The sequence below is a fragment of the Schistocerca piceifrons genome, chromosome 10 (assembly GCF_021461385.2).
Source record: "Schistocerca piceifrons isolate TAMUIC-IGC-003096 chromosome 10, iqSchPice1.1, whole genome shotgun sequence".
Classification (NCBI taxonomy): Eukaryota; Metazoa; Arthropoda; class Insecta; order Orthoptera; family Acrididae; genus Schistocerca; species Schistocerca piceifrons.
The window spans coordinates 1,033,236-1,609,951 of record NC_060147.1 but is presented as its reverse complement, the minus strand read 5'-3'; the positions used below and the strand labels follow the sequence as shown (position 1 = coordinate 1,609,951).

Here is a 576,716-nt window from a genome sequence, read left to right as displayed (position 1 = left end):
AGTATTTACAAGGCCATCATATACAAAATTTTACGCTATTGTAAGGGAAATAATGAAAAAGATTTTCTAAGAAATTTTCATATGGAAAATTTGAAGCAGAGTAGGCTGAAAAATAGGTGTGCGAAAAATTAGAAGTTTAGCTTTTTACATTTCCGGAAGTATTTGCGGGATAAACATGGAGTTTGCATTCCCTAATTTACCAGTACTAGGTCTTAGAACATAGGATTTTATCCTCCTCCTGCGTTCCAGTAGTTCACAAATTGAGGCCACAGTTGACGATTCTTTTAAACCGCTTTCAATAGAAAGACCATATTCTAAACCATCTAAAGACTAGATTTGGTTTTGCAATGTGAGCATATAAGATCGACTAAAACCGTCGACAAGGTGGAGGGGCATTGGAAATGGGCCGATATTCCGCCGGTACTCAAATTAAATCTGACGTCATCTATTATGTTCTACACTGCTTTAATACTCTTTGTGGAAGATCATACGAAAAGTCCTGAAGTCTTGATGATCAAGAAATGGGCCTGAGGAAAAAAAGAGGGAAAGAGAGAAAGTAGTCTTTTTAGTTTTTTATGACATCTGTACGACTGGCAACTCTGTAAAAATGAAGTGGAATAAGGAATCCAATAAAAACAATAGTGTTTCTTTTTCTTGTGACTCTAATAATATGAGACAATGACATTTGAAAAGTGTAGTTTTTTGGCTTCTGTCTTATAAAGATTTCTTCCAATCAATCCCATTAGTGACATCTGGTTGGCAGTAAAGTTTTTCTCATGACATTCTATCTACAGCAAATTAGTGAAATCTATAAAAAAAATTCAAATAGCTCGAAGTTAGCATAAGCGTAGAATGGATTTCTAACATTGGCCTCTTTGACAATGCAGAAAAGTATCATCAGGCTTAGGATCCTGTGTAAAGAAGCTGTTATTGGTTAAGAAACCCACACATGCCTGCTGTTGCACAGCTACCAAGCATTGCCCCTAGGATGATGAGGTCCTGGTTTTCTCACTTTAGAACGGACCGGTAATTGTTAAGCCACTATGGACCATACCAACACATTTATATACGTAATTTTTCGTCAGTACACTAATCTTCCACATGAAACATGAACTGTGCCAATTACATTATACCCTAAAATGGAATTTAACTAGTGCATCAATAGCACTACAGAATAAAAAGACATAATATATAAAATGAATCCATTCCATAAATGTCAGGAAGAGTGCCTTGAACTTTGCTAAAACTGTCACAGTGATGTAAAGCCTGAAACCCATATATATACGATGTATGCTGTAGGTGTTATGCAAAAGCTTTGCTACCATGATGTCCACTACACTGGTAATGCGTAGGCAAGTTGTGAAGTTTATAAACAGTTTGATTGTGTAGTTACATCAGAATAATTAATTGAAATATATCACGATGAGTTGTGAACAAATACATTTGTTTTTTGGAAGTTTTTCGAGTTACTCAGGGGTCATTCCATGTCAGTTCAACCAATTTGAGAAAATGTTCCAGCTGATAGTCTCAGATTTGGCTGAAATGTAGCACACCAATGCTACCAAGTGTGGAACACTCGTACAAAATTTTAAGTTTCCCTGCCAATTAGTTCCAGAATTATGGCTTGTGGAAGAAGGTGGCGTGACCTGGAAATTGCAACCGGCATCTGGCAATCCATCTTCAGACCCAACTTCATATCTTAATAACTTTGGAACTATTCCGCACAGTCCAGTGAAATTTTTACAATCCAGTAACATCCACTTAGAGAACACACTCTATGAATCAAAACACCAACAACATATTTCTGTGGGAAAATAAAAAATTCCGAAATGTGGTTTAAAAAATGTAATACGTTAAAAGGTACATATTGTAGGTGCCCTCTATGCCAAATATAATTCACTCAAAAAGGGTATACATTTTTTTGTGGTAAGCTTGATGTGGCCTAAACACACACAGAACTTATCTTGCCCAGATCAGTCACATAAACAGAGCTACATGCACAAAAATTTGAAAAATTACCTGAAAAACATGGATTTTCTAAGTGTGGTAGCACAAAAGGGACAAGTGATATCCAAGCCAAATTTCAAACACTGCATAAGTAGACCATAATATAATATGTGGCAAAATTTCAACTTGTTATTGCAAGGCATTTGTGTATAATAAAAGTTAACAGAGATGTATTTGGTTACATTTCTTTTAACACGATTTAGCAAGTAATAGTGATGATGTAGACAGCTTGTTTCAGATAAAGCTGAAGCAATTGTTGGGAACCATTAGACAACAGAAAGATAAACAATGGTAGTTTTCAGGGACAGAATGAGTCATTGTCAGGCAGGAACAACAAGGGAAACAAGCAACAATTACAGGTTACTCATGTTTTTAGGATTATAGTTCGGACTGGTCAGTACTGTTACGGAAAGTCAGTATGGAGGCAGAAGAGTGTACTAGTGGTGCTTTTGTTCAAACAAGTTGCAGTATTGGTAGAGCACAAGCATCTGAATGTCATAAAACAACATATGGAACAAAATGTGGCATTTGCTTTGTACTGTATGATCTGGATGAATCGGACCAAGATTTGTTGCTATGGAGATCCGGGATACACCCTGTGGGCACAAGAAGTACAGTTCTCAGAAACTTTAGTGTTTGTTATCATGATATGAAAGTGTTTCTGGATAAGTATTCTTTCCTACAAAGAAGTTGTTTTGATCCATTCGGATTCATAAGAAGACAGTGAAGTGTAGCCTCAAAGAAATTGATATAAAATCAGTATTGAAAGTGAATCAGTGCATGGGACTTAACATGAAACCAGGACAAATGTTATGTTCCAGGTGTGTTACACTGCTAAAATTTGAAGAATATTCTGATAACAGAGGATGAGCAATTAAATACTTCAATGACTGCTCTTGGTTTGTCTCCCATGAAGACACACAAAGTTGGGAAGGGAGACAGGCCCAGCTATGGTAGAAGAAAAATACAAGAAGCTCAAATGGAATTAAAACACAAAATAGCTGACACACTAATGGTGGAAGAGGAAGAACTATCTGCTCCAAAGGAACAGAAATCATGCCAGAAATGCTCTGATTTGGACAAAATTGTGCATGATTTGAAAGAAAAATGTGCCATGTCCACACGCCAGAAAAAAGTAGCTATTCTTACCCTTGCACCTTTCAGCTGGTCTATTGACTACACTGCAAAGGAATTCAGTGTTTCTACATAGCTATATGGTAAAGCAAGCTAGGAAAATAAAAGCAACCCAAGAAGTGCTTCCACAACTTTAGCAGGCACAGGGTAAGCAATTGAGTTCAGAAATAAAGGTGCTAGTGTCAGAGTTTTATGAAAATAATGATTACAGCCGAATAATGCCTGGAAAAAAAGACTACGTAATGGTGAAAATGGGAAATGTAAGTGTACAGATGCAAAAAAGACTGTTGCTATGCAACATATCAGAACGATATGTAGAATTCGAGAAAAAATATCCCAGTACCAAAGTAGCTTTATCATCTTTTTTCAGTTTTCGGCCAAAATGGGTTGTGCCTGTAAGTGCAAGGGGCACACACAATGTTTGTGTATGTAAGACCCATCAAAATGCTAAGCTGATGTTTGCTGCTATAAAGGATTCTGGTCTGGATTACAAAGGTGCAATGGAACTGCTACTGTGTGGCTTCAGTGCCTACCAGTGCATGATACACAGGTGTGAAAAGTGTCCTGGTAAGGCAAATCTTGCAGAACACATGAATAACAAAGTGTATGGTCATCTCCTTATGCATGATGATGAACTTGTTTCTTATAAACAATGGACACACATGGATCGCCCATGTCTTCAAACAAAGCAAAGTACAGTGGAAGATTTTGTTGAAATGTGTTGTCAAAAAACGGACAAACTGATCTCACACACACACACACACCTTCACAGCAACAGCACAATCGGCTTATCTCCAGTTTTGTAAGGATGATTTGAAACAAGATGAAATTGTAGTAATACTAGACTTTCCTGAAAATTATGCATTTATAGTTCAAGATGCCATCCAAGGATATCATTGGGACAACAGTCAAGCAACTCTCCAGCCCAGTCAAGCAACTATCCAGCCATTTGCGATTTACTATCGAGGTGAATCAGGTGATGTGTCTGTCGTGAACCTGTGCATTTTTAGTGACTGTTTAATTCGTGCTGCCTTTGCAGTTAATGCCCACATTCGCACTGTCGTGGCATATGTGAAAAACAAGCTGCCTCACATACATTTTGCGAAATACTTCAGTGATGGGGCAGCTAGTCAGTACAAAAACTGTAAAAAATCCCAAAAATTTATGCACGCATTACTACGATTTTCAGATCCACGCAGAATGGAATTTTTCGCAACAAGTCATGGTAAAAATGTATGTTATGGTATTGGTGCTACCATTAAGCACATGGCATCACGAGCTAGTCTGCAGCACCCTACAGGAGGTCACATTCTAACACCTCTCCAATTATTTACCTGGGTACAGAAAAATATCTCTGGCATACAATCATTCTACGTTTCAAAAGATGAGGTGAAATCAATCGAAGAGTTGCTAAAAAGCAGACTAGAACACGTTAAAACTATTGCAGGCACAAGGAGCCATCATCACTTCTCTCCAGCGGACTCTGACAATGTGCAGATGAGCAGACTGTCCGGCTATAACTATAGGTTCGTGCACAACATGTGTCTTCACAGTGTGTCTGACTTAGGATTCAGAAGCAAAAGCAGCAACATACAACCAGGTTGCTATGTTATTGCTGTTTATGATGACAAATGGTACTTAGGATGTGTTGCAGAGTGCTGTGAAGCAGAAGGTGATGTATTTGTGAACTTCATGGCACCAGCAGGAGCCGCAAGATCATTTCATTGGCCACGTTTGGCAGACAGGTGTCAGATTCCTTTTGAGCATATTCTTACGACAGTTCCAGTTCCTACCACAGTGTCAGGAAGACGGTACAATTTGCCACTCAATGTACAGAGTACAGTAGCTAAAGTGTGGGATAACTTCTGTTCGAAGCACAATCGACTGGTTTTTAGCAGTTAAGGTGCAGTAAACATTAATGATATGTTGTGTTAATCTGTTTATATGTTGTTGCTTAGTGATTAAACAGTTGTGGGAGAGAATAAGAAGAGGCAGAAAAGTTTAAGATATGTTTTTACAAAATTGTGTTGTGGAACAATGGCCACATCACCAAATAATATCTGTTAACTTCCATTGTACACAATTGTCTTGCAATAACATGCTGAAATTTTGAGATATATATCATTATGGTGTACTTATGTAGTGTGTGAAATTTGGCTTGGATACCACTTGACAGAGAAAGTTATGTTGAAGAAAGAAACAAAGCCAAACAGATAATTGCAGCATCCAAGAAGAAATCTTGAGAAGACTTTGGAAACAGGTTGGAGACTTTGGGTCAAGCTGCTGGAAAACCGTTCTGGAGTGTAATTAGCAGTCTTCGAAAGGGAGGTAAGAAGGAAATGACAAGTATTTTTGACAGGTCAGGAAAACTGCTTGTGAGTCCTGTGGATTCCTAGGGCAGATGGAGGGAATATTTTGAAGAGTTGCTCAATGTAGGTGAAAATACGATCAGTAATGTTTCAGATTTCGAGGTAGAATGGAATAGGAATGATGATGGAAATAGAATCACATTTGAGGAAGTGGAGAAAATGGTCAATAGATTGCACTGCAGTAAAGCAGCTGGGGTGGATGAAATTAAGTCGGAACTCATCAAATACAGTGGAATGTCAGGTCTTAAATGGCTACACAGGATAATTGAAATGGCCTCGGAGTTGGGACAGGTTCCATCAGACTGGACAAAAGCAGTAATCACACCAATCTTTAAACATGGAATCAGAAAAGATTGTAACAACTACAGAGGTATCTCTTTAATCAGCGTTGTGGGTAAAATCTTCTCAGGTATTGTTGAAAGCAAAGTGCGAGTATTAGTTGAGGACCAATTGGATGAAAATCAGTGTGGGTTGTCAGGACCAGATCTTTAGCTTACAGCAAATAATGGAGAAGTGTTATGAATGGAACAGGGAATTGTATCTATGCTTTTATAGATCTAGAAAAGGCATATGACCGGGTTCCTAGGAGGAAGTTATTGTCTGTTCTACGAGATTATGGAATAGGAGGCAAACTTTTGCAAGCAATTAAAGGTCTTTACATGGATAGTCAGGCAGCAGTTAGTTGACTGTAAATTGAGTTCATGGTTCAGAGTAGTTTCAGGGGTAAGACAAGGCTGCAACCTGTCTCCACTGTTGTTCATATTATATATGGATCATATGTTGAAAACAATGGACTGGCTGGGTGAGATTAAGATGTGTGAACACAAAATAAGCAGCTACGGTATATTGATAATTTTCACTTATGGACCGTCTGACAGCAACTGAATAAATCACAATTTTAGTGCCATACGCGTTTCGCCTTTATTTTCTGCAAGGCATCATCAGTGGCAGGTTGCGTAGACAGTTTCTAACATATTATGCTCCTGTTGCATTTTTGGTGTTGTTCTTCTTCCTATGAGCGCCAATTTGCTGTTTTTTCCACATTCCACAGCACTATGCACTGAACGCTTAATGCCAGGCATTAATACAAGCGTTCAGTGCATAGTGCTGTGGAATGTGGAAAAAACAGCAAATTGGCGCTCTTAGGAAGAACAACAACAACACCAAAAATGCAACAGGAGCGTAATATGTAAGAAACTGTCTACGCAACCTGCCACTGATGATGCCTTGCAGAAAATAAAGGCGAAACACGTATGGCACTAAAATTGTGTTTTATTCAGTTGCTGTCAGACGGGCCATAAATGAAAATTATCAATATACCGTAGTATTACGCGCAACTGAGGGGGACAGGACCACAAAAGTTGAAGATGACAAAATGAACAGTCTTGCATATGCGGATGACTTAGTTGTGATGGCAGATTCGATTGAAAGTTTGCAAAGTAATATTTCAGAGCTAGATCAGAAATGTAAGGACTATGGTATGAAGATTAGCATCTCCAAAACGAAAGTAATGCCAGTGGGAAAGAGATATAAACGGATTGAATGCCAAATAGGAGGAACTAAGTTAGAACAGGTGGACAGTTTCAAGTACTTAGGATGCATATTCTCACAGGATGGCAACATAATGAAAGAACTGGAAGCGAGGTGTAGCAAAGCTAATGCAGTGAGTGCTCAGCTACAATCTACTCTCTTCTGCAAGAAGGAAGTCAGTACCGAGACTAAGTTATCTGTGCACCGTTCAATCTTTCGACCGAGTCTGTTGTATGGGAGTGAAAGCTGGGTGGATTCAGGTTACCTTATCAACAAGGTTGAGGTTACGGATATGAAAGTAGCTAGGATGTTTGCAGGTACTAGTAGATGGGAACAATGGCAGGAGGGTGTCCACAATGAGGAAATCAAAGAAAAACTGGGAGTGAACTCTATAGATGTAGCAGTCAGGGCGAACAGGCTTAGATGGTGGGGTCATGTTACACGCATGGGAGAAGCAAGGTTACCCAAGAGACTCATGGGTTCAGCAGTAGAGGGTAGGAGGAGTCGGGGCAGACCAAGGAGAAGGTACCTGGATTCGGTTAAGAATGATTTTGAAGTAATAGGCTTAACATCAGAAGAGGCACCAATGTTAGCACGGAATAGGGGATCATGGAGGAATTTTATAAAGGGGACTATGCTCCAGACTGAACGCTGAAAGGCATAATCAGTCTTAGATGATGATGATGATGATGATGATGATGATGATGATGATGATGATGATGATGACCACTTGTCCCTTTTGTGCTACCACACTTAGAAAATCCATGTTTTTTAGGTAATTTTTCAAGTTTTTGTATTTTCGTGTGCATGTAATTCAGTTTTTGTGACTGATATGGGCATGATGAGTTCTGTGTGTGTTTAGGCCACATTAAGCTTACCACAAAAAAAAAAAAAAAATAATTATACCCTTTTTGAGTGAATTATATTTGGCATAGAGGGCACCTACTATGTGTACCTTTTATCGTATTACATTTTTTAATCACATTTTGGAATTTTTTATTTTCCCTCAGAAATATGTTGTTGGTGTTTTGATTCATGGAGTGTGTTCTCTAAATGGATGTTACTGGGTTGTAAACGTTTCACTGGACTGTATGGAATAGTTCCAAAGTTATTAAGACGTGAAGTTGGGTATGAAGATAGATTGCCAGATGCGGGTTGCAATTTCTGGGTCACGCCACCTTCTATCACAAGTCATAAATCTGGAACTAATTGGCAGGGGAAACTAATACTTTGTACATGAGTTTTCCACACATGGTAGAATTAGTGTACTGAATTTCAGTCAAATCTGAGACTATGAGTTGGAGCCCCCGGATGAACTGATGTGGAATGACCCTCAGACTCGATCTCACTTCGTAGTCAGCATGACTTCTGTTATTGCTTTCCTGGGGGAATATTAAACATCTGTAGAACACTGACTGTAAAAGGAGTCTGCTTTACATTGAGTACCATCGGAATATAGGGCCATTTTTGATGCTCTTCCACCTTGTCTTTTTTTTGGCTTTATATGCTTGTATTGCAAAACCAAATGTAGTATTAAGTCCTTGTATTGGTAAATTATTAGTGCAAAGTTTCAGGTTTATCTCGCAATTACTTCTGAAGATATAAAAAGTTTTTTTTTTTTTGGGGGGGGGGCTGGCTTACCTTCAAATTAGCCACACGAAAATTGCTCAGGAAATCTTTTTTTATTATTTATTGTAATAATTGCATTTCTCTGACTAATGGAAGACAAATGCCTACAATGACAAAGTGGAGATCAGAAATGACCAGCTTTTTGGTAAAAAATGCTTATAGCTACATAAACTAACAGTTTTAATAGGAATACGTTTAAGTTTGAAATTTTGTATTGTATAACATCATTTCTCTACTAGTACTTGTTTCAGTTAATTCTTTAACACATTTCCATTGGTCATCTTAAGAATGGATGTTGTAAGATATTGTTCCTGTTGCACATGGGTTTGTCTGCAGCCTTTTTAGTAGGCTACTTTTAATTCAGTGAAAGTTTTCCCTTCCCCATGTATTGTAGTTATGTACATTACTGATCATTACATTATGTTCTGGATGTAGTAAAACATGATAGTGTGCAGAATGTATTACATGGCATATATTTAGTTTCTGTGATGGCTTTCTCTTGTTTGCTGTAGATACTATCTTTTTTCTTGTTTAAAATGCTTGTCTTGGATGACTGTTGGTGCCTCACTATAGATCACAATATCATACTGAAGATGCCTTGTGGTGTCATAGTCCAGGAAGTAAATACATACTTGTTCTCACTTTCTTACAAATATGGTCAAAATATTCCTTCCAGACTGGGTACTTTTCAACAACAATAGTAATAATACCCAAAGATTTGTTTTTTTATTTGTATAGCTAAGTGCCACACATTCTGAGATATCAAGGAATATTGGAGGGATGTGGCAGGGGAGGGGGATAAAAATTGTAAAGGGGGACCAAGAAATGGATACAGTAAGCAGATTCAGAAATATGCAGGTTGCAGTAGTTACTTGGAGATTAAGAGATTTGTACAGGATAGAGTAGTGTGGAGAGTTGCATCAAAGTAGTCTTCAGACTGAAGATCACATCAACACAAAGTGCCAGTGAAGGTGTAAATGAAATAAATTTTTATATTCTATCAGATTCAGAAGGATGTAGGTTGCAGTAAGAACTAGGAGATGAAGAAGCTTGCACAGGATAGAGTAGCGTGGAGAGCTGCATCAAACCAGTCTCAGGACTGAAGACAACAACAACAACAACAACAACAACAACAACAACATATATAAGCAAGAATTGCAGTGCCACTGTATTCTGTTTATATTCAAGCAGCTTATTTGTGGCAAGACAGTTGACAGAATGTTGTAATAGATTTCACTACTGCTGGGATCAGTTTGCACACCTCTACCCCAGCTGAAAAAAATCCATCCACTAGAGGGAACAATTCATTTTCATTTTAAGATGACTGTTTCTTTTCTACGGAAAATTTATCAGGATGGCTACATCATGGCCATAGAGTGGAGGGGATGTCTATATTTCATTTTCACTACACATTTTCAATATACAGGTACCCTGATTTTTAAGTAAGCTGACACATTTAGCATTATTGTTGTTATCTTCTGTATGCTTCAATAACTTTGATTTTTGGAACAGGAATCAAAAATGAATTGATAATCCTTACTATATGTATATTGAGAAATATTATGAAATATCCCAAGACAGATCATTGGAAGCGACCAATTCCACTCGCCTGCTTTGACCCATGACGTAATGGTGTGGTGTGTGAGGTCACTATGCCACAATGTGTTTGTGTTGTTTTGTGTTTGTAGATGTTATGTTGTTGTGCCCTCCGGTGGTGGATGTTGACGGTTGAGTTTAACATGTGGCATTGGGTGCAGTTGAGTCTTGGTTATCACTGTGGTAACATGGGTTTATTTGAGTCTGGGTAATTAGGGCTATAACATGAATTTGGTAGTGAATGCTTTGTTTTCAGTGAGTTTTTCTTTTACTTGTGTGCTTGGCATTTTTGTTAGGTCTGACTAGCTTGACGTTTGTCATGTTTTTTGGTGTGTGTGTGAGCATGAGTGAGCGCGTGTAGCTGTGTGTGTCCAATCTAAGTGATTTTATCAAAAGCTTATGTTGGTAAATAATTTTTTTATGTTCTATTCTATAGTGATTGTGATGTTTTGTTTGTTTTGTATTTATGGTATTTTGGTTGTGTTTTAATTTGTCTAGTGAATTTGGGTTTTGGTTTCAGTGGTGTTTTCTGAGTTTTGTAGCTTGTGAAGTTTGTGGTTGTGTTTTGTTTGCAAGTAGTTATCAGGTCAAGGGAAAAGTCAGATTCCACTTTTTGGAGTTTAGGGTATTAGTTTTTTTAGTATCAAGGGCATCGTTTGAGCTGTATCGGTCAAGGGAAATGTCCAATTCTGGTCGTCATAGTTGGTAGTGTTGGTTTTATGGTATTGAGGGCTTTGTTTAAGCTACACTGGCCAAAGGAAATGTCCGATTCTGTTTTTCAGAATTGCGGATGTTGGTTTTTTGGTATTGGTGGGCTTTGTTTGAACTTGTAGGTCAAATGAAGTGTTCCATTCCTGTTGTATTTGTGGCATTGTTTCGTAACTTGAGATTTTTTTGTCTATAATATTTGTTTTGGGATGGTGTGGTGTTTAGTATTATTATATATCTTGGTTGTCCCCACCCTAAACCACCCATTTCCCTTGGTTGTTCTGTTAGTTTCATTTTATTGGTGGAGTGAGAAGTTCTTTTGTTGTTTTTTATTTTGGTTCATTTTTATTGGCACGTCTATGTAGTGACGACATCATCATTGTTTTGGATACGCTTGAAGTAGGTGTTTCTGTGACACTGATAACGTCGTGGGTCAAAGCAGTTGGATGTAATCTGAAGCTTCCCTAATGCACATAGATCTATTATTTTCTGGTAGTGAGGGACTTAAGATCAGTATAAAGATGTCACACAGCAAATGCTAGGGAAAACAAGAATTTTTAAAGCCATGCCGTATTCAGTTTCTTGTAGGAAAGTTTCACTCTGACAGGTAATCCATTTTGTAGGGAATCTGTTATTATCTCTGCATTGTGATAATAAACCTCCCCTGATGGGAGTATCTAATGAATATTCTGTATTTCTGCGCACAATACCATACCAACTTTTTAAAACTGTAACCTCATTGTCTTTAATGTAAATAGCTTATTTTCAAAGAAAAAGACAAAAGTAGTGTGCAAGATGGATGTAGGACTTACTTCCATGTCCTGAAGACCCTTGTGAAATCAAACAGCTGATAATAAAATGGAACTCTCATTATCCAGAGGCCTCACCTGATCAGTGCAACATCCATTTTCCACTTTGCAGTTCTTGATAGTTTTGTGTTTTCTTACCTCCAGAAAGTCTGTCCTGTTTAGTGGTGCTGGCATTCTCTGGACACAAAGAGAAGTGTTAGCTTCGTGCACTGTAGAAGATGTAAGATTACATTTATGCAGTAGCTGACAGTGAAAGGTATAAAAAAGGTACACAAATTATGTTGTGTCGACTCTGTAGATAAATCGTCTGTTTCATCTCCCTGTTTTTAAGGGTAGCCATGAGACATTCCATCATCTTAACTTTGTGATCAGATTTCTTATGTCCAATTAGGGCTTGAGTCCTCTCCACAGCCACACCACATTAGGCTCTTACTACTGTTTGTATCCTATGAAGTCTCTTTTCCACATGACTGGTGCACACAATACATAACAAGTGGTTTGATTATAAATAATTGCGTTCTTTATCACAATCGTATCCTACCGTTGCATTTTACTTCCAATATCAATGCAGCATAAACTGATGTTTTTATTACTATGATGTTGTCGTTGTTGTGGTCTTCAGTCCTGAGACTGGTTTGATGCAGCTCTCTATGCTACTCTATCCTGTGCAAGCTTCTTCATCTCCCAGAACCTACTGCAACCTACATCCTTTTGAATCTGCTTAGTGTATTCATCTCTTGGTCTCCCTCCATGATTTTTACCCTCCATGCTGCACTCCAATGCTAAATTTGTGATACCTTGATGCCTCAGAACATGTCCTACCAAACGATCCCTTCTTCTAGTCAAGTTGTGCCACAAACTCCTCTTCTCCCCAGTTCTATTCAATACCTCCTCATTGGTTATGTCATCTACCCATCTAATCTTCAGCATTCTTCTGTAGCACCACATTTCGAAAGCTTCTATTCTCTTCTTGTCCAAACTATTTATCGTCCACGTTTCACTTCCATACATGGCTATACTCCATACAAATACTTTCAGAAACAACTTCGTGACACTTAACTCTATACTCGATGTTAACAAATTTCTCTTCTTCAGAAACGCTTTCCTTGCTATTGCCAGTCTACATTTTATATCCTCTCTACTTCGACCATCATCAGTTATTTTTCTCCCCAAATAGCACAACTCCTTTACTACTTTAAGTGCCTCATTTCGTAATCTAATTCCCTCAGCATCACCCGACTTAATTCGACTACATTCCATTATCCTCGTTTTGCTTTTGTTGATGTTCATCTTTTATCCTCCTTTCAAGACACTATCCATTCCATTCAACTGCTCTTCCAAGTCTTTTGCTGTCTCTGACAGAATTACAATGTCATTTGCGAACATCAAAGTTTCTATTTCTTCTCCATAGATTTTAATACCTACTCCGAATTTTTCTTTTGTTTCCTTTACTGCTTGCTCAATACACAGATTGAATAACATCGGGGAGAGGCTACAACCCTGTCTCACTCCCTTCCCAACCACTGCTTCCCTTTCATGCCCTTCGACTGTTATAACTGCCATCTGGTTTCTGTACAAATTGTAAATAGCCTTTCGCTCCCTGTACTTTACCCCTGCCACCTTTAGAATTTGAAAGTGAGTATTCCAGTCAACATTGTCAAAAGCTTTCTCTAAGTCTACAAATGGTAGAAACATAGGTTCGCCTTTCCTTAATCCTTCTTCTAAGATAAGTCGTAAGGTCATTATTGCCTCACGTGTTCCAACATTTCTACGGAATCCAAACTGATCTTCCCCGAGGTCCACTTCTACCAGTTTTTCCATTCGTCTGTAAAGAATTCGCGTTAGTATTTTGCAGCTGTGACTTATTAAACTGATAGTTCGGTAATTTTCACATCTGTCAACACCTGCTTTCTTTGGGAATGGAATTGTTATATTCTTCTTGAAGTCTGAGGGTATTTTGACTGTCTCATACATCTTGCTCACCAGATGGTAGAGTTTTGTCAGGACTGGCTCTCCCAAGCCTGTCAGTAGTTCTAATGGAATGTTGTCTACTCCCGGGGCCTTGTTTCGACTCAGGTCTTTCAGTGCTCTGTCAAACTCTTCATGCAGTATCGTATCTCCCATTTCATCTTCATCTACATCCTCTTCCATTTCCATAATACTGTCCTCAAGTAAGTCGCCCTTGTATAGACCCTCTATATACTCCTTCCACCTTTCTGCTTTCCCTTCTTTGCTTAGAACTGGGTTTCCATCTGAGCTCTTGATATTCATACAAGTCGTTCTCTTTTCTCCAAACGTCTCTTTAATTTTCCTGTAGGCAGTATCTATCTTACCCCTAGTGAGATAAGCCTCTACATCCTTACATTTGTCCTCTAGCCATCCCTGTTTAGCCATTTTGCACTTCCTGTCGATCTCATTTTTGAGACGTTTGTATTCGTTTTTGCCTGCTTTTTTTACTGCATTTTTGTATTTTCTCCTTTCATCAATTAAATTCGATATTTCTTCTGTCACCCAAGGATTTCTACTAGCCCTCGTCTTTTTACCTACTTAAACCTCTGCTGCCTTCACTACTTCATCCCTCAAAGCTACCCATTCTTCTTATACTGTATTTCTTTCCCCCATTCGTGTCAATTGTTCCCTTATGCTCTCCCTGAAACACTCTACAACCTCTGGTTCTTTCAGTTTATCCAGGTCCCATCTCCTTAAATTTCCACCTTTTTGCAGTTTCTTCAGTTTTAATCTACAGGTCATAACCAATAGATTGTGGTCAGAGTCCACATCTGCCCCTGGAAATGTCTTAAAATTGAAAACCTTCTTCCTAAATCTCTGTCTTACCATTATATAATCTATCTGATACCTTTTAGTATCTCCAGGATTCTTCCATGTATACAACCTTCTTTTATGATTCTTGAACCAAGTGTTAGATATAATCAAGTTATGGCCTGTGCAAAATTCTACCAGACGACTTCCGCTTTCATTTCTTACCCCCAATCCATATTCATCTACTATGTTTCCTTCTCTCCCTTTTTCCTACTCTTGAATTCCAGTCACCCATGACTATTAAATTTTTGTCTCCCTTCACTACCTGAATAATTTCTTTTATCTCATCATACATTTCATCGATTTCTTAATCATCTGCAGAGCTAGTTGTCATATAAACTTGTACTACTGTAGTAGGCATGGGCTTCGTGTCTATCTTGGCAACAATAATGTGTTCACTATGCTGTTTGTAGTAGTTTACCCGCATTCCTATTTTTTTATTCATTATTAAACCTACTCCTGCATTACCCCTATTTGATTTTGTATTTATAACCTTGTATTCACCTGACCAAAAGTCTTGTTCCTCCTGCCACCGAACTTCACTAATTCCCACTATATCTAACTTTAACCTATCCATTTCCCTTTTTAAATTTTCTAACCTACCTGCCCGATTAAGGGATCTGACATTCCACCAGTTTTCTTTCTCCTGGTAACGACGTCCTCCTGAGAAGTCTCCACCCAGAGATCCGAATGGGGGACTATTTTGCCTCCGGAATATTTTACCCAAGAGGACGCCATCATCATTTAATCATACAGTAAAGTTGCATGCCCTCGGGGAAAATTACGGCCGTAGTTTCCCCTTGCTTTCAGCCGTTCGCAGTACCAGCACAGCAAGGCCGTTTTGGTTATTGTTACAAGGCTAGATCAGTCAATTATGCAGACTGTTGTTCCTGCAACTGCTGAAAAGGCTGCTGCCCCTCTTCAGGAACCACACGTTTGTCTGGCCTCTCAACAGATACCCCTCCGTTGTGGTTGCCATCTGTATCGCTGAGGCACGCAAGCCTCCCCACTGATGGCAAGGTCCATGGTTCATGATTTAATACAGAATTTGCTGCCAATGTCATGGAAGTTAGTAGTAGAAATTTATTGATTGTACAGGAACTTTAATTGAGGGTAGCAAGGCAGAATCAGCAACACTGAATTCTGTTTTCAGATATTTCTGCACAAAGGAAAATCCAATTCGGTCATAGGTCGATGACCTGATGAAATTTCTATCATATTCTACACAGAATTTACAGTCAAGTTAGATCCCATTTTTAACTGTAGTCTACATAATAAATTTGCCGCATGTATGAAAGATGGTCACTTAGTAGCAGATCGATGGATTTGGCTGATTTTTGTGTTTGTGTAATTACCGGGACAAGGTGTGTATTAAAGAAAGTTTTTGGAAAATTCACTAGAAAAGTTCGAAGTTTCAGTGGTATTTTTTGTATGAAAATCTCAATAATCTCAATGAAAGATATCTGATGGTCAGTTTGACAGTTCTGCTGTCACGTATTTTTGTATAAAAAGCAGTGACATTCACAGTTGCTGTCCCATGTTCTCATAACAACAACAAATTCCTCATTGAATATTGATATAATAAAATAAAAAAACACCATTTTGAAGGCACTATTTCAGTGTTTATTTACAGTGATCATATCCTTGGTGTGTTACAGATTTGAAATGTCAGTTCGTGGTAACTTGATGTGTTGCAAACATTCAGTTAATTTCAGTTTGTGGTTTATTTATTTGGAAAAAATGCCACCAGCGAGCCATCAGTATGTGATTCGGCATACACTCAGTGCAGGCCAACTACACGATTGGCGAGTCAGTGAGACCGGTGAAAAGCGTGGACGGCATTTGGGAGCATATCGAATAAGAATTGTATAAACACTTCACGTTAAACCGGCTGTGAGAAAGAGTGTGCTAAACTTTGCTGTGAAAATATGTGGTTTTGTTTTTCATTTCACAGTCATTTTTAACAGAAAACAGGGAAGTTGTGTTTATGGCTAAATTTATAATCCTGTTCATAGATTAAAACAGTGTCAGTAAAGCTACTATCTTTGCAGACCACCCGGCAGTCGGATAGGTCTCCCTCGTGGCCCGTGTAGTAAAGATCCCAACTGATTAACCTATTCATTGTGACTTGTGTTCCCAATCGAGGTTCCATTTTCGATAACAATAAGGTCAGTGAGAGGGGGAGGAGGATGTGGACAGAGAGAGGAGGGAGTAGGGGATAGACAGAGAGAGTGTGGGATAAGGGATGCACTATGAGGGGGGGAGATGATGGACAGAGATAGGGGAAGGATGAGGAGGAGAGTTAGCTAGTTAGTTGGTTGGTTGCATGTTCTGTTGATCACTCCCATGGTATAGTAGCTGTTATGATGTGGAAAGTGTCAAGTGCCCAAGAAATGCACATATGAAACAATTTTTTTAACAAAGATGATGTGACTTGCCAAACAAAAGCGCTGGCAGGTCGATAGACACACAAACATACACACAAAATTCAAGCTTTCGCAACCAATGGTTGCTTCATCAGGAAAGAGGGAAGGAGAGGGAAAGACGAAAGGATGTGGGTTTTAAGGGAGAGGATAAGGATTCATTCCAATCCCGGGAGCGGAAAGACTTACCTTGGGGGAAAAAAGGACAGGTATACACGCGCGCGCGCGTGCGCGCCCACACACACACACACACACACACACACACACACACACACACATCCATCCATCTGCACATACACAGACACAAGCAGACATTTGTAAAGGCAAAGAGTTTGGGCAGAGATGTCAGTCGAGGCGGAAGTAAAGAGGCAAAGATGTTGTTGAATGACAGGTGAGGTATGAGTGGCGGCAACTTTAAATTAGCGGAGATTGAGGCCTGGTGGATAACGGGAAGAGAGGATATATTGAAGGGCAAGTTCCCATCTCCGGAGTTCGGATAGGTTGGTGTTAGTGGGAAGTATCCAGATAACCCGGACAGTGTAACACTGTGCCAAGATATGCTGGCCGTGCACCAAGGCATGTTTAGCCACAGGGTGATCCTCATTACCAACAAACACTGTCTGCCTGTGTCCATTCATGCGAATGGACAGTTTATTGCTAGTCATTCCCACATAGAATGCGTCACAGTGTAGGCAGGTCAGTTGGTAAATCACGTGGGTGCTTTCACACGTGGCTCTGCCTTTGATCGTGTACACTTTCTGGGTTACGGGACTGGAGTAGGTGGTGGTGGGAGGGTGCACGGGACAGGTTTTACACTGGGGGCGGTTACAAGGGAAGGAGCCAGAGGGTAGGGAAGGTGGTTTGGGGATTTCATAGGGATGAACTAAGAGGTTACGAAGGTTAGGTGGACGGCGGAAAGACACTCTTGGTGGAGTAGGGAGGATTTCATGAAGGATGGATCTCATTTCAGGGCAGGATTTGAGGAAGTCGTATCCCTGCTGGAGAGCCACATTCAGAGTCTGATCCAGTCCTGGAAAGTATCCTGTCACAAGTGGGGCGCTTTTGTAGTTCTTCTGTGGGAGGTTCTGGGTTTGAGGCGATGAGGAAGTGGCTCTGGTTATTTGCTTCTGTACCAGGTCGGGAGGGCAGTTGCGGGATGCGAAAGCTGTTTTCAGGTTGTTGGTGTAATGGTTCAGGGATTCTGGACTGGAGCAGATTCATTTTTCACGAAGACCTAGGCTGTAGGGAAGGGACCGTTTGATGTGGAATGGGTGGCAGCTATCATAATGGAGTTACTGTTGCTTGTTGGTGGGTTTGATGTGGACGGACGTGTGAAGCTGGCCATTGGACAGATGGAGGTAAACGTCAAGGAAAGTGGCATGGGATTTGGAGTAGGACCAGGTGAATCTGATGGAACCAAAGGAGTTGAGGCTGGAGAGGAAATTCTGGAGTTCTGCTTCACTGTGAGTCCAGATCATGAAGATGTCATCAATAAATCTGTACCAAACCTTGGGTTGGCAGGCCTGGGTAACCAAGAAGGCTTCCTCTAAGCGACCCATGAATAGGTTGGCGTACGAGGGGGCCATCCTGGTACCCAAAAGTTCCCATCTCTGGCTGCAATCCTTCTTTCCATCAGTCCCTATACCAGTTCCAAACTGAACAATCCACTGCCCTCACCCACCTAATCCTTCACCTACACATCAACTCAGCCAATGAACACGCCAGTCCTGACAAAACTCTACCATCTGGTGAGCAAGATGTATGAGACAGGTGAAATACCATCGGACTTCAAGAAGAATATAATAATTCCAATCCCAAAGAAAGCAGGTGTTGACAGTTGTGAAAATTACCGAACTATCAGTTTAATAAGTCACAGTTGCAAAATACTAACGCGAATTCTTTACAGATGACTGGAGAAACTGGTAGAAGCGGACCTCGGGGAAGATCAGTTTGGATTCCGCAGAAATGTTGGAACACGTGAGGCAGTACTGACCTTACTACTTATCTTAATAGATTAAGGAAAGGCAAACCTACATTTCTAGCATTTGTAGACTTAGAGAAAGCTTTTGACAATGTTGACGGGAATACTCTCTTTCAAATTCTGAAGGTGGCAGGGGCAAAATACAGGGAGTGAAAGGACTATTTACAATTTGTACAAAAACCAGATAGCAGTTATAAGAGTTGAGGGACATGAAAGGGGAGCAGTGGTTGGGAAGGGAGTGAGACAGGGTTGTAGCCTGTCCCCAATGTTATTCAATCTGTATATCGAGCAAGCAGTAAAGGAAACAAAAGAAAAATTTGTAGTAGGTATTAAAGTCCATGGAGAAGAAATAAAAACATTGAGGTTCGCTGATGACATTGTAGTTCTGTCAGAGACAGCAAAGGACTTGGAATAGCTGTTGAACGGAATGGACAGTGTCTTGAAAGGAGGATATAAGATGAACATCAACAAAAGCAAAATGAGAATAATGGAATGTAGTCGAATTAAGTCGAGTGATGCTGAGGGAATTAGATTAGGAAATGAGGCACTTAAAGTAGTAAAAGAGTTTTGCTATTTGGGGAGCAAAATAACTGATGATGGTCGAAGTAGAGAGGATATAAAATGTAGACTGGCAATGGCAAGGAAAGCGTTTCTGAAGAAGAGAAATTTGTTTACATTGAGTATTGAGTTGCGTGTGAGGAAGTCATTTCTGAAAGTATTTGTATGGAGTGTAACGATGTATGGAAGTGAAACATGGACGATAAATAGTTTGGACAAGAAGAGAATAGAAGCTTTCGAAATGTGGTGCTACAGAAGGATGCTGAAGATTAGATGGGTAGATCACATAACTAATGAGGAGGTATTGAATAGAATTGGGGAGAAGAGGAGTTTGTGGCACAACTTGACAAGAAGAAGGGACCGGTTGGTAGGACGTGTTCTGAGGCATCGAGGGATCACAAATTTAGCATTGGAGGGCAGCGTGGAGGGTAAAAATCGTAGAGGGAGACCAAGAGATAAATACACTAAGCAGATTCAGAAGGATGTAGGTTGCAGTAAGTACTGGAAGATGAAGAAGCTTGAACAGGATAGAGTAGAGTACCATGGAGAACTGCATCAAACCAGTCTAAGGACTGAAGACGACGACAACAACAACAACAACAACAACAACAACAACAACAACCCTATTCCCTTAAATGGCACAAAATGCATATACTATATTTATAGATTTATTTATTCCTATTCAAGAATTCATCTGTGGTATAGAAGGAGTAGTCAAGGCGATATGATTTCTATTTATTTTTGATGCTATTACTGCTGTCTGTCAGACACCTTATTTCATCTGGTAATTTGTCGAAAATTTTTATAGCAACATATTTTACCCCTTTCTGTGCCAAAGATAGGTTGAACAAAGGATAGTGTAAATCTTTCTTTTTTCTGGTATTATAATCATGAATGTCACTGTTGTTTTTAAACTGGTCCATGTTGTTGAGAACAAATTTCATTAGTGAGTAGATGTATTGTGAGGCTGCTGTAAAAATTCCCAATCTTTTAAAAAGATGTCAACAAGATGTGCGACTAAGAACCCCGCACGTTATTCTAACCACTTTCTTTTGAGCAGTGAATACTTTTTGTCTAAATGTTGAGTTACCCCAATATATTATTTCGTATGACATCAGAGAGTGAAAGTATGTAAAGTATGTTAGCTTACTAATTTCTGTATCCTCATCTAGATTCTCATCTATATGTACACCCAAAAACTTAGTGTGCTCTACCCTGTCTACTGACTTCTGTTGATGTGTTATATTTATTGAAGGAACTGTACTTTTTCCAGCAGAAAATTGGATCTACTGTGTTTTTTCAAAGTTTAGAGCAAGTCCATTTGCAGAAAACCAATTAATGACTTTTCCAAAGACCTTATTTGTATCATTTTCAATTGGACTTTCTTCTACTGGATTAATAATGATGCTTGTATCATCAACAAACAGTGTCAGTTCAGCTTCCTGTTTCAGATATATCGAAATTTCACATATATCGAGAACAGAAGGGAACACCTAATGTAATTTCTCCCCAGTTAGATGAAGTGGCAAACTTATTTAAATCACTTGACCCATATAAGGAGACTTTTTGCTTCCTGTTCTATAGGTATGACTTAAACCACTCATATGCTATTCCATTTATGCCATTGAAGAGAGAGGGGGGAGGAGGAGGGTAGGATGTATATCCAGTTCCTGTACATATTTAGCTGTCGTGGAACATTGCTGCGTTCGCTAGTGTTCCGCAGAACCCATTGAACTAAAAGCTGTGCCCAGTGACAAGAAGAAATCACAAGTCACATTCTGCTCTGAGAAGGGTAGCAGAAGTGATCCACAAAATTACTGTTCAGTATCATCGATATCCATTTTTTGCAGAAGATTGTAACATTTTCTGAATCCAAATGTAATGAGGTATCTCGAATGTAATTCCAACTGGTAATGATTATGAAAATATTGGTCACGTGAAACCTGCCTTCTGCTTTCTCTAATGATGTCCTGAAAGCCATGGATCAAGGCAATAAAATGGATTCAGTATGTCCTGCCTCCTGAAAAGCATTTGCCTCAGTATGACCGTAACACTTATTAATGAAAGTTTGATCTTTTGAGTTATGAAAGCAAATTTGTGTTTGGATTGAGGATTGTTTGGTCGGTAGGATGTAACATGTTATGTTGGTTAGAGTGTCACTGACAGAGGTAAAAGGGAAGTACGATGATACCCTCGCTGTTTGTGTTGCATATGTATGACCTGGCAGGCAGTATCGAGCAGTTAGCTGCTGCTTCACAGTATAGTTATTCTGTCATAAAGACTGTGATGAATAATCCACTGCAGCTAAAAATGAAGAATGATTTACATAATTAAAAGAATAGAAAAAAGACATATATTATACCACATTAAGATTGTCTTTGGCACAAAAAGGGTACACAGTGCTGCAACAAAAATTTTTCATCACTCGTCCAGTTACATTAAATGTCTGACAGATCGCTAAGTAACATTTTAAAACAAACTGGAAAAATGTTGTCCTTGAGAGCTTATATTCTGTAGAATAATTGAAGACCGCAGTGCAAAATGGAAGTGACTGAAACTTTTTACCATAATATATATCGGACCCTATAAGCTTTAGAATCTTATCCTATTATCACTTCAATGGGAGAAAGGGATAAATACTGGAGATATCCCTATTTTGCACTGAATATACACATTAATGAGACAACCGTCTATGTTTGAGGTCAGGTTTGTAAAATGTAAGTTATTCCCCTTTTGCACTGAGGTCTCCAGTTTCTGTTGGTATAATGTAGTGTGGGTAGGTATAACTCACACACATCTGTATTTTTTTACCACTTGTAAATGATCAGCATGTAGCGATATTTACAAAATAATGTATGATGTGAATATAAAATGGCTTGTTCAACAATTTATTGTGCAAATGATGGATGGAACATGAAACAAACTAAACTAAACTGGAAAAACTTGAACAGGGAGAGACTGTTACAGTTCCGGAACAGAGACTTGATCAGTTGTGCGAAGACCTATGTACAAAATGAAGGAGCCAGTATTAAGTGAGGAATCTAGGGATATCCTGCAAGTGCTCATAGGTATCACTTGTGGAGGGGTCATGAAAACAAGATTAATTACAGTGTGTATTGACTCGTGTAGGCATTCCCAGACTCTGTACGAAAAGGAAACAGGAAGATGCACTAATGTGGGGTGAAATGGGAAGTGCCCTCTGCCATGCACTTCACAGTTGTTTGCAGGACATTGAGGTAGATATGTTTGTGCTCCATGCTAAGTGATATAGGGAATTCTAAATGAGCAAAGCAAGATAAACAAATTTCTTCCTTGCAAATTTTAATACTTTGTGAGGCGGACACTGTTTAGTGAAGGGTGACATAATGTGAAAGTGAAATTTCATAAAATTTGTACTGTGTTGTAGTAATAAGTTTCAGGTAATGGCTGTACATCCAACCTAAAAACCATTAATATAATTTTAGTAGCAACTGAGGATTGACAGATTAACAGCATCAAAATTTTGAGCATGTTTCAAGCACTGTAATTGAATTAATTGTTGTGTAAAGCTGCAAAACTTGACGAAAACAGTCTACATTGTGTGCAGTTAACAAGTTTATATCAGTTCATTCATTCTCTTTTGCCCGAAGCAGCTTTTAGTCTTGAACAAATTTTACGTAGCTCGATTTCTTCACATAGTTAGTTTAAAAAGCTATTCTTCTGTGGAAACATTGTCCTCTGGGATCATAATCTTTTGATCAGATGGGGGTGAAGTTAACAGAAATAAAATTACAGTGAAAATAAATGACTTTTAAACTCTTGTATCCCACTCCGTACTTACATTATCTTCTGTACAAAATATGAAAAAAATTGCAAGATTGCACTTCTGCTTGATGCTTTTCAGTTAGCAAATCTAGTAGAGTTTCTCATGCAGATTGGTATTTAATAGCATCATAATACATATGATATTTTTGAAACAATATGCTTTCAGTTTTCATTGATAGCTAATATTTATTTACATAGTTTACGCTCTCATTAGAGCACTAAAATCAGACATAATACAGCAGAGTCTACAATAATTAAGTTTAAGTCTTAGCAGTCAGCAATTTCTTCGTTTCCCAAAACTTCTTCATTCGCTGTGATCTGGTTGCTCGTTCTTCTGCAGATATGACGTACTACTTCCGTTCTGACAGTTTGAATGTCAGCCGTGTGTATTTGTTCTTCAGAAGCAGTTTCTCTTCTCTTTGTTGAATTTGGTGTGTGGTGATGTTCAGTTCATCCAGTTCACTTTGTACTTCTTTAAACCAGATGTTTTTGGTTTTACTGTTCCAGAAGTAGTCAAAAAGCTGTTTGAGGATTCTAGTATTTGGTAGGCGAGATATGTGGCCGAAAAATGCAATCCTTCTTTTCCACATTGTATCAATAACGGATTCACTTTCTTTATACACTACTGAATTGGGCAAAAGTCTCCACTGCCCATTAACTTGGTGTTTCTTACTGATAATTGTTTGGAGTATTCTTCTATCAACTTTCTGCAATTTGTTAGTTGTTGCTTGAGTATTTAGTATGAATAATGTTTCACTTGCATATGTTGCTTCCGGTTTAACGACGGAGGAGTAATGTCGAAATTTAGCATTTATTGAGAGAGTTCGTTTTTTGTAGGTTGGCCACGTGGTTCTCTGCACTCGCTGAAGTTTAAATGTTCTACTATCTATAGATGCTCTTTCATTAACATTCCAGATAATAATCTCACCAAGATCTTTAAACTTTTGTACTACCTTAATTTTTTGATCGTTATGGAGTATGATATGGGATGTGTCAACTGGGAAGCTGGGCATCATTTCTGTTTTCTCAAACGAAATTTGCAATCCGACCTTTACCGCTAATCATTCTAGTTGTTCTATCTGAACCTTTGCTTCATCAATATTGTTTGCCAACATCGCCAAATCATCTGCAAATGCAAGTTGAATCTTTCTTCCAATCTTAACAGATGGTGGACATATCTTGTTCCGTTGACGCTTTATTTTTTACAGCTCACAATTGAACAATAATGAAGACAATCCATCGCCTTGTCGAAGGCCAGTATGAATCTCAAAAGGTTCAGAGAATTCATTTCTGAACCTTACTCTAGCTTTAGTATTTCGAAGGGTGACTGCAACGAGGTTGACAAGTTTCTGATGTAAATCAAATTGGTTAAGAATTGACAGTAGAGATTCACGATGGATACTATTGTAGGCTTTTTTAAAATCGACAAACGTGATCACTAGTTTCTTGTCCTGACCCTTTGATATTTCATTATCCATTTAAGACTAATAATTTGATCAGGACAGCTTTGTCCTGGACGAAAGCCTCCTTGATATTCGCCTAGTTCACCATCGAGCTGTTCATGAACCCTGAAATACAGAATGTTGGAAAAAAAAATTACAAGTAATATCCAGCAGGGATATACCTCTATAATTATTTGGATCCAATCTATCTCCTTTTTTGTGTAGTGGATGGATTATTGCAGCATTCCATTCCTCTGGTAGCTTCTCAGTATTCCAAATGTCAGTAAGATGTTTGTGTAAGTTCAGAATAATTTGTACATTTGCATATTTCCAAAGTTCTGCCACTAGTTGGTTCTCACCTGCTGCTTTATAATTCCGAAGTGAGTTAATCGCTGCTTGTACTTCATCTGGCTATGGTTGTATAACTTTTTCTAAATGCGTTTTGTTTCTTGGTTAGGGGTCAAATTCCAAATGATGTTCAGGTTCCGCGCTATTTAGTAACGGTTTGAAATATTTAGCCAGTATAATTGAATTGTCATAATTGTTATGTGCTACTTTTCTGTTTATATCTTTCATCATAAGAGTAGGTGGAGTGTATTTCAACTGGTACTGTTTGAATGTCTGATAGTAATCTCATGTCTTGTGGCGATTGAAGGCATCCTCGATAGATTTTAGTGAGTCCTTATGAAATTGCCTTATGACCCTTCTAATTTCTTTGGCAGTCGATCGTCTAGCATTTATCAATTCCTCCCTGCAGCTTTCAGTTCTCTTTTGTTTGTCATTTAACCAGGCCTTACGTCTACGTTGAATCGCTACATCACATTCCTCATTCCACCAAGCATGTTTCTTGCATTTCCGTACAGGAGCTACTTCTTCAGCCAAGGCTTTTAATCGATTGACAGTGGCTTCTAGATTGTCACTTAAAGGTACTCTTGATCTCTTGTAATATATCTGATTATTAATAATATAACTAGGGTCATATGTTGTCTTTGTATCTAACTTTTGAGGTTTGTTTTTTTCTTTTAGATGTCAGTTTGATTTAATTTTTGAAATGTAGTGGTCTGGATCAACATTGATGCCACGCGGCACTTTAACATTATAGATTTCTTTATGGAATTTCTGATCCATGGCCACATGATCTATCTGGAACTCTCCTAGCTTGACGTCAGGACATTTCCATGTCATTAACTTATGTGGCCTTCTCTTAAACCAATCCATTTGTAGTACAAAATTCAGTTAACCGTTCCCTATTCTTGTTTGTAAGTTTATGCACTGGCCATCGTCCCACCACTCCTCAGAATTTCTTCTTTCGTCCTATCTTCACATTACAGTCTCTAAGCCGAATTTTAATGTTAGTTTCCAGTATGGTCCTTAATAGTTGATCAAGTTCATCCCAGAATTTTTCTGTTCCATCCTTGTCAGTTCTATTTTTAACATTAGTTGGAGCATGAATATTTATCAGTGTGTATCTTTTGTTTTCCACCTTAATTGTTAACAATGCCATTCTTGAGAAATTGGATGAAAAATCCTCAATGGACTCCAATATTCTATTGTGTAGCAAGAAACCCACACCGAATTCAGGAAGATTTTCTATTACCCTTTCTCCTGGTGGTCCCTTATAAAGTCAATATCCTCCTGATTCAATTGTGTCCCGGTCAGTATTGCGTAACTCTTGAAGGGCTGTGATAACTGTGTTCTGTTGATCTAAGACATCTGTTAAATGTTTCAATTTACCAACTTTCCTTAAAGAATTAATATTTACTGTTGCAAAATATGAAAATCTTCCTGGTTTGTTAAATTTTAGCACCTTATTATGTGGAATATGTTGCGTGCTTGTGTGTTCATTCAGTGCATCACTAGGCGCTTCGACTCGCCTTTGTCCTCCGTGACACCCCACCGTATCCGAATGGTGTCTTCGCCCGGATAATCTCGGCATGACTGCCCAAACCAGTGGATTCTTTCAATAGAAGACTCCTCATATTTGTTTGATTATCTGATCAATGATCAAGTGTCTGACCAAGGTCAGGGTTCACAATTCCAGGTGTGATCTGGAAAGGTGATGGGTGAATTATGAATGGTGAAAAATGAGATTGATGGGACATGTGTTTGGTCCGCGAGAGCTATTTTATTTCGCTCAAATCCACCAGCACGCTGGTGACGACCCCCCTATCCACCACCTGGGACGCGCCATCTAGGAATACATCTCTGCTCCTATTACGACACCGTAACAGATTCGTGGCTAATAGAAATAATAAGCTGTCAATTTTCCTTGGTAGCTAATAGCACTTTGATAACCTACCCAGCATGTAAAGATTTTTATAGATAGTAAAACTTACCTCAAACACGAATGACTTTGGTTTGCTTAACTCCCAGTTCTCAGTAAAAGAATTCATGAATGGTGGTGGTGGTTTTGTGTGTGTATATGGGGGGTGGGGGGGGGGGGGGTAATGCGTGTGCATGGGTGTGTGTGTGGGGGGGAGGGGGGCGGGAGGCATTTTGTTTGAGGGAGAGATGTGACATAGATCACTGTATGAAGAAGAAAAATAACATAGCTTAAGATGATTGTGTAAATGGTCATAGTGTAGACATACTTATTTCACTGAGAAAGTGTATTATGGTGGTTTATTTATTTATCGTATGGCTAGGCTCATGTCGCACAAGGAAATATTTTTTTTTTCTTTTACAATACATATACAGGTATTTGACGTAAAAAAAAGTCATGATTATAAGGTGATTAAATTTACATTCAAGTATTTACAAAGAACAGGTCAGGCTTATGTCCAACTGCTGAACACACACAGTTGATGCCTTAGTTGCTAATAGGAGCTCCTCCAGATAGGAAAGTGTCAATTTGGGCATGTTTATATTATGTGCTAAGCCGTTTGTTGTTCTGCACCACAATCCCTGTTTGTACACGGAGTGAGCACGTCTTTCACTATTTGTCCTTATTCTATTGAGTGCAGACAATATCTTGCGACCATCTTCAAAACCCTAGTGGCCTGGTCGAGATGCGGGACATCTTCAGCTGTTCCGGTATAACGTTGTTCTGCCACATTTCTGTCCATCAGTCCACCGTTGTTGCTCCATTGTCCATCAGAGATTTTGCGCCTTGTAGAGGTGGGTGATGGGAGTGAATTCTGCTTTTACTGATTACAGAAATGTCCCTGTGCATGGGGAGATAAGGATCATCAGCTATTTTTGCAAACTCCTGCTCGAGAGCAGCTTCACAGTGCAAAAGTTGGGGAGCTATATGGCTGAGAATAGGCAGCCAGAAACTTGAAGTATTTCTTACGTTCCTATGATGATGCGCATAGTCCGGTTGAGCTGCGTATCGACGAGTGTGGTCTGCAGTGCAGCGTTCTGCCACAGGGTACATCAGTCCGAGAGTAGATGTCCGTAATGTTGGAGCTAATTATCCCCATGTCGTGCCACAAAGTTTCTGCAAGATGTTGCTTCTTGACTTCATCCTAACAGCAGTTTTCAGCAAGTGCTCGTTGAAGCTGAGCGTCCTGTCATGAGTGATCACTAGATAATGTGGACTTTTGTTATGGCACAGCTGTTTCTCTTCAAAATATACCTTTATTTCCTTGTTTGTGAGCTTGTTATGGTGGAGGCTGGTGACTTCTGTTTTGGCAGCACTTGGTTGTAGCCTCCAGTTATGGAAGTATTTGCCAGCAATTCGTAGGTCTTCAGTCAGGACAGACTCAGTAATGCTCGGGTGTTTGTGGGTCGCAGCAAGAGCCCAGGTGTCAGCATATCCAAATTTCCTTGATGCTTCTTAGACATGTCTGCTTTATAAAGGAAAAAACAGAAGAGGGGCTAGCACTGATCCTTGTGGAAGGCCATTATTAAGCTTCATTGGAGGGCTCATTTTGTCACCCATTAGAACTTGGAAGCTACAATTGCTTAACATAGCATTGATGAGTTTCCAATTTTAAGGCATGGCATGACTCCTTAAAAGTTTGAATATAACCCCTTGTCTCCACAAAGTGTTGTAGGCCTCTGTAATAGCTATAAACAGAGTTGAAATCTTTTGTTTTGAAATCCTGCTTCAGTACAAATTGTCAGTGAGACAATCTGGTTAGTGCAGCTGTGGTTTGGGTGAAATCCCTCTTGTTCGGCAGGCAGGTTTTGGAAAATTTTGCAGCTGATTCCGTTATGGAATATTCTTTCCAAAAGTTCACATACTGTGCTAAGTAAAGCAGTGGGTCGGTAACTTTGCATTTGTCGTTTGGTTTACTTGGTTTTAAGATGGCTATAATTTTTGTTCTTTTCAAATTGTGTGGTATGTTACCAGCTTGGAGGATATCACTAAAGAATGCTGCTAGCAAAATTTTTACATTCTTCCCACTGTGGAATTGGAATTTTGAACAGATGCCATCAAATCCAGTTGCCTTTAGTTTGACTCAAGTTTACAGGCTAGTTTGAGAGCCTTCAATTCCTTTTTAACCGCAATTGTAAGTGATTGGGTCTTAGGAGTTCTAGAGGTGGTCACAGTGTTATTTGCTACTTGCTCGGGTCTAGTCTGACGGGTCGGTACCTCCAAACTTTCTCAGCAGGAACCGGGCTTTTCTGCTCGAGGTGCAGAAGCCTGAGGTCTCGGCTGTTTCAGCCCACTGCATACGACGAGCTGTGTCGATACTGTGCAGAGGTTCGTCAACTAATGCACAGTCACTGTTGTCGCAAAACTGTTTGTACAGAGTATCAAAGTTTTATGTCTTCCAGGTATGTATTCCTTTCAGAAGCCCCTTGGGATACATTTATTTGCTGTGGATAGTATAGCCCCAGTGAATCTCTTATAGTTTGTGCTTATTGGTTGGATCCATCCCACACATTTTTCCAGATTTTCAAAAAAATGCAGACCTGTCGGCTCTTTTAAAATTCTATCTAGGTCTGCGAAATAATCTTATTACAGATATGCTTGTACCTAATTTGAGAAACACTGGGCAGTGTTAGTTGACACATTCAACATCACAGCAACTCATCTTTACCACTGTCTTGCATATTGCCTTTCTATACATATATGGGCACTGTTAACACTCTCCATTCGTATGGGGGGAGGGTGGGGGGGGTCGCCATCCGGCCATCTCGATTTAGGTTTTCCGTGGTTTCCCTAAATCACTTTAGACAAATGCCGGGATGGTTCCTTTGAAAGGGCACAGCCGATTTCCTTCCCCATCCTTCCCTAATCCGAGCTCGTGCTCCGTCTCTAATGACCTCGTTGCTGACGGGACGTTAAACACTAATCTCCTCCTCCTCCTGCAGTCATATGTGATACTCTCTTCTTTATAGACATGTCTCACCGAGCCCCACAGTAAATCTACTCCAGCTTTCTTTTTTTCATTCAGGACATTCTCAAAGTGTTTTTTTCCTCACTCCTTAATCTTGCCCTTACCTCGGAATACAGATTCCGAGATGAGGGTTAGATTGAGGAACAGTGCAGAAACTATTTTCCAGTACTCGCCACAGTTGGTCAGACGTATTTGAAGTGACCTACCCTACTTAGTCTCTTCCTTCATCTTTCGGAAATGACAACCGCTGAGAATAATCGAAACAGTTTCTGATCTCCTGCTTATGTGGAAGTGCTAGCTGCTGTAATGAATCGAGGTCAAATCCATTAGCAGAAGCTACTTGACTGCCTATTACGCCTTCTGATTTATTAAGTGTGCATTTGATATTACTCAAAAACCAGTACTAAGCAGAGAAAGGGAAGCTGAAAGATGGAACGAGTATAAAGACAATCTGAAAAAGGGAAGTGAACTTGAAGGTAGGAGAAAGGGGTGTAAATGAAAATGAGATAGGACATGTAATATTGGGTGAAGAATTTGGTAAAGCACTGAAAGACCTAAATCAAAACAAAGCCCCTGGTGTAAATGACATTTCCACAGAACTATTGATATCGTCGGGAGAGCCAGCCGTAACAGATTTATTCCACTTGGTGTGCAAGATGTATGAGACAGGCAAAATATCATCTTATTTTAAGAATGTATAATTCCATTTCTAAAGAAAGCAGGTGCTGACAGATGTGAATATTCCAAACTATCAGTTTAATAAGTCATAGTTGCACATTACTAGGACAAATTATTTACGGAAGAATGGAAAAACTGGTGGAAGCTGATCTCAGGGAAGATCAGTGGATTTGGCAGAAATGTAGGGATGTGTGAGATGATACTCACGCTATAAGACTTACCTTAGAAGGTAAGTTATGGAAACCTTTGTTTACAGTTTTAATTTGGAGGAAGCTTTTGACAATGTTGACTGGAACACATACTTTGAAATTCTGAAGGTGACAGGGAAAAAATACAGGGAGCAAAAGGCTGTTTACAATTTGTACAGAAACCAGATGGCAGTTACAAGAATCGAGGGGCATGAAAGGGAAGCAGTGGTTGAGAAGGGAATGAGACAGAGTTGTAGCCCATCTCCAGTGTTACTCAATCTGTACATTGAGCAAACAGTAAAGGAAACAAAAGAAAAGTTTGGAGTAGGTATTTAAAATCCATGGAGGAGAAATAAAAACTTTGAGGTTTGCCGATGACATTGTAATTCTTTCAGAGACAGCAAAGGACTTGGAAGAGCAGTTGAATGGAATTGACAGGGTCTGGAAAGGAGTATATAAGATGAACATCAACAAAAGCAAATCGAGGATAATGGAATGTGGTCGAACTAAGTCGGGTGATGTTGAGGTAATTAGATTAGGAAATGAGACACTTAAAGTAGTAAAGGAGTTTTGCTATTTGGGGAGCAAAATAACTGATGATGGTCGAAGTAGAGAGAATATAAAATGTAGACTGGCAATGGCAAGGAAAGCGTTTCTGAAGAAGAGAAATTTGTTAACATCAAGTACAGATTTAAGTGTCAGGAAGTCTTTTTATGGAAGTATTTGTATGGAATGTAGCCACGTGAAACATGGATGATAAACAGTTTAGACAAGGAGAATATAGAAGCTTTTTAAATGTGCACATTTAATGAATGAGGAAGTACTGAATAGAATTGGGGAGAAAAGAAATTTGTGGCATATCTTGACTAAAAGAATGGATTGGCTGACAGGACACATTATGAAATATAAAGGGATCACCAGCTTGGTATTGGTTAAAAATTTTAGAGAGAGACCAAGAAATGAGTTCAGCAATCAGATTGAAAAGGATGTTGGTTGCAGTACTTATTTGGAAATGGAAGAGGCTTGAACGTATGGTAAAGTAACGTGGAGAACTGCATCAAACCAGTTTTTGGTCTGAAGACCACAACAGTGATATTACTGTAATCTTTAAATTGCAACTAATTCTATCCACAAAGCATGAATGTTGTTTCCACTGTGTAAATTCAAAACATGTGGTAAATGTTTACAAGACTTATTTTTTCGTTTTGTCTCATGTTTAAACTGTGTTACTCTTTGGCTGACAAGGGATCTTATGAACTGGCCTCCTTTGATTTTCTTCATACATACAGAATTTGAAGCTCTGTTGCTGTAGCTGTAAATCTGTTTTCTGAAGTGGGATGATTTAATGCTCACAAAACCTCTAAATAGCCATTGAAGATTAGAATAACTAGTGACATTAAGTACAAAACATATCGAGGTTGTTGATAAAGCCACTGGTAGCTCAGAATGTAGCAGACAAGCCTTATAACCGTAAACTCTTGTTTGGCTCTCACAAATAGCAAACATTTTTATTTAATTGTGCTAAATTCTTTATTTATTACCAGATTGAATTGTTAGTTTAAAAAAATTGAATCATAATTTTTCGATAAAAAATACACTACTAATCGTGTGAAATGTGAGTATTCACAATAGATTAATATTTGGCACAAAAATGTGGAACGTCAAATAGAAAATATACTTTTTTTATTTCTAGAGTTTGAATCGTAGCAGTGGCAACACATTTTCCATAATCCACATTGCTGGGGTGGGGAGGGGGGGGGGGGGGGGGAGAGAGAGAGAGAGAGAGAGAGAGAGAGAGAGAGAGAGAGAGAGAGAGAGAGAATCATTAATTGTTGTTGACTTATATTTACATAATACTTTCTAAAGAGGTACTGATATGTTAGTTGGGCGCAGAACATGAAAATATCTTTCACACACTTTCAGTGATGTGTGCTACTGAGTGGGGGCTGGGGGTCTATTTAATGGCTGTGTTAAAAGAAATTTTTAAAAATGCCAGTTTTGTTAACTGTTGTTGACTTTTACTCATGACATGCTTTTTAGATACCTTTTGATGTGCCAGTAAGGTGCTGAACCTGAAAATATTGAACATGACATTCACTGAGGAAAGTGTCACGTACTAGCAAGGCTTAAATTTTTGGGTTATATTAATTCATTTATGGAATCAGGAATTCATAGAAAATGATAAATATTTTTTTCGAAATTTTAAAATGTACCGACTAGATTACAGTAATTGCAAAAGATGAGCAGAAAGGACCACCATATCTCATAATTAATGTGGATTTTTAATAAAAGTAAATAAAAAAGTTGCAAGGTGCTAGTAGTGATGTTTGAACTAGCTATGTTATGGACACAGCTACCAGTTAATTTTTTAGTGTGGTAGAAATGTTCTGTATTTAACAGCACGTGGAAATCTTCTAATATTCAAAAGGGATTTCTCCAAGTTTTTGTGAGGATTGCATGTTATTTGTTTAGTGCACTGACCTTAAAATCCTGTAAGTATGAGTTCCCTTATAATTTTAATTAAATTTTACTGTTTATGTGACTTTTTACTCCCCTGCCTTGCCTTCGAAGTGATTCTCAGTAATGAAATGTGCAACTCTCGGTTAACTTCTGATATACATAAGTTTAACCACTGCCTCAACAAGGAAATTACTGTTTCAGATATGGCAACACTGGGAGAGCCACAAGGGGACTTCCGGGATTACCGAATAAGTGCAGTTGCCGAGTCTGAAGATAGTGACGAGGACCTAGAAGGTAAGAGCTGCCCGTGTTCTGAAAAGTGCTGTCGCAAAAGTAGTTACAAAATAAATGGTGAGGAACAGTTCCCTCAGTACCTAGTTTGTACACGAACTGATGAAGAGTAATCAGTTGTGACCACAAAACTGTTGTTTTTTTGTTGAGTATATTGAGAACAAATTTGGGAAGTAACCTGAATCGACAAATTGTGAAGTGGCTCAGTCTCGATTTAAAGTAGTGATTCCTGCTCAGTCGCAGGCATTGCCCTCCTGTGAAGGATTCGGTAATATTCCCGGCAGCTCACGAGAGCCTTCACTCTCCCCCCTCCTCGTAAACAGATGAAGAATGATACACAAACTCGGAACGACAAAATGTCCTCGGCGAATGCCATGGCTCACAGTGGCCTATATACGAGGTTATTCGTAAGTACCTCAGAGTTTCGGAAGAAGACCACGCACAGACTAAGAGACGTACAGAAAATAGACACCTATCGGTAGATTTCTCCAAGTTTTTAACTCACATGAACAGGTGCTCACCTGTGGCTACCATTACTGTGGCACGGCAAGCGTCTAAAATGTTCCTAAGTTGGGTTTTAACAACTACACCAGGTAGAAGTTCACAACGATTCTTTATTCCTTTCAGGAGGGTACACTGAGAACAAAATTTACACAGAGAACTACCTTCCACGTACGCAAACAATCTGGACTCTGGCTATTGCCCGAGAGTCGGACAGAAAATAAACAATCTACACGGACAGCACTACAAATGACGCTTCACTTCGGACAGTCGTCTACTTTGCCGGCACACCGACGAGAGCTATCGAGGGAAGAGACGTGCCGCCCTCTCTGCACACGTGACTGGCAGGGTCGTGGCTGTGTGGTACTGCAGCGGCCTCTGGCTACAGTCGGTGAGGCTCCTCGCTCCCCGTAACCGATGCTTCCGGAGATGTCACGGCCGTGTGCGTGAGCGACGCCGTTTCTCACCTGTGCGGCGTAGTTGTCGTGCGAGTTGTGGATGGCGCACCGTAGCACTGTGCCAAACTTACCGTTCACATCCTGACGTTTTGTTGTCGATATCGGTGACCGCATTAGTTATTCGACCGTGCTACTATTACAAATTAAGTGGCAGTTGACGCTGAAACATATGATCATTGACATAACACCATTAGAAAAAATCATACGAAGTTGAGTCAGTTGATCGTGGGAGCCACTGAAGGGGAGGACAGTCACAATATTTGGCATGTTCAGTCAAACAGTGAGGCAGTAAGGCACTAAAGTGGTAATGAAAGTCTGAAAGAAAGTGTGATGGAGCACAGTCTTGTTGCAAAATAAACTCTCCACTGTCTTGTTGTAATTTTGACATAAGCACTAGCTGCAGTGGGGTACACAAAACCAGTCATAGTGTTCTCAGCAAAGAAAAATGGTCCGTACGTTTTGAAGAGGACACTCAACAAAAGGCACAGGCTTTAGACGAATCACGAACGTGTTCCACAGTCTCGTCAGTTTTAGAACGTGTGACCATTTTAACGCTACATTGCAGAGTGTGCACGAGTATGATGGTGTGGTTGATTGTGGGTGAGCTTGAGAAAGTGAGTGCAACTTTGTCTCAGATTTCTTCTTACCTCTTTTATCACATTTTCTACATTTAACAACGTGCGTTTTCACTAATTTTCATACGTGTGCTGATAACCTCGCCATTGAGCTCCCTCTCCCACAAATACCCACATACCCACTATCTAGTGTGGATGTTCTGTGCCCCAAACTCAAACATTGTGGCAATTCACCTTTTCAGTTACCTCCCTGAAAACCAACTTCTTCCTTCAGTAGCCACTGCAAGTCATTGAAATAGTCAGAACGAAGGTTAGTGTCCCAGATAGGCAGCACTTGCATGCTTTGCAAGTCTGACAGACAGCAAAGTAAAACTTTAAAACAGACTACTGAAAAAGTTACTCCTCGACAACTCCTTTTATTCCGCAGAAGAATTTCTGTTATTTAATGTGTAAAAAGTGGTGGGTATGAATTGCTCTCATATCTGTGTATTTAAAACAAAAAACAATAAAAAATGAAAAGAAAACCTATAAATATTCAGCCTATAGCCATATTTACAGGGCGTATTCAGATAGTAAGCGTACTAGATTTTTATATTTTGTAGAAAAAGTGTATTTGAAAAAATACAGGATATTGTTGATGCACTTATTAGCTATTTTTCCACATAATCACCATCCCATTCAGTGCATGTAGTGAACTGTGGCACAAGCTTCTTAATGGCTTCCTCAAATGACCGTCCTGCCAGCTGTTTCCCATACATCAGAAACTCTCTCTGCACCTGCCCATCGATGATGATCTGAAGGTGCCAAGTCGGGAGAATATGGGAGATGGTTCGAAGCATTGCAACCACACAAGTTCAGTAGTGTCTCGGTGGTCGAGGCTGTGTGAGGACGGGGGTTGATGTGCGACAAGCACAATCCTCTAGTCAGCATTCCCCTCCTTTTGTTTTGAATGCTCTTTTTGAGGCAGAAATTCGACCAAAATGATGCGTGTTCGGTCCCGAAACACTGAAGCCACAATTTTTTTAACCCAAAATTGTAATTTTAAATTTTTTGGCAGACGGGGAATTGGAATGTCGCCACTGTGACGACTGTCTTTTTGTCTCAGACGTGGAATGAGCCACCCGCATTTCATCTCCAGTCACAGTAGAGCTGAGAAAATCCTCACCTTCCAACTCGATTCGAGTCACTCGAGAAACTTGCAGTTTTTCTTGTGCTGCCATGTCAGCTATTTTGTGATCCGTCTTGCACACTGTTTCTGCTGTGTGTCTTGTATAAAGTGTTCCTTGTTCTGGTCGGGGGATTCCCCTCTACCACTCGGTGCTGCAAACCCTCAAAAAACTAAAACTCACAGCCCGTTACGGTTACAGCAAACTTTTTTCTTTACAACACCTAAGCAGCTATTCTCACGGAATGTGTTATACGACCAGTGTGTTGTTTTGTACCAGATCTTTTACCTCGTACTTAGCATGAAACTGTTGCTGAAACATCACAGCTTAATCACATTTAGCAAATTTGAGGGCACTCCATTATACACCGTGTTCTGACACACTGTCTCCGTGGAGGTGCAGTCTGCATATACACCGTGGGGTGAATTACGGATTGAAACTTAGAGATACGCTGTGCACTCTGAGCGGTGTCTGGTTTGTGTATGTCTTGTAGCTTTTGCACAGTCGTCTTCTGAAACCACAGAGATACTTTTGAATAACCCTGTATAACAAACAGTAGATACTATTGCTCGTAATGTTCCTGCTCGTCTATTTCTCGAGTACTGAATTTGTACAGAATTTAAATGTAATTGCAGTTTACTCCATGATCGTGGGTTTCTTGCAATGTGTGTAAAATTATTCAGGAAGATGAAGTGCAATACGTATTGTACTTACCTTTCCGGATTCATTCTCTCGACAATTGTCGATCGTAGTTGTGTCATTAAGTGCCTAGATTTTTGCTGTTTTGCGTACAGTGTGGAGACCTGGTCAGCTTTTAATTAATTTCAACATCCAAATTCATTCTTCCATTTATTTACATTTTCTTGGCAGGCCACTGTAACATGTAACTGTGTTACTGCACACTAGCACAACTTACCACTCTGCTTGCTCAGCCACAACTTTACACACTACTAGCCATACTACAACTATGTTACATCATCTCCTATGACTGAAACTCTTGATACATATAGAACTGTTAAAGTAGTTTGAGTATACAGAAATCAATTTAGTGAATCTATACCAATTAATGATCTATAATGATTAATCACAAATTGAACTTACCGTTACCTTGCCGCAATATGAATTGGAGAGTCTGATACCTGTTGAAGTGTACTCCTTTGCCTTAAACATTTACATGTTTTATTTTGAGTTTCAAAGGAGACTTGTATCCCAAAAGGAGAAAGTAATGATTTACCACGGTGATGAAAAGCTGTACATTCTATCTCTGTGTGACGTTTCTCCATTTATTGCAAATGATCCCATCTGTGTGTAACGCAGTCAGCAACTGCACGAGAATGCTCCTCAAGATTGACCACTAATATTTAAAGTCAGCAAAGAGCAACAATCTGTTCGATCTACAATTTGACACATTTTAAAAAGGGAAAGAAATGTACTGTAGTTCACGATCTCGACTGTCGCTCATATTTTGGAGCGTATAAAAAGTGCAAATACCTTTATTCAGTTCACACGGTGGCAAACTTTGCAAACTTGGCGATTGAGCCGCTGCCTACAGTTGGGGTGAAGACATCCACATCCGTGCCATTGTTGGGCACCGGTGGCCATCCAAATACATCTGTTTGGGACTGAGACAACATTTCCTCCTCTCTCTGTTCCTGCTAAATTCTTCTCATAGCTAACCATCACAAACTAAGAGTTACCTTCCTCTGGGCCCACCCGGAAGATTAACTCTGCCTCGCATCTTGACTTGAGCCTCGGGTTGATGGAGCAGCAGGCTGTGGGCAGTGGAACAATTTGCTCGTTCTTCACCCCAGTCGGAGATAAATACCAGAATGACAGTAATGATTAAAGAAGAAAAAGGACAAGAGAGAACCAAACGTAAAGGTGGATCCAGCAGATGCAACTGTATTGGGTACCCCTCTACTCCACCATTGGTGCCGAAATTACGGTTGCTGACTAGAGACGGCATAAAGTATAGATTGCGAAAAATAGCGTACACAATTCAACTCCGAGCAGTTAACAGGTTCCAGAAACGTGTTGAGTGTTTAATAAGCTCCACATAGGCCACGAAGTGCTCTGAATATGATGAAATACGGGATGTGGCTATAAAATAAATGGGACTATTGCTATAAAACATTTTATTTAAAAAACATACATGTTTAGTTATTGCTACCCTCAATATACTCCCCTCCTCTAACCCTACAATGTTCCTTGAAAATTTTCTGTTGCTGGGAACAGTGCTGAAAGTTTTACTGTGTGACTTCCTCGATAATATGTGTCGTGTTTTCTCTCAGGTGCTTCAGCGAACTGAAATTTTATTTCTTTTAATGCAGATTTGACCTCGAATGAAGAGATAAGTCGCATGGTGCTACTTCAGGTGAATAAGGTGTTGGTGTAACACTGGGATGCTGTTCTTTGCTGGAAACCTCTTAAATCATTTGGAATCTTGATTTGCTCACTTGAGCTTTTTTTGCTCTCAGGATTGGCACTTAGTTTCTGGATCATAAATGACAAACTAATATTCATCACATATTATCACTCTTTCCAAGAAATTAGGATAATTTTCAGTGTTATTCAAAGAATCAGTACAAACATTTCCCCAAGCTTTGTTTTCTTTTGTAAGAATTTTCAGCACCAGTTTCGCACATGCTTTTCTTGTGCTAAATTCCTAATGTAAAATATGCCGTATGCATTCTTTGACAGTTTCTAAAGTTTCAGCAATCAACTGAGTACTCAGCCAAATCACATTACCAAATATTTTGATATTTTCATCTATTTATTGATGTTGGAGGGCCTCCTGGGACTTGGTGATCTTCAGTGTCTTCTCGGCGATCTTGGAAATGCTGGAATTGTGTAAAGGCTCGGGTACACAATAAACAGTCTTTGACATTACATTTCTTTTAGTGAAAGATAGGTTTTGGTAGCAGTTTTTCTGTTTCATGTGAAACTTTATGACAATTCCTTGCTCTTTTATTACCCTTATAATTTTTCTAGCAAAACAAAATAACAGCTGTTATGCAAACAGAGTCTGTGGCCACACTGATTTGTCTGCAGATACCAGAAATATCACACTCGACTTTTTAGGCTTCACACTCCACAGCTATTGGCAGTTAATCTTTGGTGCATGCGTGCAGTATCATCCCCATTGTATTTCCCATTACAGTAGCAGTGTTTTCTAAGTGTACTATGTGGTTGCCTTTTGTTTTTTTGAAGACTTGAAATGGTTTATTGGTGCACCCTGTGGCAAATAGGACTTTGAAATACAGATGTAAAAACTACAACCTCCAAGATCGCTAATTATAATTTTATTTATGACTACCATTTTTGGCAAATCTTAGTTGTCATCACTGGTCTCAGGCAAATACATCTCAATACATCTTCATAGTATGTACAGTATTCCGGGAATATGAAGAAAGTTATACATCGGCATATCAAAAATAAAATAAGATTTACATAAAATATCATGCAGGTTGCACGGACTACCCCAGCTCATATTGAAACTCCTCTTTCGTCATATTGACAGTAGGCCTATTTATTCTGATATATTTGTTTTCAGTAGTCAAAAACACAGCTGTATGTATTAGTACAAGTAGCTATGCACTCCTCTGAAACTGCTTTTAAATTTTTGTCTAAATATTGTATCATACATGAAATTTATTTACCTTTCATTTTCTGAACTCTTTGCGTGTGCCTTCCTCATGGCTTGTTCTGTGTTTGTGTGACTTCACATTTTTTACTTTAATGCCTCGCAATGGGCTTTGGTTGAATGGGCAGCAATGTAATCGATAAAAGCCAATAAGTTAAACATTAGGTCCAACAAAGTTGACACTGCAGTTGTTTTGTTGTACTCAGTATCTTTCCGTCTTATGATTGGCCTTCCTCCTACTAAAAATATATATAAAAAACAAAGATGCTGTAACTTACCAAGCGAGAAAGTGCTGGTAGATAGACACAATAAAAACACACACAAACACACCCACAAATTTCAAGATTTCGCAATCCAAGGTTGCCTCATCAGGAAAGTGGGAAGGAGAGGGAAAGATGAAAGGATGTGGGTTTTAAGGGAGAGGGTAAGGAGTCATTCAAATCCCGGGAGCGGAAAGACTTACCTTGGGGGAAAAAAAGGACATGTATACAGTCGCGCACACACACATATCCATCTGCAAATATACAGACACAGGCAGATTTACACACGTCTGCCTGTGTCTGTATAAGTGCAGGTGTGTGTGTGTGTGTGTGTGTGTGTGTGTGTGTGTGTGTATGTGTGTGTGTGTGTGTGTGTAGAGAATCCTTAAGTCACCCAAACAGACGGAAGTCTGATGGCACCAGTGCCCACGAATAATAGTGTGTACACACTGCAACATGTCGGGAGCATTGTCTGTTGATGGGCGTCTCGAATTGGTCAGTCACAGAGCTCAGTTTCTGCACTTCCAGTTTATCGATCATTTGACAGAACCCCCTCGACTGCATGGTTACCGTACGTAGCATAAAAGTGTTTATGTTCACCGCAATCTCTCTTTCTGCGACGAGAATTCAGCTATAGCACCAATGCTCGGAATGAGTATTTTGCATAGATGACAATTTGAGGATTGGCTAAGACTCTGCTATATTTCAGAATTTTTGGAACTTTATTATATTATTATTATTATTATTATTATTATTATTATTTATTTTAAGGCCTTCATTGGACCACTGTAGTCAAAAATACAAAGTTCTAAACAAGTTGTTACACATGGATACAATTTGGTTCAACAATAACTTAATATATTTAGGTAATATAATTATTAGAGGCTATTCTTATATGAAAGGTGTTTTGTTCTTCTGTCTGCCCAATATTTCTTCATTTTTTCAGATATTTTCTTTCTTTCTTCATCTGAGACAACTCTTCCTGTACTCCTTTCATTGATTTTCATTTGTAGTCTGGTTTGCGGGTCTTGCAGTATTCTGGTTTTATCTGTCTTGTTTTTTAGGTCGTCTACTGTAATTTGAAGTTCTTTTATATCTTCCTTAATTTCTGTGATCCATTTAATGTCGCTCTTGCTATTCCACAATTTTTGTATTATTTTTTTACTAATTCTGTTTTCTGGAGTTCTCATCAGATGTCCAAAGAATGAGATGCGTTTCTTCCTGATTGTGCTCATGACTGGTTCTATTTTCTTATATACTGTTTCATTTGATGCTATTCTCCAATGTCCATTTATTTTATACTGTTTATTTATACATGTCCTAATTATTCTTCTTTCTATTTTTAGTATTCTGTCAATTTCTGCTGTATTAGTTGTTTTGAAGATAGTTTCAGCTGCATATGTTATTTCTGGTTGTGTAACTGTTTTATAGTGTTTTAATTTTGCATCTATAGATAGGCTTTTTTTGTTGTATGTAGTTTTGGTAATGTAATTTGCGTAGTTCAGTTTTTTTATTCTATTTTGACATGATGGCTTCTCATTTAGATTGTATGTTATTATTTCGCCTAAATATTTAAATTTATCAACAATTTTGATTTCCTGTTCTCCTATTGTAATTTTGTTTGCAAGTGGTGGATCAGTTTTTTCAAATGATATTCTAAGGCCTACTTTCTCTGCTATTTCTTGTAGTGATTTCACTTGTTGCCTGGCTTCTTGAACGGTGTTGGCTAGGAGAGCAAGATCATCAGCGAATCCCAAGCAGTTTAAGCTAATATCATCTTTTGCACTTCCAATTCTTATCCTCTTTGGATTGTCCTTGTACCATTCTCTCATTATGTATTCCAGTGCACAGTTGAAAAGTAATGGTGATAGGCAGTCACCTTGTCTTAAGCCTGTTTTTATGAGGAATGGTTCCGAAATTTCTCCTCTAAACTTCACTTTTGATTTGGTGTTGGTTAGAGCGAGTTGTATTATTTTAATTAGTTTTGGATGGAGTCCTAAATTTCTTAAAATTTTTAATACTGAAGGTCTGTGGAGACAGTCATATGCCTTCTTAAAATCTACAAATGTTATTGCCAGAGGTTTGTTCCGTTTCTTGTAGTATGCCATAATCAATTTTAAACTAATTATCTGCTCTGCACAGCTTCTCCATGGTCTGAAACCTCCCTGATATTCCCCTAACTCCTGTTCTAATTGCTCCTTGATTCTTTCATATAGGATCTTGGATAGAATTTTATATGTGCAATCTAGGAGAGAGATTCCTCTGTAGTTGTCTGGGTTGCTCTTATCTCCCTTTTTGTGTAGTGGGTGGATGATAGCTGTGGTCCAATGTTCGGGAAATTGTTCTGTTACCCAAATTTTTGTTAGAGCCATGTGTAAGGAGGTCTTGACTGTGTCACTTGCATATTTCCACATTTCAACAAAAACATGATCTTCTCCACATGCCTTATAATTTTTTTGTTCTTTAAGAATTTCTTCTACTTCTTGGAAAGTTGGAGGGTCTAGTTTGTTAGGTTTGTTTTTTATTGGGGTATTTATGTTGATTTGTAAGGGTTCTTTGGGTTCCTCGCAATTCAGAAGTTTGTAAAATGCTTTTGCCATGATTTCTGCATTTTCCTTGTTAATGTGTGCCATTCTTCCATCTTCATCTTTCAGTATTAGTGTAGGGGCCTCATATTGTTGTAGTTGTTTCCCAAAGATTTTGTAGTAGTTCCTGGAGTTGATTTTATGATAATTACCTTCTATGGACTTTATAATATCTTTATGAAATCCTCTCTTGATTCTTCTAATATTTTGAGTGAATTTTTTTCTTTCATTTTTTAGGTTGATGGCATTTTCTTCAGTTTTATGTGTTTGAAACTTTAACCATGCTTGGTATCTATCTTCATGGAATTTGTCACATTCTGATGTCCACCATGCATGTTTCCTTCGTGGGTTCAAGGGAGCTAGATTCTCTGGTTCTTTTTTAAGATTAGGTACTAGTTGTTCTAGATCATCTGTTAATTTGATGGTTTGTGTTATTTGTTGGTACTTATTATTTAAATTAGCTGGTGTGGGTCAAACCTCCTTTGTATTTTATTAGTTTTTCCGGTCCTCTTCTTTAACGGTGTGAATTTGATTTTAATGTTAACCATATAATGGTCTGAGCTTGTGTCTACTCCTCTCAGTACTTTAACATTGTGGATCTCCTTATGAAAATTTTTGTCCATACAGACATGGTCTAGCTGCCACTCGCCCTTCCTCCAGTCTGGATGTTTCCATGTTTTAAGTTTACTTGGTTTCCTCTTAAAGTATGTTGATTTAGATACAAGGTTGTGTTCTCTGCAGAGTTCTACAAGTCTTTGACCATTTTTGTTTGTAAATTTATGTGGGCTCCATTTTCCAATTATATCTTTAAATTTCCTTTCTTTTCCCAACTGAGCATTGAAATCTCCCAATAAGATTTTTACATTCTTTTTATTTACTCTGTTCACAGTTTGTTCTAGAAGGTCCCAAATTTTATCTACCTCTTCCTTTGTTTTTGTTAGACAATTTTTTTCATTTGTTGGGGCATGAGCATTTATTATTGTATAAGTTTTATTCATTGTTTTAAAGCTTAGAGTCGCAATTCTTGGTGATACTGCTTGGAAATCCATTACTGAATCTATTATTTTTATGTTTACTAAAAACCCTGTTCCAAACTGGGGACATTGTTTCATTGCCCTCGGTCCTGGTTTCCCATTATAAATTCTGTATCCTTGTGATTCGAATGGGTCCTCTGTGGTGTTTCTCATTTCTTGGATCCCTGTTATTAAAATTTTTTGTTTATTTAGTTCATCTGTGAGCTTCTTGAGTTTTCCAGTCTGAAGTAGTGAGTTTATGTTGTGTGTTGCTATATAATTTATTTGCTCATGTTTAATCTTCTTTTTGTGTTTTAGTGTGCATTTGGATGGTTGCAAACGCTCTGATACGTTGCTGTCTTCTAGTTGACTACCCACCGAATCCGATGTAGCCTTTTCCTGCCTTTTTGAGCAGGACGGTGGAATTTTTTTCCTAAAAGACCTTTCCATTTTTGACTGTCGAAGGTTGTCAACCTTAGTTGGAGCAAGCTCCAATTTACAACTTCGGTTGTTAACCACAGAGGGTGTGTTTGGTCCGCGAGAGCTATTTTATTTCACTCAAGTCCGCCAGTAAACCGGTGAGGACTTCCCTATCCGCCACCTGGGACGCGCCACGTAGGAGTATCACCTCTCCTTCTACTATGGCAGCATAGTAGGTTACTTATGTATAGAAGAAACATCAGATTTGAATCACCTAAAAGGTCAGTTACCTAATGGGGCTTTGCTTGCTGAACGGCCATTGTATACCGTACAGAAGTAACCTGCAGTGGCCGTTTATGTCTGTTACTGTACATCTGCTGTACTGTCTATTGATCTAATTAAAATCGGGCATAGGTTACCCTAGAAATAGCACTTTCGAAACACACATAACAATGTCAATTTTGAAAAGGGTAAAATATTAATAAATTTTGGTTTTATATTGACTTTAACTTTGCTGGTAAAATCAGTTCAGTACACTTCAGAATTCAAATGAATAGAAAAGAAAAGGGGGGGGGACCCTGAAACTGTTATGATCACTGTACTGAAATTTTGATTATTGAAAGTATTAAGCACTCAAGATTTCCAATATGTGAGTTACTACTCTTTTTAGCTTATTTTCTCCTCATTTAATTACCATTTTATCTGCCTCAAATAATTAAACTTCATTACTAAACCAATTTCAACATTATCTTCCAACTTTGCCAGACCTATATATTCATTAACAACAAAGTTCTTTAAACAATTTTCTGACATATCTAGGTCTGCAGGTAATCATCATTAACATAAACTTTAAATCTTCATCTCGGGACACTCGGATTGCACAACATGTGGAAAGGACCCTGTCTAGGTTAGCGATGAGGATAATTAAATGATAGGACAGTTCTGGTAAAAGTTAAGTTGTTATTGAACAGTAAGAAACAAAAGTAACACTGGTCCACATGAATACAGTACTAAAAGTTTCAACCTGTTCGTATCGATGTGGCGGTCGGCAGGCGGCGAGAAGGCGAGGCGCTAAGCACACATATAATCACAGCTATGGCTCTCGAAGTATCGGCACTTTGCTTCTTCTTAGTGTCGCAATACTTTTCCATTTAGTGCCTATGGAATATAGCCATGCTGTATAGTCGTCGGAAACGGCACATCCGAGGCTCAATGAAATCACGTTTTCCAGGAGAGCCTCCTCGATCCAGAGCGTGTTTCTCAGACCGATGCCAACTCCTACTACTACTGCTGAGCCCGTTATGCCGTGCCGCGCCCGTGTGCATTTTCCCGCGCTCGCCTGCCATCCACCTTTTACCGCTCCCCTACAGACAGGGTATTTACCAAAGGTTTTGCATTCTACATATCCTAATACATTGCCTACGTATGGACCAGGCGCACAATTACAACTTTAACATTGTACAACAGTTTCAACATTTCTTACATATCCATTTTGTTATAATATTGCTTGCAATTTGACATAAACATTAATATTCACATCGAAAATTGTTCACAGTTTCTTTAACATAATGACATGAAAAGAAAAAAGAAATGAAATCAGAACATCGCTTACACTAATTTATCGAAAATCAGAAGAAAAAATTATTATATGTACAGTTGGTGTTGTTACAGGTTGTATACATGGAAGAAGCCTGGAGATACTGACAGGTTTCAGATAGATTATATAATGGTAAGACAGAGATTTAGGAACGAGGTTTTAAATTGTAAGCCATTTCCAGGGGCAGATGTGGACTCTGACCACAATCTATTGGTTATGAACTGTAGATTAAAACTGACGAAACTGCAAAAAGGTGGGAATTAAAGGAGGTCGGACCTGGATAAACTGACTAAACCAGAGGTTGTACAGAGTTTCAGGGAGAGCATAAGGGAACAATTGACAGGAATGGGGGAAAGAAATACAGTAGAAGAAGAATGAGTAGCTTTGAGAGATAAAGTAGTGAAGACAGGAGAGGATCAAGTAAGTAAAAAGACGAGGGCTAGTAGAAATCCTTGGGTAACAGAAGAAATATTGAATTTAATTGATGAATGGAGAAAATATAAAAATGCAGTAAATGAAGCAGGCAAAAAGGAATACAAACGTCTCAAAAATGAGATTGACAGGAAGGGCAAAATGGCTAAGCAGGCATGGCTACAGGACAAATGTAAGGACGTTGAGGCTTATCTCGCTAGGGGTAAAATACGAGGGTTATTCCAAAAGTAAGGTCCGGTTATAAAAAAAAAATCAAAACTAAAATGTTTTTTCAAAACAATTGTTTTATTTACATTCCTTACATCTTTATCTATTTTTCTACATAACTTCCATACTTATTTAAACATTTGTCACATCGTTCAACAAGCTTTTGAATGCCCATGTTATAGAAATCGGCCGCCTGTGACGATAACCAGTCCTTAACTGCTTCTTTCACTTCATCATCTGTGTCAAAGCGCTTGCCGCCGAGAAACTCCTTTAAGTAACGGAACAGGTGGAAATCACTTGGCGCCAGGTCCGGACTGTAAGGAGGATGGTCCATCTGTTCCCATCCAAATTTCTTGATCAGAGCTTGCGTTTCATTTGCAGTGTGGGGTCTGGCATTGTCATGCAACAACAAGATTCCAGACGACAAAAGACCACGTCGCTTATTCTGGATTGCACGTCGAAGTTTAGTCAGGGTAGCGCAGTAGGCGGCTTTATTAATCGTTGTTCCTCTCTCCATAAAGTCGACTAACAATACTCCACGTCTATCCCAGAACACAGTCGCCATAACCTTACGTGTTGAGATTGTCTGCTTTGCCTTGACCTTGACTGGCGATGACGTGTGACGCCATTGCATTGACTGACGTTTAGACTCTGGAGTGATTTGAGAAAGCCATGTCTCATCCCCTGTGACAACATTGTCTAAAAGACTGTCACCTTCCTTATGATATCGCTCCAAAAAATCAAGAGCAAAAGCCATTCTTTTCATTCGTTGGGGCTCAGTAAGCAGCCTGGGAACCCAACGGGCACACAATTTGTGAAACTTCAAATGTTCAGACACAATTCTGTACAAAGTTGTTCTACTCACATTCGGAAAATGCATGTCTACGTCTGTAATAGTGAATCGGCGATCTTCACGAATTTTTTTGTCAACCGCATTGACCAAATCGTCTGAAATCACTGATGGTCGGCCACACCGTGGTTCATCGTGCACATTATCCCGTCCTTCATTAAAAGCTCGCACCCACTTGCGCACTTTACTGTCGCTCATTATGTTAGGACCGTACACTTCAGTAATCTGCCGATGGATTTCCGCCGCTGAATTGTTTCTTGCAGACAAAAACCGTATCACTGCCTTTACTTCACAATCGGCGGGCTGATCAATTGTCTTAAACATTGTAAAGTGACACTGTGAACTACACTCAGCAACAGTAACAAAGCGAATGGCGGCGTTTGACGCGCAAGGCTTGCCGGGAGTCGGCGCGCATGCGTGTTTTGTCATTGGCGCCAAATTTCAATAGCTACGGCGAATCGGACCTTACTTTTGGAATAACCCTCGTAGATACTGCCTACAGGAAAATTAAAGAGACCTTTGGAGAGAAGAGAACCACTTGTATGAGTATCAAGAGCTCAGATGGCAACCCAGTTCTAAGCAAAGAAGGGAAAGCAGAAAGGTGGAAGGAGTATATAGAGGGCCTATACAAGGGCGATGTACTTGAGGACAATATTATGGAAATGGAAGAGGATGTAGATGAAGATGAAATGGGAGATACGATACTGCATGAAGAGTTTGACAGAGCACTGAAAGACCTGAGTTGAAACAATGCCCTGGGAGTAGACAACATTCCATTAGAACTACTGACTGCCTTGGGAGAGCCAGTCCTGACAAAACTCTACCATCTAGTGAGCAATATGTATGAGACAGACGAAATAGCATCAGACTTCAAGAAGAATATAATAATTCCAATCCCAAAGAAAGCAGGTGCTGACAGATGTGAAAATTACAGAACAATCAGTTTAATAAGTCATGGATGCAAAATACTAACACGAATTCTTTACAGACGAATGGAAAAACTAGTGGAAGCTGACCTCGGGGAAGATCAGTTTGGATTCCGTAGAAATGTTGGAACTCGTGAGGCAATACTGACCCTATGACTTATCTTAGAAGCTAGATTAAGGGAAGGCAAACCTACGTTTCTAGCATTTGTAGGCTTAGAGAAAGCTTTTGACAATATTGACTGGAATACTCTCTTTCAAATTCTGAAGGTGGCAGGGGCAAAATACAGGGAACGAAAGGCTATTTAGAATTTGTACAGGGGCACGAAAGGGAAGCATTGGTTGGGAAGGGAGTGAGACAGGGTTGTAGCCTCTCCCCGATGTTATTCAATCTGTATAATGAGCAAGCAGTGAAGGAAACAAAAGAAAAATTAGGAGTAGGTATTAAAATCTATGGAAAAGAAATAAAAACTTTGAGGTTTTCCGATGATATTGTAATTCTGTCAGAGACACCAAAGGACTTGGAAGAGTAGTTGAATGGAATGGACAGTGTTTTGAAAGGAGGATATAAGAGGAACATCAACAAAAGCAAAACAAGGATAATGGAATGTAGTCGAATTAAATCGGGTGATGCTGAGGGGATTAGATTAGGAAATGAGACACTTAAAGTAGTAAAGGAGTTTTGCTATTTAGGGAGTAAAATAACTGATGATGATCGAAGTAGAGACGATATAAAATGTAGACTGGCAATGGCAAGGAAAGCGTTTCTGAAGAAGAGAAATTTGTTAACATCAAGTATAGATTTAAGTGTGAGGAAGTCGTTTCTGAAAGTACTTGTATGGAGTGTAGCCATGTATGGAAGAGAAACATGGATGATAAATAGTTTGGAAAAGAAGCGAATAGAAGCTTTCGAAATGTGGTGCTACAGAAGAATATAACCAATGAGGAGGTATTGGATAGGATTGGGGAGAAGAGGAGTTTGTGGCACAACTTGACTAGAAGAAGGGATCGGTTGGTAGGACATCTTCTGAGGCATCAAGGGATCACAAATTTAGCATTGGAGGGCAGCGTGGAGGGTAAAAATCGTAGAGGGAGACCAAGAGATGAATACAGTAAACAGATTCAGAAGGGTGTAGGTTGCAGTAGGTACTGGGAGTTGAAGAAGCTTGCACATGATAGGGTAGCATGGAGAGCTGCATCAAACCAGTCTCAGGACTGAAGGCCACAACAACAGCAACAAAAACAACAACAACTACTACTACTACTACTACTACTACTACTACTACTACTGTACGACTCTACTTGTTCCATTTCCCTAAAGGCTGTCCTTGTTGACGGGATCTGTGGAATGGATAGGCAGGTAGGCTGCATAATTGATATAGACATTGGATTCGGGGTGGAGTTATGGACGCTGGTGCAAAGGTAGTGAGTGGATTCCCCCCTCTCTCTCCGCCCCCTCCCCCCTTTCTTTCTTTTTCTCCATCTCCTCTCTCTCTGTCTCTTTGTCATCTGTCTTCTTACTGGTTTGATGTGAGCTGCTACGATTTCCTCTCCTGTGCCAATCTCTTCATCTCTGAGTAGCACTTCCACCATATGTCCTCAATTATTTGTTGTTGTGTGTATTGCAGTCTCTGTCTTCCTGTACAATTTTTACCCTGTACAGCTTCCTATAGTATAACAGAAGTTATTGCTTGATGTCTTAACACAGGCCGCACAATCTAGGGCGCCACGTCACGGATTGCGCAGCCCCTCGTACCAGAGGTTCGAGTCCTCCTGCGGGCATAGGTGTGTGTATTATTCTTAGCATAAATTAAAGTTGTGTAAGTCTAGGGACCAATGACCTCAGCAGTTTGGCCCCTTTAGAAATTCACACACACACACACACACACACACACACACACACACACACACACACACACACATTTCTTAACATATGTCTAATCTTCCCGTCCCTTGTTTTTGTCAGTGTTTTCCATATGTTCTTTTCTTCACTGCTTCTGCAGAGAACCTCCCGATTCCTTACCTTAACAGTCCACAGAATTTTCAACATTCTTCTTTAGCACCATATCTCAAATGCTTGGATTTTCCTTTGTTCCAGTTTTTCCATGTTTGGTACTAGTAGACTTCTATGGCCAGAAATGCCTTTTTTTGCCTCTGAAAGTCTGCTTTGTGCGTCCTTTGCTTTGTCTACCCTGAGTTGTTTTACTTGCTAAGTAGTAGAGTGCCTTAACTTTATCTACTTCATGCTCTCCAGTTTTGATGTCGAGTTTCTCGCTATTCTCATTTCTTCTACTTCTCATTACTTTCCGTTTTCTCCAGTTTACTCTCAATCCGTATTTTGTACTCATTAGACTGTTTGTTCCATTCAGTATATCCTATAATTCTTCTTCACATTCACCGAGGACAGCAATGTCATCAGCAAATAATTTCTCTGATATACTTTCAAACCAAATTTTGATCACACTCATGAACCTTCTTTTTATTTTCATAATTGCTTTTTCAATTTATAGATTGAACAATAGGGGCGAAAAACTGCATCCCCGTCTTACACCCTTTTGTAATCTGAGTACTTTGTTTCTTCCATCGTACCATTCTCTCTCGGTTTCTATACATATGATATATATCCCGTCTTTCTTTATTGTTTCACTCTATTTTCCTCAAAATTTCTAACATTTTGCACTATTTTACAGTTTGAATTCTTTTTCCATGTTGACAAATCTTGTGAATGTGTCTCGATTTTTGTCTCAGTTCCATTACGAAGCACAGTGTCTGGACTGTCTCTCTGGTGCCTTTACCTTTCGTAAAGCCAAACTGATACTAACAGTTCCTCAGTTTCCTTTTCCATTCTTTTGTGTATTACGATTGTGTGCAATTAACACGTGTGAGTGTTTTAGCTGATTGTCAAATCTTACAGGGACCTTTTAAATTCTGACCCTGATATTGTGTCCTGTCTCTCCTCCATATCGACTGCAATTTCTTTTTCCAGCACATCATCAGACTGTTCCTCCTCCTCCATCAATCTACTCTCTCATCTACGTTTAACATTGCATTCTTAATGTTGCTGCCTTTGCTTTTAATTTCACCGAGGCTGTTTTAACTGTCCGCCCTGACCTTCTACCAGTGCAAAATAAAAGTGGAAATTTTATTGATGGTCACTCTTCAATTCTGGTGTTCACTGAGATGATGTCACAAAGCTATTTTGCACCATTTCACTTGCAGACTACAACATACACTAGTCGAACACAGAACACTCGAAGTTCAAATTGATTGACTGCAAAGACTGCTTTCTGTTTTCATCGTAAGTTTTTGATAGATTTAGGTATGAAGATCTTGAGTGGCTAAGTTGCATTTGTATGTACTTTCGAGGTATTACAAATAATGAGAAGACAAATATTGCAAAAAAAATTCTGCTAACTTTTGAATGCCTCAAAGTAAAACATTCTAATTAATAGTAGTGAATTACATATAAGATTAGTTTCATATTTTGTAAAAACAAACAGTGTGGAGTCCAATTAGGAATATCGGCGACTTCCCCACCCCACTCCAGGTTGCTGCTTGTGTTTGACATGACACCATTGCGTTCTGGCCATAGCAACCAGAGATAGCGATCACATGTATGTGAGGTGTGCTAGCTTGTGTGAATGTGTGTATGTTTTTGTTTCTGAAAAATGTTCTGGGCAAAAGCTGAATATGTAACAATCTTTACATTGTGCATGTCTGCAACTTAAATGTCATATCTGTGTTTACGAGGATACTATTAAACCCTCAGTTCTTCAAATAATTGAACCCCCAAGTATAAAACATTTTCAAATGTCCGATTATATTACAAAGGAGTTAATGTCTTAAATTTTTCTCTTTAAGCATTTTAGTGAGAAAAAGTTAAGAAAGGGTTTGAAACTGTGCTTAAAGTTTGTCGGAAGGCACTAATTGCTTTGGAAATGCCGTGTGGGTAGGACCTTCTGTCAGGTAGACTGTTCGCCTAGTGCGAGTCTTTCGAGTTGACGCCACTCCTGCGACTGGTGTGTCGGTCGGGATGAAATGGTGACGATAACACGACACCCAGTCCCAGCCGGGAATCGAACCCGGGCCGTTAGGTACGACATTCTGTCGCGCTGACCACTCGGCTACCAGGGGCGGAAACTAAGTGCTTTAATTATGTGTCACTTTACGAATATACTGTTAGTCATTTGTACTCTGTTTCAAGCAAAAATTAGTTCCTCGTTTGTTTCCTCATGTCTCTTACGTGTTGACAGTGATGTTATTTTGAGGGTACATTTAATGGTATACGTGGATACTGCGTAGAATGTCATGCCCGATTATGAAGTTTGACTGTACGAACAGTGAGGAAAAGTTTTGTAGAGGTTTGAAATAATATGTACGGTGTTTTGGTAGTCCTTAATTGCTCTCATCCTCAAATACTGGCTGAATGAAGTCCTCGTATTTGTGCACCATCAGTTATGCTGCCTCAAGACACACACAGTTTCTACCTGTAATCTTATCGTGCCAGTATTGCTACTCACCATATAGTGGAGGTACTGAGTCAGAGATAGGCGCAACAAAAAGATTGTCACAATATAAGCTTTCGGCCATCAAATTGTTTGATATTTTTAAATTCTGTCAATAATTATACGAAATTTCAAAATAAAATTTTTGTTGCCCTTGGAAGCACTTAGGCAGACAACCTGCAACAGGTATTGTGCAGGATAGTGCTCATTAACCTAGATAAGCAGATTCTGCTTTCTAAGACAACGGAACTGTTAAAAAGCTATAGAAAGGTTTTAAGATCGCAAGTGCATTTAAGGTAACAACACATCTGCAAACACTGTGAAGTGCGGGCCAGAGTGTGCATAGTCGTTAGGGTTTCCTCCCGTTCGTCGCATACGGATTGCGAGAAGATTGAGTGCTTAAATGCCTCTGTGTGGGTTGTAGATAATCTAAATTTGTCGGGAGTGATATCTAGGGGTCTGGAGAATGTCTGTAGATTCTTCACTTAATACTACAGGGTCTGGCAAAAACACTTCGTGTATTTCAAAAGGTATTTAAAAACAAACGAAGAAAGATATAGAGAAAATACTTTTATTTGTGAACAACGAATATTGTGCCATTTTACATTAGTTGGTTCAAAAAATTCTTAATGTTGATGCTTTCGCTTTTAATTTCACCGAGGCTGTTTTAACTGTCCGTCCTTACCTTCTACCGGTGTAAAATACTTGGCGCACTCCACTATTGACACATTGACGGAGTCATAGTGGTGTGTCATATCCGGCAATGCAGCTACTCACTGCACGATTGCCTCCTTAAGTGCTTGCAGCTTCGTGGGGCACTGTTTGTGCACTTGAGCCTTTGAGAGGCCCCACAGAAAAAAATCGCAAGGTGATAAGTCAGTTGAGCAGGTGATTGCTCGTCATGAAAAGAGAAATTGCCCACAAAACAACTCCCTATAATTTCTATAGAATGCCAAGAAGTGTGAGCTGTGGATCCATTCTCCCAACACGTGTTCCACAACAGACTGGTTTAACATAGGACAGAGGGAGGTTTCGATTATGAGAGAGTAGCAATTTGAATTAACTGTTACCGTCACACCACTGTAGACGTGACACACCGGACTCGGTAACAGTGCACCGAACTGTCACACGAATGCTGTGAAGTGTTTGTTGGTGAAGTTCCTGAGGGTTTTCTGCAGTAGCAGAATTTTTGTTTCTTTGGAAGTGGGTCTCACCAGAAGAAATCAAAATGTTGCCAGGACAAATGTCACAAAGAACTTCCTCGTACAGTGCTCTGAGAGTTTCAAAATCTCTCTCACGTAATTCTCGGGTAGCCGTCATTTTGTATGGGTGCGTGTGAAGATCTCTTTGTAGGATTCATCTGTGTTCGATACCCAAACTCAGACAGTTTTCCTAGCAGGAAGAGAACTGCATCGGCCAATTTCGAATCGAATGCGAAATGTTCCCCGAGCGGTAACCACAGGACCACCGTTACGAATATACTCCTCCACAAAAAACACGTGACGCTCACATAGCCGAGCTGTCGCTCCTACTAAAAATGACACGTACACTACTATCAGTCGACATGCCTCGACGTCAGTAACCCCGCCACAGCTCACACACTGACCTCTCCAAATACGAGAGCTCTTTTTGCCAGACCCTGTGTAGTTCCTGAAATTTTGTATACGAGCTTTCTTGCAATAATTTGTGCCTATCTTAGAGTGCCAGCCAATTCAGGTTATTGGCAGTTTGTGGTGCTCTCCTGTGCATCAAACGACCCGTGACCATTCTTGCCGTCCTTCTTTATATGTATTATAGTGTTCCATTCTTGTTTGTCACCCGGTCCCACTGCAACACAGTAGTGGTAAGAGGGCAAGACTGGTGGAAGTGGATGCCGACTCTCATCGTGTTCGGAGTGATCGCTATTTTCTGATATTTTACCATTGCCTCTCTGTGTAGCTGGTTTTTTGTCCCCCACCCGTCACCTCAAGTTCTTGTTAGGCACATGTGTAACTAAGCTAATGGGAGGGAAACACTTAAATTCTGTACTTGTAGTTTTGAGTTTTTTGTAGCCACAGACGCGTACGGCGATTCTCCTAATATTTCGGCTCCGAAGATATTCTGAAGATTGCATTGTATTGCAGGTGACATGTTATTACGATTCTTATTTACACATATTATACTATTGATGGCAGACTTTGCATATATCTTTGTTATGTCGTTTTATAATTGCATGAAATTCCAATGAACAATCTTCTTCAACAAACAAAAATGAAAACATTAATCAGTGAATATTTTTCTATTCAGATTTTCAGTTTTGTTGGAATTTATTAACTTCAAAATACTGACGCTGTAATGGTACTTTGACTTCTGCACCTCCGTCAATACAAATATATAATTTACGATCGCGCACGCAGAAGAGCGCTGTGCCAGCGACCGATTTTTATAAATAATTTTGTTTGTCTTTTTACTTTTGCGTAGGTTTTTGTTTTTAACAACTAATTGATTACACTCTCTCTCTTGTCTTCATACGAAAGACGTGTGTTTTTCGGCGATGTGTTGAATGTGCTTTTGGGTGGAAATTAAAATTACATTACAAAGCGAGGTTGTTTCAATAGTGATTCGAGGTGGTTATCATCAAATTTGTAAATTGATCATGACAGTGACAACTGGAAGAAGTTTTCAACAGACGGAGAAAAGTGAAAGACGGGTCGTCCTACAAGAGAAATTAGGAGGACAGCCATGAAGACTACATTGTAATTAATACTGCGTATCTAACAAGATTATAAGGTAAATTTCAATTAGTTTCTGATGCTATTTCCGTACAGTCGCTTTTTGTAGTGTTGCCGACCCGGTCTGCCATGCACGGTCAAATTACAGCACGATCTCAATCAATAATACGAAGTCCGCCTTATCCGTAACTGAAACCACCAAAATTCCAAACCCAATCAGATTTTCTATTTTTCACGGCAGAATCCCGAGGAGAAGGGTACACTACAATTGGCGTCCTGGTGACAGGACTTGCAATCTTCGGATTTGATACAAGTGCAGTTATTATAAATTTTGGACATTTTATCTAATTTTAACCACTTAATAGCATCAGAAAATGAATTTGGACTAAGTCTCATTCATTTCAATTGTAATGTTACGTGCATGAAATTTACAACAATATTGTTTTCCCTGTTATTAATTTGTGTTAATTTTCATTTTCATGCTGAGGAAATTAATTTGTTAAAAAAAAGGAAAAGGATAACGTTCCATAAAATAAAGAAAAATTTTGGATTCAAAACTGTATATCTGACGCTACATTTGCAACATAAGACTGAAAAAATAAATAAATAAATAAATTGGTGAGTACAGAAATTTACATTTTTTCCAGTTTCAAGCAGCCATCTGTACTTCCTTTATTCCGATCCATTTATTTCGAAATTATTTTTTCAAATTGTAGTTAAAATTGATTTACTACTATTATTGCAAATGATAAGTGAAGAGCATATTCACAGTCATTTATTTGTGAGAGGGAAATTTCAGTACCAGTTTAATAATTCAATTTCTAATTAGAAATCATATAGAAATATCCATTTCCATAAGAGAAATTTCAGATTTCAACATATATTTTAAAATTTTTTTTTTTTTTTGCCACTGGAAAATTTTATTTGCAATTAATTACGAAAATCGCAAGATGGACGCTAGATGCGTAGAAATTGTTTCCGCGGACGAGCTTAGTGAAAGTGACACATTGCAAAACATGTCCGACAGTCAAATGAATATTGAACTTAATTGTGAGGATGTTCAAGACATAATTTTACCAGATCGATTAAGACAACAACCCCTATATTTAAACAGATATACAGGCGAATGGAGAGTGAGTACTACGCGACAAAACATGACATTGACAACGTCAACTTCAGAACCAGACATCAATCAGACACGAAAAAATGACGAAACTAAGACACAGGACTCTGACATGCTCAACCATATTCTGAAGTTACTTGGTGACCAAAACAGAAAATTTGACACTTTAGACAAAAGATTTGACGCTTTAGACGACAATTTAAAATGTGACATTGGGAAATTTGACACTAAATTCGATGAACTGACACGGGACATAAAACAAAATTTTGAAAAACAATCGAGACAAATTGCCGACTTGACAGAAACCACCAGTAGCCTTGAAAGGAAATTTACTGACTTATCAGACAAGGTTACGAGACAAGAAAAGGTATATGTGGAATTCAGTGATGAGACAAAAACTGACTTACAACGATGTAATGAGAAATTGTTAACAGTAGTTTTTGATCAACAAAAAATCAGTACCCAAGTTGACGAATTACGACAGTCACACAATTCCGTAAAAACAAACCAAGAACACTTAGACCTGATGATTACAGACCTTTCAGACAGATTAAATGATGTAACATTGGAGCAGAAATCCTTACAGGAAAAGTTAGAAAAACTTGAAGACAGAGCAGATGTAGCATTTTTAATGAATGACACAACTCTAGCAGAGAAACTTGTACATGAATGCAAATTATGTGATGATTATTTAGATGAGAAGTTTGAGACAATGACACAGATCATTTTAGATAAGACAAAGGAACAAGTAAAGGGAGAAACAGATAATATTCAGAAAGAGGTACATAAACTTAAAGAAAATGTAATACCAAGTTCGTCAGTGATACCAAAACCCATAACAGGCAACCAAAACATAAATGAGAATCATAATAATGCTAGACCCAGCACACAGCCGAAAATAGAATTACCAATGAGTGATACAAATCCCAATGAACCATTTTCAATGCTACCACAAGATCAAAATTACTATCAGACATCACCACATACTATGCACAGTTTGACACAAAATGCAGGACCCATAATACCATCGGGAGTAGCTGATGAAACATTAGTACGACATGGATACTTTCAGACATTTTCATGTGATGAGAAAGACAAAGTGCACCGATTGTTTTCATCCGCTCTTTTGATGGTATTTTCCCGAGACATTGGTTAGAAGCCGATAAAATTCGATATGTTACAAATTTGTTACGTGGAAGAGCAGCTAAGTGGGGAGCAGCAATGAAAAGATGATGTTTAACATTTGAACAGTTTGAAGAAGCATTTCTTGAGGAATTCTGGTCGATCACAGAACAGCAAAGTTTAAAACGAGAAGTATACAATCCAGAAATTTACAACCCGAAGAAAGAGACTTTACATCAATACTTTGAATGCTACCTAGACAAAACATTATATTGGACAAAACCAGCAGATTTACCAGACGTAATTAGAACACTTAAAAGCCACTTACCATTTCCTTACCATGATAAATTAATAGGAGTGTCTGAGGACAACATAAAGATTTTTTTTAGTTATGTTGATGAGATAGATGTTTACAGAGATGAGATCAGGAATTTCAATCAATTGTATCCGATCCATCCAAGCAATTCGCGTACGCACAACAGAAATGACAGAGGCTATTGGAATCCGCCTCCGACACCACAACAAAACACTCAAAGAAACAATTCGCACTACACTGGGACAAATCCATTCAATATTAGGAGAAACAACTCGCAGCATTGGCAAGGAAACAGTAATTATTACTATAATGGTTATCCGAACAGTAATTACAATCAGAACAATAACAGTTATATTCAAAATAACAACAGAAGAAGGAATCGAAATCATAGAGATCAAAGAAGAGAGGATAACAGGTACCATCCAGGATATTTTCAGAGAAACAACATCCAAACATGTATTGCAGGAATAACAGTAATGACAATACCAGTTACAGTCACGGGCGAAATAATGTATGGGGAAATCACAATGGACCACCACCATGACACATGCAATACAGCAACCCTCAATTCCTACCTAACGGAACTCCCAATGTGACGCGAGGTAATGTCAACAACCAAACAGCTGATACTTGGGTGACGCGCGACAGAAATGTAAATATTATTGAGTTGGGCAATGAACCCAACCCGCAGCAACAACCGAATTTGCCGGAAAACGAACGACGACCGAGCTAAGCGCTCGAGTTACGGTCGATAGGGAGCAGAGCGCAACGGAACCGACGATTTGTTTTCTCTGATATGATGACAGTAAGAAAATAGAAAAAGAATTATATCAGGATGTAGATTTTAATAGTACCAGTAAAACAAAGAAGATTATTCAGGCTATAACACGAGTTATGATTGGTAGTTATGAAGTGGAAGTAATGTTAGATACAGGAGCAGCAGCAAGCCTCATTTCAATGTCCTTATATAATAAACTCAAACAAATAATGAACATACAAACATTGCCAGTACAGAATTGTCACATTATAAGTGCCACCGGTAACAAATCAAAGAATGTGAAATTTCAAGTGCTAATTAACTTCATATTTTCAAATATACCACTCAATTACAGTTTTCTGGTAGTAGACAAATTAGTTATGCATTGCATATTAGGAATTGACTTTTTGAATGAATATCAAGCAATCATAGATTTAGGAAAAGGGAAATGTCATTTAACCGTAAACCAACAACAACTGACAATAAAGTTAACACAGGGTAAAAACTTAAACAGTAAACAAGGTAAATCTGAACAGTTACATTTTGTGTATCCAACAGCAACAAACATATGTGATTTAACTTTTAATGAAGTTGTATCTCAGGGAATTAAACCTAATGATTTATATGAGAAATGCACAGAATCTGAATATCTGACGAAGGAACAACAACTTGAATTACTTGAAGTTTTGCAGCAATTTGCTGAGGTATTTGTGGAGAAACCTGGAATTATTAGAGGCTATACTTATGAGATGGATGTTAAACCACACAAAACATACTGTAGAACATATTCCTTGGTCAAAGAAACCCGCAGTTTTGAAAGAGATTGAAAAACTGCAAGCTTGGGGTATCATTGAAAGGTCACATTCACCATATTGCAGTCCGATACTAGCAGTTAATAAAGAGGATGGTAGTGTAAGGTTAGTGCTGGACGCACGAGAAATTAACAAAGTTATAATCCCAATCAACACACGACCTATAAATTTGGAAGAACAACTTTTAAAATTTCATAATGTACAGTATTTAACCAATATCGACCTCCGCTCATCATTTTGGCAGGTGAAGCTCCATAAAAACAGTCGTAAATACACTGCATTTCTATGTGAGGGACGTAGTTATCAATTTTGTGTTCTACCCTTTGTCTACGAGTGAGTGCTGGAGTATTTACTGAAGCCTTAGATGCTGTTCTTGGACCACAATTGTTATCGCAAATCACAGTTTATGTTGACGACATTGTCATTGCCACCACTACTTGGGAAGAACATGTAAATCTTTTGAAGCAACTTCTGACTAAATTTTCTGACGCAGGTGTCACTATCAATTTATCAAAGACGAAATTAGGGAGGAGAGAAATCAAATTCCTTGGTCACATCATATCAACTGAAGGCATTTATCCAGACTCAAGAAAAATTGATGCAATAAAGAATTTTCCATCCCCACAGAATCGTTAACAACTCAAAGCCTTTCTTGGTCTATCTTCATTCTTCAGGAAATTTGTACCCTACCACCTTCTTAACAGTCCACATCTTCTATCTTTACTCAAAAGAAATAAAATTTGGAAATGGACAGAGTTCTGTCAGACAGATTTTGAAGCGATTAAGAATGCTTTAGTTAATGCACCGTTGTTATGTCATCCTAACATGACGTCAGACTTTTGCCTAGTAACAGATGCAAGTTCCTATGGGCTCGGAGCATTTTTATTCCAAATTCATGTAGAAGATGAACAAACAGTCATCAAACTTATAAGTTTTGCTAGCCGCACACTCACTGAATGCGAAAAGTCATATTCAGTGACCGAGCGCGAAACACTTGCCATAGTATGGGCATTTCGCAAGTTTCGCTACTTTCTATGGGGAAAACGTACTAAGCTTTATACTGATCATCAAGCTCTTTCTTTCCTGCTATCATGCAAGTTATTACATTCACGTCTTGCACGCTGGTGTGCATCACTACAAGAATATGATTTTGACGTTATATATATAAAAGGAGAATCCAACATTATAGCCGATGCTCTATCTCGTTTGCTACAAGGCCTACAAGAATTTTCAGATGTGACAGAACAAACATCAGATTTCAAAATTTTACTCATGTATGACGGTACATTTGCACCTTACTACAAAAACATGTGCAGGAAGTTAGCCATATTGCAGGACAATGATCCCAGGTGGATCCAGATAAAGAATAAATTACGTGCAGGAACAGACCCACATCTTCAAAAATATTGCACATTACACAAAGAAGTATTATTTCACCGACGAAACCCTGAATCACAGCATTGGTGTGTTTGCTTACCTGAAGCTCATGTTGATGATTTTATTTTATTTACACACAGAACTTGGGGACACTATGGTGTAACCAAATGTGCAGATAAGATTATACAATATTGCGATTTTCCAAATTTAAGGCGAAGAGTATCCAGTAATATTAGGAAATGCATCATATGTCAGAAAGCCAAATATTCTAATCGCACAAGCATGAATGAATTGCACCCAATCATACCTAAGAGGCCATTACAGCTAATTTCTTTAGATATTGCAGGACCCTATCCACAAGCATGTCGAGGAATGAAATACATCCTTGCTGTGTTAGATGTTTTCACAAAGTATTTAAAATTATATGCTTTACGTTCAGTTTCTACCACTGCTATTACCAGACGTCTATTAACAGATTACTTTGTAAGAATAGGAAAACCTGAAGTTATGATCATGGATAATGCAGCATATTTTACCAGTTTAAAATGGGAGACTTTTATTGAAGAACAGAATGTTAAACATATTTTAATTTCAAGATTTCATGGGGCAGGAAACCCAGTAGAAAGAACATTTCGAGAACTTGGACAGTTTATGAGAACACGGACACCAGAGAAGCACACAAAATGTGTAGAATACCTAGCACCATTTGAACAAATAGTGAACAATTTAACTCACATTTCTACTGGATACACACCAACTGAATTAATTATGGATAAAACACAAAGAAATGAATGGACAGACCCTCTACCTAAATTTACAGCAACAACAAATTATGTTAGTTTAGAAGAAAAGGTAAGACAAGCTTACACAACATTATGTGACAAAGCTAAGGAAAGAAAGCAGAAATATGACAGAGGTGTCAGGAAAGCACAAACATTTCAAGTTGATGAGTTAGTTTTACTAAGAACACATCCTAAACCCACAAAACTGAAACATTTAAACAGGAAATGACAGATCTTATACTCTGGACCATACCGAATTGCAAATATTCCACACCCTGGCTGTTATTCATTAGAATATCCATTAACACATAAACCCAGAGGTCTACATCCACACAGACATTTGAAAAAATACATACAGTAAAATGTTAGCTAATGAGGAGAAGATAATTAATATGATATACAGTTATGATGAGCCTACATTTAAGTTATACAGATACTTACAATCTAATGAATGCAGGTAAGTCTAGAAAGCAATGTGAACCATCCAATAGCTAATAAAATATTTGGTCATAAGAGGAGTTGTAATTGAGGCATATACACATTAGAGGAGGCAGAGAACTGAACATAATTATTTTCTTTAGGAGGCATGTGATAATAGTAATGTTGATATGAGTGATGTGAGCGACTGAATGAGATGAGTGAATGTAATTTTAGTTTAATAAGAGGATAAATAGTAATATGGAGAGAGGTAAATGGAATATAAGATGAGAAAAGGGTATTATTCTTATTATTCTTCTTCTTATTATTATTATTATTGTTGAAGTAAAAAAAGGAAATGATGATGAATAAGAGGAATACATATATATAATGCTGAGGAATAAGTATATGTTATTTTGTGAAGAATGAATAATGGATAGGTGAGAGTGTTATGAGTAATTGAGAATATGTTGAGAGGTGAGAAACTAGATTTGAACGCTATATCACATGTACTCGTGGAATACAGAATGAAAGTAGTGGAAAGAATATTATTTATTGAAAGATTGGTATGCCTGAGATAATAACTTATGTGGTGTCTTATATATTCTTATAACTAAAGGTGAAAGTATAGATTTATGTGGAAAGAATTATTTACAGCAGCCACTGTTGGAAATATACCAGAAGATTTAAATCTATAACACTTTAACACTAATCTAATAGGAACTTGTAATGAAATTTTTGGAGTTATGTAGGCTTGACACTTCAGATTGGAAGAATTATTTAAGAGAACGTATTTAGCAGTCATCTAATGACATAATTAAAGCTCATCTACTGTACTGAACTAATGCGCCATTAAATAGAAAGGAGAATAAGGAGAAAACAAAACATCAGACCTCTGTTGCGGCTCATACTCTCATCCCTTCCTTAGAAAAATTTATACATATTGATGAAATATTTGACGTTATATAATTCGTGATTATCTGACAGTATGGAGAGACATACACACACATTTATTTATGAATAGAATTTTACAGGTACCACAAGGTAAATACAGAATTGATATACAGCATGGAATGCAGCAGCAATTATCTAAGAAGATTTATTTATTTATTAAGTAAAACATTTATTTATATTGGTTGATACTCATGTGTGTGTATATATATATATATATATATATATATATATATATATATATATATACACACACACACACACACACACACACACACACACACACACACACACACACACTTATCACACTGATGTACATACTTGTAGGATCCTAAGATATTTAGAGGGGCACCGCTCTTAGAAATGGTAATAGAGGGGTATCACTCTTAGAAACGGCAATAGTGGGGACACCACACTTAGAAACGGTATTAGGTATAGGAACTTTTACATTATATTAAGTTAACATGTATTTTATTTATCATATTTTATTTTGTGTAGTCCACTGTAGGAGATGACTTTACTTTGTAAATTGATCATGACAGTGACAACTTGAAGTTTTCAACAGACGGAGAAAAGTGAAAGACGGGTCGTCCTACAAGAGAAATTAGGAGGACAGTCATGAAGACTACATTGTAATTAATACTGCGTATCTAACAAGATTATAAGGTAAATTTCGATTAGTTTCTGATGCTATTTCCGTACAGTCGCTTTTTGTAGTGTTGCCGACCCGGTCTGCCATGCACGGTCAAATTACAGCACGATCTCAATCAATAATACGAAGTCTGCCTTATCCGTAACTGAAACCACCAAAATTCCAAACCCAATCAGATTTTCTATTTTATATTTTTCACGGCAGAACCCCGAGGAGAAGGGTACACTACAACGCGTCACGTAAAAGTAGTGTCGTTAGCTACTACACGTAAAAGTCGTGTCGTTAGCTACTAAGAGGCAACTGACTCCTCTCAAACTGACATGGAAGACATTTCCTTTTCTCTTACATAGTGTGTAATTATTAAATGTCACCAATGCGGTGACCCCAGTAGCATCTCCTGGCGGTCGGCTGGTAGGCTTTCTGCAGCTGGCGCTAATCAGTTCCGTCACAGAGGGAGTATACGGTGCTGGTATTGTCTGCTCCCACTGCAGAATGTGGAGCCAACAAAATGAGCATGATTGTTCTGTTTCATTTACTATTTAGAACCTAATGCATTAGAGGCATTACTTGGAAGAACACACACTCATCTGACACCATTCAGTTATCCAGGAACAATGTGCGTCGAATAATTGACACGCTACAATTTTTTATATTCCCAGTGAGCCCTATTTTGTATGGAGGTCGTGCACACTTGTGCACTATTCTAAGATGGGACACAGAATTGACTTGTTAGCAGTCTCCTCTGTACAACAGCTGCATTTTCCCAGTACCTTGCTAATAAACTGAAATCTGTCACTTGCTTTATCTTACGACTGGTGCCCTGATTCTTTTCCTCCAAACCTTCACAAGTGAAATGTTTAACTGTTCATGCATTATGTTGCCAGTGTTGATATATTTCATTTTATTGCAACATGTTTTTACATATTTCACAATAATAAATGTTTTTACACATTTTGGCTTTATGCTCCATATAACTAGATATTATTCATTTTCTACTTCTCGTAATATTTCCTTGCACCCTCAGTAGGCTGACCCCTTAGAAAAAATCCAGATTTGATCTACCATAAAAGTTGAAGACAGGACAATAAATTCTCTAAAAATCACATTCTACTGGTTAATCTCTCTGTTAGATGGGTTATGAAGGACATGCTTCCGCTCAATTTTCGGAGAGAGAGATCTCAGTTCTCAAAAGCAAAACAGATACAGTAACAATACTTAGTGTGTAGCGTTGTAGTAATAGGCTTCATGAAGGACTGTTGAGATTGGCAGTGAGGCAGAGTTTTCAGACTACTCGTGACTTCATGACTTTCACCAGTTCAGGACTAGGGATGTATGTGCCGAGAATAATTTGCCACAGTGTGTCTTAAAAGTTCACAACTTTGTGTGTTCTCGATGCCTCCTGTTGCATCAAAATTAAGATCTTGGATTACAACCAAATGGGGAGGTGCAGTGGTTAGCACAATGGGCTCACATTTGGCAGGATGACGGTTCAAACCGTCATCCGGTCATCCAGACATAGGTTTGCCGTGATTTCCCTAAATTTCGTAAGGCAAATGCTGGGACGATTCCTGCGAAAGGGCACAGCCACTTTATTTCTCCATCCTGCCCTAATGTCAACATGGGTTTAGAAAACATCGTTCCTGTGAAACACAACTAGTTCTTTATTCACATGAAGTGTTGAGTGCTATTGGCAAGGGATTTCAGATCAATTCCGTATTTCTGGATTTCCGGAAGCTTGTGACACTGTACCACACAAGCGGCTTGTAGTGAAATTGTGTGCTTATGGAATATCGTCTGTTATGTGACTGGATTTGTGATTTCATGTCAAAGAGGTCACAGTTCGTAGTAATTGACAGAAAGTCATCGAGTAAAACAGAAGTGATTTCTGGCGTTCCCCAAGGTAGTGTTATAGGCCCTTTACTGTTCCTTATCTATATAAACAATTTGGGAGACAATCTGAGCAGCCGTCTTCAGTTGTCTGCAGATGATGCTGTCGTTTATCGACTAAAAAAGTCATCAGAAGATGAAAACAAACTGCAAAACGATTTAGAAGAAATATCGGAATGGTGCAAAAAGTAGCAGTTGACCCCAAATAATGAAAAGTGTGAGGTCATCCATGAGTGCTTAAAGAAAGTCGTTAAAATTTGGTTACACGATACATCAGTCTACTCTAAAAGCCGTAAATTCAACTCAATACCTAGGTATTACAATTACGAACAACTTAAATTTGAAGGAACACATAGAAAATGTTGTGGGGAAGGCTAACCTAAGACTGTGTTTTAGTGGCAGGACACTTAGAAAATGTAACAGACAACTATGGAGACTGCCTACACTATGCTTGTCCGTCCTCTTTTAGAATACTGCTTTGCGGTGTGGGATCCTTTGCAGATAGGACAGACGGAGTACATCGAAAAAGTTCAAAGAAGGGCAGCACATTTTGTATAATCGCGAAATATGGGAGAGAGTGTCACAGAAATGATACATGATTTGGGCTGGAAATCATTAAACGAAAGGAGTTTTTCGTTGCGACAGAATCTTCTCACGAAATTCCAATCACCAACTTTCTCCTCCGGATGCGAAAATATATTGTTGACGCTGACCTACATAGGGAGGAACGATCACCACGATAAAATAAGGGAAATCAGAGGTCGTACGGAAAGATATAGGTGTTCATTCTTTCCGCGCGCTATACGAGATTGGAATAATAGAGAATTGTGAAGGTGGTTCGATGAACCCTCTGCCAGGCATTTACATGTGATTTGCAGAGTATCCACGTCGATGTAGATGTAGATGTAGAGATGCGAGCACAAGTATCCTGCATGAGTGGTAGTTCAGCTCATACTAATAACTTCACGTAAATTCTTATCGTCTTCTTTGTTAGCATTGTTGTCTTGCTCGTACAGGGAAGTAAATAGGAATGGAATCCTCCTTGTCACTTCATACAACGATGGTGGTTCTGTGCGGCAGATGCTGCAACATAGTGATTTCTGCACTCGAGCTCTGTCTGGCACGTGCTGCTCGAGGAGTACCTCAGGCAAATAATTAAAAGAATGTAAGATATCATCTACTCGCAAATAACAGCTTTATTGATTAGTGTTGTCCCATTTAATTATTATCAAAATTATAATAAAATCAGTTATACACACTCGATCATTTATAAATGACGAGGGTACGGAAATTTCTGCAGCTCCGATGCATACGAGTAAATTTCCGAATTAATTCAGCTGAATTCCTTACCCTCTCAATATTAAGGTAATATAGTAGGCTATAGAGTAATCCGGGAGTTGACTCCAGTTGAAATTATGGTTTTATGTTAAATATTTAATAAAATATTTTTGTGATATCAAATACATTATTTTTTCAATATTAGGAAATGGATAGAGTCTTACTCAGTCGAAAGGTGACACTAGGTTTCACACAGGCACAACAGTTCTGTCAGACCTCCTCCCGCACAGTGTAATGCGGCAACTCGATACGCTGTGGACTTCACAAGTCGGTGGAAGTTCCTCGCTGAAGTACTGAGCCGTGTTCCCTCTATAGCTGTCCAAAGTTGCCGGTGCAAGATTTTGTGCCTGACCTAACCTCTCAGTTATATCCCACAAATGTTCCACGGGATCGATGTCAGGTGATGTGGGCGGCCAAATCGTTCGCTCGAATTGTGCACAATGTTCTTTAAACCGATTGCAAACATTTGTGGGCCCGTGACACGGCAGATCGTTATCCGTACAAATTTCACGGTGCTTTCGGAATGTAAAGTCCACGAACGGCTGCAGTTTATCTCCGGTGCCAGTGACTGGCACAATTGGACCAGAAGACCCAATCCATTCCTCGTAAACACGGCCCACACTGTTACGGAGTGTCTGGCAGATAGTACGGTGCCTCGTCGACGACACGAGTCCGTGACTTCAAGGGATCTGCACCGCGATCGGACTGTACGGTAGTCTTTTACCGACCGAAATCGGAACTCGTCCGACCGGGCCACACTTTTCCGGTCACCTAGAGTCCGACCGGTACGGTCGCGAGCCCGGGAGAGGCGCCGCAGGCGGTGTCGTGCCGTCGGCAGAGTCACTCGCGTCAGTCGTCTGCTGCCGTCTCTCGTTAATGCCGAATTTCGCCACACTGTCCTGATGGGTACGTTCGTCGCACGTCCGACATTTATTTGTGCAGTCATTTCACACAATGCCGCTCGTCTGTTTGCACTGACAACTGTAAGCAAATGTGGCCGCTCTCAGTCACCGAGCGAAGGCCTTCGGCCTCTGCATTTGTCCACGGTGAGAGGTAATGACTATAATTTGGTATTCTCGGCACACTCTCGACTCTGTGTGCCTCACAATATAGAATTCCTTAACGATTTCCCAAACGGAATGTCCTGTGCGTACAGCTCCAACTCCATTCGATGATCAAAGTCTGTTAATTCCCACTGTGCAGCCACCACCTCAGCACGAGTGCCAATGCGATGCCATTTTCTACCTCGTTCATGCAATCCTACCCTCATTTGTATACGTTTGTATCGCTGTCCCCTGACTTGTGTCACCTTAGTGCAATATTGTTGATATTCCTGCCTGGACTTTCCATTGTTTGTATATCGAGTTGAGTTGATGCAGCTCTCCGTGCCACTCTATCCTGTGCAAGCTTCTTCATATCCCAGTACCTACTGCAGCCTACATCCTTCTGAGTCTGCTTAGTGTATTCATCTCTTGGTCTCCCTCTACGATTTTTACCCTCCACGCCGCCCTCCAATACTGAATTGGAGATCCCTTGATGCCTCAGAATGTGTCCTACCAACTGATCCCTTCTTCTAGTCAAGTTGTGCCACAAATTTCTCTTCTGCCCAATTCTATTCAATACCTCCTCTTTAGTTATGTGATCTACCCATCTAATCTCCAGCACTCTTCTGTAGCACCACATTTCAAAAGCTTCTATTCTCTTCTTGTCCAAACTATTTATCGTCCATGTTTCACTTCCATACATAGCTACACTCCATACAGATACTTTCAGAAATCCTTCCTGACACTTAAATCTGTGCTCCATATTAACAGATTTGTCTTCTTCAGAAATGCTTTCCTTGCCATCGCCAGTCTACATTTTATATCCTCTCTACTTCGACCATCATCAGTTATTTTGCTCCCCAAATAGCAAAACTCCTTTACTACTTTAAGTGTCTCATTTCCTAATCTAATTCCCTCAGCATCAATTGCCGTTGGTGGGGAGGCTTGCGGGCCTCAGCGAAACAGATAGCCGTACCGTAGGTGCAACCACAACGGACAAGCACGTGGTTCCTGAAGAAGGGCAGCAGCCTTTTCAGTAGTTGCAGCGCAACAGTCTGGATGATTGACTGATCTGGCCTTGTAACACTAACCAAAACGGCCTTGCTGTGCTGGTACTGCGAACGGTTGAAAGCAAGGGGAAACTACAGCCGTAATTTTTCCCGAGGGCATGCAGCTTTACTGTATGGTTAAACGATGATGGCATCCTCTTGGGTAAAATATTCTGGAGGTAAAATAGTCCCCCATTCGGATCTCCGGGCGGGGACTACTCATGAGGACATTGTCATCAGGAGAAAGAAAACTGGCGTTCTACGGATCGGAGCATGGAATGTCAGATCCCTTAATCGGGCAGGTAGGTTAAAAAATTTAAAAAGGGAAATGGATAGGTTAAAGTTAGATATAGTGGGAATTAGCGAAGTTCGGTGGCAGGAGGAACAAGACTTTCGGTCGGGCGAATACAGGGTTATAAATACAGAGTCAAGTAGGGGTAATGCAGGAGTAGGTTTAATAATGAATAAAAAAAAATAGGAATGTGGGTAAGCTACTACAAACAGCATAGTGAACGCATTATTGTGGCCAAGATAGACACAAAGCCCACACCTACTACAGTAGTAAAAGTTTATTTGCTCTGCAGATGACGAAGAAATTGAAGAAATGTATGATGAAATAAAAGAAATTATTCAGATAGTGAAGGGAGACGAAAATTTAATAGTCATGGGTGACTGGAATTCGGTAGTACGAAAGGGGAGAGAAGGAAACATAGTACGTGAATATGGATTGGGGGTAAGAAATAAAAGAGGAAGCCGCCTGGTAGAATTTTGCACAGAGCACAATGTAATCATAGCTAACACTTGGTTCAAGAGTCATAAAAGAAGATTATATACATGGAAGAAGCTTGGAGATACTGACAGATTTCAGATAGATTATATAATGATAAGACAGGTTTTCAATTTTAAGACATTTCCAGGGGCAGATGTGTACTCTGACCACAATCTATTGGTTATGAATTGTAGATTAAAACTGAAGAAACCACAAAAGGTGGGAATTTAAGGAGATGGGACCTGGATAAGCTGACTAAACCAGAGGTTGCACAGAGTTTCAGGGAGAGCATAAGGGAACAATTGACACGAATGGGGGAAAGAAATGCAGTAGAAGAAGAATGGATAGCTCTGAGGGATGAAGTAGTGAAGGCAGCAGAGGATCAGGTAGGTAAAAAGATGAGGGCTACTAGAAATCCTTGGGTAACAGAAGAAATATTGCACTTAATTGATGAAAGGAGAAAATATAAAAATGCAGCAAATGAAGCAGGCAAAAAGTAATACAAACGTCACAAAAATGAGATTGACAGGAAGTGCAAAATGGCTAAGCAGGGATGGCTAGAGGACAAATATAAGGATGTAGAGGCTTCTCTCACGAGAGGGAAGATAGATACCGCTTACAGGGAAATTAAAGAGAGCTTTGGAGAAAAGAGAGCCATTTGTATGAATATCAAGAGCTCAGATGGAAACCCAGTTCTAAGCAAAGAAGGGAAAGCAGAAAGCTGGAAGGAGTATATAGAGGGTCTATACAAGGGCGACGTACTGGAGGACAATATTATGGAAATGGAAGAGGATGTAGATGAAGATGAAATGGGAGATACGATACTGCATGAAGAGTTTGACAGAGCACTGAAAGACCTGAGTTGAAACAATGCCCTGGGAGTAGACAACATTCCATTAGAACTACTGACTGCCTTGGGAGAGCCAGTCCTGACAAAACTCTACCATCTGGTGAGCAAGATGTATGAGACAGTCAAAATTCCCTCAGACTTCAAGAAGAATATAACAATTCCAATTCCAAAGAAAGCAGGTGTTGACAGATGTGAAAATTACCGAACAATCAGTTTAATAAGTCATGGCTGCAAAATACTAACGCGAATTCTTTACAGACGAATGGAAAAACTGGTAGAAGCCGACCTCGGGGAAGATCAGTTTGGATTCCGCAGAAATGTTGGAACACGTGAGGCATACTGACCCTACGACTTCTCTTAGAAGCTAGATTAAGGAAAGGCAAACCTACGTTTGTAGCATTTGTACACTTAGAGAAAGCTTTTGACAATGTTGACTGGAATACTCTCTTTCAAATTCTGAAGGTGCAGTTTCTTCAGTTTTAGTCTACGGTTCATTTACTAATCTAATACTCTCAGCATCACCCGACTTTATTCGACTACATTCAATTATCCTAGTTTTGGTTTTGTTGATGTTCATCTTATATCCTCCTTTCAAGACACTGTCCATTCCATTCAACTGCTATTCCAAGTCCTTTGCTGTCTCTGACAGAATTACAATATCATCAGCGAACCTAAAAGTTTTTATTTCTTCTCCATGGATTTTAATTCATACTCCTAATTTTTCTTTTGTTTCCTTTACTGCTTGCTCAATATACAGATTGAATAACATCGGGGATAGGCTACAGCCCTGTCTCACTCCTTTCCCAACCACTGCTTCCCTTTCGTGCCCCTTGACTCTTATAACTGCCATCTGGCCTCTGTACAAATTGTAAATAGCCTTTTGATCCCTGTATTTTACCCCTGCCACCTTCAGAATTTGAAAGAGTGTTTCCCAGTCAACATTGCCAAAAGCTTTCTCTAAGTCTACAAATGCTAGAAACATAGGTTTGCTTTTCTTTAATCTGAAGGGTCATAGGGTGAGTATTGGCTCACGTGTTCCAATATTTCTACGGAATCCAAACTGATCTTCCCCGAGGTTGGCTTCTACCAGCTTTTCTATTCGGATGTGAAGAATTCGTCTTATTATTTTGCAGCCGTGACTTATTAAACTGATAGTTCGGTAATTTTCACATTTGTCAATGCCTACTTTCTTTAGGATTCCAATTATTATATTCTTCTTGAAGTCTGAGGGTATTTCACCTGTCTCATACATCTTGCTCACCAGATGGTAGAGTTTTATCCTGACAAAACCATCTCGTGAGCAAGATGTATGGCTCTCCCTAGGCCGTCAGTAGTTCTAATGGAATGCTGTCTACTCCCGGGGCCTTTTTTCGACTCAGGTCTTTCAGTGCTCTGTCAAACTCTTCATGCAGTATCATATCTCCCATTTCATCTTCATCTTCATCCTCTTCCGTTTCCATAATATTGTCCTCAAGTACATCGCCCTTGTATAGGCCCTCTATATACTCCTTCCACCTTTCTGCTTTCCCCTCTTTGCTTAGAACTGGGTTTCCATCTGAGCTAGTGATATTCATACAAGTGGTTCTCTTTTCTCGAAAGGTATCTTTAATTTTCCTGTTGGCAGTATCTATCTTGCCCCTATTGAGATATGCTTCTACATCCTTACATTTGTCCTCTAGCCATCCCTGCTTAGCCATTTTACATTTCCTGTCGATCTCATTTTTTAAACATTTGTATTACTTATTGCCTGCTTCATTAACTGCATTTTTATATTTCCACCTTTCATCAATTAAATTCAATATATCTTATGTTACCCAAGGATTTCTACTAGCCCTCATCTTTTTACCTACTTGATCCTCTGCTGCCTTCACTATTTCATCCCTCAACTCTACCCTTTCTTCTTCTACTGTATTTCTTTCCCCCATTCCTGTGAATCGTTCCCCAATGCTCTCCCTTAAACTCTCTACAACCGCTGGTTATTTCAGTTTATCCAGATCCCCTCTCCTTAAATTTCCACCTTTTTGCAGTTTCTTCAGTTTTAGTCTACGGTTCATAACCAATAGATTGTGGTCAGAGACCACATCTGCCCATGGAAACGTCTTAGAATTTAAAACCTCGTTCCTGAATCTCTGTCTTAACATTATACAGGGTGATTAAAAAAGAATACCACAACTTTAAAACTGTGTATTTAATGAAAGAAACATAATATAACCTTTCCGTAAAGTAAGTCTTTCCGCTCCCGGGATTGGAATGACTCCTTACCCTCTCCCTTAAAACCCACTTCCTTTCGTCTTCCCCTCTCCTTCCCTCTTTCCTGATGAGGCAACAGTTTGTTGCGAAAGCTTGAATTTTGTGTGTGTGTGTGTGTGTTTGTTTGTGTGTCTATCGACCTGCCAGCGCTTTTGTTCGGTAAGTCACCTCATCTTTGTTTTTATATATAATATAACCTTCTGTTATACATCATTACAAAGAGTATTTAAAAAGGTTTTTTTTTTTTTTTTTTTTTTTTTTTTTTTTTTTTTTTTTTTTTTTTTTTCCCACTCAAAAACAAGTTCAGAGATGTTCAATATGGCCCCCTCCAGACACTCGAGCAATATCAACCCAATACTCCAACTCGTTCCACACTCTCTGTAGCATATCAGGCGTAACAGTTTGGATAGCTGCTGTTATTTCTCGTTTCAAATCATCAATGGAGGCTGGGAGAGGTGGCCGAAACACCATATCCTTAACATACCCCATAAGAAAAAATCGCAGGGGGTAAGATCAGGGCTTCTTGGAGGCCAGTGATGAAGTGCTCTGTCACGGGCTGCCTGGCGGCCGATCCATCGCCTCGGGTAGTTGACGTTTCATAACTAACCTTTTTCGTAGGACTCTCCATACAGTTGATTGTGGAATTTGCAGCTCTCTGCTAGCTCTGTGAGTCGATTTTCCTGAGCTGCGAGCAAATGCTTGCTGGATGCGTGCTACATTTTCATCACTCGTTCTCTGCCGTCCAGAACTTTTCCCTTTGCACAAACACCCATTCTCTGTAAACTGTTTATACCAACGTTTAATACACCACCTATCAGGAGGTTTAACACCATAATTCGTTCGAAAAGCACGCTGAACAACTGTCGTCGATTCACTTCTGCCGTACTAAATAACACAAAAAGCTTTCTGTTGAGCGGTCGCCCTCTTAGCATCAACTGACGCTGACGCCTAGTCAACAGCGCCTCAAGCGAACAAATGTACAACTAAATGAAACTTTATAGCTCCCTTAATTCGCCGACAGATAGTGCTTAGCTCTGCCTTTTGTCGTTGCAGAGTTTTAAATTCCTAAAGTTGTGGTATTCTTTTTACATCACCCTGTATAATCTTCTTGAAACCTTCCAGTATCTCCAGGCCTCTTCCTTGTACGCAGCCTTCTTTCAGGATTCTTCAACCAAGTGTTAGCTATGATTACGTAATGCTCTGTGCAAAATTCTACCAGACGGCTTCCTCTTTCATTTCTTACCCCCAATCCATATTCACCTACTATGTTTCCTTCTCTCCCTTTTCCTACTCTCGAATTCCAGTCACCCAAGACTATTGAATTTTCGTCTCCCTTCACTACCTGAATAATTTCTTTTATCTCATCATACATTTCATCAATTTCTTCATCATCTGCAGAGCTAGTTGGCATATAAACGTGTACTACTGTAGTAGGCATGGGCGTCACGTCTATCTTGGCCACAATAATGCGTTCACTCTGCTGTTTGTAGTAGCTTACCCACACTCCTATTTTCTTATTCATTATTAAACCTACTCCTGCATTACCCCTATTTGATTTTGTATTTATAACCCTGTATTCAACTGGCGAGAAGTTTTGTTCCTCCTGCCACCGAACTTCACTAATTCCCACTATATCTAACTTCAACCTATCCATTTCCCGTTTTAAATTTTCTAACCTACCTGCTCAATTAAGAGATCCAACATTCTACGCTCCGACCGTAGAACGCCAGTTTTCTTCCTCCTGATAACGACGTCCTCCTAAGTAGTCCCCACCTGGAGATCCGAATGTGGGACTATTTTACCTCTGGAATATTTTACGCAAGAGGACGCCATCATTATTTAACCATACAGTAAAGCTGCATGCCCTCAGGAAAAATTACAGCCGTAGTTTCCTCTTGCTTTCAGCCGTTCGCAGTACCAGCACAACAAGGCCGTTTTGGTTAGTGTTACATGGCCAGATCAGTCAATCATCCAGACGGTTGCCCCTGCAACTACTAAAAAGGCTACTGCCCCTCTTCAGGAACCGCTCTTGAGATACTCCTCCATTGTGGTTGCACCTACGGTACGACTATCTGTGTCGCTGAGCTACGCAAGCCTCCCCACCAACGGTAAGGTCATGGTTGATGGGGTGTGGGGCAAGTTGTATATCTAACCTAAAATAGAAATTAATCTTAGAAGGAGTTGTCCTGGATAAACGATTGCAAGTTGTATATCTAACCTAAAATCGTTTATCCTGGACAACTCCTTCTAAGATTAATTTCTATTTAAAAACTGGCAGTCTGTAAAAAAAAAAAAAAAAAAAAAAAAAAGGCATTTTTGTGTAGTTGCATGAATATGGCTAAAGAACAGTTTGCCCATTAATGTTGACATTAACACTACCTTGTACGAGGTCTCTTTAAAAAATTCCGGTACTTTGTCCATAGAAATGTTGTATGCTTACCTTTTACATATTGTGCACGTTCTCTTTCGAAATACCCTCCCCCAAAATTGATACGACACTCCCAATGCCGTTTCCACTTCCGGAAGCAGTCTTTGTACGCCTCTTGCCGGATTGTGCAAAGCACCGTCTGCAAATTTTCTTCTATCCCGCCTATTGTTGCAAACTTTTGTCTTTATTTGGATTTTCAACTTTATAAATAACAAAAAAAAGTTACAGGAGCTAGTTCTACAGAGTATGGAGGATAAGGCAACACAGTGATTTCGTTTTTTGTGCAATAGTTGTACACCAACAGTGACGAATGTCCGAACATGTTATCGTGATACAAAAGTCGTGAACTATCTCGCCACGTTTCAGGCCGTTTACTTGTCACATTTTCTTGCAGGCGTTGCAACACGTCTCGATACTACTAACAATTAACAGTTTGCCCCTGTGGCACGAATTTGTGATGAACTAATCTTTCTAAGTCAAAGAAAACTCTCAGCATGGCTTCGACATTTGACCTGACGTGACAAGCTGTTTTCGGCCTTGGAGAACCTTTCCTGACCTATTGCGAAGATTGAACCTCGGTCTCAACATCATAATCATACACCCATGTCTCCTCACCAGTTACGATTCGCATAAGGAACATCTCGTTCTCATTTGTGCGATCCAAAAGCCCTTCGCAGATTGTGGGATGAAGTCTTCCTGGTCTCGACTCACGAGTCGTGGAACGAACTTGACGGCAGCAAGATGCATTCCGAGATTCTGTGTCAGGATTTCATGACACGATTCTTCGTCAGGATTTCATGACACGATTCTTCTGCAATCTCTCAGACAGTCAATCTTTGATCGTTACACAATTTCACTGACATTCCTGACACGAGCGTCGTCAGTAGACGTCGAAGGGTATCCTAAATGAGGGTCATCTTTAACTTCCATCTGTCCATTTTTAAACTGTGTGAACCATTTGTAACATGGTAGGCTTCCTTCATCATTTGATGTGTGTCTGTAAAGGTTTTCTTCCATTTCACACACAATTTAATGCAGACGCATCGCTCCTCTAGCTCTGCTATCTCGAAATTTGCTAACTGTGCGACACTATGTTCTACTCAATACAGCACTGAACAATAACTAACAATGAAACTTCCGGCAGCTACATATTAAACACCAGTACATACAGGGATGCCAACTGCACTTTGCTCAACACGCCATTGGCGCAAAATTATGAATGTTCTGGAATTTTTTGAACAGACCTCATATACATATCCTGTAAACTGACTCATTTCACATCATTTCAACAGAAGAATCATTCAAATAATCTATGGAACATGTAACTAACTAACTAATTGAGGTAAATACAATGAGCTCCTCCATGCCAACCAGATGACTTCTAAAAATAGCCTAGATTTTTATGCAATATTAACATGCCAAATACATAGATATTTGTGTGACAAAAATCTTTTGACAGTGTTGACTGGAAGACTCTCTTTCAAATTCTGAAGGTGGCAGCGGTAAAATACAGGGATCGAAAGGCTATTTGCAATTTGTATAGAAACCAGATGGCAGTTATAAGAGTTGAGGGGCATGAAAGGGAAGCAGTGGTTGGGAAGGAAGTGAGACAGGGTTGTAGCCTATCCTCGATGTTATTCAATCTGTATATTGATCCAGCAGTAAAGGAAACAAAAGAAAAATTCGGAGTAGGAATTAAAATCCACGGAGAAGAAATAAAAACTTTGAGGTTCGCCGATGACATTGTAATTCTGTCAGAGACAGCAAAGGACCCGGAAGAGCAGTTGAACGGAATGGACAGTGTCTTGAAAGAAGAATATAAGATGAACATCAACAAAAGCAAAACGAGGGTTTATGCTGAGGGAATTAGATTAGGAAATGAGACACTTAAAGTAGTAAAGGAGTTTTGCTATTTGGGGAGCAAAATAACTGACGATGGTCGAAGTAGAGAGGATATAAAATGTAGACTAGCAATGACAAGAATTTCCGAAGAAGAGAAATTTGTTAACATCAAGTATAGATTTAAGTGTGAGGAAGTCGTTTCTGAAAGTATTTGTATGGAGTGTAGCCATGTATGGAAGTGAAACATGAACGATAAATAGTTTTGACAAGAAGAGAATAGAAGCTTTCAAAATGTGGTGCTACAGAAAAATGCTGAAGATTAGATGGGTAAATCACTTAAACAATGAGGAGGTACTGAATATCATTGGGGAGAAGGGGAATTTGTGGCAAACCTTGACTAGAAGTAGGGATTGGTTGGTAGGACGCATTCTGAGGCATCAAGGGATCACAAATTTAGCGTTGGAGGGCAGCGTGAAGGGTAGAAATCGTAGAGGGAGACCAAGAGATGAATACACTAATCAGATTCGGAAGGATGTAGGTTGCAGTAGGTACTGGGAGATGAAGAGGCTTGCACAGGACATAGTAGCCTGGAGATCTGCATCAAACCAGTCTCTGAACTGAAGACCACCACCACCACCACCACCACCACCACAACAACAACAACAACAACAACAATGTGCATTGTTACCTGTCAGACATTTTATATTTAGGCAAATGCTGCATCTGGAGCTTCTTTGTGAGCCACCAACAGCTCTAGGCTTTCCTCTGTAGTAGATATGGGCATTACTATTCTTCTGAATTTGGGATGGTTGGTTTATGACAAATTTCTTTAGTGGATGTATGTATTGTGATGTTGCCTCTGAAATGCCAAATTCCTTTCAGATGTAGCTACGTGAGGAGGACCACTGCTGAACACCACAAAGTGTTCTTACTGCTCACTTTAGTACAATCGGTGCTTTCTTTCTCGGCAGTTAGTTACCCCACATAATTGTTCCATAAGGCATTATTGAGGGGCAGTATGCAAAATGTGTCAGAGGATCGATTCACTCGTTTCCGAGACTACCAATTATACGAAGAGCAAAGGTAGCTGCACTTAATTGTTTCAGATGTTCAGTAATATATTTCTTTTTGTTGATATGTACACCCAAAAATTTAGAGCCATCTACTGTATTTACTGTCTCCTGTCAATGTGCTGCATAAGTTGCCGGTATGACTCAGTTTGTTGTTACTTCCCCTGCCACTCTGACACAGGCAACGATTTGTGTACTCCATCTCGCAGTTGCGGCAACACGCACGGCAAAGGGCAGTCTGCTCGGCTCTCTGTTTACACAGCTGACAGCTGCGTTAACCCACAGCTCGTCGTGGTGCTGCTAAAACTCCAGAAATCCTACACCGGCATGTGATGTTGCAGCAACTATTTCTCATTTACCCCGGGAATGAAAGAGGGAGCGCCAGCTGCTGGCAGAGGTAGTCTGTGTGAGATAAGAAGTGATCGGTCTGGAATTTTAGGAAGGAGGAAAATAATTTTTTTTTCCCTCTAGTAACCACACCAGGCAAGTCTGAGTGAGCTGTCTTCTCCATCCCGAATCTATCCATCTGAAAATTTGGATAATCCAGAAATATTGTCCTAAATGCAAAAACTGTGATATGTGCTATAATATACAAACCTTTTATTTTTGCAATAAGAGAAAAGCACATTCTAGGTAAACTGTTAGTTTTTTCCATCTTCCATCGATTTGGAACAAACTGGAAATCCACATTAATTAGGGCCAGATAAACGAGGTTCTTGTGTAATATGAAATGTAAGACTGTTCTGTTACAACATGTGTAGCATCGCAAAACTAATAATTTTGCTGTTTTGAGAATAATTTATTTCAGAAAAATACAAAATTACAAAGACAGGCTGTCTAATACCGTATTTACCTCCAGGTGGTGGAACTGAGTATTGGAAATACATTAGCAAAATTGAAGAAAAACTATCCTTGTTGGTGTAACTGTGAGTTCCTTCCTCAGAGGGATGAGGTGGATAAGGCGGATAAGGCAGGGAAGCACGGCCAGGTTGTTCAGAACCCAGGCCGTAAGTGAGCGCGGGCTTTGAAGAGAACCACACTGTGTGCATTAGCAGATCCCGGGAATGAAAGGGGGAGTGCCAGCTGCTGGCAGAGGTAGTGTGTGTTAGATAAGAAGTGATCGGTCTGGAATTTTAGGAAGGAGGAAAATAATTTTTTTTTTCCCTCTAGTAACCACACCAGGCAAGTCTGAGTGAGCTGTCTTCTCCATCCCGAATCTATCCATCTGCCGTCTGCGACGAAGAAACTGACTAGCCAGAAAGCTAGGACTGTTTAATACGTCTCTATCCACATTTCTGTTTTAGACGAGAATAACGTACAGACCGATGGGAGAGATAATTGAGGATCTGTTACGTGGTGAAATGTTTTGCATTCGGAAAGGTAAAAGTGCCAAAAAGGCAGTTACGATGTAGCTCTCGATAATCGAGTCGAGACTTGAGAAATATTGAGATGTCGTTTTATTGGTATCAAAAATTGTAGGGCAATGTAAAATGGTGCGTCATGTTTGAAGAACTGAGAGGGACAATAAAAATGCGAGATCGAGAACAAAGTGCTCGGATTAAAAATGGTATAAAACTGGAATGCAATCTTTCACTCCTACTGTTAGATCTGTACGTAGAAGGAGCGATGACAGAAATAAAAGAAAGATTTGAGAGAGGGATTACATTTCAGGGTTAAAGCATATCAATAAGATTTGCTGAAGACTTTGCTATCCTCAGGGAAAGTGATGAAGAATTGGAAAACAGTGTAATGAGCACTCACTATTGATTGAAAGTAAATTGAAGAAAGATGAAAGCAGTGAGGAATAGCACAAACGAGTTAAAGAAACTTGCCACCAAAACTGGGAACTTCCGCGCAGATGAAGTGAAGAAATTCTGCTGTTATGGAAGCAAAATAAAACATGTTAGTTGAAGGAAGTAGGATATTAAAAACAGAGTATCATGGTTAAAAAGGACATTCCTGGGCAAGAGAAATTTGCTAGTGTCAAGTGTTGGCTTTAATCTATTTATTTATTCCATGTGATTTGATGGTACACAGTGTGTTGCAGATGTTGGAAAATATCATTTAACATTGTTAACATATATTAACATAGGCCCATAGTGCCCTAATGTATTATATTGCTCAATGTTTTCAATTTAACACAAACAGCAAGATTACTGTTCTAAGTATTCATTTACAGAGTAAAAACAATGACACAACAAATATGACTTCACGGCTTTGCTAAATTTTATGTTGTCTTCGATGGACTTAATACTAGTGGGAAGATTGTTGAACAGTTGGAGGCCCATGTGGAAAACTCCCTTTTTACGCAGTTGAGTGTTTGTACGTATAACATGCAGGTTTGCATTTTTCCTGGTGTTGTGTTCATGTATTCGAGGAAGAAATTGTGAGAGATTCGTTTATAGCACAGCATTGTATGGTAGTGAATCATGGACTCTGAGAAAATCAGAAAAGAAGAGAAGTGTTAGAAAGATGTTGAAAATTGGATGGAGTGATAAGATAAGGAATAGGGTAGTTCTTTGCAGGATCATTGAGAAAAGGAATGTGTGGAGAACACTAACAAGGATGATTGAACACGTGTTAAGATATCAGGGAGTAACTTCTGTACTGCTAGAGGAAGCTGCAGAGGGTAAAAACTGGAGGGTGAGACAGAGATTGAAAAATACCTCATAATTAATTGAGGATGTCGGATGCAGGTGTTAGCCTGAAATGAAGAGGTTAACACGAGAGAGGAGTTCGTGGCTGGCCGCATCAAACCTGTTGTAAGTAAAACCCGGCAGAACACTGATTTTTTAATTATGTGTGGTGAACATCAATAAAACTGACAAGGTGAACATTTATGAAACTGACAAATTGCAGGAATAGATTCCAGACTGGAAATGAAATAAAAAAAGGTCCTACGAATATGTCTGGAAATGCATCATTGCCACAGTAGATGGTACTGACAAATGCCAGTTCATCTGACCAGGTGCCACGTGTTCTTCATGTGTTGCAGGCTGTGTGATTGACGCAGGCCGATGTAAACGGCCCGGTTTTTCTCTCGGGAACGAGCTGAGATAGCGATCGTGTACGGCCGAGCAGATGGAAATGTTCGAGAGGCAGCACAGCTAAACCAAAATGAGTATCTTCACCTACACCGACCACATCACACAACATTTCGAGCCCTTTTTGGGCATTTGTGTGATCGGGGGTCCTTTTAGACAGACAAAGGTGCAGGGAGGTGGCGGACTGTGCATACACCAGAATTGGAGGACCGGGTTCTGTGGTGTATTGAGATGAATCCTAGTACATGCTCCCAGCAAGTGGCCTACCAACACGGTGTAAGCCAGAGTACGGTTGTGTGTATCCTGCACGACAACCGATACTGTCCCGATCATCTACAAGAAATAAGGAACATGTGATGTGTGGTCAGAGGAACTGTCATTAGTTACCACCATCTACCGTGGCAATGATACATTTATGGACATGTGTTCATAGGATCTTTTTTTCTCCCATTTACAGTCATGAATCCAACCCTGCAGTTTATATAATGTTCATGCTGTGTGTGTGTGTGTGTGTGTGTGTGTGTGTGTGTAGAGAGAGAGAGAGAGAGAGAGAGAGAGAGAGAGAGAGAGAGAGAGAGAGAGACTTGTAAGTTCGTACAGTCGATAACATACTCGTCACATTTTCAGTTATTGTCGGCCGGCAATGGCGCTTGTACTGGGCGACCCCACTCCAGGACCTGCAGTACACGGAAGCCAGGTTGAAGCAGTACGCCATGCACCTGCGAGGAGCGCTGCGGGAGGAGAATGTGGGCCGTGTGGAGGCGAGCGTCACGGCCCTGCCGGAGCTGAGGCCAGATGACGAAGTTCCCGTTCCGTTACAGGTTAGAAATGGCCCATAAAAGTCTGCTCGAGAGACTCCAAAATTTTCCAGGATGACAGTGGATGACGTCAGTCTTGTGACGGTGTGAGCAGTGTCACTGTGTGGTCGAAGGAATTTGTATGATATCTCTCGTAGTTAAAATACCAACCAGCTGCAAAGGAGCTCACAGTCTGTTGGATAGTGAGGTGGTGGTGGTGGTAGCGGTAGCAGCCCCCACTTCACCACCACCACCACCACCACCACCACCATCACCACCAACATTCCCTAGTTTCCCCCATAACCAAAGTAGCTATCTCATGCTGTCTTCTTAGGTATTTGTCTCATGTGTTTGGCACAATAACTCATTTTGACAATATACAATGCCTTTCTTCAGTTACAAACATAAGTTCTCAGGTCACTTGACATATCAAATTCTGATAAAATTTCGAGCTTTTGATGGAAGCCTCCACCCTCAGTGACTAGGCAAAGCTGGTGAAGTTCCCTTATGTATGTCGAGAGGATGACGGCTCACTGGCTAGCTTGTCGTGTTACTGTATAAACCACTTGGCTCTAAGTAATTGGCAAATTGGCTGCATTCAAATGCTAGTGCCGTACTATGTTTATTCCAGTTCTGTTAGTACTATGGCTATGAAAATTAAGTCACAAATTACATTCACAGAATCACTGTATCAATTCAAAACAGTCTCCTCCCTCAATCGATGCACAACTGAAATCTTTTTAACCTTGGCAGGTGCGCCATTTTTCATAATGTGTGTAATTTGTACACGTGTAAAGAATAGTGGACTTTGTTACCGAAGTTAACGTGTACGAGCAAATGCAGAGTTTAATTTAGTTTAATTAAACAATGATAAAACAAACTTGCATTATGTGAGCTAAAGCACTGCTTAAGTAAGCAACAGTAAAATAAACTTTCATCGTATCATTCTGTTGCCACGTACAGGTGTTACCCTACAGTAATGACCCACCCGAAGCATTAAACTGTGCAGTTGCATCAGATCCCAATGAACTGCTTATTTGGCTACTAATTACCTTGTACACAACTGCCTAATTGTAGAATTGTGGTTTTAGCTCTTAATCTGGGTCATTTTCTTGCACGGATTGAATTTTTTCTCACCTCACTCGCTGTTTAATTTTATATTACTGCTGCTCACTTGGACTTGTGACGACAAAACTTATCACTGTGTCAGCTGAAGCAGTAATCGAGGAGTAGGTTTGGGCTCACAATTGTAAAACAACAATGGAATGTACTAGACAATATGATTTGTGATTGGAGCACTTTGTAGAAGGGTGTGCCCACTTGAGGGTTAAGTGTTTCAAAACAATAACTTTATCCCTTTTTTTGGAAATGCATTTAGTATTGCAGTACAATTCTCTCGGGGGCCAGGTATGGCGAATATGTTGGGTGATCCAGGACTGTGATCTGTTTGCTGGCCAAAAACTCGTACACGATCTTCACTTCGTGCACTGGGGTGCTGTCGTGGAAGAGCGATCGGAAACCTGCCTCGGTATTCAGGTCGAATTCGACGAATTCTTACCCGCACACACACAACTATATCTCGCCTCGCTGCCGTACCACCATTTTCCGATGAGTGTCAGAAAAGTACTGTTAAATTCACAGGCACTATGCCCGCTGCAGCGGTGCTAGCACTTTGACCTCGTACGCGACCATCTTCGAAACTGCGAGAATTGTAACGCTGCAACTCGCCGTTAGATCGCACTACCGTTTGGAATTTCACACGCAGAGCCTTGACTTAACTGGGTACACCGCATAACTACCAGAATGCCATCTATGTCTATGTTTTAAAAGGGAATGTCTGTAGCCTAAGTCTCAGTGTAATGCAGATTTGTCGAGTGAGCCGCACCACGCCACAAGGGTGCACTCGTGCACCCTACAGCCTACTCGGCAAGTTTGAGAGAGAAAAAGTTATCGCTTTTTGAGTGGCGATACAGTCGTTTCGGAGAACTGTCGTACGAGTCAGATGTACCACATCTTTCGAGCTACGATGTTGGCAGCAGTGGACACGTGAGCATTCTCACACTCGTAGACGAGGTTCCGAACGTCACGTGCGGCACGGTAACCTGCCGAGACTGTCGTAGTGTAAAGGCAGCCGTTGTAGATCGTACAGCTTCCACACTGTAGATGAGAACAGGTGTGACCACACGAGTGCGACCACAAACTGTCCCGATGCGATTACTAGCAGCGTATCTACAGTTGCACACTCCTGCAGCCCGTCCTCTACTCGTGCCTCGGTGTCGGCCTGCACGGCTCGACTGACGCTTTCGGAGGACCACCTGGAGGACTCGGTGGTGAAAGCAGATTCTGCTCGCATGTGAGTGACGGTTGTTTGCGTGTACTGCAAAAAACTGGTGAGCTCTGTCCCGAACACTGTGTTCGTGCTAGACACACCGAGACCACACCTAGCCTTATAAATTACAGCTCACATTCACTTTTGGCAGCTCGAGCTCTACGTGTGGGGAATCTCGCCTCGTCAGTTCTTCTTCTGTTCTCGCATTGAGAAGGTGATGTGCTGTTACGATAGGATAATGTTTGTTGACACTCGGCACGTAAAACTTGGCGTGCTCTGCAAAATGTGTGACAACTTCCACGGACCGTACGTTGCCGGACTCGTCTCGAGTCGGGCACGGCAGGAGTGAGTGACTCGTGTGATTTGTCTGCTTGCAACTCTTACAGAGCTATGTGAACAGATCAAGCAGGTGCAGAATAACGTATCCGGAGACAGTATTTGTCACCTTCACGATCGGCTGCGTGCCGGAGACTGTGTCGGCATTGCTGTCTGTGGAGCCGGTACTGTGTACTGACATAGGTATTTCAACACGAGTCCACAGGTGGTACCTTGAATCTGCTTGAGATATTGATCTGTAAATGTATCATTTCATGTACTCCATATGTATTGTTTCTACAATAAATTTTGGATAAGTTGTAAAACTCACAGTGGGTGTCCTAATTTTTTCTGGTAGTGTATGAGGTGCTTTGAAGAAGTTCAGTGAATGCTATTGTAAACAAAGAAAACTTAATATCTGTACAGTGTTCTCCTCCAGAGTAAGCTTCAGTGGTCTCACAAAACTATTGGTGGTATTCACAAACCTCCTGGGAAAATGGGATACATTTAATTCTGTTTTCTGCATGACACATAAGTGTACTGTTAAAAATAAGTCACGAGGGATATAATAAGTGTTTGTATTATGAGAACTGGAGTTGGAAGATCTGAAATGTTTAAGCTCTGCAGTTTTTGCATTATAGGTAATAACTTTGGCGGGTGGGGGAGGGGAAAAAACTTTCTGTTTATTTTCACACAGTAAACCCTTATGGCATCATGTTGTGGGGCAACCCCTTGTTCAGGAATAATGTGTTTGTGGCACAGAAATTTGTAATGAGTGGAACATTTTGTAGACAGCTCTTTCAGCAGTCGAGTGTGGTGACAACAGCCTCACAGTTGGAGATTGTCAGCCCACCCGTCGGGCTCGCTCGTTACTCCTGACCTCAGCTGCTGTTCCCGTGCTCGTGACTCGAGTACGGGACCTCGAGAGGGAGGCACTTCGAATGTAGTCGCAGCAAAAGTGTACTAACGAATAATGTGAAGTAAAAACTGCACACACGACAAGTATTCGTTTAATGTATACATTATTTCACGGTAATATTACCTGCTTGTTTAGGAACATCATATCACTAAATACCCGTACTTTTTACTTGTTCCGCACATGTGTAGAAGCAAATTTTTTTCTGCTATAACCGTACTCAATTTATGAAGTCGTTTCATGACTCTTTAATGACAGAAATAATCATCTGTCCTCGTCGTTTCGATTGTCGCATTAGTCTCGGACAATGTATGTGTTCTCTCTCTTCCTTTACCAAACAATCCTGTGCCTGTTTTTTGTGCCCCATTCTCCTTTTTTCAGGCCCATCGCCTCTGTATCATTGTCGGTATCGTGTTTCCGGTATTTCTGTGGTCTTCCTCAGCCCCCTCTGCCCTTCACAGATCGTGAGAATACTTCTCGCAATAGTCTTTTCTCTTCTGTCCTAATTGGATGTCTGTCTGTCTTTTCTTCGTCCTTTTGCTAATATCAGCTTATGAGCATAGCTCTGCGAGTTCCTAGTTTTTTTACTGTCCTGCAGTCCAGTACGTTGGGATTCTTCTCGGGGCCAAATATTTTCCTCACCTCCCCCCCCCCCCCCCTCCCCCGCCCCCTCCCCCCAGGACTACAGCTCTGATATCAGCTGAAATTCCATTATTGTGCATTCCGTCAGCTCCGTTGTTGAAATTTGCTAGGATCGTGGCAGCATTTGCGAGGGTAGCTCCCCGTCAAACACCAGATTTAGTGGTAAGTTGACCCATTGGATACTCCGACAAAAACTGAATGCAGATCGAGCATGAAAACAAGAAGAATGTGTACTGAATTGTGGAAAAAGAAGAAAAATAAAACAGTGAACAGTCGAAATGTAATATCTATATATCGAGCAACGTTGATAGTTGTTGTGTCACGGTTGTGTTGTCACGTGTTGACCTGCATCTGGGAGACCCATGTACAAATCTCACCCGGTCCAGTGTTTTCTTTTCTCCTTCACAAAATTACGAACTTTCCGTCCGGTCTTTGATGTGTGTGTTCGCTGTATTCAAATTTATCTGTGTCGTGGCATTATGTCAGTTTGCAACAGCGACATGTAACGAAGGGACCTCCAGACGTACACAGGCACCACATATTATGTTTCTTGCATTCCATTTTGGAAGTTTTGACTCTCAAATTTTGTTGTTGTTACATAGGTCACACCTGTTTATTTGTTTTTTTTATTTCTGTGACAGGTCTGTGCGGCATCTCGCCTGCTCTCACTATTCGTCACATTTACCTGCGACGGTAGTATATTCTTACCACATGACTCGTATTCTGTGACGAATAGCGAGAGCAGGGGAGATGTCACATAGACCTCTCAGAGAAATGAAAACAACAAATCGACAGGTGTGAACTGTGTTACAATGAAGGAATTTAAGAGTCAAAACTTCCAAAACGGAATGCGAGAGGCATAACATGTGGTACCTGTGTAGAACAAATAGGAGGTCCCTTTCTTACAAACTGATGTTATGCCACAACACAGACACAAATTTGAATACAGCGAACACACCCATCAGTGACTGGATGGAAAGTTTGTAATTTTGTGAAGAAGAAGAAGAAGAAAAAATGTAAAAAAATGGATCAGGTGAGATTTGAGCCCAGGTCTCCTGCATCGCAGTTCAACACCGTGACCACACAACCACAACACGATGACTATTAACGTTGCTCAATAATAGAGATATTAAATTTGGACCATTCACTGTTTCCATTTTTCTTCTTTTTTCCATAGTTCAGTACACGTTCTTCCCGTTCTGGTGCTCGATCTGTGTTCCGTTTTTGACAGACTATGCAATGGGCCAACTTACCACTAAATCTGACGGGGGTGCCATGGGGAGTTTCCGTTGTTAGTATGAAGATTTGACAACTCAAAGTGTGTTGCATTCACACGTTTCAAGTAGAATAATGGCCGGTACAGAACGTGTAAGTGATGAAGATGATGCCAGGTGGCTTCTCGAAGACATTGAGGACGAAGGAGAATGTGATTGTGTAGAAACTTCTGTTGTGTGCATTGATACACATTTTAACGAATTGCAATATACTGATGGAGTGGAAACTGAAGAGACAGAACCTGTTCAAATATCTGGAAAATTTATCCCAGTGGTGATAGTGATCTAGAGAAGTTTTCCTTTTTGTGTCATCCAGAGAGGTTTCACCACCATTCCTCATGGTGTGTGACCAAAATCTGAACTAGAATATTTCCAACTGTTCTTCACAGAAAATCTTGTTAGTGAAACTTTGAATGCTACAAATATGTATGCTGGAGAAATAATGCAGAAAGTAACATCACGTACAAAACGTTCAATGTGGCACTCGTGGAGGGATGTTCCATGAAAAGAAATGAAGGCTTTCCATTGTTTAATACTGAACATGGCCCTGAATTTGAAGGCAGAATTAGTTGACTATTTTACAGGAGACCGGCTGGAACGAACTCCATTTTTCAGGGATATTCTCTCTCTCTCTCTCTCTCTCTCTCCCCCCCCCCCTCTCCCCCCCCCCCCTCTCTCTCTCTCTCTCTCTCTCTCTCTCTCTCTCTCTCTCTCTCCCCCCCCCTCTCCCCCCCCTCCCTCCCTCCGCCCCCCTCCCTCCCTCCGCCCCCCTCCCTCCCCCTCACCCCCTCCCCTTCTCCCGCACCCATTCTCAGATATTTTGATGTCAATGTATGAGAGGGAGCAACGTGACGAGTGTTAGTATGTTTACAGTAAATGCAAAGAACTTTATGTATCTAAAAGAAATTTGGTTGTAGATGAGAATACAGTAGGATTCAGAGGAAGAATTCAATTCAAGTGTTAGACTCCAAAGAGTGTATGGGTGGTTTGCTGGATTTAAAAATGGCAACATGTTCACTGATTACAAACTTCATTTTGGACGTCCAACAGCTGTCCGAATTGACAAAAATATTGAACAAAATCGAGAGCTTGTGCTCACAAGCCATTGACAGACAATTGATCAATTGTCAGAGATTAGTGGGATACCTCGGAGCTCTGTTCAGTGAGTTTGTGGCAGACAGGAGACTGGTTTTTCCACCACAACAGTGCACTTGCACCCACAGCCATCTCCGTTAGCCAGTTCTCGGCTACAAATGGCACGGTTCTGCTGCCCCACACATGTGACCTGGCTCCCTGTAACTTTTTCATATTCCTAGACATGGAAAAGGGCGTGAAAGGACACCGATTTGACTACATTGATGAAGTCGAGAAAAAAATGATGGAGGAGCAGTCAGCCATTTCTAAATGTGTGTGCAAAAAACGATTCAAACGGTAGAAACACCAGTGGGCCAAATGTATCGGTTGTAATGAAGAGTATTTTGAAGGGGATAAGGTTGTTTTGCAAATAATTTGAAAATACGTAGCTTTAAAAAAATAATTACGTGGTTTTTTTTTACGCCTCGTAAAAGAAACTAAAGTTTTCAAGTGAACTTCTATTCCATTTTATTTTTTTAAAACAGTAGCTTAATAATCTGCATAAAATAAATAAGAGTTGGGGAGAATGCAGCTGATAGAAAAATTGGATTGGAAAGAGTTAATACCTCTCTCTCAGAGAGTAACAGCTTTTGTTCATCTGCTTTCCTTAATTCAAATGTTTCTGACCCATATAGAGGTACTGAGAGAATTGCACTGTGATACAGTCCGATTTTAAAACTTCCCGAAACAGGTTTACTGTGCAACATGTACTGGAAGTCAAAATATACTCTATTTGCCGCTGTGATCCTTGTCTTAAACTCTCTTTCCACTCTGTTCTATTTGTTAAAGATGCTTTCCAAAGATTTAAGTACGTATATTCTTTTAAAACTGAATCAATCGACTGTTATCGGAGTTCGATCGTTGGGTGCCTTGCTCGTGACCGTGTAGTCTATTCTCTCCTCGTTACTTTGTAACCCAGCTTACCTCGTGATATTTCTGTGAGAACTTGGTTTTGAGCTGCAACTTCTTTTGCTGTCACATATTAGAATGACTTGTATATCCAAGCAGATTTATCGGGTTATTGCAGTCTTATTTCAGTTGAGCTTAATGTTTTGTGTTTGCTGTCTATCTTTATTGAACTTAAATTAAAAAGTGTCAGAAATAATGTGTCTCCTTGTCTAAGACCATCCTGACTCCAAAATGCTCTGATAGTATTCTGCTGATCTTTATTCTGCTATAGCTTTCATCTAAACACATACATACTATAGGTTTTAACTTCTGTGGGAACAGCCTCTTTCGAAACATATGGTTTTATGTCCATAGTTATCAAATGTTGTTCAATATATATATAAGTGTGATATACAGTTTAAAGTTTTAGATAGCTGAGACATAAAATAGAATCAGTTATTTTAACACAATAGCAGCTGATGATAATGTAACACAGTATGTGACAGCTATATGTCTGGAATGCAAACTTCAGAATACAGAAAAATTATATAGGGTAAGTTGGAAGGAAAGGTGCATCTTTAAGTAATGATAATATTGGTGATTCTGAACAAAAAACTTCAGATATACATATGCCCTTTTCTTAAGCGTACTCGAGATACGGTCGTTCGAATATCACGGGCACCGGTCGCACGAACTTCTTCGCCAGCATCGACGTAAGAATAGAACCGTACTTACGTTAGGCTACATAAAAATCAAACACTATCCGAACAGGCCTCGAAGGCCGGACAGTGCCGCCCGGCCGCCGTGTCGTCCTCGGACCTGAGGTGTCACCAGATGTGGCAACGGAGGGGCACGCGGTCGGTACACCACTGCCGCCACTTCTCGGCGGAGTAGCTCCTCGAGCGGCTTCACGAGGGCCGACTGCAGCGTGCTCGTCAGACCCGCAGACCCTGACGGTGACCCGCCCGAGTGCCGGCCCAGTTCGACAGCGCTAGACTTCGGCGATCTGACGGGAACCAGTGTTGTCACTGCAGCGAGGCCTTCGGTGTGTCTTTATCGACCGTTTCGATACACACTTCACTCGTTCGCGGTGGGGCGTCGAGTCCTGCAAGTGTACACGTCGTTTACCTCACGTCTCGGTACTACTGTTTTGACCAGTGGACGACGGTGTTGTTACGTGTACGGTCGAAACAGTGTCGGTCAGTGAAAATGCCACACATCTTCACACGTGCAGAGTATGGTGACACAATCTTTGTGTACGGGTTATGCATTGGGAATTCCAGAACTACTGTTCGTGAGTAGGAATGACAGTTTCCTAATTGCAGAGTTCCAGGTAGCAGGGTATTTGGTGAGGTATTTGTCAGGTCGCGTGGGCGTCGTACGCTTCCCAGTGTGTATAGTATCCGAACGTCCTCTCTGACAAGATCCTAGTGAAACTGACAACTTTCTCGAAACGGTAGCCGAGCTACCGGCACTAGAAGACTAGGTGCACAGCTCAGTATTCCACAGTCGTGGAGCAGAGTCCGCGTCCGTATCGTCGACTGAGTGCGCGACATCTGTGTGCCGGAGACGGTGCCGAAAAAAAGGAATTCTGTCAGTTGATCGTTGCCGGTGAACTCTGTATTCCACGTATCCTGTTCACGGACGAGTCAACATTTGTCCGCAAAGGCATCGATATCGTTTGCAACTCTCACGTGTGAGCAGATGAAAACCTGCACACTACAGTGTGGTGTGGTATCGGTTCAGTTGTTTTACATAACCATCTCGATTTCTTTCATAACGTGTTACCAGAATTCTCGGAGGATATTCCTTTGGCAACACAATGTGGTACGTACTGTCAGCACGACGGAGCTCCCGCACGTTCTATACGGCCGGCAACACAGTACCTTACCGAAATGTGTCCTCGACACCGAATCGGTCACTGTCAGAGTCATTTCTTGACTACCGAGGTTACTCAATCTTATTCTGTTCGATTAATATCTGTGGGGTCGGGTCGAGACAAAGACTTAGAGTGCAGAGTAGACACAGAGGAGGAACTTCTAGCCCGTATTTTACAGGTCCGTTCGAGTAAAGGACCGTGCGAATGAGCTCAGATCGGCAACACGGCCACTGTGTACGAGAGCTGCGAGATGCATCACCTGCATTTGTTCTGTTTCCCATTGTTTTCATTACTTTCCTCGGAAGCTCTTGACGACAGGACACATGTTTGTATGCCATTTTTTGTTCACAATCGGAAATACTATCACCCCTCAAAGCGTGTATCTTTCCTCCTGACTCATCCTGTATAAGTAAATAGAGACTATTTACAGAGAGTAATTTTGTTTCATCATATAAGATACAGTTGTCTTCATCTTGGGCCTCACATTGTCATGAATTAAGAAAGCCTTTAACGCGATACTTGTGCATGTAGGTCCAGTACAGTGGAGACCACTGCAGAGTGCTTGGCAGAGCACCTTCCCTTCGTACCAGCTACTAGGGCTGCTACCTGCTTCAATTCTCTGTTATTCCAATCTCGTATAGCACACAGAAAGAACAAACACCTATATCTTTCCGTACGAGCTCTGATTTCCCTTATTTTATTGTGGTGATGGTTTCTCCTTATATAGGTCGGTGTCGACAAAATATTTTCGTATTCGGAGTAGAAAGTTGGTGATTGGAATTTCGTGAGAAGATTCTGTCACAACGAAAAACGCCTTTGTTTTAACGGTGTGCAGCCCAAATCCTGTATCGTTCCAGTGACAGTCTCCCCCATATTTCGCAATAATACAAAACGTGCTGCCCTTCTTTGAACTTTTTCGATGTACTCCGTCAGTCCTATCTGGTAAGGATCCCACACCGCACAGCAGTATTCTAAAAGAGGACGGACAAGCGTAGTGTAAGCAGTCTCCTTAGTAGATCTGTTACATTTTCTGAGTGTCCTGCCACTAAAACACAGTCTTAGGTTAGCCTTCCTGACATCATTCTCTATGTGTTCCTTCCAATTTAAGTTGTTCTAATTGTAATTCCTAGGTATTTAGTTGAATTTACAGCCTTTAGATATAACTGATGTGTTGTGTAACCGAAGTTTAACGGATTTCTTTTAGCACTCGTGTGAATGACATCACACTTTTCTTTATTTAGGGTCAACTGCAAATTTTCACACCGTTCAGATACCTTTTCTAAATCGTTTTGCAATTTGTTTTGATCTTCTGATGACTTTATTACTCTATAAATCACAGTGTTATGTGCAAACAACCTAAGACAGCTCCTCAAATTGTCTCCCAAATCATTTATATAGATCAGGAACAGCAAAGGGCCGTGGGGAATGCCAGAAATCACTTCTCTTTTACTCGATCACCTTCCGTCAATTACTACGAACTGTGGCCTCTCTGACAGGAAATCACAAATCCAGTCACGTAACTGAGACAATATTCCATAAGCGTGCAATTTCACTACAAGCTGCTTGTGTGGTGCAGTGTGAAAAGCCTTCCGGAAATCCAGAAATATGGAATCAATCTGAAATCCCTTGTCAATAGCACTCAACACTTCATGCAATTAAAGAACTAGTTGTGTTTCACAAGAACAATGTTTTCTAAATCTATGTTGACTGTGTGTCAATGGACCGTTTTGTTAGAGGTGATTCATAATGTTCCAACACAATATATGTTCTAAAATCTGCTGCATATCAGTGTTAATGATATGAGCCTGTAATTTAGTGGATTACTCCTACTACCTTTCTTGAATATTGGTGTGACCTGTGCAACTTTCTAGTACATTTGGTATCACTTATTAGTCCTGTTGTATGAATCACCCACATTTGAGCAATGGTCAAGGATGAGTCACACGAGTATTCTGTAGACTGGTAGCTCTTACATAGTGTTCAGTTAATGAACCAAAGTCTGCCACCAGCTTTTCCTACCGCGAAGCCTATGTGATGTTCCATTCTGTATCCATACTATTGTTGCGTGCAAGGTATTTGTATGAATTGACAAATTTAACTTTGAGTCGTTCATATTCTACTGAAAGGGTACTACATTTTTTCCATTTTGTGAAGTGTACAATTACACATTTCTGAATATTTAAAGCAACTTGGCAATTGTAGCACTACTTTGAAGTCTTATTAAGATCTGACTGAATATTTGTGCAGCACATTTCAGACATCACTCTACTATAGATAACTACATCTTCCATCTGAGGTTACTAGACACGTTAAAAAAAAGTTTTGTGTCATCTCTGTCCTGAGAGTTCCGGAACCTGTACAGAAAATTGGAATAGAGATCAACATAAACATCATTTCTGCCCTTCTTATTGCTCATGAAAACTACACATTGCATGTTGTACCACCATACACCGAGACCTTCAGAAGTGGTGGTCCAGATTGTTGTACACACCGATACCTCTAATACCCAGTAGCACGTCCTCTTGCACTGATGTATGCCTGTATTTGTCGTGGCATACTATTGACAAGTTGGTCCAGACTGTCCCACGCCTCAACGGCGTAGATACCTGAGAGGGGTTGGTGGGTGACGTCGTCCATAAACAGCCCTTTTCAATCTGTCCCAGGCATGTTCGATGGGTTTCATGTCTGGAGAACATGCTGGCCACTCTAGTTGAGCGATGTTGTTATCCTGAAGGAAGTCACTCACAAGATGTGCACGATGGGAATGGGAATTGTTGTCCACAAAGGTGAATGTCTCGCCAATATGCTGCCAATACGGTTGCAGTATCGGTCGGAGGACGGCATTCACGTACCATACAGCTGTTACGGCACCTTCCACGACCACGAGCAGCATATGTCAGCCCCACATAATGCCACCCCAAAACAGCAGGGAATCTCCACCTTGCTGCACTCACTGGACAGGTACTTTGTAGGTACACGAAATGGAACGATCACATAGGGTCAGTTGCACGTAAAGCGGGTCGTAGGCTTCAGTTTACTGGTAGAATGCTGGGTACGAGCAATGGGTCTACAAAGGAGATTGCTTACAAATAACTCGTATGACCGGTTCTAGAATATTCCTCAGTGTTGCCCATCCAGCCCTTTGTCAACACGTGACACACATTAATCGACAATGTCTCGTCTGGCCACCTTCTCTGTATACGTTCAGTATCCCCTGTTAGTCCTATCTGGTTCGGGTCCCACTTACTCGAGCAACAATATTATTCAAAAACTGGGGAACACATCCGGACGTCCTCTGCACATCTGCCCTCCTCTGTGCTTTTCCGCTGCAGAATATGCGGCCCTCGTGTGGGAGTACTCCGTCCGTGCCAAACGGGTAAATATTGCCTTAAGTGTAACATGATGAATTGTGACAACCTACCTACAGGCAACCCCATTTGACAAAATCTACTGTATCTCGGGTGTAGCACCTCCAGATATCTGAAGGAGAACTGCAGCTGAAATGGAAAGAAAGAAGCAGGAGACAGACCCGAGACACTCCCTTCCCCGTTTGGACACGAACGTCTGTTACCGAGACCGAAATCGAGAAAAAGTTTCCCGCAGACAGTTCCGAAACCACTCGCATTGCGTAGAATACAATTCGTCGTCAGAGGAGTAGTGGGATGTCCCCGGAGAAGAACTCGCTGCAGGTCTCCGCCTCCCGTCAGCAGACTGACAACTGGAGTATCTTGTCGTGAGGTAAATACGAGGAAATGAGGACACATCTCAGAGGACGACCTGTGCGAGTGCGGTGAACCTCGAGACCGCCGGCACCTGCCCGACTGCAGGGAACTGCCAGAGCCTGTCTGACGGACGATCTGGTTGTCGCCAGTGGTAAGGCAGTTCTACAGTGGGATTCTGAGCGCCGCGTGGAATATAATCGTGTGTATATATTTTGTAATGTATGTTATGTTCTGGACACATATAAATAAATAAAGTAAGCCATGTGAGAAAAGAGCGACTCGGGCTTCACGTGACGGATGTTTTCGAAGTCCGTGTCGGTTGGCATTGAGGATGTCATTCTGTTCGAGATACCGTATTATGTTTGAGCTCAGAATATGTTCTAAGATTCTACAACAAATCAGTGTCAAATATATTGGATGGTAGTCTTGTGGATCACTTCTAATGCCTTTCTTGTAGATGGATCTGACCTGTGCCTTTTTCCAAGAACTAGTTGTGGTTTTTTGTTTGAGGAATCCACTATAGATTATAGTTACAAGAGGCTAACTCAGCTGCAAATTAGGTATAGAACCTGACAGGGATTCCATCAGAGCGTGGAGCTTTGTTAATTTTAGCAATTAGAGCTGTTTCTCCACACCATTCACTAATAGTTATTTCATTCGTCTTTTCAATGGTACGAGGATTAAATTGGGACAATTCTCCTGGGTTTTCGTTTGTAGAGGAACATTGAAAACAGTTAAGCATTTCAGCTTTTGCTTTGCTACCCTCAGTTTCAGGTCCTGTCTCATCCCCTAAGAACTTGAATCTAACTACAGTGCACTAACAGCCTTTAAATACGACCAGAAATTCTTTGGATTTTGTGAAATGTCATTTGACAATATTCTGCTACAGTAATCGAGGAAGGCATCACGCAATGATCTCTTGACAGCTGAACACGTTTCGTACGGCATCTCTCTATCTCTAGCCTTACTCTTTGTTTTACACCTATGCAGTTCTCTCTTTTTTTAGAAGTTTCTTTACAGTGACTCCGTACCGTGGAGGTTCCCTCCCATTACAAACTGTTCCACTGAGTACATACCTCTCCAGTGCATGGTCAACTATTCTTTTAAACTTGAGGCAGTGTTCCTCTACATGCTTCTGCCCTGTGCTGAAAGTTTCAAGTTCCTCACTGTGAGATATGATACTACTGATTTTTATCTAGTTTACTTGACATATGTATCTTTCTGGTTGTTTTAGTTGGTCTTTGTGCTTTGGTAATCATTGTTGCCACAACTGTGTCCTGGTCACTGATACCTATTTCGATATGGATATCCTCAAAGACATCAGGTATATTTGCTGCCATTACAACCAGTATATTTCCATCATGAGTGGGGTTCCTAACTGTCTGTTCCAGGTTGCTTTTCAGAGAAGGCATTTAGTAAAGTTTCACAGGATGTCTTTATCACACCCACCACTAACAAAACTGTAATTTTCCTAATTAATTGTCGGTTGATCAAAGTTTCCACTGACGATTACAGTATGATTGAGGAACTTCGTACAGTGTACTGAGGTTTTCTCTAAAGTTTTCACTTGCTTCAGGAGATGAGTCTGGTAGATAATAGAAGGATTCAGTTGTCATTTTATGCCCACTCCTTATACTAAGACTTGCCCAAACAATCTCACATGCAGCTTCAATAACTACATCAGTGGATTAAAGTTTCTTGTGTACTGTGACAAATACGTGGCCTCCATTTCCCATTTGACCATCCTTTCGATAGAAACTTAAATTTTCCCCAAAAATATCACTGCTATCAATGTCAGGTTTCAACTAGCTTCCTGTAACTAGTACTATATGAGCAGCACTACGTTTCATGAGCACTCCACACACTGTCACTTTGCCAGGAATGCTTCAGCAGTTTATCATTTGGATTTCAATACTATCACCTGTGTGAGGCATTTATTTCGTTCTTACACTGATACTTCTGGGTTTCCTACAGCTATTGTTATGGGGATTGTATAGTGTCACCAAATCTAAAAAATCCATGTGTGCACCCCACACACAATCTGCTACCTGAGTAACAGCCTCTGATGTGTAGTGCACAACTGACTCATTTAGGGGGACTCTACAGTTCTCAATCCTATGGCACAGAACAGGTGAAGTGAGTCCCACTGGGGGATCAGTACAACACCCTGAGTCCTCCCTGATCCCCACCACCCTGCCAAGTTTTAACATTGACGCGCCACTCACAGGAGAGGATAGGTAACCGGAACACTAACAGCCACTAGGCAGAAAAATTCTGCTGGTACACTTTAATTTGAAACACAGTAATATAGTTAACTTCACCCAAAAGAACATTGACTGAATTTATGTCAGTGTCCAGGACAGGTAACCAAAACACTAATGGCCACAAGGCAGAAAATTCCAGTGGTGCACTCGAATTGCTGTCAACCAAAATAGTTAATCGCACCGCACGGTTGCTAAATTTCAGCAGTAGAAATACTCGGTGTTGCTCACAGGAAAACCTGCCCAACAGCAAACCACCGAAATGAACCACCACAACATGAAAGGACGTGGTTTGGGTAGTTGAAACCACTAGTCAACGTTGATGTCCTGGGCCGGTAAACCACGTAGCCATCGGACAGCTCCACACACGATCCGTCACTGCGCAGGGGCTGCCAACGGACCAGCTGACTGCACCGCCTGCAAGTAACTTCCTTCGTCCGCAACAGCCGACCGACTGCCTGCTGGTCTGTCCGCGACTGCACTGCTGGTGCGTCTCCCACTCACTTCCAGACACACGACGGCGGAAATACTGGCTCTGACCCACCCGTGCAGAGGAAACACGCCCACTGGCTAACCGACATCCCTGCACCAGGGAGGACCGACCCGAGTTCCACAAGATGGTATTTGAAGCAGCCCAGAAGCACTCGGACTACCAGTTACACGTCACCGGCTGAGACGACCGACCTTTCAGAGCTAGTCTGCCAACAGCATTTAAAACAGGTTGTCAGTTGAAATCACACCAACTACACACACAGTTTGACAAACACTTGCACGAAGACTTGAACGATACGCAAGAGTAACTAAGCACGCACAAACACAAATCGGGAGTCGATGCGTGCACACGCGCGCACGCGCGCGCACACACACACACACACACACACACACACACTGTGCACACAGCCGACTAATGAACGATCGGCGAGCTGAAACGCGTCCCGACTGCACTAGTGCTGCATTGCAACTCTCTGACTGGCAGGTCCGGACTGCGCTCCCGACATGCCCCCAGACCCGAACTCGCAACCCGAACTCACTTACGACAGACAGCGACGGAGAAGTAATAGCAGTCCATCAAAGATACTGTTGTTGTTGTGGTCTTCAGTCCTGAGACTGGTTTGATGCAGTTCTCCATGCTACTCTATCCTGTGCAACAACTGCAACCTAAATCCTTCTGAATCTGCTTAGTGTATTCATCTCTTGGTCTCCCTCTACGATTTTTACCCTCCACGCTGCCCTCCAATACTAAAGTGGTGATCCCTTGATGCCTCAGAACATGTCCTACCAACCGATCCCTTCATCTAGTCAAGTTGTGCCACAAATTTCTCTTCTCCCCAATCCTATTCAATACCTCCTCATTAGTTATGTGATCTACCCATCTAATCTTCAGCATTCTTCTGTAGCACCACATTTCAAAACCCTCTATTCTCTTCTTGTCCAAACTATTTATCATCCATGTTTCACTTCCATACATGACTACACTCCATACAAATACTTTCAGAAACGACTTCCTGACATTTACATCTATACTCGATGTTAACAAATTTCTCCTCTTCAGAAACGCTTTCCTTCCCATTGCCAGTCTACATTTTATATCCTCTCTACTTCGACCATCATCAGTTATTTTGCTCCCCAAATAGCAAAACTCCTTTACTACTTTAAGTGTCTCATTTCCTAATCTAATTCCCGCAGCATCACCCAACTTAATTCGACTACATTCCATTATCCTTGTTTTACTTTTGTTGATGTTCATCTTATATCCTCCTTTCAAGACACTATCCACTCCGTTCAACTGCTCTTCCAAGTCCTTTGCTGTCTCTGACAGAATTACAATGTCATCGGCAAACCTCAAAGTTTTTATTTCTTCTCCATGAATTTTAATACCTACTCCGAATTTTTCTTTTGTTTCCTTCACTGCTTGCTCAATATACAGATTGAATAACATCGGGGAGAGGCTACAACCCTGTCGCACTCCCTTCCCAATCACTGCTCCCCTTTCATGTCCCTCGACTCTTATAACTGCCATCGGGTTTCTGTACAAGTTGTAAGTAGCCTTTCGCTCCCTGTATTTTATCCCTGCCACCTTCAGAATTTGAAAGAGAGTATTCCAGCCAACATTGTCAAAAGCTTTCTCTAAGTCTACAAATGCTAGAAACGTAGGTTTGCCTTTCCTTAATCTAGCGTCTAAGATAAGTCGTAGGGTCAATATTGCCTCACGTGTTCCTATATTTCTACGGAATTCAAACTGATCTTCCCCGAGGTCGGCTTCTACTAGTTTTCCATTCGTCTGTAAAAAATTCGTGTTTGTATTTTGCATCCGTGACTTGTTAAACTGATAGTTCGGTAATTTTCACATCTGTCAACACCTGCTTTCTTTGGGATTGGAATTATTATATTCTTCTTGAAGTCTGAGGGTATTTCGCCTGTCTCAGATATCTTGCTCACCAGATGGTAGAGTTTTGTCAGAACTGGCTCTCCCAAGGCTGTCAGTAGTTCTAATGGAATGTTGTCTACTCCCGGGGCCTTGTTTCGACTCAGGTCTCTCAGTGCTCTGTCAAACTCTTCACGCAGTATCATATCTCCCATTTCATCTACATCTACATCCTCTTCCATTTCCATAATATTGTCCTCAAGTACATCGCCCTTGTATACAAAGATACTAAGTGTGTCGATATATCGATACGCGCTCCTAACACCGCTCACAGTCAGGCAAAGTGGCAACTCAGTGCCAGTAGTAATTTAAATTAACGTAGTGAGCTGGAAGTACGTCAAAAACAGGGTGTAAAATACATGGTGGCGGGGCTGGTATGCTGAAATAATTGAACTAGCAGCTTTTAAAAAGGCACAGACAGTGCCAGAGAAAGGCCGTAAGCGAAACCCTCAGTTGGACCCACCCCTGCAGAGGAAACACGCCCGCTGGTTACCCGACATCTCTGCCCTGGGAAGAGACCGATCTAAGTCCAACAAGATGACCAATTCCCTGCCATTGCTAAGCCACCGACGAAAATAGTGAGATACCCGCTCGGACTTCAACAATGTAGAGAGGAAACGTGCCCCAGACAACCCGACATCCCTACACAGTAGAAGGCACCGAGCTAAGCTTCACGAGATGACCAAAGTCGAAGGGACTATTCGGAGCTGATAACCAAAGAGCTACCAGAAAAGACTGGCAGGGAATGTCTGAACTTAATGGATTATCAGTGCCTGCACTCAATCCAGCTTAACTGTCACCAGGTTGGGTTCCCTCTAGAAGACTAGTGTCTTCAATAGCCTTAAAGGAAACTGAGTTGCCGCTCCTGCCTTTGTGACCACCGCCGACATAAACGTCAACCGGCTGCAGCGTTGCAGCCCGCAAACGTGCTACCGATTCTGGAGCACTGCCCTCAGTTGGTTGGCGCCTTATTGCCAACCCGTAAACTAGATGGGCTTCTTAGCAGGCCAATCTCCTGGCACTGTCTAACTGCCATTATCATAATACCTGAAATAATAAGAAGGCAAATGATACTATGCCACAGACACAATAGAAACAAGAATGAAACTGACCGCAACTAGAAGTTGGTAAGCACGAGCGTAACCACACTCTGCTGCCAGTGAAATGCCTGCTAAACCCGCTTGGCAGAACAAATAATTAAGATTGTGGAAAGGGCCAAATAAGGTTGGGGTCAGTTAGGCACTTCATTTATTTAATATATAAATTAAAAGTTCTTTTTTTTTTTTAAATTAGGTTGTGTATTGTTTTAGTTATTTTGAATTAATTTGTTCCGATTTAGGTGGTTTTTTTTTTTTTTTAAATAACACTTTTACAACCAAAGCGGCACATAACCGGACCTTTACCGAATGTAACTCTTTCACGGCTGAAGGCCTCCAAACAAGAAATCTTAACAAATCAACAAGATAAAAATCCAATTAAGACAGCAATAAAATAATTTTAAAAAATATCACAGCAAAGTAAAGAGAACAAACATATGCAAGGTGCAATACCAAAGGCTGAAGGCCAAAAAATTTTAAAATATATTACCATAATCTTTTAAAGGCAGAAGGCTGCAGTGTTTAAGCTTGAAAGATAAATTAAAGAATTAATTTTGCAAACTTCTTAAGAAAAAAGAAAAAATAACCATAAGCCTTAAATTTTAAGCAGGTAAAAACAGATAATTAAACACCGGTGGCACTCAGAAGCCTCCGGGGAGGTCGTTCTGCCCTCATTCACTTAGGCAAGACAGGTGGTGAGCCCAACTACATTTCATCTATCGGAACCCAACCAGGGGACAGCCACAGACCAACCAACACAACTTACTTCCCGTCAATCAGTACATGAGAACTCAAACACCAAAGGTTACAAACGTGATAACCCACAATGAAGCATATATTAGCTGACAAAATTACACACCATTTTGAAAGCGACAACACGTGAGGAAAAGACGCTGCCTGAAATTACGCTAGTGGCCAGGGCAGGTAACCGGAACACTGACGGCCACCAGGCTGAAAAATTCTGCTGGTACACTTTAATTTGAAACACGGTAATATAGTTAACTTCACTCAAAAGAACACTGCCTGAATTTATGTCAGTGGTGCCCAGGGCAGGTAACCAAAACACTAATGGCCACAAGGCAGAAAATTCCACTGGTGCACTCGAATCGTAGTCAACCAAAATAGTTAATCGCACCACATGGCGGCTAAATTTCAGCAGTAGAAATACTCGGTGTTGCTCACAGAAAAACCTCCCCAACAGCAAACCACCGAAACGAACCACCAGAGCATGAAAGGACGTGGCTCGGCTAGTTGAAACCACAACTCTACTTTGACGTCCTGGGTCGGTAAACCACGTAGCTCTTAGCGATCACACAGCTCCACACACGCTCCGAGACTGCACAGGGGCTGCCAACGGACCCAGCCGACTGCAGCGCGCGGAGATAGCTTCCCTCGTCCGCAACAACCGACCGACTGCCTGCTGGTCTGTCCGCGACTGCTGCTCCGTCGCGACTGCACTGCTGGTGCGTCTCCCACTCACTTCCAGACACACGACGGCGGAAATACTGGCTCTGACCCAACCGTGTAGAGGAAACACGCCCACTGGCTACGTCCCTGCACCACGGAAGGACCGACCCAAGATTCACAAGTGGTAATTGAAGGGTCCCAGAAGTGCTCAGAGAACTAGTTACACGTCGCCAGATGAGACGACCGACCTCTCAGAGCTAGTACGCTGATAGCATTTAAAACAGGTTGTCAGTGGAAATCACACCAACTACACACACAGTTTGACAAACACTTGCACGAAGACTCGAACCAGGACGACTGACCGACGATCCACCGAGACCGTGGCCCGGCCCAAGTGACGTGTGGTGGCAGTGGTCGGGCGAGCCGTTTCGACACAGACCTCACTGCTGCTCCGACCCGACTGCACTGGTGCCGCATTGCAACTCCCCGACTGGCAGGTCCGGACTGCGCTCCCGACACGTTCCAACTGACTGGCAGACCCGAACTCGCAACCGGAACTCACTCACGACAGAAGACCACCGGGAAGTAATAGCAGTCCAGCAAAGATACTAAGAGAGTCGATATATCGATACACGCTGCTAATACAGCTCACGGTCAGGCAAATTGGCAAATTAGTGACGGTAGTAATTTAAATTAACGTAGTGAGGTGGAAGTATGTCAAAAACAGGGTGTAAATATGTGGTGGCGGAAAACTCGTGCCACGCACGGCTCAACACATGCTTTGATGCAGTGAGGTGAACTATTTGTCAAATAAATTAACTTCATGTTATTTATGTTAAACCAAAATCTAATATTTTTAACAAAACTCTTACAGTAGGGAGAGTCATAAAATGTTCGCATCCTCTCTTCGTCAAGATACACAGCAGACTCCTCTCTTTTTCCTCACTTATAAAAGGTGACAGTCACAGCTCTGCTGCAACACATCGCTTCACTTACACATATCTCTTTGAAAACATCTAGCAAGTATCATCACAGTGGATGGACACGGTGTTGATTAATGTGTGTGTCACATGTTACAAAGGGGTAGATGCACCACACGGCACAAGGAACGAAGAAAGCTCCATAGACGAGGGTGGCAGTATAATCGTCCCACATGCTGACTCTGCTCGTAGCTTCATTTCAGACATTTTACTGCCGTTCCATTCCGGGAAGCAATGCAACTACTGTGACGGAATGAATGTCAAAGCTTTCGAGGAGCAGTCGTCTAACGTTTTGCTGCAAAATATTTCCCTGAATTTGACAATGGTAATGGACCACGCAACGTAGCATTCTTTAGTGACGGATAAAGCTCCGACAGTGCAGTGGAGGAAAGCAGATATTTTGCTCTGGGTACAAAGAGATGCCCCACTGGCTGAAACTGAAACTGGCACGAATAAGACAGGGTTAACGGAACTTGTGGTGTCGTACAAATCGAAAACTGCACGCTGTCAGGCCGACGAACTGGTAATCGCTAAAGGGCAGAGTGTAAGCGACCTTCCTCCGTATCGAACCCATTTAAATCCGAAAGAGAATGTATGGGCCTGGGTGAATGAGAATATGACAAAATGAGGTTGAAATGCTGCAAATGTTACCCCTCACGACTGGTCTCATGTTGTGAGCCAAACCGAGAAGCCGGTTGAGTTGAGCAGACCTGGATTCGTGAACGACTGTTGCTAGAACAGACTGAAGACACGGTCGTTTGAGTGAACTCCAGTTCTCGTTTCTGGTCCAAGGGAGAGGGCAGTGACGGATCTTCCCTTGAGGTTACTCCACTGTGAGGATGATAAAAGATTCATTGATTTAACTGCTCTGTTAAGTATTGTGATTTCTTTACCACCAAAGGATGCTTGCCGGCTAATGTCTGCAACCCGAAGTGGCCGTTAATATTTTTTCCAGGGTACGAGCTTTTAAATAACACTCATTACTGAGATTGAAAGAGTTATCCAGGATAAATAATTCTAAGGTTAGATTTTATACTCACTTTAGGACTTGTTAGATGTTTTATGTCGCAGGGAAAATAATAAAAATTTTTGTTGATGGACACTGAACATCTTTCTGAGCCAGTGGCAGCGTTAATAATGGGTAAGGTCATTGTACCTCTGTTGTTGTAGGTGTGGTCCTCTCCATTCTTCTCAAATGGTGATGGATTCTTTAACATCTGATTTCTTGAAGAGATACCTGCAAGATGAGTGCATGTGAACGCCACATATTATTCCTACTGCTCAATTTTGTGTGATCAGTACTTTCTTCCTGCAAACCACTGTGAAGTGCATGGCAGAGTGTATATCCCGCCATTCATATTATTAGGGCTTTTTCCAGTTCCATTCACATATGGCATGTGGGAAGGATGATTGTTTAAGTGTCTCTGTGCATATTGTAATTAGCTTCATAATGTCCTCTCGACCCCCGTGTGAACAATATGTAGGGTGTTGCAGTATATTCCTAGAGTCATCATTTCGAGCTAGTTCTTGAAACTTTGTAAGTATGCTTTCTCAGTATAGTTTGCATCTATTTCAGCATCTCAGTGACACACTCCCATAGGTGGAACAAACCTGTGACTATTTGTACTGTTCTTCTCTGTATACGTTCAATATCCCGTGTTAGCCCTATTTTGTATGCTTCCCGGACACTTGAACAATATCCTAGACCCAGTCACACAAGTGATTTGTAAGCAGTCTTCTTTGTACACTGATTGCAGTTCCCCAGTAGTCTGCCAATAAACCGATACCTACCATGTACTTTATCGATGACTTGAGCCTATGTGATCGTTCCACTTAATGTCTCTACCAAGTTTTACATCAAGGTGTTGGCGTGTGTCGAGCGATTCAAACTGTAACTCACTGATATTATAATTGTAGGGTACTACATTTTTTGTTTTGTGAAGTGCTCAGCTTTACATTTCTGACAGTTAAAGCAAGCTGCCAATCTTTGCACCACTTTGAAATATTATCAAGGTCTGACTGAATATACAGGATGGTCCATCTGAAGTTTCTGATTAGATTATCTCGAAAACTATACATTAGGTAAAAATAGTGGGCAAGACAAGTTCGTAAGCTCAAAGAGGGACATCAAATGATACCACACGTGACCTCTAGCCCCCGCCCCCTTGGGTGGGGTGGGGTGCAACTTTTAAATCTTAAATGGAAAGCCTCTATATATATTTTTTTTTTTTTTTGCATTTTCGGATTCTCCATAAAAAAGCAATCAAGTTTTGTCTGAAACATTTTTTTAAACCATTGATGGTGCGGAAATCGAGAAAATTTAACTAAATTAAGCTATTTTTTTTTTACAAAATGTATCCTACCCACCACAGTTTTTGATGGAGGGAGACAGAATAGTATTAAAATCTTGTTAGGGAACTCATTACAATTGCATTACTCACCTGACTGTGGCGCTTCCATGGCAAAACTGCGAACTATGGCTCAGTATAAAGGTCGGTGCAATGCGATCAGGCGTCACTTCACCTTCAGATTGTGAACCGTAAACATCAACTGACGAAAGTAAATTACTCTTTAGCGAAATATGGCTCACTATCCTCCTACAGAGATTGTTGATATGATGTTAATTTTAGGTGAATGCCATAACAATTACACTGCTGCTGTGCAATTGTATGCAGAACGTTTCCCAAACAGACGACATCCAAGTGAAAACAGTATTCGAAATTGCACCCAATGAGCTCGAAATGGATACATGCATGGTCCACCTCGTCATCGCGAATACAATTAAAATGACGCTCATATCCTTACCGTTCTCACCTGTGTTCAATTGGATCCCAAAATTAGTAGTCGTGTGACTCAAGAGACAAACTGGAATAGCGAAATCAACCGTTTTGAGAATTTTGAAGGCACATAAATATCATGCGTATCATATCACAGTGACGCAGGCATCAATGCCGAAAGATATGCAAATATGCGTGCATTTCTGCCAATGGGCCTTGGAAATGATAAGAGATGACAATGATATTTTTGGATATGTTATGTTCACCGATGAAGCCACATTCAAAAACAGTGGCGAATTAAATCGTCATTATTGGTCCCCTGTCAATCCACACTGGCACAGACCCGTTGACAATCAACACAAATGGTCGTTAATGGTCTGGAGTGGAAAGTTGGCGGTCATGGTGTGTGTTCCTCTTTCATTTTCTGAGGAAGGCTGTTGCCAAAATCTTTATGTAAGTGCCTTTTAATTGTGCCTGTCTGCAACTTAATGCGTCATCTTTACGGTACATAGCAATCTGTCTTTTTGTACATTGTTGGTATTCCAACCTGCTGTTTCCATTGTTTGTGCAATAACAGTTTCCTCTGTTACTTTCCCTGTGATAAATTTTAAATGGAAGGTGATTCACATATATAGGAATAGTAGTAGTAGTTTCAAAATCGAACACCGTGGGACTTTGATTGTGATTCAAAACCCCCTTCCCCCGCCCCTCCACACACACACACTCTCTCTCTCTCTCTCTCTCTCTCTCTCTCTCTCTCTCTCTCTCTCTCTCCTGTCACTAAGATTTTGTCTTCTTCTTACATTGGTTGAATTACTCAGCACAATTTTTTGCACTCATCATCACATTTTGTTTTGCTGCTCTTGCAGTGACTGTGTTTGCACTGATTTTTGCATTCTGTTTATCAAGTGAGATTCAAAGCAGTTTTTGTAGTTCTCAATTCCATAAACACTTAAATATTTCTAAGAGAATAACATGATGTGTGCAGTCAAATGCCCGGGAAAGATCACAAAAAGTACCAGCTGACAAATTTTCATTATTTAAAGCTTGTAATATTTAATGAATGAATGTATAAATAGCATTGAGCAACTCCTCTGTAATCAAAACTATGATGTGCTAAGTAAACTGTCTGAACTTCAATCTGAGACTATTCTTGAGTACATTACCTTTTTGTATATTTTGGGGACAAATGTCAGTAAGGAAATTGAACAATAAGTTCTTCTTGCCACATTTCTTATAAAGAAGTTTAATAGGGTCGTATTTCAATATGTGTGGAACAATTCCCTGTGCCAGGGATTCATTACATATATCAGTAAGATATTGCTTATTGAGTTAGATCAGCTCTTTAGAATTCTGTTTGTAATTCCATCAACACCAAGCAAGCTTCCAGTTTTAAAAATTTTATAATTATCTTAGTTTCTGTGATGAACATTGGAGATGCTTCTAATTGCTTAAAGGTTTGTGGAAAGAAATTTTTAATACTTGCTCCTGCTTCTTCATCTGAATCATTCAATCTTAATTTTGGTGCTACATTTAGGAAGTCACGTTAAATGTACTCGCAGCTCGTGAGTTAGCAGTGACGAAATTGTCACTGACTGGTTGTCCTGTTCCCCATTTCGCAATATCTTATATACACTCACAGAAAAAAAATTTCAACACAAGGACGAGTAGTGTGAGACAAGTGAAACTTGGCAAGTGTGTTTCTACATCTGAAATATGATGTAGCTTCAAATTTTGAGCCAGTTTCATAGGACCGATGCCGGTAATGCCACTACGAGGATGCGAATCGGGTTTGCTTCAAATACGCACCGTAACAGATGTGTGCATTAGTTATGTTTGAGATTGAATGTCGTGATTTAGTATTATTCGAGAATGCCTTTAATGGGACAAATGTGCCATTATTAACACTTCAGTGAATTTGAACGAGGTTGCGTAATGGAGCTAAGAGAAGCTGATGTTCCTTCTGCGATGTTACAGAAAGCCTCGTGGCAGGAATGTAGACGCTGTACACGGTTACTGACAGCAGCGGTCACGAGAAGACTGGGCTGAGGCGGCGGCGTGGCAGAACAGAGGGGGGGAGACCACCGTGCTCGGCGTACAGCTCTGGCACCTCGTACTGCACCCACGGCGACAGTCTGAGAGGCAGTCGGCACCGTAATGAAACGGTGAACAGTTACAGGTCGGTTACTTAAAGTGTAGCTCTGAGCCAGATGCTCTGTAGTGTGCATCCCACTGTCCCCAAACCGTCGCCATTTGCAGCTCGAGTGGTGTCGGGCGAGAGCTCATCGGACGGGAGCGCGGAGGTCCGTTACATTTTCCGACGAAAGCCGGCTCCGCCGTCGGTACCGGTGATGGCCGTGTGTCCGGTCGAGGACCTGCGTGCAAGGCGCACTGGACCTACACCTGCAGTTATTTTCTGTGGTGCGATTTCGTTTGACAACAGGAGCGCTCTCGTGGTTTTCCCGTGCACCCTGATAGCAAATTTGTGTGTCAGTCTGGTGATTTGCCCTGTCGTGCTGCCATTCTGGAACAGGATTTTCCGACAGCATACCGCTCGCCCACGTACTGCTGTCGTAACCCGACACGCTCTGAAGAGTGTCGACATTTTGCTTCGGCCGGCTCGGTCGCCAGATCTCTCTCCGACTGTGCGCGTACGGGACGTCAGTGGACTACGACTTCGGCGTCACCCGTAAACGGAACTAACTGTCTCCGTATCGATCGACTGAGTGTGACTGGCACGGGCACCGTCCCACGAACTCGCATCTGGCACCTGTGTAACACGGTGCGCGCACGTTTGCAGGATTACAATCGAGGTTCTGGTGGTTACACTGGTTATTAATGTACCGGCATTTTAAATTTGTAATTGCTTATCTCGCTGTTACATTAACCTGTAATCTTGCAGTGTTAATCGTGTAAATGTGTTGCCTAGACAAACGTATCCCCAGAATTTCATTACTCTACATTAACTATTTTTTAGTTTTGTGATTTCTTCCTCTCCCCCCAAATCAGTGTAGTTTTAATCTTCTTATCTCCATTAATTCTGTGGTGTTCATGTCCTCTGCAATGGACAACTGTTAATAGTCGCTCCGTTGGCAGTTTTAATCAGTTCTTAAACAGCAAATGCACGTATCTCACACTGGCGGACACTCCCTGCTGATGCAGTGCCCTGCATGCATTTGCAACCTCAGCACTGATTAAAAATGCAAATGAAGTGATGATTAACCGCCGTTTGCCATATGATTAGTAACTTCTGTCGTGCTGTGCATGTCTCTGGACACCAGTTATTATAGTTCTTGACAGCTTCACACATTGCACCTTTCATTCACCATCTCTCTAGCTATGCCTTGTTTGACAACTGTTATGCAGTAGTCTCTGTGCAGTGACTGTATATATGCAGGGCCCCTGCCATAATGAACTGTTCTACTAGGTGCACATCTAGGGAATGCACTGTCAAATATTCTTTTGAATGTGAGCCTTAGTTCCTCTAAGTGCTTCTCTAAAGAGTCGAACGTTAAAAGTTCCCGATTGACATATGACACCACTACCACTTTATCTAGTTTGCCGAACATACAGATCCTTCCGGGTCGATACAACGGTGTTTTTCTGATACGGTTAAGACTGTCCTGCTAAAATTTCTCCAGTTTGCTGCTGTACTGGTGAGAATGTGTAAGAGAAGGCCGAGGCATCGACCTCCCACCGAGATGACACATTCTCGAAGTCATCGCGTAGGCTGTCTGTGTTCGAATGTCTCACAAGTTCATATTTACATTTAGAAGTTGTCGAGTGTCAGCTCCGACACGTCCCTAGGGGAGAGGAAATGCGATGTTCTTTCCTTCCTTCCAAATCTGTGGTATTGAACTTCGGTTGAATAATTTGATAAATATGCTTGTTCTTTTACATACTAGGGGTTCCTTGAAACACAGATGAAACAATGTAGCTGTATAATTAGAATTGTGTAGCTTCCTGACTTTTAGGAAGGTTTCTGCAGGTCCTCGCAGAATTTCAGTGGTGCATTGTCATCTTAACTTGTGTAGAAATCTAGTAAACAAAATGCCCACAGGACTACAAAGGTAAGAGCTGTTTTGTTTTTCCTTCCAGGTCATTTATGACTTCTTTAAAAGAATTTAATTATTCTGTTCATTGTATCAGGCTGAAACAAAAATTTTTCCTGCTTTTCTTTTTTTCCAATACTAAATGCTCAATGCTATTTTCTTGCAACTGAAATGAATATGACACAGATCTTTTCATTTATGCTACTGTTCCACACTGTGTGAATGGGGTTAAAAATGTCGGACAACTTTTCGTCTAGTGTCCACTATAGTGCTGTATTTATGCAATGCACTGCACGTGGCAGAGATTTGTGATTTTGGAGATCTTATTTATGTTTGGCCCTTAATCCGTGGCAAATGTGAATTTGCTTTATTCCAGAGCAGTCTCCGTCTTGTAACTCCGTAAGAATATATTCTCTCGTTTTTCCAGCATCTGGAAACTTTGTGGTGAGGAGCTCATCGCTTCACAGGCCTAGTTTACACGACGACACTGGCTCGCGCCACTCGTCGCGTGAAACGAGTTGCACGCAATTGTCTGTAGACGGGGCACCACCAATGTGCTCTCCAGTCTCATCAATTGTCAGTGCAGTATATTCTTGTGTAAAATGAAAGTTTTCGCAGCTTCACGAGTTGTGGTGGAGGTTATGCATCTTCGTGTGAAATTGTTGCATAAGACAGAATAAAAGATGTCAGCTCAGTTGCTCAGCAACCTTGCTCAAAGAAATTGTAGTGGAAGACCCCAGAAGTTATTTTAATCATCTTAGAATGTCATCAGTCCAGTTGACTATTTTTAATGGAGTTTGTTGTCGACTGGCAAGACAACCAATCCACTATGACAGGAAGCCGAAAGGCACGCATTTGAACTCACACAGGCTGGTGTGGGGTCTGGAAAATGACAAGGAATTGAGACTAGCAAAAAAGGTACGTAGCTTCTAGAATACTTAACTTTAATCCATAATTGGTGAACATCGGTCTGACGGTACATGCATCACAAGATAAATAGCAAATGATAATGGCGCCTTGCTAGGTCGTAGCAAGTAGCAAATGACGTACCTGAAGGCTATGCTAACTATTGTCTCGGCAAATGAGAGCGTATTTTGTCAGTGAACCATCGCTAGCAAAGTCGGCTGTACAACTGGAGCGAGTGCTAAGAAGTCTCTCTAGACCTGCCGTGTGGCGGCGCTCGGTCTGCAATCACTGACAGAGGCGACACGCGGGTCCGACGTATACTAACGGACCGCGGCCGATTTAAAGCTACCACCTAGCAAGTGTGGTGTCTGGCGGTGACACCACTGAGTTAACAAAGCAATAAGGGAAAAAGATGCTGTAATGCAGTAATGTAATGCATTGCCAAAGCTAGAATTACAAATCACTTTGCATTTCTTGGTATGCAAGGATTCATATTCTTCTCTACAGTACTTGTATTGTGGTCCTAAATCCACAATTGTTTCTGTTGTTTGTGATACCATCTACATTGAGCTTGCAGAATACATTGAGGTAAAGCATGGCACTGTTTAATTGTTTATGTATTATTATTATTCAAAATCAAAAAATACATTTGCAGTAAGAACACACCATTAAAATTTAACTTGATTCATTGTGGTGTCATAGTACAATGTGATGTCTAACTATGACAGCCCTTCTTCCCAGCCCAGTATTTCTTTGGCAGCAACCAACTGTCCCGAGTGGACGAGTTCTTTCTTTTGCCTTTCGGCCGAGAACTGCTTCTACTTTTAGGTAATTAGGGACTGGATTTCCTCCATTGACCCTATTCTATGTTCTTCTGGCAACTTTTGCATTTACTCCACAATGCTCTTGCAAAAACTGGCAATTTCATGCTGCTCCTGAGGCTGATACGTAATTGACCGTAGCTCAAAAACACCATTTTCAGAAAGCTGGAAAGGGTCTTCGGCATGCCTATTCCGCGTACTGTGTTCAGATGCTGCCTGCAGTCTGCTGCTGCTGCTGCTGCTGCTGTTAGACTGAACACTCACAGTGCCATTGATTTTGTTTATGCTTGATGTGGGTCGATACTGTTTCTCTCTTATTAGTATGTCCAATGCGTGCTGATTTTCATCTTCATTTTGTTTTGCACCATTCCAGAAGCGACAGAATGAGATTTTTGTAACTTGACTTGTAGCGTACCCGATCATAATTTGGGTATTGTTTGGATCAGTAATCTTGATTACTTTGTACAGGTACCACAGACTGAAGACGAATGGAGGGATACGAGGAAGGACTTTGGAATTCGATGCAATTTCCTGTGCTCTGCTTTGGTAGATGGGAAACGTGTCCACCAAAATGTGTTTCTGAGTTTATCGGTTCTAAGGGCACCTTCAGTATTGTTCTCTTTGTTGTTGCTGACAGTAATTACTGTTTCACTTACATCAGTATAGGTGAAGCAGGAAGGGCAGCCGGTAGTGGCAATTTTGCAAGCTGTATACTAAAACTGGCAATAGCATACGGAACTCTTGGTTCGCCAGAAGATGCTGCTTCAGTTGTCGACAATGCTTTCCCGTGAACACTGTATTTAATAAAGCCTTTTTCAAAACGTGACCCTCTGAGTTTAAAGGAAACAAATATTCAACTACATACTTTTGAGAGCTCACCATGTTGTGGAAAATGCGTTTGGAATTCTGGTGTCAATATTTTGTGTATACCATTTTGCCCACAAATAGTGAACAAAATTGCCAGGGCTACATGTGTTATCTATAAGTGGCAGAGAAAAACAGCATGTCAACAGTACAAACAACCACAATTGATACACCGAGAAAATGTGGATAACAGAGTTTACGAGCCAGAAATGTGGAGAAGCAGAAATGCTGGTCGACTGATAAATGCAGAGCTACCGGCCGGCAGCAATCGTTATTCGAAGCGAGCCGCATTGAGAACAGAATGTTTTGAAAACCACTTTCTTACAGATGGAGCTGTACCTTGGCAAAATTTAAGAGTTTAAAAATATGTACTAATACTACAGATTGTGAATGTCAATCAGTGATGTGATTTTTAAAATAAATGAATATTGTGTAAAGAATTCAGCTTAGCAGATTTGTGTATCCTTTGTACACAATTTTCCTTAAAAATGAGCCAACTCGATCCGTGGGATTTTCATCTTGTAGACGTGGACTGTTCCACAGCCAGATGTTTTGCTTGCCTGCATTTTTCGTTGTTTGTATATATATCCTAATTGAATGTATTTTGCCACGTAGCTCAGACATCATCAGACCTTCAAGCTTAGATCACGTAGGATGGCCTCAAGTACAGTAACATCTTGCTGCTTGTTTTTGTAGTCATCATCACGGGAATTGTGGGAATCCCGTAAACATCTACGCATAATACACGGTGGAGAGAAAGTGTGTCACAAAATTTTAACCCCGGATAGCTGATGCCAGTAGCAACCAAAATTACTAATGTCGTGTAGATTGACAATACACCATTTTTACACTACGGAAACATGGCCGTGGGATTGCCTGTTGCCGGTCCTCGGTTGAGGGGCAGCCCTGTGGTTGTCGGTTTGCACAAACGAATGTCCCTCTCCCCATCACTGCCCCAATGTGATACGTTTGTACGTGTGAACCGACAACCGTAGCACTGCCCGTCAACTGACGAACGGCAACAGGGCAATCTCACGGCCAATCGGAGCGTGTGGCGCCAAATTTCTGTAGTTCAAAAACGGTGTTTTCGACCTACACGACATCAGTAATTTTGGTTCCTACTGGCATCAGGGCATCCAGGATTAAAATTTCGTGACACAATTTTTCTCCACCCTGTATAGATGCCCAAAAAGCGAAAAATTTCTTCCATTCTCCACTTCATATTTCAGTTTGTTTACACTATACTGACACACCTAACCTCAAAACTCTTGCAAATAGTGTCGTCAAAGTTGGAACGAGCTGAAATTGTTAAGTTCCACCACCGAGTTGCACAAATGCGTGCTGTGCATGCGCAGTTGTTAGGTAGTGCAATTGCACATGACGTCATGTAAACATATCTTTAGTTCCCATTTGTTCTCAGAGTGTGCTGGATGTGACAGTAAGATAATTTATCTAGCGAAAATTATCAGTCCAAAACTTGCAAGTTGTAGCACATTCGTTCTTTTATACGGGGCGCGATGTCACATGTCACTTGGTTAGGTCTTCAGTACGTTGTGACTCAGTTCTCAGAGAAGACGAAACCTCTGGTGCCGTACAAAGCACAGTGAGTGCACCCACACAAGCCTGCACTTGTCCGGTGAGTCTCCCTTGATCCACACTCTTGTCTGACTTTTCTGAACTCTACCTTCCAGGCCTTTTCCTTCACCCCTCTTTCTTCCCCTTCAACTCTTCTGCCAGAAGAAGGAGCCAATGGCTCTGAAAGCATGTAAAAGTGTGTGTGTGTGTGTGTGTGTGTGTGTGTGTGTGTGTGTGTGTGTGTGTGTGTGTGTGTGTGTGTTTTCCCCTACCACCGCTTGAGTAAATTTTTTGTCTATTCATATACATTAAAATATTTGATGATGCACCTATTTCTTGTTGTGCTCATATTGCCTCCCTTATACGTGAGTAATATTCTGATCCCTCTCTTCGGCACTGAATGTAGCCCACAGGACAGGTATCCGAGTATCAACAAATATTTATCCTGTTTGCTGCCCCATATAAAGATTAAATAACATTGGAGCTAGCTGTAAATTAATATGAATGGTCAACATGTTGCCATATTTCTCACTGAGAGTGTATTATAATTGTAAATTAACAGCTTTGTTCTAAAGTATGATCACAGATCACAGTTATGATTCATAGAACTTTCAAATAGGTAATTAGATTTCTTATGTTTGTAAGTGTAGTGTTGGCAGAAGAGCCAACACTGTGTTTCTAGAGGAGGCCGAAATGCACGCGTTTAATTACACGCTGACTGGCGTGAGGTCTGGAACAGGACAATATCTTGAGAATTGCAAATAAAGTACGTAGACGATGTAATACTTAACTTTAATCCACAATTGTAGAACATCTCTCTTGATGAAACATGCTTCACATAATAAATATCAATTGAATACGGCGCCTTGCTAGGTCGTAGCAAATGTAGCTGAAGGCTATGCTAACTATCGTCTCGGCAAATGAGAGCGTAGTTGTAAGTGAACCATTGCTATGAACGTCGGCTGTACAACTGGGGCGAGTGCCAGGACGACTCTCTAGACCTGCCGTGTGGTGGCGCTCGGTCTGCAATTACTGACAGTGGAGACACGCGGGTCCGACGTATACTAACGGACCGCGGCTGATTTAAAGGCTACCACCTAGAAAGTGTGGTGTCTGGCAGTGACACCACAGTAAGTACATAGTATGGTGTCCAATGTCAAGAACTTTTCATTGTGAAGGACACTAAATTGTGGGAAGGTATGTATGAAGATGTTCTTGTGCTACCCGTAACTTAATTGTGTAGGGTGACTTCGTTTTCTCCACTATTGTGTTGCAGAGCTAATACAATACACATAGTCATTGCATTTCAAAGAATTGTCAAATCATTCACCTGCCTCTCTTTCTTTTTGACAGATCTCGGTCGAAGCTATCAGCGGTGAAAACGAAAGGCAATGTTTGTACACTGGAATAATGTTGTCTTGGACAAAACCTCGCAGACTTTCTGAGCAAAAGAACTTGGTACATCTACCGCTGTTGTTATGCAGAGGTCAAATGAAAACTATTGAATCTGTACACCTCACGTTGCACATTTTATTAAATTGCAACATAAAAGAGCTGACGTTTGCGAATGAACATATGTTGTGGATACTTGGCCTTGCTGCTCACTTTCATGATGAAAGGTTTAATGAACTGCATCTAAGATTTCTCTCTCCGGGCCTGGGGGATAAAATTGTTCTAGACTTCACTATATTGATGGCAGTACTCAAAGAACTTTGGAGAAGGTGAGTTCCCTTGTAAACTGTTAAAATCAGGTTGTAAATTTTACAATTCCGTAGTGCATACTGGAGAAGGTGGATGTAATTTTTGTGCATGCACACTGTTCCTAGCTAGTAATAGTCCATAATGGAAACCTGATACACAGTAAATAGTTCAAAACTTTCACTTCCAGGCTTTTAGATCAGAAGATTCCCTTAGCTCCCAGACTGTTAATCTGTTCGCAGTTGAAATTTCTCGCCGCTTGGTGTATTGAAATAGCTGATAAATTTGACGGACCACTGAATGATTTTGAGCTCACCTGAGACAGCTGGAGGCTGTGGGATGCCTCAGGAGTTAACAGGAAATGATTTTTTGGAGGAACTTGTGGCACTGCCTAGTGGAGAAACAAGACACTATTTCAGAATAAGGTTTAGGATTACTAATGACAAAAAATTAAATCGTAACACAACACACACACAAATGTCATACTAACTAATGTAAATCCACCCCTTCTAAACGCGTCGTTGAAATAAATAAAACAGTGACTGGCAACAGCAAACTTGTTTCATTTAACGTCAGTAACAGTCACAGTAAAGCCTAACCTAAAAATGTTCGCATTTAAAGTTAATCTGCCCAGTCAGGCAATCAAGGCTATTTTAGAGTACAAAAACAGTGCAGAAAAGGTCGCAATGACGACACAACACATACACTTCAATAGGAATTGTCTCAAGAATAACGTCATTCCAAATTATGTCAAGATTGGCATTAAAACAAACACGACAACTGCGAAGAAAACACCGGAAATCGCACGAAAACTCTGGGTGAAAAATGAACCGAAAGAACTTTATATTAAAAAACAAATGTTCAACACACAGATTTATAATGCAGAATTACAGTTGGGAAAGTTGCTTCATAGATTAGAATATGATTCCATAACCAAAAAAGTCAAAGAGTACACAGAGTTCATCGTTCAGAAAACTAAAGTTACACAGAAGAAAAAACTAGCCAATCTTATAAAGCAACAATTACCTCCCAAACCGAACCAAAACAGCCAAAAGAAACACACATTCTACACACCTTTCCTCAACGACACGAACATAATATTCACTGCAGAAGAAGAGGCACTACTCTGCAAAGGCTTAAAACACAATCTTCAAGCTCTGCTGGACCAAAAGAACCAAGAAAGGCTCATCACTTGTGTCACACAGATCTCGACCATCGCCTTTAAGAAGCAAACTGACAGAATATCAGCCTGCCACAAAATTAACGAAATCATTGAAAAGGAAATTGCAAAACCATTCTCAGCATACAAGAAAAGAGAAGAAGCCCTTACACGTACCATTAAGACTAAATTAAACATGAATAATGCAATAATTGTAAAAGCTGACAAGGGCAACACAACTGTTGTAATGGACAGAACAACATACAGAGAAAAAACTTTAGACTTCTTCCAAACCAGCAACATAACTGAAATACATAACAATCCAACAGCCAGAATACAAAAGGAGAGTAAACACATTTCAAACAACATTAACTTTCTACTCACCATCCAAGAAGCAAGAAACATTGTAACAATGAGCCCACAAGCACCTTGCCTTAGATCACAACCAAAGATCCACAAAAATGGGACCGCCATCAGGCCTATAGTGAGCTGTAGGAACAGCCCAGCGTTCAAGCTCAATAAAATACTCTTCAGAATTCTCAAACAAGCATACATATTCAATAATGAGAGAACACTTAAAAACACAACAGAATTCACACAATATGTCAAAAACATACAAGTACCTGATGGAGACATACTTGCCTCATTTGACGTACAAAACCTTTATTCCTCCGTGCCAATAGATCCCACACTACAGATAATCAATGCCAACCTACATAAACACAAAAAAATCCCTTCAACTCACATTAATGAACTAATGGACCTGCTTGAATTCACACTTTCACACAACTATTTTAAATTTAACAATAAAATCTACAAACAAACAGATGGTCTGGCAATGGGCTCAAATCTTTCCAGATTGCTAGCAGAAACCTAGAAGACAAAATCCTGAATTCCAATCACCATCTCCTCAAAAATATCATCTACTACTACAGATATGTAGATGATACCATCATTTTAATCAAAGGCACTAAAGATGACATCAGTGAGTTGAATCAGTTTTTCACCCCGCAGCACACACAATGGCAGCATTCCGGTACATGATTAATAGAGCTATCCAACTACCACTCTCTGAAGATAAATGTGATCAAGAAATTGAAATAATAAAACAAACAGCTATTGAAAATGGTTATAACAGCTCCATAGTAGACACCCTAAAACACTCAATAATGGCAAAGCAATACCAACACAAAAAACAAAAAGAAAATAACATCTTCCATACAATCCCCTTTCTAAGTAACATTTCATACTAGATTGCCAATGTCTTCAAACGAAAAGGCATAAGCATATCCTTTACAACAGACAAAAAGATTGGACAGAACTTACCCCACAACATTGGCACACGAAACCCACTTCATCACACAGGTGTGTACAAAATTGAATGTTTGAACTGTGACTGCTTCTACATAGGCCAGACAGGCAGGTCATTTGAGATTAGATTCAAGGAACACATGGCAGCACTAAAAAACAAAAAATACCACACATCAGCAATAGCTACCCACCTGCATGAAACAAAACACCATGTTAACAACACAAATATTGACATCCTACGCATCAAACCAAAAGGCAAAAAACTAGACATCCTTGAAACACTCCAAATATACAAACACCAAATGAAACAACCAGAATCCATCTTAAATGACAAAAATGACAATATTTACAATAGTATCATCTCTGTTTTCAGCAACTGCCTACACTCTTAAAAATGCACACGCGCGCGCACACACACACACACACACACACACACACACACACACATCCTAATATTTACCATAAATATTGACAGCTGCCAAGAGCTCAAGAAATTGACCTCATTCACAGATAATTCATCACACCAACAGCTGTACCCCTTGTCAGCTTAAAACTGTATGTACATCAACTACTGGCACAAATGTATATCTGTCTGCATATTTTATAGCATTAACCAATGTATTACCCCAACCTTTAGACAGCTAACATATGTAACATGTAATCTTAAGAACCCTTGCCATGAAAATGTTTTCTCTCATACAATCACTCTTTCCTTCCTTCCTTCCTCTCTCTCTCTCTCTCTCTCTCTCTCTCACACACACACACACACACACACACACACACACACACACACACATACTTTCTCCCTCTCTTCCTCTCCTTCTGCCTCCAGTCCCTCACATCTGTTTATTAATACCAATCAAAGAGTGTCATCTATGTATGATTTTACTGCTGTAGCCAATATGATCATTGTAATTCAAGTCTGTAACATTTCACCTAACTGTTATTAACAAGTATGAAATTTAAGCCATTTTAACATTTCACCTGATTGTACAAACGAGTACGAATGTTTAGCTGTTGTACAAACGAGTACGAATGTTTAGCTGTTTTAACTTGTCAAAATTGGATTTATATACCACCTGCAGTACACACACATACATTCGACACCTCAAAACAAACACCTCCAAATGCTTTAAACAATTATTCTGTAATAATGTTGTTACAGTGTATATTCTTTGCACTTTGCGATTATGTCTTCTCTTCTGCTATACGAACCTTGCACCCAGCTGATTCCGGATGCCATATTGGTTTACAAATGTGGCAGTATACATGTGATGTGTTACGACAGCAAAAGGAACCTGTGACCACTGGAGGTACTCTAGTTTATTTATTTTATGTTTACCATTAGATATCAGTTTAATTTTTTGTCAAAAGTAATCCTAAACCTTATTCTGAAATAGTGTCTTGTTTCTCCACTAGGCAGTGCCACAAGTTCCTCCAAAAAATCGTAACACAACACACACACAAATGTCATACTAACTAATGTAAATCCACCCGATGATGGAGGTTTAAACCTTCGAAACGCGTCGTGGAAATAAATAAAACGGTGATTGGTAACAGTAAACTTGTTGTTTCATTTAATGAAACATGAGGCATTCCATCAAATTTCCAGGTAATCATTAGCACACAATCAAAGAAGGCTCAGTCAGATCATGGTGAGCACTATTGCGCTAGTAATACAGGAGCCCACACTCGTAAGTTGCTGATAGTATAACTAAAAAAAGAAATCACTCGTTGTCAACCTACAACAGAGAAAATAAATGTGTCATAATAGTAGTTTTGACATTATGATTTGTTATGGGGCATAGGATAACAAATGGAAAGGTACCTTTATGTCTCTTATGATCTCGGAGATAGCATTCAACGTTAAGTGGAACAAAATTATTTCTTCCAATTCATCTTACGGTTTCACACACGACTGAGTGATCTATATCTACCTAACCAAAAAATAATGAAACGAACTGAGAAATACAGCTACACATTGTTTAACTTAATCTTATAAAAATAGGTTTTCTTCTACGTCTACACGTAGATACTCCACTGACTACCATATTGCGTGTGGCAGAGGATACGTTATGCCAGTATTGGTGACTTTCTCTCCTAATTGTTCTGGTCATTTGTTGAACTGAGGAAAAATGACTTGTCTGTATGCAGCCTAATGTCTGTTATCTTAAGCTGCATTTACTCTGTGTTTATAAACATATCTCTGTTTGCAACATAGTTTCACCAAGTCTTCAACACGTTTGCAATGATGTTCACCGTTTGTATCCCTGTCTACACTAGCAACAAACATTTCTACACGTGTAGTCACATTGTCTGCTATTCTGAACCGGCAGAAAAATTTCACATTGTGTTTTTGTATTGGTAGCTACTTTATGACAAGTGAAGAGGATGAATAAATGATATGCAGTGCTCCATTAAGAATACTTGACGATACAAGCAGTTGAAGAAAAATACGTAGTTATCGTCGGTGGATAAAAACTTACTATAGAAGACATGGTGGGAATGACACACTGTGCAACATGAATTAGGAAGACTGTTCAGATTTTCGTAACTTCAGTACAGTTGTCACCGTCTAACAGATGTGACAGAGAATGCACAGGATAAGGTGGCCGATGCGTAGTGATCAATTTTCATCCAAAGCACTGGGTGAGTTCATTTGTTTGTTCAGAAGGGGAGACCGACGGTGTTTACTCCCTTCTGGCTGCCCAGTGATGACAGAATCGAGACACGTGCCGTGCCTTCTTCCGTGAACTATTTTACAGAAACTATTTGGTAAAGAAATTCTGCTTTTGCATTACTTACAGCTTTATATGTTAGCTCGACGATGACGTGCCCCCGTTTTGTTGATGGTCACAGTTATTGTGATATTTGCACACAAATAAGGCACTTTGTGAAATGCGAAAAAGCTTGCAACGAAAAATAGGGGTCGCTACGATTTTGCATTTCGTGATTATTACATAATATTTTGCTGCATATGAAATTTAGTTAACATATTGAAATTTTCTTTAGATTCGGGTGGAGGTCTCAGTCAGTCATCAGTCTCGAGAAAATTGATCCGATTTAGCACAATGATTTGCAGTCGCACGTGCCATTGGTAAAGCCAGTAAAATATCCACAAAATTCCCCATATTTCATAAATGGTTTGAGATGCTGAAATTAGATTTTGGCAAATTGAAGGAGGAGATAATTTTGCCGTACGGTTATTATGTGTAACTTCATTATGTACTGTGTTATTTGACTAACTACAGAAGAAAGAGTATAACTTTTAAGGGCCATCGATAGCTGGTGAAGTGAGAAATGCTACGGGCTTTAGAACAGCGTAAGTGAAGACATTATACGTTTATTTTTGGACCGAGGATGTGCTTTATCATAAGCTGTTTACCTTACTTTCCCCTCAGTTCCTCACTTAATAAACCACCAATTCTGCACCTGCACAACGTGTTAGTGAGGTGAGACTGTGTAAACTCCACTGCGTTTTGGCAAAAGAAGCAAAGTTTAACACGGCAACAAGAGATAATGTGTAGGTTTTACTCAAATTCGCCATTTGTGATATTTCTCTGAAAGTTACAGATCGTTAACAAGCTAGGCGAAAATAAATTGCTACATTTTTGGCAGAATTCTTTTTAGATACTAATCAAAGTAGAGGTGACAGAACTTTTTTTGTGGTCACCATGCAAGTATGGACACGGAGGTGCGCCAATTAATATTTACAAGAATGTCAGTGTACGCTTCAGTTTAGATTGCACATTTAGAGAAGGCCGACTGCTTCATGGCTACAGGTGTGTGCCACTCGTGTGTTCTCTGCGTTAGGGCTTCGTATGAACCCTAACACGGTAATCCTGGGAACATGGCAGAGAGTCTGTCACGTGTATCTGGAAAGGCAGACCTTAGTGATGTAGATATTCTGAAGGGATACAAATCCCTTTAGAATTTACTGGAAGAGCTAATTGCAGCAGGAAATGTGGACACTGTCAAATTTCTGCAGAAAGCGAAACTAGAGGGCCCACTACCTATCACCGTTGCACTGAAGACAGTGTGGCTTCCGTGTAGCGTTGTAGATTCAGGGCGGCCATTTTCACTGTATAGTGACTTTTGGACAGATCGGTGGTGTACTCTCTCCAAAGAGATCTTCGAACTAGTGAAATAGCGTCTTATGAGAAACTTTACACGTAATACCGCTGAAGGGTTGTTTTTTGTGTTCCACGCCCCTATCTGTAAAAACAGAACTTTTGTAGGATAACGTTTTTGTCCGTCTGTCTGTCTGTCCAACTGTCAAGAACTCTTTTTCTCAGGAATGGGTAAATGTGTCAAGTTGAAATATATGTCACACATTAAGGTCTACAGTCTCTTGGCAACATAAAAATTTTAAGCTTTTAAGTCAATTCAGTCAGAAGATAGGTCATACTGTTTGATACTCGGAAACTCATTCGTCAAAATCAATAGGGTACTTCTCGTTGACTTCGAATCGTGAAATTTGCAAAGATACACAGTTTCACATTACATGTAAGGGAAAAAATGCAAAAAAATTGTGAATTTGTAGTTACTTCACTCGAAAAATATTTTTTATAATTTTGTATCTGTCTGTCCTCTGTTAAGACCTGTTTTTCTCTGAAGCAGTTTTGTGTTAGCTTCAAATTTTTGTCACTAAGGTCTACGGTTCCTTGGCTATGTAATAACTTAAATCGGTGCAATCAAAAAGTTTTGCCATTTTGCCACGTATTTTGATACTCGCGTACTCACACATCAAAACCTATAGGGCACTTCCCTTTGATGTAGAATTGTGAAATTTGGCTTGAAGGAAGGTTTCACAGTACAAGTAAAGTAAAAAAAAGTTAGATTGTAACTATCTTCTTCTTCATGTGCCGTCTCCTCTAAGAAGGTTGGCTGTCATCATGGCAATTTCTGATCTTGATTTGGCTGATCTAAGGAGTTCTGACGTTGAACAGTTGTACCAATTTTTTAAATTGTCAATCCAGGATGTCCGTCTTCTACCCCTCGTTCTCTTCCCACAAATTTTCCCTTCTAGTATTATTTGCAATATTTTGTAATTTACTCCCCTAATAACATGGCCTAAATATTGTAGCTTCCTTACTTTAATAATTTTAATTAATTCTTTTTCCTTTCCCATTCTTCTTAGGGCTTGTAACTATAACAGGTAATAAATATCTTTTTGCCATTGCAACATAAACTGCATTCATCATCCATCAGACGCATAATAGATGAACATTACTGCACGCAAATATAAAATGTAAGTTATAATCATGTTTTAGCATGTAAATAAAAAATATTTTATTAACTCTTTTGTATCTATGTACATAAACTCTTCACTTCTTTTTGTATCTCCAGACTAATCTGAGGATCTACTGTAGAGATTTTGGTACAGTCTGGGAATTCCTGAGACTGATATCTTGCCAGTATCTGTATCGAAAATTGTTGAGATTCTAGAGATGATAATTAAGTTTGCATGTAATCCTGGATGCAGGAGTTCTATGCGCCAGGTTTTCTTTTTCTTTCTTTCTTTTTATTACTTAGCAATTTCATTGGTTTAATGTAAATGTTTCTTTCTCTGTCCAGTAATTCAAATAAAAGTGGTGGGTATTGTAGTATTGAAATAAGAGATAACTGGCATGAAAAATACTCTGTCTGAAAATAACATAAAAATTGGACATAAAGAAATGATTTTTCCATGAAGTTAGTTTCTACTCCTCAAAAAATTGCTAGTGTTGGATATAGTCTTTCTGTCAAGTAACAAGCACCTCTCAATTTTGTGACTGCAGTTGCCATCAGCATAAATCTGGGAGTTGAGGTAGATGAATGTAGAAACTACCTGCACTGTTTCTCCTTCTCCGTGTCATGAAGTGATAAGTGTAGTTTCCATAATTTTCATTTTCTTGACATTCAGCATGAGACCAGTTTTTGCACTTTTTCTTCCACCTTCAGAAAGAGGATCTTTTCCTCGCATTCTGCCATCATTATGGTATCATCTGAATATCTGAAGTATATATATTTCATATGCGTACTACAAACAATTTACAATAAATTCACACATTATAGAGTAATTTGTCCTCTAGAGAATTTACAATATTACAATGCTAATTTATAAAATAAAATACTTGGAAATAATAAAGTATTATGGAGTCTTTGCTTCATATCTCATTCTTCCAGAAGTCCCCGTATGCCCTCGCTATTTCGCTGCACGCCGTCAGGTCTCGGGCCGTGCACGCTCTCGGCTAGTTTACTAGCGGACATTTAAGCAGGTGGTTTGTGGTCTGGATGTTCCCACACGGACACAAAGCACTTTCACTAATTCCCCACTTGTGCAGATTTTTGTTACATCTGCCCATTCCCGAACGCAGCCTGTTTGGGGTTTTCCATCTCTCCCAATCGAGTTCCGCACCTGGTGGCAGCACTTCCTCAGAACTGTGGGCAGATTCTTGTTGTTCGTGCCACAGTCTTTTTCTAGAAGTTTTTGGTGGATCTGTGAGTGGTTTGGGTGAGCGGAGAGAGCTACTTGACTTAAGGCGTTTTGGTACCATTCGATACCCACATAGCAGATGACGTTGATCTCGAACCTGTTTTGTTCGTTCAATTCTGCTTTGCATTGAACGTCAGACATTTGGTGGAACAATTCCTGATAAGGAGTACAGGTGTTCCACTCTTGTTGGCTTAAGACATCCAGTAATATGTCTACACATGTGGTTCAGGACAGTGTCCAGGTTGTTTGTGTGGCATGACCGCTCCCAGACAGGACTTGCAAACTCAGCAGCAGAGTAACAGTGTGCGATTGCGGTGTGCGTAAAAGTTTTGGATTAGCTCCCCATTTTGATGCCGTTAGCTTGCCGAGTAAGTTATTCCGTGATCGGACTTTTGCCCTGCTCTTCTCAAAGTGCTGCTTGAATGACAGTGTCCTATGAAGAGTAACTCCCAAGTACACTGGGAAAGGGCAGTAGGTTAATCTTATGTCGTTCCACCAAACATTCAGTTCTCGCTTTTCGCCTCTCTGTTGTTAAGATGGAATAGGCAAGTCTGGGTCCTACTTGGATTGGGTTTCACCTGATTTTTATTGTAGTAGTTGGTGAGACTTTCCAGGTTCTCAGCTAGTATTTCCTCAATATCCTGACTGAACTGCTAATGCCCTATCATCAACATAAATGAAAGATCTTGACTGGGGACTAATAGGCTGGTCATTTGTATAAATATTGAATAACATGCGGCCAAGAACATTGCCCTGAGGAAGCCCATTTTTTCGTAGTCGCCATCTGCTCTTCTTACCCTGGAACTCAACAAAATATCTTCTGTTTGACACAAACCATTCGCGTGTCCAAAACATCGGTCAAAATTTGACATACGGCGAAAGGGAAAGTGTTTAATAGGTCATCCATTACCCTTATCAGTAAACATCAGTCTGATCTCACAAGAGCATGCACACTTTCGACATTTTGATCAGTTTTTCCAGTTGAAGGTCTCCCTGAGCAAGGTTCACCTTCACTGCATCTCGGCCTTCCAAAAATGTTTTGTGCCAGCGAAAAACTTGTGCTCTTGTTGAGGAATATCCCCAATAGATCTGTTTCAACTTTTCACGTGTAACACTCACGGGTTCTGCAAGATTAACACAAAACTTGACGGTATAACGTTGCTCTAAATTCCGCTGTTCCAATTTTGTAACTCAGAACAAAAACACAACATTGCTGACGGTACTGTCAAAATTCACGTGATAGCTGTCCGGAGCTGAAACTCGGACAGAGTATCTGGAAGGGGCGAACACATCGGTCTGCATGACTGCAACAACACAGCTTTGCCAGATTGCTTGTGGTGTTGTCAGTCTGCTGTTCTCGACCATCTTGCATAATATTCAACAGTGTAGGAAAAGACAGACTGCTACTTACTCTAAAGAAGACACGTCAAGTTGCAGACTGGCACAATTGAGACACTCGTATAAAGCATTTGGTCGCAGCCATCATCAGCGAAAGACAAACACACACCATTCGTACGTACAAGGAAGCACGTGGCACGCACACACGACGGCTGACTCCAGCATCTGGCCCTAGGTGCTGGAGTTGGCGGTCATTTGTGCGTGAGGTGTGCTGTCTTGTGTGTGTGTCTCTTTTTCTGATGAAGACTGTGGCCGAAAGCTGTATGGAACTCTCTTTTGATAGTGCCTGTCTGCAAGTTGACGTGTCTTAGTTACAGTAAGTAGCCACCTATCTTCTTCTACATTGTTGATATTCCAATCTGGAGTTTCCATTGTTTATACAGGGTGTTACAAAAAGGTACGGCCAAACTTTCAGGAAACATTCCTCACATACAAATAAAGGAAAGATGTTATGTGGACATGTGCCCGGAAACGCTTAATTTCCATGTTAGAGCCCATTTTAGTTTCGTCAGTATGTACTGTACTTCCTCGATTCACCGCCAGTTGGCCCAATTGAAGGAAGGTAATGTTGACTTCGGTGCTTGTGTTGACATGCGACTCATTGCTCTACAGTACTAGCATCAAGCACATCAGTACGTAGCATCGACAGGTTAGTGCTCATCACGAATGTGGTTTTGCAGTCAGTGCAATGTTTACAAATGCAGAGTTGGCAGATGCCCATTTGATGTACGGATTAGCACGGGGCAATAGCCGTGGCGCAGTACGTTTGTGTCGAGACAGATTTCCAGATCGAAGGTGTCCCGACAGGAAGACGTTCGAAGCAATTGATCGGCGTCTTAGGGAGCACGGAACATTCCAGCCTATGACTCGCGACTGGGGAAGACCTAGAACGACGAGGACACCAGCAATGGACGAGGCAATTCTTCGTGCAGTTGACGATAACCCTAATGTCAGTGTCAGAGAAGTTACTGCTGTACAAGGTAATGTTGACCACGTCACTGTATGGAGAGTGCTACGGGAGAACCAGTTGTTTACGTACCGTGTACAGAGTGTGCAGGCACTATCAGCAGCTGATTGGCCTCCACAGGTACATTTCTGCGAATGGTTCATCCGACAATGTGTCAATCTTCATTTCAGTGCAAATGTTCTCTTTACGGATGAGGCTTCATTCCAACGTGATCAAATTGTAAATTTTCACAATCAACATGTGTGGGCTGACGAGAATCCGCACGCAATTGTGCAATCACGTCGTCAACACAGATTTTCTGTGAACGTTTGGGCAGGCATTGTTGGTGATGTCTTGATGTTCTTCCACCTACGCTCAACGGAGCACGTTATCACGATTTCATACGGGATACTCTACCTGTGCTGCTAGAACATGTGTCTTTACAAGTACAACACAACATGTGGTTCGTGCACGATGGAGCTCCTGCACATTTCAGTCGAAGAGTTCGTACGCTTCTCAACAACAGATTCGGTGACCGATGGATTGGTAGAGGCGGACCAATTCTGTGGCCTCCACGCTCTCCTGACCTCAACGCTCTTGACTTTCATTTATGGGGGCATTTGAAAGCTCTCGTCTACGCAACCCCGGTAACAAATGTAGAGACTCTTCGTGCTCGTATTGTGGACGGCTGTGATACAATATGCCATTCTCCAGGGCTGCATCAGCGCATCAGGGATTCCATGCGACAGAGGGTGGATGCATGTATCCTCGCTAACGGAGGAGATTTTGAACATTTCCTGTAACAAAGTGTTTGAAGTCACGCTGGTACGTTCTGTTGCTGTGTATTTCCATTCCATGATTAATGTGATTTGAAGAGAAGTAATAAAATGAGCTCTAACATGGAAAGTAAGCGTTTCCAGACACATGTCCACATAACATATTTTCTTTCTTTGTGTGTGATGAATGTTTCCTGAAAGTTTGGCCGTACCTTTTTGTAACGTCCTGTATAACATTAATATGGAACAGAGGTAGGCGTGGTGCTAATGTGGAGCCTTGTGGGGCACCCTTAGAAATTTGACAATTAATGCGTAGAATTAAAAAGTGCTAGAAAGAATAAATGAGTAAATGTGGATACTGAAATGTCATCTGAAGACTGGTCACATTTGTGAGGTGTGGGTTAGTTTGTGCGATGATAGTCTACTAGGCACTGGGAGGAGTATCAGCAGCTGGGGAGTGAGATTGTAGGGCCAGAGGAAGGAGAAAGGTCAGAAGGTGGAAAGTGGATGATGGAGGAACCTAAGTGCAGCAGTATTTGTTGTGATTAAAAGAATAATATGGCTTAAGTGGGGCACCATCTGTCAAAAGACTGTTGTCCCAGACCTAAATTACATTGTTCCATTTTGTTTTTAACTTATCTCTTTATTGATGTAAGCATAATATGTTCTGTTGCAGTATCCACGGGACTGAAACGATCTACATAACATATGACCAAATAAGCAGTTTAAGAGAAAAGTGCTACGCAATGCTTGAAGAAATATATAGTGTAAATTTAAGAATGTTACATTTAACTCGGATAAAGTGCAAAGACTTGTCAGTGTCGGTCAAAGGCCACGTAAAGTTTTCGAGAGAGTTTGCCAAATTGTTGCTGACTTTTGTACACGATATAGGATACATGCAAGAGAGTGGCATTACAGGTCAGAGGTAGAAAATAATGCAAATTTTTATTTCTCTGTGATACATATTAGTGTAGTTTACAAGATAGGAAACAGGTATTACTGGAAAGTTTCCACTGAATATTAAGTTATGTAATCTGAAGTTTCTTGCTATGTGACTTGTCTTGTACCCTAGATTATAAGTTATTTTAAACAACAGCAAAAGATGAATGAACGTTTATTCGTTCGTATATAGTTATTTGCCCCATTATGGATAATTACCTTACTGTTTAGCTTGCATGTCTTTTTCCAGATAAATAAATACCTTCTTCTTTCTTTGATACAGGGAAGCTAAATCAAAGCAAAAGACACGGAGGAGAAGAGAGGTAACAGACATTCAGGCAGGCACTGGAGGAAGAATTGCAGCATTCTGCTGCAGTGAACGTCGGCATTTCTTTTTGTATGGATCATTTTCTCTACACTGTATTTCATAGTAACATAACAGTCTGATAAAAGGATGGACTTTTCATTAAATTTGTGAATTTGACCTCTGTGGCATGATTCCTTTCGTCCATTACCTGCACGTACCTGTGAACTCTTTGCAGCAGATTGCCGGTAGGAAAGCCGAGCAGAAACATACAGTATTGCAACTCGCACCTGGCTGCATACAATGTAACTATTCCAAGAATAGGGAAAAGGTCTTAATTTTGAAAAAAAATTGGAAATATTGGCAAAACTTTGGTATGTTCTGAACCTTGATAATGTACACTTTCATTGCCAAGCCCGTGCTAATCTTAACACGGTCATACACTAACCCTTTCATTCGAGTTAGTAAGTTTAGGGTAATGTATTTCAAGTTTATCAGTGTTTGACGCACTCAAGTTGTTAGTCACCGATCTGCTCAATATGCCACGCGGAATTACTGTCTTTTCTCGTACACAAAATTACTTAAAAAATCTGTACTTTCTAAAAACACACCAGAATAAATATGCCTTCACTTCGAAACACTTTTGAAGCACGTAGCACAACTAAAACCGGCAAATTGTAACTTCCTTCAGAGCTCATACTACACACTATCGTACCATCGAAATGATGGGCTCCGACTAGTCAGACTGCTGTAAGCATTCTTTATCTCTGAGAGAAAAGACGCGCGAAGAATCATATGTTCCAATTGGGCAGTTTTCTTTGAGACCAATATAAAAACATTATTCTCCTGCGTTAGTCCACGTTTTTCACCACTAAGCAATCGACAAACAACACCCTTTCGAACTATACTTTTTCCCGAAATAAATAATTAACATTCTGATATTTTGTTTATGCTTCTCATTATTAACTATTTTCATTTGCACTCGAATTAGCTTTACTTTTACCATAAACATGCTTAATACATTAAGATACAAAATTACCCATCGTCTGCATTCGCACTGTCTGAAAAATTTCTGACACTAGTTCGTACAGTATTTATCAGTAGAACAGTGCTCCACATATTTACTTTAGACCACATTCACGCATCATTCACACTACCGACAGAGGCTGATTAAACTATGTACTTTAGTGTCTGCTGGTTTGTCGACCTGGTACCGTGGGGTTTTTGGCTTGTACAGCATTTCAAGTTCCATTAACTTCGCCTTATATGTGCTTCGTTCAACTTTATCCAGTGGAACATTTCTTTGAACCTAGAACCAACTATCCGCTTTCATCCACTTCATCGTTGTAGCTTTATCCATCACAAGAGTGGTATGGCGGAATATCCAGTATTGTAGAACATTATTTTCACAGTCAGTAAATGTGTTCCTGTACGTCCACTTTTATTGTGAATCTTGCGTTTCCAGACGTACTGTGGTGTTACTGTTAATGCACGCCAACACGAAACACTCGTTCACAGTACCTGACCACTGTACAACACTTCAACGTCAGAAAATACCACTTGACAATAAAAGCTAATGAACATTGATACTTCTGATGCGCGACACCACATCGAACTGTTTACCAACAGCGTGGCAACAGGGGAGCTTTACCAACCGAACTGTTGGCGGTGTGGTACGGAAAGCCTGCTCGCCATTGGTGTTACCTGGGCAACGGTGTCATGTCCCTGCCGCTGAGCCAAATGCCAAAGTCGCAACTAATTTTAAACGCACTGTAAAGGCCCGTCCACACGCAACGATATGTCTGCGCACATCACATCTTGCGCAGACATATCGTTGCGTGTGGACACAAGATATGCACCAAGCTGAGGTGTATGCAAACCTGGAAGTTGGAGTTGGAGGTTTGAGCGAAACCTCTCAAATCTGTGGGTTCAAATCACATCTGCGCAGACAAGTTGGAGCGTGTGGACAGGAGATTGCCGCAAATCTGGCATGAAACAGCTGTTTGCTCAGTCCAGTGTTTGTATTTGTGCGCACAGGGCATTAAAATGGCTGATACTTGTCAGTGTTCTCGAGAGTTTGTAAGTGAATTCATTGAAATGTATAGAAACCAGCCATGTTTGTGGAAGTTTAAAAAGTAAGGAATATAGTGACCGAGACAAAAAGCATAAAATGCTCTAATTGAAACATTGCGGGCAGTTGGCGCCTCGGCAAGCAGAGAAACGGTAATAAAAAAATGATTGTTGCGAACTGTTTACTGAAAAGAGTTATCCAAAGTTCAGAAATCTAGAAGATCTGGTGTAGGAGTAGATCAAGTATACCAGCCAACGTTATGGTATTTTGATCTGCTTGGCTTTCTTAGTGATCAAGAAACGCCAAGACCAAGCAGGAGTACAGTTGAAGATGAAATTGGAGTGTCAATGTGCCAGGAATAAGGTTCGCCCTGCAACTCTTGCAGTAAATGTTCGTGAGAAAACTGCTTTTGCTTTAGTAGCCACTGTCTACACCATTTTGACCGCTTTCTCTGTTTCCTGCGGTTGGTCTGAATGTTTTTTGCAACACAAGTTGTGAACACAGACCACAACAGAACTTCCTCCATTTCTACACTCCTGGAAATGGAAAAAAGAACACATTGACACTGGTGTGTCAGACCTACCATACTTGCTCCGGACATTGCGAGAGGGCTGTACAAGCAATGATCACACGCACGGCACAGCGGACACACCAGGAACCGCGGTGTTGGCCGTCGAATGGCGCTAGCTGCGCAGCATTTGTGCACCGCCGCCGTCAGTGTCAGCCAGTTTGCCGTGGCATACGGAGCTCCATCGCAGTCTTTAACACTGGTAGCATGCCGCGACAGCGTGGACGTGAACCGTATGTGCAGTTGACGGACTTTGAGCGAGGGCATATAGTGGGCATGCGGGAGGCCGCGTGGACGTACCGCCGAATTGCTCAACACGTGGGGCGTGAGGTCTCCACAGTACATCGATGTTGTCGCCAGTGGTCGGCGGAAGGTGCACGTGCCCGTCGACCTGGGACCGGACCGCAGCGACGCACGGATGCACGCCAAGACCGTACGATCCTACGCAGTGCCATAGGGGACCGCACCGCCACTTCCCAGCAAATTAGGGACACTGTTGCTCCTGGGGTATCGGCGAGGACCATTCGCAACCGTCTCCATGAAGCTGGGCTACGGTCCCGCACACCGTTAGGCCGTCTTCCGCTCACGCCCCAACATCGTGCAGCCCGCCTCCAGTGGTGTCGCGACAGGCGTGAATGGAGGGACGAATGGAGACGTGTCGTCTTGAGCGATGAGAGTCGCTTCTGCCTTGGTGCCAATGATGGTCGTATGCGTGTTTGGCGCCGTGCAGGTGAGCGCCACAATCAGGACTGCATACGACTGAGGCACACAGGGCCAACACCCGGCATCATGGTGTGGGGAGCGATCTCCTACACTGGCCGTACACCACTGGTGATCGTCGAGGGGACACTGAATAGTGCACGGTACATCCAAACCGTCATCGAACCCATCGTTCTACCATTCCTAGACCGGCAAGGGAACTTGCTGTTCCAACAGGACAATGCACGTCCACATGTATCCCGTGCCACCCAACGTGCTCTAGAAGGTGTAAGTCAACTACCCTGGCCAGCAAGATCTCCGGATCTGTCCCCCATTGAGCATGTTTGGGACTGGATGAAGCGTCGTCTCACGCGGTCTGCACGTCCAGCACGAACGCTGGTCCAACTGAGGCGCCAGGTGGAAATGGCATGGCAAGCCGTTCCACAGGACTACATCCAGCATCTCTACGATCGTCTCCATGGGAGAATAGCAGCCTGCATTGCTGCGAAAGGTGGATATACACTGTACTAGTGCCGACATTGTGCATGCTCTGTTGCCTGTGTCTATGTGCCTGTGGTTCTGTCAGTGTGATCATGTATCTGACCCCAGGAATGTGTCAATAAAGTTTCCCCTTCCTGGGACAATGAATTCACGGTGTTCTTATTTCAATTTCCAGGAGTGTATATTTCAAAATAACTGAATTAAATTTTTGACGTTTACGGGGAGCGAAGTCGCTTGCCACTGATATTTCTTTTCTACACTGACAGATGGCGGGCGAGTAGTAGATTGGGGTTTGTGTTGTGTGAACACACCACATTTGCAGCGATCTTTTGCATGTACAGATGTGCTGTGCGCAGACAGATCGTTGCGTGGGGACGGGCCTTTAGAGTCGTTTTAGCATTTACGAGCGGGATCATGCGGATGCGCAGTTGAGTAGTAGCTTCTCCCGCTTCTGGCTACAGAAATGTGGTTGTTGCCTGTGTAAGCAGCCGCAGCAAGCAGCTAGATGGTACAGGGAAAAATTATGCTGGAGCGCCCAAGTTGCCAGATTCATGCGTGCGCAACAGGCCTAGATCTAGGGGGGGGATTCATATTCTTGAGCGGAAAAAACCTTGTTTCACAAAGCGCCCAGCGTACAGCACACGTTAGTCTATCGACTATTCATATGACTTTGAAACGCATCCCTGTCGGTTTTTTAACACATTCTAAGTTGATTTCTGAATGAATCATTAGTTGATTTTTGAATGCGTACATAGTGTACATGATGTGTCTGTAGGGGAATCCTCGTCGCATGTAGAAACAAACTTTCCTACAGTCAAAAGGGGCTACACAAGCTGAGCGCAGTAAGGCCGAACGGATGAATGCCAACTGCTGTCTGATTGCATCGTTGATTGGGTTTCTGAATGATGAGTGTTGTTATAATTACTAGCGAAATCCATAGATCCAGACTACTGGAGTGGAAATAAGCGAATAACAGGTAAGAAAAATTACATATTAAAATGGCTCTGAGCACTATGGGACTTAACATCTGGGGTCATCAGTCCCCTAGAACTTAGAACAACTTAAACCTAACTAACCTAAGAACATCACATACATCCAGGCCCGAAGCAGGATTCAAACCTGCGAGCGTAGTGGTCGCGCGCTTCCAGACTGAAGTGCCTAGAACCGCTCGGCCACAGCTGCCGGCGATTACGTATTACCTTCTCGGTGTATCCAAAAAATGAAATTTTGACAGAAAATTTTTGGCCAGATCACTGTACTAGTAAGGGCCAGTTGTACAGTCCCTCGTTAGCAGCCGCTTTAAGTTCTTTTCTGGAAGTAGCAGGGAAAAGGCATTGTACGAACATGTAACAATGCCCAACCGGAGAATAATCGCGGGATAACTAAACCGGTGAGTCTGGCAGAGTTAGTGAAGTTAATCGGCGAATAAGCTTTGACATTGACAGGAATAGTTATGGAACTAGTGATAAAGAACGAGGAAGGAGAAGAAACGGGGACATCACACAAATTATGGAACAATATGACGATTCCCAGTTTGTAAAAAAATTTCATACTACTACTACTTTTCGATTTCATGTTTGAGAAACTGGAGCGTATGAATGAAGTGTGAAACTATTTCCTAAAGTAAAGCTTTTTGATTGTAGTAGGCCTAATAGGTATTTGATATTGGTGCTTTGTGAATTATATTCTGTCATTAAAAATGACCGTTTGTGCCAAAACAGTCTCGTTTATTTGGTGTGTGTTACAACTGTTGCAGTATTTAGAAAGGCCTATTTTGTTTTATCTGGCAGAGTGTGACAAAATAGACGTAATCAGATCGAATAACCACACCAGTCTTGGGTCCTATTTGTATTAATAGCTTTTTCAGTATTAGACAACGACATTTCGATTTTTCATGTAGCAAAACGTTTGACGAACTTTGATTATGTAAGAGATTCTTTCGCAGAAAGGAAAGCACGCCATGTAAAGCTGTAGCAAGATTAGAGAGGAAAAAAAATCTAGGAGCTAAGGATTGAAGAAATGTGTGTTGTCTTGCTTGTCTCATGTCTTTACTGGTTTTATGTATCCTATATTTAATTTTATGTCTTGCAAAGCAGGAAGTTGTTAGCTGATAGGGAATTAAGAGTGCAAATTTTCTGAAGGTTTTTTAAATTTTTTATTTATTTTTTTTATTAAAAAAGAAGAGGGACAGGATGTCAATTTTAATTTCCACTGTCCTTAATATGGCTTGATGGCATTCATTACAAAATATACGCATTTCAATTCCACGGAGCGAAATACAGTGACATGCAATAGGAGAATGCTGTGTGAAGAGGTGTGGCACTGCACTTTGGCACACTTAACGATCAAATGACATGTCTTACATTTCCTCGTACACATGTGTTTTATGCATTAGAAAGATGTGCGCTACAAAAATGAATATATTTTTGAAAATTGACTTTTTGAATTTTTGACGTCCTATCTCAAACGATCGAGGGAGTGGCGGGGTATCACCATAGAGTAAATATCTCGGGAGTGAGCATTCACATTATATTCTTCTTGAAGTCGTAGGGTATTTCGCCTGTCTCATACATCTTGCTCACCAGATGGAAGTGTTTTGTCATGACTGGCTCTCCCAAGGATATCAGTAGTTCCAGTGGAATGATTTCTACTCCCGGGGCCTTGTTTTGACCTAGGTCTTTCAGTGCTCTGTCAAATTCTTTACGCAGTATTGTATCTCCCATTTCATCTTCCTCTACGTCCTGCTCCATTTCCACAATATCGCCCTCAAGTCCATTGCTCTTGTATAGACCCTCTATGTACTCCTATCTTCCTGATTTCCCTTCTTTGCTTAGGATGGGGTTTCATCTGAGCTCTTGTTATTCATACAGATTGTTGGCTTTTCTCCAAAGGTCTCTTTAATTTTCCTGTAGGCAGTATCTATCTTACCCCTATTCATACATGCTTCTATCTCCTTACATCCGTCCTCTAGCCATCCCTGCTTAGCCATTTTGCACTTCCTGTCGATCTCATTTTCGAGACGTTTGTATTCCTTTTAACCTGCTTCATTTACTGCTTTTTTTTTCCTTTAATCAGTTAAATTCAGTCTCTCTTCTGTTATCCAAGTTTTTCTACTGGCCCTCTTTTTTTACCTACTTGATTTTCTGCTGCCTTCACTATTTCATCTCTCAGAGCTACCCATTCTTCTTCTACAGCATTTCTTTCCCCCATTCTTGTCAATCATTCCATAATGCTCTCCCTCAAACTCTCTACAACCTCTGGTTCGTTCAGTTTAACAAGTCCCATCTCCTTAAATTTCTACCTTTTTGCAATTTCTTCAGTTTCAATCTGTAGTTCATGACCAATAGTTTGTGGTCAGAGTCCACATCAGCCCCTGGAAATGTCTTAAAATTTAAAACCTGATTCCTAAATCTCTGTCTTACCATTATATAGTCTATATGAAACCTTCTTTCATGATTCTTAAACCAAGTATTAGCTATGATTAAGTTATGCTCTGTCCAAAATTCTACCAGGTGTCTTCCCCTTCCATTCCTCATCCCCAGCCCATATTCACCTGCTATGTTTCCTTCTCTTCCTTTTCCTACTATCGTATTCCAGTCACCCATGACTATTAAATTTTCGGCTTCCTTCACTGTCAATGATTTCTTTTATCTCATCGTATATTTCATCAATCTCTTCGTCATCTGCAGAGCTAGTTGGCATATAAACTTGTACTACTGTGGTAGGCGTGGGCTTCGTGTCTATCTTGGCCACAATAATGCGTTCATTATGCTGTTTGTAGTAGCTTACCCACACTCCTATTTTTTTATTCATTATTCAACCTACTCCTGCATTACCCCTATTTGATTTTGTATTTATAACCCTGTATTCAGCTAACCAGAAGTTTTGTTCCTCCTGCCACCGAACTTCACTAATTCCCACTATATCTAACTTTAACCTATCCATTTCCCTTTTTAAATTTTCTAACCTACCTGCCCGATTAAGGGATATGACATTCCACACTCCGATCTGTAGAACGCCAGTTTTCTTTCACCTGATAACAACGTCGTCCTGAGTAGTCCCTGCTCGGAGATCCGAATGGGGGGACTATTTTACCTCCAGAATATTTTACCCAAGAGGACATCATCATCATTTAACCATGCAGTAAAGCTGCAGGTCTTCGGGAAAAATTATGGCTGTAGTTTCCCCTTTCTTTCAGCCGTTCACAGTACCAGCACAGCAAGGCCGTTTTGGTTAGCGTTACAAGGCCAGATCAGTCAATCATCCAGACTGTTGCCCCTGCAACTACTGAAAAGGCTGCTGCCCCTCTTCAGGAACCACACGTTTGTCTGGCCTCTCAACAGATACCCCTCCATTGTGGTTGCACCTACGTTACGGCTATCTGTATCGCTGAGGCACTCAAAGCCTCCCCACCAACGGCAAGGTCCATGGTTCATGAGGAGAAATGCTGAGTGCGTATTTATATTGTGCTTGATGTATTTTCATGAAGTAAAGTGCATCTGACGTCTAATAATTCCTATACACACTCCCTGTATAATTGTTGTACTTGGTACACCTACTTTAAAATAGAAATGTATTTAATTTAGAAAGAAAGTGCTTTGCTTTTTGTGGTCAGGGTGTACATTCCCTGGAACAAACGTGAAAAATATGGGAATTTTTGCATTCAGGAAACACTCAGGAATTTTTTAGAATTCTGAGAATTTCTCGTTGTGTAGTTTTCAGTTAAATTTCTGTGATTTTGACTGGTAAGAACTGATATGCTGACAAAGAATTATACTTTACTGTGCTGCTGCAGTAATAAAACATAAATGACAGAATAACATTGAACTAAAACATTAGTTATAAAAAAAATGCACCACTTACAGAAACAAAACACAGTGCATACACACTCGTCTGCTAACAGCAAAATGTGTCGTAGGCTTTAGGAGTGAGACTGTGTAATACTTCATAACAACAAACTGCTTTTGAATAGTATGACATCAAACTGTTTACATTTCTAACAGGCTGCGGGGAAATATTGAGAGTGGTGATTTGAGAAGCATTGCTTGCGAAGTAGATTTCCTTTTACAGAAAATTAATTATGTCACACGTGAGAATGTGCGACGAATTTCTTAAATCACGGAGTGTTCGACTCTCGTGCAAAACTTAACTTTCTGGACCAGCCGGTTAGCAAAATTTAGGACCCAGAAAACCAGCCAGTTATGCTATTATTTAAAATTTTATTGGTACTTTTGTGTTTGATATACCTTAAAGGGCAACACATGCTAAAAAATACCAAGCTTTAAGTTTAGTTTTTAATATTTATTTTAGTTCTTTCATAGATTACAAATTATGCAATGATGACAGCAAAACATAAAATTATCCTTCAAATAAAGTACGAGGTGAGTTCTCGAGCAGTTTGACACGTAATTAGCATTTCTATGCAAAAGTCGAAGTGCTGGACAGAACATTTATTTGGCCAGGTAAATCACAAAATTTTCTGTGCATAGCAGTGAAATTTATAATCGTGCTTGTCAGAAATATTCATCCTCAGCAATTGAAGCTGTGCTCTTAGGGTTCTGCCTAACCACACACCCTTGGAAAAAAAGTAGCAAAAAATTTTTGACGACTAATATTATATGTGAAAGCTTAGCTTTTCTTGTAATTATACTGTGTGTATGTTAATTAGCCATTAACTTTTGCTAGATGTATGGCCGCACTACTTAAGAGTGGTGTTGCTATTGGCGTACTGCATCACGTCTCCTGTGCTCTGAATATCTGCTGTCATCGGCTGGTGTCAGTACTCCAGAAGCTGCCGTGATGTGTTTGTGGAATTCGTACTTATACTTTCAAATACCAAAATATGCAGTGTACGTGCTGCTGCACATCAAAGAACTTCTCATAATACATTATCATTTGCCGAGTTGCGTTTCCAAAAATGCTGAGAAGTTCTACGTCTATGTATAAAACCTATATTGCCAAGTAACATGGAAAAACAATGATCTTTCACCTGGGATATAGTGTATTTTCACCCAGAAAAAAAGAGTATTTCCATCTGGGAAAAAGTGTGTTTGTAACCAGGATATCCAGGAATTTTTCTTCTTGACTGCTTATACGACCTGGCGGTCTTTCCAACCTTCCCTACCAAAGAGAGTACAGGGTGTTATCCACTATTTTATATGCAATACCGTGTTATACAAATATTGTTTTTTAATTTATGATACACGTTATTCCGTAACCGAGCAACATTCATTTACTAAATGATCTGTTGCTGGTAATTTTACCACATTGTACTGTTTTGTATGGGTTATAGATTCTTTACATAGGCCACAGCAGGAATTACTCCATCATAAGTGGCGTATAATTTGCACCCATTGTCCAACGGTAGCATCTTTGACTAGTTATTGAAACATCCTCGGTCCTGGGTTTGACCCTTCCCACTGCTTAAAATTTTGAATCAAGGTCATCAGCACGGCAGCCGAAGACTTCCAACGTAAGAAGCCATCTTCGCTCTGCCGACATCCTTGTCGAAGAAGGCGGAGGAGGGGTTGGAGGTTTAGGGCACTGTCTTGCTTTGGGATGTGAACTGCCCTAAAAGGTGAGTGAATTGGCAATGATAAACAACATGATAGTACAGAAGGGAATGGAAACCATTGCATTAAAGACACAGGACATGTGGCCTGTAATTGCAAAATTGTCATGATGTTTTCTACATTGGCAAAAGAATCTGAACTAATCACTTATTCAACTCTCTGGGAGGGGACTGCCGAGAGGGAGGTGCCAGTGATAAAAAGGTCGAAAACCAATAAAAGGCTAACATCATAAAAGTTGGGGCATGGAACATCTGAAGTTGGAATTTGGTAGGGAAGCTAGAAAATCTGAAAAGAGAAATCCAAAGACTCAATCTAGATGTAGTGGGATCCAGTGAAGTGAAATGGAAAGGAGACAAGGATTTCTGGTCAAACAAGAAAATGGCATAAGGGTATAGGATTCGTTATGGATAGGAAGGTAGGGCAGAGAGTGTGGTACTGTGAACAGTTCAGTGATCGGGTTGTTCTCATCAGAATCAACAGCAAACCTGAAGAGAGAGAGAAAGGTAATTCAGTATGTAAAGGGATGTGAAGGTATAATAGTCATGGGGGATTTGAATGTGATTGTAACATAATAACTAGAAGAAAGGGTTATAGGAGAATATGGGCTTGAGAGAGGAGAAAGACTAAGTTCTGCAATAAATTTTGGCTAGTGATACTAAATACTCTGTCCAAGAATCACAAGAGGTGGTGGTACACTTGGAAAAGTTAGGGAGATACGGGAAGATTCCAGTTAGATTACATCACGGTCGGGCAGAGATTGATAAATCAGATATTGTACTGTAAGGCGTACCTAGGAGCAGATGTAGACTCAGCTCGCAATTTCGTAATTATGTAGCGTAGGCTGAAATTCGAGAGAAGTCGGGAAGAATCGGTGCACAAAAAAGTGGCATACAGAAGTACAGAGGAATGAAGGGACATGCTTGAAGTTATTTGAGGTTATAGGTACTGTAATAATGAATAGCTCTTTAGACAGTTCAGTTGAAGAGGACTGGATATCTCTAAAAAGGACAATCACAGAAGTTGAAAAGACAAACATATGTACAAGGAGGATAACTGCGAGGAGACCACGGGTAACAGAACAAATATTTCCACTGATCGACGAAAGAACTAGTACAAAAATGTGAAGAGAATTGAGGAAGACAGAAATACAAGTCACTTAGGAATAAAATAAATAGGAAGTGTAGGGAATCTGAATTTAAAAGAGCTGTGGCTGACTGAAGATCAAATAAGGCAGAAGACATATCATTGCACTGTAATTCCTAAAATCATTGAGAGAAATGGCACAAACCGACTATTCACGTGGTGTGTAGAAGACTGGCGATATACTGTCAGACTTTCAGAAAAACATCATACACATAATTCTGTAGATAGCAAGACACAGCAAAGTGAGAATTATTGCCCAATCAGTTTAACAGCTCATGCATCCTAGTTGCTGCCAAGAATATATACACAAGATTGGAAAAGAAAACTAAAGTTCTGTTACACGATGATCAGTTTGGCTTTAGGAAAGGCAAAGGCACCAGAGAGGCACTTCTGATGTTGCGTTTGATAATGGGAGGAAGACTGAAGAAAAATCGAGACACATTCATAGGATTTGTTGACCTGGAAAAAGAATTTGACAACGTAAACTAGTGCAAGATGATCGAAATTTTGAGAACGACAGGAATAAGCTATAGGGAAAGACTTGTAATATACATAATGTAAAAGAACCGAGTGGGAACTGTGACACTGAAAGACCACGAATGAAGTGCTCAGATTGAAAAGGGTGTAAGACAAAGATGTAGTCTTTTGTCCCTACTGTTCAATCTGTACCTCGAAGAAGAAGTGGTGGAAATTTAATAAAGGCTTAAGAGTGGGATTAGAATTTAGGGTGAAAGGATATCACAGATAAGATTCACTGAGCACATTGCTATCCTCAGTGAAAGTGAGGAATTACAGGATATGTTGAGTGGATGAACAGTCTAACTAGTACAGAATACAGATTGAGAGTCAATCGAAGAAAGATGAAATGTTGAAAATTAGGTGGACTGAGAAAGTAAGGAATGAGGTGGTTTGCAGATTCACCAAGGAAAGGAATATGTGGATGACACTGACAACAAGAAGGGACAAGATGGTAGGACACCTGTTAAGACATCAGGGAATAACTTCCACAGTACGAGGGGGAGCTGTAAATGGTAAAAACTGTGATCCGAGTTGCCAGTAACACTTACTTTTATTCGTGCAACACAGTGTTTTGAGGCTAAATTTTAATTTTATTTATGGTGTGAGGGTTGCATGATGATGTGATCAACATCTAAATCTACTATTAGTACTGTCATGATTGATCTTACCAGTTTCAATCTGAGGTCGCAGTCAGAAACACACACAAGAAACTCACTACCAGCCCCGCAACCTTTCTGTGCAACAGTGGTTACTACTGACTTACAAAGGCATTAGTACCATTATAATTTATGTTTTGTAATAATAACTTATAGGTATTGATTAGCCCAATGATTTTGTTAATCACTGAAATTTGGACTCGGTTTCTAAGCTGTATCCGTTACATGTTGCGTATTAGACACAAACTGTGTAGCCAGATAAAGATCCTACTGCAGCAACACAGGTCCTTTGATTGGATTGAGAGTACCATTTTCCTAGCAGACCAACACCTGCAACAATGAGAGCATTGTCCCTACGCACCCGTCATTTTGGAGTCTACACTCCTGCAATCATTCATTTTCTAAGTACCAAATAAATAGGAAGCTACACAGTCAGTTACTGCTAACCCTTTTGCCAAACTTTTGGTGATACAATGAATAACAAGTTGTTGCTGTGGTGATGTTCAGTCCGAAGACTGGTTTGATTCAGCTCTATGTGCTACTCACATCCTTTTGAAGCTGCTTACTGTATTTGTCTCTCGGTCTTCCTCTACGATTATTACCAGCCTGCATCCCCAACACTTCCCTCCGGTACTAAATACTAAATTGGCAATCCCTCGATATCTTAGAATATGTCCTACAGGGTGTATACGATCCAGGAAAACCGTGGAATATTTTCATCCGGGAGAAAACCGGGAAAAACGTGGGAATTCCTGGAATTTTTCATTGAATTTGTTTTCAGTTAAATTTTTGTGGTTTTGACTGGTAAGAACCGAATCGCTAAAAAAGGATATTACTGTATCCCGCTACTGCAGAATAATACTGCAGCAACAAAACATGAACGAGGAAAAAAAAAAAAAAAAAAAAGAAACGAAAATAAAACTTAAATTGCAAAGGAAATGCGCCATAGGCAACAACAAAACACTGCTCGTACAAGCGTCTGCCAATAGCAACAACTGTTAACATTAGATCCGTTTTAGCAGTTACAAGCGAGCGCATGTGCAGTTGAGTCGCGTACGAGTAGTACCCCTTCTCCTGCGTCTGGCTACAGAAATGAGGCTCTTGGCAGTGTTAGCAGTCATAGGAAACAGCTGGATGCTTTACTTACTGGTGCGCTCAAGCTGCCAGATTGACGCATGCACAGCAGGCCCGCATCTAGGAGAGAGGGGCGGGGTGCCGAAATCATATTCTTGAGGAAAAAAAAAAAAACCTTCCTTCACAAAGAGCCCACCATCCAGCGCACTTTGGTCTGTCGATTATTCACGTGATTTTGAAACGCTTCGCTGTTGGTTATTGAACATTTTTGAACACATTATCTAAGTTGATTTCTAAATGAATCATAACTTGATTTTTGAATGTGTGCATAATGTATTTGATGTCTCTGTCGGGGGAATCCTCGTTGCATCTACAAATAAACTTTCATGCAGACAACATGGGCTATACGAACGGATGAATTGCCAATCGCTGTCTGATTATGTGGTTTACTGGGTTTGCGAATGATCACCATTGTTATAAAAAAATCCATAGATTCGGACTGCTGAGTGGAATGGAAATAAACGACTAACAGCTAAGAAAGATTACATATTGTCTTCTCGGTGTATATAAGAAAATGAAATTTACACAGAAAAATTTTGACCAGTTTGCTATTTTGACACTGGCAGGTATAGTTACAGAATTAGTGATGACAAGATTGTTTGTGTGAACGAGCAAGCAGAAGAAACGGGGAAATCACACAAATCGTGGAAGATTATGATGATTCCAAAATTATATAAAAATTTCGTACTAGTACTTTTTGATCTCATGCTTGAGGAACTGGAGCGTTTGAATGAAATTTGAAACAATTTCGTAACAAAGCTTTTTGCTTTGATATTGGTACTTCATGAATTATATTCTGTCGTGTTATAAAAATGACAATTTGTGCCAAAACCGTCTCGTTTATTTGGTGTGTGTTACAATTTCTACAATGTCAGAAAGGCCTATTGTCTTTTATCTGACAGACAGTGACAAAATAGACATAATTAGCTCGAGAAACCACACCAGTCTTGGGTACTATTTGTATTAACAGTTTTTTTTCAGTATTAGACAACGACATATAGATTTTTCATGAAGCAAAACGTTTGATGAGGTAAGATATCCTTTCTCACAAAGGAGAGCACACCATATAAATCTGTAGCAAGGTCAGAGAGTGAAAAATTCGAGGAGCTAAGAAGTAGTAATAGCAGTATATTCATGCAGAGTCAATGTACATTGCATGGATTTCGTCAATAAATACAAATGTGCGAAGTAGACTACACAACATCAGACTACATTCAAATAGCATGTTCAACTTTGATTAATTATATTAATGTATGAGAGAGACTTTTTACATGGAATACACAGTTGATATTTAGACATAACACACAATAATTCTAACACTTTTGTACATATTATTTATTTAGATCATAGCAACAGTAAGATAAAAATTACTATTGGCACAGAGTACATAAATCCAATTGTTTTGGCTAAATGGCTCTGAGCACTATGCGACTTAACTTCTGAGGTCATCAGTCGCCTAGAACTTAGAACTACTTAAACGTAACTAACCTAAGGACACCACACACATCCATGCCCAAGGCAGGATTCGAACCAGCGACCGTAGAGGTCACGCGGTTCCAGACTGAAGCACCTAGAACCGCACACCGGCCGGCTCTAATTGTTTTGTATGAAGCTATTCCAGGTATTCGTTTGCACTGTAATATCAGTTGGTCATTAAACATTTGAATACTGCTTGTTTAAATGAAGACAATTTTTTTATTTCTTTTATCTTTACACAAAATTTACAAATGTCTGCTTGTGTCTGTGTATGTGCGGATGGATATGTGTGTGTGTGCGCGAGTGTATACCTGTCCTTTTTCCCCCCTAAGGTAAGTCTTTCCTCTCCCGGGATTGGAATGACTCCTTACCCTCTCCCTTAAAACCCACATCCTTTCATCTTTCCCTCTCCTTCCCTCTTTCCTGATGAAGCAACCGTGGGTTGTGAAAGCTTCAAATTCGTGTGTGTGTTTGTGTTTTTTATTGTCTCCTATCAGCATACCAACGCTTTCGTTTGGTGAGTTACAGCATCTTTATTTTTAGATATATTTTATAATTGAGAAGTAGATCACTTTATATAAACTGATTTTGTTCCTCCGATGTAGTTTGTGTGTGTTTTAATTAGTTAAAAATGATACTGTGTTCCAAGGACCATTGGTCTGTTTCTATCAAAATGGTGTAGATTACTTTGGATTTACACTCTCTGTTTATGACTACATACTGGCTATTTACAGATTACCAGCTAGCTTATTGGCTGAAAAGTAATGATAATGAACATATTGGTCTCTGTTACTGCTCATGTTACTGTTTCAGAATGTTTACGTCTACTTTTAAATAGCACAAGCAATCATTGTAGTCTTTTTATACCACATGGTTTTTGTTAAATATCCATCTTTCAAGCAGAAGTTGCCAGAACAAGCAATTTCAGTTCAGATTTAAATTTTTGTAAAGGGTTACAGCAGCCAATTGTCTTTGGTTTTATTCTTCAGTTTCTATTTACCATTACTGGTTTTAGATTAACAAGTGGTTTATCATCAGATTTTGCACATGTATTGCATATTTGCAGCATTCTTGTGTCTCATGTAGTTATGGAAAGGGAACGAAACATATACGCACCAAATGTGGTTAGAAATGAAACGTCTCACTCTGGTACAAAAAGGAGTTTACTACTCCAGCATTAAGCTGTTCAATGCTCTACCACTACATATCAAATGTGTTCATACAGAACTGCCAAAATTTAAACAAGTTCTCAAAGATTACCTGACAGAGAAATCTTATTATACTGTGGATGAATACCTGAAAGAAAATGTATACCATCACTAAACGTATTATGTCTAGAAGTAGTTCAATTGATTTTATTGTGCATTTGGGCATTAGCACACTTTTTGTAACAACAGATTGGCTGTACATGTATTTACTCTTGTAGGCCTAATATCTGATTTAACTTTGTGCTCTTATCTTTAACCTTTATTTGAAGCTCCTTTTTCTGTCAAATGGTAGTTATGTTATCTAGCTGACATTGTATCTGTTACTGTATTTATAGTGTGTCTTACTTAAACTATGTACAATTTGCCATTGAAATGCCCTTGTATTTATTGTAAGTTTAAATTGAAACCTGTACAATTTGACACGTTCAATATCCTTGTGATTGACCCACTAACTGGATCTACGGAACAAGAAATAAATAAATAAATAAAGTATGTACAGTTCACACCTGGCCACAGCTGCACAACTCCAACAAAGCTGCAAACATGCAATAAATACGTACCATATGATGATAGTGATTCAAAACTGGTAAATAATGATTGAAAAAGGTGGCCGGCAGTAATTTATGGAATTTTTTTTTTAAGAACCTCTTAGATTATATTAGTGGGACAATAATAAAAAACTTTTGTGGCTATTGTTGAACACTTTTGTGAACCTTTGGCAGACTTAGTGATACACAATTATTATGTTTTCTTCTAAATTTTGGTTAATATAACCTCTTGGTTGACAAACAGCTATGGTGGCGCAGGGTCATTCGTTATATTCATCATTCCACATACTTAGAACGAGCAAGAGCAGTACATGCAATGCAAATAGAGAAAAACATACATTCAGATTACTTTTATTGTTGTCATTGTCAGCAGCGGTGGGGATAGTGGATAGGGCAACAGTTGGCTCTTGCCTTCCTGTGCATTGTACTGCAGTTGAGAAAGCTGTGTGGTACCTAAAAAAATCAGTCATTATAGCAGGCACATAGGTGTCAAGAAAGAGCAGCTGTTGGCTGACTCTTAGCCACTACCACAATCATAGAGTTATATTAATCAAGGCGTAGTGTGGTTGTGAAAAAATCAGTTCAAGCCGAAATTTGATCTGCACTATAAATACAAGACAGAAATATAACTTCTGTGTAAACTTTGCATCCTTAACTAGGATTTAACAAAGTTATGTTCTGTGATATAAAGATTTTTGAGAAGCTCCCATCTAATGTACAACAAGAAGTTAGTTATCTCAGCTAATTCAAAGGAAAATTTAAAACATATCTCATTAGTGACTCCTTCCACTGATTATCTTAATGCAAGGATTTGATTTCTTCTTTAGATGGATGGCAGGTAGTGTGTTGTAAACTGTCCTATGTAATTACATATTTAGGTTACTGTTTTCTTTGAAAAAAATACTTTATTAATGAAGTAAATATTAAGTTTCTTATAAGACATCAAGCAACTACCTAATATAGCTGAAGTAGCAGCAGCTTTGTTTCTAATTCACTGGAGCACATTTAACTGGCATAAACAGAACTAGCATTCAGCAGTATTGTGATAGTTTCTTGTTAATATAGTGTACAGCTTAAGCAATGTTTGGTTGTCTTTTGTTATATTTACCTTCACTTGCTTCCTGTAGGTTCACCTTCTTGGTGGTAGAGTAGAAGAAATTTCTATTCTTGTTTACCTTCTTGGTGGGATGTACAGAATATGGTGAATGAGTAGAATTAATTTCTATTCTTTTGAAATTGTGATGGTTTATTCATATCAAGCCACATTAGTAAATGTATATAATGTGAAGGTGCTATTAGAATGCTTAATGCCTCGAACACGTACCTACATGATGACTGTTGGTAAATCCGTAGCATCACTATCTTCAGCTGTCCAGTTGCAATGTGAATGCAATACATGATCAGATTAGCTGATTATATGTTCCACCATTTAACAACTTAATATATGCTAAAATGTAGGAGTTTTTACTCCTAGGTATTTCATTTGAGATTGATTTGCACATCATTGGTGACAGGGTGGTGTGTTCTACATACAAAATCCATGTTACTGATCAGTACATACTTACTAATTTTTGTTCTTTCCGTTACTGCCAGGTTCTGTCAAAAAATATTCAATAATTCATTCAATATATCTTTGATTTATTTTCAGAAGCACATTGCAAATCCAGTACCACAACAGAGTGACTACAGGATTGCACAACCAAACGTTCTCTGCCACCACCGTATATGGTTCTAGGGATAGGCAACAGCCAGTACCCAAGATCATTATTTTTATTTTACCATGTGTGCCAAATTAATGTGTGTGGTAATACATTAATGTTATGTAAATGTCTGTAGTAGTATCATAGATACACTTTAAGAAAATGAAATGGTTTACATTCCACTGTGAAAACCCACCGTCATTAAATGTTTATTGATGTGGATGACACCTGTATCTCTTGTGTTGGATTTACTGTTGCAATGAATGTGATTTTTTAGTATGACATGTTAAAAACAACTGCAGTAAAATAAATTTGTTTATTGCAAAAGGAGTTATGTCTTTTACATATGTTGTATTGTCCCATTTCATGTGTGTGTTCACAATCCCTGCTCCTATCCTCACCTGGAGAAAGTAATTGCAGAATCAAGAATCATTGCATAATGTGAATGTGTGTGTGTGTGTGTGTGTGTGTGTGTGTCTTTTGAGAAGAATTCAATAGTCCATCCAGTAATGATCATTATGGCTGAGTTCCTTACAGTTCTTCAAAAGTAAAACTATGAAAAGTATGAAATTAAAATATTTTGTGATTTGTTCTGCATGGAATGTTGAATGTTTTGTTTTAATATATTCAATTATTCAAAATTTATTCGCTTCTGTGAACTATTAGACAGAAGCTGTATTAGGTATATTAGTGTCATATGAAAATTTCTGCCGGACTGCAACTTGAGCCTCATCAGGACTGCAACTTGAGCCTCATCAAAGATTCGCTGTGTATATGTTTAGAATTAGATATAATGAGCCCATTGTAACTCGTTCGACCAGTGATACACAGCTTCTTATTTGGCGTGTGTTCAGTTTTTTTCTTTGATTCTTTCCACACATCACCTCTCCTCTGCTTGTAACTTTAGATTGATCAGTCTGTGAGACTACATAATGGGCTATGAAAATTAACACTTATTTACAAGTTTCTTCTAGATACATTCAGTTTGGTTTGACCTTTAGGATGTGACATGATCTTGAAGAAATAAAACAAGTAGAAGTAGTAACAGTTATGACCAGTGCTTGATTTATAAAAAAGAAGAGGTACCAGTACCGTGACTTACCAGAGGTATCGGAATGCCATCACAAATCGAGCACTGGTTATAACAACAAAAGCAGTTGTTTGGTTTAAAATAGTGATGCCAGTAGCTGTACCTGGATTGCTTTGTCTTCTCACAGCAGTGAGAAGGGAAGATTTATGTTTGACAGTATTATGAAAAGGATAGTTGCTACCCACCATATAGTGGAGTCGCTGATTCGCAGATAGGCGCAACATAAAGACTGTCAAACACAGCTTTCGGCAAAACAGGTCTTCGTTAGATTTAGACAGCACACAACACAAACGCAACATGCGCTGACTGTGGTCAGGTATGTGTGTGTGAGTTGTGTTTACACACAATGCCACCCAAAGGAACTGATAAACAAAATTTGTCTTATAAATTTTTTGTGGTGGAGGGGGGGGGGGGGGGGGGGGGTTGGAGGCAGAGGGGAAGGTTTGCACCGCTCACTTGGAAAAATCTATCTTAGTATGTGTTAATTAAGAAATCCCAAACTAATCATGGATCTTCCATTACAGATTTATCATTGAGTCAACATAGCAGAATTAAAAAATAATTTGAAAGTGATGAATGAAATCAAAATACACTGCTGGCCACCGTAAATGCAACACCCTGAAGGAAGCATCCGAATCAAGTGAAATTTACACCATGGGTTTGCAGCAATGAGATATGCAACTGATTAGAATTTCAGCGCAGATGCACATCACGCACGCCTGTGGCGCCACCGCATAGCGCCATTTAAGGCTTGACGATTTCGACGAGTGTACTTTCGGCACGTGTGTTTACCTTGCGGTTGTTTCACAAGACGATCAGTTATGCCTCGTAGACAACTGCGAACATCGATCAAGTATCCGAGTTCGACAGAGGAAGGATAGTGGCTTACCGAGATTGTGGATTATCATACAGAGAAATCGCTAGTCGTGTTGGACGAAACCAAACAACTGTAATGCGGATATGTGACCGTTGGATGCAGGAGGGTACGACGGACTGACGTGGTCGATCGCATTCACCTCGGTGCACCACTGCGCGTGCTGATAGGCAAATTGTGCGCATGGCAGTGACGGATCGCTCAGTGACATCCCGAACCATAGCACAGCACATTGCATCTGTAACGCATCATCCAGTGTCTGCGCGTACCATTCGACGCCGTTTACAGCAGAGTGGTCTGTCCGCAATACGTCCATTGCTTCGTCTACCATTGACGCAAACCACAGACGTCTCCTTCGCCAATGGTGTGATGACAGACGGATGTGGACGGCAGAATGGAATGACGTTGTCTTTACTGACGAGGCACGCTTCTGTCTGCAGCACCACGATGGTCGGATTCGAGTGTGGAGACACCGTGGAGAGACGATGCTGGACAGCTGCGTTATGCACCGCCACACTGGTCTTGCAGCGGGTATTATGCTATGGGGCGGTATTGGATATTACTCTCGCACGCCTCTAGTACGCATTGCCGGTACTTTAAATAGCCGGCGCTACATATCCGAGGTGCTGGAGCCAGTTGTCCTTCCTTACCTTCAGGGCTCGGCCACAGCCATATTTCAACAGGATAATGCACGACCACACGTGGCACGCATTGTCCAAAGGTTCTTCGTCAATAACCAGATTGAAGTGCTTCCCTGGCCGGCTCGCTCTCCAGATCTTTCGCCGATAGAAAACATGTGGTCCATGGTTGCTCAACGAGTGACCCAGATTACATCCCCAGCTGCCACACCAGATGATCTTTGGCAACGTGTGGAAGCTGCTTGGACTGCTGTACCCCAGGAACACATCCAACGTCTCTTTGACTCAATGCCGAGACGTGTGGCAGCGGTGATCTCCAACAATGGCGGCTACTCTGGCTACTGATTCTGGCAGGAACCACATGTCACAGACGTCTGTAAACGTAATCATTTGATACTTGGTCAATATGTTATCTACAAAATAAATTTTGTTGTGCTACCTCTTGTCTTTCTTGGTGCTGCATTTACGGTGGCCAGCAGTGTATTTTGTGATGGGATCTGAACTCTGTCACATTTGTTTTTTTTTGTTGTAATATATTTGGTTACACCAATGCAAAGCTTCAGAAGGAGTACACAAGATGAAAGCTCCATGAAAACAAGAGTAATGGAAAAAAGAAAGTTAACTGTTTAATATTTCAAAAGTAATCACCAAAGCTGTGAGTACATTTATGCCCCTGTGAGACAAGATGGTCAATCGCTTCATGGAAAAATGTTTGCGGTGTTCTACGAAACCATCGTTGTACCCATATGTGCACCTCTTGGTGTGAACCAAACGAATGGGCAAGGATGTTTCTTTAAGGCTCCAAAAATATGGAAATCATATGAGGAGAGATTGGGACTACGTGGAGGTTGTGTGAAGGCTTCCCAGACAAAACTCTGCAGCATAGTTTAGGCTACCTGCCAATAAAATGCCTGCCAAGGCTGTATAGAGTACATAGTAGAAGTTTCGCTGGGAAACACATGTTCTCCATTATGTCCCAATCTGTCCCCATATGATTTCCATATTTTTAAGGTGCTGAAGAAAAACATTCATGGCTGTCCCCTTGTTTCATATAAAGAGGTGCATGCCTGGCAACATTTTTCCACAAAGGTGTTGACCATTGTAAGGTGATTACAGTGGAATAAATGTGTTAACAACTATGGCAAGTACTTCAATATTAATGAATCGTTTACTTACTTTTTTCTCACCTTTTTCGTATTAATTTGACTGCCACTCTCTCTCTTAAGTTTGCTTTTGTAGATCTGTGTACTATGTACACAAGTGCTCTGTTATTATTTTACAGCATTTTATTTTTTTTAAATACTGTGTTCCCCTCAGAAACTAGCAGCTGTGTGCTGGGTTAAGGATATCCCAAATTTGGTAGGTTTTCATAATCCAGCTAGATTATCTGCAGTGCTAAAGCAATCAACAGTAACTTCATAAACACTGATTGACATGCATCATTTTGGATTTGAGAACTGTACACTCACTTTTTGAAGGTGGGGACAGTGGAATACATACTTCTATTGTACAGATGAGGAACTTGAAACTTAGCAAGTTGGAGTAACTCCATTTGCTATAAATCTACTCCTTAGATGACTTTCTTATTTCTTTTTTATATTTTGCTGGTGGTAGATGTACCACATTTACATAAAGCACCAAAATTCCTATTTAGGCAATGTTTCAGAAAAGTTCATTATCTATCAGTTTAACTTAGTTCTGCTAATGCCAACACTGTATGTGTTCTTTTGAGAGAAATCTGTAATTTGCTTGATTCAGAAGCCATATGCTCAGGAACATATTGTGAGCTAACAATTGTTCGTTTCAAGAATGACGTAAATTATTTGAAAGTCCTCATTTCACTCTATCAGTAAACATTTTATTATTTGTGAAAAGTCATTAACTAAAATGTTATTTGTAATTAAAGTTTCCACACCCAGAAAATAATATTACTATTTGGACCTTTAAGTATGTTTATAAAATCATAGGTGTAGTTATAATTTTCTAGCTGTAATTTTTCTAAACTAGAAAATAGCTTTGGTTATCAGAGTAATTTGACAATTAAGAAATGGAGACAAATACTATCCTGTTAAATTTACAAAGGGCCTTGGTAAATTCCCACGGCAGTGCGCATGATGTGAATAAAATAATCCACCCAACTTTTTTTATTTCCCAATCATCTATCACATAGATAAACCAAATTATTAGTTGCTTCCCCATAATGTCATTGCCACTAATTTCAAAATTGTTCTCTTTATATAGCAATAGGAATTTAGGTCCTAGTAACCGTTACAGTAACTTCTCCACGGCAGAGTCATGATTAGCTAGTTTCATCTTAATATCTCAATGTAAAAAATCCATAGAGTGTACTTATCCATTCCATACTTCAAAGTTAAAGTCACTAATATGAACAGATCTTACTGTTAAAGTCACTCAGTGTAATCATTTAATGAACTTGTTTGGAAAATCTGTCTGTAGTCATCCGCATAACTTCTCTGTGTTAAAGTGTTAGTAAAGCTTCAGTGACTGAGTTCTTTCAAATGCTATTTTCTGAAGATTTATTTTTTTGTAGAATTGGATGACGACTTCGCCATGGAAAGAACCTGTCACTGTTGAGAGTTCAAGTGTAGTAGCTGACTTGGTCTATTTGAACTATAAAAATAGTTACAGCAGAAGTTAATCTTCATCATTGTGTGTTTTGGCACTAAGAAATATGAAGTAATCTCAAGTTTAAATCAATGATGTCATGTCCATCACTGAACTAGACTACATCTTCAACCAATTTCAGAGAATGAGACTTCAAAAATTTAGCATTACGAAAGAATACCAGCAATATAACCGGGTCAGTAATGTTACATAGTGTGGTTAGCTTTTCACTGGTCAACTGTAGAATCCCTAATGATGATGAAAAGCTTCCTAGTGATGCACTAAACATAAAATGTGGCTACCCATACAACCAAGTACGAGAGGACTGCACATTAAAAAAAGCGTTTTGTAAGCAACTTCCTTTCCAACTGGAAAAACAGGTTGCCCAAAACTCCAATACTAAATGCTTTACTGTACAGTGCACTCTTTGACACTTGAAGTGTTTGTTTCCATTTTGTGAAGTAAGCAAATTGTATGAGGAATGAGTCCATTTTGTAAATATTTCTATTCTTCATATACAAGATATGCCTGTACGAGTTACTGTTGAGTCAATTATAAGTTCATCAGGCAAATTTAGAAAACCTAAAATTACAAATGGGGGCTAGATACCTACACAAAGTGTTAAAATGCATATCTTACAATGTAATTATGGAGTAGTCTATATACTAATGCAATGTGTTTGTTGAGGTGATGAATCCATAAACAATAAACACATACCAAGTACAGGAAACCTTGGCTAAATGTTGTTATACTGCTGAAGGCTATATAGAATAAATAAAAAAGTACATGAAACCTTTCACTGCATTTGCATAACTTTCTGGATTAAAATTATCTTTCACAGATGAATAATGTTGAATTCAGTTTGTGTTAGTCACCAAAATTTTAATTAATTGAGGGATAAGCATTATAGTGCTTGGATCAAACACAATTCCTTCCTTTTGACAGAATTGTAGCATGTTCTAATAATAATATTTCTTTGGGTTAGTACACACAGTAACAGAACATTGCTGTTGTAAATAAGAGCAGTAACGCTTGCACCAGATCTACAGCCAGGAAGGTGCTATCTGGCATAAATATTTTGTGACATGTAATTAAGACAAAGAGCTACAAAAAAGGACTCTGGGTTAAGTAGGTATAATCTTGTGTAGGGAGGACCTCATGTCAGGACAAGATACAAGAAAACATAAAAAAAGGTATTTACTTTCACAGTTACTTTTTATTTTCCATGCACCATTAAGATTAATCAAATATGTGTAATAAGATACATGATCACAATACCATTACTTTGGACAAACAAAAATTTATGAATAAACACAAGTGATAGAACAGCCTGCCATGACATTTTAAGAGCAATTAACTGAAATTTATACAGGTAGTGAATAAGCAACATGGACTGTGAACTCCTTAGTACTGCATAGTCCCAAATTGAAAGAACTGTGATTGTACAATTGAGAGACAGCAGAATACAATTCTGCAAGTGGCACAAGTTGCACACCTATTACAGAAAACTATACATTAAATCATGATCTCAGTTTCAGATACCACTATGAGTGATTGACACTTACAATGAAAATCAAATTATGTGCATTTTATGTACTCGTGTAGAACTGACAAAAATTGTTTGTGTAAACATTTTGAAATCCCACTTGTGAAACGTGAACAACAATATCTTAGAGTCATTGGCGAATCTAGAAAATGGAAAACAGCAGGCGAGAGAGAGAGAGAGAGAGAGAGAGAGAGAGAGAGAGCGAGCATGCTGAGACATAGTAGAGACAGGATAATGAGCTACCAGCTGCAGCATCTGCAAGCTATGCTGGGACTGTGGGGGAAGTGGAGTAAAGTAGAGAAGGGAAAAGGATTCTGCCAGTGCAGTGCATCAGTGGCGTAGAAGTTTGTGTAGGGCTGGAGAATCTCAGTGGGAGCAGGGAAGGTTGACATCAGGGTGGTGGTGCAGGTGGAAAGAATCCAGTCAGTGAAGCAGTCATTGAACTCAAGCATATCGTGTTGGGTGGCATGCTCAGCAAATGGGTGATCCAGCTGTCTCTTGGCCAGTTTGGCACTGGCCGTTCATGTGGACACATAACTTGGCAGTGGTCATGACCATGTAGTATGACAGGAAGTGGTTGCAGATAACTTGGTAGATCAATGACTGCTTTCACATTTGCCCCTGCCTTTCATGGGACGGGAGATGCCAGGGATAGGACTGGAGCACGTTGTAGTACGGGTCAGGTTTAGCATCTATTACAGGATAAGCCCCACGGGACAATTGGTTCGGAGCGGGGGGATGACAGAACAATTGTTATTAACTATCAAACTATCGTTAATGCAGTGCAAGTCATCCAATCTTAGCATTTTAAGAAAACTAAATTGTGTGGTTGCCTTAGTCTTAAATCAGTATTTATGTCTCCAAGAATATATATCCTTTCCTTAGACCATTTTGCAAAAAATAAGTTAATTTTCTCAAGGATTGCCCAAATGCTTCAATATTAGTGTCTGGCATACAGTAAAAAATATAGTTATGATTTTTTAACATGGGCTATAACAGTACAGCTGCTTCCATTGCATTTTTTAGGCTTGTATCATCCATACTAAGGACACTGTATTGCACAAGTAGTGTAGGCCCACCAACCTGATTTATGTAGTCTCTTCTATGATGCCTCATCGATAGCACATCATTCTGAAGTCATAAAGTGGAAAATCTTAATGAGTTCAGGATGGTGTTTGCTCAAAAATGTACACACCACCACAATTTTGGTTTCACTTTTTCATATATTGTCTTCAAGGTCCCACGGTTGGATGATGACTAATTTCTTAACGTCATATGGAAAAAAAAAAAAAAAAAAAATACTGCTTAGGATAGACTATAATTTTTAACAATAATTTGGTTAGTAAAAAGTGTAGTGATCTAGGACTTTACAATAGTATATGAACCATTTTACGCATCTGCATTAGCACTAACCTGTTTATAGGTACAAGCACAATACTGAACATCGTGGGAGATTACACAATTTTCATAACTAATGGCTCAATCAGTTAATGAAGTAAGCCACCATCTGCACAAAAATTGGAGAAATGGAAGTACAGCACTCAGAGATGAAATCTAATAAACACAGAGTCGAAATTTGCAATGTAAAATGTGTCTACTTCTGAACTTCAATGATAATTATCTTGTAAGTTAATTTTTTCCACAAAATTTTAACTATGTTAATGAAAAGTAGGAATGCTAGTCTTTACAATGAATGGTATCATCCTTACCAAATCTATTTATTGCCTCAAAATATTTTCACTGCCATTTACTATAGTAAAATTTTTAATCATGCATAACTTTTAATTAACACAGTTTTAAACAAAACTAATTGCATTTTTGCTGTCGGATGCTGAGACTACGACTGTACCGATGAAACCTGAACTAAATAACAAATGGGCAGATTTATGCCTACATCACATAAAAATATTACTGAAAATCAGAACCAAAAGACACCCAGAGACAGGAAAGAGAGAAAAAATTATTGGTAGCAGTTGGGGTGTAATTAGAGCAGATGGTGGATGCCAGCTCGATATGCCGCAGAATGCCGGGACCGTCCCCCATGATAGGTACAGTTGTAGCTTATCTTCACTGAGCCAGTGTTATTAACACATAATGTCTTCTTGTTTATACCCAACAGACTACTAAGAATACCAATTTTTACTTTTTAATTACCTGACATATACATATAAGAGCAATCATGAGTCATCACCACAAAGAGGTAAAGGTGGATTCTTAGGCAGCAGCACATCATTGTCTTCACTTTATACATAGTCTCCTGTTATAAGGACATTGTGTACATACAATAGCAGCTACCTCCTTGATTGCATTGAATCCAGATGCTACCAGCAAAGTAATTTGCTCAGAACCACCCATAAAAAATCACTTTTCCTTTCTTGTTCTGGCAGACTCTCATACAATGACTTCTTTGTTTTCATCCAAATTCTGTGTATTAGTTTTTTGCAATGTCCTACTAATATAATTGAACATTTGTAATACTGTCCTATGAAAGAAATGTAATTGTTTCCTTTTTCATGGATTTGTCTATGCACTTGTAGCAGTAACAGTAAATATGAAAACATGACCAAAGAATGTAATATTTAAATTTTTTGTCATTGCATGGAATATAAACAAACAAAGATATACTAAAGTCATGTAATAATACCAGTTAGATATTCTCAACTATTTATCATGAAATAAACTAGCACTATTTATTGTATGTGGTTAAAAGACAGTATGACATTCCCTCACTTCATCTTTTTAAAATGTAGATTATGTACAATGTATGTCATGCACTCACGAGATACTTGTTTGTTATCTCGTATGTGCTTTCTAAATTTACCTTGCAGTTCATTTTTATAACAAAAAGTGCACTAAATATGGCATGAACATAGATGTAACATATTGATCTGTAGAGCAGCAGGATGTCTAACTCCAAATAGCTTGGCAACCACACAGCCCCATGTGTGTCTACCTTTTTGTTACAAAGGAGTGACCATCTTAGTATGCAGTAATCTGCTGAGCAGTCTGCTTAGTACAGTATCAGCAGTTGCATTAATTGTTAACAGGGTGATTTTCTTATTAGCTACGTCAGTCCGTTATATTATTAGTCATGCCGGGACGAGTTGTCCTTACGATCTTTTGCAGACTCACTAACTGTAGCTCAGGAGTTCTGCTTTTGAGTAGGCCTCGTTCAGATAGTGCTCACACACAACGAAAGCCCCACCACTTCCACTGTACCCACCCATACAGTACTATCTGCGCAGTTACGGGACAGTACTTTACTCTTAACACTCTGCTTTCACATTCAGCTCTGCCACAAGTAACTGAACTGTCACCTAGCCACCCTAACCTAATCCTCTGGTTACACTACAGATCAGTCATCACAACAAAATGCTTGTTCAATCTTGTTACGTCAGTGTTCATTTAGGGTGATAAAGTAGGTGTTTACACAACCTGAAAATCAATTCGCATAAGAATAAAGCCTCCGAAATGTAGTGTTACCGAAGAATGGTGAAGATTATATGGGTATACCGGATAACTAAATAGGTGGTACCGAATAAATTTGGTAAGAAGAGAAATTAATGGCACAACTAAAAAATGAGACTGACGGTTAGGACACATCCCGAGGCACCGAGGAATCGTCGTGTCAATTTGGTACCGGAGGGAAGTGGGTGGGATAGAAATTACAGAGGTGCACCTAGGTTTGACTACTGTAAGCAGGTTCAAATGGACGGAAGTTGTGCCTTATAACAAAATGTAATGGAAGCTGTGCCTTATAACAAAATGTATCCAAGTTTCCCGAATAAATTAATTACAGTTGCAGCCGATGCTTTTAAGTGTGATATCCTCACGGATTTGTGCATCAGTACAAATTGTCAAGATTGCTTCTAAAGAGTAGCAGATATAAATTTGTATCATTATTATTTTCAATTAACTATTCTATTACTATCAACAAACATTTGATATAATAGTCAGTCGATGTAGACCCATTTATAACACGGTTCCAGCATGTTCGAGAAAGTATTAAAAACACCATCTGAAGAGCCCTTGAAGGCCCAACGGTACTGACTGGCTGCCGTGTCATCCTCAGCCAGAGGGGCACACGTGGTCGGCACACAACTCTCCCAGTTTTCGTGACCAGTGTCGCTACTTCTCAGTCGAGCAGCTTCTCAGTGGGCCTCACGAGGGCCGAGTGCACCTCGTTTGCCGACAGCACTCCGCAGACCCGGGCCGACGGTGACCCGTCCGAGTGCTAGCCGAGCCCGACAGCTCTCGACATTGCCGATCTGACGGGAATCGGTGTTACCACTGTGGCGAGGCCACTGGCCGAGAAAAATAGTGGTTTCATTTTTTATCGTGTTCTGACCGAAGGAAACTGGGGTGCAATTGTCTTCCACATGTTCCTTGGGGTATCACGTAACTCACAGACTTCAGCATGTTTACACAAAAACATTAAATAGAAAATAATTTTTAATCGTTACGGGCTCCAAATATTTATGTTTTCTGTGTAGTATTTTCACTCCTAGCAGATTTGTACATTTGCGATATTTTTTATTTCGGTGTTACAAAATCACCGATTAAAAAATTGGCTATTTAGAATTTCTTTCCCACGAATAAAGAGTGTCAGATATGTATTTCGACACGGGAAGCGAGCTGTACGGGATACTCCCTCGAGGCAAAATTCGCATCCTTTGGCAGTACTTTGTCAGTGGTGTTACTAATGCAATATACCTTATGCCCTCGGTCCCTGCAAACCGAGTTGAACCTGGAATATTAGACAGTGAATGCCAATGTAATAAAATCTCAATCGATACTGTAATGTTTAATACAAATATAATTCCACATTTTGCTCATATTTACTCTCGGTGCATTTCCTTTGCCACAGCTGCGTAATAAATCTGTAAAAATGTAATTGTAACAGTCACATTACAGTGTGTAGATATGCTATCAATCCTGTACAAATTACAGTGCTGTTATTTGCTAACAAAAATGGACACTACATTAACCATTGTTGATTAGCATTTTTATGACTTTAATGTAGAATAGAAGCAAATTCTTCAGAAAATGAGGCGTTAATACAAAGAAAAATCTTTATACACACATCAAAATAAGACTTTAAAACTGCATTTGAACAATGGCCACAAAGGGTGAAACTCGAGAAATGTACCGAGAACTGTTCTTTACTTGTCGATAGGAAAAATAAAACTACCTGAAATGCGCACATCGTAAGCTATTCATTTTACAAATCTTATATATTTTACTTACCGTCCCACGATTGGAATACAGTCATTTTCTGAGCACTGCTGTAACGTACTCTCCCTGCCCGTGTATATTAAATAAGCCAAAAACCTGTAGCCGTTCTTAAAGCCCTTAACGATGTCTTCTGCTGTATTTTATGCACATTCCTCAAGCGTGCAGCTTCAGTATTTGGGCATAGTCTGACAGCATTGAGACAACTGATATTGTTGTAGTTATTCTGGCCTATGGCAGGTCATTTGTTACAACTGTCTATTTCTTATTTGTGTAACCACGAATTTGTTATGTTCCACATGACAAAATGTTGTAAATTTAGGATACATGTGACCTTAGAAACGGTGTATACTACAGTGTGAAATGTCAGAATGAAATTAGGAAATAAAAAAAAGCTCCATAACCCAGGATCAGACCCTCGACCTCCTGCATGCTAACCCAAAACTCTATCCACTGCACCAACTGTACAGAAGGATTAATGCGCGCTGACAGAGGTAGTTACAATACGTGTGGTTACTGTGTTGCCAGACTGCCACCCTTCAATTTCCTTTTTCTGCCGAATTTAATCGCCGGACGAATTTTGTGAGAGCCATTTTTTTATCACTGGTATTTGAGTAGTGCTGCAAAGCCCGGGTGCACAAATTTCACTTCACCCTGTATATCAGATGTCTACTAATGTCCCCAAATTATTATCTACGGCAATTAATAAATGTTTTACTGCTGTTGCATTTCCAAACTTTCAAAAACTTGCACAGACAGTACCAATTTATAAAAATGGTGATCCAGTCAAGGTAACAAGCTTCAGACCACTCTCAGTGATTCCAATCTTTGTTAAAATCTTTGATGGTGCAATGAAAGACCAAATGTCAATTTCCTTTGAAATTAATGGAGTCTTCATAGACACACAGCATGGTTTCCAGAAAGGCAAATCTACAACAACAACAGCAGCAGTAGATTTAGTTACTAGGATAAAGCACAGTTTTGAGAAAAAAGAATGTGTAATACTGGCACTCTGTGACCTCAGAAATGCGTCTGGATGCATTTCTTATAAGCTATTCCTAAGCTCGGTAAATACGGAGTTGCAGGCAATGTTCTGGCAAACCTCAAATCTTATATGAAAAACAGAAGCCAGATTGTATCAGTCCAAGGAGCAAGTAAATGAAAGTTGGAATATGGTGTGGCACAAGTATCAGTAACGGGTCCTGTCCTGTTCCTGTTGTTGTTGTTGTGGTCTTCAGTCCTGAGACTGGTTTGATGCAGCTCTCCATGCTACTCTATCCTGTGCAAGCTTCTTCATCTCCCAGTACCTACTGCAACCTACATCCTTCTGAATCTGCTTAGTGTATTCATCTCTTGGTCTCCCTCTACGATTTTTACCCTCCACGCTGCCCTCCAATGCTAAATTTGTGATCCCTTGATGCCTCAAAACATGTCCTACCAACCGATCCCTTCTTCTAGTCAAGTTGTGCCACAAACGTCTCTTCTCCCCAATCCTACTCAATACCTCCTCATTAGTTACGTGATCTACCCACCTTATCTTCAGCATTCTTCTGTATCACCACATTTCGAAAGCTTCTATTCTCTTCTTGTCCAAACTGGTTATTGTCCATGTTTCACTTCCATACATGGCTACACTCCATACAAATACTTTCAGAAACGACTTCCTGACACTTAAATCTATACTCGATGTTAACAAATTTCTCTTCTTCAGAAACGATTTCCTTGCCATTGCCAGTCTACATTTTATATCCTCTCTACTTCGACCATCATCAGTTATTTTACTCACTAAATAGCAAAACTCCTTTACTACTTTAAGTGTCTCATTTCCTAATCTAATCCCCTCAGCATCACCCGATTTAATTTGACTACATTCCATTATCCTCGTTTTGCTTTTGTTGATGTTCATCTTATATCCTCCTTTCAAGACACTGTCCATTCCGTTCAACTGCTCTTCCAAGTCCTTTGCTGTCTGACAGAATTACATTGTCATCGGCGAACTTTAAAGTTTTTATTTCTTTTCCATGGATTTTAATACCTACTCTGAATTATACATTTGTTTCCTTTACTGCTTGCTCAATATACAGATTGAATAACATCGGGGAGAGGCTACAACCCTGTCTCACTCCCTTCCCAACCACTGCTTCCCTTTCATGCCCCTCGACTCTTATAACTGCCATCTGGTTTCTGTACAAATTGTAAATAGCCTTTCGCTCCCTGTATTTTACCCCTGCCACCTTTAGAATCTGAAAGAGAGTATTCCAGTCAACATTGTCAAAAGCTTTCTCTACGTCTACAAATACTAGAAACGTAGGTTTGCCTTTCCTTAATTTTTCTTGTAAGATAAGTCATAGGGTCAGTATTGCCTCACGTGTACCAACATTTCTGCGGAATCTGAACTGATCTTCTCTGAGGTCGGCTTCTATCAGTTTTTCCATTCGTCTGTAAAGAATTCGCGTTAGTATTTTGCAGCTGCGACTTATTAAACTGATTGTTCGGTAATTTTCACATCTGTCAACACCTGCTTTCTTTGGGACTGGAATTATTATATTCTTCTTGAAGTCCGAGGGTATTTCGCCTGTCCCATACATCTAGCTCACCAGATGGTAGAGTTTTGTCATGACTGGCTCTCCCGAGGCCATCAGTAGTTCTAATGGAATGTTGTCTACACCCGGGGCCCTGTTTCAACTCAGGTCTTTCAGTGCTCTGTCAAACTCTTCACGCAGTATCTTATCTCCCATTTCGTCTTCATCTACATCCTCTTCCATTTCCATAATATTGTCCTCAAGTACATCGCCCTTGTATAAACCCTCTATATACTCCTTCCACCTTTCTGCCTTCCCTTCTTTGCTTAGAACTGGGTTGCCATCTGAGCTCTTGATATTCATACAAGTGGTTCTCTTCTCTCCAAAGGTCTCTTTAATTTTCCTGTAGGCAGTATCTATCTTACCCCTAGTGAGACAAGCCTCTACATCCTTACATTTGTCCTCTAGCCATCCCTGCTTAGCCATTTTGCACTTCCTGTCGATCTCATTTTTGAGACGTTTGTATTCCTTTTTGCCTGCTTCATTTACTGCATTTTTATATTTTCTCCTTTCATCAGTTAAATTCAATATTTCTTCTGTTACCCAAGGATTTCTATTAGCCCTCGCCTTTTTACCTACTTGATCGTCTGCTGCCTTCACTACTTCATCTCTCAGAGCTACCCATTCTTCTTATACTGTATTTCTTTCCCCCATTCCTGTCAATTGTTCCCTTATGCTCTCCCTGAAACTCTCTACAACCTCTGGTTCTTTCAGTTTATCCAGGTCCCATCTCCTTAGATTCCCACCTTTTTGCAGTTTCTTCAGTTTCAATCTGCAGTTCATAACCAATAGATTGTTGTCAGAATCCACATCTGCCCCTGGAAATGTCTTACAATTTAAAACCTGGTTCCTAAATCTCTGTCTTACCATTATATAATCTATCTGATACCTACTAGTATCTCCAGGATTCTTCCGGGTATACAACCTTCTTTTATGATTCTTGAACCAAGTGTTAGCTATGATTAAGTTATGCTCTGTGCAAAATTCTACAAGACGGCTTCCTCTTTCATTTCTTCCCCCCAATCCATATTCACCTACTGTTCCTAGTAGTTGCAAATGATTTAAGCTCTCACGGACAGTAATTTGCAGATGATACAACTCTGTACTCAAAGGCTCTGATGCCAGAAAGGCTCAAGAAGAAGTAGATGCTCTGTTTAAGGTATATTGTAAAAAATTTAAATAAATTCATAAAAAACACAGAAATTGGTTTGTAGCCTCAGTGACAAGGGATACAAAAAATGCAGGAACTGTGAAACGTCTGGGATTAGTGGTCAACAGTAAACTCACTTGACAGGAACACACTGCACATATATGTGACAAACTGTCACGAGTCTTATACCTCCTGAGGAAACTGAAGTATGTGATAGCATATTATCCATTGTTCCTCAGTGTATCAGTTACGGCCTCTTACTTTGGGGTCACTCTACAGGCTGCAAGAAAATTCTACTACTACTACTACTACTACTACAAAAAGCAATAAGGATCATAACATCAAGCAGGAAACTGGACCACTGCAAACCCATCTTCACATGTACAGCATGTCTTCTCCTGTCTCACGTATGTGAAAGAAAATCATGAAACTGCACCAACATGAGTGACATCCACAATTATAACATGTGCAGTAAGGAAGAGATAGACGTCCCAAGTGTTACTCTCTATGACATGGGACAGTTTTCAAGCAGTAGCCATTAAAATGTTCAACCATTTAAATACTGAAATGCGCTCCTTAGACGTGGTGAAATTTTGAGGAAAGATGTTGCAAAACCTATGCAAAAAACAGTGTATAGCATAAATGAGTTCTTTGACAGTGAAACAACAAATTGGACTCCCTAAATAATGCAATGTCATGTGAAATGAAGTGAACATGTACTTGTTAAAAATTTATCACTCTGTACATCATTAAGTGTTATGCTATACTTATGCAAATTTGTGCTGTATTAGTATGCATACTTGTGTAAATTGGTTTTTGTATTTTAATGCTTGTATAATCATAACCTTGCAACACTGATGCAGTCTATCCATTATTGACTAGCAAATGATGTAGCTGTGGTAATAAACTAAAAATTAGTTATGCGAAATGCCTGTTTCAACTAATACAATAAGATTTTAAAACCTAGGAAGAAAGGTGTGTCTACAGATGATATTTACATGACAGCTGTTGGTTTGTTTTCCATTGCAGGCAGCCTTTTCATCTGTGAGTGTTATTTCTTTTATAAATGTGTTTGTGGTCCCTGATTTATCCCTCCACAAAATCTATTTTTGGCTCCAACATTTGGGTTTCGACTACCTGATACCTAAATCTTGTCACAGCTCTAATGTCGTAAGCTGCACCACGGCATTCGTACCTACCCGTGTTGTTGTGCTCTTCAGTCCAGAGACTGGTTTGATGCAACTCTCCCTGCTACTCTATCCTGTGCAAGCCTCTTCATCTCCAATAACTACTGCAACCTACATCCTTCTGAATCTGTTTAGTGTATTCATCTCCTGGGCTCCCTCTACGATTTTTACGCTCCACGCTTTCCTCCAATAGTATCTTAGTGATGCCTTGATGCCTTGGAATGTGTCCTACCAACCGAGCCCTTCTTCAAGTTGTACCACAAACTCCTCTTCTCCCCAATTCTATTTAATACCTCCTCATTAGTTATGTGATCTACCCATATAATCTTCAGCATTCTTCTCTAACACCACATTTCGAAAGCTTCTGTTTTCTTTCTGTCTAAATTGTTTATTGTCCATGTTTCACTTCCATATAGGGCTACACTCCATACAAGCACTTTCAGAAATGACTTCCTGACAATTAAATCTATACTCTTCTTCAGAAACATTTTCCTTCCCATTGCTAGTCTACATTTTATATCCTCTCTACTTCGACCACCATCAGTTATTTTGCTCCCCAGATAGCAAAACTCATCTGCTACTTTAAATGTGTCATTTCCTAATCTAATTCCCTCAGCATCACCTGATTTAATTTGAGTACATTCCATTATCCTTGTTTTGCTTTTGTTGATGTTCCTCTTATATCTTCCTTTCAAAACACTGCCCATTCCGTTCAACTGTTCTTCTAAGTCCTTTGTTTTTCGAACAGAATTACAATGTCACTGGCAAACCTCAAGGTTTAATTCCTACTCCAAATTTTTCTTTTGTTTTCTTTACTGCTTGCTCAATATACAAATTAAATAACATCGGGGATAGGCTACAACCCTATCTCACAGCCTTGTGAATCACTGCTTCCCTTTCGTGCCCCTCGACTCATAACCGCCATCTGATTTCTGTAAAAATTGTACAGAGCCTTTCGCCCTCTGTATTTTACCCCTGCCACCTTAGAATTTTAAAGAGAGTATTCCAATTGACATTGTCAAAAGCTTTCCGTAAGTCTACAAATGCTATAAACATACAATTGCCTTTGCTTAATATATCTGTGGAAAGATCTGTGCATGAAGCGTACACTTTAGCAAAAGCAGAGAACCCGAGAAAATTCTGGTCGTATGTAAAATTGCTAAGGGGGCCTAAGGCCTCCATTCAGTCCCTTGTTGACCAGTCTGGTGTGGCAGTTGAAGACAGCAAAACGAAAGCCAAAGTTTTAAATTTCACATTCAAGAAATTGTTTACACAGGAGAACCATCGGACAGACTCCCATATGGGCGACATAGGAATAAGCGTATCTGGTGTAGAGAAGCAACTTACAGATTCGAAAAAAAATATCACCAGGTCCGAACACAATCCCATCCAATTTTACAGAGTACTTGACGGCAGTGGTCCATTACCTAGCTTGCATTTATCATGAATCTACATCTACATGGATACTCTACAAATCACATTTAAGTGCCTGGCAGAGAGTTCATTGAACCCCCTTCACAATTCTCTATTATTCCAATCTCGTATAGCGCACGGAAAGAACGAACACCTGTATCTTTCCGTACGAGCTCTGATTTCCCTTATTTTATCACAGTGATTGTTTCTCCCTAAGTAGGTCGGTATCAACAAAATATTTTCGCATTTGGAGGAGAGAGTTGGTGATTGGAATTTCATGAGAAGATTCCATCGCAACGAAAAATGTCTTTCTTTTAATTATGTCCAGCCCAAATCCTGTATCATTTCTGTGACACTCTCTCCCATATTTCACGATAATAGGAAACGTGCTGCCCTTCTTTGAACTTTTTTGATGTACTTTGTCAGTCCTATCTGGTAGGGATCCCACACCACACAACAATATTCTAAAAAAGGACAGATAAGCATAGTGTAGGCAGTCTCCTTAGTAGATCTGTTACATTTTCTGAGTGTCCTACTAATAAAATGCAGTCTGGTTAGCCTCCCCAACAACATTTTCTGTGTGTTCCTTCTAATTTAAGTCATTCGTAATTGTGATACCTAGGTATTTAGTTGAATCTCTCTCCCATCACAAAGTCCCAAGTGACTGGAAAAAAGTGCAGGTGATTCCAGTATATAGAAAAGGTAAAAGAACAGATCCACAAAATTATAGACCAATATCTGTAACTTCTGTTTACTGCAGAATCCTTGAACACATTATCAGTTCGAATATAATAAACTTTCTCGAGTTTAAGCAGCTTATGTCCACGAATCAGCACGGTTTTAGAAAGCATCGCTCATGCGAAACTCAGCTTTCCCTTTTCTCACACAATATACTGAGAACTATGTATGAAGGACAACAGACAGATTCCTCCTCATTTCTAGATTTCCAGAAAGCATTTGATATGATGTCCCATTGCATGCGGTTTATGAAGGTACGAGCATACGGAATAAGTTCGCAGATATGTGAGTGGCTCGAAGACTTCTTAAGTAATAGAACCCAGTACGTTATCCTCGATGGTGAGTGTTCTTCAGAGATGGGGGTACCATCAGGAATGTCCCAGGGAAGTGTTGTTCTCTATGTACATAAATGATTTGGCAGATATGGTGGGCAGCAATCTGTGGTTGTTTGCTGATGATTCCATGGTGTACAGTAAGGTGTGTACGTTGAGTGACTGTAGATAGATACAAGATGACATAGACAAAATTTCCAGTTGGTGTGATGAATGGCAGCTAGCCCCAAATGTGGGAAAATGTAAGATAATGCGGATGACTGGCAAGAACAAAACTGTAATGTTCGGATGCAGTATTACTAGTGTCCAGCTTGAGACAGTCAAGTCATTTAAATACCTGAGCATATTGTTGCAAAGAAATATGAGGTGGAACGAGGCTGTGAAAACTGTGATAGGGAAGACAATAACTTGAGTGTTTGGGATCTGTACCAGGTGGAATTGAAGGAAGACATAAAAGCAATTCAGAGGAGGGCTGCCATATTTGTTATCGGTAGGTTTGAAACAAAACTTAAGTGTTACAGAGATATTTCAGGAACTCAAATGGGAATCTCTCGTCCTGTGAAGTGTTGTCCCAAAATTTCAATAGTAAATCTCTCCGTGATGCACAATGCCTCTCTTGTAACATCTGCCAGTGGAATTTGTTTAGCATCTCCGTAATGCTCTCTCGCCCACGATGAAATTCGTCGCTCTTCGTCGGATATTCTTTATCTCCGCTATCAGTCCTACCTGATAGGGATCCCACATAGGTGAACAATACACAAGAATCGGGTGAACAAGCACCTTATAAGCCACTTCTTTCGTGGATGAGTTACATTTCCTCAAGATTCTTCTGATGAATCTGAGTCTGGTGTCTGCTTTTCCCACTATTTGTTTTACATGGTCATTCCACTTAAGTTCATTCTGGATAGTTGCGCCTAGATATTTTGTGGAAGACACTGTCTCCAGCTGTCTGTCATCCATAGTGTAGCTGTACAGTACTGTATTCCTTTCTACCATTCTTATCAGTCGTTCCCTAATTCTCTCTCTGAAGCTTTCTACAACCTCTGGTTCTTTCAGTCTATCCAACTCTTACCTTCTTAAATTCCTACCTTTCTGCGGTTTCTTCAGTTTTAATCTACAGTTCATAACCAATAAATTGTGGTTGGAGTCCACATCTGCACCTGGAAAAGTCTTAGTTTAAAACCTGGTTCCTAAATCTCTGTGTTATCATTATATAATCAATCTGAAATTTTTCGGTGTCTCCAGATGTCTTCCACATACACAGCCTTCTTTCATTATTCTTAAACCAAGTACTAGCTACGATTAAGTTATGCTCTGTGTAAAATTGTAGCAGGTGGCTTCCTCTTTCATTCCTTCGCCCCTCCCAGTCCATATTCACCTACTACTTTTCCTTCACTTCCTTTTCCTACTATCGAATTCCAATCCCCCATGACCGTAAATTTTCATATCCCTTAATTATGTTTTTTATCTCGTCATACATAGCTTGAATCTCTTCATCATCCGCAGAGCTAGTTGGCATATAACCTTGTACTCCTGATACGAGCATGGGCTTCATGTCTATCTTAGCTACAATAATGCATTCACTATCCTGTTTAGAGTAGCTTAACCATGTTCCTACTTTTTCATTCATTAATAAACCTTCTCCTGCATTACCCCTATTTCATTTTGTATTTATAACCCTGTATTTTCCTGACCAGAAACCTTGTTCTTCCTGCCACCAAACTTCACTAATTCCCACTATATGTAACTCTAACCTATTAATTTCCCTTTTTAAATTTTCTAACCTACTTGCCCGATTAAGGGATGTGACATTCCATGCTCCAATCCGTAGAACATCCAGAGATCCAAATGTGGGACTATTTTACATCCAGAATATTTAAACCAATAGGATGCCACCATCATTTAACGATACAGTAAAGCTCCATGCCCTTGCGAAAAATTGTGGATGCAGTTTTCCCTTGCTTTCAGCCATTCACAATATCAGCACAGCAATGCTATTTTGGTTGATGTTACAAGGCCTGCTCAATCAGTCATACAGACCGTTGCCCCTGCAACTACTGGAAAGGCTGCTGCCCCTCTTCAGGAACCACACGTTTGTCTGGCCTCTCAACAGATACCCCTCCATTGTGGCGCACCTACGGTACAACTACCCGTATAGCAAGCCATCCCACCGACGGCAAGGTGCGTGCCAATATGATTTCAGTTGATGCCATGTTGAAAGCTGTGCAGCTACGTATAATTTGTGGCACTGTGTGTGAACAATAGCTCACAATGTCACTACAGAAAGCCACAAGCTGTGGTGCCATATTAGTTGCGTACGTGAACCCGACAAAAGTTTCAAAACATCAGACTGCAGTAATATTGACGGTTGGCAATGAATACCTCACAACTCCATCTGTCTTTGAAAGCCTTGTGATTCCAGAAACCAGTAACTCTATTATCAAAGAGAGATTTGAAAGTTCATGGATTCCTCTAATATGTCAATAACTATGCGTCTACAATATAGTTACACATGTAGCACCATTATCTGTACCAGTTTATATATTAAAAAAAAATTTTTTTTGCTTCTCCTGTAATATTTAACAAAAGTGTCTACTATCGATATGAGCTAAAATTTTAGCCTGCTAGAACCAAAACATGATCAGTTGCTGTTACTTCACCATTCGTATCTGATAGTGTTATGTGTTCTTAAGGAAACCTTGCAGAAAGGGGAAGGCTTTCAATATCACTATTAAACATCAGCTAAATGTTAAAATTAATTCAGGACTTTCTTTTGTGAATTTTATGACATAATTAAACAAACAAAATCATCTCTGAAAAAACGAATGTCAAGTGAAAACTACAATTGAATAAATGAAGTTTAATGTTTCAGTAAACTGATGAAACTTTTAAGTAATTTCAAAAATATGTCCTGGGTGTGGATCCAAAAACTATGGTAAAATGTTCTGGGTTTGACATAAAAAAATATAGTAGGCCTATTAATGACGGAACTGGCTCAGTACTTGCAGTTTCGTTTAACCATATGTTGCTATTAACAGATTTTCTTTCCATTCCTACATAAGTTTTATTCACTGTTAGTGCCACTTGCTTCTGTATATTTACACCCTTACTCCACCACACAAAAAGACTGCTAGATTCAGTTACGTTGAAAGGTAGGCAGAAATGATTTCATACCAGTTGTAATGTCCCCACAGCAAATACCCTCTACCACGCACCAATTAATCATTTTCAATCAAACCATCCACATTCATTCACTTTGGAAAAGTTATCGATCTGATTTTCTCGTAATATATGCAGCGACAGCTCGGCGACGCCAAAGTATTTTCTAGTGCGTTTATTCTTTGAAATAAGAGAGATGCATATATGCATTCTCCACGGTTGTTAGAGTGGTAACTAGGACAGCTTCTGGAGTATCTGTACCTCTCAGAAACATGTCAATCCCCCAACATATTCTGCTTTTCTTCTCGTTAAAGCGAGCCAATTAACATTTGTGCCACTAGCGGTTTGTTTTGAAGAGAAAGAGATTGCAAAAGGAAAATAATTAAGGCGTGGAATCACCAGAGATCTGGACATGTAATGGAGATGGATCTAATACACGATTTCCTCCGCAAATAAGGTTTGTGACTTTTTTGTTCTGGAGTGAATGAACGAATGAGTTTTTTCTGAATCATTTGATGATCACGTTGGCCCTGTAATTTTTGGGGAAGTTTGAGTCTGTGTTAAATCGTGCAAAAAGGCTTCGTACACATCTGGAATTCGCAATCTTTGCCCGAACAAGTGTGGGAAAGCCCCTAGGTTGACCAGTGTTAGGACTCCAATCCCAATTCCACCAAAAAAGAGTCATCTGAAACAGTAGAAGCAGCATCTATGGGATCACAGTCATTACTACTACTAACAACAACAACAACAACAACCGGAGGCACTGACTGTCATTGTCAGCTGCACTCCAACAAGCACCAGTAGTGGCAGAGGATGTGTCAGCTTCGTTAGCAGTAACAGTTGCAACAGCACAACATTGCTTAAGGAGGAGCCAAATGCAGGGCATGTCGAAATCATTTAATGAGAATTTTTTATGACTTCAAACCAAAAAAATAAAAAGACTGTGACAAACTAGCTGGAAAATTTACAGATAAAGTAACAGCTATCTGGGGGAAAGCAACACATCATCAGTTTCAGAGCAACATTTCCTTAAGAATGGCACCAGGAAAACCATTCCAACACCTCTGCTTGAGCCAGACAACAAGGCGTTATCAGATACAACAAGAGGTTACGTCACCTCCTGTAACTTGAAACATAGAAGCAAAACCACCACACTATGTTACAAGTAAGTTTCAAATTCCAAAGTTATTTGCAAATTTCTCAGTGCTTTCTCAAAACGTTAAGTTCTTGTAGAGACTGAACTAAAATTTGTTACTATACTTTGCATAACAGTGCATTGGCTTAAAGGAGAAAAACTGAAAATGTTGAGTCTCCAAAATTTTATGCAGACCCATGGAGGAAGCTATATTTGCACCTATTCATTTCGAAAAAGATATACCTAAAGAAAGAGTTTTAGAGATATCTGGAGTTGAATTAGTAGCTGAAAATGGAGCCATTATTTACTGGTATAGGACTCCAACAGGCAATATATCTACCCTGTTAACAAGTTTGCAATCATACTTCCACATCTTAACAAAATGTGCAAAAATAGCATTACACATGGAGATTTTAATATTAACTTCAAGAAAGAATAAAAACATTGAGCTTTTGAACCTCCTTTTAATGTTTAAATTAAAAACTGAAATAGAAGCAGCAACACCGGCATCAACCATAACCAAATATTTACAAATATATTTCACGTAAATACGATACACAAACTTTCAACACGGGCTTTGGGGATCACAATGTACAAATAATTTCTGTAGAACTAAAAAATCACTGTCAGGTTTTGAAACAGTCTGTAACAGCCATTGCTAGGAGCTACAATGAACAAAATATAAATTCCTTTCTGCATTTCCTAACTAGGAAAAAAATGGGAAGTAGTTTACAGCATTGCTGGCATAAATGAAAAGTTTAATGCTTTCTGTAACATCATCTGCAGTTACTTTGAACTATGTTCGCCCCCAGCCCGCTCCCCACCCCCAACCACCTGTCCCCAAAAGAAAGGAAATAATGCAAAAAATAACAATAAAAGTAACTGGCTCACACCAGGCATACTTACACCACTTAAGAAAAAGAGATTTCTACATGACGTATCGAAACAAACAGAAAAACCACCAGATTTTGATGCTTATTTTAGGAGGTGTAAGCTTATCGTAAACAATGTCACTGAAATTTCTACGAAACTGACAAATGAGAATTTTGTAAAAAGTGCTCCAAACAAAATTAAGGCCACATGGGACATAGTAAGAAAAGAAAAAGGGAAACAACGTGAAGAACACCATAATATCAGACACAAAAAAAATTACAAATAAATTTAACTCCTACTTCACAGAATCAGCAGAAAACCTTATGAAAATGCATTCACCAAATGCTAAGAACGAACAGGTTCCAACAGTTTAAATAAGTGTCTTTTTTAATATCCAGCAGATGAGAATGATGTAGCTAGCAAATGTCATTAGAGTACTAAAAGCAGAATTCTCATCTGACATTGATAACATCCTTGATGTTTTAAAGAAATGCTCATGTAATAGTAAAAACCTTTGTTTGTAATTCCTCACAGACTATAGGGCTTTGCCTGAAAAGCTGAAAATAGCAAAAGTGAGAACAGACGTAAAAAATTACAGACCAATCTCTATAGTGTCTGGCTTTTCCAAAATATTAGAAAAAATATTTTATAGGAGGCTGTAGAAGAAAATAACTTGTTCTCAAAAATCACAGCATGGTTTCTGTAAATGATGGCCCACAGAAACAGCAATCTTTGATTTTGTAAATGAAGCTCTGACCTCAGTAGTCCATAAACAGCACTTATCTGCCATATTTTTTGGACCTCGTGAAAGCTTTCGATGATACAAATCACAAACTACTTCTCTCAATACTGGAACATACAGGTGTCAGAGAACTGTGACATATGTGGATACAATCAGATCTGAACAACAGATAACAAACAGTGGAACTTAAATATCAATAAGGAAACAATATACATATATATGTCAGGAAAACAGGATGTTAAATGTGGTGTGCCGCAAGGTTCCATTCTAGGTCCAATCTTGTTCCTGCTGTTCATAAATGACTTAGAGTCAGTAACCCCTTCCCAGACACGTATAAAATCTTTAGACAATGCCAACATTCTGATAAAAGCTAAGATTGTAGATGAATTGGAGAATAAAATCAAAGTATGCATATTACATGTAACTAGTTCTCCAGAAACAATCTTTATCATTAATGCAGAAAAGACAGTATCTATGCTTTTAAATATAGCACAAAAGGATACACCCCTCAAGCCATATCATAATGTTCTTTGGAAAACAATCAGAAATCATAAACAGCTCTAAAATTCTTAGAATATGGACAAGCATGTAAGCTTCATCAATAAGAAATTAAGTACCACCTGCTATTGCATGAAAATTTTTACTGGCTGCATGACAAAACAATTGATAAAAAAATGTATATTACGCACAGCTAGAATCATTGTTGAGATATGGGATAATTTTTCGTGGCAACTCACCTGGCCAGCATAAGTTGCTGTATTGTCCAAAAAAGAACTATAAGGACCATAGAAAAATGTAACTACTAGAAGCTCATGCAGGCTGCTATTTAAGAACCTACAAATTATTCCACTACCTTGTTTGTACATTTGGGAAGTTACATCTTTCATTGCGAAAATAATGGACACTTAAGACCAACTAGTGCATAAGAATGAAAACAATTCATAAATACAATACTCGACAGAAAATGGAACTGTGTAGTGAATATAAAAAAACAAAACTTACACATGATGAGCCTCTACAGCAGGGGAAAATCTTTACTACAACACATTAAGACACAAAAAAAACTAATAAATTTCAAAATGGCTCTAAAAATACATATTTTAAATAAACTGTATTATAGTGTTGAGAATATACAATCTTAAACTATATAGGAGATAACTGCTTCTAAAACCTGGATGGGTTTTAGTAGAATACTTCAGTCAGTAACATAATCAATGTTAGCGTACATCCCATAAACTGTAAATATTTTCTAACCTTTCAGTTTGTTTCTTGTGTACAAACACAAAAGCTTTAAACTATAGTTATGAAGATGCCACAAAAACTGTAAATATTACTGTGCTTTATAATTAATTGTAGTTAATTCATGAGAAAAGTACCCACCAGGTTAGTCAGACTTGGGTAGGCGCGCCAGCCCCGGATTGAATCCACCCAGCAGATCGACGATGAGGGCTGGTGTGCCGGCCAGCCCAGATGTGGTTTTTAGGCAGTTTTCCACAGCCCACTAGGTGAATACCGGGCTGGTTCCCATGTCCTGCCTCAGTTACAAGACTCACAGACATTTGAAAACATTTGCACTATTTCATGGCTTACACTAGACACAGACAGCCGGGGTACACTAATTCCGTCCTGGGGGTACGGGATGGTGACAGGAAGGACATCTGGCCACCGCCTGACACTAACATAGACAAATCCATACTAACAAGGCCAACCCCGCGTTGAAGTGGGACAAAGGCCCAAGGAAATGATGATGATGCTGATGAATTCATAAGAAAGTGTCAATCTTCTTGTCTTTTTACTAGAAAACTGTTATAAGTTCTTGAGAAGAGCATGAAGACAGTAATCTATACGTATGCACTTGCTTAGATTTTTAAGTACATAAATTTATTTATATTGTAGTTGATATACAATTCATAATCATCACATTAATTCATGTTGTCTCATCTCGTCATCTCACAAAAATTGACTTGTTCAATATCAGTTCGAAAAATGATGAAGCTGACGAATAAAACAATCTACCAGTCATACGCTGAAACCTCAAAATGAGAACACCCTCACCGCTATTGATCAACACACTTTCAGAATGGTTTAAGTCCACATTCTGATAAGAGGGTAGAATAAGCTAAACAGTGCTGACATCATACCATTTATAGTGGCACTATAATGTTTTTTTCTTTCTTTTGAATTTAACAAGTATGTATGTCATATCTGTTATCTATAGTGTAGCCCAGGTAATAGATATTATGTTGGAATGTATTTTGGTTTTAAATAAGAAGGTACAATTGCTGCCATGTTCCTATCATGATTTGGACTAATTCCTTTATGACTGCTGAATGAAATATTACACAGGCCAACGAAATTTTTTTTTTTTTTTTTTTTTTTTTTGGAAAAGCTTTTTTTACTTTGATAGCTGATATTTATAGATTTTTATGAGCTGAATCCAAATCTAGCCTTAGTTTTTTGTATCACCCTTAGTTTTCGAGCAATACGCTTGTTATTACATAGTATAAAAATCCTATGCTGTACGGTAAATGGGGGAATTAATGAAATGCTTTGTTACAACATAAGCACGGTTTGTATTTACAGTAAGCTGCTTAAAACAATGATATGTGTCAATAGAGGTTTCACTTGTCAGCTGGAATCGGTTTGTATTTTCGTTCTCTTTTTCCTTCGAAGCTTCTCGTGTAGCTTTTCCTACAATGAGTCACTTGCTGAACTTCTGGGTGAAGTGACCGACAGTAGCCCCCCCCCATCACATTGGTGTTCCAGCAGCCTCGGTAGCATTTTTCCATCACTTTAATGTCTCAGAGGCTGGCAACAGATTCCTGTACAACTTCTTTAGCCCAATCACGATGCAATGAACCGGCAGCCTCGTAATTGATTCTTGTCACAGAGAGTGCATTCCTCAGATTCTGCAGGTACCCGTCTGATGTTTTTGACAGACCTTCCTGTGAGATACGGATCTGTAAGGATCGTGAAAACATTTCACCTCGGTGGGTGAAATATGCCAACACCACAGGATGGCCGACACACTGTTGCCCAGATAGACGTCGCGTTTTGTAAGAACTGTGAAGGAACCCACTCGCGAGTGGTTTCCTGCACGGGCACAGAAACGGTGCCTCGATTGTAAATCCGACAGTAACATCAGAAGATGTTCTAGATGGAATTTGTTCTCTGTTGTGGAACGTGATAGGGCTGGCAAAAAGGAACTCACCTGTGTTCTGGAGGGAAGCTGTACTGAGAGAGTGCTGCCGCATTTTGACCGGGAGGTTTCATTTTTGTGAGAGTACTCCTCGTGTAGTGTTTCTGGAAACGTCAGTGAAGTGTCGGAGACATTTTTAACGGGACTTTGGTCACGAGGTGGACGAGATCTAGAATCGGTTTTCGCCAGCAAGGGGAGTGAGAGCGTAAGGATTTGGGCATCGGCCGTGAGTTACGTCAGATTGTGCTTACCGGCTCGGATGTGGCGGTGCGGTCGCGGATCCCGGGTCGACAGAGGTCCACTATTCGAGTCGACACTGAGGCGTGGTGGAGGCAGTGCTGCAGATTCCTACATTTAGTAGCTCTGGTGAATAACAAGACTTTCACAATCTGTGGTGTGCTCATTCAAACAGCAGCAGCCACTGTTCAATTTATGCATATCACGGCGGTCTCCAGTTTTGCAGTTACAGTCACTGTCAACTACAGTAGATTTAGTCAGATCGCTTTATCCGTATTTAAAGTCATAGGCTGTGTTAATTTTGCACCCACACCTCTACTTCGTCAGCCGTACATCAGTATGTACTTTATTTCATTACACTGATACTCAAATATAATCAATGTTTGTACTTCTCTTATGTCCAGTGTCAGTCTTGTTTTGTTTGTAATGGATCTACAGTTACCTAGCATATCATCTCTTACTTCAGACAATATTATTCCTTTCTTCATAAATATTCGAGATAACGGAAGTACTCGTCATATCAACTTTAGCTTCACTGTTCGGGGCCCAGACACAGTCACCTGTACGTAAATCTTCTGCTACGTTTAATCTGACAGTGGCACAGCTGAATGATGTGTCTGTGCTGTAGAATACTCTGAAGCAGAAGTTCATTACAGGTACTCCCACGTCGCCTTCCCACCGGACACATTGTAAACTAGATTCTGTACCGAGGGACACGGCTACTGACCTCGTAAGACAGTGCCTCGCCCTGGCACACTGAGAAAGCTTCCGCCCGTGGTGAGCGTAACGACTCTGTTCCGTAAATCGGTGACTGCGTACACACTAGATGCAAATACCTTACAGGTGCTTAACGAACTCTCTTATACGTATCGGCTGCCTCGATAACTTCCGACACCTCCCCGAACAGAAAAAGCGCAGCTCAATTCGACTCCTGTCGGTTTCAAATACATTCTCTAATATCACGGCTCCCTGTAGTTTCACAAGCTGTGCCAGTTGGCAATATTGTTTTTAATCAATTCTTCGTACAGAATAATGTCTCTGTATTACTTGAGCTGTAACTAATTTATGAAATAAAGTAGTAATATAATTTAAAAATAGAGGTGGCCATCTACCAGGCAATATCACTGGACAACAGGAAAATGAGGGGTAAGTCACAAGACGGATTCGAAGGCATCTGTATTGCTTTGTGAACTGTTCAGTATGGTACCTTTTGTTACTGCGCGTGACACTTGATTCGTGTGTTATTTTGTCAGTAATTGAAACAATACTTGTTTGGCAAAGCCATTTATTTCTTTTCAATATGTCAGATAAATACAAATTATTGTTCAATATATGGAGTGGTATACAATCTGCACCAGTTTCTTACATTATATAAAATAGTTATCTGTAATGTTTGTAAGCATACACATCATTTTAATAGAGGAGCTTAAAGAAGAGTTACATGACAGGTCCAGACAAAGTTAACATAGTGTGTGCTTATCATGCATGCAGAACATTACTTTGATAATAGGATGAAAACAATAGCAATACTTTATATATATTCGTAAGTATATGTATATACCAGCAATCTGCTTATACAGGGATTTTCCTTTTTGTTGCCCGGAGAGAAATTTAACACAAAATTTGGGGCCACAGATGAGTGGAGGAGACAGTCGACCAGGTTTCCCGTCTCGCAACAGTACGTACGTGTACGTACCGTTACTCTCCCTGACGACACAGATAGCAAAGCAGTAACGCACGACACTGAATTAATGGACCTTCACCTGTGCATATCCGTAAGAGAATGCCATTTCTGTATGTCTCGTTTTCTCATCCCTCCACCATCGCGATTTCCCCCTCTTCCTCTCTCCGTCTTCTCGGAAAAGCCTAATCGAATGAAGTTTTGCCAAAGATGAAGTTTCCCGGAGCTTCGGGGTCTGTTGAGGAGAAGAATTCCCTCCACAGCTTCTCGAAGACTTGTGGTGTCACCTGCACACTTTGATTCTGTAAGAGACAGACAGGTGCAGCTTTCAGTGTAATTCCTATTTCTGTATGGTCAAAATCGCATTCAAGATAAAACAGAATAAAAAATAAGAATAAAAAGAATATATAAATAAATGTAAAATGACCTAATAAATAATGATTTACAATAGACATGAGACGTAGTAAAATAGAGAGAGAGCACAATTTAATGAAAATATATACAACACGAAATGCATTTACAGAATACAAAAATAAAACACTGTACCACAATGGCAAGAATGGTTTATTTATATGCATGTGAGTGCCTAACAATAAACTATAAGCTCGGCAGAATGGAGGTATGTGAAAGACAGGCTGTTAGAAAATTCACGGATGTAACACGAAAACAACAGAGGGTTGGAAGCTTATAAGTAATAAGCAGAATTACCAAACATGTATAGAAAATATCTGACTCATTGCTGATGATCCTTAAGGAATCTGGTCTACACCAAAACCTCCTAAACATCATTGGAATCATCTGTAGAATACCAGATGTTAAATTTAAGAGTGAATCGTTTGAACCATTCAAAATCCATGCTGGCCTCTTACAGGGGTTGAACTCTCAGCAGCACCATTTAACTGCACTTTGGAAAGAGTCGTACAAGAATGGAACAAAAATTGCCAACCAAACATCAAGACTGTAAAAAAAACTAAACTTAATTAGATAGCATTCACAGAGGATCTTGCACTACTTGCAAGTAATGTGGAGGAGGCTGAACTTGAGAAAGTAGTGGCAAACATTGGATTGCAAATTGAATTAAAAATAAGATGCTAACTTACAAAGTTGTAACACCAGCTATTTGACTGAACAATAACAAACAAATCAAGGGTGTAAATAAGTTCACATAATATAGTGGAATCACAACCTGGAACTCAAATGAGAAACCTCGACAGAGAGCAGAGAAACGAATGTGAAACAAGCACAAGGAAACACCGGGCCATCCTCCAAAGATAAACCTATTTCAACGAATGCCAAATTCAAACACTGTTTCTCTGTAGTATCGTGAAGCAAAATATGCAAACGAAAATTATTTAAGTTGGACACCACATCAGCAACAATTAAACCGAAATCAGCCAGGCTTAGTGCAGCCTCCAATTGTAGCAGCAGCAGCAGCAGCAATGGAATCACCAATTTCAAATGAAGAGCATATTACTCCAATGACTTCAGGAATTGTTGAAGCGGCAAGAAGAGGATCCCCATCTAGCCTAGTTGCAGTTCCTCAAATTACAACTCCAAAAATTACAGCAGAAACGACATCACACTACAAGTCAACTCCTCCAACACGAAACAGGAAAGAACCACAATGTTTTTTATGGCAAGTGATTCCAGAGAAATGTTGATTTCATCAACAGAAACAGCAATATATGAATTTCTGGAAGAAGTACTTGAAAAAATTGGTAGTGGACAAAAAGTAACTGGCATATGCCTTGATCTGTCTAAGGCTTTTGACATCATAGACCACACCCTATTGCTGCAGAAGCTCAAAAGAATTGGTATCAGAGGTATGCCTAACAACTGGCTTAGATCATATCTTACTGACCACAAGCAAGTAGTAGAAATACATTTTCACAAAGAAAATAAATCAACAAGGTACTATTCTGATTATAAAGCAGTAAAATATGGAGTATCGCAGGGCTCGGTACTGGGCCCCATCCTATTTTTTATATATATAAATGACCCAACATCAACCAACCAGTACCATAGCACTATCCAGTTTGCAGATGACACAAGCATATTAGTCAGCGGGAAGACTGCAGAGATACTACAGACAAGACTGTCTGAGGCATTAACAAATGTTGTAAACTGGTTCAGCCAAAACAAACTAATAATAAATAAAAGTAAAACAGTAGCATTAAATTTTCATAATGTCAAGAGAAACACTGAAGAGGATATAAGAATTCAGATGTCAGACACAGATATTGCATGTGTGCCTAATACAAAATTTCTGGGGGTCTGGCTACAGGATACTCTTAGCTGGACAACTCACATTGACAACATATTAAAGAAGCTAAGTACCATGTGTTATTTAATGAGAGTGCTATAAAACTGCTGTCATAAGGACTGTCTAATGACAGTTTACTATTCTAATATACATTCTGTCCTAAAATATGGGATCACTTTTTGGGGTAACTCGCCATCCTGCCTAAAACTCTTCAGGATGCAAAAAAGAATAGCGAGAATCGTGGCTGGAATAAAAAGGATCAAACCGTGTAGACCATTATTTAAAAGGATGGGGATTCTTCCCCGTCCATGTATTTTCCTATTTGAAAGTGAAATGTTTATAAAGAAATATACAATAACGAATCCTAGTATCCTCCCCAAAAATGAAAATGTTCATCATCATAATACAAGACAGAAAACTGACTTTCATGTACTCCATACAAAAACCAGTTTGTGCCAAAAAGGAACATTACACTGTGGAAAATTTATCTACAATAAATTGCCAAAAGAAATTAAAGTAAAGGCTGATGTAAAAATTTTTAAAGCAGCATTAAAAGAATATCTGTTGACACATTGCTTTTATAGCGTGGAAGAGTTCCTCCAAAATCCTCGAGAGTCTAAGTGATGATCGTGCAAATACTGTAACTGTTAATACTGGCCTATAAACGCATTCAGATGTAATTCTCAAGTTTCTAATGGGGTTCAAGTATAAGTTGCCCAGTATATGAAGTAAAATTCTGTGAATGTAATTCTCTAGTGTACATGTCAATTCATAGTGTAGAAGAGTTCCTCAAAAATCCTTAGAGCTTAAGTGAGGATCATGCAAATACTGTAATCGTTAATATTGGCTTATACATGTATTCAGTTGTAAACTTCAAGTTTCTAATGTGGTTTAATTATAACTTACACATTGACTTACCCAGTATATGACGTGCTGTAAAATTTTGTGAACATAATTATCTAGTTTCTAAAGTGTTTTAATTGTAAGATATACTTTGATCTGATGTGCTGTACTGGACATGTAAGATTTACTGGACCAATAAATACAATACAATACAACAGATATACTATAGAAGGTAGACAGAAGATATGTCACAAAAATCATTACCAAAACACACCAGATAGATGGACAATGGAGACTGCTGCCCAGTGAAGTGTGCATCGTGAAAGTGAGCCAGTAACAGGTACAGTGTGAAAAACGAGTCTTGTCTTTTCCTGACATACATTGGAATTACGATAAATGAGGCTAGTGAAGCAAATCTCCAACTACTTTTGGAACAATAAAACCAGGAATAACAGTTTCAAAGAGGTCCAGGATGATTTAGAAGTGTTAAGTATAACAACACAACAAACTGAAAACAGAAAAGGAAAGATAATTACTAGGAACAGAAACATGAGACTTAATCTAAAAATATTTAAATCAAAGCAAAACATTGTAATTGATGAAGAAAGAGCAGCCAGGTCAGAGAGACTGAAACTGTTTTGAGATAAAAAGAAGAAGGGGAAACTGAAAAGCCAAACTGCTACTTAAAACATTTCAGTTATTTAGTATCAAATCAGGAACCAAAGTGCACCGATTTTCAATTTACTGTTCATTTTTTACAGTCGAACCGACGAGAGCGGTAACACAAAGAAAAATTCAAACTCGAAAAACGTGAACCTCCCTAGCGGTTACCTTTACTACTTCAATTTTTCTTATTTTACTCAGGACTTGCCAAAAATATTTGATGTGGTTTTGAGTCTCACTTATATCTCGAAATTTTATTTCTCTTTCTAGTGTGTTAATGTAAATCATAACTTCCTCATTAAAAGTTAAATAAAGTATACGCGATACAGAACTGATCGAGAAACGTTCGTCAACACTTTTGTGACACAAATGCCGAAGCCTTCACAGCAGTTAATGAAGCCCCCATCTGAGCCAGCTCACACACGTGCACACGTGACAGAAAATTCCTGAGAAGGTATTTGTTTGAGGGTAATCCTAAAAGAAATGCCTGCAGAGTGTCGGGGTCACGAAGAAACTATCAGTGTGGTTGCGCGCGACAATGTTTCGACTGGTGTTTCCATTCTCTTAGACGAGTGTGTGAGTACCTTGCCGAGATGCTCAGTCTCGGATTGGCATTTGCAGAGAACGGAGCATCCAGCTGGATGCAAACACCGTGTGTGAAGTTTGTACAGTTATTTTGTTCTTGAACTCAAAAGGTGTTGAACTGACTGAAATTCACTGCCAATTGACAGAATTGTATGGGAGATGTGCACAGGTGTCTAAAATGTTCACAAGTGGTGCAGAGAGTTTACAGCTGGTCATACTGAAATTTGCAATGAACAAAGAATTGGGAGACTGCCAGTCTCCTAAAAGTCAGTTGCAGACTTTGAGTAAACCCTGTGTACTGGTCAGCAGATTGCCCTGAACGATCTCTGTGTTTTCCTGTGGATTTCCAAAGCCAAATTTGTCAAGATTTTAATGGAAACATTTACAGAAGACAACAAATGACAAGTTTATTCTTCCCTCAAATTTCTTTGCCACTATGCAGACAAAAAGGACAAAATTTTTGGATTCATAAGAAAATTTGGCAGCCAATATTGTCTGACATTTTTATTTTATTTCTGCAATGACCAGTTTTGACAGAGTCTAGGTGTCATCTTCAGATCTACAATGGACTGAGAGAAAACTTTACTGTGACGACCCACACAACTGTACAACTGGAATACTGAGGGAGAACAACGTAATAACCAGATGTCGCAATACTTTTTTTTATACACCCTCTGGAAATGATATTACTGTGAATGGGTCATACAACCGTAATGAGATCATACCCCACTTATAAAACAAAGGTGTCATATTGGCCTGCCAAATATGTAAAACAGAGAAAATAAAAAGTCCGTAGCTCCAACAGTTGCCCCGGAGGTGAGGCTCGCTTGTAGACGGATCCATTACATCCACTGCGAACCGGAAAAGACCGAGTGGGCGTGCAGCACAAGTGTCGAGAGTAGTTACACGCTCGGTCAACAGGTGGTGTAAGTGAGCCATTATATCAATTATTAATTACTCTTTAAAACAAACAGTTGTAATTACCAGATACATTGACATAGAAATGGTTATTATATCGTGGAAAAACTACCTATCAAACTACCTATCAAAATAACCAAGAGCATTTAAATGATGTCCCAACATGTGCCAAAAACTTTCATTTCAAACCTGAATCGCTGAAACACTTAAGATTGTATGCTGATACATTTACAGCTCGTTTATAAATGCAGATAAATTAATTTTCAAAGGTGACAATAAATACAGATGTAGCCCTACACTTACAAAATCATTCACACGAATACCAACACTTTCTAATGCAGACATTCTGAGTTAGTTCAGAGGGTACTTGCCAACTGGAATACCTTAGAAATGCACCTACAACATGCCAATATATACTTTGCATAAAGGGATGTATAATCTTTTAATTTTCAAATATTCTTGGGGAGGAGGACATTATAACATGCTCCAACTGTCAGCTGCTAGTGTGAGGCACCTATGGATAGGAACTTACTTAGAAAGTAGTATAAAAGGTAGGCTGGACATTTCCAGACATTAGTTTTATAAGTATTACATACATACAATTGTTGGAGACTATCAGGTGCAGGGCTGCAACTTTCACTTACAAGAGGAAGCAAAATACGGATGTGCTTATTTAAGAAAATCAGATATACGAGTTTGTTCCCTCCCCCTCCCCCTCCTGGATAAACACAGGAGCCAGGTAACATTAGCCTGGTTATACTAGGCTGGAAAAACCATGTAGGTGCACTGCATATTAAAATACAGCAGTAAGCAGCAGAATAAAAAAAATGAAATACATGGTAACACATTGGAGTACATCACTAATTACCCTATGGGTAACCTCCAGCAAATCATCCACAATAAGGAAATGTACTTATAATCATTTATCTACTAGTGGCTAATATTGTAACAGAAAACACAAGAAGACTATCACATTTTTCATTACTGCTGCTCACTGTGGTATTTAAATATGCAGTGCATCTACATGGTTTTTTCAGCCAGGCTACCATTACCTGTCTCCTGTGTTTGTTTATCCAGGGAGGCACACCCCTATACCTGATTTTCTTAAATAAGTACATCCGTATTTTGCGTCCTCTGGTAAGCCAAAGTTGCACACAGTCTTAAATAATTGTGTGTATACAATACCTAAAAAACTGATGTATGAAAATGTCCAGCCTACCTTTTATACTACTTTCAATGTATGTTCTTTTTATATTTGATAGGCCATTTGTCACAATAAGACATCTGTGATATCCTGTCCATAGGTGCTTCACACTAACAGCTGGCATTCTGAGCATATTGTAATGATTTTTTTTCATTATTAAATTTATTTTTCCACAATATTAAAAAAAATGCATCCCTTTATCCAAAGTGTATATTGGCATGTCAGAGGTGTACTCCTATGGTATTCTGTCTGTTGCTGACATACAATTTGAATGTCTGTGTGACAAAGTGTCAGTAAATTCGTGTGGATGATCTTGTAAGTGCAGGCACTGTACCTGTAAGTAGTGTCAGCTTTGAAAAGTTACTTTATCTGCCTTTACAAACAAGCTGTAAATATAGTTGTGTACAGTCTAAATGTTTTGCCTATTCAGGTTTGAACTGACAGTTTTTACCGTGTGTTATGATATTATTTAAATGCTGTCATTGTTTTCACTTGAGGCATTACATAAATTTCCATTATATAATAAATATTCCTTCATCAGTGCATCTAGCAAGTACAATTTTGTATTTCAAAAAATATTTAATAATCAGTGTAACGGCTCACTTACGCCACCTGTGGACCGAGTGTGTAACCGTCCACTGACACTTTTGCTGCTTGCTCACTCAGTCTTTGCTGCTATGCAGGAACTATAACGGGTCCATTTATGAACTTGCCTCCACTCCAGGGCACACTGTGGGTGCTATGTACTTTTTATTTACTCTGTTTTATGTATTCTGCAAACTAATGTAGTACCTTTGTTTTGTAAGTGAAGTGTGCTCTCATCACATTTGTGTGACTTATTCCAAAAGGTATGTAAAGAGTACCACCATACCTGATTATTATGTTGCTTTCCTGCAATATACTGGCTGTACAGTTGTGCGGATTGTAGTAATAATGTTTTCTTCTGCTTCATTGTAGATCCAAAGATGACAACTACACTCTGTCAAAACTGGTCATTATGGAAATTAAATAAAAATAAAAATATGACAACAAGCAATCATGACTGTCAAATACTCTTGTTTACCAAATATCAGATTGCTCCCAGCAGGGAGTCCATCTTATATTTTTGGACTGAATTCTCAAGGGTGAAGAACATAACTGCACTTCACATGTGAGTTCAAATGACAACATGAGGGTGGCAGCATTCTTCTTCACACAAGCCACGAAGATGAAACAGAGTCGGCCAATAAATTTGTGGCAACTGTGTTTCGGGATCAAAATCGGATATTGTCAGCTGACTTTATGCCACTGGGACGATAATAGACACTGACAGGTACTGTGAAACACTGAAAAACCTCATATGGGCAATTCAGAACTGGAAAAGAATGAATACTGAGAGGCGGTGTAAGTATTCTCAGTAAAACACTTGTCTACCCGCTATCTGTCAAACTGTCTCTCTCCTGGAAAAGGCCGAATGGAATGTCATCTGTAGTCCAAACTTGACACACAGAGACTGCTACCAGTTTTCTAAGTTGAAAACACATTTGACAGGATTCAGCTCCAACAAGAAGGTGAAAGATGAAGAATAATTCCTGCTCCTACCCAAGACTGAACCCCAAACCTCCACAGCTAGAGTCTAACACTCTAACCACAAGACCTTGTAACGATACAGCCTTCCCCAAAATTCATATGAAATGTCTGATACCACCTTTTTTTTAATACTATTTTTTATGCATATGGATAGTTATCGGACAATTCAGTGCTTCCTAAGGCCTTGTACGTATGTCTTTATATACATCATTCTGTCATATTCATATGAAATGTCTGATACCACCTTTTTTTTAATTTTATTTTTTATGCATCTGGATAGTTATCGGACAATTCAGTGCTTCCTAAGGCCTTGTACGTATGTCTTTATATACATCATTCTGTCATATTTGATAAACTTGGTATTCATTGTGAAGTTGTATGAGATGTTCTAGAAGATCGTGCGTTGTCATCATTATCGAGAGATTGTAGTCATTAACACAATTATGTACAAATGCTGGATTGAATGTATAATAAAGAAATTAAAGGGATACATATTTTGCAGAAAATATTAAAATGCTGTGGAAGTGTTGGCATACGTGTCTGGCGCCTCTACTTACCATAATTACAATCGAGTAACGAATTAACACAAAGAACCTCATCATCTTGAGAAACGGCTTGAAAGTTATTAGCAAGCGATATATTTTCATTTGGTATTTATTTTTATGTCTTCCTCTGCAATTAATAGTCCTTGTAATTACATTTCTAGTTAACTCTCCACTTGTTTACAATTCACAGGTTTGCAATTTCAGAATTTGAGGCTTTATTTGTAACTTTCTCACATGCAGTCGGATAAAACACAAGATTTGTAATACCATTACATGTTAGTAATCAAATCCAAACTGTAATTAATTATGTAACTAAAATAATATGAAAGACATTATTGTAAATAAAGTTCAGAATGATTAAGGTTTTTTAAGAACTCCCAACATCACCACTGCTGAAGCCCAGGCTATCCGTGATCTGAAGGCTGACCGATCCATCGTCATTCTTCCGGTGGACAAGGGTTCCACGACCGTGGTACTTGATCGTCGTGAGTATGTGGCTGAGGGACTGCGTCAGCTTTCAGACAACACCACATACAAAGTTTGCCAAGGTAATCCCATTCCTGATGTCCAGGCGGAGCTTCAAGGAATCCTCAGAACCGTAGGCCCCCTACAAAACCTTTCACCTGACTCCATCAACCTCCTGACCCCACCGACACCCCGCACCCCTACCTTCTACCTTCTTCCTAAAATTCACAAACCCAATCATCCCGGCCGCCCCATTGTAGCTAGTTACCAAGCCCCCACAGAACGTATCTCTGCCTATGTAGATCAACAACTTCAACCCATTACATGCAGTCTCCCATCCTTCATCAAAGACACCAACCACTTTCTTGAACGCCTGGAATCCTTACCCAATCTGTTACCCCCAGAAACCATCCTTGTAACCATTGATGCCACTTCCCTATACACAAATATTCCACACATCCAGGGCCTCGCTGCGATGGAGCACTCCCTTTCACGCCGATCACCTGCCACTCTACCTAAAACCTCTTTCCTCATTACCTTAGTCAGCTTCATCCTGACCCACAACTTCTTCACTTTTGAAGGCCAGACATACCAACAACTAAAGGGAACAGCTATGGGTACCAGGATGGCCCCCTCATACGCCAAGCTATTTATGGGTCGCTTAGAGGAAGCCTTCTTGGTTACCCAAGCCTGCCAACCCAAAGTTTGGTACAGATTTATTGATGACATCTTCATGATCTGGACCCACAGTGAAGAAGAGCTCCAGAATTTCCTCTCCAACCTCAACTCCTTTGGTTCCATCAGACTCATCTGGTCCTACTCCAAATCCCATGCCACTTTCCTTGATGTTGACCTCCACCTGTCCAATGGCCAGATTCACACGTCCGTCCACATCAAATCCACCAACAAACAACAGTACCTCCATTATGACAGCTGCCACCCATTCCACATCAAACAGTCCCTTCCCTACAGCCTAGGTCTTCGTGGCAAACGAATCTGCTCCAGTCCGGAAGCCCTGAAACATTACACCAACAACCTGAAAACTACTTTCGCATCCCACAACTACCCTCCCGACCTGGTACAGAAGCAAATAACCAGAGCCACTTCCTCATTCCCTCAAACCCGGAACCTCCCACAGAAGAACCCCAAAAGTGCCCCACTTGTGACAGGATACTTTCCGGGACTGGATCAGACTCTGAATGTGGCTCTCCAGCAGGGATACGACTTCCTCAAATCCTGCCCTGAAATGAGATCCATCCTTCATGAAATCCTCCCCACTCCACCAAGAGTGTCTTTCCGCCATCCACCTAACCTTCGTAACCTCTTAGTTCATCCCTATGAAATCCCCAAACCACCTTCCCTACCCTCTGGCTCCTACCCTTGTAACTGCCCCCGGTGTAAAACCTGTCCCGTGCACCCTCCCACCACCACCTACTCCAGTCCTGTAACCCGGAAGTTGTACACGATCAAAGGCAGATCCACGTGTGAAAGCACCCACGTGATTTACCAACTGACCTGCCTACACTGTGAAGCTTTCTATGTGGGAATGACCAGCAACAAACTGTCCATTCGCATGAATGGACACAGGCAGACAGTGTTTGTTGGTAATGAGGATCACCCTGTGACTACACATGCCTCGGTGCACGGCCAGCACATCTTGGCACAGTGTTACACTGTCCGGGTTATCTGGATACTTCCCACTAACACCAACCTGTCAGAACTCCGGAGATGGGAACTTGCCCTTCAGTATATCCTCTCTTCTCGTTACCCACCAGGCCTCAACCTCCGCAAATATCAAGTTGCCACAGCTCATACCTCACCTGTCATTCAACAACATCTTTGCCTCTTTACTTCCACCTCGACTGACATCTCTGCCCAAACTCTTTGCCTTTACAAATGTCTGCTTGTGTCTGTGTATGTGTGGATGGATATGTGTGTGTATGCGAGTGTATACCTGTCCTTTTTTCCCCCTAAGGTAAGTCTTTCCGCTCCCGGGATTGGAATGACTCCTTACCCTCTCCCTTAAAACCCACATCCTTTCGTCTTTCCCTCTTTCCTGATGAAGCAGCCGTTGGTTGCGAAAGCTAGAATTTTGTGTGTATGTTTATGTTTGTTTGTGTGTCTATCAACCTGCCAGTGCTTTCGTTTGGTAAGTCACATCTTCTTTGTTTTTAGAAAATATAGATTATAAGAGTATAGCATCTGTTTGCAAACTTGGTTGTGAAAGAGCCTTTGAAATCTCAGATGTTGAGTTAATGTCTGAAAAAACTATTATTTTATGTGTGTATAGATCTCCTCTTAGCAACATAAGTGTTTTTTTCAACAAAAAAAGGACCTTGCTTTAGGCAAACTTAAGACAACTGGGAAAACAGTGATACTATGTGGTAATTTTAATACTGACTTTCTGAGCCATAACCCTCACAGAGAAACGTTTTTAAATATTACAAAAGCCTACAATCTTTGTCTGACTATTAGCTCCCCAACACATGTAACAAAAACAAGTGTCACTCTCCTTGATCAGGTATGTGTAAACATGGACAAGTGTACACCAGGAAACTTTGATACTGGCTATAGTGACCACCTTTCACAATTACTGACCATACCTGTAAATCACATTTCGACCAGTATAGAAAACATCATCCATAAAAGAATTTGTAATAGGAAAAATATTGAATACTTCCAGTACCTAATCAGCGAACAATCTTGGAGAGAAGTATATGATACCTCTAGTACCAATGAAAAGATCAAAAATTTTTTGAACATTTTCAAGCATAACTTTGACATAGCCTTTCCACAAAGGAAAGTGATTTCCAAAAGCACAGATAGATTCAAAAACTGGATTACATCAGGTATTAGAGTATCTTTTAAAAGGAAGAGGGAACTTTTTCTGCAGTCAAAAACTCACAGCAATCCAGAATTTATTAATTATTTCAAAAAATACAAGTTAATTTTGAAACGGGTCATAAAAGAGGCAAAAATTAAGGAAAATGACAAATATATTATGAAGTCATCCAATAAAACTAAGTCCATGTGGAAAGCTGTGCAGAATCTTGCGGGGAAAAAGACAACTTACAAAAATATTGTGATATTACATGATGGCAAGAATGTCACTAACCCTAGGTCAGTTGCAAACAGTATTCTTATTATGCAACTGTTGCTGGAAAATTAGTGAAGGAAAAATTTGGAAATCCACCCAGTACAACATGTAAAGAACTTTCATCTATAGAAATAAATAATATATCCATGTTCCTCAGTCCAGTAAGCCAAACAGAGCTCCTAACTACCATTAATTCACTGAAGAGTGAGTATTCAACTAGTATTGATGATATTCCAGATTATATTATAAAAATAACAGCGAGACAAATACTTTCACCTTTATTGGACATATGCAATTCATCCTTATCATGTGATGTCTTCCCTCAGCAACTGAAAATGGCAAAAGTAATACCCCTATATAAAAAAGGTGATCATCAATGTATGGGTAACTCTAAGCCTGTGTCTCTATTGTCAGGGTTTTCGAAAATTATTGAAAAAATGTTCCTTTCAAAACTAATTACATTCTTTGACAAGAATAATATTATTTCTGGATGTCAACGTGGCTTCAGACCACAGTGATCAATTGAAACAGCCACTTTCAGTCTGATAAACCATGTCTTAAATGCAGTGGACAACCACAGAAATATCTCCAGTTTATTCTTGGACCTAACAAAAACTTTTGATGTGATTGATCATTCTATACTCCTGAGGAAGTAAGCCAAATCTTAAATGGAGCACTCATATCACATCCCTAAGTTCAAAACTAGCAAAAATGAGCTATGTAGTAAGAATTCTCTGCAACAATACTAGTGTAGAAACAGTTAGGGCTGTATACTGTTGCTCATGTACATTCAATACTGTTGCTCGTGTACATTCAATACTGTTGCTCGTGTACATTCAATACTGAAGTACGGTATCATTTTCTGGGGAAATGTACAGCAGGTCATAACAATTTTCAGGAAACAGAAGGCTATTATAAGAATAATGAAACGAGTGAGCAGCAGAAAACCATGCAAACCTTCTTTTTAACGATCTAAAGATCCTACCCCTTCCTTGCATTTATATACTGGAAGTAGTCATGCACGTCAAAAAAAGCATACTAAGAAAAGAAAACCTTTCTCCTCAAAACAAAAGTGTCCGTGATTACAGTACCAGGGCAGACAGTGACATACATGTTAATCATTGTAACACAGCATTATGCCAAAAAGGTGTATATCATGCTGGAACAAAACTTTACAACAGATTACCAAGACATATAAAATCTCTTCCTGAACTACAAAGCTTTAAAAAGTATGTGACAGCCTACCTTCTGAAAAACTGCTACTATTCAATCTCGCAGTATCTTATGCAAGAAAAAATGTAATTTGTATCTTTAATTGTAAAAATAAGTTATAAATATATAGTATTTCAGAAATTTGTAATTATTAACTGTATAGATCCAATTTGTCATAAAAATTTAAATCATGTATGTTTAATGTTTGAAAAACCAATAGCTAAAAAAGGTATTCCATCCAATATATGTACTGAAAAAGATATTTATATGGATAAATAAATAAATAAAATAGATGCCTTAAAAAAGAGATAACTGAAAAGAGTGCAGTGGGAATTGATCTATGGACCAGACGACTCTGTAGACCAGTTCTTGAGATATGTAGATAAGTTGGATAGAGCCTTTGAGAGAAATGGGAGGTTAAGTAATGGCAGATTTGGCAATCAACCATCTGGGGGGTGGAATTAAAGCAGGAATCAAGGCAGGAGTAATAATGAAAATCAGAATAATATTAGTGGTTACAATAGAAGCGATAATAGATGGATCGATCATATTAATGGGAGTGGAAACGGAGGACATGACAACAGGGGAGACCTCGGGAGAATAGTACTCAGACAATTAGATAATCACCAATCAGGATGAAGCAATTTAAACTGACGGATGCCCCATTGGGAGCCTCTCAGTTAGGGGTGAGAAATTTGTACCGGAATCGGGCTAAACACCACCGGCCTAGGGACATCGAAAATAAAAGACAGAGTAATCGAAGATATTGGAGTGGAAATGACAGAATTAATGTAAGAAGAGCACATCAGATTAGCAAATTACAGTTTGACAGTAACTTCTGCAAAAGTATGAATGAAAGTGTGGAAGATAGAAGTATTAACATCTGTAAGAATGTTGAAGAGGTTCCGTTAGAGGAAGAAACTATATCAAATCTATACAATCAGTGTGGTGAAGAAACTTGTGAAGAAAATGTTGGTTCTGATAATAATCTTGATGAGTTTGGATTAAGTAAATTAATGGAGGGAGAATCTAACCCTGTTAAGCACTTGAGTGATTGTACCTGTACTAGTGTACTTGTCAACAATTCTGATGATCATTGTAAAGATGTTGTGGAAGTGTCTAGTATTAGAGATGATAGCATGTGTGAAAGTGAAAGTGTCAGTAGTAATGATGAATGGGAGGAAGAATTAGATAGCATGGTGTACATGGAGGTTAAAGAAGATTTAATTAATGACGAAGAAAATGATGTCAGTAGTATTTGTGAAGAATATGAGAACCAGATTGTATCATCAGATAAGGAACATGTGGACAGACATGATGATTTAGATGTGATGCTAGAAACTTTATGGAATACTTACAAGGGTTATAGTGACAGTGACAGAGTAAAAAAGGTCATCAAGATTATTTGTGAAGAACTGCATTCCAACTGGGAAGGTAGAACCAATCAGCAGGCTTACAGTGAGATCAGTTCTGGGAAAAGTAGACAGTGCGTAAAAGAGGGACACGACATGAAGCAATCTTCTGATGTAGCTGTAAGTAAAACTCAGACAAGTAAGAGAAATTGTGCAGGCAAAAATGATATAAATGACTTGGACTTTAGAGAGATTGAAGATGATTTGTTGCATGAAGAAGAGGAAAGCAGGAAGGAAAAAGTTTTAGATTGCTCGTATGTACGTATAAAAGTTGCAAATTATGAGGGAGTTTGCCTCTTAGACACATGTAGTCCTGTTTGTGCCATTTCTGAAAAATTTAGAGACCAGATATGACATAGTGCTGACTTTGAAGAATATCCTGTAATTGGAATCAAAATTAAGGGAGCAACTGGTAGGCACGGCACAGTTGTAAACAGGCAATCCACTATTAATGATGTACAATGTAACCGAGGATGTTTTGTAGTACTTGGCCTCGATGAAAATATTTTGTTCGGAATGAACTGGATACAAAGAGTAAGTGCAGATTTTGACTGGAATAACAAAAAGTTAAGGCTTACCAACCCAAAGATAGATGTAACACATGTGACTGAACTAATCACCCAAAACTGTCTAGAAAACAATTTTCAAATTAGAAGAGTGATTTGTGCAAATGAAAAGATTGACGTTAATGAGGAAGACAGTGAAGAAGAATGCAGTGAAGACAAGTATGCTGAATTAGTGGCTAGAAGTCTAGATGAAGAACAGACAGATCAATTAGGTAGTTTGTTGTGGGAATACAAAGATGTGTTTAGTGAGAAACCTGGGAAAGTGAAAAACTATGAATATAGACTTAAACTAAAACCCCACAAACCATTTTTTGTCAAACCGTATGAAGTAAGTGTTAAACAGCAAGAAAAAATGAGATGATGAAAATGCTCTCAGGAGGACACATCTTTGTGTCAAGTGCGTGGTGAGCACCAGGTCTCCGAGCTATGTAGCATTCTATTTTCTTCTTTTCGGTTTCAGATGCTACATCTTTACTCGTCTATAAACCTGTAATGAAGCTATCTCTTACTGAAAATACTATCCATTCTCTGTAGTATAAGTTTTCCGTATGTAATATGACTATTGAGTGACATCATTTGAGGAATAATTTGAAAATTTAAACTGTGTATTAAATTTGAATTTCTCACAGCAATGATTGACTAATAACTTACAAATGATTTTGTAATTCTTAAGATGTGTAAATAATGTTTCTTTAAGCATTTCAGACAATAGTTAACTATTATAATACAAATATAAGTAAAAAGGACATTTCAAAAACTAATTCATGAGTAATGAGTTGTGTAAAAGATAATTTTCTAGATCCATATGTGTGTGTATTTTACAGTGTGTAATAGTTATAAGTAAATTACTGTTAGCATTTTCATGACAGAATAGAAGCTGGAAGGATATAAGATAATGGAGATTATTGTAGTTATGGTCTGTAGAGCATGTATTTGATTTGTGGGTGGTTCTTTGAGAATTACAGGCATGGTCATGATTTTTGACTTTGCTAATGAGATGAACAAATGGACAATGGTAAAGATGTACATGTGTTACTATGTGGACAAGTTGCAATGTGACAAAAGACATTTTGTGAAAAATTTGTTATGACAAGATGGTGTGATGATGAGCAGTCTGTGAGTTTGTTTGATATGATAAAAGGTTAAATGAGATCTGTGGGGGGTGGGGGGTCAAATATACTGTATAGTGGAATATACTGAAATATTAATGAAAAAGAAAGGATACATATAATTCATTTTATGTTCATTGACTTTAACCTGTATATAGGTTAGATGTATAATTTTGTGTGATTTTGTTTGCAAATATACTAATAGTATAGGGTAAAATGTTGATGCTTTTGATATAGCCATACATGATGTGACCTACACAAGTACATTGAGTACTGAGTTCACCCCTGTTCCTACCCAGAGAACTGCATCCAAGATCCTTACCTGACCTGGATGTGAAAAACTGTAAAACTAATAGTGGACTGTGCTACTGCAGCGTAGAGACTGCCAGAAAAATAGGGGTTGCAGACACAAGACGGACAGCACAAAAGGACTGATGATTGTGAGCTGCCAATTCCTTAAGATGTGCAATGTGAACCAGTGGCTGGAGTGACAGCTGAGAAAAGAAAACATTTTTTATATTTTTTGTGTATATGTATTTAGCAGCCATTCATACAAATAATACTTGTAAGAGTGGCTGGGGGCGTGGTGTAACGATACAGCCTTCCCCAAAATTCATATTAAATGTCTGATACCACCCTCTTTTTATATGTATCCAGATAGTTATCAGACAATTCAGTGCTTCCTATGGCATTTTATGTGTGTCTTTATGTATATCATTCTGTCCTATTTGATAAACTTGATATTCATTGTGAAGGTGTATGGAATGTTCTAGAAGATTGTGTGTTGTCATCATTATCAAGAGATTGTTGTCATTAACAAACTTACGTACAAATGCTGGATTGAATATATAATAAAGAAATTGAAAGGATAAATATTTGGCAGAAAATATTAAAATGCTGTGGAAGTGTTGGCATACGTGTCTGGCACCTCTACTTACCATAATTACAATCGAGTAACGAGTTAACACAAAGAACCTCATCATCTTGAGAAACGGCTTGAAAGTTATTAGCAAGCAATGTATTTTCAATTGTTATTTATATTTATGTCTTCCTTTGCAATTAATAGTCCTTGTAATTACATTTCTAGTTAACCCTCCAATTGTTTACATCTTACAGTTTTGCAATTTCAGAACTTGAGGCTTTATTTGTAGCTTTCTCACATGCAGTCGCATAAAACACAAGATTTGTAATACTATTACATGTTAGTAACCAAATCCAAACTGTAATTAATTACATAACTAAAATAATATGAGAGACATTATTGTAATTAAAGTTCAGAATGCTTTTTTATGGAAAACTTAAGATATTACTAGGAAAGATTGTTATTCAAATATTGTATTTTATACTTTATTTGGCTGTAAATTTTAATTGTAACACTGAAATTACACAAAATTAATAATGGAATGTTCTGTGAGCAATTGTTAAAATTCTATATAAGGGAAAGCAGCGAGGCTGTGGGTCAGTCAGTCAGTTGTTGAGTTGGTGATGTCGAGTCTGCTTGAGAGTCTGTTTGTCAAAGAGATCAGCGATGTCTGTGAAGTGCTTTGTTTAAATGTGTTGAGAATGCAGTTCTGTCGTCAATAAATAATGATAAGTTCCAAATCTATGTTCTTTCATCAAAATGAACTCCAGGAAAAAGTTAAGTAATTTTAAGTAACGATCAAGAAGAATGTAGCACCATTACAACCTCTGCAGTCAAAGAATATACAGTTTCGTATTTCTAAAAAAATATAGAAGACTTAAGTTTTATGATTATCCTCATAGCAACCCGTATCTGGTAGTTTACTCTATGAAACTATGACACACTACCATTCATTTACAGCTACTGATTTTCATTTCCAAAGATGACATACACTGTACACCACTGAGAATGCGAATATGAAGTCACATCTCAAATGTGTTAATCCTTACGCTGTCTGATGAAACTGATTTATGTGCATTACCTTATGTTACAACAAGCATGTTATCTAATATAACATTTGCATTGCCATATGAGGTATCTTCACGAAATGTTTTACAAAAGATGAAAAGTGAGACTACTTTCTCTGCTCCTCACTGCTTAGCTCCAGAGCTCAGCCATTAGACTAGGGTACTCTCTCATTTACTCTCGAAGGAACAAAACTCACATTGGTGAACTTGCTGTAGGCCTTCCTGCACTCATCTTCTGAGATGCCGTAGCTGGTGTAGACACTGATGAACTCGTCCAGGTCGATGGTTCCGTCACCTGTCGAAAGGAAAAAGCGAATACCGCAAGCTGCGAAGGAGTACTTTTCACAGAGCAAAGCAGATACAGTGACGAGCTATATGCACAAAGAAACAATGGTGTGAGATTACTTATTCTTTAGGCAGAGAGGTAAAAGCAATAACTTTCACTGTATTGCAAATTTGTAAGAGGTAGAAGGTATCTTATTTCCATAAATTGAAACTTCCTGGCAGATTAAAACTGTGTGCCTGACCAAGACTCGAACTTGAGAGCTTTGCCATCTGAGCTACTGAAGCACGACTCACGCCTGGTACTCACAGCTTTACTTCTGCCAGTATCCTGTCTCGTACCTTCCAAACTTTACAGAAGCTCTCCTGCGAACCTTGCAGAACTAGCACTCCTGAAAGAAAGGATACTGCGGAAACATGGCTTAGCCACAGCCTGGGGCTGTGAGTGAAAATCCCATTCTGGAAACATCCCCCAGGCTGTGGCTAAGCCATGTCTCCGCTATATCCTTTCTTTCAGGAGTGCTAGTTCTGCAAGGTTCGCAGGAGAGCTTCTGTAAAGTTTGGAAGGTACGAGACGAGATACTGGCAGAAGTAAAGCTGTGAGTACCGGGCGTGGGTCGTGCTTCGGTAGTTCAGATGGTAGAGCACTTGCGCGCGAAAGGCAAAGGTCCCGAGTTCGAGTCTCGGTCGGGCATACAGTTTTAATCTGCCAGGAAGTTTCATATCAGCGCACACTCCGCTGCAGAGTGAAAATCTCATTCTGGAAATTTCCATAAATTGTTATACCTGTACTTATATTAAGAAATTATGAAGAGGACTCCACTACTGTGTGTGGTTCCTTTTTCTTTTTTCCCCCTCCTTTCCAATGTCCTGTCTCCAGCCAATGGTGAGACAAGACAGTTACACAGAGAACTGACCAAACTAGTTTATAGACTATTATTATGATGAGGTCACCACTCCCAAAAACAGTTTTTAAAGCTACTGCCAACTGCTCCAGGGAAGAATCGATGTGCATCATCTATTTGCATCTGGTGTAATCACACGGTCAAATGTGAAATCATTTTTCAGTGTGTCTGTGCATTGTGTATCTGAGGCAAGACACAGGAGCCTGCCAAGTATTTACCTTGGTGGATATGGAAAAGTGCCTAAAAACCTCATCCGGGCTGGTCAGCATACCGTCTCCTATTGTTAATCCACAGGCAAATTTGATGTGGGGCTGGCCACTTCCCCGTGACTCAGAAGTGGCAATTTAATGTCTGGGTGGTTCAAAATGGCTCTGAGCACAATGGGACTTAACATCTGAGGTCATCAGTCCCCTAGAACTTAGAACTACTTAAACCTAATTAACCTAAGGACATCACACACATCCGTGCCCGAGGCAGGATTCGAACCTGCGACCGTAGCAGTTGTGCGGTTCCGAACTGAAGCGCCTATAACCGCTAGGCCACCATGGCCGGCTGTCTGGGTGGGTTTTCTTACTCGTCACACATTTTATTCGTGAATATAAAAACCGGAAAAGGAATAACACACGGCCTATTGCCTTTCACTAGGTCTGTCTACCGTACATATGAAAGACTTGACGGTGGAGATGACAGATGTAGAGAAGGAAAGAGTAAGTGTAGGAAACCGGGATGTCTACTGCATCAAATTTGCTGATGACATGATACTGCTTTGTATAAAACAATCTCTCTTGATAAAACACTATCCAGAGTAAATGAAAGAATGAAAGAGTACAGTAGGAGAAATGACACAAAGAAAACTATGGTGACAAAAGTAAATGCTAAAGAAGGTATTAAAGTGAGATCTACAGAAACTCAAATCAAACAAATTGCACAATACAGATGTTTGAGGAGCATGTTAGTTGATAACTGGGCAGTGAAAAGATACAAGATGGAGAAGTGCAGTGGCAAAGCAAGCTTCCCAGAAGGAAGAAGTGCTGGTTATGCAGCAACTTAGCATCGGGGTTAAGAAAAAGCTCGGTCGAATGCTTCGTGTGCAGTGAAAGCTGCAGAGCAAAGAAGGAAGAGAAAACTGAAGTGGCGGTAATTTTTAAGTGAATTAAAAGATGCCCTCTCTGGTCACTAGATGGTGATAATATCTGTGATGACAATAAAAGACAGTGAGGCCAGAGACGAGGAGTCGAGCATGCACCGATTAGTTGAGATCTGAAAGAGACCAGATGCATATAACAATTTGTGTAAGAAATGTACACACACCAAGTATTATTAATTATGTGAATGTATTACGCCTGGCCTGTGTGTGAAAATATACTCAGGCCAGTTTTAAAAAGTTGTTTGAATATTTATTTATTAGTTCACAAAAGTACATCGTAGCATACATTTGGACGATCGTGACCACCTGTGAGGACACCGGTAATAATGGAGGGAAGCACCAGTGTGCTGAAGAGATATAAGAAATCACTTGAAGAAGGAACATAAGAACATTTTCAATTTTTATGTCTACATATTCATAATGAAATATTATTGTTCAATTTTTTCTTCATTAGCTACAGTGACCGGATAGCCGAAACCCCCATTTTATCCGATAATATAGTCCGGAATAATGTTAATAAATCATTTAACCCTTTAAATAACATTTCCCTTATCATTTCCAAATCCTTCTCCTATAATTTTGCACTAAAGCAGTCAAGATGTGGGTCTGGAGAAGAATGGAGAAAATAAAATTGGTGGATAAAAAGAACACTGAATTACTGCAAAGGGTAAAGGTACAAAAAACTCTCTTAAACCTGGTTAAGAAAAGGGAAACAAACTGGGTGGGACATATATTGTAAGGAAAAGCAATTCTGACAACAGCTATTGAAGGCACAGAGGACGTGTGGACAAAAATAATAAGGAGAAGAAAAATTGCTGGATGAAGTGAAAAAATGGAAGTTGTCTGTAGTGATTTGCTAACTTCAGTATATTATATTTTATGTGTCTAATTGTTACGAGCAATCTTTGCCGTGACATTCGTCCACTGAGCAGTTTTCTGTGTACTCACTACTGGATCTGCCATACCACGAGTAATTTATTCTGGCCGAGATGTTTGAGGCGAGTCTTTGAGGCGAGTGCAGCATCGTCCAGTGAGAACTGAGGGTGCTGAGATGCTACGTCGTTTTCAAGTTTTTTCTTCTCTGTTCCATTTGGGCTGTTCTGGAGTGGAGGTGTGGTTTTGTTTCTGTGTGGTGTGGCATGCTTTCAAGCAAAACTGCATTGAATTATACTGAGAAAGATGGAGAGCCATATCTAAAAGCAGCTATAGATTTTCATTCTTGAAATTCTACCCCCTTTTTTTTCTGTATTTTATGACACGGAGAGCCATATTGAAAATGTAATATCTTATAGTTACTCAAGCAGGATTAATAGCAGGGAGGCATTCACAATTATGATTAATGTGGGGCAACTTCCATTCTGTTTATGTGCTGTATCGATTCATAATCGAGTTTAGTAAGGTGGTATTTCATTCACTAAAAAGGTTTTCTAAATTGTTTAATTCACAACTGAAGAATAAGTCTATACATGATTGTGTTGTGTGTTCCATGTGATTCATATAATGTTAATCTTACTGTGCCGCATAAGAACATTTGTATTCATTGGGAAATAATTATCACAGATTAACATAAAATCTTTATTTCTATTTAATTCCTTTCATCAGTTTAATCAGATGAAGTATAGTTTTTCAAGATGGCAGCACTGAGCAGCCACGAGACTTTGCCTCGCATAGTAATAACGTGAGAGATATTTTTTATGCCTTCAGCTCGTTCGTCGGTTTGATACCTTTTCTTCATGACATACAAACTGGACAGCCCCTGTAATGCTTTCTATTACCTTAAATTTGTTTTCAGATTCCAGAAGATAAGTTTGCCTCAAGAATTCAAGACCGGCAGTTGTTTGGCATATTTATGCAATGTTTGGTGGAAGCACTGTATTACCACTTACAAACAGTCCAGTATTAAGTAACGTAACTGAACCTACTACTTGCTACATGTATTGCTTAGTAGATATAATCTAGATCAGTGGTTCCCAATCTGGGGGTGATTACCCACTGAGGGATAAATTGAAATTTTCTTAGGGTAAAAAGAAAAGCGTTCAACTGTGTTTCAACCACAGAGCTACACAGTTTTAAAAGATCAGTACTATCATCACTATTTCATAACACTGTAATGCTGATTACATAAGTTACCAATACCTACCTTTTTCTCCAAATACTAGCATAAACACACGACACAATGTTCTGGAGGTCACAGCTTGTGAAATGAGTGAATAACAATATCTTCTTCACATAGTCCACCCACTAAACTTACAGTTTGTACCATACGTCACATATGCTTGAACATCCCTTGAAAATGACATCTGCATGTAGTAGTAGTAGTAGTAGTAGTAGTAGTAGTAGTAGTAGCAGCAGTAGTAGTAGTTTTATTTATCTGTATATTTCTTTTACAAAGATATTGGACATGACTTGAACATACAATTTAAAAACAACAGAAATAATTCATATGTACAGATATTTCCATAGTTACAGATGTGTCTAGTATGACAAGGATAGGACAGGCAGATGGCTGTGGCTTTATACTAGGAACCATCCCTGCATTTACCTGAAGTAATTTAGAGAAATCTTGGAAAACCTAATCAGCATTGATGATTACGGATTGGAGCTTCCATTGTCCCAAACACAAGGCCGGTCTGTTTAAAACAGTGCTACCTCATTCAGTTTAACCTTAAAGTTAGTTCCTGCAATAGGCCAGATATTGCTCCAATAATCGGCCTAAGCCTGTTTGTTCACCGGAGAATATTGAAGCGGTACGAGTTGCTGTACAGAGAAGTCCCGGGAAATCGTGTAGAAAGGCAGCAGTGTAACTGGGAATATCCAGACGCTCTGTTCAACGCGTTCTTAAAAGTGACCTCCATATGTACCCATACAAGATGACCTGTGCACAGAAGCTCACTGAAGAACACAGGCAGCAGAGACTACTGTTTGCTCAGTGGGTGGAGGATAGGGAAGAAACTCTCAACAACGTTTGGTTTTCAGACGAGGCATATTTTCATTTAGACGGTGTGGTTAAAAAGCAAAATGTATGCTTTTGGGTCACTGAAAACTCACAAGCGCTTCCTGAACGACAACATTATGCTCCGAGGATCACAACGTGGGCAGCAATTTCCAGTCACAGACTTACTGGACCCTTTTTCTTTGAAGAAACTGTGAACAGTGAGCATTGTTTGAGCATGCTTCGCAATAGCTCCATTCCACAGCTTCTTGCTACTGCCTTGCCCTTCAACACGCAGTGGTTCATGCAGGATGGAGCAAGGCCACATACTGCAAATACTGTGTGGAGTTGTTACACGAGCATTTCGACATGTGGATCATTTCACTCAGGTTTCCACGTCGCTTCAATGACGGGGGTACCTAAAGGAAAAATTTTTCCCGAAACGTCCACGTGATTTAATGGAGCTCAGAAGACTTATTCTTCAAGCTTGCAGTGAAATTACGGAAGACATGTGCCGTAGGGTAATCACTAACTTCAGTGATCGTTAGAAGGAAGTTAGGAAATGAAATGGTAGACATATTGAGCATGTGCTGAGTTAGAACAAATCTCCATGGACAGTTCTTCATCATAGTACATGTTCCTTTCAGATTGTATTGACAATAAAGTTTATATTCAAAAACAAAATGGTAACACATTTCGTGCGCCACCCTGTATTTTAATGAGGGCTATTGTATGTGGAACTTGTGGCCACAGTTACAAACAACACATGTTTGCGAACACCATACATACGGTCGATGCTGCCGACAAAAGAACAGGGATTTTGTTTCTCTGGGTTGCTTAACAAATACAATTTCTTTATTTAAGGAATAATGTTATCAATGTCCACTGAGCCTTTGATTTGTCTGGTATAAACTGCCTTAGTGAAAATTGGAATTCAGTATGGTGTTGGCAGACTCTTAGCCTCGATGACGTTTGTATTTCTTTTTACCTGCTTCATTTACTGCATTTTTATATTTTCTCTTTTCATCAATTAAATTCAGTATCTCTTCTGTTACCCAAGGATTTCTACTAGCCGTCATCCTTACCTACTTGATCCTCTGCTGTCTTTACTATTTCATCCCTCAAAGCTACCCATTCTTCTTCTACTGTATTTCTTTCCCCCATTCTTGTCAATTGTTCCCTAATGCTCTCCCTCAAACTCTCTACAACCTCTGGTTCTGTCAGTTTATCCAGATCCCATCTCCTCAAATTCCCACCTTTTTGCACTTTCTTCAGTTTTAATCTACAGTTCACAACCAATAGATTGTGGTCAGAGTCCACATCTGCCCCTGGAAATGTCTTAAAATTTAAAACCTGGTTCCTAAATCTCTGTCTTGCCATTATATAATCTATCTGAAACCTTCCAGTATCTCCAGGCCTCTTCCATGTATACAATGTTCTATCAGGATTCTTGAACTAAGTGTTAGCTATGATTAAGTTATGCTCTGTACAAAATTCTACCAGGTGGCTTCCTCTTTCTTTCCTCACCCCCATTCCATTTTCACCTGCTACTTTTCCTTCTCTTCCTTTTCCTACTGTCGAATTCAACTCACCAATGACTATTAAATTTTTGTCTTGCTTCACTATCTGGATAATTTATTTTATCTCATCATACATTTCATCAATCTCTTTGGCATCTGCGGAGCTAGTTGGCATATAAACTTATACTACTGTGATAGGCGTGGGCTTTGTACCTATCTTGGCCACAATAATGCGTTGACTATGCGTAGCTTACCTGCATTCCTAAGTTTTTATTCATTATTAAAACTACTCCTGCATTATCCCTATTTGATTTTGTATTTATAATCCTGTATTCACCTGACCAGAAGTCTTGCTCCTCCTGCCACCGAACTTCACTAATTCCCACTATATCTAACTGTAACCTATCCATTTCCCTTTTTAAATTTTCTAACCTACCTGCCAGATTAGGGGATTTGACATTCCACGCTCCGACCAGTAGGACGCTAGTTTTCTTTCTTCTGATAACAATGTCCTCCTGAGTAGTCCCCGCCGAGAGATCCGAATGGGGGACTATTTTACCTCCAGAATATTTTACCCAAGAGGACGCCATCATCGTTTAACCATACAGTAAAGCTGCATGTCCTCAGGAAAAATTAAGCCTGTAGTTTCCCCTTGCTTTCAGCCGTTTGCAGTACCAGCACAACAAGGCCGCTTTGGTTAGTGTTACAAGGCCAGATCTGTCAATCATCCAGACTGTTGCCCCTGCAACTACTGTAAAGGTTGCTGCCCCTCTTCAGGAACCACACGTTTTCTGGCCTCTCAACAGATATCCCTCCGTTGTGGTTGCACCCACAGTACGGCTATCTGTATCACTGAGACACGCAAGCCTCCCAACCAACGGCAAGATCCATGCTTCATAGGAGGGAGGGCGGGGAGGGGGGGGTGGGTTAAGCAGTGATATTTATTGCTCTGTGTAAGCGATGTGTATGTATGGTCTGACAATGGAGTCTAGGTTTGAAATTTTCTTTTTCTGAGTGAATAGTTGTCCAGCTGTTTAGACGAATTGATGTTTCTATTCCTGTGTATTTCTAAGCGAATTTTGGCTTTATAGTTGAGTGTTTCTCGTGTGCCACATGAATGTGATGCGAAGCATATTTTGCCCGACTCATCATTAACGGACTAATATGAAGATGATTGTGAATATGATGTGAAGGGAGACCAATGATTAATGAGAGTGATTTGGCCATGAAGGGGTTGAGATTGCTCGAATAATAAAGGAGAACCGGAATCACTTGGAATCATATGTAGATGAACGTAAAATATTATTAGAGGGGGATCGGTGAAAACCACATTGCGATCTGAGCGAAGAAGGACGAGATATTTGAATTTAGCTTAACGGTCTGGAGTCACAAAAGCCAGTGTCAGCTGTGGACAGCCATTGTCACAGTGAAGTGTGCAGGTAATCACAAAAAGGGAAGTCGGTGTGACGGGAATCCAGGCCAAAGCTTCTCAAGTTTGAAGGTTGGCGTCGGAATACTGACAGTGACAGAAATAAAAATACTGTGTACGTTGCAGGGGCACACATCCCTCAGCTACAGCCTGGTGGGAGGGTCAAAGGGAGCACAGAAGAGAAGAGGAAAAATAGCACACGAAAAAGTTACCGATTGTCGTAGTCACGAGGTAGGACAAATTCTATTGTGAATCATTCTGAGAGTATCTCTGCTGGAGCCACTGATTGAGATATTATAACATTGAAAGCATTTATAATCCTAAAGTAGGTTATGTGATGTCACTGAAGTCCAGGAGAGAATGTGGCTGGAGTTGGGGGAGCACAGGCTACGTCCAATGTCAGCTCTGCTTGTATGGCATAATAAGTTTTATTTTTGCTCGTCCTGAGTTTATAGTCCTAACCAACTGTACAGTTGTGCAGGAAGTCAATTTGATTGGTTTTGACAAAGTATAATTTGTATTTGTGACAGTCTAAAGAGATTAATACAGTGGTGGGTAAAGAAAAAGCTTATGCAAGGTGAGACACCATCACTGGAACTGATGCCAGTACGCAGGATGGTTGTCCATTCCCACGTTCCCTGTCTCAGTGTTGTAATTTTATTGTCACTGATGACCACTCGGTTGTAACCGTGGTTTAGATTATTTTTGTGACTTCGAGAATATCGGGTTATTAACTGTCAGCGTGTCCTAAACTACCCTGGCCCTGTGGTTTGAAGTCCCACAAGGGCAGGAAGCCCAAATTGTACACCGCACATCATAACAGAGCTGTGACGACTCTGAACGGTAAATTCGTACGCGAGTGACTTTTTCTTTAGTATCGGTAGTCTCTTGTTGAGAGAAAGAATTTGTAGCCACGTCAGCTACATGAATCCCAATAAAGGCACTTGTGACTTTGTACAATGGCTGTAACGACTGTACACACGCAGGACACTGAGCCTCGACACTACATTAAGATTTTACCAGATTCATGTGTTATTCATTTACAGGTGTACCAACCTCTTCCAGACTGTTGTTAGAATAATCACTATCAAAATTTGTTCAGTGAAGTTCAACATACTAGTAGCTGCACTGCAGGTAAGATCAGGTAAATGTAAGAGGCCAAGGATATGCTGGTGTACTTTGAAGATGTGGAATGAACAGGTAGGTCTGTTAGCCAGTTGAGTTATGCAGTGCTGTTAGGCTTCTGCTTCCTGATACAGACAGTTGTTTATGGTATGTTTTTGGTTAGAGTATGGACATCAGTTATTTTCTCTCAGTGGAAAACAATGAGTTTTGTTTCAATTGGCACCAAAAAGTACAAATCAAATTAATGTCAGATACGAGAGGCAGGAACAGAGAATGTTTCGAGGGTACGGGTCAGGTGGTGAACTGTTAGAAATTGGGTCACGGAGTAGATCGTGAATTAGGGTCTGTCCATTACAGGTCGATTATGTGTGACAACTGGAAATGTCTCCAGACTGTGGTGGTGAAAGAATAGTATCTGAGGTAAATGATGCGACTTTTTTGTTTGTGGTTTTGCCAAATATTGTAAATATGAGGTCACTCGAAGTTAATTTTTGTGTATTTATGAATTCCCTCTAAGGAGAGGTTTATGTGATGTCATAGTCTTTGCACTGATTTGGGGATTAACAAGAATATTTGAGGTTTGTTAGTTTTCCACTAAATGGAGGTTGTCTCGTTCTGGATCTCAGCTGAAACTCGGCAGAACAACCACCGCGTGCCACTGTAATACAATGCAGTACTGTAAGACTGTGCACCATGTTGGGCACTGTTCTCTGGAGTTAAACTGACATTAAGCACTGGCCTGAGGAACATCATATTGCAGCAGTACAGGAGTATATATAGACACAGTCTATCACAGTTGCACGACTAAACTTTTGAGGCAGGTTTGATCTTAGCCACAATAGTCCACTGCTACAGGTATCTAAATGATGTTAAGATGGAACTCTGAAGGGCAGTACAACTGCAGGACTTCCTCATTTGCTACACTGGAAATTTTAACCACGTAGTGGCTGCGATCTCGTGTAGTTCTCGACCTTTGGCTCAATTGCAAACTTTCGCACCCGGGTTGGCAGATATCAGCATTCTCCGTATTCTGCACCAAGTTATCCACTACCACGTGTACGAGATCTGTGCTGTCAATAAACTCACTGAAAGTGACAGCATGATGACACTTCAGTTTTACAAAGGATTCCTGAGGCTTCTGCAAGTTGGAGAGAACACTGCGAAATTTCTAGATATGTACACAGACAGAACTGTCGGCACTGGGCTGCACGTACCTTACGCGAATTGCTCGAGTGTCCTGTGCCTAGTGCAAAAGTGACAGTTTGCTGTGCCGTTTCCTCCGAGTGATATATTGCTCTGTATTTTTTTGAGACTGAGGGCCATACTGTAAAAGTAAATTCTGAACACTTGACACCCGTATCGCAAACATTTCTGTGCCGTGAAGTCAACCCCTATTGCCACATACAGTGCCAGCACGGTGGAACAACAACCTGTACTCTCCATTGGAGTCCCAAATGAAATGTTTCCAGGCACAGCCATTTCTCGTTTTGTTCACTGGATTTGACAACATCAGTTTATTTTCTGTAGGGCTAACTTAAAAAGACAGTTTATGACCAATACCCAACCATTATCATGTTATGGCATGCTATGTTATGTCTCCCGTATAGATTACTTGTATTATTCAGCACGGTGCAAACTTACTGATGCAAGAAATAGTGAAACACACTAATGCTCCATAAAAAGATAATGTGCCTTTATCACAAAGTGAATATTTACAGTTTTCCCTGAATTATTGTTTTACTGTCAGGTGTTTGGGTAGCACCCTGTACTTAGATCTGTTCTTGAGAGTATGAAATATTTTCTGGTGTCAGGGGCACTGAGACCTAGTCACGGATTGAGGACAAATCTCGTTATTCCGGTACCCGAATAGAACACGACCGAGCCGCAATCTATTGAAGGATTTCACTGGTGTCAGGTGTGAGCCAGCCTAGTATTTATGTAAAAGGGGAATCCAGTGAGATACTATTGATCATATTAGGATGAAATAAGCCTCTTTTATCATTCAAACTACAACTGCAAATAGCAAAGCACATTTTATAGTGTAATTCCCTCTAAATCACCTCATTTATTTTGGCTACATTCCACAACACTCATTTTACCTTTGTCGATGTTCGTCTTATAATCTTTCTTCAAGACATGTTTCATTCCATTCAACTGCTCTTCTAAGGTGTTTTGCCCTCTATGGCGTAAGTACAATGTTGTCTGCCTGCCCTTTAATTCTTTTCTAAATTTGTCCTAGGTTTCCTTCAGACCCAACAGCATGTGGGATGGGCTATACTCCTGCCTCACTCCATTCTCAACCACTCCTTCTCTCTCACGTTCTTTGTCTCGTATAATTGCAGTCTGGCTGTTGTAGGTGACATTTTGCTTTCTGAAATAACAGATGTGAGGTACCATCATATACTTCCCACTAACATGCAGAACTCACTTCGGGTAGAGCGACGGTTTTAACCTCGCATATTTCTGCGCACTTTCGGAACAGAAAGCAAAGTAATATAGCACTGTTGCATACGACAAAATTAATGATGTCACTCGTTCTCTGATTGGTTCTTGCCATGGCAACTCTCCTGTAAACAAATTTCTGTCACTCACTTTGTTATGCTGATGTAGGTGTTGTGCACAGAGTGAGCGCGAACCTTTCCCTGTTCACAAAAATTTATTTCTAAGGAACTATGCTAGGTACAGATATGTCATTTCTTGAAAACGGTAACTTAACTCGTGACATTATATGTATGTTATGTTCTGGACACGAGTAAATAAGTAAATAAACTCGTGACAATTCTATGGATTCAGTTCTACATTTTCTCTGACAGCGTCTGACTTCTTTTCTCTCTCTCTCTCTCTCTCGCTACAGGCAGCCTAATTCAGGAGCACTGTTGTCCACGCAAGAGAAAGCGCAACGTGTTTTGCATTTTCACGGAGCACTCCTATTACAGTTGAGTGACAGTTTCTAAGTGCCTACGGTCCAGATCCTCTAGATGTGAAGACCATCAAAGAACGGTACAAAAAGTTTGAAGAGACTGGCAGGAGCGAGCAGCAGCAGACGTCGACGCCGCGCGCGCAGCTTTTCGACACACTCTCCGCATATCAGTGCATCGTGTTTCCAAAGAAACAGACACGTGTAACTCGGAGCACTGTGGTGAAGATTTTACACAAAAGGCTGAGTTTGCTAGGAATGTGCTGGAACAATTTAATCTTGCCGATAACTACCTTGTCCAATGTAGTGACTTTCCACATTTCCAGGAAAGTAAGCAATCGTGATGCCTGGATTTGGAGATGGGAGAGCCCAAAAGTGAATGTGTAGCGTGGCTTAATGCACAACACAATTACTGGGCCTACAATTAAGGTAACAGTTTATCTGGATGTTCTGGAACTTTACACTGCGTGTGAGTTAAGGGGCTCCGGAAAGGCTCAAAATCATGAAAAGTTCAATTTTTACTTTTTTGCGTTTTCTGAATCTGCAGACTATTACCTTTTAATAGATATACAATTTATTCAATTTCGAAGACTACAACTATTTTTAAATTTTTTTTGAAATGTGTTCTACATGGGCGTGACCCACTGTGGCGCTGTTAAACTGCTGTCAAATGGTGTTATTATTAACGTCCGTGTTCATCAGGTACATTTTAGTGATGTGAGATAAAGTATGTGTTGTGGCTAACCTGTGATGGTTCAATATATATCGCTGGTGTGATTGTCGATTGTTTCATGTTTATTTACTCTGTCGTTATCTCGAAAATATTCGTAATTAATTCTGTTTCTTGAGTCTCTGTTTTGTTGAAGTATAATAATGAGTAAAAGTAAAGTTATTAGAAATCCTCTGAAGGCTTTTAAGAAAAGGAGAAATGTTGGAAAGCCAAAGGTATGTGTTATTACTGTAAACAATAAAGACGATAACCAAGTGAGTGAACCTAACCTCTCAAGTACACCTGCCCATAGCAGTCAAAGTGGGAAAGAAAATACTTCACAGAAGAAGCTTGGTTCAATGAGTGAAAACTATGAATGTTTTATGGGCGAATCGGATGTGAATGAAATATTTGATATGTCGGTTCTCAAAGGAATTTTTTCAAACTGTGTAAGATGTATTCATTGTAGTGAAGTTGGTCTGGAACTCTCCATAATAAAGCACGTAGGACTTGCTAGTGAAATACAACTGAAATGTGATAAGTGTTCATACATGACCACCTTTTGGAACAGTGTTGCAGTAACTGCAACTGAAGAAAATGGTAGCAAAATCTACGAACACAACATTAGATTTGTTTATTCCTTGCGATCAGTTGGTAAGGGTGCTACTCCAGGTGCAATTTTCTGTGGCATCATGAATCTTCCAAATCCCCCAACCAAGTTTACGACCTATAATAAATTAATAGGGTGTAAAGTAGAAGATGTCTGTATAGAATCTATGAAGAACGCTGTGGAAGAGGCAGTAATGGAAAATAATGGTAACAGAGATTTGACTGCAGCGTTCGATGGTACCTGGCATAAACGGGGACACACATCTCTTCATGGTGTAGTATCTGCCACCAGTATGTATACAGGGAAAGTTTTAGATGTAGCAGTAACATCAAAGTATTGTAGATGTCCACAAAAATATAAAGGTACACATGGAAATAATTGCAAAGCTAACTATAGTGGCAGTAGTGGAGGAATGGAAGTGGCTGGTGTTGCCAGTATATTCCAGCGTTCTGAGGCGTGTGATAAAGTGTGATATGTTAATTACCTTGGTGGCGGTGATTCTAAAAGTTTCAAACATGTTCAAGGACTGAAGCCCTATGGTGATGATGTTGTAGTGCAGAAATTTGAGTGAATTGGACATGTACAGAAGCGAATGGGAACAAGACTTCGGCGACTGAAAGCTTCGTACAAAAAACAAAAACTCAGTGATGGTAAAGGGTTGGATGGGAAGGGAAGGTTAACTGGCAGTGTAATTGACAAAATACAGAACTATTATGGAATGGCTATTAGGCAAAATACACAAAGCGTCGACGAAATGAAGAAGGCTGTTTGGGCTCTTTTTTTTTCATACTTCTTCAACCGATGAAAATCCCCAACATAGCAGGTGTCCCACAGAAGAAGACAGTTGGTGTAAATATAACAAAGGATTGCTAACTGGTGAAGTGTACACTCATAAGCATAGTCTGCCTCATGCAATAATGGAGACGATAAAACCTATTTTCAGAGACTTAGCAGCACCTTAACTGTTGAAAAAGTGTATTCACAGAAAAACTCAAAACCCCAATGAAAGTGTAAATAGTGTTATATGGTCGAGAATCCCCAAGACTGTATTTGTTGGAATAGAAACACTTCACTTTGGTGTGTATGATGCTGTTGCGACTTTCAATGATGGCAACATTGTAAGGTGCAAGGTATTTAGAAATATGGGAATGAAGGTAGGTTCTAACATGGTACGAGCGATGCTTGCTTTAGACAAGGAACGTCTTCGGGCTGCAGACAGGGCTGTAAAGAGTCTAGAAATACAAGCAAGAGTAAACAGGAGGAGGAACAAGAGGAAGCTGGAGGAGGAGTTTGCAGAGGATGAAGATAATCGATCCTATGGACCTGGAATGCACTAAAAAGTTAATCCAATCTTTGTCGCTCGATTCCCAAAACTTTTATTTTCTCATACTAATTACATGTTTTCTAAGGATCTTCCAAACATATTTGTTTCAAACTTCCAGTAAATGTTACACAGTACCTTCTGCATAATTTAACACAGCCTTTTTCCAAAAAACTGTATATTTTTGAATATATAAATAAAAAAATTGCAAAAAAATGTTGTGAATTTTCATTACAATTGAAAAAAAATCATCTTTAATAGTTGAACTAAAATTTTGTAAAATCCCTGTGTTAAGTTGTAGCCCATATTCCAATAAATAATCTGTAAAAAGGTCAACTTCCTACGTCAAATACTTTGTGAGGAAAGATGTAATTTATAAGCGTTATTTTAACATTGCAAGTATAGGGCGTTCCGGAGCCCCTTAACGGAATTTCGGCCACGACTAGTGTTTGAACAAGGTGGCGCACTGCCTCACGGGGTGTGGCTCGTTCACCATTTCTCGAGTCAGTCCACTCTGGTCAGGTGCATCGGTAGAGATGGTCCGACAGCATAGCCGTGTTCACCAGACATAACCCCTCGAGACTTTTTTGGTTGGGTTATTTTAAGGATAAAGCATCAGTTCATTAGTACCTACTCTTATGGCACAAATACGAGACGTTCGCAGAGGCAGTGACAGAAAATAAGCAGGAAAACGTGGAGAGAAACAGAGTCTCAGTGTAAGTACCGCAGGCAACTAACAGAGCAAATGCACAAGTGTTTCCATAAAAAAGCTTTGAGAGTTAAGCTAAAATTTGCAACAAACTCCATACTTCCTTAGATATTTTTATCAGGGAAAGACTTTATGCTCATCCTGTATTACTAATTACTGGTAGCACGATTACAAATGTAAACAAAAAGGCTATTCTGGAGGAAGCTTCTCTTTACAGGTACTGGTGCTTCAGATCACACCATTCTGAATGCTATGCCGGCACGGGTGCCTGCGTACTGTACTGTACTGTACCTGAGGAATCGACGTGCTGGAACATGAAGTCCCGGTAGCGGCTCTGCCACTCCAGCACAGAGTCGCCGCTCTTGGCGAAGTCTTCCCACATCTGCACCCACTCCGTCTCGCTCACCTGTGTACACCGGATAGTCGTTAGGTTACTTGTAAACAAAAAGGAAAAGATTAGGTTTTTTTTTTTTTTTTTTTTTTTTTTTGCAGTTCATTAGAAAAGTTGGGTGCCACACATTTCTATTTCCAGGAGGTAGAACTAGTCACATTTCCAGATGATACGAGCATTGTAAGGAAGTGCTGTACGAGATGTGCCGCACATTCGTGTTCACACACACATCAGAGACCTGTAAAATGCCGAGAAGATATGAGAGTAGAATGAAAGCTACTGAAAGGAAATTCATAAGAAGTGTATTAGGGAAAACAACGTGAGACAGAGTGAAAAATGTAGATGTTACAAAGGTAATTTTAATAGAAGAGTTGAACGATAAGACTGAGGAGAGTACAATGGTTACAATAGGTTGTGCGTATAAAGAGAATGGAAGATGAAGAAAAAAGTCCAAGTTTGAGGGCAAGCGAGCAAGAGGGAGACCAGTTTGAAACAAAGGGATCTGAACCAGAACAAAACAGTTACACTGAATGATAGAATTAAGAAGAGTAGGTTACAATGGTTTGGACACGTAAAGAGAACGGAAGACGGAAAGACGAAGGCGACAAGAATTGTTGTGATGCTGAGCAAAGATACTTCTTCTTCTGTAGTGGTCAATCCAAGGATTGGTTTGCAGCAGCTACAATGGCAGCTTGTCTCCATTCTGTGTGTCTTTCAGCTTTTCTCTTCATTTCTTTATAGGTGTTACATCCCACATCTTTCACGATTTGATCCGTGTACCTCAGCCGTGGTCTTCCTCTTGGTCTTTTTCCCTCGACATATCCCTCTATGATTGTGTTCAGGAGCCCTCTATGTCTTAATAGACGGCCTGTAAATTGCACTCATCTTTTAACAATGAAACTCCAGAAGCTTCTCTTCTCACCTGCTCTTTCCAGAACCACTTCGCTTGTGACCTTGTCGATACCTTTTACTTTGAGCATGCGTCTACAGCACCACATTTCAAAAGAATTTAGCTTCTGGTCTTCCTCTGTCCTGAGAGTCCACGTTTCACACCCATAGCATGCCACACTCCACACATATGATTTCACAAATCTTTTCCCGATTTCAAGGCTGATGCTCTTAGATGTTAAGATGTTTTTCTTCTTGTTAAAAGCAGCCTTTGCTCGAGCAATTCTACTTCTCACTTCTGCCTTGCTCCTTCCATCCCTGGTAATATTACTGCCCAGATAAGTAAATTTATCAACTTGTTCGAGCAGTTTATTGCCTACATGAACTTGGACTTTCACTCGATCTTTTTTGTTGCATGCCATTACTTTTGTTTTTGCTTTATTAATTCTCATATTTTATTCTTCCCCCATAACTTTATCCATTCTATTCAGTAGGACTGGAAGATCTTCTTCACTTTCAGCTAGGACAGCTATATCATCGGCGTATCTTATCGTATCTATTTGTTGGCCATGAGTTACTACACCTGTCTGTGAATTTTCCCTTACTTTTTTCAGTGCCTCTTCAATGTATAGGTTAAAGATAACAGGGGATAGTGCACAACCTTGTCGGACACCTTTCCGTATCTGCACCTCTTCTCGTTTTGTCCGTCCACGGATAACTGCTGTCTCACTTTTGTACAGGTTCCAAAGCAAAGATACATCAACAGGAAAAATAGTAAATAATGTCTTCGGGAAAGTTACTGGCTGGTTTTGCTCGAGAGGCCTAGCTTTAGACTTTTGACAGAAAGAGGGAGAGGGAGGGAAGGTTCAAAATGGCTCTGAGCACTATGGGACTCAACTGCTGAGGTCATTAGTCCCCTAGAACTTAGAACTAGTTAAACCTAACTAACCTAAGGACATCACAAACATCCATGCCCGAGGCAGGATTCGAACCTGCGACCGTAGCGGTCTTGCGGTTCCAGACTGCAGCGCCTTTAACCGCACGGCCACTTCGGCCGGCCAGGGAGGGAAGGGCTCATCCAGTTCTGTACAGGCAAAAATATCCCCTTCCTATTCCAAAAATCATGTAGTAGACCTGCTAAAGTGTTTAGGTTTTGCTACTTTTGCCAAAAGAATATTAGTTAAGTTTGGGGAGATGGAATCTAGTTAACATATTCTGCATATTTTCATTTACTGAAGTCTCATGGCATAATGTTCTGGGGTAACTTGTCACTTAGAAAAATACTGTTCGTTATAAAAAAGAAAGTAATTAGGATTACGTCTATAGATACATATTGCAGGCATGTCTTTAAGTAACTGGAAATACTAACCACAGCTTCACAATAGATTTCAAATTTGTTACAAACATTCCATCTGATTCAAATAAATGTAAGGCCATTTTCATTGCGCCATACGGGTTTCACCACTACTTTTTACTTGTGGAGCATCTTCAGTGGCAATTTGTGAACTTACTAATGCACATATGCTGCACTGCAGTTGTACTTAGATAGTTTGTGCATCTGAGATGTCCGATTTTTGGCATTTTATGAACAGAGTTCAACTTAATACCTCAGTTCCACTGTTCACTGCATTTTGGTTTCGTTTTTTTACTGCACGTTTACATCCCACGCAGTCTACGAATTGCGTGCAACATACAGCAGTACGACTTCCTAGCTGTGACTCTCTGTCTAAGTATTAAATTTTGTTTCACTTTGCTCTGTCGACAAAGAACTTTACGATAGAATTTCTACGAGGTCCAGTCACACTAATGTGACGACCACCTTTGTTCGACGTCAGTGTGCAATAATGGCAGTACTAGCAGTGTACGGTACATGAAGTATGTCGGAGGGACACTGGAAACAGAGTGATTTATCTCGTGTCCAGAAGGGCGTGATCATTGGCTTTCAGGCCACGGGTGGAAGCGTTTCTGAAATGGCTAGGTTTGTAAACTGTTTACAAAGGACTGTAGCCTCAGTTAAGAATTCCACGACACACGGCAAAATTGCGCTATCCAAAACCGGCGCCCAGGGAACTGCGAAGCACCACGGGCCACAGATGACGGGGCGAACGGAGGCTGTGGAGAAGTGTACGAGCGAATAGACGTGCAACTATTGAGCGGCTGACCGACCCGACGAACCGAGCGGCTACCGACAGTGTACCTCCGACGAGCGTTCGGCCCAAGTCGACGCGTACGGGCTCGCACAGCGGGTGCCGCGGTTCGTGCCGACTGCCGTCCGTCGGTGACCGAGGCGGGAATTTGCACTCAGGTACCGAAACTGGATGTGGCGACAGGTGACCTTTCTGAGTGAATCGCGTTTTACGCTCTGTCAGACGGATGACCTGTGGCGTGGACAGCACGGACGTCCGGAAGCGATCACCTCGAGACAATTGTCGCAACGGTCCAGCCCGGAGGGCTCTACCTGGGTGCTCTCGTCATTCTGGAAGACGCAGTGGCACCTGTCTCCTGTGACCGTGTATACCCCTGCATGTAGTTCGTTTTTCCGGATTAAAACCTGACTGAGAATCTGCGGGACCACCTCAGTAAGACTGTTCACGCCGCGGATCCTCGGGCGAGAAACCCGACACAATTTTTACGTATATACACTGAAGCTGCGAGAGAAAATCTTTACCGAGGCCGGGAATCGAACCTGCGAACTGCCGTGCCGAGGTGCTGTGGTGGCTGGCGCACCTGCCTAGTAAGTGGGAGACCCGGGTTCAATTGCCGGTGTCGGTACAAATTTTCACTCACCAATCTGTATACACAAAAATATGCAGACATTCACTCCCCGTAGGTTTTGCAATGCTTAGCATTTGAAAGCTTTGGCTGCAGAATTTGTGTGAAGTTGAAAGTAATAGTGCCCGTACACTCAACTCTACTAGGTGATTTTGCATTATTTATGAAATGATTGAACACATTATTAAGGTTTTCAGCTTAAATACAGTGACATACCATAATATTAAGAGTATATGTTAATTTAAATATTTAGGGGAAAATTCTTCCACATCCATAATTGAGTACTGTGTCACTTCATTTAATCTAAAATTTACAACAGTTATGGAAGTCAGCATGACTGCTATAGACAATATTTCTTTTGACACATAGAGATTGCAAAACTATTATGTAAATACTTGGAGTTAAACTACGACACTAATAACTGAAAGAAGAACTGGGGATTAATCAATGAAAAACGAACTGTATTAGCACACTGCAAAGATGTACACAACACACTTGAAATCAGTGAAAAATACAATACAGGGTGTATCCGAAAGACTCATCTGATTTGGCATGTCTATGTTTCTGACACTAATAAACATATACAATGAATTTTGTTTTTTTAATAACAGGAAACTGAAATAGCTTTTTTTCCGCACATGTTCTCACAGGTGTTCAGTGTACCCCTCTCGAGATGTACAGCTTATGTCAATGCAGTGTTCAAATTTTTCCCACACTGCAGCAAGTATGTCTCGAGTTACAGCTTCCACAACTGCTGTTATGCGATGTCCTAGTCCATTCACTGTTGATGGTAACAGAGGCAGAGTCTCTTACGAACTCTCACAAGCAATAATCACATACAGCCAGGTCTGGTGACCTCGGAGGCTAGTAACGTAAGGCCGAATCATTTGATCCAGTAGAACCAATCCATCACTTTGCAATCCTCCGATTTAAAAATTCCCGCACTTCCAGATGTCAGTCTGACGGTGCCCCATCATGTTGGTAAATAAAGTCGTTCAAATCAGTCTCCAACTGTGGGAAAAGAAAGTTCTCGAGCATTTTGAGATATGTGCTTCCTGTAACAGTGTTCTTGGCAAAGAAGAATGGACCGTACACCTTTTCACATGAAACTGCACAAAACACATAAAATTTTGGAGAGTAGCTCTCATGTTGTACAACTTCATGTAGTTGTCCCATACCCATAGTGTAACATTATAACGGATCACCTTTCCAATTAAATGGAATGTTGCCTCATCACTAAACACTAAGCGTGGAAGAAAACTGACATCCTCCATCTTGCCAAGAACGAAATTACAGAACTGAAGCTGGCGCACACTGCTGCTGCCTAGCAGGAACCGTGCAAACCTCAAGAGTTTTTTCTTTCCAACAGTACGTTGTTCATGCACTATCTCAAACAACATAATAGTTACGATTTTTTAAAAATCAGATGATGCTTTTTGATGCACCCCATACATTCCATAAAATAAACTAAAGTTCCCAGGAAAAGCATTTCAAAACAAGTTCAATAATTATATTTAGTTTTTTTATTTGCTTTCTGCAAGTATTCATACAGATATGGAGATAAACTACCACTGCTGCTAAAGAGAACAATTCATCTTTCGTAGCAGAACTTTTTGATGCAGTAATACCGGTCGGAATCGCTTCGGAAATCACTCATAAGTGATGGGGTCGAGGTGAGCGAGCAATTGCAGGTGACACATCGCTCGTGGCAGACGGATGCGATCTATCACCAGTGTGTGGTACCCTCGAGTTCTCCAAAACGTGACACCATTCACCATAACGGGAGTACGTCACGACTCGAGGTGACGGACGGTATCGGACGCTCGAGCTGACCCGTCGCTTCGACCAGATGTGCTCTGTGTAGGCACGTTTGACTGAAAGCACCCGATGCAGATTCGTGTCGTACCAGAAGCATCCGGTCTGTACAAGAGCAGAGAGAGATCGACTATCTGAAATGCCTCAGTGACGTCTCTGAGAGGTCCAGAAACACAGGCTTTGGCACGAGAGACATACACTGTGTGGAGTTTTTGCTGCAGCCAGCCTACGGTAGCAGCTACAACCTACATCCCCCAGCTTCCAGCCTCCAACTATCAGTGTTCAGCATTCATCTACCAGTTTTCATGGTCCAGTTTTCAACCTCCAGCTTCTGCATCTGGCTTTCAGCATTCATCCTTCAGCTCTCAGGCTTCAGCCATTGCCTCCAGCTTTCAGCCTTCATCCTTCAGCTTTGAAGCTTCAGCCTCCAGCTTTCAGCTTTCATCCTTCAGCTCTCAGGCTTCAGCCTTTGCCTAGAGCTTTCAGCCTTCATCCTTCAGCCTCCACCCTCCAGCTTCCAGCCTCCAGCTTTCAGCCTCCAGCACACCACCTTACCTGTCCATCTTTGTTGGCGTCGGCCCTCTGCTGGAGCCCCTCCCACACCTGCAGCAGGGTGTTGCGGCTCTTCTGCTGCCAGGCTTCAGCCTCCACCCTCCAGTTTTCAGCCCCCCGTCTTCAGCCTCCAGCACACCACCTTACCTGTCCATCTTTGTTGGCGTCAGCCCTCTGCTGGAGCCCCTCCCACACCTGCAGCAGGGTGTTGCAGCTCTTCTGCTGCCAGGCTTCAGCCTCCACCCTCCAGTTTTCAGCCCCCCGTCTTCAGCCTCCAGCACACCACCTTACCTGTCCTTCTTTGTTGGTGTCGGCCCTCTGCTGGAGCCCCTCCCACACCTGCAGCAGGGTGTTGCAGCTCTTCTGCTGCCAGGCTTCAGCCTCCAACCTCTAGTTTTCAGCCCCCCATCTTCAGCCTCCAGCACACCACCTTACCTGTCCACCTTTGTTGGCGTCGGCCCTCTGCTGGAGCCCCTCCCACACCTGCAGCAGGGTGTTGCGGCTCTTATGCTGCCAGGCTTCAGCCTCCAACCTCTAGTTTTCAGCCCCCCATCTTCAGCCTCCAGCACACCACCTTACCTGTCCTTCTTTGTTGGTGTCGGCCCTCTGCTGGAGCCCCTCCCACACCTGCAGCAGGGTGTTGCAGCTCTTCTGCTGCCAGGCTTCAGCCTCCAACCTCTAGTTTTCAGCCCCCATCTTCAGCCTCCAGCACACCACCTTACCTGTCCACCTTTGTTGGCGTCAGCCCTCTGCTGGAGCCCCTCCCACACCTGCAGCAGGGTGTTGCGGCTCTTCTGCAGCCAGGCTTCAGCCTCCACCCTCCAGTTTTCAGCCCCCCCGTCTTCAGCCTCCAGCACACCACCTTACCTGTCCATCTTTGTTGGCGTCAGCCCTCTGCTGGAGTCCCTCCCACACCTGCAGTAGGGTGCTGCGGGTCTTCTGCTGCTCGGCACTGCCCTCGGCCCAGCCACGGGTGCGGCAGATTTTCTGAAACACGGAGGAGCGACGTAAATGAATAAAAATAAAAATAAAATGTTATGTCAGTCACACCCACCTGTCAAATAAATCTAATCTTTAAATAATAATAAGTCTTCTTTTCCGTTTTGTATTCCAAACCAAAACAAGTACACTGTCTGATATCTGAATGCACCTACGTAATATCGAAGTGACCCTCAAATGTGGTGCCAGGCAGACGAGCCAGTAGAAAAGGAGGCACGTAGTAGCATGTTGTCAGTACAGCGGAACATGTCGGTCAGGAGGGCTCGGTGGTTTTGAATGTGGACTAGTCGTCGGATGTCACCGAGAAACAGACCCCTCCTAAAGTTGCACAAGTCGACTGTCGGTTACGTCACTCTGTGGTGGAAATATAAAGAAACGACCACAGGTAAGACAGACCTCACATACCACGGGGAGCATCAGCTGCTGCGGAGCCTGGCTGTAAAAAGTTGCATAAAATCAGTGGAAGGAAACAATGCCGAGTTCCAAAGTGTTAGCAGCAGGACATTGACTGTGCATAGGGGCTTAAAATTGGTAGAAGCAAACCACATGTTGCTAAGCAATGCTTGATACGGTGTGACAAGTGACGCCTCTGGACAGTAGGCAACTGGAAACGAGTGATTCACAGTGACGAACGACGCTACAGCGCGTAGCAGTTAGATGGGAGGTTGTAGGTTTGGCAGACGTTTGGAGAACAATACCTGCCACCGCGTACGGTGCCGACGGTGGAGTACAGAGGCGGTGGAGTTGTGGAACGGATGTACTTCTCACGGTTACTGTGCGGTCCCTTTGCCGTGTGCCGAAACCTTCCCGCTGAGTTTCGGTATTGTTCGACCTTGTGCCTCTCTGGCGGAATTGCCGGTTGTGTAGAATGACTTTACCAGAGAGGCTCGCGGTGCGATGAAGTCCGCGAGGCAGCATACCTCGGTGAGCTGACAAGCCTTCGAGTTAGCAGCGGCTGGGGGAAGGCAGCGAGTGGGCCTACGTGCTGGGAGCTGGAGTGATAGCATGGCCCCGCTGTAGTTGTGAGATGTTGCTCGGAAAGCTGTAATTTGGAAAGGATGATGACGACGTTTTGGTTGTGGGGCGCTCAACTGCTTATGAGGTGCAACAGGGATGAAAACATTTAAGAAAACATTTCCTTACACTAAAAAATTATAAATCTAAATTTATGAAAGTTGTATTGCACTTCTCGGTTAGATATAAAGCAATATTTGTTAGGGGATGAAAGTTGCTATGGAAATATCTCCACAAGAGTTCAGCTATCAGAATTGCTGTTTGGTCAGAAGTACAAGGGCATTTCGAAAAGTAAAGATACAATGGCTCGCAGTCCTTACATAGAACATTTACTTAGAAACCCCCATTATCCAAACATTTGTTAAGTCAGTGCACAAGCTTTTGTATCTGACAGTCATAGAAGGTTGCTGCCTGTTGTCGGAATCACATTTCAACTACATCTTTGATCTCTTCATCGTAGTGGAATGATTTTCCACCAAGATGTGACTTCAGGTAACGGAAGCCATGGATGTCGGCGGGGACAACGTCCCATTTGAATTGTTTGAGTAGTGCTTTGGTTACGAGCTCTGTGTGAGGCCAAGCATTGTCACGAAGCAAGTGGACTCCACTTGTCAGCATTCCCCTGCGTTCGTTTTGAATTGCTCTTCGAAGACGTTTGAAAATCTGGCAATATGCAGCAGCATTAATTGTCGTTCCAGGAGGCATAAATTCGAACAGGAGAATGCCTTGTCTGTCCCAAAAAACAGAAGCCACGATTTTCTTCGCTGAAATCGACTTTTGCATTTCTTGGATTTTGGTGAATTGCATTGATTGTTGCTCGGATTCAGGTGTATGGTGATAAACCCACGTCTCGCCACCTGTCACAGTGTGGTCAAGGAACTCATCGCCTGCTTCAGCATAGCGTGCGAGGAAGTCGAGTGCAGAGCCCAGCCTTTTCTTTTTGCGTTCTTCTGTTAACAGTTTTGGAACCCAGCGTGCAAAAACGTCATAAAGAGTTGTCATTGACACGTCCGGTACGATCTGATGCAATTCTTTCAATGTGAGACGTCTATTCGCACGAACTGCTTCCTCCGTTCTCCGAACAAGGGCATCAGAGATCACAGGTGGCCGACCTGTTCTTTGTTCGTCACGAACATCAGTCCTACCTTCAGAGAAATGACGACACCATTTCGTTACATTTTGTCGATTCATAATGTTCCCATAAACAGAAACAGTTTCTCACCTTTTGCATGAAGAAAACGTATGACGGAGTGCACTTGGCATTTGGCGGGATTCTGAAGCGGCGCAGCCATTTTAAACACGACCTACTCCAACGAGAAGCAACGTTCAACTGCCGATCCACCGCGAGGAGAAAGCTAACGGTTCAAGGTTAACACCAGTGTTGCCAACTTGCTCGCCAAAACTCTTCTGTTCCTCTGGCGTACGGTGTTCCTTTACTTTCCGAAATACCTTCGTATATTCGGAAAACACCATACTTACAAGACCTTAAGAAGCGCGAAAAGCTTAGAAGGTGTCGCAGTTTGTGAGCAACATCAAAATTCGATTAAATAAAACCAAAAAAATCCCTACAGGCTTATTGGATCCATTTGTTCCATGTTAACAGAACATTTGGACCTCAGCAAAATTCGTGCCTGAGTTGCTAACAACTGAGCAGAAGCAACTTCGGAGATCGCACAGTACGTGCTGGATACTGTGAACAATAATCCCAGCTTTCTCAGCATAGTGATTACTGGTGAGGAGTCCCGCTCTCACGGGTACAATCCAGAAACACAGTTCCACTCGTCGGAATAGAAGCGTAAGTCATGGCCGAGACTCAAAAAAGCTAGTCATTTGTGCAGCAACGTGAAAGTCGTGCTGACCGCCTTTTTCTACTACAACGGCGTGGTCCGTGGTCCGTGGTCCGTGGTCCGTGGTCCGTGGTCCGTGGTCCGTCACCAGAACGCCCCACTGCGGGCGGTTGGCACCCACTCATCGCCCTGAATTAATTCAGTTTTCTGGTCAAACACAACACGGCCGTGTTTTGTCAGCCTTCCTATTCCCCTGACCTAGCACTCACTGAATCCTGGCTTTCCCCTAAACTGTAAAAGACTCTGAAAGGGACCAGATTTCAGAACAGGGAAGATACCACACAGAATTCCGTGGAGCAGCTGCGAGAAACAGGCTTTCCAGCGATACCTCCAGCGGTGGCAGGTGAAACTCTTGTATCTGAATAAAGTCAGATACTTTAAGAATAGCCCTAGTAAATGCTCACACCTACCAGCTCATTTGTGCAGCTTTTCTGGGTCATTAGAGCATAACAGTTTTTACTCAGATTTGTGTTAACCTGTCCTCTCTCTCTCTCTCTCTTTGTGTGTGTGTGTGTGTGTGTGTGTGTGTGTGTGTGTGCGTGTGTGTGTGTGTGTGTGTGTGTGTCTGTCTGTGTGTGTTTTACTGTGGATCCCCAGGCGCAAGAATGTGGTATCCTTACTGCCTACCACAGGTTGATTATAACAGTGACCCTTAGCCATTGCACACAGATAATTTCTGTTACTGTTTAATTGCTATTTATAATTATCTGGTTCAATCGAAATTAGCGACTAATTTTTAAATATTCTGCGAATATACTCCTGAATGGAGTAAAAAGTTTTTAATTCAGTCTCAAGCTCATATAAATAAAATATAATTACCTCAATAGCGATTTCAAAATCCTTCTTTTCAATAGTACCACTCCTGTTGACATCTGAAAAAAAATAAAAACAAGCAGAATGAGATGATACATTCTCTATTTCTTGATAGGTGCATGAAAATTTATTCAGTACAAAGGCAAACTTTCACTTAGCCATGGTTTCTCTTTCTCTATGCCGGCCGGAGTGGCCGAGCGGTTCTAGGCCCTACAGTCTGGAACCGCGCGACCGCTACGGTCGCAGGTTCGAATCCTGCCTCGGACATGGATGTGTGTGATGTCCTTAGGTTAGTTCGGTTTAAGTAGTTCTAAGTTCTAGGGGACTGATGACCTCAGCAGTTTCTTTGGCGCTACAGTGTTTGAAGAACACATCAGAGCACTCAAATATGGTACAAACCATTCAACATTTGCAAATCATTTAAAACAGGAATATTGAATCATAAGACAGACACCTCCTCAATTTCGAAGAAAATTTCCATATACACAAAGCATTAACAGAAAATAAACAGTTGCTGAATACCCAAATAAATATTGGAAACGAAGCACTCGATAAACTAATTAAAGAAATCATGAAAACAGAGAAAATCCTTTTCCATCCTTCACGCTCTCTTACTCAATCCTGTCCCCCTCTCCTCCTCCCCCCCCCCAATTTCGTTTCACTTATTGCCCCTCACTTTTTCTTCCAACTCACTCGTATTACTATGGACTAATATGTCCACTCATCTTTACTTCTCGCTCTTCCACCTGCTCACCACACACACAGAAAAAGGGAAAAACTCCATCACTGTTCCTTCATTACACTTACACGGTATACAAATACACAGCAGCATAGTTAAATAGAATAACACACATCCGTATGTATATTTTTTTCACAGAAGACTACAAAACGCTAAAAGCGCCCGATAACCAGAAGTGACGGTATGGTCTGGCGTGCCATTTCCTTCTGAACAGGACTCCTTTGTTTGTCACCACCACCATCCTGCAAATTGAGACGCGTATAGCGCGTGCGGCGCGACGCAGCGTAGCGTGCGTTTTTGTAACGTCACAGGTTCAAATGGGGCCGCTCAAATTGCGACGCGACGCGACTGGGACGCGACACGCGCCTGCGCCAGGTCGCGCGGCGTTGTGGCTGAGGCGCAGTTTCTCGCGCATGCCTCGCTAGCACCGTGGGAAATTTGAGGCGGGGAGCGGAAAAGTAGCCCGGCCATATGTTCACATCGGAACGGCACATATGAGCAGTGGTAGTATTACCCATACCACAAATTTTGCCTTACTGTGTACCAAATTTTATTGCCTTTGGGTAGTGTTTCGTTTTTTTTTGCCATTCAAACGTTCCAGCTTTCTTCGTCAGTACATTGTACTTTTCTGTTCTTTATACCGGTATAATTTGGTTTAGTTTTGTTTTGTTTTTCTTCTGTCAAGAAAAATGCATACTTCAGTTACTGGTGAGCGATTGGCTGCTGGACTTTTATCATATGCCTCCGCGATATTTTCAGATCGCAAGAAGGGACAGAGAGTAGTGAATAAGGAAGCAAGGAATATTACAAAATCATGTGATTAAGAAGCAAGGCAGGAAAGTAAAACAAGGTTAGCTTCCCGCTGCCTAGTATGCTGGCGTATCTGCCCAGATCACGTATACGTGATCTGGGGTATCTGTACGATCTGTTACAAAAATTTGGAAAGGGATAATCTCCACAGGTGTGATCCCTTCGTGCTCCTGGTAAAAAGCGTCCAAGAGCTGAAGTATAGAAGTTTCACAGTGAAACTCTGATATGGATGTAATAATGTAATACGACACACTGTACTACATCCATGTGAACATCACATTTCCACTGCAAGCTAGAAACAGTCGAAAAGCAGTCACAAATAACAATGTTTTAATTGATTCGCCGTGATGAGAAAAAGCATTTCAATTGTTGCATGCGCATTATCAGCATTAATAAAGTAATTATACAACAGGCTACACAAATGAAGAAAATGGTTGGTATTATTACGAAAGTTGGAATATCCTAAACGAGTGTTATGATTAGATATATTTGATTTGTTGAAATGTACTGCTGACAAAGGCAGATCTACTTTCATGACAATGTTCGAACTCCAACTCACAAGGCACACATGGCTAGCTTGTGTAGTCCTGTTCCGCGCATTATCCTCCGATGCTCACAATACTCTGACCATTGTGTTGTGCGACAGATCAATTGTTTATTATTCTCGATGACAACTATTTTATTCACGATCAGACATTGTTAGTTTGGCAAGCCGTAGGTGAGTAACCAATATCTGGAATGTATCTATCATTCCGCCTGAAGGAACGCTCTTCGTTATTTTAATACTGCTCAGATCAAGAGAAAGAATAAAATCCTTTGGTAAGTTTCCATTCCAGTAGCTCAGTGTTAAAAATACGATGGGTTACGGGGATTCCACCAAAATTCCAACAGAATTGGCTATCTATTTTTGTGTGAGTTGTTAACCTTTTCTCATTCGAAGAAGCATCACCGTTTGTGAGTAACGGCCACATTTCTCTTGGTGACTGGTTTAATTGTACTTCCTTTGTCACAGTGTAATTTGCCAAACTCATCTCACGGCAGCTATTGAGACAGAATTCCGAAACGGAGTGCCTCATTAAACAAGTAATTGCCAATCACAGAGCTCAATAGCTTACGAAAAACCTCACAGTGTCGGTTTGCAGTAACATAAAAGAAGAAATTTCTTGATTATTTTCATACTAGGAAGCTCTTGTTTCGCTAGCTGTCGATGACTCTTAAAAAATTGCAGTCACTGGAGTGAAATAAATAAAAAGGGAATTATAAGTACTGATATATCGCCATAGATAAGAAAGTTCCGTGTGTTTAATAATTGGCAAAATACTTTCCTCCCTGTGTGCGATCATTCGCCAAACTTTCGTTTCGATGTCTCGAGCGGTTTAGGAGATACGAGAGATGTTGCGAATATTTCATTCTCGCGGGCGTGAGATCGGAAGTGAGCGCGCTACATGGGATGCATTTTCTCGAGATCGGCGGCAGATAGAGACCTCCTCCCAAGTCTAAACAAAAGTTCAGCATGTTAGCTAAATTTCATACGCAGCAACATTGGTGTAACGCGCACCAAACGCAGAATCAAAGCGACCCCTAATTTTCGTTGCAAACTTTTTGAGTTTTGCGCAGTGCATTACTAAAATGTGTACATCACAATAAGAATGGTCATTAGCGAGATGATGGGCACTTCGCCACGAAGTTGACATACAACGCTACAATTAAGGCAAAAATCATATATTTTGAGTGAATAGTTTGTGTAAAATCGTTTGAGAAAGGTAACAGGTTGCGCGCGCTTCGGTTCTGTCAGCGCAGAGCGTCGCCAGTGGGCGCGTGCGAAGTACGGCGTACGCGTCGCAGTATGCGCTGGACCCGCGCGACCCGTGCGGCACGTGCGTGTCGCGCTCTAGTCTAGTGTCACGTCACACGTGCGCCTAGCCTTACAGCACGGCGATGTGCTTGCCAAACCCTGCGTTGTCCAGCAAGGTCGCCGAACCCCTCCCAAATTCAGAATGTTTGGAGCATTCAACTCTGGCGCCCTAACGCGCCGATTGGACAGAATTTGGCGCGATATCTCTCAGGAGCCAAACAACTGCTTGCTTAAGAGCCAGAAGTGGACCAACGCGTTATTGACTTGCTGAATTTGTGAAGCCCTTTCTCCTGAAAAAATCACCCAGTTTTTATGGAAGTTTAATCATTCGTTTATTTGTACACTGAAAGCTGGACGTTAATTTCTATTTTTTTCTTTTTTGGAAATTTGGCTTCTGATTCATCGGCTGTGTGCATACACAAACTCTTGAGCCTGAGATATTATTATCGCGAGTGGTGGTGAGCAATCAGTTGTTGAGAGGAATCGCATGGGACAACAGACGTCGCAGCCTGCCCTGAGCGTGCTAGTATTATTATTATTATTTTGTAATTTGCCTTTCTTCTGTGCGTAGTTGTTGCTTCCTTGCGCATGGAAGGATTTGTCAGATTTGTGTGTGCACAAATTGAAAGCCGGCCGGGGTGGCCGAGCGGTTCTAGGCGCTACAGTCTGGAACCGCGCGACCGCTACGTCGCAGGTTCGAATCCTGCCTCGGGCATGGGTGTGTGTGACGTTCTTAGGTTAGTTAGGTTTAAGTAGTTCTAAGTTCTAGGGGACTGATGACCTTAGAAGTTAAGTCCCATAGTGCTAAGAGCCATTTGAATCATAAATTGAAAGTAATATTCGTATCTTTGTTGTGACCACATACGCAATTATTGATTATAGAAGTTGTGGAATAATTAAAGTTTATGGTAATCAAAGTCTCCGAGGAAAAGAAAGGTCTGAGTCAAGTTTGTCACCGTGCGAAATGTCAGTTTTCACAATACAGTAAATCAAACGTTTTTATCGATTCCTTTCATTTTTTTACGCCGCTTAAGGCTTGCTGGCTAACCCTCCTGAGCACTTAATTTCTGTAAAAAATAATAATAAAAGGGCGAGTAGTTGCATCAGTAGTTGCGACCACGCATTGCACTCCCCGGGGATCGCAGTATTTCTTTTGAATTATTTTAGCATGTTGCTGGATGCAGAACGGTCACGCAGTTGCAGCGTCAAGACGAGGTAAGTTACCACTTGCGTGCAGGAGCATTACAGTGTTAATTGTTAGGAGACGAACTGATTTGTCATGATTTATAGGAAGAGTAATTAATTTCTGGCTTCTGTTCTCAATCAGAACACTGACACGTACGATAGTAGGAAGTTCCAGAAACTGTTTGAATGCTGCCATGTCGGCCTAAGGGTTTTGAACCATCGGCGAAAGATACATAGAAAAGGGCAAGCAAAGAAGTGTATGCTGTCTTCATAGACCTCGAAAAAGCCTTTGACAGAGTACAGTGGGATAAGCTGTTAGATACCTTCAAAAAGAAGGGAGCAAAGTGGAAAGAGAGAAGATTGATCGCAATCTGTACCTACGTCTACATTCATACTCCGCAAGCCACCTGACGGTGTGTGGCGGAGGGTACCCTCAGTATCTCTATCGGTTCTCTCTTCTATTCCAGTCTCGTATTGTTCGTGGAAAGAAGGATTGTCGGTATGTCTCTGTGTGGGCTCTAATCTCTCTGATTTTATCCTCATTGTCTCTTCGCGAGATATACGTAGGAGGGAGCAATATACTGCTTGACTCCTCGGTGAAGGTATGTTCTCGAAACTTCAACGAAAGTCCGTACCGAGCTACTGAGCGTCTCTCCTGCAGAATCTTTCACTGGAGTTTATCTATCATCCCCGTAACGCTTTCACGATTACTAAATGATCCTGTAACGAAACGCGCTGCTCTCCGTTTGATCTTCTGCATCTCTTCTATCAACCCTATCTGGTACGGATCCCACACTGCTGAGCAGTATTCAAGCAGTGGGCGAACAAGCGTACTGTAACCTACTTCCTTTGTTTTCGGATTCACTGCTTCCACTTGTTGACCTGCTCTATTGTACCTAATTATAAAGGATCTTTCTTTCTATGTATTCGCAGCACTTGTCTACATTGAGTTGCAATTGCCATTCCCTGCACGTCGCAGATCCCCCTCCATTTTAGTACAATTTTCTATTGTTACAACCTCTAGATATACCACAGCATCATCCATAAAAAGCCTCAGTGAACTTCCGATGTTATCCACCAGGCCATTTATGTACATTGTGAATAGCAACGGTCCTACGACACTCCCCTGCTACACACCTGAAATCACTCTTACTTCGGAAGACTTCCCTCCATTCTCTCCATTGAGAATGACATGCTGCGTTCTGTTATCTAGGAACTCTTCAATGCAATCACACAATTAGTCTGATAGTCCATATGCTCTTACTTTGTTCATTAAACGACTGTGGGGAACTGTATCGAACGCCTTGCGGAAGTCAAGAAACATAGCATCTACCTGGGAACCCGTGTCTATGGCCCTCTGAATCTCGTGGACGAATAGCGCGAGCTGGGTTTCACACGATCGTCTTTTTCGAAACCCATGCTGATTCCTAGAGAGTAGGTTTCTAGTCTCCAGAAAAGTCATTATACTCTAACATAATACGTGTTCCAAAATTCTACAACTGATCGACGTTAGAGATATAGGTCTATAGTTCTGCACATCTGTTCGACGTCCCTCCTTGAAAACGGGGATGACCTGTGTCCTTTTCCAATCCTTTGGAACGCTACGCTCTTCTAGAGACCTACTGTACACCGCTGCAAGAAGGGGGGCAAGTTCCTTCACGTACTCTGTGTAAAATCGAACTGGTATCCCATCAGGTCCAGTGGTCTTTCCTCTTTTGAGCGATTTGAATTGTTTCTCTATCCCTCTGTCGTCTATTTCGATATCTACCATTTTGTCATCTGTGCGACAATCTAGAGAAGGAACTACAGTGCAGTCTTCCTCTGTGAAACAACTTTGGAAAAAGACATTTAGTATTTCGGCCTTTAGTCTGTCATCCTCTGTTTCAGTACCATTTTGGTCTCAGAGTGTCTGGACATTTTGTTTTGATCCACCTACCGCTTTGACATAAGACCAAAATTTCTTAGGATTTTCTGACAAGTCAGTACACAGAACTTTACTTTCGAATTCATTGAACGTCTCTCGCATAGCCCTCCTCACACTACATTTCGCTTCGCGTAATTTTTGTTTGTCTGCAAGGCTTTGGCTATGTTTATGTTTGCTGTGAAGTTCCCTTTCCTTCCGCAGCAGTTTTCTAACTCGGTTGTTGTACCACGGTGGCTCTTTTCCATATCTTACGATCTTGCTTGGCATCAGAAAGCTCGGGCACGAATAGGTAATGGGATCTCTGAAGACAGCAAGATTGGGAGAGGTGCTAGACAGGGCCGTTGTCCCTCGTCGATCCCATTTAACATCTATCTGGAGGAAGTATTGGAGAGTTGCTTGGGGCGTCAAGATAGGTGAGCGGAAAATTGAATGAATAAGATTTGCAGATGACATGGCGATCCTCGCGGAAAATCAAGAGAAGCTGACTCAAATGCTAAATGACCTGAATGAGCCTGTGCAGCATATGGCATGAAAATTAATAAAAAGAAAATCAAAAGCATGATCGTAGGCCTAAAGAAAAGAAAAGTGAAAATTAAGTTGGGGTCAGAAATCATAGAAGAGGTAAGAGCATTCAAGAATTGGGGAAGTTGGATTAAAGAAGACACGGATTGCCAACAAGATATCAAAGTGAGAATGGCTCTGGCGAAAGAGGCATTTCGAAAGCAGAGAACAGTCCTAACTAGTTGTTTAGACAAGGAATTAAGGAAGAGACTGCTTAAGTGCTTAATATGGAGCGTGGCCTTGTATGGAGCAGAAACGTGGACTTTGAGAAAGCAGGATGAGAAGAGAATTGAAGCTTATGAAATGTGAATATGGCATAGAATTGAGCAGAACAGCTGGACTGATAAAGTCAGAAATGAAGAAGTACTGAGGAGAGGTGGGGAAGAACGGAGGATGCTGACGGTGAAAAACAGGAAACTAAAGTGGATAGAGAAGGGCAGAAGAAGGTTCCAGATTCTGGGTGATGTCAGCAGGCCACAAGGAGGGTACGAAAGATGAAGAGGAACGCAGAAGACAGAGAAGCATGGAGGGCTATGCAGTCAAAACCTGCCGCAAGGCAGATAATACACTCCTGGAAATTGAAATAAGAACACCGTGAATTCATTGTCCCAGGAAGGGGAAACTTTATTGACACATTCCTGGGGTCAGATACATCACATGATCACACTGACAGAACCACAGGCACATAGACACAGGCAACAGAGCATGCACAATGTCGGCACTAGTACAGTGTATATCCACCTTTCCCAGCAATGCAGGCTGCTATTCTCCCATGGAGACGATCGTAGAGATGCTGGATGTAGTCCTGTGGAACGGCTTGCCATGCCATTTCCACCTGGTGCCTCAGTTGGACCAGCGTTCGTGCTGGACGTGCAGACCGCGTGAGACGACGCTTCATCCAGTCCCAAACATGCTCAATGGGGGACAGATCCGGAGATCTTGCTGGCCAGGGTAGTTGACTTACACCTTCTAGAGCACGTTGGGTGGCACGGGATACATGCGGACGTGCATTGTCCTGTTGGAACAGCAAGTTCCCTTGCCTGTCTAGGAATGGTAGAACGATGGGTTCGATGACGGTTTGGATGTACCGTGCACTATTCAGTGTCCCCTCGACGATCACCAGTGGTGTACGGCCAGTGTAGGAGATCGCTCCCCACACCATGATGCCGGGTGTTGGCCCTGTGTGCCTCGGTCGTATGCAGTCCTGATTGTGGCGCTCACCTGCACGACGCCAAACACGCATACGACCATCATTGGCACCAAGGCAGAAGCGACTCTCATCGCTGAAGACGACACGTCTCCATTCGTCCCTCCATTCACGCCTGTCGCGACACCACTGGAGGCGGGCTGCACGATGTTGGGGCGTGAGCGGAAGACGGCCTAACGGTGTGCGGGACCGTAGCCCAGCTTCATGGAGACGGTTGCGAATGGTCCTCGCCGATACCCCAGGAGCAACAGTGTCCCTAATTTGCTGGGAAGTGGCGGTGCGGTCCCCTACGGCACTGCGTAGGATCCTACGGTCTTGGCGTGCATCCGTGCGTCGCTGCGGTCCGGTCCCAGGTCGACGGGCACGTGCACCTTCCGCCGACCACTGGCGGCAACATCGATGTACTGTGGAGACCTCACGCCCCACGTGTTGAGCAATTCGGCGGTACGTCCACCCGGCCTCCCGCATGCCCACTATACGCCCTCGCTCAAAGTCCGTCAACTGCACATACGGTTCACGTCCACGCTGTCGCGGCATGCTATCAGTGTTAAAGACTGCGATGGAGCTCCGTATGCCACGGCAAACTGGCTGACACTGACGGCGGCGGTGCACAAATGCTGCACAGCTAGCGCCATTCGACGGCCAACACCGCGGTTCCTGGTGTGTCCGCTGTGCCGTGCGTGTGATCATTGCTTGTACAGCCCTCTCGCAGTGTCCGGAGCAAGTATGGTGGGTCTGACACACCGGTGTCAATGTGTTCTTTTTTCTATTTCCAGGAGTGTACTAGTTGTACGTCTACATATGAGATCTTATGATAACGATATTAAAGTTGTACTAGATGGCGCAGCTATTTTTTGAGAAAAAGTACAGGTGACGATAATGTTGTCAGAGACAAAGCTTTGCACATATCAAGACACCTGCTGTAATAATAACAAGTTTTACTCATAAAAGCTTTCAATACGTACATGACGTCTACCGGTTTTCGTCCGTTTCGTGGAGCGTCTTTCTTTTCTTTTTTTTGTGCTTAGGTGTATCGGGTTATTTATCAGTAATATCCGATGCTAAATAATCTGATGTAGGAGGCGTGATATTTTTTAAAAGTATGTACCGTTTCGAAATAATTTTATTTTTATAAGAAAGTCTGCACTTTAATCTACTTTTCTTTGCCGTACCAGCTTTTGAATACCAACCTCGTAGAACTGTGCCATCTGATTTGGCAACAACTGCACGCCTCTTGGTACTTGAGGAAACTCGTAACATAACGTCGAAGTTGTAAATCGTCCGTTCTCTCTGACTTTCTCGTGAGCTTGCTGCTCCAAATGGTCAGTAACGACTCAAGGTCACCCATTCCGTTGCTCATCACGCACACTGGTACGGCTCTCACCCACTTCCACTTGCAGTATTTTCTGCATACACTTCACTGATCTGAAGACGAATTTCAGTCGCTTTCACACCTATGGCAGGAAGAACGCGAATTAACAGCTTTCGCAGTCGGAGGCATTCTGAGTCGGAGGAAGTATTTCAGATACAATGAAACGTAAACATGCTGAGTTTTTGTGGGATGGTAGAAAAGAATGTTCTTCGTTTTTTTTTCTAACTTATCGGATTTGCACATACATTCCGACAACTGGTTAACGTCCTCAGTATGTGTTGTGATCACGTCCGGCAGCAGTAAAGGCCCGACAACGACGGATCGTGCTGTCAATGATGTCACCAGTCTGACGTCGGGGCAGCAGCGGCCGTCCTTCCCGCACAGCTGCTCGCGAGTCTGGGAGAGCGGCTGGTGGATGCTGGCGCGGCGCAGCCCGTCTGCCGTCTATCCCTCACGGACTCTGTGGGATTCAAAGCGGCACAGCGATCGGACCACGCCACGCGAGAAAACACCAGCCACCCGTGAACTATGAGCTCGAGCATTGTCGTCCATGAGTGCGAAGTCTGGGTCCACACTGAGGCGTAGCGCCGTATACCGATCCTGCCCTGGAGGCGGTTAGGTGGGAGGTGTGCCTCAGAGCTGGATAGTGACAGATGGTGACGCGACGACACTGGACGCGCACGTAGTTTATGCATCAGCCGATAGAGGTCAATATTGGATAGGGGGACTGATTTAGTTTCGATTGTACCCACTAGAGTGCACTAAAGTAATAGAATGTTTTTCATAAACTGTTCTAGTATTTTCACAAAGTGTTATTTATAACATTTTACATATACAAAAAGACATAATGTGTTTTAGCAGTATGAGTGGTGCATGAGTGTGGTTTAGGGTTAATATGAAGATAATTGTTTAACGAGTTATGTAGTAGAATTTAGTGTGGGAACATTTCGAAGAAGTATGGATATGGACAAAGGGGATTTTTGTAGAATAGATTTGTAAAGTAAGTTTATGGTAAATGGAAACTTAATTCAGGTATAAATAACAATACTAAATAACTTTATGCATAAACAGAACTTCAGCATATTAGATAATTACTTCGGTAAAAAGTGCAGTCGTTAGTTTTACTATTTCGCGATTGGTTATTGATGAAAAGCGCGGATTGACGCGGGACAATGTTGTTTTGTTATTGGCTGTTGAGTAAACTGACCAATGGCAAAGCAATATTCTTCGCGCGCCTTTCTCTGCTGGTAGAGAAGACTTACAGTATTCTAAAGAAGAGTAGGAGCCTAGCCGTGAAACAGTTCGGACGTGTGTAGTAGTAGTTCCGATGGAAACGATAAGTTGCCGGATCTAGCAGTGTTTCATACATCAAAAAGTGTGGTAAAGTGACGGCATAATTATTCCGATGGGCGTGTAGGAATTGAATTTTGAGTGAATTTTGCGACGAGAAAAAACATATATTCCGAGTGGCGTATTGAACAGGTCGGTGGCTAAAAACTGTGACTGCATTTGGTACCGACAGACTTAATATTTGGCGAGCATTATCAATCAAAAACATTCAGTATTTTTGTACCTATTACGTTTTCGGGAAATGCAACACCATAAACTTGCCGACGTGAGTGAAAGGGATTGTGAGTGACTGTGTTAAGACTAGCACGGGCTTGGCAGTGATACTTGTTCACCTAAGTTTTAGAACATATTAATGGAGGACAAAATTTCCAACCTTTCATTTCGTGTGAAAACTTTCTCCTGAAACGTAGATTAGTGACTTTAATTGCAGCCTGGTTCACGTCGAAGTACAGTAGGTTTCACTCGGCTTCCCTACTGATGATATGCTGAGACAATGTTCACAGGTAGGTGCAGGTTCGTCGTCAAGGGACGGAAAGAACCGCGCCCCCGCAACACCAACTCGCTACGACCGCACGTGAGGTCCCAAGATCTCGTCACGATACCTGTCAGCAGTTAAACCTCGTCATACCACGGATTACGTGGCCCATCCCGCCGGAGGTTCGAGTCCTCCCTCAGGAATGGCTGCGTGTATTGTCCTTAGCTTAACTTATGTTAGATTAAGTAGTGAGTAAGCCTAGGGACCGATGATCTCAGGAGTCTGGTCCCTTGGGAATTCACATACATTTGAACAAGTTAAACTTTGCGGATTCAGCTGAACAAGTTCATGAACAGGTGTTGAAATGGTCAACATAATTCCTGCTCAGACAATTAGAGATTCTCCTCGATATCGGTCACAATGTGTTCCACATCCCCTCCAGATGCGAATCTGTCGCGAATCACACTCCAGACTAAACAGGGACTAATCAAACTATCCACGGGTGTACTGCCGGTCTACAGTGTCCAACGGGCACAATATTTCGGCGATCATACATGTCGCCATCATCAGGTGAATTGACGGTCTGAGATCCTGTGAACGTGCCGGCACGGAGATCCGTACGCTATGGCTGCTCAGGGGGAACTGGATTCGGTCGCGGCGGCGGCCGATTTAAATACCCTCCGCCCGCGGCGCGCTCCCTCCGCCGTCCGCGCCCCGCGCCACGGTCGCGCGGTGGAACAGATTGCGACAGCGTCTGAGATGACGTCGGTGTGACGGCTCTGTCCGCCGTGGTCCTCACAACTACACGTTTGCTCGATTTACTCTTGACTAACCCAATCGCTGGTTCCCAAGCCTTGCTAAGATTATGAGGTCGTCATTTGTGCGAATTTCGATGGCCTCTCTAACAACGCTGTCCCAGTACCTCGACGTCTGTACCAGAATCCTCGTGCGGTCATACTCCATGGCGTTATTTTCCGACAAACAATGTTCAGCGACCGCCGACTTGCTCGGATACATCAGTCGAGTGTGTCTCTGGTGTTCACGGCATCGATCCTCGACGGTACGCATCGTCTGACCGATATACGACTTGCCACATTGACACGGAATCTGGTACACGCCGGCCGGCCTTCCTCAAACCGAGGTCATCTTTGGCGCTCCCCACCATTGCACGAGTTTTATTCGGAGGACAAAACACAGTTCCGACCCGGTGTTTCTTCAAAATGCGGGCGACTTTCCCCGAGAGTGAGCCTGTATATGGAATAAACGCACTGCCTACCTCCTCCCTCGTGATTTCATCCGTCTCCACAGATTGTGCTGTAGTGGTTGGACGGAGAACACGTTGAATCTGCCACTCTGAGTACCCATTTTTTCGAAATACAGTTCTCAGATGTTCCAATTCCTGGGGTAGTCTCTCTGCGTCAGAGATAGTGCGCGCCCTATGTACTAGAGTTTTAAGTATCCCATTACTCTGTTAAGGGCGGTGGCGGCTGTCTGCGTGCAAATACAGATCAGTGTGCGTTGTCTTCCGATACACCCCATGACCTAGGGTGCCGTCAGCCCTTCTCTTGACCAAGACGTCAAGGAAAGGTAATTTACCCTCCGTTTCAGTCTCCATAGTGAATTTGATGTTGGGGTGTATGGAGTTTATATGTTTGAGGAAGTCAAGGAGCCTATCGATACCATGGTGCCAGATGACGAACGTGTCGTCCACGTAACGGAAAAAGCAAGTAGGTTTCCATTCGGATGACGACAGGGCTTCCTCCTCGAAGTTCTCCATGTACAAATTCGCTACCTCCGTCAAACTTCTGACTAATCAATTCTAGTGACTCTCGCAGGGGTGCTCTCGTAAACAAGGAAACGACGTCAAAAATGGCTCTGAGCACTATGGGACTCAACTGCTGAGGTCAGTAGTCCCCTAGAACTTAGAACTACTTAAACCTAACTAACCTAAGGACATCACAAACATCCATGCCCGAGGCAGGATTCGAACCTGCGACCGTAGAGGTCTTGCGGTTCCAGACTGCAGCGCCTTTAACCGCACGGCCAGTTCGGCCGGCAACGACGTCAAAACTCACCATGATATCTGACGAGAAGACCACTGAACTTTTTAGGCATGTCTTGACTTCCACTTATTTTCTTTTTAATGGAGAATACTACGAACAAACGGAGAGAGTCGCCATTGGTAGCCCACTCTCACCGGTGGTGGCGAATTGTTTGTCGTAAAATCACGCTATGGAGTATGAACGCACGAGGATTCTGGTACAGACGTCGAGGCCATCGAAATTCGCACCAATGACGACCTCATAATCTTAGCAAGGCTTGGGAACCAGCGATTGGGTTAATCAAGAGTAAATCGAGCAAACGTGTAGTTGTGAGGACCACGGCGGACAGAGCCGTCACACCGACGTCATCTCAGACGCCGTCGCAATCTGTTCCACCGCGCGACCGTGGCGCGGGGCGCGGACGGCGGAGGGAGCGCCGCCGCGACCGAACCCAGTTCCCCCTGAGCAGCCATAGCGTACGGATCTCCGTGCCGGCACGTTCACAGGAGCTCAGACCGTCAATTCACCTGATGATGGCGACATGTATGATCGCCGAAATATTGTGCCCGTTGGACACTGTAGACCGGCAGTACACCCGTGGATATTATCAAATACGCCGGGAGAAACTCAAGAATAAACAGGGGCTGATCTGTGAAAACAACATTCGCTCACTACTCGGCAGTCCAGGTGGGCTGTTGGTAACCCGCTCTAGACGTTCCCTTGTTTGAAGGCGCGTCAGAGCTACACATGCAGCAGGACCACTCTGCCGGAGCCTCCTGTACGCCGTTTGCCTCGATACGACACGTCCAGCGGATGCTGCGAGGTCAGATGCCGTGCGGTACTAAGGCGGTACCGGCGTGGCCTTAAAAGCCAAACAACAGTCCACTCTTTCTGATGTCACACGTGGCCGGCCATGCCCCGGTCTCCGGGATACAGTTCTGGTCTCTATAAACAAACATAGCAATGTTTTCCATCAAACCAGCAGGACTTTCAAAGTAAAGAGAGGACAAATTTGGGACGAGGGTCCCAGACAAAGTTGCACACTGCCTGCCTAAAGCTTTCGAAGGCAAAAAAAAAAAAAAAAAAAAAAAATTGGTTTCCGGTATTCCATGTAAATAGAGCCCGAATTTAAAAATTTATATTGCTGACAAAATGTATTCATTAACAGGTATAATTTTACGTTAAAGGTTGAACACAAGTGCTACAGTTGCAAACTGTAGCGTAACTCGGCGCGCGCAAATACCCGGACCACACTGAAGCGCCAAAGAAAGTGCTATACCCGTGCGTACTCAAACACAGATATCCAGGGTGGTCCACTGACAGTGACCGGGCCACATATCTCACGAAATAAGCATCAAACGAGAAAAACTACAAAGAACGAAACTCGTCAAGCTTGAAGGGGGAAACCAGATGGCGCCATGGTTGGCCCGCTAGATGGCGGTGCCATAGGTCAAACGGATATCAGCTGCGTTTTTTTTTTAAATAGGAACCCCAATATTTTATTACATAATCGTGTAGTACGTAAAGAAATACGAATGTTTTAGTTGGACCTCATTTTTTGCTTTGTGATAGATGGCGCTGTATAGCCACAAACGTATAAGTACGTGGTATCACGTAACATTCCGCCAGTGCGGACGGTATTTGTTTGCTTCGTGATACATTACCCCTGTTAAAATGGACCGTTTACCAATTGCGGAAAAGGCCGAGAATCGACAGAACGATTCGAGATAATCCGTCGGGCCACGACAGTTTGCTTCTGCCCTGCTTCCATTCTTCCTGTGGCCCCCAGTGCAGAGAGTCTGGTAGGCGAGTTCTCTGTGACCGCGACTGAGGATGTGGGGCTACCTGGCCAACACAAACACTGGCTCGCCTAATAAACGCCCTGACGCCATCGTTGGCGTGGGTGTCCGCTGACCGAAATGCCATCTTCCGTGCAGAACACCATCTTACGGACACCTGGTTGACTCTGTTTGCACGATTACATCGTGAACTAGACACTACTACTACTACTACCACTACTACTACTAGGTGATCAGGCCCAGTGGACCGCACGCATCTACAAGTTTCCTCCTCCACTGTATTCTCTCCATTACTGCTATCCGCCATCCGTTCACATCTATTGACACTCGGTTTAAATCTTCACGGAGTCCATCCCTCCGACGCTTCTCGGGTCTCCCTGGCGGCCTCTTTCCTGTAGGTGTCAAATCCAGGAGCTTCCGAGGCCATCTGTGACCCTCCATCCGGGCCACATGGCCGGCCCACTGCATCGTTTGGATTTGACACTTCCTGCTATGTTGGGATGCCGGTATAGTTCCTCGAGCTCTCGGTTGTATCTGATCCTCCGTTCCCCTGTATCTGCATCCAGAACCATACCGAAGATCTTCCGAAGCACTTTCCTCTCAAAAACGAGGAGCTTATGGAAGTCCTGTTTCCTCATACTCCATGTCTCACAGCCATATAGAACAACAGGCTGGACCAGGGTTTTGTACAGTCGAATCTTGAACTGTCTGGAGAGATATTTGGAGCGAAGCAGTTGTGCTAGGCTGTGGTAAGATCGGTTTCCTCTTTGTATTCTGGCATTGATCTCTGCTTCATCTACATCTACATCCATACTCCACAAGCCACCTGACGGTGTGTGGCGGAGGGTACCTTGAGCACCTCTATCGGTTCTCCCTTCTATTCCAGTCTCGTATTGTTCGTGGAAAGAAGGATTGTCGGTATGCCTCTGTGTGGGCTCTAATCTCTCTGATTTTATCCTCACGGTCTCTTCGCGAGATATACGTACGAGGGAGCAATATACTGCTCGACTCCTCGGTGAAGGTATGTTCTCGAAAGTTCAACGAAAGCCCGTACGGAGCTACTGAGCGTCTCTCCTGCAGAGTCTTCCACTTTCGCGATTACTAAATGATCCTGTAACGTAGCGCGCTGCTCTCCGTTGGATCTTCTGTATCTCTTCTATCAACCCTATCTGGTAGAGATCCCACACTGCTGAGCAGTATTCAAGCAGTCGGCGAACAAGCGTACTGTAACCTACTTCCTTTGTTTTCGGATTGTATTTCCTTAGCATTCATCCAATGAATCTCAGTCTGGCATCTGCTTTACCGACGATCAACTTTATATGATCTTTCCAATCTTTCCATTTTAAATCACTTCTAATGCGTACTCCCAGATAATTTATGGAATTAACTGCTTCCAGTTGCTGACCTGTTATATTGTAGCTAAATGATATGGGATCTTTCTTTCTATGTATTCGCAGCACAATGAGATTGACATGACGAGTTCTCAGTGAAAAGTGCCCCTAAGTATTTGAATTCTTGCACTCTCTTGTAGGACTGGTTTATTATGCTGAATGTGGTCGTTGTTTGGTAGCTGGTTTCTTAGGTCGCTGGCTACGTCATCGAAGATAGGGCAGAGATATGCCGGGTACGGTCCATAACCTGTGAGGAAGTGCAGCAGCCCCTTACTCGGTTGGAAATGCGAGAGTTGGAGACGTTCTTTGATGTTTGGGAGAGCGGCAAGTCCTCCTGCCTGTTTGTCCCAGAGTTCTTCACATAGCTCTTCTCCTCTTCTTTTAATTGCAAATCCGCACCCCCAAAATGCTCTTTTTCTATATCTCCCCTATACCAGGCCGGCTGTTCCCGGATTTTGATGTCCAGGGGACACACCCCCACGAGTGTTAGTAGTGCCCCTCCCGGAGATGCTCTGTATGCTCCAATGGAGCGCGGAAGCACGTTGCGCTGCACCCTCCTCACGGCCACAGCAGGCACGACCCTCGTGAGCCTGTGCGCCCGGACTCCGGATCCGTAACCGACGGTGGACGCGAGAATGGTGTCACGGCAGAGCTTTACGAGTTCCGGTGGAAGGTACGTTTGCCCGCCGCCTGCGGCTCCGCAGAACGGCAGCGCGCGGCCTGTCACTGCTGCCGCCCACCGAACGGCCCGCCATCCAAATAGGGCCCGGTGCCCGGAGGCTGCCACCCCCAGCCGCCTCGCCTGCGGCGCTGTTTGCCCCCGGGCGCGTCGGCGCGGGCGGCCGTAAATCATCGGGCCGGCTTTCAGGAGGAGCGTCGCCACCTGCCGGCGTTTACCGCGCGGTAAACACGGCACCTGCTGCGAGAGCCGCACACACGCGGCCCGCCGTGCCGGGGCGCCGACGTCCATCGCGTGTTCGAATGTGTGTGAACTGCTACGTGCCCGGAGGGGGACTCGAACCTCCGGCGGGAGGGACCGCGCAGCCGTGACACGGTGCCTCTGACCGCGCGGCTGCCCATCACATCTCACGTGTTGCGCACACTAGCACTGTTCGTGTTCTTCAAAATACCGCTAATCCGACACATCGATGTTTCATTTAACCACTCTCACCACTCGATCAGTAGAGAAAGTATCGATATATCCACAAATCGGAGTAGAAAATATCGACGGACTGGCATATAAATATATCGCCTCCACAATGTAAATATACTGCCGGTTTCAGCTTTCTTGTTTAAGTACTGATTTATTATTATATATACTGACCCTACGACTTATCTTAGAAGCTAGATTAAGGAAACGCATACCTACGTTTCTAGCATTTGTAGACTTAGAGAAAGCCTTTCACAATGTTGACTGGAATACGCTCTTTCAAATTCTGAAGGTAGCAGGGGTAGAATACAGGGAGCGAAAGGCTATTTACAATTTGTACAGAAATCAGATGGCAGTTATGAATCGACGGACATGAAAGGGAAGCAGTGGTTGGGAAGGGAGTGAGACTGGGTTGTAGCCGCTCCCCGATGTTATTCAACCCGTATATTGAGCAAGCAGTGAAGGAAACAAAAGAAAAATTCGAGGTAGGAGTTAAAATCCATGGGGAAGAAATAAAAACTTTGAGGTTCGCCGATGACATTGTAATTCTGTCAGAGACAGCAAAGGACTTGGAATAGCAGTTGAAGGGAATAGATAGTGTTTTGAAAGGAGGGTATGAGATGAACATCAACGAAAGCAAAACGAGGATAATGGAAAGTAGTCGAATGAAGTCGGATGATGCTGAGGGAATCAGATTAGGAAATGAGCGCTTAAAATAGTAAAGGAGTTTTGCTATTTGGGGAGCAAAATAACTGATGATGGTCGAAGTAGAGAAGATATAAAATGTAGACTGGCAATGGAAAAGGAAAGTGTTTCTGAAGAAGAGAAATTTGTTAACATCGAGAATAGATTTAAGTGTCAGGAAGTCGTTTCTGAAAGTATTTGTATGGAGTGTAGCCATGTATGGAAGTGAAACGGGGACGGTAAATAGTTTAAACAAGAAGAGAATAGACGCTTTCGAAATGTGGTGCTACAGAAGAATGCTGAAGATTAGAAGGGTAGATCACATAACTAATGAGGAGGGAATTGAATAGAAATGGGGAGAAGAGAAGTTTGTGGCACAACTTGACAAGAAGAAGGGTCCGCTTGGTAGAACATGTTCTGAGGCATCAAGGGATCACAAATTTAGCAATAGGAGGGCACCGTGGAGGGTTAAAATTGTAGAGGGAGACCAAGAGATGAATACACTAAGCAGATTCAGAAGGATGTAGGCTGCAGTTAAGTACTGGGAGATGAAGCAGCTTGCACAGGATACAGTAGCATCGAGAATTGCATCAAACCAGTCTCAGGACTGAAGACCACAACAACAACAACAACAACCCTGTTTTTAGCTGTCTTCTCTTCCGTCGATTGGGCTTGACGTGTACAGATGGGCGTGTAAGACAAGAAGAGGTCCCTGTAACACCCCCAGTTACGCAACACACTAGGAGCAGTCCTCCAATTCCACCGTCGTCGGAAATTTTGAAAATGTACCTTTACAGGGACAAACTGTCTGTAGTGCTAGACGTCTGCAGGCAGGCATCTGCAGTCAAGAGTGGTGTCGAGGGGCTGCCTGCTTGCCTCCAAGGGCTTACTGCCTGCACACTGAAGCACCACAGAAATTGGCACAGGTATGCGTATTCAAATAAAGAGGCAGAATATGGCGCTGCGGTCGGCAACGCCTATATAGGACAAGTATCTGGTGCAGTGTTAGATCGGTTACTGCTGCTACAACGGGACTTTATCAAGATTTCAGCGAGTTTGAACGTGGTGTTACAGTCTGTGCAGGAGCAATGGGACACAGCATCTCCCAGGTAGCGTACCGTGAATATCAGGAATCCCATAAAATATCAAATCTCCGACATCGCTGCGGTCGGAAAGGAGACCCTCCAAGAATAGGAGTCAAGAGAATCGTTCAACGAGATAGGAGTGCAGCCCTTCTGCAAACTGCTGCAGATTTCGATGCTAGGTCATCATTAAGTGACAGCGTCCGAACCACTCGACCAAACGTCACGGACATGGCCTTTCGGAGCCGAAGGCCCATTCGTGTACCCTCGATGACTGCACGACACGAAGTTTTACGCCGCGCCTGGGCCCGTCAGCACCGACGCTGGGCTGTCGATGACTGGAAACACGTTGCCTGGTCCGACGTGTCTCGTTTCAGTTTGTATCGAGCGGATGGCCGTGTGCGGGTATGGAGACAACCTCACGAATCCCTGGACCCTGCATGTCGGCAGGGCACTGTTCAAGCTGACGGAGTGATGTGGGGCGTGTGCAGTTGGAGTGATATGCGACTCCTGGTACGTCTAGGAACGACTCTCACAGGTGACACGTATATCCTGTGTCATCAACTGCATCCATTTATGCCCATTGTGCATTCCCACGGGCAATTCCAGCAGTACAATGTGACACCCCACACGTCCAGAATTGCTACAGAGTGGCTCCGGAACACTCTTCTAAGTTTAAACACTACCGCTGCCCACCAAGCTGCCCAGACATGAACATTATTGAGCAGATCTGGAATGCCTCGCAACGTGGTGTTCAGAAGAGATCCATCGTACGGATTTACGGACAGGGCTGCAGGATTCATGGTGTCAGTTCCCTCCAACACTACTTCAGACATTAGTCGATTCCATTCCCACATCGTGTTGCGGCACTTCTGCGTGCGTGCGGGGGCCCTAAACGTTATTAGGCAGGTGTACCACTTTCTCTGGCTGCTTCACAGTTTGTCACTGTACAGGTACATTTTTAAAATTTCCATCAACGGTGGGCGGGTTGCACCGAGGGTGTTGCTTAACTGGGGGTTCTCAGAGGGACCTTTTGCCATCTTACACACGCATGTGTCACGCGTCGCTCCCCCCCCCCCCCCCCCCCCCACCTCACCATTCTGTGATCGCGCTACAGGAGGGCGCAAAACATGAGAGCAGAAAAAGCATGAGAATTCTTTTCTGCTTTGGATCACGTACAAATTTTGTCGAATTGTTTTGAACGGTCCCTGGTGGACCCACGCTGTACACAACCTATACACGAGAGCAAAATTGCGGTTACGCTGCACTACAAAGTGGTGAGGTCACCTAAATAGGAATGCAGCCCCCCAATAGCCTTAGAGAAGGGTCGAATCGTCTGGGGGGGAGGGGGGTGTCAGTCAGCACAGTCAAAGGTTCTCATCACACTGCCAAAATTGTTTTTGATCGCGTAATGGCTGAGAGTCAACGTCCCAAGGAAAGGGGTGGGGTGGTTCGATTAGCTCAGTTAACGCCCCCTCTGACTTCTTTTCGGGGCGATTGTGAGCGGCAGTATGTCCTCGTCCACCCCTGAGAAAACCGCGCTGTTTCGACGCTTGGCGTCGCGGTTCTGACCTCCATCCCAGATGCGTCAAAAGAAGGCGTGAAATATGGGTAAGAGGGGCTTTGACGACCTTTCCGTCGGGTGCCCCGTCCATCGTGGCGTTAGGCGGAACTGAGGTGAAATCTGGTGCCACTGTGACGTCATTAACCCACCTTACACGTCACACGAACTTCTGAGCTCTGACCTGGCTGTTTGAAACGTCACCGTGCCCCAGGATGACGTCACAGGGCGTCGCGCTGTTGCACCATCGCAGAGGAGTGTGAAGATGGTGTCTGTTGTTTTGGACACGTCCGAAAGAACACATACCATCTTGATATAGTAGATAAGGCTTACTGGCCAATGATCTTCTTCAGTGCTGATGCACTCACATTGCTCGAACTCTTACGGGAAGACTGCCGCGAGTTTTGAGTATAGTGGGCAGGGGCACTACAAATGTAGTGTGTGGACAGTAAGTTGAAAATATGGGTCTCATGGGCAGCGTGCGACAGATACGTCCCTGTAGTCGCACTGTCCTTTGTTTCCTCGATGGGTCAGTCGGTTAGAGCGTTTGCTATGTAATCAGAAGATACCGGGTTCGAGTCCCGGTTGGGGCACACGTTTACAACTGTCCCCACTCATACTTATCAACGCATGTAAGCTTCTAAAGGTCTCGATTTCATGGTAATTTCACCGCAGAGGAATGCTGTAGGCACCTCTGAACTAAATTTCAAAGTCCTGCGTATGGTACGCACTTACGAGGTTTCATAAAAGTGATACTTTGATTGTGTTGTGCAACGGTCACTCGTCACGCAGTAATGCTGTTCAAAACGTATCCTGAGATTACATCGTGTAAGATAAATATTACGCACTTCTGTAGATACCAGTAAAGAGTGAAGCAGGTACAAGGTTGCCCTATATTTCTGAGAATATTACATAAAAAGTTGAAGATGTGATTGTGCCGTGGTAAAAATTGCTGTTTTGAAGAAAAAAAAGAGCTCGGCAGTTGGTCAGTCGGAGTGAGTCTGGGTCAGTCACTCGTCACCGGTTGCTGGACTGTCTCTCGTTCGCATTTGTGCGGCAGTCAGTGCCTGTCTGTCTTCCGGAGTTCTAGTATGTGTTAGGCCGCCAGTCTGCTCGACTTGCTCAGGCGACGGTCATTGGCGGTTGGATCGATCGGTTGGTCGGTCGCGCACTGAGACACGAGATGACTTGTCCGCCTGGAGCGTCGGCGCATGTGAGGTCGCCACGTGAGTCCAGTGGGCCGCGCCGTATAGCGAGGGGTAGTGGCTTCGCGGCCGACACGAGAGCAGCAGGAGTCAACCCACGACGTCGGTGTGGCCGGCGCGAGCTGCGACGCCGTGAGACGGGAGATCGGCGCGCCTTCCTGCGTCCGCTGGAGCGGCTGGCAGCGGACGGTGCGGGAGAGCGAATTGGGGGTGCTGCGCCAGGTCTTCTCCAGAAATCGCTGTTTATTTGAAGTTAAGTGATTGGTGATATGTTGTTTCATTTACTCTTGTTACATTCTACTTGTTTTCTTCGTCAGTCTCTCGTCCCCAGCTTGCTCGTCTGTCTCCCGTCCGCATTTGTTAGGCAGTTAGTGTCTGTCTGTCTGTCTGCCGTACGTTAATAGCTGCCTCTGTCATGTTTGTCGGATTCGGTGTTAACGAATTTATTCCTTGACGTGTAACGGCCGAATTCCTGAAATATGTTTTTATCTTGCCTATCATCTTGAGAGGCGGTATATGTGTAATGTAGAGCATGTTTTTATATTTTATGTAAGACTGCAGTTCATGGGTTTTTATTTAAATGGTCATTTTAGTATATAAAGTTGCCATCCTTCCGCCGTAAGAGTTTTTTTTTTTTTTTTTTTTTTTTTTTTTTAAAAAATCAAGTTGCACCTTCGGTGGCAAGTTAATTTATTTAATGTTAGTGCTTTGTACGATTTCCATCCCTCCTACGGCGTGCGTGGTTTATGTGCTTGTGTGAGTTGTTAAAATTTTTAGTTTAAAATAATCTGGTGTATTGCAGATTTGCACCAGTGTAGTCTTTCAGAGGTTGTTGTGAGCGGTCGTAACTACGGCCGTGTCAGAAGGGAGCGGCAAGGTTCTCAGCTCGAAAGCTCATACTGTCAAAATTGGTTCTTTCTGCCTCTGAATGAATTGTAACTTGATATTTACAGGGTGCTTTCGGATTATAATTTTAAATCTGTTAAAAAAAAAGAGCTTTTAGGAATAAAATTTCCATTTGTTGACAGAAATTTAATTTGTTTTCATCAGTTACCCACCGGCAACTACTTCCACGCTCACATAGCGTGATTAAATGTGTTAATGTTCTTGATGAATCGCTAGTAAATAAAGTAAATTCTTAAGAAAAGGTTTTGAAAGTAAATACACGGTTCAGTGATTTAATTTCAATTTTTAGGAAAACTGGAGCAGGCGAATTGTTGCTATGGCTGGAATAGGAATTAAATACTGTATTTCGCTACAAAACCCACAAGAAAAAGTACAACAAGGAAGAGAAATATAGGTCGCATTCAATAGTGGATGAAGACAAAGTGATTAACGCAATGAAAATTCCAAAATCAGAATCAGTAAAACTCGCTGTATGTGTGGAATCAGATTTAATTAACAACGCACAACTATTGATAGTGTCTGTTCAGAATGTGGAGGCATAGCCGGTCTACAAATGGAATATGTGATATGACGAAGGAGAAAAATTAGGTGTAGAAATCGGAAAATTTGTCGTTTTGTAACTTTCAGTTATATCTACAATGGCGTAACTACGCAAACTGTAGTTTCATTTTTATGTGTAAAAGCCAGTTTAGACCAGCTGACTCACCAAAGAATACGCTGAAGACGTACATCAGCTTCTTCTTCCTGAAGTCTGCCATCTTGGTGCTTTCGCTGTTGTGTTAACTTCCTGCAACAAGAAAAAAAGTGCTGCTAAAAACTATGACCTCGTTTATTAATTTAGGTAAGGAAAGATTGTAGACAAGACAGTTTACTTGATGATGAGCAATCTGTTTTCATCAGAATAGCTTTTGAACTAAAAATAGCAGTAAAATTTTAAAAAAATTGATTGAAATCGCTAAAACTGAACAAAGCACTACGCTCCAATGGCATTTCTATCAGATTCTATGCAGAATTTCTGTCGAGCTAGCCTCTTTTTAACCATAGTATACTACCGGCGGAAAAATACTCAGTTCGGAGCACAAATAAGGCGAATACTCTCTTGTTTAAAAGACGTTGACTGAAAAGTGGGGTACCAGCTGCCTCATTCTAACCTGCCTCAACACCTTTCCAAATTTTCCCAAAAACATTGGCATGCGAACACGTTCGTGCTCTTTTTAACACGGAACTCACCTCCTACCTCGCTGGCACACACTACTCCATCGCCCACACCCGTCTCCTGCCAGTTGCCCTTCATCACTCACTGATTGTCATTATCTCTTTGTGTTCCTGTGTCCTTCATTCTCTCCTGCTGCTACTCTCTCCCCTCTCTTCCTCGTCGTCACTGTCATAGACTCTACCACTGGCCGTCACCTACTTCAACTTTTCCTTCTCTTTATTCCTCTTCCACTAGCGCTGTCTCCTCCACTCTTTTCCTAGCCCTGTTGTGTCACTGCCATTGTGTCGCGCTCTCTCTCTCTCTCTCTCTCTCTCTCTCTCTCTCTCTGTTCCGGCATAACATTAAGCGCCGGGACGTAGGCACGGAACGTAACCACAGGGACGGCTGTGAGACGACGTCAGCCAATAGTACGCTGTCTCGGATCGCACCACGACAGGAGCGGTCTCTAGCGGAAGAGAGTATAAGCGCCGCTCCAGCCAGCACAAGAAGTCGTGACTGTTCAGCTGAGACTTGTGGTCTAGATCAATTGCTTGCACGGAAATTGTATATATCGAAGGACATTGATTATTTGCATGTCGCCAATTTCTCGCGACACCTCATTATGAAGAAGGCAAAGTTAAGTATTATCAATTCAATTACTGTAATGAACTCCATTAATATTATTTGCTTGTATGTTGTCTAGCTATCCGAGAAAACAGCTTCCTAGGCACCCTATATTACACGAGTGGGCAGGATGCTGCTGTCTCCTCGGCCTTTTCTATCGCACAACCACTGCCTACTACCTTCCAGTATTCATTACTTTACTGTCTCTTTGCACTACCACTGGCCCTCGTATCTCGGCACAGGAAAGAGCGAATATGTTTGTATGCCAAAAAATTTTGGAAAATTTAGAAAGGTGCTGAGGACGATAGAATGCGGTCTCTGGTACCCTGGTTTTCAGTCATAGTCTCTTCAATTGCTGCCTGTTCGCCTTTTTTGTGCTCCAATAGGAGCACTTTTCCGTTGGTTGCCTTTTTTTCCCTATCGCAGCAGGGCATGCCACATATACAAAGAAAATTTATGGCTTAGTAAAATTTTGATAGTTTAGTTACGCTAAACTGAAATAGCACGAAACTAATTGTGCACTTGAGAGTGCATGATGTGCCCAATACTACAACACGGAGCTTCCAGACCCCTCCTGGTGGTTACCGGGAGCCCGCCGGCAGGACCGGAGACCCCCAGCACCACACGCCTCCTTGTTACGTCACTTTATGAGCCACGTTTTCGCCTCATACGGGATTTCACGTTCGTACTTCACGTGTACAACTGGTGCAAATTTGTATCTCTGTATCGCCCGGATAAACATGACAAGAAAATTGTCAGTGTTGTTCGTGATCGACATCTTACGAATATATCACAAAAATGTCAGCCATTTCCCGCGCATACCCGTCTTGGAGCCCGCAGATAGGTTTTGTTGCGAAAAAATGGTCGAACAAAAGCTTTTTGGGGGATCTTGAAGAAACCGTCCTCGAGTTAATTACGTTGAACCTCTATATCTCGGAAACGAGTAAATAAATCGAGAAAATTTTCTAGGTTTTTCGAGAGCGAGAGCTTAGGAATATATCGTAAAACTTGCAGTCACTTGCCGTGCACAGCCTACTTGGAATCCGCGCTCGGATTTGGTACGAAAAAACGGTGTTTTCTAAGGAACCGTCCATGAACTAGTGGTGGCTGTGTAAGCCCCACCATCAGATCTATGGGCGCTATTTCAGCAGAAGAGATGGGTTTCACACCAGCCAAGTTGAGTAAGCGCTCATGCACTTTACTGGCAACATTCACTGGCCAGTTTTTTTCTTCTTTTGTTCCGTACTAATACCTCGCAAAACGTGGAAAGCGAAGAGCTTGCACTAGAAGAAGTCTACTGTCAGAGCTAACAGAACAATTTCCGTGGTTTCCTGTCCTCTCACCTCAAACTGAGACGAGGGTCATCGGGCCGTGTATCGACTCGTGCTACACCTTGTATTTAGATTGCATTGGTTTTCCTTTTCTTCCCCCGACATGTTGGTTTGATATGTTGTCTGTCATTAAGTGGCTGCTTGGTTGTCTTTTCCCTCTGCTATCGATATCTGCGTTTCTGCTTCCGGGAAACTGCTATGGAGGAAGTGAGATCGTTGACCGGTGGTAACTGCGTGTGGTGGCGCGGATGTAGGGGGGTGTGGTGGACACGGGAGGGCAGTGTGGCCCTCCAGCGCGAAGCAGGCGTGGTCGGTTGTACCGAGTCGCCACGTGATGTGTGTCGGCTGTGTGTAACGAGCGGGTCGACAGAAGAGCTCCCCGCGGGTTGGTTGTATACAGAAACGCCCCACGAGTAGTTGCTGTTCATTTCGCCCCGGTGGGACGTTAACAAGCTTCTTTAAGTCCTCCGTTTCAACACTGGAGTTTAAAAGGAGACACCTACCATGAAGGAGCGGTCACCACCCGTCAACGTTGCAGAGAAGACGTGGACTCCGGTGACAGAGCGTGTTGTCGCGTGACCGTGGCGTGTCGGGTACCCTGGCGACGCGTGCGCGGTCGGATGTGTGGATCCTGGCCATCGGAGGTCGTGTACTGCCTGTTCGAGCATAATTGCAAGTTAAGTTCGCGGAAAGCTTAATCATTAAGTAATAAGTTTGCTCGTCGTGTTCATTACACGAGATGTATGTGGGAGTAAGAAACGAATTGTCCGATTCTCCCTGGAAAGTTATTGCAGTCACAAACTGTGTATACCTCTTGAGTCAGGGTAACGTACGGTGTGCAAATTTGCACCGCAAATATTACGAAATTGATGTGCTGTTTTTACAGAATGAATTGGTAGTCGGGGTTTCGTATTGTTAGGCAATAAACCGATTGTAATAATACTTAGAAAGTGTCTTTTTGCTTTCTGTTCTGTGTCCTTGGTCAGTTCCCTCAGAGCGGTAAAGAGATAGAAGAAAATTACGACATACAAAAGGCTATAGTCGAAGGGAAAAATGCAATAAATGAAAAAACAACACTCTGCAACAACACATTCTTTACCGTTCTGAGAGAACTGACTGAAGGACACAGAACAGAAAGCACACAAACGCAAAAGAACCACTTCCCCATCACACACAGAGACACAAATAATGAACAGAAGTCGTCGTAATTCGCGCTACAGTTTTTCATAGCCTTTCTCGCCACTTGCGATACGCCTCTCGCGACACGCGCGAACAGCAAGATGACGTAATATTCTGGATCAGAAACAAATTGCAAAAGTTTTGTTTTTCTGTGTAAAAAGCAGCCACACACCATATAACGAACGTGAATACACAAATAGCTAAGCAACAGCTAAATACACACCAAAATAACTGGTTTCCACAGCACTACCACAACCCTAAGTGTATACTGCTGACATACGAAGTTCACCTTTGAGTATTTGTTTACTAACAGCCGCTCACATGGTTGCAGATGACATGATGTTCGCTAAGTAAAAAGACGGCAACAGAAAAAAGACCACAGAAAATATGTGACCAACATGGCAATAATAGCTTAAAACATGCTGTAGCATACAATAAATAAGGTAGTATAAAAGTATCAACATAAAACTATATTTCAAAAGACCATTTGTAAAAAATAATAATGTTTTACTGTGTTTGTACAACCACAGCATTTTCTGCATGTTTTAGATTTAAAAAAACCCACAGGTGATGGTGATATTTGTCGCCGAAACTAGTTTGGGATAATAAAGAAATAAACAAATAACACGGTGTTTTGCATCAAGGCGGAACCAACTTGTGATATTACTGTCATACCTGTGTTACCTGTCTATTAGGTGTGTACCATATGTAGCAGGCGTTATCTCGTAACGATAGCTTTATCCACGTACGCAGTCAGAGTCTTACTAGATTCCCCCAGAAACCGGTACAGCGAACCATCTAGAAATTGAATTAGGATATACAAAGGCCCGTGAAACCTACAGAACATTTTTGTTATTCAATGTGACCCTTCTGTCTGTTATTTAAACAGAAACACTATTTATAGCAAAATTAACAGTCGTGTCTGTGAATTGAGTTTGCATGCGTTTGTGTGTGTCGTCAATTGTTGACGAAGGCCTTACTGCCCGAAAGCCTTATTTGTGACTCTTTTTGCGAGCTGAGTGATCAGCGCGGTGGAAAGGGACCCGGGTTCGATTCCCGGCTGGGGTAGGAGCTTTTTCTCCGGATGTTGTGTTGTCCTCATCGTCATTTCATCCCTATCTCCGGCGCGCAAGTCGCGCAATGTGGCGTCGAATGCAACAAGTATTTGCCCTCGGCGGCCGAACTTCCCCGAACGGGGGACTCCCGGCCCACAATGCCGTACGCTCACTTCCATTGTGACGCCTATCTGTGTCTCAGCATCTGCGATATATGGTGAGTAGCAGCCTTCCTTTTCATAATATAAATACTTTATTTTATGTTTGTGCATGTAAACTGAACTTGCATCAGAAGTAATTTCTTTGGTTAGATAAAATCGCAAAAGTTAAGCAATCAACCAATTTTTATTACTTATAAAACGCAATTTATTTTCTGCAAGGGTATAAAATACACAGTGCACTCTCACTGAAGGATGTGTGAGTCTAATTATGTACAAAATGCACAAACAGAAAACAAAGAGAAGTCATCTGCTCCAACTTTCTCTATTACACGTTCATTTATGTTTCTTTCCTTACCATTACTAGTGCTAATTCTACCATTTACTACGTCATTTATGCACTGTAGCAAAACTACTGAACTGTAGTATTGGTAGAACGCTACACTGGTGTTTCCGTATTTTTATCCATCCCTGTCTGTTTTACTGCAATATTTCGTGAAACATAACAACACTTTCGTTCTGTGGGAGTCTCAGGGACTTGGCATAAGGCCGGTATTACACTATCAAATTTCTTCGTCAAAGATTTGATCAAAGATGTGATCAAATATTCCGTCAAATACATTTGATAAGTTGTTTGACGTAGCGCTAGAAGGGGTATTACACTGTCATATTTTTCGTCACAGTTCAAGATGGCTGACAACAACAACTTGTTATTAACCGCAGCAGTTGCATGTACCACAATTGCACTGTGTGCACATGTGGATGAGAAGCGGGGAAAAAAAAGGAAACGTACCTGGGTGAAGCCGTGGGTTTTACGACGACACGATAAAAGCATTCAACAAAATGTGTTATGTGAGCTTGAGTGGAGGACGTCAAGTCGTACATAAATTACTTAAGAATGGATGAGCATACATTTCTGTATGTGCTCAGTGAAGTGTATCCTCGTATCACACAGCACAATATTCACTTAAGAACTGCTACATCTTCAGAAGACAGGCTCACTGTAACACTCAGATTCATTGCTACAGGAGAGGGTTAGGTTAGGTTAGGTTATGTTAGGTCAGGTCTCCAATCTTCTTAATCTATTTTTGTATTCAGGGTGCCTCGCGTTGTAAAGCGCCTCATCAGCTTCATACACCTCTATTAATTTGTAGTTGTCGGCACACACCAATTGTATTTACCAGCAATGTTTATAAAAACACTACAGACGACAGAACGCTGCAGCAATGCTAGCGCTCCATGTGGTAACATGTCACATTGCAGTGAACAGAAGACAAGCGACTTCTTTGATCAAATCTACAGCGAGGCCCTAGATTTGATCAAATATTGGACGACATTTGACAAAGTTCCCTATTGCACCATCAAATATCTTTGACAAAGATTTTTGACAAAGAAATTTGATAGTGTAATACCGGCCTAACAGTCTGAGTGTGGGTGAAAAGCCCAATCCTTGATGTAATACTAAGAATCTTTGAAGACGATAAAAGGTAAGGCGCCGACGGAGAAGGAGATGGAGAGGGAGGGGGCAGAGGATAGTATGGCCACAGTATATTTTATTGTCTGCCAACTTTGAGAGACCTACACACGTACAGGGAGGAGAACTGCCGAACTGTAGACACACTTTCTGTCACGTTGAGGAACGATGAAGTACTATTGCTGCTGGGCCGCTGTTATTTCGCGTATGGAGCAGTTAAGAGCCAGAAGATCAAGCCACTGCAGTTTTTTAGCTATGTTCGTCGAACTGGAAAAAGCGTTAGGCAGTGTAAAATGGTGCAAGATGTTCGAAATTCTGAGATAAATACGGGTAAGGTACAAGGAAAGGCGAGTAACATACAGTATGTGCAAGAACCATGTGTAAACGATAACAGTGGGAGACGAAAAACGAATTGCTCGGATTAAAAAGGATGTAAGACAGAGATGTAGTCTTTCGCTCCTACTGTTCAATCTGTACATCGAAGAAACAGTGACGGAAATTAAAAAAAAAGGTTAAAGAGTGTAACTAACATTCAAGGTGAACGGATATCAGTGATAAGATTCGCTGCTATCCTGAGTGAAAGTGAAGAAGAATTACACGACCTGCTGAATGGAATGAACAGTGTAATGAGCACACGGAATATGGACTGAGAGTAAATCGAAGAAAGACGAAAGTGGTGAGAAATAGCAGAAATGAGGACGGCAAGAAACATAACATAGAGGTTGGTGACCACGAAGTAGTTAGAAGTTAAGGAATTCTGCTACCTGGGCGGCAAAATAACCAATGACGGTCGGAAAATGGACGACATAAAAAGAAGACTGGCTCTGGAAAAACAGCATACCTGGTCAAGAGAAGTCTACTAGTACCAAACATAGGCCTTAGTTTGAGGAAAAAATTTCTGAGAACGTACGTTTGGAGCACAGCATTGTATGGTAGTGTGACGTTGACTGTGGGTAAAGCGGAAGAGAATCGAAGCATTTGATATGTGGTGCTACAGACGAATGTTGAAAATTAGGTGGACTGATCAGGTAAGGAATGAGGAGGTTCTGCGCAGAATTGGAGAAGAAAGGAGTATCTGGAAAACACCGGCAAGGAGAAGGGACAGGGTGGCAGGACATCTGTTAAGAAATAACTTCCATGGTACTAGAGGGAGCTGTAGAGGGTACAAAAATTGTAGAAGAAGACGGAGACTGGAATTCATCCAGAAAATAACTGAGGACGTAGGTTGGGACTACTACATCTACATTTACATCCATACTCCGCAATCCACCATACTGTGCGTGGCGGAGCGTACCTCGTACCACAACTAGCATCTTCTCTCCCTGTTCCACTCCCAAACAGAACGAGGGAAAAATGACTGCCTATATGCCTCTGTACGAGCCCTAATCTCTCTTATCTTTGCCTCAAATGCTGGTTCTCTAAATTTCCTCAGAAGGGATTCACGAAAAGAACGCTTCCTTTCTTCTAGAGACTCCCCACCCGAGTTCATGAAGCATTTCCGTAACACTCGCGTGATGATCAAACCTACCAGTAACAAATCTAGCAGCCCGCCTCTGAATTGCTTCTATGTCCTCCCTCAATCCGACCTGATACGGATCCCAAACGCTCGAGCAGTACTCAAGAATAGGTCGTATTAGTGTTTTATAAGCGGTCTCCTTTGCAGATGAACCACATCTTCCCAAAATTCTACCAATGAACCGAAGACGACTATCCGCCTTCCCCACAACTGCCATTACATGCTTGCCCCACTTCATATCGCTGTGCAATGTTAGGCCCAAATATTTAATCGGCGTGACTGTGTCAAGCGCTACACTACTAATGGAGTATTCAAACATTACAGAATTCTTTTTCCTATTCAGCTTCATTAATGTACATTTATCTATATTTAGAGGTAGCTGCCATTCTTTACACCAATCACAAATCCTGTCCAAGTCATCTCGTATCCTCCTACAGTCACTCGACGACGACACCTTCCCCTACACCACAGCATCATCAGCAAACAGCCGCACATTGCTACCCACCCTATCCAAAAGATCATTTAATTCCCTGGGGCACTCCAGATGATACCCCACCTCCGATGAACACTACTCTGAGATGAAGAGGTTGGCACGTGAGAGGAATTCGTGGCTGGCCGCATCAGACCAGACAGAAAACTCGTGACTAAAAAAGGGCGTAGCCCCGATTTTGGAACCGGTATTCGCCATTTCTTTCAATAAAATAAGGAACAAATCACAAATCTGAGTCTAGACTGTAATTGTACACCTGCACCCACGTTTTGCTTCGTATAAAAAACAAGCGATACGGCAAGTGAAGCAGACGTGAGACGAGCCCGTGCTTTGTGACTGTTTACGATTTTGTAAGTAAAAGAGTTGCACCCGCAGGGCACTGCACGACATGGACGAAGAGGCTGTGCAGGGTGCGACGGGCGTGGGCGGGAGATCTCGACAGCACAGCTAGCTGCCACCTCGCAACAACATTTCGAGAACTGCTTGAAACTGACGATATTGTCTGTCCGTGGTACGTGGGAATACTTTAAAAAAGGGGCTTTAACAAAATGGCGGCACTCTGAAATAAAAGTGAATGTTTCGCCAAAGAAGTCATTATAAAGACGATATTAATATATACAGCAAAAATCCTACATACTACGGTAGAAGAAAAGCTGACTCACAACTTACAAAAAAGGTACATTGTAATTGTATGTTTATTTCATGATAGCTCCCGCCAACTTAAGGAATGTTCTTTTGAAAAAAAAAATAAAAAAATCGTTTAAAAGTTTCATCTTGCGTTTTTTAAGATTGGAATTGAACATTTAATCGACAATGCCACCACCTTAAGGCTGGCTTTTTTTTTTCGCCGATGCCGAAGCACTCTCATTTTGACGAAATTATATCGATTAACTGGTTTCCGTTTACCACTCGAAGCATTTTCTTGCACGACTGGGTTCCTTTTCGGACCCTTTCTATGCCTATAAATACGTCCGCTTGTCATTTTCAAGCTCTCATAGTTTGCGTCGCACAAAAAACGGCGAAGTGACAATTTTAGCAATAGCAGATCAACGACGTGCTTTCATACTGTTTACGACAAACTAATCATGTTATGAAGAGAGATCTTGTTGAAAATAGCATTTTAGCTGATATTAATACCCGAAACTGAAGGGACCCTTATTCCGTCAGTAACTACACTGAAACGCCAAAGAAACTGAATCAGGCATGCGTGTTCAAATACAGAGATACGGAAACAGGCAGAATATGGCGCTGCGGTCGGTAACGCCTATACAGGGTGAAAAGTATTTAAACCGACGAACTCTGGGAGGTTGTAGGGGACATCAAAACAAATATTTTTCCCTAATGTCATTTTCTCCTATGAGGAATATTTAAACCGGTAGAGGAACATTTTTCTGGCGGCAAATTAATTAAACCAACAAACACTTTTCCATTTTTTTATGACCAAGAGACAACAGAGTAACACAACCCAATTTCAATTACAGTAGATTTTCAAAAATACCTCCACTGACACGTAAACAAAGGCTACACCGTCGCATCATGTTCTGTCTGACACGGGCAAAAAACCCAGGAGTATCCTGAATTGTTCCTGCTGCTGCTACTGTCCGGGCAACCAGATCCTCTTCTGATGCAACAGGAGTTGCGTAAACAAGGTTGCGCACCTCTCCCCACACAAAAAGTTCAGAGGGGACATATCTGAGGATCGAGCAGGCCACGGTACAGGACCACCTCTGCCAATCCACGTCTCTGGGAACCGTCGGTCCACGAATCGACGCACACGACGGCTGAAATGTGCCGGCGCCCCGTCATGTTGGAACCACAGGCGTTGCTTGTAGGGAGCGGGACGTCTTCCAACAATTCTGGCAATGTCCTGGCGAGAATATTGTGATAGTGCCTGCCATTTAATGGCCGAGGTAGCAGATACGGTCCAATTAAACAGTCCACAACAACACCGACCCACACATTTACGAAGAACCACACTAGTAACTGTGACATGTGGGTTATCTTCACTCCAAACATGCGAATTGCGCATGTTGAAGACTCCATCACGCCCGAACGTTGCTTCATCGGTAAACAACACAGAGGATGGAAATGTAGGATGCATTTCACACTGTTGCAGGTACCACTCCGAAAACTGTGCTCCGGGTGGATAATCAAGTGGTTCCAGGTTGTGGACACGCTGTAAGGGAAATAGACGTAAGAATTTGCTTTCGAAGGACTGTTCTTACATTTGTCTGATTCGTCCCCATGTTACATGCAATTTCACGAGTGCTGATTGAAGGATCCCTCTCCACATGGTGCAAGACAGCTTCCTCAAATTGCAGCGTTTTTACCGTGCGACGGCGTCCCTGTCCAGGTAATCTGCTAAATGACCCGGTCTCACGCAGACGTTGGTACACAGCAGCAAAGGTCGTATGATGCGGGATACGGCGATTAGGATATTGCTGTTGATAAACCCGCTGTGCAGCTCAACCGTTGTGGTGCGCTACATAGTACGCACCGACCATATCAGTGTACTCACTCCAGGTGTATCGCTGCATTAGTAAACAGAGACAATGCACTGCTACACTGGTGGACAGCAGTTGCCTACAACTGAAGAGTGTAATACGCCCTCTAACAACTCAAGATCGTAATACGGTCTCCACCGGTTCCAATAATCCTCATAGGAAAAAATGCCATTAGAGGAAAATATTTGTTTTTATGTCCCCTACAACCTCCCAGAGTTTGTCGGTTTAAATACTTTTCACCCTGTATGAAACAAGAAGTGTGTGGCGCAGTTGTTAAATCGGTTACTGCTCCTACAATGGCAGGTTATCAAGACTGAAGTGAGTCTGAATAGTAGGGGCACGAGTGATGGGACACAGCATCTCCGAGGCAGCGATGAAGTCGGGATTTTTCCGTACGACCAAATCACGAGTGTACCGCGAGTATCAGGAATCCGGAAAACATCAAATCTGCGACATCGCTGCGGCTGGAAAAATACCCTGCAAGAACTGGTCCGACGATGACTGAAGAGAATCGTTCAACGTGACAGAGGTGCAACCCTTCCGCAGTTTGCTGCAGATTTCAATGATGGGCCGTCAACAAGTGTCAGCGTGCGAACCATTCACCAAAACATCATCGATATGAGCTTTCGTGTACCCTCGATGACTGCACGACACAAAGCTTCACGCCTTGCCTGGGCCCGTCAACATCGGCATCGGTCTGTTGATGACTGGAAACATGTTGCCTGGTCGGACGGCTCTGGTTTCAGAGTGTATCGAGCGGATGGACGTGTACAAGTACGGAGACAACATCATGAATCCATGGACTCTGCATGTCAGCAGTGGACTGTTCAAGCTGGTGGAGGCTCTGTAATGCAGTGGGGCGCGTGCAGTTGGAGTCATGTGGAACCCCTGATACATCTACATACGACTCTGACAGGTGACTCGCACGTAAGCATCGTCTCTGACCACCTGCATTCCGACGCACTTGGGCAGTTGCAGCAGGACAGTGCGACACCCCACACGTCCAGAATTGCTACAGAGTGGCTCCAGGAACACTCTCCTGGGATTAAACACTTCCGCTGGCCACCAGACTCCCCAGACATGAACATTATTGAGCATGTCTGGGATGCCTTACAACTTGCTGTTCTGAAGAGATTACCACCCACTCGTACTCTCACGGATTTATGGACAGCCGTGCAGGATTCATGGTGTCACTTCCCTCCAGCACTACGTCAGACATTAGTCGAGTCCACGCCACGTCGTGTTGCGGCTCTTCTGCTTGCTCGCGGGGGCCCGACACGATATGAGCCAGGTGTACCAGTCTCTTCCGTTTTTTACAGTCAAGTGCTCGGATGCGCCAGACCCCCACGCAGTAAATCGCGGTCTCAACACATTTTAACATTTATAGCACTCTTTATATGAATGACTCTTGAAAATAGACTCTCTAATGAACATTTTACACCAATAAAAAATTTCTACCCCCCTTACAGGCTTGCCAGTGATTTGAGTAATATGGACCCACAAATGTTAGCAGTAAGGGCTGGAGGACAAATGGCACGCTGTAGGGGCACGGATAACGAGGAGAAAGAGAGATGCCGCCCATCGGAAAATTAAAGACACCTTTTCAGAAACGAGTAGCAGCTGTAATAAGATCAAGAGCTCATATAGAAAGTCAGTACTAAGTACGTAAGGGAAATCTGAAGAGTGCAAGGAATATTTACAACAGCTATCCAAGGCAAATGAATCTGAACGCAATATGATAGGAGGAATCAGAAAGTAAATGAAGATGAGATGGGAGGTCCGATACTAAGAGAAGAATATGACAGACCCCTGAAACGTTTGAGGCGAAACAATACTTCTGGAGTAGAAGACGTTCTGTCGCAGTTATTGCGATGGTTGGTCCACTTGGTGTACAGCATAGCGGGTGTTGGGGGTACATAAGTACATATGATTTTATTGGCGACTGAGGACAGTGTACTAAGAATATTACTGCAGTGTTTACTTCATATGCAGACTAATAATTATTGCTGTTAGGGGTAGTTCGTTCTTAGGTTGGTTAGGTCCTCCAAGTACTTGTGACAGGAGCAAGCCATTAATGCGGGCGCAAAACGGTCAGTCTGTACTGACAGGCGTAACCGACCTAGCGGCTCAGTTACGACCGTGCACAAAACATCAGGTCGTAAAGTTTGTGAGGTACTTGTGGGAAGACAGATGGACGCAGAGAAAAAACAGCGAACACACTGAAGTGAGTACCTATTAAGGCACCGTATATAAAAATACCTGCACTTTTGTCCCAACCAGCCTGTATGTGAGACACATCAAGAAGAAAGTCACAATTTCAGTTCCAAAGAAGGTCGGTGCTGACTGTGACGGTACCAGCGACTGGTTTTGACGAGCGATTGGCCATTCGATTTTTTTTTTCGTTCGGTCTTATTTCTCAGTCGAACGAAACAACTGAATGAAACTAGTGAACGTGGCCATGTCAGATTTATGAATGTTTTCGCTCACTCTGTGGGTCTGAGTGGTTTCACTTAATGTGAGACAAAAAATGGTTCAAATGGTTCTGAGCACTATGGGACTTAACATCTGTGGTCATGAGTCCCCTAGAACTTAGAACTACTTAAACCTAACTAACCGAAGCACATCACACACATCCATGTCGGAGGCACGATTCGAACCTGCGACCGTAGCAGTCCCGCGGTTCCGGTTTGAGCGCCTAGAACCGCTAGACCACCGCGGCCGGCAATGTGAGACAACAGATTGACACAATTCTCAATTAAGGCAGTTATGTCAAAGTTTGCACTCAGTCTTCAGGTTCGAGTGATTTCATTTACACAGTTGTTCAGTCTTTTCAGTTGTAACATGAACCAAGACTCGAGTTGCCAACGTTTTAGAGACAAATAACGAATCTTATTTCAAGGAGTCGCGAATAAAAAGTATATTTCTAAAAATAAGTATTTTCAAAATTTATTTATTTAAGTACTAATTTATCATACTTCTAGCATTAAATACCGATTTTGGGTTGGTTTTAAATGGTTAAAAACTGGCGTTACATTATAAATTTATGTCAAATAAATGAATAATTACTTTTTACTTAAATTAATTGAAGCTGTGTCTCTCTCTTTCGACTTGCTTACACCAATCGCAGTAAATCTGTTTCGCCGGCCGGGGTGGCCGAGCGGTTCTAGGCGCTACAGTCTGGAACCGCGCGACCGCTGCGGTCGCAGGTTCGAATCCTGCCTCGGGCATGGATGTATGTGATGTCCTTAGGTTACTCAGGTTTAATTAGGTCTAAGTTCTAGGCGACTGATGACCTCAGAAGTTAAGTCGCTTAGTGCTCAGAGCCATTTGAACCATTTTTTAAAATCTGTTTCGTTAAATGCTGAGGTGAAGTGAACAGAAACCACATAAGAAATTTTTATATTTGCTTGATGACTTCAACATTTGCTTCTTAAGAATGTGCCGCAACTTGTTGGAAATATTTTTTGCGATAAATACAGGGGGTGTCGAGAAGAATCATCCGATTTGGGACATCTATATTTCTGAAACTAATAAACATATACAATGAATTTTGTTTTTTGATGAAGGTGAAACTCAAAGTTTTTTTCATACTTTTTCATAGGTGTTCAATATGGCCCCCTCGAGATGCACGGCATGTGTCAGTGCGGTATTCAAAGTGATCCCACACTGCAGCAAGCGTGTCTTGAGTTACAGCTTCCACAGCTGCTGTTACGCGATGTCTCAGTTCACTCATTGTTGTTGGTAATGGAGCCACATAAATTGAGTCTTTTATAAACCCCCAAAGAAATAGTCACATACAGTCAGCTCTGGTGACCTGGGAGGCCAGTAACGTAAGGCTGAATCAGTCGGTCCAGTGCGACCGATCCATCTTTCCCAATCTTTCGATTTAAAAATTCCCCCACTTCCAGATGCCAGTGTGGTAAATGAAGTCATTCGAATCAGTCTCCAACTGTGGCAAAAAGAAAGTTCACAAGTGTATCTAGATATGTGCTTCCTGTAAGAGTGTTATCGCCAGAGAGAAATGGACCGTACACCTTTTCCCGTGAAATTGTACAAAATTATAGTGAGTCCCTCTCATGTTGTACAACATAATGTGGTTGTTCCATACACAATATGCTCACATTATGACGGTCTACCTTTCCATTGAAGTGGAATGTTGCTTCATCACTTAACACTAAGCGTGGAAAAAAAGTGTTCAAATGGTCCAAATGGCTCTGAGCACTATGGGACTTAACACCTAAGGTTATCAGTCCCCTAGACCTGGAACTACTTAAACCTAACTAACCTAAGGACATGACACGCATCCGTGCCCGAGGCAGGATTCGAACCTGCGACCGTAGCGGTCACGCGGTTGCAGACTGAAGCGCCTAGAACCGTTCGGCCACCACGGCCGGCAAGAAAAGTGTAATCCTGCATCTCGCCAAGAACGAAATTAGAGAACTTCAGACGATGTTGTTTGTCACCTTCACCAAGAGCTTGCAGTAGCTGAATTTTGTACGGTTTCATGTGTAAACGTCGACGCAACACACGCCAAACGGACATGGGGGGCACGCTGAGCTGCCGAGCTGCACGGCGAACGGATTTCTGCGGTGTTCTTGTGAAACTGTGGTGGACGCGTTCGACGTCTGTCAGACACTCGGAGACGGCCCGGCGATTTGCCTCTACACAAACAACGTGTTTCTCGGAACTGTTCATTCTACCGTCTAATGCTCTGCGCTGCAGGAGGACCCACACCATACCTATTACGAAAGTCACGCTGAACAGTTATTATTGATCCGCACGGCGCAAAATGCAGAACACAAAACGCTTTCTGTTGTCCCGACATAGTTTTTATTAGAACTGAAGTGGGCGCACACTGCTGCTACCTAGCGGGAACCGTGTAAAACTCGAGAGTTTGCTCTCTCCAACAATACGTTGTTCATGCACATACCTGAAATAACATAATAGTTACGATTTTTTAAAAATCAGATGATTGTTTTTGATACACCCTGTATTTAGCGTTCGTTAAGTTTTTTTTAGCTTCTTTTACTAGTATATTTTTTATAGTACGTATCATCCTCGCAGATACTGTGTATCGCACTGGATGGTATTGAGTGTCACTTCCTATCCAGTCTTCTACCCGCACACCGTTGAGCTTATCGGCATTTTGATCGAGACACAAAGTTCACGACTAAGGAAACGCGGATTCATAAACATGAACGAAAAAGTATACTAGATGCTCTTTGTTGGCACTCATTAAGAAGCAAGTATCGCAGTGGCAGTAACGGCAACGGCACACTATTACAGCGTGCAATCGACAATATTAACTCAACGGTTGCAGCACGATACAACTCGGAAGCGGCCGACTGCGTTGATTGTTTCCAGTCACTTGCTCCCACGGCTTGGTCTCACTCAGAAGAGTGAATGAGTAATTCAGCTGATGCGTAAAACTACAACCGACTCAATCAATTCGGTTGTTCCAACCACTGATTGACATGCGTGAATACGATAAAGCAGTACTTCCAGCAGTTCAGCCAAAAGGCCCAGGAGTGATGTCGGACGGAATCGCCCTGTCGCACCATAATGCCCGACCCGACACTGAAAAAGAGACAAAGGCTACACTTCTGTGATTTGGTTGGGAAACACCGCAACGGCCTTCCGTACAGCGCGGATCTTTGTGCGTGTGTACAGGTTCACATCCTTGATGACGTGCTTGCACGTCGGTTTCAGGCGGACGGGGAACTGCCGTTGTGGATCCGTCAGCGGCCAACCGCGTTCTAAGAAACAAGAATTGATCTGTCGTACATTAAATGTGTCCGCAAATTGCGAATACGGATAATCATCAGCTATGTAATGGAATGACGTTGACGAAAATTTGTGACGGACCGGTACTCGAAACCGGATTTCGCGCTTTCGGCGCCCGCTCACCTCAGCGTCTGGATATCCGAGCGCGACCGAGGCCACACCGAAACTTCCATCCTCCGCCAACCGCGTGTCTACAGCCTGCACTCCGGGGAAGCGACTGAAGCAAAATGTCTCCCCTGTGCAGGAATGTAGGAGGGTCCTTTAAGAAACAATGCCCCACATTTTTCTCAGAACATATGTATTCTTAAGAGTCAGAATTTGGTGACAATATACATCAACATGTCTTGTCTGTGACCTATTTCTCTATCTAGTCTTCATCACGTTCTATGGCCGTACGCCAGCGTTCTGGAAAAGCATCTACCAAGCTATCAGGCATCATCCAAAGGGAACTAATTACATGTGGAGTCCCACAAGGTTCCATTTTAGGGCCATTACTTTTTCTTGTGTATATCAATGACCTTTCATCAGTAACATTACCAGGTGCCAGGTTCGTTCTGTTTGCCGATAATACAAACATTGCAATAAATAGCAGATCAAGTGTAGTCTCAGAAAGATCAGGTAATCAAATATTTTTGGACAATAATCACTGGTTCCTAGCCAATTGCTTGTCACTGAACTTTGAAAAAAACACACTACATGCAGTTCAGAACTTGTAAGAGGTGTCCCACGAGTATATGCCTAACATATGATGACAAGCACATAGAATAAGTGGACAGTGTTAAATTCTTGGGATTACAACTTGATAATAAATTCAACTGGGAAAAGCACACCACAGAACTGCTGAAGCGTCTTAACAAATCTCTATTTGCAATGCGAATTGTGTGAGACATAGGGGATACATAAATGAAAAAGTTGGCATACTATGCTTACTTTCATTCCATAATGTCATATGGGATTATTTTTTGGGGTAATTCATCAAGCCAAGCTAGTTTTCTGGACCACTCAGCTACCGGCGGCGGACACCGTCTTTCATAACGGCTACAGTCGCCGCAGCGCCTGTAACTTCTGAGTGCTGACACGCGTGCACGTCCGAAGGAAATTTGCATCGTTATTCGGAACAACACAGTATCGTATCGTATGATCGCGTCGTCTTCCAGTGGGGTAAACGTCTCGAAGCGAGTGTCGACTACGTTTGGACGAAGCCAATCCAGGGTCCCAGGGTGGTGGGCGTTCGGTTTCCACTTGGCTGTCTCTTGAACACTGCGGCTGCCGCTGAACAGTGGCCCGCCGAATGCCGGACATTTGCCACGCCGGACATTTGACGCAGTTGCTCCTTCGCCAGGTAGCGATCCTTCAGGTAAGGGACGCCCTTCCTCGTACTTCTTCTGTCCGCTTTCAAACCGCCGTCTCGACATCTTACTCAATACAACCAGTACGTAAGGGACCTTCTTCTTCGACAACTTGGCCAAATACAGAGCTTCTTTTCCGAAATCGAAATATTTATAACTTTGGGAAACGAAAGCAATATCGACTATTATGTCAGTATGTAATTAGTTCTGCCAAGTATAAATATAGATCCCTCTGTCTGTACGGTAGCTTCCTTTCACGCTTACTGATTGCGATAGAAACAGTCCATCGGAATGGGAGAAACAAGATCACTGCATTTGTGCCTACTTTAATTACTACAACTGCATAACCAAAAGACAATAGGGAAAGAATAAATGGGTTTTTTAATGTTTGAAAAGAAGAACGACATACTCCATAATAATTTACTCTCTAAAAACCTTAGTTAATAAAGTGTAGCGGGACAGTGTTCAAAACATAACTGAAAACACATTCACTAAATAGAGATAAGTACATCTATGATTGACATGTCATCTAAAGTCGACTTACAATTTTAAAATGTTAGAAATAAGGAAATGAAGTAATACAGAATGCTACGCTTGTAACGTACGTTGTTGTTCTACATTGTTTAGCTCTGGTATTTACAGGGTCACAGAGAAAGCATCTTAGGTTCTGGAAGGAAAAGCCGTACTTGTAATTATCTGCACTACAACAAAAAGAAGAAGCACAACTTAAGGAAAAATAATGTAAGCTCACAATCGACTTTGAAGCAGATAGTTCCTGTGGCTTAGTATGGGCAGAGGTTATATTCGACAACCGGAATAAATTAATAACTGGCTCCTTTTACCGCCACCCTGTCTCAGATGAAACAGTTGCTGAACAGTTCAAAGAAAAGAAAACTTGAGTCTCATCACAAATAGGTACCCTACTCATACAATTATAGTTGGCAGTTACTTCAATCTACCTTCCGCATGTTGATAAAAATACGTTTTCATATCCTATTGTAAATAGAAAACAACTTCTGTAATTGTTCTAAATGCTTTTTTTAAAATTATTTTTAACAATTAGTTGACGAGGCCATTCAAATTGTAAATGGTTACGAAAACACACTTGACCTCTTAACCACAAATAATCCTGAGCATCACGACGGATACAGGGATTAGTGAACACGCAGTCGTAGCGAGGCTCACTTCCGTAACAAAGAAATTCACCAAAACTAAACGCGAAATATATCTATTTATAAAAGCAGCTAATAGTTTCCAATCGTTCCAAACTATGTAAATGAAGACCATATGTGGCTTAAGTTCAAAGAAATAGTATCAACAGCACTCGAGATATTCATACCAAATAAATTAATAAGAGACGAAACTGATCCCCCATGGTACACAAAACACGACAGAAAGCTGTTGCAGGAGCACCGCAAAAGGCACGTATAATTTAGACGAACGCAAAATCTCCTAGATTGGTGAAGTTTTACTGAGGCTCGAAATTAGGTGCGGATTTCAATACGACATGCATTTAATAGTTTCCACAACGAAACTCGCTCTAGAAATGTGGCGGACAATCCAAAGAGATACTGGTCCCATGTTAAGTAAACCAGCGGAAAGGCTCAGTAAGTACCTTTACTGCGCGACAGCGACGGTAATGTTACTGATGACAGTGCCACTAAAGTGGAGTTAGTAAATGCATTTTCCGAAATTCCTTCACCAAAGAAGACGAACTAAATATTCCACAGTTCGAAATGAGAAGAGCTGCAAACATAATATAGAAGTAGATATCCCTGGTATTGCAAAGCAACTGAAATTACATTGTCAGTGACAGAGGAAATGATCAAATATCTTTTCAAAAAGTCTCTAATGTATAAGGATTGGATTGTTAGGGGGAAGAGACCAAACAGCGAGGTCATCGGTCTCATCGGATTAGGGAACGACGGGGAAGGAAGTCGGCCGTGCCCTTTCAAAGGAACCATCCCGGCATTTGCCTGGAGTGATTTAGGGAAATCACGGAAAACCTAATTCAGGATGGCCGGACGCGGGATTGAACCGTCGTCCTCCCGAATGCGAGTCCAGTGTGCTAACCACTGCGCCACCTCGCTCGGTTCTAATGTATAAGAGAAGTAGGTCTAATACATTTGTTTCTGATGTTCTTTAGTAACAATTAATTTTCAGTAGTAAGCTCCTTGCTTTTACTGACTTGTTCAAAGATAATCAACAATTTAGTAAGAAATTATAATTTTCAAAGGACTTAAGTAGATTTACATCTACTATAAATGTTTGCAGCTTAACTTAAATAAAAAATATTTGAGGTACCAAAATTGTCAACCTTAGGATCAGATCAGTTTTGGGATGTCAATTTTAGGTGCAATTCAAAGGTTCAGTTCCCATTTTCTTTTACAAAAGCGTATACTATCAGTTTAACAAACCTTGATATATTAGGTGATAGTTGCGATTCTGAAGCTTCAGAAAATTATTTTAGAACTCACAATTATTTAATAGTATGGCCATAATATTGGAAGCTAGAAAAAAGTGATCTTAACGTGACAACAATTGGGATACTTTTGTGAGGCTTGAAACACTTTTTAATTTTTACATTAAAGGCTCATTCGCATCACACTTTGCACAGGCTTTGGACCGTAAAAATGATAAATGACCATCTACTATTCTGGTGTGTGTAAAATCAGCCTAAACACGCTGAACTAATGTACACTCTATTTACAGTTACAACTTAATATTAGCTCCTATAACGCTGCTTCAGTGTTTTAATAATTTTATGTCAGTAACCTGCGAGGACTCTGTGTTCTTCATAGTTTTTAATACATTATTTTTAACGTATTTTAGTCCAGTTTATGAATATGGGCAATGGCTTTCAAGCAAGGCCTAATGTTGCCAGTCTCTTCATAATTCTTTACGATTCTCTCTATCCTGTCGTCCAGCTTCAAGTACTTCTTCTTCCTCTTCTTACCTTCAAGATTCACTTCCAATTTCATGTACATGCAGTTTGTGAGCTCTGCTTCCTTTTTCAAGCACTCCACCAAATACTTGATTCTAGGGTGAGGTTTTCCAATAATACTATTTATTTTGTTGTGCCACCCTTCAACAGCATTAGTCGTTCGATGCCTTTCTCCGTAACAGTCCCACATTTCTATTGCGATATCCTCATTCTCTAGCCAGTTATCCACAAAGTAGTCAAAAAATTGAGAGAACCTTCCGTTATCAGGAGCTTCTGCATGAATCTCAATTCATCCATTGCTTACGTCCTCCGGTTTTACAACTGCCAGCGCTGCACACGTGCTGACGTGAAGTCTTAAATCCTCGTTCTAGCGGTACTCCTCAGTTAGACCGAGAATTCGAATTCTTCTCCATAAACTCTTCTTCATATGGAAATAGAATCCATTTATTTCAGTTGTGGGAAAAACTTGACGAATGGCCGATATCGCAGTTGCCTCAAAGTCCACCTTTACTTGTTTAGGACACCACTCATGGACTGTCTGTTTTATCAGACAAAACAGACGAACGTATGTGTCTTTCTTCTTATTAGGGAGCAGTACAAATACAGTAGGAAGAATGTTTGTTTCTTTAATCGGGCCTCCTACGTGTATGGTGTAAATCTGTGCAAACTGCCTACCGCATCTCTTAAATGTTCCATCCATTAAAAAATGGGAACAGGTTTTTAAACTTCCTTTTCCTTTGCTTCCACTAAAAGTCATTATTCTCACCTCTAATCTATCGTCTTCCAGAAGAAAACTTCTGTCGTGTCCCATTTTTAATAGATCTTCATGAAGATCAATTTCATAAGAGTTCTTAGGCTCTTGTTGGTTCCCCAGCTCTTGACTCAGTCGACGGCGCACGGTTCTCTTCATAGATTCTGAATTAGGCATCACTGTAACAAAGTCATAAACTTTATTATGTAGATCTCCCATTTCATCCGCGTATATCTCCGATAACCGTGTAGTTTCTTCTCGAGACCTTCTCTTCGCTCTTTCCACTTGCTTTCTCACTTTCAGAGCTGCAGCTACGGTCGCAGGTTCGAATCCTGCCTCGGGCATGGGTGTGTGTGATGTCCTTAGGTTAGTTAGGTTTAAGTAGTTCTAAGTTCTAGGGGACTTATGACCTAAGATGTTGAGTCCCATAGTGCTCAGAGCCATTTGAACCATTTTGAATCAGAGCTGCATCGTCAGGTGGTCCACAGAGATGTTCTAATACGCTCAACACTTCTCCGTTCCTCGAAAGCAGATTTCCCTTGCAATGATCCGCTTTTCTGCGTAAGCACATCCATGTAACAACACCTTCTCTAGATTCCCTCTGTTTAAGATACGCGTAACCTTTCTAATGAGCAGGAGGCCTGCCCTTGTTCGTTGTAATAACTTCCACACTGATGGTCGCGTTAGGAACTTCGAAAGCAAACTGGGTGGGCTGGAGAGGAGTAGGAGGAGGAGGAGGAGGCAAGGGACCTAACCCTCGGAGCAGGCAAAACCGTGGCGAATGTCCGCTCACCGGCCCGCCTGGCTGTGCAACACGAGGCTGCAGAGCCGGAAACGTGGCCGGCGGGCGGCCGGGCGGCCGGGCGGCTCCCTTTGTCCCCAGGCCCGCCCCCCGCCCCCCGCCCCCCGCCACCGGTCTGCGGCCGCTCTATTCTCGGCTGGAGGCGACCTGTCAGAAGAGCCCATACAGTTTACGCCGGGCCGCTCGTCGGCTCGCGAATGTTTGCAGGAAGGCGCGATCCGCATTCTCATTAAAATCTGTTTGTTTGGCGCTGACATACCCGGCGAAGGCGGCACACGTTCCGGGCCCCGCCCGCGTTTAGCCGTCACCCTCGGCGAATTAATCTGAAACCGGGACGCGTCAAACCGAGGCGCTCCATTTCTTCTTTTCTTTTCTAGTTGTTACACCTTATTTTCGGAGTTTCGCACCTCAGTCGATAAACACGGAACTTTCACAAAATCACTGCATCGACCATCCATCTGTCCGATTTTAAGGCCCCTTTCTCCCAGGGACTGATGCGCCAAAGAAACTGGTATAGGCATGCGTATTCAAGTACACAGATATTTAAACAGACAGAATACGGCAACGCCTATACAAGACAACAAGTGTCTCGCGCAGTTCTTAGATAGGTTGCTGCTGCTGCAATGGCAGGTTATAAAAATGTGGGTGAGTTTGAACGTGGTGTTATAGTCGGCGCACAACCGATGGCACAGCATCTCCAATGTTCAAATGTGTGTGAAATCTTATGGGACTTAACTGCTAAGGTCATCAGTCCCTAAGCTTACACCCTACTTAACGTAAATTTTCATAAGAACAAACACACACACCCATGCCTGAGGGCCCGCAGCTCGTGGTCGTGCGGTAGCGTTCTCGCTTCCCACGCCCGGGTTCCCGGGTTCGATTCCCGGCGGGGTCAGGGATTTTCTCTGCCTCTTGATGGCTGGGTGTTGTGTGATGTCCTTAGGTTAGTTAGGTTTAAGTAGTTCTAGGGGACTGATGACCATAGATGTTAAGTCCCATAGTGCTCAGAGCCATTTGAACCATGCCTGAGGGAGGACTCGAACCTCCTCCGGGACCAGCCGCACTGTCCATGACTGTAGCGCCCCAGACCGCTCGGCTAATCCCGCGCGGCAGACAGCATCTCCGACGTAGCGATGAAATGGGCATTTTCCCAGTGAGAACAGTACAAGAGTGTACCGTGCATATCATGAATCTGGTAAAACATCAAACCTCCGACATCGCTGCGGCCAGAAAAACATCCTGCAAGAACTGGTCCGACGACAACTGAGGAGAATCGTTCAACGTGAAGAAGTGCGACCCTTCCGCAAATTGCTCCAGATTTCAGTGCTCGGCCATCAACAAGTGCCAGCGTGCGAACCATTCAACGAAACATCACCGATATGGGCTTTCGGAGCCGAACGGCTACTCGCCTACCCTCGACGGCTTCATCACTCAAAGCTTTACGCCTCGCCTCGGCCCATGAACACCGACATTGAACTGTTGATGAGTCTCGTTTGAAATTCCATCGAGCGGATGTACGTGCCCCACTGCAGACTCCTTACTAAGGTAGGAGCGTATGCGATTGGTTCCCAAATATGTGAGTGGCTCGAAGACTTCTTAAGTAATGGAACCCAGTACGTTGTCCTCGATGGTGAGTGTCCATCGGAGGTGAGTGTATCATCTGGAGTGCCCCAGGGAAGTGTGGTAGGTCCGCTGTTGTTTTCTATCTACATAAATGATCTTGTGGATAGGGTGGATAGCAATGTGCGGCTGTTTGCTGATGATGCTGTGGTGTACGGGAAGGTGTCATCGTTGAGTGACTGTAGGAGGATACGAGATGACTTGGCTGGATTTGTGATTGGTGTACAGAGTGGCAGCTAACTCTAAATATAGATAAATGTAAATTAATGCGGATGAATAGGAAAAAGAATCTCGTAATGCTTGAATACTCTATTAGTAATGTAGCGCTTGACACAGTCACGTCGATTAAATATTTGGGAGTAACACTGCAGAGCGATATGAAGTGGGGCAAGCATGTAATGGCAGTTGCAGGGAAGGCGGATAGTCGTCTTCGGTTCATTGGTAGAATTTTGGGAAGATGTGGTTCATCTGTAAAGGAGACCGCTTATAAAACACTAATACGACCTATTCTTGAGTACTGTTCGAGCGTTTGGGATCCCTATCAGGTCGGATTGAGGGAAGACATAGAAGCAATTCAGAGGCGGGCTGCTAGATTTGTTACTGGTAGTTTTGGTCATCACTCGAGTGTTACGGAAATGCTTCATGAACTCGGGTGGGAGTCTCTAGAGGAAAGGAGGCGTTGTTTTAGTGAATCGCTACTGAGGAAATTTAGAGAATCAGCATTTGAGGCTGACTGCAGTACAGTTTTACTGCCGCCAACTTACATTTCGCGGAAAGACCACAAAGATAAGATAAGGGAGATTAGGGCTCGTACAGAGGCATATAGGCAGTCGTTTTTCCCTCGTTCTGTTTGGAACAGGGAGAGAAGATACTAGTTGAGGTACGAGGTACCCTCCACCACGCACCGTATGGTGGATTGAGCAGTATGTATGTAGATGTAGATGTACGTGTGCGGCTATGGAGAGAAGCTTATGAATCCATGTACTAGTGGAAGCTCTGTAATGGTGTGAGGCGTGTGCAGTTGCAGTGACATGAGACCCCTGATGCGTCTAGATACGACTCTGGCGGGTGACACGTCCGTAAGCATCCTGTCTGACCACCTGCATCCACACATGTCGATTGTGCATTCCGACGGACTTGGGCAATTTCTGCAGGACAATGCGACACGCCAAACAACAAGAATTGCTACAAAGTGGCTTCAGGAATTCTCTCCTGAGTTTAAACAATTCCGCTGGCCACCACATCTAGGGCCCACCTGATTTGGCCACGACCAGTTCGGGTGTTCGAGGACTGCTGTGGTGAGTGCGTTCAACACGTAGCGAAACCGAGGTGAAACCACGTCCACACGTCGTGGGGTATCGCGGCCACCACACCATTACAGATGTAGAACATCGTAGTCTAGGCAGACAGGTAAAACAGTACAGACGGCGAAGTGTGGCGGAACTAACATTAGACTGTACTGCTGGGCAGAGTACAAGTGTGCCTGAACACACAGCGCACCGAACACTGATAACGACGGGTCTCCACAACCGACGAGCTGTGCACGTGCCGATGTTAACAACACGACATCGGCAACAACGGCTGAAATGAGACACCGGACGCTGCACGGGCTGGTCAGTCCCGACGCCTTATGAAGCGTGCCGATGGGAGCTCCTTGACATCTCTACTGTGGGACGGAGACAAAATGGCGGCGGCTCCCTTATGCTCTGGAGAACATTCAAGTCGGCACCCGAGGGTCCAGTGAAGCCAGCGCAAGGCACCGTGACGGCCGAGGAGTATCGTACACTGGTGGCGTGACGATCCTGTTTCCAGACGGTAGTGGGATTTTTTCAACAAGATATTGCGCCGTGTCAAAGGCCAGGAATTTGGTGCAGTGCTTCAAGGAAGAGGTGAGGTCCGCCTGATTGTACTGGCCACCTAGCTCGCCAGATCTGACCCTGATCGAACACATCTGGGACGTGACTGAATGTGACGTCATAGCAAGGTGGCAACTCCCTCTAGTGACTAATGCTCTGAATCATCAGTGTATGGGCAGTGAGAAACTGATAACTTTACTCCAAGACAGAGTAAACTTGTGGCATCATGAAGATGAAAAGTATCATAAACTGAATATAGCTCGAAATCTATGGGGTTAAATCGCTGGTTTATTAGAAAAAAAAAACAAGGAGGCAAAATTTTTATTGGAAATTTTAGGCGTCAATTATAAGCTTAAAAAATAATTTGTTCAAGTTAGAAGGGTGGTATATCTTCCGCTTATAGTTACTGTACTGGATCTTTTTTGCGTTGTGATAGGCAGTTGTGAAGCTGCCTAAAAATTATTATTACTGCTTACTGGAGTTTTTTGCCAGTGGGATGGTTTGTAAATGAGGTATAGGTGTTTCCACTTTTCAGCGCTTTAGGTGTTCACAGCATCATATCCTAAACTTTATACTGTATTTCGCACGTATGCTGAACTACAGTCATTGAAGATTAATTGACGTATGCCTGAAGAATTTCAAATTAATATAACAAAACAAGTTTGTTTGTAATCTTAACTTTTATGGGTCACCATGACTCATATTGTGAGTGTAACAGAACGTTTCTCCTGTCACCTCACATAACTTGTCTGGTTATTCCGATAACTGACGGCAGAGTGTACAGTAATCGTCTCGATGTTTTCGAGAGAGATACAACTCTTTCACAGGCATTCGGCGTCTTTTTAATAGCAAACGCTGCATTACTGTACTCGTCTCCAAGCACCGAGACTTCGTGGTATCCATCCCACGTTGGAGATTAAAAATCAAACCTACTTCGTACATAACGGTGGATTACAACCTAACCTAACCTCCTCGCCAAAAACTGACGGAAGAGGTCGGACGCAGTGTGAGCAAGCTGTCGGCCGATATCAGGCTACCTCTGGCGACGGCGTCTGCCGACCGTTGTCGGTGCCATTGTGAACGCAGACTAACTGGTCGCCGAGAGACAATTGCGTAAATTACCTCATATCCTCGCGAGACTGCCATTTTCACTGTGGCTTCGCTCAAACAGCTAATGGTCAAGACATAACCACACAGTACATCGATCATCGTGCGGGCATTTGAGGTAGTCTATATCCACGAATTGTCTTCTCTACGCACAGAAAGCGTCTCATTCAACACAACATTGCGAAAACCTAGTCGAAAGTAGAGTTGTGGCGATTCGTGAAAGAGTCATCCATTTGAACGACTCTAAATAAAGAATCGTAAGAATCGAATCGTGATACGGACGAACCGTCGTTCAAAATAATCGTAAGAACGATTGGGTGTTTCCGAGTCGTGACGATTCCAAGTTCCAACGATTCATCGATTCTTAGTACGCTATGCTTCGAAAGCAACTTCCGAATCATGCCGAGTCGTGCCGAATGATTACGACCGCCAGATGGCAGTCAAGTGTAGGATGCTTGGGAACAAAGGAAGCTCGGAACGAACAAACGAAGTTCGTGGGCCGTCATATTACTCTAAACACCAAGCTGGCACTTGGCGGTGGCTGACGGGAACGGGCGTAAAGGCATTTCCCATTTACTGTCGCTACCATCAGCCACCGCGCCGACGTCAGCTTAGTTTGCGCGAATAATACACGAACTAGTGATGACAGAAACGATATACAGCGAGTACACAGCTTCCCATCATTAAAATCAAGAAATCCAAGTATGATGAATAAATACGTACCTCTTATTTGTTGCAGATGCAATGCAAAACACACACACGTTCTTTACACACGAGCAATAGCACTTGAATTATGTATTATATTTAGCGTATCTCGAAAACGGCCCCATCGATTTGGATGAAATTTTGTATTTAGACTGGGTTTTGCTTTTTGAGTTCACCTACATAGTTTTAGTTGTTACTATAAAACAGACGTCTGTAGTTAGATACGTTCAAGCCACACAACCAAACTGGCATACCACGTAATTTTGCACCACCTTTGCACAAATCGACTCCTCTTTCCTGGCATACTGAAATAAAACAATACATGCAATCAAATCAAACGTGACCTTTCTTCAATTAAGGCATTACACGTATAAATCGAGAATCACACTTGTAACGTCATATACATGTTTACTCATAAATAAACTATTTCTGGCATATCTTATCATCACACAGTTCGATTCTAACCCCATTGACAATTTCAGACATGTCCTGCCATCTGTGAGTAAGATGTAGAACTTTTTGCATTCCATAAGAATCGTGCCATCGCAGACTAGAATGAATCGCAGGAATCGATTCGCAATGTGAGATTGAATCGTAGGAATCGAATCGGGAAAAATAATTGTGTTGACAACTCTAGTCGAAAGACGCAACGTGTGGTTAATAACGTGTTGCACTATATTTATAAAACAAATTCTAGTCTTCTATGGGTGTGGACACTTTATATGGCGTATATTACAGAAAGAATCTGGTAAGTATGAAACATTCTTTTCACGATAGATTAAGACTACCGTTTGCTTATGGCAATTCTGATATGAAACTAGAATTAAGTGGCTCATCTCGCTTTGGCAGTGTCGCTATTCTCATGTTTCTTCGCGGAAGTAGGTAATGCGAAACAATAAACAACTTTTTACTGCTGCTGCTGTCTAGCCGCGAGCACCGCAACTAATATCCTGTCGCTTGTGGATACCGATAGGTGGCAGCACGGTAGGCTGCCGTCGCAGGTATCGGCCGCTGCTTTCCGCGAGCTGAGCTTCCCTCCAACGGCTGGTGGCCCTGAGATAACCACGCGGTCATCGTGCGAGTATCTGCGGTAGTCGTTGTCCGTGATTTTTCGCCCCTGTGCACAGCAGCCGCCTGCTGTGGTGTCGACCGACGCGGGGTGCGATCGGCGAGCATAAAAAGGCAATCTCCACTTCCCATTAAAACAACAGCGGCGGCCCCATCTTGCGGAATTTTACGCCCCAGCCTGTAGCGAACGGGACGCAATGACGCCGCGGGACAAGCCTTTTACCTCAGCCGATACTGACGGTGGCGTGTTTTTTTAATAGTGTCGTCAGTCTTCTGGCTTGTTCGATGCGACCGCCAACCAATTCGTTCCCTATACCGAGCTCTTTACTTCAGATAAGTACTTGCACGCATCGTCGATTATTTGCTGGATGTATACCAATCTATGGCTTCCTCTACAGTTTTTATCCCCTACACCTCCCTCGAGTACTATGCAAGTTGCTGGCCGCTGTGGCTGAGCGGTTCTACGAGCTTCAGTCCGGAACCGCGCTGCTGCTACGGTCGCACGTTCGAATCCTGCCTCGGGCACGGATGTGCGTGATGTCCTTAGGTTAGTTAGGTTTAAGTAGTTCTAAGTCTAGGGGACTGATGACCTCAAATGTTAAGTCCTCTAGTGCTTAGCGCCATTTTAACTATGCAAGTTATTCCCTGATGACTTAACACACGGACTGGACTCGCATTCGGGAGGATGACGGTTCAATCCCGCGTCCGGCCATCCTGATTTAGCTTTTCCGTGTTTTCCCTAAATCGTTCTAGGCAAATGCCAGGATGGTTCCTTTGAAAGGGCACGGCCGACTTCCTTCCCCATCCTTCCCAAATCCGATGAGACCGATGACCTCGCTGTCTGGTGTCCTTCCCCAACGCAACCCCAGCAACTTAACGCATGTCTTATCATCCTGTCCCTTCTTCCTGCCTGTTTTCCACGCCTTCCTGCTTTCGCCGATTCTGTGCAGAACCTCCTCATTCCTTACGTCATCAGCCTACCTAATTTTCAAATCCTTCTAGGCCACCACATCTCAACGCTTCGATTCTCTTTTGTTCCGGTTTTACCACAGTCCCTGATCCACTACCATACAGTGCTGTGGTCCAAATGCACACTCTCAGAAATAAATTCCTGTAACTGAGACGTGCATTTGGTAGCAGGAATCTTCTCTTGGCCAGGAATACCCTCTTTGCACGCGCTAGTCTGCTTTATACATCCTTCCTGTAATCATCTTGTGGTGCAGTTCTTCTTGTTGTCTCCGTGCTTGCTAAGAAAATGGGATGATGAGAAGTTCCGCCTTAAGCAAGACACCTTTTTTTCTTCTGTTCCACGCACACATGTTTCGGCACTTTTGTGCTATCGTCACTGGGTTCTATTTTATTTTTAACTGTAAATTTGTTGTTGACATATTAACATTTGCGTCGCTTACAACATTATGTAAAAGTTGCATTTATAACTTAATTGGCGAAAAGTAACATACCTTACATTATGTTACTGTCCTCGTGTTTTGGTAGTTGTTATGCTACACAATATACAACTTGTCATCTGCAAACAGCAAAACGTAATTTATTTTCTGTTTGTTATGCATTTACGAACGGAACTAAGACTGTATCACTATTTACTTCGCCAACAACACAGGAAAACGTACCACAACTTCAAAACTGTAAATTACAGAAAGAAAACGTAATACAGTCTTAGTTCCGTTCGCAAACGCATAACAAACAGAAAATAAATTACGTTTTGCTGTTTGCAGAGGACAAGTTGTATATTGTGTAGCATAACAGCTACCAAAACAAGAGGACAATAACATAATGTAAGGTATGTTACTTTTCGCCAATTAAGTTATAAATGCAACTTTTACATAATGTTGTAAACGACGCAAATGTTAATATGTCAACAACAAATTTACAGTTAAAAATAAAAAAAATAGAACCCAGTGACGCTAGCACAAAAGTGCTGAAACATGTATGGGTGAAACAAAAGAAAAAAAGGTGTCTTGCTTAAGGCAGAACTTCTCATCCCATATCCTTCCTGCTTCGTCCATCTTGGATTATTTTGCTTCTACAGTATAACAGTTCCTTAACTTCGTCTACTTCATGATAGCCTATTTTTATGTTAAGTGTGTATTTTAACTTCCATTACCTCCATTTACTGTTTCTATATCCCCCTTTTGTCCGCCCTTCTGTAATGCCTTTTGTAATGCCCTTTTGTAATGCCACTCGGCTGAAGAACGGTGGATTGTGCCGCTGCCAGCCCTCCTCTCCCCCATAGGCCCGTCAACACCGACACTGGACTGTCGGTGACTGGAAACGTGTCGCCTGGTCGGACGAGTCTCGTTTCAAATTCTATCGACTGGATGGACGTGAATGGGTACGCAGACACCCTCGTGAATCCAGGGCACTCTTCAAGCTGGTGGAGGCTCTGTAATGGTGTGGGGCGTGTGCAGTTGGAGTGGTACGGGACCCCTGATACGTCTAGAGACCATTCTGACAGGTGACACGTACGTAAGCAGGCTGTACGTTTGCTTGCATCTATTTGTGTCCATTGTGCATTCTGATGGACTTGGGCAATTCCAGCAGGACAGTGCGACACCCCACACGTCCAGAATTGCTACAGAGTGGCTCCAGGAACACTCTTCTCGGTATAAACACTTCCGGTGGCCACCAAATTCCCCAGACGTGAATATTATTGAGTATATCCGGGATGTCTGGCAACGTGCTGTGCAGAAGGGATCTCCACCCCTCGTACTCTTACGGATTTATGGTCAGTCCTGCAGGATTCTCGGTTTCAGTTCCCTCCAGCACTATGTCAGACATTAGTCGAGTCCACGCCACGTCGAGTTCCGGAACTTATGTGACCTCGTGGGAGGGGCCTACACGATATAAGGCAAGTGTACCAGTTTCTTTGGCTCTTCAGTGTATTTCTGCATAATGCCATATTTTCTGCAGTTTACTGCCACTTTCTTGTTAATAAACGAAAACGACATTACTGAGTAAATATCTGTACATTAAAAGAGAATCGGAAATAAACTGCCATGTAATGTACCGTTTCATACCTCCCATCATACTTAGGAGAGTAAAAGAAGACAAATGTGGTGTCATTTTTTAGTTGTTGCCTATTTTTATAGCACCACATACACTTCCTATTTGAAAAAAATGTTGCAAATCAACATAAATGTTAGTATTGGCACTCATACGGTTAAGAACTGTTGCTTGCTAGCCGCTTGGGACGCTGCTATCGCTGTGGGTCACATGAACGAGACTGACTGCCGCGATTGTTTTGTTAGACTGTGGATGCCGTGTTGATAAAGATCTCACACATTATCGCGCTATTTCACCAATCATAAGGTAACTGGTTGCTGCTCTTTTAAAAAGAGCAAAAAAAAAAAAAATTTTGCACATGCCTGAAACAGCATCCGTAGGATGAAACCTTCTTGTAGACCTGTCCAGGTCTCAAACGCTATTTCTACATACGAGGGTTGGAACTTAAATAGTGGCAACTACTTATTCACAACGGATACAAAAGAGTTACACTCTTGCACCGTTTACTGTCCTTCAAAGTAGTCACCAGCGTCGTGTAGAACCCGTTGCCAGCGATGTGGAAGGCGTAGTATACCGTTAGCACAGCCTGTTCTGTTGAAGGTGGGAATGTAGCGGTCTACTGCCTGTCGAATCTCTGGGACAGTTCTGAAGCGAATGCCACGATGTCTTCGGAATCAAATCAAAGTCACAAGGACTTAAGTCCGGGGAGTAGGGTGCGTGGTTCAGTACTTCCCAGTCCCATCGACCGAACAGAGCAGCCACAGCTTGCGCTGTACGCGCCCGCGCATTGTCGTGCGAAGTGATGGCTGGGTTGCGCAGAAAGTGTCGCCGCTTCTTTCGCAAACCTCGTCGCAGCTGATGCTCCAAAAACGAACAGTAATACTGTGCATTGACAGTCTGCCGTGGAGGAACGTAATGCGTTAGGATAACACCGTCACAGTCGTACACGAGAATCACCATAATTTTAGGCCGCTCCATCCGTACCCTCAACAGAACAGGCTCTGCTAACGGTATACTACGCCTTCCAAGTCGCTGGCAACGGGTTCTACACAACGCTGGTGACTACTTCGAAGGACAGTAACAGGTGCAAACATGTAACTCTTTTGTATCGGTTGTGAATAAATAGTTGCCAGTATTTAAGTTCCAACCCTCGTACATGGACAGTTCGTTAAAAATGATCAGAACAGCTTGTCAATTTTTCCTTCTGAAAAGGATGTTCTTTTATACGTTGAAACTGTGGTAAAGGGGTTTTAATGCAGATTAATTTTGCGATTGATTGGCTGCTTAGAATTTCTACGAAAAGCAAAAAAAAATTATTGTATTTAAATTCGGACTATTCGTTTATCAATTTGTCCGGCTGCTTTGTCTTCCGCTTACATAGTTCTCATTCCTGAAGTGTGCCTTTCATTGCTTTAATTGGCACGTGCAAAATTGTCATAGTATTCTCTATACTACCCGCTGTATGTTTTGTACTTCGCAAATGATAGCCAAAAGCAAAAAAATCATCTTTGATACAAATCGCTGTGAGCATTATGCCACTTAACATCTCAGGTCATCAGTCCCCTAGAACTTAGAACTACTTAAACCTAACTAATCTAAGGACATCACACACATCCACGCCCGAGGCAGGATTCGAACCTGCGACTGTAGCGGTCGCGCGATTCCAGACTGAAGCGCCTAGAACCGCTCGGTCACACCGGCCGGCGCCAAAAGCAGACTTTTAGTTTAGGCTTATATGTTTCTTGTATCTAGTAAAACTCCGAGCAGTTTGGCCTATATAAACACGATCACAGCAGATGCATAATATTTTTTTTTTGTTTATTACAAAAAAAAAAAATGGCTCTGAGCACTATGGGACTCAACTGCTGAGGTCATTAGTCCCCTAGAACTTAGAACTAGTTAAACCTAACTAACCTAAGGACATCACAAACATCCATGCCCGAGGCAGGATTAGAACCTGCGACCGTAGCGGTCTTGCGGTTCCAGACTGCAGCGCCTTTAACCGCACAGCCACTTCGGCCGGCTGTTTATTACAGTTTTATGTCTTAGTTTAAACCTTAATTGGCCTGCTGTTCGAAATGCTACCTTGTAGTGTTCAGGGGAAGCGTGGACTGGCTTTTCCGTGACACACCTATAATATTTCAATGTTTTTTATTTATTCTTTACTGAGAGTTTTGCTTTTGTCTTTTTTGAGAACCTGCGTAAATAGGTTTCTCTTAAAACCGTTGAATACAGCTACTTGTTTGAAGATGCACAATTGTCGTATTTCCATTTCATGTAGTGGGAGATTACATACGCGAGCTACCACAGCAGATTATGGTGGCAGATTGGAGTCATCTCTTATTACCGCTTCTGGGTGTGCTCGTTTACGACAGATGGAAAATATCAACTTATTTTCTGCCCTCGTTATTGTTAAGTCTAAGAAACTAATTTTTCTTCCAGACTGTTTTCTCTAGTGTGTATTTAATATTGTGATACTGCTGGTTAAAAGTGACGTGTAGGGCATGCAGACCGTCCTCCGCTTCCTTTCTTACTACAACTGGGTGAGGATATGAAGCTGGGTTTAGTGTTACTTTGTAGGGAAACACATCAAGTTTTTTTTTTTTTTTTTACCTTAAACTACAGATGTGTATGAGGCTTCCGTTGGCTGTCCTGCACACATCCCATCGGAAGTCAATTTCTTCCCGAACTCGCTGTAGCAACGCAGGTGTAACATGCTCAGTGGCGGCGCAAATTCTACCTCCGAGTTTAGGAAGAGAAGCCGGAACGGGAGGTACAAACACGACATCGTCGATGAATCCCCATTTTAAAGCAAAGCGAGTGGTGTCAGGTCCGGGGAACGTGGGGGCCACGCAGTTGGTCCGTCACGGCCAGTCCATTGCCCTGGAAGCGGCCACTGAGAGAATCCCGGACGTCAGCCAGGTAGTGGGGTGGTGCACCATCTCGCGTGAAGTAAACGTTTCGTTCTCGGTCATCCTCATCGATCTGTGGTGTCAAAAATTGTTGTAACATATCCAGGTACACTATCCCGTTGATCGTTCTGTCACGGAAAAAAAGGGGTTGAACAGTTTGATCTTGTACAATTGACAAAAAGAGAAGTTCAATTTAGGGGTAGCGAACTACGCGAGACAAAACTTGATGTGTTTCCCTACAAATTGACACTACAGTCAGTCCCATGAATTAATTTATTTTAATTTTCAAAGTTGTGAAGTCCTTTTTGAAACACCGGTATAGCGTTTGTACATAACTATCTTCTTCGTGAACTGTGGGTTATTCTGAAACGCCGTCTTCTCTATATTATTGATAAATATGTCAGCTAATAAACCAGAGAGGCAATTGCCGATCGCCAAATCATTCTTCTGCTGGTACACTTTCTCACAAAATTAAAATCAATCAACACTCAGGCTACATTCCGATAGTTCAAGAAATTCTATTAGTTCGCCCTTTCCCACCGTACCAGTGTGTATTACATTTCTTATTATTATTTTCAAAGTTTCATCTATTGGTACATTATTACACAGGTTTACTACGGTTGAGAATGAACGAAAATGTGGGAGTTTTCGTGCTTTTCAGTTTTTCGGACAGATGTACACGATCCCTAAGAGATGTATTAGTTCACGAATTTACTTCCGGGCTGAAAATCAGATACTCTTATGTTACGCTGCATCCACGCAACAACTTATGTTACCTGTTAAATGTTCGCTCGTAGTCACACTTACTTGATTTCGTCACTCTCTCAATCAAAGGATCTGTCCTCGGAGGCTCAAGTTCCTTCGCGACGAACTTTTCCCGGTAATTTACTTTTCTGTCCCCGGAATGGGATTTTTCACTCTGCAGCGGAGTGTGCGCTCATATGAGTCTTTCTGACAGATTAAAGCTGTGTGCTGGACCGAGACCCGAACTCGGGACCTTTGCCTTTCGCGGGCAGGTGCTCAGCCGACTGAGTTGCTCAACCACGACTCACGACCCGTCCTCACAGCTTCACTTTTCTGTCAGTATTTGAAATAGATTCGACACAGTTCACGTTTACACTGCACACAAAAGCCTACTACCACATAGTAAACAACCAACACCTCACACTAAACAACCAACTCCAAACACGAACTGCCGTTTGTGCAAATGATTAAATTCGAGCAGTAATGTCAACTAACATGATCACTTGACTAGAATACAAATGAGGCAATGAAAGGCCATAAAGTACACTGCCGTCGATCCGACATTTAAGTGAACACCAGAGAAACCAGTGATACAATTTTTCGTGAATTTTCAATTATAGAATATGGGCCTACAGCACAGATAAACCTGACTCGCCGTAAGATCAATAGATCTCAGAAGCACGAATAAATGCTACAATCTCACAATAGACGATAATGCGCTTGAGGCCCTTATGATTGTCAGCGCCTCAAATGAATTACTGTATGATAAAATTCATAACTTATATACTGACTCATTCAGAAACCCAACAAGTAGATTTAATGTCAGTATAACTTTAACATATACTGACGTCCGATCTAATTTTACTTTATAGTAACTGATTTAGCATATATGAGGCGTGTGCTGTCATCTAGCAGGATTTATGCCGAGCGAACGGGGATAATGGCACTGAGCACTATGGGACTCAACATCTGAGGTCATCAGTCCCCTAGAACGTAGAACTACTTAAACCTAACTAACCTAAGGACATCACACACATCCAGGCCCGAGGCAGGATTCGTACCTGCCACCGTAGCGGTCGTACGGTTCCAGTCTGTAGCGCCTAGAACCGCTCGGCCACCCCGGCCGGCGAACGGGGATAAGAGCCTGCCGCAGTGTGCTACCATCTGGTGGCAATCATGTAAACTTGTAGCTGAGTGGCCGAGGCTAAACATCGTGAGCGCTGCACGTTGTTTATCAAATCCGTATGTGTTTGGCCTACAGAGCAACTACGTCACACGAGTTGCGCGTGCGCATCACCATCAGTGTTCTGCCTAAAGGCACGTTTCCACATGGTCGTTCTCCAGGCTGTCCGCTCTTCTGCCATCCTCTTCAGGTCTGCATAATTTCCTCTTCCCTTTATGTCGTCTATCACCTTGTATCTCCTTCTTCCTCTCAGTCTTCTCCCACAAACCAATCCTTCCAAAGCATCTACTAGCAAGCACTCACTTCTCAACGAATGTCCCAACAGTTCTTTTTCCTTTCTCTTACAACCTTCAGCAGACATCTTCTCTCACCAACCCTTTCCAATACTCTTTCATTACTCACCCTTTCCATCCAGCTTATTCTCTCCATTCTCCTCCACATCCACATCACAAATGCTTCTAACCTTTTTTCATCCTCTCGTCTCAGCGTCCATGTTTCTGCCCCATATAGTGCCACACTCCAGACAAAACATTTGCCAAGACTTTTCCTTAGTCCTTTATCTAATTTGCCACATAAGAGTCTCCTCTTTCTGTTGAATGCCTCCTTCGCTATGGCAGTTCGAGTTTTCACCTCCTGGTGACATCTCAAGTCTTCAGTTATTGTGCTTCCGAGATATTTAAATGAACTTACTTGGCTAGTGGTAGATTGTCCTATTTTAATGTTGGACAGACTGCGTATTGTACTGATGACCATACTCTTTGTTTTTACTGTGTTTATTTGCATGCCATATTCCACACAAGCTTCATTCAGATTTTTGAGCATGTTATTCGTTGTCCGCTCACTTTCTGCCACTAATGCGTCATCAGCAAATCTTATACATTCTATTCTCTTTCCAACAATACTTATTCCTCTTTTCCCATCCTAGCTTTTCGCAACAGTCTCTTCAAGGTATACGTTAAACAACAGTGAAGAAAGGCAACAACCTTGTCTAACATCTGTCCAATGCTGCTTCCTTCTGATATTTCATTTCCAATCCTTATCCTTGCTTTCTGGTGTAAATATAGAGTCTGTGGTGTCACCGCCAGACACCACACTTGGTAGGTGGTAGCCTTTAAATCGGCCGCGGTCCGTTGGTATACGTCGGACCCGCGTGTCGCCACTTTCAGTGATTGCAGACCGAGCGCCGCCACACGGCAGGTCTAGAGAGACTTCCTAGCACTCGCCCCAGTTGTACAGCCGACTTTGCTGGCGATGGTTCACTGCCTACATATTCTCTCATTTTCAGAGACGACAGTTTAGCATAGCCTTCAGATACGTCATTTGCTACGACCTAGCAAGGCGCAATATTCAGTTACAAGAATGTATTTTGAACAGATAATGTTGTGAATCATGTACCGTCAAGAGCGACGTTCATCATTAATGGATTAAAGTTAAGTATCAAACTAATTATGTCCGCTTTCTGAATTCTAATTCCTTGTCATGTTACAGACCTCACGTCAGTATAGTTCTTCCCTCCTCACGCCAGCCTGCGTGAGCTAAAACGCGTGGATTCCGGCCTCCTCTCGTAACACGGTGTTGGCTCTTCTGCCAGCACGATAGGTTCTGTATCAGTCGTCTCTCTTTCCAATCTACTCCTTTCCTCTTCAAGATATCCATCAGCTTGTTCCGCTGAACACTGTCGAAAGCCTTTTCTAAATCTATAAAAACAGCAAAGATTTCTCTACCCTTTTCCATATATATTTCCCCTAGAGTTCTTAGCAGGCCAATAGCATCTCTTGTTCCTTTTCCTCTTCTAAATCCGAACTGCTCCTCTGCAATCCCTCAATCCAGCTTGCCATATAACCTTCTATTCAGCACTCTCAGAAAGACTTCAGCTGCATGAGAAATTAGACTGATGGTCCGGTGCTCTTGAGATTTTTTAGATTTTCTCTTTTTCTCTATTGGTATCATAACTGTTGCACCAAAGTCCTCAGGCCATTCCCCTTTGTCATATATCTCGTTACAGAGGTAGACTATTTCTTTTCTTGCCTTGTTTCCCAGACTCTTCAACAGTTCTGCTGGCAAATCATCTACACTCCTGGAAATGGAAAAAAGAACACATTGACACCGGTGTGTCAGACCCACCATACTTGCTCCGGACACTGCGAGAGGGCTGTACAAGCAATGATCACACGCACGGCACAGCGGACACACCAGGAACCGCGGTGTTGGCCGTCGAATGGCGCTAGCTGCGCAGCATTTGTGCACCGCCACCGTCAGTGTCAGCCAGTTTGCCGTGGCATACGGAGCTCCATCGCAGTCTTTAACACTGGTAGCATGCCGCGACAGCGTGGACGTGAACCGTATGTGCAGTTGACGGACTTTGAGCGAGGGCGTATAGTGGGCATGCGGGAGGCTGGGTGGACGTACCGCCGAATTGCTCAACACGTGGGGCGTGAGGTCTCCACAGTACATCGATGTTGTCGCCAGTGGTCGGCGGAAGGTGCACGTGCCCGTCGACCTGGGACCGGACCGCAGCGACGCACGCATGCACGCCAAGACCGTAGGATCCTACGCAGTGCCGTAGGGGAACGCACCGCCACTTCCCAGCAAATTAGGGACACTGTTGCTCCTGGGGTATCGGCGAGGACCATTCGCAACCGTCTCCATGAAGCTGGGCTACGGTCCCGCACACCGTTAGGCCGTCTTCCGCTCACGCCCCGACATCGTGCAGCCCGCCTCCAGTGGTGTCGCGACAGGCGTGAATGGAGGGACGAATGGAGACGTGTCGTCTTCAGCGATGAGAGTCGCTTCTGCCTTGGTGCCAATGATGGTCGTATGCGTGTTTGGCGCCGTGCAGGTGAGCGCCACAATCAGGACTGCATACGACCGAGGCACACAGGGCCAACACCCGGCATCATGGTGTGGGGAGCGATCTCCTACACTGGCCGTACACCACTGGTGATCGTCGAGGGGACACTGAATAGTGCACGGTACATCCAAACCGTCATCGAACCCATCGTTCTACCATTCCTAGACCGGCAAGGGAACTTGCTATTCCAACAGGACAATGCACGTCCGCATGTATCCCGTGCCACCCAACGTGCTCTAGAAGGTGTAAGTCAACTACCCTGGCCAGCAAGATCTCCGGATCTGTCCCCCATTGAGCATGTTTGGGACTGGATGACGCGTCGTCACACGCGGTCTGCACGTCCAGCACGAACGCTGGTCCAACTGACGCGCCAGGTGGAAATGGCATGGCAAGCCGTTCCACAGGTCTACATCCAGCATCTCTACGATCGTCTCCATGGGAGAATAGCAGCCTGCATTGCTGCGAAAGGTGGATATACACTGTACTAGTGCCGACATTGTGCATGCTCTGTTGCCTGTGTCTATGTGCCTGTGGTTCTGTCAGTGTGATCATGTGATGTATCTGACCCCAGGAATGTGTCACTAAAGTTTCCCCTTCCTGGGACAATGAATTCACGGTGTTCTTATTTCAATTTCCAGGAGTGTATTCCACATGCCTTCCTATTCTTCATCTCCTTCAGCGCCTTTTCTACTTCTGCTTCCAAGATGGTAAATCCCTTTCCATCTTCCGGCACATATTGCTCCTCTTTAACCTTAATTTCGCTTTACATTTCATCCCCCTTGTACAGACATTCAATATATTCTTGTGGTGCTTCTGCTTGAGTACCATCCGCTCTTTCTATTTCCATGTTATTCCTCTTTCTTTTACGTTCAGAAACTCTCTCTCTCCACGCGCAGAAGCTCCTTAAAACGTGCACGACTGAAGGTGTGCTCGCAGACCCTGATGCCAAGTTTCACAGATCAGATTCTGGAGGAGCGGTAGCGCGGTTGATTACGTGCCGTATGTGTCAGATTGCAGCAGCGGTGTTACGTTCACCAGCATCCAAAGAAAAATAACCAACAAATCCGCAAGGTGTCGAAAGTTACGGTGTTCACCTGCTCTTACACAGCAGCCACCACTGTATATAGCCTTCAAGACGAACAATAGTTACCTGATGTGCGAATTTCAGTTCCCTACTTGAAATGATTTCGGACATATTCAAAATGATCTAAAACCTAAATTTTATAATTTTCCATTAAAAGCGACATCCTGACACGAAAAAATGTTTGCGTCAAAGCATCAACTGATAGCTTAAAACAACATCTTTGTCGTCAAATGATTAATTATCACAGTATTTTGTTCACAGCAATATAATATACACAATGGTTCAGATTTCAAACAGTGATAATTATTTTCAGTGTCTGAGAGGATTATTTTCATCTGTTATGCTGTTATATCAATGAGAGTGGTAACATACATAATTCGCTTGTATTTATAGACTGAGAAAGGCTGGGTGCATAACCGATTCCTCGAATTTGTACCACCAAACAGTTACAACTAGTATTTATTATTATTGTTATGTGATGAGGAATGGGGATAACTCAAGTTCCAATGGCTCTGAGCACTATGGGACTTAACATCTGAGGTCGTCAGTCCCCTAGAACTTAGAACTACTTAAACCTAACCAACCTAAGGACATCACACACATCCATGCCCGAGGCAGGATTGGAACCTGCGACCGTAGCAGTCGCGCGGTTCCAGACTGAAGCGCCTAGAACCGCTCGGCCACCCCAACTCAGTAATATGTGCATTCTATTCTTATATATTCGTGACTCATTCCTGTAGTTTATTTTCTATATTCTTGAGTTATCGCACTTACAGCAGTCTTTGATTAAATTAGTGTGAAAATACGATAGTTCTGTTCGTACAAGTGAAGGAAGAGGGAAATTAAGGTACGGGGAGATGTTTTAGGTCTAAATTTTTAATACATAGTAAACGCTAAAGATACAAGTTTTCTAGTAATTTATTATAGATATTTTTCTTCTTAACCTCCACACTGACCAATACGGATGGCAGACATCTTCGATTCCTCAAATTTCTTTATTGTTCTTTAAACACTGAAAGAATCAGGAATGAGCAATTCGATGTAGATAGGTATGGCTTTATGGGTAAAATCCGATTCCCTTAACTAAATTACATACAGAAAAATAGTAAATAGTCAGACAAAAACTCATACAATCGATATTACAAAATTAACTAGATTATTTAAAATTCTGTTAAATTAACGACCCTTTAATATGGCATGACCTGCCGCTGGTGTACGTTATAAGCGTTAAGGAGGTCAGTGACCTCACATGAAATGATTATGAATGAAAATTCTGTATCTACACAGAACGAACGAGCAATAATTTTGAAATAATAATTTTGAAAGGTCATAAATGAATTCAGCCATTCGTGGATGCGCTGCCACTTGTAGCAAGATATAAAAATAGGTGTTTTGTTTCTAAGAAACTTTAGTCTCAGTCATTTTATTACGACCGGCGCACCTGTGCTGGGAATTTTTAATTTAGTGGCTAAGGGAAATTAGCACGCAGTTGAGAACGTACTAAATTATTTTCCCCGCGCTGCGGCTGTGTCGCGGGTGGGACGAGTTTTCATTCTCGTATTACGCAGTCGTTTACGTAGTCCCGGCGTAAACGTGGACCCGAAACAGAAGCCGGGGCGGCTTTGTGACGTCACGCTGATGGAAATGACTACGGGTTTGTCCTCACGTAAAGAAAGAGCGTGCGGCGCACAAAAAGTGTGTCGAGAGAGGCGAGCCGCACAACGCGAAATTACAAAAGCCTTCTGGCCTCCAGCTGCGTATATCTCTGGCGCTGCATTCCCTAGCATCTCTGGATGAGCTCAACGTCAAACAATCACCCTGTTCATACGGGGCTCCCAAAACCGGATATCGTGAATCGATTTCCCGATACCGCTTCTTGGTGGTCATGTAAATACTTCAAAATCGATTCCGAAAATCCGCGTCTAGGTGCCGGTTTTCCAATTCCGCAATCGGAATTTTTAAAAATCTTCGGCTATTATGGACGGAGTGGCTTATTGTACATTGAAGGATAAGAAGAAATATTAGACTGCAGCTGTTTACACCTCGTTTAATCAAAGAGAAATAGTGGCTGTACTGATTAAATCCGAAACTGTAACAGCTATTTTCCAGGCGCCAAATTTAGCTGGGCTAGCAAATCTGCTTCCGACCTTAACATGTACACACGGCAGCGAAAAGCGGGTTTCGAAATTCGGTTTTCGGCTTTCGGAAGATGAGTCGCATGTAAACGTAGCGAATGGTCTGCTGTGGCACAACGAGAGCTCAACAGGACGAAAACCCAATTTCGAAACACGTTTTTCATTGCCATGTTTACATGATAGGCCTCAACTGGATTCGCTGGTCGAAGTCAGAATAGGCTTCCAGAGCGTATGCTGTCTGTAAATCAGCTTCAAGTTCCACAGACTATTTGTACGATTACACACGAGTGGAGGGCATATACTGAGTGTGAATGGAATAACGAGGTGTCCGATAGGAGAAAACAGCACACCAGTACACCAGTTGCATTGTTGTTGTTGTGGTCTTCAGTCCTGAGACTGGTTTGATGCAGCTCTCCATGCTACTCTATCCTGTGCAAGCTTCTACATCTCCCAGTACCTACAGCAACCTATATCCTTCTGAATCTGCTTAGTGTATTCATCTCTTGGTCTCCCTCTGCGATTTTTACCCTCCACGCTGCCCTCTAATACTAAATTGGTGATCCCTTGATGCCTCAGAACATGTCCTACCAACCGATCCCTTCTTCTGGTCAAGTTGTACCACAAACTTCTCCCCAATTCTATTCAATACTTCCTCATTAGTTATGTGATCTACCCATCTAATCTTCACCATTCTTCTGTAGCACCACATTTCGAAAGCTTCTATTCTCTTCTTGTCCAAACTATTTATCGTCCATGTTTCACTTCCATACATGGCTACACACCATACAAATACTTTCAGAAATGACTTCCTGACACTTAAATCTATACTCGATGTTAATAAATTTCTCTTATTCAGAAACGCTTTCCTTGCCATTGCCAGTCTACATTTTATATCCTCTCTACTTCGACCATCGTCACTTATTTTGCTCCCCAAATAGCAAAACTCCTTTACTACTTTAAGTGTTTCATTTCCTAATCTAATTCCCTCAGCATCACCCGACTTAATTCGACTACATTCCATTATCCTCGTTTTGCTTTTGTTGATGTTCATCTTATATCCTCCTTTCAAGACACTGTCCATTCCATTTAACTGCTCTTCCAAGTCCTTTGCTGTCTCTGACAGAATTACAATGTCATCGGCGAACCTCAAAGTTTTTATTTCTTCTCCATGGATTTTAATACCTACTCTGAATTTTTCTTTTGTTTCCTTTACTGCTTGCTCAATATACAGATTGAATAACATCGGGGAGAAGCTACAACCCTGTCTTATTCCCTTCCCAACCACTGCTTCCCTTTCATGTCCCTCGACTCTTGTAACTGCCATCTGGTTTCTGTACAAATTGTAAATAGCCTTTCGCTCCCTGTATTTTACCCCTGCCACCTTTAGAATTTGAAAGAGAGTATTCCAGTCAACATTGTCAAAAGCTTTCTCTAAGTCTACAAGTAGGTTTGCCTTTCCTTAATCTTTCTTCTAAGATAAGTCGTAAGGTCAGTATTGCCTCACGTGTTCCAGTGTTTCTACGGAATCCAAACTGATCTTCCCCGAGGTCGGCTTCTACTAGTTTTTCCATTCGTCTGTAAAGAATTCGTGTTAGTATTTTGCAGCTGTGGCTTATTATACTGATTGTTCGGTAATTTTCACATCTGTCAACACCTGCTTTCTTTGGGATTGGAATTATTATATTCTTCTTGAAGTCTGAGGGTATTTCGCCTGTTTCATACATCTTGCTCACCAGATGGTGGAGTTTTGACAGGACTGGCTGGCTCTCCCAAGGCCGTCAGTAGTTCCAATGGAATGTTATCTACTCCGGGTGCCTTGTTTCGACTCAGGTCTTTCAGTGCTCTGTCAAACTCTTCACGCAGTATCATATCTCACATTTCATCCTCATCTACATCCTCTCCCAGTTCCATAATATTGTCCTCAAGTACATCGCCCTTGTATAGACCCTCTATATACTCCTTCCACCTTTCTGCTTTCCCTGCTTTGCTTAGAACTGGGTTTCCATCTGAGCTCTTGATGTTCATACAAGTCGTTCTCTTATCTCCAAAGGTCTCTCTTAATTTTCCTGTAGGCAGTATCTATTACCCCTAGTGAGATAAGCCTCTACATCTTTACATTTGTCCTCTAGCCATCCCTGCTTAGCCATTTTGCACTTCCTGTCGATCTCATTTTTGAGACGTTTGTATTCCTTTTTGCCTGCTTCATTTACTGCATTTTTATATTTTCTCCTTTCATTAATTAAATTCAGTATCTCTTCTGTTACCCAAGGATTTCTACTAGCCCTCGTCTTTTTACCTACTTGATCCTCCGTTGCCTTCACTATTTCATTCCCCAAAGCTATCCATTCTTCTTCTACTGTATCTCTCTCCCCCATTCCTGTCAATTGTTCCCTTGTGCTCTCCCTGAAACTCTGTACAACCTCTGGTTCTTTCAGTTTATCCAGGTCCCATCTCCTTAAATTCCCACCTTTTTGCAGTTTCTTCAGTTTTAATCTACAGGTCATAACCAATAGATTGTGGTCAGAGTCCACATCTGCCCCTGGAAATGTCTTACAATTTAAAACCTGGTTCCTAAACCTCTGTCTTACCATTATATAATCTATCTGAAAGATTTTAGTATCTGGCAGGGTTCTTCCATGTATACAACCTTCTTTCATGATTCTTAAACCAAGTGTTAGCTATGAGTATGTTGTGCTTTGTGCAAAATTCTACCAGGCGGCTTCCTCTTTCATTTCTTAGCCCCAATCCATATTCACCTACTACGTTTCCTTCTCTCGCTTTTCCCACACTCGATTTCCAGTCACCCATGACTATTAAATTTTCGTCTCCCTTCACTACCTGAATAATTTCTTTTATTTCATCATACATGTCTTCAATTTCTTCGTCATCTGCAGAGCTAGTTGGCATATAAACTTGTACTACTGTAGTAGGTGTGGGCTTCGTATCTATCTTGGCCACAACAATGCGTTCTCTGTGCTGTTTGTAGTAGTTTACCCGCATTCCTATTTTCCTATTCATTATTAAACCTACTCCTGCATTACCCCTATTTGATTTTGTGTTTATAACCCTGTAGTCACCTGACCAGAAGTTTTGTTCCTCCTGCCACCGAACTTCACTAATTCCCACTATATCTAACTTAAAAAACAAAAATCTATATGACTAGACTGGTCTTTAAGGTGGGCTCGGACGTGTAATGGGAAATGCTGACGTAATAATAGGCGCTCGGCGATACCAACAGGAACTGCAACGTACAACTTCACCACGAAACTTCCACGCTACTACTGCTAGGCCGCTAGTGTTGGCACAAATAAAGGACGGAAGTCGACACGAAGTGTTCCGGAGAAATCCGATATGTGACGAAACCGAACGACCCGTCCGATACCTTTTATTGTGCCACTTACATGCAGGTACCATTGTTAGCAAAGCGGTGAACGTGCATCGTTCTCCTTTCAATTCTTGCTGTAAGGGGGATAAGCAAGCAGCTAGCTTTTTAAAGTACATAATATCTGATAAGAAATCGATACTTAAATACACAGCTCTTAGGCCGGCAGTATATTTACAATGTGAAGCCGATATTTTTATAGTCTGGTGTGTCGATATTTTCTTCGTCGATATTTCGTAACCTGCCCTCGGTACGTAGAGAGCGTGTAATGGTTGATTTTAAATAGCGATATATAGGATTCCGGGTATTTTTAAAAATATCAAGAGACCTAATATGAAGTACTAGAGCTTTGCATTCGGTCTGCGGCAATTCAAGCGCAGTAAGACTTCGCCCGGGCCAAAAGCGGACAGTAACTCAGACAAATTTTCCAGTCGGCTATTCATTCAAACGCAACGATTTATCTGTGCAAGCACTGTCTGTATACACGAGTCGGTGCAAATAGCTGCGCGTGTAAAGGGCGCTCCAGTAGTAACGAGGCCCCTGAATTGGCGACATTCCATCAGAATTACTGATATCCTTAGAAGAGCCAGCCATGACAAAACTATTCCACCTGCTTTGCAAGATGTATGTGACCTGTGAAATACCCTGAGACATCAAGAAGAATGTAATAGGTACAATTCGAAAGAGCTCAGCTGCCGCTGGGCGTGACTACTACGGAACTATCAGTTTAACAAGTCACGGCTGCAAAATACAGACACAAGTTATTTACAAAAGAATGGATAAACAGATAGAATCAGACGTTGTGGAAGATCGGTTTGGGTTCCGGAGAAATGAAAGGGGCACGGAGGTCAGTACTGACCCTACGACTCATCTTAGAAGAGAGATTCAAGAAAGGGAAACCTACGCTTCTACTATTCGTAGATGTAAGAGAAGCGTTTGGCAGTGGTGGCTGCAAAACTCTTTTCGAAATTCTGAAGGCGGTAGTGATAAGATGCAAGGGGCGGCTGATTATCCACAACTTATACAGGAACGCGGCAGCCATTATGAGGGCCGACGGTTGAGAAGGGAGTGAGAGACAGTACTTCGGAAAAGCCGCTATTCGCTGGACTGCGGACTAAAGGCGTAGACTGCGTTGCAGGTTCTAAACGAAGTTGGCAGAACTGTTTTTTCATAGATTCGCGATTTTTTTCTATTCGTTCTACTGTTGCGTAATATTTAACCGTTTGGTTCAGTTTGTCAAAGTTACTAAACACGTTGTGTAACGTTCCGATGTTCAACTGTTTTTAATTTGGCACGCTTTCAATTGAGGAGCGTATTTTTCTTATTGATCATGTGTTTCGACGAGACGAGAAACACACAGATTTAATATAGGAGGCATATACCGAAAAGTTCTCGGAGACAGTTGTACATCATCGTAATGCGGTTCATCGACTGCAAAATTTCTAGACAGAGGCTCAGCAAACGATGCCGAACGAACTAGGAAAAGCCTCCTCGTCTAAACGAACACAAGTCACTCGGTGTTTCTGACTTAATTCAGAAGAGCCTAACAATATAACTGCGCAAGTTGTATCGGGCTTGAAATATACCGGTATTTCGAAATTTGTGGTAAGGTTCTATGGGACCAAACTGTTGACGTCATCGACCCCTAAGCTTACACACTACTTAATCAACTTAAAGTAACTTACACTAAGGACAACACACACCACCCATGCCCGAGGGAGGAGTCGTGCGAAACAAGACAAGGCGCTTCAGACCGCGCGGTTAACCCGCGTGGCTACAAAATATAAATTGTTCCCGTATAAAGCAGCGCAAGATGTGGATTATGAAAAGCGAATGCGTTACAGCAAATGGCATATATCTTTTCCTGAAAGGAACACCAGTGATATATTGTGAGCCACCGTCCCTGCAGATGAGGCCTCGATACACTGTTCTGGTCATGGTCAGTGGAGAATCCCCGTGTTGTGCTTCACACGCCATTGTATGGTCAGAAAATTGCAATGTGGGTAGCAATTAAGATTGTTTGATAAAATATCGAGAAACGTCGGGGATACATTTTTCCACGATATATCGCAGGAGCGAAAGGCTATTTACAATTTGCACAGAAACCAGATGGCAGTTATAAGAGTCGAGGGGCATGACAGGGAAGCAGTGGTTGGGAAGGGAGTGAGACAGGGTTGTAGCCTCTCCCCGATGTTATTCAATCTGTGTATTGAGCAAGCAGTGAAGGAAACAAAAGAAAAATTCAGAGTAGGTATTAACATCCATGGAGAAGAAATAAAGACTTTGAGTTTCGCCGACGACATTGTAATCCTGTCAGAGACAGCAAAGGTCCTGGAAGAGCAGTTGAACGGAATGGACAGCGTCGAACATCAACAAAAGAAAAAACAGGATAATGGAATGTAGTCGAATTAAGTCGGGTGATGCTGAGGGAATTAGATTAGAAAATGAGACGCTTAAAGTAGTAAATGAGTTTTGCTATTTGGGGAGCAGAATAACTAATGATAGTCGAAGTAGAGAGGATATAAAATGTAGACTGACAATGGCAATGTAAGCGTTTCTGAAGCAGAGAAATTTGTTAACATCGAGTATAGATTTGTCAGGAAGTCGTTTCTGAAAGTATTTGTATGGAGTGTAGCCATGTATGGAAGTGAAACGTGGACGATAAATAGCTTAGACAAGAAGAGAATAGAAGCTTTCGAAATGTGGTGCTGTAAGTAGGCTGTTTAGGCTGTTTAGGTTTTTTTTATTGGTAACGCCACCTTTGTATGAAAATCACTGGCTGTGCTGTGTGCAGTCTGTGGCTGCTTTGCATTGTTGTAATACTCGCCATTGTAGTGTTAGGCAGCTGGCTGTGAACAGCGCGTAGCGTTGAGCAGTTGGAGGTGAGCCGCCAGCAGTGGTGGATGTGGGGAGAGAGATGGCGGAGATTTGTAATTTGTCATGAACTGCTATATTTATATATGATGATATCAAGGTAAATACATTGTTTGTTCTCTAAAAAAAAAAAAAAAAAAAAAAAAAAAAAAAAAAAAAAAAAAAAAAGGAAGGCCATTATCCTGGCCATTGTCATTCCTTTAGAGAAAGCATCGCGAATCCGACACGCTGATTACTTGGAAACATATCGTACTTTCTGATATTTACTGAAATGCCTAATGAAATGACAAGAAATAGTTTGTCTACACACCTGACTATGACTACTGTCTTTCTAGATGAGAGATTTTTTTTACTACTTATGAAATGCCACATGACTATTGAACGATGTTCTTATGCTTTGCTTTGTACATAGTTGCTTATTTCATTTGATATCTAGTTTCTAGCTGCACTGCAGCATTGGTTAAAATAAAATTTTATAGATGTACTAATATAAATATTTTCTGTCTACAGATCGAGTAAATAATAATTTTTTTAAAAAAATGAGGGAGCACAAAATGACATTTACCTTCACAGGAACTGCATTCATAATTTTCTTTTCAAGTAATTGGTAACTTTTTGGTAGAATAACTTCTTGTGGTGCACCACTTTAATTACTTAGACATTAAGATGTGATTATACATTTCCCTTATCTGCATTGTTATCTTTACTGTACTATTTTTTCTGCTTGAGCTATGTCATGTTTAGATATAAGCTGCTGTTTGCCAGGCATAGTGCTACTGAACTTTAATTTGTGTTACTCTGCTAAGCCAGATTTATTTTTTTGTTGCTGCACATTGGCTCATATTAGTTGTAATGTTGCATTGCTTGGTAATTTAGATTTACTGTAGCTTGCTTTGCAATTTTCCAATTTTTTGGTCATTGCTGTTTGTGTTACTTATTTTGTGCTGCTGCATTGCCTCGTCCCTTAGTTTAGCATCTGAGCTCAGTAGATTTAAGTTAGCTTAAGAGGGGGTAGCCTCTAAGAGAATGAGTTGCGATGAATTGGAAGAAATGCATTGAGAAAACAGGTTTAGGTAGGATTTTCTTGGAAATAAATGTTGAGGTAAGAAATGTGTGAACATATAAATACAGAAAGCATGCTTAGATAGAATTTTTTTGGTGGAAACAAAGGATGAAATAAGAGGAAAGATATATGAAGTTTTGGGTTGGACTGCAGTACCAAATGTTACACTGAAAACGAACCCTGTCCTTTCCTATTGGTGTTATCCCACTATGTGTTTGTGTACCCTTGTGTATTTGTTTTCTTCCTGTCTCTGTGTAGTTTCATAGAATTTTTTTTCTTTTAATATTAAGCTACATTCACTATGATGAGGAATACTGTTATCCTCGAATATAATTGGCATTAATAATATGTTATTTACTTTGTAAAGATGTTTAGACATTATTTATTCTGTTTTGTGTTAATGCTCATGTGTGAAGTTGGTGTTTCGAAAGTTATTCTGATCTTTTATGTATGTACTCATGTCATAATTCCTGGAACACTGACGTATATGTTATTTCGATTCTTTTGTAAAGCCTGTACTACAAATGTTATCTGTATTATTATGTTCTTTAATGATGTATTTTGTACCTTTGTTATTGTATTTTTATGTTACCAAATTGTAATTGTTACCAGTTCTTCAAATTAAGTAACATTTCACTGCACACGTTTCTGTTGGTCATAGTACATGGACAATATGTGAGAAGTAGGGACTGATAGTGTTTGCACGTGTGTTAATAATTCAGCAAGGGACTGGATAACAGCATTGCTGGTTCTAAGGACAATTCCAAACACTTTGTGAGTGCACAAGTGGTGGTTTATGGACTTGCTATATTCTCTGCAAGACTCTTCGATGGTGATTGTGCACCTGCACAGTCGCAACAGATGGCTGCTGGCCATTTCTACAAGGACTACAGTAGGTCTACACCTTTGCTGACTCACCAGTACCATTATTTCTACAAGGCCTGCAGTGGGTCTGCACCTCTGGTGGCCCACCAATACCGTAATCTCTACCAGGACTACAGTGGGTCTGTTCTGTGATGACCAACCTACCAATATTCTTCAAAACGTCGAATGACTCTGCTGTGGGTTTGCTATGTTGTGGCCCATTACCTGTCTGCATGTCAAGAGTCAGCACTGTCTTTCCGTTGGAAGGACAACACTACTTCTTCAAGACTGCATGGAAATCCACTACTTCTATGTGCATTTTCTTTAACTGCTCAGACTTTGAGAAAAACTGTGCATTTTTACTGTGATGAACAATGTGGACTGTCTTTATGGACTGTGAGAAATTTTTAGCTTTTGACCAACATTGTATCAATAAGTGTGTGCATTTGATTTCTTTGTTATTGTAATTATGAAAATTTTTTTTCAAATCTGTATTGGCCACTGCCCAATCCAATTTGTAAAAATTTTTGTGGGAAGCATGGGGGCTATGTAAGTAGGCTGTTTAGGCTGTTTAGGTTTTTTTTATTCGTAACGCCACCTCTGTATGAAAATCACTGGCTGTGCTGTGTGCAGTCTGTGGCTGCTTTGCATTGTTGTAATACTCGCCATTGTAGTGTTAGGCAGCTGGCTGTGAACAGCGCGTAGCGTTGAGCAGTTGGAGGTGAGCCGCCAGCAGTGGTGGATGTGGGGAGAGAGATGGCGGAGTTTTGAAATTTGTCATGAACTGCTATATTTATATATGATGATATCAAGGTAAATACATTGTTTGTTCTCTATTAATATCTTTGATTTGCTAACTATCCCTATCAGTAGTTAGTGCCTTCCATAGTTTGAATCTTTTATTTAGCTGGCAGTAGTGGCGCTCGCTGTATTGCAGTAGCTTGAGCAGCGAAGATTTTTGTGAGGTAAGTGATTTGTGAAAGGTATAGTTTAATGTTAGTCAGGGCCATTCTTTTGTAGGGAATTTTAAAAGTCAGATTGCGTTGCGCTAACAAAATATTGTGTGTCAGTTTAAGCACAGTTATGTATAATTGTTCAAAGGGGACGTTACAGTGCTACAGAAGAATGCTGAAGATTAGTTAGGTAGATCACGTAACTAATGAGGAGGTATTGAATAGAAATGGGGAGAAGAGGAGTTTGTGGCAGAACTTGACCAGAAGAAGGGATCGGTTGGTACGGCATATTCTGAGGCATCGAGGGATCACCAATTTAGTATTGGAGGGCTGCGTGGAGAGTAAAAATCGTAGAGGGAGACCAAGAGATGAATACACTAAGCAGATTCAGAAGGATGCAGGTTGCAGTAGGTACTGGGAGATGAAGAGGCTTGCACAGGATAGAGTAGCATGGAGAGCTGCATCAAACCAGTCTCAGGACTGAAGACCACAACAACAACGGCTATTTGTGTTTGGGTGTCTAATGCATCGTGCCGTCTGTCCTATTACATTTCCTTCCGACGGCAGACCTTCAATTCACGTTGCATACTATCGAGCAGATTCATATAGCTTCGTCACTTTCATACTTTCTCACAGCTGCCCGGCGAAGGATACATTACGGTATGTTAACTGCAGTATTTGTTGAAAATGACTACAATGCGGAAATCGCAGTAGAGTCCCGCAAAAAGGAAGTAAAGTAAAGTGTGAGATGGCAGAAGCGTGATTATTTAGACAGTTCTGAGCGGCTGTCCCCGGACGTCTGGGACAGCGCGACCGCGCGCGCTGTACAGTCCCCCACCCACTGAGAGTCCTCGCGACAAAAAACTGTGGCGAGTATTTATACGCGATGGCGGCGCCACCGAACAATAGCCCGGGCTGGCGGGCGGCGTAAACAAGAGGGGCGCGCCGCCAAGGCGCTCGTGCTCCACTCTCATTAATATTCCTCCCTCGTCTCTCTCTCTCTCTCTCTCTGACTCTTCTGCCTGGGACAGGTTCCGTGCTGGCGGCGGGGGTTTCCCGTGCTATGTCGCGGGGGTTTGCGCTGGCGCTCTAAAAGGTACCTCGTCTACACGTGCTGTAGGATTGGCGTATTGCCGACAATATAGCGCGGCAATGTTGTCCGGCAACTCTGCAGCACACGCGTATTACAGCCATAGGTGCGGCAACACTGGCGGCCGCTATTCCTCTCCAATGTTCGCGGCAGTAAATTTGCGAGCCAGAATTGCTCACAAGAGCCAGCAAACGGCCGCCAAATAGGCGAAAGGAAGCCACACGGAGTACACAAAAACGTCGAAACACCACAAAAACAACACACGACAATCCCTGCTTTTCTGAATCATCAGTCCTCAGACTGGTCTGATGCGGCCCGCCACGAATTCCTTTCCTGTGCTAACCTCTTCATCTCAGAGTAGCCGTCCTCAATTATTTGCTTGACGTATTTCAATCTCTGTCTTCCTCTACAGTTTTGCCCTCTACAGCTCCCTCTAGCACCGTGGAAGACATTCCCTGATGCCTTAACAGATGTCCTACCATTCTGTCCCTTCTCCTTGTCAGTGTTTTCCACATTTTCCTTCACTCTCCTATTCTGCACAGAACCTACTCATTCCTTAAACCTTGAAAATGGTTCTATGGCTCTGAGCACTATGGGACTTAACATCTGAGGTCATCAGTCCCCTAGAACTCAGAACTACTTAAACCCAACTAACCTAAGGACATCACACACATCCATGTCCGAGGCAGTATTCGAACCTGCGACCGCAGCGGTCGCGCAGTTCCAGACTGAAGCGCCTAGAACCGCTCGGCCACACCGGCCGGCTCATCCCTCACCTTACCAAATTTTCAACATTCCTCTGCAGCACCACATCTCAAGCGCTTACATTCTCTTCTGTTCCGGTTTTTCCACAGTCCTCGTTTCACAACCATACAACGCTGTACTCCAGACGTATACAGGGTGTTACAAAAAGGTACGGCCAAACTTTCAGGAAACATTCCTCATACACAAAGAAAGAAAATATGTTATGTGGACATGGGTCCGGAAACGCTTAATTTCCATGTTAGAGCTCATTTTAGTTTCGTTACCTACGCTTCCACCTACGCTCAATGGAGCACGTTATGACGATTTGATACGGGATACTTCCACCTGTGCTGCTACAACATGTGCCTTTACAAGTACGACACAACATGTGGTTCATGCACGATGGAGCTCCTGCACATTTCAGTCCAAGTGTTCGTACGCTTCTCAACAACAGATTCGGTGACCGATGGATTGGTAGAGGCGGACCAATTCCGTGGCCTCCACGCTCTCCTGGCCTCAACCCTCTTGACTTTCATTTACGGGGGCATTTGAAAGCTCTTGTCTACGCAACCCCGGTACCAAATGTAGAGATTCTTCGTGCTCGTATTGTGGACGGCTGTGATACAATACGCCATTCTACAGGGCTGCATCAGCGCATCAGGGATTCGATGCGACGGAGGGTGGATGCATGTATGCTCGCAAACGGAGGACATTTTGAACATTTCCTGTAACAAAGTGTTGGTACGTTCTGTTGCTGTGTGTTTCCATTCCATGATTAATGTGATTTGAAGAGAAGTAATAAAATGAGCTCTAACATGGAAAGTAAGCGTTTTCGGACACATGTCCACATAACATATTTTATTTCTTTGTGTGTGAGGAATGTTTCCTGAAAGTTTGGCCGTACCTTTTTGTAACACCCTGTATACTCAGAAATTTCTTGCTCAAATTAAGTCCTATGTTTCGTACTATTACACTTCTCTTGGCCAGGAGTGCCCTTTTTGCCAGAACTAGTCTGCTTTTGATGTCCTTGTTACTCCATCCGTCATTGGTTATTTCGCTCCCTAGGTAGCAGAATTCTTCACCCACTTCGTGACCATCAATCCAGCTTCTCGCTGTTCTCATTCCTGCTTCTTCTCATTACTTTTGTCTTTCTTGGATTTACTCTCAATCTATTTCTGTACTCATTAGACTTCATTCCATTCAGCATATCATGTAATTCTTCTTCACTTTCACTAAGGATAGTAATGTCATCAGCGAATCCTATTATTAATATCTTTTCACCTTGGATTTTGATTCCACCCTTGAACCTTTCTTTTATTTCCATCATTGCTTCTTCGATGTACACGCTCAAGAGTAGGGGAGAAATACTATATTTCTGTCTTATATCCTTTTCAATCCAAGCACTTCGTTCTTGGTCGCCAAACGTTTAAATCCACCACGCAATTTGACGCTATAGCTGCTACGTCGCTGGCGTTTTCAGAAATTAAAAAATGGGGAAGTCGACATGAAGTGCTCCGGACAAATGTGGTGTATGGCGAAACCGAACGACGGACCCATCGGACGCCTTTTATTGTGCCACTTGCATGCAGCTACCATTGTTAGCAAAGTGCTTATCGCTAAGCGTGACCTCTCAATTGCTCCCGTGGCCTACGGATAGCGTCTTTGATTAGAAATCAAAACATTTTCGGTCCTGGGATCGAAACCTTCCAGCGCTTAAATATGGATTAGTTGTCAGCACTGGCGGCCGAAGACTTCCGCCGTAAGAAGTCGCCCCTCATCCTGCCAACGGCCTTGTCACAGAGGGCGGAGGAGCGGAAACAGGTTCAGGGCACTCTCTTGCTCTTGTCCTAGTGGTGGGAAGCTGCGGAAGAATCAGCAATGATCAACGGCACGAGGGTGCAGAAGGCAATGGAAACCACTGCATTAAAGACACGTGGCGTGTATCCACAGGACATGTGACCTGTAATTGAAGAAGTGTCATGATGATATCTCCATTGGCAAAAGATTCCGGAATAGTCCCCCATTCGGATCTCCGGGGGCGGACTGCCAAGGGGAAGTAACCATGAGAAAAAGATTCAATAACCAACGAAAGGATATCGTTCTCAGAGTGCGGGCATGGAATGTCAGAAGCTTGAACGTTGCAGCGAAGCTAGAGAATCTGAAAAGGGAAATTCATAGGCTCAATCTAGATATAACAGAGGTCAGTGAAGTGAAATGGAAAGAAGACAAGGATTTCTATTCAGATGAGTGTAGGGTAATATCAACAGCAGCAGAAAACGATATAACGGGAGTACGACTCGTTATAGGAAGGTAGGGCAGAGGGTGTGTTACTGTGAGCAGTTCATCAGAATCAATAGCAAACCAATACCGACAACGACAGTTCAGGTACATATGCCGACGTTGCAAACAGAAGATGAAGAGATAGAGAAAGTATATGTGGATATTAAAAGGGCAATACAGTAGGTAAAGGGAGATGGAAACCTAGTAGTCATGGGAGACTGTAATGCGCTTGAAGGGGAAGGTGTAGAAGATAGGGTTACAGGAGAATATGGGCTTGGGCCAAGGAATGAGAGAGGAGAAACACAAACTGAGTTCTGTAATACATTACAGCTTGTAACAGCGAATACTCTGTTCAAGAATCACAAGACGAAGCGGTATACTTGGAAAAGGCCGGGTGATACGGATTTCGAAATCAGATACTGGATTGTAAGGCTTACCCTGGAGCACACTCAGATCTGTATATAGTAGTGATGAAGAGTAGGCTGAAGTTTAAGACATGAAAAATCAATACGCAAAGAAGTGGGATGCGGAAGCACTAAGGAATGACGAGACGCGGTTGAAGTTCTCTAAGGCTATAGATACAGCAATAGGGAATAGCTCAGTGGGCTGTATAGTTGAAGAGGAATGGACATCTCTAAAAAGGGTCATTACAGAAGGTGAGAAGGAAAACGTAGGTGCAAAGAAGGTAGCTGCGAAGAAACCCTGGCTAACAGAAGAAATACTTCAGTTGATCGACGAAAGAAGGAAGTACAAAAATAATCAGGGAAATTCAGCAATGCGGACAAGTCACTGAGAAATTAAATAAATAGGGAGTGCAGGTAAGCTAAAACACAGTGGTTGTATGAAAAATGTGAAGAAATCTAAAAAGAAACGATTGTCGGAAGGACTGACTCAGCGTATAGGAAAGTGAAAAGAAACTTCACTGAAGTTAAAGGCAATGGTTATTATTATTTATTTTATGGCCTTCATTGGACCACTGTAGTCAAAAATACAAAGTTATAAACAAGTTGTTACACAGGGATACAATTTGGCTCAACAATAACTTAATATGATATTTAATTAATATAATTATTAGCGTTTATTCTTATATGAAAGGTGTTTTGATCTTCTGTCTGCCCAATATTTCTTCATTCTTTCAGATATTTTCTTTCTTTCTTCATTTGAGGCCACTCTTCCTGTACTCGTTTTATTGATTTTCATTTGTAGTCTGGTTTGTGGGTCTTGCAGTATTCTGGTTTTCTCTGTCTTGTTTTTTAGGTCATCTACTGTAATTTGGAATTCTTTTATATCTTCCTTAATTTCTGTGATCCATTTAATGTCGTTCTTGCTATTCCACAATTTTTGTATTATTTTTTTACTAATTCTGTTTTCTGGAGTTCTCATCAGATGTCCAAAGAATGAGATGCGTTTCTGCCTGATCGTGCTAATGACTGGTTCTATTTTCTTATATACTGTTTCATTTGATGCTATTCTCCAATGTCCATTTATTTTGTACTGTTTATTTATACATGTCCTAATTATTCTTCTTTCTATTTTTAGTATTCTGTCAATTTCTGCTGTATTAATTGTTTGGAAGATAGTTTCAGCTGCATACGTTATTTCTGGTTGTGTAACTGTTTTATAGTGTTTTAATTTTGCATCTATAGATAGGCTTTTTTTGTTGTATGTAGTTTTGGTAATGTAATTTGCGTAGTTCAGTTTTTTTATTCTATTCTGCCATGATGGCTTCTCATTTAGATTGTATGGTATTATTTCGCCTAAATATTTAAATTTATCAACAATTTTGATTTCCTGTTCTCCTACTGTAATTTTGTTTGCAAGTGGTGGATCAGTTATCATAATCTCCGTTTTTTCAAATGATATTCTAAGGCCTACTTTCTCTGCTATTTCTTGTAGTGATTTCATTTGTTGCCTGGCTTCTTGAACGGTGTTGACTAGGAGAGCAAGATCATCAGCGAATCCCAAGCAGTTCAAGCTAATATCATCTTTTGCACTTCCAATTCTTATCATCTTTGGACTGTCCTTGTACCATTCTCTCATTATGTATTCCAGTGCACAGTTGAACAGTAATAGTGATAGGCAGTCACCTTGTCTTAAGCCTGTTTTTATGAGGAATGGTTCCGAAATGTCTCCTCTAAACTTCACTTTTGATTTGGTGTTGGTTAGAGTGAGTTGTATTATTTTAATTAGTTTTGGATGGAGTCCTAAATTTCTTAAAATTTTTAATACTGAAGGTCTGTGGAGACAGTCATATGCCTTCTTAAATGGTAGTAACATTAAGAGTGCGACGGGAGCTCCACTGCTCAATGCAGGGGAGGGAGCGGATAGGTGGAAAGAGTACACTGAAGACGCGTACGAGGGGGGAGATTCGGATAATGTTACAGAAGAAGAAACAAGAGTCGATTTAGAAGAGATAGGAAATACTGTATAAGCACCAGAATTTAAGAGAGCTTTGGAGGACTTAACATCAAATAAAGCGGAAGGGATAGACAACATTCCATCAGAATTTCTTAAATCATTGGGAGAAGTGGCAACAAAACGAATATTCACGTTGGTGTGGAGAATGTATGAGTCTGGCGTCATACAATCTGACTTTCGGAAAATATCATCGACACAATTCTCAAGATTGCAAGCGCTGACAAATGTGAGAATTACCGCACAATCAGCTTAACAGCTCATGCATCCAAGTTACTTCGGGAATTGAATAGTGGACAAGAAAAGTATGTGTTAGATGGCGATCAGTTTGGCTTTTGGAAAGGTAAAAGCACGGTAGAGGCAATCCTGACATTGCGATTGATAACAGAAACAAGACTAAAGAAAAATCAAGACACGTTAATAGGATTGCTCGACCTGAAAACGCGTTCGACACTGAGAAATCGACTAAGATGTTCGACATTCTGAGAAAAATAAATGTCAGCTATAGAGAGCTACAACATGTATAAGAGCCAAGAGTGAATAATAAGAGTGGACGACCAACAACCAAGTGCTCGGATTAAAAAATGCGTAAGACAGGGGAGTGGTAGTGTTTCGCACCTACTGTTCAATCTGTAGGTCGACGAAGCAAATAATAGAAATGAAAGAAAAGTTCAGGAGTAGTGTTAAAAATCAAGGTGAAAGAATATCAATAATACGATTCGCTGATGAAAGTGCTATCCTGACCGAAAGTGGAGAAGAATTGCACGATCTACTGAAGGGATTGAACGGTCTAATGAGCACAGAGTGTTGACTGAGAGTAAATCGAAGAAAGACGAAAGTAATGCGAAGTAGCAGAAATGAGAACTGCGAGAAACTTAACATCAGGATCGATGGTCACGAAGTACATCTGAGTTACTTACTGGTAGTTGGGAGCTCCAACGTCAGGCGCGTAATGGGGCCCCTTAGGCATATGGCAGCAAGAGAGGGGAAGAAAACCAACGTGCACTCCGTGTGCATACCGGGGGGAGTCATTCCAGATGTGGAAAGGGTCCTTCCGGATGCCATGAAGGGTACAGGGTGCACCCATCTGCAGGTGGTCGCTCATGTCGGCACCAAAGATGTGTGTCGCTGTGGATCGGAGGAAATCCTCTCTGGCTTCCGGCGGCTATCTGATTTGGTGAAGACTGCGTCTCGCTAGCGGGATGAAAGCAGAGCTCACCATCTGCAACATCGTCGACAGGACTGTCTGCGGACCTTTGGTACGGAGCCGAGTGGAGGGTCTGAATCAGAGGCTGAGCGGTTCTGCGACCGTGTGGGCTGCAGATTCCTCGACTTGCGCCATAGGGTGATGGGGTTTCGGGTTCCGTTGCATAGGTCAGGAGTCTACTACACACAGCAGGCGGCTACACGGGAAGGAGGGGTTGTGTGGCGTGGACTGGGCGGTTTTTTAGGTTAGATGGCCTCGGGCAAGTATAGAAAGGGCAACAGCCTCAAAGGGTGCGGGGCAAAGTCAGGACATGCGGGGACCAAGCAGCAATTGGTATTGTAATTGTAAACTGTCGAAGCTGCGCTGGTAAAGTACCGGAACTTCAAGCGCCGATAGAAAGCACCGAGCTGAAATCGTTATAGGTACGGAAAGCTGGCAGAAGCCCGAGATAAATTCTGCCGAAATTTTTACAAAGGCACAGACGGTGTTTAGAAAGGATAGATTCCATGCAACCGGTGGTGGCGTGTTTGTCGCTGTTAGTAGTAGTTTATCCTGTAGTGAAATAGTAGTGGATAGTTCCCGTGAATTATTATGGGTGGAGGTTACACTCAACAACCGAGCTAGGTTAATAATTGGCTTCTTTTACCGACCTCCCCACTCAGCAGCATTAGTGGCAGAACAACTGAGAGAAAACCTGGAATACATTTCACATAAATTTTCTCAGCATGTTATAGTCTTAGGTGGAGATTTCAATTTACCAGATATAGACTGGGACACTCAGATGTCTAGAACAGGTGGTAGGGACAGAACATCGAGTGACATTATACTGAGTGCACTATCCGAAAATTACCTCAAGCAATTAAACAGAGAACCAACTCGTGGAGACATCATCTTGGACCTACTGACAACAAAGAGACCCGAAATTTTCGACTCTGTAAGCGCAGAACAGGGAATCAGTGATCATAAAGCCGTTGCAGCATCCCTGAATATGGAAGTAAATAGGATTATAAAAAAAAGGAAGGAAGGTTTATCTGTTTAACAAGAGTAATAGGAGGCAGATTTCAGACTACCTAACAGATCAAATCGAAAATTTCTGCCTGACACTGACAGTGTTGAGTGTTTATGGAAAAAGTTCAAGGCAATCGTAAAATGCGTTTTACACAGGTATGTGCCGAGTAAAACTGTGAGAGACGGGAAAAAGCCACCGTGGCTCAACAACAAAGTTAGGAAACTACTGCGAAAGCAAAGAGAGCTTCACTGTAAGTTTAAACGCAGCCAAAACCTCTCAGACAAACAGAAGCTAAACGATGTCAAAGTTAGCGCAAGGAGGGCTATGCGTGAAGCGTTCAGTGAATTCGAAAGTAAAATCCTATGTACCGACTTGACAGAAAATCCTAGGAAAATCTGGTCTTACGTTAAATCAGTAAGTGGATCGAAACAGCATATTCAGACATTCGGGGATGATGATGGCATTGAAACAGAGGATGACACGCGTAAAGCTGAAATACTAAACACCTTTTTACAAAGCTGTTTCACAGAGGAAGATCGCACTGCAGTTCTTTCTCTAAATCACCGCACGAACGAATAAATGGCTGACATCGAAATAACTGTCCAAGGAATAGAAAAGCAACTGAAATCACTCAACAGAGGGAAGTCCACTGAACCTGACGGGATACCAATTCGATTCTACACACAGTACGCGAGAGAACTTGCCTCCCTTCTAACAGCCATGTACCGCAAGTCTCTAGAGGAACGGAAGGTTCCAAATGATTGGAAAAGAGCACAGGTAGTCCCAGTTTTAAAGAAGGGTCGTCGAGAAGATGCGCAAAACTATAGGCCTATATCTCCGACATCGATCTGTTGTAGAAGTTTAGAACATGTTTTTTGCTCGCGTATCACGTCATTTCTGGAAACCCAGAATCTACTCTGTAGGAATCAACATGGATTCCGGAAACAGCGATAGTCTCAGACCCAACTCGCTTTATTTGTTCATGAGACCCAGAAAATGTTAGATACAGGCTCCCAGGTAGATGCTATTTTCCTTGACTTCGAGAAGGCGTTCGATACAGTTCCGCACTGTCGCCTGATAAACAAAGTGCCTACGGAATATCAGACCAGCTGTGTGGCTGGATGGAACAGTTTTTAGCAAACAGAACACAGCATGTTGTTCTCAATGGAGAGACGTCTACAGACGTTAAAGTAACCTCTGGCGTGTTGTGGGACCACTGCTTTTCACAATATATCGTGGTGATCGTTCCGCCCCATGTAGGTCGGTGTCAACAAAATATTTTCGCATTCGGAGGAGAAAATTGGTGACTGGAATTTCATGAGAAGATACCGTCGCAACGAAAAACGCCTTTCTTTTAATGATTTCCAGCCCAAATCCTGTATCATTTCTCTGACACTCTCTCCCATATTTCGCGATAATACAAAACGTGCTGCCTTTCTCTGAACTTTTTCGATGTACTCCGTCAGTCCTACCTGGTAAGGATCCCACATCACGCAGCAGTATTCTAAAAGAGGACGGACAAGCGTATTGTAGGCAGTCTCCTTAGTTGTCTGTTACATTTTGTAAGTGTCCTGCCAATAAAACGCAGTCTTTGGTTAGCCTCCCCCCACAACATTTGCTATGTGTTCTTTCCAATTTAAATTGTTCGTTATTGTAATGCGTAGGTATTTAATTGAATTTACGGCTTTCAGATTAGACTGATTTGCTGTGTAACCGAAGTTTGAGTTCCTTTTAGCACTCATGTGGATGACCTCACACTTTTCGTTATTTAGGGTCAACTGCCACTTTTCGCACAATTCAGATATTTTTTCTAAATCGTTTTGCAGTTTGTTCTGATCTTCTGATGACTTTATTACTCGATAAACGACAGCGTTATCTGCAAAAAACCGAAGATGGCTGTCCAGATTGTCTCCCAAGTCGTTTATATAGATAAGGAGCAGCAAAGGGCCTATAACACTACCTTGGGAAACGCCTGAAATCGTTTCTGTTTTACTCGATGACTTTCCGTCAATTACTACGAACTGTGACCTCTCTGACAAGAAATCGCAAATCCAGTCACATAACTGAGACGATATTCCGTAAGCACGCAATTTCACTACGAGCCGCTTGTGTGGTACAGTGTCAAAAGCCTTCTGCAAGTCCAGGAATACGGAATCGATCTGAAATCCCTTGTCAATATCACTCAGCACTTCATGTGAATAAAGAGCTAGTCGTGTTTCACAGGATAGATGTTTTCTAAACCCATCTTGGCTGTGTGTCAATAGACCGTTTTCTTCGAGGTAATTCATCATGTTCGAACACAATATATGTTCTAAAATCTTGCGACGTTAACGATATGGGCCTGTAATTTAGTGGATTACTCCTACTACCTTTCTTGAGTTTTGGTGTGACCTGTGGAACTTTCCAGTCTTTGGGTACGGATCTTTCGTCGAGCGAACGGTTGTATATGATTATTAAGTATGGAGCTAATGCATCAGCATACTCCGAAAGGAAGCTAATTGGTATACAATCTGGACCAGAAGACTTGCTTTTATTAAGTGATTTGAGTTGCTTCATTACTCCGAGGATATTTACTTCTACGTTACTCATGTTGGCAGCTGTTCTCCATTCAAATTATGGAATATTTACTTCATCTTTTGTGAAGGCGTTTCGGAAGGCTGTGTTTAGTAACCCTGCTTTGGCAGCACTGTCTTCGATAGTATCTCCATTGCTATCGCGCAGGGAAGGCATTGATTGATTGTTCTTGCCGCTAACACACTTCACATAGACCAGAATCTCTTTGGATTTTCTGTTAGGTTTCGAGACAAAGTTTCGTTGTGGAAACTGTTATAGGCGCGTCGCATTGAAGTCCGTGCTAAGTTTCGAGCTTCTGTAAAGGATCGCCAATCTTGGGGATTTTGCGTCCGTTTAAATTTGGCCTGTTTGTTTCGTTGTTTCTGCAACAGTGTTCTAACCCGTTTTGTGTTCCACGCAGGATCAGCTCCGTCGTTTGTTAGTTTATTTGGTATAAACCTCTCTATTACTGCCGATATTATTTCTTTGAATTTAAGCCACATCTGGTCTACACTTACATTCTTAATTTGGAATGAGTGGAGATTGTCTCTCAGGAAGGCGTCAAGAGAATTTTTATCTGCTTTTTTGAATAGGTATATTATTCGCTTATTTTTGGAGGATTTGGGGATTACAATATTCAATGTCGCTACGACAACCCTGTGTTCACTAATCCCTGAATCTGTTTTGATGCCCGTTACTAGCTCAGGATTATTTGTTGCTAACAGGTCAAGTGTGTTTTCACAACCGTTTACTATTCGCGTGGGCTCATGAACTAACTGCTCGAAATAATTTTCAGAGAATGCGTCTTGTATTAGAAAGTCCGTCAGACATGCGTGCAGACACGAGACGGGAAATGCCTGGCGTGGTTTGTGAGCCCTGTTAGAAAACAGCATCTGAAGGACCAGACACTGGTTTGATGACTACAACTGCTGCAAATATTACGAATTTTCGTGCGCTGCAAAGTAAAAGAAAAAAATGGATATTTCCGCTATAAAGTAAGTTCATACAGAATCCCTTTCTTCGGCGAAAAATATTCCTACATCATATAATCCCATTTATTATTGTCTTTTTGTACATTGTGTTCCTTAAATTGTACCTAACCAATGTTCCTTATCCATACTGTATTAATACTCAAAAATTACAATTTTACATTTTGTATTTTTCTAATACAATAGTTTAATTATTTTAAACATAGCTGCGCAACAGCAACGGTTCCACGTAATAAGATTAAAAAACAGCCGACCAGTTGCAAAGGATAAAGTAATCTTTACCTAGGTTTCGATAGATTTAAATCTATCTTCTTCAGAAGGCGGGAGTATTACATTAACATGGAGTGATATGTCATTGTCGTTTTTACAAACATCTGCATAGCTCCATTAGTCCAAATAAAATATAGCCCTGAGAATAGGGTTTGTCAGACAAATAAAAATAAGTACATGGAAGTTGGAGAGCGCATAAGCGACTATTTGTCTGACAAACCCTATTCTCAGGGCTATATTTTATTTGGACTAATGGAGCTATGCAGATGTTTGTAAAAACGACAATGACATATCACTCGATGTTAATGTAATACTGCCGCCTTCTGAAGTCTCTAGAGAGACTCCCTAGCACTCGCCCCAGTTGTACAGCCGACTTTGCTAGCGAAGCTACACTGACCAATACGCTCTCATTTGCCGAGACGATAGTTAGCATAGCCTTCAGCTACGTCATTTGCTACGACCTAGCGAGGCGCCATTACCAGTGTATAGTAAAAATGGAGATTATATCTGTACAAGAGCGATGTACACCGAGTATGGATTAAAGTTAAGTATTACAAGATTTTCGTACTTTATTGCAATTGTCAAGACATTGTCCTGTTCCAGACCTCACGCCGGTCTGCGTGTATTTAGACGCGTGCATTTCGGCCTCCTGTAGCGACACGGTGTTGGCTCTTGAGCCAACACTACAATATTATTTGTGATAATAAAAATTTGTGGACTGTCAAATAACATTGTAAATTTAACAAAAGTCTATCCGATTGGACGTACTTTTCTTATTATACCAATTGTAATATAAATAGTATAGTAAATGAGTGCGTTGAAAAAAGAAAAACTGATGAACGGGATTCGATCCAGCGATTACGGGGTTGGACGCTAACCACTTTTTTTTTAAATCTCATTTTTGTTCGCTTTCGTTCGTTGCATCTGCTCGGGGCGAACGTCGTAAGACAGCTGTTTAAGTTCGTTGTTGATCGATTAGCTCAGTTTTTTTATTGCAGAGAGCAAACAGCCCTCTGACCGAACACGCTGAGCTACCGTGCCGGCGACCACTCGGCTGCCGCCGCTTCGTGGTGAAAACGGCCACGCACTGATATATATTTGACGACAGAAATTATGTTACGATTTTCTGAGTAACGCTTGAGAAGTACGCGGTACTGCTTACACATTTTGTTGTCCAATATATCTACGAGTGTACGAAGTGTGAAGTAAATCCGCGTTCCAAACGTCGCGGCCTCCCCTTGTGAGTCTGAGTGAGCGGTCGTGTAATTGGGCTGCGGCGTGCTGGACGTTCCTTCTGCAGTACTGACTCGGCAAGAGGCCGGTGTGCGCGATTGCTGGTAGCGAGAAGGTACGGCCGCAACAAGACCGGGCCGGGCCACGCGGCAGTACAGGAAGGGCAGGCAGAACACAGCGTGTTGGGCGTGTGGCTGCGGCGCGTCGCGCTGCGTCTGCAGCAGCAGTCGGCCGGCACCGCAGCGACACAGCGTGCGTTCCACCGACCCCGAACCACGGCCAGTTGCGACTTCTGTAGTATCGAGCGAGAGCTCACTACAGGGCAGGGCGGACGTCTGGTTCTGCCGCGACGCCAGTGATGGCCGTGTGTTAGTCAGGAAGAGGCCAGCTGAAAGGATGCCAGCAACCTGTCTGCGCGCCAGACGCACTGCACCTAGACACGGAGTTACGGTCTGGGGTGCGATTTCGTATGGCAGCAGCACCACTCCTGTAATTGTCCCACGCACCTTGACTGCTAACCTGTACGTCGATCTGGTGATGTGACCTGGACTGCCGCCATTCTGGAACAGGAGTCCAGGGGCTGTTTTCCAACACGATAACGGCCGCTGTTGTAAGCCGACGTGCTCCAGAGAGTCCGCATGCTGGCTTGCACCGCCAGCTCACCAGATTTGTCTCCAGTGGAGGACACACGGGACACCACCGGACGACAACACCAGCGCTGACCGTCCCTGCGCTGACCGGCCGAGTGCAGCAGGCGTGCGACTCCGTCCCACGAAGCGACGTCCCGCACCAGTACGGCACTAGCGCGCCCGCCTGCGTGCTTCACGTCAGCCGTCTGGCAACTGCGCCGGTTGCTAATGGACCAGCATTTTCATGAGGTTACCTTCCGTTCGGAAACTGGGTGCACTCAGCGACCGACTTACATGCACTGAGAATGGAAAACAATGAATTCAGAATGGCTAGCTATTCGCCGAAATCTCGATTTGCTCAATAAAATCTAAAAAAAGGACGACTCATTGCTGCACTCTATAGCTGATAAGGACCAGCATTTCGCAATTGCAGTGCCTTATATCGCGTTTACATTAACCTGTGATCTTCCAACTTTAATCACCTAAATACACTATGTCATCAAAACTATACGGACACCTGGCTGAAAATTACAAGTTTGTGGCACCCTCCATCCGTATTGATGGAATTCAATATGGTGTTGGCCCACCCTTACCCTTGATGACAGCTTCCACTCTCGCAGGCATACGTTCAGTCAGGTGCTGGAAGGTTTCTTGGGGAATGGCAGCCCATTCTTCGCGGAGTGATGCACTGAGGACAGGTATCGATGTCAGTCGGTGAGGCCTGGCACGAAGTCGGCACATCCCAAAGGTGTTCTGTAGCATTCAGGTCATGACTCTGTGCAGGCAAGTCCATTACAGGGATGTTATTGTCGTGCAACCACCAACACAGGCCGTCCATTACGAACAAGTGCTCGATCGCGTTGAAAGATGCAGTCGCCATCCCCGAATTCCTCTTCAACAGTGGGAAGCAAGAAGGTGATTAAAACATCAATGTAGTCCTGTGCTGTGACAGTGCCACGCAAAACAACAAAGGGTCCAAGCCCCCTCCATGAAAAACACGAGCAGACGATAACACCACCGTCTCCGTACTTCAGTGCTGTCACTACACACGCTAGCAGATGACGTTCACCCGGCATTCGCCATACCCACAGCCTGCCATCGCATCGCCACATTGTGTACTGTGATTGGTCACTCCACGCAACGTTTGTCCACTGTTCAATCGTCCAATCTTTACACTCCTTACACCAAGCGAGGCATCGTTTGACACTTACCGGCGTGATGTGCGGATTATGAACAGCCGCTCGACCACGAAATCCAAGTTTTCTCACCTCCCACCTAACTGCCATAGTACTTGCAGTGATATATATATATATATATATATATATATATATATATATATATATATATATATATATACAATTTTTTTTTCTCGTGGTGGAAAAAGTCTTACATAAGGGGTCAAAGTAAACCAAATAATTTTTAGAAAGTGAATAGATGGAACACAACTCAAAGAATTAAGAATTACCTGATAACATCTCACATTCGACGAGAGCAGAACTACATGTCCGTATTACTGTTTTATCGATTCTAGTGGAATTACTGGCAAAAATACTTATTTGTAATTCAGTATATATATATATATATATATATATTAATTACTGCAGTGTAATACGACATTCGAGCCACCATCACGCAAAATTAGTACATTTTAAAGTAAAAAATGAAAAACAAGTTTAAACTATTGTAATAAGATTAAAAAACAGCCGACCAGTTGCAAAGGATAAAGTAATCTTTACCTAGGTTTCGATAGATTTAAATCTATCTTCTTCAGAAGGCGGCAGTATTACATTAACATCGAGTGATATGTCATTGTCGTTTTTACAAACATCTGCATAGCTCCATTAGTCCAAATAAAATATAGCCCTGAGTTATTTACTTAGCGTATGGCATTTAGACACAATTGTTATTACAATCAATATGCAAAATTGTAATAATAGCCCTGAGAATAGGGTTTGTCAGACAAATAGTCGCTTATGCGCTCTCCAACTTCCATGTACTTATTTTTATTTGTCTGACAAACCCTATTCTTAGGGCTATATTTTATTTGGACTAATGGAGCTATGCAGATGTTTGTAAAAACGACAATGACATATCACTCCATGTTAATGTAATACTGCGCTCGGTCTGCAATCACTGAAGTGGCGACACGCGGGTCCGACGTATACTAACGGACCGCGGCCGATTTAAAGGCTACCACCTAGCAAGTGTGGTGTCTGGCGGTGACACCACAAATGTAATATTCATAACTATCGACTACTTAACGACCAGACGCATAAAGTGATACTGAAAAGTATGCTAGTTCGTGTCTTCAAAATTGTTCGTATTTAATCGAAAGAGAACGAGAAATTGCTTCTCGTGAAGACGCTATTAAAATACACTCGATACTGCATGATCAATTATCAGCGCCGATATTTGAGGAAATGCTGCGATATGCATGGTTTTCTTCCAAATTATCGGCTGAAGGAGAGGTTTTCGAAAATGTTAACGAGGTTTGTTTTTCCACTGAAAACCTCAAAAGACCTTGCGTGTGCCGAAACAGCATCTATTCAATGCAGCTGGTGCAGTTTAACTTTGTTTTTCATGCTTTTACGAAAAATACCATCCCGCAACTTGCAGTCGTAATGTCGAAACCGACGATTAATTGTACGTGTTTTGAAAGCCGTCTGTGGCGGTGAAAACTTGGAGGCTCCTTCCAGGTATAAGGGATTTCTCAAATCACGGACAAGCATACATTTTCAGTATCACTTTATGGGTCTGGTCGTTTAGTAGTCGATAGTTGTGAATATTATTTTATTTGTGCTAATAAAGATTTGTAGACTGTCAAATAACATTGTAAATTTAATAACAGTTCATCCGATTACACGTGTTTTTCCAATTATATCAGTTGTAATATAAATAGTAAAGAACTGACTGAGTTGAAAAGAAGTAAAAAAACCTGACGAACGGGACTCGATCCAGCGATTACGGAGTTCGAACGCTAACCACTTTTTTTTTGCGTTTTGGTTGGTATTGTTCTTTGCGTTTGGTCTGGGCGGACGTCACAAAACATCCGTGCAAGTTGATCGTTGATTCATTGACCCAGTTTTTTTTATTACAGAGAGCAAACAGCCCTCTGAGCTGTCGCGCCAGCACCATTCGGCTGTCGCCGCTTCGTGGATAACATGGCCACGCACAGATATAGATTATTCGACGACCGAAATTATCTTGCGATTTTCTGAGTAACCCTTGAGAAGTACGCGCTACTGCTTACACATTTTGTTGTCCTCGTGGAGTACTACGAGTGTAGGAAGTTTGCAGTAAATCCGCGTTCCAAACGTCGTGGGCTCCCCTTGTCAGTGACGTGTTGATAACGGTGTCTTTTTCGCCTCAAAGACGTGCCCCACGGACATCAACTCAGCGCGTCCCAACCGACGCCCGCGGCCGCTGACAGCGCGCATTCAAAGCAAACCTCATCTGATCTGATCTGATCTGCGTCCTCGCAGTGCCGCACTGGCGCCAAATTTGAACGGACATCATCTTTCAGTTACAGAAACACGCCTACAAACTTCCGTTTACGTCGCACAACTCGTTTTTCGTGCTGAGATTTTTTTCTTCCGTCACTGTAGTTACACCTAATCAATCGTAAATTATCTTCAGTTTCAACATTTGCAGTGTTCTAATACGTCCAAAACGGACAAGAATTATTTACCAATATTTAATAAGAGCAAGAACAGGAAAACAGTATACGGCGATGAAAGAGAGAACCCCCGTCGGCAAACAGTCAGGAGTAATTTTGCTGCTTTTGGTCTGAGGCAGGTAATTCGAGTGTTTGAAATTTACTGTGGTAATATCTACGAACGACTGTTAGCAAGTACAGGGTGGCGCACGAAATGTTACCATTTTGTTTTTGAATATAAACTTTACTGTCAATACAACCTGAAAGGACATATACTACAATGAAGAGCCGTCCGTGGAGATTTGTTCTAACTCAGCACATGCTCAATATGTCCACCATTTCGTTTCCTAACTTCCTTCAAACGAACACTGAAGTTAGTGATTACCCTACGGCACATGTCTTCCCGAAATTTCACTGCAAGCTTGAAGAATAAGTCTTCTGAGCTCCATTAAATCACGTGGACGTTTCGGGAAATCTTTTTCCTTTAGGTACCCCCAAAGAAAAGAGTCACATGGATTGCACTATTGAGGAGCCAATTTGCTCCGTCGTTGAAGCGACCAGGAAACCTGAGTGAAATGATCCGCATGTCGAAATGCTCGCGTAAAAACTCCAACACAGTGTTGCAGTATGTGGCCTTGCTGCATCTTGCATGCACCACTGCGTGTTGAAGGGCAAGGCAGTAGCAAGAAGCTGTGGAATGGAGCTATTGCGAAGCGTGCTCAAATAACGCTCGCTGTTCACAGTTTCTTCAGAGAAAAAGGGTCCAATAAGTCCGCGACTGGAAATTGCTGCCCAAGCTGTAATCCTCTGAGCATAATGTTGTCGTTCGTAAAGCACCTGTGGGTTTTCAGTGGCTCAAAAGCGTACATTTTGTTTGTTAACCACACCGTCTAAATGAAAATGCGTCTGGTCTGAAACCAAACGTTGTTGACAGTTTCTTCCCTATCCTCCGCCGACTGAGCCAACAGTAGTTCAAAAATGGTTCAAATGGCTCTGAGCACTATGGGACTTAACTTCTGAGGTCATCAGTCCCATAGACCTTAGAACTACTTAAACCTAACTAACCTAAGGACAACACACACATCCATGCCCGAGGCAGGATTCGAACCTGCGACCGTAGCGGTCGCGCGGTTCCAGACTCTAGCGCCTAGAACCTTTCGGCCACCCAGGCCGGCGCAAACAGTAATGTGTGCTGCTTGTGTTCTTCAGTGAGCTTCTGTGCACAGGTCATGTTGTATGGGTACATATGGAGGTCACTTCTGGATATTCCCAGTTGCACTGCTGCCTTTCTACACGATTTCCCGGGACTTCTCTGTACAGCAACTCGTACCGCTTCAATATTCTCCGGCGAACAAACAGTCTTAGGACGAGGTGGCTTCGCTTCCAATACTGTTCTTTCTTGTACAAATTTATCGTACAACCTGTGGATGATCTTCGTGCAAGGGACCCATCGTGTGTTAAACTGTTGTCGAAATCGCTTCCGAGTCACAACAAGGCTTTTCGTTTCATGAAAAGTAACACAACTGCCAATCGTTGTTGTGTCGTCAGTCTTCCATTGTCAGCCATTGCTGCTTACTAGTCTCCTAGCGGCAGTATCGTGAATTACACGTCATTTCGTAACTCATTTGTTTTTCCAAGCTCTGCTGGTACTGCTCTAGAGATCCCAGCGGGATAGCTAATGAGCGTCGTAAATTGTGAAAGAAACAATTGGTAACACATTTCGTGCGCCACCCGGTATTTCTTAATTATTTGTCCGGAAATGCGTGCTGAGGCGCAAATCCTCGGCGCGCTGAACCTCGGCAGCAAACGGGGCTCCGCCACGAACGTCCTCCGCGGACAGCAGAACAACGCGCCGCGCTGTGACACACACACACACACACACACACACACACACACAGCCCATGCCGGGGGTTCCCACCCCAGTCCTACGTCACACCCGCTGACGTCACTCTGCCTCTGCCTCTGACAGCCTCTTCCCGTGACGTCACTGGGGAACGCAACAGGTGCCGCACATTCACAGACAGACGGCGTCGCCGTTGTCGCAATACTGTTGCCAAAATCAACATGGCCTCTCACTGACCGAAGCGCGTTTCCAGATAATTTTACAGACCAGTATCCTTAACAACGGTTTGTTGCAGGATTCTCGAACATATTCTCAGTTCGAATATAATGAATTTCCTAGAGACAGAAAAGTTGTTGCCCATGCATCAGCACGGCTTTAGAAAGCATCGCTCCTGCGAAACACAACTCGCCCTTTTTTCACATGATATCTTGCGAACCATGGACGAAGGGTGTCAGATGGATGCCATATTCCTTGACTTCCGGAAAGCGTTTGACTCGGTGCCCCACTGCAGACTCCTAACTAAGGTACGAGCATATGGGATTAGTTCCGAAACATGTTAGTGGCTCGAAGACTTCTTAAATAATAGAACCCAGTACGTTGTCCTCGATGGTGAGTGTTCATCGGAGGTGAGGGTATCATCTGGAGTGCCCCAGGGAAGTGTGGTAGGTCCGCTGTTGTTTTCTATCTACATAAATGATCTTTCGGATAGGGTGGATAGCAATGTGCGGCTGTTTGCTGATGATGCTGTGGTATACGGGAAGGTGTCGTCATTGAGTGACTGTAGGAGGATACGAGATGACTTGGACAGGATATGTGATTGGTGTACAGAGTGGCAGCTAACTCTAAACATAGATAAATGTAAATTAATGCAGATGAATAGGAAAAAGAATCCCGTAATGTTTCAATACTCCATTAGCAGTGTACCGCTTGACACAGTAACGTCGATGAAATATTTGGGCGTAACATTGCAGAGCGATATGAAGTGCGACAAGCATGTAATGGCAGTTGTGGGGAAGGCGGATAGTCGTCTTCGGTTCATTGGTAGAATTTTGGGAAGATGTGGTTCATCTGTAAAGGAGACAGCTTATAAAACACTAATACGACCTATTCTTGAGTACTGCTCGAGCGTTTGGGATCCCTATCAGGTCGGATTGAGGGAGGACATGGCAGCAATTCAGAGGCGGGCTGCTAGATTTGTTACTGGTAGGTTTGATCATCACGCGGGTGTTATGGAAATGCTTCAGGAACTCGGGTGAGAGTCTCTGGAGGAAAGGAGGCGTTCTTTTCGTGAATCGCTACTGAGGAAATTCAGAGAACCAGCATTTGAGGCTGACTGCAGTTCAATTTTACTGCCGCCAACTTACATTTCGCGGAAAGCCCACAAAGATAAGAGAGATTAGGGCTCGTACAGAGGCATATGGGCAGTCATTTTTCCCTCGTTCTGTTTGGGAGTGGAACAGGGAGAGAAGATGCTAGTTGTGGTACGAGGTACCCTCCGCCACGCATCGTATGTTGGATTGCGGGGTATGTATGTAGATGTAGATAATATCGAGGATATATGGTCTCCCAAAAACGCACAAAGAAGGGATGCGACCCATAGTCAGCAACATAGGGGCACCGACGTATCTTTTGGCGCAGCACTTGGCGGGCATGCTAAGACCTTATGTAGGGAAATGTGTGCACCATATCCGGAACCCGACGGACTTCATGGGCCGCCTGAAGGAGATGACAGTACAGAATCCAACATCATGGTCAGCTTCGATGTCGTCTCATTATTCACACGTGTCCCGCTGGAAGATTATCTCCACTTAATCAGTGAGAAATTGGGGCCTGAACTGACACACCTGTCCAGGCACTTGTTAACATCTAGGTACTTTGTCTTCAATGGTGAATACTACGAGCAGACCGACGGAGTAGCCGTGGGGAGCCCGGTCTCCCCAGTGGTGGCCAACCTGTTCCTGGAGAGTTTCGAAGAGGAAGCACTGGAAACCGCCGAACTGAAACCTGGTTGCTTCTTTCTCTACGTGGACGACGCGTTCGTCATGTGGTCACATGGACAGCAACAGCTACAGATTTAAAACTTTAAATATAGCTGCTAAGGTTCAGCGACCGTGTCAGAATTATATTAGAACAAATAAGCCCTCGGTCACAAATTTTAAGTCAAAATTGACCAGGTTTCGACGCTACTATGAGCGTCGTCTTCAGAATTAAACTAACTGTTCTAAAACATATTAGGTATATAATACATTAATAAAATTGAAGTTTAATGAGGAGATTAATTTACTTAAAACCATAGCAGTCAATAATGAATATACGCCTAACATAGTGGACGATATCCTAAAAAAGAAAACTGCAAGAACTACCACGCTCAACACCTCACGCACTGAAGTTAACCCAAAAAGAGGTTTTTCTATTCCTTTCACAGGACCCATTTCCTATCAAATTCAGCGCATGCTTCGCAACAAATACAACTGCAATGTTACCCTCTCTGCTAATAACAATCTGAAGAGAAACTTCATTCATAATTTGAAATCCGTTCGCTCCCCTACAGAAAGTTCTGGCGTTTATAAGATCATCTGCGATACCTGCTCCTCCTATTACATAGGGCAAACTGGACGTGCTTTCAGCATCAGATATAAAGAACATCTTTTGAGAAAGAACGGCACCAGTCCCCTAAGTTCATCCTTTGCCGATCATCTCTTAATTACTGGACACGAGCCTAAAGCCATTGGCGATAACAATATTCTGCATACCGAAAAGGTTAGATGTTTTAGAGGAATTGGAGACTTTCAAATATCTATCTCGTCATGATGGCCTGCGAAATAAAAATGTTTTCGACTGTATAAAGCCGTTGCTTGATCTTTGATTCAGATTTCCTCATGCAGTTTGCCGAAATGTTATTTTCCCGTTACGTCTTTGCTGTTTTCTTGTATGTCACAACTGACGTTTTCTTACGTTACAAAATGTATCTCTGTTTAAAGCAGATAAATATGTAACTTCATCCTATTATTATTAGTGCTTACGTTGTGCCTGAATCAGCTGCATCACAATTTCATGTGTCTAATTTTGAACGTACAGCAGCCTAGTTGTTTCTGCGGCTACTAGATGACGCTCGTGGCAACACCATGTTTACTTGCCCACACTTTCTAACGTGGGCACCTCAGTCTTGTTGCAACCCTTGTTCACTCGAGTACGAGCAGCCCTTAGCGGCTCGCCATCTTATTTACAACTATTCATGACGTCGCCTTTGCGGCTTAGATTTTTTAAAATGTGACTTGTAAGTACTGCATCTCTTTCCAGTCAGTACAAACTTTAATTTTTTTAATGTATTATATACCTAATACGTTTAAGAACAGTTAGTTTAATTCTGAAGACGACGCTCATAGTAGCGTCGAAACCTGGTCAATTTTTACTTAATATTTGTGACCGAGTGCTTATTTGTTCAAATATATGCTGAAGATTTTCCTACAATATCTAAATTCGGTGCACAGTAACATTCGGTTCACCATGGAGACTGAGAAAGATGGAAAACTACCCTTTCTCGATGTCCTAGTGGAACGTAGGTCTGATGGCTCACTGGGTCACAGTGTGTACCGCAAGCCTACACACACTGCCCTGTACCTACGCGCCTCCGGCTGCCACCATCCGGTGCAGCTTAATGGAATGCTCGACACCTCGGTACACAGAGCACACTCGACCTCTGATGAACAGAACTTGCCAACGCAACTCAAACATCGCGAGACCTCCGGGTTCGATTCCCGGCGGGGTCAGGGATTTTCTCTGCCTCGTGATGACTGGGTGTTGTGTGATGTCCTTAGGTTAGTTAGGTTTAAGTAGTTCTAAGTTCTAGGGGACTGATGACCATAGATGTTAAGTCCCATAGTGCTCAGAGCCATTTGAACCATCTGGACACCGTGTTCCGCAGGAATGGGAATGGCAACCGCCAAATCCAAAGGGCCTTCCGACAACAGAAGTGCAGCAAGAACCGAGATGAAGAACGACCCGAAGAAGAGAAGCAAGCTCTGGCCTTTCTGCCGTTTGCTGGCAACGTGTCGTCAAAAATAGGGAGATTGTTAAGGCGACACGAGATTGACACAGTCTTCCGACCACCGGCAAAGATTTGTGACCTAGTAGGAACGGCAAAAGATGACGTAGGCCTTAAGAAAGCGGGCGTATACAAAATCCCGTGCGGCTGTGGCAAATCCTACATCGGCCAAACAGTTCACACGGTCGAGGTCTCCGATGCGAGGAACACGAACGTCACACCCGCTTACGCCAACCCAGCCATTCGGCCCTACCAGAACACTGCATTGAAACCGGACACACAGCGAATTTCGAAGAGACAAAAATCCTGACGGCCACAAGTGCCTACTGGGACAGTATCTACAAGGAGGCCACAGAAATTCGCGTAACAGATAACCTCATCAACAGGGACACCGGGTTTGAACTTAGTAGGGCCTGGAAACCGTTATTAAACACCATCAAGGAGCTACGGCGCGAGCGGACGCGAGATCGTTCCGCCACGGCGGACGGGGATGGACTGCGCCCACCACCGGCCGTGGCTGCAGCTACCCCCAGCCCTCCCCCTCCCGCCAAGCGGCGCCCTGCCGGCCGTCCGCGCCGGGGTACGACTCGGGAGCCAGCGGACGTAAATACCACGGACACAGCGCAGACAGATCATTCCATCGGCACCAACTGATGATGGCGGAACGGTTATTCGCCGAAATATCGTGGAACTCCGACGATCGGATCCGGCTGGACACCCGAGAACCTCGGATACAGCACACTCGCCGGGAAAGCCTCAGGTCACATTATATCATTTTAACTTTCACAGACAGCCCGTGTTCGTCGTCAGCTACAGGTTAGAGGCTAAAAAGTTCTCAGTAAGAAAAGAAAAACCGGCGAGTCGAGATTCCTGTACCCTTTTCCTCTTTATCCGACGTGAAGTATTTGCTCACTCGCATACGAAACCACGAACTTTCGCATGACACAGCAATCAATTTTTATGCTCAAAGCAGAAGACTGCCAAGGTCTAAATAGTATATTTCCAAAATCGACATCCATTTTTCTCAACACTTACAACTGTTAAAAAATCTTTATGAAGATACCTGATCCATCGCTTTAACAGGCTTCCGGCACTGCCTACTGATTTTCAGCTATTCCTGGAAAATTTTAACATGAAACACAATTTTAACTATCACTGCGAAATGGCTATAATGGATGGCCAGATTCATTCCTATATTTTACGAAGGTAATTTATTTATCACGAATAAGAGACTCCCTTTTCATATTATCTCATTACAAATACAATTTATTTGTAAATAGCTTTCACGGGTATGCCGGCGGATTACTTTGTGCAAATTCCACAACATTTCCTCGCAGCAACTGTCCGACACGACTGTATTGTAGTTCGGGTTAAAGGTGAATGTAAAGTTCCGCATCCTAGACCTGCGGGGCCAATCGGTCGCGACCGACCGCCGTGTCGTCGTGCGCCAGACGCGGTATGGTCAGGCCTGTGCTCGACCCTGGAACCTGGAACCGCCTCTTCATCTGATCAGAATACCAATAATTAGCATAACAAAGTAAGACAAAGCAAAGATGATGTTCTTTACAGGAAATGCTCAATGTATCCACCATCATTCCTCGACAACAGCTGTAGTCGAGGAATAATGTTGTGAACAGCACTGTAAAGCATGTCCGGAGTTATGGTGAGGCATTGGCGTCGGATGTTGTCTTTCGGCATCCCCAGAGATGTCGGTCTATCACGATACACTTGCGACTTCAGGTAACCCCAAAGCCAATAATCGGACGGACTGAGGTCTGGGGACCTGGGAGGCCAAACATGACGAAAGTGGCGGCTGAGCACACGATCATCGCCAAACGACGCGCACAAGAGATCTTTCACGCGTCTAGCAATATGGGGTGGAGCACCATCCCGCATAAACATCGTACGTTCCAGCAGGTGTTTATCAGCCAGGCTGGGGATGAAACGATTCTGTAACATATTGGTCTACCTCTCACCCGTAACGGCAGCACTGACGTTTTGCTGTCCAGCGCCATCTGTCGGACATTTTGTGAACTTTCTTTTTTTTGGGTTCTAATAAAACCCCATACGTTCCAAGCATGTGTGTCAATTTGTACTTCTCTATCTATGTTATCCCGTGACTTATTCAGTTTTCAAATTTATACTCACTGTTTGATCAGCAGGTATTTCGCTGAAAAGACGGACATACAGGTGGTCATAATGTTTCGGCTCATCAGTGTATGAGTGTAGGGACCGGTACTTTGACAGAGGGTTGTGTGCAGCCTGCTGCGGCAGCGGTCTGCAGAGGATGGCTGGCAGTAGCAGGGCAGTGCAGGGGGGCGCGTTGTCACCGTAGCCAAGTCCAAAAACTGTTTTGCCATCTTACGTTGTGCTGCTGAAGCTGTCTCGGTTACGGTGACTAACTCTGGCCGACGGCCGGGAGTCGTGGACTGTTAATGTTGCTGCCAATTTATGTGTATTATTACAAATGATGGATTTCATTATTTAATGCAAGAAATTATTGGTTCAAAATGGTTCAAATGGCTCTGAGCACATCTGAGGTCATCAGTCCCCTAGAACTTAGAACTACTTAAACCCAAGGACATCACAAACATCCATGCCCGAGGCAGGATTCGAACCTGCGACCGTAGCAACAGCGCAGTTCAGACTGAAGCGCCTAGAACCGCTCGGTCACTCCGGCCGGCCAAGAAATTATTGTACTGATTGTAAGGAGTCTTAACTAAACATCTCTACAGGTTACAGAAATATTTCGTTTTGTTGAAAGTGTGTTTGTATTCTGTCGATGTTAAATTAAGCAGTTGTTGAACTGAGCCCCTTCCTCGCTAAACTCCCAGCGTGAAGTCCACTCTACCTAAATCCATCCTAAGCTACAAGCTTCACGGGGCAACCGCACACTGTGGGGAGCAGTAATACCATCTGAGTTCTGTATGCAACGAAAGATTACGAGGCGAGTTTCTCATTTCAATTTCAATTTTCATCGTTTGCGAGAAGGCTGTCTTCTGTGTCGCGCAAGAAGGACGAATTGGTGTCGGTGGGCGGTACGACCGCTGTGTATCGAGACTGTGGTTTATTGTTCCGCAGTACCGCTGCTAACGTTTTTCGTGATGGCACGGAACGTGTGCCTGCAGCAGGGCAACCTAGACCTCGTCGACCCCACGCGACTAGCAGCCGAGAGGGCAGGTGTAGCGTTTGCTCGGCACGTGGAGGTCCCACAGTGACGTCAGCTGCGTGGGATGGTTTTGCAGCAGGGCAAGTATCCAGCGGTGAGTGGGACGGAGCCAGGGGTATCATACACTGTCAGTAGGCTGTCGCTTCCTCGACACACACACAGTGACAGAGAGAGACAGTGGCGGCCCCGGCCACAGAGCAGTGGCGTCAGCCGCATTCGCAGACAACTCTTGCAGCTTCACGGTGGACTTTCGACCATAAATATAATAGACTCGCTCTGACGTCATTTCCGTGGCTCCAACATCTCTGGGCTGAAGTCGCGTGAATGTTGGCAAAACATGGTCGTTTCGTGTTGCGCTTATGGCTGTACTCAGCGTTTTGTTGGGGGAAATCGCATTACATTTCACGTGTAAGTGTTTCTATGGTAGTGCAGATGCGTTTATTGAAATCTGCTGAAGTGACCTTTATGTGTTTTTTTACACTTGAAATAGAGTATCGCGTAAATTAAAGTGTTGAAAGTGATGCTTGTAAAGTCAGACTCATATTACATTTTGGAAAGTATCTGTGATAATTCGGTTACAGAAGTAAGTATAATTGTTTCTCGTTCCCACTCGTAGGTTCCCTAAGTATGAAAACCGAAGGCAGCTTCGGATACAGGCCCTAAAACGGAAAAACTTTAAGCCATCTGCACATACGCGCCTTTGCTCGAAGCACTTCGCGGAGAAGTGTTTTGATAAGTTAGTTATTATTCACAATGTATGTTTGTAATTTATATTTACAGTGTCTGTCATTTTTAAACCTAGGCTCCAAAATTATTTTCTGAAACTTCAAAGTCACACTTTTCATCCAAAATATCATTTTTTAAACTGATAGTTTAAACTTTTGTAAAAATAGTGGGAACTGAACCCTTGAAGTGCACCTAAAATTGATACTCTAAAATGGACCTGCTCCTAAAGTCGACAATTTTGGCACCTCTAGTTGACATAATTTCCATATCCCACTTTCTGTTATAAGTGACTAGAGCTCAAAACGCGGCGAATCCAATGTTTAAAGTTTTGACACGAGCCCACTCTCACGCTTTAAAAGAATTTTAACGACATTTTACTTTAATTGATAGTTTATAGTAATTTCGTCCCGCTGCCCACCAGAGTGGCGTTCGATGTATTTGTTAGATTCTATAAATGGTACTGTGAACAAATACAGGTCAAATGTAGTTCTGGCATAATTTCTCGCAAATAAAAAAGTAGTTTTTGATGGAAGCGTTTGGCAGTCAATTGGGAAATGTGCAGAAAATACGATGCAAACATAGGATGGCAGGCCGCTGATTTGAAATGCCGCCGCGTTTTGCCTACAGTCACGTGGTTTATGTTGGAGCCACACCAGCGCGATAGCTTCTGCACAGCAAGGCCAGTCCACTAGTATGTACGGTCGAAGCGGTGGACACACACGGACCAGCCAGAACGTTATGGCCATCGAGCTGCTGTCGATACGAACCTGTAGAGGCGACGGCAGCGTCAGCTGGCGGGGAATGACACACGCACGGCGCGTGTAGTGTCAGTGAGCCAGCTGTCCGGGTGTAGAGTGCGGAAGGGGCGCCACGTATCTCAGTCTGACCGAGAGCAGAAGCATTTCGGAAAGTCTACGAGTTTTCGGGTGTTGGAGGAGAGGAGTGCTGTGGCGAGTGTGTTCAACACTTGGCGAAACCACATGCAGACGTCGTGCCGTTGGGCAGCGATCCCTTGTAACACCTCGGTTCAGGTTGCAGTGATAAAAGCTATAGAAAGAATAATTTAAAATTAAGAATAGAATTTTGAGAGGGGGAAAATAGTGTAGAAACAGAATTCGGTAATTGCAGATCAAAATTATAGTATATCAGCAAGTAGTTTAACGTCCAAGTACAGCAAAGCCACGGATGCTCCGTCATGGAGAAGGCAGTGACGTTAAACTCTCGTGATGAAAAAACCTGTAAAAAGGCCTGATCGTCATTATTGCCGCCTTTTTTTCCTCGAATGTTTCGTTAAAGGGCGGGGAACCCGCGTCAGTCAGCGAGACAATAATTAGATTGGACTTTGTCGTGTTAAGATTCACGATAAACTGTTAGACTATCACGGAGATTAAAAGTGATGTGGTGTACGATGTGTGACTGTTGGTAGCAACGGAGTACTAGAGACTGGAACTTTACGGACATACAGCCGACAGAAACTCAAATTATCCGCTGATGCGAGTGAATTCGGAGGTACCGGTATTCAGATATTAACGTGTGGACTTTTGAAATTCTCGTGTGCCGTTAGTTGCGAATCTGGACGTAGAGCGCGTGCATATCGGCATTTCCGGACTATTTAGATTCCTCCAGGCTAGGAACCTTTTAAATAGGCCATCATCCACCATCCATCACCATCTTAATCCTGGAATATAGAATGAAAGTGTAATACAAAAGTGGTGTACTTATTTCATTTACCTAGTAATAATCAGTGAAGGTTTTACGGAACCAAAGCTATTCAGCAGTAAGTCAGCACCATCTAGCGGAAAGCGTAGGCACTAACTGACACGCTAACTGAAGTGAACGTTTGCGTGTTTTACGGACTGCTTAATATGAACGTCTGTGACTCTTTGAGGTCCCCACTCCCTCGAAACGTGGCGCAGGCTGTCTTAATCATAATAGGGGAGAGTTTTAGCCGGGCAAATTACTAAACAAAAGCGATATTCACAAGACTCGCAGTAATAGCAAGACACGAGGCCCGCACCTCATCGGAGAGTCGTCGGGAAGTAAAGCCGGAAAACCTACCGACGATACGTACTGTGATATTCGCTATTTTTGACTTCATTAAAACAGCAAATAGTTAACACTTTCAGCCAGAAGGCAAATACTTGTCTATAAAGAATGATTAATGTATAATAAGGCGTCGCATAGCGATGGTGGAATTTCCTAAATAATGTAATTCGTCGTAGAATACGGAAAGGTATGCGATCCTTCACTATTTTGTTCGCTAGAGAACAAATGAAGCCTTGAGCGCAAAAGACTTGTACTGTTTTTCGTAAGTAAGACGGACGCAGATTTGTGGCAGTCTGATCTAATATTTACTAAATGTATAAAAACGTGTTACGTCTGAGTGAAGTGTAGAAAGAAGAACTGTTATAACGTATCGTGACTACGCACGAGCGACTGAAGAGGACAATGGCTATATAAAAGAGCGCTCAATTGACATGATACGGACATAAAAATCTACCGTCAATGTAGTACTAAGCATAAGGTACGATATATGTTTTACTTATAATAAATATTTGTTCTGGAAACACTGAATCATTCAGCAGTGCTCATTCCTATCATCTCCTCAGTATTATTTTCATTTTAATTATGCATTTTGCTAAGATTACAGACACCAAGATCAGCAGTCCAATGTGCGTGTTACATTGACAAAAAGAAAACTGTTTGTCGTCTTCTTGCATCAGCTTTAATATTGAATTTCCCTTTTGTTTTTGCGCCCTTAAGAACTTTCTGGTCCCTTAGGAAATTTTTTTGTCATAACAATAACTTCACGACCGGGTATGATCGTATCTACGATCATGAAGTAATTAGAAAGACGATAACGCAATTTGTTAATAGCACGCTAGCTGTGACTGCTTCAAGCCACGCGAAACTGCAAGTAAAGACTATTCACATTTCATAACGCAATATTTTGTGACAATGGTCAATCCATGATTCTTACGCGGATTGTGATTGATAAAACAGTAAGCGAAATCTCAGATTCCAACTTTTCCATTGAATAACAACATCACTATTATTTTGTTACATCACAGTACCTACGAGCAGACGTCGACGTGGAGTACCTAAAAAGGGAACCACGAGAGAGTTGGGGATGCTTCAGCACCATTACAGGTGTCGAACGTCGTAGGCTGGGCAGACTGGTGAAACAAGAGAGGCGGCGAACTGTGGCGGAACTGACGTCAGAGTTTAGTGGTGGGCAGAGTAGGAGTGCTCCGTTGCACGTGGCACAGTCAGCTCCGCGACACGGCCGGCTGCGTGGCCGCCGCCGCTGCACGTTGTCGCGGCAGACCCCGACACCTGCCGGCGGGAGGGGAACAGCTGCTCCACACGTGTGTCCTGGCGGCGGCCCGTCACCCTCTGCACAACATCCGCGGGTCCGGTGGAGCTGTTGCGAGGCACCGTGGCGGCCGAGCAGTACGGTGCACTGTCTGCACACCACGTACACCCCTTCACGACGATCACGTATCCCGGCGGCAGCGGCATCTTTCAACAAGATAATGCGTCACGTCAGGAGTGGGATGTCCTGGCCTCCAACTCGCCAGATCTGAACCCGATCGAACACATGCAGGGGGCGACTGAACGTGGCGTCAGACTTTATCGCCCTCCTACCCGGAACTTATGGCAATTGTGTGTGTGTGTGTGTGTGTGTGTGTGTGTGTGTGTGTGTGTGTGTGTGGTGCCACCGCTGTCCAGCAATCTGCCGAGGCATCACTGCTCGCACGCCACGCCACGACGCGTCGCCGCTGTTACCCGTGCCAGAGGTGGGCGTGCCGTCTATTACGTGGATGGCCACACTGTTCTGGCATATCCGTGTATCTCTGTGTCACAGCTCTAAGAAGAGAAAACGTGAGTAAAAACTTGTAGGTTTATACCGTGACACGATTTAACTGTACCAAAAACGATGCTTGTTGAGTCTGTCTGGTACAGGATGCGTATAAAAAAATGGGCCAGTCGTAAATTTTAATATTATCGACTGTAACCGTTACACAGTGTTTGTCGCAATTAAAGAGTAGCTCAGACTCGTCTAGATAAGCACGTGCGTCAATAATGCTTTGTCCTTTTCCCACTTGCAGCACACAAAATGGCGTCTCCTGATGGAAAAGCGTTTTGTGCTGTGCAGTTTGCCAAGAGTCGATCTGCACTTTCAGTTTCGTTTAAAGTTCAATTGTGATCCCCCACGCGGCTTAAAGATCCGCCGACGGTATAGTCATTTCATAATGAGTAGGTGTGTGTGCAAAGAGACAACCAAAAGTGGCCGAACGAGGTCTTACCACGTCACAGGGTCCTATCTTCGTAGTTCTAGGAAGTGTGCTCTGAAAGCAAGTGTAGGGCTTCAATTGCCGAAGATAAGAATATGGAATGACTCGAGAAAATATTTACATATGGCTTGACACCGGTTATAGTTAGTACATACTTTGAAACCAGATCACTATCGAGTACGTCATAACTTTCAATGTGACCTGTTGCAGCGAGAAGATGACGTTCTTGATAGTGAGGTGTTCAGTGATGACGCAACTTTCCATCAAAAGCGAAAGGTAAATAACCGCAAATCAAACAGCCTTATGAACCTGTGCAATATCGACGACATGTCCCAAAATTAAAAGTTTTCTGCGCTGTGTTCCGACCTCAACCGTACGGACAATCTACCGTAACAGGATTGGCTTACTTGGAATCTCCGTTTACCCAAATCGAAAGTGAAGCTGAATACCTAACTCGTCAGGCAGATGCGGACTCTCCCCACTGACACCCCTTTGTATGAGAACGGTTGAAGTTTCAGCAGTCAGGCCCTTGTGGCAGTCATAACTGTGAACACCCGCAGCCCTCCACGTCCACCTCAACTCACGCCATGTGATTTCTTCACTTTGGGGCTTTATAAAAGAACCTGTCTGGGTTCCACTAGTAACTAATGACTAGCCGAAGTTGAGACACAGAATCGAAAAGAGTGTTCCTTCCATTACTCCGGACTTGTTAATCGAAGTGTCGAATAAATGAATTCTAGGTTACATGTGTGCCATATCGCTACAGGTGTACATCCTTTACACTTTTAAGGACAACTGCGTTAGTTCCCCTTTAATATCATGTATGATTTTTTGTAAGTGGCCTAAATTATACACTGACCGAAAAAATTGCAACATCATCATCATCATTTAAGACTGATTATGCCTTTCAGCGTTCAGTCTGGAGCATAGTCCCCCTTGTAAAATTCCTCCATGATCCCCTATTCAGTGCTAACATTGGTGCCTCTTCTGATGTTAAGCCTATTACTTCAAAATCATTGTTAACCGAATCCAGTTACCTTCTCCTTGGTCTACCCCGACTCCTCCTACCCTCTACTGCTGAACCCAAGACTCTCTTGGGTAACCTTGCTTCTCCCATGCGTGTAACATGACCCCACCATCTAAGCCTGTTCGCCCTGACTGCTACATCTATAGAGTTCATTCCCAGTTTTTCTTTGATTTCCTCATTGTGGACACCCTCCTGGCATTATTCCCATCTACTAGTACCTGCAATGATCCTAGCTACTTTCATATCCGTAACCTCAACCTTATTGATAAGGTAACCTGAATCCACCCAGCTTTCGCTCCCATACAACAGAAGTGGTCGAAAGATTGAACGGTGCACAGATAACTTAGTCTCGGTACTGACTTCCTTCTTGCAGAAGAGAGTAGATCGTAGCTGAGCGCTCACTGCATTAGCTTTGCTACACCTCGCTTCCAGTTCTTTCGCACCGGAAAATAAATAATGTAGAGTAATGAAATTTTCAAAATATATTTGGTAGGTAAGATACCAGTATTTAAGTGATTAACATTGCAAAGATCACAGGTTAATGTGAGCACGAGATCAGCAACTGGAAATATGAAATGCTGGTACTTCAACAACCGGTGCAAACACCACACTGTCGAATGCCAAGTATGCAGAGGTGCGTGTCGGGCGTCAGTTTGTGGGACGGAGTCTCACGGCCTGTTGCACTCGGCCGGTCAGCACAGGGGGAGTTAGTGCTGCAGTTGTCGTCTGGTGGTGTCCCGTGTGTGCGCGATCGAAGACAGATGTGGTGATCGGGCAGTCCGAGCCAACATGTCGACACTCTGTGGAGCACGCCGGGTTACAACGGCGGTATGTGGGCGAGCGTTATCCTGTTGAAAAACACTCCCTGGAATGCTGTTCCATAATTGGCAGTAAAGCCCGTCGAATCACCAGACTGATGGACGAATTAGCAGTGAGGGTGTGCGGGAGAAGCACGGGAGTTGTCCTGGTGCCAAACGAAGTCGCTCGCCGGACCGTGACTGCAGGTGTAGCTGCGGCGCGTCCGGCACGCAGACAGGTCGGCCTCTTCCCAGCTGAAGCGCGGCCTTCGCTGGCACAGACGCAGAAGCAGCTTCCGTCCTGAAAGGCCACACACCTCCACCCTGACCTCCACTCAGCTCGAGTCGCAAATGGAGGTGGTCTGGGGTCCGTGCAACTCGGAGCTGTCTTCGAAGTAAACGATTTGCAACAGCTGGCTGTGTCACTGCGGTGCCGACTGCCGCTCAAATTGCTACTGCAGGTGCACTACTGTAGTGTCACGGAATAATAAGAGTTGGAAACGTGGAATATTGTCAAAGTTTCGTTGCCTATGCCGAGAGCGAGAGGCAGTAGGTTAGCCAAGATGTAAGAGGATTGCACATGTATCAGAATGTGTCGTCATGCAGGGGCAATGGCCTGGTTACACACAACAGGCGAGAGAGAACTGCTTAGCAAGAGGGTTTGTATTAGACGGAAACTTTCGTAGAGTGTAAGACGTGTAGCGTCAGCTGTACTGCATTTCACAACTTCGCCAGAGTCTGCAGTAACAACACGTAACTCTGTCGCACGAACACCTAAGGGGCGAGTACGACAGATAAATCAGCAGTATAAGTGGATTGAATGCGTTCATTACAAACGAGCATGACGTCAGGACGTCGCTGGTGCTTCCTTTAAATACGCCAGCTTTGATAGCAACAAGGCACTCGCAGTTAGACCTGCAGTCAGATGTGTACTGGGACGCTGCGTGGCGTTCAGCTCGGTGATCGACATGTTAATCTTTGTTGAGGAGATGTTGCAGTAAGGGCGGCGCATCCAGCAGCAGAGCTGAGGGGACAGTACCAGCTCTGGTCCCCTCTGCTGCCGCTGTCAGTCATCGACCCAGGATTAGCAGACATCGCGGCAGACTCGCTCGCAGCCAATGCCGACCACATCGGTGAGCCGTCGTCGAGATCGTGCGTGGCCTAGGCCCTGTGCGTCCGCCGTCACAACCGGCTGAGCCGACGACGCTGGGGAACTGCAGCCCGTTCCGCCCGTCCACTGCGGAGGAGCCACCAGGAGGAGCAGGGAAGAAGACGGGGTGGTATAGAGTACACCCCGCACTACGAGGACGCCTCTCGTGCCGACAGCGCCGGGACTCCAACCCGGAGCCTCCTACGCGCAGCGGCCTGCTGTCCGCCGTCGAGCCGGCCACCCAGCCGGGCGCCGCCAGCCACGCGCGGCCGAAGTAAGGGCGTTCCTTCGCTGCGTCACAGCACGCGGCGCTGCGCTAGCAAGAGTGTGCGGCCCGGAGCTGGTGTCATCGCTACGAGTCAGCGAGGACTCGGGGAAGGTCGTCGATATCACCGAGCCACATTGTACTCGGCAGGAATAAAGGTGTCATGAATTAATCGTGTTTCTTTGGCGTTTCTGACGCGTCCACAGTCATTCCCCAGCATCCTGACAACTGGAGAGGTCACCGCTCGGCCTCCAGTCCACCGTAGGCGACCGGGACCGCCGGGGCGCCCACAGTACGAAGCGGCGGAGCCGTACGCCGAACTCGGTCGTCCTCCCCCTCCCTAGAGCCACGTGGCCGTCCGCAGCGCGGTCTCCTTGCGACCGTGCCTTCTCGTGGCAGCCACTGCCAGCAGTCGTGTACAGTGGCTACATTCCTGCCAAGTGTTTCTGCACGAGGAACGTGCAGCTCCTCGTAGCTCTATTACACGGCCTCGTTCAAACTCAGTGACGCACTGACAATGGCTTCTGACTCGCCTTAGAGGCATTCTCGGGTGACATCGAGTCACCGCGTCCAGTCTCGACAGCAACTTACGCTCCCGAACGTCACAGCGTGTACTGTAAGCGAGCCTGATCTGAACGCTCACAGTGGCGCAGCTAGCGCCAGAATTAGGCCACTGGCGCCAAATCTGAACAGGCGCCATCTTGCAGGTGCAGAAACACGCTTGCCAACTTTCGTTTACGTCGCACAACTCCCTGTCGGTGCTGCGATTTTCCTTCCGTCAGCATGATATACCACTGGAAATGGGACATTCTTCTGTGGAGACCGCGCACGTTGCCTACAGGTCAGCCGCTGACTCACGGGCACCAGTACGACGCGCACCGACGCCTGGCTGGTGCTCGAGGCTGGGCAATTTGTTTTTTCTTTCGCCAGTTTTTCTCGCCGCATTTACGCCCCAGTATTCGTTATCGATTCAGAGCCGGGTGCACGCGGTTTGCGTCGCCGTAAACAGCGGACTGGCTGTAAAGATTGTTCACTCGCGATACGACGGGCACCATTACCGTTTAACGGGCCTCGCTTTACGAGCGAATTGTGAATACACGAAAGCGCTTCCTCGCCCAGCAGGTGGCACAGAGCAGGTAGCTGGCTGCCGGTCCAGCGAGCGTGGACGACAGCCACGGACGGGAGCTCTGCTGGAGCGCCACTGCCGTGTTGCCTGCTCACTTGCCCGCGGAGGGTACCTTCTGCACCAGCCTCACTCGCCCCTATGCCTGTTCCGACCACTCGTCACGTACCGGGAAGTCATAATTAAACTTTTCCTATTTAAGACGTTAGAACACGGAAACTAATTACCGTACAAGGACCAAACTTGGCAGCATTAATTCAAGGATATGGGGAAGAGAAATAATGCAGGATCGGTTCAACTGAAACGCTTTTAATGCGCTGCTGCGGTGCGTCATGCCACTACATACGCCGGCCGCTGTGGCCGAGCGGTTCTAGGCGCTTCGGTCTGGAACCGCGTGACCGCTACGGTCGCAGGTTCGAATCCTGTCTCAGGCATGGATGTGTGTGATGTCCTTACGTAAGTTAGGTTTAAGTAGTTCTAAGTTCTATTGGACTGATGACCTCAGATGTTAAGTCCCATAGTGCTCAGAGCCATTTTTTGAACCACTTCATACCGGTACCATTACTGTTACAAAAGGGGCTCAACAAGGCGCCCATCAGTGTCCAGAAGAGCCTGGAAGCGCAGGATTGCATTCTGCACGGCAGAACGGAGCATGTCCACAGGTGTGCTGGCTACCTGTCTCGATACGCTGCGCTTCAGATCAGCACGTGTGCGAGTGTTCGCCTGGTAAACCCCGTCCTTGAGGCAGCCCCACAGCCAGAAATCACAGGGAGTGAGGTCGGGTGATCGTGAAGGCCAACCATTTCGAAACGCTCAGCTTACACATTCGGCCGTTTACAAATGTGTTTCGGAGATCTTGGAGCGACGTGCGGTGGGGCCCCATCTTGAATGAAAACTGCCGAGTTCAATGCGTCCCTCCCTGTAGGGCGAGTATGACATTTCGGACGAAGCACACCGCAGTAACGCTGGCCGGTCACATTGCACGCGTGTAGTCCTTCAGCGCCAGCCACTTCAAAAAGCAATGGGGCAATGACGAACGAAGCGGTGAAGCCACACCATACGGCGACACGTTCACCGCACAGAGGGACTTGGTGCACACTGACTGTGTAACAACCGTACCACAACAAAGGTCAAATCAAAAATTAATTATGATTGTAGTGTTGCTCACGCTACTAAATACTGCATTTTCGGGCAACAACAAAGTTATATTATGTGGCAGGTGTCATTAGAGCACAGTCAATAAAGTCATTTCTTGAAATAATGGATAAACTAGGCACTCACCTTTTCGTGTTTCCCACGCTGGTCTCGTTGTCAACTCGTGGCTCAATAGTCGAAAATCTAGGCAGTGACGATTCTAAGCTCGGATGCAGAGAGGCCTAGGTGTTATTCTGCGATATTCAAAAGCTTTATAGATGTGTTTCATAAACCATTCTTGAAGATTAAACTCCGAATTTAAGTTACACTTCTTTTCTTATTACTTTTGTTGCAACATCATAATATAAAACATACTTGAAAATATCTTCATCACTGTTAAAGTTCACATTTCATAAACTGACTACAATTTGCGTCTTTTTAACATGACGACCAAAGCTTGACTCTCTAATAACCGCGCGTCCAAAAATCAGAGTTACAAGTACGTCAAAGATCATAGTGACAAAAGAAAGAATACACATAAGAATCATATTATTGCAATATATACATATCGATGTATCGAAGTACCTCTACATTAATGAAATCAAATCTGAATGTTCCACAGATATATGTTAACTATTTTACAGAAACATAGTAGAATACTGCTGGTATCGAGAGGTTGAGGTGAGGTGCCGTAATGGTTACGTAATTCAAGTACCATTACAACTGGAATGTGAAGAGCCTCACGCTCGGTAATTTCCTGTGTTGCCCTCAATCGCCAGAGAAAAATGAGCTTCGCCTGTCCACAGGACCAGCCCTCGTCAACTTCAACCCTTCCGAGAAAGTGGAGAACGGAGTCGACAGGTCGCTGTGCGCCCTGTGGTGCAGGCTGCTGTACGACACGGGCCTTGCACGAATACGCTCTCAGAACGGTTCGAAGCGCCTCCCGTACAGCGGACCGCGGTATGTCCGACTGTCGCGACACAGCACGCGCTCTGCCTGACGCTGGGGAACTGTCCAGCGGTCTCGTCAACCACCTGTGGTGCAGCCGGTCGCCTCCCTCTCCCCGGACAGACGTCCACTTGTCCAGTCGATTCCAACTACTCCGTCGTGCTCCGCACAGCAGGTGGAGAAGGGGGAGCCTTCCACAATCCTTTGAGCCGGCGATATGCTCCAAGTGCAGCCGCAGCCTTACTGTCGTTTTGATGACAAGAGCTTCAGGAGCAACGGTCTGCTCCTCTTGTCCAGGCTCGTGTCGACACGTCAACAAGTGCACTGCGACCGGTCAGGTGTGACAGACTGTGAACCACGGTGACTGACCACGGCAGCTGCCGGCCGGAATCGGAACTGGACGGTGGAGCTGTGACGCACGGGAATCGTGCACCCCATACTGTGGACATTGGTGCTATCAAGTTTGGTACTCGTACGGTAATTAGTTTTAAACAGGGAAAGTTTAATTATAATTTTTATGGGGCAGTCAGTGTCTGTCTGTCGTCGGAGTGCGAGTATGTCTGTCGTTTGGATCAAACTTTAAGTCAGAAAATGAGTGCCTTGCCACTCCGCCAGTAAGAGAACTCAGCGAGTGGTCGCCCGGTCGGGGCTGAGTTCCTGCATCTGAGTCTGCGCGTTAGGCCGCCAGCCTGCTCGAGTTTGGCTCAAGCAATGGTCATTGGCGGTTGGATCGATCGGTTGGTCGGTCGCGCACTGAGACACGAGATGACTTGTCCGCCTGGAGCGTCGGCGCATGTGAGGTCGCCACGTGAGTCCAGTGGGCCGCGCCGTATAGCGAGGGGTAGTGGCTTCGCGGCCGACACGAGAGCAGCAGGAGTCAACCCACGACGTCGGTGTGGCCGGTGCGAGCTGCGACGCCGTGAGACGGGAGATCGGCGCGCCTTCCGGCGTCCGTTGAAGCGGCTGGCAGCGGACGGTTCGGGAGAGCGATTTGGGGGTGCTGCGCCAGGTCTTCTCCAGAAATCGCAGTTTATTAGAAGTTAAGTGACTGGAGATATGTTGTTTCATTTACTTTTTTTTAAAAAAAAATCTTTATTTCTTTTCATAATAGTTATACAATAATGACCCACCACCTTAATGATTAGTGGGTCCTACATTTCTAAATTTACAATAGCAGCTATACATTTTTCTTAACTTAACTACAGACAGTTCTACGATTTCAACTAGGCAGACTACTTCTTAATTTACTAGCTAGCATAATTTCTAGTTACTACTACTGGTTAATACTAACTGCCTGCAGCGTTACAATTGTGCCAGTTAATGATATAAACCTACTTGATGCCCTGCTTATAGAGCTAATCCCTATGAGCGAGCCCCTGGCACAGGGCAGGCAAGGGTTAAATTATCGCTGCAGGTTCCTAACTTACTATCCTATTCTAATTAACTACGTCTACTTTCTAATCTATGTCATTATCGGTGCGTTGTCTTGATCAGGATTTGCCCCAGTCCCCCTGGTCCTGGTCGTGGCGGATTCCAACTATAAAGTCGACCTGTCCACGAACCGGCGGTATGGGATTGGGGCGGTGGTCGCATTCAGTGTTGTCTATTTACTTAATCATGAAGGTCTCTCAAGAAAGTTGTCAGAACTTTCTGTGATACCTCGTTTGCCAATGTATTTAGTCTGTGAAATGTCTCCTCCTGTCTTAAAAGGTCATAGGTGTTTGTGCTAGGTAGTTGTCGTCTCAATGTTCCGGCTACATCATCGAAAAGGGGGCACTCATAAACCACATGGTCAGGAGTACCCTCCAGTGCGCCACAGTCACACGCAGGCGTAGCCTTTTTCCCAAACCGACAAAGATATGTCGGATAGGGGCCATGACCGGTGAGAAAGTGGAACAATCCCCGAGTTGGCTTAAAGTACTTCATTTCCAATCTGTCCCTTACATCTGGTAGGAACTGAAAGGTTCTTCTGCCAGTTTCATCCGATTCCCATATTTCCTGCCATAGGTTTACCCCTCTTTCCCTAATCTCACCTTTGTCCCTGATTGGTGCTCCTATAATTTCTTCTACCTTGGTGATAACCCCCTTTTTTACCCAGTACCAAGCTGCCTGTTCCCTAATCTTTATATCTAGGGGACAGAGTCGCATTATGATTAACAGGGCTCCTCCTGGGGATGTTCTGTATGCTCCCACGGACCTTAATATCATGTTCCTTTGTACTCTTCTCACCGTCACAGCAGGCACCACCCTCGTGAGCCTGTGAGCCCAGACTCCCGAGCCGTAACCCACTATTGATGTCAGTATACTGTTGTGGTAGAGTTTAATTAATTGAGGCGGGAGGTGAAATCTCTTGTGTCCTATGGTAATCAGATTATTTAGTGATTGTAGTGCTTTCTGGGTCACGGTTTCCATGTGCTTTGCGAAATTCCACCTTTCATCGATGATGATTCCTAAGTATCGTGTCTCTCGTCTCCTAAGAACAGGTATACCGTCAATTCTCACAGTCGGGTTTCTTATTAATTGTCCTTTGAGTAATAAGTAAGTCGGCTTGGTTGGTGAAATAGTCATTTTGGTCCTGTGGCACCACAGTTGCAGTATGTCTATTGCTCTCTGTATTTTTGGCTCTATGTCCTCGCGACTTCGGCCGCCAACCAGGTCGTCGGCGTAAGCTATCACCTCTAGCACATCTTCGCTCTGTTGTAAGCTTTCCAGAAGAGGCTCCATGTGGATGTCCCAAAAAAGGGGACCCAACACGGAGCCCTGGGGGCAACCTTTGGTGATAGTTTTCGGACTTTCCCGCTAGGGGATGATAGCCATACCTCCCGGTCTTCACAATAGCTCCTCAGACACCCATATAGCAGCCCTGGGCACTCCTTCTCCCGTAAGCAGGAGAAGAGCGAAGGCCACCAAAGGTTGTCGAAGGCGCCACTGATATCCACCATGATGCCAACAACATACTTACACGGGGCTGAGCCACAGACCTCGGCCGCTAGGGCGATTGCATCAGATGCCGATTGGCCCAGCCTAAAACCGAATTGCCTGTCGCTCACCCCGTGCAGCATGCGGTGAGCAGTCAATCTGTCCGCTGGTAGCTTTTCAAGTAGTTTGCCGAAGCCGTCCAGCAGGCAAATGGGCCTGTAGGATTTGGCCTCTGCAGGGTCCTTCTCGGGGCCCTTTTTAATGATCACCACGTCCGCAGTTTGCCATATTTTTGGGAATTTGCCTTGCCTAAGGCATGGATTGAAAATGTGTGTGAGTGGTGCAACTAGCTGTGGGGCTAAGAACCGCACTACCTCCGCCACAATGCCGTCTGGCCCGGGGGCTTTTCCCTTCTTTAAAGTCTTGATATGAGCAGCAACTTCCTCCTCAGAGAAGGGGAGGACCGCCAAGTCATTAGCATACCTATGAAGGTCTTCATCTCGTAGTTGGCGCTGCTCTTCGGTGTCGTCATTTCTATCATCGTCAGGCAACAGCGACCGGAGGAGGACCTCAGCAGTTTCCTGCCAGGATTCCGTCATCCCGTCCCCGCGCCTGAGCGTTGATATCATTGTTGGGGAACGAATCTTCTCCCTTACCAGTCTATATGGCACACCCCAAGGATCGAGGGCCAGCTGACTGGTTACAAAATTTTCCCAACTAGTTGTTCTGGTCTTTTGTAATTCTTTTTGGAAGTTGTCTTTTGCCTCCCGGTATAACTGCAGCCATCTTTGCTTTTCCCACCAGACGACACTGCGCTGGTAGTGCTTCCTCAGTCTCCTGACTGACTGACGTAGTTCTTGCAGTTCGGCTGACCATGGTGCCGGTGTGGCCGCCACGGCCCTTCTCCTGGTTGGTACGGCTGCCTCAATCGCTCTTGTTACTGCGCGTACCAGTCCTTCTGCTCTGTCGTCCACATTCATGTCTTGTCCTTCGTCTCCTTCCGGTAATGGAGGGATGTCGCACTCTCTGGCTAGACGTTCCCAGTCTGTTTTCCTGAAGTTCCTTTGCACCTCCCACCCCATGGCCCAGCGGCACTCTCTATCTCCAACCGTGAAGGTGATTAGATTATGATCGCTAGTGGTGGCATTGTCTTCCACTTTCCGCTCTCGGAGTATATTCACTGTGTTTGGCGTGACCAACGTCACGTCAATGTTGGTACCCTGTCCTCCTCCAGCCACGTAGGTGGGGGGATTACCTGGTCTGTTTGCCACCACTAGTTGGAGAGCCATTATCATTTCTTCAGCTTTGGCTCCATTTTCGTCCCTAGTGCCACTGTACCACAGGGGGGATTTGGCATTTATGTCGGCAGTTATAATGATTTTGCGTCCCCGCAACGCCGTGGCCACACTCACTAGATGGTCTATGTGTTGTTCGATTCTCTCTCCGTACTGGAAGTACATGTTAACAATGATAACAGTTCCAGCAGGAGATTGTATCTCCACGACGTTGCAGTGACTGTTGGAGAACTGTGACAAGGAGGTTGCACGCAGTGCCGTGTTTGTTATCAGAATGGCCGCTCTGGGGATGTCCCCACTGCTAACAGTTTGCCATGTTGCGGCAGTGAACGCAACTTTTCCAGCCAGAGAGTACGGCTCCTGTAAACAGAGTACGTCCAGTCTCTTTTCCACCACTTCCTTTCGGAGCTCCTGCATCACTAGTCGACTGTTATGAGTGTTGAGTTGTCCGATTTTTATTCTGGTCGTCATGGAAAATAAGTATGTATATGGTCATGCGGCCAGGTTTTGTTCCAGTCATAAGCCAGTCGGCCGTTTGCTATTACTGATTGATTGTAAATGTCATCCAGGTCGAATTTCTCTCCTCGTCTTTCAAAGACTTTTTTGAGTAGGTCCTGCAGTGCTCCGAAGTCAGCGGGGAGGTTCACCGACTTTAATTGTATCCTGTCCACAGCCTCCATCACCGAGAAGGTTACCCTTCGTCCGTACTCATGTCCAACCCGGACCACATGACGTAAGGCAGTGGTCAGGGTAGCCGGCTGCTCCAGTCTTGCTAGTTGCATGGTGTACTCTAGATTTGGGTATACCCTCACCGGGTCCACGGGTGGCAATCTGACCACCGGACTGTCTTTGGTGTCAGAGTTGGCAGTGGAGCTTGTTATTATGCTTTCTTGGATGGGTTTTGTAATTTTATCTGTCACTACCACAGGATGCTCTTGCCGTTGTGGATTTTTAATCGGCAGCGTGCCCCGGCATTGGGAGGAGGGTGCTCTGACCTCTGAGGGGAGCTCAGTTTGAATACCTATGTCCCTGGTGGGGGACTCTGTATGGATTTGTCACCTGCTTCATTTACTGTTTCATTTACTTGTTAAATTCTACTTGTTTTCTTGGTGAGGTCAGCAGCCGCTTTGTTTTGGGGTCGTCCCACCATTGTTCTCCGTTTGCCCATCCGCGGGACGGTGGTTATTTGTGAATTGGGTGGTCCGTTTTGCCCTTGGTGAGGGGACTGCACGTGAACCGGCAACCTTTCCCCTTTCACACCAGAGGGGGACACCAAAGAGCTGCCATTGCCACAGCGGCGACACCGCCAGAAACGGAGGGCGACTGCTTCACACTACGGCTCAAAGTCTTTCGAGGTCACAGGTTTCACGTAACGCAGCACCGTGTTTTGTCTGTTTGAAATTATTCCCTTTAGTATTAATGTGGAGACACCATTATTGTTATTAATGTTATTGTCCAGAGATAATCCAATACGCAGTTCACTTCTCCTGATAATCTGTCCGAAATCGTAGGACACTATAGTTTTTGCTTACCTCGGTTTTTACTAACTCAGTTTCCTTGATATGATTCTAAAACTAAAGCTAAACTCCGCCCAAACAGGCCATGAAGGCCGAACGGTTCCGACCAGCCGCCACGTCATCCTCAGCCCGCAGGCGTCACTGGACGCGGATACGGAGCGTCACGTGGTCGGCACACCCCTCAGTTTACGAGACCGGAGCCGCTACTCCTCAGTAGGGGCGGGTTAGAGCAACCTGCGGTTCGGCTTGTTCGCTAATCTCCCTATCAATCTGCCGTACGTTAGTAGCTGCCTCTGTCACGTTTGTCCGGTTCGGTGTGTTAACGAACTTATTGCTTGGAGTGTAACGGCCTAATACCTAAATATGTTTTTATCTTGCCTATCATCTTGAGAGGCGGTATATGTGTACTATAGAGCATGTTAAATCGTTTAATTTTATATAAGATTGCATTTCATGGGATTTTATTTAAATGGTCATTTTAGTGTATAAAGTTGCCACCCTTCCACCGTAAGACTTTTCTTAGAATTTAAAAATCAAGTTGCACCTTCGGTGGCAAGTAAATTTTTTAGTTTTAGTGTTTTGTACCATTTCCATCCCTCCTACGGGGTGCATAGTTTGCGTGCTTGTGTGAATTGTTAAAACTTTTACTTTAAGGTAATCTGGTGTGTTGCAGATTTGCACCAATGTAGTCTTTCAGAGGTTGTTGTGAGCGGTCGTGACTACGGCCGTGTCAAAAGGGAGCGGCAAGGTTCTCAGCCCGAAAGATCATACAGCCAAAAATTTGTTTCTTTCTGCCTCTGAATAAATTGTAACTTGATAATTAGAGGGTGCTACCTGCTTTATTACCTCTACAGTGTTTTCACGAGACATACATCGCAGGAACGTACGCTCTGGTAATTTAACAGTGCGCCAGTACCGTGACACAGAACGCCTCTATTGCAGCGTGTGCCACCGAAACACGGGTATTTACAAAAATATCATTATCGTCCCTGACGGTCCGAAATGAGTTATTGATATATCGATGCCGGCCAAAAAGTATCGGCTGCACACTGTAAATAAATACACAGCCGGTTTTACAGCTGCATTTTTAAGTACTCAGAACAAGAAGTGAAAGGAAAACGATGCACGTTCACGCTTGGCGATAACCACTTTCCTAACAACGGTAAATGCAGGCACGTGGCACATTAAAAAGTGTCCGATGGGTCCGTCGTTCGGTTTCGTCACATATCGGATTTGTCCGGAACACTTCACGTCGAGTTGCCTGTTTATTTCATTTCTGCCAACGCCAACTACCTAGCAGTTGCAGTGTCAAAACTGCGTGGTGAGGCTAAACGCTGCAGTTTGTGTTGGTAGCGCCGAGCGCCGATTACGTCAGCATTTCCCCTCACACGTGTCCGTTTGTTCGCGTGGTTCAGCAACTGTTTCTGAGCTTTTTAAAGCAACTGGTGTGCTGTTTCTTCACTTCGGAAATCTCGTTACTCCATTCACACCGCCAACTCCCAATGCAATCAGACTTCTTGTTTGTGCCACCTACACTTGCTTCACACAGTCAAAGAGAAAGGCAGGACGTGATGAAAGCTCAAAAAGTAGGAAGCCTCTTTCACATAGTTGAAACGTGTTACAAACCGGACACAATAGGAAGGACCAGGCCCGTTTGCTTTTTTCTTTTATCACTCGTTTATTACATCAGAGAAATACACATTTTAAGACAAAATTTAACTACATGAAATATTGCTCCCAGTAGAGGTTAACATAAGCGGTGACAAAACTTAGTTGTCTTAAGGGTTTCCGCTGGCAACAAATTTTAAGGAGTGAATGTAAGGTTTATATCAATTTAGCTCAATCACGTAGCTAGTGACTGAATCACGACACAGACTCTTCAAAAATTTCGGTAACAAATGAATAGCGTGTATTTGTCCTCACAGTAACCAACTAATCAACAGCCTTGCCACTGAATAAGTAGTAGGCCATTTGGAACGAATTAGCAACAACCCGCAACTAAGGGAGTTAATACCAACAGTCTTTAAATGTCTTGCTCCCCATTAAATAAACAAACTTACAGTAATTAAATGAATAACAAATCAAACACACTACGCTCCACTCAAACTCCTCAGTGGAAGCCAAGCCAAAATGAAGATTCCATTAACTGACTGGCACTGAAGTCACACTAAAGCTCATCTCTGTGTTCCCAGACACACATGGGGCAAACTTATACAAGACAAGATTTTGAAGGGAGCACATCAGTAAAACCGGTGGTGGAGCTAACTCGCGCCACTGAAAATTAAGGTACTAGACCGGGGCACAAGGTGGTATACAATGAGGTTGCCTTAGTGCTATACTGCGCTCCAAAATATTAATTCTAATGGCCTATTCAAAATTAAGTACACATAAACCAGCATTAATTAACTAGGAGTGACACCAGGTCGCTCCAAGGGAAGACAAATGCCGGAAGTGACAGTAACATCAAACACCTTCTGCGAGTTTTAACCAGGAGTCACTTCCCGCTATACAAGTAAACATTGAACCGAGCACAAGGAAGGAACCTCAAAGAGAAAATTCAAATAAAAATCCCAATAGATTATAAAGGACAGGGAACCCCAAGTATTGAAATTTAAAAGAATTAGCTCTCCCCAAAGGCAGTGTAAACGCGAAGGCCACACTTACGAGGCCACCAAAATTGGTTGCAGAAGGTCTTATACATTTGCTCCTTTTCTTTAAAGAAACACAAGGCTGCTTAACTTCTGCTGGACCTCCGGTATGGCTCGTGTGGGATGCACCAGGCAGCAACCCAAGCTAGGCGGTCGCAAGGCACGGCGAGCAAAATCAGGAGAGCAGACAGGCAGGCAGTCAACACGTATCCTCCATCCTGAACCGGCAGACCGCGTACAACCAACTCCACATATACGTGGTTGCTTCCCACCTCGTACCTCGCGGCGTCTGAGCAGGTAGCCCGAGCAAACGTCAACTGCCACTCGCCCCGCGAATGCGCAAAACAACAAGGCAAGCATAGATAAGAAACATCGAAGGATGGATAATGGACATCCAAGAGACTGGCGCGCCAGTAACGAGCGCCACGGCTCAATAGTAAAAGTCAAATTACGTTCTACAACATTAACACAACACTTTCAAACATTTACCGAAAACTGCGAAAAAAAAATAATACAACATATGTAAGACGTCGCGGTCTCCTGACCTTCATTGCTTACATATTCCGCCCTCACAATCATATTCCGCACATCAAGACGCTTCATTCGCACCCAAACTCGATAAGATAAAGTCAATGTTGTATGACTCCATGTAAACGATATGCAAATAACCAGTAAATCGCAAGTGCGCACCGTGGTTGAAATACTCGAGGCTGGCGTACACACACACACACATTCCAGACAGGAGCTTTCAGTTCGAGAGAGGCAACCGCACGCCAGGAGGCCGGTCCCAACCCTCTACGTCGGCCGGTGGCCGCCCGTGGAGCGGACAGCGTACCTAACCAAACCTAACGAGGAACGACGCCGTGTTCCGCTTAAAAGCAAATTCCGCTACACTGTGTGGGAGCGGCCAGGCTACGCATTCTTTACACATAGTACGCAGTTTCAGAGGTTTTCACAGGGAGACAGCAAACGCCAAACGCCGATACTACAGATTTCCAGATTGATCGCCTGAAATGAAACGTCATTCTCCCGTTTTAGAAGAGCAGTGCTGATTGGCAGACGATACTTCTGACGCCTGGAGCTGAAGGAGTAATGGAAGAGACCGAAAGATTTACCCCTTCACGTCTGGCGTGGAGAGGCGCTGTTCCGTTGTCCCTCTTGGAGCGAGGAACAAGTCTCTCCTCAGTACTTCACTGGGAGAGCACCTCTGTCGAGAGCGAATCGAAGTGCGACTCTATATTGAGTCCTTGCGATTAAGTGTTGTTCACCGTGTCAGCCGCCACACTTATTGTGCGGTGTGAACAGACAGAGTTATAGTTAAATGACTGTGAGTGAATTTTTGACTGGCATCGTGGTGGACTGGTTATCTGACTGGTGTACCACGCCAATAGTCAGACTAGCGGCAAATAGGAATCCGTGCCTTCATCAAGACGTAGGGAGAGTTTGATTGGCGAAGGTCAATCCAGATAGAACGAGAGTTCTCTTATATGTCAGCAGCGTGCGGCGCAGACAGCAGTCATCGCAGGAATTGTGCGCTACAGCTCTTGGGAGCCCCATAATGCCTCCACAGCAGTACTCTTGACTGCATTTCACACGCGACAGCCTCGACCGTACCTAGCAACACTCTAACGGATAATTATTCGAGTTGAGTAGGCGCGCCTCTCAGCCATTCTGCCAAGTCAATAACAATCTTAAACTTTGTGTAGAAATTTCATTAGCGAATCCTATCCTTGAGAGGCAACTTCACATTCAGAAAAGAACCAGGATATAACTTGTTCAATTCATAACTAAAAGTGCCATTGTGATTTCTCAGAATTTTTGCAAAATAAATAATAATTTTCGTTAGTTTCATGTTTTTCTCACACTAACTAGCATTACTCCAGTACCCAAGTATCCCACTAGTTGCGTAAGAAATTTTGTGAATTTTTGTGTCATTTCCTTACAGCGGACGACTCCAGAAGATATTTATTGCTGAAAGTTTTTCAGGCATTTCTCTTTAGAACATTAGGAGCGTCTGTCTGACTTCTGTAGTAGTGTGGGGGTGGAAATTGCATCTTGCAGGAGCCACAGCGTAAAGGGTACATCTCAGGTTAATCCGTTACGCAGAATAACAGAATCTCAGATCAACCCCACGCCCACACATAGAATAACGGCACTGGACATTGCAATTTCGATATCGATACATCGACATGTCTCTGAAAAAATGTCGCATTTACGTACCGATACTTTTTGAAAGAAATGTCAATATAGCGATATTTAACAACAGCCCTAGTCGACACACATGTGCCGGTGTAGCCCCTGAGTACGAATGACAGGTCTGGCAACGCACCACCCTGCTACCGTCACCTGTACACTGTCCTCTGACTTCTGGCACCTCAGTGCACACGTTCCTTAACACGTCACGTGACCGCAACACTAGGAGGCCGCGTTCTGGTTTGGTTCTCAGTGTGTGGGTGCGGGAGCAGCGGCAGCAAGGGCAGCCGCCGTGTGCGCGCCTCCCAGAAGGCTGCCCCCCTGGCCTGGCCTAGCGCTGTCTCCTTCCTGTCCCCACATCACATCACTGGTCAGCGACGGCGCACTGCCTGTCAGCAGCCCAGCCAGCACTCACCTCCACAGCGGCTCCGGTCAAACTTCCTGCCGTTGCCCTGCAGCTGACTTAATTCACAGTCCTTACCTGCAACACACACAACATAACAAATTACTACCCGAGTACTGAAGCAGAGGTCACCAATTCCTATATACGGGGTGGTCCACTGAACGTGACCGGGCCAAGTATCTCACGAAATAAGCGTCAAGTGAAAAAACTAAAAAAAACGAAAGTTGTCTAGCTTGAAGGGGGAAACCAGATGGCGCTATGGTTGGCTTGCTAGATGGCGCTGCCATAGATAATGGGATATCAACTGCGTTTTTTAAAATAGGAACCCCCATTTTTTATTACATATTCGTGCACTACGTAAATAAATATGAATGTTTTAGTTGGACCACTTCTTTCGCTTTGTGACGGATGGCGCTGTAATAGTCACAAACATGTGGCTCACAATTTTAGACGAACAATTAGTAACAGGTAGGTTGATAATTTTTACTTATGGACCGTCTGACAGCAACTGAATAAAACACAATTTTAGTGCCATACGCGTTTCGCCTTTATTTTCTGCAAGGCATCATCAGTGGCAGGTTGCGTAGACAGTTCCTTTCATATTACGCTCCTGTTGCATTTTTGGTGTTGTTCTTCTTCTTATGAACACCAATAGCGGTTTTTTCCACATTCCACAGCACTATGCACTGAACGCTTGTTTTAATGCAATGTTTTGGTTTCTGTTGCCGACTCAGTTGCTGTCAGACGGTCCATAAGTAAAAATTATCAATATACCGCAATATTACACGCAACTGAGGAAGACAGGACTACAAAAGTTGGGCCGGCCGCGGTGGTCTAGCGGTTCTAGGCGCTCAGTCCGGAACTGCGCGACTGCTACGGTCGCAGGTTCGAATCCTGCCTCAGGCATGGATGTGTGTGATGTCCGTAGGTTAGTTAGGTTTAAGTAGTTCTAAGTTCTAGGGGACTGATGACCACAGATGTTAAGTCCCATAGTGCTCAGAGCCATTTGAACCATTTGACTACAAAAGTTGAAGTAACAGGTAGATTTCTTAAATTAAAATGCAGAACGTCAGTACGTTTATTTCGGTTGTTCCAATTTGATACATGTACCTTTGTGAACTTATCATTTCTGAGAACGCATGCTGTTACAGCGTGATTACCTGTAAATACCACATTAATGCAATAAATGCTCACAATGATGTCCGTCAACCTCAATGCATTTGCCAATACGTGTAACGACATTCCTCTCAACAGCCAGTAGTTCGCCTTCTGCAATGTTCGCACATGCATTGACAATGCGCTGATGCATGTTGTCAGGCGTTGTCGGTGGATCACGATAGCAAATACCCTTCAACTTTCCCCACAGAAAGAAATCCGGGGACGGCAGATCCGGTGAACGTGTGGGCCACGGTATGGTGCTTCGACGACCAATCCACCTGTCATGAAATACGCTATTCCATACCGCTTCAACTGCACGCGAGCTATGTGCCGGACATCCATCATCTTGGAAGTACATTGCCATTCTGTCATGTAGTGAAACATCTTGTTGTAACATCGGTAGAACATTACGCAGGAAATCAGCAAACATTGCACCATTTAGATCACCATCGATAAAATCCTTCCTCCCATAATGCCGTACCATACATTAACCCGCCAAGGTCGCTGATGATACACTTGTCGCAGCCATCGTCGATTTTCCGTTGCCCAATAGAATAGTGCATATTATGCCGGTTTGCGTTACCGCTGTTGGTGAATGACGCTTCGTCGCTAAATAGAACGCGTGCAAAACATCTATCATCGTCCCGTAATTTCTCTTGTGACGAGTGGCAGAACTGTACACGGCTTTCAAAGTCTTCACCATGCAATTCCTGGTCCATAGAAATATGGTACGGGTGCAATGCATGTTGATGTAGCATTCTCAACACCGACGTTTTTGAGATTCCCGATTCTCGCGCAATTTGTCTGCTACTGATGTGCGGATTAGCCGCGACAGCAGCTAAAACACCCACTTGGATATTATCATTTCTTGCTGGTCGTGGTTGACCTTTCACATGTGGCTGAACACATTCTGTTTCCTTAACTAACGTAACTATCTGGCGAACGGTACGGACACTTGGATGATGTCGTCCAGGATACCGAGCAGCATACATAGCACATGCCCGTTGGGCATTTTGATCACAATAGCCATACATCAACATGACATCGATCTTTTCCGGAATTGGTAAACGGTCCATTTTAACGCGGGTAATGCATCACAAAGCAAATACCGTCCGCACTGGCGGAATGTTACGTGATACCACGTACTTATACGTTTGTGACTATTATGGCGCCATCTATCACGAAGCGAAAAAAAATGGTCTAACTAAGACATTCATATTTCTTTACATACTACACGAATATGTAATAAAAATGGGGGTTCCTATTTTAAAAAAACGGAGTTGATATCCGTTTGCCCTATGGCAGCGCCCTCTAACGGGCCAACCATAGCGCCATCTAGTTTCCTCCTTCAATGTAGACAAGTTTCGTTCTTTGTAGTTTTTTCATTTGGTACTTATTTCGTGAGATATTTGGCCCAGTCACTATCAATGGACGACCCTGTATAATAAAATGGTTCAAATGGCTCTGAGCACTATGGGACTTAATTGCTGAGGTCATCAGTCCCCTAGAACTAAGAACTACACTAATGGCCATTAAAACTACTACACCACGAAGATGACGTGCTACAGACGCGAAATTTAACCGACATGAATAAGATGCCGTTATATGCAAATGATTAGTTCTTGAGAGCATTCACACAAGGGTGGCGCCGCTGGCGACACCTACGACGTGCTGACACGACTAACGTTTCCAACCCATTTCTCATACACAAACAGCAGTTGACCGGCGTTGCCTGGTGAAACGTTGTTGTGATGTCTCGTGTAAGGAGGAAAAAAGCGTACCATCACGCTTCCGACTTTGATAAAGGTCAGATTGTAACCTGTCGTATTGCGGTTTATCGTATCGCGCATTGCTGCTGGCTTTGGTCGAGATCCAATGACTGTTAGCAGAATATGGAATCGGTGGGTTCAGGAGGGTAATACGGAACGCCGTGCTCGATCCCAACGGCCTCGTATCACTAGCAGTCGAGATGACAGGCATCTTATCCACACGGCTGAAACGGATCGTGCAGCCACGGCTCGATCCCTGAGTCAACAGATGGGGACGTTTGCAAGACGACAACCATCTGCACGAGCAGTTCGACGACGTTTGCAGCAGCATGGACTGTCAGCTCGGAGACAATGGCTGCGGTTACTCTTGACGCTGCATCACAGACAGGAGCGCCTGCGACGGTGTACTCAACGACGAACCTGGGTGCACTAATGGCAAAACGTCATTTTTCTGGATGAATCCAGGTTCTGTTTACAGCATCGTGATGGTCGCATCCGTGTTTGGCGACACCGCGGTGAACGCACATTGCATGTATTCGTTATCGCCATACTGATGTATCACGCGGCGTATGAGGTGCCATTGGTAGCCCGTCTCGGTCACCTGTTGTTCGCATTGACGGCACTTTGAACAGTGGACGTTACATTTCAGATGTGTTACGACTCGCGGCTCTACCATTCATTCGATCCCTGCGAAATCCTACATTTCAACAGGATAATGCACGACCGCATGTTGCAGGTCCTGTACGGGCCTGTCCGGAAACAGAAAATGTTCGACTTCTGCCCTGGCCAGCACATTCTCCAGATCTTTCACCAACTGAAAACGTCTGGTCAATGGTGGCGGAGCAACTGGTTCGTCACAATACGCCAGTCACTACTCTTGATGAACTGTGGTATCGTGTTGAAGCTGCATGGGCAGCTGTACCTGTACACGCCATCCAAGCTCTGTTTGACTCAATGCCAGTCGTATCAAGGCCGTTATTACGGCCAGAGGTGGTCGTTCTGTGTACTGATTTCTCAGGATGTATGCACCGAAATCGCGTGGAAATGTAATCACATGTCAGTTCTAGTATAATGTATTTGTCCAATGAATACCCGTTTATCATCTGCATTTCTTGTTGGTGTAGCAATTTTAATGGCGAGTAGTGTACTTAAAGCTAACTAACCTAAGGACATCACACACATCCATGTCCGAGGCAGGATTCGAACCTGCGACCGTAACGGTCCCGCGGTTCCAGACTGTAGCGCCTAGAGCCGCTCTGCCACTCCGGCCGGCACCCTGTATAAAAGGCAATGTCCTGACTCACTGACTGACTGACTGTATTGGCTAGGGCATAAACACGTATGGCAAGCTAACATACATCCATAAGCGATGACATTGGCAGGCCGCCGTATAGCAGCAACGTTGACTGGATGTGCCAGCTGCTATTAAAGCCGACCAACAGGCAACAGCAGGGAAACCGACGAGCTGCCAGACTGACGCACAGGCAACCCTCCAACACTACCCTACACTGTGAATCTCATACGTGACCCGTGGGACACTAAACGACGAGGAAGCTGTCACTGACGCTGACCGAGAAACCAACACCGGCAGCGAGCCGCAGAGGTGTGGGCCCGCCTGCGTGCTGCCCGCTGCTCACAGAGCCTGCAGCGGTACTCTCGCGTTCTCGCCAGTACGGTGCCAGAGCGTTCAAGTTCTACCACTGTAGAGACGGAAGACCCGCGATTCGGAATGTCAGAACTGTGCAGCAAGTAGCGGCAGGAACACCACCACAAAATCACGCAGCTCTAACGCTCCAAACCATAGACTCTCGGAGAGAGATTTTAACCGTGTTCAGCTCAATGGTAAAGTATCAAACTATTTTTCTCCGAATCGTACAGTTTGGGGGAAAAGCAGTGAGAATAATTACTTTTGGAAACCGTTTATCAGACAAAGCCTGTTATAACAATAAAATGGTTCGCTTAATAAAACGGCCGCCAGCCCAATCGGGCACAGTGTCTACACAAAAAGATGAAGTCAATTTTCGACACTGAATAAATAACTACTTTCACTTACTACGGTCACTTGGCAGTAAGTACTATTAATCCCACTTTTTGCTACTTACGGAATTTAATACTATACTTCAGTAATTATTTAAAGAAGGCACACATATGTTTCAACAAGGATACAAAAAAATATTAAACTTATAGCTATCATTCGTATGACCAAAACTATTATCTAACATGACTAAATTTCGTTTCTTTAGGACTGTTATTTGTTAACGTTTCACTAATACCAATATTTGTCTGACTTTCTTTGACATGGAGAAGCAACACGAACAATTACTGTCAAGATTGTTGCAGTTAAACAATTATGTTACTTTACTTTCAGAAATACTATTGAAAACTTATCCTCATGGCCACGCAAAGCGGTGGCTCTTGAACTCATACGTGCAAACTTTCGTATTTAATAATGATTTTCAGAATTTAATACCAAAACAGTACTTTTGCCAGTAATTTACTATTATTCGAGCTTCAATAAACAACAGGATACTCGGAATAAATTCGTTTAGCTAAGGACCCTACGGAGGTAAATGACAGAGGAAAATCACGGTTAAACACAAAGGTACATTTAACACTTATACTCCACTGATTGAAGATGGATGGTTCACACTGTGATACACTTCTAAATAAAGTACTTTGCCTGTTACTGATGTCGAAGGTGGCGTGAGGCGGTGCTGCGTAGTAACATTGCGCAGGTACGGCTCTTGATGTACACAGCTCTCTCTTCCTCTTGGTGACGACGATAAAATAGCAAATTTCTGAGCTATTAATTTATTGCCGTACTGCGCCAATCGTGTAGAGCACGTCCGAGGCCAAAAACTTCGCTTGCAGGTAAATTCGGGGCCTCTAGTGCTTGACCAACGTAAAGCGTGTTCACCACTTGCAGGGCAGCTACCCACTGGCTGAGCCACTTGCGCGCCAATTCTCTCTCGCGCGCCCCACCACCTTTTCCATTCCACCACAGAACGGAGTTCCGTTCCACCTATGACGCCTACACCTTTTCAATTTACACTTCTGCTTACAAAAAACCTAAGTATGAACCATCTACAATTGCATGACAGCATATACGTACAAAATTGACATAATTAATTAGTTGTACTTGAAATATTACGTAATTATTTACAAAATAGGTTTTAATACATTTATTCCACCTGCGTCAAAGAGGTTATTTTAAACAGATAAACTACACTTAACAAAAGCTTACTCTCATTATAGTATTTGCTTAATTTTTCAAAATTATTATGGAACAAAAAATTTAAAAATATACAGATTAATGGCAGTATTATATTTGCAATAGCATTACAAGTCCAGCCTTGCCTGACCTGTCGTAGGCGACAACAAAACCGCTACTGCTCTTACTACCTCACCCAACTATTACATAGGTTTACTTCCCTTGACTCTTGCCTTCGCACTTTTCCCCCCTCTGGCCTTCAAACCGCTACCCTTCGTTCAACTTCCGACCTAATCTATCTCCAGACGAGCGCGTTTTAATGGTTAATCATAACCAGATGTACGCAAACATCGCAGTACCAACATCCTGCGACACCTCACGCGAGTGAAAACTAACCAGTATGCAGAGACAGCAGGAGACCGTTTGTGTTGGCCATCCTGCCGGTGTGGGTTCGAGGGAGAGGGGGGGGGGGGTGCTGCATCTCTGTTAAAAGACTAGCTGACTGATAAACTCATCATCGCCTAGCCCATACCGCTATGGATGGAAATTTGAAAGTTGGAGAAGGTGTCGATCTTATACTGTGCGAGTCGTTTATGAAGGGACTTTTCCAAGTCCGACCCTTCGGAGATGAAGGGTTTCTAATCTTAATTTCGCTATAAGGGCAATTTTGTACCTAGACCTACGAAAATTGATAGCTGGTGTCTCAGTCAGAAAATGAAAAATACGTATGTCACCATTTTTGGAAATACAACCACTAAGGGGGTAAAATAGCTTCCTTAAAAAGGAATAATTACCAAAGAATTACTGCCGGACTTTTACGGCTACATCTCCGACAACAGGTATTTCACCTCTCGCTTACAAATAAAAAATACATATTTCTGGGTTTCTGGAAATTTAACCATTATGGTAGTGCAATAGCAGATGGAAAATTTCTAAGAAAATTTAAAAAATTTAAAGCTAAATAAATGTATAAAAATTGGTATGTCAGTTCTCGGTTAGATGTAAAGAAATATTTCTTAGCCGGTGAAAGTTGCAATTGAAATGTCTCTACAAGAACGCAAAAGATGTGATTAACAAAAACTTCGGATTCCAGATAGCAGAAGACATGCAGATGAAAAACGGGTATTCATTGGGCAAATATATGATACTAGAACTGACGGGTGATTACAGTTTCACGAAATTTCGGCGCATAGATCCTGAGAAATCAGTACCCAGAACGACCACCTCTGGCCGTAATAACGGCCTTGATACACCTGGGCATTAAGTCAAACAGAGCTTGATGGCGTGTACAGGTACAGCTTCAACACGATATCACAGTTGATCAAGAGTAGTGACTGGCGTATTGTGACGAGCCAGTTGCTCGGCCACCATTCACCAGACGTTTTCAATTGGTGAGAGATCTGGAGAATGTGCCGGCCAGGGCAGCAGTCGTACATTATCTGTTTCCGGAAAGGCCCGTACAGGACCTGCAACATGCGGTCGTGCATTATACTGTTGAAATGTAGGGTTTCGCAGGGATCGAATGAATGGTAGAGTCGCGGGTCGTAACACATCTGAAATGTCCACTGTACAAAGTGCCGTCAATGCGAACAACAGGTGACCGAGACGGGCTACCAATGGCACCCCATACCATCACGCCGGGTGATACGCCAGTATTTATTTTTATTTATTTATTTATTGATTTATTTAACCTGGCAAGATTAGGGCCATCAGGCCCTCTCTTACATCTAACCAGGCATTCTACTTATTTTACATTCATACGTTTTAGTAGGCATGTTAAACTACATCTAGTACAAAAAGTGAAATAAACAATTAGAAAGGTACACCTGGAAAAATACATACATACGGAGTTTATATTCGTAGATCATAAGTACTGTTATAATAAGACATTATTGAAGAGACAGATTTTAGATAGGAGTGCTGGCAGCAGGGAGTATGAGGGAGACTCATGGTGAAGGGAGGAGAAGAATAGAGAGACATGATGAAACATAATTAAGGAAATATAAAGGAAAAGAAGATTGCCTGACTAATAGAGATATATGAAGGGGAAGGCATCTCAGGAGCAAGATAGGAGACGCTAGCTTTGCTATTTGACAGATGAGAGGATTGGCCTGGTACATTAATTTTATGGAGAACTTTATGAGGATGATAGTAGGAAATGCTTCAACTTCTTAAAAGCAGCAGGAGATTGAATTTTGCGCAAGGTAAGGGGCAACTGAGAAGGAGTTTGCAAAAGTTTTTGTTTTGTGAGTGGGCACAGTTAGGATACCAAATAAGAGTGACCTCGTGTTTCGATTAGGATGGCATGACAGGTGTTTAATCTCTGGAGCAAGGTACTGGGGTGCTTGCGCGACAGGGAGTCGGTGAGGTAGACACAGAGTGTGGTAGTCACGCAAAATGTCCGGCCGCAGCCACCCTAGCTGGGAGTACGAAGCACTAACAGGATCATATCGGCGAATGTTGCAGGTGTAACGCACACAGGCATTCATGGTTAGCTCTAGCCGTCTTTTGTTTTCACTACTCGTGCCTTGTTGAATCACATCACAATAGTTGAGGTTCGGTAGAACGAGTGCTTGCACTAGCTGGCGTTTCAAGTCCTGTGGAAATATGTTCCGAAACTTTTTGAGAGCATAGAGACAAGCAGACGTCTTTCGGCACACTGCAAGTATATTCTCCGCCCAGTTGAGATGCTCATCCAAAGTTACACCCAAGTTCTTCACTGTTTTCTGATATGGTATTGGAGTACCGTCGAGCAGAATAGGAGGTAGCCGTTCGCGGAAATCTGAACTTATTAATTTCTGATGGGCTATTAAGATTACTTGCGTCTTTTTTGCAGGCTTTTCGCCCATGTCACTACCGAAGACAGATCATCATTCATCTGAGCGATTGCAGTGTTTACGTCTTCAGGTCTGACGCTTAGGTAGAGCTGTAGGTCGTCGGCATAGAAATGATATTTACAGGAGGACAGAACCGACGAAATATCGTTGACATATAAAGAAAACAAAAGTGGTCCTAAGACTGATCCTTGTGGCACTCCCGAGGAAACATGTTTCCAGGAAGATTTTTCATTTACGCAGACAACACATAGCTGTCTGTCTTTTAAGTAGCTTTCAAACCATCTCATTGCACTATCAGAGAAATTAAGCTGTTGCATTTTTCTGAGCAATATGTCAAAGTTAACAGTGTCAAAAGCTTTGCTGAAGTCCAGTAGCGTCAATATTGTTGCCTTTTGATTGTCGATGGTACATTTCAGGTCATCTGTTACTTTAATTAGAGCAGTGTTTGTGCTGTGATGTTTACGGAAACCGGTGATAACGAATACACGCTTCCAATGTGCGATCACCGCGATGTCGCCAAACACGGATACGACCATCATGATGCTGTAAACAGAACCTGGATTCATCCGAAAATATGTTCTTCCATTCGTGCACCTAGGTTCATCGTTGAGTACACCATCGCAGGCGCTCCTGTATGTGATACAGCGTAAAGGGTACCGCAGCCACGGTCTCCGAGCTGATAGTCCGTGCTGCTGCAAACGTCGTCGAACTGTTCGTGCAGATGGTTGTCGCCTGGCAAACGTCCCCATCTGTTGACTCAGGGTTCGAGACGTGGCTGCACGATCCGTTACAGCCGTGTGGATAAGATGCCTGTCACCTCGACTGCTGGTGATACGAGGCCGTTGGGATCGAGCACGGCGTTCCGTATTACCCTCCCGAACCCACCGATTCCATATTCTGCTAACAGTCATTGGATCTCGACCAAGGCGAGCAGCAATGTCGCGATACGATAAACCGCAATCGCGATAGGCTACAATCCGTTCTTTACCAAAGTCGGAAACGTGATGGTACGCATTTGTCCTCCTTATACGTGGCATCACAACAACGTTTCACCAGGCAACGCCGGTCAACTGCTGTTTGTGTATGAGAAATCGCTCGGAAACGTTCCTCATGTCAGCACGTTGTAGCTGTCGCCACAGGCGCCAACCTTGTGTGAATGCTCTCAAGAACTAATCATTTGCATACCACAGCATCTTCTCCCTGTCGGTTAAATTTCGCGTCTGTAGCACGTCATCTTCGTGGTGTAGCGATTTCAATGGCCAGTAGTGTATGTAAAAACACTAGACTGGGTTTACTGCAGCCCACACAGCAGTAAGGTCAGAAATGCAGGTCACGCCACTGCCGGTTAAGTCTGTAGAGGGGCCAGGTGTCGTGTCGACGACCCGGCAAGGTCGCCGGCTGGCCCCATGTGGGGTGGAGTTAAGCCGTACTCCCCCCCCCCCCCCCCCCTGCTAACTGGCAGTCTCGCTGACACCCCCCCCCCCCCCCAGCACAGGTGCCCACACACGCACCCGCCCCCCGGCTAATGAGCCCTTCCGCCCCGGGCCCTCGGCCGGCCCTTTGGACTCGCTCGCCGCGTTATTGATCATCCCAGAGCCCGGCACGCGGGGGCGAGTCACGCATCACGCACGCACTACGCACCCCGCACGCTCCTGCCACGCCCTCTGCCGGCCCAGTGTACAGCATATTATACACTTTCGGTGTCCAGACGTATCCACACCCAGGGACACTATATCGAACCCAAACTGTCGATGCGTTACTGATAGGCAGAATCGTTAACTACAGTTGTAACACTACCGCACGCTACATCTATATTTATACTCCGCAAGGCCCCCCCCCCCCCCCAACGGTGTGTGGCACAGGGCACTTTACGTGCCACTGTCATTACCTCGCTTTCCTGTTCCAGTCGCGTATGGTTCGCGGGAAGAACGACTGCCGGAAAGCCTCCGTGCGCGCTCGAATCTCTCTAATTTTACATTCGTGATCTCCTCGGGAGGTATGAGGAAGCAATATATTCGATACCTCATCCAGAAACGCAACCTCTCGAAACCTGGACAGCAAGCTACACCGCGATGCAGAGCGCCTCTCTTGCAGAGTCTGCCACTTGAGTTTGCTAAACATCTCCGTAACGCTATCACGCTTACCAAATAATCCTGTGACGAAACGCGCCGCTCTTCTTTGGGTCTTCTCTATCTCCTCCGTCAACCCGATCTGGTACGGATCCCACACTGATGAGCAATACTCAGGTATAGGTCGAACGAGTGTTTTGTAAGTCACCTCCTTTGTTGATGGACTACATTTTCTAAGGACTCTCCCAATGAATCTCAACCTGGCACCCGCCTTACCAACAATTAATTTTATATGATCATTCCACTTCAAATCGTTCCGCACGCATACTCCCAGATATTTTACAGAAGTAATGCTACCAGTGTTTGTTCCGCTATCATATAATCATACAATAAAGGATCCTTCTTTCTATGTATTCGCAATACATTACATTTGTCTATGTTAAGGGTCAGTTGCCATTCCCTGCACCAAGTGCCTATCCGTTGCAGATCTTCCTGCACTTCGCTGCAATTTTCTAATGCTGCAACTTCTCTGTATACTACAGCATCATCCGCATGGAACTTCCGGCATTATCTGCTATATAGGTCATTTATATATATTGTGAAAAGCAATGGTCCCATAACACTACCGTGTGGCACGCCAGAGCTTACTTTAACGTCTGTAGACGTCTCTCCATTGATAACAACATGCTGTGTTCTGTTTGCTATAAACTCTTCAATCCAGCCACACAGCTGGTCTGATATTCCGTAGGCCCTTACTTTGTTTATCAGGCGACAGTGCGGAACTCTTTCGAACGCCTTCCGGAAGTCAAGGAAAATGCTGTCTACCTGGGAGCCGTACATATCCTAGCTTAATCAGTTACAGTCGTGCCCACGTTACTCGTATGTTAGATGTGTTGCGTACCTATCGGACGTTACCGCATAACGATCGCTTTCATTGTCTTGCTAGATTTCCCTAAAACTGGAAGCAGTGAACCGCCTAAAAACTGAGTGAGGATATATAAACGGCCGCATAACCTATGGGACTTTTTTTTTCTACATAGCTACGATCCCGTCTGTTACACTGTCAATGTTCCAGATTTTACTCGAAAATTGGTAAATTGTATCGTCAAACAGGGGGATACTGCAGTAAAAATGGAGAAAATAATACAGATTCATCATTTAGGTCTAGAAAACGCAATTTCCTTAACAAAGACGTAAAATTAAGAAAAAAAAGAAACGCAAAACAAAAATATACTAAACATTGTTCCAATACCTCGGCGAACTTGCATAAAACATGCTTCTGTTAATCATGAACAACTTTCGCATTTATCAGTAATGACAGGAAACATTTGCCTTTGACAATGACGACGTTCTGTTGAGTACAAAATAACAACAATAATTATGTATTTTTTATGTTTGTGCATGGAAACTCTACTCGGATATAAATTAATTGCTTTGGTTGCCGAAAAACGCAGATATTACACGATCGTCTAATTTTTATTACTTATAAAATGTAATTTACATTCTGTAAGGATATAAAATTCGGAACGTATTAACACTGAACGACGCGCACTTCTGATTATGTGCAAAACAAACAGAAGATTTCGGCTGCGAGTTTCTCTTCATTTATGTTTCTCTCCCTACCAATGCTATCAATACTATCGGTGGTCCTACCATTTACTACGTCACTGATGTAGCGCACCAAGACAAGTTTCGGTAGCGCGGAACTCTAATCGTAAGAAAAGGGTCGTACTGATAAAAGTACCGAAAAAAAGTATCGATGAAACTTTTATTGAGTGCGAATGTGGAACACTGCCCCTGCCATGAATAAAGGTCGTCAGAAATGACAGGAGGCAGTCGCCTTGTGTGTTGACACAAATTTATTTTATTGCCTTTCAGCACCAGAGCCACGCCAGCCTTCCTTTCTCAACTCGGAGCTCACGAGAAAAGAAAACAGATTAAGAGCAGCTCACAGGAGGACTGATAAACCGAAACATTACTTAAGAGTATTTCTCTTTCCAAGATGTGATTCCTTCTCGTTGACAAGGACTTTGTACATATACTAACAGAATGTAATAAATACAGCCAACCGAGAACAATTGAACTGTACAATATTTTAAAAATTAAGGACTATTTTTCCCTTAGAGCTGGTGTTATTGCCATTCCATAACAGGTCCGTCGAAACTGTATGTGCTATTTCAGCTGCCTTTGTATAAGGACACTACAAAATCTGAGCAACTTTTCATGTATTTCATTACGTACATCTATTAGGTGTAACTAAATTCTCTTGAAAGACTCTGAGTACACGTTTCTTACAACAAAACAAGAAAAAAATCTAGCAAATATGGGCTCTAACTTGAATACCTGAGGAGCTATGGGCATTTGCTCATCTTCGACACTGCGAAACACTTCGCTTCTACCGCAAACTCTTCCGCTTTTCATATTTTCGGACAAGTGAAAATGGACGAAAATATGAAGAAAATATCTAGTCAACATTTGCTCTAAAACGCGCACCTTAAGGTGTGAGAGCACTTGCTCATCTTCGATATTGAGAATCAGATCTATTAAAGCCGGCCGGGGTGGTCGAGCGCTTCTAGGAGCTACAGTTTGGAACCGTGCGACTGCTACGGTCGCAGGTTCGAATCCTGCCTTGGGCATGGATGTGTGTGATGCCATTAGGTTAGTGAGGTTTAAGTAGTTCTAAGTTCTAGGGGATTGATGACCTCAGGAGTTAAGTCCCATAGTCCTCAGAGCCATTTGAACCATTTCTTCTATTAAGAAAGTACTCACAGCTATTAAGGAACGCACTTTAGAGTCCATACTTAGTACACATTTTTGTTTTTCTATAAGTAACCTGTCCTAAAAGATTGTGTAAGGAGTTTAGTTTCACCTATTACAGACAATGAAGAGCCAAAGAGACTGACAGACCTGCCTAATACCGTGAAGAACCCGCGCGAGCACGCAGAAGTGCCGCAACACGACGTGGCGTGGACTCGAGTAATGTCTGAAGTGGTGCTGGAGGGAACTGACACCATGAATCCGCAAGACTACGAGAGGGTGGAGACCTCTCCTGAACAGCACGTTGCAAAGCAGCCCACATGTGCTCCATATGTACATCTCTGGGGAGTTTGGTGGCCAGTGGAAGTGCTTAAACTCGGAAGAGTATTCCCGAGGCCACTCTGTACGAGGTGCATTCAAGTTCTAAGGCCTCCGATTTTTTTTCTAATTAACTACTCACCCGAAATCGATGAAACTGGCGTTACTTCTCGACGTAATCGCCCTGCAGACGTACACATTTTTCACAACGCTGACGCCATGATTCCATGGCAGCGGCAAAGGCTTCTTTAGGAGTCTGTTTTGACCACTCGAAAATCGCTGAGGCAATAGCAGCACGGCTGGTGAATGTGCGGCCACGGAGAGTGTCTTTCATTGTTGGAAAAAGCCAAAAGTCACTAGGAGCCAGGTCAGGTGAGTAGGGTGTGATGTCATCGCCAGACACCACACTTGCTAGGTGGTAGCCTTTAAATCGGCCGCGGTCCGTTAGTATACGTCGGACCCGCGTGTCGCCACTATCAGTGATTGCAGACCGAGCGCCGCCACACGGCAGGTCTAGAGAGACGTCCTAGCACTCGCCCCAGTTGTACAGCCGACTTTGCTGGCGATGGTTCACTGACAAATACGTTCTCATTTGACGAGACGACAGTTAGCATAGCCTTCAGCTACGTCATTTGCTACGACCTAGCAAGGCGTCATTATCATTTGCTGTTTATCTTGTGATGCATGTACCGCCAGACCGATGTTCACCAATTGTGGATTAAAGTTAAGTATTCCAGAAGCTACGTACTTTTTTTACTGGACTCAACTCCTTTAACTGTTCCAGACCTCACGCCAGCCTGCGTGAGCTTAAACGCGTGCCTTTCGGCTATCTCATAGTGGCTTGGCTGTCTTGCCAAGTCGCAACATAGGGAGCATGAGGAATCACTACAAAGTTGTTATCACGAAGAAACTGTTGCGTAACGTTAGCTCGATGTGCGGGTGCGTTGGCTTGGTGAAACAGCACACGCGAAGCCCTTCCCGGACGTTTTTGTTGCAGTACAGGAAGGAATTTGTTCTTCAAAACATTTTCGTAGGATGCACCTGTTACCGTAGTGCCCTTTGGAACGCAATGGGTAAGGATTACGCCCTCGCTGTCCCAGAACATGGACACCATCATTTTTTCAGCACTGGCGATTACCCGATTTTTTTTTTTTTTTTTTTTGATGGCGGTGAATCTGTGTGCTTCCATTGAGCTGACTGGCGCTTTGTTTCTGGATTGAAAAATGGCATCCACGTCTCATCCATTGTCACAACCGACGAAAAGAAAGTCCCATTCATGCTGTCGTTGCGTGTCAACATTGCTCGGCAACATGCCACATGGGCAGCCGTGTGGTCGTCCGTCAGCACTCGTGGCAACCACCTGGACGACACTTTTCGCATTTTCAGGTCGTCATGCAGGATTGTGTGCACAGAACCCACAGAAATGCCAACTCTGGAGGCGATCTGTTCAACAGTCATTCGGCGATCCCCCAAAACAATTCTCTCCACTTTCTCGATCATGTCGTCAGACCGGCTTGTGCGAGCCCAAGGTTGTTTCCGTTTGTTGTCACACGATGTTCTGCCTTCATTAAACTGTCGCACCCACGAACGCACTTTCGACACATCCATAACTCCATCACCACATATCTCCTTCAACTGTCGATGAATTTCAATTGGTTTCACACCACGCAAATTCAGAAAACGAATGATTGCACGTTGTTCAAGTAAGCAAAACGTCGCCATTTTAAGTATTTAAAACAGTTCTCATTCTCGCCGCTGGCGGTAAAATTCCATCTGCCGTACGGTGCTGCCATCTCTGGGACGTATTGACAATGAACGTGGCCTCATTTTAAAACAATGCGCATGTTTCTATCTCTTTCCAGTCCGGAGAAAAAAAATCGGAGGCCTTAGAACTTGAATGCACCTCGTAGAACCTCTGGACGTGTGGGGCGTCGCATTGTCCTGCTGGAATTGCCCAAGTCCTTCGCAACACACAACGGACGTGAATGGATGCAGCTGGTCAGACAGGATGCTTACGTACGTGTCACCTGTCAGAGTCGTATCTAGACGTATCAGGAGCCCCATATCACTCCAAGAGCTACACGCGCCACACCACTGCAGAGCCTCCACCGGCTTGAACAGTGCCCTGCCGACAAGCTGGGTCCGTCGACTCAAGAGGTTCACTCGCACGCGTCCATCCGCTCGATACAATTAGAAACGAGACCCATCGGACCAGGCAACACGTTTCCACTCATCAATAGTCCAGTGTCGGTGTTGAAGGGTCCAGGCGAGGCAGAATGCTTTCTGTCGCGCAGTCATCGCGGCTACACGAGCGGACTTTCGGCTCCAAAAGCCCATATCGATAATGTTTCCCGGAATGGTCCGCACGCTGACACAGCAATCTGCGATAGGGTTGCACTTCTGTCACGTTGAACAATTATCTTCAGTCGACGTTGGTCCCGTTCTTGGAAGGATCGTTTCCGGCCACAACGATTCGGTGATCTGATGTTTTACCGGACTCCTGATATTCACGGTACGTTCGTGAAATGGTCGTAAGGGGAAGTCCCTACTTCATCGGTATCTCGGAGATGCTGTGTCCCATCGCTCGTGCGCCGACTACAACACGACCTAGACACTCACTTAAATCTTGATAACCTGCCATTATAGCAGCAGTAACCGATCTTACAACGTCGCCAGACACTCGCCGTCTTATACAGGGTGGTCCACTGACAGTGACCGGGCCAAATATCTCACGAAATAAGCGTCAAACGAAAAAACTACAAACAACGAAACTTAGCTAGCTTGAAGGGGGAAACCAGATGGCGCTATGTTTGGCCCGCTAGATAGCGCTGCCATAGATCAGATATCAACTGCGTTTTTTTTTTAATAGGAGCCCCCATTTTTTATTACATATTCGTGTAGTATGTAAAGAAATATGAATGTCCACTTTTTTCGATTTGTGATAGATGGCGCTGTAATAGTCACAAACATATGGCTCACAAATTTAGACAAACAGGTAGGTTTTTTAAGTTAAAACAGAGAACGTAGGTAAGTTTGATGATATTATTTCGGTTGTTCGAATGTGATACATGTACCTTTGCGAACTTATCATTTCTGAGAACGCATGTTGTTACAGCGTGATTACCTGTAAATACCATATTAATGCAATAAATGCTCAAAATGATGTCCGTCAACCTCAATACATTTGCCAATACGTGTAACGACATTCCTCTCAACAGCGAGTAGTTCGCCTTCTGCAATACTCGCACATGCATGTTGTCAGACGTTGTCGGTGGATCACGATAGCAAATATCCTTCAATTTTCCCCACAGAAAGAAACCCGGGGACGTCAGATCCGGTGAACGTGCGGGCCATGGTATGGTGCTCCGACGATGAAATATGCTACTCATTACCGCTTCAACCGCACGCGAGCTATGTGCCGGACATCCATCATGTTGGAAGTACATCGCCATTCTGTCATGCTGTGAAACATCTTGTAGTAACATCGGTAGAGCATCACGTAGGAAATGAGCATACATTGCACCATTTACATTGCCATCGATAAAATGGGGGCCAAATATCCTTCCTCCCATAATGCCGCACCGTACGTTAACCCGCCGAAGTCGCTGATGTTGCACTTGTCGCAGTCATCGTGCATTTTCCGTTGCCCAATAGAATAGTGCATATTATGCCGGTTTAAGATACCGCTGTTGGTGAGTGACGCTTCGTCGCTAAATAGAACGCGTGCAAAACATCTATCATCGTCCCGTAATTTCTCTTGTGACGAGTGGCAGAACTGTACACGACGTTCAAAGTCTTCACCACGCAATTCCTGGTCCATAGAAATATGGTACGGGTGCAATGCATGTTGATGTAGCATTCTCAACACCGACGTTTTTGAGATTCCCGATTCTCGCGCAATTTGTCTGCTACTGATGTGCGGATTAGCCGCGACAGCAGCTAAAACACCCACTTGGATATTATCATTTGTTGCTGGTCGTGGTTGACCTTTCACATGTGGCTGAACACATTCTGTTTCCTTAACTAACGTAACTATCCGGCGAACGGTCCGGACACTTGGATGATGTCGTCCAGGATACCGAGCAGCATACATAGCACATGTCCGTTGGACATTTTGGTCACAATAGCCATACATGAAGACGATATCGACCTTTTCCGGAATTGGTAAACGGTCCATTTTAACACGGGTAATGCATCACGAAGAAAATACCGTACGCACTGGCGGAGTGTTACCACGTACTTATACGCTTGTGACTATTACAGCGTCATCTATCACAAAGCGAAAAAAAGTGGTCCAACTAAAACATTCATATTTCTTTACGTACTACACGAATATGTAATAAAAATGAGGGTTCCTATTTAAAGAAACGGAGTTGATATTCGTTTGACCTATGGCAGCGCTATCTAGCGGGCCAACCATAGCGCCATCTGGTTTCCCCCCTCCAAGCTAGGCGAGTTTCGTTCTTTGTAGTTTTTTAGTTTGACGCTTATTTCGTGAGATATTTGGCCCGGTCGCTATTAATGGAGCACCCTGTGGAGGCGTTTCCGATCGCACCGCCGTATTCGGGCTGTTTAAGTATCTCCGTGTTTGAGTACGCATGCCTGTGCCAGTTTGTCTGGCGCTTCAGTGTACGACGCAGTGCTCCCTGGGGCACGTATGAAATATCGTACTCATCCGCCGACACCAGGCAAGCGACTGACAGGCAGAGTGTCTCCCCTGTACGGGAGAACACGTGATGGATGGACGGGTACAGCTGGTGCACGCACGGCTGATCACATACGGGAGTCCGGGTCCGCTCGGGTAGCCTACTGGCGAGGCGGCCGGTCGCGATAAGCGGCAAACCCCGGTTCGTGTCACGGGCCGGCACAAATGTTCACTGTCGTAATTGCATTATACAGCTGACGGTTGTCGATTTTAGCAACTGCGAATACATTTCATGTATTTCGCAAAAGGTTGAGACTGAAGCGTGAGATCCTCTCGGAGGTAAGCTGCGTTCAAAGTAATGCTGGAGAGTGTTTGTGGCGTTTATGCCCCCAAGTCGTTTGCTGTACGGAGTGCAGCTGTTCAGCTGCACGGTGTGAAGTGCGCCCTGCGCCCTGTGCGTGACGCTCACTCGAGCTGTGATGTCGCCGTGTTGGGCCGCCGGCAGACGCACGGCGGCTTCCAACGTGAACGTCCAGCGGGCCGACTGCCACGTGCTGCCGAAGCGTGCCGCAGTGTGACACATGCGATCGCAGCGCAGTTGTCAGCTGTGTCTGGCTCCCGTATCGCACAGTTTGTTTACAAAACGGACGCCCGTAATATCCCTAGGTTAGCTGTATTAAAACGCACATATCCTCCCTTGTCCCATGTTCTTCTGCATGTACGAGAGTCGTTCAATATGTAATGCCCCACTTTTTTTTCTCAGAACATATTTATTGTTGAGAATCAGAATTTGGTGACGATAAACATCAACGTGTCTTGTCCGTGTCCCATTTTTCTTCGTAGACTCAATCAAGTTCTATGGCCGTACGCCTGCGTCGTGGAAGAATATGTGTTCCCTGCTGATAAAAGCTCTTGTCCTGTACACGCAGCCATGTTTTCCCGGCACAACTGACACTCTTCGTCATACAATCCGTCCTGATTGCAAAAATGTTTATTCACATGGCCGGTTTCGGTCTCTCTAGAACCATCTTCAGATCTGCAATTTCGGTTACAGGAGTAACCCGTCCACATACATGCTGCGTCACATGTGAAGGTTGCTATCTGTTGACAGGTTACTCCTGTAGCCGAAATTGCAGATCTGAAGATGGTTCTGGAGGAACGGAAACCGGTAATGTGAATAAACATTTTTGCAATGATGACGCATTATAAGTAATATTGTATAACCAGTGATTGCGGTATCCCTTCAGACATTATGTCTGCCTCTGAAAACCCTCCGTCATCTTCACAGTGTGTTCTCCGCAGAAAATCTTTAAACGGCCCAGAGAGATGGAAGTCCGAGGGTGCCAGGTCTGTAGGGTGGATGAGGCAACAATGTCCGACCCAATATGGCGATGTGTTCCCGATCGTTGCAGACTCACTTCCAATGCTAATCGACAACTGTAGAGCCAGCTGTCGAGTTGTGACGCGCCGGTCGGCACGGATAACGGCAGCCGCACGAATCAGCACGTCTGGAGCAGTGGCTGTGGCAGGGCGTCCCGAGCGTGGCTGGCCGGGGAGCTGTGTCTCTGCATTTCCTGAGCCTGTGACTTCCTCTACCCGTCGTCCGACTGTACTCCTGTCAACGGCAGCATCGCCGTACACTGCAAAAAGACGTTTATGGGTGTCCACCGCGGTTGCTTTTTCTGCACACGAGAATTTAATAAGAGCACGCTGCTTGTAACGTGATTCGCCGCTCGGGATTAGCCGACTGTGCGGCTGGTCCCGGCGGAGGTTCCGGCATGGCTGTGTGTGTGTGTTTGTCCTTAGGATAATTTAGGTTAAGTAGTGTGTAAGCTTAGGGACTGATGAGCTTAGCAGTTAAGTCCCATAAGATTTCACACAAATTTGAACATTTTGTAACGCGATTCGTATGTAGACGACAGTTTGACGCTGTACTACGGCTCTGTCATCTGCCAGAACGGTCCGAAACTTCACCGGCGCATAAAACAAACACCAAATGTGAAACACCAACAAGGACGTTTGTCTATGTATGTTAATGACTTTTTCTTTTTAAAAAATGTAGGGCATTACTTATTGAACGAGTCTCGTAGTATACGTGAATAAACAGTATTTATGACCATCTTATAAGGCAAAAACGAAACCAACATGGCGAACCGATAAGGATATCTGCTTATGAAAGTCCCACAACAAATACTCCGATACAATTAAATTCTTCATCTGTGTGGCCATATTGTTCGTAGCTGCATTTCAATTCCTGAGGGTATTTTCGTTCTGTCGTTGCAGGTACAAGAAAATACGTGAGTTTTTTCATCAGACGCGTTTCGCTTTATTGAGGCCGTAATTTTTCCCGAGGGCATGCAGCTTTACTGTATGATTAAATGATGATGGCGTCCTCTTGGGTAAAATACTCCGGAGGTAAAATAGTCCCCCATTCGGATCTCCGGGCGGGGACTACTCAAGAGGACGTCGTTATCAAGAGAAAGAAAACTAGCGTTCTACGGATCGGAGCGTGGACTGTCAGATCCTTTAATCGGGCAGGTAGGTTAGAAAATTTAAAAAGGGAAATGGATAGGTTAAAGTTAGATATAGTGGGAATTAGTGAAGTTCGGTGGCAGGAGGAACAAGACTTCTGGTCAGGTGACTACAGGGTTATAAACACAAAATCAAATAGGGGTAATAGAGGAGTAGGTTTAATAATGAATAAAAAAATAGGAGTGCAGGTAAGCTACTACAAACAGCATAGTGAACGCATTATTGTGGCAAGATAGACACGAAGCCCACGCCTACTACAGTAGTACAAGTTTATATGCCAACTAGCTCTGCAGATGACGAAGAAATTGATGAAATGTATGATGAGATAAAAGAAATTATTCAGGTAGTGAAGGGAGACGAAAATTTAATAGTCATGGGTGACTGGAATTCGACAGTAGGAAAAGGGAGAGAAGGAAACGTAGTAGGTGAATATGGATTGGGGCTAAGAAATGAAAGAGGAAGCCGCCTGGTAGAATTTTGCACAGAGCATAACTTAATCATAGCTAACACTTGGTTCAAGAATCATGAAGGAAGGTTGTATACATGGAAGAACCCTGGAGGTACTAAAAGGTTTCAGATAGATTATACAATGGTAAGACAGAGATTTAGGAACCAGATTTTAAACTGTAAGACATTTCCAGGGGCAGATGTGGACTCTGACCACAATCTATTGGTTATGACCTGTAGATTATAACTGTAAAAACTGCAAAAAGGTGGGAATTTAAGGAGATGGGACCTGGATAAACTGAAAGAACCAGACGTTGTACAGAGTTTCAGGGAGAGCACAAGGGAACAACTGACAGGAATGGGGGAAAGAAATACAGTAGAAGAAGAATGGGTAGCTTTGAGGAATGAAATAGTGAAGGCAGCGGAGGATCAAGTAGGTAAAAAGACGAGGGCTAGTAGAAATCCTTGGGTAACAGAAGAAATACTGAATTTAATTAATGAAAGGAGAAAATATAAAAATGCAGTAAATGAAACAGGCAAAAAGGAATACAAACGTCTGAAAAATGAGATCGACAGGAAGTGCAAAATGGCTAAGCAGGGATGGCTAGAGGACAAATGTAAGGATGTAGAGGCTTATCTCACGAGGGGTAAGATAGATACTGCCTACAGGAAAATTAAAGAGACCTTTGGAGAAAAGAGAACCACTTGTATGAATATCAAGAGCTCAGATGGAAACCCAGTTATAAGTAAAGAAGGGAAAGCAGAATGGTGGAAGGAGTATATAGAGGGTCTATACAGGGGCGATGTTCTTGAGGACAATATTATGGAAATGGAAGAGGAGGTAGATGAAGATGAAATGGGAGATATGATACTGCACAGAGCACTGAAAGACCTGAGTCGAAACAAGGTCCCGGAAGTAGACAACATTCCATTAGAAATACTGACAGCCTTGGGAGTTCCAGGCCTAACAAAACTTTACCGTCTGGTGAGCAAGATGTATGAGACGGGTGAAATTCCCTCAGACTTCAGGAAGAATATAATAATTCCAATCCCAAAGAAAGCAGGTGTTGACAGATGTGAAATTACCGAACTATCAGTATAATAAGTCACAGCTGCAAAATACTAACGCGAATTCTTTACAGACGAATGGAAAAACTGGTAGAAGCAGACCTCGGGGAAGATCAGTTTGGATCCCGTAGAAATATTGGAACAAGTGAGGCAATACTGACCCTACGACTTATCTTAGAAAAAAGATTAAGGAAAGGCAAACCTACGTTTCTAGCATTTGTAGACTTAGAGAAAGCTTTTGACAATGTTGACTGGAATACTCTCTTTCAAATTCTGAAGGTGGCAGGGGCAAAATACAGGGAGCGAAAGGCTATTTACAATTTGTACAGAAACCAGATGGCAGTTATAAGAGTCGAGGGACATGAAAGAGAAGCAGTGGTTGGGAAGGGAGTGAGACAGGGTTGTAGCCTCTCCCCGAAGCTATTCGATCTGTATATTGAGCAAGCAGTATAGGAAACAAAAGAAAAATTTGGAGTACGCATTAAAATCCATGGAGAAGAAATAAAAACTTTGAGGTTAGCCGATGACATTGTAATTCTGTCAGAGACAGCAAAGGACTTGGAAGAGCAGTTGAATGGAATAGACAGTGTCTTGAAAGGAGGATATAAGATGAACATCAACAAAAGCAAAACGAGGATTATGGAATGTAGTCGAATTAAGTCGGGTAATGCTGAGGGAATAAGATTAGAAAATGAGACACTTAAAGTAGTAAAGGAGTTTTGCTATTTGGGGAGCAAAACAACTGATGATGGTCGAAGTAGAGAGGATATAAAACGTAGACTGTCAATGACTGAAGAAGAGAAATTTGTTAACATCGAGTATTGATTTAAGTATCAGGAAGTCGTTTCTGAAAGTATTTGTATGGAGTGTAGCCATGTGTGGAAGTGAAACATGGACGATAAATATTTTAGACAAGAAGAGAATAGAAGCTTTCGAAATGTGGTGCTACAGAAGAATGCTGAAGATTAGATGGGTAGATCACATAACTAATGAGGAGGTGTTGAATAGAACTGGGGGGCATATCTTTGGAGTGTTGTGGCACAACTTGACTAGAAGAAGGGATCGGTTGGTAGGATATGTTCTGAGGCATCAAGGGATCACCAATTTGGTACTGGAGGGCAGCGTGGAGGGTAAAAATCGTTGAGGGAGACCAAGAGATGAATACACTAAGCAGATTCAGAAGGATGTAGTTTGCAGTAGGTACTGGGAGATGAAGAAGCTTGCACAGGATAGAGTAGCATGGAGAGCTGCATCAAACCAGTCTCAGGACTGAAGACCACAACAACAACAACAACAGAGGTAAAGCATCATCAGTGATGCTGATTTCCGCTTGGTTTCTAGCCTAAATCGGCAAGTGCCGTCTGGCAGCATATCTTTGGAGTGTTTCTTCGTTACACATATTTCTAGCCTAATTTTTAGTCGCTCTGCAGAACTATGCTTTTCTGTCGTTTTATACAGCACATTTTTCCCACACGACTGTTTTCTGTTTATTTTTATACTCAGAAGTACAAAAATAAACAGAAAACAGTGGTGTGCGGAAGAGTGTGCTGTGTAAAACGTGAGAAACGCATAGTTCTGCAGTGCAGCTAAAGGTCAGACTTCAAACATCAGTGTCTAACGAAGAAAAACTCGAAAAAAAAAATGGCTCTGAGCATTATGGGACTTAACTTCTCAGGTCATCAGTACCCTAGAACTCGGAACTACTTAAACCTAACTAACCTAAGGACATCACACACATCCATGCCCGAGGCAGGATTCGAACCTGCGACCGTAGCGATCGCGCGGTTCCAGACTGTAGCGCCTAGAACCGCTCGGCCACCCCGGCCGGCAAGAAAAACTCCAAAGATGTGCCACCTGACGGCGTTTGCCGATTTACGCTAGAAACCAAGCGGATATCCAGCCCTGATGAAGCTCTACCTAAATAAAGCGAAAGCGTCCGGTGAAAAAACTCACGCAATTCCTTGTAGGTGCAACGACAGAACGAAAATACCCTCAGGAAGTGCGATGCAAATTTACAATAATTCTCCACACAAGATAAAAATTATTTCATCAATCTTACTTTTTTTATTAAAAGCCTAAGGGCAGGAAGTGAAACATGGACAATAAATAGTTTGGACAAGAAGAGAATAGAAGCTTTCGAAATGTGGTGCTACAGAAGAATGTTGAAGATTAGGTGGGTGGGTCACGTAACTAATGAGGAGGTATTGAATAGGATTGGGGAGAAGAGAAGTTTGTAGCACAACTTGACTAGAAGAAGGGATCGGTTGGTAGGACATGTCCTGAGGCATCAAGGGATCACAAATTTAGCATTGGAGGGCAGCGTGGAGAGTAAAAATCGTAGAGGGAGACCAAGAGATGAATACACTAAGCAGATTCAGAAGGATGTAGGTTGCAGTAGGTACTGGGAGATGAAGGAGCTTGCACAGGATAGAGTCTCAGGACTGAAGACCACAACGACAACAACAACAAAGGGCAGTCTTACTTGATCACTGTGCCCTTTCATTTGCATAATCTTTACAACATATGAAATAGAAAACTTGTAACAAGAAATTGCAAAATATCTTTTTGCAAGCAGTATCTTGTAATCTCTTGTAATCAAGACATTCCTACAAACTCACTCCTGGGGATGAGGGCCTTTATACTTACATAACACCGAAAATTATAGAATATACTTTTATTACACTGATAAAAAAGCACGAGAACTAGGGAAGATTAGTAAAAAAAATGTTAAAATGCAGTGAGCCGTGAAGCAGCAACACATCACTTGATCTAATTCTACAACTCTACCCTTTACACTGCATCGACCATAAATGACTTTCAGCCATACTTCGCGGCTCACGGTATCCTGATATCTTTAATCGTAGATACGTTATTAACAGACAATTATAACAAACTGTGGCAAGAACAATGCGTTTTCGACGGATCCTCAGTGCCCCATTGCCTTGAAACAGAATATATCATAACACAAACAATCTTGTTGGAGGAACATCCGCAACTGAGCATTACACCAGTGGTTGAAAGTACCGCTTCAGTTGTAAAGTTCTTTGATGATGACACGACCGGTTTCGGGCTCTTGTTCGCTCATCTTCAGGTGTGGTAACTTGGTGCTGTAACCCTGAGCACGGTGTGCTACCCATGAGCCCTGCACACCGCGCACCGTACACGTCCACCACGCCGCTCGGGGGTCACAGCACCAAGTTACCACACCTGAAGATGGGCGAATAAGAGCCCGAAACCGGTCGTGTCATGATCAAAGAACTTTACAACTGGAGCGGTATTTTCAACCTCTGCCATCGTAAGAGTCAAGTTCCAATGATTCTTTAAGCACCAGTACGAGGTTTCCCGCCACTATACGAAATCATACAATACTTCCCTCTGTAGATACTAATCATAATCTCATGCAAGCCATGTTGTAAATTACCCGTCTCACTTATATTCCCCATTTTCCTTTATTTCAGTTACTATGACTTCTCCCACTGTGTTAAAATTTTTTATTCGTATAATCAGATCCACTCAACTACTTAATATCACTATTATGTCTCAAAAAGTGGTTCAAATGGCTCTGAGTATTATGGGACTTAACTGTTGAGATCATCAGTCCCCTAGAACTTAGAACTACTTAGACCTATCTGACCTAAGGACATCACACACATCCATGCCCGAGGCAGGATTCGAACTGCGACAGTACCGGTCGCGCCTTTCGAGACTGTAGCGCCTACAAATGTTAATTCTAAAATTAACATTTTTCATCTCTCGTAATGCAGATAATCTGTAGCTGAATTAGTTTAAAATCTTTGATTCAACAAAATTTCACTACACTGCACACCACTCTTTGTACTTGATGATGGTGGTAACAGCCGAAAACCGGTTCTCAAAGTAAGTAACAAATATTGTAGAATATTACACCAGTGTCACGCCTGTTCCATTCGTGATTAAGGACAGAAATGCTCAGTCTGCTGGCGCTTAGGAACGGCATATATGGATGTAGACGTGTTTACATTTGAGCTTCAACTGAATGCCAATATGGCGCCTCGCGACTCTGCACTGGAGAGAGATGGCGCCGTGTGACGTACAGTATGTGGCGTTCTGAAATCTCAATGGTTGTGGCGCGGCGGGACAAATAGTGGATTACAAAGCATCGCGTCTTTCACGAGGGCCTGCAGGAAGAGACTGAGAACATAGTGTCCAGTCTGCAAGTCCACATTCTTCTTGCGCTCACTGAAAGACATCTTTCTACTATTTACTCAGTGGGATCAGAAACTGATCACAAATGAAAGTTCTGAGTACAAGCTCACACGCACAAACAGAGTAATAATCACAAAAGCCCAAGAATTAATCCCACTTAGGAAAAAGGAAAAACATCCATGGTGGGATTCCAACTGCTACCAAGCCATCATCAATCGCCGAATCGCCTTTCAAAAATTCAACAGCAACAAATCGCCAGAAACTCTACAACACTTCCTCGACATCCGCAAAGAGACAAACAGAACCATCAGGAAAACCAAACGCAACTACAGCACCGAACAGCTCAAATCAATTGAGGACAGCAGAAATTTCTGTACAGTTTTCGCTAGCAGAACTAAAGGTTACTCACCGCAAAATTTGACCTTCAAGAACAAAGATGGGAAACTCGCGCTCACCAACCGAGATGACAGCAAAGAAGCGGCACTCTGCCCTTGGGGGCCTCCTTACTTGGCCTGAACCACCCTAACGAATCCCGCAGCAGACACCTCCGAGCCACACGAGACCCGACGCCGATTCACCGACGCTACAAAAAATCCGGCACCGCATCGCAAAACTGAAGAACCGAAAGACGTCAAGAGGAGATGGAATCACCGCAGAATTACTGAATAATCTCGGAACACGGTCCTTACAGGATGTCACACAGACCATTCAGGACACACGGCGAAGTGAAGAACTCCCACACGACTGTACATGCGCACTCATCCAACCACTTTACAAAAAAGGAGACGAACCTGATGTGATTAACCAGACAGGACTCTCCCTCCTTTCCGTTGCTTTCACAGTCCTCTCCCCCTGCCTCTTACAACGCGCACGAGAAAAACACGAACCGCTAAAAGGTGAATACCGAGCAGGGTTCAGACCACACAGACCAGCCACCGAGCAAATTTTCAACCTGAAGTCTGCACTGAAGATTCGAACTACACGAAATCTCCCAACCAACTGCACATTTTTCGACTTCGAGAAAGCTTACGACTCCATCGACCGACAGTCCCAGTTTAATATACCCAAAGAAAACAATTTGGATCCAAGGACAGAACGGCTCATCCAAAGAACCCTAACAAACACAACTTTCAAAGTAAATTCAACGGATAAATCTCACAACCTTTTTTCCATGAAGACTGGGCATTGGCCTCTCCCCAGTACTTTTCAACAATGTCATCAAAGAATGGGAACAATAACTGAAAAATCTAAACATCTGGAGACCCATCAGACTGGGAAAAGGAAAGGATGACATCGACGTCACACGCCTAGCCTTCGCTGATGACCTCACGAACCTTGCTGGTGATCAACAAACAGCAATCCATTAGACTGAAATCCTCAAAGAATGTGCCGACAAAGCCGGCCGCGGCGGTCTAGCGGTTCTAGGCGCTTCAGTCCGGAACCGCGCGACTGCTACGGCCGCAGGTTCGAATCCTGCCTCGGGCATGGATGTGTGTGATGTCCTTAGGTTAGTTAGGTTTAGGTAGTTCTAAGTTCTAGGGGACTGATGACCACAGTAATTAAGTCCCATAGTGCTCAGAGCCATTTGAACCATTTTTTGTGCCGACAAAGTTGGACTTATTCTTTTTTTAAAACCGAATTCATGGCTACAAAACACATTAAAACACAAAATTTAATTACAAAACATGGCATAGTAAACAAGGATAAGCACTTCAAGCACTCAGGAGAAATTATTGAACCTACGGGTACAGGAAGATCGGCACAAAAAATATGGGAACTCAAAATGCAGAAAGGTTATGGGAACGTTGGGAACCTCCACAGTAAATAATGCGTAAACATCAGCACAAGAGTTCAACACTGCACGACTGTTATCAACCATGAAACACTCTACACCAGCGAGACTCTAAACCTTAATTACAGAGGAGACCTCGAAAATACGAAAAAGGCTGAAAGAAAAATCATACGAAAAATCCTTGGCCCAAAACTGACAAACGAAGGATACCGTCTAAAATCACACAGAGCCACAGAAAAATAATCCAACATCGAAACCGATTTCCGCAAACGGACACTTCCTGAGACTAAATGACAACCGTCTAACAATGAAAATTCTGACGTGCTTACAGAAACTGGAAACGACAACGGTATGCATAAAACAGGTTCAAATATTCTAAAAAAATTCCAAAATCTCACCGATAGACATCGCAGATCGAAACAACTTCAGACGGAAGGTACCAAAGGTACTAGAATGAGATTTTCACTCTGCAGCAGAGTGTGCGATGACTTCCTGGCAGATTAAAACTGTGTGCCAGACCGAGACTCGAACTCGGGACCTTTGCCTTTCGCGGGCAAGTGCTCTACCAACTGAGCTACCCAAGCACGACTCACGCCTCGTCCTCACAGCTTTACTTCTGCCAGTACCTCACCTTCCAAACTTAACAGAAGCTCTTGCCCCCGAAAGGCAAAGGTCCCGAGTTCGAGTCTCGGTCCGGCACACAGTTTTAATCAGCCACGAAGTTTCAAACCCAAGGTACCTAGAAGAAAGTGGTCAGATGACGTCGAGCCAAGCATGGCGAAATGATGAAACAATTCTGAAAGAACAAGAAAAATAACAGACAAAGGTTATAATTTGCTTTATGTGATCCTCTACGGGTCCAAACAATGTATATAAATAAATAATAATGAAGTATCGATCGTAAACGCCTCTACGGTGACTTCCCATTAAAAACAGTCAATCGCCCGGACTCCTAATCATTAAAGTTAATTGCTCGCCACAAAAGAGGAAAATAATCTCGCGCTATTTGCCAAGCGATTTTGTTAACATTACGGGCGGCTCACAACCACTCACTTCCGCGGAATCTGAGCGATCCAGCACGGAGCACATGCCGCGCGCGTTCACTTTCTATTTGTACCGAAAACTGTGACGTCATCTGAGCCACAGCCCGTGAGCGGGCGTTTGAGTGACGCGGGCCGACTGATAGCCGGGTGCCGGGTGGAGGGTGGAGGGAGTCCTTCCACTCCACTCGCTGCCCCTCTGGCCGGACTTCACGCCTGGGCGCCGCGAACGGCCGTGGGCAACACCTGCCGTCGTCTGCTGCGTGACCAGGTAGCAGCGTCCAAATATCCGCTTTGTCGGACACTTATATTTTAGTAACTCCGTCACGAATCACTTTACAATGTTCGTAATTTTTATACGAATGGAGTTGAGTCGGCTTTAATTGCAGAAAAAGTTTTAGCTCGACTGGATTTAGATTTTACTGGCTACAACTTTTAGATCGGAATCCGCAGTAGAACGTGACCTGTGAACTACAACTTCAAGAGACCTTGTAGTGATCTGTATTTACATCGAGGTCTTGAAACTTGTTACACCTTACTATTTAATGTGTTTAATCAAGTGCTGTAGTCAGAACTTTCTATCATTAATATAAATAATACTAAATCTATTACAAATAAGAATCTTTTTGTTCTTGATTCAGTTCTTAGTCAATTGCTTGAAAACTATTAGAAATAGCTTAATTGATCACGTAGTTAATGTTGTTATATCAAACTAAAGCTTCATTGGAATGTTCATATTTCTGAGTCTGGTATTTAGCGCCTTCAAGTTTTCGTAAGAACACCGATTTTGACCAAAATATTGTACCGACCGAGTTGAAACTCGTAACAGATTACTGTGACATACATTTGCACATCTTGAACAATTTTTGGCTGTCTACCTTTATTATTTAGCGCAACTTCTTTTTTTTATATAAAGCGATGTATTTGGGAAAACATATTCATCTCATCGCTTGGAAATTTAATATATAGAGAAAGTTTGAAAAAGCTACTTCAGTTTTCAATTTCATCCTTAGATTATGACGCAATACTTGGTACAAAGCGGAGCGCGGTGAATTGCTGATTTGGGAATTAAGTAAAAAAATGGACACTTAGAAAATTACATTTTTACTCATACTGGACAATAATGTACTCCGTCTCCAGGCCACAAGTGGCCCATCGGGACCATCCGACCCATCCGACCGCCGTGTCATCCTCAGCTCAGGATGCGGATAGGAGGGGCGTGTGGTCAGCACACCGCTCTCCCGGTCGTTATGATGGTATTCTTGACTGAAGCCGCTACTATTCGGTCGAGTAGCTCCTCAATTGTCATCGCGAGGCTGAGTGCACCCCGACAAATGGCAACTGCGCATGGCGGCCCGGAAGGTCACCCATCCAAGCGCCGGCCACGCCCAACAGCGCTTAACTTCGGTGATCTGACGGGAACCGGTGTATCCACTGCGGCAAGGCCGTTGCCCATTGGACAATAATGGAAGTTTCTGATTACACGGTTTAAACAGTATATTTGGCAAATGTCTGCCTCGACAATCCATACGATGCCGTGTCATCCTCAGCTGAGGATGTGGATAGGAGGGGACTCTCATGTGCGCAACACAGGCTTCACGGAGCGCTGCGCAAACTGGCCCGCTCCGTTATTCCGTGTGTCTCCTGCGCGCCCGCACCTGTTGCTTTGGTTCCGAGGGGGGGGGGGGGGGAGAGGCAAGCCTGCGTCACACGAGCGACTTGCCGCTCACAGTCGACACGTGACTGCGTGTACGTCATCAGTAAACCGCGTCGCGAGTGGTTCAGTGACGTCATCTCAGCTGTGCATATTGGTGAAACCGTAAAGCGCGTACAGCAGAGCCAGTAAGGCTTTTCGATTCGGCACTGTCGCCGTAAGAGTAATTGACGACTCTCGGGATAAATTAGGAGATTCAGAAGGTAAGTTGGGCATTATTATCGCAGCCCACGTACCTTAGAAATACTACAAGAGGCCGACAAAGGAAAGGGAATGAGATTATTTGTAGAAACCGTATTTTAAGAAGCTCTGCATCCCCAAATATCTTAACTGACCAGACACAGCTACGAAACAAAATATTTCTGAGCAATTTCCATGACTTGCTCGCACAGCCCCACACACTAAACACAGTCACGGAAAAGCATAATCCATTACGAGCCCATCCAGTAATATCTACATCTACATCTACATTTACAATCCGCAAGCCACCCAACGGTGTGTGGCGGAGGGCACATTACGTGCCACTGTATTTACCTCCCTTTCCTGTTCCAGTCGCGTATGGTTCGCGGGGTGAACGACTGCCGGAAAGCCTCCGTGCGCGCTCGAATCTCTCTAATTTTACATTCGTGATCTCCTCGGGAGGTATAAGTAGGGGGAAGCAATATATTCAGTACCTCATCCAGAAACGCAACCCCTCGAAACCTGGACTGCAAGCTACACCGCGATGCAGAGCGCCTCTCTTGCAGAGTCTGCCACTCGAGTTTGCTACACATCTCCGTAACACTGTCACGCTTACCAATTAACCCTGTGACGAAACGCGCCGCTCTTCTTTGGATCTTCTCTATCTCCTCTGTCAACCCAATCTGGTACGGATCCCACACTGATGAGCAATACTCAAGTATAGGCCGAACGAGTGTTTTGTAAGCCACCTCTTTTGTTGATGGACTACATTTTCTAAGCACTCTCCCAATGAATCTCAACCTTGTACCCGCCTTACCAACAATTAATTTTATATGATCATTCCACTTCAAATCGTTCCGGACGCGCACTCCCAGAGAGGTTACTTTGGCGTCTGTAGACGCATCTCCATTGAGAGCAACATGCTGTGTTCTGTTTGCTAAAGACTCTTCAATCCAGCCACACAGCTGGTCTGATATTCCGTAGGCTCTTACTTGATTTATCAGGCGACAGCGCGGAGCTGTATATATGTTGTTCTACCTCTATCGTTTATTAATTTCATATCGACTGTGAGAAAAAAAGGTAAAAATAGGTAATATTCATTCTTCTACATAAAATGTAGTATTGTTATTAATTTTTGTAATATGCCCAATAACCTAAACAGTCTCTAACGCACTTATTTAACAACCATATAGAGTACTCAGCAGATTCGTGTTGAACAGTTTCAGTTGATTTTAGTGACACATAAACTGTAAGGAAAATATAACTCTGACCACAGCAGACACTGTAAGCAAATTACAATGTTTGATCATAGATGTGTTTTCGGATGTAAACAAAGATGACAGTCGGCAACATGGAGGATACTGGTTTTTTTTTTGTGCAAAATAGATATACAAATGTGTTTGTGTCACGTCCAAAAGGGTGAAACTCGGAATAACAAGGACAGTAGAAAGTAAGTACACCTAAAGAGCAATACATTGTAAATACGCAACTCGCTAAACAGAATTGTTATTTCGCACAGGACAGTGATTTAAAATCGTATGACCGTATAAAATTAATCGTCGGTAAAACAGATGGAAGAATCCTAAGGAAATGCAATCCGAAAACAATAGAAGTAGGTTACAGTACACTTGTTCGCCCATTGCTTAAATACCACTCACCGGTGTGGTATCCGTACCAGATAGGGTTGATAGAAGAAAGAGAGAAGATCCAACGGAGGGCAGCGCGCTTCGTTACAGGATCATTTAGTAATTGCGAAAGCGTTACGGAGATGATAGATAAACTCCAGTGGAAGATTCTGCAAGAGAGACGCTCAGTAGCTCGGTACTGGCTTTTGTTGTAGTTTCGAGAACATACCTTCACCGAAGAGTCAAGCAGTATATTGCTCCCTCCTACGTATATCTCGCGAGGAGACCGTAAGGATAAAATCAGAGAGATCAGAGCCCACACAGAGGCATACCGACAGTCTTTGTTTCCATGAACAATACGAGACTGGAGTAGATTGGAGAACCGATAGAGGTACTCAAAGTATCCTCCGCCACACACCGTCAGGTGGCTTGCGGAGCATGGATGTAGATGTAGGTGTAGATGTAGACAGCTGCAGCATCCAGCTTGCTGTCGATGGTATAACTACGAGGTCTGTTCAAAAAATTCCGGAATTTGTCCACAACATTTTTCAACGCTTACCTTTCCCTAACTGTGCACCGTCTCCTCGCCCCCAGTACCGTTTCCCCTTCCTGAAGCAGCCTCGGCACGCCTCTTGCTGGATCGCGCGAAGCGCCGGCTGCGAAGTTTCTTTTGTCGCGTCTGTCGTTGCAAATCTTCGTCCTTTCAACGAGATCTTCAACTTCGGAAATAAAAAAAGTCCACATAGGCCAGGTCTGGAGAGTACGCAGGATGTGGCAGCACAGTGATTTCGTTTCCTGTGCAACAGTCAGACACCAACAGGGATGAATTTGAGGGTGCGTTGTCTTGATGCGAGAGCCACGAATTCTCCCGCCACACTTAACGTCGCTGTCTCTCACATTTTCTCGCAGACGTCGCAACACTTCCCGATGTTGTTGTGGTCTTCAGTCCTGAGACTCGATGTTTACAAATTTCTCTTCTTCAGAAACGCTTTCCTTGCCATTGCCAGTCTACATTTTATATCCTCTCTACTTCGACCATCATCAGTTATTTTGTTCCCCAAATAGCAAAACTCCTTCACTACTTTAAGTGACTCATTTCCTAATCTAATTCCCTCAGCATCACCCGACTTAATTCGACTACGTTCCATTATCCTCGTTTTGCTTTCGTTGATGTTCATCTTATATCCTCCTTTCAAGACACTGTCCATTCCGTTCAACTGCTCTTGCAAGTCCTTTGCTGTCTCTTAAAATGGCTCTGAGTGCTATGGGACTCAACTTCTGCGGTCATTAGTCCCCTAGAACTCAGAACTACTTAAACCTAACTAACCTAAGGACATCACACACATCCATGCCCGAGGCAGGATTCGAACCTGCGACCGTAGCGGTCTCGCGGTTCCAGAGTGCACCGCCTAGAATCGCACGGCCACTTCGGCCGGCTGCTGTCTCTGACAGAATTACTATGTCATCGGCGAACCTCAAATTTTTTATTTCTTCTCCATGGGTTTTAAGACCTACTCCGAATTTTTCAATTGTTTCCTTTACTGCTTTACTATTTGCTCAATATACAGATTGAACAACATCGGGGAGAGGCTACAACCCTGTCTCACTCCCTTCCCAACCACTGCTTCCCTTTCATGTTCCTCGACTCTTATAACTGCCATCTGGTTTCTGTACAAATTGTAGATAGCCTTTCGCTCCCTGTATTTTACCCTTGCCACCTTTAGAATTTGAAAGAGAATATTCCAGTCAACATTGTCAAAAGCTTTCTCAAAGTCTACAAATGCTAGAAATGTAGGTCTGCCTTTCGTTAATCTTTCCTCTAGGATAAGTCATAAGGTCAGTATTGCCTCACGTGTTCCAGTATTTCTACGGAATCCAAACTGATCGTCCCCGAGGTCGGCTTCTACCAGTTTTTCTGTTCATGTGTAAAGATTTCTTGTTAGTATTTTGCAACTGCGACTTATTAAACTGATAGTTCGATATTTTTCACATCTAGCAAGACCTGCTTTCTTTGGGATAGGAATTAGTATATTCTTCTTGAAGTCTGAGGGTATTTCGCCTGTCTCATACATCTTGCTCACCAGACGGTAGAGTTTTGTCAGGACTGGCTCCCCTAAGGCTGTCAGTAGTTCCAATGGAATGTTGTCTACTCCTGGGGCCTTGTTTCGACTGAGGTCTTTCAGTGCTCTGTCAAACTCTTCACGCAGTATCGTATCTCCCATTTCATCTTCATCTACATCCTCTTCCATTTCCGTAATATTTTCCTCAAATACATCGCCCTTGTATAGACCATCTTTATACTCCTTCCACCTTTCTGCTTTCCCTTCTTTGCTTAGAACTGGGTTTCCATCTGAGCTCTTGATATTCATACAAGGGGCTCTCTTTTCTCCAAAGGTCTCTTTAATTTTCCTGTAGACTGTTTCTATCTTACCCCTAGTGAGATAAGTCTCTACATCCTTACATTACTTCCCGATAGTACCATCGATTAACAGTTTTTCCCTGTGGTGCGATTTCGTGATGAACCATTTCTTGAAAGTGGAAGAAAACTATCAGCATGGCTTTGAAATTTGACCTGACGTGACGAGCTTTTAATGGTCTTGGACAACCTTTCCCTACCTGTTGTGAAGAGTGAACCTCAGTCTCAACATCATAACCGTAAACCCACGTCTCGTCAGCAGTTGTGATTCTCTTAAGGCACATCTCGTTCTCATTTGCGCGATCCAAAAGCTCTTCACAGATTGCGTGGCGGACGTCTTTCTGGTCTTGACTCGAGAGCGGTGGGACGAACTTGGCGGCAAGACGATGCTCTCCAGGATGCTGTGTCAGGGTTTCTTGACACGATGCAACTGAAATGTTACAGTCTTCTGCAACCTCTCGGACAGTCTGTCTTCGATTGGCACGCAGCAATTCCGTCGACGTTGCTGACACGGGCGTCGTCGCCTTTAACTTCCGCCCCGCCATTTTTAAACGTTGTGAACCATTCGCAATACCGAGTACGGCTTAAGTGCTCACCACTGTAGGCTTCCTGGATCGTTTCGTGTCTCTCCGTAAAGATTTTCTTAGGTTTCACGTAAAATTTAATGCAGGCCTTGCTCCTCTACAACCGAAAGACGTCGGTGTCTCCTGACCTTCATTGCTTACATATTCCGCCCTCACAATCATATTCCGCACATCAAGACGCTTCATTCGAACCCAAACTCGATAAGATAAAGTCAATGTTGTATGACTCCATGTAAACGATATGCAAATAACTAATAAATCGCAAGTGCGCACCGAGATTGAAATACTCGAGGCTGGCGTACACACACACATTCCAGACACGACGGTCACAAAAGCTTTTAGTTCGGGAGAGGCAAACTACACAACAGGAGGCCGGTCCCTTCAGAGGACGAGTCAACCTATCTACGTCGGCCAGCGACCACCCGTAGAGCAGACAGCGTTTGCCCGCGTGAAAGGGAGAATGACCCCATGTTGGGCTTAAAAGCAAATTCAGCTACACTGTGTGGGAGCGCCCAGCCTACGCATTCTTTACAAACATAGCACGCAGTTTCAGAGGTTTTCACAGGAAGACAGCAAACGCCAAACGCCGATACTACAGATTTCCAGATTGGTCGCCTGAAACGAAACGTCATTCTCCCGTTTTAGAAGAGCAATGCTGATTGGCAGACGATACTTCTGACGCCTGGAGCTGAAGGAGTAATGGAAGAGGCCGAAAGATATACCCCTTCACTTCTGGCGTGGAGAGGCGTCGTTCTGTTGTCGCTCTCGGAGTGAGGAACAAGTCTCTCCTCAGTACTTCACTGGGAGAGCACCTCTGTTGAGAGAGAATCAGAGTGCGACTCTATATCGAGTCCTTGCGATTAGGTGTTGTTCACCGTGTCGGCCGCCACACTTATTGTGCGGTGTGAACAGACAGAGTTATAGTTAAACGCCTGAGAGCGAATTTTTAAGTGGCATCCCGGTGGACTGGTTATCTGACCGGTGTACCACCCCAATAGTTAGACTAGGGGCGAACAGGGATCCTCGACTTCATCGAGGCGTAGGCATTGATTGGCGAAGGTCAATCCAGATAGAACGAGAGTTATCTCATTTGTCAGCAGCGAGCGGCGCAGACAGCAGTCATCGCAGCTTACAGTATTGTGTGCTACAGCTCTTGGGAGCCCCATAATGCCTCCACAGCAGTACTCCTGACTGCATTTCACACGCGACAGCCTCGACCGTACCTAGCAACATTCTAACGGATAATTATTCGAGTTGAGTAGGCGCGCCTCTCAGCCATTCTGCCAAGTCAATCACAATCTTAAACTTTGTGTAGAAATTTCATTAGCGATTCCTATCCTTAAGAGGTAACTTCACATTCCGAAAAGAACCCGGAAATAACTTTTTCAATTCATAACTAAAAGTGCCATTGTGATTTCTCAGAATTTTTGCAAAAAAAAAATATAACTTTCGTTAGTTTCATGGTTTTCTTACACTAACTAGCACTACTCCAGTACCCAAGTATCCCACTAGTTATGTAAGAAATTTTGTGAATTTTTGTGTCATTTCCTTACAGCGGACGACTCCAGAAGATATTTATTGCTGAAAGTTTTTCAGGCATTTCTCTTTAGAACGTTAGGAGCGCCTGTGTGACTTCTGCAGTAGTGTGGGGATGGAAATTGCATCTTGCAGGAGCCACAGTGTAAAGGGTACGTCTCAGATTAATCCGTTGCGCATAATGACAGAATAGCACCGACACGCTCACACAACTACCGGACAACAACGCAGATTCCGGGAGTCACACGTTAAACACAGCCATGTGAAGAGGTGCCAACCGCATTTCATCCCAACACACCATTGGCGCGAAATTACGAATGTTCCGAATTTCTTGATCAGATCTCGTATGAACTGGCTGAAGAGTCCGATATGTATTACGGTAACTGAAGATGGGTGAAAACCCGAAACGCGTATCAGCTTAAATAAAATCACATAACGAAGTGGCTGGTTGCTATATTTATTAAAATAATAACTGTTACTAAATGCGGCACTGCACTTCAAAAGTGTCGTACATGCACGATGCTATTTTTCAACGTAAGTCTCTCTGAACAACAGCCAATCGTTCAGTGCCACGCTCCATGTCGCGGAGCCATTTCGCAGCGTTTCCCTGCGGCTGCATGTGTCCCGCACGCGGACAGATTTTCTGGGAGAATCCGTGTGGAATTCAGACGCTTTGCTCACCAGAATCGTAGTGTCTCGCGTACTTCAACTTTGGAGTACGTTTTGTGGTGCCGCTCCATTTCACACTCGCTCTGTGACGCACCTGTGATCCGTAAAGCTATGTCCACACTATGCTTCTCGTGTCGTGTGCAGTCGCAGACGCACGGGAATAAAGGGGCATGCACAAAAATTTGTGAAAAGAACGCATATAGGCGTGGGCGTTTTCGCGCCCGCACGTTGTCTCACTGTGCAAGCAGTCTGCTAACGAATTCTCTTCTTTGCTTTGGAAGGTTCTGTTGAATTTTATAGTGATGGAAAGGCGACAGAAACAGAAAACATACAAGCAACTGCAGGTAAAGACGTTATCTGAATAACAGAAGCACGAAAAATACGGACTGATGACACTGTTTTGTCTGCAAATTTCAAAGGAGATCACAGCGAGATTTTACATTTTCTGCTTGGGAAATGATATGTACATTCTCGCACTCGACAAATTTGGGAATTATCACAGAAGCCAGAATCAACTAGAACGGAGGTTATATTTTTCAATTCTGTATTTTTTGCATCATCAATCTACTTCATTTCAATTTTCAGTAGTTCTTTGAGGAGCTAAACATACATCACTTCTTTTGTTCAAATATCTGGCTACGCAGTTGTTCGTCATAGCACGAATATTCGTCCACTGTTTTGATACAGGTCCCCACTTTTCATACATTTTTGGCTCATTCTTCTCAATTTTTCTACTTCTCAAACGTACGGCATCTTATCCTTTACAAAATTACGATCGGAGAACTTTTATATAATAGTTGACGCTCAGAGCGATAGATTTCGAATTTTTAGTCAAATAACCTTCAGGAGGGGCACTCGATACGTTTTTCTTCGCCTGTAGTCATCTATGAATTTAAGCGTGCTTCCTTCGGAGTCAACAGACATACTGCGCATAATTGGATTCACAGCATAACCTCAACACACCGCACAGTCAAACATACACGGTCCTCAGTCCCTTGTCGTCTGCTAAAAACCGCAGAGAGTCCCATCAAAGGCGGGTAGTAATGCACTTTACGCACGGGCTCCATTTCCAGTAAATCACGCATGCACAGACAATGCGACACTTCTGTTGCGAGGTGCTCTTAGGATGCGATGACGTGTTCAAATTACTCTTTGAAGTCGTATTTTTCAATAATATTTTCGGGAAAAGGGTGACCAGTTTTACAGCTGTACTTGAAAAACGGACTAGATCGCACAAATGCCATTTATTGGTGACTGGTTTCGGTCTGTACTCTGGAATATAGAGTTGTAGTATTCTCAGTATTTCTGTTTGCCGACGACACAAGCTTGGTAGTAAAGGATGTCGTGTGCAATATTGGCCCAGTTTCACATAGTTGAGTTCATGACCTAAGCTCATGCAGAAAATAAACGCTAAATGACAGTAAGACTCAGTTTTTACAGTTTCTAACGCACAATTCAACAAAACCTGACGTTTTAATTTCCCAGAATGGGCATATGATTAGTGAAAATGAATAATTCTAATTTCTAGGTTCTCAGACATACAGTAAAGTCGTGGAAAGCCCACGTTCAGGATCTTGTTCAAAGACTTAATGCTGCCATTTGTACTATTCGAACGGAATCTGAAGTGAGTGATCGCTCGACACAATAATTAGTCTACTTTGCTTATTTTCATTCGCTTATGTCGTACGGTATTATATTTTATGGTAACTCTTCCCGTTCTAAAAGGATAGTTTTGGCTCAGACACGGGCGGTTCGGGCAGTAAGTGGTGTAAGTTCACGAACCTCTTGTCGACTCCTGTTCACGAGTCTGGGTATTTTGACATTGGCCTCTCAATATGTATATTCCTTACTGTCATTGCTTGTGAACAATTTTAGCTTATTCCCAAGAATAAGCAGTTTTCACTCAGTTAATAGTCGGCAGAACTCAAACCTGCATTTGGATCGGACTTCCTTAACTCTTGTGCAGAAGGGTGTGCAGTATACTGCAGCAGCCATTTTCAATAAGCTACCACAAGAATTCAAAAATCTTTGCAGTAATCCACGAGCTTTCAAATCGTAACTGAAAAGTTTCCTGATGGGTCACTCCTCCTATTATGTCGAGGAGTTTCTTGAAAAATTAAGCTGATTCTTGTTGTATTGGTGACTAAGTTTACTTAAACTTACGGATTGCCTTTTTTCAGGTTCACAAACATTTCATTTTTATCTGTTATTATTTTTATGTTGTAATTTCATGTACTGACAAGTTCCATGACCTTGGAGAATTGCTCCTCAGTTTGGTCCTACCGAATTTGACGTGTAAATAAATGAAAATAAATAATATGGTGTCGGCCCACCCCTAGCCTTTATGATAGCTTCCACTCTCGCAGGCTTCAGTCAGGTACTGGAAGGTTTTTTACGGAATGGCAGCCCATTCTTCACGGAGTGCTGCACTGAGGAGATGCCTGGCACGAAGTCGGCGTTCCAAAACATCCCAAAGGTGTTCTGTAGGATTCGGGTCAGGACTCTGCGTATGTCAGTCCATTACAGGCATGTTATTGTCGTGTAACCACTCCACCACAGGCCGTGTATTATGAACAGGTGCTCGATCGTGTTGAAAGATGCAATCGCCATCCCCGAATTGCTCTTCGACAGTGGGAAGGAAGAAGGTGCTTAAAACGTCAGTGTAGGCCCGTGCTGTGATAGTGCCGGGCGAAACAACAACGGGCGCAAGCGCCTCTCCATGAAAAACACGACCACACCATAAGACCACCGTCTCCGAATTTTACTATTGGCACTACACACGCTGGCAGATGACGTTCACCGTGCATTCGCCATACCCACACCCTGCCATCGGATCGCCACATTGTGTGCCGTGATTCTTCACTCAATGGTTTTTCCACTGTTCAGTCGTCCAATGTTTACGCTCCTTACACCGGGCGAGGCGTCGTTTGGCATTTACCGGCGTCGTGTGTGGCTTATGAGCAGCCGCTCTACCATGAAATCCAAGTTGTCCCATCTCCTGCCTGTCATAGTACTTGTAGTTGATTCTGATGCAGTTCGAAATTCCTGTGTGATGGTCTGGATAGATGTCTGCCTGTTATACATTACGACCCTCTTCAACTGTCGGTGGTCTCTGTCAGTCAACACACAAAGTCGGCCTGTACGCTTTTTTGTGTTGTACCTGACCCTTCACGTTTCCACTTCACTATCACATCGGAAACAGTGGAGTTAGGGATGTTTAGGAGTGTGGAAGTCTCGCGTACAGACGTATGACACAAGTGACACCCAGTCACCTGACTACGCTCGATGTCCACGAGTTCCACGGAGCGCCCCATTCTGCTCTCTCACGATGCCTAATGACTACTGAGGTCGCTGATACGGAGCACCTGGCAGTATGTGGCAGCACAATGCACCTGATATGAAAAAGGTACGTTTTTGGGGTGTACGGATAGTTTTCATCATATAGTGCACAATTCCTAAGTCGTTGATCGTGGAGTGCTTAATCTTGATGCTGCTGTAGAACCGGGCTGTCGTCCTCTCCGCATAGGGGCCGGCGCTGTCGCGTTGTCGTCCTGGACAGGGGTCGGCCAGCGTGCGATTGGCTGACGTCTCCTCCACACCTGTGCTCTCTCGTTCCCGACTGGCGGGCCGGCGCTTAACTTTACGCCGTGACAGAAGTCGCCTGAGTGGAAATCTAGAAATGTAGAGTCAGAGGCTGCTCGGCGTGGCGGAAGCTATCAGCGCTTCGTTACGCTCCACTGGCGTACGGGTTGCGGACGGGAAGGTTGTTTGAAACGTCTCTGGGCGTACTGAAATTTATCTTATCTCGAAGTTTGACGGTTAAAGGCTGCACAGCCTCGGTCATATTTTTAAATGAAATCATTTCGCTTTTGGTTATTAAAACATTATTTATTGCGATTGCAATTTGTACATGTTGTCACTTTCAAGGATTCTGGATAAGTCGTCAAATATAATACCGGGTGATCAAGAAGTCAGTATGAATTTGAAAACTGAATAAATCACGGAATAATGTAGATAGAGAGGTACAAATTGACGCACATGCTTGGAATGACATGAGGTTTCATTAGAACAAAAAAAAAAGTTTAACAAATGTCCGACAGATGGCGCTTCATCTGATCAGAATAGCAATAATTAGCATAACACAGCAAGACAAAGCAAAGATGGTGTTCTTTACAGGAAATGCTCAATATGTCCACCATCATTCTCCAACAACAGCTGTAGTCGAGGAATAATGTTGTGAACAGCACTGTAAAGCATGTCCGCAGCTATGGTGAGGCATTGGCATCGCATGTTGTCTTTCAGCATCCCTAGAGATGTCGGTCGATCACGATACACTTGGGACTTCAGGTAACCCCAAAGCCAATAATCGCACGGACTGAGGTCTGGGGACCTGTGAGGCCAAGCATGACGAAAGTGGCGGCTGAGCACACGATCATCACCAAACGACGCACAGAAGAGATCTTTCACGCGTCTAGCAATATGGGGTGGAGCGCCATCCTGCATAAACATCGTACGTTCCAGCAGGTGCTTATCAGCCAGGCTGGGGAGATGCGATTCTGTAACACGATTGTGATGCGCAGTCACTGACGTTTTGCTGTCCGGCGACATCTGTCGGACATTTTGTGAACTTTATTTTTTTTTGGTTCTAATAAAACCCCATGTGATTCCAAGCATGTATGTCAATTTTTACCTCTCTATCTACATTATTCCGTGGTTTATTAAGTTTTCAAATTTATACTGACTTTTTGATAACCGGTATTTCAAGTGAAATTCTAAAATATGGAGTTCACGTCGATTTTGTGCTGTTTTATACAGTGAGCCGTAATATTTTGCTATAATATTCTATATATTTCCTGGAATTTGTTGACATTTCGCGCATATAAAACATCTACGACGTGAACTGTAAAAAAATTACAGGAAATTTTCGCATATGCTGTTCGAAAGTGGAACGGTGGGGGAATAGTGCGAAAGCGGTTCTGTGGACCGTCCAAGTAGCTGGGCCTGAACTGCACGGCTGTGATGTGGACGGCGTGTGGGCTGCAGGGCGGACGTGTAGCCGAGGCCGAGGTGTCTGGCAGTGGGAGGCTTTCAGCGGTCGTTACCTGGACGAGGCGGCGGTGAAGGTGTGTCGGTCTGTCTGTCTGTCTCCTGGAGCACCCGCACAGGCCCCGCAGACGCGACGGGCCATAAAAGTAAAATTAGCGCGCGTTTAGCCGCGGTAAATGTTTACGGGGCGGGATTCGCGCCCTCTACTCCCGCGTCACGCTCGCCGGTTAACGGAGCTCTTATTTCGGAACGGCCCGTCTCGACAACACGGGCCCACGTTTCGACCCCGTAGACAAAGGCGAGACCGGACTGCTGCCACGTCGATCGACTTCCGGCAACCACTCCAAACTGTCCCGCATTGCCGTTTGGTGTACGAGATACACTGAAGCACCAGAGAAACTGGTGCGGGCACGCGTATTCAAACACAGAGATATGTAAAGAGGCGAGACTGCGCCCCACAGCGGCTATGCAAGACAACAACTGTGTGGCGCAGTTGTTGCTGCCGCTACTACGGCAGGTTATCAACGTTTAGGTGAGTGTGGACGTGGTGCCATAGCCGCCGCACGAGCGATGGATGGGACACATCGTCTCCGAGGTAGCGATGAAGTGCGGATTTTCTTGTTCGACCATTTCACGAGTGTACCGTGAATATCAGGAATCCGGTAAAACGTCAAATCTCCGACATCACTGCGGCTGGAAAAAGATTCTCCAAGAAGGGACCAACGACGGCTGAAGAGAATTGTTCAACGTGACAGAACTCCCATCACTCCACAAATTACTGTAGATTTCAATACTGGGGGCCATCAACAAGTGTCAGCGTGCGCACCGTTCAACGAAACATCATCAATATGGACTTTCGGAGCCGAACGCCCACTCGTGTACTCTTGATGACTGCACGACACAAAGCTTTACGCCTCCCCTGGGCCCGTCAACACCGACATTGGACTGTTGATGACTGGAAACGCGTTGCCTGGTGGGACGAGTCTCGTTTCAAATTGTATCGAACGGATCGACGTGTGCTAGTACGGAGACACCCTCATGAACCCGTGGACCCTGCATGTCAGCAGGGGACTGTTCAAGCTGGTGGAGGCTCTGTAATGGTGCGGGGCGTGTGCAACTCTGAGAGGTGACGCGTACATAGATACGACTCTGACTGGTGACACGTACTTAAGCACCCTGTCTGATCGCCTGCATCCATTCGTGTCTATTGTGCATTCCGACGGACTTGGGCGATTCCAGCAGAACAAAGCGACACCCCACGCGTCCAGAATTGCTACAGAGTGGCTCCAGGAACACTCTTCTGACTTTAAACACTTCCGCTGGCCACCAAACTCCTCAGATATGAACATTATTGAGCATATCTATGATGCTTTGCAACGTGATGTTCAGAAGAGATCCCCACGCCGTCGTAGCCGCCGACAGTCTTGCGGCATTCGCGGTGTCAGTGTTCCCCCCAGCACCACTTCAGACATTAGTGGAGCCGACGCCACGTCGTGTTGCAGCACTTCCCCGTGCTCACGGGCAGCCTACACCACATTACGCGGATCTACGAGTTTCATTGGCCCCTCTGTGAGTTTATTGCTGAAATACAAAACACAACTGTTCTACAGATCTTTCCCAGTGTGGTGTCACCGCCAGACACCATACTTGCTATGTGGTAGGCTTTAAATCGGCCGCGGTCCGTTAGTATACGTCGGAACCGCGTGTCGCCACTATCAGTGATTGCAGACCGAGCGCCGCCACACGGCAGGTCTAGAGAGACTCCCTAGCACTCGCCCCAGTTGTACGGACGACTTTGCTAGCGATGGTTCACTGTCTACATACGCACTCATTTGCAGAGACGACAGTTTAGCACAGCCTTCAGCTATGTCAGCTGCTACGACCTAGCAAGGCGCCATATTCAGTCAGTATTAATGTATTCTGAACAGATAATATTGTGAATCATATACCGTCAAGAGCGACGTTCATCATTAATGGATTAAAGTTAAGTATGAAACTAATTACGTCCGCTTTCATGTTCCAGACCTCACGTCAGTATAGCCCTTCCCTCCTCACGCCAGCCTGCGTGAGCTAAAACGCGTGCATTTCGGCCTCCACTCGTAACACGGTGTTGGCTATTCTGCTAACACAAAACCCAGCATTATGAAATTAGACGAGTATATTTTCTGTGTACATTCAGTGTAACGACGTTGAGCAATTCGTTGAGTCACTCCTCGTTCATCCTTAAGAAATCCTAACACTCACCTGACTGCGCCGCAAGTTCTCTTCGCGCCCTAGTGTGGCCGTGTGCAGAAAGCCTTCGCTGCCGCCTTTCCCCCCATCGCCGCTTCTTCTTGCTGTTTTTGCAGCACGCAGCGATTCCGATCGCAACACGTGCGGGTACTGGATCACAGAGCGCCGACAAGTTCGCTACGAACCCAGAGTCCTAACTCACCCGGCTTGGACATAAATACTGCGTAGCAATATGGTACTGTTGTAGGTGTCGCACTTTCACGCAACGTATTGACACAATATTACTGCGCTAAATACAAACAACGCTGTTGGAAAAACATCCGTAACTGAGCATTATAGCAGAGGTTGAAAATACCGTTTCACTTGTAAATTTCTTTATTTTCACGCGACGGTTTCGGACTGTTATAAGCGCATCCTCAGGAGTCGTAGCTGTGCTGTGGTCCCCGAGCGCCGCGTGTAGCAGGCGCGGTGTGCTGCCTATGAGCGCACAACAGGGAGCCGAAGAAACTGGTACAACTGACTAATGTGGTGTCGAGCCCCGCAAGGACGCAGAAGTGGCGCAACACGACGTGGCACGGGCTCCACTAACGTCTTCAGTAGAGCTGCAGGGAACTGACACCGTGAATCCTGCAAGACTCTCCGTATACACGTGGGGCTACGACGGCGTGGACATCTCTTCTGAACAGCACGTTGCAAGGTATCCCAGATATGATCAATAATGTTCATGTCCGACGAGTCTGGTGGCCAGCGGATGTGTTTAAATTCCCGGTGTTCCCGGAGCCACTCTGTGCCGATTCTGGACGTGTGGGGTTTCGCATTGTCCTGCTGAAATTGCTCAAGTCTTTCGGAATGCACAACGGGCATGAATTGATGCAGGTGATCAAGACACGATGCTTACGTACTATCTAGACGTATCAGGGGTCGCACACACTACACACCAGCTCGAAGAGTCCCTCCCCGCTGATATGCAGTCTCTCCTTACCCGTACACGCCCGTCCAGTCGATACAATTAGAAACCAGACTCGTCCGACAAGGCAACATCTTTCCAGTCATCAACAGTCGAACGTCGGTGTTGACGGGCCCAGACGGGACGTGACGTTACGAGTCGTGCAGTCATCGAGAGTACACAGGCACGCCTTCGGCTCCGAAAGCCCATATCGATGTTGTTTCGTTGAAATGTTTCGCACGCTGACGTTTGTTGATGGCCCAGAACTGAAATGTGCAGCAGTCTGCGGAAAGGCTGCACTGCCGCCACGTCCAACGAGTCACTTCGGTCGTCGTCAGTCCCATTCTTGTAGGATGTTTTTCTGGCCGCAGCGATGTCGGAGATTTGATGTTTCATCCGATTCCCGATATTCACGGCACACCCGTGAAATGGTCCTACGGGAAAATCCCCACTTCCTCGCTACCTCGGAGGTGCTGTGTTCGATCGCTCGTGGGCCGACTACAACACGACGTTCAGACTCACTTAAATCTTGTCAACCTGCCACTGTAGCAGCAGTAACCGATCTAACAACTGCGCCAGACACTCGTGTTATACAGGGGTTGCCGACCGCACCGCCGTGTTCTAGCTGTTTACGTATCTCTGTATTTGAACACGCATGCCTGTACCAGTTTCTTTGGCGCTTCCGTATAAGTACTGAGCGTGTAGGTTCCATGTGGATAGGTGGCTGCTTTGCTTCCGTGCGACTGGGCAGTCCTAGAGATTCTGAACAGGACAGAATGCTGCAGCTATGGACGACTTGGAGCGCTTGTTAGACCACCCTCCTGACAGAGCGCGGTTAATCGACCGCTTCCTCCCTCTCTCGTACTTTGTGAGACTGGAAAAGGAGGGAGAAGAAAATAAAGGCAATGACGCACCACGAAGCAATCAAACGAATGGGATAGAAATCAGTACACTTGATGTACATGTACAGACAAATGGGTGATGGTTTTAAAGTAATTCACGCGACATGAAAACTTTGTAGAAACACATCAATTTACTGGAGGCTAGTATATCCCAGGGAAGTATTCAGAGTTGACCGCAGCTGGGTGGCAGCGCGTGAAGGGAAGCGACTATAGGCATCTTAGGGCGGCTCAAAATCTGAGAAAGCGGTAACGGGGCGCGGCCTCCAGCTACCTTAAGATATGACAGAGAGGGGCTGGTTGACCTCATGCTGGTGTACCGGGAAACAGACGGGAAACGATACGCCTGTTGATAAATATCCGTTGTCCCATTTTCAGTGAAACATGCGAGAAAGCCGCGCAAAGCTACGGTAGAGCAGTCAAAAGGGGGCAAAATATGCGTGTTCGTGACTATAGCAACTTCACGCTAAATTCACGGGCCGCAGAGTCCGAAGCAAATCAGGTGAAGAGCAGCAGAATGAAATACGCCGGCCTCCGATGGGAACGTAGGACCGAGGAATTTGAAGTACTCTCCTGGGAGTCAGAATTTCGGAAAAATTGGTGTTTTATGCAGAAGCTAACCTTGATGGGTGGCCTGGGAGGAGCTAAATAGCACAAGTTGAGAGGAAGGGAAATTTTGTGGGAATTTGTTCACTTCCCAGAGCAGGCACTGGTCGGCACTGGGAAGCGAAGCATAATTAACGCGACTTGCGCTGCAATTGGCGTAAGTGATTTTGCTGGAGGGGAAACCGAGGCAAAGAGTGGACTGGGAGAAGTCTCCGTAGAGGTCTTCCATTCCCAGCTTGCCTAGAGTGCGGACGTGGCGTTCTTTACTCAGCTTGCCTGACAGAGTGTGAGCATCTCTGCAGTTTAGGACTTAGCAAACGGAACAATTGAGCTTGGAGCAAGATAGCTTGGAGTGAATAGACGAGGGCAGCCTTGCAGCACCACGAGGTCGGCCGACGTCCACACAACGACGCCGCCCTGCCACGCTGTATTCGGTGATGTTGCGCCCGCTCCGGCTCGAGTTAGGCCACTGATTAATTTGTCAGATCACGCCAGTAAAGTTTCCATGAGGGTTTCGTGGGTCGTGTATTGTAGAATTCTTCTCGCACTTGGCATTACGCCTGGATCAGTCCATAGGAATTACTTTTGATTTATTGCGCTTTACTCCATGCAAACGCAATTTATTACCACTGCCTGTTAGGAGAGACATGTAAGGTGATGACTGAAGGTCGTGAGTTAAAATAAATTTGTGCTAATCGACTGCATCTGTTTTCAATCAAGTAGTTGAAATTCCAAATCACTTTGTTAATTAATTTTATGTCCAACATTTGCATCTGGTGTTCAATACCTGAATATAACATCAATGTTCAGTTCTGAATCAATTAATGTCAACATTGCCACTGCAGTCCAATAATGAGTCACAGGGCCTTATTACTTTCTTTGCGTTATCCGATATTGCGGCAGTTTTGCACTCTCTGTTGATGTGTTAGTCAATTGCCTGGGCTGAACACACACCAAAACCAGATAAGTGACGGGTAGGGTGTTTGTTACAAGTTATTCGGTTTGCACTGATAAACGGAGTTGTCGAATGGCCTCCTGACGAATACCGTGCCAGGTCCTGTCCAGCTGGCACGTCATATCGTCAACTTCCCGAGCTGGTCGGGGGGCCCTGCCCGTAATGGCCCGAATCTTCTCAGCTGGGGAGGGATCCGGCGACCTCGCTGACCGAGGCAGGGTTTCGCACTTTGGCTCAGACGAACACGAGCGGTACAAATTCTCACTGTGTGCGGGCGGGGATTATCTCGTCGAAATGTAAGTCTAGGACGGCTTCCCACGAGGGGCAACAAAACGCGGCGTAGAATATCGTAGATATATCGCTGTGCTGTGAGGGTGCCGCAGATGACACTGAAACGACGCTCCCCTGCCCGGCTGGGCTGGCGAACCTCACGGCGGCCAACACTCGGGTCGGCGTGCGCCTCGAGGCACGCCTCCGGCCTGGAACTGTCTCCAGTGAACTGAGCGCAGGCGACCGTCGAAGACGCGTCCGGAAGCGCGCCGGACACCGCTGGAGTACCGGCGCGACTGTCGCTCGCCGTACAGCCCGACACCGGGCGTGACGGTCCCGTTGCGTTGCCCTTCGTGGCAAGCCGTCCTCGACTCTCACTTCAGCAAGACAACACCCACCCCCACCTGGCTAGAGTTTCTGCGGCTCGCTTCGTGCTTTCCAAACCCTACCTGTGCCTGGAAGTTCGCCGAATCTCTCCTCAACCGAGAACGTTTGGATTTCGGCAACCTGTCGCGCCGAGTGGACAGAATTTGGCACGATATCCCTGAGGACACCCGGCAACTATCAGTCAATGCCGAGCCGAATAACTGCTCGCATAAAGGCCAGAGGTGGACCGACGCGTTACTGACTTGCTGAATTTGGTATGAATTTCTCTTGAATAAATCATCCCAGGTTTCCTGAAACTGTAACTATTTGTTTGTGTGTATGTCGATATCATATCTACCGGTTTCTGTCCTATTCGGACAATTCCTTCGTGCTGTGTCTTGTTTTATTTGTTTTAGAGAGTATTTGGCTGTGCAAACGGCGGACTTTGAAACAGGGCGCGGTGTCAGGGAGGGACAGCCGACAGCAGCTGTCGGATTACCGGAGGGCGGTGACGTCACAGGGCTGGTGGGCGGCGCCCCATCCATCAGGGACGGACGCCGGTCGCGTTTCCGCGGCTTTGGTTTCACCAAACACGCACCGCGTGGACTGCGCACACACTCGCCGGAGATCGTGTACTGCCAGGCCGGCACTGACTCAGCCAGGTGCCGGCCGCGGTGGTCTAGCTGTTCTAGGCGCTCAGTCCGGAACCGCGAGACTGCTACGGTCGCAGCTTCGAATCCTGCCTCGGGCGTGGATGTGTGTGATGTCCTTAGGTTAGTTAGGTTTAAGTAGTTCTAGGGGACTGATGACCTCAGATGTTAAGTCCCATAGTGCTCAGAGCCATTTGAACCAACTCAGCCAGGTGGCTGCGGTGGGTGGGCCACGCTTCAGTGCGCAACTCTCACGACGGGAATTTTTCGGGGAACCACCTCTCACAATACCTACATTATCGAAATAATAAGCAACCGGTTGCGTAAGAGCAAGTCTGTTTCCTTAACCACGCATTGGAGAAATATGTGCCGAAAAAGTGGGTTACGGACGGAATGGACCCACCGTGGTTTAACAGCGCAATTCGGAGAATGCTCAGGAAGCAAAGGCAGTTGCACTCGCGGTGCAAGGAAGACCGGGAGAATGAGGACAGGCAAAAGTTAGTAGAGATTCGTGCTGCTGTAAAAAGAGCGATGCGCGATGCATACAAACACTAACACCGTCATACCTTAGCAAAAGATCTTGCTGAAAACCCAAGGAAATTCTGGTCTTACGAAAAATCGGTAAGCGGGTCGAAGGCTTCCATCCAGTCGCTCACTGATCAATCTGGCCTGGCAACGGAAGACAGCAAATTTTAAATTGAGCATTTGAGAAATCTTTCACGCAGGAGGATCGTATAAACATACCGCCGTTCCAGTCTCGTACAGATTGCCGTATGGAGGGCATAGTGATAGACATCCCTGGAGTTGTGAAGCAGCTGAATGGGTTGAAAATAAATAAATCGCCAGGACCTGATGGGATTCCAATTCGGTTTTACAGAGAGTACTCTACTGCATTGGCTCCTTACTTAGCTTGCATTTATCGCGAATCTCTTGCCCAACGTAAAGTCCCCAGTGACTGGAAAAAAGCGCAGGTGACGCCTGTTTATAACAAGGGTAGAAGGACGGACCCTCAAAATTACAGACCAGTATCCTTAACATCGGTTTGTTGCAGGTTTCTCGAACATATTCTCAGTTTGAATATAATGAATTTCCTTGAGACAGAGAAGTTGCTGTCCATGCATCAGCACGGCTTTAGAAAGCATCGCTCCTGCGAAACGCAATTCGCCCTTTTTTCACATCTTGCGAACCATGGATGAAGGGTATCAGACGGATGCCATATTCCTTGACTTCCGGAAAGCGTTTGACTCGGTGCCCCACTGCAGACTCCTAAGGTACGAGCATATCGAATTGGTTCCCAAGTATGCGGGTGGCTCCAAGACTTCTTAAGTAATATAACCCAGTACGTTGCCCTTGACGGTGAGTGTTCATCGGAGGTGAGGGTATCATCTGGAGTGCCCCAGGGAAGTGTGGTAGGTCCGCTGTTGTTTTCTGTCTACATAAATGATCTTTTGGCTAGGGTTGACAGCAATGTGCGGCTGTTTGCTGATCATGCTGTGGTGTACGGGAAGGTGTCGTCGTCGAGTGACTGTAGGAGGATACAAGATGACTTGGACAGGATGTGTGATTGGTGTAAAGAATGGCAGCTAACTCTAAATATAGATAAATGTAAATTAATGCAGATGAATAAGAAAAAGAATCCTGTAATGTTTGAATACTCCATTAGTAGTGTAGCGCTTGACACAGTCACGTCGATTAAATATTTGGGCCTAACATTGCAGAGCGATATGAAGTGGGACAAGCATGTAATGGCAGTTGTGGGGATGGCGGATAGTCGTCTTCGGTTCATTGGTAGAATTTTGGGAAGATGTGGTTCATCTGTAAAGGAGACCGCTTATAAAACACTAATACGACCTAGTCTTACCGGAATGCTTCAGGAACTCGGGTGGGAGTGTCTGGAGGAAAAGAGGCGTTCTTTTCGTGAATCGCTACTGAGGAGACTTAGAGAACCAGCATTTGAGGCTGACTGCAGTACAATTTGACTGCCGCCAACTAACATTTCGCGGAAACACCACGAAGATAAGATAAAAGAGATTAGGGCTCGTACAGAGGCATATAGGCAGTCATTTTTCCCTCGTTCTTTTTGGGAGTGGAACAGGGAGAGAAGATGCTATTGTGGTACGAGGTTCCCTGCGCCTCGTACCGTATGGTGGATTGCGGAGTATGTATGTAGATGTAGATGTAACCAGTTTCTGGCCCTCAGTGTGGTTCTTCAGAAGACTGTACAGTAAAATATACCTCAAAAAAGTAGAAGTTAAAATTAAAGACGAAAAATTTTTAAAAAATTAAAATTTTAATGATAAAAAATAATATACTTATAACTACCGCATCATTTGTGAGTGTAAAAAATAAGATGCATGCAGCATATTACTATGGTCCTGTGGACCTATGTTGGCTTTTCTGTCTTTATATTTTTAAATTTTTTCGTAATTTTCTTTCTTAATTTTAATATTCTTATCTAATTTCTACTTATTTTTGGTATATTTTTCTGTACAGCCTTCTGAAGGGCACTAATGCCTGGAACGACTTACGGAAATGAAATTTCTTTTACGCAACCGATTGCTGATTATTTCGGTAATAGTATTGGTAAAAAACAGTCTTGGTTGCAATTTAATTTATTTATTTTTCAACGACGGGTTTCGCCTTATTTAGGCATCTTCAGGTTACCTTTTCTAGATGGACACGAGAGGCACCAAGATCTGCATAACGCGTTCCCGTTCAACAGAGTTAGATGGGGGCTCAGGAAAACTAAAATTGCAACCGAGACTGTTTTCAACCAGTACTGTTGAGCACTGGTTTGCTGTGTGTGCGCCACAGATGGATTTGGAAGTATTTCGATGATGTATAACAACGATTGCTGAACGTGGATAAAACACTAACCTTCACACTGGATGGTGGTAACGAAGCCGTGTACAATAACAGCGATGTATAAAATACCCTCAGGCCGCAGTTACGGCGTTACAAGTTTATTGCGTTATCAATTTCGAATCTTCGTGTCAGATCTTCAGATGCTCCTGTGCATGTAGTAAACACCTCTGTTTTAAAATTAAGCAACCTACGAGTCACAGAACAGTGTATTGTTGTGACATTTTACCTCTCCAGTTTCACCGTACTGGTCGCAGTTGTGTGAATGTTTCAAGTACAGGGTGGCGACTTCTGAGCTATATGAAAATAAGTAAATAAATAAGTTAGAAACTGCGGCGTGCACACACTTTATCGAACGTGTAAACGTTACTACAGACATTCCGGTTTAGGTTAGGACACGTTCGATATGTGATGATGTGGCGCAGACAAATAGCGAAATTCTGCACGACCCGCAGAAGTGTCGGAACATCGATGGTGTCGATAACTGAATAGCTGTTAAGCTCATCAATGGTTTTGGGGTCACTGCTGTAGTCTTTGTCTTTAATACCGCCCCACAAAAAGGAGTCGCATGTGTTCAGATCCGGACAATATGGCGTCCAGTCGAGGCCTCTGGGTACTCCAGAGCCAGAATGCGGTCTCCAGAGTGCTCCTCCAGGACATCACACTCCTGCTTCGATGGGGCCGAGCTCCGTGTTGCACGAACCACATCTTATCGACATCAGGATCACTTTGGATAATGGCGACGAAGTCATCTTCCAAAACCTTCACGTACCTTTCGGTAGTCACCGTGCCATCGAGGAATATCGCACATATAGTTCCGCGACTGGACACTGCACACCACACAGTCACCCGATAAGGGCGAACAGACTTGTCGATCGCGAAATGCGGATTCTCAGTCCCCCAGATACTCCAATTCTGCTTGTTGAGGAACGCATCCAAATCAAAGTGGGCTTCGTCGCTAAACCAAACCATACACCGCATACTAATTCCCATTATGTCCGAAAGCCCATCGTGCAGTTTTAACGCCCCCCCCATGAACCATGGACCTTGCCGTTGGCGGGGAGGCTTGCGTGCCTCAGTGATACAGATGGCCGTACCGTAGGTGCAACCACAACGGAGGGGTATCTGTTGAGAGGCCAGACAAACATGTGGTTCCTGAAGAGGGGCAGCAGCCTTTTCAGTAGTTGCAGGGGCAACAGTCTGGATGATTGACTGATCTGGCCTTGTAACATTAACCAAAACGGCCTTGCTGTGCTGGTACTGCGAACGGCTGAAAGCAAGGGGAAACTACAGCCGTAGTTTTTTCCGAGGACATGCAGATATTCTGTATGATTAAATGATGATGGCGTCCTCTTGGGTAAAATATTCCGGAGGTAAAATAGTCCCCCATTCGGATCTCCGGGCGGGGACTACTCAAGAGAACGTCATTATCAGGAGAAAGAAAACTGGCATTCTACGGATCGGAGCGTGGAATGTCAGATCCCTTAATCGGGCAGGTAGGTTAGAAAATTTAAAAAGGGAAATGGATAGGTTAAAGTTAGATATAGTGGGAATTAGTGAAGTTCGGTGGCAGGAGGAACAAGACTTTTGGTCAGGTGATTACAGGGTTATAAATACAAAATCAAATAGAGGTAATGCAGGAGTAGGTTTAATAATGAATTAAAAAATAGGAGTGCGGGTTAGCTACTACAAACAGCATAGTGAACGCATTATTGTGGCCAAGATAGACACAAAGCCCATGCCTACTACAGTAGTACAAGTTTATATGCCAACTAGCTCTGCAGATGATGAAGAAATAGATGAAATGTATGACGAGATAAAAGAAATTATTCAGGTAGTGAAGGGAGACGAGAATTTAATAGTCATGGGTGACTGGAATTCGTCAGTAGGAAAAGGGAGAGAACGAAACATAGTAGGTGAATATGGATTGGGGGGAAGGAATGAGAGAGGAAGCCGCCTTGTAGAATTTTGCACAGAGCATAACTTAATCATAGCTAACACTTGGTTTAAGAATCATAAAAGAAGGTTGTATACCTGGAAGAATCCTGGAGATACTAAAAGATATCAGATAGATTATATAATGGTAAGACAGAGATTTAGGAACCAGGTTTTAAATTGTAAGACATTTCCAGGGGCAGATATGGATTCTGACCACAATCTATTGGTTATGAACTGCAGATTGAAACTGAAGAAACTGCAAAAAGGTGGGAATTTAAGAAGATGGGACCTGGATAAACTGAAAGAACCAGAGGCTGTAGAGAGTTTCAGGGAGAGCATAAGGGAACAATTGACAGGAATGGGGGAAAGAAATACAGTAGAAGAAGAATGGGTAGCTCTGAGGGATGAAGTAGTGAAGGCAGCAGATGATCAAGTAGGTAAAAAGACGAGGGCTAATAGAAATCCTTGGGTAACAGAAGAAATATTGAATTTAATTGATGAAAGGAGAAAATATAAAAATGCAGTAAACGAAGCAGGCAAAAAGGAATACAAACGTCTCAAAAATGATATCGACAGGAAGTGCAAAATGGCTAAGCAGGCATGGCTAGAGGAAAAATGTAAGGATGTAGAGGCTTGTCTCACTAGGGGTAAGATAGATACTGCCTACAGGAAAATTAAAGAGACCTTTGGAGAGAAGAGAACCACTTGTATGAATATCAAGAGCTCAGATGGCAACCCAGTTCTAATTAAAGAAGGGAAGGCAGAAAGGTGGAAGGAGTATATAGAGGGTTTATACAAGGGTGATGTACTTGAGGACAATATTATGGAAATGGAAGAGGATGTAGATGAAGACGAAATGGGAGATAAGATACTGGACGAAATGGGAGATAAGATACTGCGTGAAGAGTTTGACAGAGCACTGAAAGACCTGAGTCGAAACAAGGCCCCGGGAGTAGACAACATTCCATTAGAACTACTGATGGCCTCGGGAGAGCCAGTCATGACAAAACTCTACCATCTGGTACGATGTATGAGACAGGCGAAATACCCTCAGACTTCAAGAAGAATATAATAATTCCAATCCCAAAGAAAGCAGGTGTTGACAGATGTGAAAATTACCGAACTATCAGTTTAATAAGTCACAGCTGCAAAATACTAACGCGAATTCTTTACAGACGAATGGAAAAACTGGTAGAAGCCGACCTCGGGGAAGATCAGTTTTGATTCCGTAGAAATATTGGAACACGTGAGGCAATACTGACCTTACAACTTATCTTAGAAGAAAGATTAAGGAAAGGCAAACTTACGTTTCTAGCATTTGTAGACTTAGAGAAAGCTTTTGACAATGTTAACTGGAATACTCTCTTTCAAATTCTGAAGGTGGCAAGGGTAAAATACAGGGAGCGAAAGGCTATTTACAACTTGTACAGAAACCAGATGGCAGTTATAAGAGTCGAGGGGCATGAAAGGGAAGCAGTAGTTGGGAAAGGAGTGAGACAGGGTTGTAGCCTTTCCCCGATGTTATTCAATCTGTATATTGAGCAAGCAGTAAAGGAAACAAAAGAAAAATTCGGAGTAGGTATTAAAATTCATGGAGAAGAAGTAAAAACTTTGAGGTTCGCCGATGACATTGTAATTCTGTCAGAGACAGCAAAGGACTTGGAAGAGCAGTTGAACGGAATGGACAGTGTCTTGAAAGGAGGATATAAGATGAACATCAACAAAAGCAAAACGGGGATAATGGAATGTAGTCAAATTAAGTCGGGTGATGCTGAGGGAATTAGATTAGGAAATGAGACACTTACAGTAGTAAAGGAGTTTTGCTATTTAGGGAGTAAAATAACCGATGATGGTCGAAGCAGAGAGGATATAAAATGTAGACTGGCAATGGCAAGGAAAGCGTTTCTGAAGAAGAGAAACTTGTTAACATCGAGTATAGATTTAAGTGTCAGGAAGTCATTTCTGAAAGTATTTGTATGGAGTGTAGCCATGTATGGAAGTGAAACATGGACGATAACTAGTTTGGACAGGAAGAGAATAGAAGCTTTCGAAATGTGGTGCTACAGAAGAATGCTGAAGATAAGGTGGGTAGATTACGTAACTAATGAGGAGGTATTGAGTAGGAATGTGGAGAAGAGGAGTTTGTGGCACAAGTTGACTAGAAGAAGGGATCGGTTGGTAGGACATGTTTTGAGGCATCAAGGGATCACAAATTTAGCATTGGAGGGCACCGTGGAGGGTAAAAATCGTAGAAGGAGACCAAGAGATGAATACACTAAGCAGATTCAGAAGGATGTAGGATGCGGTAGGTACTGGGAGATGAAGAAGCTTGCACAGGATAGAGTAGCATGGAGAGCTGCATCAAACCAGTCTCAGGACTGAAGACAACAACAACGCAAACCGTTCAAACGTTACGACGCTTTTATACCATACAGTTCAGTTAATGTCACTCTGCTTAGAGATATTATGTTTATAATTTTTTTTTAAATTTTGAACAAAAAAGTGGAAACTAGTGTTACATAATGATGTGTTAGACACAAGGTGAAGAATGCTGTTGCATTAATATTGTACTGCAACTGTGAAGAATGGCACTGTGGGTCAAACAAGATAGTGGACGTGAATTTGGGAACTGCTGCATTCTCGTGACCTTTCCACACGTGAACTTCTGAACTGGATCATGCATTAAAACGTATAACACCATAGCTGCAGCCTTGGTTGATTTCAGTTATTGTTATCACCTTTTGTTAGTTTTTGACTTCCCACTTTTTCAGTTCTCATACTCTTCTTTGTCGTCCTGTAGAGTTGTTCGAGTGGTCTTCAGTCCTGAGACTGGTTTGATGCAGCTCTCCATGCTACTCTATCCTGTGCAAGCTTCTTCATCTCCCAGTACCTACTGCAACCTACTTCCTTCTGAATCTGCTTAGTGTATTCATCTCTTGGTCTCCTCCTACGATTCTTACCCCGCACGCTGCTCTCCAGTACTAGATTGGTGAGCCCTTGACGTCTCAGAGTGTGTCCTGCCAACCGCTTCCATCTTGTAGTCAAGTTGTGCCACAGATTTCTTTCTCCCTAGTTCTCTTTACTCCCCACGGCAGATCAGCGTCTTCGGTCAGGGGCCTGGCTGGTCTCTGTAGTAAAAAAACTGAGTGAAGGGACCAACAACGAACTTCAACTGATGTCATGTGACGTCCGCTACGACCAAATAAAAAATAAAATAAAATAAAATAAAAAAGTATTACGGCGCAGGACTGCAAATCGGGCGAGCCGTGTTGCGATATCCCCTGAGCCAGTTTTTCTTTTCCGATGTTCGCTTTACACAAATTTGAGTCTCAGTCGTGGTGTAACGTCCGTTGGCGACGGCGAGTTGTAAGGAAGGGACCTTTAATGACAGTCAATTCTGCATAGCTAATCCATTAGCAGCCGAAAGAAAGTGGCTTTTCAAATGGGAACCTCAAACATTTGATGACGAGGCGACAAGCCACCCGAATCCTTCACAGGAGGAAACAAGTCTCGTGTGTCACACACGGCAGTAGTGGCAGTACGTGTCACGTGATCGGTAAGTGAGTGAGACATGCCTCCTTGCCTGATATAGCTTTTCGTATGAACGTAAATGTGATAACTCCCAAGGAAATGATAAAAACAGTTTGTCACATAAGCTGCAACAAATGAAAGCCACGTTTTCACAATCACACAGTTTCTCTGTGCTCTGTCCAAACATATGTTTTTAATGTTTTTGACGTCGCGTCCAGTTTTGGAAGTCTCGACTGCTGAATTCCCTTGTTGTAAGATAGTTCACACCCATCTCCTTGTCGTCTTCACTTCTGTGACACATCTATGTGGTATCTCGCCTGCTCTCACTATTCAGCACATTTACTTGGATTGGTAACGTGTTCTTACCACACGTCTCATATTGTATAACCAGTGTATGGTATGACAACTGCCAAGACCACAGCCAGAGAACAAACATTCCAATCACTGGTCGGACAGTTCATATAAAAGTTGTGAAAAAGAAATAAAAGTAAACGCCACGAAGGAGTTTCGCATTTATGTTCAACCACGCGTATCTTCGAGTGTTTCCACGTTTCTGTGCAACGCTGGTATGTCAGTGGTGGAAATCCACATGACAGATATTTTGTGTGGGGAGCTTGCATCAGTATGCCTGGTTGTGTATCCAAAAGCCAATGACTTCAGGGCTAAATCCCAGTTCATAACTCGATTTCCACGTGACGATGCTAATCGAGATTATGTAAAAGAAGGTTGTAATCGTTCCAAAGGTCATTCAGAGTGCAAATATACTGCTAGTGCTTACTGCCAGATAAGATTCTGCAAGGCCCATATTTCAGTGAAACAACGGTTTAGCATCTTCAGGCTGCAGTTGTTGCTGTGTTCTCTGCTACAATAGATGACTGAGTGGTGTCGAAATTTACTGAGGTTGGGAGCGTGCCATACACATGTGTGGTTAACCACTCGAGAGTTATACACAAGTAGTGCCCATACTGCCCCCAGATGTGAAATGAAGAGAGGCCTTCGGTGCGTACGCTACGGAGAGTGCCACCACCTGAAGGTGTAGAACAAATCTTTCGATACGGCGGTGTAGGAATTTCAAAATACCATCCAGTGGCAAACCTGAGAAGTGTTTTACAACAGATGTGTTGGGAAAGGCTGAAAAGTCACTTTCTTTGAAACTAGCACAGAGTCATTTAAGAAGTATTAATGGTGCTATAAACGCTTCTCTTAAAGTATCGAGACTGAGGTTTACCTCAATGGCCTTTGTCTGGAGTAGACCTGTAGAGCCCATTCGTATGCCAGGATGCGCACACCCGGGGATCGGGCAGTAATGGAACGGCAGCCATCTGCGCCGGCTACTGGCGACCGTATCAGGGGACTCCCCCGGCGGCAGCCATCACCGCTGGCTGTTGGCGACCCTGCCAGGGGAGTTCCCCGGCGGCAGCCATCACCGCCGGCTGTTGGCGACCCCGCCAGGGGAGTCCCCAGCCGCAAGAAGCGCGCCCGACGCCGAGCGGCGCCGTTCTGCCGTCGTTATGACGGTCGTTAGCGACGCCGTGTGGCGTGCAGTGGCGTCGTGCCAGACACACAGCCTGCGAATGTGTCGCCCGCTAATCCCTGCCGGCACTCCGCGCTTTAAGACCTCTCCAGCAGGCGGCAGAGGCTTAACGCTTTTCTGCTTGATGGGACATATATGTCCCACTAAAGAAATTCGCAGTTTTGACAGTCCCAGCGTCCACGTCCCATATTTATTTTACCGTCTAGTGAGGAACTTACGTAACTTGGAATAAAAAACTGTGGACCATTGCGTGCACATATAGAAAGCTGTGAGAAACTGCATGGAGTGGTGTGTGTCACACTGCCACTGTTTCACAAAAATCAAACCAAATCACCATCTTCTCTGTTCCAAAAATGAGAATTAACGGGAACACTTTCAGGAGAGTGTTTGAATCTTTTCTCCAGCTGCAACCGGTTTCTGTGACACACTACACCATCATGTGCAGACCCACCATTGTCCCATTCTCTGTGTGGAATAGAAAAATATTTGAAGTGATTGTGTTTTCTGTACATGATGACCATTATTTTGAAATTATACTATTCTACGTAGTGATTCAGCATGTTTGTGCATCATTTGAACTTAGTGGGATGTACATGTCAGAACGTAAAAAAAAGCCTTGGTATGTCTTACAGTAAAGGCCCTTCAAAGTTTACCTTACGAATCTGTGTGCAATATTTCTACTTTCTCCTTATCATGAGAACAGTTGTGTTTAGGTACTGATTGTTTTTTGGATCATCATCAGTCTTCTGACTGGTTTGATGTTGCCCGTCATCAATTGCTCTCCTGTGCCAAACTTTTCATCTCAGATTAGCACTTACAATCTACACCCTCAATTATAAGCTGGATGCATTCCATTCTCTGTCTCCCACTATACTTCCCTGAAGTACGATCGAAGTTATTTCTTGAAGTCTTAACACATGTGCTATCATCCTGCCCCTTCGCCTTGTCAGTGTTTTGCGTCTAGTCTTTTTCCTCGCCAATTCTGCACAGAACCTCCTCATTCCTTAATGTATCAGTAACCTAATTTTCAACATTCTTCCGCAGCAACACATCTCAAATGCTGTGTGAGAGCACGTGAACACCCTGACTTTCGACACCTATTACACTCTGTGAACAGAGAAAAAATTATGTTTGTAGATTCTTCTTTCCAAGTGACAAACATGTCTCAGATTTCAAAATAAGTTAAAACAGTTTTTGTTGGTAAAAGAGTAATACGGATCATAAGTGAGACCAGTTTTCGATCTTTTATATTTTGCAAATACGGAAACGCGTAAGATAATGAGGTGTGGAGACGACTTCGCCTACTGCTGTTCGAAATTGTTGCAGTACTTCCCGACGAAACTGATGATGGGGCGATCGAGAGACTACGCTCATCATCAGCTGATGTCGCAGACGCAGCAGGCATGGACGTCTCATTAGTTGTTCCAGGAAGAGGTCCCCGAAATGCTTCCCAATATCTGTAAAGGTTCCTGAGCCAAACATTTGCTAACACGTGGACAGAGTCTACACTTCTGGGGGTTGCCTTGTAGACCGGTAGCCTTGTAGACTGCATACAGTTCCACAGTACTCACACGTGTCATCTGTCTTGTTTGCGATGGTCCTCGTGTCGTACGAGTCCAACATTTCCAAACGATGACGCTTGCTGAAGAACATCGGTCGCTTACGGATGTTCCGTAGGGGATGCAGCCCCTTATATACCCTCACTCAGCTTCTAGACTGTACAACGCTTCCGGTTTTTTTTACGTCTAGGAAGACTCTTAAAAAAAGCAGTCGAAATGGCGTAACGCTTGACAGGTACGCAACACACTTCATGTGCGGGTAGGGTCTTAACTGAACAAGTCTACTGGGAGAAGTACCGTAGTGTACGCTTAGTTTACGGTAGCCTACGGTAGTTTTACAACCTTCTTTGGCAGTGGCGTGCTGTGCCTTTGTCTTTCCTGTTATCAGTGCAGGACTGATCTGACGCAGCCAGTTATTATTTCTTGCCCTGTGACGACCTCTTCATCTCACGTCACAGTAGCACCAGCAACCGCCGTCTTCAGTTATTTCTCTCTACCCTCTACATCTCCCTCTCGCACCATGGGAGCCATTCCCAGATCTCCTTCCATCCACTCCCTCCCTCTTCTCAGTGACCTACTGTATCGCCGTCTTCGCCTATTCTGTGGGCATCCTTATCATTGCTGTCTTTATCAGTCCACATAATTTTCGGCCTCTTGCTATCCTACCACATGTCAAACGCTTCAAATCTCTAGAATGAAATTTTCACTCTCTAGCAGATATGAAACTCACTCGCAGATTAAAAATTGTGTGCCGCACCGAGACTCGAATTCGGGCCGATGCCTTTCGCAGCAAAGTGCGCTACCACCTGGGCTACCCAAAAACCATTCGTGACACTGCTTTACTTCCGCCATTATCTCGTCTCCTACCTTTGCATTTTGCCGGTAAAAGTTGCATGTGTGTAGATACATCGCGAATGACGTTACGTATGTAACTGCTCATAAATTAAGGATAATGCTGATACATGGTGAAACAACGCTCTGGTGGGCGGTTTGCGGGTTTAAATCACTTCGGGGTATGACCATGCGGTGTATTTGACCTGCGGTCATCCCACGGTGGCGCTGGCAGCAGTCCATATACGCAGAGGTGTGTTGCTGCATGTCAGAGTACGGTGCAGCGAGTAAATGACGTTTTCAGACGTGATAATGGTGACTGTGTTGAAAATGGCTCAAATAACACATATTGATGACTTTATGAGGGGTAGAATACTAGGGCAACTGGAGGCTGGTCAATCACAGAAGGTCGTACCACAGGCCCTCCGTGTGCCACAAAGTGTGATCTCAAGACTATGGCAACGATTCCAGCAGAGAGGAAATGTGTCCACAGTGTGCAACACCACAAGAAGACCGATATCTCACGATCAGTGCCCGCAGACGGCCACGGAGTACTGCAGGTAGCCTCGCTCGGGACCTTACTGCAGTCACTGGAACAGTTTTTTCCAGACACACAGTCCACAGATGACTGATCGGATACGGTTTATTCGCCTGGAGACCTGAAAGCTGCATTCCATTGACCCCTGGTCACAGGAGAGCCCGTAAGGCCTGGTGTCAGGAACACAGTATATAGTCATTGGAACAGTGGTCCCAGGTTATGTTCACGGACGAGTCCAGGCATAGTCTGATTCTCGCCGGGTTCTCACCTGGCGTGAACCAGGAACCAGATACCAACCCCCTTAATGTCCTTGAAAGGGACATGTATGGAGGTCCTACTTTGATGGGGTGGGGTAGGATTATGATTGGTGCACGTACACCCCTGCATGTCTTTGACAGAGGAACTGTAACAGGTCAGGTGTGTCAGGACGTCATTTTGCACCAGTATGTCCGCCTTTTCAGGGGTGCAGTGGGTCCCACCTTCTTCCTGATGAATGATAACGCACGGCCCCACCGAGCTGCCATCGTGGAGGAGTACCTTGAAACAAAAGATACCAAGCGAAAGGAGTGGCCTGTCTGTTCTCCAGACCTAAACCCCATACAGCACGTCTAGCATGCTCTCGGTCGACGTATCGCTGCAGGTCTTCAAACCCTTAAGGAGCTCCGACAGGCACTGGTACAAGAATGGAAGGCTACAGCCCAGCAGGTGTTCGACCACAGTATGCCGACCCGTTCTGGGGCCTGTGTACGTGTGCACTGTGATCATATCCCATATTAATGTCGGGGCACATGCGCAAGAAACAGTGGCGTTTTGTAGCACATGTGTTTCGGGACGATTTTCTCAACTTGTCACCAATACCGTGTACTTACAGATGTGTGTCGTGTGTGTTCCCTATGTGCCTATGCTATTAGCGCCAGTTTTGTGTAGTGCCACGTTGTATGGCACCACATTCTGCAATTATCCTTAATTTATGAGCATGAGTGTAGATCTGTAGTAGGATGAAATCGTGTGATACATTTTTCCTTCTTTTGAATGTGACGTAAAAAAAAACCGGTACTGTAAAATGGGGATACTTGAGACTGTGGTGCAACTTGAAGCGATTTCCAGTGACATTTGTTTTAATGTTCCCACTATCGTGTGTGTACTATAATTGTTGGTTCTGTATGTGAGTCTTAAGAACTACACGATAGCAGTACATTTTGCAAGAAATGAAAGCAAATGAATGAAGTCGCTATCCTTCAGCTTCGTTTGTGTAGTTGACCAGTAGTGTGTCTTATTTCAGTAAATTATTTGCCTTACGTTTATTAGGATCTTGCAGTAACACTCTGAAGAGCCAAAGAAACTGGTACACCTGCCTGATACGGTGTAGGACTCAGTGACCACGCAGAAGTGCCGCAACACGACGTGACATGGACTCGACTAATGTCTGAAGCAGTGCTGGACGGAACTGACACCGTGAATCCTGCAGGGCTGTGCATAAGTACGTAAGAGTACGAGTGGGTGGAGATCTCCTCTAAACAGCACCTTGCAAGGCATCCCAGATATCCTCAATCGTCTTCATGCCTGGGGAGTTTGGTGGCCAGCGGAAGTGTTTAAACGCAGAACAGTGTTCCTGGAGCCACTCTGTAGAAATTCTGGAGGTGTGGGGTGTCGCATTGTCCTGCTGGAATTGCCCAAGTCCGTCGGAATGCGCAATGGACACGAATGGATGCAGGTGATGAGACAGGATGCTTACATACGTTTATGTGTTTGTATACAGCGCTCCCTGACTGAGCTGTGGCGGTCTGCAGGAGACTCCGTGTGGCTGGTCGGGCTTGCAGTCGGAGGTGAACAGCCAGCGGTGATGGGAGTTGGGAGCGAGTAGGCAGCAGTCATGGAGGTGAGAGGCTGATAATTAGCAGTGTTGGAGGTTTGCAGTGTTAGCCCGAGCGGACGATCTGCACGTGTCCCACTTGCAGACTGAGTATCATTCATGATTATGTAATTTTTGGAACTGGATGTCATGCACGATTATATAATCTTTGAGCTGGTTGTCACATTAGTAAGGTAAAAAATATATTGTGCGCTTTGCAAAAAAACCTTTCCTTATGGCTATTAGTAGTTAGAGCCTACAGTAGTTTAGCTGGCTGTATTGGCGCTTGCTGTATTGCACTAGTTCGGGTAATAAAGATTTTTGTGAGGTAAGTGACTTATGTAATATATAGGTTATTGTTAGGATTTCTTCCTATTCAGGGCCATTCTTTTGAGTTACTTTGCAAGCAGTCAGATCGCGTTAACGTTGAATATTGTGAGTAATTAATGAATAGTAAAAGTCTGTTCTGTTTGTCAGGGCAAATTCAGTAGGTCAGTGTTGAAATGATAATACCAAAGTGACAGTATAGTCAATTTCACTCAGCAGTTTAACTAAAATCGTATGTAGAAGTTTCATCGTCTCAGTGTCTACGTACGTGTCACCTGGCACAGATGTATCAGGCGTCCCATATCACTCCAACTGCACACGCCCCACACCATTACAGAGCCTCCACCAGTTTCAACACTCCCCCGCTGACATGCAGGGTTCACGGATTCGTGAGGCTGTCTCCATAACCGTACACGTCGATCCGCTCGATAAAATTTGAAACGAGACTCGTCCGAACAGGCGACACGTCATCAACAATGCAGTGTCGGTGTTGACGGGCCCAGAGAAGGCGCCAAGCTCTGTGTCGTGCAGTCACCGAGGGTAGGCGAGAGGGCCTTCGGCTCCGAAAGCCCGTATCGGTGATGTTTCGTCGAATGGTTCGCACGCTGACACTTGTCGATGGCCCAGCACTGAAATCTGCAGCAAACTGCGGAAGGGTTGCACTTCTGTCACGCTGAACGGTTCTCTTCAGTCGTCGCTGGTCCAGTTCGTGCACGATCTTTTTCCGGCCGCAGCGATGTCGGAGATTTGATGTTTAACCGGATTCCTGACATTCACGGTACGCTACTGAAGTAGTCGTACGAAAAAATCCCCACTAGATCACTACCTGGGAGATGCTGTGTCCCATCGTTCGTGCGCCGACTATAACACCACGTTCAAACTCACATAAATGTTCATAATCTGCCACTGTAGCAGCAGTAGCCGACCTAACAACTGCGCCAGACACTTGTTGTCTTATACAGGCGTTGCCGACCGCAGCGCTGTATTCTTCCTGTTTACATCTCTCTGTACTAGAATTTTTTCTTTCTTTCAGTGCTGCCATGTCCCGCGTTGGCGCAGGGTCGGCATTATTCGGAACGGATTTGACGAGGTTAGTGGAAAGGGGTGGCCGGATGGCCTTCCTGCCGCCACCCCGTACCCCCCGCGACGGAAGTGGTGTACCCCTGATGTCTGCGACTAGTGTAAGTCACGGAATGGCGCGAACGTATTCAGATGTCTGCGAGTCGTGTAACTGAGGCGGAACGTGGGGACCAGCCCGTTATTCACCTAGCGGGATGTGGAAAACCGCCTAAAAACCACATCCGGTCGGATTCGATCCGGGGCCGGCGCGCCTGCCCGAGTCCAGGAAGCGGCGCGTTAGCGCGCTCGGTTACCCCGGCGGGTATCTCTGTATTAGCGTACGTACGCTTACACCAGTTCTTTTGGCACTTCAGTGTAATTTCTCCCTCGCTGCAGGTCAGTGTCTATAAAATACGTAACTTTACAGTCAGTATAAGGAAACGTATGTTGTTTTCAATGCTGAAACCGTCAATAATGAACCCGTCTCAGTCAAGGAGTGGATATGTCGTTGCAATGACATTGCGACTCCAGTGAGAATACCGACAAACGCGGAATTTTATGTGACACGCCTTCACCCTGAATGTCAGTCCTACTCGCCAAACTTCCTTCGATGTCCGTCATCGCTTTCTCGATGCATAGGCTGAACGGCAAGCGCGAAAGACAGCACCAGTGGCTTACAGCCTTTTTAACCGGAGCACTGTTTGCGTGGCAGAGATGTCAGCCAGGTGGCAAGCATTTCGTATGTGTGTGTGTGTGTGTGTGTGTGTGTGTGTGCGCGGCGCGTCACACCGCATCAGCCGCCACGCCACTCGCTTGGCTGCGGCGCGCGACGCGCAGCTGTCGGCCGTTCCGGCGCCTCCGACACGGCGGGGGCGCGCACGTCGGAAGCCGATACGCCCGCAGCAGGCAGCAGGCAGCAGGCGCGCCGCACGCACGCACGCACCAACATGCACGTGCGTGCGCCGCAGCCCCGCCCCCCGGGGAGCGGCGCGGTGCGGCTGCCCGCTACGCAGCCGTGTCGGCACACGCACGCTGTGTACACAGCGCACTTGCCGCCACTGCAGGGCGTACCAAAAACACTCATTCCACTCTGTACGTCTATACAGGCTGTTACAAAAAGGTACGGCCAAACTTTCAGGAAACGTTACTCACACACAAAGAAAGAAAATATGTCATCTGAACATGTGTCCGGAAACGCTTAATTTCCATGTTAGAGCTCATTTTAGTTTCGTCAGTATGTACTGTACTTCATCGATTCACCGCCAGTTGGCCCAATTGAAGGAAGGCAATGTTGACTTCGCTGCTTGTGTTGACATGCGACTCATTGCTCTACAGGTTAGTGTTCATCACGAACGTGGTTTTGCAGTCAGTGCAATGTTTACAAATGCGGAGTTGGCAGATGCCCATTTGATGTACGGATTAGCACGGGGCAATAGCCGTGGCGCGGTACGTTTCTATCGAGACAGATTTCCAGAACGAAGGTGTCCCGACAGGAAGACGTTCGAAGCAATTGATCGGCGTCTTACCGAGCACGGAACATTCCAGCCTATGACTCGCGACTGGGGAAGACGTAGAACGACGAGGACACCTGCAATGGACGAGGCAATTCTTCGTGCAGTTGACGATAACCCTAATGTCAGCGTCAGAGAAGTTGCTGCTGTACAAGGTGACGTTCACCACGTCACTGTATGGAGAGTGATACGGGAGAACCAGTTATTTCCCTACCATGTACAGCGTGTGCAGGCACTATCAGCAGGTGATTGGCCTCCACGGGTACACTTCTACGTATGGTTCATCCGACAATGTGTCAACCCTCATTTCAGTGCAAATGTTCTCTTTACGGATGAGGCTTCTTTTGTGATCAAATTGTAAATTTTCACAATTAACACCTGTGGGCTGACGAGAATCCGCACGCAATTGTGCAATCACTTCATCGACACAGATTTTCTGTGAACCTTTGGGCAGGCATTGTTGGTGATGTCTCGATTGGGCCCCATGTTCTTCCACCTACGCTCAATGGAGCACGTTATCACGATTTCATACGCGATACTCTACCTGTGCTGCTAGAACATGTGCCTTTACAAGTACGACACAACATGTGGTTCGTGCACGATGGAGCTCCTGCACATTTCAGTCGAAGTGTTCGTACGCTTCTCAACAACAAATTCGGTGACCGATGGATTGGTAGAGGCGGACCAATTCCGTGGCCTCCACGCTCTGTTGACTTTCATTTATGGGGGCATTTGAAAGCTCTTGTCTACGCAACCCCGGTACCAAATGTAGAGACTCTTCGAGCTCGTATTGTGGACGGCTGTGATACAATACGCCATTCTCCAGGGCTGCATCAGCGCATCAGGGATTCCATGCGACGGAGGGTGGATGCATGTATGCTCGCTAACGGAGGACATTTGGACATTTTGAACATTTCCTGTAACAAAGTGTTTAAAGTCACGCTGGTACGTTCTGTAGCTGTGTGTTTCCATTCCATGATTAATGTGATTTGAAGAGAAGTAATAAAATGAGCTCTAACATGGAAAGTAAGCATTTCCGGACACATGTCCACATGACATATTTTCTTTCTTTGTGTGTGAGGAATGTTTCCAGAAAGTTTGGCCGTGCCTTTTTGTAACACCCTGTATTTGTCAAACCAATAAACATGTACAACGAATTTGGTTTTTTATGAACGGGAAACTCAAAAAGTATTTTTTTCATACCTTTTCATACGTGTTCAATATGCCCCCCTTGAAATGCACGGCATATGTCAATTCGGTATTCAAATTGCAAGCACGTCTCGAGTTAATAGCTTTCACACGTGCTATTATGCAATATCTCAGTTTATTAAAGGACTCTTTCATAAACCCCCACAAGAAATAGTCACATACAGTCAGGTCCGGTGACATCGTAGGCCAGTAACGTAAGGCTGAATCATTTGGTCCAGCGTGACCGATACATCGTTCAGTAATATCTGAAATGACATTTACATGTTGAATAAAGTGTGTCCACGAGGTAGTTTGTAAATAATTCACGTTTTTTCATGTTGTGGTCTTCAGTCCTGAGACTTTGATGCACCTATCCATGCTTCTCTATCCTGTGCAAGCTTCTTCATCTCCCAGTACCTACCGCAACCTACATCCTTCTGAATCTGCTTAGTGTATTCATCTCTTGGTCTCCCTCTACGATTTTTACCCTCCACGCTGCCCTCCAATACTAAATTGGTGATCCCTTGATGCCTCAGAACTTGTACTACCAACCGGTCCGTTGTTCTTGTCAAGTTGTGCCACAAACTCCTCTTCTCCCGAATGCTATTCAGTTATGTGATCTACCCATCTAATCTTGAGCATTCTTCTGTAGCAGCACATCTCGAAAGCTTCTATTCTCTACTTGTCCAATCTATTTATCGTCCATGTTTCATTTCCATACATGCCCACACTCCATACAAATACTTTCAGAAACGACTTCCTGACACTTAAATCTGTACTCGATGATAACAAATTTCTCTTCTTCATAAACGCTTTCCTTGCCACTGCCAGTCTACATTTTATATCCTCTCTACATCGACCATCATCAGTTATTTTGCTCCCCAAATAGCAAAACTCCTTTACTACTTTAAGCGTCTCATTTCCTAATCTAATTACCTCAGCATCACCACATTTAATTCGACTACATTCCATTGTCCTCATTTTGCTTCTGTTGATGTTCATCTTATATCGTCCTTTCAAGACACTGTCCATTCCGTTCAACTGCTCTTCCAGGTCCTTCACAAATTTGAATCGATGTTGTATCACTGAAACGATATGACGCACATCTACATCTACATGCATTTTCCGCAATCCACCATATGGTGCGTGGTGGAGGGTACCTCGTACCACAACCAGCATCTTCTCTCCCTGTTCCACTCCCAAACAGAACGAGGGAAGAATGAATGCGTATATGCCTCTGTACGAGCCCTAATCTCCCTTATCTTATCTTTGTGGTCTTTCCGCGAAATGTAAGTTGGCGGCAGTAAAACTGTACTGCAGTCAGCCTCAAATGCTGGTTCTCAAAATTTCCTCTGTAGCGATTCACGAAAAGAACACCTCCTTTTCTCCAGAGACTCCCACCGGAGTTCCTGAAGCATTTCCGTAACACTCGAGTGATGATCATACGTACCAGTAACAAATCTAGCAGCCCGCCTCTGAATTGCTTCTATGTCCTCCCTCAATCCGACCTGATAGGGATCCCAAACGCTCGAGCAGTACTCGAGAATAGGTCGTATTAGTGTTTTATAAGCGGTCTCCTTTACGGATGAACCACATCTTCCCAAAATTCTACCGATGAACCGAAGACGACTATCCGCCTTCCCCACAACTGCCATTACATGCTTGCCCCACTTCATATCGCTCTGCAGTGTTACTCCCAAATATCTAATCGACGTGACTGTGTCAAGCGCTACATTACTAATAGAGTATTCAAGCATTACGAGATTCTTTTTCCTATTCATCCGCATTAATTTACATTTATATATATTTAGAGTTAGCTGCCACTCTGTACACCAATCACATATCCTGTCCAAGTCATCTCGTATCCTCCTACAGTCACTGATGACACCTTCCCGTACACCACAGCATCATCAGCAAACAGCCGCACATTGCTATCCACCTCATGCAAAAGATCATTTATGTAGATAGAAAACAACAGCGGACCTACCACACTTCCCTGGGGCACTTCAGATGATACCCTCACCTCCGATGAACACTCACCGTCGAGGACAACGTACTGGGTTCTATTACTTAAGAAGTCTTCGAGCCACTCACATATTTGGGAACCAATCCCATATGCCCGTACCTTAGTTAGGCGTCTGCAGTGGGGCACCGAGTCAAAGGCTTTCCGGAGCTCAAGGAATATGGCATCCGTCTGATACCCTTCATTCACGGTTCGCAAGATATCATGTGAAAAAAGGGGCGAGTTGCGTTTCGAAGGAGCGATGCTTTCTAAAGCCGTGCTGGTGCATGGACAGCAACTTTTCTCAAGGAAATTCATTATATTCGAACTGAGAATATGTACTCTCTCAATCCATGAAATCTGGTTTCGCTTCCTCACCTCCTGCTGGGTGCCTGGACCCGAACTGCCTGCCCCCCCCCCCCCCTTCGGCCTCCCTGCAAACGCGCGCGCCCTCCTGGGCCCTCTGACCTGCACGAAGGGCCGGCGAGGGTGGCTGCCGCCATGGCGCGGCCCTTCGCACTCACTCGCAGACGCCTCGGCTGCCGTCTGCAACGTTTTACGGTTCTCTCTTTTCGTCTTCAGGTCCGTGCAGAGCTTCCAACTTTTACGGTACCTCAACAAGACACACCGAGGATAACTCCAAATTATTTGCCCTGATCAGCTTCTCTCCGCTCCCCATCGACACGCAAGTCGCCGAAGTTGCGTCACATCGAAAGACTTGCACCCGGCGAACGGTCTACCTGACGGGAGGCCCTAGCCATACGACATTATTCGACGTTGTTCTTATTAGGTGTTCTTTTACTACGCTAATGACACGCACGATGTTGTACCGTCAACCGGGGTACTACTACTACGTAGCCAGGGTCAGTCTACACCCTTCCTGCTGAGTTGTAACCATCCCCGCACGTGGCCGGTTTTGGATTTTCTGAGATGCTTAGATGAGATGCAGTGAATTCTACTGGTAGTAAAATTGCGTTTGTGTTGTTCGTCTGGATGGTAACTGCAGTTAACTTTACGTCAGCATATTTATCTGTTTTACGTAGCCTAGATACATAGCAGTGTCATAGCTATCTTTTAGTTGTTAATTTTGTTTGCATGAAATGCGCTTCAATAAGGCCTCAAGAGATACGAACCGCAGGCGAAAGTTTTTCTTCTCTTTAACGCATGTTATAGCAAGCCGCAAACAACCGAAGGGGTACAAACTCGCGCTTGCGTGGCAGTAACTTTGTACAGGCTGTTAGACGAAAAAAAAAAAAAGTTAGCTGTTACTCGCTGGACGTCCAGTGAACACAAAGATCGGTCTAACCATATTTTGTTAGCACATTTCCATATACGCGGACACTTACACTAGCGTGTTTGTTGTTTCAGGTTCAGATTCAAATCCCGGTAACGCCAAGAACACACATTAGTATACCTGGTATACAGACTGCAGGCAGCAAGATACTGAACGTGTAGCAGAACCTGTGAAGAAGGGACTGTATTTGCGGGCAGCTGTAGCCAGGTGCAAAATTACAAACAACGTGAAGGAACTTCATTGGAAAAACCCTGCTGCGGACGCAGCAAAAAGATCGTTTTCAATTTACGTCGTAAAAGCTTAAAGCCGGCCAGAGTGGCCGTGCGGTTCTAGGCGCTACAGTCTGGAGCCGAGCGACCGTTACGGTCGCAGGTTCGAATCCTGCCTCGGGCATGGATGTGTGTGATGTCCTTAGGTTAGTTAGGTTTAATTAGTTCTAAGTTCTAGGCGACTGATGACCTCAGAAGTTAAGTCGCATAGTGCTCAGAGTCATTTGAACCATTTGAACCAAAAAGCTTAAAATTGAAATGGCTCATCATGTTCCATTCATCCTTGTGATCTCTTCTGATAAGTCAATACAGCTGCGAAAAGCGACTCGCCACTTCAGATTTCTGTTTCGTTTCCATTCAGAGTTTCCACACGGGTGTAAAGTTACCCATTACGAGGTAATAGTGTCGAATATCTTGCTAAGTGCTCCTTGGGCCGAGTAAGTTTACACAAATTTTTTTTTGTTTAACGGATGTCATGTTTCTATCAATTACACAACACACATTATGAAATCAAAAAACAGAAAAAAATCTGTGTAGAGAAACCCGTGTTGTCAATAGGTAAGTAGAGAACCTATGTAAACCAGCGAAGTGTAAAATACTGTATTAATAACTTCGAATGTAAATACCACAGGTTTGGTTAAACAGTTAGGACACATGGAAAATTAACATATACCATCATGGCGCTAACGTCTGAAAAAATCGTACTTTTCTCTTTCTTTTGCTAGCCCTGTGGCCAATAGAAAATTCTCTTTTACAACTCAACGCATGTAGCCTTGAAAGAATTTTTACTGATACCTGCAAGCCATGAATATTAGCTTTCTCATATTTCTAAGTATGCTCACAGCCGTTTAGGGTTTAACTCGCGTTGGAGAAGACATTACCAATAAGCGTCCAATTCTGTACAGAACCGAAATCGGATATATATGAAACAGCTTCAAACGTCTGACTATTTTACAAATGAGGGGATGTGTCAAATATTTGATGGTAAGCATGGGAGAGAAGTTGAGTAAAGGTTTGAAATTATGCCTGAAGTTTTTCACAAGTCGCCAAGCGATCTCATAATGAAACAATGGATGAGAGCAGTCGGCGTAATTTGTGTTCCACTTCAAGCAAAAGCGAGTTCTTTCCGTATTTCCATGAATATTACGTCACAGCAGCTGAGGGGGTGTCGCACAATGACTTGCTTTGCACGTAAATGCGGATGCTGTCCACTAACTGTGTTGCGAATACAGTTGATGGTGAAGAGATAATAAATTAGAATGTCGTGCGTGATGCACGAAGAACGAAAACGTGGTAAGAGAGAAACTTTTTTCCTTTCGTCACTGTATTTCGGGCGTGCCAGTGACAAAAAGTTTATAGAAGGTTTGAAACGACGCCTAAGGTTTGTCGGAAGTGGGTACGCGCTGTCATTCCCAAATACTGGATGAATAGAGTCTGTGTAATTTGCGCGCAGTGAGTTAACAGTGCTTCAAGACAAAGACACAGTTTCGACCTGTAATATGTGCGTGAAGAGAGCGTTCGGCAAGACACAACACGTATATGATAAAAAAACGCGTATCCATTCAGACAGAAGTCAGACATCTTCAACATTTCGCGGCCCTGTCAGCAACTGTATATATATTAGTTTTAATAATTAACAGCCTCAGTTGCACCGTTTACCCAGAAATTTACCTAGGTTTCAGTCGGGATAACTCAACCTTCTTCAGAATAACAGTAACTACCGTTTGTCCATTATGGACACTAGGACAGTATGGGCACTAGGTTGGGTTATCCCGATTGGAACCTAGGTACGTTTCTAGGTAAACGGTGCAACTGAGGCTGTTAATTATTAAAACTAAGAGTCAGTCAGTAGAACACAGTAATCAACCCTGAAATACAGTATGTAAGTGAGACGCATACTGAAGGAAAAAAGGAAAATCGTGAGGAAAATTCTCGTCCCAAAGCTGAGAGAAGAGGGATACAGATTACACAGTAGAAAAAATACAGAGAAGATGTCAAACGTAGCAGCAGATGTCAGAAGAAAGGTTCAAGTTCTATGGGCACATCATGAGGTTATCACCAAACCGAGTCGCCAACAGAATTCTAACGTATTTACAATGGCTCAAGTCAAGAATACCATGGATCACGCAAATCAGACTGGGCATAGAAGCATCAAAAATCGATCCAGTAGAAACTGAAGACAGAAATGTATACAGGGACAAGGTAGACAAGAGGAATGTGAGGTCAGAGAATGCAGTCCCAAAGAAACTAGGGACAGAGTGGACCGAAGACAGAAAGAGACTGCACGGGGAAAAAGATGAGAGGACCGCGGAAGATCAGAAAGAACGCTCAAATCAGGCAGGATGCTTTGCCTGACCCTACAGGATCTCGACACACATAACAACAACAATACAAAGAGACGGCGCTACACTAGGTTTATAAAAAGACAGGCGAATATTGGAATGTAACGTTGTGACAAAATCTGAAAGCAGTCACTGAAGAACTTTCAGAAATTTAACATTTTACAGAAACGAACATTTACGTTTTTATTTATATACATAGTAAACTTTAAGGAGGTACATGAAACTTCGGTACGAATTACCAGTACCTAAACACAGAATGGTGCTCGCCCATCGGACTGTAAGTGGTATACACTCATATTTCGATCCGTTTTGGCAGTTCTCGGACAAATTGGTTTTATTGGAAATTCAGAGTCGTGTTTCGATAGACCGGTAAAGACGTGGAGCACGCGACTGTGCGGCATCAGTTGGCGACCTAAATTTGCTGGAGCGCTCAGTCCGCTTCAGAAAGAACATTGCGCATCTGAGCTGCGGGCAGGACGAGTATGTGGGCGGCAGCCCCACAGACGCGAAGTGCAACACGTGGAAAGTGTTGTGAGGAGCAATGGGTACTCCACAAATTATATTAGAAGTGTAACAGAGCCAAACACTCGGCGAAGTGAGAAATCATAAAAAGTCGGGTACGGCCTTTCTGCCATGCATTCCCAGAGTGACGGACAGAATCGGCCGTATATTGCGCAAACACGGCGTGAAGACGATCGTAAAACCTACAAAGAAGGTCAAAGAGTGTCTTAGATCAGCAAAGGAAAAAGGGGACCCACTTGCAATGTCGGGAATATACCGCATACCGTGCGGAATGACTGGACGATCAATCGACACCAGGATCACAGAACGTAAGCGACATTGCAGGTTGTGGCAGGTGGAGAAGTCGATACACAAATTGTATTTATGTTACACGTGCCCAGTACTTTGCAACCTCCAAGGCGCTAGGCGCTTGGAGTGGCTTGCAGGAGACCATTCTTCGTGCAGGAGAAGGGCACAAAAGGCACTGGAAGTTGTGGCTTGTGGTTTGTTCTTGTCCACAATCACAGGACGTATCTTCAGTTATGAAGCCCCATCTCTTCAGGTTGTCTCTGGATCGTCCAACTCCTGATCGTAACCTGTTTAAAGATTTCCACACCAGCCAGCTCTCGTTGTGTCCAGGTGGTAGTTCTTCAGCTTCTGGCGTCTGCAGTGGAGGCGTCGACTTCTTCCATAACTCCAGCCTTGCCTTCTCTGGTGAAATGGTGAGCTTCTCGGATGTTCTCAGGAAGCTCTTACGCGATCTCAGCCGTTTCTGTGGTGGATTATGTCCGCGCAGTGGATGGGCACTCTCCTGGTCCACTTTCAGTCTCTCCACTGGGGTACGTGAAAGGAGCCTCCACGAACATTGCAATGATTTCCGACCAAGGTAAGTAAGACTTGGGATCGGGCGTACCCTGGGCGTCAGGTTTCTCTGGCGGCTCATCCTTTCACACCAGAAACATCATCTTGGTCCTTTTCAGAACCACAGTTGACCGTCATATCGATGAATACAGAGCACGCACTGAGACCGACCACGTAGTAAAATTCGCCGACACGGAAGTTCTGGCTGTAGAGAAGCGCTATCACACCCGCTCGTTCAGAGAAGCTGTAGAAATACAAAAACACGCGGACAGCTTCAACAAGAGAGAAGAAAGCCTCAAGGTAAACGGATCCTGGCTTCCCGTACTGCAGCGAACGACCGTCGCAGGTAGCGAGAGGAGAACCGCACCGGAAATGACCGCGGAGAAGCCCTCGGACGTTGGCGCGCCAGGTACATATAGTCTGCGACCGCGAGCTCGGACAAAAAGGAAGTTCTACTCCGCAACAGACAGTGCCGAAAGTACACTGAAGCAGGGGTACCAGAAGGCTCTGTGCTTGGTCCCCTTCTGTATCTCTTATACACAAATGACATGCCGAAAGCACCAAGGGGAAATATAGCGCTGTATGCAGATGATACAGAGCTATACCACAGTGGCAGAAATGTAAACTACATTGTGGCCTGCCTGCAACGTCACTTGGGAGACGTGATCAAATGGTGTAACGTCTGGAAAACGAAGATAAACCCAGACAAATGTCAGGCGATACTATTTACAACAAAACGCAAGCCACCTCTCAGAAACCTATTGGTAAACAATCCACATCTGCAACGGAGAGGCAATACAATGCCTGAGCTTAAAACTAGATTCAAGCAACATATAAGCGAGGCATGCAACAAAGGATCTGCACGCGTCTACCAGCTGTACCCCCTGCTAAAAGGAAGGGCTCTCACAACCGCAACAAAAATCGAGACATGGAAAACCATCATTCTGCCAGTCATACTATATGGTTCAGAGGTATGGAGCATGGCTGCAGACACAAACTTATCAAAAATAGAAACATTGCAAAATAAAGCACTCCGAATCATAGCTGATGTAAATAGATATATCAGCAACGAAGAAATCCGGAATATGTTACATTACCCAACTATCTATCACATCATCTGTCAGAAATCCATCAACTGCTACGAGAGTTCACGCACATTACGCCATCATCTCATCAAAACCCTTGGCAGGGAAATCCACCCCCAAGTAAAAACTCCTAAAAGAACCATCGACAGAACATTTCGAATTTAGGTAAAAGTTCCACCTCCTTACAATCAACACTATCAAATCCTACCAACATCACTCCCTAGAGATGGAGACCCTAAATCGACTGCCAACTAAATCCCAAATTCCGATATCTTAAGGTAAAAACAGGAGAAGACAGAGTGCAACTGCCACTGGTTCTTCTAAACACGTGGGGGCAAACCAGCAAATTCGAGTAACTCGGTTCCAGTTGCCCACCGGCAGTGGAGGGTGAAGCTTTGACAATGCCAGTCACTCGTGCTGGCGAAACGTCTGTAAAATCGTCAGATGGATGTCGGCCGAAGGACCCGAGACAAAAGGCAATAGCCAGTTTGTCAACAAGTGGCCACGAAAGCCTTAACAATTTTGTACATCTACAAAGTTCGAATTGTTTCGTTCTCTGCGACTTTATCCTTCGCACGATGTAAAACTCACTGCCAGTCGCTGCCATTCGTCCGTTTTGTGAGAACGGTGCGGCCGCGCGCATACATTCCGGCCCGGAAATGTGTCGCCCCACACACGGCGGCCGACAGTGTGTAATAACAACGACTACGTACTATTGTACATGTAAGTAATTCTTTCCATCTGATTTTACCATAAGCTTGTGTAACTGATGTTCTGATTTCATTTCTTTTTGTTTCATGCCATTATGCTAAGAAAACTGTAAATAAAATTCAATGTGAATATTAATGTCAAATGTCAAGTAATATTGTAATAGAATTGAAATGTAACAAATGTTGAAACTGTTGTAAGATGTTTAAAACTGTAACTGGGCGTCTGGTCCATACGTAGGCAATGTGTTAGGATATGTTGAATGCAAAACCTCGGGTGAATACCCGGTCTGTCAGGGAGCGGTAAAAGGCGGATGGCAGGCGAGCGCGGGAAAATGCGCACGGGCGCTGCACGGCACAACGGACACAGTAGTAGTTGGAGTTTGGCACTGGTCTGAGCAACACCTTCTGGAGCGAGGAGGCTCTCCTGGAAGACGTAGCTTCACTTAGCCTCGGGTATGCCGTTCCGACGCCCACACAGCATGGCAAAATTCCATAGGCACTAAGTGGAAATGTAGTGCGACGCTAAGAAGAATTAAAGTGCCGATACGTCAAGAGCCACAGCTGTGGTTGTATGTGTGCTCTGTGCCTCGCCATCCCGCCGCCCGCCAACCGCCGCATCGATACTAGCAGGTTCAAACTCTTGGTACGGTACTCGTATGGATCAGAGAGTATAATAAAAAACTAAATTTTACCAGAACTTTTCCATCATTTAATTATCCTCACAACTAACCTAGACAGGGTCCTTTCCAAACGTTGTGCAATCCGAGTGTCCCGAAATGAAAATTAAAAATTGTGTTAATAATAATTATTTGCAGAACTAGCTATATTAGAATGGTGTTTAAAGAAATGTTTTCTTAATGAACCAGTAAATGAATAGCGAAGGACTAGCGAAGTCGAGAGATAACTTTAGTATTGATATAGTAATGAAGTTTATTATTTCGAGACAGATTTAAAGGCATTAAAATGAGGAGTAAATAAGATGAAAACAGTAGTAAGTTATATACTGGAAATCTTGAACGCATAATAATTTCAGTAGTCATTTTTTGAAATGCAGCGATCATAACTGTTTCACGGTCCCCTCGCACCCCTCACACATTTGAATTCTGAAGTGTTCTAAATTGGTTTGACCAGCAAAAGTTAAAGTCAAGATAAAAGTCAAAATTTATCATTGTTTTATCTTAATCAAAACTGACATTTTGTGTGTGGCACGAAAGTACAATTTCTAGGGTAACCTATGCCCGATTTTAATCAGATTAATAGACACTATAAGGTTTTGTAGTGTTATGTATTCATGGTTTTTCATATCAGTAGAGAACGTGAAAGTATCAGTTCAATAGATTTTCTGGTTCTAAAATTCTACTATATTATGCAGTGTTACAACTTAGTGTTTTGCACGAATATATACCAACTTGTACTGGGAAGAAACTGAGTTAATGCCTAATTAGGCTGCCGACCGTATTATTTTCACATTGGTAGCATCTTCTGGCTTGCTTTTGATCCATCATGATGTGTAATTGCATTTCGAACTTACTTGACGGATCGTTGTTGTTGCAGAGTGGATGTAAGTCTGATTTGCCAGGTACACGCGGTCGATATCCATGCGAAAATCCTTTCTCATAAGGTGAATCCCGCTCACTTACGATAGCACTGTGTCACGGAGGTTACAAGTGGCCACTGACGTTGCCCGGCAACACTGCCGCCCCCGCCCCCGCCGCAGTGGACTGGGCCTGCCCGGGTCACGCCGCGCCTCCAGCCAAAGGTCACGCGAGCGCACGGCGAGCCGCCGAGCCGAACCCTACCTCAGACCGGACAGCCAGTATAGGGGCAGAGTGGCCAGCCGGACGATACGGCGGCCATCTTTCTGCCCAACTGCGGGCGGGAGTTTTGGATGGCCAGTAGTGGAGTAGTGGAGTACACGCTCACCGAATCAAAAGCACAAGACAATACGGCGAAATCATTCGTGAAATGCCTTTGCCTTTCTTTACAGCTATAATATACTCGTAGTAGCCTACTACGTAGAGCACAGGAAAATCTGATACAGTGGCTGTAAAAATTATTCGTTACTTGCATTTATCTCCTTCAAAGTTCGTTTACTAGACGTACTGCAATGAAAGTAACGTAAATAAAAAAAAATAGTGTATAGCATTGGTTTTGTATCGGAAGTGCATAACGCTAAAGATTTAACGTACCTGTATTACATCAGATGAATGAAAGTCGTAACCAGTTGTTTACTTGTGACATGCAGAAAGTATGAGACGTATTAGTACTTCTTGTCACGTCTTCAAAATATTTGCATGTCTCAAGTAACCAACTCCTTACGACTTTCTTTCCTTGCCTCTCGTGGATAACAAACGAAAAAGATTACAAAAATCAGGTAATATTAAATTTGGTTACTCTAATAACGACCAGATGTGGATTCTGACCACAATCTATTGGTTATGAACTGCAGATTGAAACTGAAGAAACTGCAAAAAGGTGGGAATTTAAGGAGATGGGACCTGGATAAACTGAAAGAACCAGAGGTTGTAGAGATTTTCAGGGAGAGTATAAGGGAACAATTGACAGGAATGGGGGAAAGAAATACAGTAGAAAAGAATGGGTAGCTCTGAGAGATGAAGTAGTGAAGGCAACAGACGATCAAGTAGGTAAAAATACGAGGGCTAATAGAAATCGTTGGGTAACAGAAGAAATATTGAATTTAATTGGTGGAAGGAGAAAATACAAAAACACAGTAAATGAAGCAGGCAAAAGGGAATACAAACGTTTCAAAAATGAGATCGACAGGAAGTGCAAAATGGCTAAGCAGGGATGGCTAGAGGGCAAATGTAAGGCTGTAGAGGCTTGTCTCACTAGGGGTAAGGTAGATACTGCCTACAGGAAAATTAAAGAGAGCTTTGGAGATAAGAGAACCACTTGTATGAATATCAAGAGCTCAGATGGCAACCCAGTTCTAAGCAAAGAAGGGAAAGCAGAAAGGTGGAAGGAGTATATAGAGGGTTTATACAAGGGCGATGTACTTGAGGACAATATTATGGAAATGGAAGAGGATGTAGATGAAGACGAAATGGGAGATAAGATACTGCGTGAAGAGTTTGACAGAGCACTGAAAGACATGAGTCGAAACAAGGCCCCGGGAGTAGACAACATTCCATTAGAACTATGGCCTCGGGAGAGCCAGTCATGACAAAACTCTACCATCTGGTGAGCACGATGTATGAGACAGGCGAAATTCCCTCAGACTTCAAGAAGAATATAATAATTCCAATCCGAAAGAAAGCAGGTGTTGACAGATGTGAAAATTACCGAACTATCATTTTAATAAGTCACAGCTGCAAAATACTAACGCGAATTATTTACAGACGGATGGAAAAACTGGTAGAAGCCGACCTCGGGGAAGATCAGTTTGGATTCCGTAGAAATACTGGAACACGTGAGGCAATACTGACCTTACGACTTATCTTAGAAGAAAGATTAAGAAAAGGCAAACCTACGTTTCTAGCATTTGTAGACTTAGAGAAAGCTTTTGACAATGTTGACTGGAATACTCTGTTTGAAATTCTGAAGATGACAGTGGTAAAATACAGGGAGCGACAGGCTACTTACAATTTGTACAGAAACCAGATGGCAGTTATAAGAGTCGAGGGGCATGAAAGGGAAGCAGTGGTTGGGAAAGGAGTGAGACAGGGTTGTAGCCTCTCCCCGATGTTATTCAATCTGTATATTGAGCAAGCAGTAAAGGAAACAAAAGAAAAATTCGGAGTAGGTATTAAAATTCATGGAGAAGAAGTAAAAACTTTGAGGTTCGCCGATGACATTGTAATTCTGTCAGAGACAGCAAAGGACTTGGAAGAGCAGTTGAACGGAATGGACAGTGTCTTGAAAGGAGGATATAAGATGAACATCAACAAAAGCAAAACGAGGATAATGGAATGTCGTCAAATTAAGTCGGGTGATGCTGAGGGAATTAGATTAGGAAATGAGACACTTAAAGTAGCAAAGGAGTTTTGCTATTTAGGGTGTAAAATAACTGATGATGGTCGAAGTAGAGAGGATATAAAATGTAGACTGGCAATGGCAACGAAAGCGTTTCTGAAGAAGAGAAATTTGTTAACATCGAGTATAGATTTAATTGTCAGGAAGTCGTTTCTGAAAGTGTTTGTATGGAGTGTAGCCATGTATGGAAGTGAAACATGGACGATAGATAGTTTAGACAAGAAGAGAATAGAAGCTTTCGAAATGTGGTGCTACAGAAGAATGCTGAAGATACGGTGGGTAGATCACGTAACTAATGAGGAGGTATTGAATGGGATTGGGGAGAAGAGAAGTTTGTGGCACAACTTGACTAGAAGAAGGGATCGGTTGGTAGGACATGTTGTGAGGCATCAAGGGATCACCAGTTTAGTATTGGAGGGCAGCGTGGAGGGTAAAAATCGTAGAGGGAGACGAAGAGATGAATACACTAAGCAGATTCAGAAGGATGTTGGTTGCTGTAGGTACTGGGAGATGAAGAAGCTTGCACAGGATAGAGTAGCATGGAGAGCTGCATCAAACCAGTCTCAGGACTGAAGACCACAACAACAACAACAACAACAATAACGACCAAATATAACAAGAAAACTACCGTGTCCCTTCTACCCCACAGTAAATAGGCCTATTAAAAACTGTCTTCAAAAGTACCTACAATTATTCACTACGAATAATGTTTCAGCAACCAGAACAACTGCGGTAAACGTGCTTACAACTTGCCTGCGTCAACAGTCAGGTAATAATACTGAAACCAAAATAATGCCTAATGTTCTGATTCGGAACGAAATAAAGTTTGATGCTATAAAGTCGAATGAGCGTGGCACAACAATTACAGGAACTTTCCGTTTCCAGCAAGGACTGTCAGATATTGGCTTCAGAAAAGTTTGTGATGCTACCAGTACGCACGAACTGTTAAAGAAATAAGAGCTTAAAAATGCAGTAAATTGTAATAGGCCTACCCCTTTTGCGTGAGTAAAAACCTTAAAATCAGAGTTTTCTGAGCAAAGTGAAGAACCAAACATTTATATAGGCGTAACTAAATAAATATTTCGGATAATATATACCATTAAGAAACTCGTACCTCGACTTTATTACAAGAATTACTCATTCCTTCCTTACTGGGCATTTCAGACTGCAACAAGAAGTTACATTATTTCAACTCGTATTTAAGATCGTAAACGCTAATTACGTACTAAAAACGAAATACAACTTAATCGAACATGCATGCACAACGCATAATTCTGTCAATAATTCAAATACTTTTTAATCGTTTCCAAAAGTCCTCTGAACTTCAATTCACCTCAAAAGCACGGCGAACATAGGAAGCGTGAGAGACGTTTGGCAGGAAAATGGCGCCAAAGCTAATCAACCAATCACGGCCAACTTCACCCCTCTCTGTATACAGGCTCCCTACCTCAGACCAGCCGCGGGCGCTTACTGCTGTACTCCGCTCATCGTAAGAGCAAGCCTCGTGTGAACGTCGCACTGTGTGTGTCTCCGCGTTTGCTGGAACCTCGTTCCATTTCGTTTCACGTGGAGCAGAGGACAGTCTAGTACGGTGGTCAGGATGCGTTTCATGCTGTGCTTTCCTCGCACATGGACTCCGCAGTAATACGGGACAACAGCTTCACCGGCGCATTTAACTGGGAAAGCTGGTCCAACTGACCTGCGGTGGTGTGGACAGTTGTAACGAAGACGTAAAAGGAGACCAGCCCCGACCGTCATTTAATTTTTGAAGACAAGGAGATAATGACAAAACTCTGCGATACGCTTTTAGGTGACCGGACGGAAAACACGACATACTCTCGATGTTAGCTACATAGTATTACAATTTAAAAAAAAAGAGTGATGAAAATTCATGACTTTAAGGGGGGAGTAGGACGTCAAACGGGCCGACTTGGAGCAGGAGAGGCACCACAGACATTTTAATTTCCACTATACTTTTACAAGTAAATTCATAACACTTTGTCAGCATGAGCAGCAAGGGTTCAGGATTCACACTTATAGCAGTGGAAGTGCAAAAACGTAACAAAATAATTTTTTTTAGATATGAAATTTCATCATTTTTTCACTTACTGTTGGCTGCATTAGTTGCTATAGGTACATTTTTCTTCTCAAGTAAGAGAGATTCTTTGATGAATTTTGCACAGCATACAAACCATACTTACAGTTCTATGAAACTCTAGAATTTTCCAAATCTATAAAAAACTGTAAGAAAAATTGAGATAATTAACTACAAAATTTGACTTTTTCTAAACAAAAAGTTTAAAACGTAACAGCTCGTTCATTTTTTCATAAATTAAATAGATTCTAGAGTTTCAGACACCTGTAAGTATGGTTTCTATGCTGCGCAAAATTCATCAAACAGTCCTACTTACGAAGAAAAGTGTACCTATAGCAAAAAATGCAGCCAATAGTAACTTAAAAAATGATGAAATTTCACATGTAAAAAAATTATTTTGTTATTTTTTTTATCTTCCGCTGCTACGAGTGTGAATCCTGAATCCTCCCTGATCATGCTGACAAAGTTTTAAGAATTTACTTGTAAAAGTATAGACAGAGGAAATTAAAATGTCCTCTGGTGCCTCTCCTGCTCCAAGTCGGCCCGTCTGACGTCCTACCCCCCTTAAGGCTAGGCGCAAATTGAGACGCGTATAGCGCGTGCGGCGCGACGCAGCGTAGCGTGTGTTTTTGTAACGTCACAGGTTCAAATGGGACCGCGCAAATTGCGACGCGACGCGACTGGGACGCGACACGCGCCTGCGCCAGGTCGCGCGGCGTTGTGGTTGAGGCACAGTTTCTCGCGCATGCCTCGCTAGCACCGTGGGAAATTTGAGGCGGGGAGCGGAAAAGTAGCCCGGCCATATGTTCACATCGGAACGGCACATATGAGCAGTGGTAGTATTACCCATACGATAAATTTTGCCTTACTGTGTACTGAATTTTATTGCCTTTGGGTAGTATTTCGTTTTTTTGCCATTCAAAGGCTCCAGCTTTCTTCGTTAGCACGTTATACTTTTCTGTTACTTATATGTGCATGGTTTTGTTTTGTTTTTCTTCTGTCAAGAAAAATGTATACTTGAGTAACTGATGAGCCATTGGCCACTGGAATTGCACCATATTGCCTCCGCGATGTTTTCAGATCGCAAGAAGGGACAGAGGGTAGCGAATAAGGAAGCAAGGAATATTATAAAATCATGTGATTAAGAAGCAAGGCAGGAAAGTAAAGCAAGGTTATCTTCTCGCTGCCTAGTAAGCTAGCGTATCTGTACGACCTGTTACAAAAATTTAGGAAGGGATAATCTCCACAGGTGTGATCCCTTTGTGCATCTGGTAAAAAGCGTCCAAAATCTGAAGTATAGAAGTTTCACTGTGATTACTCTGATATGGATGTAATAATTTAATACGACACACTGTACTACATGCATGTGAGCAACATATTTCCACTGCAAGCTAGAAACAGTCGAAAAGCAGTCACAAATAACAATGTTTTAATTGGTTCGCCGTGATGAGAAAAAGCATTTCAATTGTTGCATGGACATTATCAGCATTAATAAAGTAATTAAACAACAACAGGCTACACAAATGAAGAAAATGGCCGGTATTAGTACGAAAGTAGGAGTATCCTAAAAGAGTGTTACGATTAGATATATTTAATTTGTTGAAATGTGCTGCTGACAAAGGCAGATCTACTTTCATGACAATGTTTTTCGAACTCCATCTCACAAGGCACACATGGCTAGCTTGTGTAGTCCTGTCGCGCGCATTATCCTCCGCTGCTGACAATACACTCACCATTGTGTTGTGCGACAGATCAATTGTTTATTTTTCTCAGTAACAACTATTTTATTCGCGATCACGCATTGTTAGTTTGGCAAGCCGTAGGTGAGTAACCAATATCTGGAATGTATCTATCATTCCGCCTGAAGGAACGCTCGTCGTTATTTCAATACTGCTCAGATCAAGAGAAAGAATAAAATCCTTTGGTAAGTTTCCGTTCCAGTCGCTCAGTGTTAAAAATACGATGGGTTACGGGGATTCCACCAAAATTCCAACAGAATTGCCAATCTGTTTTTGTGTGAGTTGTTAACCTTTTCTCATTCGAAGAAGCATCATCATTTATGAGTAAAGGCCACATTTCTCTTGGTGACTGGTTTAATTGTACTTCCTTTGTCAAAATGTAATTTGCCAAACTCATCTCACATCAGCTATTGAGACAGAATTCCGAAACGGAGTGCCTCATTAAACAAGTAATTGGCAATCACAGAGCTCAATAGCTTACGAAAACCTCGTAGTATCGGTTTGCAGTAACATAAAAGAAGAAATTTCATGTTTATTTTCATACTAGGAAGCTCTTGTTTCGCTACCTGTCGATAACTCTTAAAAAATTACAGTCACTGGAGTGAAATAAATAAAAAAAGAAGTATAAGATAGTGATATATCGCCACAGATAAGAAAGTTCCGTGTGTTTAATAATTGACAAAACACTCTCCTCCTTGTGTGCTATCATTCGCCAAACTTTCGTTTCGATGTCTCGAGCGGTTTGTGAGATACGAGAGATGTTGCGAGTATTTCATTCTCGCGGGCGTGAGATCGGAAGTGAGCGCGCTACATGGGATCCATTTTCTCGAGATCGGAGGCAGATAGAGACCTCCTCCCAAGTCTAAACAAAAATTCAGCATGTTAGCTAAATTTCATACGTAGCAACATATGGTGTAACACGCACCAAACGCAAAATCAAAGCGACCCCTAATTTTCGTTGCAAACGTTTTGAGTTTCGCGTAGTGTCTCACTAAAATGTGTACATCGCAATAAGAATGGTCATTAGCGAGGTTATGGGCACTTCGCCACGAAGCTGACATATAAACGCTACAAGTAAGGCAAAAAGCATATATTTTCAGAGAATAATTTCTGTAAAGTCGTTTGAGGTTGCGCGCGCTTCGGTTCAGTCAGCGCAGAGCGAAGCCAGTGGGCGCGTGCGAAGTACGGTGTACGCCTCGCAACATGCGCTGGACCCGCGCGACCCGTGCGGCACGTGCGTGTCGCGCTCTAGTCTAGCGCCACGTCACACGTGCTATACGCTTCTCAATTTGCGCCTAGCCTAACAAGGGTAATTTTTTGCACGACGTGTGTGTGCGGCGCAAAAGCGCACTGCTGCCATTTCACCGTGTAGTTGAACACTGAGGCCACGGAAGGTATTACAGTCAGTCTTGTGCTAGTGTCTCAACTGCTTCCACATCGGACTCGGAGGAAAGCACTATATTTCAGTGCTGCCAGGCTGATATCGAGGCGATCAACAACAGAATCCCCAGCCACCGAGAAGTCCACATTTCCTCCTTCCCTTCTTTTACGACGTGCTGTTCTGCATTTCGCCATCGTTCGGCAGTGACGTGTGACGAGGCTTCGTGCATCAGTTCCAGTACGTTTGGCAGCTCAGATGTCTTGTTATTCCTCGCGACAGATCCCTCAGCTTGGCTCCAAATCAGTTCTGTTGGCTTCAGGTAGCAATGGTACGGTCACAACTGTACAAAATGCGGCACGTGAAATTGTTTCCCGCTTATGACTTTTTCACGCTTATGACTGGCTCGTGTGAGACCACGTAACTGCAACGGCTTTCGGCCCACCGCCCTCCAGTCGCTCGATTATCAAACGACGACGCTACCGATTAAGCGATGCTTACAATTTCTATTACGTCAGATATTTACTACACCGTATTTCTTGACAAATGTCAAAGCTGATTTTTCTCTGTAACGTTGTGAAAAACATTAAGAACAACTTGGTTCTCGCCGTTAACGGTGTTCCGCGTGCGTGTTTCACTACGAAGTAGGAAGTAGTCTCATTCTTTTTCACGGTACGTGTGAACAGCGGGACAATCAGAGCACAAGCAGCGCTTACTGTGACCGTACACGATTTTTGAAGTAAAAATTACGTAGCTAAAGTATGAATAAGAAAAACGCTGATGGCTGTTAATACATCACGAAGGTCTTAAAGTTTCATTTGCCGTGAAATAACAATAAGATATCCAATGCATAGGTTGGACCTGCTTCCAAGAGCGGAACAACACCAGTGTACGAGAGTTACGGCCGCTGAACCATCATCGCGTCTGTGTTCGTTTTACATCAGGGTTATTCTCATGGTGAACAGAGTGTGGCAGAGGTCAGATATGACTTCCGCACACTCGCTTTAACCGCGCTCTGCGCGTCCTGAGCCGGCCGAGGTGGCCGAGAGGTTCTAGGCGATTCAGTCTGGAACCGCGTGGCCGCTGTGGTCGCAGGTTCGAATCCTGCCTCGAGCAAGGATGTGTGTGCTGTCCTTAGGTTAGTTAGGTTTAATTAGTTCTAAGTTCTAGGGGACTGATAACCTCAGGAGTTAAGTCCCATAGTGCCCAGAGCCGTTTGAACCCGCGCGTCCTGTGACGTCGTTACAGTACTCCCCAGTCTCCGCCGCGACTGCCCACCTTCTTGTAAAGGCCTCGTCTCCATGTTTGTAAAGGCCTCCTCGGTAGTGCTCTGCAGGCCGAGTTGCCTCTGCTGTTACGGTAGGCCGAGTCGGTGGGTTCGTGAAACGGCTTCTGGCGCACTACACCGCTAACACAATTTCTCTCTGCCACTGTTACACAGGTGTGCGCCAGGGTCAGGTAACAGGATACGAGAGCAAAGGTTCTGCAACACTCCAACAAATTAGTAACACATTAACACAAATGACACGTTGATGTGAATTGTCACCAAATTCTGATTCTTAACAATAAATATGTTCTGAGGAAAAAAATGTGGGGCATTACATACTGAAGGACTCTCGTACATACGGTGGATCGCCCATACATTTACATCCATGTCTACATAGATAGTCCGCGAGCCACCGTAAGGTACCTGGCGGAAACTACCCTGTACCACTAGTTGCCACTTCCCCTCCTGTTCCAGTCGCAAACAGAGGGAACAACTGCTGTGTGTACCCTTCCGTAGGAGTCCTAATTTCTCGTATCTCATCTTCGCGGTCCTTACGTACAGTGTATGTTGGCGGCAGTAGAATCGTTGGGCAGTCAGCTTCAAATACCGGTTTTCTAAATCTTCTCAATAGTGTTCTTCAAAAAGAACGTCACCTTCCCTCCAAGCATTCCTATTTGAGTTCCCGAAGCATCCCTGTAACATTTATATGTTCTTCGAACCTACCAGGAACAAATCTACGAGGGTCACTCCTAAAGAAATGCACACTATTTTTATAAAAAATCCATCTTTTATTCTACATGTTTGAAAGTTTTACAGTGTGTAGATACATCCTTTAAGAACAAAATTTTCATTTCACCACATAATTTCCATCCCTATCAACTGCCTTACGCCATCTTGGAACCAGCGCCTGTATACCCGCACGGTAAAATTCTGGACCAACCTGTTGGAGCCAATGTTTGGCAGCGTGCACAAGGGAGTCATCAGCTTCAAACCTTGTTCCACGAAGAGAGTCCTTCAGTTTCCCAAAGAGATGATAGTCACATGGAGCCATGTGAGGACTGTAAGGCGGGTGTTGTCCATCCGAGGTTTATGGTCGCTTCCATGGTTTTTTGGCTGACATGTGGCCTTGCATTGTCGTGCAACAGCAAAACATCCTGCTTTTGCCGATGTTGTCGAACACGACTCAGTCGAGCTTGAAGTTTCTTCAGTGTCGTCACATATGCATCAGAATTTATGGTGGTTCCAAAAAAAATGTTCAAATGTGTGTGACATCTTATGGAACTTAACTGCTAACGTCATCAGTCCCTAAGCTTACACACTACTTAACCTAAAGTATCCTAAGGACCAACACACACACCCATGCCCGGGGGAGGACTCGAACCTCCGCCGGGACCAGCCGCACAGTCCATGACTGCAGCGCCCTCAGACCGCTCGGCTAATCCCGCGCAGCATGGTGGTTCCACTTGGCATGATGTCCACAACCAACAGTCCTTCGGAATCGAAAAACACCGTAGCCATAACTTTTCCAGCAGAAGGTGTGGTTTTGAATTGTTTTTTCTTGGGTGAATTTGCATGATGCCACTCCATTGATTGACTCTTCGTCTCTGGGGAAAAATGGTGGAGCCTGTCACAATTCTTCCAAGCAATTCATCTCCACCATTGTCGTACTGTTCCAAAAGTTCGCTGCATACCGTTTTTCTTGTTCCTTTGTGAGCCACGGTCAACATCCTGGGAACCCACCTGGCGCAAATATTTTTAACGCCAACAAATGGTTAAAATGGCTCTGAGTACTATGGGACTTAACATCTTAGCTCATCAGTCCCCTAGAACTTAGAACTACGTAAACCTAACTAACCTAAGGACATCACACACATCCATGCTCGAGGCAGGATTCGAACCTGCGACCGTAGCAGTCCCGAGGTTCCGGACTGCAGCGCCTAGAACCGCACGGCCACCGCGGCCGGCTAACGCCAACACTTTCAGTATTCTGCAAACACTTCCTTCCCCTATCCCAACGTAGCGTGACAATTCGTTCACTGTGATGCGTCTGTCAGCAGTCACCAATTCGTTAACTCTCGGCACATTGTCTGGAGTGTGTGCAGTACGAGGCCTGCCGCTGGGAGGACAATCCTCAATATTGCCGTGCCCGCTTTAATAACGTAACCTGCTAGCCCACCGACTAACTGTACTTCGATCGACAGCAGCACCTCCAGAAACCTTGTCAACCTCCTGTGGATGTTTCCCACTGTCTCGTTTTCACAGCACAGGAATTCTATGACAGCACGTTGCTTCTGACGAACGTCAAGTGTAGCAGCCATCTTGAAGACATGTTGCGACGGCGACACTCACGCGAACAGGTTGAACTAAGTTTGAAAACAAGCGGGAAGGATGTATCTACACACGGTAAACCTTGCACACATGCAGAATGAAAACTGTATTTTTACAAAAGGAATGTGCATTTCTTTTGGAGTGACCCTCGTAGCATCCCTTCTCGCGTACTAGTCGTACTATAGGGGGTAACCCAGGTAACCTACAAATTTCATCAGTCATTACTCCTACTACTGTGCATTCCTCATATCACCTACAAATTTAAGTGTTGCTATACTACAATCGCCGAGATTTAGTGACATGTTACTGCCAGTACAGTGTGTGCGCTCGGTGGAGTTTTCCGCAGACAGCGAGAGATGTTTGGACGTCGCACGCAGTCCGCACCACGCACCTGCGCCTGTGTCGGCCGTAAAACTCGTCGCCCTTTGTTCTCCCGCGCGGCCTAACTGGCGGAAAGCCTTTAAACATTGTCCGGCACGGCGGCGTCCAAAGAGAAAAGAGGGAGTTCATATTTACCAGAACGCTAGGAAATAGCGCTGATGTCAACACCTGCCTCTGTGCTGAACGGAAGAGCCGACACAAAACGGGAAAGAAATTGTCGATTTCATTCCTCGAGTCTCTCCATCTCTCATTACGTGCGTCCTACCTGTTGCATTCCGCCAAAATCTTGTACACTACTGGCCATTAAAATTGCTACACCAAGAAGAAATGCAGATAATAAACGGGTATTCATTGGACAAATATATTATACTAGAACTGACATGTGATTACATTTTCACGCAATTTGGGTGCATAGATCCCAAGAAATCAATACCCAGAACAACCACCTCTGGCCGTAATAACGGCCTTGATACGCCTGGGCATTGAGTCAAACAGAGCTTGGATGGCGCGTACGGGTTCAGCTGCCCATGCAGCTTCAACACGATACCACAGTTCATCAAGAGTAGTGACTGGCGTATTGTGACGAGCCAGTTGCTCGGCCACCATTGACCAGACGTTTTAAATTGGTGAGAGATCTGGAGAATGTGCTGGCCAGGGCAGCAGTCGAACATTTTCTGTATCCAGAAAGGCCCGTACAGGACTTGCAACATGCGGTCGTGCATTATCCTGCTGAAATGTACGGTTTCGCAGGGATCGAATGAAGGGTAGAGCCACGGGTCGTAACACATCTGAAATATAACGTCCACTGTTGGAAGTGCCGTTAATGCGAACAAGAGGTGACCGAGACGTGTAACCAATGGCACCCCATACAGCCACACCGGGTGATACGCCAGTATGACGAGGACGAATACACGCTTCGAATGTGCGTTCACCGCGATGTCGCTAAAAACGGAGGCGACCATCATGATGCTGTAAACAGAACCTGGAATCATCCGAAAAAATGACGTTTTGCCATTCGTGCACCCAGATTCGTCGTCGAGTACACCATCGCAGGCGCTCCTGTCTATGATGCAGCGTCAAGGGTAGCCGCAGCCACGGTCTCCGAGCTGACAGTCCATGCTGCTGCAAACTTCGTCGACCTGTTCGTGCAGATGGTTGTTGTCTTGCAAACGTCCCCATCTGTTGACTCAGGGATCGAGAAGTGGCTGCACGACCCGTTACAGCCGTGCGGATGAGATGCCTGTCATCTTGGCTGCTAGTGATACGAGGCCGTTGGGATCCAGCAGGGCGTTCCGTATTACCCTCCTGAACCCAGCGATTCCTTATTCTGCTAGCAGTCATCGGATCTCGACCAACGCGAGCAGCAATGTCGCGATACGATAAACCGAAATCGCGATAGGCTACACTCCGATCTTTATAAAAGTCGGAAACGTGATGATACGCATTTCTCCTCCTTACACGAGGCATCACAACAACGCTTGACCAGGCAACGCCGGTCAGCTGCTGTTTGTGTATGAGAAATCGGTTGGAAACTTTCCTCAGGTTAGCACGTTGTAGGTGTCGCCACCGGCGCCAACCTTGTGTGAATACTCTGAAAAGCTAATCATTTGCATATCACAACATCTTCATCGTGTCGGCTTAATTTCGCGTCTGTAGCACGTCATCTTCGTTGTGTAGTAATTTTAATGGCCAGCAGTGTAATTTAATCCCACCCGTCGTCAGTCAAGTACCGGTGCACGAAATGTGTCTCAGAGTGCATGTTCAGTGTTCAGGTGTGACAGGAACGCTCAGCTGGAGCACAAAAACTTGGTACGGACACTTGCCATGTTGCGAACGCCTTCCCAAATGGAACACATTTGATGTATATTTGTTATGAGTTAGCGACGCGAACGAGTGTGCCTCGGCCTCCCTCCCTCTCTTTGACGTTTTCACGTTCTCTTCACGCCCAAACGACCTCGTTGCTCGCAGTGTTGGCGCTGGGGACGCCTGTCTGCCGTTAAAGCGGCCCGCTGGAGGCGCGCTTCGCGACGGCGCGTCGCGGGTGAAGTGCCGCGCATCTGCACCAACTAGGAACATGCAGACGTGCGGTGTGTTTACGGCTTTTGCACAAAGATTTTCCGTGATTCCCTGAAATCGCTCGAGGCAAATGCCACGGTGGTTCCTTGGAAACAGCACGGCCGACCTTTTTCGCCATCCTTCCCTAATCCGAGCTTCTGCTCCGTTTCTAGTGACGTCGACGTCGACGGGTAGTTAAACCCACTCTTCCTTCCTTCCTTTCTTTTTGCAATGTTGGAACGTGCGGACACACTCATTCGAGGTGACGGACGGATAGGCGTCAAACAGCTCGGTACACAACTGGACGTCCCTGTCGGTAGAGGCACTCGTCACTCCGCCCCAACAGGGCACCAAGGCTCGACGGCACCGACCGGCCGCCGCGTCACACGCACTCACCGGATGCGGTTACCGAGGGGCACGCGGTCAGCACACTCCTCTCCCGGCTGTATGTGAGATTACGAGACGGGAGCCGCTACCTCTCGGTCAAATAGCTCCTCACTTTTGCTCACAAGGGCCGAATGCACGCCGTTTGCCAACAGCACTCGGCAGACAGGATGGTCACCCATCCGAAAGCTAGCCCAGTCCGACATCGCTTAGCTTCGGAGATCTGACGGGAGCCGGTATTACTACTGCGGCAAGGCCGTCCGCTTCGTCCACCAGTTGGGGTACTGGAGGCTGTGTGCCTGCTCGCCTCCTCGCTGCCTGTCATAAGACCATAAGGAGCCTCGAAGGAGCATCTGTGCGGAATTGGTTGTGCGTTACGAGGTTGACTGTGACAACTTTTGGCAGAACATCGAAAAAATGGTTCAAATGGCTCTGAGCACTATGGGACTTAACTTCTGAGGTCATCAGTCCCCTAGAACTTAGAACTACTCAAACCTACCTAACCTAAAGAAATGACACACATCCGTGCCCGAAGCAGGATTCGAAGCTGCGACCGTAGCGGTCGCGCGGTTCCAGGCTGTATCGCCTAGAAGCGCTCGGCCACTCGAGCCGGCGGTAGAACATCGTCACAGACTACGAAACACGGGCTCGCCACTTGGAACCGAAAGAAAACGTCAGTCCGTACAGCAGCGGCGCCACACGTCGTCTCCTTCGAAGAGAAAGCTGGAAGCCCCGCGCCTTCGGCCGGTAAAGTGGCGGCGGCGGTCTCCTGGAGCTCTCACATCTGCTGGATCTCCTCCCTCGTGGTGCAACGATCAGCCGTTAAGCACATTGTGACACCCGCAGGACATCGAGGAAACGACTTGAGCGTGTTCGTCGCCACATAAATGCCGACGAACTCGTCCGAGACTACGCAAGTCTGCGCACGCGAGTGGATCTCACAGAACCTGGCCGGGCTGCCGGGCTGCCGGGCTGCTCTTCCTCGTCCACCCTGCAGCCCGGGTCTCGCACCTCCCGACATTCATTTGCCTGGCCCAATGAAGAACGCACTCCGCGGGAGGCAGTGCGCGCATGATGCGGACGTCGCTGATGCGGCGAGACGTTCGCTCCCACGGCGACCAGTAGAGCGGTACCGTGCGGGCGCACACGCCCTGCCAGTAAGGTGGCGTGAGGCCGTCGCACTCAGCGCAGACTACGTCCGACAACAGGGTTTTGTAGCCACAAGAGTGGGCAATAATATACGGCATTGCAATCCTGAATAAAACCGACCTGCTTTCAGAAAAGGATGCGCTGCGTTACTTATCCGACGCCCCTCACACTTTCTTCTTTTCTCGGTTTACTCTCAGTTTATACACTGTACTTATTAGTTTGTTCATTCCATGAAACAGATCCTGTAATAGTTTTTTATTTTGACGGAAGACAGCAATGTCACCAGCGAATCTTACCATCGACATCCATTCACGCTGAATTTTATTCCCACTCTTTTGTTTGTGCGATTGCTTCTTCGATGTATACAGTGAACAGTAACAGTGACAGACTGCATCCCAGCGTTACGCCTTTTTGATCGGATCATTTCGTCCTCGGTCTTCCATTCTTATTCTACTCTCTTATTTCCTGTTCGTCTATACCACTAAGACAAGGCGTTGCTCAACGTTGTTTCTAAAAATCTCGTAACGTTCTTGTCCAATTTACTTCATTTTTTACAGACTATTCCGGTAAGCTTTCGAACGGACGTAGACTATACGTTATTAAATATACATAATATATAAAAATGTGTATAATATCTAAAGGGGAAGCGCTGTTTCCAAAAGTATCGTGAAATTGTTGGGCGATTTACTTCAAAATTTCACACACTGTTCCAGTTAAGACTGACGTAGGGTACATGCTTTTTTACCGAAGTTTTCTATTAAAACTGACAGCGAAAAATGCTGTGGTGTGCTGTGAAAACTTGTGCTTCCGTTTTCTTCCTCGTCATCGCTATTAACTCCCATAACAGGGCTTTCAAACTACCAGACAAATTCGTTCTCCCACATCCATTGTTTCTTCTTACTTATAATTTTAAACAAAAATTGTATATTCAGCAATGTGCTGTTTTGTTTTAGACTTGCCAGTCAGTTGTAACACAAAACAGGGTCGGAAAGGAAAGCGACGCACCACGAAGGAATTATCCGAATCAGCTGGAATCTGTAGGAGTGATGTACATCTACAGAAAAACAAATGATTACAATTTCGGAAAAATTCGATGATTTGTGCTACAGAAAGGGTTTCACAAATTGACAAGTCAGCAAAACGTCGGGACCTTCATGCAAGCAGTTATTCGGCTTGGATTTGATTGACAGAGTTGATGGATGTTGTCTTGAGGGATTTTCTGTCCAACATTCGTGGTAGATCCTCAAAATCCCGAGTTGTTTGGGGGGGACCTGCCCATAATGGTCCGAACGTTTTCAACTGGGAGAGATCCGGGGACCGAGGTAGGGCCTGCCAAACGCGGAGGAAAGCAGTAGAAAGGCTCGCGCGTTTGCGGACGGGCATTGTCTTGTTGGAATGTAACCCCAGTACGGCTTGCCATGGAGGTCAACAGAACTTGCCGTTGAATATCGTTGCTGTACTGCTGTGCTGTAAGGGTGCCTCGACGACAGCCGAACGGGTTCCGCTACCAAAGAAATGGCACCCCAGACCATCCCGACAGTCTTGGTTGTCGGGCCGTATGGCGGTCAGCAGGCAGTTTGGTGTCGCACCATTGTTTGGAGCGACCCAATGCAAGTCTTCGCTGCTCGTCGTCACTCAGTTCGAAACGGGACTCCTCACTGAAGAGAGCTGCAATCCTGGCCGTAGACTTGTCTGGGGTCGCTCCAGACAGTGGTGGGACACCAACCCGCCATACGGCCCGACAACCAAGACTGTCGGGATGGTCTGGGGTGCCATTTCATTTCATAGCAGCACCATCACAGAACAGCGGTAAGTGGACGATACTGTACACCCTTCATGGGAAGTCTCCTGGGCTTACATTTCAGCAAGATAATGCCGCCCGCAGACGGCGAGAGGTTCTACCGCTTGTCTTCGTGTTTGCCATACCCTACCTTGGTCAGCAAGATCGCCAGATGCCTTCCCATCTGAGAACGTTTTGCATTATGGGCAGGGACTTCCAACCATCTGAAGATGGTGACGATCTGACACTCCAGTTGGACAGAATTTGGCACAGTATCTCGCAGGAGGGCATCGAACAACTCTATCACTCAGTGGCAGGCCGAGTAACTACTTGCACGAGGGCCAGAGGTGGACCAGCACGTTACTATCTTACTCAATTTGTGACGCTCTGCCGGCCACGGTGGCCGTGCGGTTCTAGGCGCTTCAGTCCGGAACCGCGGGACTGCTACGGTCGCAAGTTCGAATCCTGCCTCGGGCATGGATGTTTGTGATGTCCTTAGGTTAGTTAGGTTTAAGTAGTTCTAAGTTCTAAGGGACTGATGATCTAAGATGTTATGTCCCATAGTGCTCAGAGCCATTTTTTTTTTTTTTTGTGACGCTCTTTCTCTTGCATAAGTCATCAATTTTTTTCTGAAATTGTGACGATTTGTTTGTCTGTAGATAAACATAACGTTAGCGACTCCCGTCCCATTCGGAGAGCTTATTCTTTGTACGCCATTGTTTTTATTAAGAGCGTACTAGGGCCGAATTTGAATTGTCCGAAACAGTCTGTTGAATCCTACATGGTTGACAAAGATGGAGTGTCTAGGAAACCTGCATTCTCGGATCGCTAGACAACAATTCAAGCAAATCGTATTAATGAGTTTTATTACGAAAAGGAAATGATCACAATGCTTAACTTTGTATTTACGCAGATGTGTGGCAAACAAAAGGGCGACAGACAGAATAAGCAAGTTTCTTCAGTGTACACAATGCTACACGGTAGAAGCGAAGTGATGCTGGGCCGCGGCCAGTGGGGCGCCGCTGGCTATGCGTGATCATCCTGGAGAGGCGTCGGTCAGCGTCGAATTGGCTGACGTCTTCTTCACAGCCATCTCTACTCTATCGTTTCGGAATGGCGTGCCGGCGCTTGACTTTACGCCGTAAAACTGTCGACCTGCAGTTTCAGACAACGTGAAATGCTGCCCCTGAAGCTAGTATCCTCACAAATCTCTCAGACCACATGTACGAACGATCCCAACCAATTAAGCCGCTCATTTTGAGCGACTTTTCTTCCCACTGCCGGGTTCTTTTGTATCAACAATAAAGACAGCTGAAGGTAAGAGGACACAGAGAGGAGGGGAGGAATTATATGGAGAGGGGGGCAGGGGAGACGGCGGAATAGACGGCCAGAGAGAGAGGGTGGGGAAGCAGATTAGGATGTACGCGTATCCAATAATATTCCCATAGGCGCTCAGCAACTGCGAAGCATCGCTAGTATCGTACGCCACTCGCCTTTCCCGGTGGCTTACGCCAGCTCCTCAGAACGTCGATGACACTGCAGCAACTTACGAGGATTGTCGAGAAAGCCATGAACCGCATTTTGTTTCTCAGCTGAAAACAATGCTACGAATGCGAAACGTTACGTGTGTGATAATTGAAGTCTCCCCAGTGAGCACGCCAAGTTTCCATCACTTGCGGCAGATAGCGTAGTTGCAGGACAGTTTCAAAATGGCGTCTGTAAGTGACGTATGTTACGAGCAACGTCCCCCCACTGAATTTCTCACTGCAGAGCAAGAAACTGCGGAGAATATTCAGAAACGCTTGTGCAAAGTCTATGGAGCATCTGCTGTCGTCAGAAGTACAGTTAGCCGCTGGGCACGGAGTGTGAGGTCATCAGAAGGCGGTTCGGCGGAGTTCCACGATTTGCAACGGCCGGGGAGACCGTCCACGGCTGTCACACGTGACACGCTGGAGCGAGCTGACGTTGTCATTCGAGAGGGCAGCCGCATTACGACTCGGCAGTTTGCGCTGCATCTGTCTATCAACAAAGGAAGTGTCGATCCATTTGTCCCCACGCTCGGATATTCAAAAGTTTGTGCAAGGTGGGTCCCACGGTGTCTGATGGTGGAACACAAATCGCACAGAAAAAACATTTGTCTCGATTTGTTGCAACGTTCTGAAGCTGAAGAGGTGGCCTTCTTGTCCCGCATTGCCACAGACGATGAAACCTGGGTTTACCACTTTCGAGCTCGAAACCAAACGACAGTCAATGGAATGGCGCCATTGCCATTCCTCGATGGTGAGTGTTCATCGGAGGTGAGGGTATCATCTGGAGTGCCCCAGGGAAGTGTGGTAGGTACGCTGTTGTTTTCTATCTACACAAATGATACTTTGGCTAGGGTGGATAGCAATGTGCGGCTGTTTGCTGATGATGCTGTGCTGTAGGGGAAGGTGTCGTCGTTGAGTGACTGTAGGAGGATACAAGATGACTTGGACAGGATTTGTGATTGGTGTAAAGAATGGCACCTAACTCTAAATACAGATAAACGTAAATTAATGCGGATGAAAATGAAAAAGAATCCCGTAATGTTTGAATACTCCATTAGTGGTGTAGCGCTTGACACAGTCACGTCGATTAAATATTTGGGCGTAACATTGCAGAGCGATATGAGGTGGGACAAGCATGTAATGGCAGTTGTGGGGAAGGCGGATAGTCGTCTTCGGTTCATTGGTAGAATTTTGTGAAGATGTGGTTCATCTGTAGAGACCGCTTATAAAACACTAATACGACCTATTCTTGAGTACTGCTCGAGCGTTTGGGATCCGCACCAGGACGGATTGACGGGGGACATGGAAGCAATTCACAGGCAGGCTGCTAGATTTGTTACTGATAGGTTTGATCATAACGCGAGCGTTACGGAAATGCTTCAGGAACTCGTGTGGGAGTCTCTAGAGGAAACGAGGCATTCTTTTCGTGAATCGCTACAGAGGAAATTTTGAGAACCAGCATTTGAGGCTGACTGCAGTACAGTTTTACTGCCGCCAACTTATATTTTGCGGAAAGACCAGAAAGATAAGATAAGAGAGATTAGGGCTCGTACAGAGGCACATAGGCAGTCATTTTTGCCTCGTTCTGTTTGAGAGTAGAACAGGGAGAGAAGATGCTAGTTGTGGTACGAGGTACCCTCCGCCACGCAGCATATGGTGGATTCCGGAGTATGTATGTAGATGTAGAGGAAAAAATTCAAAGCAACTGTTTCCACCGGTAAGGTCATTGGTTTGGTTTGTTTTGGCTTACGGCGCAAAAAACAACTGAGGCCATACGCGCCAAGTCAAAACTGTAGAGCAGAAAGACAGAGGACTTAAGAAACCACTATACGTCAGTCCCAAGTGACGTTAGAGAAGACAGCTAAAACAGGCACGTGTAAAAAGGACTAAAAAAGACACGGTGCAGAAACAGATGTCCAGAACTATAAATTAAATGGCCTTCACCACATTGCTTTGCCGGATAAAATGTAAGCACGTGCCTCATTCGCTAAAACGGACCGTAACTCAGACGGAAAACCAAATCGGGAACGTAAACGCTTAAAAAATGGGCATTCCATCGGGAAGTGACGGACAGTCAAAACTTGAGTACAATGTGTAGAAAGTGGTGGGGTAGCGGCACTTATCAAACGACGATGGCTAGAAAGGCAGTGTCCGACACGCAGCAGAGTTAAAACGACCTCTTCCCTGCGGGAGGGCCGAGACGAGGTCGTTCAAGCCGAAGAGAGAGGCTTAATAAGCCGGAGCTTGTTCCCGTGAGGGGAGGGAGGACCAATGGCGATGCTAAAGGGACACCGCCTCCTGACAGGCGGGAGCACAGAGATCATCAGAGGGAATACAGGGACTCGCGGGCTGAGGTACGAGGACTGCAGCCTCGCTTCCCGGCAGACCGACCTGACCAGGGACCCACAGAGACGTCACACCTGCTCCACCGAGACTGAGGAAGTGACAGTTTTCCTGGACCCTCTGCATTAAGGGATGGGCGGTGTACAGCGCGCATAGAAGGGCGCTGAGAGAGTCTGAGCAGAGGACACAATTGAAAACTCTGTGTCACTGGATGTACTCAGTGGCCTGATACAGAACGAAGAGGTCGGCTGTAAATATTGAGCAGTGTGCCGGAAGCCGATAACGAAAGACACGAGTGCCAATGACGAAGGCATACCCGACCCTACGATCACTCCGAGAGCTGTTACTGTACACAAAAGTACTATCGCGATGTTCCTCGCGAATGTCGTGAAACTGATGGCGACAGAGCGAGGCTGGAGTAGTGACCTGAGGAAGCGACTGAAGGCCAAGGTTAGTACAGGCCAGTTGACGCAGCCAAGGTGGTGAAGGGTTCACACCCACCGGGAAAGCTTAAGGTAGTGCGAAGTTAAGTCGACGTAGCAAGTGCCGAAAGCGGACACCAGGACGTAACAGAGAAGAGGAATGCACACCTTACTGACAATCAAAGGAATCATAAAGGATGGGTGGCCACGCGTGACAGACACACGGCATCCGTACCAGCTGAGGGGAAAGTCACGGCGGTAGGACAGTGGTAGTCCAGCAGCTTCAGCACACACTCAACCGGGCCAGTGAAAAAGGCGCACATGGCCAAACGGAAGCCACGATGGTGGATAGTGTTGGGACGGAGCAAGACGAGTGGATGTGCAAACGCGCAAACAAAGCACCTTTAGTCCAGTTTCGAATGGACAAGGGACCGGTACAAACGGAGGAGGGTGGTTCCATCGGCACCCCAGGAAGTAGCATTGAGGACACACAGGACATTGAGGAACCGCATAGAGCGGGCTGCCAAGTAAAACATATGGGAGGACCGAGAGAGTTTTCTACTGAAAATGACCCCTAGGAATTTCGTAGTTTCAACGAATGGAAGGGCAATAGGCCCAAGATGTAAAGATGGTGGGTGAAACCATATGCACCGCCAGAAATTCATACAGACAGGTCAGTGGAAAAGCGAAAGCCACTGTTGATGCTCCAGGAGTAAAGACGTACAAGACATCGCTGAATATGGCACTCAGTCAGACAGGCCAGTGCAGAACTGCAGTAGATGGCAAAATCGTCAACAAAAGGGGAGCCGGATATGCCCGGCGGGAGGCAGGCCATTACAGAGTTAACGGCGTTATCAAAGAAGACGACGCTCATGACGGAACCCTGAGGCACGCCGTTTCCCTGGATAGAGGTGTCCGACAAGGCAGAACCCACACGCACCTCGAAAATCGGGTCTTTTAAAAACGCCTGAAGGAAACAGGGGCCGGCCGGTGTAGCCGAGCGGTTCTAGGCGCTACAGTCTGGAACCGCGTGACCGCTACCGTCGCAGGTTCGAATCCTGCCTCTAAGTTCTAGGGGACTGATGACCTCAGCAGTTAAGTCCCATAGTGCTCAGAGCCATTTGAACCATTTTTGAAGGAAACAGGGCAGGCGGCCATGGAAGTCCCACGTGTAAATACGGAAGATACCAGTTCTCCAGCAGGTGTCATAAGCCTTCTCCAGATCGAAAAACTCGGCCACAGTCTGGCATTTCCGCAGAAAACTATTCATGACCTGGGTGGACAAACTAACGAGATGATCAACTGCAGAACGCGGCACTCGAAATCCGCACTGTGCGTTCGTCAGGAAATTGCGCGACTAGAGCCACCATACCAGCTGTGCACGAATCCTACGTTCCACCACCTTGCAAACCCAGTTGGTCAGACAGGTGGGGCAGTAGGTAGAAGGGAGATTTGTGTCCTTACCGTGCTTAGGTACGACGGTGGCTTCACGTCAAAGTCGGAGAAATGTACCCTCTGCCCAGATGCGGTTGTACGCGTTAAGCAGAAAGTGCTTGCAACATCTGAATGTGGACAGCATCTGGCCCTGGGGTCGAAGATCGGGATGAACTGAGAGCACGGTCCAGCCCCCTCATAGTAAATACGGCATTCTAGCACCCACCATTCAGAGAAGAGTATTGCCCGAGCCTCCTCGACTCGTTTCCGATGGAGGAAGGCAGGGTGATAGTGGCAAGAGCTCGGAACTTCCGCAAAATAGCGACCCGAGGTGTTGGAGGTAGCAACAGGGTCCACCATCACATCGTCTGCTACAGTCGGGCCAGAAATTCGCGAATCGATGTTGGTCCCAGAGAGCCGTCGGAAGTTGGCCCACACGACAGAGGAAGGCTCGGCTCTGAGCACTATGGGACTCAACTGCTGAGGTCATCAGTCCCCTAGAACTTAGAACTAGTTAAACCTAACTAACCTAAGGACATCACACACATCCATGCCCGAGGCAGGATTCAAACCTGCGACCGTAGCGGTCTTGCGGTTCCAGACTGCAGCGCCTTTAACCGCACGGGCACTTCGGCCGGCGACAGAGGAAGGGGTGGAACTGTTAAAGAACTGGTGGATGAAATCCAGCTAGCTTTTTTTGCTATCCCAAAGAACGCGACGACACTTTGCACGCATCTGCTTACAATGAATGGAGTTTTACATCGTAGGACGACGGTTAAAAACGCAGAGAGCACGTGTCCGTGCGCGAATTGCGCCGCTGCACGCCTCAGTCCACCAAGGGGCTGCGACACGACGTGGCAAAGAGGAAGTGCGACGAATGGAACGTTCCGCAGCAGTAAGGATAACGTTTGTGAAATAGTTCACCTGGTCTTAACAACTGGGGGGTGAAGCCGCCAGTCAGCCTCAGTAAGCTGCCATTGGGGTGTGCACATGGAAAATGCTCACTCGAGTAGGCGTCAGAAAGAACAGATCACTCAACACAACGGGCAAGCTGGGCAGTGCAGAACGAGAGGTCCGAATGGGAATAGGTGAGCGAGGAGTCGGAAAGGAAAGTGGGTGCCCCAGTGTTAAGGCAGAAGAGATTGAATTGATTACCAAGATCAGCCAAGACAGGACCTCTCTGACAGGTTCTGGGAGAACCCCAAAAGGGATGATGCACATTAAAGTCACAGAATAGCAGAAATGGGGGAAGTAGCTGCCCAATAAACTTAAGAAAGTCTGCCCTGGTGACATGAAATGACACGGGGACATAAAAGATACAGAGGGAAAAAGCCAGGGGGGGAAGGAAAAGGCGAACTGCAAAAGCTTGAGGATGGGTAGTCAGGGAGATGGGCGGACTATGAATGTCAACCCATATGAGCAGCATGGCGCCACTATGGGATGGGATGCCAACTTCAGGGATGGGTTCAGAACGAACAGGGTTGAAATGTGAAAGTTAGTGAGGGCGCAATTTCGTTTCTTGAAGGCAGAGTAAAAGGGGACGCTGCGGTGCTAAAAGCAGCCGTAAATCATCTTTGTGGGTCCGAAGGCCGTGGACGTTCCATTGGAGGAGATCCTGCTGAGGAAGACATGTAGGGGTGTCACCTCGGCGGCTGCCGAGTCACAGCCTGTGAAGAAGAGTCGCCACGACAGGGCACAGAAGCAGGAGGATGCCGCTCCACGGGGTCCACAGATGCATCGCCTTGCCTGTGGGGTCAGTCTGAGGAATCCCACAGTGAAAACCGGTTGCTGGTGAACACCGGTGACCGGGCTAGGCTATCACGTGGCGACACTGTGAAAGAGGATCCTCGAGTCGACAGAGAAGAAGACTGTTTGGTGGACTTCTTCGATCCTTTCTGGTTAGAGGAAGGCTCGGGTGTTGGTCGGCTGGAGGGACGTAGGAAGTCTTCGTGGGAGTACTCCTCCTGTCCTTTCTGGCCTACCAGTTGTGTAGCTGGTGGCCTCGCCCCTTGAGGCGAGAGTTTGACGTTTTGTTCCACAGCTGGGCGGAGGGATGGCGATGCTGCCTCGGCACTAGATGATTTCACAACCTCAGACCTGAACTGGAGGTCGCACATCTTCGTGTCCACGTCCTTCACGGTACGAGGGGTAACAAGAACAGAACTGTAGGTGCCAGACGGGAGAACGCAGGGTTTGCGACTAGCCAATAACTTGCGAACAACTGGGTAATGCACTTTTTCCTTTACCCATATGGACAGCCCACTGACCGAGATAGACGGGACAATCCCGAGAGGAGGCGGCACGGCTGCCATTGCAGTAGATACAGCAGGGAGAAGGAGGCAGACAACCGCCCTCGTGCGAGTCTCTACCACAAGTGAAACACTTGGCTGCGTGTCGAAAAGATGTTCTAGTGTGGCTGAAACGATGGCACTGGAAGCAGCGCATAGGGTTCGCAACGTATGGCAGGACTGTAGCCTGCTTTGATCTTGTACGGAAGCACCACTCTATCAAAGGCGAGACAACGAGTGTGCGTGGGCACTAAGGAGGAATCTACGATTTTCATTACCCAGTGGACGGCGATGACACAGTGATCAGAGAGGTACGATTGGATTTCAGCCTCAGTCAGACTGTCGAGCAGCCTAGTATAAACAACACCACGGGATGAGTTCAGAGAGCCGTGGACAAGCGAGGCTGCGAGCTGCTGTTGTGCTTGAGAATGAGAAGTAGTCTCCGAAAGCAAAGCGCCATTCCGTAAACGAGAGCAGGATTTCACAGGGCTGGCAACTGGGTCAACACTTTTCTGAATAATAAACGGATTTACCGTGGCAAAGGACTACTGTCTGCAGTAAGTGAGACCACGAGGATCCGTGGTGCAGCGAGAAGGGTCTTTGAATCGTTCATTACGTTTACACTTTGTAGATGTTTACTGTGAAGATGACTGCCCCATTGTGAGAAATTCCCCAACGAATGCCTGTGTCTCCGATAACACGATCGATCAAACTGGGGCCCCCTTGAAAAGGGGGTGCACACCCACCTTAGGTGACTGTTCACACCTCAGCTCACACATCCCGAACACCTGACAGAGGCACCAAACGGCAAATTGTGAAGGTTGCAGTTCAGGCAATCAACCCTCCCTGGGCCTGGCCCGTACCAGGGGATACGCACGATCCCCACCAGTCGACCCGGGGCTGCGAATTACGAGTTACCCACTCACCTGTTGTGCGTCAGACGCGTGGACCGGCCTCCAGCAGTGCACAGGGAGGGACCTCAGACGCCGAAGCGGAGGAAGGGAAGCAAAGGAAGGAATAGGGAGCGGACAACAATGGTGAGACTGCTGTTACGTCATTGACAGACATTGCAGAACATTTCCAATAACAACCCAGACATGTTCCCGAAGGGAGGGGAAAAAGAGTAGCAAGAGGATAGACATGTAGCAGGGAAGGGATAAAGTGCTGCACAGGCTGGGAGCCCCGAACCCACCGCAGAGTGGCGAGCCCCCTGGGGGCTGTAAGTTCATCGTCAGCGTGTTCTGCGGCTGTGAAGGTGTGATTCTCATTGATGTCATGCCAAGAGGCGGTACCATTAATTCGGAACCATATGTAAACACATTTACAAAACTCGAGATGCGCTTCTGGCAGCTTCGGCGCCAAAGCAGCCCAGGACATGTTTTGCTGTAACAGGATAACGCTCGACCCAGCACAAGCCTGAGGACTGCTCAACACGTTGCAGTACAGGGCTGGACGGTGTTAACCCATCGACCCTACAGCCCTGCTCTAGCCCCCTCGCACTTCCACTTGTTTGGGGCATTAAAGGAAGACAGTTTGAGGACGACGAGGAGGTGATTCACAAAGTAAAGCACTGGCTCCGCCGCCGGGACGAGGACTGCTACCGATAGGACATACACGCCCTCGTTTCGGCTGGAGGAAGGCCACAGAACAGGATGGGGATTACGTGGAAAAATAGGATGTGTAGATGAGACACCATTCTTCGATGGGTGTAATTCTCACAGTGTTCAGTAAAGAATTGTTGGAGGAAAGATGCGGTGTGTTACTCTCTGGGCAAACCTCGTAAACTGTTGAACGCTACTTCCAGATCGACGAACCCTATGAGCGAATGTAGATTTTTCCTAAACTTTGCTTCGATTATCAGTCGCAGCGTCAGAACTGCCCCTCCGGTGATCGCTTTAGTCTTGAAATTATGCGGTTGTTTTTGTCGGAAATCGCGCCCGTCAGTTCGCCTCTCGAAACGCTGACGTCACATCCGGCTGGTGAACTCCCAGTGCGTGTAGCCTGCGGCCCCAGGAGTCTCCGTGTCCCACGTGGGTCGTGTTCCGCAGCGGTGGCGCCAGCGGCCGGCACGAAGTGTTCAGACAACCTGCTCCCCCGGCTGTGGGCAGTCTGGTCCGGAAACAGCCGCCCGCCGCCCGCCGCCCGCCACCAGTGTTGTCGTGAGAGTCAGCACGGGGCGAGCACAGACAGGTCAGCCTTGCTGACTCACGCCACGCACAGGGACTCCGCCCGTCACTAGCCTCACCGTTTATCTCTTTTTATTTCTCAAAAGCGTGACGCTTGCAGAATTTAAGAAAAACGCTTATTTTACTCGTAACACGTAAGCATTGACGGCCGGCGTCTTCATTAATTAAAGCTTCCGGGCTGAATTGCCGTGGTCCGTATATAAAACTTCTTCTCCTTCCTGACGTTTCGTTGCCTACTGCGGGCAACATCTTCTGAGGTGAGTCGGCGACTGGCTGCTAGGCGCTGGAGGTCCCGCTTATACAGAGCGCTTAGATGGTGCCACCACTCGTCACGTGCTTTCGACTTTAAAACTATCTCTGGCTAGTGCCATCTCTCTCGATTACAGGTAATCGATAGTCACTTTGGTGGTACAGAGTCGACCGCCATATCTTGTCTAGTTTCAATCCTTCTTCTTTTTTTATTAAAATTATTCTCGTGCTTGTAGATCTCTATAGCTTCTCTATACATGCGGGTATAATAATGTGAGGTCCTAGCTATCACGTTTGTCTCACAAAAATTTATTTCGCGATCACCGTCTTTGAAAACGTGTTCCGCTACTGCTGATTTCTCAATCTGTCCCAATCTACAGTTCCTTTTGTGTTCCGTTAGGCGGGTATTAACACTCCTTTTAGTAGTTCCATTATAAACCGTGCCACAGCTACACGGAATTCTACACACACCTGGGGTAGCTAAGGGGTGTCGTGCGTCTTTCACCGATCTTAAACTTTCACTAATTTTCTTGGTAGGTCGAAAGATTGTCTCCACTTGAAACTTGGCCAAAACTTTCCCAATACGGTCAGTGATGTTACGAATAAATGGAGGAAAAACTTTTCCAGCCGACGGTTGTTGTTGTCGTGTATTTTCGGACACTTTTCTTCTAGGGTGCAGTGCTCGATCTATTTCGTTGTCAGTCTACCCATCTCTCTTGAAAGCCGACTCACCTCAGAAGATGTTGCCCGCAGTAGGCAACGAAACGTCTGGAAGGGGAAGTAGTTTTATATATGGACCACGGCAATTCAGCCCGGAAGTTTTAATTAATGCTTATTTTACTATTTACAATTGATTCAAAAACAAGGACATTATAACAATGCATTAATTACACACACTGAAGCGCCAAAGAAACTGGTATAGGCATGCGTATACACATACAGTAACGTAAATAGGCTGAACACGGCGCTGCGGTCAGCAAGCCTATATACGACAACAAGTGTCTGGCGTATGTGTTAGGTCGGTCACTGCCCTCCTCCCGCCGGAGCTTCGAGTCCTCCCTCCGGCACGGGTGTGTGTGAGTGAGTGTGTGTGTGTGTGTGTGTGTGTGTGTGTTGTCTTAGCATAACTTACTTTAAGTTAGTTTAAGTAGTGTGTCAGTCTAGCGACTAATGACCACAGCCGTTTGGTCCCTCAGGAATTGACACACATTTGAACAGTTTTGGTTACTGCCGCTACAATAGCATGTTATCGAGATATAAGTTTGATTGTGGTGTTATAATCGGCGCACGAGCGATGGGACACACCATCTCAGAGGTAGCGATGAAGTAGGGATTTTCCCGTACGATTATTTCAAGACTGTACCGTTAATATCAGGAATCCGGTGAAACATAAAATCTCCAACGTCGCAGCAGCCAGAAAAAAATCCTGCGAGGACGGGGCCAACGACGACTGAAGAGGATCGTTCGACGTGACAGAAGTGCAATTTTCGCACATTGCTGCGGATTTCAATGCTGGAGCATCGACAAGTGTCAGCGTGCGAAACATTCAACGAAACATCATCGATATGGGGTTTCGGAGCCCAAGCCCCATTCGCCTACCCTTAATGACTGCACGACACAAAGCTTTACGCCTCGTCTGGGTCCGTCAACACAGACATTGGGCGGTTGATGACTGGAAACAAGTTGCCTGGTCGGACGAGTCTCGTTTCAAATGGTATCGACCGGATGGACGTGTACGAGTACGGAGACAACCTCATGAATCCGTGGACCCTGCATGTCAGAAAGGGACTGTTCAAGTTGGTAGACGTTCTGTACTGATGTGGGGCGCGTGGAGTTTCAGTGGTATGGGACCCCTGACACGCCTAGATACAACTCCTGACAGGTGACACGTGCGTCAGCATCCTGTTCGACCACCTGCATCTATTCGTGTCCACTGTGCATTCTGATGGACTTGGGCAATTCGAACACGACGATGCGACACCCCGCAAGTCAGGAATTGCTGCATAGTGGCTCCAGGAACAGGAAGTAGGCTTGTAAACTTTCCGTAATTTACTGCGACTATGGCTTGACTACTATACTGAAATCAAATAAATTTGAAAAAACGTACATTCAGCCGCAGTCCTTATGACAGTCATCTGAAATTACAAAACCAAAACACCAGTTAGGCAGGAAGCATATGGCTTCGTCACGATTCCTGAACAAAACGTGTGTGATGCCTTTTATCATCCTTTTATAGGAAATGCTGTCAGCTGCTACGCACAACGCCCGGCTTCTATTCAAAACAAGCGTTTGCGTTTTTTAACTGTTGCTTAATCCAGCACAGTTACCGGAATATTATCACGATAAGGAGCATAAAATATTAGAAAACGTTGATGAGAGAGTGAACTATTGTACTGAATTCGATACTAAGTAAAAATTTTCGCCATTCACGGACCTTTACATTTGAATGTCAAGACACAAACCACCTTCAAAAAAAATTACATTATTACGAGAAATTTACCTGTAGAATGAAACATTACTTGCTTCACCATTTTTTTCGGTTCAGCTACACGCCGCACAGGATTTCAACTTTATAACAAACAATTGCACTGAAAGTACAACATCTACGTCTGTGTCATTACTTTGCTATTCACAATAAAGTGCCTGGAAGAGGGTTCAATGAACCACCTTCAAACTGTCTCTCTATGGTTCCACTCTCGAACGGCACGCGGGAAAAACGAGCACTTAAATTTTTCTGTGCGAGCCCTGATTTCTCTTATTTTATCGTGATGATCATTTCTCCCTATGTAGGTGAGTGGCAACAGAATGTTTTCGTAATCGGAGGAGAAAACTGATGATTGAAATTTCGTGAGAAGATCCCGTCGCAACAAAAAACGCCTTTATTTTAATGATTGCCACTCAAATTCATGTATCATGTCTGTGACACTATCTCCCCTAGTTCACGATAATACAAAACGAACCGCCCCTCTTTGAACTTTTTCGATGTCATCCGCCAGTCCCACCTGATGCGGATCCCACACCGCACAGCAATACTCCAGAATAGGGCGGACAAGCGTGGTGTAAGCAGTCTCTTTAGTAGACCTGTTGCACCTTCTGAGTCTTCTGGCAATGGATCGCAGTCTTTGGCTTGCTCTACCCGCAATATTATCTATGTGATCGCTGCAGTTTAGGTTATTTGTAATCGTAATCCCTAAGTATATAGCTGAATTTACAGCCTTCAGATTTATTTGACTTATCGCGTAATCGAAATTTACCTGATTTCTTTTACTAGTCGTGTGAATAACTTCACACTTTTCTTTATTCAGGGTCAACTGTCACTTTTCGCACCATACAGAAATATTATCTAAATAATTTTGCAATTCGTTTTGGTCATCTGATGAGTTTACAAGACGTTAAATGAGAGCATCATCTGCAAACAATCTAAGACGGCTACTCAGATTGTCTCCTATGTCGTTAATATAAATCAGGAACAATAGAGGGCCTATAACACTCGATGACTTTCCGTCTATTACTACGAACTGCGACCTTTCTGACAGGAAATCACGAATCCAGTCGCACAACTGAGGCGATACTCCGCAGGCACGAAATGGTTCAAATGGCTCTGAGCACTATGGGACTTAACTTCTAAGGTCATCAGTCCCCAAGAACTTAGAACTACTTAAACCTAACTAACCTAAGGACATCACAAACATCCATGACCGAGGCAGGATTCGAACCTGCGACCGTAGCAGTCGCGCGGTTCCGGACTGAGCGCCTAGAACCGCTAGACCACCGCGGCCGCCCGTAGGCACGCAGTTTGGTTAGAAGACGCTTGTGAGGAACGGTGTCGAAAGCCTCCAGGAAATCTAAAAATATGGAATCAATTTGAGATCCCCTGTCGATAGCACTCATTACTTCATGAGTACAAAGCGCTACTTGTGTTTCACAAAAACGATATTTTCTGAATCCGTGCTGACTATATGTCAATACATCATTTTCTTCGAGATACTTCACAATGTTCGAATACAGTATACGTTCCAAAATTCTACTGCAAATCGACGCTAGTGATACTGGCCTGTAACTCAGTGGATTTCTCCTACATTTAAGGAAAAAGCAAACTGAACTGTATAGTAGAAGCAGTGTGGAGGCGATGCCGCCAACAGTTAGGAAATTGGGATTTTCGTTGCAAGATAACGAGCAGAGTGTACTGTACTACACAGTGTACTGCTGTAAGGTCTCCAAAGTTCCTGCGAAATGGAGCAAGATTGCGTTAATCGAAATGCGAGTATTGTGAGCGTTCTGGTAAGTGACGCGCGATTACTTCAACGGTTTTGTTCAAACAGAAACTCTTGTTTGTAGGCTGCCGTCTTAGATGTGTGGTACCTCACGTACGACAATATGGGGTATCGACCGAAATTTGTGACTACATTGAGGATTTCACGGTGGGGAGGACGCAGAAAGTCATCTTGGATGGAGAGTCATCGTCTGACGTGGAAGCAACTTCGGGGCCCTTGCACTTCATGTTGTACACAAATAACCTTGAAGACAATATCGCTGGTAACCTCCGACTTCTGGCAGATGATGCAGTTATCTGTACCGATTACTGGCTGCAAAAAGGCGCAAAAACAGGATCATGATGAGACCTCAAAGTTGTGCAAAATGGTGCACCTCGCTTCCAAAGTTCAGGAATGCAAAATTGTACGTGCACCTTGCTTTCAATGATCAGAAATGTAAAATTGTAAGCCTAACAGACGTACTTCCGTGAAACTTCCGGCTGTTACACATTAAATGCCGGTCGGCCGTGGTGGCCGAGCGGTTCTAGGCGCTACAGTCTGGAGTCGCGCTACCGCTATGGTCGCAGGTTCGAATCCTGCCTCGGGCATGGATGTGTGTGATGTCCTTAGGTTAGTTAGGTTTACGTATTTCTAAGTTATAGGGGACTGATGACCTCAGCAGTTAAGTCCCATAGTGCTCAGAGCCATTTGAACCATTTTGAACCATAGTTCCGCGTAATCAGCGCGTACACAACTTTCCCACTACAGTGCGCCCCGCTAAGCACAACAGCGCAGGCGCAGCGCTCGTCCGTCTCCGCACTACGAGATGGCGCTGCCTTAGAGACGGACCAAATTCTGCTTCCGCCAATCCGCGTATTAATATGTAACACAGCCAATGAGATTGCTGCTAACGTAGAACCTTTTCTCCTCACGGATCACACTCGTGCAGTGATACATGAATGCGCGAGGTATTATAACGAGTGTACAGACCTCTGATTAGTCAGTCTGCATCAGTCTGCATCAGTCTGTACCAGTCTGCATAGTCCTTGGACACCTTCATAAGTTACAAGATTAAAGGGAAAAGTGAAATGTGATGATGGAAACATAGGTTTGACGTGGGGTCGCAACTTTTTGAGTGAATGTCATTCATGGTCGCCATCTTGAAATCCGCCATTTTGGATTCGTCATTTTTTTAAATGGGAAGGTGGGGTGTATGACACATAAAATAACACTCGCTTGAGCTCTGCAATTGTGTGGTGTAATTTGTTTTTGTCTTATCTTGTACAGTTTAGAGGTTATGAATGTTCAAAGTTGGGAAATTACCCTCATACCGACTGTTACAACACATGTTCTACGTGCTGTCTGTCCCAGTAACTTTGAACATTAATAACTTCTAAAAGCTCAAGCGAGTGTTATTTGATGTGCCATACACCCCCCTTCCCATTAAAAAAAAAAGACTTGAATCCAAAATGGCGAATTTCAAGATGGCGGCCATGAATGACATTCACTCCAAAAGTTGCGGCCCCACGTCAAACCTATGTTCCCATCATCACATTTCAATTTTCCCTTTAATCTTCCAACTTATGAAGGTGTCCAAGGACTTTTGACTCGCCCTGTATATATCAGACATCATTTTGATTTAGCAGCCAATGTCGTGTAATACCTTTGTGTCTTAATTTACAATGGCTGCTGGATGAAAATGGATCTACAAGGGAGACTGCTTACAAATCACTCGTCCGATCCATTCTAGAATATTGCTCAAGTGTGTGGGACCCGTACCAGAGAGGAATAACAGGTGATGCTGAATGTAGACAGAGAAAGGCAGCGCGAATGGTCACAGGTTTGTCTGATCTGTGGGAGAGTGTTACCGAGGTGCTGAAGAAACTGAACTGGCAGACTCTCGTAGATAGGCAACAGTTACCCAGAGAAAGCCTACTTACAAAATTTCGAGAACCAGCTTTAAGTGACGAAAGAATACAGGGTGAAAAGTATTTAAACCGACAAACTCTGGGAGGTTGTAGGGGACATCAAAACAAATATTTTTCCCAAGTGTCATTTTTTCGTATTAGGATTATTTAAACCGGTGGAGGCCGTATTACGCTCTTCAGTTGTTAGAGGGCGTATTACGCTCTTCAGTTGTAGGCAACTGCTGTCTATCAGTGTAGCAGTGCACTGTCTCTGTTTACTAATGGAGCGATACACCTGGAGTGAGTACACTGATATGCTTGGTGCGTACTACATAGCGCACCACAACGGACGAGCTGCACAGCGGGTTTATCAACAGCAATATCCTAATCGCCGTATCCCGGATCACACGACCTTTGCTGCTGTGTACCAACGTCTGCGTGGGACCGGGTTATTTAGCAGGTTACCCGGACAGGGACGCCGTCGCACGGTAAGAACGCTGCAATTTGAGGAAGCTGTCTTGCAGCATGTGGAGCGGGATCCTTCAATCAGCACTCGTGCAATTGCACGTAATACGAGGATGAATCAGACGAATGTAAGAACAGTTCTTCGAGAGCAATTGTTACCTCGATTTCACTTACAGCGTGTCCACAACCTGGAACCAGTTGATTATCCACCCAGAGCACAGTTTTCGCAGTGGTACCTGGAACAGTGTGAAATGCATCCTACATTTCCATCCTCTGTGTTGTTTACCGATGAAGCAACGTTCGGGCGTGATGGAGTCTTCAACATGCGCAATTCGCATGTTTGGAGTGAGGATAACCCACATGCCACAGTTACTAGCGGTAATCAAGTGCGGTTCTTCGTTAATGTGTGGGTCGGTGTTGTTGGGGACTGTTTAATTGGGCCGTGTCTGCTACCTAGGCCATTAAATGGCAGGCACTATTACAATTTTCTCACCAGAGCATTGCCAGAATTGCTGGAAGACGTCCCGCTCCATACAAGACTTACAGCGTGTCCACAACCTGGAACCAGTTGATTATCCACCCAGAGCACAGTTTTCGCAGTGGTACCTGGAACAGTGTGAAATGCATCCTACATTTCCATCCTCTGTGTTGTTTACCGATGAAGCAACGTTCGGGCGTGATGGAGTCTTCAACATGCGCAATTCGCATGTTTGGAGTGAGGATAACCCACATGCCACAGTTACTAGCGGTAATCAAGTGCGGTTCTTCGTTAATGTGTGGGTCGGTGTTGTTGGGGACTGTTTAATTGGGCCGTGTCTGCTACCTAGGCCATTAAATGGCAGGCACTATTACAATTTTCTCACCAGAGCATTGCCAGAATTGCTGGAAGACGTCCCGCTCCATACAAGACAACGCACGTGGTTCCAACATGACGGGGCGCCGGCGATTCCTGGACCGACGGTTCCCAGAGACGTGGATCGGCAGAGATGGTCCTGCACCGTGGCCTGGTCGATCCCCAGATATGTCCCCTCTGGACTTTTTTGTTGGTTTAATTAATTTGTCGCCAGAGAAATCTTTCTCTACCTGTTTAAATACTCCTCACAGGAAAAAATGACATTAGGGAAAAATATTTGTTTTGATGTCCCCTACAACCTCCCAGAGTTTGTCGGGTTAAATACTTTTCACCCTGTATACTACCAGCTCTTAGTGTTGCAGCCGTAGGCACTGCAAGGATACCATCCGACTAAGTACAGCGTGCATACGGGCGTTTGAACCATTCAGTGTGTGCTGCACACATGAATGGGACAGGGAAAAGTCATAATAACTGATAGAATGCGAAGTACCCTCTCTCGTGCACTTCACAGTGGTTTGCACATAATGACACACATGTAGATAAGACGATCTAGTACCACCCCAGTGTTCGGTGCTGTCGTCGGGCTCACCATTTTCGCTGAAGGTGTCTCTTTCTTCTGCCATATCGACGGAAGCTGCAACTGTGTCGGCTACGCTAAGACTCTGTATCGATACTTGGCCTGCCGCAGACAAGCCACGTCTCACGGCTGTACGGTCCTGCGTGGCGGAGCGAACATGTCCCACCTGTCGGGCGCTAGTCGCGTGGGGCCTTTCGGATCCTGCGTGGCCGGGAGTATAGCTCTCCTGAAGCTATCGATTCACGACAATCCTGCAGCCCCGACCGACACGATGAGGCGAGCTGCGTTTCAGTACGACGAACTGCTGTGTGAATGAGCCGCATGTCAAAAGTGTCACAAAGTGGTTGACAACGTTGTTAGAACAATCGCTGCCGCAATCACAGTTACTCTCAAATTTAGCTACGCTTTGTAGCTGAGCTGTTATAAACCAACAAATAGTATGTTTTTCATGCACTGTTACTTTAAGGAGTTTAATTTCGCGTTCATAGGTACTGGTTGTGAGTCCCTCTTTTTTCCCCCTCTGTGTTTTGCGCCCGACTGACACTCGCCTGCTGTGGGTCGTAGCCTGCCGCGCTCGTCAGAGATATTAAGAAGACCAGTTCCACGACACAGCACAGATGCTGCTCTCTAGTATTTCATCAATAATTACTGACAATTACATTTTTTTTATTTCGCTGAAAGAAATTTGAGGCAACGGAGTGTAAGCTCGTTACTTAGGTCCGTTCTGCAGAGTGTGACATCGATGAAAAATAATATACAGGGTGTATAAAAAAGAATCATCCGATTTTAAAAAAAAATCATAACTACTATGTTATTTGAGATATGTGCGTGAACAACGTACTGTTGGAAAGACCAAACTCTCGAGTCTTACTTACATGGTTCCCGCTAGGTAGCAGCGGTGTGCACCCACTTCAGTTCTAATAAAAATTATGTCGGGACAACAGAAAGCGTTTTGCGTTCTACGTTTTGCGCAATGCGGGTCGGTAACAACTGTTCAGCGTGCCTTTCGTACCAGGTACGCTGTGGTTCGCCTACAGCACAGAGCATTAGACGACGGTACGAACAATTCCGAGAAAGAAGTTGTTTGTGTAGAGGCAAATCGCCGGGCCGTCCCCGAGTGTCTGACTCAGACGTCGAACGCACCCGCCACAGTTTCGCGAGGAGTCCGCGGAAATCCGTTCGCCGTGCAGCTCGGCAGCTCAGCATGTCCCCGACGTCCGTCTGGCGCGTGTTGCGTCGACGTTTACACGTGGAACCGCACAAAATTCAGCTACTGCAAGCTCTTCGTGAAGGTGACAAACAAACAACGTGTGGAGCTCTGTAATTTCCTTCTTGGCAAGATGGAGGATGACAGTGTTTAGTGACGAGGCAAGGTGCACCGATATGGGGTACAGAATAACTGGAGGAAGTTGTACAACATGAGAGGGACTCCTCAACATTTAATGTGTTTTGCGCAGTTTCACGGGAAAAGATGTAAGGTCCGTTTTTTTTTGCCGAGAACACTGTCACAGGAAGGACGTATGTTGATATGCTTGAGAAGTTTCTTTTGCCACAGTTGGAGACTGATTCGAACGACTTCCTTTATCAACAGGATGGGGCACCGCCACACTCCCATCTGGAAGTGCGGGAATTTTTAAATCAAAGGATTACTGAACGATTTATCGCTCACACTGGACCAAATGATTCAGCCTTACATTACTGGCCTCCAAGGTCTCCGGACCTGACTGTATGTGATTATTTATGCTGGTTTCTAAAAGACACTGTTTCTGTGTCTCTGTTACCAACAACAACGAATGAACTAAGACATCAAATAACAGCGGCCGTGAAAGCTCTAACTGAAGACATGTTCGCTGCAGAGTGGGAATAATTTGAATACCAAATTGAGATATGCTGTGTATCTCGAGGGGGAGGGATACTGAACACTTATGAAAATGCATGAAAAGAAATTTCTCGAGTTTCTTTTTCATTAAAGAGCAATATTCATTGTATGTGTTTATTAGTTGCAGAAATTTAGACATGCAAAATCCGATGACTCTTTATGATGTAGCCTGTATTGTGCAGTAGCAAAAAAGTAATTACACTGCATTTTACGTCATAGCGATGAACCAAAATCGGTTATTACATTTTTCTGGAGTTAGCCGACTCTTAGTAAAACGATCATTGAGCCTGCAGTTTGCGGACAGTAGTTCGTCTGCTCGCAGTAGTACGCAATTTAATTAGCAGTCTTTCGAATACAATAGTTACACTATATTACTAAAGGACTTCCCAGAACCCGCCAGTAGTTGCACGTTGTCTATCTGACGGCTTTCAGTGGGGCAGGAAAAATTTCATTTTCAACATTTCCTGTAATTATTGACAAAAGTTTGTACTGACAAATGAGCCGCCAGGTTAGCCGAGGGCGCTACTGCGCTGCTTCCTGGCCTCGGGAGGCGCGCCGGCCCCGGATCCAATCCGGCCGCCGGGTTAACGACAGGGGCCGGTGTGGTGTGCCGGCCAGCCTGGGTGTGGTTTTCACGTGGTTTTCCACAGCCCACTAGGTGAATACCGGGCTGGCCCCACGTCCAGCCTCAGTTACCTGACTCGCAGGCATTCGACACACGTTCGCACTATTTCGTGATGTACACTTGATGCAGACAGGCGGGGTACACTGACTCCGGCAGGAGGGGCATCCGGCGCCCCCCTCTAACTAACTGTGCCACGTGCGATTGTAACAGTGCCTAACCCTGGGCACACTGCGGCACACGGGTTCGAGCAGTAGCAAGTAGTTTGTATCCTCAAATCTGCCGGTTAATCTTGTGTTAGTGAGACAAGCAGTGCGGTTAGACACTGCCTGCCGAGCGAGGTGGCGCAGTGGTCAGCACACAGGGATCGAGTTCGGGACGACGGCGGTTCAAACCCGCGTCCGGCCGTCCTGGCTTAGGTTTTCTGTAATTTCCCTAAATCGCTCCAGGTAAATGCCGCGATGGTTCCTTTGAAAGGACACGGCCGATTTCCTTGACACGATCCGAGCTTGTACTCTAAGGACCTCGAAGTCGACGGGAGGTTAAACTCAGTCTTCCACTGTTCCTTCCAGTAACTGCGCGTTTGACTCGCGGGAACGTAACTGACAACGCACAGATACGCGGAATTTATTCATTCAGTATTTCAGAAGGGGAGCAGTCAGCGCCTTCTCATAAACTTCAAGTACAACTTCAAACCCTTTCTGTAGCTGACACCGCCCACGAAATGCTGAAAGGAAAAAAAAAAGTTTATCGCATACTACATAGAGTCAAACTTCGGCATTGGACGTGACGTTTTAACTTAATGCTTTTCTTTCTATTGGCTATGTCTGTAACACAGTTTACAGACACCAACTAGATATACCGTATGTGATAAAATCAGAGAGATTAGAGCCCACACAGAGGCATACCGACAACCTTTCTTTCCACGAAGAATACGAGACTGTAATAGAAGGGAGAACCGATAGAGGTACTCAAGGTACACTCCGCCACACACCGTCAGGTGGCTTGCGGAGTATAGATGTAGATGTAGATATCCGGACAGCCCAAAATGATACTTTTTCATATTATGTGCATTGTGCTGCCACCTACTGCCAGGTACTCCATACCAGCGACCTCATTACTCATCAGACATCGTGAGAGAGCAGAATGGGGCGCTCCGCGGAACTCACGGACTTGGAATGTGGTCAGGTGGTTGGGTGTCACTTGTGTCATACATCTGCACGCGAGACTTCCACACTCCTACACGCACAGCACAAAAGCGTACAGGCCGACCTCGTCTGCTGACTGACCGCGGACAGTTGAAGAGGGCCGTAATGTGTAACAGGCAGACATCTATCCAGACCATCACACAGGAATTTCGAACTGCATCAGGATCCACTGCAAGTACTATGACACTTAGGCAGGAGGTGAGAAAACTTGGATTTCACGGTCGAGCGGCTGCTCATAAGTCACACACACCGCCGGCAAATGCCAAATGACACCTTGCTTGGTGTAACGAGCGTAAACATTGGACGATTGAACAGTGGAAAAACGTCGTGTGGAGCGACGAATCTTGATACACAATGTGGCGATCCGATGGCAGGACGTGGGTATGGCGAATGCCCGGTGAACGTCATCTGCCAGCGTGTGTAGTGCCAACAGTAAAATACGGAGGCGGTGGTCTTAAATGTTGTGGTCGTGTTTTTCATGGAGTGGGCTTGCGCCCTTTGTTGTTTAGCGTGGTACTGACACAGCACAGGACTACATTGAAGTTTTAAGCATCTTCTTGGTTCCCGCTGTTGAAGAGCAACTCGGGGATGTCAATTGCATCTTTCGACGGCATCGAGCATCTGTTCATAATGCACGGCCTGTGGCGGAGTGGTTACGCGACAATAACATCCCTGTAATGGGCTCGCCTGCACAGAGTCCTGACCTGAATCCTATAGAACACCTTTGGGATGTTTTGGAATGTCGACCTCGTGCCAGGCCTCACCGACCGACATCGATACTTTTGTGACGGCTCCAAAACCCAAGGTCCTCGGCAGTACTTTTGGTGCAGCCACCACAAATTTTATAAATTGTGGGTAGTGACCAGGATGTAGCTATGTCTGCTGGCCGAAAAATAATTAACGGCAAGAATTGCGCCAGCTAGAATGAAGAGATAACTTATCTTTATTTCTGACGAAACGTGCACCAGCAATACAAGTCCGAGTAATATCCGAGAGTAATCCGTGTACTGAGCCTAGTCGAACAGATCAAAACGAAAATTTCTGTTCCGAGACTGACAATGTTGAGTGTTTATGGAAAAAGTTCAAGGCAATCGTGAAATGCGTTTTAGACAGGTACGTGCGAGTAAAACTGTGAGGCACGGGAAAAACCCACCGTGGTTCAACAACAAAGTTAGCAACCCACTGCGAAAGCAAAGAGAGCTCCACTCCAAGTTTAAACGCAGCCAAAACCTCTCAGACAAACAGAAGCTAAACGATGTCAAAGTTAGCGTAAGAAGCGCTATGCGTGAAGCGTTCAGTGAATTCGAAAGTACAATTCTATGTACCGACTTGACAGAAAATCCTAGGAAGTTCTGGTCTTACGTTAAATCAGTAAGTGGCTCGAAACAGCATATCCAGACACTCCGGGATGATGATGGCATTGAAACAGAGGATGACACGTGTAAAGCTGAAATACTTAACAGCTTTTTCCACAGCTGTTTCACAGAGGAAGACCGCACTGCAGTTCCTTCTCTAAATCCTCGCACAAACGAAAAAATGGCTGACATCGAAATAAGTGTCCAAGCAATAGAAAAGAAACTGGAATCACTCAACAGAGGAAAGTCCACTGGACCTGACGGGATACCAATCCGATTGTACACAGAGTACGCGAAAGAACTTGCCCCCCTTCTAACAGCTGTGTACCGCAAGTCTCTAGAGGAACGGAAGGTTCCAAATGATTGGAAAAAGAGCACAGGTAGTCCCAGTCTTCAAGAAGGGTCGTCAACATGGATTGCGGAAACAGCGATCGTGTGAAACCCAACTCGCTTTATTTGTTCATGAGACCCAGAAAATATTAGATACAGGCTCCCAAGTAGATGCCATTTTCCTTGACTTCCGGAAGGCGTTCGATACAGTTCCGCACTGTCGCCTGATAAACAAAGTAAGAGCCCACGGAATATCAGACCAGCTGTGTGGCTGGATTGAAGAGTTTTTAGCAAACAGACCACAGCATGTTGTTCTCAATGGAGAGACGTGTATAGACGTTAAAGTAACCTCTGGCGTGCCACAGGGGAGTGTTATGGGACCATTGCTTTCCACAATATATATAAATGGCCTAGTAGATAGTGTCGGAAGTTCCATGCGGCTTTTCGCGGATGATGCTGTAGTATGCAGAGAAGTTGCAGCGAAATGCAGGAAGATCTGCAGCGGGTAGGCACTTGGTGCAGGGAGTGGCAACTGACCCTTAACATAGACAAATGTAATGTATTGCGAATACATAGAAAGAAGGATCCTTTATTGTTTGATTATATTATAGCGGAACAAACACTGGTAGCAGTTACTTCTGTAAAATATCTGGGACTATGCGTACGGAACGATTTGAAGTGGAATGATCATATAAAATTAATTGTTGGTAAGGCGGGTACCAGGTTGAGATACATTGGGAGAGTCCTTAGAAAACGTAGTCCATCAGCAAAGGATGTGGCTTACAAAACACTCGTTCGGCCTATACTTGAGTGTTGCTCATTAGTGTGGGATCCGTACCAGATCGGGTTGACGGAGGAGATAGAGAAGATCCAAAGAAGAGCGGCGCGTTTCGTCACAGGGTTATTTGTAAGCGTGATAGTGTTACGGAGATGTTTAGCAAAGTCGAGTGGCAGACTCTGCAAGAGAGGCGCTCTGCATCGCGGTGTAGCTTGCTGCCCAGCTTTCGAGAGGGTGCGTTTCTGGATAAGGTATCGAGTATTTTGCTTCCCCCTACTTATACCTCCCCAGGAGATCACGAATGTAAAATTTTGAGATTCGAGCGCGCACGGAGGCTTTCCGGCAGTCGTTCTTTCCGCGAACCATACGCGACTGGAACAGGAAAGGGAGGTAATGACAGTGGCACGTAATGTGCCCTCCGCCACACACTGTTGGGTGGCTTGCGGAGTATAAACGTAGGTGTAAAATAAGCAAGAATGTTTTCTGGCTTTTGCTGAACCATTATAGATAATGAAACGATATCGAGATAGGAAGCGTAATATATTACGTTGATCATACTGTTGTAGAGAGCTAGGTATTAACGATATGTCGTCTCAAAATCTTACTCATTCACCAAGTTTTGCATCCAAGGACCAACATCCATCCTGACTTTCAACTTATGGAAACACCTATTCCAGTATTCTAAAGTAATTCACTTATACAACTGAGATTTTCGTCAGTTTACGTATTTGTAGAATACAAAACAACTACCCAATCTGAGCATATGTGAATGTCTTTAATTCTGGATGTAGTAAAAAGCACTACATTTGACCTCTAACAAAAATGTCCGACATGGTGCACTATAAATAAATGCGTAATGACATGCCCCAACTCACGAGACTCAGATGCTGGCTGTCGTCTATTGCCGTACATCTCGTGAGGAGTGAAGCATTCCTGATTTTTGGAAAAAGCGGAGTTCGTTCCATTCTTAAGAGGAGTCGTCGAACAGAGGCACAAAACTATAGGCCAGTTGTAGAATTCTGGAACATGTTTTATGCTATCACGTATTTTGACGATTCTCGATGCAGAAACCCCCCCCTGTACCAACCACGACGGGTTCCGGGAACCACGGCCGCGTGGAGCTGGGCTCGTCCCCTTCGCCCTCGAGGTCCAGGGAGCGGCAGACATCGGCTTCCGCAAGGCGCTGAGCGCAGGTCCGCAGTTCCGCCCAATGAATGAAATACCAGCGCACGGAACATCACACCAAGTCTCTGACTGGATTGAAGGGTTTCTAGCGAACACAACACAGCATTCTTTTTGAAAGGCGAGAAGTCTTCAGACGCCCCCCCCCCCCCCCTTGTCATTACACATCACAACCTTGTTTTCTAACGTACAGGGTCTCTTTCACGTTAATGTTTCCCTTTGACTATTCATCATACCATATCTCTTATTCATTTTTATCAGTGTGATAAAAGGAATTTTGCTAGTACGTAATTGTATTGTAATCTTGCTACGATTTTCCATTTATATTGGCAATTATGGTTTTCAGAAGTAACATACGTATGAAATGTATTCAATTTGAGATAAGTTTTGTGAGTATTTCTATTGATTCAACGGTTTTTTTCTGTTTTGATTAATTTCGTTTTACTTTGTCACAATGTATACTTTGTATGTTGTACAGCTGCCGTTGAAGATGGAAATTTGGAACAACACGTCTACTCTGCCTACGTCACAAACAAGACGGCCTCCAGTGCCCATGCCAATATCTTTAGTCGGCCATTTTCTGGTGGATTGTGACGTCATTCGCATGGCCCCACTACGGCAGGGCGAGTTCTAACTTCTCTCCCTAATATTCACCTACCTCAATAGGCTTCTTATCGTCCGTCGCTTCACTCAGCATTGACAGGTACTGGTTTAGTTGACAAAAGTAGTGTTGAATAAAAATCGACTAAATGTCTACCAAGCAAAAGCCACTGACTCGAGCTTGCAGGCAACATCTGAAAGTTCGTAAAATTATTGGGTTTTCGGAATTTTAAATAACTTGCTTGAAAATATTTAAAGTTCAATTCATTAGGATTTATTGCCTCCAAAAATGTTGGTAATGGCCATAAAGTGCGTATTTACTGTCAAACTAATATTGCTACAAGTTCTTCACACGAAAGCAGCCACAAGTCCACCAATCCGACCTAAATAATTTTAAGGTTCCATACAGTTACCGACTCACAGCTATCCGCGAGCTACTAGAAGTCGTCCAGGGACCTTAGAAAGAGGTGCTCGCCAAATTTTCCAAGAAGTTCAGAAACAAGTCACGCGGAGTTTAAACATGACGAGAAAGTTAACACGCCAACAAATTCCAAACAAATCCACGTAAAATTTCCAAGCTTTTACTATAAGGTAAGGGCCCAAACTGCTGAGGTCATGGGTCCCTAGGGTTGCACACTACTCAATGTCAGACTAACTTACGCTACGGACAACACACACACCCCGCCTCAGACAGCGCGTTCTGCCACTGAAGATGGTTTAAGACTGAAACCGGTAGCAGAATAAATATCATTACCACAGACAGCACAGTGTAATGCATTTTGTAAAACACAATATATGTAAATGACCTAGCGAACAGCACCGGAAGTTGCATCAGGCTTTTCGCGGATGTTGCTGTCGTATGCGGAGAGGTCGGAATACTGGGAAACTGCGACGAAATGTACGAAGGTGTGCAGGAGGTCGCCACTGACTCAGGGAGTGGAAACTGGTCCTCAATGTAGACAAATGTACCGAACTCAGGCAAAAAGACCACTTTTTGTTGTTGTCTATCCTGTGCAAGCTTCTTCATCTCCCAGTACCTACTGCAACCTACATCCTTCTGATTCTGCTTAGTGTACTCATCTCTTGGCCTCCCTCTACGATTTTTACCCTCCACGCTCCCCTCCAATACTAAATTGGTGATCCCTTGATGCCTCAGAACATGTCCTACCAACCGGTCCCTTCTTCTTGTCAAGTTGTGCCACAAACTTCTCTTCTCCCCAATCCTATTCAATACTTCCTCATTAGTTATGTGATCTACCCATCTAATCTTCAGCATTCTTCTGTAGCACCACATTTCGAAAGCTTCTATTCTCTTCTTGTCCAAACTATTTATCGTCCATGTTTCACTTCCATACATGGCTACACTCCATACAAACACTTTCAGAAAAGACTCCTGACACTTAAATCTATACCCGATGTTAACAAATTTCTCTTCTTCAGAAACGCTTTCGTTGCCATTGCCAGTCTATATTTTATATCCTCTCTACTTCGACCATCATCAGTTATTTTGCCCCCCAAATAGCAAAACTCCTTTACTACTTTAAGTGTCTCATTTCCTAATCTAATTCCCTCAGCATCACCCGACTTAATTCTACTACATTCCATTATCCTCGTTTTGCTTTTGTTGATGTTCATCTTATATCCTCCTCCCAAGACACTGTCCATTCCATTCAACTGCTCTTCCAAGTCCTTTGCTGTCTCTGACAGAATTACAATGTCATCGGCGAACCTCAAAGTTTTTATTTCTTCTCCATGGATTTTAATACCTACTCCGAATTTTTCTTTTGTTTCCTTTACTGCCTGCTCAATATACGGATTGAATAACATCGGGGAGAAGCTACAAACCTGACTTACTCCCTTCCCAACCACTGCTTCCCTTTCATGCCCCTCGACTCTTATAACTGCTATCTGATTTCTGTACAAATTGTAAATAGCCTTTCGCTCCCTGTATTTTATCCCTGCCACCTTTAGAATTTGAAAGAGAGTATTCCAGTCAACATTGTCAAAAGCTTTCTCTAAGTCTACAAATGCTAGAAACGTAGGTTTGCCTTTCCTTAATCTTTCTTCTAAGATAAGTCGTAAGGTCAGTATTGCCTCACGTGTTCCAGTCTTTCTACGAAATCCAAACTGATCTTCCCCGAGGTCGGCTTCTACTAGTTTTTCCATTCGTCTGTAAAGAATTCGTGTTAGTATTTTGCAGCTGTGGCTTATTAAACTGATTGTTCGGTAATTTTCACATCTGTCAACACCTGCTTTCTTTGGGATTGGAATTATTATATTCTTCTTGAAGTCCGAGGGTATTTCGCCTGTCTCATACATCTTGCTCACCAGATGGTAGAATTTTGTCAGGACTGGCTCTCCCAAGGCCGTCAGTAGTTCCAATGGAATGTTGTCTACTCCGAGGGCCTTGTTTCGACTCAGGTCTTTCAGTGCTCTGTCAAACTCTTCACGCAGTATCGTATCTCCCATTTCATCTTCATCTACATCCTCTTCCATTTCCATAATATTGTCCTCAAGTACATCGCCCTTGTATAGATCCTCTATATACTCCTTCCACCTTTCTGCTTTCCCTTCTTTGCTTAGAACTGGGTTTCCATCTGAGCTCTTGATGTTCATAGAAGTGGTTCTCTTATCTCCAAAGGTCTCTTTAATTTTCCTGGAGGTAGTATCTATTACCCCTAGTGAGATAAGCCTCTACATCTTTACATTTGTTCTCTAGCCATCACTGCTTAGCCATTTTGCACTTCCTGTCTATCTCATTTTTGAGACGTTTGTATTCCTTTTTGCCTGCTTCATTTACTGCATTTTTATATTTTCTCCTTTCATGAATTAAATTCAATATTTCTTGTGTTACCCAAGGATTTCTACTAGCCCTCGTCTTTTTACCTACTTGATCATCTGCTGCCATCCCTCAAAGCTACCCATTCTTCTTTCCCCCATTTGTGACAATTGTTCCCTTATGCTCTCCCTGAAACTCTGTACAACCTCTGGTTCTTTTAGTTTATCCAGGTCCCATTTCCTTAAATTCCCACCTTTTTGCAGTTTCTTCAGTTTTAATCTACAGGTCATAACCAATAGATTGTGGTCAGAGTCCACATCTGCCCCTGGAAATGTCTTACAATTTAAAACCTGGTTCCTAAATCTCTGTCTTACCATTATATAATCTATCTGATACCTTTTAGTATCTCCAGGGTTCTTCCATGTATACAACCTTCTTTTATGATTCTTAAACCAAGTGTTAGCTATGATTAAGTTGTGCTCTGTGCAGAATTCGACCAGGCGGCTTCCTCTTTCATTTCTTACCCCCAATCCATGTTCACCTACTAAGTTTCCTTCTCTCCCTTTTCCTACGACCAAATTCCAGTCACCCATGACTATTAAATTTTCGTCACCCTTCACTATCTGAATAATTTCTATTATTTCATCATACATTTCATCAATTTCTTCGTCATGTGCAGAGCTAGTTGGCATATAAACTTGTACTACTGTAGTAGGTGTGGGCTTCGTATCTATCTTGGCCACAATAATGCGTTCACTATGCTGTTTGTAGTAGCTTACCCGCATTCCTATTTTCCTATTCATTATTAAACCTACACCTGCATTACCCCTATTTGATTTTGTGTTTATAACCCTGTAGTAACCTGACCAGAAGTCTTGTTCCTCCTGCCACCGAACTTCACTAATTCCCACTATATCTAACTTTAACCTATCCATTTCCCTTTTTAAATTTTCTAACCTACCTGCCCGATTAAGGGATCTGACATTCCACGCTCCGATCCGTAGAACGCCAGTTTTCTTTCTTCTGATAACGACATCCTCTTGAGTAGTCACCGCCCGGAGATCCGAATGGGGGACTATTTTACCTCCGGAATATTTTACCCAAGAGGACGCCATCATCATTTAATCATACAGTAAAGCTGCATGCCCTCGGGAAAAATTACGGCCGTAGTTTCCCCTTGCTTTCAGCCGTTCGCAGTACCAGCACAGCAAGACCGTTTTGGTTATTGTTACGAGGCCAGATCAGTCAATCACCCAGACTGTTACCCCTGCAACTACTGAAAAGGCTGCTGCCCCTCTTCAGGAACCACACGTTTGTCTGGTCTCTCAACAGATACCCCTCCGTTGTGGTAGTACCTACGGTACGGCTATCTGTATCGCTGAGGCACGCAAGCCTCCCCACCAACGGCAAGGTCCATGGTTCATGGACTTTTTGTATGGTTAAAAAATTGCAGGCCATAAAACATCAAGGGCTATGCGTACGGACAAATCTGAAGAGGGACGAGCACATTAAATTAATCGCGAGTAAAGCAGACGGCAGACTGAAGTTCGTTGGACGCGTCGTCACGAAACGTGGTCCATCAACATACGAGATAGCTTACAAAACTCTCGTTTGACCAACACTAGAATATTTCTCGCCAGTCTGGGATCCGTAACGGATTTGATTGACAGGGGGAACAGAGAAGGTGCAAATAAGAGCGACGCGTTTCGGCACACATTCATTTAGTGAGCGCGAAAGCGGCACGCAGATGCACAGCGAACTCGAAAGGCAGACGCTGCAGGAGAAGGGTGGTCCACTGGTAAAGTTCCGAGACTCAACCAGTATACAATTTCCTCTTACGTACACTGAAGCGCCACAGAAACTGGTATATGCACGAGTACTGAAATACACAGATACGTAAACAGGCAGAAAAGGGCGCTATGATCGGCAACTCCTATGCAAGACAACAAGTGTCTGGCGCAGTTGTTAGATGGGTTACTGCTGCTAACATGGCAGCTTATCAAACTTTAAAACGCTTTGAACGTGGTGTTACAGTTGGCGAACGATGAAGTGGCAAACGATGAAGTGGCGATTTCCCCGTGCGACCATTTCACAAGTGTACCGTGAACACCAGAAATGCGGTAAAACATCAGATCTCTGACATCGCTGCGGCCGGAGAAATAACTTGCAAGAGTGGACCAACGACGATTGAAGAGAATCGTTGAACCTGACAAAATGCAACCCTTCCGCAAATTGCTGCATACTTCAACGCATGTCAGCAAAGGACTGTTCAGGCTGGTGGAGGAACTGTAATGGTGCGGGGCGTGTGCAATTGGAGTGATATGGGACCCCTGATACGTCCATGTACGACTCTGACAGGTGACACGTACGTAAGCATCCTGTCTGGTGACCTGCATCCGTTCATGCCCATTGTGCCTTGCGACGGACTTGGGCAATTTCGACAGGACTAAGCGACACCCCACACGTCGAGAGTAGCTAAAGAGTGGCTCCAGGAACTCTCTTCTGCTGGCAACGAAACTTCCCAAACATGCACATTATTGACCGTATCTGGGATGCCTTACAACTTGCTGTTCAGAAGATTACTGATTTGCGGACAGCCTTGCAGGATTCATGATGTCAGTTCCCTCCAGCACTGCTTCAGACATCAGTCGAGTCCGTGCCGCGTCGCGTTGCGGCACTTCTGCGTGCTCGCGCGGGTTCTACACGACATCAGGCAGGTGTATCAGTCTCTCTGACTCTTCAGTGTATGTCTCGCGAAATGGGAGTTCAGTTAAAAATCCGCGAGATTGGAGGCCACACAGAGGCTCGCCAACAACTGTTCTTCCCGTGAACCATTCGTCACTGAAACAGGGAAAGTGGAAAGTAAAACTGAAACTCAACGTACCCTGCGCCACACACCGGAAGATGGCTCGCGGACTTCAGAGGTAGATATACAAGTTTCCATTTTCTTGTTCAACCTCCGTATAGACACCAATGAGCCAAAACATAATGACCACATGTTGTGTGTTCTTTCAAGAACGCAGTGCAACATAGATTTTGCTTGGCATGCATTCCGCAAGTCCTGGAGATAATTCCACAAGTACGTGGCACCAGACGTCTACGAACAGGTGAAGCAGTTCCCGCAAACTACGGGCCGGTGGTCTACGGGCAGTGAGCTGCCGCCCGATATGTGTTCCAGATCAGACACGTTTGCTGGCCAAGGCATCAGTGTGAGTTCACTAGAATGCCCCTCAAACCGCCGTAGCACGGTCCTGACCTTGCAACACGAGCAGTTATCCTGCTGGAACATGTCACTGCCGCAGGGGAAGACTTGGAGCGTGAAGCGATGCCGGTATCCGTAACAATGTTGCCGTAGTTCCCTGCTCTCCTGATGCCTTCTACTACCACCACAGACGGCTCAGAAGTCCAGCTCAGTCTACCCCGTACTTAATTCTGCCCTCACCGGCCTGCATCTGTGGAGCGGAGCACGTTTCGTGCAGCCATATGCTTGACAGTGGCGTGTGAGTATCCAGTGATCGACCTGGTGTAACAAGAAATGCGTTCATTCGACAGGCGACACATTTCTATTGAGTGGTACTATGCCCACTACAGTCATAACTGACAATGGTGTTGGGCCGATGCAGGAGCACGTAGGGGTTGTGAGACGCAGAGCACCACGTTCGACAGCTGCCTCTGGACGCTGTACTCCGAAACACTCGCGCCCGCAGCGCCGGCACTGCACTCTCACGTCCGACCCGCCGCACACCGCTGCCTATCCAGGACTACACAGTGGCGGACCCTCCGACCTGTGCGTTTTGTGGTGACACGTGGTCCTCCAGTAACCTACAGCCTACACGTCATTTCACCATCCTCGAACCACTTTCCGCAGGTGCTCAAGACAGTACAACGGCAACAGACGACCAGCTTCGCCGTTTCACACATTCAGCCGCAGGACCATAATGTGGCCTATGCCAGAACCGCTTATATCAGTATATTTCCGCATTTTCGGTCCGTAGCTTCGCTATGACTGCCCATTCGTCGCTCTTCCACTTACATTCTATCCTTAGTGCGTCTCGTGTCGCAACACCCTGTAATGGTACTTGAATTACGTAACCATTACAGCACCTCACCTCAACCTTTCGATACCAGCAATATTCTACTGTGTTTCTGTAAAGTAGTTAACATATTTCTGAGACAACATTCAGATTTGATTTCATTAATGTAGAGGTACCTTCACACATCGATATGCTTGTATTACAATGATATTATTGTTATGTGAATTCTTTCTTTTGTCACTATGATCTTTGACGTACTTGTAGCTCTGATTTTTGGGCGCGTAAGCAGTTATTAGGGAGTCAAGTCTTGGTCGTCATATTGAAAAGACGCAAATTGTAGTCAGTTTATGAAATGTGAACTTTGAGGAAGATATTTTCAAGTATGTTTTATATTGTGAAGTGATGTTGCAACAAAAGTAATAAAAATGAAGTGTAACTTAAATTCGGAGTGCTGCTTACTTTTTTACATCACCACTGTCCTAACTTGCAAAAGTTTAATCTTCAAGAATGGTTTATGAAACACATCTATAAAACTTTTGAATATCGCAGAATAACACCTAGGCCTCTTTGCATCCGAGCTTGGAATCATCACCACCTAGATTTTCGACGATTGAGCCATGAGTTCACAACGAGACCAGCGTGGGAAACACGAAAAGATGAGTGTCTAGTTTATCCATTATTTCATGTAATGACTGTGCTCTAATGACTGTGCTCTAATGACACCTGCCACATAATATAACTTTGTTGTTGCCCGAAAATGCAATATTTAGCAGCGTGAGCAACACTACAATCATAATTAAATTTTACCTTTGTTGTGGTAGGGTTGTTAGAACCCGCAGGAGGCATTCGACCTAACAGTGGGCAGTGGTCATCATGTTTGGCTCATCTGTGTATAATTAATATCTTTTAAGAACTGAAGAAACCGAAATGCAATAAAATCCCGTTTATCGCCATTCGAGCATTATATCCGTCGATTTCCAGGTGCAATCGTACTGTTCTGAAAGTCAAAGGGCGCCACACATACGATACTTGGCTATTTATCGTGTGTTCTGCTGGAACACTTTGAACGATCTCGCCGTGCTGTTGGTGCCACGGTAGGCTATTGTTCCCATCTAAACGCGCTCCGTAGCGGTAAGCTAATCCTGCCCTATCTGCTCCCTAGGCGAGCTGACACACGCATGGAAATGCGGGACTGGAGCGAGCCGTCAGGACAATGGAGTCACGTGACAATTTAATTGGTGCTCGCCCGCCGCCTACTACGAGGGGGAACTCAATCCGCTTATCCGACTCTGTTGTCTGGTGGGGGCTGCGGTTTCGGCGAATAATTCAACCACCGAAAGCCGGTGCCGCTGCACGCCAAATCCAGCTGTGCGCAAACAGGCGCAACTCGGGCGGCTCAGCGGAGAGTGGACCGATCCTGTCACGGTCGCCAACTTTGCTGCTCGGTTTTTAGGCGTCAAAGTGACCACCACACACTAGGGAAGCAAGAATCCTGAATGATTATTAAAGTCCATACAGGACAGAACACTTTTCGTAGCAGTATCCCTACAAGTTGTTGTTGTACTCTTCACTCTAAAGACAGTTTTGATGCAGTTCCCCCCCCCCCTTTCCCCCTCTTATCTCAGAATAACTATTGACTACTGCAACCTACAACCATCCAAACCCGATTATCACACTACAGTTCTTATCCATCACATCTCCCTCCATTATTATACTGACTACCCCTTGTCCCAGGATGCGTCCTACAAACCTAATCCTTCATCCAAGTTGAACCACGAATTACTTGAAACTTCCAGGCAGACTAGACTTGTGTGCTGGACCAGGGCTCAAACTCGAGACCTTCCCCTTTTGCAGGAAACTGCTCTGCCGACTCAATTATCCGGCATGACTCACCATGCACTGCACTGTGATGGAACAACCCTTCCATATTTGTGAAGCAACCATCGACACTTCCTTGTGCTCATTTGTAAAGATGTACGTTATAACGACGGTTGATGGTTCTTAGACTGTCTTACATAAAGGAAAAGCAGGTAGCAATATGCTTAAAACTTTACTCAATCACGCAAGACGGATATCAGTATATGTTACTTCTTACAGTGCAATACTACGGGCTAACAGTTACTACACACAACGAAATTATAAATGTGCGCTAAAGCTATGATCATTCGTCGAAGGTTATTCCGTGACAGCCCCAGATTATTTAATTAACAGGATTACAACGTCATACAAACAATTCGTAACATCAACGCATTTGAACTTATGGTGATTGGTAATTCCAGTGTTCTAGCATACTTTGTCAGTACACGTGAAATTGTGAGTTTATCATAAATCCTAATACTGTAATTAAGTCCAGCCAAGCCTAACCAAACAAGTCCTTTGCATCACATTTGTGAATAATAAATAAACTGTGGTGTCACCGCCAGACACCACACTTGCTAGGTGGTAGCCTTTAAATCGGCCGCGGTCCGTTAGTATATGTCGGACCCGCGTGTCGCCACTGTCAGTGATAGCAGACCGAGCGCCACCACACGGCAGGTCTAGAGAGACGTACTAGCACTCGCCACAGTTGTACAGCCGACTTTGCAAGGAAAGGTTCACTGACAAATTACGCTCTCATTTGCCGAGACGATAGTTAGCATAGCCTTCAGCTACATTTGCTACGACCTAGCAAGGCGCCGTATTCAATTGATATTTATTATGTGAAGCATGTATCATCAAGCGAGATGTTCTACAATTGTGGATTAAAGTTAAGTGTTACATCATCTACGTACTTTATTTACAATTCTCAAGATATTGTCCTGTTCCAGACCTCACGCCAGTCAGCGTGTAATTAAACGTGTGCATTTCGGCCTCCTCTAGAAACACAATGTTGGCTCTTCTGCCAACACTACATAAACCATTCTTACAGAAATGGTAATCAGAAGATACTACACATGCACTTGATCCCTCTCATCTGCATCTACAAGATCTACCTCTACATCCACAAGATCTACGTCTACATCTCTGCCCTTCACGTTAACGTGAGGTGAAATCGAACTATATATTAATTAGACAATTAGCAATTGTCTCCTGCCTGCAACGCTACGTTATTACGTGATATATCTAGCGAATAACTAAGTATTTACAATGCAAACGTGAATGGTTATGAATTACATAGTCAAGAATTTGAAATTCAATAGATGTATCAGATCGCTCAGTCAGCGATACAATTATCCTACAAAGTCCTGTTTTCTTTCTTCCCTGTTTTCTTTCTTTCCTTCCCATACTGAAATCAGTAGCTATCTTTACTGCTTGCCTAAATCCTTTATTTCTCTTTCAAGTAACCATTCAGTATAGTTATCTTTCTATTTATCTACTATCTTTAAGTTAGGACATCAGAATATTTTTTTTATTTTCCTAAGAAAAGAACTGTTTGTTAATATTATTTCAGTCTGACGTTTTGTGACTTCGCAAAGCTATAAACGTCAGACCGTCTCTGAGTTATCATTCTCTAATATTTACCGCGATTTTACTTTTTATAATTTTGATTCAAATAATACTTTCTTTCCTTTTGGAGAGTAAATTAAGAGTCGTAGTTTTATTTCACTTGAAGGCACCGTAGCTTTATTTTGTTTTCATATACGGAAGCAGTCAACGATGGTGAATAAGTGACCACAAAACTCTAAACCCAAGTCACTCTGTCCGATATTAAAAAATAAAAATAAAAATCCTATGTGCGACCACCACTTTTTAACATTCAAACAGATCAAAGCAAAATTAAGCGTTTTCAAATATTCGCTGTTTGCGACCCACTATCTATTCCTACGTTAAAGTCAGTCGTTTACTTTTCTATGTAAATATCTCGATTAATTGTTTCTCAACTATCATGTTGAGAAATTCGTTACTACACGCCGCTTCCAAATTACTGTTAGCCAGAGCGAAATAAAAACGAAAGTTTAAGGCGAGGGCGCGACAGAAGCTTAACAGTTTTTAAAATTCATCTTCATCATTATAAACACTTGAATAGCAATAAATTTAGGCAAGATTGGTGTTTTTGAGCATTTTATATGGTTACAAAAGTTATCGTATTACAAAAACTATGTAATAAAGGAACATCCTTGGGATATGAAATGGCGAGTAAATTTCAAGAAAATATTAAATAGCGAGCAAGATGCCGCAGAAGAGATGAACAGATGGCCTATTGCAAAAGACACTCAGAATGTCATTCACTTTAATTTTTGTTCTTCAAGTTTGTTTTTAAGTCGTACACACAAACAACACATTTTCTCATAGAGAGCGCATGATGCATGAAGCCTTCTAGAACATTCTACACATTGAAAACAGAGGTACACGATGTTTCTTGATAAAGTTCGGGGCACTCTGCACATTAGTTTTCTTCAAAATTTAATTCTTCAGAGGAACTGTAGTGTACAGAAATATTGTCAGCGTCATCTTCTTCTTCTTCTTCTTCTTCTTCTTCTTCTTCTTCTTCTCCTGAAACTGTGTCTACAACCAGACGCTTCTTTGGCGCTTTCTTCCCTCTGGTTCTGAGGATTTCATTTCTTTTAGCTGCTATATTTTTTCTGCGCAGGCTTTTCCTTTGCTCTTTCCTTCACTGATTTTCTGTCTTTTCGTTGCTATGAACTAGTCACATGTTAGATTCACTGCTATCTGTTTTATTTTGGATTTACTTCTCTGAGGTAGCGCAGGAACAGGTGAAATCTGTTCGAGTAATTTCGATGGAGTTTCTCCACGAGGACTCACTGAGTTGCCGCTCACACGGCAACTGCCGCGTGCTGTCGGTCGAACAGTGGCCAAATCTGTGCAGTGTTTGTAGGTAGGAGAGCGTCCCGTTAACAAACTTTTTCAGACGTTGTTGTTGATGGCTGATCCGGAGGCAAATCATTAGAGACGTCTTCAGTAGCTGGGAGTTCAGTCTCAGTATTATTGATATCGGAAACAAAGGTTTGGTTAGGAATTACTGCTCTATCAAGTGGGATAATTCCAGTCGCTCTAAATCCGGATACACCAATCTGGACAGTTGCAACACGAGTCCATGCTTTTAACAGCAACTTTCCAAACTGCTGCCTCGTAATTCTTCTGTTTTTGCTTGCATTAGCCTCTTTAAAGTACGACTTTAGCGACTTGAAAAAAGGATCTAATGGCTGTAGAAAGTGTGTCTTGTGACTAGACAAACAAACTATCGACACATCGTTTTCAACAGCTAAATCCAAAAGGACGACAGAATTCATATAAGAGGCATCATCGCCTAGCAGCAGCAGACCAGGGCCACGTATGTTTCTAGGAGGGAAATGGTTTTCAAACCAATGCATGAAAATATCAGTCTCGAATGAAAGGCAGCCCACAGTTGCACTAAATTCTGTTTACTTTAAACCTTGACCATGGTTCATGATATAATGATATAGCCTTCTTCAGAAGTCGTACACACTAATAAATGAAAAATGTGTTAGCCCAGCGACTGCGTTACGACCAGTAAAACGACTTCAACAGACATAAGCCTGTTTCGAACATAAGTGGAATTAGACGTGGTAGCGCATGTCCTCGGCCGCTGCCTCTGCTGTACTGGGCGCACGGCCGTCCAGTGCACCGCAGGTGGCGCTCGCCGCGGCGAGGTACGTCGCACCGTCCATCAGGCAAATTATACGCGCTAATAGCTTACAGGACTAATTCTATATTACTATAGCAGAAACGGTGGTCTACATTTGAAATAAACAGAATGAAGTGCAACTGTGGGCTGTTTTTCATTCGATACTACTTCGTAACGGTTGCTGTTGTCACTGCCATAGTGAAAATAATGAAAATATCAGTCTTCTCGTAACAACAACTGATCCCTGAGTAATGTTGTCTTCGGCGCCTGTATTTTATTTAACCCTTTGTAAATGCAGTAAGGTGGTAAGAAATTTCCCCCACCTTTACAGCAGGCAGTGTTACTGTCTCTCTTTTTCCAGCAGAAGTAATAACATCTCTGCTTCGTTTCGCCGCCACAACCTTCCCATACTGACTGCTTAGCTGCAGAATAGTTCCTCAACGTTGTAGATACTACGTGGGTTATCCAAAAGCCCGTTTTCTGTCGACGTTTTTGTCAACAGATCAAAGTAAGAGGTGGCTTCGTCTCTGTTCATTCCAAACGCTCTGGCAACAGAAAACCCTTGCGCTATCTTGATCCTTTCGTCTGCATTGCGTTCTTAAAATGAGAGAAGCCAATTTTTCCCTCCACGTTTCATTTCTGGATTGAATTTATTTTTCAATCCTATCTCATCAGCTAAATTGAAATCCACTTGCCCGAGGTCTGACGGTTTGGGAGCAAAGCCACATTCTTGCAACTAATTTCCTGTCCGCATCTTCACCCAAGTATGATGGTGGTTCAAAATGGCTCTGAGCACTATGGACTTAACATCTGAGGTCATCAGTCCCCTAGAACTCAGAACTACTTAAACCTAACTAACATATAGACAACACACACATCCATGCCCGAGGCAGGACTCGAACCTGCGACCGTAGCGGTCGCGCAGTTCTAGACTGAAGCTCCTAGAACCGGTCGGCCAAACCGGCCGACTTACTGCAAGAAATTACAGCGGAAGGCCCGAGAATTCACTTCAACCATTCGAGAATGACACCAGAACAGTTCGGGTTTCTTGTTAATGGAGTCAATGACGAGACAAGCGAGAAAGGTACTGCAGAGAGTGAAAGACTGTCGCCATAACGTGAACTATAGACCACATAGCGGTTCTCGGCAAGTGTGGTTTCGTATTCCTCTCTGCAGTGGATGTTGTCCGTTCCACAGACAGATCTAGATCATGTATTTTTCCTAATTCATTCATGTGTGTATGTGTTTGTAATGGAGTGAAATTTGCTTTTCACGTCAGATCTCGTCAAACCATCCACGTTCCGATCATGTAGGACTGCGTCAAGTGCAGCAACACGTCGCTGCTTACTTGAAATTGAAATCCGACAAGCACCTATGTGCAGCATAGATGTACAAGACGCGAACGAATTGCTGCTTTCCCTACTTCATTATTAACTTCGTTTACGCGCTACCGACACAACACCTGACCTCAGACCGAGCGCAACTACTAGTTCCGTGGCCACAGAGTGGAAGAAATCGTCATATTCGGGGCATTAGAGAAGAATGTCGTTTTTATACACTACTGGCCATTAAAATTGCTACACCAAGAAGAAATGCAGATGATAAACGGTTATGCATTGGACATATATATTATACTAGAACTGACATGTGATTACATGTTCACGCAGTTTGGGTGCATAGATCCTGAGAAATCAGTACCCAGAACAACCACATCTCGCCTTAATAACGGCCTTGATTGGATGGCGTGTACAGGTTCAGCTGCCCATGCATGTTCAATACGATACCACAGTTCATCAAGAGTAGTGACTGGCGTATTGTGACGAGCCAGTTGCTCGGCCACCATTGTCCAGACGTTTTCAACTGGTGAGAGATCTGGAGAATGTGCTGGCCACAGCAGCAGTCGAAAATTTTGTGTGTCCAGAAACGCCCGTACAGGACCTGCAACATGCGGTCGTGTATTATTCTGCTGAAATTTCGCAGGGATCGAATGAAGGGTAGAGCCACGGGTCGTAACACATCTGAAATGTAACGTCCACTGTTCAAAGTGACGTCAATGCGAACAAGAGGTGACCGGGACGTGTAACCAATGGCACCCCATACCATCACTCTGGGTGATACGCCCGTATGGCGATGACGAGTACACGCTTCCAATGTGCCTTCACCGCGATGTCCCCAAACACGGATGCGACCATCATGATGCTGTAAGCAGAACCTGGATTCATCCGAAAAAATGACGTTTTGCGATTCGTGCACCCAGGTTCGTCGTTGAGTACACCATCGCAGGCGCTCCTGTCTGTGATGCAGCGTCAAGGGTAACCACAGCCGTGGTCTCCGAGCTGATAGTCCGTGCTGCTGCAAACGTCGTCGTACTGTTCATGCAGGTGGTTGTTGTCCTGGAAACGTCCCCACCTGTTGACTCAGGGATCGAGACGTGCCAGCCACTGTGGCCGATCGGTTCTAGGTGCTTCAGTCGGGAACCGCGCGACCGCTACGGCCGCAGGTTCGAATTCTGCCTTGGACAAGGATGTGTGTGATGTACTTAGGTTAGTCAGGTTTAAGTAGTTCTACGTTCTAGGGGACTGATGATCTCAGATGTTTAAGTCCCATAGTACTCAGAGCCATTTGGACCATTTGATCGAGACGTGGCTGCACGACCCGTTACAGCCATATGGATAAGATGTTTGCCATCTCGACTGCTAGTGATACGACGCCGTTGGGATCCAGCACGGCGTTCTGTATTACCCTCCTGAACCCACCGATTCCATATTCTGCTAACAGTCAATGGATCTCGACCAACGCGAGCAGTACGAGGTGCATTCAAGTTCTAAGGCCTCCGATTTTTTTTCTCCGGACTGGAAAGAGATAGAAACATGCGCATTGTTTTAAAATGAGGCCGCATTCATTGTCAATACGTCCCAGAGATGGCAGCACCGTACGGCAGATGTAATTTTACCGCCAGCGGCGAGAATGAGAACTGTTTTAAATACTTAAAATGGCGACGTTTTCCTTACTTGAACAGCGTGCAATCATTCGTTTTCTGAATTTGCGTGGTGTGAAACCAATTGTAATTCATTGACAGTTGAAGGAGACATGTGGTGATGGAGTTATGGATGTGTCGAAAGTGCGTTTGTGGGTGCGACAGTTTAATGAAGGCAGAACATCGTTTGACAACAAACGGAAACCACTTCGGGCTCGCACAAGCCGGTCTGACGACGTGATCGAGAAAGTGGAGAGAATTGTTTTGGGGGATCGCCGAATGACTGTTGAACAGATCGCCTCCAGACTTGGCATTTCTGTGGGTTCTGTGCACACAATCCTGCATGACGACCTGAAAATGCGAAAAGTGTCATCCAGGTGGGTGCCACGAATGCTGACGGACGACCACATGGCTGCCTGTGTGGCATGTTGCCAAGCAATGTTGTCGCGCAACGACAGCATGAGTGGGACTTTCTTTTCGTCGGTTGTGACAATGGATGAGACGTGGATGCCATTTTTCAATCCAGAAACAAAGCGCCAGTCAGCTCAATGGAAGCACACAGATTCACCGCCACCAAAAAAATTTCGGGTAACCGCCAGTGGTGAAAAAATGATGGTGTCCATGTTCTGGGACAGCGAGGGCGTAATCCTTACCCATTGCGTTCCAAAGGGCACTACGGTAACAGGTGCATCCTACGAAAATGTTTTGAAGAACAAATTCCTTCCTGCACTGCAACAAAAACGTCCGGGAAGGGCTGCGCGTGTGCTGTTTCACCAAGTAACGCACCCGCACCTCGAGCTAACGTTACGCAACAGTTTCTTCGTGATAACAACTTTGAAGTGATTCCTCATGCTCCCTACTCACCTGACCTGGCTCCTAGTGACTTTTGGATTTTTCCAACAATGAAAGACACTCTCCGTGGCCGCACATTCACCAGCCGTGCTGCTATTGCCTCAGCGATTTTCCAGTGGTCAAAACAGACTCCTAAAGAAGCCTTCGCCGCTGCCATGGAATCATGGAGTCAGCGTTGTGAAAAATGTGTACGTCTGCAGGGCGATTACGTCGAGAAGTAACGCCAGTTTCATCGATTTCGGGTGAGCAGTTAATAAGAAAAAAAATCGGAGGCCTTAGAACTTGAACGCACCTCGTAATGTCGCGATATGATAAACCGCAATAAGCTACAATCCGACCTTTATCAAAGTCGGAAACGTGATGGTACGCATTTCCCCTCCTTACACGAGGCATCACAACAACGTTTCACCAGGCAACGCCGGTCAACTGCTGCTTGTGTATGAGAAATCGGTTGGAAACTTTCCTAATGTCAGCAGATTGTAGGTGTAGCCACCGGCGCCAACCTTGTGTGAATGCTCTGAAAAGCTAATCATTTGCATATCACAGCATCTTCTTCCTGTCGGTTAAATTTCGCGTCTGTAGCACGTCATCTTCATGGTGTAGCAATTTTAATGGCCAGTAGTGTACATTAAATTCAAATACATAAATTTTACTCAGTGATGTTATGAGCTTCATTATCAGCAACCTTTCTCTACCTTCTGTGCAAAATTTCAATGCCGGATCGATAAAAATCAATTGATTTTTGACCAGTGTATCTGGAGACGGCATTTTGGACATCATTAATACTTTCAAAAATTTTTGCCGCTTTCAAAATGTTATTGCGGTCGTAATAAATGCAGATCCAGTGGTGCAATATCGGGTGAGTATGCTAAGTGACAGAATACCTCCCACAACAGTTCATTAAGTTTTTGTAAGGGTCGTCTTGCGCAGTGCGCTCTTGCATTATCCTGTTATAGAATACGGCCTCTATTGTCACAACTGCTGAGCACGTTTCAATTAAGGATTGATTTACTCGATCCCATTGTTCAGAGTAAAAGTCTGCTTTCACAGTTTGTCCAGTTTTCAGCACTTCAAAATGAACGACCCAGCAAATACTGCATAAAACACAGAAAAGAACATTTTTACGGGTGCAAACCTGGCTTAGGTGTACTTTGTGGCGATTCATTCCAGCCTTTTACACCTTGGATTATCAAAGAGGACTCATTTTTCACGTCGAGGGACGGAGGGCTCAAAAAATGCTTCTGTATTGTGCCACTAAAGAAGTAAGATTTTGGTGGATCACTCAGTTTTGTTTGGGTTTACTAATCTGCTGCAAATGTTCTTCGATGGTCGTTCGGGGTTGGTTAACAACGCCTGATAGTTTTTCTATTGTCTGACACGGATTTGCTTCCACATCATTGTCTAAAGTTGTTGTTAGTCCTCATCGATACGGGTCCGAAAGATCAAAACTATCGGATCTGAACTTAGAAAACCACCTTTGGCATTTAGGAAAGTCTAATAGATTTGGATAAATATCCCAAATGCTTTTAGGAGCAATTGTCGCTTTACTACCCTCGTAAAACTAAAAAAGAATACAATAAAGGTTTTCTACCTTTACCCGTGTATGGTTGGCCTTCTCACAGTCGACTGACAACAGCTAACATTTAATTGTTGTTGTTGTTGTGGTCTTCAGTCCTGAGACTGGTTTGATGCAGCTCTCCATGCTACTCTATCCTGTGCAAACTTCTTCATCTCCCAGTACCTACTGCAACCTACATCCTTCTGAACCTGCTTAGTGTATTCATCTCTTGGTCTCCCTCTACGACTTTTATCCTCCACACTGCCCTCCAATACTAAATTGGTGATCCCTTGATACCTCAAAACATGTCCTACCAACCGATCCCTTCTTCTAGTCAAGTTGTGCCACAAATTTCTCTTCTCCCCTATTCTATTCAATACCTCCTCATTAGTTATGTTATCTACCCATCTAATCTTCAGCATTCTTCTGTAGCACCACATTTCGAAAGCTTCTATTCTCCTCTTGTCCAAACTATTTATCGTCCATGTTTCATTTCCATACATGGCTACACTCCATACAAATACTTTCAGAAACGTCTTCCTGACACTTAAATCTATACTCGATGTTAACAAATTTCTCTTCTTCAGAAACGCTTTCCTTTCCACTGCTAGTCTACATATTATATCCTCTCCACTTCGACCATCATCAGTTATTTTGCTCCCCAAACAGCAAAACTCCTTTACTACTTTAAGTGTCTCATTTCCTAATCTAATTCCCTCAGCATCACCTGACTTAATTCAACTGCATTCCATTATCCTCGTTTTGCTTTTGTTGATGTTCATCTTCTATCCTCCTTTCGAGACACTACCCATTCCGTTCAGCTGCTCTTCAAACTCCTTTGCTGCCTCTGACAGAATTACGATGTCATCGGCGAACCTCAAAGTTTTTATTTCTTCTGCATGGATTTTAACACCTACTCTGAATTTATTATTAATTATTTACGAGTAGACAAGTCACTCTAACGTTAAAATGTCTATGGCACGACTTTGACTGACTTGAAGAATACCAAACAAATATCGATATGCGCAGAAACGGCGTTACTTTCCAGTCTCCCTAATAGTTTCGTCAGCGAGTTGAGTGACCCACAGCGCAGTTTCAGAACAGGATTTCGCAGCCTGGGGTCGCCTTCGGGAGGTATCCCTGAACACCGTCGAAGAACTCGTGGGTTGCCCCTGCAGTAACTGAGGGGTTGCCCATGGACGCGCGGCAGCCCGGCTTACCGCAGTGCTGTGCGGGAAGCGCGGACAGAGTGCAGCGAGGGGCGAGCCAGCGGCGGCCGCAGCGCTGCGTAGCGCGGGAGTTTAAGGCTGCAGCTCTGACGTCACGGCGACGCTAAGTGCGAGCGAAGGCAAACTGTGAGGCCGACCCCAATCTGCCAGGCCTGGCAGGGACGCGTCACAGAGGCCTCGAGACGCGCCGCGGCAGTCGGCAGAGACAGCGCCTGCGTCACCGCGTGTATACAGCCGCAGAGGACAAATTGAAAACATCGGTGTAACACCATCGCCTGGCGTGATGCTATCGGACCACATGCGCGATATGTTGCTTTGTCGGTACGCCTGCCGACTGATGTCAATGCCCGACCACCCGTCGTATTTCTCCTTCTTTGACGACTCTCTCGACCGCCAATACGGGCTGTATGTCTCTGCTCTGTTACCTCCTCGAGTTCGCTTTCGTCGCCTGCTTCAGCAACTCGATTTTACCCTCCCTACGACTTTTCGAGTGGGTGAGAGCCCTACGCCACCTCGGCTCCAGGCTCACGTTCGCGTTCACCTTGACCTCAGCTCGCTCCCAAAGGAGAGGACCGCGGAATCGATATACCGCTTGGGGTTTGTCGAATTTCGTTCGAGGCTCGCTCATAACGTCTCTATCTACACAGATGGCTCCGGGACTACTGCTGGCGTCCAATGTGCCTTTGTCGTTGCAGATGATACCTTTCAATGCCGGCTCCTTGACCAGTGCTCAAGCTTTACAGCTGAGCTTTTTGCTCTCTGTCAAGCTGTTCAACATATCCGCCGCCATCGTCATTCTCCCTATGCCATCTGCTCTGATTCTTTGACCGCCATTCAGATTCTTCGTGACCCGTATTCGGACCACCCTCCCGTGCAACGAATTCGCCGGTCCCTTCAGCCGCTAGCTGATACCGGCGCGCGTGTCCTTTTTTTGTGAATTCCTGGCCACGTCGGTGTGCCTGGAAAGGCAAGGCTGCTGTCCTCCTGCCTCGGACAGCTTCCTTCTGTGTCCCATCAACTGATGTTGGTGGGGTTCTTTGTCGGCGCGTTTCATCATTGTGCCACGAGGCTCGGTCCTCTCTCCGTGAAAATAAGCTTAGGGTCATCAAACCGATCCCGACGGCTCGGACGACCTCCTCACGACCTTCCCGGCGAGAGGAGGTCATTTTGGCCAGGTTGCGGATTGGGCGTTGCCGCTTTAGCCACCGCTACCTGTTGTCCGGTGACCCCGCCCCGCAGTGTCCCTGTGGTCATCTATTGACGGTGCGCCACGTTTTATTGTCCTGTCCCCGTTTTATTCACTCTCGTGTTGTCCTGTGTTTGCCGTCTACCTTACAGGAACTTTTAGCTGACGACGCTCGAGCAGCTGATCGTGTCCTTCATTTTGTTACACTGACGGACGAGTCCAAAAAGATCTAACTCTTTTATTTTGTTTCTCTGCGTCTTTGTAAGTACTTTCTGATGTTGCCCCCTTGCGTTTTTCTACGCTATTAGTGCACTAACGTTTGTGACCTTAGTAGTTGAGCGCCCTAAACACAAAAAAAAGAAAAACATTACTACACAATGCTACAGGGTGTTTCAAAAATGACCGGTATATTTGAAACGGCAATACAAACTAAACGAGCAGCGATAGAAATACACCGTTTGTTGCAATATGCTTGGGACAACAGTACATTTTCAGGCAGACAAACTTTCGAAATTACAGTAGTTACATTTGTTAACAACAGATGGCGCTGCGGTCTGGGAAACTCTATAGTACGATATTTTCCACATATCCACCATGCGTAGCCATAATATGGCGTAGTCTCTGAATGAAATTACCCGAAGCCTTTGACAACGTGTCTGGCGGAATGGCTTCACATGCAGATGAGATGTACTGCTTCAGCTGTTCAATTGTTTCTGGATTCTGGCGGTACACCTGGTCTTTCAAGTGTCCCCACAGAAAGAAATCACAGGGGTTCATGTCTGGCGAATAGGGAGGCCAATCCACGCCGCCTCCTGTATGTTTCGGATAGCCCAAAGCAATCACACGATCATCGAAATATTCATTCAGGAAATTAAAGACGTCGGCCGTGCGATGTGGCCGGGCAGCATCTTGCATACACCACGAGGTGTTCGCAGTGTCGTCTAAGGCAGTTTGTACCGCCACAAATTCACGAAGAATGTCCAGATGGCGTGATGCAGTAATCGTTTCGGATCTGAAAAATGGGCCAATGATTCCTTTGGAAGAAATGGCGGCCCAGACCAGTACTTTTTGAGGATGCAGGGACGATGGGACTGCGAGATGGGGCTTTTCGGTTCCCCATATGCGCCAGTTCTGTTTATTGACGAAGCCGTCCAGGTAAAAATAAGCTTCGTCAGTAAACCAAATGCTGCCCACATGCATATCGCCGTCATCAATCCTGTGCACTATATCGTTAGCGAATGTCTCTCGTGCAGCAATGGTAGCGGCGCTGAGGGGTTGCCGCGTTTGAATTTTGTATGGATAGAGGTGTAAACTCTGGCGCATTAGACGATACGTGGACGTTGGCGTCATTTGGACCGCAGCTGCAACACGGCGAACGGAAACCCGAGGCCGCTGTTGGATCACCTGCTGCACTAGCTGCGCGTTGCCCTCTGTGGTTGCCGTACGCGGTCGCCCTACCTTTCCAGCACGTTCATCCGTCACGTTCCCAGTCCGTTGAAATTTTTCAAACAGAGCCTTTATTGTATCGCTTTTCGGTCCTTTGGTTACATTAAACCTCCGTTGAAAACTTCGTCTTGTTGCAACAACACTGTGTTCTAGGCGGTGGAATTCCAACACCAGAAAAATCCTCTGTTCTAAGGAATAAACCATGTTGTCCACAGCACACTTGCACGTTGTGAACAGCACACGCTTACAGCAGAAAGACGACGTACAGAATGGCGCACCCACAGACTGCGTTGTCTTCTATATCTTTCACATCACTTGCAGCGCCATCTGTTGTTGAAAATTGTAACTACTGTAATTTCGAAAGTTTGTCCGCCTGAAAATGTACTGTTGTCCCAAGCATATTGCAACAAACGGTGTATTTCTATCGCTGCTCGTTTAGTTTTTATTGCCGTTTCAAATATACCGGTCATTTTTGAAACACCCTGTATGATCTACGGGTCGAATAATGGCCAATTTGGACAACAACCATTACATTTCTTAGTAACTTACATGACCAGTGGATGATCTGAACGATTCTTTCACCAAAAAACATGCGAACAGTCAATTTACAGGATATGTACACTGAAGAGCCAAAGAAACTGGTAGAGGCATGCATATTCAGATACAGAGATATGTAAACAGGCAAAATACGGCGCTACGGTCGGTAACGCCCATATAAGACGACAAGTGTCTGGCGCAGTTGTCAGACCGGTTACTGCCGCTACAATGGCAGGTTATTAAGATTTAAGTGAGTCTGAACTCGGTGTTATAGTCGACGCACGAGTGGTGGGACACAGCATCTCCGAGGTAGCGATGAAATACGGATTTTCCCGTGCGACCATTTCACGTGTGTACCGTGAATATCAGGAGGCCGGTACAACATCAAATCTTCGGCATCGCTGCCGCTGGAAAGACATCCTGCATGAACGGGACCAAGAGAATCGTTCAACGAGACAGAAGTGCAACCCTTCCGCAAACTGCTGCAGATTTGAATGCTGGGCTATCAACAAGTGTCAGCATTCGGACCATTCAACGAAACAGCATCGATATGGGCTTTCGGAACTTAAGCCTCACTAGTGTACCCTCGATGTTCGCACGACACGAAGCTTTAACGCCTCAGCTGAGCCCGTGAACACCGACATTGGACTGTTGATGACAGGAAACATGTCGCCTTGTCAGAGGAGTCCCGTTTCGAATTGCATCGAGCGGATGGATGTGTACAGGTATGGAGACAACTTCATAAATCCGTGGACCCTGCATATCAGCAGGCGACTGTGCAATGTGGTGGAGGTGCTGTAATGGTGCGGGACCACTGATACATCTAGATATGGCTCTGACAGGTGAGACGTATGTAAGGATGCTGTCTGATCACCCTCATCCATTCATTTGCATTGTGCATTCCGACGGAATTGAGAAATTCCAGCAGGACAATGCGGTACCCGACACGTCCAGAATTGTTACAGAGGAACACTCCTCTGAGTTGAAACACTTCCGCTGGCCACCAAACTCCACAGAAATGAACATTATTGAGCACATCCGGGATGCCTTGCAGCGTGCTCTTCAGAGGAGATGTGCACCCCGTCGGACTCTTACGGATTAATGGACAGGTCTGCCGGAGTCACGGTGTCAGTTCCCTGCAGCTCTACTTGAGACGTCAGTCGAGTCCGTGCCACGTCGTTCTGCGGCACTTGGCGTGCTCGCGGAGGCCTACACGGTATTATCCATTTTCTTTGGGTCTTCACTGTATTATTAGTCTTAACATTGATGAACATATTATTTTATAATCCTTATCATGCCACTGCACATAAAAAGTAGTCTTTTTTTACGCTATCGCTTTGCCAACAGAATTTCGTCCATAGAATAAAAGGAGTTCTCTAGGGGAAATGAATTTACATTGAACGGCAGAGATTTCCACACCCTGTGTCTCCTCTACTGTATTATCAACGAACACTACATCTACATCTACATACATACTCCGCAATCCACTATACGGTGCGTGGCGGAGGGTACCTCGTACCACAACTAGCATCTTCTCTCCCTGTTCCAATCCCAAACAGAACGAGGGAAAAATGACTGCCTATATGCCTCTGTACAAGCCGTAAACTCTCTTATCCGCGAAATGTAAGTTGGTGACAGTAAAATTGTACTGCAGTCAGCCTCAAATGCTGCTTCTCTAAATTTCCTCAGTAGCGATTCACGAAAAGAACACTTTTTCTCCAGAGACTCCCACCCGAGTTCCTGAAGCATTTCCGTAACACTCGCGTGATGATCAAACCTACCAGTAACAAATCTAGCAGCCCGCCTCTGAATTGCTTCCATGTCCTTCCTCAATCCGACCTGATAGGGATCCCAAACGCTCGAGCAGTACTCAAGAATAGGTCGTATTAGTGTTTTATAAGCGGTCTCCTTTACAGATGAACCACATCTTCCCAAAATTCTACCAACGAACCGAAGACGACTATCCGCCTTCCCCACAACTGCCATTACATGTTTGTCCCACTTAATATCGCTCTGCTATGTTACGCCGAAATATTTAATCGACGTGAGTGTGTCAAGCGCTACACTACTAATGGAGTATTCAAACATTACTGGATTCTTTTTCCTATTCATATGCATTCATTTACATTTATCTATATTTAGAGTTAGCTGCCATTCTTTACACCAATCACAAATCCTGTCCAAGTCATCTTGTATCCTCCTACAGTCACTCAACGACGACACCTTCCCGCACACCACAGCATCATCAGCAAACAGCCGCACATTGCTATCCACCCTATCCAGAAGATCACTGTCCCCCATATCTCTCCTTAACCTTAACGCCCTGTCTGGACAACAAGGAAAAACGCCCATTCTGATCGGAGCAAAATCTTTTCTGTCCCACTGCATCGTTCAGCCACTTTCTCGAAGTCCGTGTCAGTAGCAGAAACCCAACTCCGGAATAACCGCCCGCATTACGTTAGACAGCTGAATAACATCTCCAGCTTAGAGAGTCAGTTAAGACATGCACACGTATTACAAAAACAGGTGTGCTCTGTGCTCTGAGGTGAGGCAGGCCGCGGGGGGGGGGGGGGGGGGGGGGTCCCAGCGTCGTGCAGCGACTCTGCCTCCACAGCCGTCCATAGCCGTCGTGGAAGGGTTGTCGGTGTGCGATTCTGTGCACAAAGAGACTTACGGATTACGTACCACAAATTTTCAATGGGATTCATGTGAGGCGATCTGGATGGGCAAATAATTCGCTCCAACTGCCCGCGCTGTTCTGCAAACTAATCACGAACCACTGTGGTCCGATACATGCCGCATTGCTATATATAAAAATTTCATCGTTTTTTGGGAACATGAAATCCATGGTAGCTGCGTATTGCCTGCAAGCAGGCATAACCCTTTCCTGTCAGTGAGCAGTCCAGCTGGACTAGGGGGCCCGGCCCACTCCGTGCCAACTCGGCCGGCACCATCACGCAGCCGCCACCAGCTCGCACAGTGACCTCTTGCCGACTTGGGTTCGTGCCTTCGTGCGGTCTGCGCCACACTCGAATCCTACCGTCAGCTCGTACCGACTGAAATAAGGAATCATCTGACCGGGCCACGGTTTTCCGGTCGCCTAGGGTCTCACCGATACGGTCGAGAGCCCAGGAAGACCCGTGCAGGCGATGTCGCGCTGTTAGCTAGGGGTGTGGCGCGGGGGTCACACGCTGCCGTGGCCCACTGGCGCCAGATTTCGCTGCACTCTGCTAGAGGATTCGAGCGTCGTACGGTCCACATTCCTGCGGTTATTTCACGAGGTGTTACTTGTCTGTTAGTACTGACAAGCCGCGCGGGATTAGTCTAGCGGTCTGAGGCGCTGCAGTCATGGACTATTGGGTTGATCTCGGCGGAGATTCGAGTCCTCCCTCGGGCATGGGTGTGGGTGTTTGTCCTTAGGATAATTTAGCTCAACTAGTGTGTAAGCTTACAGACTGATGAGCTTAGCAGTTAAGTCCCATAAGATTCCACACACATTTGAACATTTTGAGTACTGACAATTCCACGTAAACACTGTTGCTCTATCGTCACGGGATAGCGATATTATGCAGCTGGCCGTAATACCGCAGACACAACGTTTGAAAAGGAAGCTACGTGGCGGATCTGCCACTTGTAGCCAGGCGGTCAACGCGAGGCTTCCGGCGTGGATAAGGCCGCACCAAAGGAATCAACAGATTTCCAACACGGGATATTAGTTGAAGCTAGGCGCATGGAAAATTTTATTTCGGAAATGATTAGCAAATTCGATATTCCGAGATCCACAGTGTCAAGAGCGTGCCGCGAATACTAAATTCCAGATATTACGTCTGACCGAGGACAACGCAGCGGCCAACAGCCTCCACTAAACGATCGACTGCAGCGTCGTCTGCGTAGAGGTAGTTGTAAGTGCTGACAGACAAGCAACACTCCTTGACATAACCGCAGAAATCAGTGTGCGGTGTACGGCGGTGCAGCGGAACCTGCGCAGTGGGCTGTGGCAGCGGACGGCCGCCTCGGCTCGTGACCACATCTGTTGGACCCTAGACGACTGTAAAACCGTGCCCCGGTCTGACGAGTTCAGAATTCGGTTGGTGAAAGCTGTTGGTAAGGTTCGAATGTGGCACAGAGCCCACCAAGCCATGGACTCAGGCTGTCAAGAAGCTTGTGTGGACTGTGTTTACATTGAATATAGGGTGCGTCAAAAAATGTACACACAGTTTGAACTGTCATAGAGAATTTATTTCCAGTTCTACAAGGTTAAATAACTGTGAGAAAGTAATGTTGTTTCTTCAACAGGTGGCAGCAGTGGCAAGGAAGTAACTGCAACATGGCGGACGAGCGTTTGAGCTTCGAAGCGCGGAAGCAGATAATTAAGTGGTGCTGGAAGTTTTAGAACGTAGCTGCGGTTCGAAGACAGTGGAGAAGTGATTATGGTACAGAAACAGCTTCAAGGTTAACAATTACACGTCTACGAGAGAAATTCGAAATTCGTGGAACAGTGTGTGATGTGCATAAACGTCGATCAGGGCGACCTCGTACAGCTACAAGTCATGATTCCCCACAACTGCGGTCTCGGAACTGTTTCAGCGTTCGCCTCAAAAATCTTCGAGGCAAGCGGCACGTGAGAGTAATGTAAGTGCTGGTAGTGTGCTACGCATTCTGAAGAAAGGCAAGTTTCGCGTGTACATTCCGAGGCTGGTGCAACAGATAAGTGTCGACGATCCAGGTCGAAGGTTAGAATTTTGTGAATGGGTTCAGGAGATGGTGAGACGTGAACCGGGATTTATGGGTAGCATAATTTGGTCGGATGAAGTCCAATACAAACTCAATGGAACTGTCAATAGCCACAGTTGTGTGTACTGGGCTGAAGATAATCGTCACATTACAGTTGAAAAGGCTGTGAATTTGCCTGGTGTAAATGTGTGGTGTGGTTTGTCTGCAAGGGGACTCATTGGGCCTTTCCACTTTGAAGGTACTGTTAATGGAGAAACGTACCTAACAATGCTTGCTGACTCCATGTTCCCTGCCATTCGTGCATTATACGGTAATGATGAATTTTATTTCCAACAAGATGGCGCCCCGCCGCACTATCATAGGGACGCACGAGCATACCTGGATCACAATGTGCCAGGCCAGTGGATAGGACGCAGGGGACCAATCGAGTTTCCTGCACGCTCTCCAGACCTCACGCCGCTGGATTTCTTCTTATGGGGCACGGTAAAAGATGAGGTGTACAAACGTACACCTCGTAACCTGGACACACTTTGGAATGAGATTCAGCAGGTGTGCGCAGAAATCTCATTGGACACTTTGGTACGAAGTACGGAGTCAGTGGTGAATCTTACTCAGAAATGTATTGATGCTGAAGGTCACTAGTTTGAACATTAATCACATTTGAAAGGTACATTTCCAGAAATTTAACATTGTAGGACGGGAAATAAATTTTATATGACGCTTCAAAGTGTATATACATATTTTGACGCACCCTGTAGATGGGGGAGAGCACCATGTCACCGAGCCACAATTGTTCGAAATTGGTTTTAAGAACATTTTGGACTGTTCGAGTGAATGATGTGGCCACCCATGTCGGCCGACATGAATCCCATTGAACATTTATGGGACACAGTTGAGAGGTCACATTTTCGCAATTACGGACGGCTATAGAGGCAGCACGGCACAATATTTCTGCAGAGGACTAACCCCGACGACCTGCTGAGTCCGTATCACGTCGAGTTGCTGCACTACACGCTGTTAGGAGGCACCCCATGGCCTTTGTCGCCTCAGTGAAAATGTCTCTACTTCCTCTGGTGTTGCAGGTATGGATTTCACTATAAATAATCCATCACAATTGGAGAAGAATAGTGAATTTCACCAATGAATATACGTATTGTGAAGTTGTAGTTGAAATGTCGAACTGCTTACAGTTTGTGCTGTCAGTATTTCCTTCTAAGTGGTGAGTTATCTCACAAATTGTTCCATAAGATTGAGTGGAAATTGTGAAACATATGAGGACGTTGATTTGTTTGTTTCCAAGACTAGCAATTAAAGAAGGAGCACATAAGCTCTGTAATATGCATCTCCCATTTCAAGGTTTCATCAGTACGTACACTTAAAAATTTGGAGTGTTCTACTGTATTTACTAGATCCCATACATGTGACACATCAACTGCAGGTACACTTATTTGTTGTACAGGACTGAACATTTCTAAAAATTTAGCGATACTACACTTTCAGAGAATCATTTAACAATTTTTGTAAAACACCATTAACGTCCTCTACTTCTGCTTTCTCTCTAATGGGATTTATTACGACACTAGTACTGTCTGCTGGTTGAATTTTAAGCTGATGGTCATTCACATATACACTACTGGTCATTAAAATTGCTACACCAAGAAGAAATGCAGATGATAAACGGATATCAATTGCACAAAGGTATTATACTAGAACTGACATGTGACTACATTTTCACGCAATTTGGGTGCATAGATCATGAGAAATCAGTACCCAGAACAACCACCTCTGGCCGTAATAACGGCCTTGATACGCCTGGGCATTGAGTCAAACAGAGCTAGGATGGCGTGTACAGGTACAGCTGCCCATGCAGCTTCAACACGATACCACAGTTCATCAAGTCACTGGCGTATTGTGACGAGCCAGTTGCTCAGCCACCATTGACCACACGTTTTCAATTGGTGAGACATCTGGAGAATGTGCTGGCCAACGCAGCAGTCGAACATTTTCTGTACCCAGAATGACACGTACCGGACCTGCAACATGTGGTCGTGCATTATCCTGCTGAAATGTAGGGTTTCGCTGGGATCGAATGAAGAGTAGACCCACGGGTCGTAACACATCTGAAATGTAACGTCCACTGTTCAATGTGCCGTCAATGCGAACAAGAGGTTACCGAGACATGTAACCAGTGGCACCCCATACCATCACGGCGGCTGATACGCTAGTATGGTGATGAAAAATACACACTTCCAATGTGTGTTCACAGCGATGACGCCAAACACGGATGCGACCATCATGATGCTGTAAACAGAACCTGGAGTCATCCGAAAAAATGGCGTTTTGCGATTCGTGCACCCAGGTTCGTCGTTGAGTACACCATCGCAGGCGCTCCAGTCCGTGATGCAGGGTCAAAGGTAACCGCAGCCATGGTCTCCGAGCTGATAGTCCATGCTGCTGCAAACGTCGTCGAACTGTTCGTGCAGATGGTTGTTGTCTTGCAAACGTCCCCATCTGCTGACTCAGGGATCGAGACGTGGCTGCATGATCCGTTACAGCCGTGCGGATAAGATGCCTGTCATCTCGACTGCTAGTGATACGAGGCCGTTGGGATCCAGCACGGCGTTCCGTATTACCCTCCTGAACCCACCGATTCCATATGCTGCTAACAGTCACTGGATCTCGACCAATGCGAGCATCAATGTCGCGATACCTTAAACCGCAATAGCGATAGGCTACAATCCGACCTTTATCAAAGTCGGAAACTTGATGGAACGCATTGCTCCTCCTTACACGAGGCATGACAACGTTTCACCAGGCAACGCCGGTCAGCTACTGTTTGTGTATGAGAAATCGGTTGGAAACGTTCCTCATGTCAGCACGTTGTAGGTGTCGCCACCGGCACCAATCTTGTGTGAATGCTGTGAAAAGCTAATCATTTGCATATAACAGCATCTTCTTGCTGTCGGTTAAATTTCGCGTCTGTAGCACGTCATTTTCGTGGTGTAGCAATTTTAATGGCCAGTAGGGTATATGGATTAGGACTGGAACCATAATTGAACACTGTATTTTTTACCATTTGCAACATCGTCCGAATTATTCAGTACGACTTTATGCATACTGTTTGTTGAGAACAATTTAGACTTGTAGAAGTCAGTGGTCGTACCATGTTCGAGAGGTCTCCGTGATGTTATCTTTCATGAAGATAACGCCAGACCACATGTATCGCGTGCTGTCCTGCCATACATCGATACAGTGTGTGTTGTATAGTTACCCCATTAAGACTTTATGCATTCTGTTTGTTAAGTACAGTTCAGAGTTGTAGGAATCAGTGATCGTACCGTATTCTGGAGGTCTCCGTGATGTTATCTTTCAACAAGATAACGCCAGACCACATGTATCGCATGCTGTCCTGGCATACGTTCATACAGTCTGTGTTGTATAGTTGCCCCAGTCCAGCTCCATATCCACATCTCTCACCCACTGAAAATGCTCCCGGAGATGTATTCTCGCTACTATATACACGAACGGTAAGTAAATTTCCAGTGTTTGCTGTCCTCCCATGTCTCGCAATTTTAATGAGCAGCAGAGTACCGGGTGATCAAAAAGTCAGTATAAATTTGAAAACTGAATAAATCACGGAATAATGTAGATAGAGAGGTACAAGTTGACACACATGCCTGTAATGACATGGGGTTTTATTAGAACCAAAAAAATACAAAAGTTCAAAAAACGTCCGACAGATGGCGCTTCATCTGATCAGAATAGCAATATTTAGCATAACAAAATAAGACAAAGCAAAGATGATGTTCTTTACAGGAAATGCACAATATGTCCACCATCATTCCTCAACTGTACTCGAGGAATAATGTTGTGAACAGCACTGTAAAGCATGTCCAGAGTTATGGTGAGGCACTGGCGTCGGATGTTGTCTTTCAGCATCCCTAGAGATGTCGGTCGATCACGATACACTTGCAACTTCAGGTAACCCCAAAGCCAATAATCGCACGGACTGAGGTGTGGGGACCTGGGAGGCCAAGCATGACGAAAGTGGCGGCTAAGCAAACGATCATTACCAAACGATGCGCACAAGAGATCTTTCACGCGCCATTTGTCGGACATTTTGTGAACTTGGATTTTTTTTGGTTCTAATAAAACCCCATGTCATTCCAAGCACGTGTCTCAATTTTTACCACTCTAACTACAATACTCCGTGGTTTATTAAGTTTTCAAATTTATACTGACTTTTTGATCACCCTGAATTTTCCTTGCCCCATTGTGCGCACTGTCTTTTGTGTTCCTGAATATTGCAGGCAGCTCGCGGTAGACGGTAGGAATGGAATTATGCCGCTGCCGCTGAGTCTGCGAGCAGCAGAACTAGCATCGGGCGGATCGCTTAATTGGCTACACCTGCCGGGGCGGGGACAGCGTTTGAAGCGGAGCTGTGCGCACCGCCTTCTAGCATAGCGTCCCGGACCGCTGCCTGCAAACATCCGGCGCTCGCCCGGAACGCCGAGCTCGGCGTTCCTCGCGGCTCTGTGCCGGGGCCGCCGCTCTTTGGCAGAGCTGCGGGTCGGCCTGCCGCAGCGGAGTAGCGGGTCACCGCCAGCAGGTCTCCCTCCCTCCTTTCTCTCTCTCTCTCTCTCTCTCTCTCTCTCTCTCTCTCTCTCTCTTTTCTCCTCTCTCTTGGGTATCTTTCTCTCATCATGCAATAATATAACGGACGTTACGAACTACAATACGCAATGCACAACTGTATCAATAAATTATATTAGATGATGATGGCTAGTAGAGGGCTAGTAGAAATCCTTCGGTAACAGAAGAGATATTGAATTTAATTGATGAAAGGAGAAAATATAAAAATGCAGTAAATAAAGCACACAAAAGGAAATACAAAGTCTCAAAAATGAGATCGACAGCAAGTGCAAAATGGCTAAGCAGGAATGGCTAGAGGACAAATGTAGGGATGTAGAGGCTTATCTCACGAGGGGTAAGATAGATAGTGCCTCCAGTAATATAAAAGAGACTTTTGGAGAAAAGAGAACCACTTGTATGAATATCAAGAGCCTAGATGGAAACCCAGTTCTAAGCAAAGAAGGGAAAGCAGAAAGGTGGAAGGAGTATATAGAGGGTCTATACAAGGGCGATGTACTTGACGACAATATTACGGAAATGGAAGAGGATGTAGATGAAGATGAAATGGGAGATACGATACTGCATGAAGAGTTTGACAGAGCACTGAAAGACCTGAGTCGAAACAAGGCCCCAGGAGTAGACAACATTCCATTAGAACTACTGACGGCCTTGGGAGAGCCAGTCCTGACAAAATTCTACCATCTGGTGAGCAACATGTATGAGACAGGCGAAATACCCTCAGACTTCAAGAAGAATATAATAATTCCAATCTCAAAGAAAGCACGTGTTGACAGACGTGAAAATTACCGAACTATTAATTGAATAAGGCACATCTGCAAAATACTAACGCGAATTCTTTACAGACTAATGGAGAAAGTGGTAGAAGCCGACCTCAGGGAAGATCAGTTTGGATTCCGTAGAAATGTTGGAACACGTGAGGCAATACTGACCCTACGACTTATCTTAGAAGCTAGATTAAGGAAACGCAGACCTACGTTTCTAGCATTTGTAGACTTAGAGAAAGCTTTTGACACTTTTGAACGGAATTCTCTCTTTCAAATTCTGAAGGTGGCGGGGGTAAGATACAGGGAGCGAAAGGCTATTTACAATTTGTACATAAACCAGATGGCAGTTATAGCAGTCGAGGGACATGAAAGGGAAGCAGCGGTTGTAATTCTGTCAGAGACAGGAAGGGACTTGGAAGAGCAGTTGAACAGAATGGACAGTGCCTTGAAAGGAGGATAGAAGATGAACATCAACAAAAGCAAAACAAGGATAATGGAATGTACTCGAGTTAACTCGGGTGATGCTGAGGGAATTGGATTAGGAAATGAGACACCTAAAGTAGTAAAGGAGTTTTGCTATGTGGAGAGCAAAATAACTGATGATAGTCGATGTAGAGAGGATATAAAATGTAGACTGGCAATGGCAAGGAAAGCGTTTATGAAGAAGAGAAATTTGTTAACAACGAGTATAGATTTAAGTGTCAGGAAGTCGTTTCTTAAAGTATTTGTATGGAGTGTAGCCATGTATGGAAGTGAAACATGGACGATAAATAGCTTGGACAAGAAGAGAATAGAAGCTTTCGAAATGTGGTGCTACAGAAGAATGCTGAAGATTAGATGGGTAGATCATATAACTAATGAGGAGGTATTGAACAGGATTGGGGAAAGGAGAAGTTTGTGGCACAACTTGACTAGAAGAAGGGACCGGTTGGTAGGACACGTTCTGAGGCATCAAGGGATCACCAATTTAGTATTGGAGGGCAGCGTGGAGGGTAAAAATCGTAGAGGGAGACCAAGAGATGAATACACTAAGCAGATTCAGAAGGATGTAGGTTGCAGTAGGTACTGCACAGTATAGAGTAGCATGGAGAGCTGCATCGAACCAGTCTCAGAAATGAAGACCACAACAACAAGAACGGTGATGATGACGACGCTGTTTTGTGGAGCGCTCAACATCGTGGTCTCAGCGCCTGTACAAGTTCCGAATCTTTCCATTTCCAGTCTCACCACTTCCCGAATGATGAGGAGAACACAAACACCCAGACCCCGGGTGGAGAAAATCCTCACACCGCCGGGAATTGAAACCGGGGTCCTGTGTCTGGAAGCAAACAGCCAGCAAAGAGGAGGGAGGGCTATGGGGAATGTTTTCGTGGGCTACCTCCTCACCAGTACGCATCTGTCCTCGGGGACACCGTCTGCCCTACGTGCAGTTTCTTCCTCCTCGGCAGGATGCCGTACGCCCACCCAACGGTGTGTGGCGGAGGGCACTTTACGTGCCACTGTGATTACCTCCCTTTCCTGTTCCAGTCGCGTATGGTTCGCGGGAAGAACGACTGCCGGAAAGCCTCCGTGCGCGCTCGAATCTCTCTAATTTTACATTCGTGATCTCCTCGGGAGGTATAAGTAGGGGGAAGCAATATATTCGATACCTAATCCAGATACGCACCCTCTCGAAACCTGGACAGCAAGCTACACCGCGATGCAGAGCGCCTCTCTTGCAGAGTCTGCCACTTGAGTTTGTTAAACATCTCCGTAACGCAGTCACGCTTACCAAATACCCTGTGACGAAACGAGCCGATATTCTTTGGATCTTCCCTATCTCCTCCGTCAACCCGATCTGGTACGGATCCCACACTGATGGGCAATACTCAGGTATAGGTCGAACGAGTGTTTTGTAAGCCACCTCCTTTGTTGATGGACTACATTTTCTAAGGACTCTTCCAATGAATCTCACCCTGGCACCCGCCTTACCAACAATTAATTTTATATGATCATTCCACTTCAAATCGTTCCGCACGCATACTCCCAGATATTTTACAGAAGTAACTGCTACCAGTGTTTGTTCCGCTATCGTATAATCATTCAATAAAGGATCCTTCTTTCTATGTATTCGCAATACATTACATTTGTCTATGTTAAGGGTCAGTTGCCACTCTCTGCACCAAGTGCCTACCCGCTGCAGATCTTCCTGCATTTCGCTACAATTTTCTAATGCTGCAACTTCTCTGTATACCACAGCATCATCCGCGAAATACCGCATGGAACTTCCGACACTATCTACTAGGCCATTTATATATATTGTGAAAAGCAATGGTCCCATAACACTCCCCTGTGGCACGCCAGAGGTTACTTTAACGTCTGTGGACGTCTGTCCACTGAGAACAACATGCTGTGGTCTGTTTGCTAAAAACTCTTCAATCCAGCCACACAGCTGGTCTGATATTCCGTAGGCTCTTACTTTGTTTATCAGGCGACAGTGCGGAACTGTATCGAACGCCTTCCGGAAGTCAAGGAAAATGGCATCTTCCTGGGAGCCTGTATCTAATATTTTCTGGGTGTCATGAACAAATAAAGCGAGTTGGGTTTCACACAATCGCTGTTTCCGGAATCCATGTCGATTCGTACAGAGTCTTACAGTACTCCGACAAGCTGCTCGAATTTAAGTCCAGTGGACAGTCGTGGAACGCGTCGACCGGGCTGTTCGCACAGTGGATGCTCAGGGCAGAAACCCTGGACAGCTGGCCGCTGCCCTGGAGTCAGCGCGGCTCGCTCAGGCCCTCACTGGCTGTCTCTCTGCATCGCTCTGGGTGCTTTGCACGGCAAAATGTGCTTATCCAGGCTTTTCGCAGGTTGTCACATCAATGCGATTGTAAGGTGTGGAAGTATAACCAAAAAATACAATGAAGTAGCAAAGTAACTATTACAGGCATGCGTATTAAAATACAGAGAAATGCAAACAGGTAGATCATGGTGCAGCGATCGGCAACTCCTATATACGACAACAAGTGTCTGGCGCAGTTGTTAGATCGGTTACTGCTGCTACAGTGGCAGTTTATCAAGATTTAAGTGAGTTTGAACGTGGTGCTATAGACGGCGCACGAGCGATGCAACACAGCATCTCCGAGGTAGCGACGAAGTGGGGATTTTACCGTACGACCATTTCACGAGCGTACCGGAGTATAAGGAATCCATAATCAAATCTCCGACATCGCTGCGGCCGTAAAAAGATGCTCCACGAACGGGACCGACGACAAATGAAGAGAATCGTTCAACGTGACGGAAGTGCAACCCCTCCGGAAATCGCCGCAGATTTCAGTGCTGAGTCATCAAGCGTGAGCGTGTGAAGTATTCAACTAGACATCATCGATATGGGCTTTTGCAGCCGAAGGCTTTCCGCGGATGATGCTGTAGTATACAGAGAAGTTGCAGCATTAGATAATTGCAGCGAAATGCAGGAAGATCTGCAGCGGATAGGCCCTTGGTGCAGGGAATGGCAACTGACCCTTAACATAGACAAATGTAATGTATTGCGAATACATAGAAAGAAGGATCCTTTATTGTATGATTATATGATAGCGGAACAAACACTGGTAGCGGTTACTTCTGTAAAATATCTGGGAGTATGCGTGCGGAACGATTTGAAGTGGAATGATCATATGAAATTAATTGTTGGTAAGGCGGGTGCCAGGGTGAGATTCATTGGGAGAGTCCTTAGAAAATGTAGTCCATCAACAAAGGAGGTAGCTTACAAAACACTCGTTCGACCTATACCTGAGTATTGCTCATCAGTGTGGGATCCGTACCAGATTGGGTTGACGGAGGAGATATAGAGAAGACCCAAAGAAGAGCGGCGCGTTTCGTCACAGGATTATTTGGTAAGCGTGATAGCGTTACGGAGATGTTTAGCAAACTCGAGTGGCAGACTCTGCAAGAGAGGCGCTCTGCATCGCGGTGTAGCTTGCTGTCCAGGTTTCGAGAGGGTGCGTTTCTGGATGAGGTATCGAATATATTGCTTCCCCCTACTTATACCTCCCGAGGAGATCACGAATGTAAAATTAGTGTGTACCTGTGATGACTGCACGACACAAAGCTTTACGCTTCGTCTGGGGCCGTCAACACCGAGGAAGAGTCTTTTTTCAAATTGAATCGAGCGGATGGACGTGTAAAAGTATGGAGACAACCTCGCGAATCCATGGATACTGCATGTCAGCAGGGGATTGTTCAAGCTGGTGGAGGCTCCGTAATACCATGTGTACCGGTACGAAATGAGCGTTAAGATACAAATGTGTCGACAGGGAACATTTGTTATGAACGAGCCTTAATTTTTTTTGTTTGGTTGGTATGACATCTGTCAAAGATATTTAGTATACATCAAGTCATGGAACAAACAACATCATATGTTTTCATCGTGTTATGTCGAATTTTGTACCAGAAAGTGATGATTTGCGGAAAGCATTATTTTTTTCTTTTCATTTGGAGAAAAGTGCTGCAGAGTCGCATCGAATGCTTGTCGAGGCATATGGTGATCATGCTGTATCAGAAGCAACATGGAAAAGATGGTTTCAACGTTTCAGAAATAATGATTTTGATGTAAGAAATGAAGAAGGTGGAAGACCACCAAAAAAGTTCGAAGATGCCGAATTGCATGCAATATTGTATGAAGATGATACTTTGAATCAGAAGCAAGTGACAGCAATGCAAAATGTTGCACAACGAACAATTTCTGACCGTTTGAAAGCTATGGGAAAATTCCATGAAACACAGGTGCTTCAAAGACATGAAAGAAAATCAATTTTGCGTCGAATTGTTACTGGCGATGAAAAATGGATTTATTTTAAGAATCCTAAACGGGAAAAATCACGGGTTAATCCGGAACAACCATCAACATCGGCTGCAAAACCAGATCGATTCGGCAAGAAGACAATGCTCTGTGTTTGGTGGGATCAGAAAGGTGTGGTGTATCATGAGCTTCTAAAACCCGGTGAAACTGTGAAAACTAATCGCTACAAACAACAAATGATAAATTTGAACTATGCATTGATCAAAAAACACGAGAATGGGCCAGAAGACATGGCAAAGTAGTTTTTTTACACGACAATGCACCTGCACACAAAGCAAAACTGGTTCAGGATACAATCAAAACACTTGGCTGGGAGCTGCTACCCACCCGCCGTATTCACCAGACTTGGCACCTTCCGACTACCATTTGTTTTCGTCAATGGGACACGTATTGGCTGAGGAACACTTCGATTCCTACGAAGAAGTCGAAAATTGGGTGTCTGATTGGTTTGCTTCAAAAGACGAACATTGGCGTGGAGTCCACAAATTGCCAGAAAGGTGGTCAAAATGTATAGAAAGCAATGGTCAGTACTTTGAATAAAATGTTTTTTACTTTTCAGTTCAAAATTAGTGTTTCATTTTCACAAAAAAACGCTCGTTTCATACCGGTACAACTAAACGGTACACCTGTTAGAGTGGGGCGTGTGCAGTACGAGTGATATGGGACCGCTGACACGTCTAGATACGACTTCAGACATTAGCCGAGCCGTCGGCATGTTATGAGATCTGTGGGGCGCGACAGCGGACGGGGGTGTGAGGTGCGGCTACCTGCGACGTGCAGCGATAGCGGGCGCGGCTACTGCAGGCGGGATCGCGTGTCCCGGCAGCTGGACGAGGCGAGATAAGATAAGATAAGAGACGGGGGGCGCGACATTAGCCGGTGGCGTCGCGGCGACAGCTGGCGCTGTTTGCCGGGGGGGGGGGGGGGGGAGCTGCGAGATATTGGCAAACAGACCGCTCCCATTTCGGTTCCACATCGTCGACGTCTAAACAATCGTGGCCGATAATAACCGACCTGCAAAAAGCAGTTGGCAGTTGACTGAATGCGACGGGCAAACAAAAACATACAGGCAGAATCGTGTGCAGGACTTTCGTTCCAGACACGACTTTGACTTTCACAGAATGAAGAAAGGATGTGAGCCGTGTATCGACTCGTGCTACACCTTGTGTTTAGACTGCTTTGGTTTTCCTTTTCTTCCCCTGACACGTTTGTTTGATATGTTGTCTGTCATCAAGTGGCTGCTTGGTTGTCTTTTTCCCTCTGCTATCGATATCTGCGTTTCTGCTTCCGGGAAACTGCTATGGAGGAAGTGAGATCGTTGACCGGTTGTAAACTTCGTGTGGTGGCGCGGAAGTAGGGGCGTTGCGTGCAGAGAGAGTGTGGTGGACACGGGAGGGCAGTGTGGCTCTCCAGCGCGGACCAGGCGTGGTCGGCTGTACCGAGTCGCCACGTGATGTGTGTCGGGTGTGTGTAACGAGCGGGTCGAGTTGACGGAAGAGCTCCCCGCGTGACTGGTCGTATACATAATCGACCCACGAGTAGTTGCTGTTCATTTCGTCTCGGTGGGACGTTAACGAGCTTCTTTAAGTCCTTCGTTTCAACACTGGAGTTTAAAAAGGAGACGCCTAACACGAAGGAGCGGTCACTATCCGTCAACGTTGCAGAGAAGACGAGGACTCCGGTGACAGAGCGTGTTGTCGCGTGACCGTGGCGTGTCGGGTACGCTGGCGACGCGTGCGCGGTCGGATGTGTGGATCCTGGCCATCGGAGGTCGTGTACTGCCGGTTCGAGCATAACTGCAAGTTAGGTTGGGTGATCGTGTGGTCGCTCATTCAGGACTGTGTGGTGTAATGTTTCCTTGCACGAGGTTAGCTCTAATTCTGTTAGCAAGTTAAGCCGTCTTATTACAAGTTTTCGCTGGCTAAAAGTCGGTGCAGTGACCAGCCTGAGAATGGCAATTGTGTTTACGGGCGTATTTAAATTGGTCAGTATTCTGCCCAGCCCGGGCATCCCCGAGTGGGTGATTTGTGGCCGCCTTACACGGGTCCGTCATACCTGGTATGTTCTAATGATATTCCAGGACACTTTTGTTTAAAAACTTTTTTAATTTCTCCATTCCTTTATTGCCGTTAATCGTGTGTTTGCTGAGACCTTTGATTTTCTTTTTTTAATGGCCGTGTTGGTAGCTTCACTACCTCACGGTAGTTTGTTAATAAAGTTCTGTATTTACTTTAGTAGCCTGTTTACTAATGTTGTTTAAATTTTTTAAACTGATGCATTGCTATAAATTACTTGATTGCCGTTAGCGGCGTGTTTAAAAGGCTGTTTATTGCCGTACTGCTAGTTTCTATAAGAATGAATAAAACATTTGTGTGAAAATGTCAACCCGACAGTAAACTACTAGAAATTTGGCCCCGTTTCCCAATTTGTGGTGTGGCTTGTAGTAACCGTAACCACTGTGTGTCAGCAAGGTTTACACTGCTTCCGCTGTGTTTACGGTCGTACACGAATTCAGTACAACGAAACGAGTTTCGCTTGTAAGTGGCGCTTGTGTAAAACGGCCTCGACTACACTGATGTTAGTGGATCCGTGGTCGCTTGCGATTCGTACTTGCGCTTCCATTGATTTTTTTACGTCCCATTTCTTTAACAAGGGGAGGCAGCGACGTGGGGGCCAACGATTTACTTCGAACTTTGTGTACTTTTAGTAGGCACTACGGTGCACTAGTCTAAGTTTTACGCGTCTGGCTGTGCGCAGGTCGGAAACGCCAGAAAACTAGCGTGGTGCCGGCGCGGTTGCTCCGCATCGCAATCTGTGAACAGCTTTTGGATCGCGCAGATGAGAACAAGATGTTCCTTGAGGGAATCACAACTGGTGACGAGACGAGGGTCTACGGTTGTGATACTGAGACCGAGGTTCAATCTCCACAATGATTCGCGAAAGGTTCTCAAAGACCAAGAAAAGCTTGTCAGGTCAGATCAAATATCAAAGTCGTGCTGACAGTTTTGTTCGACTTTGAAGGATTAGTTGCCCCAGGGGCAACTGTTAATGGATGGCACTATCGGGACGTGTTGCGACATTTACGAGAAAATGTGAGAAGGAAACGGCCTGACATGTTGCGACAGAATTCATCACGATAACGCACCCGCACATTCATCTCTGTTGGTGCGTGACTATTGCACAGAAAAAAAACGAAGTTCCCTGTGTTGCCTCATCTTCCGTGCTCTCCAGATCTATTTTAGTTACAAAGTTGAAAACCCTGTCGAAAGAACGAAGATCTGAAACGACAGTCGCGACAAAAGAAAATTCGCAGCCGACGCTTCGCTCGATCCAGCAAGAGGCCCGCCGAGGCTGGGAACGACGCTGCGGGCGGTGTGTCAACTGTGGAGCAGAGTGTTTCGAAGGAGACCACGCACGATAAGTAAAAGGTAAGCGTGGAAAAATTTTGTGGACGAAGTTCCGGAATTTTATGAGCAGACCTTGTATAACAAAGAGATACACCAGAATCGTCCACTGCAATGCATCATCAAGCCGCCATTATGGCGGTGAAACACTCGTTTCAAACGGGAATAGGGACACTGACGAGACACACACACACACACACACACACACACACACACACACACGAACCAAAAGGAATAAGGGGATTGTTTTGTCTAAAGTACACTGATGAAGCAACGGGCAGACTAACAGCCAATAAAGATGACACGAAAAAACGCTGGCTAATATTCTGTACGCTTATTAAAAGAACCGGTTCCCGTCTGATCACCGAAGTTAAGCGCTGTCGGGCGTGGCCGGAACTTGGATGGGTGATCATCCAGCCGCCATGCGCTGTTGCCATTTTTCGGGGTGCACTCAGCCTCGTGATGACAATTGAGGAGCTACTCGACCGAATAGCAGCGGCTTCGGTCACAGAAAACCATCATAACGACCGGGAGAGCGGTGTGCTGACCACACGCCCCTCCTATCCGCATCCTCAGTGAGGATGACACGGCGGTCGGGTGATCCCGATAGGCCACTTGTGGCCTGAAGACGGAGTGAATATTAAAAGAACAAACCATACTAAATTAACTAGACAGGCTGTGTAATTCTATGAAGCCCACAATGAAGCTAAAACTGAAACGAAAATGAATAGGCGCACTTGGTGAAGAGCTGAAGGGAGGACGAATAACGTAAGTCTGTATATCAGACAGAGAAATGTTTAGGCAGAAAATTGCCGAATAGACAGGAGGCCTGGTAGTGAAAGGCGAGCAGAAGAGATGGGTGTGGCGAGCGGAAAACGGCCAATTCTGAGAGGACGACAGCAATGTGGCCACAGAGAGAAGACAAAACGTAGCTCTGGAAGAGCCCCCTGCAGGGGAGACTTCTGCACCTCGGGCGTACCGTAGCCGCTGTGGGGAGACGCGGTGTGCTGTGTTCGGTGCTCAGTCTAGTCACTGATTTTAGAACCATGTGAACGAATGTGCACCAGAGGCCGCCGTAAGCAATTTGGGGCACTTTCTACAGTTATTTTTGTTACGAGACTTGAGGTTGTTTTAAACGCATTTGAAAATACAGGGTGATCAAAAAGTCAGTATAAATTTGAAAACTGAATAAGTCACGGAATAATGTAGATAGAGAGGTACAAATTTACACACATGCTTGGAATGACATGGTGTTCTATTAGAACAAAAAAAAAAAAAAAAAAAAAAAAATGCAAAAGTTTAATAAATGTCGGACAGATGGCGCTTCATCTGACCAGAACAGCAATAATTAGCATAACAAAGTAAGACAAAGCAGAGATGATGCTCTTTACAGGAACTAAACCAGAATCACGCATTTCCTCGAAGAAAAAAGGCCCGATAACGGTAGATGTGGTAAATCCAACCCATACAGTGACTTTCTCGTCGTGTAATGGAGTTTCCACGACAGTTCTAAGATTTTCGGTAGCCCAAATTCTGCAGTTGTGGGCGTTGACAGACCCTCGGAGCGTGAAATGAGCTTCGTTGGTCCACAACACGTTACTCAACCAATCGTCATCTTCCGCCATCTTTTGAAACGCCCACACCGCAAATGCCCTCCGCTTCACTTAATCGCCAGGTAACAGTTCATGATGCCGATGGATTTTGTACGGATAGCATCGGAGGTTACGCCTCAGTGCCAACCAAACAGTAGTGTATGGAATGCCGGTGCGACGTGCGACTGCACGAGCGCTGACTTCCCCGTGCATAGACGAACCCGCTACAGTCTCCATGTCTTCCTGAACTGTCTCAGCAGCATTACGCCTTGTGCTCGGTCGGCCACTACGGGGTCTATCGTCTAAACAACCCGTGGCTTAGAACTTCGAAATCATTCTCGCCACAGCTGCATTTGTCAACGCACCTTTACCCGTTCGAATCCCCTTCCTGTGGCGATAGGATCGTAACGCTGAACTAGCACATTCCCCATTCTGATAATACAGCTTCACTAAAAGCGCCTTTTCAGGTAACGTCAACATGCTGCGACTGCTGGCGCATCTGATTCTGTCTCTCATTACAGCTCCTTTTATACACGATTGTCATGCGCAGTCACTGACGTTTTGGTGTTCAGCGTCATCTGTAGGACATTTTGTGAACCTTTTTTTTTTGTTCTAATAAAACCCAATGTTATTCCAAGCATGTGTCTCAATTTTTACTTCTCTATCTAAATTATTCCGTGGTTTATTAAGTTTTCAAATTTATACTGACTTTTTGATCACCCGGTATTTCGCGTGCACCCATTTAAGTGTGTAATATATTAACGATATTTGGAATATAATTTAATTTTCCAGTAACAGAATTTTATGGAGAGTAAAATGCTCTTATATTTATAGAGCTGCATAACATGTGGACACTTAAGCCATACTTTGTCTGTCACGCAAAGTCTTGTATCCTGAAGCAAAAGGACGTCTTTCACCATGGAATATGTAATACTTGCAAAAGAACTACGTTTCTGTAATGCTTTAACAATTTTACGACTCTCGGAAATAGAAATTTTTATTAATTTTCGACAGTTTGTATTTCAGAAAGTATTATTAAACTTATATCTGCTTTTTGATAGCAGCTCTGCTAAATTTGATTTCTCTAACTGATTGTTCTTCATCCTCCTTTGGGATACGTTAAATCAATCAATTCTTAATGTTCTGTGCCATTCTATTAGCCAGGATCGTTTCATTCTTTCTGACCTTGCTTTCCTTTTCTCTTCAGAGATCTGGATCGTTCGTTTGGATTTAATTTTGAGTTGGAACCTCTCTTTCTTCTCTCTTTCTTTGACGTTTTATGCATGAACATATTTTCCGTGGTATTGAGTTGTCTTAAGTCCTTATCCGTTTCCTTAAAGCAATTTGGTTGTTTTCTTTTCACTGCGGAAGGAGACTCAAACTTTTTTGGTAATCTATTTTGGTTCATTCTGAAATTGTATCATTAAAAATTAATTCTTCTTTTTCTCATTGTGCCTGAGACTTTTCCGGTAGTTAGGTAAAGGGTTTCTTTTTTGTTGTGCATTGGCTTGTTGCTGTGGAGTCTGGGGCCAAGGAGTTTTGTCAGTATGTTCCTTCCTTTGATCTCAAGTTCATTCAAGTAGGCCTTCGTCGGTAATGGACCAAATTTCGGCTGCATGCAGGGCTTTCAGTTTGATTGCTGTGCTGTAGTGTCTCAGTTATACACTCCTTGAGAGGGACTTATTGCCATACCTGTTTTCGGTGAGTGGGAAGGCCCGTTAAACTTTACTTTTTCTATATTCCATTGCCTTTTTCTCGAGGGAATTGCAGCTGATCCATTGTCCAAGATACTTGACTTGTTTGACGAACTCATTTCTTGCTCTCCCACTTTAAAATGTTTTCATGGGTTTCCTATGTTTGTCATTATCTTGCTCATTATCTTGGCCATTTCAAAGGCGACTTTGAGATCTGTTTTTTCAGCTCCATTTTTGGCTGGGCTAGAAGGGCCATATCGTCCGCAACGGGTAGACAACTGACTTTTCGTGCCTATGTTTTTTGCTCGAAGTCAGATTCCACTACGGACCTTTGGGCCCCACACTCTGACTACTTTTTTCTAGGGCACAGTTAAATGTCACTGTGAAACATCCCCTTAGAAAAATTAATGAATTGCTGTAGTGATAAACGTCTTACGTTATTTGATTTTTAAACAGTTGAGCAAAACTGAACGTACTGTCACATTTCTCTCTTTACTTATTCTGATCATCACTAAACTGACACACAATATTTTTAGCGCAACGCAGTCTGACTTTCAATAATCCCTACAAAAGAATGGCCCTGACTAACAATAACCTATACCTTTCATGAATCACTTACCTCACAAAAATCTTCGTTACTCGAACTACTGCAATACCGCCAGCTAAATAAAAGATTCTAACTACTGAAGGCACTAACTACTGATGGAGATAGTCAGCAAATGAAAGATTTTGATAGATAATCAATGTATTTACCTTAATAATGTTCAAAACTCATAATATATATATATTTTCATAATATCCAGTATTACAAATTTACTCTTTCTGGCGGACACACGTACAGATCGTCCGCTCTCAAAACTCCGCCATCTCTCTCCCCACATCCACCACTGCTAGCGGTTCACCTCCAACTGCACAACGCTACGCGCTGTTCACATCCAACCGCCCAACAGTACAATAGCGAATATTCTAACGATGCAAACCAGCCACAGACTGCACACAGCACTGCCAGTGATTTTCATACAGAGCGCTACGTGGCGTTACCAACATATAAACCTAAACAGCCTACTTACAACTGTATAGACTCCGTCTCCTTGGTTTACACCAGTTTTTATTTCAGAATGGTCGGAAAGTTCTCCCATGAATTTCACTTTGGAGTATGTGTTACTGACTATTGTTGTGTAGTGGAGTGTTAATGTGACAGATAAGCTATTAAACAGAGTATCGACGAAATTTTCTCGACTGCAGCATTTTTAAATTTCTATAGAATATTTATTCCTAGGTACGTGACCATGTTGTACCTCGTAAAATGTTTTCACATTTTCATTGCGGAAATATTTATAATTTCGAAAATGGTTCGAATGGCGCAGAGCACTATGGGACTTAACTTGTTAGGTCATCAGTCCCCTAGAACTTAAAGCTACTTAAATCTAACAAACCTAAGAACATCACACACATGCATGCCCGAAGCAGGATTCGAACCTGCGACCGTAGCAGCAGCACGGTTCCGGACTGTAGTGCCTAGAACCGCACGGCCACTCCGGCCGGCCCTAGTCGCTGCAGTCTGGAACCGCGCGACCGCTACGGTCGCAGGTTCGAATCCTGCTTCGGGCATGGATGTGTGTGATGTCCTTAGTTAGGTTTAAGTAGTTCTAAGTTCTAGGGGACTGATGACCTCCGGTGTTAAGTCCCATAGTGCTCAGAGCTATTGTGAAAGAAATACGGTAGTGTAATACCGGCCGTAGTGCCAACTACCATTCCGCGTTCAAAGTCTGGTAATTCCCGCCACGAGGCCACAGCCACGTCAGAAGTGTTTCCGCACGAGTGAGCCGAGTAGAAGCGACAGCCCCGCGCTTTCCCACCCCGTGCACGAGCTACTGACGCCGCGCATATCGCCCTCTAACGGTCTGTTGCCACCTCACTGTGGTGCTCAATCTCGTACGTGGTTGCGGAGTGACGTACTTTACAGGCGACTGGGCCATCGCAGCCGTGACGTGCCCCCCCCCCCCCCCCCTCTCTCTCTCTCTCTCTCTCTCTGTTACGTGTGTATGAGAGAGAGACGGGCAGACAGAGGTCCGCTGATTACTCGACCCGCTGGTCGCGCCCGTCCGCGCCTTTGTATATTTTTATCCGCCGCGGCGAAAACAAAGCGAGCGCAGTGGGCAGCCGGCCTGAGCCGCGTGTGTGACAGACAGCGTGACGGCAGCCACGGGCCGTGCTCGAAGCGACGAGCGGTCGCGCATTTCGCGGATGGGGCGGACAAAAGTGAATCACAGCTTTCTAAAAGGGCACCAGTCCGTAATTTGAGTTTGCTGTTGCTACAGATACTACATATATTGACGGAAAAGAAATGGCAACACCGAGAAGGAGTTGTGCGACACAAACGGAAGTTGGTAGGCGTGTTTCCCCATTGCAGGCTGTTAACAATGTTGTTGTTGTTGTGGTCTTCAATCCTGAGACTGGTTTGATGCAGCTCTCCATGCTACTCTATCTTGTGCAAGCTTCTTCATCTCCCAGTACCTACTGCAACCTACATCCTCCTGAATCTGCTTAGTATATTCATCTCTTGGTCTCCAATTTTTACCCTCCACGCTGCCCTCCAGTACTAAATTTGTGATCCCTTGATGCCTCACAACATGTCCTACCAACCAACCCCTTCTTCTAGCCAAGTTGTGCCACAAACTCCTCTTCTCCCCAATCTGTATTCCTCTTCTCTCAGCTTTGGGACGAGAATTTTCCTCACGATTTTCCTTTTTTTCCTTCAGTATGCGTCTCACTTACATACTGTATTTCAGGGTTGATTACTGTACTACTGACTGACTCTTGTTGTTGTTGTTGTTGTGGTCTTCAGTCCTCGGACTGGTTTGATGCAGCTCTCCATGCTACTCTATCCTGTGCAAGCTTTTTCATCTCCCAGTACCTACTGCAACCTACATCCTTCTGAATCTGCTTAGTGTATTCATCTCTTGGTCTCCCTCTACGATTTTTACCCTCCACGCTGCCCTCCAATACTAAATTGGTGATCCCTTGATGCCTCAGAACATGTCCTACCAACCGATCCCTTCTTCTAGTCAAGTTGTGCCACAACACTCCAAAGATATGCCCCCAGTTCTATTCAACACCACCTCATTAGTTATGTGATCTATCCATCTAATCTTCAGCATTCTTCTGTAGCACCACATTTCGAAAGCTTCTATTCTCTTCTTGTCTAAACTATTTACCGTCCATGTTTCACTTCCATACATGGCTACACTCCATACAAATACTTCCAGAAGCGACTTCTTGACACTTAAATCTATACTGGATGTTAATATTAATTATTTTTTGCTGTTGCGACCTTTTTTCTTGTTAGTGTAATTAACTGTACAAAGTGACGTTTACAGAATATCTGACCGAGCGAGGTGGCGTAGTGGTTAGCACACTGGACTCGCATTCGGGAGGACGACGGTTCAATCCCGTCTCCAGCCATCCTGATTTAGGTTTTCCGTGATTTCCCTAAATCGTTTCAGGCAAATGCCGGGATGGTTCCTTTGAAAGGGCACGGCTGATTTCCTTCCCAATCCTTCCCTAACCCGAGCTTGCGCTCCGTCTCTAATGACCTCGTTGTCGACGGGACGTTAAACACTAACCACCACCACCACAGAACATCTGTCCGTGAGTTATCATATAAAAATCTGAAGAGCTCTGTTTTTTTGTTTGAACATCAGTCAGTGGCACAGGAGCTTTTAATGAGAGAGAGGTTTGAGTTTTGATTCGTGCCCAACGAAAGTAAGGCTTAGACAGCACTGACGATGCTGCATGTCGTTTAATACCCCCCACCCCCCTCCCTCCTTCCAATGGCAGTGCGTTTACATACTCAGCATGAAGACTGATACAGCCACGGTGTAGGTAACAACAAACCAAGATTATGGGTTTTCCAAATCAGCAGAAATTTCCGTTTCGATCCTGATGAGGCGTAGCGCCGAATACCGATCCTGCCTTGGAGGCGGTTAAGTGGGAGGTGTGCCTCACAGCTGGAGAGTGACAGATGGTGACGCGAGACTGGACGCGCACGTAGTTCATGTATCAGCCGATAGAGGTCAATATTGGATAGGGGACTGTGATTCTGCCCACTAGAGTGCACTAAAGTAATAGAATTTTTTTCATAAACAGTTCTAGTATTTTCATTAAGTGTTATTATGTTTTTTGTGTAGATAAAATGTTATAAATGTGTTTTAGCTGTATGGATGATGCGTGAGTGTGGTTTAAGGTTAATATGAAGATAATTGTTTAACGAGTTATGTAGTGGGATTTAGTGTGGGAACATTTCGAAGAAGTATGGATATGGACAAAGGGGATTTTTGTAGAATAGATTTGTAAAGTAAGCTTATGGTAAAGGAAAAGTTAATTCAGGTATAAATAAAAACAGTAAATAGCTTTATGAATAAACAAAACTTGAGCATAATAGGTAATTACGTCGGTAAAAAGTGCAGTCGTTAGGTTTACTATTTCGCGATTTGTTATTGATGAAAAGCGCGAATTGACGCGGGACAATGTTGCTTTGCTATTGGATGTTGAGTAAACTGACCAATGGTAAAGCAATATTCTTCGCGCGCCTTTCTCTGCTGGTAGAGAAGACTTGGAGTATTCTAAAGAAGAGTGGGAGCCTAGCCATGAAACAGTTGGGACGTGTGTAGTAGTAGTTCCGATGGAAAAGATAAGTTGCCGGGTTTAGCAGTGTCTCATACATCAAAAGTGCTGGAAAGTGACGGCATAATTATTCCGATGTCTGTGTAGAAATTTCGGAATTTTTAAGTGAATTTTGTGAAGAGAATAGACATATTCCGCGTGGCGTATTGAGCAGGTCGGTGGCTAAAAAACTGTGACTGCATTTGGTACCGACAGACTTAATATTTGGCGAGCATTATCAATCAAAAACATTCAGTATTTTTGTACCTATTACGTTTTCGGGAAATGCAACACCATAAACTTGCCGACGTGAGTCAAAGGGATTGTGAGTGACTGTCATAAGACCAGCACGGGCTTGGCAGTGATACTTGTTCACCTGAGTTTCGGAATATATTAATTAAGCACAAAACTTTCAACCTTTCATTTCATATGAAAACTTTCTCCCGAAACGTGGATTAGTGACTTTAATTGCAGCCTGGTTCACGTCGAAGTACAGTAGGTTTCGCTCGGCTTCCCTACTGATGATCTGCTGAGACAATGTTCACAGGTAGGTGCAGGTCCGTCGTAAAGGGACGGAGAGAACCGCGCCCCCGCACTGAGTTAAGGGAATGTGACGATTCCATCTGGTTTTTGGCAATGTTCGTTCTCACTGCAGTCGTACAGTACGGAATTAATTGTCTTTATACACTGTGGCCACGTGTCAACAGCCTGAATAGTGAGTTCAAGGCGTGCAGGGAAAGAGTGTGAGAGGTTCTGGAAGGCGGGGACACGTGCCCGCTGCAGAGGCGTGGCCAGCTGGCCGAGGCTTCTCGGCTGACGATCCGAGGCGCGAGCAGCCCCACGGAGGCGGCCCCACTGACTCTCGACTGGGTTCCAAGCCGGCGGGTTTGGTGGCCGGGTAAGTACGGTATACTCATTCTGGTGCTCTTCGAAAGACGCGCCGACACTGCGAAGCTGCGTGACACGTCGCATCGCCCTGCCGGAAGATGCCTTCATGCCGAGGAGAAAACAGACTGCGTGTAGAGGCAGTGGCGGGTACAGAAAAACTGCAAGGACGGGCCGCTAAAGGCAAAAAAAAATAATAAAGTCACAATGGAAGCTTAAGGAAGTTTTATACAGGGTGAAAAGTATTTAAACCGACAAACTCTGGGAGGTTCTACGTGACATCAAAACAAATATTTTTCCCTAATGTCATTTTTTCCTATGAGGAGTATTTAAACCGGTGGAGCCCATATTACGCTCTTCAGTTGTTAGAGACCGTATTACGCTCTTCAGCTGTAGGCAACTGCTGTCCACCAGTGTAGCAGTGCATTGTCTCTGTTTACTAATGGAGCGATACACCTGGAGTGAGTACACTGATATGGTCGGTGCGTACTACATAGCGCACCACGACGGACGAGCTGCACAGCGGGTTTATCAACAACAATATCCTAATCGCCGTACCCCGCATCATACGACCTTTGCTGCTGTGTACCAACGTCTGCGTGAGACCGGGTCATTTAGCAGATTACCTGGACAGGGACGCCGTCGCACGGTAAGAACGCTGTAGTTTGAGAAAGCTGTCTTGCAGCATGTGGAGCGGGATCCTTCAATCAGCACTCGTGCAATTTCACGTAACATGGATACGAATCAGACGAATGTAAGAAGAGTCCTTCGAGAGCAATTGTTACGTCCATTTCACTTACAGCGTGTCCACAGCCTGGAACCAGTTGATTATCCACCCAGAGCACAGTTTCCGCAGTGGTACCTGGAACAGTGTCAAATGCATCCTACATTTCCATCCTCTGTGTTGTTTACCGACGAAGCAACGTTAGGGCGTGATGGAGTCTTCAACATGCACAATTCGCATGTTTGGAGTGAGGATAACCCACATGCCATAGTCTCTAGCGCTCATCAAGTGCGGTTCTTCGTAAATGTGTGGGTCGGTGTTGTTGGGGAGTGTTTAATTGGGCCGTATCTGCTACCTAGGCCATTAAATAGCAGGCACTATTTCAATTTTCTCGCCAGAGCATTGCCAGAATTGCTGGAAGACGTCCCGCTCCCTACAAGCAACGCCTGTGGTTCCAACATGACGGGGCGCCGGCACATTTCAGCCGTCGTGTGCGTCGATTCGTGGACCGACCGTTCCCAGAGACGTGGATTGACAGAGGTGGTCCTGTACCGTGGCCTGCTCGATCCCCAGATATGTCCCCTCTGGACTTTTTTGTGTGGGGAGAGATGCGCAACCTTGTTTACGCAACTCCTGTTGCATCAGAAGTGGATCTGGTTGCCCGGATAGTAGCAGCAGCAGGAACAATTCAGGATAAAAAAAAATGGCTCTGAGCACTATGGGACTTAACATCTATGGTCATCAGTCCCCTAGAACTTAGAACTACTTAAACCTAACTAACCTAAGGACAGCACACAACACCCAGCCATCACGAGGCAGAGAAAATCCCTGGCCCCGCCGGGAATCGAACCCGGGAACCCGGGCGTGGGAAGCGAGAACGCTACCGCACGACCACGAGATCCGGGCAATTCAGGATACTGAGGGGTTTTTGCCCGTGTCAGACAAAACATAATCCGACGGTGTAACCTTCGTTTACGTATCAATGGAGGCATTTTTGAAAATCTACTGTAACTGAAATTGGGTTGTGTTAACGTGTTACCTATTGGTCATAAAAAATGGTAAAATGTTTGTTGGTTTAGTTAATTTTCCACCAGAGAAATCTTCCTCTACCAGTTTAAATATTCCTCATAGGAAAAAATGACATTAGGGAAAAATATTTGTTTTGATGTCCCCTACAACCTCCCAGAGTTTGTCGGTTTAAATACTTTTCACCCTGTATAAACTGATTACACACACATATACAATGCCATCTTATGATATAAAAAAGTTACAATTGTGAATTCTATGCGGCTATTCGTCGTGGGAAACTGGCCACTCACATCATCAGCAGGACAACCAGTGTGAGGGTCAACAGAATCGATCTGTCGGCCTCTGCCATGTCTCTGTACGCCGCAATGTTGGAAAATTTCTTTGTGTTGTAGCAACAGATGGGGGTAGACAAGCAAATATTTTATACAGCGTGTGTAAAGAAGGATAGTCAGATACAGTGTAACTAACCCGTTTCTACGGGTTATTACGTTAAGATTACGGTCGCCACCGACTCTAACCATGCGACTAATCAAAGGTTTGGCCGAGTCGGACAATAAATTAATTTGATGACAGTCCAAAAACTCATAAAAATGTATACGTCGTGATATCGCTCATGGGGGATGCGATGTAATTAATAGTATTGCCCGTACACTGTTCACGAGAATCAAACATTTAAAATGAAATAGAAAATGCATCAACACTGTGCATAAGATCAGCTCCCAGCAACACACCTGAAAATAAGACTTAATCTAAAGCATTTGTTTTAAAATCAAAGAGGAAACTAATCACTGGACCTGTGCGTAAGGAAACGCGTTAAATGTGCTAACGGGAAAGCTACGAGGTGAGTGGCTTATGTGCAAAAACGTAACCTCGGAACTTTTTTTTGTCATCAGTCTACTGACTGGTTTGATGCGGCCCGCCACGAATTCCTTTCCTGTGCTAACCTCTTCATCTCAGAGTAGCACTTGCAACCTACGTCCTCAATTATTTGCTTGACGTATTCCAATCTCTGTCTTCCTCTACAGTTTTTGCCCTCTACAGCTCCCTCTAGTACCATGGAAGTCATTCCCTCATGTCTTAGCAGATGTCCTATCATCCTGTCGCTTCTCCTTATCAGTGTTTTCCACATATTCCTTTCCTCTCCGATTCTGCGTAGAACCTCCTCATTCCTTACCTTATCAGTCCACCTAATTTTCAACATTCGTCTATAGCACCACATCTCAAATGCTTCGATTCTCTTCTGTTCCGGTTTTCCCACAGTCCATGTTTCACTACCATACAATGCTGTACTCCAGACGTACATCCTCAGAAATTTCTTCCTCAAATTAAGGCCGGTATTTGATATTAGTAAACTTCTCTTGGCCAGAAATGCCTTTTTTGCCATAGCGAGTCTGCTTTTGATGTCCTTCTTGCTCCGTCCGTCATTGGTTATTTTACTGCCTAGGTAGCAGAATTCCTTAACTTCACTGACTTCGTGACCATCAATCCTGATGTTAAGTTTCTCGCTGTTCTCATTTCTACTACTTCTCATTACCTTCGTCTTTCTGCGATTTACTCTCAAACCATACTGTGTACTCATTAGACTGTTCATTCCGTTCAGCAGATCATTTACTTCTTCTTCACTTTCACTCAGGATAGCAATGTCATCAGCGAATCGTATCATTGATATCCTTTCACCTTGTATTTTAATTCCACTCCTGAACCTTTCTTTTATTTCCATCATTGCTTCCTCGATGTACAGATTGAAGAGTAGGGGCGAAAGGCTACAGCCTTGTCTTACACCCTTCTTAATACGAGCACATCGTTCTTGATCGTCCACTCTTATTATTCCCTCTTGGTTGTTGTACATATTGTATATGACCCGTCTCTCCCTATAGCTTACCCCTACTTTTTTCGGAATCTCGAACAGCTTGCACCATTTTATATTGTCGAACGCTTTCTCCAGGTCGACAAATCCTATGAAAGTGTCCTGATTTTTCTTTAGCCTTGCCTCCATTATTAGCCGTAACGTCAGAATTGCCTCTCTCGTCCCTTTACTTTTCCTAAAGCCAAACTGATCGTCACCTAGCGCATTCTCAATTTTCTTTTCCATTCTTCTGTATATTATTCTTGTAAGCAGCTTCGATGAATGAGCTGTTAAGCTGGTGGTGCGATAATTCTCGCACTTGTCAGCTCTTGCCGTCTTCGGAATTGTGTGGATGATGCTTTTCCGAGAGTCAGATGGTATATCGCCAGACTAATATATTCTACACACCAACGTGAATAGTCGTTTTGTTGCCACTTCCCCCAATGATTTTAGAAATTCTGATGGAATGTTATCTATCCCTTCTGCCTTATTTGACCGTAAGTCCTCCAAAGCTCTTTTAAATTCCGATTCTAATACTGGATCCCCTATCTCTTCTAAATCGACTCCTGTTTCTTCTTCTATCACATCAGACAAATCTTCACCCTCATAGAGGCTTTAAATGTATTCTTTCCACCTATCTGCTCTCTCCTCTGCATTTAACAGTGGAATTCTTGCTGCACTCTTCATGTTACCACCGTTGCTTTTAATGTCACCAAAGGTTGTTTTGACTTTCCTGTATGCTGAGTCTGTCCTTCCGACAATCATATCTTTTTCGATGTCTTCACATTTTTCCTGCAGCCATATCGTCTTAGCTTCCCTGCACTTCCTATTTATTTCATTCCTCAGCGACTTGTATTTCTGTATTCCTGATTTTCCCGGAACATGTTTCTACTTCCTCCTTTCATCAATCAACTGAAGTATTTCTTCTGTTACCCATGGTTTCTTCGCCGCTACCTTCTTTGTACCTATGTTTTCCTTCCCAACTTCTGTGATGGCCCTTTTTAGAGATGTCCATTCCTCTTCAACTCTACTGCCTACTGCGCTGTTCCTTATTGCCGTATCTATAGCGTTAGAGAACTTCAAATGTATCTCGTCATTCCTTAGTACTTCCGTATCCCACTTCTTTGCGTATTGATTCTTCCTGACTAATGTCTTGAACTTCAGCCTACTCTTCATCACCTCGGAATACTAGAGAAAATTGTGATAAAATCATTTATTCCTAAGATATGGATGTGAGCCATGTGCACAATTCCTGATAACATTAATTCCTAAAAAATTAAAGAAAAGCATCGATACATTCACCGTTATAATCTACACCTAAAATCATTGGTGTTAATCATTCATATAACTGTTGCCTGATAATTGATCGCAATAACTCGTGAAACGGTACACGTTTCGCAGTACACCCGCTTGCCCACGTGGTTTGTGGAGACGCAATTTCTAGGTATCGTGGCCAAGTTGCAGCGAAATCACATGACACAATCGCGAACAGTTAACATTCTTTAAAACAAACACGAGATTGGTCAGTTAGTGATGACGGTAGCCCAACAAAACTTTAATGTTCTACCACGTGGTCGGCTCCCCACGGACGAAAGATACATAAAACAAGGAAAATTTACGAGAAGGCCAAGCTCTAAATATTTAGAAAGGTGAAAGCTTATGCAGGTACAGCTGAAGGCAAACAGACATTCATACCGAAGCGAGTGCTCACATCTTATCGCCACCTTTGTATGGCGCTCTTCCGGCGGATCCAAGTCTGCTATAGAAATTTACTAAAAGAAAAATCTGCCAAAGTTTTGCATTCCTTGCTGCGACAAGGCAAAGCAGTCTTTCCGAGTTGAAAAGCGAGACCAAAAGCTAACAGCTCTCCCCTCGCCAAGTAACAACGCGCCACGCGGTCAGTCCAACTCACCCTCCTTCGACTGGAGCACAGCTGTGGACGCTTCCCGTACCGGCGGCAGACTGCCTCCCTTTTACTTCTCCAGCCTCTTCCACGCTCCGCGTGGCCCGGAAAACCCAAAGATGCCATTTCCGCCACCAACCTAACGCAGGTGGATTTCTCACAAGTAGCGAGAACCTCTTTGCCTACTTGACCATTACGAGAGTTGGCTAATCTGTACAACTGTTGCTGAATCTGTACGACTATTGTAGACTTTTTGCAGCAGGCCACCGTCTAGCGACGTGACACACCACTATGAGAGTTATGAGCAAAGAAAAGAAGGAAAAGAAAGAGAAATGCTACACAAAATGGGCTACCGGACTAATGGAAGGTGGCTGGCTGCGGGACCCCCTCACTGGGGCAGACAGGCGGCGCCTGCGTAGCAGAATGGGTGGGGGTCATTGAGGTCGTTTGTGCTCGTTTGCTCGTACTGAAGAATCTCTCCGATCAGCCTCTCTTTAATCACAAAGAGTGATTCTTCTTCAAAGATCGGCAGTTCAGTTAAGCACTGATTCAATTTGTGTGCCAGATCATTACCGTCATGTTTATTAGTACTTCACAATGAAGTGATGAGTCTCACTCTTGACTAATCTTCACACTTGCACTTGGTACAACTAGGACTGTGTACTTATGCATTTTTCAGTCTTAAGGGGGGTAGGACGTCAAACGGGCCGACTTGGAGCAGGAGAGGCACCACAGGACATTTTAATTTACACTGTCTATACTTTTACAAATAAATTCGTAAAACTTTAAGAGCATGACCAGGAAGGATGCGGGATTCATACTCATAGCATTGGAAGCTCAAAAACGTAACAAAACACATTTTTCTTACGTGTGAAATTTCATCATTTTTTCACTTACTACTGGCTCCATTTGTTGCTGTAGGTACACTTATCTTCCTAAGTAAGAGAGATTCTTCGATGACTTTTGTGCAGCATACAAACCGCAATTACAGGTATATGAAACTCTACAAGTTATTTAATTTATGAAAAAAATGAATGAACTGTTACATTTTAAACTTCATGTTTAGAAAAATCTCAAGTTTTATAGTTAAGTATCTCAGTTTTTTCCACAGTTTTTTAATAGATTTGGGAAATTCTAGAGTTTCATACACCTGTAACTACTGTTTGTATGCTATGAAAAATTCATCGAAGAATCTTACTTAGGAAGGAAAGTGTACATATGGCAACAAATGCAGCCAGTACTAAGTGAAAAAATGACGAATTTTCACATGTAAAAAAAAAGGTATTTTGCTACGTTTTTGAACTTCCACTGCGATGGGTGTGAGACCTCGATCCTTCCTGGTCAGATTGCAAAGTTTTACGAATTTATTTGTAAAAGTATAGAGAGTAGAAATTAGAATGTGCTGTAGTGACTCTCCTGCTCCAAGTCGGCCCGTTTGACGTCCTACCCCCCTTAACACGTCTGCTTCTGAATATCAACTAGCTTCCTATGCGGCGAATAGTCAGTATTTATAACGCTACGTATCGAAGGTTCTCTGTACAAGAAAACAGTAGAATATTCGCGAGTTATCTGGAACAAATGCCAAACAGAATAAAGTATCGGGATCAGTACAATGGCCGCGACTTCCTCGTACGGATGTGTCAGAAAAGTACAATACGACGACGCGGACGCGCGTGCTATATAGGAAAGTACAAGTACTCGACAACTCGATTCAGTCGAGTCGACTGACGGAAGAAGCGAACGAACAGCGTGCGGGCTGGCTGGCGGGAAGCGATGCACAGCTGTGTCGGTCCAGTGCGGCTTCCACAAGGAGGAGATGCCACAGCAGCATTTCCGAGGCCACGAGCGCCCCCTCCTGGCGGCAGGACGCCCGCTTCCAGACGCTGCGCGCAGAACGCGCCAGCGTCCGCCTGTCCGACGGAGCGCGCAGCGCCGCTGGCCTGCGGAGGCCGCGCGCCGCCGCTCAGGGCCGGGCTCCAGCCTCCGTCCCCCACCAACAGCAGTCGGCGTGGCCGAGTGAAGCGGCCGCCTGCCGGCAGCCCACTGCGCCCCCTGGGTCGCACACCCTTTCGCCCCTACCACACACTTCCGCAGCCGTCCTCCACCCCCGCCACCCACGGCCTGCGGTGCACCACACCTCCCTCGGCGCCGGTTTCCGACAGCGCCATTTGCAAACTTGGCCGTTTCGGAAACGCTTCCATTCCTCGGCGCGAAAGCCGAGGACCGTTGCCTTACGGACGTCACACGAACCGCTCCGTGTCCCCTTCACGACGACCGCCCTGTTTTCCGCGTCCCCCCGGACACGCTTTGTACACCCTCCACTGCTAGTGCTGCCACCTGTCGGTGGTTACTGCACGCCGACGCCTGACGCAGGCGCAGGTCACGTGAACGTGGCTGCACCGTGTACAGACACGCTATACCTTCAAGTAATTATTAAACTGTATTCGTTTCCAAATTCTTCTATTCTCGTATTACACATAATTCCGAGTTATTACGTGAATGATTACCAATACGAAATTTTATCATCGTACATATGTCACCTAACGAACCGATTCTGTGTCTGAACAATATGTTGTTGTTGTTGTCTTCAGTTCAGCGACTGGTTCGATGTAGCTCTCCATGCTACTCTATACTGTGCAAGCTACTTCATCACCCAGTACCTACTGCAACCTACGACCTTCTGAATCTGCTTAGTGTATTCATCTCTTGCTCTCCCTCTACGACTTTTACCCTCCACGCTGCCCTCCAGTACTAAATTGGTGATCCCTTGATGCCTCAGAACATGACCTACCAACCGATCCCTTCTTCTAGTCAAGTTGTACCACAAACTTCTCTTCTCCTCAATTCTATTCAATACCTCCTCATTAGTTATGTGACCTACCCATCTAATCTTCAGCATTCTTCTGTAGCACCACATTTCGAAAGCTTCTATTCTCTTCTTGTCTAAACTATCTATCGTCCATGTTTCACTTCCATACATGGCTACACTCCATACAAAACGATTTCTTGACACATCTATACTCGATGTTAACAATTTTCTCTTCTTCAGAAACGCTTTCCTTGCCATTGCCAGTCTACATATTATATGCTCTCTGTTTTGACCATCATCAGCTATTGTTCTCCCAAAATAGCAAAACTCCTTTACTCCTTTAAGTGTTAATTTCCTACTCTAATTCCCTCAGCATCACCCGACTTAATTCGACTACATTCCGTTATCCTCATTTTGCTTTTGTTGATGTTCATCTTAATACCCTCCTTTCAGGACACTGCCCATTACGTTCAACTGCTCTTCCAAGTCCTCTGCTGTTTCTGACAGAATTACAATGCCATCGGCGAACCGTAAAGTTTTTATTTCTTCTCCATCGATTTTAATACCTACTCCGAATTTTTCTGTTGTTACCTTTACTGCTTCCTCAATATACAGATTGAATAACATCGGGGACGGGCTACATCCCTCTCTCACTCCCTTCGAAACCACTGCTTCCCTTTCATGGCCCTCGGCTCTTATAACTGCCATCTGGTTTCTGTACAAATTGTAAATAGCCTTTCGCTCCCTGTATTTTACTCCTGCCACCTTCAGAATTTGAAAGAGAGTATTCCAGTCAACATTGTCAAAAGCTTTCTCTAAGTCTGCAAATGCTAGAAACGTAGGTTTGCCTTTCCTTAATCTTTCTTCTAAGATAAGTCGTAGGGTCAGTATTGCCTCACGTGTTCAAACATTTCTACGGAATCCAAACTGATCTTCCCCGAGGTCGGCTTCTACCAGTTTTTCCATTCGTCTGTAAAGAATTCGTGTTAGTATTTTGCAGCTGTGACTTATTAAGCTGATAGTTCGGTAATTTTCACATCTGTCAACACCTGCTTTCTTTCGGATTGGAATTATTATATTCTTCTTGAAGTCTCAGGGAATTTCGCCTGTCTCATACATCTTGCTCACCAGATGGTAGAGTTTTGTCAGGACTGGCTCTCCCAAGGCTGTCAGTAGTTCTAATGGAATGTTGTCTACTCCCGGGGCCTTGTTTCGACTCAGGTCTTTCAGTGCTCTGTCAAACTCTTCATGCAGTATCGTATCTCCCATTTCATCTTCATCTACCTCCTCTTCCATTTCAATAATATTGTCCTCAAGTACATCGCCCCTGTACAGACAGTCTATATACTCCTTTCACCTTTCTGCTTTCCCTTCTTTGCTTAGAACTGGGCTTCCATCTGAGCTCTTGATATTCATGCAAGTGGTTCTCTTTTCTCCAAAGGTCTCTTTAATTTTCCTGTAATTATTTTATTTATTTCATGTTGTGGGTAAAATCTTCTGAGGTATTGTTGAAAGCAAAGTGCGAGTATTAGTTGACGACAAATTGGATGAAAATCAGTGTGGGTTTAGGCCTCTTACAAGTTGTCAGGTCCAGATCTTTAGCTTACGGCAAATAATGGAGAAGTGTTACGAATGGAACAGGGAATTGTATCTATGCTTTATAGATCTAAAAAAGGCATATGCCCGGGTTCCTAGGAGGAAGTTATTGTCTGTCTACGAGATTATGGAATAGGAGGCAAACTTTTGCAAGCAATTACAGGTCTTTACATGGATAGTCAGGCAGCAGTTAGAGTTGACGGTAAATTGAGTTCACGGTTCAGAGTAGTTTCAACGGTAAGACAAGGCTGAAACCTGTGTCCACTGTTGTTCATATTATTTATGGATCATATGTTGAAAACAATAGACTGGCTGGGTGAAATTAAGACATGTGAACACAAAATAAGCAGTCTCGCATACGCGGATGACTTAGTTGTGATGGCAGATTCGATTGAAAGTTTGCAAAGTAATATTTCAGAGCTAGATGAGAAATGTAAGCACTATGGTATGAAGATTAGCATCTCCAAAACGAAAGTAATGTCAGTGGGAAAGAGATATAAACGGATTGAGTGCCAAATAGGAGGAACAAAGTTAGAACAGGTGGACGGTTTCAAGTACTTAGGATGCATATTCTCACAGGATGGCAACATAGCGAAAGAACTGGAAGCGAGGTGTAGCAAAGCTAATGCAGTGAGCGCTCAGCTACAATCTACTCTCTTCTGCAAGAAGGAAGTCAGTACCGAGACTAAGTTATCTGTGCACCGTTCAATCTTTCGACCAAGTCGTATTGGATCGAAAGCTGAGTGGATTCAGGTTACCTCATCAATAAGGTTGAGGTTACGGATATGAAAGTAGCTAGGATGATTGCAGGTACTAGTAGATGGGAACAATGGCAGGAGGGTGTCCACAATGAGGAAATCAAAGAAAAACTGGGAATGAACTCTACAGATGTTGAGAGGTGGCATGAGCCCCCTCTCATATTTCTATCTTACGATTCTCCTCTCTAATTGCATGCGGTGGAAAGTTGCTATTCCTTCACACGCGGACTTCCCACGCAGCGTCTCTTGTCACCCGGGTGGTCCGGTGACAGGCGGGCTCTGCTGATCTGGAAAGCTTTAAGCCGACGGGTGTGAGGAAGTCGAGTGAATGCTTTGCAGACACCGACATTGTCAAGAGGCACGCCCGCAGAGCTTGAAGTAGCGGCTGGGCTAGAGGTTCCGTTACTTCGCAGAAACTTAGCGAAAACACTTTCTGGCGGGCTACCAGCGAGGCGTGGGAATGACTTGTGTACCCAGGCAGCTGTGGCGGGAAAATTCCCGCACTTTCTGCAAAATAGTAACTGTGATTGGCTTGCTCAGGGCATAGCTCCGTGACGTAGCAAGATCGGCGCAGAAATTGGCGCCAAGGATCTCCATTGGTGGAATGGTAGCGTTCCGGCAATGGAGTGGAATTTTCCGCCGGTTTTCGAGTTGCTGATTGGAACGTTTAACCACGGCCACTGTCGTGGGGGCGGGAATGTTCTGTGTTCGGTTTTTGGTACGGGCGCTCTTGTGAGTAGTTGGCTCTCGCCTTTCGGTCGAGGACGTCGAAGCAACCAGCCAACGGCTCCGGTACGGCAGATCGTGTCCTGGGAGTCAAGAAGTCGGTTTGGTAATGTATGTCCGCAGCACCGGCAGATAGGGATTTTCCTAGGTGACAATCAGAGCTCAGCAGAGCGCGCCTGTTCGTCTTTTTTTTAACTTTGTTCTGTCTTGGGTAGCAGCAATTAATGTTGGGTTGGCTATGTGTTTTCTCTAAGAATTGAGTTGCTAGGAATTGGCTGCACATACCACTTCGTCATAATCCTCACAATCTAGTTTAGGGACAACTTCACATTCACAGCGTTTGTCTAAGTATCCAATTAGAGCCAATTTGATGTATTATTAATGTTTCATGTGTTGTTGTTTATTATTTTGTGTTTAGTCTTAATAAATCATATTGTTATTTTGGACAGAACTTTCATTCTGTTAATAGGTAGAGCAACCCCATCATTCCTCACTATGTTAATGAAATCTTCGTTTAATTAACTTATTTATCAAATTAAATTATTGCAGGTGCCAAACTCTCTTCTACTCCACTGGCAGGATTGATTAGAGTCAGTTCGCGTATTTTTTTTATCCTTGTGCAACAGGAAAAGTTGGAGTTAGAATAGGGGGGGGGGGGGGCTTAGAGCATCATGTACATACGTAATTTCTCTAAGAATTGAGTGTTAAAAAACACTGCTAGCCCCGGCACCTCGCAATGTAGCAGTCAGGGCGAACAGGCTTAGATGGTGGGGTCATGTTACACGCGTGGGAGAAGCAAGGTTACCCAAGAGACTCAGGGGTTCAGCAGTAGAGGTTAGGAGGAGTCGGGGCAGACCAAGGAGAAGGTACCTGGATTCGGTTAAGAATGATTTTGAAGTAATAGGCTTAACATCAGAAGAGGCATCAATGTTACCACTGAATAGGGGATCATGGAGGAATTTTATAAGGGGGACTATGCTCCAGACTGAACGCTGAAAGGCATAATCAGTCCTAAATGATGATGATGATGATGATGATTTCATGTTATTTATATCTAACACCACATGGACTTCATCGTTTTCCAAATTTAATTTCCGTAATGCAAAAACAAAACTTATTACCCATTACATTAACAAGTACTACTATATTTCATAAACAAAAGTTTATTATGGTATAGAATCCCGATGTGAACAAACCTTGTCACATGGAATACGTTCAAACTTTACATTTCCACTTTATGCGTATATCAAAGAAGTATTATGACCACGTCTATTCTCGCACTCCTTGAACGCACAAGAAAGAACAGAAATTATTTACATTGTTACTGTTTGTAAAACCGGCTACTATGGCGATCCCCACTCAGTTTGAAGAAGCTCCTCGTACCGCACTGTCGAGGGACGTGATTTCTCACGGTGGACAGGACGCGTCCCTGCCACACTGCGTCTGTCCTTCGTCCGCGATGAGCCGTCAGTTTGGAACGCTGTATGGGCTGTAGCAACCTGTACTGCGCGAACAGTCTTTTTGTGTTCGAAAACACGTTACGCAAATCACTCTTGCGTGGGAAAACACGGATGAAGTGCTTTATTTTTGTGATTAGATAAAAACGTGAAAAAAATTAGGTAAAAAAAAAATCGCGTGAATAAGTGTTCTCATTGCAGAACAAAAACACGTGAACCGTACTGTCCCCAGATTGACAAGGAAAAAAAGTGTATTTATGAGATTTCAGTACTGACTGTCCATTCTATCTGTTGCATTTGAATGCAGTGAATTGGACACCATCGTACCTTAAAAAGTTCATAATTTTCAAACATAGGAATTTTACAGGCAAATTTGAAGAATCGTAAAATTACATTCCGGAAAAGGAATGGTCGGGATTCAGAGCAACCATGCTCAAGTCAAAAATAAAATAAAATACATTCCACCCTTGTCACCTATACCTAGCTAGCAGTTGCTCTATAAAAAAAGGTGCTTAAATTTAACGTATTTTTGGAAAGAACACCATTTCAAGCTCTACCATGTGATAAATTTGCTGTTAACTTTTTTAACTAAAAATATGCTAGAATTTTTATTTAGACTCTAACACAAAAAAAAAGACACCATGAAGAATTTATCCAAATGAGACAGAAACCAGTAGATCTGATATACATGCACAAACAAACAAAGAAATGATTAGAATTTCGGGAAAATTAGATGATTTAATCAAGAGAATGGGCTTCATAATTTCAGCAAGTCAGTAACAGCTCTTGTGCAAGCAATTATTCGACTCGGCACTCGCTGACACAGTTGTTGGATGTCCTCGGAAGGGATATCGGACCAAATTCTGTCCAACTGGTGCGCCACTTCGACAAAATCCGCAGCTGGTTGTAGGGCCAGCAAGGTAATGCACGCCCGCACACGGCGAGAGTTTCTGCTGCCTGTATTCGGGTTTGCCGATCCCCACCTCGGCCAGTTCAGAACGTCTGTAGCGTGACGGGCAGGGCCCTACAACCAGCTGCGGGTTTTGACGAACTGACGCACCAGTTGGGCAGAATTTGGTGCGTTGGACAGAATTGGCACGATATCCCTTCCGAGGACATCCAATAACTCTGTCAATCAGTGCCAAGCCGAATAACTGCTTGCACAAGAGCCAGAGGTGGACCAACGCGTTACTGACTTGCTTCATTTGTGAAGCTCTTTCTGTTAAATGAAACATTCTGCTTTTTTAAAAATTGTAATCATTTGTTTGTCCGTACATGCAAATTAGTTTAATAAGCCACGGCTGCAAAATACTAACACGAATTCTTAACAATCAAAAAACTGGTAGAAGCCGACCTCGGGGAAGGTCAGTTTGGATTTCGTAGAAATGTTGGAACAAGTGAGGCAATACTGACGCTACGGCTTATCTTAGAAAATAGATTAAGGAAAGGCAAACCTACGTTTCTAGCATTTGTAGACTTAGAGAAAGCTTTTGACAATGTTGACTGGAATACTCTCTTTCAAATTCTGAAGGTGGCAGGGGTCAAGTACAGGGAGCTAAAGGCTATTTACAATTTGTACAGAAAGCAGGATGCAGTTATAAGAGCCGATGGACATGAAAGGGAAGCAGTGGTTGGGAAGGGAGTGAGACAGGGTTGTAGCCTCTCCCCGACGTTATTCAATCTGTATTTGAGCCAGCAGTAAAGGAAACAAAAGAAATTAAAATCCATGGAGAAGAAATAAAAACTTTGATGTTCGCCGATGACATTGTAATTCTGTCAGAAACAGCAGAGGACTTCGAAGAGCAGTTGAACGTAATGGACAGTGTCTTGAAAGGAGGGTATAAGATGAACATCAACAAAAGAAAAAAGAGGATAATGGAATGCAGTCAAGTCGGGTGATGCTGAGGCTACTAGATTAGGATGACGTTCAGATGAATGTGAAATGTTATGGGACTTATCTGGAAAGGTCAGCAATTCCTAAGCTTACACACTACTTAACCTAAATTATCCTAAGGACAAACACACACACCCATGCCCGAGGGAGGACTCGAACCGCCGCCGGGACCAGCCGCACAGTTCATGACTGCAGCGCCTTAGATTAGGAAATGAGACACTTAAAGTAGTAAAGGAGTTTTGCTGTTTGGGGAGCGCAATAACTGCTGATGATCGAAGTAGAGAGGTAATAAAATGTAGACTGACAATGGCGAGGAAGGCGTTTGTGAAGAAGAGAAATTTGTTAACATCGAGTATAGGTTTAGGTGTCAGGAAGTCGTTTCTGAAAGCATTTGTATGGAGTGTAGCCATGTATGAAAGTGAAACGTGAACGATAAATAGTTTGGACAAGAAGAGAACAGAAGCTTTCGAAATGTGGTGCTACAGAAGGATGCTGAAGATTAGATGGGTAGATCACATAACTAATGAGGAGGTATTGAACAGAATTGAGGAGAACTGATCATCAGTTTAGTATTGGAGGGTAAAAATCGAAGAGGGAGGACAAGAGATGAATAAACTAAACAGATTCAGAAGGATGAGGTTGCAGTAGGTACTGGCAGATGAAAAACCTTGCACAGGATAGAGTAGCATGGAGAGCTGCATCAAACCAGTCTCTGGACTGAAGACCACAACAACAACATGTACATTAGATGTAACTATTTCCGTCCCACATTTTAAGCGTATTTCGCATCTTTTATGACTCTCATTTAGAACATGCGGTACATCTACATCTACGTGATTACTCTGCTATTCACAATAAAGTGCCTGGCAGAGGGTTCAATGAACCACCTTCAAGCTGTCTCTCTACCGTCCAATTCACTAACGGCACGCGGGAAAACGAGCACTTAAATTTTTCTGTGTGAGCCCTGATTTCTCTTATTTTATCGTGGTGATCATTTCTCCCTATGTAGGAGGGTGCCAAAATGTTTTCGGAATCGGAGGAGAAAACTGGTGATTGAAATTTCGTGAGAAGATCCCGTCGCAAGAAAAAACGCCTTTGTTTTAATGATTGCCACTCCAATTCACGTATCATATCTGTGGCACTATCTCCCCTATTTCGCGATAATACAAAACGAGCCGCCCTTCTTTGTACATTTTCGATGTCATCCGTCAGTCCCACCTGATGCGGATCCCACACCACACCGCAATACTCCAGAACAGGGCGGACAAGCGTGGTGTAAGCAGTCTCTTTAGTAGACGTGTTGCACCTTCTGAGTGTTCTGCCAATGAATCGCAGTCTTTGGTTTGCTATACCCACAACATTATCTATGTGATCGTTCCAATTTAGGTTTTTTGTAATTGTAATCCCTAAGTATTTAGCTGGATTTACAGCCTTCGGATTTGTGTGACTTATCGCGTAATCGAAATTTAGTGGATTTCTTTTAGTACTCGTGTGACTAACTTCACACTTTTCGTTATCCTCGGTCAATTGGCAGTTTTCGCACCATACAGATATCTTATCTAAATCATTTTGCAATTCGGTTTGGTCCTCTGATGACTTTAAAATACGGTAAATGACAGCATCATCTGCAAACAATCTAAGAGGGCTACTCAGATTGTCTCCTGTGTCGCTAATATAGATCAGGAACAACAGAGGGCCTGCGTTTAACACTTCCTTGGGGAACGCCGGATAATACTTCTATTTTACTTGATGACTTTCCGTCTATTGCTACTAAATGTGACGTTTCTGACAGGAAATCACGAATCCAGTCGCACAACTGAGGCGACATTCCAGAGGCACGCAGTTTGGTTAGAAGACGCTTGTGAGGAACGGTGTCGAAAGGCTTGTGGAAATCTAAGAATGCGGAATCAATTTCACATCCCCTGTCGATAGCACTCATTACTTCATGAGTATAAAGACCTAGTTGTGTTTCACAAGAGCGATGTTTTCTGAATCCGTGCTATGTGTCAATAAATCCTTTTCTTCCAGGTAAATCATAAGGTTCGAACACAATATATGTTCCAAAACAGTACTGCAAATCGACGTTAGTGATATGGGCCTGTGATTCAACGGATTGCTCCTACTTCCCTTTTTGGGTATTGGTGTGACGTGAGCAATTTTCCAGTCTTTAGGTGCGGATCTTTCAGTGAGCGATTGGTTGTATATAATTCTAATTGTATCAGCACACTCTGAGAGGAACCTGACTGGTATACAATCTGGACAGGAGGGCTTGCCTTTATTATGGGATTTGAGCTGCTTTACTATACCGAGGATATCTACTTCTATGTTTCTCATCTTGGCAGTTGTTTTTGATTGGAATTCCGGAATATTTACTTCGTCTTCTTTAGTGAAGAAGTTTGGGAAAACCTTGTTTAATTACTCTGCTTTAGTGCCACTGTCATTATTGACTTCACTGTTGTTATTGTGCAGTGAAGGTACTGATTGCGTCTTGCCACAGCTGTGCTTTATGTATGACCAGAATCTCTTTGGGTTTTCTGCCAGCTTCCGAGACAGACCGTATGTCTTACTTTTGTAGTATGTGTATTTTTTATGTTCTACATACTTTGAAGATATCCTCACTATCAACCCTTGAAACGTGAAGTATTTGTCTACACATTTGTCTATCCATCTATCGATCTGTCTGTCTGCCTGTTTAACAGTACTGAGCACCCCGTAGAATGATTTTTTTTTTTTCTTTTTAGCGACCTCTGTCGTGCGCGAATTGTTCTTCATTACGATTTACTTGCGTCCCACAAGTTAGATGTTTGCCCTCACCACACCTTGAATTTCTTAGGGCAGACACTGGTGTATACGAGTACTTGGCGCTGGCGAGCACTGACTGCATGTCGATCGTGTCCTCTAACGACACCGTTCCTTTTCTTCTGTGTAAGCGCTCGACAGTTCGTTGGGCTACCTACCAATCACTGATCCATCGATACCAACTGTACAGAAACCGATTCTTGACCCATACACTGCACGACTACCTGCAGCGTGCGTCGAGATCTACGATCGATCACGTTTAAGTTTACAGAAGTAGGGCAAGCACTTGTTTGCCGATGAAATAATGTACTATTGCCGCTGTTTTCACTTACCAGAAGGGGCTAGGCTGGTTGCAAAACGCCGTCGCTTGGCCAACTCACCTGGAAAAAAAATGGAGAAGGAAAAATAGGTCTTTAATTCATAGCACGAAATTTACAAGACATTATATTACGTAGTCAGTTACACACACACACACACACACACACACACACACACACACACACACACATAAACTTTCATTGCATATACGATCTGTCTCTCCTAGATGCCAAAAGGATCAAATCGTCCGGTAGAATGGTTCAAATGGTTCTGAGCACTATGGGACTTAACATCTGAGGTCATCAGTCCCCTAGAACTTAGAACTACTTAAACCTAACTAACCTAAGGACATCACACACATCCATGCCCGAGGCAGCAGTGGAACCCGAACCGCTCGGTCACACCGGCCGGCGTCCGGTGGAGTTCCCGCTAGCGCTTGTGAATGAAGCATGGGCAGGTGGAGCGTCAGACCAGCTACCAGCTGTGTGACTAGAGTGAAGAGTTCCTAGCAAGCACAACACAACGAGTGATTCTGATTTCAAACGTAAAAGTAACTTGGCGCAGACCCCAATGTAGTGTGACCGGACCATTACTTTGCACATTATGTATAAAACAGTAAACCCATGATCCCTTAAAGAATCGAACTCCCATGCATAAAGCAGTTTCAGACTTCTGACTACTTTACAAATGAGAAAAAGCGTCAAATACTAGGCACGTAAGGGAACCTTTGACATTGTGCGTGAAGTTTGTTGGAAGTCGTTGAACGCTCTAATTATCAAAGACCCGATAGTAAGATTCTGCGTAATTTCCGTTCCATGTTAAACAAATACTAGTTTTTGCGCATCTGGATGTTTACGACTTGCATTGTAAGAGGCCCATGACTAAGGAATTTGTTGCTAGCGCACTCGAGCAGATGTAATTTCGATGGGTTGTTCACGCGCTGCCTGCGATATGTAAGCTGTAAGAGAATCTCAGACCAGAGAGGAGTGCTGTATGCAGTAGGAACTGTGTGTCAGTAGGAGTAAGTGGTAGCTAGCAGTCTGGTGTATCGAGTTGGCTGGGCCGGTCGTGTGGAGCGATGGCTGTGCCTGAGCGATGTAGTATAAGGTAAAAGCAGCCTCGCGCATACGTACTATTGTTATGTCAAGTCCCATGTAAATGTTTTAAAAAATCTCTTAATAATAATCTTTCTTATAAAAACTAACTTTTGACAATCATTCATCTGAATTTAAAGAATTTACTAATTTCTCCAATCCGTGGTCATCCCAATTATTGCAAAGAAAAATCAGTTGTCTCTTTTTATACCTGACAAATGTATCGGACAGCATTGCACTGGGCTGTGCCAGAAAAATTTTCTTACAGGAGCAGATATATACACACGCGTTATCCGGCGACTTAATTGAGGTAAGAATTTTCTGTTTGTTCAGTATGATCTTTCAGGGCCGTGACGCAGCACTGCTGACGTCCAAATTTACCTGTTTAAAATCACAGACAGTTAATTTTTGAAAGGTTACATATGAGTCACATTTTTTATTAGGAGGTTAGCCACATTTTATTATTGGTAGGTTACGGAATTTATCTGTTGGGTAGTTACACTGAATGTCAATTATACAATTATATTTTTTACTGTTGGGATGTTATTATATAATTATCTTTGGGAGGTTAAAACATTTCCTCAACCATGTGTAGGAAAATGATATACGAGGTCTGTTTACGAAACTCGGGAGCGTTCGTAATTACGTGCGAGTGGTGTGTTGGGGCGAAGTGCTGTTGGCATCCCTGCACACGCCTATATTTAATGAATGGTTCGAATGGCTCTGAGCACTATGGGACTTAACTTCTGAGGTCATCGGTCCCCTAGACCATAGAACTACTTAAACCTAACTAACCTAAGGACATCACACACATCCATGCCCGAGGCAGGATTCGAACCTGCGACCGTAGCAGCAGCACGGTTCCGGACTCAAGCGCCTAGAACCGCTCCGCCACAGCGGCCGGCTCGCGTAAAACTTCTGTTGCGATTTTGTCGGAGTTTCCGGAGCAGTGCACGTTACTACTCACGCATGATGTCCTTCTCATTGGCTACTAAAGGTGTACGAAGTATGAAGCAAACCCGTGATCCCTAACGTCGAGACCACCAGCGCACTGTGTTACTCATCAAAAAGCACTCAGTGCGAAGACTGTGCAACTTGACGGGTTTCTCAATGTCGCTGTTAGGACTGTCAATTTCGTACAGTCTGCAGGTCTCATTCACAGACAGTTTCGAGAGTTACGGGATTCACTGGAATCTGGCTTCAACGACGCACCCTATATTTGTCAGGTAAGATGGCTGAGTAGGAGTGAAACACTGCTACGTTTCCTCCTTTTGCTTGAACAGCATCTTGTTCTGGACGTGAAATGATGTGGCCGATTCGTGACGCTCAGTGGGTTGTTAACCTATCATCAGTCACCCACATAACGTGTTATCTGAATAGTCTCAATGTTCCGTTGCAGAGAAAAGGGTCAGTTAATTCTGTCTCTATTTTCTAAAATTGGCGCACTGCATATGAAATTTAGGATAAGGAAAGGTTGCGTCCTTGAATCCTGCCTACTCGGTTCGCTAGACAATCAAACAACTCGTATTAATCAGTTTTATTAGAACAAAATAATACACTAGTGTCCATTAAAATTCCTACACCACGAAGATGACGTGCTACAGACGCGAAATTTAACCGACAGGAAGATCATGCTGTGGTATACAAATGATTAGCTCTTCAGAGCATTCATACAAGGTTGGCGCCGCTGGCGACACCTACAACGTGCTGACATGAGGAAAGTTTCCAACCGATTTCTCATACACAAACAGCAGTTGACCGGCGTTGCCTGGTGAAACGTCGTTGTGATGCCTCGTGTATGGAGGAGAAATGCGTACCATCACGCTTCCGACTTTGATACAGGTCGGATTGTAGCCTACTGCGATTGCGATTTATCGTAACGCCACATTGCTGCTCGCGTTGGTCGAGATAAAAAAAAATGGTTCAAATGGCTCTGACCACTATGCGACTTAACTTCTGAGGTCATCAGTCGCCTAGAACATAGAACTAATTAAACCTAACTAACCTAAGGACATCACACACAGCCATGACCGAGGCAGGATTCGAACCTGCGACCGTAGCGGTAGCTCGGTTCCAGACTGTAGCGCCTAGAATCGCATGGCCACTCCGGTCGGCTGGTCGAGATCCAATGACTGATTGCAGTTTCAAGAGAGTAATACGGAACGCCGTGCTGGATCCCAACGGCCCTGTATCATAGCAGTCGTGACGCTGCATCACAGACAGGAGCGCCTGCGACGGTGTACTCAATGACGAGCCTGGGTGCACGAATGGCAAAACGTCACTTTTCGAATGAATCCAGGTTATGTTTACAGCATCAGGATGGTCGCATCCGTGTTCTGCGACATCGCGGTGGACGCACATTGTAAGCGTGTATTCGTCATCGCCATCTTGGCGTATCACCCGGCGTGATGGTATGGGGTGCCATTGGTTACACGTCTCGGTCACCTCTTGTTAGCACTGACGGCACTTTGAACAGTGGACGTTACGTTTCAGATGTGTTACGACCCGTGGCTCTACCCTTCATTCCATCCCTGCGAAGCCCTACATTTCAGCAGGATAAAGCACGACCGCATGTTGCAGGTCCTGTACGGGCCTTTCTGGATGCAGAAAATGTTCGACTGCTGCCCTGGTCAGCACATTCTCCAGATCTCTCACCAACTGAAAGCGTCTGATCAATGGTGGCCGAGGAACTGGCTCGTCACAATACGCCAGTCACTACTCTTGATGAACTGTGGTATCGTGTTGAAGCTGCATGGGCAGCTGTACATGTACACGCCATCCAAGCTCTGACTCAAAGCCCAGGCGTGCAAGGCCGTTATTACGGCCAGAGGTGGTTGTTCTGGGTACTGATTTCTCAGGATCTATGCACCCAAATTGCGTGAAAATGTAATAACATGTCAGTTGTAGTATAAAACATTTGTCCAATGAATACCCGTTTATCACCTGCATTTCTTCTTGGTGCAGCAATTTTAATGGCCAGTAGCGTACAATACTTAACTTTGATGGATGTGTCGCCAGAAAGGGGCGACATACAAAATAACCAGTCTTCATCAGAATACACAAATACGAGTCTGAGCTACTTCCCCCGAGAATTAGAGATTCCAGGCGAAGTGGCTATCGTTGACGGTGCTACCGAAGTGGGCCGTCACTAGTCTGACGCCACTGCTGTCGCGTTGTCGTCCTGAAAGGGAGGCGGGTCAGGGTGCGATTGGCTGACCTCTGCTCACTGCCATCTCTTCCCTGTCGTTCCCGACTGGCGTGCTGGAGGTTGACTTTACGCCGTAACAGAGAGGACAGTTCTAGGACCGTTATTTCCCGCATTTTCCGAATGCGACGGCGATTCGCTGCTAACACTAATAACGACCTCATTGCATCATTTGTCCAGTCTCTCGATAATCTGGCTGCAGCATTCGGAAAACGATCCGAGAACCTGAGGGCACCTGAGCCACATTCTGATAGCTTCGTGTCACGGTGCTCTGCAGACGTCAGAGCTGTGTCCGCAGAGGTGGAACTGGAACTGACAGGCGTGCAACGTGAGCGCTTCATCAAGGAGGAGTTTGGGAAGGGAACGTCATCATTCGGCTCTGTTCTTGTCTTCCGTGCCTCAACTACAAACGAAGCTAGCAGCTATAGCGTGGATGTTTGGTTGCAGTTATTTATGTGAACAAACTGTGTCAGCGTCAAAGCTTTTCAAATCGAAGCATAGATCACTTCCAGCAAAACACGGGAAGTGTTGTTGTTGATGCCTTCAGTTCAGAGACTGTTTTGATGCAGCTCTCCATGCTACTCTATCCTGTGCAAGTTTCTTCATCTCCCAGTACCTGCTGCAACCGACATCCTTCTGTATCTGTTTGGTGTATTCATCTCTTGGTCTCCCTCTACGATTTTTACCCTCCAAGCTGCCCTCCAGTACTAAATTGGTGATCCCTTGATGCCTCAGAACATGTCCTACCAACTGGTCCCTTCTTCTTGTCAAGTTGTGCCACAAACTCCTCTTCTCCTCAATTCTATTCAATACCTCCTCATTAGTTATGTGATCTACCCATCTAACCTTCAGCATTCTTCTGTAGCACCACATTTCGAAAACTTCTATTCTCTTCTTGTCCAAACTATTTATCGTTCACGTTTCACTTCCATACGTGGCTACACTCCATACAAATACTTTCAGAAACGATTTCCTGACACTTGAATCTATAGTAGATGCTAACAAATTTCTCTTCTTCAGAAACGCCTTCTTTGCCATTGCCAGTCTACATTTTATATCCTCTCTACTTCGACCATCAGCATTTATTTTGTCCCCAAATAGCAAAACTCATTTACTGCTTGAAGCGTCTCATTTCCTAATCTAATTCCGTCAGCATCACCCGATTTAATTCGACTACATTCCATCATCCTCGTTTTGCTTTTGTTGATGTTCATCTTACATCCTCCTTTCAAGACACTATCCATTCCGTTCAACTGCTCTTCCAAGTCCTTTGGTGTCTCTGACAGAATTACAATGTCATCGGCGAACCTCAAAGTTTTTATTTCTTCTCCATGCATTTTAATACCTACTGCGAATTTTTCTGTTGTTTCCTTTACTGATTGCTCAATATACAGATTGAATAACATCGGGGACGGGCTACAACCCTCTCTAACTCCCTCCCCAACCACTGCTTCCCTTTCATGTCCATCGACTCTTATAACTGCCATCTGGTTTCTGTACAAATTGTAAATAGCCTTTCGCTCCCTGTATTTTACTCCTGCCACCTTCGGAATTTGAAAGAGAGTATTCCAGTCAACATTGTCAAAAGCTTTCTCTAAGTCTACAAATGCTAGAAACGTAGGTTTGCCTTTCATTAATCTAGCTTGTAAGATAAGTCGAAGAGTCAGTATTGCCTCACGTGTTCCAAGATTTGTACGGAATCCAACCTGATCTTCCCCGAGGTCGGCTTCTACTAGTTTTTCCATTCTTCTGTAAAGAGTTCGCGTTAGTATTTTGCAGCCATGACTTATTAAACTGAAACACGGGAAATATCGATCGTAATATACATAAATGTAATACAACAATGTACTCATTCTTGTATGTGATGTGATTTTATACTGTAGGTAATGAAATAGTATTACGGTACATTCGAGGTGCTGCCAATGAATTCTTATCACCGCAGGGTTGTATTTTATGTATCTAACTTAATGTAACCTAGACCGGCACACAACACAAATCTCCAGCCGCTGTACTCCAGCCCCGGCAGTAACGTGCCGCGTTCGAGCTATGACTGTTGATATTTTTAGAAATATCGGGGATACGATACATCGATATTTCGAAAAATATCGTTACCGACTCTCGATATACCCAAAAAATTATTTGGAAATCGTTATCGAACGAAACAAATGGAGGTAGCGGACCAAAATTTATCGGTTGCACATTGTACATACACTGCCAGTTTTACAGCCGTATATTTAAGTATTCATTTATTACTAGGCAATCTGTACATTAACAAGCTAGCAGCCTGCTTATCCCTCTTAGAAACAAGAACTGAAAGTAAAGTGACGGACGTTCACGCCTGCCGATAACCACTGTGCTGACAACAGGATCGGCGTGTGAGTGGCGCAGTCAAAGGCGTCCGAAGGGTCTGTCGTTCGGCGTCGTCACACATCGGATTTGTCCGGAACACTTCGTGTCGGCGCCCGTGTTTCTTCCATTTGTGTCAACGCCAGCGACCTAGCAGTTGTTCGCAATCTCAAAATTGCTTGGTGAAACTGTACGTTCCAATTTCTGTTGGTAGCGCCGAGTGCCGATTCCGTCAGTAAATCTCCTCAAACCTCTGCGTCCATCTCGACATTTGGAGTTTTGCTCATCATTTTCAACAACTGTTTTGAAGAATGCCGACGTGAAGAAATAGCACACTAGTCGCGTTAAAAATTGTTTTTTTAAAACAACTGGTGTGCTGTTTTTTCACGTCGGAGATCTTGTTAGTCCATTCACACCGCCAACAACCCAGCGCACTCGGATTCTTCTCTGTGCCACCTAAACTTTCTTCATACAATGAAAGAGAAAGACTGCACTTGATGGGAGCTGAAAAAGTAATAAGACTCCTTTACAACAGTGAAAGAAAAATTATACTCTACTACACTTTCAAAAAACAAAATTCAAATATTTATCGAAAACTGCGAAAAGAATATAGCATAGGATAAAAATATCTGCACTCGGTACTGCCATATCGATATACGCTACTGGCCATTAAAACTCCTACGCCAAGAAGAAATGCAGATGATAAAAGGGTACTCATTGGACAAATATATTTTACTAGAACTAACATCTACATTTTCATGGAATTTGGGTGCATAGATCCTGAGAAATCAGTACCCAGAACAACCACCTCTGGCCGTAATAAAGGCCTTGATATGCCTGCGCATTGAGTCAAACAGAGCTAGGATGGCGTCTACAGGTACAGCTGCCCATGCAGCTTCAACACGATACCACAGTTCATCAAGAGTAGTGATTGCCGTATTGTGACGAGCCACTTGCTCGGCCACCATTGACCAGACGTTTTCAGTTGGTGAGAGATCTGGAGAATGTGCTGGCCAAGGCAGCAGTCGAACATTTTCTGTATCCTGAAAGGCCCGTACAGGACCTGCAACATGCGGTCGTGCATTACCCTCCTGAAATGTACGGTTTCGCAGGGATCGAATGAAAGATAGGGCCACGGGTCGTAACACATCTGAAACGTAACGTCCACTGTTCAAAGTGCCGTCAATGCGAACAAGATGTGACCGAGATGTGTAACCAATCGCACCCCATACCATCACGCCGGATGATAACGCCAATATGGCGATGACGAATACACGCTTCCAATGTGCGTTCACCGCGATGTCGCCAAACACGGATGCGACCATCATGATGCTGTAAACAGAACCTGGATTCATCCGAAAAAATGACGTTCTGCCATTCGTGCACCCAGGTTCGTCGTTGAGTACACCATCGCAGGCGCTCTGTGATACAGCGTCAAGGGTAACCGCAGCCATCGTCTCCGAGCTGATAGCCCATGCTGCTACAAACGTCGTCAAACTGTTCGTGCAGATGGTTGTTGTCTTGCAAACGTCCCCATCTGTTGACTCAGGGATCGAGACGTGGCTGCACGATCCGTTACAGCCACGCGGATAAGATGCCTGTCATTCGACTGCTGGTGATTCGAGGCCGTCGGGATCCAGCACGACGTTCCGTATTTCCCTCCTGAACCCACCGATTCCATATTCTGCTAACAGTCAATGGATCTCGACCAACGCGAGCAGAAATGTCGCGATACGATAAACCGCAATCGTGACAGGCTACAATCCGACCTTTATCAAAGTCGGAAACTTGACTGTGCGCATTTCTCCTCCTTACGCGAGGCATCACAACAACGTTTCACCAGGCAACGCCGGTCAACTGCCGTTTGTGTACGAGAAATCGGTCAGCACGTTGCAGGAATCGCCACCGTCGCCAACCTTGTGTGCATGCTCTGAAAAGCTAATAATTTGCGTATCACAGCATCTTCATCCTGTTGGTTAAATTTCGCGTCTGTAGCACGTCCTTCAAGGTAGTGCAATTTTAATAGCCAGTAGTATATCTGTGAAACGAATGAATATTGGCGATATATATGGATATGGAATTGTACCCGTGGTCTAGGGGTAGCGTCTTTGATTCATAATCAAAACGTCTTCGGTCCCGGGTTCGATCCCCGCCACTGCCTAAATTTTGATAAATAATCAGCATTGGCGGCCGAAGACTTCCGGCATAAGAAGTCAGCGTCATTCTGCCAACGGCCTTGTCAAAGAGGGCGGAGGAGCGGATAGAGGTTCAGGGCACTCTCTTGTCCTAGGGGTGGGAAATTGCCCCTAAAGGCGGAAGAATCAGCAATGATCAACGACATGAGAATGCAGAAGGCAATGGAAACCACTGCATTAAAGACACGTAACGTGTATCCACAGGACATGTGGCCTGTAATTGAAGAAGTGTCATGATGATCTCGCCATTGGCAAAAGATTCCGGAATAGTCCCCCATTCGGATCTCCGGGAGGGGACAGCCAAGGGGGAGGTTACCATCAGAAAAAGATTGAATAATCAACGGAAGGATAACGTCCTACGAGTCGGGGCGTGGAATGTCAGAAGCTTGAACGTGGTAGAGAAACTAGAAAATCTGAAAAGGGAAATGCAAAGGCTCAATCTAGATATAGTAGGGGTCAGTGAAGTGAAGTGGAAGGAAGACAAGGATTTCTGGTCAGATTAGTATCGAGTAATATCAACAGCAGCGGAAAATGGTATAACAGGTGTAGGATTCGTTATGAATAGGTAGGTAGGGCAGAGGGTGTGTTACTGTGAACAGTTCAGTGACCGGGTTGTTCCAATCAGAATCGGCAGCAGACCAACACCGACAACGATAGTTCAGGTATACATGCCGACGTCGCAAGCTGAAGATGAACAGATAGAGAAAGTGTATGAGCATATTGAAAGGGTAATGCAGTATGTGAAGGGGGACGAAAATCTAATAGTCATGGGCGACTGGAATGCAGTGGTAGGGGAAGGAGTAGAAGAAAAGGTTACAGGAGAATATGGGCTTGGGACAAGGAATGAAAGAGGAGAAAGACTAATTGAATTCTGTAACAAGTTTCAGCTAGTAATAGCGAATACCCTGATCAAGAATCACAAGAGGAGGAGGTATACTTGGAAAAGGCCGGGAGATACGGGAAGATTTCAATTAGATTACATCATGGTCAGACAGAGATTCCGAAATCAGATACTGGATTGCAAGGAGCAGATATAGACTCAGATTACAATATAGTAGTGATGAAGAGTAGGCTGAAGTTCAAGACATTAGTCAGGAAGAACCAATACGCAAAGAAGTGGGATACGGAAGTACTAAGGAATGACGAGATTCGTTTGAAGCTCTCTAACGCTATAGATACAGCAATAAGGAACAGCGCAGTAGGCAGTACAGTTGAAGAGGAATGGACATCCCTAAAAAGGGCCATCACAGAAGTTGGGAAGGAAAACATAGGTACAAAGAAGGTAGCTGCGAAGAAACCATGGGTAACAGAAGAAATACTTCAGTTGATTGATGAAAGGAGGAAGTACAAACATGTTCCGGGAAAATCAGGAATACAGAAATACAAGTCGCTGAGGAATGAAATAAATAGGAAGTGCAGGGAAGCTAAGACGAAATGGCTGCAGGAAAAATGATTGTCGGAATGACAGACTCAGCATACAGGAAAGTCAAAACAACCTTTGGTGACATTAAAAGCAACGGTGGTAACATTAAGAGTGCAACGGGAATTCCACTGTTAAATGCAGAGGAGAGAGCAGATAGGTGGAAAGAATACATTGAAAGCCTCTATGAGGGTGAAGATTTGTCTGATGTGATAGAAGAAGAAACAGGAGTCGATTTAGAAGAGATAGGGGATCCAGTATTAGAATCGGAATTTAAAAGAGCTTTGGAGGACTTACGGTCAAATAAGGCAGAAGGGATAGATAACATCCCATCAGAATTTCTAAAATCATTGGGGAAGTGGCAACAAAACGACTATTCACGTTGGTGTGTAGAATATATTAGTCTGGCGATATACCATCTGACTTTCGGAAAAGCATCATCCACACCCGAACACGGCAAGAGCTGACAAGTGCGAGAATTATCGCACAATCAGCTTAACAGAACATTCATCGAAGCTGCTTACAAGAATAATATACAGAAGAATGGAAAAGTAAATTGAGAATGCGCTAGGTGACGATCAGTTTGGCTTTAGGAAAAGTAAAGGGACGAGAGAGGCAATTCTGACGTTACGGCTAATAATGGAGGCAAGGCTAAAGAAAAATCAGGACACTTTCATGGGATTTGTCGACCTGGAAAAAGCGTTCGACAATATAAAATGGTGCAAGCTGTTCGAGATTCCGAAAAAAGTAGGGGTAAGCTATAGGGAGAGACGGGTCATATACAATATGTACAACAACCAAGAGGGAATAATAAGAGTGGACGATCAAGAACGATGTGCTCGTATTAAGAAGGGTGTAAGACAAGGCTGTAGCCTTTCGCTCCTACTCTTCAATCTGTACATCGAGGAAGCAATGATGGAAATAAAAGAAAGGTTCAGGAGTGGAGTTAAAATACAAGGTGAAAGGATATCAATGATACGATTCGCTGATGACATTGCTATCCTGAGTGAAAGTGAAGAAGAATCAAATGATCTGCTGAACGGAATGAACAGTCTAATGAGTACACAGTATGGTTTGAGAGTAAATCGGAGAAAGACGAAGGTAATGAGAAGTAGTAGAAATGAGAACAGCGAGAAACTTAACATCAGGATTGATGGTCACGAAGTCAACGAAGTTAATGAATTCTGCTACCTAGGCAGTAAAATAACCAATGACGGAGGGAGCAAGGAGGACATCAAAAGCAGACTCGTTATGGCAAAAAAGGCATTTCTGGCCAAGAGAAGTTTACTAATATCAAATACCGGCCTTAATTTGAGGAAGAAATTTCTGAGGATGTACGTCTGGAGTACAGCATTGTATGGTAGTGAAACATGGACTGCGGGAAAACCGGAACAGAAGAGAATCGAAACACTTGAGATGTGGTGCTATAGACGAATGTTGAAAATTAGGTGGACTGCTAAGGTAAGGAATGAGGACGTTCTACGCAGAATCGGAAAGGAATATGTGGAAAACACTGATAAGGAGAAGGGACAGGATGATAGGACATCTGCAAAGACATGAGGGAATGACTTCCATGGTACTAGAGGGAGCTGTAGAGGGCAAAAACTGTAGAGGAAGACAGAGATTGGAATACGTAAAGCACATAATTGAGGACGTAGGTTGCAAGTGCTACTCTGAGATGAAGAGGTTAGCACAGGAAAGGAATTCGTGGCGGGCCGCATCAAACCAGTCAGTAGACAGATGACAAAAAAAAAAATATGGATTTTTCTTGGGGAAACGATACCTTATCGACACTTGCTGTTGCAGGGAGCGTCCGCTCTTCCGCCACACTGTGACGTCACGTCACGTGACGCATCGCTGTTGGTGAGGTGCTCGCTATTACGTCACGTCTGCCCGACTGCGCAGTGCTAGGCAAACGGGCGCCCGGCTGTGGCCACCTCTGGTGCAGGGGCTGCACCAACCATACTGGACACGAAACACTGCGCAGCCGCCCGCGCGAGCGTTGTGTGTGTGTGTGTGTGTGTGTGTGTGTGTGTGTATGACGTCATCACTGGTCACAAGGCCCTGGCTGATTACTGAACAGGAAAACCCGTCACGGAAAAATTAGGATCGCCGGCGTATTTACGCTCACTCTGGCTCTGGTTTTTTTAAAAATATCTTTTATTTCTGCTACTGACATTCAATGGGCGCTCAAATTGTGCCGGTTTTATCGCCGACAAAGCTGCCCAGCTTTTGACGTCCGGTAATTACCCCGACACCCGTCATTGTGGGAACTGACAATTGGAATGAGGAGCGGAGGAGAGAAGGGGTGGTGGTGTACGAGTTTCGGGGGAGTGGGCAGGGGGAGGAGGTGCGGTTTGGCCGGGCGGTTGCACTGTGGGCGCGGCGCATCACGTGGCAGCCGGCCACTCTGTGGTGGCCCAGCCAATCACCTCATGGCACCGGCAGGCCAGGGCAGCCAACTGCCGGAACCGCCACGCACAGAAAGCAGGGCAGCCAACTGCAAAAATGACCTGCGATTTCCTTTCACTGTGTCGCGCCAGATTTGGCAGCAGATACGCCCGGTATCTATGTGTATATACCTGTATTACCTCAGTGGTTACCAGCACAGAGTTAACTTTGGCAGCAGTGCTGTGGAACGAGTTCTAGGTGCGGTTCCCTATGACTCCATACGACATGCTTCATACAAACGAAGGAAGCGAAACGTGTAAGACATTATATATATATATCCCCCATGAACCATGGACCTTGCCGTTGGTGGGGAGGCTTGCGTGCCTCAGCCATACAGATAGCCGTACCGTAGGTGCAACCACAACGGAGGGGTATCTGTTGAGAGGCCAGACAAACGTGTGGTTCCTGAAGAGGGGCAGCAGCCTTTTCAGTAGTTGCAGGGGCAACAGTCTGGATGATTGACTGATCTGGCCTTGTAACACTAACCAAGACGGCCTTGCTGTGCTGGTATTGCAAACGGCTGAAAGCAAGGGGAAACTACAAACATAATTTTTCCTGAGGGCATGCAGCTTTACTGTATGGTTAAATGATGATGGCATCCTCTTGGATAAAATATTCCGGAGGTAAAATAGTCCCCAATTCGGATCTCCGGGCGGGGACTACTCAAGAGGATGTCGTTATCAGGAGAAAGGGGCAACAGTCTGCATGATTGACTGATCTGGCCTTGTAACACTAACCAAGACGGCCTTGCTGTGCTGGTATTGCAAACGGCTGAAAGCAAGGGGAAACTACAAACATAATTTTTCCTGAGGGCATGCAGCTTTACTGTATGGTTAAATGATGATGGCATCCTCTTGGATAAAATATTCCGGAGGTAAAATAGTCCCCAATTCGGATCTCCGGGCGGGGACTACTCAAGAGGATGTCGTTATCAGGAGAAAGAAAACTGGCGTTCTATGGATCGGAGCGTGGAATGTCAGATCACTTAATCGGGAGGTAGGTTAGAAAATTTAAAAAGCGCAATGGATAAGTTAAAGTAGATATAGTGGGAATTAGTGAAGTTCGCTGGCAGGAGGAACAAGACATTTGGTCAGGTGAATACAGGGTTATAAATACAAAATCAAATAGGGGTAATGCAGGAGTAGGTTTAATAATGAATAAAAAAATAGGAGTGCGGGTAAGCTACTACCAACACCTTAGTGAACGCATTATTTTTGCCAAGATAGACATGAAGCCCACGCCTACTACAGTAGTACATGTTTATATGCCAACTAGCTTTGCAGATGATGAAGAAATTGATGAAATGTGTGATGAGATAAAAGAAATTATTCAGGTAGTGAAGGGAGATGAAAATCTAATAGTCATGGGTGACTGGAATTCGGTAGTAGGAAAAGGAAGAGAAGGAAACGTAGTAGGTGGATATGGATTGGGGCTAAGAAATGAAAGAGGAAGCCGCCTGACAGAATTTTGCACAGAGCACAACTTAACCATAGCTAACACTTGGTTCAAGAATCATGAAAGAAGGCTGTTTACATGGATGAAACCTGGAGATACTAAAAGGTTTCAGATAGATTATATAATGGTAAGACAGAGATTTAGGAACCAGGTTTTAAATTGTAAGACATTTCCAGGGGCAGATGTGGACTCTGACCACAATCTATTGGTTATGACCTGTAGATTAAAACTGAAGAAACTGCAAAAAGGTGGGAATTTAAGGAAATGGGACCTGGATAAACTGAAAGAACCAGAGGTTGTACAGACTTTCAGGGACAATATAAGGGAACAATAGACAGGAATGTGGGAAGGAAATACAGTAGAAGAAGAATGGGTAGCTTTGAGGAATGAAATAGTGAAGGCAGCAGAGGATCAAGTAGGTAAAAAGACGAGGGCTAGTAGAAAACCTTGGGTAACAGAAGATATATTGAATTTAATTCATGAAAGGAAAAAAATATAAAAATGCAGTAAATGAAGAAGGCAAAAAGGAATACAAACGTCTCAAAAATGAGATCGACAGGAAGTGCAAAATGGCTAAGCAGGAATGGCTAGAGGACAAATGTAAGGATGTAGAGGCTTATCTCACAAGAGGTAAGATAGATACTGCCTACAGGAAAATTAAAGAGACCTTTGGAGATAAGAGAACCACTTGCATGAACATCAAGAGCTCGGATGGAAACCCAGTTCTAAGTAAAGAAGGGAAAGCAGAAATGTCGAAGGAGTATATAGAGGGTCTATACAAGGGCGATGTACTTGAGGACAATATTATGGAAATGGAAGAGGATGTAGATGAATATGAAATGGGAGATGCAATGCTTCGTGAAGAGTTTGACAGAGCACTGAAAGACCTGAGTCGAAACAAGGCCCCCGGAGTAGACAACATTCCATTAGAAATACTGACGGCCTCGGGAGAGCCAGTCCTGACAAAACTCTACCATCTGATGAGCAAGATGTATGAAACAGGCGAAATATCCTCAGACTTCAAGAAGAATATAATAATTCCAATCCCCAAGAAAGCAGGTGTTGACAGATGTGAAAATTACCGAACTATCAGCTTAATAAGACACAGCTGCAAAATACTAACGCGAATTCTTTACAGAAGAATGGAAAAACTAGTAGGAGCCGACCTCGGGGAAGATCAGTTTGGATTCCGTAGAAATGTTGGAACACGTGAGGCAATACTGACCCTACGACTTATCTTGGAAGCTACATTAAGGAAGGGCAAACCTACGTTTCTAGCATTTGTAGACTTAGAGAAAGCTTTTGACAATGTTGACTGGAATACTCTCTTTCAAATTCTAAAGGTGGCAGGAGTAAAATACAGGGAGCGAAAGGCTATTTACAATTTGTACAGAAAGCAGATGGCAGTTATAACAGTCGAGGGGCATGAAAGGGAGGCAGTGGTTGGGAAGGGAGTGAGACAGGGTTGTAGCCTCTCCCCAATGTTATTCAATCTGTATATTGAGCAAGCAGTGAAGGAAACAAAAGAAAAATTTGGAGTAGGTATTAAAATCAATGGAGAAGAAATAAAAACTTTGAGGTTCGCCGATGACATTGTAATTCTGTCAGAGACAGCAAAGGACTTGGATGAGCAGTTGAACGGAATGGATAATGTTTTGAAAGGAGGATGTAAGATGAACATCAACAAAAGCAAAACGAGGATAATGGAACGTAGTCGAATTAAGTCGGGTGATGCTGAGGGAATTAGATTAGAAAATGAGACACTTAAAGTAGTAAAGGATTTTTGCTATTTGGGGAGCAAAATAACTGATGATGGTCGAAGTAGAGAGGATATAAAATGTAGACTGGCAATGGCAAGGAAAGTGTTTCTGAAGAAGAGAAATTTGTTAACATCGAGTATAGATTTAATTGTCAGGAAGTTGTTTCTGAAAGTATTTGTATGGAGTGTAGCCATGTATGGAAGTGAAACATGGACGATAGATAGTTTAGACAAGAAGAGAATAGAAGCTTTTGAAATGTGGTGCTACAGAAGAATGCTGGAGATTAGATGAGAAGATCACATAAGTAATGAGGAAATATTGAATAGCATTGGGGACAAGAGAATTTTATGGTACAGCTTGAGTAGAAGAAGGGATCGGTTGGTAGGACATGTTCTGAGGCATCAAGGGATCAGCGTGGAGGGTAAAAATCGTAGAGGGAGATAAAGAGATGAATACACTAAGCAGATTCAGAAGGATGTATGTTGCGGTAGGTACCGGGAGAATAAGAGGCTTGCACAGGATAGAGTAGCATGGAGAGCTGCATAAAACCAGTGTCAGGACTGAAGACCACAACAACAACAATATATACATCTTTATTGTGACTTCATTCCCCCGCCCCATATGGGCACGGGAGGGCTGTCAGCGGCACAATCCGCCGGTCTTAAAATAAGAATAAAATGTTACATACATAGGGCGATAAAAAAGGAGAACTTAAAACAGAATAATGGGAGAAAATGGACGAAAAAATAGGCTGAGATGGAGACGTTCATAGAGGACAGTTAAAAAAGTAACCAGAAAGTTGAAAAACACAGTTGGCGATTCTGAAAACACAGAGAAGACACTGAATGGACACGCACAGGTTAAAAGTCGGCCACAGTATTAAAAACACTCCAGAACGACACACGTAAAACCCACTTGGAGCACACAAGACGAAGAATAAAACTGCCAGGTGGGACCTGCCGAGGGAGAGGTCAGAGAGGATGGAAAAGGAGGAGAGAGCAGGAGGGAACAGGGGAGGCGGCGAGATGAAGGGAGTAGGGGCGTCAGTGGGTGCACGAAGAGGCGGGAGACGTGTGGGGGCGGGAGATGAAGAGGGGAGACAGGGCAGGAGGGAGCGCAGAGACACTGAAAGGGGAGCACAAGAGTTGGAGGGGGAGTAGGAGGGGGAAGCCGCTCAGGAGTAGGGAGGGGGAGGAGAGGGAGCCCTGAGCAGGAGGCAGGGAGGGGGGGGGTCAGAGTTGGTAGGAAGGGTAGGTGGCAGGCCGAAGCTCATCTTCCGGGAGGGGTAGACGGTGTGGAGATGGAGATAGGGTGGGACACAACGGTAAAGGTGCGGCAACTGGGTGGGGGTGTACGACATAAAAACAAACAACGTTTTATTTAGTTGCACACACAGAGCGTGTCAGCAAAAGGACAGTAATAACAATAATAATATCAGTGGCACAGAAAATTCTATTCCCGTGTCTTCTCCTTAGAACAGGGGAACGAAACGCCAAAACATCGATCATGTGAAACCCAACTCTCACTTGCGAAATGGTCGCACGGCAAAATGCCCACTTCATGGCTGGCTCGGAGATGCTGGGTTCCACGGATCGTGCGCCCTCTGCAGAGTGAGTCACTAACTGTTGTCACCCAGAATAACTCCGAAAGTGTGGCAGGTGCTGAAAAGTTTGTGGGACGAAAGTCGCATCGGACAATGGGGGCCGTAATGCGACGTTGCTTTTTGTTGCTAAGTGGGGCCGCTTCAGTGATACAAAGGTAAACTCTGTTTTTTAAAATGGAATGCTATAGGCTCTAAGCACTATGGGACATAACTTCGAAGGTCATCAGTCCCTTAGAACTTGGAACTACTACATGTGACCGTAGCGCCTAGAACCGCTCGGCCACCCCGGCCGGCGAATGCTATAGTTTGGTACTTATGTTCTCATAGCGGTTATCGAGACGAATCCAGTGTTGTGTAACCGTAAGGCTTCGAAGGTCAACGAAAGTCAAAAAGGTGACGCGAACGTCCATTTACAGAAGGTGTTCGAAGGGATGTCCATTGGTAACAATGCAGTGCTGCAGCCTTCTTATCGTGGATTGAGTGGATTCCTTATCACTTCGGCAGTTATCGGAGTACATGCACTGACAATTCTCTCTCATCTTTCGTGCAAATAGTAAATCTCCCAACGAGCGATTCACATGTAAACACCATTCGACGCTTTCGCAACACAACACTAATAGGAACGGTAGGACTAGTATCGTCGAATCGAGCCAATGTGAATGACGTAATCCTTCGAAGAACAAGTCGATATGCTAATCATTTACGGCGAATGCCAACTAAATTCAGTGAGAGCTGCGGCCTTATACGCTGAGAGATATCCTCAACGTACTCACGCTACACGTCGTACACTTAAATATGAGTGTGACAGATTGACAACAACTGGATCTAACGCAGCGGAAAACACATCCTGCAAAGCAAAGTTACCAACGAGGAAACGGGAACTGGTACTCCTGCCACTGTGGTTCGAGATCCTTGTGTTAGCTCGCGTCAAATCGCAATGGAATCTGGCAAGAGGCAGCGTACAGTTGTTCGTGTTCTGCATCGCCATAAACATCATCCTTACCGTATCAAAGAATTAACTGGTACGGACTGTATGCGTCGCATTAAATTCTTCCGATGGGCTCAACGTCAGATTCAGAGGGATGACACATTTATTAATTCGATTTTGTTTACTAACTAGGCTACATTCACGTACCGTGGAAATTTTAATTTGCCTAACATGCATTATTGGGCATCTGAAAACCCATGTTGGCTGCGGCAAGTTGCACACCAAAAACCGTGGTCGGTGAGTGCATGGTGTGGGATTGTGGAGGACAGAATCATAGGCCCCTACTCCATCGAAGGAAATCTTAAAGGTAGGAAGTACACCGCATTCCTGCAAGAAACATTATGTCTGTTATTGGTAGAAATACCTTTAGGAAGAAGAAACAGAATGTGACATCAACACAATGGGTGTCCGACACATTTTTCGCTGCCGTCTGGAGATGAGTTGCAGAGACAATTCCCAAATCGTTGGATTGGACGCGAAGGAGATGTGTCGTGGCCGGCTCGTTCGCCAGACTCCACGCCTCTGGATGTTTTCTTGAGGGGATTCGAAAAAGACGTTGTTCATAAAGGCGTTCGAACCACACCTGAAGGTATGCGGGAGCGCACGTGCTTCGACAAGTGCCCGTGTGATACCGACTACCACTCAGTCCGTGACAAGAAGGCTGCACCACTGCGCTGGTACCAGTGGTCTTCACTTCGAACACCTTCTGTAAACGGACGTTCATGCCAACATTTTCACCTTCGTTGACGTTCAAAGACCCTACTGTTGGATTCGTCTCGATAGCCACTATGAGAAAGTAAGTATCAAGCTATAACATCCCACTAAAAAAAAATAGATTGACCTTCATATCTCTGACGCGACCCCATCTAGCAACAAAAACCCACTGTCCTATTACGAACCCCGTTGTCCCATGCAGCATATGTGCCACAAACTTTTCAGCTCCTACCGTACTCTCGTACTTATTCTAGGTGGCAACAGTTAGTGACTCACCCTGTCCAACAGCACGTACAAACCCGCGATTGTGGCAGCAGTAACCGATCTAACAACTGCGCCAGACACTTGTTCAAAAAATGTTCAAATGTGTGTGAAACCTTATGGGACTTAACTGCTAAGGTCATCAGTCCCTAAGTTTACACACTCCTTAACCTAAATTAACCCAAGGACAAACACACACACCCATGCCCGTGGGAGCACTCGAACCTCCGCCGGGAGCAGCCGCACAATCCGTGACTGCAGCGCCTCAGACCGCTGGGCTAATCCCGCGCGGCAGACACTTGTTGCCTTACATAGGCGTTGCCGATGGCAGCGCCCTATTCCGCGTGTGGCGGCTTCTTTGGCGCTTCAGTGTGAGACCAAAGAAACGACAGGGAAAGAATGTAGGAGGCGAAACTGTAACGCTGAGATGGGTGACTTCACCCTAATGTGAGCTACAGTCGACTTCTCGCGTCTAATGGACAGAAGGCGCACACACAGCGTGACAAACAACATTCTTAGATTTACGGGATAAACGCCTCAAAAACAGAAACGAAGACTACGGGCGGCCTCTAAGCGAACGATTTCCTAACTCACGGTGTTGCAACCGACGGAGCTGGCGCTCACAAAGGACACTCGTGCTCAGGGGTACGGGAGCTCGACATGGCGGCTGCAGCCACGAGCAGCGGCTCCAGGCCCTGACCGACGATTCCGAGGAGAGCTGCAGGGGGGCGTCGTGAGGCGGCCAACACTGGCGGCCCATCCAGAGTTCCCAGGCAGGCTGTGCGGCCTTAAAAAACAGAGTCACAAGTAAAGTTTCAGAGACGGAGAAGAGCGACAACCTTGGCCACCACGTACCGTTCAGACTGGTCCCCCGTGCCCCTACTGGAACAACGACCGAGGCGGCAGAGTTGGAACCACCGTGACTGCAACGAAGCTGCTGAGTTAACTGCACAAATAGCGAAAAATATCCTGCACCCATCCTCTGTCACTATTCAGCGTGCTATTAACATAAGAGAAGAAATAAAGAGAAGACATAAAAACTTTAAGGTTCGCCGATGACATTGTAACTCTGTCAGAGACAGCAAAGGACTTGGAAGAGCAGTTGAATGGAATGGATAGTGTCTTGAAAGGAGGATTAGGTATGAACATCAGCAAAAGCGAATTAAGTCGGGTGATGCTGAGGGAATTAGATTAGGAAATGAGACACTTAAAGTACTAAAAGAGTTTTGCTATTCGGGGAGCAAAATAACTGATGATGGTCGAAGAAGAGAGGATATAAAATGTAGACTGGCAATGGGAAGGAAAGCGTTTCTGAAGAGAAATTTGTTAACATCGAATACAGATTTAAGTGTCAGAAAGTCGTTTCTGAAAATATTTGTATAGAGTGAAGCCATGTATGGAAATGAAACATGGACGATAAATAGTTTGGACAAGAGGAGAATAGAAGCTTTCGAAATGTGGTGCTACAGAAGAATTAGAAGATTAGATGGGTAGATCACATAACTAATGAGGAGGTATTGAATAGAATTGGGGCACAACTTGACTAGAAGAAGGGATCGGTTGGTAGGACATATTCTGAGGCATCAAGGGATTACGAATTTGGCATTGGAGGGCAGCGTCAAGAGTAAAAATTGTAGAGGGAGACCGAGAGATGAATACACTAAGCAGATTCAGACGGATGTAGGTTGCAGTAGGTACTGGGACATGAAGAAGCTTGCACAGGATAGAGTAGCATGGAGAGCTGCATCAAACCAGTCTCAGGACTGAAGACCACAACAACAACAATTAACATAAAAACATATGCATTCAACTACAGTTATAAGTTGCGTTACAAAAACAATAAAATACGAAAGGCGTGGATATTGAATGGGAATGAAGTGCACGCCTATCAACCCTTAATATTTTTCACATAAAAAATTCCGAAGCGTCACTTTTCGGCACGCCGCTCATACGTTTTTACTCAATGTTGCTGAATCCATTCAAACGAACGTCATCTTAATTTTCACTCAGTAATGCCACCTCATCACCAAATCTTACACAATTTACTGTCCTTGATCCTACTATTCCACCACACTTTTGTTGGAAGCATTTCCTAACTAAAACATATAAAGATATCGGTTGGTGCACAAGTACGTGGCGTATTTCCATAAGTTTAACACAATAGACACACATAACACAGAATTTACTCATTAATAATACAGCGTGATTCAAAACGAATACCACAACTTTAGGAATTTAAAACTGTGCAACGACAAAAGGCAGAGCTAAGCACTATCTGTCGGCGAATTAAGGGAGCTATAAAGTTTCATTTAGTTGTACATTTGTTCGCTTGAGGCGCTGTTGACTAGGCGTCAGCGTCAGTTGATGCTAAGATGGCGACCGCTCAACAGAAAGCTTTTTGTGTTATTGAGTACGGCAGAAGTGAATCGACGACAGTTATTCAGCGTGCATTTCGAACGAAGTATGGTGTTAAACCTCCTGATGTATTAAACGTTGGTATAAACAGTTTACAGAGAATGGGTGTTTGTGCAAAGGGAAAAGTTCTGGACGGCCGAGAACGAGTGATGAAAATGTAGCACGCATCCAGCAAGCATTTGTTCGCAGCCCAGGAAAATCGACTCGCAGAGCTAGCAGAGAGCTGCAAATTCCACAATCAACTGTATGGAGAGTCCTACGAAAAAGGTTAGTTATGAAATCTTACCGTCTGAAATTGGTTCAAGCACTGTCTGCAGCTGATAAGATTAAAAGAATCGATTTCTGTGATTTTATCCTTGCTCAAATGGAAACAGATGAATCTTTCGTTTCAAAGCAACTTTCCACACTAACGGGAAAGTCAACCGTCACAATGTCTGTATATGGGGCACTGAGAATCCGCGGGAAACAACTCAGTATGAATGTGACTCGCCTAAGGTGAACGTTTTCTGTGCCATTTCAGCCAATAACGTTTTTGGTCCCTTTTTCTTCGAAGGTGCTACTGTAACTGGACTACAGTATCTGGAGATGTTAGAGAATTGGCTGTTCCCTCAGCTCGAACGCGAAGCACAACAATTCATATTTCAGCAGGATGGAGCGCCACCACATTGGCACTTATCTGTCCGTAACTACCTGAACGTCAACTACCCGAGGCGATGGATCGGCCGCCAGGCAGCCCGTGACAGAGCACTTCATCACTGGCCTCCAAGAAGGCCTGATCTTACCCCCTGCGATTTTTTCTTATGGGGGTATGTTAAGGATATGGTGTTTCGGCCACCTCTCCCAGCCACCATTGATGATTTGAAACGAGAAATAACAGCAGCTATCCAAACTGTTACGCCTGATATGCTACAGAGAGTGTGGAACGAGTTGGAGTATCGGGTTGATATTGCTCGTGTGTCTCGAGGGGGCCATATTGAACATCTCTGAACTTGTTTTTGAGTGAAAAAAAACCTTTTTAAATACTCTTTGTAATGATGTATAACAGAAGGTTATATTATGTTTCTTTCATTAAATACACATTTTTAAAGTTGTGGTATTCTTTTTGAATCACCTTGTATATCTTCTTCACTGTTTAGGTCTGCCAACGCCGGCGTAACTTTTCGATTACGTGAGTGCAGAAATCGCGTCGTTTTGATGCGAAGAACTGGTCGAGTCACGTCCGAAGCGCATTTTCACCCAGAAAGGAAGTTCCTGGAAGGTTGTTCGATAGAGAGCGGAAAAGGCGACGATATGGGGGCGCTAGATCAGGTGAACACGGTGGGTGCGGAATGACTTCGCAACCCAACGTCTGTTCAGTGTTTATCGTCGGCCTCGCGGAATGGGGGCGGCCGCCACCGTGCAGCAGCGTCACTTCACGCAGTCTTCCTGGTCGTTGTCCCCGGACTGCGTCTGCAAGTCGTCTCAGCTGTTGACAGTGAAAGCCGGCAGTGGTGGTCACACCTCGGACATGCAGTTCGTAATGGGCCTACACCACACGGTCACTGTTCCACCAGATGCGTAACATTTATCTTTTGTGGATGCTCGCAGGTCTTTGTACGTGGAGCTGTGCTTTGTTTGGGCTCAAACCATTCCATTTATTTTCATATGCCAGCATAAGGACACCATTTCTCGTCACTGGTAATGATACGGGATAGGAATGTTCGGTGTTGCTCACGAGCCAATTGATGACAGCGTAGATGCATTTATGGTCACCGGCTGATTTCTGTAATTTTGGCGCCGGCCGGGGTGGCCGAGCGGTTCTAGGCGCTACAGTGTGGAACCGCGCGACCGCTACGGGCGCAGGTTCGAACCCTGCCTCGGGCCTGGATGTGTGTGATGTCCTTAGGTTAGTTAGGTTTAAGTAGTTCTAAGTTCTAGGGGACTGATGACATCGGATGTTAAGTCCCATAGTGCTGAGAGCCATTTTGTAATTTTGGCTTAGAGCATGCGGTACCCGCACAACCGACTTTTTGAACCTTCCCCGTTGCACGCTAAAGTCGCATGTCGGTTGAATGACCACAGTTCGTCAGGTTTGCCAGTTCTCCCGTGCACTAACATGGATCCTTGTGGATTAGTGCGTTTAGACGATGTCCATCAAACCTCCAAGGTCTCCCTGCACGGGTCAAAACGATCCTCCTTGAAACGAGAAAACCACTCCCCTGCCGTTCTCTGCCCAGTTGCATTATCCCCAAACGTTTCTGCCGGCTGTCACCCTTCTGTTAGTCTCAAACACATGAATACGTCGCAAATGTTCAGATTTCTCCACTTGGCACTCTGTTTTCTAGTGGCAACAGCTTCACTCACTATTCACAAATGACAAAAAGTCACTACTATGATAACTCAAATAGCAACACACAATTAAATAAAAAATGACAATCGACAAATAAACCCATAAGAGCCGGAATACCAATATGCAAAACAAAAACAGTACAAACTTATACACCAACCAAACTTATACACGCACCCACACACATTCTCTCTCTCTCTGTCTCTCTCTCTCTCTCTCTCTCTCTCTCTCACACACACACACACACACACACACACACACACACACACACACACACACACAGACATCTAGTTTCGGCAAGTTAAATCGCTATCCTCAGATCATCTTTGTGCCATTTGAGGTATTGCAAGCACGCGTATTGCGCGGTTGACTTTTCCGCCTCGCTGACGCAACTTGCAGACCTCTGCCACCAGATGGCTCCCAATTCTGGTGTGTGACACGGCGGTGCGTAACGCAACTATGTCGGTGCTTAACAAACAGCGTGCTGTAATCGAGTTTCTAACTGCAGAAAAGTTGCCTCCAGTCGACATCCGTAGGAGAATTAAAGCTGTGTTCAACGATGATGGAATCGACATCAGTAAAAAGCACATAATGAAGGAGAGGGTGGTGCTAACCTCATCGTGTGAGACACAGGTCTGAGTGGACACCTGCATATTGCAAGCACCAAGACACATCGCAACTGAGTTGATGAACTCATCGGAGAAGGACGCCAGGTACCGCGGACACGGCTCCCAGGCAAGGAGTCACGCGTCACGAGGGCGTGCACGGGCCGCCGTTGTAGAGCTGCGAGCACAGTGGCTGCCCCGAATGCTCACTCCTGGCGTGAGTCGGGGCCCACTGGGCATCCCTCGACCGTTTCATTTGCGTTTTGGCCGTGATGGCGACGCCTCCCCTAACAGCACCGTCACAGCTGATGAAAGCTGGGCGCATCGAAAAAATGGTTCAAATGGCTCTGAGCACTGTGGGACTTAACAGCTGTGGTCATCAGTCCCCTAGAACTTAGAACTACTTAAACCGAACTAACCTAAGGACATCACACACATCCATGCCCGAGGCAGGATTCGAACCTGCGACCGTAGCAGTCGCGCGGTTCCGGACTGCGCGCCTAGAACCGCGAGACCACCGCGGCCGGCTGGGCGCATCGCTCTGACCCCAGAGACCAGGGAGCGTCGATGCAGGTCACTTCCGAGGACTTGGCTCCGGCAGTGATGAAGCGGTGCGAGCAGAGGTGGCGTCGTGGCTCTGTGAACAAGCCAGACATTCCACAGTGACCGTGTCAACAAGACACTCTGCCATTGCTACAAATTTCTTCGTCGCCCGGATGGCCATATTGCGATATATATATATATATATATATATATATATATATATATATATATATATATATATATATATATATATAGAGATATAGAGAGAGAGAGAGAGAGAGAGAGAGAGAGAGAGAGAGAGAAAGAGAGAGAAATGATTGTTTGGCACTTTTTTGTGATTTTACGGCGCACAACTACAGTGGTCATTAGCGCCCAGACTAAGTTATGAATGCACTGCGAGGAACAATGTTAAAACAGCAACTAAACAGGGCAACACTATAAAAGGCACATTAACAGGCAAGGGAGTAAAATCAAACAGCATAATGAAACGGCCTTAGACAGGTTTGTCAAGCGGATAAAAAGAAGAATGCGAGCAGCTGCTCCTGGCTCATCCGCTAAAATGGCATCCAGAGTACACGGCAGGCCGAGATCAACGCGCAGTGTATTAAAATTCGGACAGGACGTTAAAATGTGGCGGACCGTCAGCAGTTGCCCACACGGGCAGAACGGCGCCGGCGCAGCCGTCAGCAGATGGCGGTGGCGATGGCTGAACCGGCACTGTCCGATCCGTAACCGGGCCGAAACGACCTCCTCCCGCCGAAAAGGGCGTGAAGAGGTCGTCCGAGCCGTGGGGAGAGGTTTCGAGGCCCGAAGCTTGTTTGCCGTAAGTGTAGACCGATCGGCATGCCACAGCGATAAAATGCGCTGACAACTGACCCTGCTAAAATCAGATGAAGGCACACAACGAGAAGCTGTCCGAGGCTGGAGGACCGCAGCCTTGGCCGCGGCATCTGCAGCTTCGTTCCCAGGGATACCGACACGGCCAGGGACCCCCATAAAGCTAACCGGAGAACCGTCTTCCACCAGCTGCTGAAGAGAGCGTTGGATCCGGTGCACGAAATGGTGAACCGGATACGGATCACTGAGGCTCTGCTCTGGATGGCGCTCAGGGAATCAGAGCAGATGACATAAGCAGAATGTCGGTGGCGCCGGATGTAAAGAACAGCCTGGTAGAGGGCAAATAGCTCAGCTGTGAAGACCAAACAATGGTCACGGAGCAGGTATTTGAAACTGTGTGCCCCGACAATAAAAGAATACCCGACCCCGTCATTGGTCTTTGAGCCATCTGTATAAATGAAGGTCATATTGATGAACTTTGAACGAAGTTCAACAAAACGGGAGTGGTAGACCGAACCGGGGGTAACCTCTTTTGGGAGCGAGCTGAGGTCAAGGTGAACGCGAACCTGAGCCTGGAGCCAAGGTGGCGTGTGGCTCTCGCCCACTCTAAAGGTTGCAGGGAGTGGAAAATCAAGGTGCTGAAGGAGGCGACGAAAGCGAACTCCAGGGGGTAGCTGGGCAGAGACATACAACCCGTATTGACGGTCGAGAGAATCGTCAAAAAAGGAACGATAAGACAGGTGGTCGGGCATTGACAGTAGCCGACAGGCATACCGACAAAGCAGTATATCGCGCCGGTAGGTTAGTCGCAATTCACCGGTTTCAGCATGAAGACTCTCGACGGGACTAGTATAGAACGCTCCGATTGCAAGACGTAACCCCCCGATGTTGTATAGAGTTCAGGCGGCGTAAGATGGACGGCCGTGCAGAGGAGTATACGAAGCTCCCATAATCCAGCTTCGAGCGGACGACGACCGATAGAGGCGAAGTAGGACGGTCCGATCCGATTGTTTGGCACTGATGGCCTGGAGTCGCCACCCGGAGTTGCGCGCCTTTCAGCCGACGCCACATTCCGGCGACTTGCATGTCAACGTTGACGAAATGGCACAACACGACATGCGGTGCTCGAAAGGAGACAATTTCTGACCACGCTGAGAATTGAAGTCATAATATTATGAATCAGCGTTAACTTGTAATACTGATTGTTAAATCTAACGGGACGAGTACACAAGTAAAGAAAATTGACAAAAAAAGTCGCGTCTGGAATGGGTAACTGGAACTAACGTATATAGGTTAATTCTAGTTGCCGAATCCAGCCATTCCATGGTTCGTTATTTAGATCGTTTTAACAAGCGTGTGCACTAAAGTGTTAGAGGATTTCTACATGTGGTATTACTATCTTCATTAGTATGAAAAAAAACAAGAATTTGGAAGCTGTAACTACAATATTTCTTACTTTTCCGTAGTAGTTCTGAGATCAATAAGGACTCTAGAAATCCTACAAAAACGTGGTACACACATTTACTGAAAAACTGTCCACAATCGTAAATCATCGAAAAGTTCGAGTCGGTAACTAGGACTGACCTCCTAGGTCAATTCTAATTACCTATTCCAGCCATTGGGTGATTCATTAATTAGATCGTTATTTTAGCACGTCTGCCCACTAAAACGTAGGGTAATATGACTTCTGCATTTGTAATTGTTCTCTGAACTACTGCAAAAAAGTTACTAATATTGGAATCGGTAACTAGAATTGACCTGTATAGAAGATCAGTTCCTCTTGCCGATTCCAATTTTTGTTATTCCCAGCAGTAGTTTTAGAATGCATTTATAAATGTAGTAATACTATTATGTTGCAGTGCATACAATTGCAAAAATGGTTAACGTATGAATCATGGAGCGATTGGAATCTGTAACTGGAGTTTACCTACATAGGTTAACTCTAGTTATCGATTCCAATATTCTTTATTTTTTTGTAGATATTCATTCGTAATTTACTGGCTTTTCTTTTAGAATTTAGTGCGTCGGTTTCTCCACATTTTATGCTACTGTTTCGTATTTGTTGTCATTCATTTAGATTTTTCGTTTTTCTGATACATTTTAGTTTTTCCCGGCCCAAAAACCCCCACTTTCCTGCGCTTGTCACGTTAGGTTCAATAATTAATATAAAATTAATGCTATTTTATAACAGTATGACCTGACCATGTGCTTTACTGTAATGCAATTTAAAGGTTCTGTGCGCTTTTCTAGTCGCATAAATTACGAGAATATTTTTTACCGCCGCACGGGATTAGCCGAGCGGTCTTAGGCACTGCAGTCGTGGACTGTGCGGCTGGTCCCGGCGGACGTTCGAGTCCTCCCTCGGGCATGGGTGTTTGTGTTTGTCCTTAGGATAATTTAGGTTAAGTAGTGTGTAGGCTTAGGGACAGATGACCTCAGGAGTTAAGTCCCATAAGATTTCACACACACACACACACACACATTAGTTTTTACCGGACATGAAAATTTGTTTTTAATTCTTGTTCTTAGTTATTTTCGTTATCTTCAGTTCGTTTCGATGTAATTCGTGACTAAGTAAATAACTGCATGAATGTGATTGTAATTTTATCTTATGCTACATTCGTTTGTTTACAAGTACGATCCGTTGCTTTCATAGATTGCCTATACGTAGCGTCTCTGCCGTAAGTACGACGTCATTTCTCAACGCTGACGAGTGGATTCGGACACTACAATTTATCCCAGTCTTCTTCAGGAGAGCTGAAAGTCAAATCGACTGAACTGTATCAAAGGCTTTCTCCGAGCCGAGATACGGTGCACGAGCTCACCTACCTCTTCGTTGTTATGAACGAGAGAGGAGAGAAACGGCAGCTGCGCTAGAAGCACCCCCCGCCGCACACCGGGCGACAGCAGCAGACGCGGCAGGTGCAGGTGCGGCCCCCGGGCTCCCGGACTACTGTGTTCTCCGAGGCGCTCCCGGCGCGGTCGCCAGATCCCGCGGCCTTGCCGCCGAGGAATCCGCCGAGCTGTCAGCTATTAGCGGAGGATGCCCGGCCCGGCCCGGCCCGGCCGCTCTGCCCATTATCTGGCGGCGGGATCGCGGCCATTGTGTGCGCAGAAATAAAAGGAGCGCGCCGGCCACACAGTATTTCCTCGGGCTTCGATTGGCGCCTCGGTGGCCCGCGACTTATACACGGCCGCTGGCACGGCCGTGCGGCAGTGTGGGGGTCGGTGCTATTCGTGAAGGGCTCCGTGGCCGACTTCTGCTGGCCGTACCTCAGGGCTCCATCCTGGGTCAGGCCAAACTGTTTCTGCCAACCTACGTCAAATAATAAATTTATTTAATTATTATTATGTCCGATTGGACCCTGTTGGATCACGCAAAGCTTCTTGATTCTTTTTCTTTTTCCACACTGTCTTTTTTTTTTTTTTTTTTTTTTTTTTTGCATGGGCTCTCTTCCTTCCCTCTGTCCAATTTCTTTCTGCTTTCTTCGGAGCTTCGATCTCTGACTTGACATCCCATATGCCAACTTTCTTCTTAAATATCTTTCTGTCCAAATTATCTGAATAATTTATCAGGGATGCTGAAAGACAACATCCGACGCCAATGCCGCACCATAACTCCGGACATGCTCTACAGTGCTGTTCATAACATTATTCCTCAACTACAGCTACCGTTGAGGAATGATGGCGGACATATTGAGCATTTCCTGTAAATAACATCATCTTTGCTTTGTCTTACTTTGTTATGCTAATTATTACTATTCTGATCAGATGAAGCGCCATCTGTCGGACATTTTTTGAACTTTTGTATTTTTTTGGTTCTAATAAAACCCCACGTCATTCCAAGCATGTGTGTCAATTTGTACCTCTCTACCTACATTATTCCGTGATTTATTCAGTTTTCAAATTTATACTGACTTTTTGATCACCCGGTATACACGGATTTTGTGTGTAAGTCTTGTTTCCAGAAGCCTAGAGACGTGCCCACAAAATTTTAATCGCCTTTTTCTAATGTCTGCTGCATGGTTGGATAATTTCTCAGTTGTTTGACGAGATTGTAGTCTATAGCCCTCTTCTGCTTTCTTTGGCCGAAGTATCTTTGTGAAGATTTTACGTTCTTCCTTTAATAAGTTTTCTAGGTCATCTTTTACGTATACTGTCAGGGTTTCACTGGCGTACAGGACTTCAGGTTTTAATACTGCATTACAGTCCCTAATTTTAGTGTGTTTGGACTAGCATTTTTTATTGTACCGCTTGTAGATTCTTCCACAGGCTCTGTTTAGTTTTTGGAGGCGCATGTTTTGTGCTATTTCCTCTAGTTCCGTACATTCGAGGACTTCACGTAAGTTTTAAAATATGGGACTCTGTTGATGCGACTATGTCTTGTAGTCAAGTTTTGAGTGTCAGTTTTTGTGGCGATGAACTCAGCCTTTAGGAAGGATATTTGCAGACCAACTTTCTCTGGACATTCTTTAAAGGTTTCAACCTGTTTGATTGCTGTCATCTCATCATCTGCCAGTAAGGCTAAGTAGTAAGAAAAGGTAAACACGAAATTCTTATGTCATCTTTGACTCGGCCATCTGTGTGAGTTTGTTTCTGCTTATGGCTGTTAAGTTATTTGCTTTTTATTTATTGTGATCGCAATTTGCGGTATTATTGCTCATAGTCAGGCAGCTGAGAGTATTGTTGGTCGGTACCTCATGCCTCCTTCCTGGGCCTGAAGAAACTTTGTTGTTATTTTAAGCACAGTTGGTTCCACTGCGAGTGTTAAACAATTTAATTCTTATTTCTTACAATTTTGCATGTTTCTGCTCATCCACAGGCAGCTGGAAGCATACAACAAAACAGTACCTCATAGATCCTTGCTGGATACGATGAAACTTAGTGCCTACATTAAGAGTAGTCGTTTCTGCTTACAATTATCAAATAACTAATTTTTTATTTATGGTGATTGGAATTTTAAGTATTACTGCTGATCCTCAAGCAGCTGGAAGCATACCACAAACCAGTGGCTCATTATAGTAAACGTTTGTTCCATACAATATATAAAGACTATGCTAGTGGTACGGTCCAGTCTCAACTACAAAATAATCACTCAAGCCTAAATCTAAATATCAAGCAAATATGAACGGTGTCCGCATTACAGAGCACATGAATTGTCGCAAAACCAGACAGATTCCACGAGAGCAACATTTGCTACGTTCATATGGCCCTGCTTGACAACAGCGCAACAACCGCGACAGAGGTTCACAATGGAAACAACTCAACTTTTTAACGTGGTTCAGAGCTTGCCTTTCGAGAACTGTTGGTACACCTTGTGCTACAATTTCTCTGTTAGTTCCTACGTATTTTACATGGGTTTTATATTTTGTTAAACTTACATCTCAAAGTTACCATAAGAGTTCTTTTATCGCTTAAAGTTCTAGCATTTTTTAATTCTTTACAGATTTTAACCCTTAAATTATTTTTGTTTAAATAGTTCTATCTGGCTACAGTGATCAGAATTTAGGTGCTGTGGTCTGAACCGCTCACTACTCAGTATCTTTACAATGCTACGATGTTATCCAGCTGTCAAATGGGTCCATGCGAATATAAGAAAAGTTGCTGTTATAGTGTTTATATGGTTTTATGATTATTTGTGTACACTGTAATGTAGACATCGTTCTCACTCACTCGATGTATCTCCTATCAGCTATACTTTTGAATGCGCGGATATTTTGTAATTGCGAGTTGAAAGTACTGCCACATATTTTTTTTAATGTGATAGGAACAAACATTTTTGTGAAACGCTGTATGTAGGGTAAACAGCCCATATTTTGGGCAATGCTGTCATGAGTTTTGCGCAGGCGTTGGCGATAATACTTAGAAAGATTTTAAAAGTAATTTCTATATCAAAAAGCACAAAGACTGAACATTTTCCTTGTTATGGCTGAAACGTCTGCAGAGTAACTGACAGTTATGCAGCACTCTTCATTTTCATAAATAAACATCTGGTGCAAATAGAGGCTGAATTATTAATTCATTAAACTTTAATGTTTCTTAACAGCCCATAATTATGACACCCGAATATCCAAAATTAGGAACCCTACTTCCTACTTTCCAGAGGTAAAAATTACATTTCTCCCGCTATTACAAAATGCGAAAATATTCGAAAGATTTCTGCAAGGGTATATTTCCTAGCAATAGTACAGCACATTATCCATAGTTTACTGGTAATCTTTAATTTAAAAACGGTATCTCATTACAGGGCACTTTCTGCTACTGATTTGTGGCATGCATCCAGCTGCCTGTTCGTCAGTGGTAACACTGTTCTCGAACTCGCAGTAGCAATTAGTAAATTATTATATGGCAACAAGCAGACTACTACATGAAGACTGTGCACATCTCCATAATCAAATTATACGGCCCCTAGTTACACGATCATAGCCTTAATAATACGATGGTAATTGATAATGTACTTTGCATACTGCAACTGCTTCCTTCTTTCTAGCTGCCCTACGTGTTACAGACACTATCATTCGTTAGTGTATAGGGCTACACACTTGCTGATAACAGCCATTTCTGTTTCTCCTAAACAGATTAAAACTTGTAATTTAACAACGTTAAACTAAATTAAGGTACTGTTGTAGTGTTCAGTCGTCAAGGAATGCTCCACTAGTTATTTCCAAGCGTTACCACAGGGATCCATCTCAGGCCCTGCAAAACTTTTTATGCAGATGTTTTAGTTGCAGCCTCATAATGTTGACCATATGATGCAAACTAATACTTTATTAATGAGTTAAGCCTACATCACATCTATTTTAATTTTCATACTGAACATATAACTCTACTCTTGTGCATAGGCCATAATCAGATTTACTGCTACGCTGGGAGATAAACTGCAAACAGGAGAGAGAGACAAAAACGATGGTGCAAAACAGGCCACCGCAACGTCAAACATCTGCTGAAATGTATTTCATCACAGAACTACGATTGGGTGACAGGTGTTAAACCAACATGCTGTTAAAGTTCACAACGACTTGTATTAGAGCGTGGAATTTTACTATGGTACTTGTAATTTACATGTCAAATAACATGTGACATACTAGCAACGTCCACAATTTCACACATAATAGAGCTATGGGATGCCACACACTGTTGCAAGGCAAAGAAGTTATGGTGTGAAATCCGCTTGACAATAATATGTACGAGGGCAGTTCAATAAGTAATGTAACACATTTTTTTACTCGCCCAATTTTGGTTGAAAAAACCGGAAATTTCTTGTGGAATATTTTCAAACATTCCCGCTTCGACTCGTATAGTTTTATTGACTTCCGACAGGTGGCAGCGCTGTAGGGAGCTGTTAAAATGGCGTCTGTAACGGATGTGCGTTGCAAACAACGGGCAGTGATCGAGTTTCTTTTGGCGGAAAACCAGGGCATCTCAGATATTCATAGGCGCTTGCAGAATGTCTACGGTGATCTGGCAGTGGACAAAAGCACGGTGAGTCGTTGGGCAAAGCGTGTGTCATCATCGCCGCAAAGTCAAGGAAGACTGTCTGATCTCCCGCGTGCGGGCCGGCCGTGCACAGCTGTGACTCCTGCAATGGCGGAGCGTGCGAACATACTCGTTCGAGATGATCGACGGATCACCATCAAACAATTCAGTGCTCAACTTGACATCTCTGTTGGTAGTGCTGTCACAATTGTTCACCAGTTGGGATATTCAAAGGTTTGTTCCCGCTGGGTCCCTCGTTGTCTAACCGAACACCATAAAGAGCAAAGGAGAACCATCTGTGCGGAATTGCTTGCTCGTCATGTGGCTGAGGGTGACTATTTCTTGTCAAAGATTGTTACAGGCGATGAAACATGGGTTCATCACTTCGAACCTGAAACAAAACGGCAATCAATGGAGTGGCGCCACACCCACTCCCCTACCAAGAAAAAGTTTAAAGCCATACCCTCAGCCGGTAAAGTCATGGTTACAGTCTTCTGGGACGCTGAAGGGGTTATTGTGTTCGATGTCCTTCCCCATGGTCAAACGATCAACTCTGAAGTGTATTGTGCTACTCTTCAGAAATTGAAAAAACGACTTCAGCTTGTTCGTAGGCACAAAAATCTGAACGAACTTCTCCTTCTTCATGACAACGCAAGACTTCACACAAGTCTTCGCACCCGAGAGGAGCTCACAAAACTTCAGTGGACTGTTCTTCCTCATGCACCCTACAGCCCTGATCTCGCACCGTCGGATTTCCATATGTTTGGCCCAATGAAGGACGCAATCCGTGGGAGGCACTACGCGGATGATGAAGAAGTTATTGATGCAGTACGACGTTGGCTCCGACATCGACCAGTGGAATGGTACCGTGCAGGCATACAGGCCCTTATTTGAAGGTGGCGTAAGGCCGTAGCATTGAATGGAGATTACGTTGAAAAATAGTGTTGTGTAGCTAAAAGATTGGGGAATAACCTGGTGTATTTCAATGCTGAATAAAACAACCCCTGTTTCAGAAAAAAAATGTGTTGCCTTACTTATTGAACTGCCCTCGTACATACCTGATCAGAAGTGTACGGACACCTCTACGTACTACAGTATTGGCCCTAGATGTCACTAGAGGCGGAGATGTGGGTTACTTTGTTGTCAGCAGAGATGAAGTAATAGCAAAATGGGTTGGACCATATTTCTAGATTCCTGGAAACATTTGACGTAGTGCCCTATTGCAGGCTGTTAAGAAAGATACGAGCATATGGAGTAAGTTCAGACATATGTGAGTGACTGGAAGGCTTCTTAAGTAACAAAATCCAGTACGTTGTCGTCGACGGTGAGACAAGGGTATCGTCAGGTGTGTGATGGGACTGCTGTTGTTCACTATATATGTTGTTGTTGTTTTTTGGGGAAGGAGACCAGACAGCGAGGTCATCGGTCTCATCGGGTTAGGGAAGGATGGGGAAGGAAGTCGGCCGTGCCCTTGAAAGGAACCATCCCGGCATTTGCCTGGAGCGATTTAGGGAAATCACGGAAAGCCTAAATCAGGATGGCCGGACGCGGGATTGAACCATCGTCCTCCCGAATGTGAGTCCAGTGTTTAACCACAGCGCCACATCGCTCGGTGTTCACTATATACATAAATGATTTGGTGCAGAGGGTGGACAGCAATCTGCGATTGTTTGCTGACGACACTGTGGTGTACGGTAAGAAGTTGAGTGATTGCAGGAAGATACAAGAGGACAGACAAAATTTCTAGTTGGTCTAATGGATGGCAGCTAGATTTGTTACTGGTAGGTTCGAACAACAAGTAGGTGTTACTGAGATGGTTTGGGAACTTAGTGCCGGCCGTTGTGGCCGAGCGGTTTTACGCGCTTCAGTTTGGAACCGCGCGACCGCTATGGTCGCAGGTTTGAATCCTGCCTCGGGCATGGATGTGTATTATGTCCTTAGGTTAGTTAGGTTTAAGCAGTTCTAAGGGACTGGTGACCTCGGATATTAAGTCCCATAGTGCTCAGAGCCATTTTGGGAACTCAAATGTGAATCCCTGGAGGAACTCTAACTGGCATTTGAAGCTGACTGCTGAACAACTGTTGGTGACGTGACTCCAGTGGAAACGTAAAGGAGCAATCACAGGTAAACTAAGAGCTGGCAGAGCGTTGCTGGAGAGTGGGGTGGATGGGGAGCGCCGGCTGGAGGTGGTGTAAATAATCGCAAGAAGTCAGCAAAAGGAATGGCTCGTCAGTTCCAAAGTGGTACCACCAATCCGGATGGAATAGTGACTGTGCATAGGGAGTTAGAGAGGGAGGGATATGACGGTCTAGCAGCTGCCCATAGGCCACACATTTCTGTGGTCAGTGCTGAGAGACGCCTGAGGTGGTGTAAAGAGTGGCCCAATGGACCGGTGTACGACTGTAAACGAACCATCACCCTATACAGCCTGTGGCAATCCGATGAAAGGATTTGGGTTCGACGAATGTCTGGAGAAAGTTACCTGCTATCACTTGTAGTTCAAACAGTAGAGTACAGAGAGGTAGTGTTACGATATGGGAGTGTTATTCGTCGTTAGTGCGTGGCCCTATTGTTACGCTAAAGACGGGAGGATACGAACACATTTTGCAATATTGAGTGCTGTGTACAGTAGTGGTGCACTCCGAAGACGGTGACTCTGTCAGTATGACAGTGCACCTTGTCAAAAAGCAGCCTCCGTGAGGCAACAGTTTGTGTGCGACAGCATTCCTGGAATAAACTGGCACGCCAAGAGCACCGACGTGAACACAGTGGAACACGTGTGGGATGTGTCAGGACGTCAACTTCTCTTCAGAGCCCAGAGTCCGACATCACTACCGTACCTCGCTTCGACACTCGAGCCATTCCTCCACAGGCGATCGGGCACCTTACTGGAAGCATCCCCAGCAGAGTTCAAGCACCGACAAAGGTGAAGGGTGGACACACCCCGTACTGACGTCCACTAATAGCTGTCCGGATACTTTTGACCACATAATGAACTTTATGCTTGGCAAATAGAGGGTCTCGTAAACATAAGCCCAGCATTTGACTACAGCCTCCTTAAGTGACAAGATACACTGTATTAGATGTTTTACTTTACCTTTTATGCTATATCCCCATCTTTTTCTTCACTGTTCTTTTACTTGTATCACACATT

The 576,716-nt window shown here is 43.5% G+C and overlaps 2 protein-coding genes and 1 pseudogene across 5 annotated transcripts in view; 1 reads left to right on the top strand and 2 right to left on the bottom strand.

Moving 5' to 3' along the window:
- LOC124718901 overlaps positions 1-129,693 on the top strand; it is a 191,533-nt gene extending 61,840 nt beyond the window's left edge. For 2 of the 4 annotated variants that reach the window (XM_047244548.1, XM_047244547.1), the window contains exons 2-6: positions 33,629-33,721; positions 82,071-82,264; positions 115,858-116,225; positions 128,947-129,195; positions 129,493-129,693. In XM_047244548.1, the coding sequence (XP_047100504.1) occupies positions 33,631-33,721; positions 82,071-82,264; positions 115,858-116,225; positions 128,947-129,195; positions 129,493-129,640 (1,050 nt within the window). In that variant the 5' untranslated portion in view covers positions 33,629-33,630 and the 3' untranslated portion in view covers positions 129,641-129,693. The remainder of the gene's footprint in view (positions 1-33,628; positions 33,722-82,070; positions 82,265-115,857; positions 116,226-128,946; positions 129,196-129,492) is intronic. The other 2 variants (XM_047244549.1, XR_007005935.1) reach the window with 2 other exon arrangements.
- A 48,635-nt stretch (positions 129,694-178,328) lies between these two features.
- On the bottom strand, positions 178,329-569,050 carry LOC124718917 (calexcitin-2-like). The gene is made up of 7 exons (XM_047244571.1): positions 568,916-569,050; positions 247,823-247,903; positions 223,825-223,877; positions 220,013-220,132; positions 213,019-213,133; positions 197,319-197,416; positions 178,329-179,043 (listed from the first exon to the last, which is right to left on the bottom strand). The coding sequence occupies exons 2-7, from the start codon at positions 247,872-247,874 to the stop codon at positions 178,927-178,929; spliced, it is 555 nt and encodes a 184-aa protein (XP_047100527.1). The 5' UTR covers positions 247,875-247,903; positions 568,916-569,050; the 3' UTR covers positions 178,329-178,926.
- LOC124719151 lies at positions 380,432-380,549 on the bottom strand (annotated as a pseudogene).
- Positions 569,051-576,716: the final 7,666 nt, after the last annotated feature.

Coding starts and splice junctions, on each gene's coding strand:
- LOC124718917 (XM_047244571.1), bottom strand. CDS start 247,874: ATGGCAGACTTCAGGAAGAAGAAGCTGATGTACGTCTTCAGCGTATTC. Junction 220,133..223,824: donor ATTTTGAAATCGCTATTGAG/GTAATTATATTT, acceptor TCCGTGTTTCAG/AAAATCTGCCGCACCCGTGG. Junction 213,134..220,012: donor ACGCCAACAAAGATGGACAG/GTAAGGTGGTGT, acceptor CGGTGTACACAG/GTGAGCGAGACGGAGTGGGT.